Source organism: Oreochromis aureus, linkage group 18, assembly GCF_013358895.1.
Source record: "Oreochromis aureus strain Israel breed Guangdong linkage group 18, ZZ_aureus, whole genome shotgun sequence".
In the NCBI taxonomy this organism is placed as follows: Eukaryota; Metazoa; Chordata; class Actinopteri; order Cichliformes; family Cichlidae; genus Oreochromis; species Oreochromis aureus.
In genome coordinates, this window is record NC_052959.1 from 13,706,813 (window position 1) to 14,281,610 (window position 574,798).

Genomic DNA, 574,798 nt, shown 5'->3' on the forward strand with positions numbered 1-574,798 from the left:
TGTCTCACAGCATTCATTTTGAATTTATTTTGGACACTGGTGAGGATACAGTTAAGATGGATGGATAAAAATGTTCTTCAGAGGCCTTGAGATCAAATCAAAACATGAAGACATTTCATATTTAAAAAATGTTGCCCATTCATAAAAAATATCAGTAACTTTAAAAACGTACTATACATGTTACTACTATAGACGATACTGTTTAAAACAAAAGAAAACAAAACAAACTTATCACAGATCACATCTGTGAATCAGATATACTGTAATTAAAATATATTTTATAAAGGCAAAGAGATGAGAATATAAACTCATCCATAGCCAGTGTCCTGGTGTTTCCTTCCACCTTGCGACTGCATGTGGTGCAGTTTCCTGTGTAGCTGAGCCTTAGCCAGATCTGCAGACAGCCTCCTGGCCATGCGGTCAGTGGTCCTCTTCATGCTGCGAGCCATCTCAATCGCCTGGTCCAGAGTCCTGTTCACGTCTTCTTCCTAGAAAACCAAAGAAACTTGTCCCTTATGCCAAGTAAGACTCGTGTATGTCACAGTAAAGACCTGAACTTTGATGATATACAGCAGATGTTCCTGTATATAAAGAAAACTGGTTTATTTGATTTGCGTTAAAGTGTGAGACATTTGACCTTGCTCCTGCTACGTCTGCTTGTCCTGCTGCCAGTCTTGAAAGGCACCGATGATGGAGACGGTGTCCGCTGAAAGTACATATTGCTGGGCAGAAGTGCTGTGTCTGACTGAGTGGACCGTTTTCTGTGATGGGACATGGACTGCAGCGGTGGCTCACTGAATTTATAGCTGGATTTGACAACATGTAGCAAAAAAGAATGATGTATCCCAAGAAAAAACTATGAGGCGTACAGCTGATAAATATCTCTATCAATGCAGTTAACGCTTGTATTTTACCTGGCCGGCAGACTGCAGGAGGAGCCGTAGCTGACCTGCAGCAGCGGCTTCTGGAGAAACGAGCTGGAGAGAAGAGACCATCTGTCCTTAGAGTAAAAACTATTTGTGACGACTGTAGATCACAGAAACATGACAAACAGTGTGCTCAGTAAGAATTAGTACGTATTGACAGCAGTGATTTTCCTTTTCACCGTACAGTATTACAGCTGTACACTATTCAACCAGATAACACTAATACATGATTGTTTACTGAGGTCAGTTTCATAACTCATTAAATCAAAACCTTGATGGACAAAACCTGACATGAAACAGTTTCTCACTCTGTGGTCTGAAGTCAGAAATCATGTGGTTCTCTCCTTTTAAACTGCAGCTTTTCAACCCAGAAGTTTCCAGTGAGCGGCCTCCCTCTGTCCACGCAGCAGGAGAAACTGAATGTACACCTCTGCCACCTTTTCTGCTCCCTGCTGGTGAACTGTGTAACTGCAGCATTATCTCAGAGCTTGTTTGACTGCTGTCTGTGCCTGAAGAGCAAACAAACAAATTACATTAAAAGGATGAAGTAACATCTGCATGCGCTTATATCAATGCAGGGAAAGGAACTTAGAGCCAGACAATTGGAGTTTACACAATTTTATGGCTGGCGGGGGTCTACCTTTGCTCTGGCTGGGGTCCATGTCTGATGAGATCCAGTCCTCCAGCCTTGCCTGACTTAAACTGAAGTTACTCACATCTCTGCTGTTATTCCCCACTCTACATGTTATTATACAAATAATCAATATGAGAAGATATTTGGACTCTGAATGGTTATTTCTGTTCAAATGTTTATCATGAAACTGAAATTCTTACTTGTTAGTTTACTAGATATAACACATGTCACTATCAACATGATAACACCTTACAAAATGTCCATCTTTCATTCATTGACCATGAATAAAATGACCATGAGTCCCACCTGTTACAGGCTGGACTTTGGTAAGTCTTGGTTCTGGACCGGCGCTCCTGGCGCTCTTGTCTGTATTTTGAGATGAGATAGTCCATCTTCTGAGCTAAGTGAGGTAATTGCACTAAGCCCACCTCCAGGTCCTTCTTTAGCCTAGACACCTCCGACTGCAAGGCCAGGATAGCCTCACTGGTCACACACAAGCGACACAGAAATGTAAATGTTCACAAAACGGGAAAAAAAGGTCATGATGAAGTTCCAGTAGATACGGGCAAATATTTAGCTTAAATGCTGACTGCTAGTACAAAGCTACATATTTGTGAAACCCCTTCAAAACAAAAGAAAGAACAATTGTCGGTCAAGGTAACAAAGGCAAAGACACAGAGAGATTGAAACCAAAAGGGTGAATCTCAGATGAGCTGTTTTTCAAGGGAGAGCTCTAAGAATTCAAAGGTTTCAAAAGTGGCCTTCAACTGTAATTATTTGCAGTAGATTTATTCCTATAAGCCTTATAACCAGTAGTCTGCTGCCACTTTAAAGGTGCAAGACCAAATTTGCATCCTACACTGCCCCCTGGCTTTAACAATTATTTCTTCTTAAAGGGGTTGAGCACCAACACTTTCAAAGGGTGAAAGTCCCACTCCCATAAAGTGCCACTTTATTTTGCTGCTATTTTAATGTTAATTATACACACCTTTCATAATTTTACCCACAGTGGTTTAACATTTGAATTCACAGCAGTGCAGTGATTATTCACTAACACTGGTGTTTGTTTTCAGCATACTGACCTATTACAAGAGCAGGAGCGCAGAGGGCTGCCTCTGCCATCAGTATCCATGGAGGTGCCAAGTGGAGGTTGAGATACGAGCTGATGGTGCTGAGCAGACAGGCTTTGGTCAGATCCTGTTTGGTCAGTGGTGGACACGAGGAACTTTAGCACTGACCAGAAAACATGACATAAAAAGTGAACATGCAGTGATGGAGATTACTCACCTTGCAGCATTGCTGAAGGTTTCTTAGTGGTACTGTCCACCCACAGGTCCACTGCAGCTGTTGCTCCACAGTGTTGTGTTAAGACAGATGGGTGGGGGCTGGCCCACTGGTAGCCAGTGATGGCAGGATGGATGGCTGTTTGCAGGTGGGAGCACGAGTCTTCACTGTCTGAGCTACTTAAACCTTCTTTCTGGGACAGCACACTGCAGAAGCAAAAGCTCAGCTTAAGGTATTCTCATGTTAGGCTCATGTGATATGTTTATGATGGTGAACCAGTCATTAAAATACTCTCACTCACACCTTTCTGGAAGCAGATTTGGTTGAAATGATCCCGAGCCCGAATGATTCAAGTAAGAGCTCCCAAATCCGCTGTCTGTTTCTGAACTCACCATCTTCTGTGCATCAGTAACAAGGTTTTAACCAAAAGACATGCATGAAAATTTGCATTGCATTTTAATTGTGTGGAAGAGACAGCAGCGGTCAAACAGGCTAGCTTTTATCTGCAACTGACCTGCGAGGCACATGAGGTGTTGACATCCGGCTCTGAGAGGCTGTGGCTCTCCGAGCCTCTTGGTGCATCAGAGGAACAGGAGACCTCCACTGCCAGACTAACACAATCACCCAGATCACATTCATCCTTTTGTCTGGAGCCTCTATCCTTGATGCTCTGGCTGCAGAAAGAGCAAGTGTTTACTGTATAAAGTCTAAGTGTAATAAACAGCAGTGGTTTTGTTTCAAAACTTAGATTTTAACAGTAGGATCTAAAAAGCATTATGAGAAGAAGACAATGCCTGTTTTCTATATTGAGCATGATAATATATATATTATGCAAAAACAGATCTCTTACATTATGAAGACTTAAATATAAAATTAAAAACAGCAATAAGAAGCCATAACAGAGAGTCAGTCACCTCACAGTCACAACACTGACCTGCTGACTGTCCACTGCGCGTGTGAGGTGGTCTTGTTTCCACACAGGTAAGCTAAGATGTCACTGTGATCTGCCACCTCTGACAAATCAGAGCTCCTCTCCTCCTCCTCAGCTTTAGAGACATCAAGTCCCACCAAGGAGCCCGTTGAGTCCCTAAAACAGGCCAGAGAAGAATACCTGCACACAGACCCAAGCACTCCCTTCCCTCCGTACTGTGCAACCCAACACCAGCTGTGTACACGAAACACTACCTGCCCACAGGAAGGCTGAGAACATGCACAAACACACACGTATGCACTGCTCACAGCATAAACAGCTAGCCAGGATAAGGTGGTTTATTACAGTATACTTATATCCATCCAAGTCATCTTTAATTTTTCAGCACATTTGCCACTGAGCTGTATATTAGCTGCATATCAGAAACTATAAAGATGTTATATTCACAAAAGAAAGATTTAAAATTTAAGTTTTAAGTTTAAAACCTAAACATTAAACTGCAAAGAAAAAATTTATTGGTACCGTGACTGGCAGCTGCCATGTCTAGAGTTTTTCACTAGACGGTCAACAGCTACGAGCTCACTACTTTGGTCTGATCCACCATTTATCTGAAGGTCACTGCCCCCCTCTGCTTCTTCTTCTTCTTCTGTGTCCATCTTATAACTTTGCCCCTGAAACATAAAAGTTCATGCAAACATATGCACATACTTAGCATCTGTACCAGGAAAGGATTTGTCACAAATGAAGATGCAGGACATGGATGCAAATAAGCATCCCTATCATATCAACAGGGCTGAGCGGATATATTTAAGCCTTAAAGGCAGCATGAGCACGGGAGATTATTATAATTTCTTCTCAATTTATATTTCTGATTCTAAAAGACAGAAAGCAGCCACCATGAAAAAGCAGATATAAAACTGCACTCCAAGAAAAAAAAATGTAGATAAGGTGACCAGTGTGAAGTCAACTGTTCAAAACATGAAAGGCAAACATTTAGCTACTTATAAGAGGCTTGTAGCTGAGCTTAATTTGGAGAAGAAGAAGAAGAAGAAAAAGGAGAGGAAGAGAGGAAAAACCCTCTTAAAAAATCATGGAGTTTAACCACCAGCTCCGGAGGCCAAAGCAGATGAGCCTGTTTAATTTGTAGATGAATGGATACACAAACTAGCAGTCAGCAGTCATCTGCAAAGGTGGAGGGTCTCATCCAAGAAACCCTGGAGCTGAAACAAATGCTCTGAAAAGAAAATGAATTGTAGGCCCAGAAGAGCCTGAGAAACTCAAGGCAATCAAGGTGACAGAGGCTTTCTGTGAAGAGGCGAAAGATGTGAAAGAATGAAAGAAGATGCTCAAATGATGCTCCACAGAAGCTCAATTCTGTGGAGAAATTCAATAAGGAAACGGCCAACAGCAGTTTTCAGCTGAAGAATGCAGTTTACAAGTTTTAATGTGTTGCCTCAGGTAACAAGCACAAAGAAAACACTGGAGCTCCTCCAGCATCCAACAGAGAGATAACAGAAGTTCCACTGACAGATCTGAAAATAGCAGCTACGCTGAAAACGATCCAGACTAAATCTAAGTCAGAAAAGGCTTTTCAGAACTTTCTGATCACATCTCATGTTGCAAAGACCTTTTTATTCAAAACGAGCATTTAAAATATTCACAATGTCATTTTTTGCAGATAAATAATTAACCATAACAACACAATTTTTGGAAACCTACAATTGCATTGCTACTAGTATGAATTTGAACTATTGATATGCAGCATTGCATTTTTACTAGTCACAGCGTATTCTGACTATAAAAGGCCCCAAATCAGAGAATATGAATAGTGTGGCAAATACATTCGAACATGAATTTTTTCTGTGTCTTTTACCTCGTGCAGGGAAGGTGGAGGTGAAGGTGTGAACATGCAGACAGGAGTGGGTACAGTGGTGGACGTGGGAGTGGATGTTGAGTGAGGAGGAGAAACCTGATCACACATGTTTTTGTCTATGATCTCCTTAATGTCCTCAAGATGCATGCCTATCCTGAATATGTCTCCTTCCACTAGTCTGCACACACACACACACACACACACACACACACACACATAAATGGGTGCACAAACATGATACTGACACTTAGAGCTGCCACCCCGGGGTCTCTCTGACCTGTTAGCATCAAAAGTGCCAGTGTTCCTGGATAAGCCCATGTAGTTTTGCATCTCCAGAGCTCTGTGCTCCTCCTTCTTACTGATATATTTTCTTTCCAACTGGTCTTGAGCCTCCATCATGCTCCTCAACATCTGAAAAAGGATCAGTCTATACTAATGCACATGCACAAAAAAAGCAGGCCCCAAATTGTGCTTGAAACCCTAAAGTAGTTTACCATACATGTAGGAGGTAAAGGATCCTTACCATTTGCTTTTCTTCTGTGCTTACAGCCATGTTGCTCACAGTAAATCTGAATTCATCCACCTGAAGAGCAGAAGGTTTGTAAATGTTTAAAATATGTGTGTGTTTAATTGTACATTAGCGGTAGTCATTTTCAAACACACCTTCTGCATGAACTGGCTGATGATGTCTCTCAGCTCAGCGGTCATCCTTTCCCCGTCACTGGGATTATCCTGAAGCTCACTGGAGGAAGCTGTGGTCGCCTCCTTAATGGTGCTGATGAGAGCTGATTCAGCTTTTTCATTTAAGCTTTCTGAAAACAAGCCAACATGGGAGTCATACACACTCAACATAATTAAGGTAATAAATTATGAGTAAAATGTTCCTGACACATCCTCTGGGATTTGTACTGCCAATATATCTTTATTTGTAGCTTTATTTACTTATTTTTATAAATAATGCTGCCAAGCACAAAATGCATGCAGGCCAAATCATTAGCTCAGCCAGAGGCGTGGCAGTGTGAGGGACGCTCTGCTGTGATTAGTTGTTAGGGTTAGGGTGGGTTGGGTCAGAGCTGATGATGTAGCTCAAACCACTAGGCTGGGAATAACATTATAACAGAGGCCCTCAAGGATCATGGCAACACTAACTTTAGAGTCCCTCACAAAAACTTGTGTGTTACCTCTCCCCTATTTAGTATCACCTATGGAGAAAGGCTTTTCTGCATTACTATAAAGTATTATTTAAATTATTAACTGCAGTTAGTCAGTACAGCCCTCGCTGCTGCTGCATGCTGAGGTTTAAATCTGCACCACTGTGTTTACAAAGGGTGCTGGATTAACTGGTTCTGCAGCTTTATTATAACCGCCGTAGAGACAGACTGTAGCTGTGATTACTGCAGCAGAATGACATGCCACCTTAACTCTGAATTTAACATGACTGTTTTTATTTGCTGTAACATTATACACCAATTTTTATGTGCACCCAGTGATGGATTCACTGTCCAAGTCCCCGTCAGTGATGCTCCGCAGGCTCAGATGCTACTGTAGCTGTCTACAGCAGTGCAGGTTAAACCACACTGGCAGCTGGAGGACAACAACAGTGTCCGTAAACAGCTTCAATCACCACAGCAAGGCTGAGCAGCTGCAGCCGTGCTCACAGCCAGCAGCTGGTTACTCTAACAGAATGGCCTTTTAAAATGAATAAAAAGTGCAAACACATCATGGCACATTTCATTTCTGTAGTATTAACCCTTAACTGTCTGCGTCTTATAGCTGGACAGGAGCCACACACCGACTGTATGGAGGGATCACAATGAATGTGAAGCATTTTCCTCTTCTATGTATGCAAAATATTTGTGAGGCACCACAAAACTAAGACAAAATACTGGATTCAACAAAATACTCAATCTATTTTCCAGCTAAAATGACAAAAACTGGAGAGCAGCTGCCGGCCTGAGCACAACATGCCTTTAACATAGTGTTTAACTCAACTTTCTGATCATTCGGTGTTTAAATAAAGATACACAGGCCTGGTTTGTCATAAATATTCAGTTATTTTTTCAGTTTCATTAAAAAGTTTCATTAAAAAATGTGGCATCTAAACTGATCACTCTCTGAGGAATCCAGTCAGACTTTATCTTCATGTAGTAGAAGGAAGTTAACCTTTCATGATATCAGATGTCGGACACGGAGCCATACCTGATGAGGGAAGATGAGGAGCTTTGTATCCAAGATGGCTCAGCTCAGCTAACTGCCCCTGATCTTCATCATCATCCTCTAAATAAGGCATGAGTTCTGAGGAGGGATGATTCTGTGAAAAGCAATAAATACCTTTGTATCTTACATTTGAAATGTAACTAATTAACACAGGCCTGTGTGAATTATACCAGGAAGAAACCTTAGAACTTACACTGGTTCCTAGTCTCATCTGATCAATGAGGTTCTCTGCCTCTGCGTATTTGGTGAGTAATTTATCATATTCAGCCTAAAGAAAATAGAGAGGATGGATGTTACAGCTCTATCTAAAAAAACAGTAATGCAATGATGACAGAAAATATCAGCTAAAGAAAATGAAAGTCTAAGGTTCATTTGCAATGCAAAGATATGATCTGAATGCTTTCTACCTGCAGATGGTGCACCAGTGCAGGAGGAGTGTGCTTTTCTTCATCTTTAAAGACATTAGCTTTCCCGGCTGGCAGGACTGAGTCCTCCAAGACTCTGCTGATCACCTCTAACATGCCTGGGGAAGACTGAGCTCTGTGAATGGTGCTAGGGCACTGAGGAAGTGATCTGGCTGGGGTTTTGGGGATTTTCACTTTAGGGGCAACCTTGGAGAAGTCAGGGAGTGGGTAATGGACTTGGCCTTGGCCATACTTCATCTCGCTGAAGGATCTTGTACGCACCAGAGGAACTCTCTGAACCTGCTCTTCCTCCTCATCTGCTTTGTCCTGCTTTACTTCATCTGCACTGAAATCCTCACTGCTCTGCTTAGAATCTGTACTTTCAGAGTTGGATGTGCTGTTTGCATAAGCACCAGATGTGAAAGTAGGAGTCTTCTTTTGTATCTGCTCTTCTGAACTTGCTTTTTTTGATGCAGCATTACTCTTTTCATCTGAGCTCTCTGTGTGGTTATTATTCACTGCTTTGCTGTTGTGTGTTGGAGCCCAGCTAAAAACACTGTCGTCTGCACTCTCCAACAGGGACACCTCTGGCAGGGTCTCTGCCTCAATCAGCCTACCCAACCGCAGCAATTCCTCCTGGGAGAAGTGCCGCAGCAATAACTGGTTAATGTCTGCAGCACCAGGATGCGGTCCACCAAGCTCACTTTGCTTGGAAGCATCAAAAACGTTGTCCTGCTTTGTGCTGATATCGTCTTGCAATAATTCAAGCTGACCAGAAAGATCAGGACTTGTATGAACAGTGTGTCCTCCATCAGAGCTAATGTTTCCCTCAGAGGAATCTTTCTTGTTGAAGTAAGGGCTTCCAATGTTGCCATCATATGGCAAGTCCTCCTGATCCTCATCACTGGTATTTTGTCCAGTGTCCTCACTTCCCTGGTTTATGGGCAGCTCATCTTGGATGGTGTTTTGATCTTTGGGAAGACACATGTAAGAGGTTTCTCTTGGAACTGCTCTCTAGAACCCTCCCGCTCTGACTGCCCACACTGCTCTCTGAGGAGGAGTCATCCAACCCAGACAGCTCCGCATCCCCTGCAAATTAAAAACCCAAATACCATGAAAACCTAATTACAGGGTCATGTTGATTCCATTAAATTAGCTTGTTGTGATTTTTAAGGCTAATGATGAGAGTGAAAACTAGCTTGTGACTTTGCAAAAAATATATGTCATTGCATTTGTTTTGTCACACCTGAAGTGAGCAAAAAAACATAGCAGATGTTTAACATCCTGCATGCCAACATATTTATAATGATGTATTATTAAAAAATTTGTTTTATGTAAACTTTTCATTACATACGCAGTAATTCACCGTAGTATACAAGAAACCTGACACAATAAACAACAGTGCTTGCATGTCTTACCACTAAGATGGATGCTTGCTTCAGAGGCAGCAGACTCTGCCTGGGACAGATGCAAGGCCAAAGAACTCTCCAGATCACTGAAGTGGAGACTTTCATCCTCACTGAGATCAACAAAGAAGCTCTGCTTGATGCATTTTTCCCACAGTACTACGGATCTGTCCTCCCCCTGAACATCCTCATCCAACTCTCCCAGGTCTCCCTCCATGGACTCTGCAACAGAAAAATGGATGCACTGTTCAATATCTCCTCACCTCTGTTAAGAAAAAAGGAGGGTGAGAAAACTGAATGAAGCACCATTCATCTCTTAGCAACGCAACCTGCAAAGTGACAACACTGGATCAAAAAGCACTAAGGTGTCAATTATTCAACAATCAATACAATGTGTGCACAGAAGATTGCGTGCTGCGAGGGTGTAAAGTTTTTGAGTTAATTATGTGCTTGGATGAAATGCATTGTGTCTGTTTTGAGTGTCTGACAGCAGCAGAAGGCTTATAAATAAATATATAGATAAATATTTTTTAAAAAGTAATTCATCTATTTCATTCAGAAATAAATAATTTGTTTTAAATGGGTTCTTCCTTCATAGAATAGAAATAATCCTTAGTTTTAGTATCTGTGACTTTGGTAAAAATTTAGACACAATGTGACTGATGAGGCACTGATGGACATGAATACTGAGATTTTTAGATGTGCACAAGACTGTCAGTCAACTGCTTTCTAAAAGCTGTATTTTCAATATAAAACCTGTACTGATTTTCCTAAATCTTACATCTGACACATGCCCTCCATACAATAATAATAATTTAAAAGACTAAATCTAACACTGAAACTATTAAAAGCTAAACTATATAAATACACTCTGTGAACTAAACTGAATTAAAAACAAAAAATCAAATTAAATAAACCCCCAATTAGAAAATACAATATCATAACGACTCTGCTGTGTAGCCCCTGACCCTCTGAACCAAGAAAAAACCACTATGCTAAAAGAAAAGTGTCTGTGTCATAATATAAAACTATTATCTATACAAAAACAAATTGTAAAATACATTTTGCAACACATAGGAATCTGTTAATATTGCACATCATTAATATAGAGTTAATTATACCTATATAATAGCCTGATATGATATTTCAATAGATCTTAAGTTTTTGCATGTATGTTAACAAAATCTGTCATGTGATATATTTATTCAGGTACTTGTTACCATAACCGTAATTACTACATTTCATAAGAGCAGTGGAGCAAAAGTATATAAAGTACATATATCTCCTACTACAAGTTACATGTGAGTGTTACCAAACACGTTTAAGCTTCTGTACTGTTTCTGCATGTAAGTCTGAGCTGCATTTCAGTGACATAGTGCCACTGAAATGCTTTGCTGGCGGTGGTCACTTACCTTGGTTGTGTTTAGCCAGCTGGTTCTTCTTCAGCAGTGTGCCATTACCTTTAAGTTGATCCCGGTCTTGAAACTAGCAGCGATGGTTTAATATCTTCCCCCTTCTTTCTTGACATATGCCTTCCTGAACAGGTTTCGTTTTTGTGGCATCATTAATAATGGATACAAGGCAGCGCAGAACGTCTGGACCCGCGGTGACAGCAGCGTGCATGACAACTAGCGGGGTCTCGTTGCTAGGTAACGGTGCTGAAACGTCCTCCAAAAGGCTGCTAGCAAGTGACAGTTTTGGGCTATTGGCTATTACATACTTATTCTCTCTTTAAAAATAAGTATGGGAATGTGTAGACTTTCACCTTCCTAAATAATAATACACAGTGCCGAAGCCCCACAAGTGTGCAAGGCGTGTCAAACTTTCAAACATAATAAAGCTCGTGCTTGTCTCAGCTACGTTATCACAAAAACGTCACCCTTCACCATTCAAATCGGTTCGTCCAATGAATTTTATGCAGGGGCGTGACTAAATTTGAATGCCGCTCTCTGATTGGCTACTTGGCGAAAACACACAAAGCTAGTGCACACGCAAGGGGTTTTTTCGTATTTATCGAAGTTAAATCGAAGTTTTTACCGAAGTTGGAGGATAATGTAGCCGTAGGCTGAATATAGTACAGCTTGTTGTTATATTACAGGCGTCCACTTTTTTTCTCCCCTAAACGCACCCATGTTTTTAATCTCGTGAGACACTAAAGAAAAGAAGACAAGTCACCTTTGTTCGAGCTGGATCGCCTAACGTAAGTTTAGCAGCTAACAGGCTAACGGTGCTAGTCTTTAGCTGGATGTTGGTGGTGATGTGTGAATGAATTAACTGGTTATGAATAAAGCTAAAGAGACAGCCATAAGATTAACTAATCTGGGACACCATAGCTCTGACAGTGGTGTCCATAATGCGAAGTAATTTCTTCACTTTAAAGTAGTTATCACTGGAGCTGATATTAAAAATCTATAGATGAATTGTCACCATTAGTGTAGTGTAGGGCATAGCTTTACTGTTTGGTATATAGTATATAGTTTGGTATAGGCTATAGTGTATTGCTAACAAGTGTTATACTTGTGCAGATGGTTTATATTGCATGATTATGACCACTTTTATCGTACGTAATTCATTTCTTACCGTAGTTGCACTCATGTTAGTGTAGTAATGGTCATGAGAGCATGCACTCAAACGCACAGTCTTGTATACCTCTACATCTGATTGTATTGTTATTACTATACGGTGTACACAATATACCCAGTTGCCAGCATATTAGCTCCACTTAACTGTAACTAGTGTAACCGGCTTTTTGTTTATTTAGTCTATCCTTTAGGTAGGGTAGGTGTAGCTGTGTGTATGTCATCAAGTGTAATGTAATTCAATATTTAATGTAGTCTGTATTAAGCCCTGTTTTAATATAAAAAAAAACCCTGAATAGCCAGCATTGCAACACATGTTTATGAACTTTGAGGTTATTTATGGTTGTAACATTGTTTCTTCCAGGCTTCCCAGATTTCCTGTTCCTGTGTGGAAGAATTACCGGTCAGTATCCCAGTACTTAACTTTTGTTTTGGTGTGGGGTTTTTTTGCTGCCTCATGGTGTGATGCCAAGTGGTGCTTCCATATTTAGGTTTTGTTGTCAGAGGCAGTAGTCATTTTAGAGCATCAAAACATAGAAAATAGCTCACATCGGTTGTGTGTTAAGGATGAAATCATGTTCTTGTTTGTGACTCAAAAAGGAGTCGGCGATTAGCTCCCGTGAAGCTGTCATTAAAAACGGCATCTTTATTTTTCTTTCTTTGGACCTTTATGCATCAGTAACTTTTCTCTGTTTCACTTTTGTTCATGCACACTGTAGTTTTATGAGCCAGACAGAGTTCTCAGAAACACACCCAGATGGCATACGGTGTTGGAAAAAGCTGCAAGGATGTTGGCACACAACAGTCGATCATTATATTAATGTGCAGGAACATGTACGGCAAAGCTCCCAAAGCTCTGGGCATTAATCACAACCATTTACAACCATTCACAGAGCAGCAGGAATAACAGGATTGTCAAAAAGTTGACTCCACCAACTATGTGTATATATATATATATATATATATACACATATATGTGTGTGTGTGTATATACACATACAACATACAGGTTGTATGTGTATATGTACACACTCAGGGCAGAGTTTGAGAGAGATTTGCTGTTATTCAAATGTCATTAAAAACTGCAAAAAATTGAAATCTCTCAAAAACTTGTTTAAAAATAAAAATTATATTGTTATTATGTTGTTATTTAGTAGACAAATAACAAACAAACAAAATTTGCTATTGTACACTCAAATTAGAGTTTATATTAAAAAAATATATAATTATTGTCCTTCACTATTTTTTTCAGGTTTTTTGCAAAATAGTAAATTTGAATATTCTTGGATAATAACAAAAAGTACATTTTAGCTAGAAAAGCTAAAAAAAAAAAAAAAAGACTGCACATAGTAGTGGATTTAATATAATAGAAATATAAAAATGTTTTGGTAACTAACAATTTAATTAAGGGCAGTGTGGCATGAACCTTCCATTGGGTTGTGGTTGGATACGTTTGTTAAGCACTGTATGTGCAGCATCAATTTTTTTCAGTTTCTACTGCGTTGTGCCTTAGAGATTTTTGTCTTTAATCTCAATTGAAAATTGAATTGAAGTGATGTTTCTTGTTATCAAAGCACCTTTTTGTGCTGCTGTGGGTCTAATGATTAACTCTAATACTTAACAAGAGGAACAGTTTATTAATCAAAGTTCCTGATATTAGGTTTTTGTGAATATTGGCTTTCTTGTTATGTATGGATTTGTAAATTTAGTAAGCAATATTACCTAATATAATATAATGTTTCATTGACTGTAAAATAGCACTCATCAATCACATAATCTAATTATAATCATGACCATTCTCAGTTGTTACTACCATCCTGATCACTTCTTCATTTTGGGGTTTTTAATTTGAGCCAGCTTATCTTTGATGTAGCTGAACAAATGCTCTGTTGGAAACAAATAATCACTCATTATGGCTTCAGCTGCCAGTATAATTGAGATAGGCCACCTGCTGCATGTCTGTCTTGTAATTTAGTTGCTATTTAACATAAAGATGTAACCCAGTTTGCAAATAACTGGCCTGCCCCATTTCCCATATTGTGGTTGTGTGTGTCTGTGTGTGTGTGCGCGTTCAGGGGAGGGGCTGACGGTTTAAACTTGGGGAACTAATGGGTGTGGCAAGAATAACCTCATGCTGAAATTAGGTAATGGCTGGTTTAGATTTTTACTTGAAGCAGTCTCTACTTTCCATGTAGCACGCTTATTGCTGTCCTTTCCTTTGGTGGAAGTAGCGTACATCCAGCAAGTCTCTCTGCTTTTTCCCAGATTCTCAGTTTACCTTGTTTTTGGGGGGAGATTTTTTGTTTGTTTTTTTTGTTTTAAACCAATCATGCAGCAGGTTTCTGGTTGCTTTTTCTTTCTTTTCAGCTACTTCCTAGGCCATGATTTCCATTCACACACACTGTAGATATTTTTTCCTCCTGCTTTGCTATACCTGTGGAGCACACAACCTCTCCAAGCCTGGGTGAAGTCCCCGTCCATCCTAGAAGATTGACAGTTTGGCTGGCCCCATGCATTCATTTCCGCCCCGCTCTCCCGCTTCTTGCTTACCCCGCTTGTTCACGCTGCTGTTTGGTTGGTGTTGCCATGGCACCGTGCAGCCAGAAAGAGGCTTCACATGCAGCATCTTGTGTTCTCTTCACAGAGGGCCGCTAACAAGCGATTGAGGGCCAGTGACGCAAAACACACATTACACGAAAGCAGCTGTGTGGACTGACGCTCAGGATTCTGCAGCTTTAACAGTCGTGGGTTTACCTTCCCCTGTCAACATTCAGCAGAGGGACTGCTGCAGACTCGAACACATTGGGTGACCATTCGGTTCACCGAAGAGTTTTTTAGGGTTTTTTTTTTTCCTCTCAGAGTCTTGGTGCTAAACGCAACCATTTTTTCGGGAACGAAACTGGGATTTTCCCTCATATTATGCACTTCAATGGATACAGGTGGCTCAGTGGTTAGCACGCGAGCTGAGGAGCAGTCCTTTCACGTCCGCTACAGGTAGGACTTTTTTGTCTTTTCACTAAAGTGTAGTTAGAGTCTAGAAAGTGTGATCGCTTTCCCAGTCTCTAGTTTCAGATGGAGCGTTGGTGAAGTGTTTTGTTGATGCCTAAGAGGAGCAATGCTATTTATAGTCATTGAAATATTTGTAATGTAAGATGTTTCACGTACCCAGTTGAAGAAGTGACGCTATGTTTAGTATTGAAGCTTAAGTTAAATGATAGAGTGAAGGAATCATTTCACAGTGTGGTCTGGGACTTTGTTGACTAAGGCAGGTAAGTTTTCTATAAAAAAAAAGAGGGGGGCATCTGCCAGCTGTCCTTACATTCCCAGGTAAAGCACTCGGGCAGCAGGTGTGACCTGCCAACCACATAAAGACCTGCGCCCGCCAGCTTCAATATTTAAACAAGCCCTGAAATATTCATCATTGCTCCCTGTGTTTATGTCCACATGCGTGTCCATTTTATTTAGATAGCTAGGCGTGTGTTTGGTAAGAGGGTGGATTATTTTTACAATACTGGCTAGATTGTTGACATCAGTAAATTTATTCCGTCCAGAGGTGCACAAATATATGTCGAACAAACGGCTTTGTTGACTGCCATTGGCTAATCAGTGAATAAGACATTATTCAGATACAGATTTTATTCGCCATAATGAATTATTTGTGTGCTTGGAACAAAAAGGGGTATAGATATCAAAAGCAAAATAAACATTTTTACTTGGTAGTGGTGAAATTGTTATTTTAAACACTGGTATCAGCGCAGAATTTCACCCGTTCATCAGTGCATCCCTAATTCCATTACACGTCACTACAGACTCTGTTTGTCTGACAAATCTAATCAATCTGTACAGCACTCACCGGCTTTGTAATCTGTCAGGTGCATACTCTACAGCCGTAATCTCAGGTGACCAGGTCACCAGGAGAGCGGGGCTTGGACGAAAGACAAGCAGATTAGCCGAGAAAACGCTGATAGAGCAGTTTCCTTGCTGGCAGGCATTGGAAGTTAATGCTGTGACAACATCACACGCGTCTCCTTGAAGGTTTTCCAGTGCGTGATGGTAAATTATCTCTGTGACGTCAGATGAATTATGGTTTTGATATTACCTAGGATGAATGCAGTTTAGTTTTTGGGGCATTTTTGTATTTAAAAGAGAAAAAAAAATCTTTTCAACACGAAGTTGGTCTAAGGTAATCTCTCCATGCTTCGGAGAAAGAGAAGGAGCTGCAGCCTGGAGGTTTTTCCAGTGGATACCTCAGTAGATGCCTCTCAGATGTTCCATGTGCTGCTGCTGTTGTTGTAAGACACAAAAAGCCAGCAGGTAGGCTAGCATTTGCCTCAGCTAGAGTGTTAAATGATATAGTGTTAACGTGGCAGTAAACACAAAGTAAGCTCTTTAATATAAGGCCTAAGGCCGCTGAGCTGAGCTCGATTGAACTTTATTGTTCTTACACCATGTTTGCCTTTGTTCTCAAATTATAGCCTAGCTGAATGGTGAGACAAGCTGTTTGGTGTTTTTGCGTCATTTCTGGGTCTGTTTTTGCGAGCTTTCAGATAACCATAGGGTGTTTACAGGAGGAAATCTTGTTATACAAACTGAATAGATTTTTTTGTTAAGCCATTATGTCACTAACAGTACAGTTTCCTGAAAAACAAAGTTGGTTTATCTGACAGTTTTTGCTAAGCACAAATATGCCACTAAATTTGCCTTCACAGCCACTGACTGACACTCTTTTCATCTGGCTTAAAACATTTAAACCCCATCAGTGTTTGTTATTCATGTATGATTTGCTGTACTTTAAAAACATATTCATTGGGTCTTTTGATTTTATTTTTGAAGAGGTACACAGATGTCCAGTGTTGGTTGCTGGGAATCAAACATTTTGCTTTCACAAGCAATATTTTAGGAAATTTACGATGATTTTTTTAATCTTTGCCAGCACAGATCTTTTAAACGATCTGTTATAAGGTGTTTAAAGTTCTAAAGCAACAACAGTAAACATTAGAAATACTGAATATCAAAGGTTCAGTTTTGGTTCAGCTGATTGAAAAAGGAACCTGTTTTGCTTTCTGGGGTAGGTCAAAAGGATGTGAGATCTACTATAATAAACAAGCTCTATTGTTTTCTGTAGATGGAAGGAAGTGGCTAAACATTCCCACTTGCTGAAAGCCTTTGCTTCGAAGGACGTTTTGTTTTTCAGTCGTGAACAGAGCCATTTGGCTGTCGATTAGAGGACGAGGAGATTTTAGAGTTTAATGTTTTTGAAGAAGAGAAGTCCAGATTGTGCTCCTCTCTGCTTTAGGATGGAGGTGTCCTGCCTGGAGCTGGCACTGGAGGGTGAGCGCCTCTGTAAGGTGGGTGACTACAAAGCAGGTGTCTCCTTTTTTGAAGCTGCCATCCAAGTGGGCACAGAGGACCTCCAGGTGCTCAGTGCCATCTACAGCCAGCTTGGAAATGCCTACTTCCACCTGCACGACTATGCCAAGGCCTTGGAGTTCCACCGGCATGATCTCACCTTGACGAGGTTGGACACATGAGAAACAGCTCTGTAAAAGGCCCTGCTGAGTGCAGTACAATGTTTATTTATTAACAGCTTGACGTGTCTTGTTCAGGACAATTGGCGACCTGGTCGGAGAGGCCAAAGCCAGCGGTAACCTCGGCAACACATTGAAGGTGCTGGGTCGGTTCGATGAGGCTGTGGTTTGCTGTCAGAGGCACTTGGACATAGCCAGAGACATGAATGACAAGGTGAGGCAACGTATTCGAGAACATAAGCGATAAAGAATAAAAGTCAGATATTTGTATTCATGTATTTGAGAGTTTCAGAAGGAAGTGATCTTCACCACTCATGTTTCCGGTTAGGTGGGGCAAGCGAGGGCACTCTATAATTTTGGGAATGTGTACCATGCCAAAGGCAAAAGTATCTGCTGGAGCGGAGCTGAGCCCGGAGATTTCCCTGAAGATGTCATGATGGCCCTGAGGAAGGCAGCAGAGTACTATGAGTAAGAAGGAGAGCATGTGATTTAATCAGAGTAATTTAACATTAGAAATAACAAGTTCCTGTTACTTTGACTGTTGTGTCAAGTATCCAGTATTTTATAAAGCGAGCTGCTGGGTGACCGTTTGATTGCATATGCATTGTCAGGGCAAATTTGGCGATAGTGAAGGAGCTTGGAGATCGAGCTGCTCAGGGTCGAACTTATGGCAACCTTGGCAACACACACTACCTGCTGGGAAACTTTCGCAAAGCCGTAGCTTCTCATGAACAGGTGAGGGTGAACTCTGAAAAGTGTCTTTTGATAAAGAGTTCACAAGCATCCATGATGATGTTTTCTTTTAGTAAGTTACTTATTACACCATTTCAAATACAATGTTAAAATTCAGTGTTTCTGTTTCAGCGTTTGCTCATTGCTAAGGAGTTTGGGGATCGATCAGCAGAGAGGCGAGCTTACTGCAACTTGGGGAATGCGTATATCTTTTTGGGGGAATTTGAAGTGGCAGCTGAACATTACAAGTAAGCCACACCTACATATGTGTATTAATGTTTGTTGTTGTTGGCCGCATTTTGTCTCTAGGCCTGTGTGACTGGATCCTTAATCACTTGATCCTATATTGTCACCATGATTGTCTCATGCCCCCCCCCCCCAAAAAAAGAGGAAATTGAATTATCAAATAACTAACATTTTTAGACACTTTTCCTTACACAATAGTGGAAATATCTAAAATTCTATCATTGTATTTATGCATCATATTATGTTCCTGTGAGCTTCTTCTGGGAAAGCAGGCCTGTATTGTATGAAGAAAGGATAAAGCCAGTGTGCATTGTTTGAAGCATCTTGTCTGGTTGCTTGTTAGGAAGACACTGCAGTTGGCGAGGCAGTTAAAGGACCGAGCCGTGGAAGCTCAGGCCTGCTACAGTCTCGGCAACACCTACACACTTCTGCAGGACTATGAGAGAGCCATAGACTATCACCTCAAACATCTCATCATAGCTCAAGACCTCAATGACAGGTACAGATGCAAACACAAGGTTTTATGATGCTTCTTTTGACGTAACTATGCCACAGTTAAATAGTATTTGCTTATGTATGGTTTCATTCTGTAGGATTGGTGAGGGCCGTGCGTGCTGGAGTCTTGGAAATGCCTACACTGCACTGGGAAACCATGACCAAGCCATGCACTTTGCTGAGAAACACCTGGAGATCTGCAGAGAGGTATGCACTGCTCATACTATCTTCACATCAAAGCATTTCAGAAGTACTCAAAGCAAACTTGTTAAGAACAGATACAGAAATTCTTCAGCAGTAAAATTAACAGTTGGTTTGTTCCTTCTGTATTTTTTTTTGTTGTTGTTGTTGTTTTTTTCAGACTGGAGACAGGAGCGGGGAGCTGACAGCTCGTATGAATGTATCTGATCTCCAGACACTTTTGGGTTTGAGCTACAGCACAAATACCTCCACTGTTTCCGAAAATAAGGATATCGACTACAGCCTGCACGGTAAAAACTGTGTAACCTTCCTATGCCCCTTGCTATAATATTTCAGATGCTTTGAATGTGTAGATTACGTAACATTGTTATTGTTTTACAGGAGCCAGGCCGAGGATGAGCAAACGACACAGCATGGAGAACCTGGAGCTGGTGAAACTCACTCCAGACAAAGTAAATGTAAGAACTGCTCCACTGTACCGCTCTGCTCACACCTCATCTACAAGAAGTGCTTCTTGTTACATCACCCTTTGCTATTGAACTTGTGGTGATTGTGATCCGTTTCTGTGCTGAAGGGTCAAAAGTGGAACAGCGACATCTTGACCAAACAGTCCAAACCCTCCCTTGCTAAGAGTTCCTCCAAGCTCTTCTTTGTTGGCCGTCTGCGAGGGAAGAAGTACAAGTCTGGTGGCTCCAGTAAGGTCCTCCAGGACACCAGCAATACCCTGGATACCAGTCAGCCACCTGCACAGGGACCACAAAAAGTATGCAGACCTGGGAAATTCATTTGAAGATCACACAGACAGCACTCGTGTATTCAAGATCAAACAACTTCTGCTGTTTTATTTTTTTTTTTCAAGTTGTTTGTTTTTGTTTTCCAGCGACTCAGCCCCGACATGCTCGGAGATGATGGTTTCTTTGACCTGCTGAGCCGATTCCAGAGCAACCGCATGGATGACCAGCGATGTTCGATACAGGACCGAGGCAGCAGGTTATCGCTAAACAGCGGCCCAGAGTCGCCTCCCAGGACCATCAGGAAATGTAGGTCCATGCAGTCCACCCACACACAAAATATAACCACTGTTAAAATAATTTATGATTTGCATACTTATTTATTTTAATTTGTAGCCATGTCAGAGTCTGCCAATGTGTCAGGCGCTCAGGGCAGGCGCTTAGAGGAGTCATCAGCAGCAGGGGGGAGCCTGCCAGGACTCAGGCTCAACCAAAACAGCAACCAGGCCGTGCTCAGCCACCTGATGGCCAACGCTGACAGCGCTGAGCCTGATGATGACTTCTTTGATATGCTTGTCAAGTGCCAGGTAACAGAAAGAGCATAGTTTACTGAATAGTTTGCTAATACACATTTATATAGTGCTGGGTGGGAACACTTGATATTCAAACACCGGTTAAAGAGTCCCAGCAGTGGCATCCATTCTATACAAGAATGATGTTTTTGAAGTGGATGCTGAAAGTAACAGGAAGCCGGTGTAACATAAGTAGAGGAGTGATGTCTGTTTGTTGTAGCCAGAGGTCAGGAGGCAGGATTCTTATTACCTTGAAAGAGATCAGCTGCACAAAGGACCAAAGTATATTACAAAAAAAAAAAACAAGTTAGAAACAAGATTATAAACATCCTGTTACTCAGACATCAAAGTCATACTCTTTGCTTTCACCGTATTCCTTCCAGGGCTCCCGTTTGGATGACCAGCGGTGTGCTCCTCCCCCTCCTCCAGTCCGAGGGCCCACCGTACCAGATGAGGACTTCTTCAGCCTCATCATGCGGTCGCAGGCCAAACGAATGGACGAACAACGTGTCACCCTGCCTTCTGCTGCAAACGCTGCATCTAGGCCAAGCTCCAACTAAACAAAGCACTAAAGGGACTGAGGTCTTTTGTTTAATGAAGGTGTGGACAATATCGTGATGGACCAGTGATCACTTCCTTGTCCTTTAGGACAACACATAGCATTATCAGCACTGTATGCAGTTGACAGTATGGGGGCTGGGGGAACTCAGATTAACAAGGACTTTTCGCACAGCTTGTACAAAGATGAACTCAGAGTAGCATCAGGGACAAAAGGGTTTTTTTGAATAATTCTGTACTACTGCATACTCTCACTTCACCCTGTGTATTTTTAAATACACCACTGCAGGTATGTTTGTATTTATTGTTCTTGTCCCATGAACTGCCGTCCCACTGCTATGAGGTAGTAGAGGTATACTCATAGTGGTGTTTTAAATCACTCTTTTCACGTATTACAGCCCTTTACAGATATGGCATACATGGCATCAGTGGCTTCATCAGTTCTCAGACAGGTCACTTGGCCTCAGCTCGCAGCAGTTATGGAGAGAGCGCACAGTGTTTGCCGCAGGTGTCTGTTACACTTGTGGCAATTAGTCTTTTGTCAAGAACTGCCCCTTTAACACAGGCACTTAGAAAGTCCTTTTCAGAATTGTGAGTGTGCGTGTCTTGTGCGTGCCTGTTTGATGTGATTTCATGGAGTTTCTGAGTTGTGCCATGTTGAAAGTAAAATGTAAATGTTTGAAGTTGTGATCTGTTCTGATTTCTGTGGAAACTTTTCATGAAAAAGTGACCATGGTGCTTTATGAATCTCATTGAAAAGATTGTGTGTCTGAAAAGGGTTTTTGTTTGAGTTAATTTCCTGAAGTCACACAGGAGGCACTTACAAAAGCTACTATGAGCAAACTGATAAAGTATGCATTTAACCCATGTACAGTCCGTTTCTCTTACCCTTTTGTACTAAATATTCTGAGTGAGATCAGAGGAATAAAACATGTCTGTTCATGTAGCCATCGTGACTTGTTTTAAAATGCTCAGCATCAAGTATTTAATCCAAAGAAGAAAAGCAAAACACAAAATGCAGAGTTTGTGTAAAAGACACTTTATTGAACGTACCAGCAGTCAGACTTCAGTTAGCTTGAACTCATCTGTCACTTTTAAAAACAAGGCTTAATACAAGAGCCACTAGCATTTCAAAAACTAACTATACATACATAAACACAACTGAAATAAATACATCTATGTACGTATTAGTTTGGCCTTCGTTGTTAAAATAATATATACTATACATTAACATATAAACTTAAATATGCATCTCTGCAAGTAAGTCAATATTAGAAGACGATGTTAAAAGGACAAAGTGCGCAGGTTAAAATAAAAATAAAATAATATGCATATGCCCCAAACACTGGTTCTAAATAAATATCAAAACACCCGTGCTTCCATCCAGATTCCATTGTGCATACGGTCAGACCCTTGCTTGGGGAAAAGACTGCCATCTAGTGATGTTACACACATAGAGCAGTAGACAAGCCAAAGCTTTTGAGCACAGCCAAATCCAAACTGAATGCAAGGGCGCCCAACCAATAATCACATGCTGTACTTCCCTTTGATACTAACATAGTAACGAGCAAGCCACTGCAAAGACACCGGAACAGCTTCAGCACAAAAAAAAAAGAAAACAAAACAACAAACACGGATTTTAAATTTAAACACACTAGCTTGTTTACACGGTTGAAGCTGCAGTAATGCAGTGCATACAGTAATGTTAGACACCCCACGGGGAAGCACAAGATAGCCTGACTTCCACAGATTCGGCCTCCCGAGAGGAAAAGCTCACTACTGAAACACTGGAAAAACTACATTTTACATCAAATTTTTGTTTTTCTTAAACAATAGCAGCGTCACACCAGCTGTAAAAATAATGATATGCAAAAAGAGGAATGTATGATTCTCAAAATGACTTAACAAAATTTGATCTTAAAAAAAGGACAATTTTTTGATTTTTGTTTTGTTTTTGTTATGGAAACTGAGAACTCAAGGAAGGCACCATCATGAACAAAGCACTCCTGTCCTGTCTCTCCTACTCAACCCTTTAGGAAAAAGGACATGCAGCAACTGATTGGTGTGAGCAGAGAGCAAAAACGCAGGGCGAATTACAGGATGAAGAACGACGAAGAATCCTGCAGTTTTACTCCTCAGTGTGGTGATCAAGAAAGGAGAACATGCAACAAGTGTGCTTTTGATGTGTTCCAGGTGCGAGTCCCATTTGCTTTACTACAGACAGGAGGGAAAGGCTTGTTCACCAGTTTGTGTACCTACAAGTGTGTGTGTGTGTGTGTGTGTGTGTGTGTGTGTGTGTGTGTGTGTGTGTAAGGGTGGGACAGTGTTTACAATGCAGAGGAGCAGTAATATTTTAAGGGAATGTGTCTCCTTCAGATAGAAACAACTGGTTCTGTGTGTGTGTGTGGGCATACAAGTGTGTGTGTGTTATGGATTGTGTGTCCAAAGTGTGACAGTGCGATCAGCAGAGGATGAGAGGAAGGACAGGTCTTGTGTGTGCCATCGGCACTGGATCACTTTGTCACCGTGTTCTCCCACCACGGTCAGAGGCAGCTGTTTGGTCAGGTCACCTAGAGAGACGGAGGAGGAGGCAGAAAACCATCAGACACGTGCTAAGGGTGTGGATTCTGGATTTTCTCTAATTTACACAGCATTAAACATGTGGCCTCAAATATATACATACACTCTTAAATCTTTTAATATGTAGTGTTAAAGGATCTGAGACATCTTAATTAGCTGCCCACATGGACAAGCCAAATGCTTTATCGTCACACGAGACAAAGGTTGTTATTTGGCCACAGTGACAAGAGGTGCAGTATATTTGGAGGCATAAAGGTGAGGCGTTGAACCCTAAGAACACTGCCAGCTGTCAAACATGCTGGTTGTAGCATCCTGCTCTGGGTTGTTTAATGTTGGGACATTGCACAAAGTGGATGGAATAATGATAAAGGAGTACTACCTCCAAATTCTTCAACTTCACCTCGAATCTACAGCTCAATGGTTAAAACTTGAACATGCCCTTGGCATGTTACATTACAAAATGCTCCAAAAACCCACTAACATTAAAGTACATGACAATCAAAACCATTGTATATGCAAAAACTGCAGAATGTGGTCAGTTTATCCAGCTTATCTCTGGGTATATTAGACTGTGGGCAAATCTGCAAATAATGGTAGATGTACTGCTTTCTGTCAGATTATACCGTCTTTGTGAATCAACATGACCTGTTTTATTATTTTATTTTCTGCTTTAGCCTCACAGACAGCACAGACTGTCCAAATGTGATGTACCTATGATGTAACTCAGTCCCCTCTAGTGGCAGACCTGGTGCCAATCTCACAATTTAATTTATATTTATTTAAAGGAGGTGGGGAAGAGAGGAGGTGAGGAAACCTTCAATAAAACAGGCATACTTATCATCATCATCATCATTATTGTTATTATTATTATTGTTACAATTACTTATGATTATTAGGACTCAAAAGATTGTTTTTTTTCCCTAGATGTTAGTGATCAAACAAGAGTGTCTTTTTAATGAAATATTTTTTAACTTTGAAGTGATTCTATTGAGTTGAGTGCTGTTTCAGATGTTTTATCTATTGTAGTTATACCACATCGTAACCAGATGCAACCACTGTATGCGCTCTGAAGGTAGACATACCTTGGAGGTTGGTGACCACGACCTTTGTGTCATAGGAACCGGTGAGCAGGTAGTGTGCTCCGGGGGAAAACCTAACGGACCGAACGTCACTGGTGTGCGGCCGGTACACCTGAACGATGCGTCCTCCTCTGATGTCATACAGCATGCATGCACTATCTTCCTGTCCTGTTGCTAGAAGACGGCCACTAGGATCAACTGCGACTGAGGCAACTGGACTACCTGTGTAGTAAAGAAGAAGGGGTGTAGTTGTATGAACTGATAACTGTCATTATTTTCAAATCGAGAACAACAGAACCAATGATAACATTTACTATTTCTGGTATCTTGGCTCACAATTCCCAAACACTTGCTGTATTAACATTTGAAACACATGATGCGAGCCAAACCTGAGCCATGGAAAGCAGTTCCCACTACCCGCACACAGCTGGGCACTCTGAGGTCCCAGAAACGCACCGTCTTATCTTGAGAGCCGGAAGCGATCATCCAGCCGCCCCACGTGTACAGAGACAGGATGTGTCCTGAAGAGAGAGAGACACATTGTCCACTTTCAGCATCATCCTTCCTCTCTCTGACTTCCACTTTGATTTGTGCTGGACAGATGGAGGGATGGAGCAGTTACCTGTATGTCCACTGAGGGCGTGCAGACCCTGTCCTCTCTGGCAGTCTGTGGTGTAGATGTTACAGTCTCCGGCCCCGGCACTGATCAAGATGGCTCCTCCACTTTCAGGCCCCTCCATGAAGGCCAGGTCTCGTATGGTACCGTCATGCATGCTAAACTCCAGGTCTGGGCCTAGGATGCACAAAAATAAACAAAAATGAGAATACTGGCAATGCCAACAAACGGGACGACCGCCACACATTCACGCTGAGAACGCTTACCTGTGGCGTTGCACGTCTCTGCGCTGAAAGGCAGGACTTTGACATATTTGTCATTGGAGCCTGTAGCCAGCAGCTGCCCACAGTGGCTCCAGGCCACGCAGTAGATGGACCCTTTGTGGTGTTTGTTCCTTTTAAAACGAACCACCGGCTGCTTTGTTGGACTTGAACCACTGAGGAGAGGAAAAGGTGGTCAGCTACTGTATGCAGAGATGAAAATAAACAGTTACTGGTTTGAACTTTCCAGCTATTTACACACTAACTTTAACTAATATGGAAGAGAAGTTTATAGGCTAACTGACAGATCAGTGACCACATGGCAACCACCAGTCGCTAGGGAAAACTGTGTATTGCACATCTAGTTGCTGGCTGTTATGTGGCCATTAAAAGGTACTAAAAACTCTACTTTTCACTCATATTTTAAAGGAACAGAAGCAAAAAGATGGATTTTAACAGAGATGTGATGGATCATACTAAACAAAAAAATGGAAAACATTCACTGTGTACCTACAGAGTGTGTGCTATAGCGATCTGACCCTGTATTAGCTGTAATGTGTTCTGTTTTTTGATTTTTGTTACCTCATGTCGAGCGCCTCTGGATAAGCGCACACGCGTAGCGTTTTGGAGTTGGAGCCCACCGCATACAGCGCTCCAGACGGGTGAAAGGCAACGGCTCGAATAGCCTGAGTGTCTTCCAAAGAATGCACCGGTACAAACAGGCTTTTTGGTTTGTCACCCTGAAAACACGCCATATACGAAAAACACACATTAGCAATGAGATTACACCACCGTAATCTCACCTGATCTTCTCTATCCTATGACATGCATACTGCTGTGACATCACTGCCATTCAGATAAAACTGTTATAATCCGCTTAGCCAAATTAGCATTACACAGGATCATTTTAAAGTACAATGTAAACAACATGAACTTTAAAACACACCACACAAGGTCAGAGCTAAACTATGGGTAACACCTGAGTAACAACCTGAAACTGATTATTAACACCAGGTCTGTCATAACTGTTATTTTTAGTGACGGCTGTCATTCTGCTGTCATGTGTGTGTGTGTGTGTGTGTGTGTGTGTGTGTGTGTGTGTGTGTGTGTGTGTGTGTGTGTGTGTGTCCGTCCCTACCTCTTTAATTCGGGATAAAGAGCCTGGAGAGTCACCTTGTTGGCCTTCTTTTGGTTTTTGCCCACTGTAAAAAAAACAAACAAACAAAAAACAGGGGTCAATAAATCAACAAGCAGGTTTAAAAAACAAAAACAAACAAAAGCAAACTCACACAAACCTCATTGTGACGACAGGGGACTCATTTGGAGGCGGCACAGGCCGACCCCCTACGGTGCGTTGCGGGGTGCTGCTGAGCACCCCTCCCCCTCGGGTCCGGCTCTGCTCGGGGGTTACAGACGGAGGGTTGTTATTGTCCTCGGAGGCGGGCGTGTTCCCGTTGCCATTACACTGCTGCGTCAGAGACTTTACCTCCTCTCCCAAATTCTCCATCCCCACGTTGAGCTCTTCCAGCTTCTGGATGGACCTGCAACAACCAAACACATGAGTTCTGTCTCCAAAGAGGAAACTTGTTTTTCTCTTTCTACTAAAGACTTTTACCCGCAGGCCGACAGCCTGGTTAGAACTACAAAGGGAAGATGATAAAGGAAAACTCAAATATTAATGTAATTATGCACAGCTAGCCTTGTGAATAATGTAGAGTGCTACGTAGACTGGGAGAGGGAGGATAGGGAGGATGGGGAGGATGGGGAGGATGGGGAGGATGTCTCTGAGGGCAAATCAAAGAGCTTTTGTCCCTCTAGAAGAAAAAAAACAAATCATTTTGTCACCTCATTTTTAATCACTGAGCTGAAGCTAACTGAAGTGGTTTTGTGGTTAGAGGACATACAGTAAAAACATACATATAATTTAATGCTACTGCAGTTTTGAGAGGAATCTGGGTCTAATATTGTGTACAACACAAACACACATGAGGTGGTGGTCCCATGTGTTATGTTGTAGCTGATTAGAGCAGATGGTGCAGTATAGACAGGAGGGGGTGTGCCATGCAAGCGAATCCACATGGGACTCGTCATTTTTAGAGCCTTAATATGTTAACCTTTTCTGACAGCTGCTCCTCTGCTGTTATACGACGGTCAATGTCATGCAGGCTTCACTTCAGCATGCTGTCCCACAACTACCATGACAAGTGCGCCATACGACTGAACAGCTGTCTGTACCATACTTCCCCGAACGGTGAGATGAAGTCTCATTTTGGGGATCTGGTCCATTCTCCCCAGTTTAAGCTAATGCATTGCACTGTTGGTACAACCCAACAATTCAGATAAACACGGGGAGTTCAAAGCCTTCCAGATGTTCTGTGATCAAAAAACCTTCACGTGTTAACAGTGAAACATCTGCAGGGCTATATAAATATAAAGCTGCTGGATGAGATTAAATGAATAAATCAACTGCAAATAAGAAGAATTCAGTTTTTAAAATGCTTTGGTCATGCAGTCTACAGACAGATATCTGTATATGAATAAGAAGAATCTGTAAGCAAGCAAAATTTTTAGTATTGGAAGCTTTCTGGTTTCCATTTATCATCTGTTAGGCTCTAATGACCGATGACATTTGAAGGTTTTGGGTCATGTGCAGGCATAAAGTCGAGCTAAAGGCAGACTGCATTTGCTCAAATTCAAACTTAACTAATGCTTAATGGAGAATCTGCTTTAATAACTTTTATCACTTTATCCACATTTGAAAACAATGACCGGCAGACTAAACAGGAAGTCTTGGCCTGAATATCCAAAAACCCAACAGGAAGCCCTGAAAATCAGGCCGTTACCTGCGGAGGCTAACTCAGCAGTTTAGCTGACTCAGCTGAGTTGATACAAAAAAGCAGGACGGGACTTTAGAGTAAGAAAGTTTATGTGAATGAAAGGATGAGCTTCAACAAATAAAGGATCTTGTAAACAGCATGATTATAGTGCTGAAGTAGACGCTACCCGCCCATGTCTATGAGCCTGCTTTTGTTTCTTTGTGTGAACCACACCTCTGGCTGTTATTTTTATTTGAGGAAACAGAGAATGCACATTCCTCATCTTGCAAAGAGCATTTAAGTCATTTCGTTTGCTGCGTCCGTACCTGTTGAGGAACTTCTCTGTGAGGCTGTGCTGCATGTCGCTGGGAGGAGGCTCCTGCTGGACCCCTCCCTCCAGCAACATCTGCTGGTACATCTGCCTCTGCTGCTGCTTCTGCTCCAGGTGCTGCTGCACGCGGAGGCGCTGGCGATAATACTCCTCATACTTCTCTGTTGAGTCACGAAGCTGGGAATGAAGCATAAATATTTAATATTAGAAGCACATTATTTATACTTTATATCTTATACCTTTCTTTTTATTGAGCTGCATCATGTTGCACACAATTGAAGGGCTAACCTGTAAAACAGGCGGCGTGGTGTGCAACCGACCATGAAATCAAAATGTGTTTCCACCAGACCTGACCTGGCCTGGCCTGCCGTCGCAGAGGATCACCATAATGAAGTTTACATAGAAGGATGATTGGGGCTTTCATGAAGTTACTCATCAACCGTGATTTTATTCTACTGCTTCTTCATTTCAAAGGTTCAGTTCACCGTGAAATCAGATTTCCCTCCAGATTGTTTCGCTGTGAATTGCACAGTTTTGTAGATCAGCTGATGTCACAGATGTCTGCCTTCTCAAGTATACTGAATTTGTGAAAACTATGCAGCCATGTGCTCCAGAAATCATGACCTCTGACTGAAAAGGTCACTGAGATTCTAGGGTATGAATTTGAAAATTCTACGTCACCTTATCCTCAAGTTACCGTATTCACAAACTTGGGTGACTATGCCTCCCACCCAGTGAGGTGACAATAATACGCCAGCAGCCTTTAACAACTGAGGGGTAAAAGAAAAAAAATTTTAAAGAAAAACAATTTAAAGAAAAAAATGAAATCACAAAACTTGTTGAGAGCAGTTTGATCTAAAAACTAGTAACTGGGTCGTAATATCAGCCAAAAACAAATTACTTTTTTTCACATGTACTTTCCATTATATTCAACATAATGCATCTCTACAGTGGACAGCCAAACTCACGCAGAAACAATGCAAACTGTTCTAATGCTTTAAAAGAAAAAGCTGCACAGACCAAGCCACACCAGGCAGCTTCAACACTGCTCAAAGGCAGAAGTGCGATCATGTGACCCCTGCTCCCTGCCAGTTCAGGTATCAGCGGAGGAAGGAGGGGTCAGACAGGGAGCTGAGGACAGATCATTTCCCCTCTCTGTCCTCTGCTTCCTGTCCTCGCAATCTGATGGGAACAGACCTACCGCGTGTCGGGGGGAGGGCAGAGACGCTGGCATCGCGCCAGCTTGGAAAAGGGATAGAGAACAGAGAGGAAGAGAGGGCAGGGACGTGACTGTGAGATCACAGAGGTCCCAAAGTCTGCTTCTGTTTCTGGCCTCTTTGTGTGTCTCCAAGGTGACGGGGAAGGCAGAGGAAAGCACCAGCTTCACACTGAGCTGCACAAGAGGCCCCAGAATAGAAACCATGTGACAGACAGACACAGATACTGTGTTCTCGCTGTGTTTACGGGCAACAAGAGGCACTGATGAATCATTTTTGTGGCTGTGCTCCTAGGCCCTCGAGCCACACGTCCCCACTGACCCCGGATCATGACCTGGATCCACCAGCCTCATTGGTTACAAAAGCAATCATTACAGGAGCATATTATTAATGTTTAAATAGCTAGTGATGACTTTAGAAAGCATAATGCAAATGTGTATGTACGATTTCCTTAATGCACTCTCATCCAGACTAAACAACAAAGCCTGGGCTGCCAATCAGAAGTGAAGAAAGACTAAAATACCAACTAAAGACTAATCGGAACTGGTACTGTAGGCAACACCCATTAACGAAAGAAAACAATTAGGGAAGCTTAATAAAACACAGCACTTGTTTGGAAATGTGTTCGCATTGGAAATGTGTTCGCATGCAACAGGCTTAACCAGTTCAAAAAGCAAAAGTCGCTGATGTTTACCTCATTCCTGTCAGCGGAGCCAGCTGACGGAGCGTCTTCGCCCGGAGCTGAGGCAGGACGCGCATTCTGGGCTCCAGCTGAGCCCATCATCTTATCCACAGGTGTGTCTGTCCTCGACCTTCACCGAGAAAACACAAACCTCAGAAAATCAATCAAATAAATCAACATCAATAATGGATCTTGCTCCCTTTTTGTATCTCTAGGAAAAGATTTAGAGACAGGAATTCTATTTAAGCTCCAAATCTAAGCTCTTACGTTTCAGGGGATTCCTCGAAGATGCTGTGGCAGTCGGAGCTCTCCATCATGAGACTCCTGCTCAAGCTCTGCCCTCCTGCTCCGGGGTAGTGAAAGTTGGCAAATGAGTGGGACATCGGAGAGACCCCTTTACCCGGCGCTATTTCCCCAGCGCTCGCTCGCTTATCCTGGCCGGAGAGCCCGTAGGACAGCCCGTCCAGCGCTGGGTTCAAGGAGCGCGACATGTAGGTGTCAGCGGACTGCGGGCGACGAAGCGGGGAGGAGGGGTATGGCGACAGTTTGCTGATGAGCGGGGTGAGGAGGTCAGCGTAGCCGGTCTTAGCAGGCTTGACCAAGCGGTCTATGTGGATGTTGAGCTGCTTCTGTTCGAAGGCACAGGAGAAGACGGTCTGGGCGAGGTTCTGCATCCAGGAGAGCAGCGACAGGTCCAGGTCGTCGCAGCCGTTACCGCACAGCATGTCGACACCCAGGAGGACCTCACTCTCTGTGATCTCCTCGCCCGTCGCTTTGCTCTGCACATAAGCGTCCGAGAAAGACCGGTTAGAGGCACAAACTCACTCAGGCCGCAGTCTTTATGTTTAGTTTTAGCGTTTCACACCTGGCAGAACTCGACACAGCACTCATAGAGGACTCCCTTGAGAAGCAGCTGAAATAGGCGATCCCTGCTGGCCTTGAATCCGGCCTCACTCAGCTTCCTGTCTGCGGGGATGAACTCGGCCACCATGGTGCAGGCCTCCTCGAAACACTGAACTCTGGCCGTGCTCGGGTTCCAGTCCTGAGGGGACGCCAACAGAGAAATGAGACACAAAAGAAAACACATACACAGTTTCCTCCTGCTGCTTCGATATTATGCAAGTCTTATTCTGTAACAGCAGACTGCGTGCCTTGAACTCAGCATGGTTTGTGAGGCGAGGGAGTGTGAGGAGCAGACACAGCTTGCTGTAGTCGTCTTTAGACGGACAGAACTCCTCCAGGGCATGGAGGCATTTGACAGCTTCCTGCATGGTGAACTCCAGCTGAAAACACATGAAATATATATTTTTATGTAACAGATGATCAAGGAGACGATTCTCTCTAAAAAACAGAATCAAGCTTCTCTCAGAGAGCACGCTATTGTTTTGTTTTTTGCCCTCTCGCACTGCCACACGCTGAAAAATCACCACCAGCACACAATCAGGCCCGTATCACAGCAAGTAATACACACCCCCAGCTACAATATTAACTGTGAGCATGCTCACTAGTACACGATATGCACAGATGTCCAAAGAAGTGTGAGCTAATCCAGTTTAACAGGACATGATGGCTCCGACAAAGCATCACAGGCAGCATCCACAACTACGTCATGTTACAGCAGACTCAGAGCTAGCCTAATTTAAGGGGATAGATGGGGTTTTCACGCAAGTCTGGTTGTCTGATTATACCATATAGTGTGTGTTTGACTTCAAATTATTAGCAATTAGGACTAACAGAGAAATTAGAATCATCTCTCATATGAATCTTTTATAGCCTCAGCAGGGGTTTATGACAATGTGAATATTTTATTATGTACATATTATTTCTGCAAAACATTTAAAAAGGCTCTGAAAGTTAAATATGTCTGGACTCTTTTGGTCTGGTACATGTAATAACCCATCTATTACCAAGAAATCCAGACATCTATCTTCCTTTTACCCAATTCAGGGGGAGTTTAGTCTATCCCAGCTGTCACCTGGGCAAAACGTGGGGTACTCACTGGACAGGCTGCCAGTCCATGGCAGGACCACCATTCATGCTCTCATTTGTAACTATGACCTATTTAGAATCACCAATTAACCAAACATGATGTCGGAGGAAGCCAAGGTACCCACACAGCCACAGGGAGAACATGCAAACTCCACACAGAAAGCCCCCGGCCGGCCGGCAGAGTCAAACCCTGAACATTCTTGCTGTGGGGCAACAGTGCTAACCACTGTACCACCGTAGCATTAGGCTTTAAAGTATGTGTTCCTGATCCTTGTTCCTAACACTGTCCTACTGGTGTACGTGACATTCAGAACAAGGAGGGAGAAAACAGTCATAATCAGATGTCACAGGTGGACAGATGATTTTTGTTAAGTGTTTTATCCACAACAGCAAACAACTTTCATCAAAGGAGCAAATAAAGACCTTAATCCAGATAATCTCTGACCGCAGTGTGGCCATCAGTCACTCCTTAAATGTCACTGCCACCACCATCAAACACAGACCCACAGACATAACCCACCCACTTATAAGCAGAGTTTTTAAGCGGACTTCCACTGTTTCCTTTTCAAACAATACACATTACAAACAGTTTGCACCTGTTTTTATCTTTGAGAGTGACCCACCTTGTTTACAGCCTAACAACACGTGACTGTTATAAAGGTTGGAAATTCAGGTTTTGTTTGGGAGGTTTGAATGACAGTCTTTAGTTTTCTGACTTACGTGCTGTGGCTCGTCTTCTGCAGACATGGCGTTATTCACACACAGAGCCTCCAGAAACTTCTGCTTGAGGATGATGTAACGAAACCTGGTGGCAAAATTTTGTCCTTTAAATAATTTTACATACACTTAGGAAAACATTATATCATCTGTTTGTTTTAGTTATCAGCAACAAAGTGTCAAATAGGTAAAATGAACTGAATATGTGAAAAGCTGCAACAACAAAAAACATAGGCAGCCTAACCTTTTTCTGTCAAACTTGTCCATGCACTCCAGAGGCTGAATGAACTGCAGGACCTCATCCCACTGCCCGTCGAGGACCAGTTGCCTGAAACAAAATATTTATATGACCTATGAATGAGAAGACTCACAGTAACATAAGGGAGCAAGGGTTTTTTGAATATCTTGTGTTTACTACAACAAAATGACAGCATATAACAGAAACTTGACACTATTTGGTGAACCACTAAAATGTATTTTAATACTCAGATTCAGCAGACTGGCTTACTTCCAAAGCAGCACTCAAACATCCAGTGCGGAGGTGCAGTGTTACACTATCCTCACTGTAGAAGATGCTGTCAGAAACACTAAACTTACTGGACTGACTGGAGCAGTTTCCCATTGCTCCTACTTAACAGTAATTCTTACACACCTGTATCTAGTCTGTACAGAGTGACCATTGAGTTCACTTACCTGAGGAAGAGCATGTCGTCTGAGTAGAGCCCGTTGATGACGCCGCTCTCTTTCTCCAGAGCGAGCATGCTGATGTGCAGCTTCCTGGAGTTGAGAAAGTCCAGGATCACCTTGATGATCTCCACCTCCTTCACATTTATGGTTTCCTCTGCTGTCATTGTGACGACGGGCTGCCAGTTACAGGATGAAAAAAGCAAAACACAAATGATTAAAAAATGTTGGGAGTGAAAACCATGGACAAAGTTAGAGGTAAGGCTGAGATGGTTTGGACATGTGTGGAGGAGGGATCGTGGTTATATCGGACAAAGGAGGAAAAGAGGAAGACTACAGGATGTAGTGTAGTCACGGATATAGTACCGTAACTGAGGACATGCAGAGTAGGCGTGATAGAGGAGGATGGTGGCGACAGGATGAGATGGAGGAAGAGGAGCTGCTAAAGGGAGCAGCCAAAAGAAGAAGATTCATTCTCTTTGAAAAGAACCAATCTCACTGCTTTGAATATTATATTAACTGGATTCTGGGTAACACTGTCCACCTCCTGAGGATAAAATAGTAGGATTAGTTTTAATGCATCACCAGGCACTGTGACTTCAGGATGAAACATGAAACAAATTTAGGGCCTTTTTTTAGCAGAGAAAACAAATGCAGAAGCTTGTCAAAAGTAGATTTTAAGACTGAGATTACAGGTTTGCATTAAGTCTTCAAAAAAAAAGAGGTCATTGTGTGCCAGTCTGTGTAAATGTGTTAAACATGCTAAAAACATACAACAAGCCAGGCAAAACAGAGGTTTGAAGTCAAAACATTAAGGTGTAGCCTCAGAGGTTGTGTTTACACTGGAGAAAACAACACGTTATATGACTGTCGTGATATTATGTAGCCTCTGGTGTACTGATGGCTATCTGTCGTCGAGATCGGCGAGATTTCATTTATAAAACTCCAGATAATCACAGGCAGGCACACAAACACACACACGCACTGCAGTACCGCTAAGCTAGCCTGAGAGATGGCTAGCTAATAACACTGGCACTAAGCCACAAGTCAAACAGCATAAGAAGCTTAGGCTACTTGTTAGCTTTATATAGGTCCTGGATCCAGCCTCCGGATTATGGCAAAACCATCAAACAGCTAGTTAGTGACAGAGCTCATACAAAGCTGACTAATTTCACTGGCTGACTAGCTATAGCCAGGCCGAGGGGGGAGAGGCATCATCCGCTAGTTAGCTGGGCGGGCGGGGTGCTCACTGACAGCGTCCCCACCGACCACAGTAACCCTCCGCCGTGCTGCCATTACCCTCACCTGTTTCTGAACATACAGGGGATGAAAACGCTGGCCCTCAACGCCGCTCCGTGCTGCCCACAGCCGCTGTCACAACGGTACCGGTGCGGTAATGTCAGCGCCGTTTGTTTCGGTGTCTGTCGGTCCCTCCTCCTCCTCCTGGTCTCTGACGGTGTCCCCTCCTTGCTGGATCTTTCTCTGCGGTCTGTTTGCTGCCCAGCCTGCCTGCCTGTCTGCTGCCTGCAGGGGCACCGCCTCCACCCACCCATCCATCCATCCACCCAGCAAACAGCCAAACTTCACACAATCAGCAGCATTAAACTCTGTATTATAGACATAATGGCATTTTGTGAAGGGAAAGTGTGCATACAGTGATTGTGTACTGGATGAAATTGGAGGCTTTTTTTATTGTTGCCTTCTTGAACGTAATGACACATATTTAAAGGAAAAAGAATAAATGAACCATACTGTGTGACCCCTTAAGTATACTGGGACGTATTTGTCTGTATACATCCATCAGATCAAATGCACAAAATAAATTGTTTTCATAAATGCATGAACAAACCTGTAATAATAATAATAATATATATATAATAAATCAATCTATTAATTAAAAAATAAAAGAATTTCGGAATAACTGCTTAGTGTCTTCAGGTACGAGGTTTTATTTTACTTTAGGGGGAAATTAACAGCAGCTGCTTTAAGATGATGTGTTTGAGTTCCTCTGGTGGTCTGTTTGTGCAACATGCATGACATGCAGTGCTTAAGTTTGAGATGGCTTTCAAGATCAAGTCAAGCTATATTATCCCCGAGGGGGGCATTTGATTTGTAGCCAGCAGCATAAATAACACACATAAAGCATAAAGCCAAAAAACCACAAATCGCATAATTAAAAAATGTAATAGTGGTAGGAACAAATGAGAATTTAAATCGATTTTTTCTGCACCAAGGGGGAAAAAGCTTCCTCCATGAAGGTAACAGCTGATACTCTGAAACAAAGGATGAGTGCCATCACCCCAAATCCTTTCTGCCTTCAGGGTCGCCCTCCCTCTATACAGGAGGTCAGGATCATTTGGCTTTATACAGTACCTGCCACTTTGCTACACAATTTAACTATGCTCCAACCTCTTCTCCAACTTATCTACGCAAAAATCAGTAACTATTTCCTTTATTTTAAACACGTTAAATGTTAAGAAAGGACTGTCCACACCATGCTTGAGATTCATCTACAACTGGGTGCATCATGGAGCAGAGAGATGATCACTGAGTTGTCTGCAAATTTGATTGTATGTCAGTCCTGACTGAGGCTCTGACTCTCATTTGTATAAAGAACAAATAAAAGTGGAGACACACCACTGAGGGGAACCGATAGAAGGTAAAGTATATCTGATATTGTTGACTTTCACTTTCTGAGGTCTATCTGTTAAAAAGCCTCACTGATTCAGATTCCAGGTAAGTTCACAAACATAAAGGTAGAAGAAGAAGACTGATTCCATGTTTTACTCTATATAATTACTATTAATTCTCTGTATTGTACCTTTAATGTATGTTGGCCTGTTTGTCCTGCAAGATTGGTCTGTCTTCTTTTTTCTTTTATTGCATGCTGTAAATACAAAGTCCATCCAAATATTGCAGGAAGGCCCTGCATCAAGACACAGATATACTTCAGAGATATCGATCTATCCAGTTAGGAAGCATAAACCATTATGAATCTGCTGTGAATTGTGAATTTCACCTGCTTTGGTGCAAATTAAAGTTATAACAAGACACCCCCCAAAAAGAGAATGGATTTGCAGGTGCTGGCCACAGACATTTCCTTTTCTCCTCATCCATCCTGAAGGATTTTTCTCTACTTTTGCTTTTTGCTAGTTTCCATGCTACTACTGGCTAAATGAGATAATACATGCAGCTTATTCAGCTCCTCAAAGATGGAGGAGAAACCATGAGGTGGACCATTACACACAGGGAGAGTGGACAGGGCCATATAAGGGCATCAACAGTGCAGCACTACTAGAATGAGTACTTCGTGCAGACTAGTCGTGCATGTTTCTGAGCAAAATGTCAGAAACATGAGCTTCGAGGGCTCAACATCCTTTAGTGAGACCTGTGCTCAAAGCCCAGAACAATGAAGCTGAATTGGGATTTGCCCAAGAGTACCAGAGTTAGCGAGTCCACCAGTAGTACCCCATTCTTTTCACAAACTAGAGCAAAAGAATTGGCTGCCAATGGATTTTGTTTTGTTTTCAAAGCAGTGCATTCTTATTTAAATGATCCCAAACAGCACTTTCATCATTATCACACTGTGGACAGGAGCATTTTTACAGCTCTTACTTTACTTAAGTCTTCACAAAAACAAGCACAAATAGTTTATTAAAAAAAGCACATTTTATGACACAGACATGTAATGAGACACCATACGTATTATTGATAGCTGGCATTTTAATAAAGCTCAAAGGAATAGAAAAAAACAACAACAACAACGACAAAAGAGATCCATGAACAGTTGAGCATAGTTTGTTAATTGAAAAGAAAATGAGTTCAGAGTTGGAAAAAAAATACTATGGTTTTCTCTGTATACTTACTGTGTTTTATACAATACCACACTAAAGCCTGTGTGAGACTTTACGCACCCTCAGCTACACTTTGCATTCAGCACACTTCCTTCAACATCTGCACTGCTTCCATTAGTACACACTTCCATCAGTTAAATGTCGTTACAAAAAATACTTCTATATGCCAAAATATATCTGTACAGTGTAAACACATACTGAAGGAACAAATGATTTAAAAAAAAGAAAATGTAACAGTAATGTAAAAGTAAAGTAATAAGCATGTCCTGAAGAGGGAACATCTTTGATTAGACTCGACAACAGTGGACAGGGTCCTCAAGTGCTATTTACAACTGTGGACGACCTCAAGGGCGATCACGCTCTTTAACAGTTTATCCACATTAAAGTGACATTTGTAGTGTTTGTTAGATCCAAATGCAACATGGTCAATGGCGAGCATTTGAAATCACTCTTAAATTGCACAGACTGATGACACAGTGTGGGATGTCCGTCTAATCTAATACTCACGATAGTCTCGCCAGCGACGCTGCTGAGCGATCACACTTTTTGCATCTGTAGCACGATAAAAGGCCCCCGAACGACAACATACCGACACGCACGTGATAAATTATAAAAGCTACTCAAAAAGCTACCACAAGCTGACTCGTTCATCTTTAATGGAACTGCCATTATATACAAACTAATTTAACTTATACAGGTACAGCATATTATGTTTCTCTGAATAAAATCTAAGACGCCTTTTTTAAAAATCATCTTCAAAGCATCGAAATCGCACTGAAATAAATTAAGAGCCTATTGCAGGTGCTTTCCAGAACAGTTTGATGGTACTGCACATGCTCGATAATCTCATCATTTTATTCGGAAAGTAAGTGCAATCACCAGCTGAGGTATTTTTAACCCTCACTCTTCATGGCACTTCACTATACACACACACACACACACACGCTCATTCAAACACACACAGACACTAAATTTAACCGTCTAGAAGTTTTTCAGTCACGTGTACAAAAAACAAACAAACAAAAACAAGTACATGCCTCTGATCAAAGATGGGGAGGTGGAGGGGGGGTAAGCTGATCCCTCATCTGTGCCGCAACAGGCGGTGACAAAATGATGCTAACACTCACGGTGTGTTCGTATGACACAAAACAAGCATAAGGCCACACATGATCAACTCAGAGAAACCAAACGGCCTCTTTCAGAGGCGTGACATTCAGTGCTTCAGTGGTTCAACTAGATAAGGCATTGGTTCGCCTCTTAATATTTTATTCCTTCTCTCTCTTTTTTTGGCACATGAGAACATTGATGCACGTGCTGACAAGTACACACTTGGGGCTCGTTTGAAGCTGTCCAAATGGTTACAGCCAGCTCTGATTTTGTGACAGTAAATCTGAGGCCCACCCGTGTTCTTACATTCCAGTTGTAATTTCTAAAAGTGGGAATGTCAATAAAAGAGCAAAATCCGCAAAGTCCTGTGTTTCTGCTCCGACGGAGCACGTCCGGATGCTGCCCAACCCAATCTGGGCACTACTTGGGGTGTTTTTTGGGCGTGCCCTGCTTCTTGGTCTGCCACAGATGGCTGGCGATGGTAATGGCATCCACGCTGGCGGACATAGTTTTGGCAGGGATCTGGCTGAACTGCTTCCTATCGGAGTTGTACTTGTACAGAGCTTCGATCATCTTTGTTGTAATATTTTTCGGGCCGATGCCAGCCAGTTTGGTGATCTCCTTGGTTTCGGGGCAGTAGGTGTAAACGGACCGGAACTGGCAGCCGGCATCGCGAAACAACACCAGGAAGTTGTTGGCTTCAGATTTCTCCATTTCCTGTGGTGGCAAATTAAAAAACCAAAACAAAAAAAACATCTCATTACGGTTTGTTACACTCTTTTTCAGGAAAAATATATTTATACACACAGATACAAAACATACATCAAGTATCTTGTTTTTCTGCCCTTCATTGACTTTGCCAGCCAGGCAGCAGTGAGCCAGGGCATTCTGGATGATGTGCTTGTTGGACTTGGCACTGGGCTCCTTATAAAGTTTAGGTCCTGTGGGAACAACGCACAAGCGTGAGACTGCAGACAAAAAAAAAAAAATCCTTCATTGTTCAGCAGCTATGCAAATCTAAACGGCTGTGTCTACCTGTGTACTCAGTGTTGGAGGGGGTGGAGGAGGTGGTGGAGTCGTTTTCCCAGTCCTTCTCTCCGTTACGGCTGCCGGCCGAAGGACAAGAAGAAAAGCCTTCTGCGGAGTCCGGCCTGGAGGTGATCGCAACACAAACCAACAAATGACACACGCAAACATAACCACCACGAAGGCGACAGACAAGCGTGGACACGTTACCGACACGTACGCCAACACAATGCACACACACAGACATGCACACACACAGATGTGGCAAAATAAGGTCAGACACCGTGACACAAATCTCCAAGCCCTGCCTGTTGTCCCGCATTACATCATCGTACTGTCATAGTCAGATGAAACGGAGCAGCGAGGGGCAGAAACGGCACGTTCATCCAAGCAAAAGCAAAGTCTCGCTGCTGTCTTTATGGGTGCTGCGAGGGATGAGCTCAAGTACTTATGAAGGAAAGAGCAAATACACTGGTGAAGCAGACAGCAGCCAGCAGAGAGGAGAGAGCAAACAACAGCCTGAGAGCAGCACTGCAAAGGACGGGAAGATGGGAAAACGAGAAAAAAGAAAGGTGGAAACAGCTCAGCCACGCGAGTCTCAGGAAACTTATTGCAGAAGCAGCTATTCAGTGTCGACACATCCATCTGCTTTTATGCGTTTGCCAATGACATGAGGTCTATACAGTAAATCAACACAGAACCACATCTACTTTGGTTTAATGCACTCTCTATGCTGAGGCGCTCCTCGTCGCAGCGTTACTAACCTTCCCTTTCTTTCTTTGGGAGAGCTTAAATAAAACGGGATATTGGCAGAAGCTAGTTTGTGGCCTCTGAGGGAAGCATGCAAAACAGAGGGAGAAAAGGAGAGAGGGACAAGAGAGAATCAAGATGCAGACTGCAGATCCTCACAGGGAGAAAAAAAAAAAAGAAACATTTCCTTGAATTAAAATCACAGCTGGAAGGTCACAATTGGGAGGACACAAACCCACAAACCAAGTAATAAACTGCTTTTGAAATTAAGAGTTTTATTCTTTATTCCTGGGCTGGTTTCATTGACATGGACAGGTGTTGACAGATGTTTGCGTTCCTTCTTCTGGATCTTTTTGGGTGTAAAATGTGATCGTCAGGCAGACAGGCTGCGCCTTACCTGTTATTCTTCCTGTTATCTGCGTCTCTGTCATTGTCGGCCAGATTGAGAGATGCCAGAGAAACGCTGGACACCGAGAAGCCTCGAGGGCGCACACCTGCATGACGACAGCAGACAGGTGCGGTTTTAACACGCATCACAAAGTTTGGGTGCTTTTGCTTGTGGGGTTTGGCGCGTTGCTCACCTGTTGCTCTCGCGGGAGGAGTCGACGACTCCATGACGTCTCTGTGGATGGACTTGGGCCGCGGCTTTTTCTTGAGACTTCCAGATCGAGGCTTGATGACCTCGTCCATGTCCTCCATCAGTTTGAGCTGCTTCCTCCTCAGATACTCATTCTTGATGTATTCCCTCCTCGCCCTCTCGTCGTCCTTCTTCTGCTGTTCCTCTTCCGCTTTCAACCTAAAGAAGGAAACCAAGCGACAAGTAGGTAAATGCAAACTGTAGTTGGATGGCGAACACAGGCAGAAAGTGAGAAAGACATACGGACCGTGCAGCCTCCCTCTTCTGCTCCTGGTCCAGCTCCTGCTGTTGTTTCCTCTCCTGAGCTTCCTTCTCTCTCCGCAGCCTCTTCTCCAGCAGAGCTGCTTTCTTGGCCGCCATGTCCTCTTCCCCTTTCACATCATCCTGGTGTTTCATGGACATAAACACACAGATGTATAACAGACCTCCGATTATAAGCACAAGAAATGAAAGCTGGCTGAAGAAAGTGTGATTTGTGCAAATAAAGTGTGAAAACGTGTTACTAACTCAGGATGAAAGGTAAGAAAACGGACTCTTTGTAACGATGGCAGCTCTGATGTTGGTACATTATCAGAGTGTACTGGACTAACGCGAGTTTGTGTTCGGGCCCATTATTCTCGGCCCACATTCGCCCGTGGTGTATTGTCTCTGATCAGCTCATGGCTCAACAGGCTCATCACCGCACATGCTGTTCCAGGCTCACACAGTGTGAAACTCTTCCTTCACCATCAGGGCATGCAGTCTGTGTTATTAATGAGAAGTTGGTGAGCCGTGCACCAGTTACGATTACAGTTGAGGGAAGAGAGTGAAAAATGTGGGGTGAATACTGAACAGCCGTTTCATGGCAGGTACTACATACACATCTCAACTAGCGGTTATGCTAATGTTAGAAATGTTAGGCCATGTTTGAATCACCATCATTTTTTTTGTAAAAGCTAAAAAACAAAAAAACTGGAGGTTTGTTTTGAGCTAAAAATTTTTAAAGATCTGAGGTCTGATGCTGTAACTCACCGTGAAAAAGAAGCCACAGCACATCTTTTGGTCTTCTCCTGTTTCTCCCTCTCCTGCCATCTCCTGGCCTTGGCTCTCTGGAGGCTTCAGGTTCGACAGAGGCACCTCCACCAGGTCTTTCCGATCCTCTGGGTCTCCTCTGACCCGGCTGTCTGTCGTCCCTTGGATCTCTGACACTGGCTGAGAGAGCACCTGTGATGTTTTCGATTGTTTGGATTCTCCCTTCAACTCCGTCTTCTTCTCCCGTCGCTCATCGTCCTTTTCTTTGGCTGCTTCTTTAGTAGGAAGAGTGTCAGCACTCGCCTTTGCCACGGCTTGCTTTTCGTTTTTAGTGTTTTCTTTGTTGTCCCTGGTGTGTGGGTGCTTGCTTTCCCCAGAACCCTCATCGTGGCCCAAGTAAGCAAAAGAACTGATCTGTGTTTGGCTGGGGGTGAAACGCCTCAGTCTGGGCAGGCTGTCCACTGAAGTGGGTGTGTTGAGCATTCGGCTAAAGGGCGTGACCTTCAAATCATTTGGACGCGGAGTCCGAGGGGTTCTGGCGTGGAAGGAGGCCGGTCGTCGTTTGATGCCGGCAGGGGAACGATTGGGTGCATGTGGAGAACCAGAGGAGGACAGGATCGGCGATAAGGACCCCACCGAGCCTCTCCCTGATCCCCGGCCTGTTACACTGCTGCTACGCAACTCACGGAGCTGCCTGAGTGGAAGAAATACCCACAACATACATGTGACATGGTAGCAAGGTGATGGTAAGTGACCAATTCAAATAAGTGGTTTGAATTAGGTGGTACCTGTGTGGAGACGGTGCAGGAGGTGGGATGACCCAGGCTTGTTGCTGCTGCTCTCTCATGGCCATGATCTTCTCCTGCTGCTGGGCCAAACGCTGCATCTCTGTCTGCAGGAAGCTCAGCGACGTGTTCAGCCTCTCAATCGAGCGTGTGTATTCTGCAATATCGGTTTCTCCTGGCGTCACACCTGCGTCACCGCAAACATGAGTAATGACATGAATTATGTACATAAATCTATTCAGACAGCTTGCTAAGATCCAGGCTGAAGAGTGATGCACACAGTGAAACATTAGCAACTAACAGAACAATACAGACATTTTATCAAAATATTTGAAAGACTCATTAAAAAAAAACAAAGAAATACCATCATGTGCTGTGCCTACATACCGCCACCATCTTCACATGGAGATTTAGGAGCTGCCCCGTCTGGCTTGCACCTCTCGGCCCGCTCCATGTTGCCCTGCCTGATGTCCTTGGATGAAGTGAGCGGCTCTGGTGAAGCTGTTTCTGCTCCTCCTGAGCTGGAGCTGGGGGGGGCTGTCACTCCCTTCCTCCTCACTACGTTCAGGAAGGCCGTTCTGCCCATTCTCTGTCGATGTCGCGTGAAAGCAGCTTCCACCTAAAGAGCGAGACGTGATGTTTACACACTTATATGTGATGCTATGTTGCTATGAATCTCTTTAAGTCCGTTTACCTTTTTCTTTTGGGCTTCGATCGCTCTGCGTTTCTCTTCCAGCTTCATCCTCAGCTGAATCATCTCTGAGGCGATGAGGTGCGAGGGATCTCTGGGTGAAGGAGATACTGGAGAGGGTGATGTGATTGGCAGAGGAGGTGTAGAGATCTAGAACAAAATGCAAACATCAGCGACACTGATTCAATGCTTTTTCAGCCTGAGGTGTAATACAGAAAGATTTGTGCGAGTTGCTCAGAACGAATCACAAACCTGAGATGAAATGTTTTTTGGTGAGTGCGTATAGGGCACATTGAGGTCTGAACTCTCTGGCGTGGTCCCTCCACTGCTCCTTCCCTCCAGCTTCCTGATCTTCTGCTCCGCGAAGCTCGTCATCCGCACCAAGCCACCTCCGGAGCCACCGGAGGATGAGACAGGGCTGACTGTGTGTGATCTGGGCAGTGTGGGTGCTGAACTGGGACAGGGGCTGTTTCTGTCACCTCCATCTCCCCGTTCACTCTCAGGGTTAGGGCCACCGACCCCTTTGCGTCCTCCTTCCCTGCTTCTTTCCCCTTCTGGCCTGTCCGGCAGAGGACACGACCGGGTCATGGCCTCACAGTCTGGGTCCATATCTGAATAGTCTCTAAGCGAGGACGAGTCCTCATCCAAGCTCTGGATGTCTTCGGTCCTCACATGGATGCCTGTGTCGACTTCATCAGTGGATACAGAGTTAGGATCGTGGTCATTGAGTCGGGCCTTTGCTGAACTCAGGTCATCTCCTCTACCTTGGGCTCCTGGAAGGGCTGAAGGTTCTGCACCATGGAGAAAGAAGGCATTATCTCCATCCCCCATCCCCAAGCTAGCGTGCGGTCTTTCAGTGTCATGGATAATCTTCAAGGCCTCCTCAAGGCTCGGGGGAGTTGACGGGCTGATGTGGCCGGTGTGGCTGGGGCTGTTTCTGTCTGGCAGGACCCCATTAGAATACCTGAGAACAGAGACAGGTAAATTAACCGATTACAGCCACAGTGCAGGTTAGAGGAATCTTAACTTACTGCTCAGTGAAGCAGGCTTATATCTCAACTTTCAACCATCATCTACCCAGCTACTATCCATCAGTCCATCTGATGTCACCATGTGAAGATGCTACAAATAATTGTTTTCTAGAAAGAGCATTTATTACATTTAATCAACACCTACATGTGTAAAACCAATTAAAAAAAAAACATTATTTTTTGAATCCCTAACATCATTTAAAGCTGGCAGGGGCCATTACAAGCCTGCTCTACTCTACCTGCTTTGGCTCTTGACTGTGAATGTGTTGTTCCGTCCCAGAGGCTTGTGTGAGGTGAAGTCGTCATCCTCCTCTGGTATGTGTCTGCTCTGGCCGTTTACACTGACAGGCATCATGGAGAGGTGGCGTTTCATGCCTCCTCGGGACGCGTAGTGAACTTTGAACCCAAGGCCGTCACTGCTGGCCGAGCGCGTCATGCCGCGCAGGGAGGGAGCCTCATCGAGCGGGAAGGTTGGGTCTCCATCCAGAGGAATCTCAAAAGAGATTCCTCGAGAGGAGGACCTAAAGGAGAGAAGGAAAGGGGAAGAATTGTTAGTTTAATAAGGAAAAAAAAAAAGTCCAATTAAGAAATGTAGGCCAAAGAAGACACAGTTTAGCAGGGCTGTTGGATTTCAAGCACTCACTGTTTTTCTTTGGGCCAAGTCCCGACACAGCCATCAACATAAGACATGGAGGTAGATCTCTTCATTACACCTGTCAGAGACGCAGAGTATATTTGTTTAAGAGACTTATTGGCTGTATGAAAATATTTACACACACTGTGTGCGTAGTAAGTGTTTACTTTTACAGTGCTATGTTTAGATTGTTTCTACTGCTGCAAATCAGCCACTAGAGGGCATCTTGATTCAAATCAAAACCATGCACTGTTTAGTATTAATGCCCCTCAGTGACTTTCAGAGTACATTATTTTATTGTCTGAGTCAAATAAAGCTTTTTGGGTTTTTTTTTTAAGTTCTTGCCTCTTTTCCACACTTATTTACACACTACTGAATAACGAATCATCAAAAATACTCTAAAGCAGTGGTCCCCAACCTTTTTTGCGCCACAGACTGGTTTTATGTCAGACAATATTTTCACAGACCGGCCTAAATACAACAAAATAAAATGATAAGGCCAAAACAAAAATTGTGGTATTTTGTAAATATAATAATAAATGTCCAAAAGTTGAATCTGTTCATCTGGACGTAGCGTTTTGTGGGAGAAACGTTTCGTCACTCATCCAAGTCACTCATCCAGATTCAACTTTTGGAGATTTACTTTCCTGGATGATTGAGAATGCATCAAGACATAATAATAAATGCGAATTCACTATGTAATTGTGTAACTTTATTAGCAGCGTGCTCCTGACGTGCACCAACAACATTGGGAGTAACATCCTCCTATCTCGTCGCTATGGTAACGCATAAACATTTCTTTCAAAATAAGTAACACAACAACAAAACACACATAAAGTACATGAAAATATATAGAAAATGTATTCATAACACACGGGAAAAGTCCCAGGGAAACCGAGTTAACGATAAAAACCCTGAAAACCATCAATTTCACACCCGAGCCTCAACTCTCGTGGCCCGGTACCAAACGACTCACGGACCAGCACCGGTCTGTGGCCCAGGGGTTGGGGACCGCTGCTCTAAAGCATCTATATCACAGCAGATGATGGATCGTTACCTTCAGCAGGAATTTTCTCTGGGCTCAAAGGTCTGTCTGCATAGCTCTGTTTGACTGGACTGGACACAGGAGCCATGTTTCTACAGGATACAGGCTCACAGGCTGCATACAAAAACATACAGTCAATATTCAGCTTTTCAATAATTTACCAACAGTGTGCTAATATTGTTGTAAAGCTGTACTATACCGTTCGGGTCGAAGATTCTGGGCTGTACAAATGACGGTTTAACCACTTCAAACCACCAGAAAAGCTCAGCCATAAACACCAGGTAGTTACTCTGCAAGACGACACCAGCTTAATGGTTAATTTGGAGTTATTAGTAAATGACAATGAGCACAACACTTGACTTCTCCCTCCATGTCTCTGTAAAGGTGCTACCAATCATAACAGATAACATCTGGATGGATTAATGAGGTCACAGCAAGTCAGCAGTCTGTCTCACTCTGGGGTTTGTTTGTGTGCGCGTACTTCCAAATGTTTGACTGTCTGATTTACTTAATATCAAATCCATACACCTTTTGAAAACTGCCAAAAAACACCATCTGGAGTTTAATTTAACATGTGCACGGAGGGATGCAGAAAGCAGCACGAGTCGGGAATGTGTTCGTGTAATAACCAGATAGGCTCAGGAGGTCTGCAAAGACGATGATCCGTAGAAAACTAATTTGTCAGTTTATTTCTTCTCCAACAAGGTGGGTCTTTAGTGTAATGGTTTACACGTTCACCTAACAAGCAAAAGATCCTGATATTGATCCCGGGAGGAGACTCAGATCCCTCCGAGGTTGTGTCAAGAAGGGCATCCTGGGTGAAAATCTGCAGAACTACCTGCTGTACAGAGGGCTGCTTTCATTTCTCCTCTACCAAGGAAAGAAAGAGTGCTGAAAGCTGTGATCTCTACTCCTCTGTGTTTACTTAAAGTAATGTACTGAAAATGAACAGACACATGCAGACAAACACTTAAGATTCTGTGCGCAGTGAGTCTGCGGTGGACGGGCAGTGTGCCAGAGCCTTTAGCTGGCCTTCGTGATCCACCCCACTGTTGTAGTACTGTACCACTAAAAAGTCAACATGCACACACACACACACTATAATTTATGTAGTGGATGAGAAATGAAGGAAAACAGTGTGCAAATATGAAAACTTTCTGCTGTTTTTTTTTTTTTTTTTTTGAGGAATGGAAAGTCCCAGCGTGCTCGGATCACGGCTTGAATCTTAATGTTCCTTCCCACACTCTCTGCATACTATTTACCCACACTGCCACTGCTGCACGGGTGTTTGGATGGCACAGGGATGCTCTTAAAGTAGGTCTACTAACCATAACCAAATGAGCATGAAAGGTGGAGCTCTGTGTCTATAAGAGCCATGTTTTTTTTGTTTGTTTTTTCACAAGAACAAGAGAGACATGAAGAGAGAAGAACAAGAGAGGCGGGCAGAGATGTGAATCTGTCCTCTGTTGGAGAAGGGAGTGGGATGGAGTGAAGGGAGTCACTCAAAAGTACAGACACTGCACTCTGAAAGCACCAGCACACACGGTCTGTTGTAATCTGTCTCTCTCTAACATATACATACATAGACACACACACAGAAACATACACACAATAGCAATCCCTGTAAGAGCCAAGCCTACTCACATTCAAACTTTTCCTTGAATGACTCATTTTTGCCCATGCGTAATTTCCCACTCTTGCTCTTCCCCCTCCAAAAACGTCTCACCATTTCTCCATCTCCTTTCACCGTGAAAGCAGAACTGTCTACGTCTAGTTTGACCAACCTTTACAGAAGCATGGGCGTAGAGCAGGTCCTCCAGGGTGAAGTGGCAGCAGTGGTTGAGGTTGTTCCTGCAAAACTCCTGCACCAGTTGTAGGTTGTACAGACTGTCAGCCAGGGACATGGTCTCCTTGAGGCAGATATCTGTTCAGCAAAGGGGAGGGGTCAAACACAGAGACACAAGGAAAGGGTAACGGGCCACACAGGAAGCCGAGGACACGATAAGAGTTAGTTTATGTTTAAAAAAAGACTAGAGGAGGAGGAAATGACTCTTAATTTCCCTGCATTTGTCATAAGAAGCCTCTCATTTGAATCACTTAAGCTCCTTGAAATAATTTGTGACGAAAATGTTCAAACCCTCTTCAAGTCCTTCTAGATGAATCATCTGGATTTTTATCCCCTGACGTTACTATAAGGACGGCCCGTGTATATGTAGGAGGTCTGACAAGGCAACGGCAGACTACAGCAGCTGGTTTCTCTGCTGTGATGTCATCCTGCGCGTTACTTAAAAAAAATAAATAAGCGAAGACAGTAGAGTAAATCAAGCTGCCAGCAAGAAACCTTAACGAAGCACAGATTGTTTTCACATCTGGTTCACATGCCTGAGATCTTCCTGCGAACTACAGTCAAACACCAGAGTTGTTTGTCTTTGAAATAGCAGCCGGCTCCACCTCTCCCTCACACAGCCCTCGTGACCAATCACATTCCAACCCGGGGCATTTTCAAAAACGACAGTCTGGGCAAGCTCAGAGGAAACAAGGCTTTGTTCTCCATGAATCCTACTACCTTTATTCTTCCTCTATCCCTCTATTTATACCACTATCAACAAATGCAGATGGTGAACTATAAGGATTAGGTTTTGCATTTATAACACTCGCTTATGCACAATGCAAGTATTATTAATACACTCTTTGTTAATCTATTGTAAGAGACTGGCAGTGAGAACAGTGACTTTTTTGTGCTCTGACTAAAAGTCACTGTGGTTAGTTTGATGTGTGCTATTCTGTCCTTTAATATGTGTGTTTGAACTGAACTGAGTTTAGTCTCGCAGTCTCGTGTGTAGTAAAGGTAACACACTAAAGTGTGGATGGTTAACAGAAGAGGGGGATGGTTGCAGACCTTCCAGTCTGATGGCCTGCGGGCAGTAGAAGTGCAGCAGCGCAGTCAGGGCGCAGCCATCTGTGTTGTCCTTCAGCAGGTTTTCCACCAGGGGGAGCGACGGCGCGCTCCTCTGGGCATGCTCCTTCCTGTAGCGAGCCTGAAACCATGGCAACGGCACAGAGACATCACCTACATGTGTCATCGGGGTGGGTGTGTACAGCCGGCTCTCTGATTATCGATGCAACCACATCTCCATGCTCCAGTCAGTCACACACACGGGCAAGGTAGAAGTGTTAATTTGAGGATCTTCAAACACACACACAGACACACACACACCTGAAATAATACAGATTAACATCTTCATGCAAACAAACATTCAGTTAAGTCACACCTCAATAAGATTTATCATGTTAAAACCAAAGAAGGACGCATATTCATAACCCTCACAACCCTGCTCTCTGCGACTGGTTGTGAGGCGTGGTTAGTTCCCTGCATGCATGCTAGCAAATGAACGGTTTGCACCATTTCAACATCTCCTGAGAACTCAGTGGCACTGAGGCAGTCTGAAGCTCTGGTGCTGCTGCAGACAATGTGTGTGATTTAGAGTTAAATAATAATGTGTGTGACTGCATCCTTCCTGTCTGCAAATTGTCTCCATGTCCCTCTGGGACTAAAAAAACCACAGAAACAACTTTACAACATATTATTATACGCATTCAGGGCATCGGTATTCTTAGTTTGCCCATGAAGACGAAACAATTGTCAGATACAACAGAGCGATTATGTTCAATAAAATTGCTCAGTGGAAGATCTCATGTTCATGTGCTCATAAGGACTAACCATAGCCGAGTAGTATCTGTGGCTCCCTAATGACAGGTCATAAATGGTCACTATGATTTTTGTCTAAGATGTGAAAACGATGGTTGGGTTTGAAGGGTCGGGGGTGTCTGACCAAACCATGACGAGGGTCAGGGCCGCATGCAGTGACTGACAAGGCAAGTTGGGAGGTGGCTGTGAAGGGACGGGGGGATTTTGGGAAAGGAGGAAGTTGGTGGGTTTGTTGAAGAGGTGTTTTTCAGTATGAGTCGACTTACAGGTACTAATCTCCAGTACCATTTGCTAGGAGACTTGATGGTGGATGATGATCGGACAACAACAGGAGAGAATGTTAGGTGTTAGGTGTTTCCCAAACAACAGCAGGGAAAAATATGCTACAGGTGCTAGGACTCGTGAACAAACGCCATCTTAATACCTCTACAAAAGCTACTTACTTACTTTCTTCACACATTTGAAATCAGCATCAAAATACACAGAGAGGATAGCGGGATATATCTGCTAAAGCAGAAGTTTAGTTGTGTCATACATCCATAGGTGCCCATGTTTACAAATGACCCTGAACTTTATGTACACCACTTATTTTTGCTACACTCATTTCAAGAAATGGAGCCTCCATTATCTTGTGATTTAATACAAATAAAAAATGTAATTATTATTTATCTGCATTATTACAACTTTAAGCTAGTTTAATTTAAGCATCTATAACCAAACAAAGTTGGTTTGGACCAATCAGCAACCTCTGAGAAGATACTGGCCAATAAGCTGTCTGGGTCTGTCTGTGTTTCATAGGTGTGACAAGAGTCAGATTGCTCAACCAACCCGCTGCCAAGTATTTCTTAAACGACCGGCTTCAAGCGCCTTATGTTCCAATTTTGCATAATTCTCATTCATCCAATCAACTGTAGGGTTTTTTTAGCAGTGTACCTTACCAATAAATCACAATCATCAAAATAAACAATTATTCCTCTTTGTCAAAAAACCTACTGTGTCTTTAAGTAATGTAACTGATTGAATGTTATTGAGGATGTTTATTTTTAATAAGTAATCATAATGTGTACCATACATAAGAGACCATTCAGCACTGATAAGTCACAAATACAACGCAGCAACGTGTTTTTGAAATAGAAGGCTGTAGTTTAGGTTCGAGGTGATTTATAGTGATTTATATTTTTAGTATTTAGATATAATGCTTTTTGTCTAATGTACAGAGAGCTAATGGGAATAACAGATTGGGCAGAATAAAAACAGTCAGCGAGTTAGTCTGTCATATTCATTCATGGTCCCCAAACTGCTGATTTCACCTTCCCAGTCTATTTGTGCCCAAGCAGGACTTGCAGTTTTATTTAACACTTAACTGTTAACTGTTGTTTAAATGTGCACAGGTCTGTTTCAAAGTCAGACCTGCACCCAAAGTCTAATCCCTCATTTCTTGGCCTCTCTTAGTTTGTTCCATTAAACTTAAGATTGCAGCCTTTTGATAAGTTTTTGAGATACGCTGCAAACTAAAAGCTAAACATACTTTACAGAGCCACAAACATGACCTAATTTTTATAACTAAGATCCTGAGTCTTGTGTAACAATCCAACATTGTGTGTTTTCTAACTTTCTGCTCAATAATATGATTAAGACCTAAAGTCTCAGTCCACACAAAGAAACGCTGAGTGCTTGGTCATAAGACCATAGTTAACGACTTTTCACACAATCCCAGAATAAACAAGCCCCACTGAGAAGTGTCTTGTGCTCATCCTCTGGTGTGAGAATGTGTGTTTGCACAGACGTGTGTGTGTGTGTGTGTGTGTGTACATGTAAAACTGTCTCCTAATAAGTGAATAGACTTCTATCTATCTGACACTGCAAAGAAGGAGCTGTGTGATGGAGCATGGAGGAGAGCAGCTGACTGACTGAGCGTCCAGCTATTTCTCAAAACCTTAAAAAGGCTGTCTTCTTCCTTTGTTCTAACTTGTTTTAACAAAGCCTTGATAGGTCACACACCCTGCGTGTGTGTTACCACAGCGCAATCGCAGATAGGCACTGATCTCTCTCTCTCTCACTATATTAACACAAAACAGACAGTAAGCAATAGAAAACAGGCCAAGAAACTCCCACAGCAGATAAAAGCTCTCGTCTAACTGACTTAACCACTCGTGACGTCCTGCAGTTCTTTGAAGAGCCAGTTAATTCTGCTCCATATGAGGAAACACACTCACAGTGACACTGTGCAGGAAACTTACAACCTGTTGCCTGTGAACAGGTTCATTCACGACACTGTGTGTTTTCAGCTGTGAACTTTGTGGGTGCATCGCACATTCATGCTCCCCAGAGGAGGAATCCAGCCGACTCTGGCGATGCCCTCACTTTCTGTGGCCATTATAAGGTTCATATTTGTGTTAATCGCTGAAAAATATTGGACTGATACATGTTGCACATCTAATAAGAAGATACTGTTACTGCTGGGCTGCTTAACAAACCAGTGAGCATGTTTTAGAGTTAAGGTGTCCACTCAGGAAGTGATTCACTCGCTGCTGGTGGACATTCCATACTCCGGTTGCCTAGGTAACCTACCGTATTAAACATCCTGTCACTGCTGCTTACTCACTTCCTGTATGAATGCCCCTTTAATTCACTGCATGAAAGAGGTCAAATCAACATTTTGTGTCTGTTACCTGGGCTAACTATCTGTCAGTTCGCCGCTTTGTCCACGCTGTGGGTTGCTAGAAAAAGACATTCATGTTTCCCAGAGGATGTACCCCACTGGCTTTAGAGGACACTGCACTTTCTCTGCTGTCATCATCAACTTCAATTTCTAAGTTTTGGGCTCTGACCAATATTCCTCACAGAGGCACACAGGCCTGGAGAAGGTTCTAGATCCTAAACAAAGGCAAGTTCCTTGACTTGCATCTCTGAAATTAGTCCTTTCACTCCATTCAATCAGTGTTTACCTCTCTGAGTTAGCACAGTATTGCAGAGAGTATAGCTAATCATTTCCACCTGACACAAGTGATCCCCCCCCTTCCCCTGTTTGTACTCCATCTTGGTGAGATAAAAATCTTTTTTCCATTTTTAAACGTTCGCCATCTTGTGCCTGTTTTAGAACTCGAGGCCCGACAAAGCACCGCACTGTAGCTTCACGGTTAAGTGAGCAGCAGAGGATGGTATCTGACTGCTGTGTGTTTGTGCCAGTAGACTGGCTCGAAGCGTTGCATAACTACGAGGCCTGCAGGATGACACTGCCCCTCTTCTGCTACAGCTGACAAAGTTCCTGAGTGTCTCTCACTGTGGTGTCATTTCTCCCTTTCCTCCATCTCTGATTATCCCTCCTCCCTCTTCTTCTCTCTCTTTTTTTCCACCCCTCTGTCTGTCACCCTTTCTCTCGTTGGCTTCCCCGCACATTTCTTTGTCTCCTTTAACAGCAGTGTGGCAACTCTTGCCAACATTTCTCTGCAGCTGGTCTGAGACTGAGCTCATCTGTTCCTCTGATTCACAGAGCCCCGTGTACTGAGCTGCATGTGACTGCATATGTGCGGGTCTTCATGTGTATCTCCACACATTTAAAATCCAATAATATGAACGCGATTGGTGACAAAAGAGAAGTAATTGAAAGAATTCAAAAATAGATTTAATAGATTTTCTTTTCTTTTTTTGCAACCACTGCATACAAACTTCTCAGCTACTTTGCTGCTGGAAGTCAAATTAGAAGATTTATGCAACTCTGTGTATAAAGTCAAAAGCTGGAACAAGGATCAAAAAACTGCAATCTGTTGTTTCACAAGACACCACAGTTAATTTCTGAGTTTTATTTAGAGGTGCTGATAAAAAGAGCAAACAGTCTCCCCATGTTTGCAGTTCTAATGACAGGAGTTTTATAGCACAGGCATCAGCACGATGTTGAACACCCTGTTATTTGGATCATTCGTGGCACTTTTATTTCAGTCTATGTGTGCATTCTTACTTTGAGCGCTGTGGCGTTTGACTCCTGCAGTGAAGCCTCTCTCAGCTTCTGCTCCTCTACAAGGATGTCCCTCAGGTGTTCATTCACCTTCAGAGAAAGAGAAAGAACAAGAGAGGCAATGAGGTCAAAAGTCAGACGAGCATCTGGTGCACACTGAAAGTGAATAGTGAGTCTGTGCTGAAGACTTGAAAAACCGGGCAGTGATAGTAAGAAGGCCCACATCAAATAGAAGTTTGTCACCACCACCTCCACCCATCAACTGCTGAAGCTAAATATAAATATACCATCGTACCAATATACAGAACTCAGCTAAATTCTGATGCAAGTGCAGGTTTAAAGGTTTTTTTTTTGTTGTTTTCAGAGGATCTGCCCAAGCATGCTGAGAACTGACACTGCATGAGGACACACATGGTCACATCAGCCATCCCCCCCCCTGCCACTGCTTTCCACGCCTCGGGGCTACGCAGAGACACAATTGTCAATGTTTTTCCAAGTGTGCGTCTGTAAATAAATCCTGCAAAGTGTGCATCTTTCCGCCTTTGGCCTGGAAGCAGACAGCACATGAGTTCTTCCAGAATGGATTATGGCTGATGATAAGAAGATCTGACATTTGATGAACTCTGTACTGAGGCTTGTTTTATTATTTCAAGGAGAAAGAAACAAATTCATCTTTGAGATGAGGCTGTTTCACACCCATCTTGCTCCTCAAACACTCATCAAGGACAGTAAAAACCACTTCATGTGACCAAGCAATCTTTAAACCAAAGTGCTGCGATAACAGAGATCAAACTGCTGTCATCTTGAAGGTAAATTTTAATGGATTTTTAATATAAATACACACTGCAAATAAGTCTAGTCTCAAAATACTTAAGAATTTAAGAATTACCTTATTTCTTATTGTTTTATATTTTTGGGGTACTAGCCAGAAGGTTCCCTGGTAAAGGGTAAAACTTGCCTAGTTGTTTAATTTGAATTGAACTGAAATACTGTGTTGTTTGTTTTCCTGGAAACTGTAGTTTTTTGTTGAATTATGGATTTTTCTTATTATTTTGGTGCTTATTTGTCGGCCTTTCGTTGAGATGGACTGTAAAGTGTTGGCTCACTCTTTAATACACAATTTTATGTGAACAAGCTTTGTGAGTGTAATTTCCCTCCAGGAATGTGCTTAACCTTCTACTTTACAGAGTTGGCTGGAGTTAACGGGGTTCATGTTGGGTACGTGTTCGTGCTTTCAGCTGGATCCAGGTGGTGGACTGACCCAGGAGCTGAGTTTTACCCTTTGCTAGAGAACCATCTGCATGGCACCCCAAAAATATTAAATAAAAAAGGGTATAAATTAGGTCATTTTTTGCAATCTGCTAAAACACATTTATTCTTTTTTTGGTAATTTGAAGTTTAACACTGTAGCATCTAAAATCTCTCAGCCACATGTACAACGCTGGTTTGGTGCATGGATGTAAAACCAAACACAAGAGTCTGGCAGTCATTCGAGGAGCTGAAGACCAGTTAGATTAAATTGACTTTTGACATGTGATGTTCCACAACAATGAGAAAATCCTAAGTTTTAGTGCGTCCTGCAGCTGTAATGCTAATGTTACCATTAGCTTTGATTGTCTCTCCACAGGCCAGAGCCATCCTGAAACTGTAATGCTGAGAGAAACAGTAAGAGAGATTGCACATGGTAAATGGAGTGGTACTTATTAGTGCTTTTCTTTTCTAACTGAGCATTCAAAGTGCTTTTACCACACGCTTCATTCACACTCATACATACAGCCCTTTATTCTATGCCTTAAGCACTTTCTAAGTATCACACACGCCATCACACTTTGATGGATCGGGAGCAATTTGGGGTTCAGTGTCTTTCCCAACAGCACTTTGGGATGTAGACTGGAGGAGTCGGGGATCCATCCACCAACCTCCTGATTAGCAGATTACATGCTCTACCTCCTAGCCACTGCAGCTCCCAATTGTGGGAACACTGATTTCTAACACTGATTTGCAATCAATAAACAAAGACTGGCTGACGTTCTGTGTTTTCAGGTTGACCTTTGCAATCAAAGCCCAGCCTCTGTTTCTGATAGACAGCAAGAACAGGCTATGGATGAAAATTTTTAAAAAATTAAGTAAAGACAGGAGAAACACCCTTCAGATGTTACGAGTGTTGTTGTTGCGTAGTTTGTACACCAGATGGCACTACTTCTCAGCAAAGTTAGGCAGAGCGCAAGCACATTTTAGGAAATCTGTTCATGTTTATGTCTAAAGCAAACAGTAACATCATGCAATATTTTTTAAATATTAGATTTTTAAATCACCAAATCAGTATCAGTATTGGTTTAAAAAACAAAACAAACCTGTATCGGTCGGGTGTAGCTGAAACAGGTGAGACTATCAAATTGTTAAAAATACTGACTGTATGTAGAAGATGGATGGAGATCTGAAAGTTGAAGCCAATGTGAAAGCTCTTTAAACCTGTATTCTTTTAGTGGTCAGCAGGTGGCGCCTCCTCTGACTGAAGAAAGAAGTTCGGTTTTATAGAAATCCACCCTGTGACTTCAGCAGATATTTTCCTGGTGAGCTCATAGTGACAACTGCTACTTATAAGACTCACTGAACACAACAAAGCTTGTTTTCTAAATTATGCTCCCGATTGCAGTGAGAGAGGAGAACAAAGCAGAAAGAAATGGCTACTCTATGATCCATCATTCGGTTATTTGCTTATCACATCCGATTTCAAACCATCAGTGAAAAATGCTCAGATTGAGGCTTCACAACTGGACTTGCTAACCACCATCACAGTGGCTCTGTCACTCTTTTATATACAGTCTACAAGGTTAGAATAGTTGTACCTCAGTAGGGGTTTAAAGCCTTTAAAGCCCTGCTGAGGTCTGACTATTCTTCCTAATCCTGCTTTAACAGAGACTAGGAATCTCTCTGGCATTATCACATGTGCACGGTGCCAATTTTTCCATCTTCTCCTCTTGCAAACATATTAGATTTCTTACCAACAGTGGAGGAATTAAGAACTGACACACTTTCCAGGAGCTCGAGTGTCTACTAAATCCAGAGAACACAAAGTAAGTAGAGTGGAACAATAAAAAGCCACCTTTGTAAACGGCTTAAGGCTTCATTTAGCTCGTGGAGACAACATCTCCCTGTGTTTGTGCATATGAATACCTTGTTGATCCAGGTGGTTATTGCATCCTCTGTGTCGTAAGGCAGCTCCTGGATGTGTCCGTCGCCGTTCGATGGTTCGGCTGTGGAGTACCTGTTGATGCAGGACATCACCCTCTCCACGCTCACCATCTCTACGGTGTACGCCATCATCAGGGTGTCTATGAGCGCCAGGTGGGAACTCTGCACAGACACACAGCAGCCAGATCAAGTTAAAAAGGTAAAGTCAGCTACAGATTTGAAATTTTTATTTTATCTTTTTCTTTGAAAGTTTTTCCCAAAAGCAACAGACTGACAACTGGGAATTTTCAAGTGCAAAGTTGCCAAAAAGAGTGTGGGAAAAAAACAAACCATGAAAGTAATTTATATAAATGGCACATCTGTTTTTAAAAAATCCACCTCACTTTCACACAGTCTGTCAAACCAGACCAGCTGCTCAGCTACCTTCTGATCACCATCCGTCTTGCCTTAAGCCATGTAAAACTGCTTCACTGTTAAACGTTGGAAAAATACTTTTATTAGGCACATTTCATCCAATTTTGAGTCATTTGCTTTATCTGAGTGGTTGTAAAAAAGCAACATCAACACCTACACAAAGCTTGACATTCTCCCAGCCTTCCTAGTCCCATTCCAGGCCGGTCAGAGCAACAGACCTCCCCTTCCCTTTCCTGTCACACTACAGTGTGTGTACGCATATTTGCCTGCTGCTTGCCTCAGCATTGCTGTGTGTCCAGCCTAACTAAACAAACATCTAAAATCTGGAGCTCCATGATCGAGGTGACTCAAACTGACAAAAACAAGCAGTGAGGCGTTGTGTCTAGCACAGGCCTCTATTCATAACCACAGAGCCACATGCAACAGCCAGTGTGACCAAGTCTTTTCCAAAGAAACAAACTCCCGCTTCAGTGCTATGAGTTTACACTTCCACTGGTTCTCAGAGTCATCACGGCATGTCGTCCTGCCAGTCTAAGCATGCAGAGAGCGTGCAGGAGTAAATGAGCTCTGGAAACAAAGACCTCATGGAAATAAGTGCTGAGATGCTTTGATCAGCTGTACCTGATGTGAGTAAATGCTACTGAAGTTAGCTGTGCTTACGTTGCACACATTAAATACTGTTATGTAGACCAAGTGCTCATACTTATCCAGTGTAAGCTCTGTTTTTGAGTTAATTTATTATTTAATATGAATCCCAACCAACACATCAAAACCAGAAGCTATGCAACAAACAGAAAAACAGAAGAAGCAGCAGGTTCTTCTCACGCTTACCATGACTTGACAAACATCAGTTATTAAGTTGTTTATATAAACAAATATGTTGTGTAAGCTGGTGCGTCTGAGGATGGTGGCTGAAATGCAGTATGTTTCACCTGCAGCGTATTACACAGGTGCCCAGGATTGTTTGGACAGCTCCAATTTATGATTCTTACCAAACTTATTGAGCTGTTTATGAAAACGTCTGCAGACAGACACCGTTTTCAATTCCTGCAGCTTCAGGATATTGCCAGATGTCTGACATTGTGTGCATTCTCCTCCAGATGTGCTGCAGGACGTCTGGCTGACGGCTGGACAGACTGACGGAGAGAGACGCCAAGCAGCTTAAAGCGAAGCTAAAGAGTCAAATACCGTGATTTAAATGAAACTCGCTGAGCTTTTTCTGTGATTGAAGCTTTTCTTAAGTCATTTACATAAAACTACTAAATCTTTAATATTGGTAAGAGGCTTGTGTAGGTGTGTGCATGAGTGTGTGCAGGGCTCTGAGCAGAGAAGCCACATGAATTTAAATGATTGTGACAAATCACTTGTGTTCATTTTTTAAATAAGGATGTTTGTAAGCTGACATTTGTTTAAATTAGGGGGAAAAAATGCACTGACATCGGCCATTTTATTTGTCATATTTTATGGAGAATATTAGTTGAGGCACATAACTCTCTGTAACCTGTTGGGATTCATTAGATGATCAGGTTATTTAGTATGTTTTGGTAGGTACTGGTAGGACAGACAACTGTTACTGCAGCCCCCTTTATTCTTTGTGGTAATGTAAGACTGCCCATACTGAAACAGCTCTATGGTCTATGCAGAGAAACAGAAGCTAATTAAGTCCCTCCCACTGTGGATGGAAAACAATTCAGTTTTCCACTGACTTTGTGGGTCAAAGTAAAACAAAAAAGAAAAAAGCAAGAAAGACAAATCGCATTTACATCATTATTCACAAAGTTACTGACAGTAACCTGTGAAATGGACGGATGGAAGCCTCGCCATGGCAAAAGTATGGTGGCCCTGAGAGGACTGTAACTTAAGAAAACACCAGAAAATAGAAAAAACTAAAATCGTAAAAGTGCAAAAAACACAAAGAAATTTGTGATTTTAGGGGGACAATAAGTCTCAGTGCAGTGCGGTTGACCCAACTTTTGTTTTATATATATTTTAGCTTTGTAACAGATAAAAAGCTATTTAAAAAGTAAATAATATTTAGTATATATAAATATAATAAAATATATTATCAGGCAAAATGCATTTTGTTTAATGCATTTCAGTCCTCCGTTGCATAACATGGGGATGACCTTTTTCCCCTCCAGTGGTTTTCAGAGTCTTTACAGTACCAGCATAGGCCCACACAGGCACATTCCTGGCAGATTAGATGAAGGGCAATTTCTGCTGTTTACCCTGCAGCCTGAGCGATGAAAGATAGTAGCGCGCTGCCCTGATAACTTTCCAGACTTGTAAAATCCTGAGTTGTATCCAGTAAAACCCACTGCAGTGTTTGACATTCAATTCAAATGAATGGCTCCGGTACTCAAACTGCACTAGAGAGTACCTGACACAATGTGCTCGCACCTACACAGCCACTTAACATTGTTTTAAAGCAGGGCTGGTTTTTTGTCTGAGTGCCCACTAATGCTGCAAGAATAATAGTCGAGCTATCATGCGATGCCTTTAAAAAAAATATATAGTCTATGTACTCAAAGGCTTTGCAGACATTATAGTCCAGGATGTCCACGTGCATGTATGTTGGAGTAATGGGGTTGAACATAAAGTGTGAGCCTGAGAGATGAGGATGAGCAGGACGGGCAGTTTTCAAAGTCCCTGCTTACATATCTACAGACTGGTCAGATATCCACAGGGACAAAAAAAGACGCTACTGTTGATAATACAACAAGATTTTAAGAGCCTATTATGCCTTCACAAAGACCTTTGTGCTGCGTGTCTGTGCACAGAAAGCACTCACGGTGACAGACACGCCTTATAAGGCCGTGGAGATGGCAGACGCCTGTCATGAAAAGCGCTGCAGTACGCTCGTGCACATTTTCTAACAGGAATTCATCAGTATTCATTCCCACAGCTGTGTGCGTGCGTGTGTGTGTCCTTGATCAAAGGCATTTATAGTAAAGCACAAAATACAGCCGAGCAAACAGACAATAAAAGTCATTCTCCACAAACATGACAAGTGCAGGGACATCTGAGCCCCACAAGTGTTTTTACTGCACAACTTTACACCTACATGCCTGCCTCTACTCAGATGTGGAGACTGATAGCCATTTCTTTCACAAACATCTGTAAAAATCTCCAAATCTTTCCGCGTTATTCAACAGAGAGCTGATGGAGGGACACGCCCCTCTGCAGAGAAAAATCAGTTACTGCTCAGGCTCCGTCTCTCGCTCACTCATCTGTCACTTTCTCGTTTCAGTGTTTTAACACTCGGAGGGCGACGAGTCAAAGAGGAATGAGAAAATAAAGCAGGCCTTGTACACACCACCGGACATCTGACTCCATCGGCTCCACGGAGGTGTGAATTTGAAGACGGGCAATTAAAGGAGCTCTAATTTGTGCGCCAGACGTTCTTTGACTCAGTGTGAGCCCCACCCTCCACAGTGCTGCAGTAGTGCACATCACGTCTTCCTCCCTCCTCTCCTCTAACCCTCCCTCTTCCCCACGTATGCTCCTCTCCTCCTCCGTCATGCCCCCCTTTTCCCCCCTCCTCCTCCTCCTCCTCTCCCGTCTTTCCAGATGGCCATATTAACACGGGGCCTTTTTCCACACATACTCTGGCACACACGTGTCCTCATGACCGCCAGAAAGGCAATACCTCCTTCACATCTTTTCCAAAGCTCTTCCCACACTCACCCTTTCCCCTCTTCTCTTGCTCTACTTTCCTGCTTTTCCTCCTGGACAGCAACCAAATGGCAGCTGCCAAACAACATCTCCCCCACTTTTTCCTCCCGCTCTCTCTATATATCCATTCGGTCTCTGACAAACTGCCACGCTCCCCTCCCTTCCTCCTCCCTCTCCTCCGCCTTCCTGACATGAGTTATTCTTCTGTAGCACAGCACTGAGAAAACCATGAGCTCATCATTTTCTCTGCAGATATACCATAACCCAAAATGAAAAGCCTCAACTCTAGTGTGACCGAAATGATCCTGCTGAGTCCATAAATACATACAGCTCCTCTGCTTTGCAGAGGCAATCTAATGAAATCGCAAGGGCACAGAGTAACAATAAGACCAGACAGATTAACTAATAGCCTGCCAGCGCGTCAGACAAATGAAGGTCGATGAGTTAGAGAGTCGATAGGCTCCATTTGTTTACTTAACAACTGTCACTAAATCACCTGAAGCACACAAAGATGGAGGCGTGTGGACACACACTGGTCCTCACGTGCACTTCTACAGGTGTGCAAGGACATGGGGTCATTTAGCTCTGCGTCAACCTTCAAGACAACCTCACTCACATACTGAAGGAGGCAAAGAGTACAGCCAAACATAGACACGAAAATTCAATTGTCTGCATAACTTTGAATTACCTCTTGGAGCTGAAAATGCGGGCTAATAAAATACAGCTACAGCCTGAGAAAAATGCAGCGGCACAGGCAGGCTTAATGAAAAGTGCTAACTGCACCAAAATTCAGGAGAAAATAATTTTCTGGCTTCATTTCACGCATTAAGTAGAGTTAACATGAGGCAAGACAGAGAAAGACGAGAAACGCTGAGAGAGGCCGAGTGAGTGAGGGTGGAAGAAGGATGGAGAGGGGTGGAGAGAGAGAGGGGGAGGGAGGGAGGAGAAGGAAACGGTGCACTGCAATGCAGACACCTTTTGGCGTCAGCAGAAGTGCCCAGGCTCCAGCCGTGCATGTGTTAGCAGCGTGTGTGGATCTGCAGGCATCAACTCACCATCCTATCAGAACTAAAGCAAAATACACCATTGTCAGCTCCTCTCACAGCTTTTAAAAAGGTGACAACATTATTACGGCTTTATATGAAACAATCAATTTGTAGATCAATCAGAAATTATCAATAGTTACTGTAACTGTTTAAGTTATATTTCAATCAAAGATGAAGCCTTTTTTTATTTGAGAGCGTGAGAAATCTGGTCTGACTGTTTTATACGACAGCAAACTGATCATCTTTGTTTTTTTCCACCTTTGGTTTGGTTGGACCAGCAAGCAATAAAACGACATCGGTGAGCTAGACAGCCAAGTTGCTTTTTCAATTTCAATTCAATTTCAGTTATATAGCATCAAATCACAACTACAGTCACCTCAGGGTGTTTTATACTTTAAGATAAAGAACCTAAAACTTTTTTTAAATTTACCATTTTCTGACATTCTTTACACAAACCTCACAATGAGCATTTATTCGATGATGTAATGCCGCTAGACTATAATGTTTTCCATCCAGTCCTGAATGTAGTTTTGACAGCACACTACTATACGTGTAATATCTCTTAGTGAGGTGACCTGAGTCATGTTTGTGCTGTATTCAGTGACTGAACAGTGACTGAACAGTGAGGAACGGTTTGCTAGAGGAAACCCATCATTAGCCGTTGTTTTACTTGCAAGAGGATGGATCTGTGAGGATGGTTTAACACTACGACTCATACGTATTCCATATGAGGGTGGCACACAGCAAAGCACACAGCAAAATCCACTGTCATATTAGTGCCAGTATAATTATTTCTAACTGTGTAATCAAATAAAGCTGCTGTCTGGTTATTTGATTAAAATGATGTTTCAAGTCACACATTTCTGCTTCCAGTTCCTCAAAGTGAGCAGTGAGGGTTTGCAGGTTTCTCTGTTGTGAATAGTTTGGGAAAGTTTGTCAGATAAACCAAACAATGTGAAAATAAACTGGGGTCTGGGAAACGGTGGCACTGTTTCTGTGCTGTTTGAACATTTTATGAAGGATTTGTGAAAATAAGTGAGTAAACAGTCACTATAAACAAAGTATGATAATACATTGGCACATGTGAGCACATGCGTACACTTGCAGAGATTTAATTGACGTCATCACACGTTTCACACATAACGCCTACAAGGATAATACCATATGTGGATCTTTGGATTTTAAATGTGAATCCACACATGCTTTTAAATCCAAAAGATGTCGCTGTCCACGCACGTGAAAAACATCTAACGTATAAATGCTCAATGAGGCAGAGAAATCCTTCTGTGTCACCTACTTTTTCACTGAATTCAGTTGTGCATTCTGCCAAAAACATCTCCACTCACCATGTTTATGGGTGTGCTGGTCAGATCCCTCTCTGTGACCAGTCTGTCCTTGTCTGTGACGTACAGGCCTTTCTGGGCCAGAGCCTGAATGACAGCGTTGTGTCCCAGTAACGGTTTGACAGCATCGCTGCGGAGGATCAGGCTTCCCGCCCGGCAGTAGAGCTCTGCAGACTGAAGAAGGCAGGCGACCGGAGGCTTCAGGTGCTCCTGGTTATATTGGTCCCTGTAGAAAGGCTCAGCCAGCTCCTCTGGCACTGCATCTGAGGGGAAATACAGAAACAGAAAATGAGACAGGTCAAAGTTCGCACCTGCAGTTCCTCTTATGGCCACTTGAGACCAGTCTACTTTTACAGCAGAAATAAACAAATCAAATTCAGTTTTGGTCTTCATGACAGCTGCACAGGACGGTTATTTCATTTTATTTCCACAGATCTTAATCATTTAAATTATATTATGCTAATATAATTATCTCTCTTGTCCACTTAAAGAGACAGGTGGGTGTGGAAAAGTGATCAGCCAATCCAAGCTGTCTGCTAATGACGCTCACTGAACAGGACCTCTCAGCTCTCTCTGTTCTGTGTCAGTGCCTCACAAATTATAGCATCCCATGTGGTTCATTACACTAACAGGCCATTCAGGAAGTCTATGCTCCGGGTTTGTTTTTTAAATAGTGAATACGGGTAATGAAGCTCTGTGTTTGTGCGACTAGAGAAAAATCAACCCATACAGCTACTGATGTGAAGGTTACCCAAAAACAAAACAGATGATGGTTCCATGCTGGACTCAACACTGTGTCAAACGGAAGGGCCACAGAAGTTACTTCATTAGGCACAGGTGTTCAACTATTTCAAGTCTGACAAAAATATGTAATCATGGCAACAACTCAATGCATTTAGCCATGCAGACATGGTCCGAGCACCGGAATATGGAAGAAAGGTGATTTAAGAGACCCTGAACGAGGCATGTCCCTCTTTTGACCACAGTGAACCCATCTTCTGACGACTGTTTCCAGCACGATAACAAAACTCATCTCAAACTGGCTTCTTGAAGATTGAGAATGACCTCCTGTTCTCAACGATATTGACACAGTCAGTCAATTTTGTCTGTTCCCAACAGAAACGAATGTGATTTAACTTTAGAATTCACATGTTTGGATGTGGAATTGACAATTTAGTGTGTCTGTTTTATTTTGTCAACATGGAAACTTAAATCTAGCGGCTGCGTTTCTGTCCAACTTTCAATATTAACCTTTATTTATCTGAAATGAAGTCTTTGTTCCTGAAGGCATCAACCCTGTTGAACTTCACACAGAGAATCAAACAGATAATAAAAATGAAACCTTCTGAATTTTACGCTCTGCTTTTCCTGTCTATGCTACAATTCATTTAAATCTACAAATATAGTTAACACTCACAAACTTTCAGAATGTAATCAATAGAGCTGGGCTGAAATGAAAAAATTCATATCTCGATATGAAAAGCTGGATGGCGATATAAGATATAAATTCGATATTTTTTTAAAGTCTTCATGTAAGAACAAAGGAGAGTTCTTAGTCATTTTGTGTCCCAGATGTCACACAGGCAAATTATATTAACATAATAGCATAGATGTACATGAAAAAACTACACAAATAGGTTATGAGCATTGACTGGAGCCAATGATGCTCTATAAATGAAAGGAAAACTATCTCTCTTTTGTGCATAACAAAGAGCTCCTGCAGTCAAAATGTAAATTATAGCATCCCATGTGCATCATAACACTAACAGCCATTCACAGCTGCTCTGTTCCCAACTTTACTTTTTGACTGACAGCCTGTAGTTTGAAATCTGTGCGATGCATGTCTCTGAACAGGAGCTACTGATGGTCCTTATAACCCAAAAAACAAGATATTACGATGGACAACATGCCAAACTCAACACTCCTCGGTAGCACAAAATACTCAGCTGCTCCATCAAGCGGTGCAGCTCCTGCTCAACTACCAAAGTTAACACAAATATGTAATCATGGCAACAACTCAATGCATTAGTATGCAGACATGGTCCGAGCGGTCGGAATATGGAACAACCAGGATTCAGAGACCCTGAACGAGTCATGTCCCTCTTTTGAGCAAAATGAAATCTTTCACGACCGTTTGCATGGCGATAGCGTGGCTCATCTCAAACTGGCTTCTTGAACACGACAATGACCTCCCTGTACTCAAACGACCTCCACAGTCGGGCGTTCTCTACCCAACTCGTCTTCGGAATTTGCGTGTCCATCTTGTCGCTGCCTGCACATGAAGCGATGGGGAGGAGGGAGTTGTGTTCAATGAAGGAGAGGCGAGGTGTGTGACGCTGCGTAAAGACAAAGTGGACGAAAGAGGAGGCAAACTGTCCAACTTTCACAACTATCATTATAATCGTAATGAAGATTTATAACGATATGAAGGATATTGTAAGAAACAATCAGATATCAAACAGATAATAAAAATATATCGAGTTTATCTGCTTTTCCTGTCTAAAATACAATTCAATACTCGCCCAGCTCTAATGTAATCAACACATATGTCAGGAGGAATACTGCATGTCCAGTTCAGAGGTAAATGAATTAGTGTAAGCCAGAAAACTGTCATCCAGAGTGCTCCTCTTACTGAAGACCCGTACATGCAGAGCTAATTTGAGAGCAAAGAGTCGAGGTGTTTGATTTGCCAAGAGCGCTCTAGCCTGTGTTAGTGTTGGTGGAAGTGTGTGTTACAAAGCATGAAGCACCTTCTAATCCCGTTACCTCATCCTGTAAATCTGATTTGAAGAAAATAGCCAAACAGAAACAGACACACACACAGAAAACAGCTTCTAGAACTCGCTCACTCCGGATCCTTTTCATCCTACTATGCTGTTGTTAACCACAGGTTGTGACTCAGAGCTGAACTAGTCATTAATCTATCGCTGAATGACATACATACTGCGCATATGAACTTCCATCCCACAGGCATGACTTTCAGACAAAACGCCTGTATAAGAATGTGTGTGTATGTGTGTGTGTGACACACTTTTAAAAGACTGTGTGCTTCAATACGTGTGTATTCCTGGTGTGTAGGGTCATTTCCTCTCTGCCTGCGTCTGAATCACCCTGAGGAAAACAAAGGACACTGAAGGAATCCATCTTAAAGGTACAGCTTTCCTCTTCGAAACAAGAAAAATAGTGTGGAAGAAAAAGCTTTACCAAACAACTTAAAAAAAAATCAAATATGTAAAGCTCGGTGCAGGGAAAAAAAACTCTATTAGGCTTGTGATCAAACCTCAGCAGTTTTCCAGTGGCTGTGGTTAGCACAAGCCTCCCTGTGCTTCGACAGTGGGTGATGAAAAGAGATATTTAAAGCAACAGGCAGATGTTAAACGGCTCCATAACAAGCCCTGCTGCATCCAGCCTCAGCATTCAGAAATCAGTCGAGGTTTTGTAAGAAGTATAAAGTTGATTAGCAGAGAGGAGCTCACATCGCTGTGACTTTGGTGTCTGATAATTATACTTTTGTTTGAAGTGTTTAGTTACACTCCCCACAAAGAGCTGTCACAACGACGTAAAGCCTTGGATAATAATGCTTTCTGTGTCACTTTAAAGTCCTAAAGAAATCACATGACCTTTTACACTTAAAGGTCAATAAAACAATTAAACAAGGAGCTACAGCAGGCTACGAGAGGACAAAGAGCCCCGCTTTTGTAGAGTTCATGAAAATTTGCCTGGTCAAGTAAAAACTCTCTCCTTTGTGTTGGCCATCAAAGAGGAAACAGACAGGAAGTAGCTGCCACAGGAAGTCCACATGGAGAAGACTGCTCCCCTGGAGACCTCTGGGATTACCGCTCAGCAGCGTTTATATCTGCTGGTTTACAGCTGTATGTTTAAATAGAATACATATTAGTTTTATTGGGTCCCGTTTAGTGCTCATCTTGATCATTATTATTCCCTTTAAACCTTTAAAGACTTCGTTGGCCATTTGCGTGAAAACAACACTGACATCTTGTTTGAAAACTGTTGTCCTATGCATAAGCTACCAGACATGGAGCACCAAGAACACTCAAGTTATGTTCCTGTCGATCGAGGTTTCTGATGTAGTAGCTGGGAAGTGCATTTACATTGGAGCACCTAAAATAAGGTCAACTAAAGGCCAGTACACGAGCACCAAGAGAACCAAGCTCGGTACTTCTCATTATCCGGAACATCTTTGAATACTTGATTCTATTAATAGTTAACACTGTGGCCGTGCTGCTGAAAAACTCAGGCGACCTTTGTTGTTTTAAGTTCATCTGATGCCAACATGGAGCTCTCTAAAGTGCTCTAAGATTTATTACACACACAAACTAATCACAACTCTGTTGCTGATCTTTTCAGCTCATGTGATATCAGTCTGAAGCTTTAAAAAGGATAGATTTTCAGGGTTGTATATATTTAAACACATATATGGCATGCAGATCCATTTCTCTGAAGTTGGGGCACAAACTTTAAACTGATGGGAACAGAGCTGTTCCCACTGAGCACCACCGGACTCAAGCCATAGCTCATGCTTCCTATCTAGGCCAAACAGGACTCTGAGGACCGGTTGTGAATTGGGCCACAGTTCTCGCCGGTGCTGGGAGCTGAAACTGTGTCACCGGAGGCACGGAGGGAAAAAAAACAAAACCCACCAAAGTGGCAGCAGCAGCATGCTGCAACAACCGCAGGGTCCTGCACAACCAAGCTTGGCCTTCTCACACACTACTATCCTGCATGTCTCTCCACAATTTCATGGCTCCTGAGGTTGAAGAAAAAGTAACGTAGTGCTCACGTGGGTAGACGCTGTAAGATCAATGAGGTCTGCCCTATTATCTGTCTCTTTCTAGGTTTGTCTGTCTGTGTAGTGTCCACGCAGACGTTAAAATATTTCATTAACAGCTGGAGTGAACCTCTGGGCTCAGACGAGGCTGGAATTACTCCGTCTTTATGAGGCCGAGATGTTTCACAGAGGACAAGAGACAGGATAACTCTGAGGTACACACACATGCTGTCACATATACAGACAGAGATCCACATGAAAACACAACAGTGACAGAAGAAGCTAAAGCTAACACTGGGCTGCCTCGAAGCTGTGAGCTGTAAGCAGCTGTTAGATACACAGAGAATCATTTCAGGAGAGCCGCAGTGATCAGATACTGTGTTTATGCCAATGGTTTCCAGCCTTTTTCCTCTGACATGCTGCCAAAGTGCTGTTCAATAAGCTCAATAACCAATTCATTAGCATAATCCCACATGTTCACATGTCTTCATTAGGAATTTCTACTACTTCTCCATTACTTATAGTTATACTCATATGCTCAAACTTGTTTGCATCCACTCAAATCACCACTGCATAAGTCTTCTCCTCAAGCACTTGTACACTTAATTGTGAGTCACTCATTTAGCTGAGCCACTGAATATTGATTTAAATGGGCTCCTTAAAACTTTTAAGAACTAGATTTTTTGGCTATATCATACTATTTTAGATATGAAAAAACTTCATTATAATCATTTAAATGTTTTTTCCACTAAGTAAATGTGATGAAACTCATGTGTTTATAGTCTCTTTGCCATTTTTCTTCACTTTATTTAATGATAAACTGAAAGTTTTGGCACAACCTTTGGGTTTAATAATCATTAGTCAACATTTATCAGATGACCTGATGTAGAGAAAAGCAAGTCTGCCATTATTAAAAACACAATTAGCCAAAGCAGAAGAGACGTCTGTGCATGGTTCAGCCCACTGATTACTTCAATGATCATATTTTATGCATGTGAATAAATGCACGTGTGCATTTTATTTATAATCTATTCTTGCAGGGAGTCTTTTGAATTCTTGTTTCTTTTTTTTAAAGACCAAACTATTATTCTCTTAATATACCAACAAGTTACAGTCCTAAACTGAAGTTATGAGCCAGAAGCTGATCCGATCTGTCCAACCTGACTTCTGCTACTGGGAATAATTAGCAGCAGGTCAGCAAAAGGTTAAACCAATAATCCTGAACCAATAGTGGAGGGATACAGTGAGGCTGATATGACATATGGACTGACTTTAGAAACCCAGCCTAATGCAACCAGAAGAGAGATTATTATGGCCTCCAGCTAGTTTAAGCCGTCATATAGACTCCAGGTTAGTGTATGGTTAAATAGGACTTTGAATGGGAGATAATGGGAAGATTTCTTGCCCTAATAACGAGGTTTAATTGTGTTTGTCTGTCACAGTGAGAGTCTGATTACAGGATGCTGTTTACAAAACAGTCTCACTTGCACACCCTCTGGTCCGACACGACAGCAGGCCTTATTATTACACATGTTAGATAATTATCTTAACAGCATTTTCCACTATTCTCATCCAAAAAATTCAAAAAAAAAAGAAATGGGAAAGGAGAAGCGAGGCACCACCTACCCGAGCCGAAAGCCTTGGCCACCAGCCACGTCAGGCTGCATGATATCTTGGCCCTGGTGAAGTCGTAGTGATCGAAGCTCTTGATGGCAGGGACGATGAAGGTCCGTCTCATACCTCTGTCATCTGCCGCATCTCCCATCGTTTCACTGTGAGGGACCCGCTGCTTTACTGCTGCTGCTGGAGGCTCAGTCAGCAGGAGTTCCTCCTGACTGCGGATAACATCCCGTCCAGAGGAATTCAATGCACCAAAATTTCCTTCTCCTAAAAAACCGAAAAAAATCAAAGGGGGAAAAACCCAACAACTTTGGCCTGGTTTCTGAGAGCACGACGAGTTGGAAATGAAACGGCGCCCCTCGGTTTATATGAGCTCCATCCTCAGCGTTACGTCCTTATGTTTCCGTGATAGCCTTAAACCCTGGCAGCACGGCGCAGTTTAGTGGCAGGATTTCTGAAGATTTCCTCCATTCCCTGACATTACTATCCTCCGGTCTCCCGACATAACGGAGCAGCTGTGTGGCACGGGAGCAGCGCTAGAGCCCGGCACCACGGGACACTTTCCCGGTCACACCGAGCAGGCTGTTTTTGTTCATGCCGCTCTCCTTCTTCTTTTTTCCCCTTTCCTAACTGTTTTCTCTCCCTCTGTATCTCGGCGGCGTCTCCCCTGCGCTTTTCCTGCCGCACTGATCGGAGGATGGAGCGCACTGCGCACGCGCGATCCACCCACCAGTCTGCTCAGTCCTGACAGGAGTCGCCACAGTGTAATATAAACCAAGGTGGAGTTAACTAAATCCCAAATGTTGTTTCCAAGGAGAAATACACTTCCAGCTAGTTCAACATGTTCTCCTAATGCTGTGAGGCCAGTTTATAGGAAGGCGATCCGCAGTTCACTGAAGTGTTAGGATAAAACTTCGGACTGAACGTGCTTCCTTTGAATGTAACTTTCCCTAAATATATGCAGATGAGGACAGAATTATTAGCCTCCCACCTCAAAAATGTGCTTAAAATATTCAATCAGTGGTGTGCACAGAGTCTCCCACAGTGTGATGTTACAGTACGACCGTCTGTCACTACAGACATAGTATCATGTTACATACTGTTGGCATCCTTACAAAATGTACACAAAAACCTGACAACGTGATGTGGAAGAAAATTTATAATCAGAAGACGACTCTGGCCTTCTTCTCAGTTGGCTCAGTGGGTAGATTGGGTCATCTAACAGTTGAAAGGTCGGTGGACTGATCTGTTGCTTCTCCAGTCCACATACCTAAGTATCCTCAGGCAACATACATACTGGGAGCTGATTCCATAGCAGCCTGAAAGCTTAAGGCTCTGCCTCCCATTCTACTTTTAGAAACTCTAGGAACCACAAGTAAGCCTGCAGTCTGAAAGCAAAGTGCTCTGTTAGACTTATGCGATAGAATGAAGTCTTTAAGATATGATGTGACCTTACCATTCAGGACTCTGTATGTGAGGAGAAGGACTTCAAAGCTACCTCTGGATATTACAAAGGCAGAAAGAGATCCTAACATGAAAAACATATCTCTCTTTCTAGTTTCTGTCAGCAGTCTTACTGCAGCATTTGAAACCAGATGGATGATTGTTAAGAGAGTTATTGGGACCTCACAGTAATAAGAAACTACAATAGTCCAGCCTGGAGGAAATAAATGTGGGTTTTTCAGCATCACTCTGAGACAGGATGCTCATAACTTTGACAATATTGTACAGAAGAAAGAAGACAGTCCCAGCACACCACCACCAACGTCTGCTACCTCATAATAAACGTGAAGAAGAATGATCAGCTTTTCAATAGCAGACATGTTGCATTGGATTTCAGTGCCCGGTGAGTATACGTGATGCGACACAACTCACATGCTAATAATCAACATTTTGATTTTGACTGTGTGGAAATAATGTGAGAACTACCATTATCTTTAATTTATTTAAAATAAATTTATATCACAATAAAGTGCAAAAAGCAAATGTTTCTCATAACCTTCTGAAGTATGTCAATGGTTCAAAGCTTACGGACTAAAATTCTTACATGACAGAAGAGTCGCTGACAAGTTCAGGTCATAACAACTTGAGAAGTTTTCTTAGCATTTGAGACTGAGGATCAGTCACAGAAGACAAAAGTACCATGAAATAAAGCACAGACGTGTTTGACAAAGACATCATAATCATCATCAGTAAACTCTTTGATATTACATCAGAAAATGCCACACAAAAGAAGGAGAACCTAAATGAAATATCAATGACACTTACAGTAAATTTATCCCAAAAAAGAAGACTCAGCAGAACTAAAAAGACATCTGGAAATGTATGTTTCTTTTGAAAGGTTTTTAAAGAACTTTTCCCTGGTAGTTTGTTTTGACATGAATATGACCCGATCAGCAAGTTCTTTAAAATCATCTTTCCAACCAACCACCGTTTGTCAACAAGTTGCTTCTTGTTGCATTTTTTCCCCTTCATTTCAACTTAATCATCATCCAAATGTTACACATCTGTTCCAAAGTTTACACAGCAATTTCCTCCCCTCCCCACCAACCGGTCCTAACAGGTGGCTGCACCTTCCCTGAGCCTGGTTCTGCTGGAGGTTTCTTCCTGTAAGTGAGCTTTTTCTTCTCACAGTCACCAAGTGCTTGCTCAGAGGGGGTCGTCTGATTGTTGGGGTTTTCTCTCTGTTATTGTAGGGTCTTTACCTTACTGTATAAAGCACCTCGAGGCGGCTGTTGTTGTGTTTTGGCGCTATATAAGTAAAACTGAATTGAATTGAACTGATTACATTTGGCCATACTCAAATCAGCACTTGAGATGAATATGGAAATTATATTAAAATTACTTTTTTTCCAGTGACTCTGTTAGATGACTGCAGTCATGGGAATGGATGAGAAGTGTGTAAGAGTGCTGCACCCTAGTGTCTGCAAAGAGCTCATACAGCTGAAGAGGTTAAAAAGGAAGCCTCTCTTATCGGTCAGTAGATGGCACTCCTATGCCAATTATACCATAAAATGGCCCTGCTCAGTTCAGCATACTTGATCACTACTACACTGTTTTCATGTACTTAATGGCTTTTTTGCTGCTCTATTGGCATTTCTTTCGCTGACAGGTTTGATTGCACTGACGTAAACTGCAGCAAATAAATTCCTCATAGTGGTCGTTACAGCTTTAACACTTTAGTGTTCAGGAAAAACATGAATACTTCTTTCATTCTCAGCATATAAACCGATGCCACACGTGCCATAAAATGTCTAGCTTCACTGCTCCCCCTTTGTTTAAATGGAATCCTCCCTGTTTGCATTTCCAACCAAATCCACATTCATTCGAGAGTCGTTACCAATCATAATGTAGTTAGCATTTTCAATGTGAATGTTTGGCTGTGGGTGCCACGCAGCCGTCGGGGGCCCTGGTCGAAGGTTTGGTTCTACTGAAATTGTCACGTTGCTTATTTTATTTAAATGCTTCATTGTCTGTTTCTGAGCTTTCTCCTGTTTCCAGATCCGTCTCTGTTTTTCAATTTTTGCAGGCAACAATGACTTTTGGATCTTTTTCTCAAAGTTCTTTCTCTCTTCAAGTGGGTTCACTCCCTGCAGCACCATAGGCATATCCTGTTTGGGCATGCAGTTCTCTCGTGGCAGCAGAGGGATCACAGTGTTGTACTTGTGTGCCTTGTTTATAGAGTTGACGAAGGCAGCGTTCGCCTTTAGATCCAGCATGCAAGTGTTGAAGTTGCGGGTGAGCAGCAGCAGGGTGAAGGCTGAGTTGTTGATGGCGTCCTCCATGCTCTTTATAGTGGTCTTTCCGGGGATGGAAAAGTCAGAGAAAGTCGCACCTTCAAATTCACCACCGATGGCTGCTTCTATTTTCTCCTTCATGCTTTCGGCCATATCTGAATCATCTGGCGCATGGAAGATAACAAATGCATAAAATATTTCTTCTTCCTCTTCTTCCACAGCTTTGCTTTCGTGTATTTCTCCAGGAACACTCGTCTTTGGTAGTTTAGGACTTGGTGTTTTTGTTTGATTGTCTGATTTTTTGTCACTCTCATTGCTCACTAGTGATGCTGCTGCTGCTGCTGGTGTGCCATACTTACTTGAGTCTTGTTTTGGGTCAAACGGAGGAGATCCAGTGGTCTTAGGCTGAGCTTCAGATGACTGAGGTGGCTCGGTCACATTTTGTGCTCTGTTTTCTTTAACGCTGAGGATGGGAGGATTCGATTTGGGGTTTCCTGGGGTCTCTGGAGAGGTTCTGGGTGCTTGAAACAAGACTGTTGAGGGCATACTTATCTCCAGATGAGTAGGGTAAGAGGGCATTGAGGGGAGATTTGCACTGAGGGGGCTGGGTAGAGATGAAGCTGACGAAACTTGAGATTTTTCCACGCTACTGAGAAGATTGGAGTCAGGCTCTGCCCTCTGATCACTGGAGGAGGACATCCACTCTGCAAACTCAGGCCCACAGACATTTTTAGCTTCCTCCAGGAATTTATAGTTGTGTTCCAGGTCATTACCATTTCTTGTTTTCACACAGTCACTAGAAAGAGCTCGCTTGTATGCCAGATTTCTCTGCAGTGGGTCACACAGCCTCTGCTCTGTCAAAACTTTAAAAACATGAGCCAGCTCTGCCAACGATTCTCCCGTTAAGGCTTCAAAAAGACCGCAATGAGCTCCAAAATCTTCTAAATTGCCTCCTCTCATCTGACACTTCTCGGCCACATGCTTAGCGAGGGAGCTGTCCGTCAACATCTGGAGTTTGTCGAGAGCTTCCGCCTCCCTGTGGAGGACGATGAGACACAAGGCGTGTATGATTTTATCTTCAGGAGATTCACCCAACTGGAATGTCAGACTAAGGAGTCGTTCTGAAGGTGCCTTAACAAGAAGGTCAAAGACATCCCTCAGTCCTGTCCCATGGTTGGCTTGGCTCTCGAGACTCATTTTCAACTTCACTTGTGAGCCAGCGTGTAACAGAAGTCGATAGGATCACATGTGACTGTCGAGCATAACCATTCTCAGTTCTTCAGGGACTTGAGTTGCTGAAGAAGTGCCGTTTCCTGTATGTTCCTCTTTCTTTAGGAATAAAAAAAGAAAACGTGTCAGAAATCACAGAGCTAACACGTGGTCACAACATGATGTGCTTCAGCTGTATGCAAAAAGTAACTTCAATGAATTTTAATACATCAAGCTTAGCATTTTGTCTCCCTCTTGTGATCTTTCATTATTCGTCTTTGGATTATGTTCTGTTGAGGCAAAATAAACTTTCATCTGATCATTTTGGACTAAAACAATGGAAATCAGGACCAGCATCACGCTCCAAAAGCTATGACTGAGCTATGTGTGTGTTTCTAGCTCAAAATAAGGAAGTCCCAAAGACTGTTTTTCTGCTTCAGCTAAGTTTTCAGATAGAAACTTTTTTATCTTAAAATCCAAAAACAAGGCTCTGAGAGACCGATGATTCCTCAGAATAACCCTAGCCTCAATAAGTCTCGTCAAACTTCTACACTAAACTTTTCCAGTGAACGTACCTGCTGAAGTTGTAGGCCTCTGCCAGCCTGAAGTAATTTTGGAGGACATACTGATGATGTCACAGCTTGCGAAGTACAGGAGCTCATGAGGGACAAAAGACTGAAGCAGGAAGAAGCCTCAATCCCAACCGAGATTACAGCTCTCCCGTGGGTTCTCCATATTACAGAGTTAACCATGCTTAAGAGACTCTATTTATCATGTAAACATTTAACACTTTAACATGTATTTTCATATAGTATGGTAACTTTTTCATACAATTTGAATCTGCCAAGAAGACAAAGAAAAAAAATCTCTTCTTGTGGGGAAGTGTGGAAGTCTTGAGCACAATGGGCGTACAAGAGAGGAGGAATTCTGGCATTTTCCCCTCTCGGCTGAGAGGCAAGTGTATTTTTATCCACAGAGGAAACCTCCAACCCTGTATTTACCAGGGGTGGGGTCACACCAGGCACACTGAAAACCAAGATCAAGTCCTTCAATGCAGCGCAGACACAGAGCCTCTCTGTTCTGAGTGCTGAGAGCGGTATGTGATATGTTTACTGCACGTAACCATTTCTGAAGGATTAATGTGACTCTATAGGAAGTGTGGTTTTTATGCCTTCCTTAAATATCTCAAGACTGGAATTTCAGTTTCTTTATGGAATAAGACATAAAGCACACACACACACACATAACCTCCTCTGTAACTGACAGCAAGCCAAGAAAACCAAGAAACCATATGAATGATACATTTAATCTACACTCACTGGCCACTTTATTAGGTACACTTTGCTAGTACTGGGTTGGGCCCTCTTTTGCCTTAAGAACAGCGTTTATTCTTCATGATACAGGTTCAACAATGTCCTAGAAATAGTCCTCAGAGATCCACCGCAGGACTGAAGTGTGGTTACTGTGGAGGCCTTTTGAGTACAGTGAACTCACTGAAACCAGTTTGAGAAGAAGCCATCGGAAAATGGGTACACTGCAGTCATAAAAGGATGGACATGGTTAGCAGAAACAGTCAGACTGTGGTGTTTAAAAGATGCTCCCACACCATTACACCGCCACCACATGGATCAAGACAGGATGGATCCATGTTTTCATGCTGTTTACAGCAAGTTCAGAACCTACCATCTAAATGCTGTAACAGAAGTTGAGACCCATCAGACCAGGAAATGGTTTTCCAGTTTTCTAGTGTCCAACTTTGCTGAGCCCACGTGAAGTGTGGTCTTCTGTTGCTGTGGCCCAGTCTGCTTCAAGGTTTTACATGTTGTGTGTTCAGAGATGCTCACCTGCATACAGAGAACTGCTGCTCACTGGATATCCTCTCTTGTTTGCACCATTCTCTGCAAACTGTAGAGATGCTTGTGTGGGACAGTCTCATTACATCAGTAATTTCGGAAATACTCACAGCAGCCAATATCCATGCCACTGTCAAAGTCACTTAAATCACATCTCTCCCTTATTCTGATGCTCAGTTTGAACTTTAGAAGGTTGTCTTGAACATGTCTACATCAAAAAGCCCAAAGATACTAATAAATGGCAAAAGAATCAGTGAGACTCAATTGTATTGATTATGTAATACGAGATGGGTTTTGTAACATTTTCCTGATTCTGAATCGTGTTTAGAATCAAAACTGAACCAAGTTTTAATCAGGACATCTCCTTTATTTCACCGCAGCGATCTAGCTACTGAAAGGATCCTGAGAGACAGACTAAACATGGAGGAAATCACAGGATTTTCTGTATGCGCAATACATTTAATACATTACATTTAATATTAGGTGAATGTGGAATATTTGGTGCAGGTTACATAAACTGATGGGTCACACAGAATATAGTGTAACACCAGCAGACAGGTGAGGTGGAGCTTTATAAAGATAATGCCCCAAAGTTCTTACTTAAACATGAAGATGGGCAGATAAATATTTAAGCAACCTGCGTATTGTGCGTACCGTGATGCAAATACAGCATCAGAAAGTGGTTTAGTTGACTAAAGTCAATCCGTCAGACTTGTTAACAGCTTTGTTGCTTCTGTGTACATTACCAGCTTTGCCATGAAGAGACAAAAGAGACTCTGTAATAGAGTTAATAAATGAAAGATTCAGTGAGGGATTTGTTGTCCACAGAGCTCATGAATATGATGATTTTAGCTGGAAGTGCGCCCAACTGAGACTGCCTTTCAGAAGCCATCTTTATACGTGAGAGACAAGTCAGTGTAAGCTGTACGTGCTATAACATCATCTAGTGTATAGTTAGCAGCATACCTGACTCTTGGAGTTGTGACTTGATTTAAGGTTAGCAACAATAATTAACAAATATGTGTTCTTTATGCTGAAATATGAAACATTTTGTGACAATTAAACAAATCTTTTCCGGTTTCAGGTGCAATTCAAGTTTTAACTGAGGTATGTAATAATTAGAAAATGTTGATTAAATACTGTTAATTCACATATTTAGGATACTGAGGGAGGAAAAAGGTAGCCATAGTGTTTTTAATGTCACAGAAAGAATCCGAAGAAAGTATTAAAAAAAGCTGGACGCCCTTAGGATCCTTTTCACACATATGTTATATATATATATTTTCTTATAAACTCTCACACACCATTAAATGCCCTTGTATAAGATTTGCACGCAAGGTTTGCTACGCACACACACACACACACACACACACACACGCACACAGCCTCGGGATCATCCTCAGTCTGTTACGTAACACACTGCCAAACGTCCATCTTTATTGAGGACAATTCTTCTAACGAGAGACACGCTCTCCCAGCAGCTGTGTTAGTCAGCCTGCCAGTAAATTTGCTTTCACCTGCAGGCAAAATCATGTAGTAAGAGGCTGTGTCAGTTCTGCGAATCCCGACATCGTACAGGAAACATGACGTGGTTCGCCACACATGCAACTCTCCCTTTATCAAAGCTGAAATGCAAACATGTGTATGTCTGCGTGTTTGTGAGTGTGTTTTCTGGCCGTGGGAGAGAGAGAGGCCCCGGGGGACACACAGAAGGGTCACATATAAGAGGCTTTACGGCAGACAAGTGAAAAGGGGGCCCTTCCTTGGACAGAGACTAAAGATTAGGATGAAAGACATATGAGTGTGTATGGAGCGGGTTGGGGGGGGTTGGTGGGGGTGCCTCTATTTTTTATGTCTCACCCACTGCTGCATCTCTCACACGGGCCATTCAAAATGAGCAGGAAGTTTGAAGAGAGATAAGATAGCGAGATAGGTGCCTAGCGAAAGACAAAGTGAGACCCTGACTGATCGATAGGCTCTTTAGAATTCAGTTTGCGAGAGACCGAGGAGAGGCCGCGCAATGCACGGCTCTTTTTCCCAGCCACTTGATTCGTCACACATGCTAAGAGAATTTAACACACTTGCTCCTGGCGAGCAAATATATTCTCCGCACACATGTACATGCGAAGACGTGCGCATACAAAGCCATGCACTCATTCAAACAAGCACCCCACAACTGCCCACCCACTGTTTTTGGCCTCTGCTTGAACACTGAAAGAAACACCTGCGTTACAGCCAGTGCTCCACTCTGAAGGGAAGTTTTGCATTTTTCTGCAATTTTTGTTTAAAGCAGAATACAGCTTTAAAAGCTTACGCAACAGTTTATTTTGTTCAGATTAAGATAAAGGTTATGGATGGATGGGTGCAGCTTTAGGTAGCCTACACACATTCAGGCGTGTTCTGTGTATCAAGGCAAAAATAAACTATCACATACTGAGGCTAGTTTATGCTGTTGACAAAGCGAGCCAACAGATCTGAGCTAATGTGACAGTTAACTAGCATTAATTCAGGAGCAAAAGTAAATGAAGCGGGCCTGCGGACACGACAGGGGAGTGCAGCGGGGATGGGAAGACGTGTGTACTGTACCACACTGGACCATGCTTGGATGAGCATGTAGGCCATGCCAACAACAATGCATAATACAGCCTCTGGTGATGGGGGGATGGATACGAACACACACAGCGCTCCCACCTTACCTCATGCGCACACAACACGCAGACATTCACTCGTGCAAGCGCACGCGCACAAACTCACACGCATGCACAGACATTGACGGTGATGCGGCATGGAGCAGTTTATGCTCATATCAAAAGAAAGTCTTTGATCAGTGTGACAGGAAGGGCACTCGCCCCAAAGGAATTAGCTAACTCTCCTGCCTTGCACAAAAAAAAAAGCACATCCACAATAAATCAGGCGTGCTTGCATTTGCAACAGAGGGGAGAGAACGTTTGATATTTAGCTTCATTAATATGCTAAATGTATGAATATGATTTGTTCCAGTTCACTGTCCAGAGTTGCATGTCCATAGTGCCATGATAACCATAAAAAGCAGAATGTGCAGAAATTCAGGTTGCATGTATAATCCGCTCAGTTTAACAGCCTGTTACTCTGCACAAGCAATTTACATACAGCTTTTAAATTAGTACCACTTTTATTTCTCCTAAAAAAATATGTCCTGACACGAAGAATACTTTTAAAAGAACCCCTAATTTTGTTTATTTTTGCTTGATGGAGCATTTCACCGATATAAGATACGGTTAAGGTGATGTAATATTTCCTCTTAGAATATAAAATTGAAGATAATTAATTAGGAACAGTTTGATACTTAGGTTTTGTTGCTTAATGTTAATAATAAGATTACAACATTCATGTTTGTCACTTAGATTTAAGGCCACGGTCTGGAGCTGTTTAGTTTTGTTTAAGTTAGCATAAAAACTTAAAAAAAGAAAAAAAAGGAAGAATACCTCATAACCATCACTTTTCTTTTTTTTTTCCAGTTCATAATTTATATATATAACATAAACAAGCATATTATTATTTGTAAATTACACACCTATGAGAATGGGCAAGGCTAAATATTTTCTCTACTCTCAGCTAAGCTAAGCTAGCTTCCGCCTGACTATAGCTTAGCTGTTTTCAATCTTTTTATCTAGTTATAGTAAACAAAGTAAATATTTAATTATATTATTATATTATATATTTGGAGATACTAACTTGAAATTTTGATTTTTGTTGGCAGTTAGCCTTTGATTGATAAGTAGCTAACCTATTGAAATTTAAACCCTTACTTTTAGATAAACCAATAATAAACCAAGAATAAACCAAAGCAAAAAACAAGAAAATGTTGCATTTTATTTTTTGCAGTATAGCATTGTGTTATACTTTTTAAATACAATTGGATTTCTAACAGGAAACATGCTAACACCTGGCTATTCTTTGGTTATGGATCTATGACGGGATGCTAACTACAGCAGATGGTAACAGCATAGTTAAAACAAAAACTTTAAATAAACTTACAGAAATGTACATCAGAAGGTTGTGGTGGTTGGCAGTGACAATTAGCTATACAGTAGCCGCTGCTTCAAATTCTCTGCTACGTCTTATTGGTGCAGGAAGTCAACATTTTTGTATAATTGTACCACATGATTCATTCATATGTTCATGCTTGCGTTAAAAGAAATTAAAAAAGAACTAGCTATGAGCTCTAATTAGGGGATAAAGTAGGATTTGGCAGCTAGGATAACCCTAAAGGCCTTTACACAAAAAGCATGCTGTGAAAAAGCAACATGAGATCTGAACTTCCTGTGTAATGAAATGTGAAAAAAAAATGAACTTAACATCAAACCATGACGAGCTGGTTTCTAAACAAGAAAAGTAAGAAACAGGTTCATATAATTCAAAATAGAAGGCAGTTTCGTACATATTTCAGGATGTCGGTCCAGCAGTTTGAGCTCTTGTTGGCAGAGTTGGGACCACATCTGAGGAGGCAGAGAAATAATTTCAGGCAGCCGATTGACACCAAGCAGTGTCTAGCTGTGTGTCAGAGGTAAGTATCATTGTTTATTCAGTACCAGTGTATGTTTTGCACTAGTAGGTTACTTGCTGCCAAATACACTGATCTGACTGGTCAGCTCTATTTATTCAGATCTGATAAATCGAGCTAAATGCCACAAAAAAATCATCCAGCGAAATCAGGCTGTATTATGAATAGGTGAGTCCAAAACATATTTTTATGCGTCAGTTGTGTAAAGGCCTTATGACAGGGTCACTTAGAAATATGTCACAATAATTTGTATATTGAGCTGCAGTGAAGTTAAATTTCTTTTCAGGCTGTGTGAAATTATATTACATCCTTATATGTGACCTGTGCTGCTGCAGCTGCTCTGAGAGTCACTGTTGTTTAGCCAAAGAAATTCAACACGATATAAGCAGAGGTTACATAATCATGCTGGTTTTCCAACCCTGTACAGTTTAAAGCTTGTACAAAAGGATGAATTCGGTGAGTGAATCTAATCAGCATCATCATCTTAAATTTAAATTGCTGTCTGCTGCCCTTGATTTAATCTAGCATTGAGCATGAACACCACAATCTGCTCTGCACCAGTTCAACATAGTACATTACCATAAATGTAACCAGTTTAGCCTGCACTAACTGCCTCATATTTTCAGGTAACCTTTGAGCAACACAAAATTAGTATGGTTCAGTTTGTTTTTGCAAGATATTCACAGCATGAAAAAAACCCCTATAGCAACACATTCAACAGCCAATTAAAACAGTAAAAAAAATATAGAATTAGACCAGAATTAGTTTATCACACGTCAGTGCTTAACTTTGGAAATCATTTGTTCTGTCCTCTTTCTTATGTCTTCATCTCAGAGTGTGGAACATTGTCAGTGAGCTAGCAGACTCACTGTGCACAGAACAGAAACAGGATGCAGTATGTGTTTGTTAAGCTGTTCGAAAAGTTGCATCTAAAAAAAGTGCTCTTAAAAAAACTATAGATGCTGAAGTCCAGCATGTGGGAACTTAATGACAGCTGTACTGTCAGAAGAAGGAAAGGGTGGAGGGATCCAGATTCATATTCAGATGACTTTATTAATCCCAAAAAAGGGAAATTTGTACCTGCTCACATAGTCAAACTCACACAACCCTGAGAGTGTGTGAGGTCGTGGGGTGTCGTTACATTCTTATTACAGAACAAGCATCTCCATGCTGTCAGCTGAAAGCACCACCAAGCTGCAGTGCACGAAAATGTGCTCACTCCACAGTATTAAGTATTAATCTATCTGCTTTAAATGCTCATTAGCCGAAGACGCCAGCACATTCGGGACTATTTTAGCACCTAAATTTAACCCCTTCTATTCTGGACTGCTTCACTATAACTCTAAGTGAAACAGGAAGCTCCGATGAGGGGATTCCCCTCATTTATATAATCTATGATATAGCCTATATGAGAGCTAATTTCTTCCCTCCTCTATTTCTCCTCTTTTCCCCTTTCATTCATCCTCTTTTTAGTGTGAGAATCCCCCCGCCCCCCAGTTTATAGTGATGGTCAAATTGATGGCTCTAATTCTATCCAATGAAAAAAGGTTGTTAAACGTTATTAAAGTCACCCACCCAAAGCAGGGGAGAAAGGAAGTGAAAGAATAAGAACATGGTGAAGAGGAGAGGAATTAAAACTTGCTTTGTATCGGCAATGAAGAAAACTAAAAGAATAAATGGACCCAATCTGGCTGCACTTGGTGCTAGAATGGCTGCCCATCCAAAAGCCCATGCCCAATCCACCATGTCACTTTTGTCCGTCTCCAAACCCTGCGGATGCTCTGCTTTTATAGCAGATGCACAGAACCAAAGGATGTGAGGCGTGAAAGCAATGGGAAATTCATTACATATTCCTACCCCCCTCCGTTCACCATAATCACCACAATTAGCAGACATCTGCAGTGACTCCAAAGCTGGGAGTGTATTCAGGCAATCAGAGCAGCTTCACCGACAGCACTGACTGCAGCCCCCTCTGTGATGGGCCTCATCCTGAAGGGAAGCATTCCATTAGAAACTCAGTGATTAATTGAGACGGCGAATTCGCTTCTGGCATCGAGCACGAATGAAACCCAACAGGAGGCATCCATGATGGCAGAGCTGCGCGCGGGATTGCGGTCCAGAGTTGGCGGGGACTTTAACATAGTGTCGATGGTGTTAGATGAGGCGCTCACGCTGTTGGTTCGCAATTATCGGTATGAGAAGAGTTACTAGAAAACAGCTATGTGAAGATTTTCTGACCCATCAAGTAAACAAAACCTGTGTGTGTCTAATGATAACATGGATTTTATAGGTACTTACGGATATTGGTATTATCCCCCGTGCTCTGAGAAACCTGGAATCCAGATTCCTGAAATCACCGAAATCCACTAAAGCCTTTTATATTGTTTAGCTGTGGATGTATCTTGTATGTAAAGACATTTTAAAGGAACTGTTTAACTTAAGATAAAAGCAGGAATCTAAAACAACCTTTCCAACCTAAATGATGCTGATCTGTACTACTGTGTGTTATTTCTACCCTTCACTTGTACTCTGGAGATGTTGGTACATTTAGACTCCCTGTGTTTATACTTCTTGCCCTAAGCAAAGTTAACACTCTCAGTTTACAGATATGAAGCGTCAATCTTTTCAAATCTCTGCGAGAAAACGGGCACATTCTTCAAAATGTCAAACTATTCCTTTAAGACGTCTCTGATTGGATGATTATCAAAAGTGTTGGGTGGCCCACTGTATGTTCTCCATCTGTAGTGGATGACAGCATGTTAGACAGCTCATTACTGAAGCAGTTGGAGATGTCACTCTTACTAGGCACAGTATGGAACATCCACGGCTTTAAGCCTCAGCTTGTCATGAAAATTAACAGTAACACATTGGACTCTTATCATCTTGCCTTGAGTCCGGCGCCGGCTTGTTTCCCGGATCGCGCGGCACGTGGAAGTAAGTGTAAATACGTACATCAGTCGAGCTTACGCGGTCGCAGCTGCAATTGAGCCTCATTGTCCTCAGAAAAAAGGAAAAAAAAAGCCAGCTTTTTATAAACTCAGCAGACAAGCATGTTGTCACACAGACGAAAACACATTTGGAGTTTATTAGATTCATCTGCAGGAGATGAAATCATCCAGAACAGTTGAATGATTATGTGTATCACTTTATAAATGGTTTTTAGTAACGACTGATGCATTATTTAAAGAAACACCACACTATAACAAATACTCCAAACAATCCAAAGGAATCCTTTTAATATTCTTTTTTAATTTCTTTACAGTGAGTGTTTTTCTCCAAATGCACAGCGTACACGCTTGATATTTGCCAAACTTAGCTTTTCCTCCCCATATGCAAAGCTGACGTACTTTGTATTCTGCATATTTTAAAAAGTGCATTATTTACATCAGATGTGATTATGCGTCCGCATTGGATTTCAGTGCTTCTTGGCACATCACTACGTATCAGTAGAATAACATGAAAGCCAGCCACCGCAAAATGTATGGCAGTCGTCCCGCTGCTTGCATGTATGTCTCCTAATGAGATACAAACAAAACATAAGACCACTCATCAAAGCACCGCTCAGTGAACTCGTGCTCAAAATATCCACATGGTGACGTAAAATTATAGAAGGATTTTGTACGGCATCGAGCATTGTTTTGTTTGAGGAAGTTGGAGCTAACCGAAGTGGTGTTTAGTGCTGTCATCTCACAGCAGTGAGGTCCAGGGTTTGAATCCACCAGCTCGTTGGGGTCTTTCTGTGAGTTTACTTGTTCTCTCCAGGTGCTCTGGCTTCCCCTCCCTCCACAGTTAGAAGACATGTTGTTAGTTAAGTTGTGATTCTAAATTAGTCATCTCTCTGTGGTAGATTGTCAACCTAGACTAGCTTTTAAGAAGCTTAATTGTGTTTAACTAGAAGTACAAAGCAGAATAAAATGAAAGTGCTCAAGGAAATAACAAATACCTTAAAAAATCAACTGATTATAAAACTGCTCTCGCATTAGTGTGCACTTTCTACCAGTGTAAAAACACAAGCAAACAAAGAAGCCTTAAGTTTGGAGTTATTATGTGATGTATGCAATGAGTAAATGTGGGGTGTTTTTTCTTCTTTTAAATGAGGCTTTAAATTTTTATCTGTAGTTATAAATGTTAAGACGCTAGTAAGAACATTCCAACCAAGTGGAGAGCTCCGTGATAAACGGGTCGTTCTGTTCCAGGAGTGGTTCATCGAATGAAACGCTGACAAAAAGGATTCTTTTCAATTTGTCTTTTACAACAAGGCTGTTTTCGGCTACTATCACCGAGCAAGTTTATAATGTCAAACCTGCATTTATTAATCACGAAAACACTCTTTCCTGGTGAAGTCAGCAGAACTGAAAAGGACTTTCATGCAAAAAAACTAACCCACCCACCCCGAAACCCCAAGATTTCACACATGTACTACCCCTCTCACAGAACAGAGCTGACCCTGACCAAAGCAGAAAGACAAGTGGGGGGCCCCAGTGGAAAACTGATGAAGAGGACAAGCACATCAGACACCACACAGGTCCTCAGGAGGACGTTTCATTAAATAGCAGTGCTGTTGTGTGATATCTTGTCTTGTTTGGTGTTGGGTTCGGTTTAGCTCTCAGAGCATAAATACTCTAGTAAGTCTCAGAAGGAAGTTCCTTTTTGGGGGACATTTAAAGAAGCTGATGCAGACCATCAGCTAGTCAGACTTAATCATTCTTTTTACAGCACATCGGTTTTCAGCTGTGCTAACATAACTGCATGACTGTTTTCCCCCCAAAGCTCAATTAACACAATGTGCTTGTAGAACACAGGAGTGGTGTTCGCTAAAAATGGACCACTAAACCAATCGTAAACAATTAATGGCGTGTAATTCTGTGAATTCAGTGTCATTTACATTTCTGATGAATTCCATGTCATATCAGATCAAATACAAAAGGAAGGTCAGCTAAAAGGTAACCCTGAACTTTAGATTTCACTATACAGGGACCTTGTCAAAAAGGGGCACCCAGATTCTTTAAAGTCACCGAGAACCATGTGATGCTTTGGTTTAAAAGGAAACATGAATTGCACCGACTAAGGAATTATAAGGTTTTCACACCATAGCAGCCGCACGCATAAACACCCACGTGGTTAGATTTGTGAAAGAGCTGTGATTGAAGCTGGGGCTAAATTAAGAGGAAAGACAGATTAGAAGCTTAACGGAAATCAAGCCAAGGCTGTTGCTCTCATTTGGATGTTGGAAATTAGACCGAATAGCGAATAAATCTAGGTGCTTTACTTTCAAGAGCACCGTTCCCACCAGTTATGCAAATTAGCCTTCAAAATGCACACAATAATCGAATGATGTGGCGCTTTGTTTGGAGCTTTGAGCGTGCTTATTTTATAGGTTTAACAGGGACGAGAGCGGCGCCTCCTCATTTTGCGGCTTCTTCGTGGCTGTCGTAAAATCGTAGAGCTACAATGAAACGGGGTGTGATCCTCCACTTGGTGCTTCCTTCCTTCTAGCATGGGTCTGGGCCTTATAAAGGCCTGTGTGGTGCGCCACAGACACGCCGCCTTTCTGCTGTGTGGAGAAATGTGTTCAATCACCATGGCTACTGGACAGACCCCTGCTGTGGTTATTAGGATTTCTCTGTCTGCTCGCACAGGTTAACCACTCACTGTCTGTGTTACGGATGCGAATGTGAGTGTGTTCAGGAGGGTTACAGGTCAAGAGGTGATTTAATATTATAATTATAGAGCCAGACTGGTGGGTTTTTTAAAGCAGGATCTCACCTAAAATGGATCAGCTCGGACCGCGCTGCCTCTCAACAGTATGTGAGAAGAGGGAACATGAGAAAGCTTTAAGCTGTATTGATTCAGCCGAGTACTCTCGGAGTGAGTACCAGAGGATCTGAAGAGAGAATTATCCATGCACCATTTCCTCCCCTGCTCCTGTGTGGAAAATTCTGCAGTTCCAGCTTTGTCGTAGCCTACATACAGCAGAAACACACACACACTCAGGGCCCCATAAACATTGTGCTTAGGGACACACACAGCAAGAGAGAGCGACACACACACACTGCGTTGAGGTTTGATGTTGCAGAATAATAGTTGTTTGATTTATTTATAGTCATTCCCTTCCATCTGAATGGCTCTGCATATTTTTTTGTTAAATTAATCTTAAAATAGGACAAGCAGACGGATAAAAAAAACCCTGCAGAAGCACGCTGCTGTAAAGCTGTAAAATTTAGGATTTTCTCTATAGGCTGCTACATCATTTTTCCCATATTAAGTTATGTCGTAATGTGGGTTATTATAGCGGTCTCTGAGCCTACATAAAGTGCGCTGAGGTCTTTATAAACACTAATAACACGCACTTGGGTGCTCCAGTTTCACTCTGAGTCCATATGAAGAGATTATGGGAAGCCATAAAACTGTGGTGGATAAGTCCCACCAATGAAATCTGAATTTCTGAGACATGGGGCATTGTCTGCATATGCCTCTTTGCCCTGAGTATCCTCCTCCTCTACTCCCCACCCGGTTTCTCCTGAATAATGCACGATGGACACCCCCTCCCTCGCTTCCTCCCTTCAGCCCCCTCCTCCGCGCCGGCCCTGTGTCCAATAGCCGACGCGCATTTTATCAAGCTATCTCCTCTGAGCCAATCCCAGTCCACTCAGTGATCCCTGTAAACCGGATGCCCTCCCTTCTGCCCCTCAAACAGACGTAATCTGTGGATCAGAGAGGCAGGCGCCCAGTCAGTGCTTGGACTTGGTGTCGGATGGAGAAGATGGGAGTAAAAATAAAAATTAAAAAAGAAAGAAAGAAAAGAAATACTCCCCGCTGCAGAATCAGAAGAAACTGCGATCAGCGCCCCCGCGACACGAGAATGAGTCCTGCTGCTTCACCAGCAGGGTGAAGGGAAATCTTGTGAGTATGCCATCATGTCAAATGCATAACCTAAAACGGGGATGCGGTGTTTTTTTGGTTAATCCGGTGCAGTCTGCGCAAAACCGGCGCTTTAGTTAGAAAGAGATGATGCATCTTTATTACATATATGTGTTTTTATAATAAAGTATGAATGAGCTGATAAATATGTGCACACGGGCTGGATGTGAAACTCTGTGGCGGTGTGTGATGTGCTCCGGGTTGTCGCTCGGTACTAACGAGGCGGCTTTAGCTCCATGCCACTCATTTCTTTTTCTGGGCATCCGTGTGATTTCCGATTGCTTTGCGATTTCCGATTGCTTTGGCAAGTATGAATCCTTTTAAAGCGCACTTCAGTTAAAAAAAATAAACGCTTTCGCAGACGCGTCGATGGCACACGGTGGGCAGATAAACGCTGCCCTCCCTTCTCGGAAAGTTTTAACGGTGTGTTTAAAAGAGCTCAAAAGAATCACGCCGAGAGGCTTCAGGGCAGCATAACTTTGACTGCTTTCACTCAGCAGACAGTCTCTCGTTCACACTGAGGCCTGAAAGTCGGCTGATAAATGGTGTCTATTATTTTTTCCCAGCCGAACAATGCGCACCGGCTTTGTTTGGACCATCTGTCATTATATCGACATTACAGCCAGCCCTCCTGCCCCACAAAGAATCCTGAGTGGGAGACACCTGAAGCGCAGACAGCAGACAGCGATCGTTCAGAGCCGCCACCCGTCTCTCGCCAAGCCGTGACTCATGGTGTGGTCCGTCTGAGTGGATGGGTGCGTAACGCGGCCACAAAATAAACAGGCGCTGGAACAAAGTGTTGCAACTGAAACATGATTTGTTTTTGGGGAAGGGATTCCACATAATGCACGCGTGTCTGCTGAAGTGTTGTTTATCCTCAGATGTACGCTGGGACCGGAATAGTGCAAGTAGATGAAAAGCGTTTGCTGTTTTTGCGCATCCTGAATTCTCGGAAACAGCTTTTTGCGCATCTGACTTCCTCCCGGAATTTTTGGGCCTTAGGCACATGGCGAAAAAAACAAAAAAACAAAACAGCCAGACTGCCATTTTCAGGGTGGGCACACACACACACACACGCAGAGATTCATATAAACACACTCCATCAAGAGCACTGCACACTCAGTTTGGGGTATAGAGGCCTGGTAAGCCGCACAGCTTTGACCCTCCAGTTAGCTGAATGCAGCTGAGGCCAGGAGACTTCAGAAACTGCACTGCTTAGCTTATAGACATGTGGTGCCAAGCACTAATATGCCTTAAGGTTAATGAGGCAGTCTCCATAAATTCTTTTGCCATCTGGATATAGTAGGTCTAGACGCTTAGTGCAGCACTACATTTTACCCACTATAGATTACTCACAGAGTGATTTGATGAAAAAAAAGAAAATCAATGGAATTGAAGAAAAAACATTTACCTACTGCCGAGAGCCATTTAACTGCTTGTACTTTAATTTCTTTTACATAAATTAGTGGGAAAATCTGTCTCAGTAAGCCGTGTGGTGGAAGAACACTCCTGATAGGCACTGATGTGATCGGCTGTGATGGCCTCGCTTCCATCCCTGTCAGGACTGAGTTACATATAATTCACTTTAGCCGTGTCCCCTGTGAAGTAGAAAAAGCTGCTCCCTCACATTACAGAGCAGCCAATGTCCGAGTGCATAGCTGTTTAATTCGGTTTCAGAGAGTTATCGGGGTGGGATAAGTGAACGGAGCAAAGCCAGCGTCTTCCTGCCGCTGTAATGTGGACGCAGGGGCGGTTTGGATGTTGGCTTATCTTATCTCCTGCTTGGATCTATGATCATCATTCCTGCGTAGCTCATTATCACATATGATGAGTTTCATCAGCTGCACCCTGCAATTATGTCGAGAAGCAACCTGCTATCACAGCGGAGAGGCTCTCAGCCGCAGATCACTGTTGTTCCTCCATTACACGGCATCTATTTCTCAACAGAGTCCGCAGAACAGTTCCAATTAAACATTATTGTTGCTTTAGTTTGTCTCTGTCGGTGGAAATGCAGCGATGGCACAGGGGATCATCATCAGCGACAGCAGCTGGGGTTCACCGATTCTTTCATTCTGGTTCAAATTCAACTCCTGGATGACATAAAATGTTGTGGATAGCACAGCTCAGTTCAGCTGCACTCATTCAGCACAAATGCTTTTTTTTAAATAGCAAAAAAATAGTTACATCTTGTATATTTTTATAAATCCGTCTCTGTCTAAGGATCCAAAACAGCCAATGCAATCCAATCTCACAACTCCTGTGAAGAAACCTTGCGGTATGTCCATGCATCTCAGCTAAATGGAAGTTTAGGCCTGAATGTGTTCATATCAACAGGATCCTGTGTGTGTTTGTTCTTCCCCCGTGTGTGTGTCTGATTGGGTAATGGGTAAATGGAAAGGTTAGGTAATGGAGACCCCTGCACCCTGCCTCAGGCATTGTGACATACTGCGTGTCTAGATGAGTGGATGACCTCTAACCTCTTGTCTAGCCAATGGCTCAGGTCCGCTTGGGTCAAGCCAGGTGGCTTTCAAAAGCCTACTGGCCCGTTCAGAAGCAGATGACATTTAAACTCTTTCCACGTCGGGACCAAATGCACGCTTTTGGTTAATTAGGAAACCCTCACAGCCCATGTATGTGATAGTACACTGATCAGCAGCAACATTAAAGCCACCTGCCATAACATTGTGAACACCCACCTTGTACTGCACCGATATAGCACCTCTTGATGGGTGGGCCGCCAGGATTGTCGAGGTTGGACCTTTGTCGTGTTTCTCAAGCTGTTCCTGAGGAGTTTTTGCCGCGTTGTGGTGGACGCCGCTGCTATCAGGGAATACCCTCGCTGTGGTAGGTACACTTGATCTACGACCATATTCGGAGGGGTTTGATATGCAGATCAATGCACATCTCAGAGGAACGAAACAGTCCAAAATAAGATCTTCTTGGTTCTGCCTTTTCCTTACTTCTTAAATTCAGCTCCCGAGAAATGGCCTTTCTCTCGCAGCAGCTCAAAATCCCAAATTAAGATCTTAAAATGGTCTTTTTCTTCTCACTGCGCTGGCTGTTTGTTTATCTGAAATGACTAACCCAAGAAAAAAGCAAGAACCAATCACATATATATGATTGGCCTGCACAATATCAGAAATCAGTCTCAGTGATCGAAATCGAGCCTTTGAGTCTCTGTGCATTTTATCTCCTGCTTTTCTTGTGTTTCTCCTGCTATTATCCAACTGGGCAGAATAATTGGTCTTAGCTTGATTTATTATTTTGCTCTTCTTATGGTTCTGAGAGGAGACAAAGACGAGAGGAGACAAAGAAAATGGTTGTCTGGCTTTGTGTTACAGGTAAATTTATAGAGTAGTAGTCGTGGGAAATGCTGATTATGGGGCTAAGAAAACAAGTTAAACATCTCTGGAATAATCAGATTTTACCTGTCCCTCCCATGCCTACATATATTTTTCCCCCCAAACAGCCTGATTCTTCTTCTACTTTTATCTTAAGGGGTCAAAGTGTAGTTGACCAACACAGATATGAGAAACAACAGATTTAAAAATCCAGACGCAGGTCGGCTAATCTGCTCGTTTTTCCCACGTTGTGGTTGCGGTGTTTAATCTCAAACTATCGTAAGACACAAACTAGCCTTGAACCTGTCGCTGCTGAGAGAAACAGCCCGTCTCCATTCTGTCACTACATGCTCTCTATTGTATCTCTGTGCAAGAAACTCCCCATTGGAAATTTGGGAATCTTTCCCATTGTTCCTAAAGGAAAGGGGGCTTTCATATGGAAGTGGGGAACGCCAGGAAATGACTGGCATTCTTTGTGGACAATTTGAAAATAAACTTGTGGGTCCTCACTTCTCTCTCAACAGCCAAGCACAAAACTAGAAATTAGAAGCGAGGGTCATGGTGTTAACAATTCCCTCTTTCTTGTGTTTCCTGCTGTAATTTGTCCCCAAACGTATATTTTCTTCTACTGCAGACGCGCCATCGCAGTTTCCGCTTTTTGTCTTCTCGACAGTTTCTTGAATGGACGCATTCTCTCTCTCTGTCTTTTTTTACTTTTCCTTTTCCCTCAGTATTTGTCCTTATTTTGCCTTATCTTCCCCCCGCCTGTCTTTAAACACAACCCCGCTGCTTGGGCTCTGCTTTATGAGGTGTGACAGTTGAAGTCTGGTTGCCGAGGCAGGCCGCGTGGACTGGAACGTAAAGCTTTACATTCAGCCGGCTGCAGCCGGGTTTGTGGAGGACTTAAACTCACTTCACCCCTATACAGTACCTCGTATACAGGAACTGCCTTCATTCTGCTGAGCTGGCATGAAAGTGCAGAACTGGAAGGAGGGGAGAGCGGGGAGAGGGAAAAAAAACACTTTAACCTCGGAGCTCGAAGTTGAACACATGCAGTTGCTACCTTTGAAGGGAAAAACTGAAAGAAGATTAAAAGCAGATGTTAATTAAACTAATTCGTCACTTCAGCTGCACAAAGTTTAGCCTCGTTTTTTTTTTCTTGTGTATTTTGGCTAAAAGTGTTCATAGCTCTCTCTCACTGCTTTGATTTAATACTAAACAGGCTGTTTTTCTCAGACGATCAGCCTCTCCACTCCACAGATTGACACTCACACCTTACCCTCCTCCTCAAACTCCTCTTGTTGTTTTTCCCACCGGGCCAGGGGTAGTTCCCAGGTATTTGACCAGTCTAGCGTAGCAGGGAGGCTGGTTGTTGTGTCCTCTGTGAGACAAAGGCAGTGTGCCTCAAGTATAGGGATGAAAGGAAACGGGGCTGTGCAGCCACTCATTTTTACAATGGGAAACCTCCTTAGCGAGGCTGTAGGGCAAATAACCACCTTCTCTCTTCCTTTTCTTTAACAAGCACCGAGACTGAGAGCGTGTCTCTATCTTTTTTTCTTTTTGTAGTAGGAGGAGCAGCGCCGCGTATATACCTATAGATGTGAGTTTGTGTGCGCGTGTAAAGGAGGAAGGGATATCCTTTGTCTCTGCGCAGAGTGCTTTTTGAGCTTTCGCTTCCTTACACCTGCTCAGCTGACAGATGGTGCTTCGCTCTTAAAAGATGAACCAACAACCGAGGTTGAAATTGTTAAAAGATGGGTGGGGGAAATTTAAGGAAGACGGCAGAAAATAAATACGTATGCCATTTAAAAATGTTGCTGGATCCTGTCTTTAGTAAAAGGGGACACGGACATTGGGTGTTTTGTTTTCTTCAAAATTGAAGGAATTACCTACTTACATTTTAGTCATGATACCTCAGCAGTAAGAAAAAAAAAGAAAAGAAATAAAAGCAACTTTTAAGATATTAAAAGCAACAAAATCTGTTAAACTTCACAGTGCTACATTTAAGGCTCGATAAACGCTGTAGGACATTTAGGCATCGGTGAGTCTAAAAACCTAAAAACATACAATATTATGTGAAAATGCCTTTTATTTTATGAACAAATGATATTTTTTTCCATTAAATCTTCTATATTGGTCCTCAGTGTAGTGTTGTCATCTCGGGTGGTTGTCAGGAGGGGCGGGGGGTGGGAGCGGAAGCCGCAGGAGTCTTTTATGGCTCCAGGTCCAGAGACAACCTGTTCTCAGGCACTTCTCTCCTGGCACTTTTTTATGACATCATAAATTCCTCCATTTCCTCTGACCAGCCCTAGGTGGGTATAAAGGACGTACCTGGCCAGTAATTGTCTGTCTGGCCCTCTCATCTGTCGGATTATGCTGCTGGTGACCTCCTCCAGAGCCAGACTCTCAGACTGCCTGAGGATACGGAGATCTCTTAGATCTGCACCGTGGACCAATACAAACTGTAGTTTATTTGTTGAGTGATCGAAAAAAAAAAAGCGTGAGAGAGAAGAAGAAAGAAAAAAGCTTGTTTCTAGTTCATTTAGATTAGCAACGAGAGTCAGCCTGGCACCCACATTATAGAGGCCTCTCTGCGTGCATGTGCTCTTCAGACCGTCAACAACAACCCACTCCCACTCTCAGACCTGTTGATACCTTTTGTTTGCTGAAATCTGAGGATGAACAGCAAAAAAGAAGGGATTAGGGGAAGAAAGACAAGGGTTTTTTTTTTTTTTTTTTGGAGGGAAGGGGGGCCCAGAAACACTCAGCGTTCACATTAATCTGACGCTCAGCTCGGCTGGTCTCAGGGAGGCTCGAACAATACACACACCAGCATGACAACATTCCTGGAGGTTAAAAAGGTCAGGGGTCACCCAGTGACCCCACCCTGCCAATCAGTTCCAGGGCACTAACTCGGGGCCTTTGTTTTTGCTTTATGTCTTCGCACTTGTTGAACAGACTCTGAGCCTTATGTTACAATGTGCCCTTTGCTCTCTAATAGACTGGATTGGCACGGAGCACTTTTACGTTTGTTAAGTCAGTTTTGGCTTAGATAATAATAGTTTTTAAAAAACAGGGAGGGGGCAGCGAAGAAGGAGAGCGTAGCAGTGTTTCATTGTTGCAGCTTCGGGGTTCAGAGGCTTAAATGCAAAACAGAACATGGAGAAAGAAAACACATTAGCCCGAGGCTGCAAAATGTGCACAATGACTTTAAAAAGCTTTGGCCAGGTTTGCTTGGCAGTATACTTTTTAATATTATGTCTGTAGCCTATGGCGCATACTATAACCCAGCCAGATGTTTGGCAAGCCCACATCTATATATGGGAGCAAAAGGAACCACGGCAAAGCAGCCAAGCTGTAATTATTGTCCATATTTTCTATTGATTTATGCCCATTTTATATAATCAGCCCACCCGGGTCACTTATTAGTCCAACATAGGCAACGTAGATGCTCAAAGTTGTATTTTTCCTTCCTCATGAAAAATCCAGCTTCCCTTTTTCCCCCCTTCTTCTTCTTCTTCTTTTTTTTTTTTTGCAAACAGCACAGCAGACTTCAAATAAAGTCTGCGAGCCGTCATTAAAGTGGAGCGTATGCATGTGTAGGCATGGAGTGGCATGTGAGGCCCCTACGGGGAGACTGCAGGTCTGTTAGTCATTATGACTGAATGTACAGTATACACTGGAGTGGACACGCAGCTACATTAAAGCCTCACCCACGGCCACATTGGACCACCCCAGAGACACACCGCTGGCACTTCCTCTGCCCGCTTCCATCGCTCAGCCTCAAGGGAAGCGCGTTTAGGGATTTCCTGAGGAAACTCGGGGCAGTTAATCGTGGGTTGATTAGGAAACTTTCTAGTGAAAATCCAATTAATCATAAGAAAACGTACTCTTTTTCATCTTTTTTTTCGTGTTTGTTGTTCTGTGCGTTAAAACAAACACCTCGTGTTTTCTTGTCTTCTAGGTTTTCTCACCCGGCTCCGTGAAGATGATTTCAGTCAGGTATACTTCACCACAGCATTCAAATACTCACTTTCTTGCAAAAATATTCACAGTGCGTCACAGAAAGATGGCTATAAACCTCTTGAATTTTATCCTGCATGCCAAATCCGCTTATACAGTGGAGGAAGGAGACACCGCTCTCTATTAGTCTGCAGTTAGAAATGAAAGCCTATCTTGGCTGCAGCTGTGGAGGAGCTCCAAAGATGGGGACGTTTATTGTCAGGAACAAATAGAGGCCTTTTTATTTTGTCTAGCAGCTGACGCCTCTCCCCACCCACTCCTCCATAACCGCTTTTGTCAGTAATGTAGAGTGGCCTGCTCGGGCAAGAGCGAGAGACCATGAGAGTTTCAGAGTGGAAAGGAAAAAGAAGTGGAGTTAGCTGTTGATAGGCTCGGGGAGGAAAGGCGCGGCTGTTTGCCATATGGCGCAATTATCAGCTATTTGAAATGATTATCACTCTCCATCAATACAGTGTTTAAATGTATATATCTGTGTGTGTGTGTGTGTGTGTGTGTGTGTGTGTGATTTGATCTCTGGTTTGTGCCCCCGGTGTAATGTTGAGATTCTGTGACCTGCAGCTTGGCCCCCCATTTAAGCTGGGATAGCTATGATCTCCCCACCTCTAACCCCAATCCCTCCTCCCTCTGTCACCCCCTCCTTCCCTCACACACACACACACACACACACACACACACACACACACACACACACACACACACACAAAGTCTACCAGCACAAAAGAAATATTCAGCTGTAGAGAGGGGGTCTCTCAGAGGGCGCGACATTGAACTGGGGGTGGGTGGGGGGGATTAAGTAGAAATGGCTGGCTGACACTGGGGTTGCCATGGCAAAGCCCCCTTTTTCTCCTCTCCCTTCGACCCTCCGCCTATTTTTCATTTTAGGTCTCATTGTGGGGGCGAGGTATAAGTGTGTGTGTGTGTGTGACTGTGATGGAGTAGGGACGATCTAATTCGACATATGAATTTAGGCTCTTATCAGAAGCTGCCCTGCTTCACCCCGGGAGAAAAAGAGACCTCTGCTTCAGTCAGAAACAAGAGAAACATCCGAACATGTGATTTTATTTATTTATTTTTCAGGCGGGCAGGTTACAGATTTGTTACAGACCTGCTATCCGCTGAGTATCATTAAATATTATGGTGCGTTATTGCATTTTATTTAGCAGTTAATGTATTCCTCTCGTTTAAAAAAAAATAAATAAAAATGACTTGAACATCTTTGCATGTACACAGAGGAGAGCATGCCATGCCAGAATGCAGAGGCAGTAATTCAAAGACGCGGCGTACGCACGGGACAAAAATCCAAAAAACAAATTGTCTGTTTTATGACTGAATTACAGCGGCAGTAATATGGCGCATTACTCATCCACTGCAGCCGGGGCGTTATCACGCTAGCCTCATGCTGGCCTCCCAGCAGCCCCAGCAGAGTAATGGATGCAGGTCGAGCTCGCGCGATGACATCAGTACCCTAAGCCGATGAAATGGGGCGATGAATGACCATAGATCAGCGTTTACCACCCTGACGTCAGCCCCTGCTCTGTGCAGCAGTGCACTGACACCGCCGGCAGTTGTTCCCCCAGATACTGGCCCGCTTCGGACAAAGGGAGCTCACAGCAGGACGTCAGCATTGTTCCCCGGACTCTGTGTCCATAAGAACTGTGTCAGGATTGAAGATGGTTAAGCAGTACTGCTCACAGGGTCTTTAAAGAGTAGAAATACAAGCATACACTTATTATATTTTAGTAGAATTCAGCCAAATTACAGAAATCCATTTTCTCCCCAGTGCCGAGATATTTGTCTCTGAGATTTTTGTTAATGCTTCCACCACAAAAAGACTGAAGATGAATGGAAGCACTACTTTGTAGTGAAGAAATGGCTCTAATGAACACCGCTGACAGACTGATATGCGGGTTATTTATAGAAGCTGGGACTTTGTTTCTGGAAAGATGGTTTCGGTATGTAAAGTTTTAAATGTTTTTTTTCTCAATGCTGTGATCAAGAAAAACAAAAAAAGAAAACCGCATAAATCAAAGAGCTCAGACAGATCTCACAAAATCTACGCAAAAGAAGCCAAATTTATCCTCATGGCTACACACCACAGGAGGAAATGGAGAAAATGTTTGTCTGCGTGTGTTTTTTTCTTCTTTTTTCATGTGTGTGAAATCAGTCTTTAAAGAGAAGAAGACAGTGGGATATCAGCGCTAACAACTTTTTCTTCATCTGTGTTTCAGATGCTGTTACGAGCAATTTTCATCTGAAGATGAAAGACTTCATGTTCCTCTGATTAATGAGGTGGTAGTAAAGCTCTAAAGCAGAGCCTCTCAGCTTATGCTCGAGCTTAAGTATGCTTCGTGATGCTTTTGTGTGTGTGTGTGTGTGTGTGTGTGTGTGTGTGTGTGTGTGTGTGTGTGTGTGTGTGCGGGGAACATAACCAGAACTGTCATTGCCCTGAGGACAGCGGACTCATTCTGCCACTGTCTTGTGTCGTTATGTCCTCTCGTTACGCAACCTGACCTCTGTGGTTCTGAGCATCGTCCCCGGCTCAGTCCCTGTCCCATGCCTGTCTGACTGGCTCTCCTCCCTCCTCTTCCTCCTCCACACCCTGCCTCCCGTGTCAGCTCGGCTCACGGTCACAGCTGCCGTCCTTCCTCGCCTTGCTTGCCTCGGTGAACATTCAACGCTGTCGGTGAGTTTGGTATGGACACAAAAAAACCATCGACCGTTGACTGTGCCCCGTGGTTCGCTCCGACGACGTCAGGAACGAGCGAAGGAAGAAAAAAAAAAAAAAACGAACAAAGGGGCAAAGTGGCTGCATGCAAATCCAGTGACGAGAACAGACGCACACAGACGCGCCGCGCACAAAAGTGACACTCTGTTTCCACTGTACCCGAAGACCTAAGGTCACAATCAACATTCATTGCTGTCGCTGGGTTGGACTGTGTAGAAAAGCTCACTGAACAATGAGTGCAACTGTGGCCCAGATCTGCCTGACTCGCGTCTCAGCCAATCAGCCGGCCGGATGTGAGGCACTCTGATTATTTTATTTATATACTTCTTGTTTTTCACTTCTATTTTCTCCCCCCTTCCTCCCTCCCCGGCGCTGGGAGTCTTAAGGGGAAAGAGAAAGAGAGATAGAGAGACACAAATAGACTCCTGGCTGCTTGCTTGTCCTCATCCTCCTCTCCTCTCCTCTAATTGATGGTTATGTGTGCAGCAAGGGGGAAGGAAGCAGAGTGAATGTGTAATCATTTGGAGTCTCTTCTCCTTTAGATGTTTCATCCCTCTCTTTTTTGTTTGTCTAATTATACACTGAGCTGAGTTAACTCTGCGTTAACTGTGCGCCTGTGCTGGCAAGAGAGACGGGCCGATGGAGAGGGAGGACAGGGAGAACAAAAACGGCAGAAAGCTTACAGCAGTAGATAAACGATTATCTAGTTTTCACTAGATTTTGCTCGATGTTCCCCCTCATGCAAACGTGCTGGGAGAAGGAAGGAAATTCCGGCTGTATAAAGTCGATTGTTTCCACCTTTCTCACCGAGGATGTCTCATTATCTGTGTTTGAGTTTCATGAGAGGTTTCCTGCCTGCCCCTGTTTGTGTCTGTGTGTGTGCGCTGGCTAAGATAGAGGACCTGTCTGGTGATCTCATGGTGCAATATGTCATTTTCCTTCTATGCTAAAGCCTGCTGTCTCATGGGGAGGAGAAAAAAGCAGTCTATAACCTTGTCTTCCTTCACAGTCTGGGACCGGCCACACCGCTGCCATTTCTCATTGTAGCCGCCTGCAACGACTTCTGTAATTCAAGTAAGGTGAACGCAAAGCTCACACGTGTGATGTATGGGTGTAGGAATATGTTTGTGTCACTGATTTGTCAATTAAACTAATAAAGTTGAATCAGTTCATTAGGCTGATGTGATTATTTACTGTTCGGATTAACTCGTGTTTCACGTAAGAACGATCTTTGTCATCTGTGTCATTTAGTCACCAAGCCCCATGTCCGTGTACCCCCGCCTCCCAAGTCTCTCTGTATTATTCATAGAAAAGCACTCTGTGCAGTGGTGCAGAAGAGTGGAGGTGATGTAATAGTGGCCGTGAGCTTGGCTTCGGACTGTCATTTGGGATGGATTCATGCGACAGGAGAAAACGCTCGGTTTGTTCAGCCTTGTTGGCGTCGCCAAAAGGTGCAGCTGATGGCAAGAGACGGGACATGACGCGCATCCACGATAAAAGTGGGGTTTAAAAAAATAAATAAGTAAAAGTGTCATTACAGTTTTGTTGAAATTAAACTCGGAAAGTTATCCAAACCTTAAAATGTATAAAGGGAATAGTGTGAAAGCCCACATCATGGTGTGAACCAGTGTGTAAGAAGCTGGGATGCTGAGAGACACGAGAAGAAACTCGGGAACAGACTTGAACTGGAAAACAAGTCCAAGTGTTATTGAAACGTTGTTTCACAGCACCTCAAAGTGACACTACCCCCATCTAGTGCTGAGCTGTACACACAGCCTCCCTCTGTAAGGACTGTGGAAATCATGTATCATTTATTTAGCATAGAGTAGTTGAGGGAAACTGACCAACCACAGCCGAGTATTTTGTTTAGCTTTAATTTTTAATTGATCTTGTTTGTTTTTTTTACAGAAGTGGATTCTGTGTTTCTTTCTCTTGTCATTAATTTTTAACATTTTAAAATGCTTTGGAGCATTACAGAAAAAGCAACAACATTACAGTGTTACAGTTAAATCATTTCCAACCCTGGCTTTGGTTCGGTGTAATTAAAGTGCTACATAAATTGAGAATTATCAATTTGTTGAGATAAATAATTTCTACATCACATTAGTATTGAGAAATTAATAATGTGCTCAAAAGCAGACAGCATATGTGTTATTTCAGTGGGCTAAACAGGCGAACTTTGGATTGATTGTCAGTTAAATATGTTGTTATTCTCATTATTATCATTATTATAGTACTGTATAAAAGCCTTGAGCCAGCCCTCATGTCTTTACAGTTCTCTTTCATGGACTAGACTAAAGTGGTCTCAAACAGTATTTTTTTTTCTTTGGACATTGGCTGCTTTTTCACTTCTGACCGTGTTCAGAGGAATGTTTAACTATGAAGCATTCAAGCATAAAAAGGGCAGCGAACTCCAGGGATGACCCAGTGTTGTGTCGACACATAACGGACAACTTGTTAAAGAACAACGGTTAAAAATTATCTTTACGCATTTTGTTATAAGCTGCTTTCTTTAAAAGACTCTATGATAATGATGATGGTAAGTGGTGTTGGGAATTAAGATTTTGGCCTCCTCAGAGCCCAGACCTCACCGTGATAGAGAACAGAATAAAAGACGGCCAACATCCAAAGAAGAGCTTTGAATGTCCTTCAAGCCTGGAGAATTATTCCTGCAGACTACTTAGAGATTAAGAGAAAGCTCCATGAAGAGAGTTGAGCCTGTGTTGAAGAATAAAGCCGGTCACACCAAATACTGACTTTCAAGCTCTTTAGAATTGTACATACTCTGTTTTTGTTTTATATACTTTATATAGACTCTGTTTCTATTTATGTCTGTACATGTTTCAATAAATCATTGCATATATTTCTCACTTTTCTAGCTAATTGTAAAGAAATGAGGGTTGGATCAAGACTTTTGCACAGTATTGTATTGAAAATGTGTTCCTGACAGTGCTTTCCAGCTGTACAGTCCTTTTATATTTCTTATTTTGTCTACTTAAAAATCTTTCCCTCATTGCCATATTACATTATTACCATTAAAAAGATTGAAAATTGCCGTTCTTTAATATTTGCTCCATGTCTTACCCACAGACGCTTACCACTGCAGCCAAGTTTATCGTAGTGAGTAAAACTAAACACTAAAACCAATAAAAAAAAATTTAAAAATCTAATTTTGATAACTCTCTGCTGCCTATAGGCTGTTTCTGAATGAGCCTCGGTTCCTTGCATACACAGAATCCAGCAAAATATAATTAAGATAAGACAAGAAATACTTTATTTATCCCAACAGCTGGGAAATGACTGTGTTTAAGCAGCAAATTAAATGGAAAATACAAAAAAATGAAGATCTTCATAATTCAGAATATAATACAATAAGATTAAATACAAAATGAATGCAGGTAACGTGTTACAAGGTATTATACTGAGTCAAAGGTCAAACTAGCTTAACCACAGAAAAGCTACAGATAAAAATCAGGTCAGATTTCTCATCTAACTGTCAACAAAGAGAAAATACCTGCTCTGCAAGGTGCATTAAATAAACAGTTCCCACATTGTCTTTCTGCTGATGTCACTGGAAATTCATCTATTAATGTTTAATGACTTACTAGGTTTTTTATCACGTGGCACAGAACTTCCAGAAAACTTCTCAGAGTGAGAACTCTCAGACCAGACAGCGTGAGAAGATAAACAAAGAACAAAGATAAAAGGAGGTATGCAGTGTCACGTGTTAATGTGGACAAATTCAACAACACAGACCTGGAACAGGTACTCAGTGTTTCCCTGAAACCACACAACCACTAATGGAACTGGTTACTCTTTCTCACCACAGCTTAATTCATGGACAACTCTTATATTTACAACGAATACAAACATTTAAATATTACAGAATCTCTTGAAACTGAGCTGATATCTACAGCATATTTGTCATTTGCAGCAGGCGTTCACTATAAAACAGTGAGGAATCATTGGCTGCTGCGCTGGTGGATCTTCCGTGCTTTATTCCTAAAATGATGATAGATGGAGTTACTTCTCTTGCTGTTTATTAGAATTTCATAGCGTTTGCTCTTTATTCTGTTTCTAAAAATCTCACCTTATGCGATCGACACAGTCCATCACCCACTTCAGAGCTGGATTGGTGCATGCTTTCCCCTTCTTTGTGTGGATACTACATTAAAACGAAGCAATATGTTAATATTTATACACCCACAGTAAACACTAATGTTGTGTCAAGTTTTTTTTTTTTAATCTTTCAAGCAGTTTGTTAAAATAACTGTAATGATGCTCACATGATGGCATTGATGGGACACATCTTTGTGACAGTCGGGACTGAGTACCCCTTGATGGCTGAACATGGTAATCTGCCTGTCATGTACCTTCGACAGCAGTAACGATAAGCTGTGAAAGAAGGAAAGAAAATGTGTTAAATTAAAATATGCGTCTACCACATCCAGGTAGTGGAGTATGTGTAAATGTGATTAAACAGAAAAAAATAAAAGAAAATAAGACACGAAAGCAACAAATACAAACCTGCTGATGTGTTTGCAGTCAGACAAACAGTAAGTGCGATCACCACCACAGCTCGGATTGGCAGCATGTCTTCTTAGTTTGTGTTGGCAGCAGTGACTCTGATGATGAAACTGTCTCGGCTTTTCAGGTGGAGTCAGAGAGGTTGTGCTGGTAACCTGCTAATCACAAGGTGGAACAGGTGGAACAGGTGGAACAGGTGGGAGGGGCTATAAATACAAACTACACTGTGTTAGTGTCTGCATACCTTTGTATTGACTTTAGTAAACATGCAAATATGTGTGCACATGTTTATGTCACAGATGATATCAGTTTAGAAAAACAAACATTCATGATGACATATTTCCAAGCAGGTGAGGAAAAGATGGTGTTCTTGTTCCAGCAAAATTATTAAATTTTTAGTTTTTTTCATTTCTAGGCTTCAAACGTCTGTCCAGAAAAAGAATCCAAACTTTAAAATGATGAATGAATAAATAAAGCAACATGTTATAAAGCTTAACACGCAGTATTTGGGAGGATGATGACTGGCATACCATTGGGACCACCTTCACCCTCCACATCTTCTCGAGCTCTTCTCTGAGCCCTTGGTATTTCTCCAGCTTTTCATGTTCCTTCTTCCTGATGTTGCTGTCATTCGGAACCGCTACATCGATCACTACAGCCATCTTCTTCTGTTTGTCTACCACCACTATGTCCGGTTGGTTAGCCACTACCATTTTGTCCGTCTGTATCTGGAAATCCCACAGGATCTGAGCTCGGTCATTCTACATCACCCTTGGGGGCATCTCCCATTTTGACCTCGGGACTTCCAGGTTATACTCGGCACAGATGTTCCTGTACACTATGCCGGCCACTTGGTTATGGCGTAAGACACACGCGTCAAAGTCAAGGCCCGCGGGCCACATCCGGCCCGGCGTACATTTATATCCGGCCCGCGAGATCATTTTATATAGATGCACTATTATTGTTATGCATGGCCCGGTGACATGAGGCGCTAATAATATACAAACTACAGATCCCATAATGCAGCGCTGCAGCCTCCTTGCTGAACGCTAGGCTAACTGGGAACATTCCCGCGTCAATCAAGTCAAACTTCTGTTATTGCGAAGCTAGCCACTCACAATGGTGGAGAGAAAAGTTGATTCTGAAAGCAGAGCCTTTCAGCGCCAGTGAGTGACTGAATATATGTTTACAGACATTGCTGGTAAACCCGTGTGTCTTATTAGTGGAGCTAATGTGGCTGTAATTAAGGAATTTAATTTAAGACAGCACTACGAGACAAAACGTCAGGATAAGCTGAAAAACCTAAACGCAGAGCAGAAACTACAGAAAGTAGAAGAGCTAAAGAAGAATCTGACATTTCAGCAGACTTTTTTCACCAGAGCAAAATCACAAAGTGAAGCTGTTGGGAAAGCAAGTTTTATTGTAGCAGAGGAGCCACATCAGCCCGGTACCATTCTGAAGAGCTGCATGATGAAGCTGTGCGACATCTTGTGTCCAGATAAAACGCAGATTTTGGCAAATGTGAGCCTGAGGAGAAATACGATTGCTGATCAGGTTTGTGAGATGGCCACTGATTTAAGAACACAGTTGTGTGAAAGAAGCAAAAACTTCATTGCATACTCTCTTGCTGTGGATGAAAGTACAGACATGATGGACATTGCACAGCTGACCATCTTCATCCGTGGAGAGGAAATATTGAACATTAAATCGATGCACGGGACAACAACAGGGAAAGACTTTTTTTTTTTTTGTCTGTCCCATTTGGTTCTTTAGCCGTCAGAATTGTTGTCTGAAGACCAACAAGGATACCAAATGGATTTATTTTGCCAAATGGATCATCATGGCATTGCCATATTGGTCCATTTGATCAAACTTTGTTGTTATTATTTATTTTATTTTCAGTTGTTACAGATGGGACAGACATGACTGGGGGATAGGAAAGGGAGAAAGAAAGAGGAAGGAAAAGAAAAACAGAAGGAAAAGGGACAGTGAGAAAGGGCACTTACAAAGACAAAGAGAAAGAAAAAAAATCTCCTGGATCACCTGTTGAGAGAAAAAGAAGAGAAGACAAGGAAAAAAAAAAAAACCAAACAAAACAAAGCAACATACTAAACACAACACCATCACGTTAATCTAGCTAAGTGTGAACAGCAGTAAATACTAAATATTGAAAGTTGTTGTGCAGCACGCAGGACAGACAGCGCACAATGTCCTTTGAAATAGCAGCTAAGAAAGGTGTAGTTTATGTCTACGAACAGTGAACACCCGTGTGCACACCTGTGTGGATCAACGCGCTTGTATACAAAAGGTTTCCCCATGTAACGGTCTGCTAGAGGGTGTGGAGACCCATAGCCCCGTCCCCCAGGGCATGAAGCAGGCATGGAGGAGATCCAGGCTCCAGACATCCAGAGGCCCCAGAGTGCGAGAGCCCAAGGAGTACCACCGGAGGGGCATCCGTGCCACCCTCCTGGGAAGGGCTGAGGAGATCCCCAGACGAGGGGTCACCCAGTAGCCACGGGCAGAAGCCAGAGGGGCTGCACTGGTGTGCCTGCCGGCTCTGCCAGCAGCCAGCTGTGCCAGAGTGAACCGAGTTGCAGGCCCCGAAGCCGAGGCCCAAGGGCCCCTTTGCCCGGAAGAGGCCTGACCGAGCGACAGGCACCAGGCCCGCCAAGTAGCCACCGGGAGTGAGCTGGTGCATACCTGAGCGCCCAGCCCGGACACCAAGAACCACCAATGCACCAACCCCTGAGGGCATCAGTTACCAGCAGGGAGTGTGGTGAGGGAGATAGCCTCCACACTTGGAGGGCCTGGGAGTACCCAGGGAGGTGGAGTCTAAGACCCGACCTGACATATAGACACAGACAAACAGGCACACACAGACATAAACATGCTTTCCCACCCTCATGCACACATATACAAACACTCAGCACTCACCCAACGTAGGGACAGACATACATAGACATGTACACACAATCATACTCCCCAAACATACTCTATGCCCGGGTCCAGGTACCCTCGCCCCCAGAGGGGAAAACGGCACCCAGACCCAAGAGATGTGACCCTTTCCCCCGGGGTGGAGGCAAGCAGACCGCCCCAGGCTCCGTAGCAGCAGGGAAAGACATTTTTTAAAACGTATGTCAAAGTGTAACCGACATGAAACTGCCCTGGGACAAACTTGTTGGACTTACAACAGATGGAGCGCCGGTGTTGTGCGGTGGAAAAAGCGGACTAGTCAGCAGGATGCGAGTAAAGATGCAGGAGGAGAACTGTACCGGTGAGTTAACAGCATATCACTGCATCATACATCAGGAAAGGCTGTGTGGTAAAGTCCTAAAAATCGAGCATGTAGTGATCACCGTAACGCAAACCGTAAATTTCAGTCTTTTATGTAGGAAATAGATTCAGAGTTTGCCGACATTCCTTATCATACAGAGGTCCGTTGGCTGAGTTGGGGAAAAGTTCTCAATAGAGTTTTTGAGCTCAGCAAGGAAATCTGTCTGTTCATGGACATGGTATGTATGATGCAGTGAAGGCAATTCAAGTGAAACTGTCACTAATGCACCAGTGCAACCTGCCTCATTTTCCCTGTTGCCAAGTAATGTTGAACCAAGTCAGCGGACTTTGCTGAACTGCACCTGTGCAGATTCAGATGGAGCTGCAGTGTAATGATACACTCATAGGAAAGTACGACACTGAATGGCCTGCACAGTTTATTAGTTCCATTCCTGAAGCAATGCTTCGTCTGCATGCGTCTCCAACCTTGTGTATGCTTTCATTTATTTTTTCTGGGGTTTTTGGCTGCATGTTCATTTTTCTAACTTGCATAATTTTGACAGGATATTTAAAGTTAAAGTTTTTTTTTTAAAGTTTATTTAATCTGGAATAATATTCCTGTCCGTTTTTATTTATATTTATGTTTAAAAAACATTGTTTTAGTGTGTTCAATTAATGTTTATCTTGTTTGGCCCGCAACCTAAAGTGTGCCTTGAGTTTTGGCCCCCTGTGCAATTGAGTTTGACACCGCTGGCGTAAGATCAACAGGACCCTAAGGATCCTTCATCAGGAACTCAATGGGGATGTGGCGGACAACACTGGAGGCCAACCTCAAGCCCATAGCACAAGTCACCATCAAGTGCGGGATCTACCAAGGAGATGCTCTGTCCCCACTGCTGTTCTGCATAGGCCTGAACCCCCTCAGTGAGATCATTGACAAGACTGACTATGGATACCAACTACGGAACGGAGCAGTTGTCAGCCACCTCCTGTACATGGATGACATCAAGCTGTATGCCAAGAGTGAACGAGACATCGATTCACTGATCCACACTACCAGGCTATACAGCAATGACATTAGAATGTCGTTCAGACTGGAGAAGTGTAGTCGGATGGTAACAAAGAGAGGGAAGGTAATCAGAACTGAGGGGATTGAACTACCAGAAGGCAACATTGCAGACATAGAGGACAGTTACAAGTACCTGGGGATCCCGCAGGCGAATGGGAACCATGAAGAGGCTGCTAGAAAGGCTGCAACCACCAAGTACCTGCAGAGGGTCAGGCAAGTCCTGAGGAGTCAGCTGAACGGTAAGAACAAGATCCGGGCCATCAACACCTACGCCCTGCCCATGATCAGGTACCCTGCTGGGGTAATAGGCTGGCCAAAGGAGGAGCTAGAAGCCACTGACATCAAGACAAGAAAGCTCCTGACCATGCATGGAGGGTTTCACCCCAAGTCCAGCACCCTGAGTGCTCAGTGAATACCTCAGGCAGCAGAAACCCAAGAAGGAGGAGGGAGACGAGGAACCATCATGGAAGGACAGGCCCCTGCACGGTATGTACCACCGGCAGATAGAGGAGGTGGCTGATATCCAGAAATCCTACCAGTGGCTGGACAAAGCTGGACTGAAAGACAGCACAGAGGCACTAATCATGGCAGCACAAGAACAAGCTCTGAGTACAAGATCCATAGAGGCTGGGGTCTATCACACCAGGCAAGACCCCAGGTACAGGCTGTGTAAAGATGCCCCAGAGACAATCCAGCACATAACAGCAGGGTGCAAGATGCTAGCAGGCAAGGCATACATGGAATGCCATAACCAAGTGGCCGGCATAGTGTACAGGAACATCTGTGCCGAGTATAACCTGGAAGTCCCGAGGTCAAAATGGGAGATGCCCCAAGGGTGATGGAGAATGACCGAGCTAAGATCCTGTGGGACTTCCAGATGCAGACGGACAAAATGGTGGTGGCTAACCAACCGGACATAGTGGTGGTAGACAAACAGAAGAAGGCGGCTGTAGTGATCGATGTAGCGGTTCTGAATGACAGCAATATCAGGAAGAAGGAACACGAGAAGCTGGAGAAATACCAACGGCTCAGAGAAGAGCTCGAGAGGATGTGGAGGGTGAAGGTAGCGGTGGTCCCCATGGTAATCGGAGCACTAGGTGCGGTGACTCCCAAGCTAGGCGAGTGGCTCCAGCAGATCCCGGGAACAACATCGGAGATCTCTGTCCAGAAGAGCGCAGTCCTGGGAACAGCTAAGATACTGCATGGGACCCTCAAGCTCCCAGGCCTCTGGTAGAGGACCCGAGCTTGAAGGATAAACCGCCTGCAGGGGCGTGCTGGGTGTTTTTTTAATATATATATATATATATATATATATATATATATATGTACACACAATTATAAATTTATATAATTTTAAAGATATATATATATATACATACAAATATTGGGTAACATGTTAGGTTAACACTCCCTGACAAGACAAAAACTCATGCAAAGCCAGCTCTGCAACATGGGAAGTTTTATAAGGAGTGTCTTTGTGACTCACCAGGCAGTTAAAACAATTAAAACATAAAAGATGCAAAAATAAAACTAATACAGTGTGAGACATTCAGAAGCACGTGGGGATAAAGTGTTTAAAGAGGATAAATGATCAACTAATGCAAAATTATAAATAAAAATGAAAACCTGTGGATTTGGAGAGCTGGAAAAGGTCACGATGAACATGTAGCCGGTGTATCAGAGAAACTCAGGAGAGTTTTCGCCAAGCATGACATCCCAGTGCATTTCAGACCCAGCAACACAGTCAGACAGAAACTGGTTCACCCGAAAGACAAAACTCCAAAACACAAACTTAACAATGTAGTTCATGCTGTACAGTGCAGCGAGGAATGCCCAGACCTCTACATCGGAGAGACCAAACAGCCACTTCACAAGTGCATGGCACAACATAGAAGAGCCACCTCCACAGGACAAGACTCAGCAGTTCATCTGCATCTAAAGGACAAAGGTCAGTCTTTCGAGGATGCCAATGTTCACATTTTGGACAGAGAGGACAGATGGTTTGAAAGAGGAGTGAAAGAGGCCATCTAAGTCCACTGTGAGCGACCATCTTTGAACAGAGGCGGTGGTTTACGACACCAACTGTCTGCCATCTATAATCCAGTTCTGAGATCCCTTCCCAGACACCTTAACGGCCACTCACACCCTGGGCCATCTCACCTCAAGAAATCACATGATAGGGTGGGGTTAGGTTTCACAATGAGCTCACCCGAAACCCTGGCTGATTGTGACCTACACCCATTTTCACACCTTGGCTCATTTCCCAATAAAGCGATTATGAATAATGATCAAGCAAAATGTAAAGTGACCATAAGGGCATAAGACATGCTGAACAGCCACTGATAATGGATGTATTTCTCCACATCCATCATTTTCTTCCCACAGAAAGTTGACTTAGTAAATCTGTAGAAACCTTTTTACACTGTCATAATTTATGACTTTAAGCTGGGTGTATATAATAATGATATCATATAAAATCACAGGGGGGACCCTTCGGTGTGTAGTGCAGAGTACCAGCAGTGGGTGGCAGTGCACAGCAGCACATGAAGGTCTTGCCACATGACCACTGTGTATCCATGCCATCTAAAAATCACTTCCACTCGCATACTGATGTGGCCTAAAGCTACATTTGAGTATCAAAGTGTTGTATACATGCTCAGAAAGTATCTCAGATGTTTCCAGGTAACAGGCCACATATAATAATATTTCCACTGTTACAAATGCTGCGGATGTAAGGTAAGATTCATATTAGCATCATAATATGGTAATACTATTCTAATATGTTAAAACATTAACCCATATTACCTTATTGTTATGAGGTTACAACCACTTTAAAGTCAGTATATAAAAATTCAAATGCACAGTTCTTACAATTTTATTGCTAGCATCATATTGTCCTCAATATACTGCTGTACTAACTGGCATTGTTTTATTGGCATATGTTGTTTCTACATTTCCCACTATTCCCATTTTCTGGTCTCTTATCACCCAATTAGTCTAATATTGGTTTTTGTCAAACAATTGTGATTCATGATATGACCTTGATATTACTTTAGTAATTAGTAATAACGTCCTCTTTCTGTGTTATTACCGGGTTCCTTCCACCTCATTACCCCACTATTGCATCATTATTACCAGCCTGTAGTGAAAAGTGCAACTAAACACCATCATTAGAGCTGATGATATCTTGTCTGCACAGAAATACCTGTTCTGCTACATGCTTTAAATAAACAGCGCCTGTGACTTCCTCCTGCTGATGTCACAGGACTTTTGTTTAACAATTAGATTGCAGCACAGAACTTCCAAGCTGGAATTTTTCACTGTTATAAACTAGGAAAGAAGATAAAAGGAGGAATGGAGGGTCATGTGTTTAGTGTGAAAAAAATTGAACAGCACATAATTGGTAATAGTTTTAGACCTGCAACAGGTACTCATTTTATTTAAATGTATGTATAAAATCACAAAAACATATTCATAAATTACGCTTTTTTTTTTTTTTTTTTTTTTTTTTTTTTTTTTTACCACAACACTAGATGCAAAAACCAAAATCTAATATTTACAAAGTATAAATAAATATTATACAAGCTCTTAGTTTGTTTTCTGTAGCTGGTATCAGTGGTCTAATTAAAAACCTCAGATGATCTTCTATATCTGCAGCTGTGAGCTCTGCTGGTGGATCTTCTGTGCTTTATTCCTAAAATGATGATAGATGGAGTTAGTTCTCTTGCTGTTTATTAGAAAATCAAAACATTTGCTCTTTATTCTGTTTCTAAAAATCTCACCTTATGCGATCGATAGCATCAATCACCCACTTCAGAGCTGGATTGGTGCATACTTTCCCCTTCTTTGTGTGGAAACTACATTAAATAAAGCAATATGTAAATCATTATAAACCCACAGTAAACACTAATTTCTTTCAAGCAGTTTGTTAAAATAATTGTAATGATGCTCACATGATGGCATTGATGGGACACATCTCTGTGTCAGTCTGGACTGAGTACCCCTTGATGGCTGAATATGGTAATCTGCCTGTCATGTACCCTCGACAGCAGTGACGATAAGCTGTGAAAGAAGGAAAGACAATTTGTTCAAACAGGGGACTAAAAATAATGCTTATGTGTAAATGTGATTAATCAGAAAAAAAATCAAAGAAAATAAGACAAGAAGGAAACAAATACAAACCTGCTGATGTGTTTGCAGTCAGACAAACAGTAAGAAGTGCAATCACCACCACAGCTCGGATTGGCAGCATGACTTCTTAGTTTGTGTTGGCAGCAGTGACTCTGATGATGAATTTTCAGGTGGCTCTTCAGGTGGAGTCAGAGAGGTTGTGTTGGTAATCTGCTGATCACAGCAGCCTCATTTATACCTCAGCTCTGAGCGAACTAGAAAAATCCCAGCATTCCAAGTTAGAAATAAAAACAAAACAGGTGGAACACGTGGGAGGGACCTATAAATACACATGGATCCATGGATCTGCAGGCTTCCAAAACTGCACTGATTATGGAATATTGTGATATTTATAGACCAAATATGTGCAGATGCTTACTATTTCACCGATAATATCAGTTTGAAAAACTCCCAGGTACGATTAAATGTCTGTTTCAAAACTATTTAAAGATAAAGTAGGTGAGATCAAATTTTTCTTCTTATTACAGGAAAATGACCGCAGATCCAGCAGCAACAAGCCATACAGCACCTGATGTAAAATACTCAATAAAAGACAAGCTTATGAAAAACTCAAGTGTACCAGGGTAAATATACACTACATTTAAACTATATTGAACTCAATATATCTGATTTAATTTTTAGTCTTGCTGAAAATTTTTTAGTTGCATTTTTAAGAATAACAGTAAACTATTTAGTGTTAAATCAGCAAAGACAAAATTCTGATAAGTAAATGAGACTAAAGGACACAGGGCGCTGGAGTAAAATCCCAGCGACCCTCAAACATCCAGCCCATCATCAAACCAACCACAGGTCGCCAGTCTGTCAACAGGGCTGACACACAGGGACAATCAACCAATCATGCAACCAACCAACCAACCAACCAACCATTTACAACGAACCAGTGGCAACCCATCATCAAACCAACCAACCATACAAGCTGCATGTCTTTAACGGTGGGAGGAACCCAATCCACCAATCATGCAACCAACCAACCAACCAGACCATGCAAACCATCACAGAAAACCCATCATCAATGGTGGAATTGAACCAGGACCTTGCTGTGCGGCAACAGTGCTAACCACCGTGCCAAATCAACCAAGGTAGACACCAATCATGCAACCAAGTAAATGAGCCCAAAGGACAACCAACCAAACAGCCAAAGACCATCCAACCCATCATCAAACCAACCAACCAACCAACCAAACAACTAACAATCCAACCACCCAATCCACCAATCATGCAACCAACCAACCAACCAACCAACCAATCAACCAACCAACCAACCAACCAACCAACCAACCAACCAACCAACCATCCAACCCATCATCAAACCAACCAACCATACAAACCAAACAACTAACAATCCAACCAAACATCCAACCAACCAACCATACAAACCAAACAACTAACAATCCAACCAAACATCCAACCAACCAACCATACAAACCAAACAACTAACAATCCAACCAACCAAGCATGTGATAATTCATTCATAGAATGATTGGGATGCATTTCCAGTTCACTTGTTACCTGCAGAGATTATGGCTTTAACCAAACTAGTGTGGTTTACCTATTCAGAAGAAACAGTGATTCGGCTAACCTTCTGCTGTGTCCTCTTCATTTTATTTATTCTACATTAAATAAATGTAGTTTTATCAGCTAAATGATTTGTAAAGGAAGGTTCCATGTGTTGCCACGGTGTAGTGGTTAGTACAGCAGCCAAACAGATGAAAAGTCCCAGGTCGGCAGCTGGGAGCAATACAAGCCAAGCCTCTGAGAATGGGGAAATACATACCACTGAAGCTACAAGTTTATTTTCAACCACACAGGAATATTGTAATTAGATGAACAAGAAAGTTCAGGTTGCTAGAATTATTGACTAAATGAGGAGCTCTTTAAAGTCAGCAACAAAAGTCAAAAGCTGAGAATTTTCAAAAAGGCATTGCATCATGTTGTTCTGATATCTTAAGGTTTATCAATGTTTTCTTTTTTAGAGTGAAAAGCAAACATATCTTTTAATTTTGTGCATAAAGTTGACCTAGTAAATCTTTAGAAAAATGTTTGCACTGCCACAATTTTTTCATTACTTTAGTTTTTAGCTGGGTGTGTGTAATAATGAACTTATAATGCATAGAATCCCTGCAGTGTGTCCCCTCAGTGTACCAGCAGCCCCTCATCATCATATCCATGTCATTGTGTTGAGTTAAGTAATTGTTAAAATGTGAAACAGGATATCAGATGAAGCATGATCACCTTCTAAAAATGAATTTTATTCACATAATTTTGTGGTGTAATGTTAAATAATATTATTAAAGTGTAAAGCAACAATGTTAAAGTTTCATGAGTACATAATGTAGCTAGTCTTTTGTTTTTAAATATAATGCAAAAGTGAAATGTACAAGAATGCAGCAAAGATGGTCACAGGAAGCTGAACCAGCCAAGCAGAGTGTGGAGGTGCAGCTCTGTTTGAGCACCTGGACTTCCCCTATTGTAGACTCCTCCCTGTTTTCTGACAGCTCTGTGGTTCTGGCAGGGTCGCCGGAAAATTTCACCTATCTTTGCCCGCAGGTAGGACTATAAAGTGGAAATGTCTCAGCAACTTCCTTGTTGGTTATCTGCCATTAATCAGGTGTTGTTGTCAAGGTCATGTGAATATTTTAACCTTTTCTCTTCAAAAGTACAGACAAGTTTTTTCTGGTTTTTAATTGTAGAAAATTAAGGAGAAATTTGTGATTATGAATTTTGTAGCCCTGATTTCTCCTTATTACACATAAACTGCCACAGATGTTTCCAGTGTTATAATAAAAGAGGAAATCCACACACACACGTGTGTTTAGTATTGACTTTTATTATTCACAGTCAATAAATCAGTGCATTTTTGAATGAGTGAGCAAAGAGTCTGTAACCATCAGCTCAGTTGCCACCTGCCACCTGGCTAGGCTTCCTTGGCTTCACTCCAGAATCATGTGACCGACAAAGACAAACCGAGGCGGGTCATCACACCAGTTAATCATCACATTACTTCAAGTTTAAAGTTGAATAGGGTATTAACACTAAAGTGGATAGAAAACAGGCAGTTATGCATTTTGCAGCTCTAATTTAAGCCTTCTAAGCCTTCCACTTCATTATAGCTGATGAAATACCTGTTCTACTACATGCTTTACATAAACAGCTCCCACAACTTCCTCCTATGAGAGGTTTCGTCAGTTATTGTTTAGCTGTTTTCTAGGTTTCATGTTATGACACAAATGTCTTGAGCTGGAACTCTGGAAAGAAGATAAAAGGAGGAATGCAGTGTCACGTGTTTAGTGTGAAAATTCAAAAGCGCATAAGTGGTAATAGTTTTAGACCCACAACAGGTACTCATTTTATTTCAATGTATGTATAAAACCACAAAAACAATTGCATGAATTACTCGTTTTTAACACACCACTACATGCACAAAACAAAAATATTACAATTACAAATAAATTATATAATTGTATAAATTAATATTATAGACCTCTTAAAACTGAGCTAATATGTCCATTGTTTGACAACATCTTTCTTATTTACAGCAGGCTCCACATTGTGGAGTTCACTGGACTATAAAACAGTTGCTGGATGCAAAGATCACATAAAAAACTGTTTGTTTTCTGTAGTTGGCATCAGCTCTCTCTTTAAAAAGCTCCAATGATCTTCTATTTCATCTGCCGTGAGCTGCGCTGGTGGATCTTCTGTGCTTTATTCCTAAAATGATGATAAATGGAGTTACTTCTCTTGCTGTTTATTAGAAAATCAGAACATTTGCTCTTTATTCTGTTTCTAAAAATCTCACCTTATGCGATCGATAGCATCAATCACCCACTTCAGAGTTGGATCGGCACATGCTTTCCCCTTCTTTGTGTGGAAACTACATTAAAATAAAGCAATATGTTAATATTTATACACCCACAGTAAACACTAATTTCTTTCAAGCAGTTTGTTAAAGTAATTGTAATGATGCTCACATGATGGCATTGATGGGACACATCTCTGTGTCAGTCTGGACTGAGTACCCCTTGATGGTTGAATATGATAATCTGCCTGTCATGTACCCTCGACAGCAGTGAGGATGAGCTGTGAAAGAAGGAAAGACAATTTGTGACTAAACAAGAAACAAATCAATGAAAGGCAAGAAAGGACAAGAAAGCAACAAATACAAACCTGCTGATGTGTTTGCAGTCAGACAAACAGTAAGTGCGATCACCACCACAGCTCGGATTGGCAGCATGTCTTCTTAGTTTGTGTTGGCAGCAGTGACTCTGATGATGAAACTGTCTTGCCTTTTCAGGTGGAGTCGGAGAGGTTGTGTGCTAATCACAGCAGCCTCATTTATACCTCAGCTCTAAAAGCATCAAGACATATGACATCATCACAAAAAGTCCCAGCAGACGCACAAGTAGGAGGGGCGTTGAATCCACATGGATCCACACAATGGCAGTGTTTGGAAACATTTGTTTTGATTATGGAAATTTATGGAACAACTTTTATTTAACACTTTTCCAGTCTTACAGTGTTTATGCACATACACACACCTGTCACACAAAGGTAGCGTGGTTATTGATTAAATGTGGAAAAAAGTGTAACTTTTGGGAAGAATTGATTTCATATTCAAACACAGCTCAGTAGGAAGCAAGGAATTATAATTATGGGCAATTGAAAAGAAAAACATTGCATCATACATGTTTATTGTTGCATTAACACACCCTGACCTGACAAAGACTCTTGTAGAGCCAGCAGTGCAATGTGGGAAATTTTATAAGGTGTTGCTCCTTTTTGTGACTGTCAGCATGGACAACACAAAACCGTCATTCTTAAATTAGGAGAATGTCTATGTCACTGGTTTAAACATAGATACAACCATTGATTTTTACTGGTGATAATTTAAAAGGCAGAGACAAAAATTCAATTATAAACCTGTCTCTATTTTATTACCTAAGTGTGATATTTTATATATGGTATTTGTATTCAAATACAAGGGCACATAAGTGTCTGTTTTAAGAAAACGAACAATTTGGTGTAAGATGTATCAGTGTTTAGCATATTACTTAGTGTAAAGGAGAAACAAAGAACACCTTTGTTTCTCCTGGAGAGCAAATTGAATAGAAGAATGAATAGAATTCCATGTTCATGAAATTTGGTTTTTTACTGGAGAGTAAATAGAAGTATAGCCAAACTGTTTCATTCAAAGACACTGGAAGTATAAACTATAGCCTAACAGCACTTTATAGGCTTATGTATTACACTCCCCACTGTTGCATATGTATTTTATTTATTCCCACTTAGGTGGGAATGTGATTTGTGAGCCTTAACTGTGTTTAATGTTAAATTAAACAGTTACATTGTGTGGGAGTATGTGCTTAAGTTTCCTTTCAGCATATTGTTGAGCATTCAGTACCTTTGAGGTTTTACTGAAGAATATTCTGGACTTGTCATTGTATTTTTCACTGTTTTGGATTGTTGCAATAAAAATGTACATTGATCAAGTAAAAGGATGAAACTAATCATTGGCAGCCATTCATTGCTGTTAACGTCACCAAACATGCTAAACTGTCCATCTGAGAGATATAATCTCCCCAGCATGTCCTGTGTCTGCCCCAAGACCTCCTCCCGGTGGGACATGCCTGGAACATCTCACCCAGGAGGCATTCAGGAGGCATCCTCCATCAGATACCCAGACCACCTCCTTTCAATGTGGAGGAGCAGCAGCTCTACTTTGAGCTTCTCAAAGATAGCCAAACTCCTCACCCTATCTCTAAGGGAGAGGCCAGCTACCCTTTGGAGGAAGCTCATTTCTGCCACTTGTACCCGCGATCTTGTTTTTTCGGTCACTACCCTCAGCTCGTGACCATAGGTGAAGTTAGGGATGTAGATCGACCAGTATAATGAGAGCTTCGCTTTTACATTCTCTCTTCACTACGACAGACATGTACAGCGTCTGCATCACTGTAGCTGCAGAACCGATCTGTCTGTCGATCTCCGGCTGCCCTCACCCTTCACTCGTGAACAAGACGAGATACTTAAACTCATCAACTTGGGGCAGTAACTCACCCCTGACCCAGAGTGGTAATTCCACCCTTTTCTGACTGAGGACTATGACCTCAGACTTGGAGGTGCTGATGAACCACATCATTAAAGCAGATACGAGATTCAGAGAGCAAAGTGGAAGCCTTTTGCCACTTGACTACTGCTAGAAATTCTGTCCATAAAATTTATGATCAGAATCAGCCCTGGTGCAGTCCAACACCCACCAGGAACAAATCTGACTTATTGCTGGCTATGTGGACAAAGGTCTTGCAATGGAAGTATAAGCACTGATTGGCTCTTAGATGCCCCATACTCCCAGAGCACCTCCCACAGGACACTCCGTGGACAAGGTCAAATGTGCTTTTGAGACTGAGATCACACTACTAGATCTCTAATATTTATTCTATTCTTTATCATCTTATCATCATAAATACAAAATATAATAAAAACTAAACTGAAACTAGCAAACTCACCCTGTCTGTGTGAGTGGGTTTGCTTCAGGCCTACCTTTTCCTGTGTTATGACAGATTTTTCTTACCGTTGTGTAATTAACTGTTATTTCATATCTGCTACAAGTAGATTTTCTGAATGAGCCTTGCTTTCAAGAAAGGAAAGATTTTTCATTGGTGGAGATTTGATGAACCAGTGTCCATAAAATTGTATGCTTTTTCCACATCAATGATGTCATCCTGGGCTATGGAAAATATGTGTTTTCTATGTGCAGCAAAAAAGAAGAAGAAGAAGAAATTACTGTGTTACAGCAGCCAATTAAACAGAAAATACAAAAAGGTTTACACCTTAGTAATTCAAAATCTGGTACAACTAGGAGATTAAATATAAAAAATGGTAGTGTAACCCACACAGGAACAAAAGTATAGATACATGCCTATTAAATGTTTTGGTAGCCTACACCAGGGGTGTCCAACTCCAGGCCTCAAGGGCCGGTGTCCTGCAGGCTGTAGATGTGTCCTTGATCCAACACGGCTGATTTAAATGGCTAAATGACCTCGTCAACATGTCTTGAAGTTCTCCAGAGGTCTGGTAATGAACTAATCATTTGATTCTGGTGTGTTGACCCAGGGTGATATCTAAAACCTGCAGGACACCCGCCCTTGAAGCCTGGAGGACACCGCCCCTGAGGCCTGGAAATGGACAGCCAGAATGCCTGAACACCAGGGGTGGGCACGAGTGTCTGGTGTGCCCTGCAGGTTTTACAAATGTGTCCCTTGAACCAACACAGCTGATTTAAATGGCTAAATTATCTCCTCAACATGTCCTGATGTTCTCCAGAGGCCTGGTAACTGAACTAATCATGTGATTCAGGTGTGTTGACCCAAGGTGAGATCTAAAACCTGCAGGGACACACGCCCTGAGGGGCCTGGAATTGCCCACCCTGGCCTACACATTTTGATAGTAATCAAAAATTTGTGGCAGAGTCAGTGCTGGGAAATTTCCTGCCAGAATCCCTGAAGCTTGTCAACGGTGACCAAAAGTGTCTGGTTAAGCTGCAGCTTGCAACAAGACTTACGCAAAGGCTGTATTTTTGATCCTGCGTTGATTAGAAAAACCACAACAAAAAAACACAACAAAACCTCCACAGCAAAACCAGCAAAAAAAGCATTTCCTTCTGAATTATAATGGACTAAACTGCAGTAAAATACAGGAACTTTAAATGTGTACATAAGCTTAGTATTTGGGTATTTTTTTAAGAAGAACTTTAAAAAGACACGTGTTAGCACAAGTTATATGAGGTATTGTTCCTCTTTGTGAATCTCAACATGCACTTAAACCGTAAAATACCTAAAAATAACTAATACAGTGTGTGACATTTAGAAGCACGTGGGGATAAGTGTTTGAAGAGGATCAGGTATTTCACTGAAGATCTTCGTGCTCTTGCTGAATGTGGGCGCTACACGTGGGTTTGTTTTGAGGTTATACGAAGGTTTTAGGTCAAAGGGGCTTATTTTAAACCGAAGACCGATACAACAAAGGAAAAGATGTGCATTTGAACCACTGAACTAGGTCATGATGCACGGACTATAAATGCAATTGCTTACTATAAACTTTCCACCAAAACCACCTCATGTCTTGGTTACATATTTCTCATTTCTCATTTCTGGTTATTACACATAAACTACCACAAGTGGCAAGTGGCTATAGCTTAATACAGAAGAAGAAGTCCACACAAGTGTATTAGGTGTTGACTGACAAAAGACAAAGACAGAAAAGTCAGTAAATCAGTGCATTTCTGCGTGAGTGAGCAAATAGTCTGTATCCATCAGGTCAGGCGTCTACCCATCATAACAGCCACCTGACAAGACTGTCATGGTCCTCCTGTGCATCGCTGCCATTCTCTCTCTCCTTCTATCACTATGAGTGTGTGGATGTGTTGCATGTGTGTGCCTAACCATGCTTTGTCTTGCACGGGTTTGATCCTTCCAGAATTCCCACCCTCCACCCGGGCACACCTGACGCAATCAAGCTCACCTGTTTGTCATGTGCTGATCAACCTGCCACTACTTATACTGGGAGAGATCCTTTAATCTTTAAAATTGAAACCTGCGCGAGTCAGTCTGCCGCTTATGTTTGTTGACGATTATTTATCTGTTCCTCTCTTCTGTGGAGAAGCCCTTGCGTTTTCCCGCTGAGAGAAATCTGTGTGAGAGCGATGGATGGAGGAGATTCTGTTCCTGTTCATGTGCGATTGAAGCTCAGAGCTCATTAATGGACTTTCCTCTCCAAAGGACCTTGTAAATCGAGACTGTATGATTTGCGTTCATGAGCACTGCAAATAAACTCACTTGGCTATATGATAAAGTAATGTGATGATACACAAAGTAACACATTACTTGAGTTTGCTTTCATAGGTTATTAACATGGAGAGAAAACAGGGAGTTATGCATTCTGCAGCCCGGATTCCTGGTTATTGCATAGAAACTATCTCAGGTGTTTCCAGGTTTTAAACCGCAGCAACTGACAGAATATTTACACAGTTAGCTTCAAACACATGCTGGGGATGTAAGGTAAGTTTAATTTCATCATCATAACTTTTCTAAAACGTTAAAGCATCAACCAATATTACTTTATTATTATGAAGTTACAACCACTTTAAAGTTAGTATATAAAAATGTACATGCATAGATATCACTGTTTTATTCCTAGCAGTTATATATTCTTATTAATATATTACAATATATATTATAATATTTCTGATTTGCATTGCTTCGCAGACTTTATTACATCCAGTTTATGACCCCATATTACCCAAATAAATAAACTGCAATTTAATATTATGCAGTTCAAACCATTATTGTTGTATTACTTGAATATTACATGAATGTTACTTTGTTAGTTAAGTGAGAGTTAATGGCACCATGTCAACAGAAATACCTGTTCCTTCTACAGCTCCCATGACTTCCTCCTACTCATGTCACAGGACTCTCATCTGTCACTGTTTAACTATTAGCAGCACAGAACTTCCAAAGCTGGATGTTTTCACCACAGAAAACAACAGCACACAAGCAGATCTGGCACATGTGCTCATTTTATTTCAGCATTTATATGAAACTACAAAATCATATTTTACATTTACAAAGAATATGAAATTAAAATATTACACAAGCTTTTAAAACTAAGTTGATATTGCCGTTGTTTAACGACATATTTATCATTTGCAGCAGGCTGCACGAGACGGACGTCAGTGGAATATAAAAGAGTGAAGTGTTTCTTTAGCTGGCATCCACCGTGTGCGTAAAAAGCTCAGATGGTCTTCTTTTTCCGCCCCTGTGAGCTGCGCTGGTGGATTTTCTGTGCTTTATTCCTAAAATAAAGATAGATGGAGTTACTTCTCTTGCTGTTTTTTTTAGAAAATCAAAACATTTGCTCTTTATTCTGTTTCTAAAAATCTCACCTTATGCGATCGACAGCGTCCATCACCCACTTCAGAGCTGGATCAGCGCATGCTTTCCCCTTCTTTGTGTGGAAACTACGTTAAAATAAAGCAATATGTAAATGTTTATACACCCACAGTAAAAACTAACTTCTTCTCAAGTATTTTTTGATCTTTAAAGCAGTTTGTTAAAATAATTTTAAAGATGCTCACATGATGGCATTGATGCGACACATCTCTGTGTCAGTCTGGACTGAGTACCCCTTGATGATGGAGTCCTGTAACCTGCCTATCATGTACCTTCGACAGCAGTGAGGATAAGCTGTGAAAGAGTATAATATAATGTCTGTATCTGCCAGATCCCAGCAGTGGAAATGCTGATGTGTAAGTGTATGTGATTAAGGGAGAAAAAAAAGAAACGAAAGAAACGAAGACAAGTACTTACCAGCAAATGTGCTTGCAGTCAGACAAACAGTAAGTGCGATCACCACCACAGCCTTGATTGGCAGCATGTCCTTTGTGTTTGTGGTGGCAGCAGTGATGATGAAGCTATCTCACTGTATCTGGTGGCTCTTCAGGTTGAGTCAGTGAGGCTGTGCTGGTAATGTGCTGATCACAGCAGCTTCATAAATACTTCAGCTCAGCCCACAGCAGAAGAAGCATTACATCATGAACAAAACAGTGATAGTGTTTGCAATCATTGGTATGATTATGATTATGATTGTATGATTGTTGTATGATTGTTCAAATTTTACAGTAAACTTCAGAAAAAATCCTGTGTAACTGTTTTTAACTGTTTCTCTATTTCTATGTTCTGTATATCATCATATTGATGTGTTTGTACTGTACAGCACTGACTTTATTATGTTTGAGAGTGTCAGTGTAAGCGTTCCTCATGTTCTACAAGATCAAATCCAGAGTACTTGTTGGTCTGACCCGAGTCAAACTTAAGTTGGCATTAAAAAAAATCCTCTATTTATGGCCTCTCTGGACATAAACAGATGTGTCCGGGTATATTTTAATTATGGCTTCAAAACATACCATGTTTCTGTGACAACAGGCCATCAGGAGACATAAAATGATAAAAAGAATATGGGATTATAGATGTGAGCAGATTCTTCAGTGTGGAGAAAAGCAAAGTGGAGAAAATAAGAGATACCGATTTAATTGTACGGCTTCCTCTGACTGATAGGGGACTGTGGCAGGTGTTTTTAACCAGCCTTTTTGTTTTGATCTGTGATACTAATGGCATTAACAGTGTCTGCTTTCGACTCAGTCTGCTCTTTTACTTGTTGGATGAATGTGTAAAACGCTTGACTATGGCGTTTGGGGTTTTATGTGTTTGGGTTAGGGATTTTCAGGCACTTTGTTTACATTTTTTGAGACTGTGTGACTGTCAGTCCATGAATTTCTTTTGCCTTGACCCTTTTAGGGGAACGTAACAATATCTATCTTATTTTATCATAATAAATAGAAAGCATAATAAAATATATCATCTGTAATATGCCCTTATATCATGTCTGCTACATGTAGATTGCTTTTTTCTGAGTGAACCTTGCTTCCAAGCAAGGAAAGATTTTTTTTCTTTTACTTGGCGGAGACGTGATGGATGAATGCCCATCGAATTCTGTGCTTTTCCACATCAAATATATCGACTTAGACTATGGGAAATTTGTGTAAATTACTTTAAAAATGTCCATTCGTGGTGCCTTGTGGCCAAAAAAATGTGGATGCCTTGTTTGAACATTTAAATCACCACATTTACAATAAGTTAGAATTCTGCATTCTCAGTTTGTGATAATGTAATTAGAATATAATGAGAAATACTTTGTTTATCACAAAAGTTGGGAAGTTACTGTGTTACAGCAGCTGATTAAATAGAAAAATACAAAAAAGTGATGCAATCAAAGTCTGATGCAATAAGGAGATTGAATAAATATATATAAATATAGTCAAAGTTAGAATTTTTTCTGGTGTACACAGCCTAAAGATAATAATTCAACAGCACACAAGCAGAAGTTGTTTTAGACTTGGAACAGGTACTCATTTTATTTGAATTATTAGATGAAACTACAAAACCATTAATAAAACAAATGACTCTTTTTATAAAATATTTTATAAACGTACAAAAGCAAAAAACAATATTTACAAAGAGGATAAAGACATAATATGATACAAGCTCTTACAACTAGGCTGAGATATGCATTGTTGAACAACACATTTGCCATTTACAGCAGGCTTTTCAAGCTGGAGTTCACTGGATTTAAAACTGGTGATGCATTGCTGGTTGCTGGCTGCACGCTGCAGGCTGCAAAGCTCACATAGAAAACAGTTTGCTGTTGCTGGCATCCTTAAACAGCTTAGATGATCCTCTATTTCTGCTACTGTGAGTTGTTCTGGTGGACCTTCTGCGCTTTAGTCCTAAAATGATGATAGATGGAGTTACTTCTCTTGTTGTTTGTTTCAAATCAGAACATTTGTTCTTTATTTTCTTTCTAAAAATCTCACCTTAAACGATCAACAGCGTCCATCACCCACTTCAGAGCTGGATTGGTGCATGCTTTCCCCTTCTTTGTGTGGAAACTGCAATAAAAGAAAGCAATATGTAAATGTTTATACACCCACGGTAATCATTAATGCTGTCTTTAACCTTTAAAATGATTTTAATGATGCTCACATGATGGCATCGATGGGACACATCTCCTTAATAGTCTGGACTGAGTACCCCTTGATTTCAAAATCTCGTAATCGGCCTATCATATACCTTCGACAGCAGTAACGATAACCTGTGAAAAAAGGAAAGAAATTTTGATTCGACAGCTGAGAAGCAAAACTTGTGTATAAATAATTAAAATTAAAGACGAAAAACAGAAAGGCAGCAAGTACATACCGTCAGAAGTGTTTGCAGTCAGACAAATAGTGAGTGTGATCACTATCACCATGGCCTTGATTGTCACCATATCTTTGTTTCCGTTGACAACAGTGATTCTGATGATAAAGTGGTCTCGCCTATCTTCAAGTGGAGTGAAAGGGGGTGCACTGTTAAGCAGCTTCATTTATACCTCAGCTCTGCCCACATCAGTGGTGCTAGACTGTCATGAAAACAGCCCTTTTTTTTTTTTTAAAGAACCCAAAGTTCTGTCCAACCAAGGAAACTTCTTAATGATAAATCCTTACACAAGGGGGGAAAACCCTTTTTAATTAAAAGGCTAATTAAAAATGTACTTTCTATAAATCAAATAAAGTTGTTACAAATTTGCTTGTATTTAGGGCACAATAATTAAGCATCATATTATATATTGTATTTAGACAAAGAAATGTGTAAAGTACAAAATTATTAAAACTGTCACATAAAAAACTGTGTGGTTAAAAAGTATTGCTCGCTGAACTGAATTTATATAAAGGCAAAATACAGATGCTTTTTGGAAAAGCTTTTTATATTATTCAGTGCTCATTACGCCATATGTTGACCAAATATAAACAAGAAGTTGTAATTATAGGAAAACTGAAAAGAGACATATTGGGTCACACATGTTAGGCATGTGACCAGTGTGACCTGCGTTAACATACCCCGATAAGACAAAACCCTTACAGAGCCAGCCGTCCAACATGGGATGTTTTATAGTTTTATAAAGCGTTATTCCTCTTTGTGACTCTTGGCATAAACTTAAAAGATAAGAGACATAAAAATAATATATATATATAGATATATATAAAGTATGTGACATTTAAATACAAGTGGAGATAAGAGTTAAAAAAGGATGAAAGTTTCACTGAAGACCTCCGTGCTCTGACTTCATGTGGGCCGCTACAAGTGGGTTGCTTTGAGGTTGTACTAAGGTTCTTTTCTAGGTCAGAGGAACTTATTTTATACCCAAGACCCATGCAACAAAGGAAAAGCTGTGCATCTGGAGCACTGAAATAGGTCATGATGCGCTTATTGTAAGTGTAATTGCTTATCATGAAGTTTCCAACAAAACCACATCACCGATTTCCTGCACTTTGCAATCTCATAGTCAAACATCATTGAAAACCATATATATATATATATATCTTTCTAATGCTTTTACTTTACTTATAATATTCTCAACAATGATATCTTTAGATAAGATATACTTTATTCATCCCCCCAAAAATGGGAGATTACTGCGTTACTTACAGAAGCCAAAATTAAAAATCAGCTTATCAATTCAATAAAATAAATGTGATATCACAAAAGAAAATGGATGGGGAAACTGAAAAAAATCAATAAAACAAACTCATTTAAACAGAAAATGTCCCTCATGTTCCCCAGATGAAAGAGTCCCTGTTCAACCCTGTTCAAATAAGGTGAGATGAGATGAGATGAGATGAGATAACATAAGATTAAATGAGATTAGATAAAATAAGATTACATAAAATGAGCAGAGATAAGATAAGATAAGATAAGATAAGATAAGATAAGATAAGAAGAGATGAGATGAGATGAGAAGAGATAACATAAGATAAAATGAGATTAGATAAAATAAGATTACATAAAATGAGCAGAGATAAGATAAGATAAGATAAGACAAGATTAGATAAGATAAGATAAGATAAGATAAGAAGAGATGAGATGAGAAGAGAAGAGAAGAGATAACATAAGATAAAATGAGATTAAATGAGATTAGATAAAATAAGATTACATAAAATGAGCAGAGATAAGATAAGATAAGATAAGAAGAGATGAGATGAGATGAGATGAGAAGAGATAACATAAGATAAAATGAGATTAGATAAAATAAGATTACATAAAATGAGCAGAGATAAGATAAGATAAGACAAGATTAGATAAGATAAGATAAGAAGAGATGAGATGAGATGAGATGAGAAGAGAAGAGATAACATAAGATAAAATGAGATTAAATGAGATTAGATAAAATAAGATTACATAAAATGAGAAGAGATAAGATAAGATAAGAAGAGATGAGACTGAGAGGAGATGAGATGAGATAAAATGAGAAGCGATAACATAAGATAAAATGAGATTAGATGAGATTAGATAACATAACATAACATTACATAAGATGAGATGACATAAGATAAACTGTTTAATTAAATAGAAAGATTAAACAGAAAATACAGAAATGTGAAGATCTCAATAAATCTTAATATGAGTGTGACAAAATAATGAGCTACAATCTAAAACAATTTCAACTATTGTTGCATAAGGTGGTGAAGCTCCTCTATCTGTCCTTGTGACATCATAGATCAAACAGATGCTCTTCAGCTACATGTCAAATAAATCACATGAAAGAAAAAAACAGCCATTTTTACAGAATGGAACTTTGCTTTAGTATTAAACTGTACAGCTAGCACTGTATGTTGTTGAATCTACCGGTACTACAAAAGAGAACAGTGCGATGTCTGTCATAGCAGGAGAGGATCAAGTGTAACTAATGACATTGTTTGCGTTCTAACCATATTCGAGTAAGACATGGCAATACATCTACAGTAAAGACTTTCAAATTACAAAACAAGCGCTGAGAACTTTCAGTGAAGGTCAACAGCTAAGATGAAAACAGCTTGCGGTTATACTTAGAGATAGAAGCCCATGTCTTGTTTACATGGGCTTCTGATGTTATCTGTCTAGCAGTAACATCAGCAGGATGTTTAGTTATGAGGTTTGGGGTTTCTGTACATCATGTCCCATCTTCTCAATTAAATCTAACTTATTTACAGTGATGACCTAGCTAGATATTGTACATTTTAGAAATATTATGACAGAACATCTTCTATTTAGTATTTACGGGGTAAAATTTCCAGCATCATAATAAAGCACCCAAAGTCAAAGTAGAATATTCATTATGCATCAGTGTTGCATTGTTTTGTTTTGGGTTTCTTTTTCTCAGTTTTTTTGCATCCTCTGCAAAAAAAACTGAGATCAGGAATGAGACCGACTTATTACCGGCAATGCGGACCAAGTTTCTTCAACAGTTACATAGGGAGCGAATGGTTCGTAGCAAAGGGCCAGACACCACATACCACCGAAGCACCGCCCACAGGACATTCTGAGGAACACGGTTTCCTTTTCTCAGTCCACAAAACACATGTAGACTGGTTGGGCAAACTCCCACGCACCCTCAAATATCTTTGGTAGGATCTTTCGTCCACTGTTGCACGACCAGGAGGAAAACCGAATTGTTCCTCCTGTATCTGAGGTTCAACCACAGTTGCTCTCTTTTTCAGTACCATAGACCTTCTCAGGGAAACCATGGAGTGTGACCCCTCTGTATTTTGAGCATACCTTCTAGTCCCCCTTCTTAAAGATGAGAACCAATCCAGTCTGCCAATCCAGAGGCACCGCCCCAGATCTCCATGCGATGTTGCAGAGGTGTATCAACTAACGGCCCTACAGTATCCAGAGCCTTCAGGAACTCAAGGCAAACCTCGTCCACCCCAGGGGTCCTGCTACCAAGGAGTTGTTTAACTGCCTCAGTGACCTCGCCACCAAACTCCAAGGAAATGGAGATGGAGGAGGGGACTTTTGTACCATTCAGTCATGGACTACAACATACAGCTGGCTATGTGATTAAATGTTTTAACACAAGTAGAATAATAAACATATGCTAACTATTATTACATAGCAAATTGTAACATAGCAAGGTGTTACATGTTCACATTATTATTTTAAAATCTTAGTATCATGAAAGTAAGCAATTTTGCATAATGTACACATAGAGGAGGGGGTTTCGGTGGTAGAAAAAAAGACGAGTCACATTTCCCGTATGACTCAGACAGGGTTTTCCACCTCCCTGACCTCTCGTGGGACATTTCCCTTCCATCTCACACAGTATTTAAACTTCACTGCCACAGGCGGTTACAATCATTTCATCACTGACTCCCTGAGAATCCTGATCAGAAAACTGATTCACTGCTCATTTACTGAGGATGGCAAAGTTCGCCGTGCGTGTCTCCGTACTGCTGGTGTTGCTGCTGGTGGCACTGAATGAAAGCAGTGAGTATGGCTTCCACGATTATTCACTGAGACGTTATTATACTGTTTTTTGTCATATTGTCATATAAAATGCTGTTTTCACTGAAATGTCTCATTCTTTCCTTTAAAGGTTCCAAGAAATATTGCTGCACACGGTACCAACAAAAACCTGTCCCAGTAAAATGGCTGAAAAGCTACACAGTCCAAGATGATAACTGCAATATCAGGGCAATAATGTAAGGAAAAAAATCACAACTGCAACTAAAACACATAATCAACACTGACTGCCAGCTCTGATGTGATACTAATGTCCGAACCTTTTTAATCATCAGTTTCAAGACTGTGAAAAACAGACATATCTGTGCCAATCCTGAAGACAAGTGGGTGAATATTGCCATTCCGTTACTGCCACGGTAAGATCAATTCCTTACCCTATCTGTAGCTATCAAACACCAGAAGAAAAAAAAACACTGATTCAAGATTAGTCTTGTGTTTCTGATTTCTAATCCTTTCCTTTTTTTTTCTTTTTAAACAGAAAACACTGAGGACAATCGGCATTCACGGAGCTCACTTGAGGGCATCAGTTTACATACTAGTTCTGTAAGAGTTAAATAGCATAGTATTGTATTTTATGTTCTGTTTTTTATATTTTTTATACTTCATTTGTATAACATGATTCAAAGCTAATAAATACAGTATATTTTTTTAAAAATATATTAATAATTGCATCCGTTGCTTTTTATTGACCTCATGAAAAAACACTACTATTCTGCATTACTATTTAGCAGTAAAGCTTACTGACACAGCATGAGTACGCGTTTACAGCAAGAAAAGAAATCCATTTTACAAACAGAAGGGAGTATCAGAAAACAGCGAAAGATTAAAAGTGAGAAACGAACACTTTAAAAAAATAGCACTTCAGTACAGTAATGGAGTAAACATAAACAAGAATTTCATTTTATGAGATAGAAGTAAGACAGAGACTTAAAACAATAAAATGTGGAAATAGGATGATACTAAAAGCAACAATAGATATAAATACAGCAAAAACTAATTACAAGAGACACAATAAAGATGCATAATACAACCAAAGTGTAAAGTACAAAAGGACCGCATTTCAAACAAATGTTAAAGAGAGCCAAAGATTTGGTCACAAAGGGGTGCAGGATGACTGGTATAGACAAAAATGATGCCAAATGTCCTCATGAACTGTGTATAAAGGTAAAACAAAAATGTAAAATGACTAATGAGTGATGTGAGAGAGACAGACAACCACAAGTAGGTGTCTTTCTCCTTCCTAGGAGTGTGGCGTGTCCTGCATGCCCACAGCCAGGCACTCAAACCAAAAAAAGAAATGAAGAAATTTATTACAGCACCCACACAGTCCACACAGTGCAGATCCCCATCAGATTAAAAAAGGCAGATTAATAACCTACAGATTTCTACATAATTATCAATTCACACAGAGAAGGTGGTATTCAGCATTTACTGCTTCTACATTTACAGTGAGGGAAATAATTATTTGAGCTCCTGCTGATTTTGTAAGTTTGAGCACTTACAGAAAATGAACAGTGTAATTTTTATGGTAGTTTCAGTTTAACAGAGAGAGACATAATATCAACCAAAAATCAAAAAACAACCAAAGAAAAAAAGTTATAAAAATATTTGTACGCTGCTGAGTGAAAGAAGTATTTGATCCCTAAGCAAAACACGATTTAGTATTTGGTGGAGAAACCCTTGTTGGTAAGACGTTTCTCTCGTAGTCGGTCACCAGGTTTGCACACATCTCAGGAGGGATTTTGGTCCACTCCTCTTTACATAAACCCTTTAGATTTCTTGGTTGTCTCACAAAACTTCAGCTCCCTGCACAGATTTTCTGCAGGACTGAGATCTGGAGAGTTGCCAGACCACTCCATGACCTCCATGTGCTTTTTCCTTTGTTTCCTTGGTGGTATGTTTGGGTCGCTGTCATGCTGGAATCACCCATCTTCAGGGTTGTGGCTGAGGAAAGGAGGTTTGAGACTGACTGAATGTCACATGGCACACAGCCAGTCTCTGGGAGCCGCAAGTCTGGCTGCTTTGCAGAGGATAGACTATTATTAGTGTGAATGCTTGTAAAAGCATTCACAGTATTGTTGTTGTAATCTTTATTAGTGTGAATGCTTGTAAAAGCATTCACAGTATTGTTCTTCTAATCTTTATTATTCTATTTTATTATTATCTATTCCGCACGCTTTTTTTGTACTCCTACTCCTTCAAAACCGTTCAACTTAGAAAACCATTCAAACACCGTTAGATTCCTCTTCTTTAGGACATGACTGCTTTATTTTTCTCATTTTTAACATTTATATTTTTAATTTTATTTAACTTTTTCAACAAAATTTCCCATGTATTTCAATGGGGAGACCCTTCAAATCCTCATTCAACTTACTCATTTTTAAACTCCTACTACTTCCACATACGTTGACATAGAGCCACCATTCAAACTTTAAAACGAAGCCAAGACATTCAACCTTTCAACTTGTATTTATCTTTTCAATATCTATTATACTTTTCTTCAGTTCCAGTTTAAGTTTCATGATGTTTTTCACCCATTTCAGAGTTTATAATGGGTGTGTATGGGACAGAATGTTGGGGCTAGAGTGAGACAGCTCAACTGCTAGAGTGAGAGGAGCAAAAAATTAATCTTAAAATCTTTTTAAAACTGCTGCTGTGTCCACGGCGTTTGCTCTACAGGTCTGATTTTACCCTCAAAACGTAGCCATCGCTGTCCTCTTTCATCCAATGTTTTACTATTGTACTAGGTGTTATGGTTCTTTCATAAATGTCACCAAAGCACAGCCTCCTCCCTCCAACTCCTCCATAGACTCCAATGTTAAAATGGCTCAGAAAGTTCGTTTGAAAATCAGAAGAGCATGGTGTCTTTACACTGTCACCACGTCCATATAATAAACTCCACAGGCATGAAAACTGAGAATTAGGTAGACTGGACATTGCTGGCGCTCACGGTGAAAGAATTTTGTCAATACGACATGTACTTTTCATTTGGGAGCGATTTGTTTCGGCCTGACTTTTCTGTTCATTTTAAGCAGCAAAAGTGAGGTGCATGTCTGTGTGCGTGTGTATGGAGCCATTGGGTGCAGTCACTATAGCAACCAGGCTCACACCTGCCTGCCTAACGAGCTCTGTCTCTCACTGTGCCAAGATTCATCTTAAACACTTCTCTTTCAACTGCTGCTGTGTCCACAGTGTTTGCTCTACAGCCATCATTTTACCCTCAAAACGTAGCCATCGTTCTTCTCTTTCCAACAGCGTGTCTTTCAAAGCTCAGAGATGTAAACATTTAAAACTGTGTGGATCCAAGTGGAGGGATCACATTTTAGTCATTTAGTGATTCAAAGAATATGAACTTTTAATATTCATTCAGATGTTTTCTGACTCTAAATTTTCTTTTCTCATTTCTTAGGTATTTCTAATTTACTAATTTTTCTAATTGGGGGGATCACATTTTAGTCATTCAGTGATTCAAAGAATATGAACTTTTAATATTCATTCAGATGTTTTCTGACTCTAAATTGTCTGTTCTCATTTCTTAGGTTTTCCAAATTTTAATTTAAAAACTTTTCAGCTATTTTCCAACTTCTTCTGTGTGAACATCAGCTTTCAAAAGTTCTGCACTTTTGTTTTCAGGTTAAAAATTCTGTATTTTCCAGCTCATTCAACATTTTTAGCTTAATATTCAGTAATTAAGTCATTTCAGTGCATACATTCAGATTCAAGCATTCACACTGCAGTTTCTTCAGAAAATGCACTTTCTAGTTATTATTATATATTATCAGACGCTTTTTTGGCATCTATCTCCTTCAAAACCGTTCAACTTAGAAAAACCATTCAAACACCGTTAGATTCCTCTTCTTTTGGACATGACTGCTTCTACTTTTCTCATTTATAACATTTATATTTTTAAAATTATTCAACTTTTTCAACAAAATTTCCCATGTATTTCAATGGGAGACCCTTCAAATTCTCCTTCAACTTACTCATTTTTAAACTCTTATTACTTCCACATACGTTGACATAGAGCCACCATTCAAACTTTAAAACGAAGACAAGACATTCAACTATTCAACTTGTATTTATCTTTTCAATATCTGTTATACTTTTCTTCAGTTCCAGTTTAAGTTTCATGATGATTTTTTCAGCTGTTTCAGAGTTTATAATGGGTGTGTATGGGACGGAATGTTGGGGCTAGAGTGAGACAGCTGAACTGCTAGAGTGAGAGGAGCAAAAAATAAATCTTAAAATATTTTTAAAACTGCTGCTGTGTCCACGGTGTTTGGTCTACAGGTATGATTTTACCCTCAAAACGTAGCCATCGCTGTCCTCTTTCATCCAATGTGTTTACTATTGTACTAGGTGTTATGGTTCTTTCATAAATGTCACCAAAGCACAGCCTCCTTCCTCCAACTCCTCCATAGACTCTAATGTTAAAATGGCTCAGAAGGTTCGTTTGAAAACCAGAAGAGCATGGTGTTTTTACACTGTCACCACGTCCATATAATAAACTCCACAGGCATGAAAACTGAGAATTAGGTAGACTGGACATTGCTGCGCTCACGGTGAAAAGAATTTCGTCAATAGGACCTGTACTTTTCATTTGGGAAGGATTTGTTTGGGCCTGACTTTTCTGTTCATTTTAAGCAGCAAAAGTGAGGTGCATGTCTGTGCGTGTGTATGGAGCCATTGGGTGCAGTCACTATAGCAACCAGGCTCACACCTGCCTGCCTAACGAGCTCTCTCTCTCTCACTGTGCCAAGATTCATCTTAAACACTTCTCTTTCAACTGCTGCTGTGTCCACAGTGTTTGCTCTACAGCCATCATTTTACCCTCAAAAACGTCGCCATCGTTCTTCTCTTTCCAACAGCGTGTCTTTCCAAGCTCAGAGATGTAAACCTTTAAAACTGTGTGGATCCAAGTGGAGGGATCACATTTTAGTCATTCAGTGATTCAAAGAATATGAACTTTTAATATTCATTCAGATGTTTTCTGACTCTAATTTTCTTTTCTCATTTCTTAGGTTTTTCTAATATACATTTAAAACATTTTCAGCTATTTTCCAGCTTCTTCTGTGTGAACATAAGCTTTCAAAAGTTCTGCACTTTTGTTTTCAGGTTAAAAACTCTGTATTTTCCAGCTCATTCAATATTTTTGGCTTAATATTCAGCAATTAATTCATTTCAGTGCATACATTCAGATTCAAGCATTCACACTGCAGTTTCTTCAGAAAATGCACTTTCTAGTTTACATTGTTTCCCTCAATGACAGCAAAAAATAATTATATACATTTTTTCTGTAATCAACTGGTAAAACCTTTACCTAATTCATAATGTATTTTAGTAAATCTCTACAAAAACATTCTACACGTTTAGATTTTTTTTTCTGCTTTAAGCTTGATGTATCCATGAAATCTGAAACACGGTGTTCCTGCAGTTCAGAGATCCCAGCAGTGGGCGGCAGTGCCCGCAGCACAGGAAGGATTCACTGCATCACCGGAAGACCCCGTGTCTGTTTTATTTTCACCATCACGCTATGTCTGCTGTCGATATAACTTTTACTCATCGCTAAATATGTCACAGTGAGAGAAAACCGCTGTGGTTATGGATTTAAAACCACGATAAGATGAAGCGATATGGAGATGCTAGCGTACCTGCTGTGTGTGTCTGTGCTGTGCAAGCTAGCTCGAGCTAACGATGCTATTATATACAGTGACAGCTACGTGGCGAAATGAGCTTAAAAGAGGAGCAAGGTAAGATAAATACACGCATGCTGTTTCTGACATTATGTTTCCAACATCTCTTTGTATATTTATGTTAGTATGTCATTGTTATTGAGTGAGTGAAAGCTAAAACGTGAAGGTGAATATGCCATAAAAGTCAGTGATGCTCTGTAACGGCAGCTTCCTCTCAGATCCGTGCAGACTTCACGAATGCATAACGTAGTTAAGGTGTAATGCAAGTGTTATATGTAGGTAGGTACATGCAGTGAAGGTGGCCTTTGGTCCAGCAGGTTTCCAGGCTGAAAGCAGCAGGAGCCATGAAAGAAGAGGGCAGGGCAGAGTGCGGACGTCCAGCTCTGTATGAGGACCCGGACTTCCGCTGTGTGGACGCCTCCCTGTTCTCTGGCAGCTCCACGCCTCTGGCCAGACTGCAGGGAGACATCACCTGGCTACGGCCCCAAGTAAGCCTGTCAAGTGGAAATGCCCAGAAAATTCCTTATTGGTTATCTTCCCATTGATCGGGTGTTGTTATTGTTAAGATCCTGCCACATAGGGCTTAACATTTGTGGCCTATTAGCTTGTGCCGCCTCTCACAAGATGAGGGGATTTCCCTTTTCTGGTGGTTGACCTGATTATGAAGGACTCTTAAAGTTACTGCTCTGTATCTCACAAAAATAAATATGTGCAATTAAATTAATCTGCTCTGCTGTTTCCAGCCATATCACTGTCTCAGTCCCAATTATTATTTCCATTTCACATCTCAAGGAGATCTGCCCGTCACCAGCACTCTTCCCAAGCAACATCAGCCTGGGGCATGCAAAGCAAGGCCTGTTAGGAGACTGCTGGTTCCTCTGTGCGTGCACCTTCCTGCTCAAGAACAAACAGCTTTTAAACAAGGTAACACAGGCTGGTTGTCTCATCAGTTTGATTGTGTGAGCCCCAGCACTGGTTTTGTTCTAAATGTGGAGAATGTTCATCGTGTGTTTCCTGTTGTCACTCGCATTGTCGTTGGATCCTGTGTAGGTTCTGCCTGAAGACCAGCCACAGTGGGGTGACAGCAGGTACAGAGGCTGCTTTCATTTTCGCTTTTGGCAGCAGGGACACTGGACAGAGGTGACCATTGACGACCGCCTGCCCTGCATTAATTCAGCTCTCTGCTTCTCATGCTGCCACTCCCCCACTGCCTTTTGGGTTGCCCTCTTGGAGAAGGCCTATGCCAAGTCAGTTGATTCCTTGAGATTAACATGTATTTTTCAAACAAGACCTAATCATAAGGAAAAGTTTGAACCCCCCCTTTCCTTTCCCTTTGATCTTCTGCAGGCTTCATGGTTCATACGAGCGACTGTGGGCAGGTCAGGTGTCCGAGGCCCTGGTGGACTTGACAGGTGGTCTAGCCGAGCGATGGAGCCTGGGTGACTTTGGCTCAGAGGAGGAGCAGCGAACAGCACAGGACAGTGACCAAGTCAGAAGGAAAAGGCTGGACCTGAACCTTCTGGACCCTGTGAAGGATGACTGCGTGCTCAGCTGCTCCACTCACAGCACGCCCGGAGGTCAGAAAAGTGTCTGCTCACAGATAATACAGTGAGTGATGCTGTGCCACATCCATTGCTGGCCTTCTCTGTTTCAGGACTCACTGAACTGGATCAGTACCACGCTCTGACTGTCATGGAGTGGCTGGATGTGAAGACGGTGTCAGGGGGTGAAGTACGACTGCTAAGGATCAGAAATCCTTGGGGAAGACGCTACTGGGGAGGAGCCTGGGTATGGAGGTGTGTGTCAGACTTGTCTATTGTGGAGTATATCTGACACCCACATGTGTGGAGTTGAAGGTTGTTAAACCAGATGTTTCAAATTACAGATTACAAATGTTCTTAAGATTAAAGCTTTTTGAGTGCTCAGAAAAGTACTATACAAGAACCAGTCCATTTACTTTTTATTTACCTAATATTCTGGATGGCATTAGTAACACTTTGATGACTCTTGTGGTCATTTTGATGTATTTGATCAGATGTATCAGATAATGCATTTGAACACTGATTTAAATTGTAAAGTTAAATAAGTCACAACAAAAAAAAGAAGGCAAAACGAAACAGCTGATCTGTTAGCTGCTAATCTGTTAGCTGCTAATCTGTTAGCTGCTAATTGATGCTCCACACAGGAGCATATTCACATAGTTCTGGTGACAGCTCTTAAAGGTAGAGTTCTGCTGATATTTGGTGACTTAAAAGTCAGATATTCTGATATATCAACCAATATTTTGTCTTCGTTGTTTGGTTATTTATTTACTCATTTATGTTCGACTCTGTTTGGATCAGCTGCTTTATTGTGTTTGGAGTGTTAGTGTTCCCAACAGGGAAGTTGCAGAGTGCCATCTGGTGGACAAACTATGCAACATCAACACAGCAGCGCCTCTTCTATATCTCTTAGTTTTGGTTGATAGATTGGCAACTAGCTCATATCAGCCTGTCAATAAATAAATTGGCCAGGCTCTACTCAAAAGTTACTCAATCTATAAAGAGATTCATTAGGTTTGACAGCACTGGCTTTAAGATTTCAGACTTTAGTCGCAGCCATTAAGTATAACTGATGTCTTTGTTATGAAGTTATGATTTTATCTCACACTCACAGTTATTATACGGAATTTGGAGTGCATTTCTGGAATTCACGCCTACATCAACAAATTTGTAAATGTAGGGAAATCCAGATGATGTTTCTTTGCTTCTCTCTGCAGAGGTGCAGGTTGGGATTCTGTTGCCCCTGATTGTGCTTCGGAGCTACAAGCCAGGGTGGCAGAGGGCGAATTCTGGTTGGACGAGGCTGAATTTATGTCCCAGTTTGATGACGTCACAGTGGGCTATCCCATCAGTGAGGAAGGATACTTGAAGAGCATTTATACTGGTATTGCCTTATTTTGTTAAAGAGGTTTTCTTGTTTCAGGTGTTACTTTTTTGGTACCCTTGTTTTAACTTGACGCCTCTCTGCTCTGACAGGAAACCTGCTGACACACAGTCATCAGCTGGCTGGTCGCTGGGTAAAAGGGCACTCTGCTGGCGGCAGCCGAAACTGCGGCAGCTACGGCAGCAACCCCAAGTTTTGGCTTAAAGTGTGCGAGAGAGGAGAGGTGGTGGTGTCCCTGCTGCAGTGCCGGAAATGGAGAAACACAGAGAAATATGCACAAACCCCAGTCGAGGACAGCAACAACATGAAGCACCAGCATTACCAGGCCATCGCGCTGCACTTGTGGAAGGTTTGTTCTCTCTTTTAGTGTTGGTGTGCGCTCGTGTGGCTTTCCATCGCTTTACTGAAAGTATGTTTGCACCAGGTGGAAAAGAAGCGTTTCAATCTGAGCCGGATGTTGAACAAACCTCCTCGCGCTTCTACTCACTGCCATGCCTACGAGAGAGAGGTGGTTCTCCACGGGCAGCTGGAGCCCGGATTCTACCTTCTCATCCCCAGCACCTACCAGCCAGGAGCCGAGGCCCGCTTTCTCATCAGGGTCTTTTCCTCCTCTTCCATCTCCCTCAGGTAAAATGATCAAATTTTTCACAAAGTTATTCAATGTTTCTGATTTTATTTGCGCCAACAAAAAAAAAAAAAAATCTCATCCTCAGTGCCATGAAAAGCCCAGCACCCCCACTGCCTTTAACAGCAGACAGTGAGTGGGAGACCAGCTACTTCTGCAGCTCGTGGGTTGAGGGAAAGACGGCCGGAGGAAGCAGGAACTTCCTGTCTCACTGGCAGAACCCCTGCTTCCCTTTTACAGTTTCTGATGATCCAGCAGTGACATCAGGAGTTAACGTCAGGGTTACCCTGCACCAGAGCCGGCCTGACACGGATTTGCACCCTATTGGCTTCCACATTTATAAGGTCAGTAAAATACAAAGCGAGAGCATCACTGTTAGCTTAGATTATGTGACATCCGTCCTTCTGCAGTTCAGTCTATACACTAGGATAGATTTCACATCGCCTCTGAGTAGCTTAACATTATTTTGCTTCTCTTTATCCGGTATTGCTTTAAGTCAAAATATCTGCTTTTAACAATATAACCAGGTACTAGAAGGGCAATCTGAGCAGATGCTATCCAGGGATGAGGAGCCTGTGGCCAGCTGTGTCCCTCACTGTTACACGCAGGACGTCAGTCTGGCCTGTTCACTTCCTCCCGGGGTTTACTCCATAGTGCCGTCCACTTATCAGCCCGACTGCTCTGCAGGCTTCACTGTAAGCCTCGCTCGCAGAATACAAAGGTTAGCTCTGTCATCAAGCGGATGTTTTTTTTAATAGGTGACAATTTCTTGGTGCTAATGATGGTGGATCTGTGTGTGTCTTTCAGGAAAGTAGTGAAAAGCCAGGAAAGACTCGGGAAAGCCGTTCAGGAGGTTAGTGAATCTGAATTATGCATTGTACTATGTAACACGAGGAATTCATCAGGTGGAACCAAGGGATTTAGTGTCCGGGTGAACGTGTAATATTGTCCCAGTCCTCTCCATCCTTTCCTGTGTTATGAACTTGAATAATGACCACAAATGTAGTTACTGACGAACATTATGACATCACAGTGATGTTGACCTTTGACTATTTTAATTGTTTGATGTCATTGCTTCTCCATTTTATCCTATTAGACTTTTGTGATAATTTTCTTATAATTGACATGAATTCTTGCATTGTGAGCTTTTTGTAAAATAAAGGTGACCTTTAACCACCAAATTCTAATCATTTGTCCCGAGGTTCAGGTAAGTGTCTGTGCCAATTATGAAGGCCTGACAACTCGCACTGGAACACACGCTAGTACAATTATGACTTGTTAGCATGCCGCATATTTGCGTGACTTACTGCGTAGTTAACTGTGTAATGATTGTGGTCAGAAGATGGCAGCACTCAATAATCCCTCTGTCTTGTCTGTCTCTGTCTGGACGGCAGGTTTCTCACGTCTCTGTGATGCAGAGCTAGATCTCTGGGACCGTTGCTGCTCCACTAACATCGACTTACCTCCATTTGCCTCTTGGCCCGCGATGAAAGAACCAGCCAGACCACAGATATCGTGTGTGTGTTTGTGTGAGCATACATGTACACGCTCCCTGTGGATGAGAAGGCAAGCAGGCTTAGTGGGAATCCCAAAAAAAAAGCCTTTATCCTGAACCGCCGAGGCTCTGGGTTGATGGGCAGCTACATGCTTGTCGGCGATTAGGACATCAGAGGTTGTCGGTGGGCTGGGCTGCTAATGAAGTATGACGGGACTGGCTGGTGTAAACAAACAGCCGCCACTGAAGAAGGCCGCCGCTGCTCTTGCTCATTCACTCACTGGTGCGCCTGCCGGCCCAGAACAAAGGGCCCTCTCATGAAGGTCCTCGCGGAGGCACAGGGGGCAAGGGGCGAGGGGATGGTCTGCAGAAGCAGCGCCAACCGAACCACACCACACCATACCGTGATATACCACCCCGGAGCTTTCCTGCTGTCCCTCACCCCCAGACATTCTGCTTTTTATCTGGCTTTAATTGTTTGTTTCAAATACACAAACACAGGGGTTTTCATGGTCTTGTAGCCAATAAGCTCCCATAATTCTGTATAATGCCTAAACCGATTTGGACCAAAAGAAGTCCCAACTCCATCCTCACCCTCCAGCTCCCTTTGTTTGTGATTTTTTTTTTGCCGCCCCCCCTCAAAACTCGGTCCACAGCTCTGCTTGGACCTGAGCACAGCTACTGTTTGAAGGCGCCGCGAGAACAGATTACAAGCAGAGGGATGGAAAGCGATGAAACGAGGGTTGCGGCGTATCAGAGGAAGTCGCTTGCTCTGATGAAGCCGCTGTGTTGAGCCTGTGTGAGGCTGTTCTTGTGTGACGGTGTATGTCGGCCTGCACATACGTCTGCGCTGAAGTCACAGGGTTTCTGATTATTCAACAGAGTCATCAGACTCTGAAAAACTACAATTAACAGATCACAGTGGTACTAATGTGTATTTATTACATCTGAAAGTTCTGAAATGTGGAGAATAAAATAAAATTATTGGGACTTTTGCTTCATGTATGCATATTTCTTATTTACTTAATTTTTTGTGTATTTATTTTTACTTAATGCACATTTCAATTAAGTATAATGATCATGCTGGATAGCAAAGACGTGGCTCACCTCTGACCTTTTCGTGCTCATCACCAAGATCAATACACGGCATGCGCGTCCACTAAACCGCTGCCGTGCGCGTCGCCGTCACTTGCTGCGGAATTCAGGAGGCTGTGGTCGGACTCCGAAAAGACTCCTACCTACAAAATAATGAACAACAAATTTGACGCGTGAGTATTTAAAACATTTAGCTGAATGTGCAGAGAGCGGTCTCCTCGGTCGCTGCTGTGAATTCACCGGGGAGGGTAACGTAAGCTGACCGTGGTTTGCGTGTGTGAGAGGTGTGTCAGCTTTATTATATATGTTTTTGCATGAATTATGTGCTTTTATTAGCTCACATGAGTGCGAGTGCAACACGTAGAAGCGCTTTTAAAAAGAAAGGGAGCAATATCTGCGAATAAATGGTGCGTTTTGATGAAGAATTTCAGTGTTGTTAGCTGTTAGCTTAGCCTGGAGGAAGGGGATAGGCCTCGAATCCTCGGTGTGGTAGTTAACTGAGAGGCGGGGAGAGGCGCGTAGAGGCTGGTCACTAATTAGACTCGCGTGGCATTTAAATACGGGAAGCTGGAGAGACACTGTGACACGCAGAGAGCTCATATTAATAGCGAGCGTAGTTTAAGATTAGCACAATAGTCAGAGCGCATGTTTGCAGGCCACAACTTTCAAATGCATAAGTTGCAGGTTTATTGGGTTAACTTGCCTTAAATGAATACAGCAGCCATGCTGCAAATCTTCCATTTGTCGAGGTTATAGTTTGTTCATTTTTTTTCTTGTATTTCTGATGTTTTGACCAGGATGAGGGCACACCTAAATAATTTAAATACTGGTTGCTGTAAGACAGTATAACGCCAACAGAATGGGTAATAAAATGACAAAAGATTTGATTTAAAACACTCTGTAAAGGGCTGTTACCTGACAACAGGTGTAAAGTCCCTTTTGATTTCATGATACAAATGTGTTCTGCATTTCCCTCGATTGTAGTCTGAAAGATGATGACAGCGGAGACCACGACCAGGACCAAGGCTCACCGAAAGACGGTGAGAAGGAAAAAACGAAGATGAAGAGAAGGAGCAGAACACTTCCAAGAAAAAAGTGAGGCCGCTAAAGTCTTACACAGATGTATTTGCAGATTGTGCTACTATTTGTTGAACAAAGGTACAGTTTCTTTAGTTTTTTTTTGTTAAACTATAAAATTTTGAACCTCTGGAAATGAATTAAACAGTAAATATAATTTTTGAAGAACCTCTTAAATTAAAGCAAAAAGTCTGCACTTTAATCACATGTTGATTATTAGATTTAAAATCCAATTTGGTGGTGTACTGAGGAAAAATGACAATATGGCAATTATGGCTCTGAGTTTGTATGAAGTTAATATGTCAATGAGCTGTACAAGTTACTCTCTCGTTTCCGGCAGATGGTGGTGCCAGGAGCAGGAGAACACCCTCTCCAGTACAATTACACCTTTTGGTACTCGAGACGCACCCCAGGGAGACCAGCCAGCACTCAGAGCTACGAACAGAACATCAAACAAATTGGCAGCTTTGCTTCGGTCTGTTGCTCCTCATCACATCTTTATATGGCTTAAAACAGGAGCCAGTGCACTTTTCCTTTTGTTTATCTGCCCATGCAGAACTGCACACTCCGCAGTTTGACTCGTTTTCAACTAATTATTACATTTGTCCATCATAGGTGGAGCAATTCTGGCGTTTCTATAGTCACATGATCCGACCTGGCGATTTGACAGGTCATAGTGACTTCCACCTCTTCAAAGAAGGCATTAAACCCATGTGGGAGGTGAGCAAACTGGCTGATATCTTCTATTTGCTCTGGTTGTTTGGTTATGCGTGAAAGGCCTGATCTGAAATCATGTATGTTTAGGATGATGCCAATAAGATGGGTGGGAAGTGGATCATTCGTCTAAGGAAAGGCCTGGCGTCTCGATGCTGGGAGAACCTGATCCTGGCTATGCTGGGAGAACAGTTCATGGTAGGAGAGGAGATCTGTGGGGCTGTGGTGTCAGTACGTTTCCAGGTAAAGCCAAAAGCAGACACACACTGGCTGCACATGGTCACCAACTGCCTGACCTAATGCTCACACATGCCTCCTCTTCATGCTGCTTCTCCCCAGGAGGACATCATCTCCATCTGGAACAAAACGGCCAGTGACCAGGCGACCACCGCCCGCATCAGAGACACCCTGCGCAGAGTCCTCAACCTGCCCCCCAACACCATCATGGAGTACAAGACACACACAGACAGCATTAAGTATGTATGTCTTCTCCTTTTTTTATTTTCTTCTCCAGCTTTTCTTTCTCTTCAGCTCTTCCATAAACCTGCATGCTCACACATATTTTCCAACCAAAGAGGCAATGAGAGAGTACACTTACATGTTGCCTTTTCAATGGCTTGTTTTTAACATGCTCAGGTGAAAGATGATGGTTATTTTATAAGTTAGATTTTTATTTTGACAGTATGTTTGGATTTTAAGGGAGAAATAACAGAAAACACACTTATCAAAATATTTTATTTTATTGTTTGAAGTATTATTCCAAATTGAAATGTATAACTGTACACACAACCACATATCCCTTGTGCATATCTATATGCTATTATAATTTTACAAACTCCCATATTTTTCTATTAGTTCATTATTAAAAAGAGTGTGAAACAAATGCCCATTTAACTGATTATAATGGTTTTCCATTGCAGTCTTAACCTTGAGTCAGTATTCCTTCAGTATACAAGAACTCAATTCTGCCTTTTGTTCCCATTTTCATGCTTTTCAAAAACCAAGTGGGGGAAAAAAACGACTAGTTCTGTGTCCATGGTTGTCCTTTGTAGCTTTGAATGCCTAGTGTGATGGCTTTCAAGTCCTTTTACACAATCTGTATATCATCATGTAGATGTTGTTGCTCCATTTTTTTTTCTTTTGTTTTTTACTAATGGCGCTTGATATTAATGAGATGGGATGTTCTTGACACACATGTTGTTAAAAACGTCCGTTTATAATGGCCAGCCAGTCCAAAGAAAGCATAAAGAGCTAAAAGACCAACTTCTTCTGCACGAAGGCACAGAAAAGATGCATAGGGATTATTTTGAGCTCTGAATCGTGCAAAGCTTCTCTAGTAAAGTCTAAAAATACCAATATCATTCATTCTAAAATGGCCTGTATACATCTTTATAATATTGAAATGACCTCTGTTAGTATTTTACAGTTGCTTATTTCTTTATTTTGGCAGCTTTAGCTCATAAAGCTAAAAATAACATTTTTTATTTTCATCATTAGTTTTTGGTAACTGTGAGTACAACTATTACTAAAGCTCTCATTCAGTTAACTAATGGACTTACGATTCTTCCAGGAAAATAATTATATTTTTTTAATGCATTTTACTGCGAATTATAATTTACTGCATCCTCCTCTGTTTGCAGAGCATGGGAAGACTTCCATGGTCTGGTGAATGCTAGCGGAGGACGTTAGCCCCCCCCTCACAGAGATGCTCAGCGAAGAGTAAGAACTCCTGCTGTGGGATTTCACATGAACAACAACACAACCTCTGTGATGTAGTTAGGCTCTACTGATGTGGTCTCTGTTTGCGGTGTGCAGGTGTGTGCATACGGGATGTGTTGGGGGAAGCCGAGTCCAGAGAAGGGCAGCTCTGCGTGGATTGGCACTGCGTAATGCGAAGACAGAGCAAAAGTCGGGGACCGAGGCCAGGAGACCGTTGGGTCTTTGTGTCAAATTGGAAATGAACAGAAAAGTCTTTCAACAGAACACTGAAACAGGTCTATGAAAGAGGTGATTTTAATCAACTGGAAGAGGAAATTACAGTTTTGGTTTTTTTAGTAATGCAAGTTGTAACATCTTTTAACCAGTGAGTGACTGGTGTGGGCTGTTCTGGTCATGAACGCTCGACAAAGTGTGCTTTAAATACAACAGAATCAGTTGTACTCTATATGATTTTATTGCTTAACGTGACATTTCACCTGCTGTTAAAATAGGTGTGCTAATCAGTTTTATTGGGACTCAAACAGGGTTATTATAACACAGTGCTGTATTTTAACTACAATTCCTCTGGTCATTTTGAACTAGAACAAATATTAATGTTGTTTAAATGCAATCCACATCAAAGATCACTTAATAGGATAAAAAAAAAATTAAGTTGTATCCCAAAGGATGAGGATCCTGTATTGGGCAGGTTTCTATAACCGGCATCTTTAGAATGAACTGCCAAGCTGCCTAAATCACTGTGCCTGGCCTCAAGCCCGACCTGAACCGGGTTTCCCTTCCCTGCCTTTTCCTTTCTTTACCCCACCTTTAAAGAATCCAAGGGAAGGGCTCTGCTTTAATGTCAAAGGTGTATAGGAGTCCTGAAACACTGATATTCACTCCTTTTCCATTTTGTAGTCCACAAAAGAAAACGGGGCCCAGGGTCTGTTACAGTTTTTATCCTGGGGAGCTTTTTTGTTTTGTTTTGGTTTTTTTTAAATATGTTAAGAAAGAGCCTACAGTTTGTTGAAAAACTGTATTGCTGCCCTTATTTGTTAGTGTGACGATGGATGCAGGTGTGTGTGAGTGTGTGGAAAGCGAGGAAACACTGTTGGATGTACACCTGATGGATTATAGCAATAAATGGTAAATATGCATCTGCTGCTAAAGATGGTTTAGTGCCATTTTTCTTTCATAAACGCTGGAACTGAAGCTGTGGAGTTTGCAAGAAGCCGAGATTCCTCTTTATCCGCTCTTCTTTCTTCCCGGACCGGGAAGCTTTGGTGCCCGTTGGTCTGTAAATCATGTGATGATGCTGGTCAGCTCATTTCAAAGAACATATGATTCTGCAGAGAAATCATTCAGACAGGTTAGAAACAATGTTAGTTTTTCTTTCTATTAAAATGTCTTCTTCATGTATGCTTTTTATGGCTTTTTTTAGAGAAAGAAAGCAAGTGTGCACACATCCAGGGACACTTGTTTGCCAAGTGTCCCTGGCAAACAAGGGAAAACAAAAGAAAGGAGGAACGGTCTGAACACTTTTTGGCTCAAAGTAATAATTTACTCCTTAAAGAATTTTTACATAAGCAGATTTTTGATGCTTGCGATTGATACCTGAGGAAGGTCCCACACATCAAAATGTTGCTTTTGTTACATGTAAACAAACATGTTGGGGTTTTTTATATACAAAAACCTCAATATAAATTATGATCTCCAGATGTAATGCAAGTTCCAATTAAACCAACTCGTGAAAGGCTCCTTACGAGCCAATACATCAAAAATTATATTCTAATATTACAGTGCAACTATCTGGGATCATCTTAATATCGTGTCCTGATTTTTTTTTTTTTTTTTATACTGAACCGCTGATTTCCGGTTAGCGTACAATGATCCCAAGGCAGGGATGTCAAACATACATACCTGGGGGCCAGATTGGGCCTACCAAAGGATCCAATCCAGACCAAGTGCAATTAGGAAAATTAAAAAGAAAAAAACATCAAATAAGGAGGGCATGAACTTAAAATATGTTTAATAATTGCTCAGTCAAACTAGAGTGAAAATAGGACAGAAAACCTTGCAACATTTTTTTTTTTTTTTTTTAAAAACCTTTTTCAAAGCATTTAAAAAAAGGATTAAAGGTAGTTGTAATGACCAGCTGGTTACCAAGAGATGGAGCGTGTCAGTGATCATGAGACGATTGCAAAGATTGCCGGGTGGGAAGGAACTTGTCTTATAGAAATATTGGATCTCATTGCCAATTTGACCTCCATTCAGTCACAAACAGAGAATATGCAGATTCCGTCTTATTGCAGTTTTATTTATGTATTAATGCACAAAAGTCATTTTGACGACAGCAGCTGACTGCAAGTGGTTGCAGACCTGGTCCTTGTCTTCAAAGCAACCACCAGTACAGATGGACTAATGATACTGTCAGCTAAATGTACTTTTATATTAATATGATTAACAGTTGAAATCGTTACCTAAAATTACAAATATAAAAGTTATTCACTGAAATTATGGAGTGAAATTAAAATTGTTAGCCGCTGTTTGAAATGATTATGTAAAAGTATGAATGAACAGATAAAACTGTTGCTGAAGGTTTATTCATTAGTAAGTTAATTTACTCATAACACATAGTTGCAACTAAGTCTTCAAAGTCTAATGTGCTGAGGTAGAAGCTTTGGGAAAAGTTTAATTATATTGTGTATGACAAAACATCTTCCCACCAATGGACACTAGAAACATATGTGCTTACCAACAGGAAAGTGGCTGCCAGGAGAAGGAGTTTGGTGTGTGACTCCATACTGAGTGGAACTAGAAGATGAAAATAGAATACATACAGTTGTACTTTTCTGTGCTTTAACTGCCGGAACAAAGCTGTGATTAAATAATAAACTATGTTTATGACTTTGGTATACTTAGAAATGTTAAAGAAGTCTGACACTAGCCAGAGAGATGCAGTTAATGTTTGGCAACTATTTTTTTTTCTTTTTTTAGAAACGATCTAATTGTGTTAGTTGATGTCCCTGTAAATATCATGGAACAGTCTTTTTTTCATTTATTTTTTGTAAATTAAAAGCATTCACTGGTGACTTTATTAGTTACACCTGTTTGGCTGCTTGTTAACACAAATCTGACCAGCTAATCACATGCCAGCAGCTCGAAGCTTTAAGGCATGTGGTTGTGATGAAGACAACCCACTGAAGTTAAAGGTAAAAGTGCCTTGTTGATGCAAGATGTCAGAGGAGAATGAGCAGATTGCTTCAAGCTGATAGGAAGGCAGCACCAAGTCAGATGATATTAACTTTATTATTAAAGTTATGTAGCACTTTTCTAAACAGAGTTTCAGCCAAGTATGCAGAAGAGCGTGTCTCAGTGCACAATACATCAGGCATGCTCTTGCATACCTAGCAGAGCTACAGCAGACCACACTGGGTACCACTCCTGTCAGCTATGAACAAGAAGCGCATTGAGGTGACTGTTGTTGAGGTTTGGTGCTATGAATAAAACTGAATGTTGTCGATTTCTGCTGCAACATTCAGTTAATAGTTTCAGAAATTGAAGCATGGAGTCATCGATCCATCCTGCCTTGTATAAATGGTTCAGGCTCCTGGTGGTGTAATGGTGTGTCAGATTTTCTTGGCACTCTTTGGACTTAGTATGAACAGCATTTAAACACCACAGCCTACCTGAGTATTGTTTCTGACTGCGTCCATCCCTTTATAATTACAGTGTACACCTCTTCTGATGGCACCATGTCTGGAAGCTCAAACTGTTTTTTTTTGGGGGTTTTTTATGTGACAGTGAGCTCACTGTGCTCCAATGGCCTCCAGTCACCAGGCCTCAATGTAATGGAGTAACTTCAGGATGTAATGGAAAAGGAGATTCACATCATGAATGTGCAGCCAAAACTTCTTTGCATCTGTGTGATACTGTCATGTCACGATAGACCAAAGTCTCTGAGGGGTGTTTGCAGCAACTTGTCAAATGGCACAAAGACTTAAAGCAGCTCTGAAGGCAAAATATACTGCAGTTTAGCACTAGCAAGGTGTACCTAATAAGGTATCCGGTGAGTGTGCTTTATTATATTGGTCTGTTGTTTTTCTTTCAGTCACTTTTCTTATCTGTTCAGTAAATAAAAGTATCAGATCTGAAGAGGTTGATTAAATTAGACTTGGTCCAAAACTAAACTTTGGGAAAGGTAAATGTTCTCTAGCATCCTGTCAAAGAGAAATTAGGAATGTAATTTACTGAGGTAGAACTCACCCTCCAGTCCAAAATATTCATGGTCCATGTTGTGTTCTTCGTTGAAGCCAGGCCATTTCTTCCATATCGTGCCTATTTCCTCACCAATGTTGGAGACAATCTAGTGTATAATTTAAAACCACATGAAAGCACTGCTGCAATGTTACACTTTTCAGTCACACATATACTTTTATGAGTTATAAATATTCCTACCTGGAATTGTTGGTTGGAGAAGCAACGGCATGGACAGCAGGAGCCCTGGATTCTGATGGTAGACGCTCCTGCTGAAGTGCAGACCTCCAGGAGGGGTGTAAACATACTCCACCTGAAAACATGGTCACCAACACACAGCAACTCAGTAACCGTGCACTAAGCCTCCTGGCAAATAGACTGGCCAGTGCTTCACACAGGGGCGCAGCCCAGTCTTGATGGTTGGATGATTGCATTTTCAGCTGTCATGATTCTGCAGCACCAAAGCAATTGTTTGCTCGGTGTCAGAAGAGTTCAATTTGGGGCATGCTTTATTAGAGCACAACTGAGAGAATATTTATACCAAGTCGAACTCTGGTCACTGAAACCTCTGCCAGGCCAGTCCTAATTGGGCACAACTTTGCCGACTGTTGCTTCTGGAAACTAAATTCGACACACAAAGACACCCTCGCTAACCCTGGAGTCAGATTTTGGGTATTTTGGGTTGACGACAGAAGAGCCGTGAGCCTGCCATGCCTCCCATTGGCCAACATTCCCATTAGGAAGGATGTCGCATTCCTTCCCCTATGAGCCCACGCCAGCTCTGTTGGTGTGTTCTGGTGTGCAGACAGCTGTGCTGTGCATTAACCATCCCAGGTTTATATTACACTCAGGCTGTTCAGAACAGTAAAGGCCCCGACTGCTATTTACAGACAGGCCTGAGCATCTAGGGTGGGCCAGTGTGGTCCCAGGCCTTGAGTGACATGGAAAAAGGCTCACACGTGAAGTGTTTTGCCTGACAGTATAAAATGCTACTGGTGTTTATTCACCCAAATTAAAAATGTAAAATTATAGCAATAATAATTAGAAAAAATATGCTATATGAAGGTTATTCTTCAAACTCAAATGATCCACAAAACAACCATTTTTATCCAGACTAGTTCCTTAAGTCTAGGCTGGACTGCTGTAACCCATTATTATCAGATTCTTCTAAAAGTTCCCAGAAAAGTGTTCAGTTGATCTAAAATGATGACAGGAACTAGGTACTGACAGGGACTAGAAAGAGAAACCGTATTTCTCCCATGCTGGTTTCTCTCCATTGGCTGCCTGTTAAATTCTGAATCAAATTTAAAATCTTTCTGATCACATACAAGATCTTGAATAATCAGGCCCCCTTTTATCTGAAAGACCTCATAGTACCATATAACCCTAATAGAGCAGATTGAAGTTTAAAACTTTCCTTTCTAATCAACTTATAGTCAGGGCTGGACCCTGAGCCGGGTTTTGCCAGAGGTTTCTTCCTTTTGGAGAGAGCTTTTCGTCACAAGGGGGTCATCTGTTCGTTAGGGTTTCTTTCTAATATTGTTGGGTCTTTACCCTACAGTGTAAAGTGCTTTGAGGTGACTGTGGTTGTAAATTGGCACTATATAAATAAAACTGAAATGAATGAGTGCAGACTAAAGACCTCTGTGGACTCCTTCAGACATAATTATATTTATGTTTATAATTTTTGTTAACCCATTAACCAAAGGCAATTAATTGGTCAAATTAGTAGAGGTTGATGTATGAAGTATGTCTCCTTAATATAAATCTTCACCACTAACTTTACCTACTTTATATATTCACTCTACTTATAACAACAGAAGTGAGCTATATAAGCTTCAGTGTGGCTTGATCACATGTAATTTATAACTACTGAGCAACATAAGGAAACAAACTCATCAGCGTTTAGTAGGAACATATACACCAAGGAATGAACAATTTTCCTACCTCTGATGTACGGTGCCCATGAGATGGTTTTGAGGTGTGTACGCTCTCATCTCCATCAGGCAGCAGCCGAGGCAACAGGCGTCCACCCTAAGGGGCCTTTCAAAATAAAAGACCTGACTGCCCTCACTGTCAAAGCCTTTCAGGGTGTAGGCCCGAGCTGGACCACAGCACTGCAGACACACACAGGAGCTCTCTAAAAGGAGGGAGAAGCCAACAAATGCTGAGAATATGCTGAAAAACATCAGTAGTTATAAGAGTAAGACACGTGATGGAACGGGACAAATACCTTCCACAGCCACAAATGACAGTGACCTGTTGCCTTCTGTAGTGATGTTATAGATCCTCCTAGAAACACACTGAGGACCTGCAGTCAGGATGTGGTATTTTCTTAACACACACACATCTAAGCAAGAGTCCTGTTTTATATAAAAGAAAAAAGTAGTCCTCCTCACCTTGCAGCTCTGGCTTGGCAGTGATATGAATCTCACTAGCAGTTTCCAGCACAGACATAAAGCATGATCTCACTGCATTACCAGTCTTCTCCCACTTCTTCTCTGACCTGTTCATGATCACCGGTGGCTGCATCAAGCCATTCTCAGCAGTCTGGCCCGAAAGCTGTTCTTCAGATTCCAGGTCAGGAGGCGTTTGGTGGGATTTGGGTGGAGTGCTTTTAGTCTGGCACTCACAGGAGGGCCCACAGCGGTTGTGAAAAGCCCTGAAGACCATGTGAATGTGCTTCTCTCGCTCAAGTCGTCCAAAGGGAAGAGGCTGATTGATCACCGCTGACATGGTCTCAAACTGAAAAATGAATCATACCAAAACCTTAAAGAAAACATTTGAAGGATGGATGCTTTAACTCACACCTGGTCTATAGGCTGCAAGCAAGTTACTTAAATAAAGTATAGTAGGTGCTTAAAGAAGAAAATCCACACACATCTTTCATTATTTACAAACCAAATTCCCCCAAAAGTTGTGAAAGTGTGTAAAATGTAAATAAAAACAGAACATGGCGGCCGTATGTATTAAAAAAGCTGTGAGCAGGGCCATGTTTACCCTGTGTAGCATCCCCCCTTCTTTTAATAACAGCCTGTAGACATCTGGGTACTGAGAAGACCACCTGCTGCACTTTTAGAAAAGCTACGATTATATCTGCTCAGCACTGCTGGATCTTTGTCATATTTTTGTTTAATGGTGCAATTAACCTAATTAGTTGTAAAATGTTCCTCCAGCTGTTTCCTTTGAGTAATACTTACTTTCCCAGCCTTTTGCCAACCCCAATTTTCTGAGCCATTTTCTCAGTTTAAGCATTTGATATGTTTTCAGTGTTCTATTGTTAAGAAAATGTAGGTTTATCAGATTTTCAAACAATTGCATCACAACTTTTTGGAACTGGTGTTGTGCCTTAAATACTAAATATTAATCTGACAAAAAAATGATAAAACCTCCACTAAAACAGTCTCAAAATCACTGCAAAAAGTGCATAAATAAAACTACAAATAGATCATGTAAGCTTGTAATTTAAAGTGTAATTAATTTTTATGTTGTGATCAAAAGTTTGGGGGAAAAAAGGAGCTTTCCTTCTCCTGTACTGCGTTTCTTCCCTGGTATCAATATTAACATCCTCCTTGCAATAGTAGCCAGCATAATACTTTTTCACATTTAGATCACACGCTAATATTCCTGTCTCACCCAGCCTGCAGCTGCATGTAGCAGCTCACAGCATTAATCCGAAGCTCCCTTGTATAAACATTGATAGCTCAAGAGTTTCTAAACTGGCTAAAATCTTCCTGGAGCCTTTACTTATCATGTATTTCTAATAAGAGATTAGAAAGAAAGAAAACAGCACAAAAGAGCATCACAGGCCTGCTTACCATCAGTGTTCACCCTCCACAGACTCGGATCATCTAAGTGTTACGAGCAAGAAACCAGGCGAGCCTTCATGAGTTATCATTATCTGGAGGGGCTAAGCCTTCTTACCCCCCGCGTGCTTGTGTGGCTATTCACATAGCAGTGTTTGGCTTTGTGAGTGTTTTCGGACTTCTCACTTCAGCTCCATCTCAAAACGACTCTGTTTCCATCCCAACCAGCCGGATCTGCCTTTTGTTGGGGTAGAAAGGCACCACTCAGTCATGTAATTGAAATGCTTCCAGAGGAGGGGGGCTGTGCAGGATATTTGTGCTTCAGTGGTAGGGTTGGGAGTGGAGGGGTGGGGGCAGAAACTTTCCACTGGCCTCAAAAATGACTCAGTCACAAAAACCATGCAATTAAAATGCTTTTATTGATTCTCGTAGATTACAACGAATGAAATCTGTGGTCAACACCATGTCTCGTGGCTTGTGCCCATAGTTTTGTTAAAAATGAACAGCACTTAGAGCAAACACTGAGACGTAAGTAAGGAGACCTTCTTCTACAGCATTAAATGCAACACAAACAATCTCAACAGCCAGGACAGCTGATACAGTATGCATTCACAGAACAGTGCAGTGGATTGCTTCTGTGATAGTCCGCAGCCCCACAGCAGACACCTGTGCACAAAACACATACAGCTGCATCTTCTCCATTCTTTGTATCGTAGTCATTAGTGAAAGATCACTAATGAAGCCTGTCAGATTCTCACTCTAGGTAAAGTGATAACATTAAACATTTCTCCCTGGTTCACCCTAAGGCGTTTGTTTCCATTCCTGCTACAGCAGTAATGTTGTGTAGTGGAGGGAGATACTTCTTTGGATCCCCAGGAAAAGGTGTAGCGGGCGGCTGGTTGAAGTGGCCCATCAAGAAGATGCCAATAGTGCCGATAAAAAAACCCAGCACCATGACGATAAAGCAGACCCTGTCGATGACACGGGCAACCAGGAACCATTCTTCATTTTCCTGAGGTTGAGTGAGATGATACATTGCTATTAGCTCTGGCATTCCCAACTAAGAACTCATTAAAATGTCCATTGTAAATGTGCAAAGAGTAAAATGGTTAAGCATACACTCTGGAAGTCATTCTGCTGTCTTGTAGTCTCAGCGATGTGTTTGCAGGAGGCCACACACTGCTTCAGCTCTGGACTGGCCTTTGCTAGACTATTAACAAGGTGGTGTGCTGTACCCCCCTCCAGCCCATCATCTGGAGTCATATATTCAAAAGAAAAAGCCATATATTTGTGTGTTATATTGATGCATTTCAAAGGATAACCTAAACTGTCAAAAGTTTTTTTTTTTTTTAACGTGTGTAACAAACTCTTTCAAATACTTACGCAGCTTCTCCAGCACTGATTTCATCAATCCATTTCTCCCTCTGAGTTTGTCAAACATGAGCTCAGACCGAGCTGTTTTCATTACGTATTCCTCCGCCTTAGTGATGACAGTGATAGAGCTGCGGCGACGGCAGGGAACCAGGTGGACACCATTCCTGCCTGCAGACACAGTTCCATTTCTCATTTCTGATGCATTGCTGGCGTTTTGTGTCCAGGGTTGCATCTGCATCCTAAGTAGGCGAGGCAGGATGTTTAGGAAGATCTGAGGGTGACACAGGGTTTAAGATGACATCACAGCTGAATAGACTTGTGTTCCCTTCATTGAGCAGCTTTAAAAGATATTCAAATGATTCAGACACAGCCTCACCTTCCGAACTTTGTCTGCCATTTTGTGAGTGTTTGGGGTTCTCAGGGATACGTTGAGGACTACGACACTGTTCATCACTACCATGGTGGTCACCGACATCACAAACATAAGATACCTGCAGTCAAATGTTCGTATCATTTTCAACACAAACCTAAAACTCTGAGCCGAAATCTGAAAGTGAGCTGCTTACTTTCCAATAAGAGGCACCGCTTGAGAAGTCTCTGGAACCTTCTTAGCAATGAGGAAGAGGAACACAGTCTGGCCCAGAAGAGTCACAATAGACATGGTGCACTTCTGACCACCAGCTGTAAAACCAAAACCAGTACTCAGTCAGGGTGGTGCAGTTTTGACCTAATGTATGCATCAACGGCTAGATCGTCACTGTATTGCCATGATCATAGGTCAAAGTATGAATAAAACCCTGACTCACTGTCTACATACATCAACAGGCACAACATTATGACAGGTAAAGTGAATAACACTGATTATCTCTTCATCATGGCACCTGTTAGTGGATGGGCTATATTAGGGACCAAGTAAACTTTTTGTCCTCAAAGTTGAGGTTAGAAGCAGGAAAAATGTGCAAGCATGAGGATTTGAGCAAGTTTGACAAGGGCCAAATTGTGATGGCTAGACAGCTGGGTCAGAGCATCTCATATTTTGCAGCTCTTATGGGTTGTTACTGGTCTGCAGACCAAAAGTGGTCCAGGGAAGAAACAGTGGTGAACCAGCAACAAGGTCATAGGCAGCCAAGGCTCACTGACACATGGGTAGCAAAGGCTAGCTCATGGGGTCCGATCCAGCAGACAAGCTCCTGGAGTTCAAATTGCAGAAAAAGTTCATGTTGGTTCTGATAAAAAAAAAGTCTTAGAATGCACAGTCCATTGTAGCTTGTTGCATATGGAGCTTCAGTCCTACATATTCACTCCAAAATTCCTTACAGTTCAATTCAAATAAATTTTATTTATATTGCAATTACAGCAACAGTCGCCTCAATGTACTTTAATTGTAAAGGCCCTGCAATAATACAAAGAAAACCCCAACAATCAGACAACGCCCAATGAGCGAGCACTTGGTGCCAGTGGGAAGGCAAAACTCCCTTTAAACAGGAAGAAGCATTGCATAGCTGCATGATGCCCCCAGTCTAATGGGATGATGCACATCAGAACTGGACCACAGAGCAATAGAAAAAGGTGGCCAGGTGTGATGAATCACTTTTACTTTTACATCACGTGGATGGCCGGGTGTGTGTGCATCATTTACCTGGGAAACACCTGGCACCAAGATGCACTATGGGAAGAAGGTGAGCCAGTGGATGCAGTGTTATGCTTTGAGCAACGTTCTGCTGGGAAACCTTGGGACCTGCCATCCATGTGGATGTTACTTTGACATATACCGCCTATGTAAAGATTGTTGCAGACCATGAAAAAGCTTTCATGGAAACAGTATCCCCTGATGGCTGTGGTCTCGTTCAGCAGGATAGTGCTTCCTGACACAAAGCAAAAATGTTTCAGGAATAGTTTGAGGAGCACAAGAACAGGTTTGAGGCGTTGACTTGGCCTCCAAATTCCCCAGATCTCAGTCCAGTCGAGGATCTGCAGGATGTACTGGACAAACAAGTCCAATTCATGGAGGCCCTGCCATGAAACTTACAGGACTTAAAGGATCTGTTGCTAACATCTTGGTGCCAGATACCAGAGCACCACCTTCAGGGCTCTAGTGGAGTCCAGCAAAAGATGCACCACCACAGTACTAGGCAGATAGTCATGATGTTATGCCTGATGGGTTTATGATCACACTTTACACAAAGTAAGAAGAAGAACCTTTGGCAGGTAAGTAGTAGACTAGCAGCCCGAGGGAGGAGAAGAGGACACAGGGAGCAATAATGTTAATAATGTAGAAGACAGGCTTCCTCTGAATGATAAGAAAGAAGACCAGCTCCTGATACTCCAGGTCATCTTTGGTGTACTGAGTGTTGATCACTTTCTTGGCTGGTCTGTGTCTGATAACCCACTCTCCATTCTCTAAAAACACAAAATAAAAGTCTTTAATAGTCTTTTATCACAAGAAAAACAGTTTCTTGTTCTTTACATGAACCAATGGATGTCTTTATTGTGTTCACTAATTTCAAATCTATTCTTCAAATACCTGTAAAGGCCTCTGGGTCGATATCCACCCACTCTAATGTGATGTCATCTTCTTTTGTGAGAACCAGCTCGATCTCATTGGCGCTGTAAGTCTGCGAGCTGAACACATGGCACAAAACATGCGGTCAGAGTCGACCAGTCAACACTTTCATCGGAAGGGCAAGAATGTAACATGACTGAAGGAAGCTGATTGCTGATTGCTGTTGATTTAGACACTCTGGATTCTTTTTAAATGTCATGCATCGGCCTTTTAAACATCAACTTGAATCATTCATGCTTCTCTTTAACATGGAAGAATCCCAGACAACATGCCAGGGATCACAGAGGCCTACACATTTCCTCCAAATTCATTTACAGTTCAATTCAATTCAATTTTATTCATATCAGAACAAATTACAACAACAGCTGACCCTACAATAATACAGAGTAAACCCCAGCAATGAGAAAACCCCCAATGAGCAAGCACTTGGTGACAGTTCGAAGGCAAAACTCCCTTTTAACAGGAAAATACCTCCGGCAGCACCAGGCTGAGGGAGGGACAACCATCTCCCTTGACCGATTGGGGGTGACAGACTTGTGATTGCTTGTGTTTTGTACAGATCACCAAGTCCCATCTGATCTCTTACCGGAAGACCATGGTGCAGTTCTGCCAGTCGAAGGGAAAATAGTTCACAGTGATGGCACAGGCGCTGTGGTAAATAGCAGGAGGCAGCCAGTACACACAGCCATCAGGAGACACCAGTGCATTGCAGTAAAGAGCTACCTCAAATTGTCCATCAATGCTACAGACCAGAAGAAAGATGAGAAAGATGGTGTATGGTTCATCTGCAGTTTATTGCATACATTCGTGCATGCATGCACACATCAGGCCTCATTCATGTAAATTTCACATGTACAGACTTGTAGATTTAGCTTAGATAGGAGAAACTTTACCTGGAAACAAATGCATCTGTCATTATAATGTGATAATATGTGCTTTTAAATGGTGGCAGGTTGCAATAGTATTAAAAACTAAATCTGCCTCTAACAGTGTGAGAGTGCAGAACCTGAAAGCGCTATCTGAAGTTCACTCATGACTTCTTTTACCTAAACTCTGCCCTTTGCTTCCATTTTTGCAGCACTGTGCTCCTCCTCAGCGAGCACAGAGGAAAGGAGATTTTAGAAACACTATGTAATGTTTACCTTTCACTAGGGTTGGTGCAGCTCAAAGAAAACAGAACCAAAGTTTTGATTGGAAAAAAAGCCTGCTACATCTTTATCTTTGGTGAATGCTTTCTTTGCTTCACACACATTGTTTGGTTTACTTTCAAAGTACTTTAGGTGCATTTACAACGCTTTAAGCAGACTAGTTAGTCCAGAGAAACCCGATTTAATCCACTGGTCTTCTGAATAAACAAATATCAGAATCAACTATGATTTGATGGGTGATTGTATAAATGCACTTTTTGTGTTCCCATTTATCCTGAAAATGAATTTATTGTTAATTAATATTTTAGAATGCTTCAACTAACAGCCCAAAAAAGTCCTCAGAGACGTATCATGATGGCTGCCTAACCATGAAACTCATATCTCAATGGAAAATTCATATCTGAAGGTGGATTCACTCACTTGTTCTCCAGTACAATGTCAGGCAACCAGATGCTTTTGGAGGGGACACGCAGACTAGAGGTGATGTTCCCATACAGAGCTGACCTGGGTGGCTGGTCCCATCTCAGCCTGTAGTCGCACCATTGCTACACACAGAAACACTGCAGGTTTGACTTCCTTTCAAATGTGTAAACTGGGTAAAGTTTACAAAGAAAGAAGCTAAAAAAAGACCTCCAAAAGTTACCATTTCTATCCAGACGTTGGTGGTCAGGGCCTCCTCCTTTTCATTCTGAGGACACAGTTTGGTAAACATTGCAACCATAGACAATAACCCTCTGAGGTCATTATAGATGATAACCCAACTCTAACCCCAGCCTGTCCTATGTTTTGAAGAAGGCAAAAATATTACATTTTTGATGTGTGTCAGTTAGACTTTGCTCATAGCTTGCGAGAATAATTTAATAAAAATAAAAATGATGTATTCTGATTGTCTAATGTGAGAATTATAATTTTGGTGAGGGTCATACGCACCAGGACAAGCTCTACTCACCAGAGAGATGAGGTTGGTGAGCGTCATCTTGATGGAGACTTTAGTAATGTCTCCACTCTTCTCCATGGGCCGAACGTTCTTGTTGTAGCCCTTCATCAAATCCTTAAACAGCTCCCTTTCAAGATTGGCTGCCGAGGCTGCGCACAAGAACATGAACAGCCACGGCAAAGCAGGTTGATTTAAAGGGTCGATCTGTGCATTTTTATAGCAGGTAAAATACCCAGACAATCTAAAAAGCTGTGGGAATCAGCAAATAAAGATATTAAGTTGTAAAAGATTTGAATTCGACTGATCTTCTGGTCAAGATCCTCTCAAACACGTTCAGATGTCTTCCAGTACATCTGATTTTTTTTAACTTGTTAGAGACACACATGACAGGGGACACAATGGAACTTCAATGAAGTGAAGCAGATATAGCATCCGTGCTGAAATAAGTCCAGAAGTCTTGTATAAATTTGTATGTTTATGCGACGATCCCCGCAGCTTTTCGATCGTATCTCTTGCATAGTTTGCTCGTCATAAGGAATATTTGCTCCAGTTGTGAAAAGGAGTTGCATCAGCTCTACTGTGACGTTTGAGATTACAACATGGTTACCATGGTTTCGATTTGTGGCAAAATTATTAACAAATAGCCTGCTTTAAAAACTGGATGAAGGAAGTTAGTATATAGGAGGTATGGGCATTTGATTAAAAATGCTATTGAGCTGCATGATGGGAAATGTAGGCTTCAGAACTTGTTAAGCCAGAAGATTAGGTATCTCTACTTACTTCTTTCATCTCCCCAAAGTTATGGAAGCCTAAGTGAAAACTACTGATGTGCACAGGTAAAAACAGTCTCTCATGAATACTTTGAAAATAAAATTTGAGTTTAATTTCCCAGAGAAACTTTGTCGTAATAATCAAATAAACAATGAAGAGACAACTACATTATAAAAATATTTGTTTTGTAAAAAACACCAGTGCACAAAATATTATTTCAGTTTACTAGCAAACTGGAAAAATAACAAAAGACAAAAAAAAGTTATTAAAAACAATTTCAAACTGTAATATAGAGGAAAGCTTTTAATTGTCCTATGGTGCCTGAGAAAACAAAGTAGTAATGAAAATGCACATTTCAAATATTCAATAATTTTTTTTAAATGTAGTTACCAGCCTAATAGTAGACTGTGAAGGAGAACATGTGTATAGTATGAGCATAACAAACTGAGTGGGACTGTGTGCACTGACAAATATATATTAGATCTTTTAGAGAGAAGAGATGTTTTGAGATTTACCAGTGAAAATGCCAACAACACATGCTTTGTACAGTCTGTGGATCAGTGCTTTTCAGTGTACTGCATTTTGTTTGAATGCAAATACAGTAAGAATTAGTGAAAATAATAGACTGCTAAAAAAAAAAGCATATTGTTTCTAAGCAACACTCAGCATCTTTGGTCTTTAAAAACAACAGCATGCAAATCACTTAATAGCAACAAGAAACCCAAACTGCTTCACTCAAACTGTGCAGTGGCTCTTTAGTGTTCCTACCTGTGGCACAAAACACCAACACTCCTATAAAGAGTGGCAGAGTGCACGGAGGTTCAAAATCCATCAGCGTGTCTTTGAGCAGTGCTGTCCGAGACAATCCCTCAACCACTAATGTGACACGCATGGACTCGGGCACCCGTGTGTGCTTCCCACCAGAGGTCGAAGCTCGGGTTGACGGGAAGGCTGAAGGTTGGGGGTTGGTGACTGGGTGATTGTTAGGGTAAAATCCAAAAGTGGATTTCCAGCACGGCATAGCCAGCTGTCACACAGACACACACCCATAGTCTGAGCATTGTACTCTGTCCATGGCTGCCCTCCAGTGTTAAACATGTCACATTATAATTCTGTTCGGTGCACCTGTCTATTGTTGCTCAGTTACATGAACGTAATTCTCTGTAATGAACTCAGACCACACTCGGCACACCACTGATATCTAAAACTCTCAGTTTTATAGTCTCAGTTAAATATATTCTTTACAACAGAGGGATTAGACAGATCTGGTGTTAAAGAGAGAAAGAGCACAACAAGCCAGAAACTAAAAAAAACTGACAAACAGCAGAGAAGACAACAGGTGGGAAGTCTTGTCCATTTACAGCACAGCGTCTGTGATGAGTGGCCAGGCCCTGGATGCCAGCACATTTGTGTCCTGTCATTACTTGTGTGTGTGTGTGTGTGTGTGTGTGTGTGTGCATGTTTGTCACAAAAATACACACACTTAAGCACGCAAGCCAAAAGCAGGAGTTAATGTGATCTAACAGAGGTATGTATCTGTGTTTACTCAGCTGTCTTGCCCCTGTATGTTCCTTTTCTGGGAAATTACCTGTCTGTGATCACAACGTTAAGTACTGGCTTAATTCAGCCGATCATTTAAAGACTCAAATACAGGACTAGAGAAGCAAAAGTCAACACAAAGCAATAATGGGGACTTGTTTGCTGCTCAAAGAGTGCCACCTCCTTTAAATTTGCCAGTTGTGGATAATGACAGACAATAAGAGACTCTAGAGGGTGGTGTATTTCTGGATCCTATTAAAATTACCCATCTTAAGAAAAGAAATCATGGAGGTTCTTGTCATCACAGTAACAGCTGCTGCACTGACCGTAAAGCTCTGCTCAAAGGGTGAAACCAATGAATGTGGGGTCACAAAGACGGGAAGATCAGAAGCTGCATTACTGCTAACTCAGTCTTTCCTTACAATAAACACAGCATCCCATAACATTAATAACTTTTTTATTTATAGACCTTAGTTTTTGTTTTTTACAAAAATACAAATACTTTTCTCTATACAAATAAATATTACAAGAATAAACATAATATATATATCGCGTATGTGCTTTACAAGAGGCTCAACCTTTGTAAAAGACAATATGAATAACTTATCATTTTTGTTCGGGTTCATAAGTTAGACAAGGCTGCATCTACAACCACATACAAAAGCTTGTGGTGTGACTGGTGGTCTGTAAGTGGGTTGATACATTCATGTTTTTCGTTTAGAGTCAGGAAACAGCAGAGGCAAGAAGTAAAGTCTGTGCGCGCTTTCAACGCATCTGTCTGTTAAAAGTTTCTCAGTTGACTTGGAGAGGCTTTCTGCCATCATCTCTCCTTTTTAGCGTTGTTAGCAGTTATGACTTGAAAGCCTCCAGTGCCAAAGCGATGATCCTCGGCACGCTGCGGTAGAAAGAATCGTTTTCTAGGCCCACAAGACTGTAGAAGGTCAAAGGTCGTCCTCCAACTACAGCTCTGACCCGCGCTTGGTAAAGTCCTCGGTCATTCTTGGAGCCCAGATCAACTAACACCTAAAGAAAAGAGAGCTCATTAAAAGGCTGTTTCAAAAAGAATATTGCATGCATATTACTGGGACTTACCTCCTGGAAGTTCATGTGGAGATTCTTGCTCGGGATGTTTAACACCCAGCTGTAAGAGTCTCTGACTTGGCTGACTTTCTGTGAAGACTCTCTCACTCCAGGACAAACTACAGGGGGGAAACAAACACACTTGAGCACATGCATTATTTTGGAATATATGTAATGAAACTTGTCTGAATAAAGATGTGGCACACACTTTTCATGTTGGCGCCAGTCGTTTGCCTCCTGTGAACAAGGCTCCTGTATTTTCTGTGAAGAATTAAAGGCTTGACAGCAGCCTGTCTGAGGTCAGCGGTCTCTGTGGGCGCGCTCTCAGTGACTGGCTGGAGAACAGTTGTTGACTCTGTGCCGTCTCCATTCTCAGAAAATGTCAAACCCTCTGACGCGGCTCTCTGTTTTTCATTAGCAGTAGCTCCTTCACTAAATGAGCTTTCACTCTGCGATCCTGCTTCTGTGGCAATCCTACTTTGCGCCTTTAAATTCTTAACATCATTTATGAACGCTGTCAGAAGTGACCAAGGCTTCTGTGATACCCAGGAAGAGGAGGGTGAGTGGGTGTGGTCCGGTGCTCCAGTGGATGGAGTAAAGACAGACGGACTTCTGGGAGACTCCTCCTGAAGGTAGACTGTGTCCAAGTGCAGGATGGGAGGAGCAGCTCTGGAGTCCAGTTTGGAACGCAGAGCTGAGATGATGGACTGATATTCTCCCTCAAGCTGCTGCAGAAAGGAGTCCTGTGTCTGGAGACATTAAAAATAGGTTTTGATGTTCAGATCAAGCTGAAATAAAAACACATGGAAACAAAGAGAAACCGTCTCTGTAACTGAAAGAAACTCACATTAACCCTCCCTAGTTTTGATTTTCATTGTTTTATCTTACTAGGATTTGTTTTGTGCTGTATTTAACCACAGTTTACTTTGTACACATGCAGTTATTCATTAAATTAAACACAAATACAATTCAAATGGTCGTCTGTGTAAGATAAACCATGCATCACTTCATTCTTGAGCATTAAACAGCGCACCTGCAAGAAAAGGTTGTCCTCCTGCCTCCTGGTTTTGGAGGAGATGTCTGTGGATGTGTCAGGGTTTTGTTCATCCACATCATCAGCCATGCTTCTAAGATATTTCTCCCAGTCATCCACCAAGGCCCCGATGTCTGTGAATAAGGCTGGGGGAACTGGAGAAGGGCCTTCCTCTGCTGGCACCACAGCACCACCTAGCTGTTCTGCAAGTAATAAAACACCTGTTACAGCAGCAAGCAGCAAAACATGACAGTTTGAGCTTGGACAAATGATGAAAAACATCCTCTGTCAGTCATGTACCTTCAGTCTGTTTAAGACTGTGGCTCAGGCCTAGGTCCCGCCTCTCTCTGGTGTGAGTGAAAGCTGTGCTGTAGATATGCTCCACAAGCTGAGGCAGAGTCTGGGTGAAGAAAGTCAAGTCCACTTTGTCCCTGATGTAGTCCTCGGCCCTCTGGAGCAAGTCCAGCAGGGTCTGCAAGAATGAGTGCAACTCTAGATGATGGAGAGAACGAAAGATCAGAAAACTCAGCGTAAACAATATATCAGGTATTTGTTGTACATTCATGAAGCCAGGTGTTTCAAATAAAAGTACTCACGGCATTTCTTGAAGCGGGTGAGGCATTTCTCCTCGGCCAGTCGGCTGCAAGCGCCGGCAGACTGACCAGAAGGACAGGTCAGTTTATAGAAGCGACACAGAGAGCTGAACTCTGACCTCTGTTCTTCTTCTGTCATTTCAGTTGTCTTTAGAAGCTCTGGACATGTAGGCTCACGGCTCCCAAATGACTCTAAAAAGAAGAAGTAGAAGTGATGATTTCATGATGAAGTGCAGTATGTCAGTATTACGGAGTAGCCACTGATAATATTTTTCAGATTACTCAGATGAGTTTACTTTTACGGTAAAGCGAGGTTATGTCAGATTACTTTATATCGATATAAATACACAACTTACTTTGTATCTCTGCCTGAATCCAGTCAGAGAAGGCAGACACCCGCGTATAAACGCCAGGCTTGCCTTTCTCTCCACAGCCGTCTCCCCAGGAGGTGATGCCATGGAGCTGAAATCGACCAGATATTCGGTCCTGGTAGATCAGGGGGCCGCCAGAATCTCCCTGCAGGTGATAGTTTATGGTTTGCAATGAATTAAACTGGTGCCACTTCAGTAACTGATAAAGATAATTCAAAAATAAACCCAGAAATTCTAATGTGCCCACCTGACAAGAGTCTATGCCTCCAGAAAGATAACCAGCACAAAGCATAGTGTTGGTGACCAGTTCTTTGCCCAGAGCACTCTTACAGGTGCTTTGAGGCAGCAGGGGCACCTTGGCCTCCATCACCACATCAGCAGATGGGCCATCTGTGGAGAAAAATATACCATTATTGATTTGGTAGGATAATAAATAAGTTGCATTTTCATGAGGCTAGCATGACACCGTGTGTGTCTATAGGATACTGAACTCACCTTCATAGAGGGAGCCCCAGCCTGCCACCAGACACGGGCTGCCAGTGGGGGGCTCCATACCAGAAGGAAGACACACTGGGGTGACGTGTTGAGACAGGACCACTGGAGAAGTGAGCTCCACCAGCGCTATATCATTGTTAAATGTCTTTGGGTTGAACTGCAGACAGATGACAGAACTGTTATTGCCTCTGATCAATAAATCGGTGATTAATTAAAATACTAAAAGGTTTTGGGTTTTTACCTTCGGATGGGGGATGACGCGATTCACTTTGAGAACCTGTTCATCGGGGTCAGTCTTGGTGATGTCGAACTCGCCTACGACGGCCGTCCAGTAGCTCTCACTACGGCTGCTGCGGAGGTCAAAAGACAGTTTTAACAAATGCTAAATGCTGTGAATTTGACTACTATCTCATCTGTCTTTGCAAAGAAAATAGTCACACATGCACACTAACCCAGCAAAACAATGTGCGGCGGTAACCACCCAGGAGCTGTCCACCAGAACCCCTCCACACATCAAGGCACCATCCAGCTGCAGGTTAACCAGCCAGGGCCAGCTGCCTGGAGGTGCAGGAGAGCCGCCCACAATCCTGGAGCGAGGCTGCGTAACATTTTGCACTGTGGCTGACCTCTGACCGCACACTGCTGCTGGGACAGAGAACAGGCACCGCTGGTGAAAAACGATGCAAAGCAATTAAATCCAATGCCTCTGCATGTGTAAAAAGATGTCTCCCCTCACCCTGTGCATGCGTCTGCATAGCCGGTTCCAGGTTCTGCATTGTGTTGAGCAGGCTGCACTGGAGGACGCGAGCGCTGCAGCTCTCCCCCATGATCCTGATGCAGTTCTCCGTGTCCACCTCACCAGGTGGGCAGCGATGCTGATAGTATGCACAGGCCTGACTCAGAGCCCAGCTCCTCTCTGCCTCACCCTGAAGCTTCTGGGCCTTACCGATGACCTCACAGCTGGGCTCTGATAGAGCATTGGAAGAAGACGCTGTTGACAAGAAGGGGACATCTAAGACACACCAAGATGTAGCGGTGGTGGAGCAGTGATTCGATGTGACTAAAAGGTGATCAGGATTGAACAGGCAAGAAAGCACTATGTTGCACTCACAGCAGGACCCTGACAGCTGTCCGCAGTTCTGAAACAGACAGGGAACACAACCCCGGCAGCTGGCTTCAGCCCGGCTTCTCTCAGACGTTGCACGCTCAAGAGTGGACAGAGCACTGGCCATGGCTGCTTCCAGCACAACAGTGCCCCGATCAGACAGAGCTGCAGGAAGGACAGGAAGAAAAAGAAAAGAAGAAAGGAAAGGAAAGGTGCAAGAAAAGAGAAGAAAACACAGATGAGCAATATAAATCAGCCAAGCCGATGTGCAGAAACTGCAGTACAGAATGACATACGCTGATATTTGCCTCCAAGCTCCAGCACTGCACTGGGATGAAATTCAAACTCAATCAGTTCTACTGTGAGATTTTGTTTCCTGAACACATATGCAGAGACTTGTTTGAATTATTATCAATAAAATGACCCAATTTTTGTTTTGAGGAGAAATTTGTGGCAGTGATTTTAAAAAAAAGGACATCTAGGTCATAATAAGGAAGACAGTCATTTGCTGTGGGAACACAGTGTATGTAAGCATTAACATGAATTGGTGCAGCTTTCTGGTATGTGTGTGCGTAGCCCCCTTTTTTCTCATGCTGCTCTTTGAGCTCATTGGCAGCATTTTGGGGAAGCTAGCTCACGCTCAGCGCCCTGGTGAGTCTTCTACAGACACACTTCAATCGGGCCGCCGACCCTGCTGCCCCCCTCTGTGCCGCAAAACATCACAGGATACGCCAGTAACAACAACAATACTGATTGAAGATTTAATTAGAAGGCCAAGGCTGAGCGGGCAGAGGCTGGTGGGCAGGGACAGGCCCTAAGGGCACAGGCTGGCAGCCCCGGGGCGGCTGGGACCCATAGTCCCTTGTTCCAAACACACTGCCATCACCAGTCACTTGCATGAAGGCTCTGCTGTACTCAGCACCTCAACCAGAGAAGGCCAGAGGCCCCTCAACACTGTGCTCTACTGTAGGATTTAAAGGTCACACAGCACTAAATGAAATTAATTTAAACAACTGTTTGCTGCTTCAAACAGGTCCTGAAGAGTAGTGCTGAAATTGGCCAGTACTCATTGTTTACATTTGTGTTTTGGCTCTTTTACAATGTGTTGTTTTCAAGCATTAAAGTTAAAAATCCATGAAAGCAAAACTTTAGATTTTTTTATTAGCTGTGTACATGTGCCAAACTGTAGGTGAATCTCACTCAGACTTGCAATATCACCAGATGTTTCTTCTGGTGTTTGACTCACTTAGAGGTATTGATGCTTTAAGCATTACTATTTGTTTTCTGCAAGAGACTCATTTGCTACTGAAGACATTTGACATAAGCTCTCCCAAATATAGTCACAGATAGCTACAGCTGTGACCAGTCTTAACATAAACTGCCATAAATGAGAAATGATGGGTCAGTTTTACCTTTAAGAGCACTCTGGGGCATCCTGTAGACCTCTCTTCCTGTTGGGGCTCCCAGCAAGCAGTCCAGCCCCATAAGCAGCAGTGACACCAGCAGCGGCATGCTGTCAGAGCATCAGACCTCCACTCCACAGTGGCAAGAAGCAGGCAGGCAAGAGACACACAGAATGACTGAAGAGGATGCAGATGAGCTGGAGATGAGTCTGCAGTGTTTCCAGGTCCTTGTTGTCTGGCAGCTCTATGCATTCACTAACTGTCTCCCTCCTCCTGACTCTCTGGGCTCTCTCCCAAACTGTGGTGCAGGGCATCTGTCTGTAAGTTTACTTAGAGGAACAATAGATGCCTGGAGTGGTCCCTGGTATATATAGAGCCCTCAGGGGACCACAAGCAAGAGGGAGGGGGTGGAGGATAGGAAAGAGAGAGGGAGAGGGAGGGAGAAATGCTCCCATGGCCAATACACAAACAGATGAATTCATTAAGACTGTGACAGCAAATCGGGCGCAACTTGCCAAGGCTGGACATTACAAAGAGGCTTGGTTCTATGAAAGAAGACCGAGTGAGGGAGCGAGAGAGAGATACAGAGGAGGGGGGGGGAAGAAGAACGATTGGCTGGGCTTTGAGGAAGGGGGTGTTGTCTGAATTAATGCGATAGAAAGAGGGAGAAAGTTATACAGTTAAGGATAGTAAATGATGCAGAGTGTAAACATCTAAACCAAAGAGTCATAGTACTGCAGGAGGAAGCAGGAAACGGAGGGAGGCTGAGTGTGAGAGAGCAGGAGCGAGGGAGAGGGAAGTGTCTGCCATTGCCCATGCCCCTCAAAGAGGGCATTGTCCCAGGCGTCCCTCTGAGGATGGCCACATCAAAGCCGTCCTCCGGGCATCACTTGGATGCCGCCTCCATTGATCACTTACAATCTTTTATCCCCCCATTAAAATATTGTCAGTTCACATCACTTTTGTCTTTCTCTGCTGAACTTTGCTTTTGTTACATAAAGATACAGTAAAAGACTGCTCAGGAACATGATGTATTTTTTAAAGAAAAAGAGAAATCCTTGATTGAGACCACAACTTGAATTTTGTTGTAGATTTTGGTGATATTCTCACCTGCCAAAACAAGACGGGCACGTTAAGTCAGAACAATTTCCTACTACATAGAAATGTTTCATTATAAACTTTTTTTTTTAAATGAATATTTATAGGTTTTTTGAGAAAATGCCACACAGGGCAAGCAATAAGATTTTGTGAAATGTAAGGGATAAAACTGTTATTTAAAAATATTAGATGAATAAATCAATAGGACTATGCCCCCTATTAAAAAAACAAGGTTAATGCAGCATAAAGCTAGCGGTTGAGTGATGTCATTAGTTGCAGTTGTACAGTGTAGACTCAGGAGCATAAAAAATAAATGTTAACTGTGGGCTAACTGATATCTAAAGATGTGAACAATCATTTTAAGGCTATTACAGCTGTTAAAATCTGGAAAAAGCAGCTATACTGTTTCATCTGATGTAGGCCTAGTCCCAAATCCCTGTAGTGGAGCTAACATGCTCGCTAATTTAATCTATTTTTAAGATGGATCTGGTCTACTTTTAACTTACACTTTATGTTTAGAAATAAATAATCAGCTTACAATTTATCAGTTGTGGTTAGAAAACTGCTTCAACCACTTATCCATAACTACTGGCTTGATTTAAACCATTTGTCTACTAATTGTTGTTACTAGGCTAATCAATTTAACAGCTAGCTGTTAAGCTAGTTTAAATGCTTATAGCAGTTTCCATCCCATCAACAATTTCAACTGATTGCCACACTTTAAGTGGGCTGTTTCAGCTGTTTCTATAACTTGTTTTGACCGTTGCCGATCATTTTAAATCAGATATGTATTTATTTTAGTGGTCTGTGTTTTATTTTAGTCATTTATTTATTTATTAACCTTTTAGCTCAAATCTGTTAAGGTCCACTGATTGAGCTAATTTCTCACCCACCCCCAGCTACTGCACATGTACCGCCTGAGTTGCCTGCTTTAACTTCTGGTTGTGAATGAGGCCTTTCCAGCCTTAGGTGCCACCAGTGACTATACAGCTGACTACCCAGCCATTAGGCCAGAGTACTTAAGGCCACAGAGAGGCAAGCTCCAGTACTAGAGAGCCTTTGTGTTGCAGCTTGTGAGCTGTGTGTGTGTTTTGGCAAGGAGGGTGTTTTGGCAATTTTCAACTGTTTTGACTTATTCTTTTGATCAGCTTCTAGGTTTTGTTGGGCTTTTCTTCTTTTGATCATCATAGCAGCTCAGCTCTTTCCTTTTGTTTGATTACTTAGTAAGAAAAATGTATTTAATTGGCTAATTTACCCTCATGTGTCCTTTTTCAAACTGAACAAGTTGTGTTGCTTTCCCCCCATTACCTTAGCTTCCTGGGGTATAACAACCAACTTTAGCAGTTTTTAAGAGTGATTATATTGAATAAAAACAAAATTCAACATGTTCTGACAACATGGGGCCACAGTCTAGATGGACGGACAAAGTGGTCTGTGCTGACAAACCCAAAGGAGGAGTACAAATTGGAGTCAACTCTGAGCCAACTAACTGGCTGAACGATAAAAAGAGCGGCTGCCCAATCTAGCAGAGCATTATCAAAGAGGGCCGTCCACTGCTGCCACAACCCAGCCCTGACAGTTCACACTAACAGCATCATACAGTATGTGTTACTGTGTTACTCTGTGTTTATGTTTCAAAGCTTCTGCTCACGTAAGTTCAAACACTTTGATACTGGAAAACCGCAAACAGTCAAATATGAAAACACGAGACTTTAAAAACCACTCTGAGTTAAACAAACCGCGTTAATTGCATTTCTTCTTTTTCAAGCTTTGCTTAGACATTTGTTAATGTGCATATGTTTTGTGGTACTCATTGTGCTCCAGCCCCCTGTATGCACTCGTGCGGCATGATGAGATCAGAGAGCAGGTTCGGGAGGAGCAGAGCGGGAGTGAACAAACGGGCGGCACTCTTTCATCCCTTCCCCATTTGCTGTTGATGTCCTTTGATTAATTTGCCTTTTGATGAATCTTCCTGCATCTATCTACCAAACATGGAGCACTCTCTTTTTTCCCCCTGCCAACTTCTACATCTGTGATGTTCTGTTCTCCGACGGTTCCTTTGACACATTTCAGGATCTTCAGTTTAAGGCAAAAGGTTTTGTCATTCTGCTTGTTGTTACTGGGAGTGTGAAAGTGTGAAAGAAAGACAGACAGAAGCTTTGCAGGACTCTGTGTAGTCATGTGAGAAACTAAGCACACCCCAGCTTCATGAGCAACTTGAAGTAATCATTCACTGTGTGTCTATCAATCTCTCACATGGTTGTGTAGAAATTTTTCCCACTGAGCCTTTCAGTGTTGCTTCTTTGCATTGAGTTTTACAGACATTCACCGATGTACAGATCTCCGGTCCCACAACAGTATTTCAATCAGGCTGAGGTCTGATTTGCTGCTGTGCATGGGATCGTTGTCCTTTATATTTTAATTTGGGCCAAACTTTAGCTCTCAGACAGAACGCCTCACATTTGACTCTAGAATATTTTAGTTTAAGACTCAATGACTGTAAAGTGCTGTGGCTGCAAAATAAGCCCAAATCAACATCCCTCCACTACTGTGCTTGACAGCTGATATGATTTGTGCTGGTACGCTGTATTTGATTTCTTTTCCAAATGTGGCACTGTGCACCATGACCAAACATCTTCACTTTGATCTCATCTATCTATAAGACATTTTTTTCTCTTTAAGAGGCTTTCTGCTGACAATCCTTCCAAACAGGCCATGCTTGTTCAGTCTTTTTCTAACTGTTGTCATGAACTTTATCGTTTAACATTCTAACTGAGGCATGTAGAGTCTGAGAATGGCTCATGTTTTGAAGTTTCTCTGAACACTGCATGGGTGAATTTGCTGAGATGTCCACTCCTGGAAAAACTGGCGACTCTCTTGAATGTTTTCCATTTGTGAATAATATTTCTCACTATAGAATTATGGCCTTCAGATGGCTTGGAAATGGCCTTATAACCCTTCCTATTTAAGATCCTTCATGATGTATTTCCTACTCGGTGTTGTGTTAGCACACACTTGAATATTTCAGACCAGCAAACTGCCTCTGCTTTTATAGAGGTGTTCACCTAAGCTGATGAACAGTGAATCAAGAGCATTTGACTAGCAGCTCCTGGCTTTAATTAAATTAAATTAAAACTCCAGCACTCAACCAGACAGTGCACAGAAATTTCACTTTTCTGTGACAAAATAAAGACAGGATTTAAACAGTATTTTTAAAACTACTTTTCTTATCACCTAACAAACAAAATTAAGATCAGATTGTGATCTACTGAATAAATGACCACTTCAAGATTGTCAGCTTCCCCAGTTTTCAGGACAGATCAGTGTAGCTGGTACAGTTTTAGGACCTGTTGGCATCTAAGGTTCAGTGGTCTACGTCTCTGTCTGAGGCCTTCAGTGAAGCACTGACTAAAATATATTTCTCTGCCATCGATATTAAAAGCACCACACTCCTCAGGAGAGTAATGTTTTATTGAGGAAATATGAGAGGTCTGTTAGAAGCAGCAAGGAATATACTAGCTTCTCTGGAGAAATTCACATGGATGCACATCCTCTGCTGAACGGTTCACAAATGATTTACTGAGGGGTCCACAGGCTTGTCTGCGGCTGGCTGCTTGAGCAGGTTACACCAACTCACACTACAATGCGACATTAACAACAATCGTGTTGAAAAACACCCAGGTATTGTGTTCAGTTATGAAACCATTTCCCCCCCATTGTCTCGGGCCGAAAACAATTGAAATCTAGGTCAGTGGGGTACGCAAGGGAGAAGAGGTTCCCAACATTTCAGCACAGACAGACACTTGAACCTCATGACAATAGTCAAGCAGAAGCAGTTCGTCTGCACAGGCCTGTCATTGTTAGACATGTTGTTAATTAGATCTATTATGACCTCAACAATCACATTAACTGCCATTAAGTTCACATTAACCACCAACTGTTCGATAATGAAATCTCCAATTTACGTAAATGGAGTGAGAATGATGACATGGCTGATTAAGTTTATGTGGAAACACAGCTCTGATCATTTTTCCTGATAATAATTCAACCACGCACCCATGATCTTTTCATAAAATATTGCATTTTTAGGGAAATAAATGGAGTTGTTAAAAGAGTGGCACAGAGATATAAAACTGTTCTTAGCTATGGTTTGAAATTGGATACTCTGAATCTGTATCTTTGACCTTGGAGCCACATGTGGGGGGTGAAAAGCTTTTTCTTTCAGTCACCACTTGCTAAATGTTTTGAAACTACTTAGCATCTTCTGGTTCATGTACCTGCAGGGAATGGGCAGTCTGTCTCTAAAATGTGTATTTCTCTGTGCTGCATGCTTTGGGCTCCTGGGCTCCTGATCACTGAGATAAGGCCACACACTTTGTTGCATCAAAAACAAAAAAAGACTAGCAGCCAGCTGAAAAAGGAGACAGGCTGCATGAAGAGAATCCACAAGCAGCAGCTTTGTAAAGACTGACATCTAGTGTCACAGCAGTGAAACCTCCTGTTTTAATAGCTCTGCAGTTCAGTCTGGTAGAGTATTTACCCTCTGCTGAGATTCAATTCAATTTATAATCTTCAGTTTTTATATAACAGAAACCAAAAAAACTACTTATATAAGATCATGTTAGATATTTAAAGCCTGTAGTAAGTGACTGTGTTCCTTAGACTATATTGATAAAAATAATAAAGAAAGACACTGCTTTTGCTGTGAATTGTTAATACAAAGTTAATTAACTGGCCAGTGTCATTATTCTTATTTAAAGCTTCTCCAAAGAAATCCAGCTTTAATTCTAAAGCTAACTAGCTTAAGCTGGTAGCTTGTATGCTTTCCTCCAGCTTCGGCCATCTTTGGACTCCACAAAGCTTTCAGCTTCTTCTGATCCAGCACTTTAGGCTGGATTAACTTCTGTTGTTTTAGATCTGCTGTATTAATAAAATGGACTTAGCTTGACAGTTAATAAGAAAGGGTTATTATATTCAGACATTTCATACTTCATGTTTTTCAATTTCAATAAAATAATTCTTTTCAGTTTAGGTGGACTCAATATATTATTTGAATGGCTGAATATAGTCTAAATCGGTCAGCTAAAGGAACAATGAGAATCATCACAGCTAAGTAGCTAAGCTAGCCTAGCTAATATGCTAGCTAGCTGCAGGAACATCATAGGGATTTTTTAATTACTGTTTGGTTGGTCAAGTGTGACCATTTATTTCAAATGCAACAACATATTAATAACAATTTTACATTTACATTTTTACACAATTACAGTTATACTGGATTTAAAGGCACATGGAAGAAAGGTCAGTCAGATCACCCCATGCTCTCTCCCTATATCTGCCTTTGTGTTTCTGTTGTGCAACAATTCACAAACAAAAAATGAGTTTTAGTGATGTACTCGTATTCATCATGAATATATCCAAATATGGCAGTTTAATATGTGCTTATTGGATGCACCAGTTAATTAATTTAATGATAAAGAATCTGATGCAATATGAAAAACAGACAGTATTGTACAGTGTCTCATGTCTTCCCACGAACATCAAAAACAAACAGAGTGCTCTTCAGGTGAACTATCAGGAGATGGTACTCTACTATGCTGACCTTACCTGCTTCCTTTCTCTTTGTTTGTATCTGCTTTTCTGTCTCATACACACAAACACACACACATACACCTGTAGCACATTGAACTGCCAAAAAGTAGTGGATTAAACTAAGCAAATAAACAAATAATCAATAAAACAAATACAGTTACTTGTCTTGCAAAATGTTCTATCTATATATCTGCTTACATATGTGACATTAAGTTTAGCAGTGACAGAAATGTTTTCATTTTTTAAGTTTCTTTAATCAACGTGTTTTCTTTGTGATGCTCTGCCAGGCCTTTTCTGCAGCTGCTTTTTTGCTGCTTGTTAGTGAGTCTCTCTGCTTACAATTTCGCAAACAGTAAAAGACGTCCAACCTTTAAGATTGTTACATTTCTTTGCTTCAGGAAGCCCCTGGTTCAGTTTGTCACTATTCCCCTGTGTTGTGTGGCACCACACTATCACTTTTGCAGCAGTTGACTGAATCTGATCAGCGATTAATGCCCTAAATTTAGTTTCATGAACATTAGAATTTGCATCATTAGTAAACATTAGTGACCCAGTTCCATTTGCAGTCATTCTTTCCCTCTGCACACTCTTCCCATTATTTTTAGTTAAAGTTCATCCGTTTTCACCTGGCAGTTTAATCAGGCCTTTCTGTTCTTGAGTTACAGGTTTGCATCCTGAACTAAAACCTCTTTACATTCATGAAGACGCCTCTCATACTTATCTAACAATGAGCTTAATTTGCATAGCTAGAGTTTCTGTCAAATTCAAAAGTCCAGAACTTTTACTGCTTCACCATAAATCCACTCTGGTGGATGTAACTGTCTTAACTAGATATGAACCCAACTATGATGCTGTTTTAACACATTTTTAATACTTTTTAAAATTCTGTAAAATTCATATTTCAAACCATGGTCTCAGATGACAGATTGAATTAATTTTTTAATTCTTTGCGGTGTTAGACCCACTGAAATGTAGACTGGAGGACAAAAACCTGTTCCTTCCTTGGTGTCACCTCCCCATGCCTGCTGCTGCTGCTGCTGCTGCTGCTTCTGACTGACCTGTTGGGAGAGGCAGAACACATCACCCCCCCTTTCCTCTCCCTAGCCAAACCATTAGCCATGAATTATGGTGCTGCTACCATCACGGCCAATTGTCTGGATGAAAAGCAGGCTCTGCCTCACTTACCGATCTGAGCTTTTGCCTCAACAGCAGGTTCCCGATCATAGTTTCCGATCATCCCCTTGGCTCAGGTCAAAGCAGGTAAGCAAATGACATTTCACATAACAGGAAATGTGGGTTCGTGTGGAGATGCATGCTGGTGATTGATAGCAGCAGTGAGACCTGTTGTTAATCTGAAAGAGTCATTTTAATGCGTTGCCAGGCAATGAAAACAAATTTGTACAGACTTTATGTAGCTACAGTAGATACATGAATGGGCCAAATAATCAGTTGTACATGAAGATGTTTTTATCAGCAATTAGCTTTGTACCATATTTGTTGTTCATTCATGCATATGCATTTATGACACTGCTTTGTGACTTGACTTTCTTTATAGGGCAACTGGTGGATTTATGGACAGAGGCAAGGAGAGACAGAAGGAGGGAGAGAGAGACACAGAGAGGGAGGGAGGGAGAGCAGAAAGCAGTATCTGTTAACAGGAAAACTCCTAACGTATCACTTGGGAAACCCGCAAGCAGATGTGGTGGCGGAGTGATGCAGGGACTGGACAGAGAGGCAAATTAGCAGACACAGCACAGTAAGTGTTCCTGGACGATGATTTTGCTTGTTATCTGGGGATTGTAACTGTCATGAGGAGACTGCAGTGTTGCCCAGAGCCAACTCGTAACCACCTCTGCTACTGCAAACACCGGACTGCTTGATTAAATCTTGCCAAACAAACACAGAATCATCACTTTCTAAGATTTCAGTCTACTTTTAATGCATACAGTTTGAATAGTGGCTGCCATGACGACCTTTTCATGCACCTGAATATCTGAATATGTTACTGGATGTTGCAGTATTTGTGATATAGATATATCTATATATATATGTATATAGATAGATAGATAGATATAGATATATATATAGATATAATATTTTTTATATATTATATATATAAAGTTGTTTCAGGCAAAACTGTTGAAGGTTAATATGTACATGCATACATAATTTTCATCTTTATTCTACAATATGTATTATATGCATGCACACACTTACTGTGTAAAGATGTCATTACCTGTGTCTTAATTTTTTTGTCAGCAATAAACCTAAACAGATCTTCTATCAAGATTATTCATTAGCTTTGTCAGAGATCTTGTTCTGAATAGCCCAAAGAGGGCCGCTGTTGTACTTTCACGTGTGTTCTAGCAGTATTACTTTGCCCTACTTTGACAAACCAGGCATTTATTTGCTTGTTATGCTCTGAGAGCACAGTAGCCAGATGGAGGCTGTTGATCTAGTTAGAAAGGTAGATGTGAAAAGACCATTACCTTGATCACAGCAAACACACACACACACAGACGCACGCACACAAATGCACCCATGTGTGCATACTCAAACACACGTACATACACGAGAGTTTAGTTCACCCTACCACTCACTAAGTGAGCTATACACAGGTTTCAGCACCTGTTGCACTTACAGTTATTAAGTGATCAGTCATGAAGACTTATTGAGTACAGTTTTAATTACATACATGAAAATTGGGAAATATCTTAACAAGTTTTAATACTGTATTATTTCTTTCTGCAGTTAGAAAAGACTGAAGTAAGTATGGCACCGCAGTTTTAAGAACATGTGGTTTTGCATAGAGATTAGCAGCTGATTGCAAATGCCAGGCATGATGCATAACGGAGCAAGTGCTGACCTGCAGTGCTAATGATTGACCAAGCCTGTTATACTCCAGCTATCACAGTTGGTTGCTAAGAGCTTGAGGAGACACGATAGGATGTTAGATTGCCAATAACTGATATGCCTGCACATATAAACAAGAAATATATGGCCTGCATTGTGTATACACATAAAATTGTGAACTTATCTGTTTTTGTTTTGTGTTAATTTGTGCAGCAAAAATCAGGTCTGATTTACAAGGATCATTGTGATTGTGCTCTGAATAGAAAATGAGAGAATTTAAATGCACACTCACATGTTCCCCTTCCTGTCTGTGCTGGCCATTTCTCTGACCTGTGTACCTGTGTTTTGATCCAACCAGCAGGGCAGAGGCTTAATTTTACAGAAAAGATGGTGGGGCTGAGAAACCGCTCTACATGGGAACCACTGCTACTCAAAGCCTCCTGCATCAAATCTTGTGCTAATGGTTGCTCCATGGGCATCACTGCGCACCTTACCTATGCCAATGCTGACATAGAGTCTGTAGAAGGTGAGTACTAACTGCCAAGTTTAGTGTAGCTAAACTGTGATATCATAATATACCACGAGACATAAGAAAAAGAGTTTTTGAGTGCAAAGGATAATGATAATCCCAGATTAAAAATGGGAGTGGGACAAGACTTGGCCCGTGAGGAACACCAGATACTTTGAAGTAAAGCTGAAGAGTAAAAATCAACAAATCTCTTTCATGTTTATTTGCACTTTATCATTATCAAAGACATCTAAAACCAACATGACCAAAACTGGCCATTTGATTAAATAAACAAGCAAACATACAATAGTTGTATGACTATTAATTTTCTGTATGTTCAGAATAACTGACAAGTTTTTTACTTCCTTTAATAATCAGGAGCCCCTGTATGAATGTTCCAGAAGACTGAACATAGTATTTGCTTTGCCCCTATTAAATTTGTTCAGAAAGCTGCCACTGTCTTACACATTCTATGCCACGAAGGCAGCGCAGCAGCAGCTGATGGCACAAAACAACTTTAAGTCTTCTCCCTAAGGTTTCCTTGAAGTGTTTACTTTTCTGCTTATCTTCTACTTAATGAATACCTTACAGCCAGTCAAAGTGATGCACAAAAGACCTAACTTACCAAGTAAGAAGAAGAAAAGACCTAAGGTAGCCCTGACTCTGACTTAACAATATAGCCCGATTTATTACAATAAGTGAGGAAATTAAAAAAAAACAAATGTGTTTGTGGGATTCAGTCCTTAACGACAGAGTAAACTTAGCACAAAATGTAAGGTAAAAAGCAAAGCAATTATTGTTTATTTACTGCTGAAAAATATCTTTCAGTGAAAAAAAAAATAGCCAGTTATTTGAAGGAAATTTGGGAGAAAGACACACAGTGACCAATCTCAAGGGTAGATTTGAACCCAGGCTCTTCCATAAGCCTTACAACAGCCCAGTCACCTATTCAACCCAGCAAGCTACACTCACACCCTGACAAAGGAAACGTATTAAGGTTTTCCATATTATGTCTTACCTAAGAAGAGAACTTAAGGTATGCAACTGGCTCCAGATCCCCCGATCTTAGAAATATCTACTGTACTTATTTTACTTATGAACATTTCTTTAGTAAAAGCCTGTTTCAGTTTTATGTGTCTTAGCAGCTTGTGTGTCTGTAACCTTCATCCAGGTGTGTTCATATACCCTCTCGGTGAAAAGGAGGTTGTGGTGGGCTTTGAAGCCGTGATCGCAGGCCGGTTGGTTGGGGTCCAGATCCAAAGCCGAGGAAAGTTAAAGGACTGCTGTTTGGATTGCTGCCCTGGAGTTGGTCTTGAAGGGAATGGCCTGGAGTGGGGCTGCTGTGGGAGCCCCAGTCTAGACATGCAATGCACCAACGGTGAGGAGGAGGATGGAAGAATGCTGTGAAGAAAAAAATGTTATGTCAAAGTTGTTACATTTTTCTCTGATAGAATTTCAGAATTGTAAGGAATTAAACATTAGAGTTATACCAGCTTGCATTTAAATATATATAATATTATAAATAATATATAATATTATTTATGGATACTGCTGCAGACATGATTCATTGCTTCTCTCCTTCCAGACAGTCTAGCTCAGACGTAGAGAGGGCTATCTGAAAAAGCCATCTTTACACTTGTGAAATGCATATTTATTTTGAAAAGCCCTTGATGCTGATGCTGATGATGCATGAGACTAAAGCAATAAAATCTGCATTTAGCTTATAATAAAAATGTTTTATATAACTGCAAAACATTTGTGCACTGATGCTGCAGTAACAATGTGGCTTCAGTACAGTAAGTCCCTTCGGAGTCAGATGAGGAAGGCCATCTGATCTGGATCCCTGCCTAATGCTGTAACGGCATTCACTTAGTAGAAACATATCTACTTAACTGCAGGCCACAGAACAGTTTATTCAATTCACCTGATGGTGATGGATTATTCTGAGTAAATACCAGCAATTAATGTGCGTTTGTGTGCTAGGTTTTTAATCATGTGTTCTTTTCACATTCATCTACATGTATTTTCATATTTATTAATGATGTCACAGGCAGTCTTGAAAATTTTGCATAAGGTTCTAACACAATGTTGTATTTTGGGCTTTAGGACATCTGATCCTGGATGAGGACCTGGAGAGAACCACTTTCATCGTGGGCACCGGAGTCATTGGCCCCATGGATATAGTGTCGATCATCATAAGCACGACACTAGAACTTCCCACATTAGAAAACGGAGCCATTCGGATCGTCTACCCCACACTCCTTACCCCGCTTGTCACTGGGAAAATGACTCCAAGCAAGAGTGAAAGTGGGGGGAAGTCTGATGAAACTGGGTATTTATGAAGTGGACTCCTTATTTTTTTCCCCCACTTCTTTCATATTATTTTCCTAAAAAACTCCCCATTGTTTTTGTAGGGCGACCAGTTGTTTTGGTGCCACCTCAGGAAAACAAGATCGGATCGTGCACTCTCAGCAGCAGTGTGCGCACGCCATCTTCACCAGCCCAGCTGTCAACCTGGCACCTTATGAGCTGAACTTCCAGCTGCTGGTCAAAGGGGCCTGTCTGCTGGCTGGTACTGCCCGTCTCCTCAAATAAGGCTGATTCAGTGGTTTTCATCTCAACCATTATGATATATGAGAACAGCAGGCAATCTCATTACTGAATAAAATGAATAGCTTCATAGGCGATCTCAGTCCAAACACAGCCAGACGATGAAACAGATTTAATCTTCACTAGTGTGTGCTGTAAAGAAAAATTAACTCATTCAAAGTATTGCAATATGTTTACTGATTTTCATTTTTTGCCTCTCTTTATTGATAGGACTGGAGAGCCCTACTCACGCTCTGAGGGCAGATGCAGATCCAAGTGCCCAAAGTGCCTCTGCCACCTACATCACCTTGGCACAGGAGCATCCCTATGACAGACACATAGAGATTATTTTGCACCTCAGCGGTGAGCAATGACAAAGTGGTTTGAGAAGGTTTGAACTTTTCATTGCTGTGATTTTTTTTTTGTTTTGTTCTGACTTTTAAACCCTTCCTCAGAACCTCACAGCCCATTGGTCATCTTAGAGAGAGGCAGGCTCTCCTTCAGCCAATATGAACAGCAAATCTGCTCCCGTCGAGATTTCATCCGATGCACCCGCAAGGATTCAGAACCTGAAAGAAAGGTTTGGGTTTTTTTTCCTGCTGTCAAGCATTTAAATACATCTTTCTCAAGACGTTAAGCTTTCATTGCTGATTTTCCTTCTTGGCCTGCAGCTGGAGTTTGTCAGGAAGCGATACCACAAAGACATTCTGTGCAGCCCCGTGTTGATGCTCAATTTCTGCCCCGACTTGCTGCGTGAACCTCTGGAAGTGCACAAAGCCACCAGGGAGCTGCTGTTTCTCATTGATCGCAGTGGCAGCATGAGTGGCGCCAACATCCAGCGTGTGAAAGTGAGCAGTAGTCAGAAACATGCAAATAAAACATGAAGTTAAGATTTGAGAGTGTATATATATGTATATGACTCTGGCTCCATCCTGTATATGCTTTCTTATTCTGACAGGAAGCCATGGTGGTGGCACTCAAGAGTCTACCTTCTGGCACAATGCTCAACATTGTGGGATTTGGTACCACCATCAAGCCTCTGTTCACCTCCAGCAAGCTTTGCACTGATGTCAGTATTACCTAGTGAGCTTTGTTAGATTAGGAAATTCCCTGAATTGAGCATTTTTAAAAGATTTTCAGTGTTTTTCATGATATCTGTGAATTCCTTCCAGTAAACGAGAACACACGGAGCTTTTGGATGATGTTTTTCTGAACACAAAATGTCATTCAGTCGTTCAGGACTATCTGTTCTGTTTTCTACTCTCTAATCAGGCAATAGGTCAGTTCTTGGGTTGCCTTAGTAGCAGAGTATCAGGTTTTATCCAGACCTGGGGCTGCAAGCACAAACAGTCTTTCCACATTCTCCTCGCCATATGGTGGCCTTTCATGCATTTTCACTTAGGCAGGACGTGTCCCTCCATCTCCTGCTCTGACAGCTATGTTTGTCCACCGTGTGAACTGAGGTCATTTTAAGGCAGGTGCTAATGTGTGTTTGTTTGTGCTGTCTTTATTAGAGAAGGGTTGATTTAATTTGTTGCTTCCCTCACAGGCTAATTAGTGCATCTGATAACAAACAGTAAATTTATCCTGGCAACATGTTTGCACAGGCGCTGCGGTTCGACAGGTGTTGTTTGCTTCTCCCTCCTTTACCCAGGATCTGATTGCATCCCCACTTTAATCACTTGTGTGTTTGCATGCAGGTCACACTAACTCAGGCCTACGAGTACGTCCAGAGGATGAGAGCTGACATGCGAGGCACCAACCTGCTGGGGGCGCTCTTCTGGGTCTATCAACAGCCCATGCAGCGCTCGTACCCTCGCCAGGTCTTTATTATTACAGATGGATCCATCAGCAATGTAGCTAGAATGCTGGAGCTAGTACGCAGAAACGCGTGTGCTGGCAGGTATGGATATCATGTGCGAAGGAGGGTACAGAGGGAGCAGCTGGTTATCTATCATGACAAGAAACAGATAAAACTGACAATAGTTGCAACAGCTGGTTAATAAAAATGCATTATTAAATAAACCATTAAATCAGTGAGGTTAGGAAGCAGGAGATAAGTAAAGGAGAGTGAATGGAGGCAGAACCAGGTGAATAACATGACAGAGACAGTATATGGGGGAGGACAGCAAGAGAAACAGAGCGTGGACCCAAGCAAACACTGATCATAAAGACCTGAGAGCAAAGCTCTGTGGAAGAAAGAAAAGAAAGGCTTGGAGTATTTTTCAGCCCCGCCCAGTAATCCCGTTAAGTGCTCTCCTCTGCAGTAAGAGTCACGCCCCTCTGGTTTTCCCCAGATGCAGAATGACTCCATTTATGCCTTATTAGTATTCGCCTGTCGGACTGACTTTCTCCACTGTAATTTTTGTCTGTCCTTTAGCAAACTAAGAACATGTTTGTTCGTTTCTTTATTCTTATGAAAAACATCTAATTCTGCTAATGTTAATTAGATTGCCATCTTACTGCAGTCTGCAGCTGAGAAGGTGTTGTACATCATTTTGAGCTTCTGTTTCCATATTTAGCCAGCCAGACTGCTGCTCAAGAACTCAGCCTTTTTCAATTATTCCGTCCCCTGAGCCATTTAAACTCTTAGCTAGCCAAATGGCTGGTGATCTCCACCAGTGTCTGTTTGATGACTCTACATTTTCATAGAAGCAACATTTTAGGTTATTTTCAGGCTACTTCAATAAACATAAAAAATAAACTATTATAACACAAACAGTGAAAATCATCCACAATTTGATATCATTATTAAATTTTCTCTTGTGACGTGATAAAAATGTAATGTACACACTGTATCACCTTTGCAGATGCTTTGGCCTAGGCCTTGGTCCACGAGCCTGCAGGAGACTCCTGCAGGGCGTTGCCAAACTGACAGGAGGGACTACAGAGTTCTTGGATGATGAGGAGAGACTCCAGCCCAAGGTCAGCAGCGCTGCAGCACTGCCACCTATTGGAGTGAAAAGAATTGCAAATTAATTAAAGGCAAAGTCTTGAAAGAATACATATGTAAACCTTGGGGCATTACATTAGCATTTCAGCATAGAGAAAAGCAACTAGCAGTCATAAAGTGTAATAATTACTTCAGCATTTAAGTATAATTTAGAGTTATTTAAGTTTAGTATTTTCATAGTATGGCTTTTATAGTTAGTTTAACAACTGTTAGCCATTGAAGATATACATGTATAAGTTTAAGTTTACCAAGTTTTTCAGCTTATGACAAATCACTGAAAAAGTGTTTTTTAATTAGTTTGATAAGTTTATTTCTTCTCCCCATTTCTGCAACAGTTAATCAAGTCCCTGAAGAAGGCCTTTGAACCTGTTCTGACTGACGTACGGATCGACTGGTATCTACCAGAAAACATGGAGGCTCTTCTTACGCCCAATGAAATCCCTCCACTCTACCCCGGGAATCGCCTCATAGGATACTGCACGCTTTACGACATGACCAGTTTCAAAGCAAAAAAGGCAGAGGTATTACTCTGTGTACATTACCATGCAAAATATTAAGTCACCACTTTTTTGTTTATTTTGCTTCAAGTGAGTCAAATATTATTGTAATTTTTTCAGTGGTCTTGAGCAAGAGTTCTCCAGGGTTTCTGAAACTCTTGCAGAGTTCATCTTTGGACATTTGCTGATTTTTCGCTCATTGTTAGTCCAGTCCTTGTAGCTGACCAACTTTAGAGCTATAACTGATTAATGAATCATTCAATCATAAATAACACACCAAACTAAATGGATGAACCAGTCTTATGTCTCCACATAACAGACAACTTAGCAAAGAACTAATTTTAAATTGTATCTTTAGGCACTTTGTTCCCATTCCTTTAATTGAGTCTATGAGAAATGTCAAAGATAACACAGTTTGGCAGGGATAAAGTATTATTTTTGCACCTGGAAACCTATTCCTGAAGATTACTTAGAGAACTTATGAGAACGCTGCCTAAGACAGTTCAGGCTATGTTGGAGAAAAAAGATCGTCATCGCAAATATTGACTTTGAAGCTCATTAGAATTTTACAAACTCTTTCTTTTTGCTTTATATGCTGTATTTTTGTGCATGGATATTTCAATACAATGCTGAACCCATTTCCTGTTTTTCAACCAAAATATGCAGAAGGGAGGGTTGGCCCCATACTTTTGCACAGTACTGTACCAATTTTTTTAAACCAATTTTATGTGATCTTTGCATTTTATTTTGTTGCGTCAGGAACAGAGCTACAAAGATTTACTTCGTGGTTCTACGGGTTCAGTTTTTGGCCAGTCGAACGATGAGCTTTCACCTCCCCCTGCCTCTGAGCTCATGCCTGTGGTGACATGTGCAGATGGCACTGAGTTGGAGGAAGCACTGAGGGAAATTTCTAGAGAGATCTCCTCTGAGTTCTCCTGTGCCAAAGACACAGACACAGGCACCAGTCCAGGTTGGTCACTCATCACGAACATTTACATTTGCCAGCACACTTTAAACCACAGTGGCTAACAACAGGCTTTTGTCCACTATAGGTGTGGAGTTGGACTGGTCCAGCGATGTGAGGAAGAGGATCCAGGAGAGCTCTTACATTCAGGAGCAGTACGTCCTCACTCGCTGCTCACTCAGCAGTGAACGAAGTCTACAAACGCAGTCCCACTCACACATACATGCCTCAAATTCTGACGGGGCCTTTCTCTCCAGCTCTCACTGTTCTGGTCCAGTGCTCGATACAGGGTCTCTGCCCCAAGGCCTCGAGAAGATGCCCCCTCCAGAACAGAGATCATCCCTGTCTCGCTGGGCAGACTCATCATGGCAGCAAGACCTTTCAGGCAAAACCCCAGACAGTGGGACCAAAAAAGTAAGACTAAAGCCTGAAAGATGGGTTTTTTGTAATTTAGTAAGTAATTGGGAACACACAGACAAAACAAGACATAATAATATAACAACTTTATATAGCTATAAACTTCTATCTTTCCTTTGGAAAAAAGGTCACATTCATTTAAAAGACTGCTTATTTGAGTCATGTACAGCTGAAGCACACAGTCAGTATATCACAGGAAGTCGCTGCAAAGTTATTCTTGCAACATGGCAGATACATTTCAATCTAATAAAAAAAACATACTGAACATTTTTATATATATATCACTGCAGAGAAAAGCAAAATGATACCCAAACCTACTTCTCTTTGCTTGTCCCCCTTTTACAACCAGAACGGGTGTCTGGATGGAGCTGAGGAGTCTCGTAGGAGACAAAAAGCACTAGCACGTTCGACGATGGCAGCGCGAAGTTTTTCGTCCCCCCAGGGTGAATTAGAGATGCATCGGCTGAGAAGGGCTCTGGAGAGGGTCTCCTTTGACCAAACACTGGGAGGGAAGCTGGAAGAAAGTGACGGGGAGACAAAGCCAACACCACGAGGAACAGCATCCCACAGAAGCCTCACCGACTCCAGTAAGTTTCACTGCGAAGAAAATAGGATCATCTTTATTTATTCAGTTCCGTAAAATTTCTATCCTATTTTTCTCTCCTGCCCCTTAGATGGACTCTTGTTTCCTGCCTCCCCTCTGGACTGGGACAGCTTCACAGATCCAGAGTATCTCTTCACTGCTGTCCCACCTGACAGTCCTCCCCCAGGCCAGTGCCGTGCCCTTATTCATGGTGTCCTGGGTGGCAGGCCTGTGTCCTGGGAGGTCACTGTAGACCTGGGGCACCTCTGGACCCCTGAGAGTCAGGACATTGAAGTAAGTGGGGTATATGGAAGGGGAGGTGAAGAAGGAAGAGGAGGGAAATCGTGGCAGGAGATCATTCACCAACTGACTGCTCGCTCAGTTATAAGAGACTTTGAGAAAATGGCAGAGAAAGAGAGCGACATTGGACATGGTGGGCGGTTTACAGGTTGCTTTTTCTTACTGATTAATGTGCCGTTATCTCCAAACTACTGTGCATCTCTTACTATTCCTCTGTTTGATGGCTTCTTAGGCTCAGCGAAGCGATATCGTACAAAGGCTATCCAGACAAGTAAGCACTGTAACATCATCTGTATGTACACAGCCTTCACTACCACTGACAGCAATCCCAACAAAGGCTTGGCTGACATGGATGTGCAAACCACAGGTGTGCCACCCACCAACACACATACACAGAATAAACTCTCAGCTCAACTTTCATCCAGGAAGTTTTGTTTACTTGTCAATGATAATAAGATATCTGTAAAGAACAATCCTGATCTTTTCATTGGTGTTATGAGGAATCAAGCATTAGAATTTGTCTTCTCTTTGAAGCCTGGTTTTATGTGTATGTAAGTTTAGAGCGTGCAGCTTGAAAGACTTTGGCAGTAACAGGTCTGTATAATTCTGTATTTGTGTCTGATCCCCCTAACCTTGAATTGGATAAAATAGGGATGGACGGACAGACGGAAGGAAAATCAATAGCTCTTCTAAATTCTCTAACTTAAGGAAAACAGTGCTAAGTGAATTACAGAAGCACCATTTTAAATGTTATTTTTATTTATTGTTGGATTCAGTCAATATTTTTAAAGGTCCACATTGTGTTCTGTTTATTTGTGTGTGTCTGCAGGGCTACATTTGGGAAACAGGCAGACTTTTCAGTCAGGCATTCGTAGGCAGAGGACTTATTCTGTAGGTCTGGGCAGACGGCACACCACTGGAGGCAGTGCAGAGGTGGAAGACACCTGGAACTCTACAGGTAAGAACGACCGAATGATGCCAGCACCCATTTCTGTTATCAAGACTTTAGGTCATCAACAATCTTTGTATCTCTCAGACAGAGATGACACTCCTGCCTCACCCTGTAGTGTAACATCCTGGGACTCTAGTAAGTACTGCTGTCCGTTCGCTCAGTGAAAACTCTGGTGTAAGTAGTCTCGAGGATCGAGGCTTCTGAAGAGAAAGCTGTGGTGAGAAGGAGAAAAAGGAGGACCCCTCTCCCCCGACTCCACTACACACACAACTTGTGAAGAAGCTCTTAAAGGATCAGTTCATCTAAATAAATCTTCCTTAACTTTATTGGTATCCAATCACACAGACATATTTGCTTTTATTCATTTAGTTCCAAATCCATGTAAAAGACCTGTGACCAGTTATGTTTAATCTGGATGAGCTGAGCCTTTAAGCACAATCAGAAAACACCACTTTTATCACTGAGCTGATAAAACAATACAATTTAATGTTTTAATGTCATCCCAGGTGTAGGGGGCAGCTCCTACTACACTACAGCCATGGCAACAGGCACCTCGAGCACTCGCTCACAGCGATCTATAGAGAGCAAGTCAATGGAGAGCTTCTTTGGCACCAGGTAAGACTTTCATATTAAACTCTTTCAACAGTTTGTGTGAGACTGACAAAGATGCAATAAAATAAACAGCATGAAAGGACTAAAAGGCGCTAAAACCCTCAAGAAGTAAGACACAAAAACAAATACTGTAGTTTCTTGAAAAGCTCCTACTTTAAAGTTGTTCATGTATACACTCCTGTTTGTGCACATGTTACTTAAATGTAAGAAATGAGCCACAGCATCACCACTCTGTTTACCCACATCTGTAAATGCCCTGAGAGTGAATGATGGTTCATTCACTGAAGTTTAAGAGTTAATAAATATGTGAAAACAACTCGGCCCTGGAACTCATACGGCACAGACCGTGGGTTCTAACTGTGATTGATGCAGTGAATCAGGTCAGGGTTCATCTTTCCACGCAGGTATATGGCTGTTCACCGCAGCTGCACGCTAATGCAAACCCAGCAACCCTTACACGTGACATTTCTTTAGCGACTCCCTTCACAACAAAGGTTTCTAACCGCAAATTGTCAAAAGTTGTTGCAAAACTCATCATCTACATTCTGATGTAGATGATAAGGAAGTATTCATAGGATTTGTTTTTTGTGAGGTTCCTGTTAAATCTGACACTCTGAATCCATGTAATTTGTCTTTTCTTTAGTTAGCTGTAGTTTTCACACTGAAACAACAGTGTTATAATGACATGTAGACCAGAAGAGTGTACGCACAACTCCCACATCTCCACTGGCAAATTGCATTCTCTTTAAATGTTAGATATATTTTTTTTAGCATACCTGTTTTGTTTTGTTTTGTTTTGTTTAAATTCCAGGTTCCCCCTGGGCAGGCTCAGGTCCTCCATTTCATCAGGAAAGCAGGTGCCTCTCAAGTCCCACTGCTTATCTGCCGAGACCGAGAAACAACCTGAAAGTGAAGCTCCAGACTACCTGCCCCTGGTGAGCTGTGCCAACATGGAAAACAGTGAAGTGCTAAAGTTGTGTCCACTTTATTTGTTTACCCAGCACACAATACATACCATCAGCTCCCAAATTCATTCTGCAAACTCCTGGAGTCAGTCGACATTTAAAGGCAGAAGAACTTTGGAAAGTTAAACCATGTGCTATGATAAATAGTGTGCAAAAGAGAAACACAGCCATGTTAAAGGCAAAGTGCATTTGCAGCATCGTAATACTGTGCACTCATCTTCAAGTGTGCTCATTACCCCGTCCAGTCTGTTATGGCTCCTCAGGTTCGTCTGCAGCTGGCATCAGGAGCTTTTCTTCTGACTGAGATCTACTCTGACTGTGTCCAGATTCCTCTGGACCGCCTTAAAAGAGCATCGCCATACAGTCTCCACCGCCGTAGTCTCAGCCCAGCCTTACGCTGCACATCTCCCAGTGCTCCATCCTTGTCCACTACTGCCAAACCTCCTGGTGCTCCCTCTGGTCACCACGTTACCTTCTCTCCTTCCGCTTGCTCCTTTGTCAGACCAGCCATTCCACCTTTCCACCACACTCCAGATGATACTCCCCTAATTTTGGAATCGAGGCTTCGCCGAAGATACCTCTCTGACCAAGACCCTGTCACCTCTCCCACTGACCTCCCCAGCTCTGAAGAGGGTTCTTTGGAGTTATCCATCAGCCCCTTTCAGAACCAGAACCTCGGCCAAGCAGACAGTGGCCGTGGGTCAGAGACAGATATATATGAAGGCGCTACACCTGAGCAAGGTTACCTCCAAGGGAGCAGCCAGTTGGCACAAGAGGATCTGGAGGGCTCAACTTGGGCCACAGCTGTGGCCCTAGCGTGGCTAGAGCACCGGTGTGCTGGCTACTTTATGGAGTGGGAACTGGTAGCAGCAAAAGCAGACTCATGGCTGCGCTGTCAGAAGCTGCCCGAGGGACTGGACATGGCAGGGCTTAAGGGAGCAGCCAGACAGCTGTTCCTGCTGCTGCGCCACTGGGATGAGAACATTCAGCTGAACATGCTGTGTTATAACCCCAATAATATGTGAGACAATCATCTCAGAGGAAACCAAGCCAACTCTGATTGTTAGCATTCTCACCATTTCCCAATGATAGTGACTCTAAATGCCTTTACATGGAAAAATCCTGTTTTATTAACTTAGGCAGTGCCAAGTTCATTCTAAACTACATGGCATAGACCAGGGGGCCTTTTATGATCTGTGTGCTTTATGCAATCACAAATATGCCTTTACCATCTGAATGGGCTTTTTGTAGTCTAGCTTTTAGTTTGCAGCCAGTATAATATACTACTATACCAAATATGTAATCACAGTTACTGTCAAATGAAGATTTTGATTATAAAGATGATTATTTGATAAATTAAACAAAGATGAGCTTTAAACAGTGAAATGATTGTTGGTTAAAAATAATAAAAAACACACTAAAATTCAACCATTTGTTGTATTGTGTAACAATGAAGACCACACGCGTTTAGTAAAATCCATTTGCAGTTTCAGTCTACTGCATGTTTCTCACATCTATGAGTGCGGCCACTCACACCAGAGGATGACAAGTTACAGAAATCAGACAAACAGACTGATTGTCCACAGCTGACTTTTACACATATGTGTAACAATACAAAAAAAAATCCCCTTCGATAGAGAATACTTATGTTTCATAACTGTGGCAGAGGAAATGCCACAAGCTTATGCTTGCTATGCAGTTATTTTAAAGCTTGGTGTTCAAGTTCTTATGCACATTATTGACACTTTCAATATACGATCATCTGAGCACCAGTAAATAAAAACTTGAGATGATATCAGCCTACATGACTAGACCAGAGGAATTATGAACTGAGTGTAGTTGTACCACAGTAAGTAGGAATATAGCCCATGTAATCAATTCTTTCCACACAGCATAACATTCATGACATTCTCATAGCCTCCACTCTTCTTATTTTCTATCTAAAACTAAACCTGAGAATTCTTATTTTCTCTTCTTATCTCTGCAACTGCATATTATTCCATCATGTGGGCATCAGTCTGCACACACATGATGCTTTCTTCACTTTAAGCAGTGAGAAGCTTTAAATGGCTCCTTTAATTCACTTATAAACAGTCTACCACAGCGACCGCCCTTTGCACCGGTGCTGTCAGGATCAAAGACAGGAGGATGGAGCGGGCTTGTCGTCAGCTGATTCGGCCGAATAATACTTCTGGTCCGATCAGGCCGGGGCTCAGTGGCGTTTGTCCTTAACAGCTTTCTGCTCTTGTGTTTCTGCTGCAGCTGAAAGCAAAGGTGGAGCTAGCCAGAGACATAAGAGGATGATGAGGTGACAGACGTGAAGGGCAGCTGAGCTGCTGTTAGTAGAGGGATAGGTGTTCCACGAAAGCTCGATCAGACCCAGGATCAGGACCCTGCATGCAAAAATAAAACAGTTTTTCATTAAGATGTGGCAGAGTGTTCAGGGAGGTGCTATGCTTCAGGACTTATGATTCTGTCTCACCTGAGCAGATGGGCCAGCTTCTTGACACCTCCACTCCACAGCAGGTAAGGCAGTGAGTGGAAGTACCAGACGTAAAACTGGTAGTGCAATGAGCGACTGAAGCACATGCCGATGAAGTTAGAGGTGAACAGAATCAGCACAATCTGTGATTTTCAGATAAGGACAAAAAAAGGCATATCTGGAAGATCATATGAAAAAATCTGCTAAGCATTGTTTTACCATGTCCTGTGTCCTGTAAAGAGAATGTTCAAAGCAAAGCTAATTTCAGGTGCTCACTTGTCACCAGGTTTCCCACAACAGGTATCACCACAAGTTTTTTTGATTTTGCACAGTTTTGGAAGAGAAACCCTTCTTTTTCCTGTCTCTATGTCTGTCTCCTCTTGAATACAGTGGAACTTTAAGCGCTAAGTTTTTGGTTCTCTGTCCAGAAATCTTGACCCAGTTACTGAAAATAATTAAGATTCACGAATCTTGCTGAGAGGAGTTTTCTGTATGAATTTTTTTTCATTCTGTCAACAAGACCTGCAGATTCATATTAACATCTAATAACAGACTTACAGAAAAATATTTTTCACACTAAAGACAGGAGTAGATTGAAATGGAACAAAAGGATATGATCCACAGTGCTTTTCTGAGCTGGGATTTTCCTCTTGCCTGGTTCCTTTAGAACTTCAAAGATGCTTTCTCCTGGTCTGGTGCCACAGAGAGAATATGGTTATTTGCCATTTTAGAGATCTAGGAGGTACGTGTGTATTAGTAAAACATATAACTTTAAAAAAAGGTTTCCGCTGCTGACTGATGAAAACCCTGAAATACCAACAACCATTTAGTGCTGTTACTAGAAATCAATTGCATTTCCTTGTGGCCTAAATGTCTCTGCAGATTATAAAGTAGTGACAATCCTGCTGAAATAGCCTCCCAGTTTTTCATGACCCCTTGTTGCATTGTCATAATGATGTGGTTTTGATCAGTATGTTATCATGCAAAGCATTTATAAATGTAAAAAGAAAACAAACTGTTTTTTCAAGGGTCCTCTAGTTGCTTACAAGCTAAAGCATGTGGTACTGTGACTGTAACCCTCAGTTTTGTTTTTTTCCCCCAGAATCCCTGGTTTTGTTCCCAGTGTATCCCTGGCACATTCAAAGTCTATCTCACCTCTTCCAGCGGCGGAAGGCAAAGAGCAGCAGGGTGAGCAGATGAGCGGCCAGCAGGAGTAAGTGGAAGTAGCGATTCAAAAAGAGCCATTCTGGCAGGAAGCGCCAGTTGACCGTCCACTTGAACATGAACTGGCGGCCAAGATCAAAGGCACGGCTCATGTAACCAATGGGATTCTCTAGGAGGAAAGGGAGCCCCAACACAACCTGCCACATAACATAAAGAAAGAGATGATGTCAGCAAAATACAGTCATTTGCTAAAATTTACTTTGGACAGAGTACTACAGTCAAGCTGTACCTGTCTTTATGTGTATATTTACCTGTATGCCTGCACACAGCGATAACTTAGGGATCGTCTTCATTAGACCAAACTCTGACAGGAGGAGGAAAAAGTAATCCAGGGGCAAAGAGAAGCACGTTCATTTTCACAGATACTGCTAAACTGTCAGAAAGAGGAAAAGATTGAGTTGTAATTTCATCTTGCTACTCTCAGGAAAAATTAACAATGACAATGTGGAAGGTATGTAACACATTAAAGATGTACAGGTGCCACTTCTGGATTTAGGGAAAGCCAATAAATGAGTATCCGCTTTAAAGAAGAGTACACACTTGCCTGTAGAGGCCACAGCCCAGAGTCCAGTATCCATCTATGAAGAGATTGACAGCTGCAAACAGCAGCATCATGGCCACTGGGTCATTAAAGAGACGGAGCACAAAGATGGAGTGGATCCGATAGGATGCACAGCACACAAAGAAGAACACATAGGGAGGAACCTGGAGAAAAAAAGGAGATTTAATTATTTGTGAGATTAATTATTAGAAGAAACGCTAAAGAGAACAATTCTGCAAGTGGCTCAGAAAAAGAAGAGCTGCAAGCAGAGGAAAAGGGAGGTCTCAGTATTTCTGTTAGACTGGCCCTGCAACCCAGAACCAGATATGCAACAGAAAACTAATGAATTAATGTGTGAGAATATTCTGAAAATAACATTAAATTTTGTTTCTGTAGGGTATAGAAGTTGAATTGCACACAATGACACGCCCATGTTTCAAAGTGCGTTTTAGCAAAATGACATGCTGCTTAATATATGGGGTTCCTGGCACATTAGTATTAACATTAGGCTCACCTTTTTGGTGCGATAGTATATTCTGAAGACAAGCAGCAGTGTGACGAGGTAGAAAAAAGCAAAAATGTACTGGCCCAGACGGATGTTCACCCCATGGCCGGTAATGTAGTAGAGAGCTGTGAAGATGTAGACGAACCCAGCTGGGTACCTACAACAACAGTGTTCCAAATTATCTAGGAGACCTGCTCTGAAAAGCGTGGTATGGAGAGAATTACATCATTTTGAAACTCACACCAAAGGGCCTGTGTCCCCTTTCAGCTGGGTGTAGTCATAGGTGCCATTGATAACTCCTTCCACTTCATCCATGTATGCTTTCCAGTCGATCTCAGTGTCTGCAGTACATAATAATATTAATAATAATGATGATCTTGATGCATGCTCAATAGTCATGCTCAGTGATGACTATAGGTTCTGGAAAAGACAACTCACCCAGAACAAACAATCAGGTTAAGAAGGAGAAAATATTATTGGTATTTTTCTGTTGCAGTTCCATAAGTCTTGTATGTGGACGAGTAAAAAGTGAGCAGTTACTATGCCTTTAGAAGTTTACTTCTTGTATTTACTATTGAAACAGCTACCTTTGGTTGTATATAGTCTTATAAGTAATGGACGTTATTTGATGTTGGGAGAGAGTAAACCATTGTATTTGGTCATGCAGTGACAGTAAATTCCCTTTGACAGGTGGCAGGCTAAGCTAATACTTTTCTGACGCTAGCTACTTAGCCTTCAGCCGCGTTCAGATAAACGTCAAAATACAATAGCGTGCTAACTAGTTGACCAGCTACTTACAGGCTACTTTCTGTATGACCCACACATTGATGCCGATCTCCAGGAACCACAAAACTGAAACCACCAGCAAGGTATATTCCGTCTTGAACAAGAGCAAATGCTTGTCCTGCCAAAGCGTATGGAGTTTCCCCCACAGCGGGGACGGGGAAACGGGAGACTTTCTCCGCACACCTCCAACTCCTGCCATGTCCGCGGCGTAGCGACGTGTACACGAGGCCGTAACTGACGCATGCGCACAGACTTCGTCACGTGACAATTCTGTCGCCGCACGTCAGAAACACGGTGCTGCAGAGTGAATACTGGGAAGGTTTCGTTTCCTTTACAGGTATAAAAAACAAACTTATTATTAGTTCTAATTCTTGTTGAAATATATGTGTTTTATAAACTTATAAGTGTTTCTTATATGACTGTTTAAAAAAAAATCTTTAGAGGTCACTGGAGCCATGGCAACGTTAGCTGGCTAGCAGCTAACTTTGCTGTAGGGAAAACGATCAGGAGAATAACAGCATGTAAACACACTGTGTTTTAAAAGGCACAACAAAGAAATGAAACTTCAGACAATGGAAATACATTTTATTCAAGCTTTCCAACAAATAACGCGTGACTGCAGCTTGTTGAAGTTTTGATTTTAATGTCAGAGTGATCAAGAACAGCTTAAGTGTCCAAAATCATTTTCCTTCATATTATAGAGTCACATTTGTTTGTTTGCTTTTCCCATTTTTTATTTGTTCTCCAACTTTCTCTAACTCTTACCTTAATAAGCTGGTTTGTCTTTTCTGTCATATTCTATTATATTTTTTGAGCTCCTGAGTCACTTTGCTGTACGCTGCATCTTGATGTTTTTGCTGCTGGATGCCAGAAATAAATTTCACAGAGAAATTGTTGTCCTGTGTCTTTGATCAGACCTGAGAGAAATTTAGCAGTCTCATTGGCATCATTTTAAAATTCAATCGAACCAGTTATGCAGCTGTTAATAATTTGTTGTTTGTTATGGTATTTCAACATACTCTAGTCTGTGCCTGGTGGCATTTTGTTGTGTTTGATTTTTGTATTATAATTTGTGTATGTATGATATAGATTGTGTATGTCATTGGGATAGGCATTGCTAACCAGCTTGGGCAATGAATGCCTGGTTTATGTAACACACTTCGTCCTATGTAAAAATATGTAGAGGAAGCACACAGTAAAGATGCACAGGTGTAGTAAAGGAGGACATGCACAGGGCTGATGTAACAGATAAGGATCTAGGGAGGTAGCTAATCTGCTGTGGTAACCCCTAAAGGGAGAAGCTGAAAAACGAGGAAGACTATCTGTTGCTAGCTTTTTATCAACATTAATCCCATATTTTTATTTTGCAGTGTGAAAACAAAAGACATGCTGGTAAGTCTGTATTAGAAGAAAAATAATGTTCCTCTTTATCACAAAAGGCTGCAGTGCAAAATGTATGGCAGATAATTAACACTGTACATAGTTAGAGGCTATATTATCAGTTCCTTTGTTATGTCCCACACGTACCTCAAATCAGCCAGTAATCACTGCCACATAGTGTAGGCACATCAAAGCATGTCACAACATAGCCATGAGCCCCGCAGCTGTGGGTTTACAGACAGGTGATTATTATTATTCTTCTTTTATGTTTGTGCAGGTGCTCTTGGAGCTGTTACAGGAGACACAGGGCCAATGGAAGGATTCTCTGTGACAATTTCAGAGGCAGCGTGTCTTGGAGTGAGCCTTGCTCTTTCAGGCTTCTCCTTCTACCTATATAAGAAGAGCCGAACAACAATAGACAAACTCAACGTGAGTTGTTAATTTTGTGTAATTAGCTTTATTGGAAGACTAAACCTCTAAGAAGCTTCTACTTCAAACCCCTCATTAGAGATTACGGCTCATATGTTTTTGATGGAAGAGTTAAGGTCCCTTCTCAGATGTTAGTAATTTTTTCAGAGATGTGAAGAATTAATCTGGGTAGAGAAATAACACAACAGGATGTGTTTAAATGTATAAGGTGAGCCATATATCACAGTAACATTTAGCTTATCTTCACCATATTGCATTACACACTGTAAAAACAAACTTGCATCGCTGTTATAAAGCTGTAGGTGAGAACAGTGAGCACATCTGTGGATATATTACACTAAAAAGTTAAGATGGAGAATTTGGACAAAAATGCAAAAATTTGGCATTCTGAGAATAAAAACAAAATGTCAAGAATAAAACTGAAATAGTATTTTGAAGGAAAAAAATCAAGCTTGGAAGTGTTGGCTCCATTTGTGCAAGAAGAAATAGTGACAATTTATTCAGTTTTTAGCTGTTTATGTTGTGCACTTTTAGTCTTTCTGTGTTTCTTGATTACATCCTGATTGTTCTTTTAGCTCATGCCATTTGCATCTGTCTTGATGTAAATCCATGAGGATCTTTTAGGGACATATTTTTTCTTTTTCTCAAACTAAACTGGTTCTTTTGAAAGATTTACTATTACAACCAGTCATTTATAGAATTAATAGCAACACTGTGATTGCTACCACTGCACAGAAAAGTACCCATTTACAGCGAGCTGATTAACACACACCAAAGACATAAAACCACTGGAAAAGCAAATGCATGACTTATTAATTAGTCAGTCTTATTTACTGTGTGTGCCCCATGTTTCCAGAATGCTCCACGGTTAACCATAGATAAAAAACTCAAGGACATCTTGAAAGTTACTCCAGGAGCGTGTCTACGGTATGTCGTCATTGAAGGTAATCGGTCTTTTGTTTGTTTTTGATAAGGACTAGTACATTTATTTATTTTTTTAATCTGAAAAGTTGTATACCGGCCTGCCTCTCATTACCTGTTACTGTATGTGTGCTCGTATATATTTTAGGTGGTGTAAAACCAGCTGGAAAGCCTCTCATTAGTTGGTACAACAAAGAAAATGTTGGTGTGCTGCGTAGATTCATGGTGAAAGAACACAGGCTGTTGTGGAACGGATTTTTACGTACATGGTGAGAACATCATCAGATCAAGCTGAAGTTCCAGTACATCTAACATTTTCTCCTTATTATCAGATATGCAAACTGTTTCTCACGTTACCTTTGCAGGACAGATAATGAACGACTCTTGCACGAAAACATAGAGGCGGTGCCCTTTTTATTAGTGGGACTGGATAATACCGAAATCAGAGTCTTGTCGCCTTTACAGGCCGCTGGGCTGGACATGGAGGTCACATATGAGAAATTTCACCAGATCAGTCACAGTTTGGGTGACCTCATGGGACAGTACTTTACTGGGGAGAAGCCAAAAGGTCAACTGGAGATCGAGGAAATGCTCAAAGTAAGTCATTCTATTCAAACTTGAATGAATTAGTGTTCATTTCATAAAGCCCAATTTGTTGTCAATATTAAAAATATATTCTTATTGATAAGTGCCACACCTTTTTTTTCAAGGTGGGGACAAATCTTACAGGTGTAGGCGAATTGAATCTGGACACAGATGGCACTCTGAGTCTCCGACCCCCTTCTAACGGTTCACAGTACTTCCTGACCCCAGCGGACTTCGACACCCTGCAAGGGGAGAATGAAGACATTGCTTTTTGGTGGAAAGTGTTGGCCATTACTTCTGCTTTGGCAGGGGCAGCAATCATTTTCTGGGCCGGGTTACGCTACTACCGCCACCTTAAGGCTCTCAGGGAGCAGGAATGGGAAAGAAGGGAATTTAACAGACTGCAAAATAATGTACCAGACCAGGACAACCTTCAAGACGTGGCCATGTGTGTTATTTGCCTCAGTCAGCCCCGTAACTGTGTCCTGTTGGACTGTGGACATGTGTGCTGCTGCCACACCTGCTACCAGGCTCTGCCACAGCAATATTGCCCTATTTGTAGACAGAGGATTGTAAGAGTGCTACCTCTATATCAAGTCTGACGTATTTGTGGAAGCAGATCACTTCAGTAGAAGCTTCACGTCTAAATGGCTTAACTTATTAAATTCAAAATTAAATGTGAATCATGTTGTGAAAACATTTTGTCCGTAACGGAGATTTGTTGTGGGAAATATGGGGATATAAAGCAATTCGAAAAAATGTGTAAACTTGTGCAATACAGATGTTTGTTTTGCTCAGTGCTCATGTGCCTTATTTTAGCATTTTCTGCCGAGTGATGGTACTTTAAAGTAAATAGAGTGATTATTTTATAGTGCTTTCCTACCCTACCTGAGCACTCAAAGCACTTTACACAACTTCTCACATCTCATTCACTGGTTCAACCACTTTTTTGCTGTGATTTTTCTACATAGGTTCTTTCTACCTAACAGTTACAGTCATTCGTACTCTGATGGATGAATCAGAGGAACTTGGGGTTAGTATCTTGCTCGGGGATATTTGGCATGCAGGCTGGAGCAGAGTTCAGACAGTTTAATTTCCATTCTTGTTTGTATCGGAAATTTACTGAAACCCAAATAAATCTAATGTTGAGAAGTTTTACCCTTAAAGTGTATTTAAGTATATTTAACATATATTTGAGATTCCATAGTGTCACTTTTAATGTGTGCATGCACACTCACAGCGTGTACACTCACACCCAGTTTATTATGTATTATGTTTGTTTGACTTCTCCTTAATGCAAATATCTTATCAGCTGATCACATGACAGACACTCAATGCATTTAGATGTTCATACATGGCCGTACTGCTTGGAGCTGATAGGAAGGCCAAAGTAACTTGTAAAACAACTCCTTAGAACCACATTATACAGAAGAGCATCTTAATGGACACATCCAACCTTGAAGCAGATGGGCTACAGCAGCAGAAGACCACACTGGGTGCACCTTCTATGAACAAATAACAAGGGAGCAGGAAACAACCAACGCAGGACAAGAGAAGGAAAAAGAGTTAATCTGATGAGCTGTGATATTTGCTGCGACATTCAGATGGTAGGGTCAGAATTTGGTGTAAACAACATGAAAGCGTGGATCCAACCTGCCTTATATCAGCTACTCAGGCTCCTGCTGATGCTATAATAGTGTGGGGAATATAAATCTGCAGCACCTGCAGGATGCTCTCATATCATTAGACCAAAATCTCTAAGGAATGTTTCCAGCACCGTGTTGAATCTATGCCATGTAGAATTGAAGTAGCTCTGAAGGCTAAAGGGGATCCAAGTCAGTGCTACAGGAAAACTAAGAGTTATTCCCCTGGAGGCTTCGGTCAACCACATGCTGAATTAAGCCTCCTATAGGAGTTTCCCATTACATATTTCCACTTGATCAAGTCGACTGATTCAAAGCTCTGGGACACATGGGATTAAGCTCAAGTATGTACAGATCGCATCATCTTATATAAGACTTGGTGACCACCTGCTCGTCTTAAACATCAGGAAAGTAGTTTTGTGTTGGCCTGAACAGGCACACATTTCACAGAACTCTAAAGATGGTAGGGGTTCATGTTGGGTTTTCTAAAAACATAAATGCTTTTTGACAGCACCTGGTGTCTGAAAATACTCGCATATAGTGAGTTATCAAGCACACTACTTCTGTCACCCCTAACCAGCAGCATCTGTGACATGCCACCTCCAACCTTTTTCTTTTTTCCCAAGCATTGCCACAGAAAGACAAATGTTAACTAGTGTGTGTTTGAGGTGGAAGACGGCATGTGCAAGATGAAAAGTGCAGCATCAGGCTCAGGTCAAAGAAGAAACAGGGCAGGTGGATCCCATAAATCTTCTTCAGTGGTCATAAGCTGGACAAAAACACAGCTCTCTCAGCAGATGGCAGCTGTGGTTCAACAGGACCAGATTATTACTGCGATCTCTCAGGGCATGGGGGAAAAATGCTCTGTGTGTTTACTGCTCTGTGGGTTTACTTCAATGAAAACTTGTATGTTTTTGTTACAGAAGATTGTCCAAAGATGTGAGAGTTTTCAAATTAGCACTGCATGAGATTAACTGTGGCACAGATCATAGATCAGATCATGTTGTTGCACAATAAAAATGATGGAGGTGTCAGAAACGGTCCGGCCCTGGTTATTGTCTCAGATAGATTACTAAGAAAATGTTTTATTTAAAAATGCAGAGATCTCAAAGCTAAACGACATGATTTTGAATAAGAGAAGTGGTATTAAGTGTATTTATTGTTAATCACAGAATCCTAATTCATATATGATTTTACTGATAGTTAATTATGTTTAACTGCTCAGCACTGAGCAGAATATAACCAGGAATAAGTTTAACCAGTGTGATAGATCAGAAAATATAATACAGACAGGCTTCACACTGAATCTGTCCTTGGTGTGGGAACATCTATCGGCAGATGGATTCTCTACTTCCTCACAAACAGGCCCCAGGTGGTGAGAGTTGGTAAGCACACTTCCTCAGTTTGTCTCTGCTCATGGTCACGTCGCTGTCAATGTGTGCGGCCTGTAGATGTTATGAGTCACATCACTGTGTTGGAATTTCCTCCCTCTCAGTTACAGCACCGTTCTCTGAAGGTCCCACCACAGCTTCTCAGTTCGGCTGAGGTCTGGACTGACTGGACCATTGCACCACTTTGATTCTTTTCTTTTTCAGCCATTCTTTTGGAGATTTGGCACTGTTCTTTGTATCATTGTCCTGTGGGTGACCTAGTTTGGTCTGAGCTTTAGCTGTGGGGCTGATGGCCTCACATCTGACTCTAGAATACATTTATATATAGAGGAGTTAATGGTTTACTGAGTCACTGCACGGAGCCCAGATCATCCTCCCTCCACCAACGTGCTGACAGCTGGTCAGCTGGTGTTTCGTTTTGTCCAAACGTGCTGCGGTGCTTTATGGACAAACATGTCCACTTTGGTTTTGTCTGTCCAAAGGACATTGTTCCAGACGTCTTTGTTCACTGTAAAAAGAAAAACGGAAAATGTCCTGGTAATTTTCTGCCAGTACATTTTCTGTTTTTTACGGAAGTTTGACAGACTTTTCTGTAAAAGATAAAACGGAAAATTCTGTAGATTTACAGCATACTCTCTGTACTATTTACGGACATTTCCTTCAGCTATAAAACAGAAAATTCCGTTTATTCACAGTATATTTTCTGTATCATTAACTGATATTTTCCGTTAATAGAAAAATGTAAATTTCTGTTTATATTACTATTTCCAAGCACTTCTTTTCACTGTAACTCATTAAATATAGTTCTTTATACCCTTAAACGTACATTTCTGTGCAATTACAACCAGTACACCATGTGCTCAAAAATTCATAAATTAAAACTTTTTAAATTAATTTGTGCTTCGTACACAACAACATTGGTACAATTAATGTTAAATATTCTGTTTTTCTCCTCAACTCAAAAACTATACTAAAATACAACGACAGCATCCATCTTGTCATAAAACAACTAAACAGCTGATACATGAACAAAATAACTCACAAGCTTTCGAATTTGAGGATTTTTATTTCCTTGAAATCTGGTTGCCCTCATGTAAATGTGTTTATTTACATTCATTCAATTGACTCCCAAGTGTTTTCTTCAAACAGGACACCTGACAAAAAAAATGTCATATTTAACGATATGTTCACATTTAATAATATCCAGAGTACCTTTAAGTTAGAATCACTGCCTTGTGGTAGTTTTGCCTCAGCCAAATGGTTAAGGTGTGGTTTACATCCATGTCTGTCCACTTATGATACAGTATACACATGTAGTCAGTTATAGCCAAACACCTTTGATTACTGAATTGCATTTACTTCATTAATGAAGTGAATGTAATTCACATTTGTGTGAACATTTGTCTGAGATTAACTCTTTGGGGTCTTTACCTTACAGTTTGACATACTTTGAGCCAAAATTTGTTGACTGTTTAAGTGGTGCTACATGAATAAAACTGAACAGATCTAAAGGTGTTTCTGAACTTTGGATTTATTCGAACAGGACGGATAACCACAGGACTTTTCCCCATATGATAACTAAAACACAAAATAAATTAAGACAGATTACTGTCCCAAACTTAAAGATAAAAGTGCATTTACTGGACTTGTTTTGTCAGAGAGGAGCAAAGTACAATTAGAAGTGCTTGTTCTGATGAAAAGTTCAACTGTAAACAGCAGCGTGGTGAATAAGGATCTGTGTCCACGAATCCTCAGCAGTGACAACGCTTAAAGATCATAGCTCAAAATCCTTAATGCACACCTTTCTCTCCACTGTGTTCAAATGCTCTTAGGTGTTTAAGTAGAGTAAAAAGTCTGACATATTTTACAGCCATTAAATGTTAGACAAGGCTCTGAAAACGAGGTCATGGTTTCTTCCCAAACAAAAACCTCCGCTTGTGCGCACAGACCCTAAATCACAAATAATTAGACAATAGTAAGACAAATGACTATGAAGTGACACCAGAGGCTGGAGAAGAGCAAGCATAAAGTGACACGTTGTGTGTGCACAATTTCTCTTGTTACCACTCTTCATATACCAGTGTGGCAAAGTCCTGAATGCAGCCTGCATGATAGTCCATCAAGGTCCATCTGAGCTTTAAATAAAATACACTCAGCTTTTCCTTGGATTTTCAGAGTTGCTCAGTTCATACAGGAACTGCAGCAGTCGGGGTTAACGTGTCGCTGTGTTGCTCTTCCGTCTCAGCCATTGAGACTAGACGCAATTTATTCTGAGGAAAAAAAGAAAAACAACAAGACATTTTTAAAAAGTTTGTATTTTTATAATTTTTTTAATCTTGAACATAAACAACAGAAACAAAAAAAGGATTAGGATGGTGTGATATGACGATATATATCAGATGACGATATAAAAATGTCCATCGTTTCATACTACGCTATCGTTTGTTTTGTGGTGTTCCAAAATAAACTGTTTACGGCAATATTTTTTTCATGGTTTTGATGGTCACTGTAGTTGCTATGTTAATTTCTTAAAGTTCTCTCCTTCTGTTATACTTAAAATAACCACACTATGGATGGACAAGCGACTGTTTTTACCCCTACTTTCGTTACCAACAGTGACGGTAAAACCATTGTGTGGCTCTGCTGTCCACTTGTTTATTTTCCACATAAACCTTTCACAATAAAGCTCAAGCTTCTGTTGAGACTTTTCAAAATAAACTGAAATGATATACATTATTCTCAATCATAAAACTTCTGAATATGCATCAAACAAATGACCTCAAATGAAAACCTCAAGTAACTATTAATGGTGCTTACAGTCACCACGCGGATGAATGCACAGAGAATACCAGCATGGCCAGCAAGGATGAGGCAGAACCAGCTAGCTCCAAACAGAAGGACCAGTCAAAACAAATCGAGGACCTTATTGCTAAACGAGGGGCTACCTCTGTAGCATGAACATGGTTTGGTTATGAAAAGTCTGACACGGCCCAGACAACTGTACTATGCAAATTATGCCACAAACTGGTCCCCACCACCACTCAAACAATGACAAACCTCTTTAACCACCTACGTAAGAATCACATCATCAGCATTCTGTTGCAACAAAAGCAGTTTATAATCAAAGTAACATACATACCTTGAAAAACTAAATCAATCACAACATTAAACTCACCTTGTTTTTGTAGATAAGGCGATCAGGGTTTTTCTTCATTTCCTGAGACCAGCTGCTCTGGATCATCACCAACTTGTATCTTCATCTTTTTTTCACTCGGGGAAGTCTTTCCTTTTCTTGGCCATTGCTCTGCACTGGAAAACCAAAGTGTGATCAAAGGTGAAATAAGGGATATTTTTCCACTGCAGGATTTAGAGTGCTTCAAGTAGTGAAGCAAGTAGCTGTTGACGCATTTCTCAAATAATCTCTAAGGATGTCTGTGAAGGTTCTCAGTCATCCAGGTCATTGTAGTCAAAGGAGTTTGCAAAGAAAAGCGTCTGGACTTCTTTGAGTTGCTTGAAGACGTTTCACCTCTCATCCGAGAAGCTTCTTCAGTTCTAAGGTCAAATGGCCGAGAGTCCCAGATTTAAACCCAGTGGGAGTATCCCCAAGGAGGGACAAAGGACCCCTGGTGATCCTCTAATCACATGCACCAAGGTGTGAAAGCGGGTGTGGGACCTAATCAGCCAGGGTTTGGGTGAGCTCATTGTGAAACCTGGCCCCACCCTATCATGTGATTGAAAGAGGAGTGAAAGAGGCCATCTATGTCCACTGTGAGCGACCATCTTTGAACAGAGGCGGTGGTTTCGACACCAACTGTCTGCCATCTATAATCCAGTTTTGAGTTCCCTCCCCCACGCCTTAACGCCCCTCACATCCTGGGCCATCTGACCTCAGGAAATCACATGATAGGGTGGGGCCAGGTTTCACAATGAGCTCACCCGAAACCCTGGCTGATTAGGTCCCACACCCGCTTTCACACCTTGGCGCATGTGATTAGGGGGTCCTTTGTCCCTCCTTGGGGGGATACTCCCACTGGGTTTAAATCTGGGACTCTCGGCCATTTGACCTTAGAGGATCACCAGGGGTCCTTTGTCCCTCCTTGGGGATACTCCCACTGGGTTTAAATCTGGGACTCTCGGCCATTTGACCTTAGAACTGAAGAAGCTTCTCGGATGAGAGGTGAAACGTCTTCAAGCAACTCAAAGAAGTCCAGACGCTTTTCTTTGCAAACTCCTTTGACAATCTCTAAGGATCTGAATTTTTAAGAAAGATACAAAGATAGAAAGATATAAATAAGGTCTGAGACTTAAACTAGGGTTAGTGTAACTTTGCCTGAAACCCTTTAAAGTGTACAGTAGAGCCAACTGTAAAACACGGGTATTGATATAGCACTTATTAGAATCCTAAAATAATTTCTTCCTCTCTACATTAGTAGAACCATGAAGTTCTCACTTTTCCCAGTTATCTACATCGCTGACTTTCGCTAATTAGCTAGTTAGCAGTCACAGCTGTGTAATACCCAGAGAGATGCAGCCAGCTAACTAGAATATTTATGAAAACTGGTTCAGCCACTGAAGGGCAAAACTGGTGGTATCACAGTAAAAATAATTTTAACATTAACTAAGATGGAAAGCTTAAGTCATGTTAAACCTAAATAACGATTATTTAAAAAATGAGTCAGCAAAATATTCCTGACTTGTCTGGAGACAGCAGAAACCAGTTAACAAATAAATTAACAATTCTTTCTAAATAAAAACGCAGAGTCTTTTGAAAAACATTATTTTAATAAAAGAAAACATGAGTTTTAATATTTACCACAGAAATTTGAAGGCAGTTTCTCCAACTCCAGAATCCAAAATCCAGATAAAGCCTAAAAGAGGTGTAATGGCTGCCTGTCTTTTTTTCAGGACTCTCGTGCTCCGCCATCGCCGCCAGTCAGCAAGCGTCTGCCCAGTCCATGTACCCGCCCGTACGGAGGTGAGAACGGTAACACACACAGAGAGAGAGAGAGAGAGAGAGGAAGTGTTTTAGTTTTTTGTTATTGCTTTTTCTTGCTCCTTTTTTTTTAAACACACCAAAAACGTATTCTTATTTTTCCTATATTTATTGTTGTTCTTTTGCACTGTATGGAACTGGAGCCTCGTCGTCTCGTGTCTCTATATACTGAACTGTATATAACAGGTGTTGCAAAAATCACCTTTGTTAGAGGGAAGTCACCTCTGTTAGATAGCAAAGTATTTAAAAATAACTCGTTCATTTCATTTTGTATGATCTGAGCATGCGCGGAATGATCCCCAGCGCTCCTTTGATGTCATTGTGTATGATCTGAGCATGCGTGGGATGATCCCCAGCGCTCCATTGATCTTCTCAAAGGATCATTGTGACGTCACGGTCGACGTCATATTCTCTGCCACATAAGTCCATAAATAGAAGAGCTCCTTTAACAGTTTAGATTGGAGCATTTTCCGAAAGCCAGTTGTTTTTAACAAAGCGAATACTTTTGCATTTACATAATTCAGAGAACGTATTTAACTTTTGGCTCTTTGCTTTAAACGTTTTAAGAAATGTCACAGGAATCATTAAATAATTTATCTTCTGATAGCAATAGTGAAATTGAATCAGAATCACTCAGGCTGCAGCATCAGCAAGTTCTGATGGAGGTTTGCGAAATGCACACAGAATTTAGGAAACAGATTGCAGAACTCAGGGAAGAGAATGCAGAACTCAGAGGACGGTACAAAAGTATTAGGAAAGAAAACAAAGAACTCAAAAGAGGGTTTGAAGTTATTAGAGAACAGAATGCAGAACTCAGGGAAGAGAATGCAGAACTCAGACGACGGTATGAAAATATTAGGGAAGAAAACACAGAACTCAAAAGAGGGCACGAAATTACTAGAGAAGAGATTGCAGAACTCAGGAAAACTTTGGAAAATCATCAGCCAAAAGTGGAAGTGGCAGATAATGTAATAACTAGAAATGCTCCTGAACCTGAACAGGTTGAGACCCATGGTTCATGGTATCATGATGCCAAACGCCTACTTCAAGCAGGTTTAGGTCTTGCCACAGTAGCCATTGTTGTTCCTGCAGCTTGCTGGGCCATCTCAAAGCTTTTCGGCTGAAGTGAATGTCCCGCTGTTCTCTGTGGGATCATGCTTATTATCTACTTCAGCCCTACTGTAATTGTGGATGTGGACCAGTTACCTTTTAAAAACAGTAATAATGTTTTCCAGCCACGGTCCACCAACTTGTCATAAATATGCTGTGCTCTCCTTTATGTTCAATTTTTTTATTTTGCCCCTCACCCCCCCAACCAGTCATGGCAGAAGACTTGCCCCTCCCTGAGCCAGGTTCTGTCAAAGGTTTCTTCCTGTTAAAAGGGAGTTTTTCCTTTCCATCGTTGCTTAGTGCTTGCTCATAGGGGGTCACTTGATTGTTGGGGTTGAATTTTTGGATTTGATTTAATTGGCTTGAACTGAAAAATCTGAAAATTCAGGTGATGGGTTCACATAGTGGAGAGCACTACATTTGGTAACTGCAGTTTTTTTTGTTTGTAGTTTTTGTAGTGCTTCCTACTACAAATACTACAAATAAAAACCTTGCAGTTAGCGGCAAATCAAAATAAAGAATACACATTTAAAAAAAATCCACTACTGCTCTGTGTGTTTACTTCAATAAACACTTATATGTTTTTGTTATAGAAGATTATAGATTGTCCAAATATGTGAGAGTTTTCAAATTAGCACTGCGTGAGATTAACTGTGGCACAGATCGTAGAGCAGATCATGTGTTGATCTGAGTCTGTGTGTGTGTGTGTGTGTGTGTGTGTGTGTGTGTGTGTGTGTGTGTGTGTGTGTGTGGCGGCTTCATTTGTGGAGCCAGCTTTCCTCACTAGTTTGTCCCCTTTCCTTGCGTCCTTGTTTCTGATGATGCCCCCCACCCCCGTAACAGACTGGAGCAGCACACTAGCCACAGCAGAATGAATGCTGCAGATGTCAAGTGATATTTCTTAAAATGAGGCTCTGGCCCTTTTGAATTCTACTCTCTACCAGACAGACACAACTCCAGAGGTTTTGCTGGACATTCCTTTTAATGAAGCCATTGATATGTGGTCTCTGGAACTGGTAGCTGACTGATGGCCAGTCTAGCTATGGTAGTGCCATCAGTTAACCCTTCGCGTGCCAGCTGTGCCACGCGTGCCCAGGGTTGCAGACGCCTGGTTTATGTTATTATCATAATAATAACAACATAACATTATTATTGTGACATTTTTTCTGTACTGTATTAAGGTTACCAGAGTCAGTTTGGAATTCATGAACATCATCAGTGATGTTTCTCCACAGCGGGCTCATCAGTATCTGGTGACAGAAGGTCAATCCAGCTCTGACTTGAGGCTGTTCAAGAATCAGCGCCACTTGATCTGGTTCCACCTCTACCACAGGCAGAGAAACACAGGGTGAGATCTCCCCCTGCCAGTCATCACACTACAACTGTGTCCAATTATAGGATGTTATGGCGAGAGGTTCTGGTGCGAATGGATATTATACATGGTTGTGCTCAGGATAAGTCCGCCAGTTTCCACTGGAAATGCCTTTGGCTTAAACTGTCAGCAAGGAATTAGCACTGTTAAATTTTTATATAGCTTTAATACACATAAAAAACAGCTGCTTGTTTAAGTGAAAATACCTCGATGGGATTTTTGCACTAATAAAGTTGTGGAGTTGTAAAGTATTTTGTCTAATGTCAATTATATCGTCAGTTATATTGTTATCGCAAATTATCAAATGTATATTGTGATAAATATTTTTGGCCATATTGCCCTGCCCAAGGTAGGGGTTCATGTTGGGTTTTTTAAAAACATAAATGCTTTTTGACAGCAACTGGTGTCTGAAAAGACTCTCATATAGTGAGTCATCAAGCACACTACTTCTGTCACCCCTAACCAGCAGCGTCTGTGACACGCCACCTCCAACCTTTTTCTTTTTTCCCAAGCATTGCCACAGAAAGACAAATGTTAGCAAGTGTGTGTTTGAGGTGGAAGACGGCATGTGCAAGATGAAAAGTGCAGCATCAGGCTCAGGTCAAAGAAGAAACGGGGCAGGTGGATCCCATAAATCTTCTTCAGTGGTCATAAGCTGGACAAATAAAAAGCTTTCTCAGCAGATGGCAGCTGTGGTTCAACAGGACCAGATTATTACTGTGACCTCTCAGGGCATGGGGGGAAAATGACATCTGATCTGTTTAACAGAGGATAGCAAGACTTCAGAGCGAAATTGCTGATAGGAAAACTGTCATTTATAGTATGAAAATATTTTCATTTGCTGCAAGTTGTGCAGAGCTCACCCACCTGTCTATACAAGTCGTAATTTTTTTTAATTTCCAGTCATTGCTTCGACCACTAGGTGTCACTCTTTCTTCATTTGAGGTGCTGCCTGAGACGCTGATTTTAGTGGAGGCTTTCCAAGTCAAATGCAATTATTGTACACTGCAAGATCCTGTTTAATCCATTCTGATAGCTGACAAACAATTTAGATCATATTATTGTTCTCTAATTGGCTCTTCTTCATGGGTGTTAATGTCGGTTGGTGGCGATGGTGAGGGTGGTACATGGAGGTGGTTCAGGCAAGTGAAACCCTTTTCAGCATTATCTCAGCTATCATGACTATATATAATCAAACAATCATCCGTCCTGTTGATCCACTACAGGCCAAAATTATTTTACTATAAAAATGGATTTCTGTCAAATTTGCTTCAGACTTTCACAGAGTGCAGACGATCCAGCCAAATGAGGTTGACATACGTGGTCTTGAGGGAAATGACTTCACAGCTGCTTTCAAATTTGGAGCTCAGATGTGTCTCCCACCTAGGAGCAGATGTGATGACTTCACTCAGAGTGTCCACCTGACTTCTCATCTAACACCTTCATGTCAAATCTTCGGTTCATTCATTAGTGTTTGTGTTTGATTTACAGTGAGGAACCTTACAAGGTAATACAGCACCAGCCTTGCAGTTTGTGGTATGCAGCATACCAGTGTTGGGTTTTCTTTGTGGTTCACATTCATCCTTTGTTTGTACAATGAAATGCTTTGGATTTCTCTCAGAAAGTGTTCAGACCACAGCAGATGGAGACAAGTGCTCCATTTAGCACAATAGAATGTAAAATGGCAAACCTCCAGCTCTGAAGACCAAAGTTTTGATAGATCTTTAAAAATCCCAATACACTATGACCTTATGTGGCTGTGCTTCAAATAAGAACAGGTAGGGTTGGGGGCTGTTTTAAAAAAAAAAAAATTTCTGTTTTAGTGGTGCCAGCGAGATTTTAGCAGACACTCCAACAGACAGCAGGGGAACGGTAGAGATGCAGTATCTCAGGAGAGAGAGAGCCACCACAGCATGCTGTAGTCCCTGATGCCAATTACTGCTGTCACCCATCTGCTTTGGGCATGCAGTGAAACGTGGGATAAGTGACCTATTTTCTGACAGTAGTGTGACTGCAGAACTTCTCCTCACATCAACAAACCGAGTGCTCTCTCCCCGAGGAGAGGAGGACAGGGATGGTATCATAGGAAAATACAAACTGGGCCGATAGAAAACACTGGTTTACTTTAAAGTTTTAGTTTGAGAGGATTACACTGGTTTTTAGAGGGGTAAAAAAAAGTGTCATGATATCTTGCCCAGCGAAATAGTGATTAAAATGCATTAAAGTACTCTAAGAATACTATGAACAAATGGGCTCATCTCATGCACCAGCAGCCTGAGATAATGTTAACTGAAAGATTTAAAATAAATCAACTCAGTCAAAAAAACATCCAACACTGAACACTCAGCATGACAAAGCGTCCTCCTAATATAAAACTGACTGGCTGTCAGCTGAGTCAAGTTAATTTCTGTCTATGTAGACATCAACCGATGTGCAATTTTCAATGATTTATCAAAGTTGATTGCTACATTATCAGAAACAGACAGTATGTAATTGCCAACTTGACCTCATTCAATTTAAGACAATATCAAGACTGATAGCAGACTGACTGTCTTATGGAAACATTATGTTTGACAATCTTATTTTGCAGCAAAAATAAATAAATAACTGAAGTGAGATCATTTGATCTTCTCTGATAAAACAGATATGGATAAAGTGTAACTTTGCTGTCTGGTGTGAGATTATTACACTATCTTATGCTACATTATACTTCTAATCAAAGAGTTGTTGAATCATTATACGGCTATAGGCCACATTATACCTCTGATTAAAGATTGTGAAACCATCATATAGTTTTAGGTTGCATTCTACTCCTGATTAATTGCAGAGAATCATGGCCTTGCTTTTCTGATTGTAGACAGAACAAAACATGCTGCACAGGAAGCCAAGGTCATAACTTACGCTCACTGAGAGAGAGAAAGAATGTGAATGCTTAGTTTGGAGGGGGGCCAAAGCTATAAGAATGTGAGAAACGGTCAGACACTTGAGATTTTGCCGGACACCCTCCTGTGCAAATCTCCCGTCCGGACGTAATGCTCAAACTGTTGTATGGAATAAAGAGATTGTTGATTGAGCATTAAACACCGAGTGTTGTTCTTCCTTCAGCCCAAAGATTAAAGAGTTAGGGTATTTAACACTGGTTTTCACCGAACTCATTCACATAAGAGTAAAGTACTGCATTCCCATTTTCTTTGTTTTTTTTATGCTAACTTTGTTACCTGTAGTTGCATTTTCCTCAGGTTTAATAAATATTTCTGTGAGAGTCCTGCTGGTCATTACAGTACAATCGAATATAAATACCGCAGCAAATTAAACATTATAAAGCCATTTACTGTTCTGTCAAATGATCAGCTGCTTGTTAATGCAACCAGCCAATCACATGGCAGGAACTAAATGCATTTAGGTATGTAGACATGGTCAAGATGACCTGGTGAAGTTCAAACTGAGCATCAGAATGGGGAGAAAAATGCTGAACTATTGGAATTTTCCACACAACCATCTGAGAAGAGGAGCATCTCTGATTGCACAACACAGTTTTCACACTTAATGCAGATGGGCTACAGCGTGAGAAGACCACACACTAGGTGGCGCTCCTGTCCGCTAAGAACCGGAAACTGAGGCTACTATTCACATAGGCTCACCACAAGACTGGAAAAGATCTCCTGATAGTCTCACTTTCTGCTGCTAAATTTGGATGGCAGGGTCAGAATTTGGCGTAAACAACATGAAAGCATTATACCTGCCTTGTATCAAAGGTTGAGGATGCTGGCGGTGATGTAATGTGTGTAATGTTTGGGGGAATATTTTCTTAGCACGCTTTGGGCCCCTTAGTTCCAGCTGAGCATCGTTTAATCCAGTGGTTCCCAAAGTGTGGGGCCCGCCCCCTAGGGGGGGCGCAGAGCTATTGCAGGGGGGCGCGGCATGAAAGGAAAAAAACAAAAACAAAACAACGCTTTGCTAGCACGGGCGCCCACAGGCTAAAGCAGGAGATGAAGCATAGCTGAATATGTTTCCAAACCAACTTCATTCTAAGCCAAAGACTAGAAAATATGGTGAAGCATATCTTCCCTTTGGTTTCACCTGCACAAGTGCTGAGGTAGGTCTCCCTGCAGAATTAGTTTTCCCTGCATCGAGAGCAGCGCTGGGCTGTTCAAATCACGGACAAACAGTATCCCACAGTTGTTTATGTTTTTGAACCCATTTTGTAGAGGGTTTTTGAAAAAAATGTATTGATAGCAATGTTGAACATTATTCACAGGAAAAAAAACAACTACATGTAAAATAATTACAACCGTGATGCCTCTGCCTTTCTAAATGCAGGGACAGTAATGGCCTGTATATGAGGCGATGTAAAACCTGCAGAGTCAGATTAACAGTATTTTGTCTCTATGCCATTCATCTCATGTAAACAATAATGCACAGTGTGACGTGAAAAAGGCACATACCTTTGAATGACAAACTCTGTTTCTTGTCCACACGTAAACGCAAAAAAAAGGAGTTTAAAAATCTCCGTTCTCGGTGATTCGACACGCCGTTTACATGTGCCCGAAACAGCTGCGCGTTCAAAAATGCCCGTGTAGGTGCGGACGGAGCGTAAAAGAGTTGGTAGTTACCTGTAATTTATTGCAGATTATTTGTATTTGCTTAATTGTTTAATAAATGTTTGAGGTGTGAAATAAACCGCAATGGAGCAAAATATGGGTGTGTGTGGTTGAAGGATGTGTTTAGTGTGCGTGTGCGTGCGCGCGCGCGGGGTGGGGGGCGCGAACATTTTTCTTGTTAAACAAGGGGGCCCAGCAAAAAAGTTTGGGAACCACTGGTTTAATCGTAGTATCGGTGCTGGCCACGTTCATCTCGTTATGACCACAGTGTACCCATCTTCTAATGACTGCATCCAGCAGGACAACACACCACATCACAAAGCTCAAATCATCTCAAACTGTTTTCTTGAACATGAAAATAATTTTAAAACTGTTAAGATCAGAAATGACGTTGTTGAGAGTAGTAAGAGTGTGCTAGATTCCAAGAAGATGTTTGGTAAGGGGGCACACACTCAACATTAGATGAAGTAATGATTATGAAACAACACACAGTACTAAACAACATGAAACATAGACTTGTGATTAAGCTTTCACCTCTGTATGTAGATGAGATGTGGTGGCGGCAAGGAGTGCAGCGCTGCATCTGTGGCTCCAGCGTGCTGCACTCGACAGCTGTGAACCTTTCTGTTTCAGCTGTGTACTCGCTGATCCAAGGGCAGGAGCCCTGCCAATGTTCCTGCAATCTACTGGAGCATATTTATGCAGGAAAACAAACAGCATTAATCTTCATGATGAGGAGTGCTGGGACACACAGCGGTTTCCCTCGGTCAGCGAGTGCAGATGGTGTGTGTATGGCTTTTCTTTCTGCTGGTCCTCGAAGCTACATTTTAAGCTTTCCTGAAAGATGCACCTGCTCCCTCACACACATGCAGGGAGTCATATTTCCATCACTTCACTTTCATTGACTTATATTATTTCTTTTAAAAAATCTACTCTCAAGATCACAACGATCATTGCTGTTGTCCATCCTGACCTCACACAAAGTCTTACACCTTAAATGTAGTGCTTTACATGATGGGAACAATTTGTCCCCAGCTAGGAGGCGAGTACACACACACACACAAACACAAATCCTAAGAGCTGAATTGATCCTGGCTCTCAGCTCTAGGCTTGTTATTGCTGTTTTTCCTCAGCTAGTGTTCCTAGTGAACAAAGTGTGTATATACTGTGTGTGTGTGTGTGTGTGTGTGCGCGCGCAAGTTCAGCAGAGCTCGGTCTCCTCAAGGGGAAAGATGGGGAGGGGGTGAGTGACTCAGCACGGTGATTCATTTGTAATTTGGAGCAGTGCTTCTTAAGGGTGGGCACACTTGTCAGAAATGAGACTGACTGAGTGAGCCAAATCACTGAGAACCGCTGCCTCCTAACAAGCCTGAGAAGAGGGAAAGAACAGGGCAGGGGGAGGAGACACCACACCACGGACAAAGATCAATTGCATTAAACAGAGACAGGTCAAATGAAGAGTTTCTGCACATAACTGAGAAGGGTTTAATGGTGCGTACAAGGCAGTGCATCAATAAGGGGGGAAAGCAATAAAGGGAAGCGTGCCAGTTTGTAAAACATATGCATGTTCCTGCCCTAAATTGAGAACATGAAGCATCACCTGGTACTATGTGGGTTAGCAGGCCAGATTTTCCCCTAAAGCCTCCAAATCTGTCGCCAACTGATGACATCATGTGAAATCCCTGGCCCTCGCTTGAACCCATGAATCAACAACTCTGCCTGTTGACAGCTGGAGGCTGCAGTTTATTGGGCAGGAGGAGCTTTGTGAGTCATCCCTGAGGAATTACATCGCGACCCAGCGACAGATTTATGATCTCTGATTCACGTCCTTATTCACAGAGTGCGAGAGAAAAATCACAATCACATATTTGAGGATAATTACTTGCAGATATGCATGCTGCACTGTATGTCTTCTCGGTCACTTGCAACTTTTTCCCGGGGCCTTTGTGACTGCTTTTTTTGCCATCAGGGAAAGACGAGTGTTTGGATTGAATCTGGCTCCAAAGAGCTTGGCTGCATGTTTTATTAGTATAAAGAAATGTTCTCAGAGCTCAGTAATATATTTTGCATGTGGTTATGTGGTCCTGCCAGACGCTCTGAGCTAATTTTCACTCTGTGGTCATTCCACGTCTTATCCCCAAAGGTGCCTCGCCAGCACCACTCACCTCAAGACTGTCAGCTGGCACCTCAAACTGGTCAGTTATGCAGACAGGCTGCTAAAAAAAGATGAAAGGTTATTGGCTCTTTATAGATAGGTCAGCTGGCCCGAGTTGCTGAAACAGGTTTGGTGCAAAAATAATCCTTCTGTCAGATCACTGTTGTAGCTCTCTCTAAGATACCATATGCTCTGAGGACAAGATGAGGACAGAGAGGCGTAGCATATGCAACAGGGAAAAACAATAACGCTATTTAAAACATTTTTTAAATGTTAAACTATATTGTCTCTGTCCATGGTGCTGAATTGAGTCATTCTTTTATTTTCTCCTGGCAAACTGCCAGTTCAATCAGGAGAGGTTATTTGAAAGAACTGAACGTGATTATACTCCAATGGCCCATCAGAACAGAGTGGTGACAGGAATTAGGCCTGGACCAAGATGGAGGCTTGGATGGGGCTCTGAGTGACTGGGGTGAGGCAGATATGGGGAGCAGGTGGCTCGCACCAATGAGAGTCTGAAAGGCAGAATGACAGAGGAGTGCTGAGATTTAAAGTAGGCAAGATGGGGGCTGATTGGCTTGGAGAAGGCAGTGTGGGAAAGTGGAAAATCGACAATACTATGTTTTTAATGCTTTTCTGTAGGTGTAAGGTTATACAGATCTTATTACTACAGCTTTTAAAACAGATTAAACCAAAAATTAATGGCAAATTTCTTTGACAAACATGTGACATTTGTATGTATTTGATCAAAACTGACCTGACATTATTGCTGTATTAATAAACTGAGTAAACAATAGTTAAGTTCGACAAAAAAAAGAACATTTCAATGTTGCTGCCGAGTTGTCCTAACACTACGCCTGCCCTGTACTGAACTAAACACAGGCTGTTGGAGCACCATGACATTTTTCATAACTCACAAAGTGACACAAAAAAATTAATTTTCTGGCCACAGCTGCGACTTTTCTAATGATGTCATCAATATGCTCAGACGATGAAAAATAGTGGTCCAGTGTAATTCGCCATAATCTAATTGGCTTGTTCTAGTTTTTGAGACCTGTACCCGGAGCTGTTAGAGTGCTCTCACTGTAATTTAGATATATTTAAAATCGTATGATTGTACAGACCAAGTTTAGCACAGTTGCCAATGTGTCCTAGCACAGCAGATAAATTATTGCAGTAGAATAAAGCACAGTGGAATAATTGGTTTATGACCACAGCATCCTGAGCATGCCTGATCTCTGATCTGATCTTGGACACTGAGCAGGGTCGAGACTGGTTAATGCTTGGATGAGAGACTGCCTGGGAGTACAGGGTTGTGTAAGCTTGGACACCACAGTGGTGCCGTGAGATGTTTCCTGGTTTGATCCTTGGCTTGGGTTTTCTGTGTGGCATTTGCATGTTCTCCTTGTGCCTGCATGGATTCCTTTTGGGTATGTTGGCTCCCTCCAACTGTACAAATACATGCATGTTAGACTAGGTGGTAGATTAGCCATGGATGTGAGGTAAATGCATAGAATAAAGCAATGTATGGTTAACACTTGTTTCACTTCCAAGAAGGCAGACTTACTTACTTCTCTAAGCTTTGTGACAGTCTTTCAAAGTTTTTCTTTGAAAATTGGTTACTTTTTCACAAATTTTCAGTCCAGTGCTTGTAGCTAAACGCTTTCAAAGGACCTTGTTCTATATTTGTTATCTTATGGAGTGATGAATCCAAATTTGAACTTTTTGGTTGAAATCATCACAAATCATCACATCAGTGGTACAAAGAAAGTCCAGAGGTTAAACAGTGCGTGTCTTTAGCCTTCTGTAAAACACGGTGAAGATGTTGTCATGATTTAGGGCTTCATTTTCCATTTGTAGCCAGTGGTCTTGGGGATCTTGTCAAAACTGATGAAATTCTGAATACAGAAAAGTTCAGTCAGATTTTTATCCACCATCCAACAGCATCTGGAGAGCATCTGCTGGGTAACACCTTCATTTCATTTTGTTGGCGGAGAGTAGTAAAAAGAAGCAAACATCCCTCAAATGTGTGGGGGGGTCATTTCTATTGACGTTTTTATGTATAAAAAGTGTTTTTTATTATTTTATTTTTGTTAGTCGAACATTGCATTGCAAGCCTCCACCCAGCTAAAACTTACATCTTTTAGCTGCATCTGGCACAGTGTACACATAAACATAAACAGGTTATACTACTAATAAAGTATATACAAATAAAATTAATTGAAATTAAAAAGTACTTATTCCCCTTCGAAAAGCAGAACAATAAAAAAGGTAACCTATGAAAGGGAAATGCAGGCTATAACGTGCCACATTGAGCGCTTTCCTGTCTACAGGCTGAATAGACATCCTTAGGAAAAGTCCACTTCTCGAAGCCTCACGGGGCTGTGTCAGTATCTAGCAGTTTCGTCTCTCGCCTGTTGATGTCAGTCTTGCTCCTCTACCACTCAGAGTCCCCACGCTCACACACATTTACACACAACCACACTCTCGCAGCTTCAAACCCGGATGGATGACTTCACCGTTCTGCCTGGGTTTCCTTTATGATCCCGGGATCTCCCACTTCCTTCGCCAGACATCAGCCAGCAACACAGGCGAACACATCTCTCTCTCTTTCTCACACGCACACACAGATACGAACACACAGTCACGTTCGGTTCCTCTGCTGCCGCTGCAACACATCCAGAGACCACAGAGAGACCACAACAGCACCCGGACCTCACGCACCGGCTCCCCTCATCCACGCAGACCGAGGATCGCAGCAGGAGACGGCGCTCTCAGACGGAACTGTACTGGCACCACCGAGGAAGACTTTCAACAACTTTTTTTGCTTGATTTAAAAATAAAAGAACTTCCCGAAGCTGGTGACCCTTCTTCACTGTCTTGCCACGATGTCTGAGGTGCTGCCATACAACGAGGGGAAAATGAGCGGCTACGGGGCGGACAGCGAGGTCAGCCAGATGTCCTTTAGCTGCGGACTGCAGGACACAAGCGCCTTTTTCGCAGCGTCGCAGGCAAAAAGACCCCCAAAGCTCGGGCAGATCGGCAGAGCCAAAAGAGGTAAAAACGAATTCTGACGCCTGACATTTACAAAGAATGCCAGAATTATATATGCTGCGCAAAAATGAGCTAGTTATATGAAGGCGCTTTAAGTGACTTTGGAATTAAGTTCCCACATTACTGTCGTTTCCAGAATCTTCCGTGATTACCAGCAGCTCGATGCAAAATGCACCGCAGTTGCTGTTTTTCTCACAAGTGTCATTGGTCGTGGACGAGATCCAGACTGTTTACATTCACTCACCAGCAATAATATTCATGCAAGGACACACCCCGTGATGCAATCGACTCAAGTATAGGGTTTAAACGAAGGGATTAAATGATATTAATAATAATAATAAAGAAATGGCTCGAGAATGAGTTGTTTTCACCAAGTGCGTGTGCGCGGGGATTGGGGATTTGCAATAGTAATAACAATTCACCGTGCAAGCCCACACGGGCCACATTTGCCCAAACTTACTTTTATTTAGTGCGCAATAGCCCCCCCCCCAATTGGGAGCTCCAGGGTGAAATAAATCGTGACTTCTGATTGTGGCTCTGAATAAACACCGTCTTCCTCTTTTTCTCCTCCACAGTGGTCATCGAGGACGACCGAATAGACGAAGTCCTGAAGGGGATGACAGACAAGTCTTCGCCCGGCGTTTAAACGTGACCGATGCCTTGCAGACTTTTTTAATTTTGATCACCGATTTGAAGCACTTGTCGGCTGTGCATGTTCGAGGATTGTGCGGGGAGGAAAAAAAAATTCACGACGGCACGAAGCGAGGATGGGGTGATGAAATGAAATGGAGAGGAAAAAAGAGGCAGAGAAAAGGGAACGGAGAAGGCTGAAGAGAAGAGATGAAGGGAAGAGGAAGGAAGAATAAGATGAGAGAGAGAAAGAGAGAGACAGAGAGACTCTGGGGAGGAAAAAAAATAAAAGACCAAGATTTATCATGGGATTGCTGGCAATTCTCCAAACGAATCCCGATTTTAACTACAGCTGCGCAGCAGGATGTTGAGATGGCGGGCCCCGCTCTGTGTCTCAACCTCTGCTGACTTTAATGATGGATGAACTTGTCATTAATTCACGACCATCTCTATTTTTCCTCCTTTCCCCCCTAAAGCGCTGTAAGCATCAAAAATACTGCAACTAGAGGCTGAAGCTAAATCCCAGCCCCATTTCAATAAGTTGTACAGTAGGTAGGCTAAGCTCCGAGACATCCCCCTCCCCCCTCCCCTACCTTCCCTCCCTCCCTCCTTTAGGCTCTGCTTTGTTGATTCAATCGGCGACGGTGCATTCAAGGGAGCTGTCCTTTCAGCACCGGTCCAATGCATTCCTGTTGCTGCTAATGCTTTTTGAAAACAGACCAACCAAAACTCTACAGTCAGCTAAATAGAGGAGACACGTTGTATGTAAGAAAAAAACAAACAAACATATATATAAATACATATATAGATATATATAGGAGGGTGCAATGTGAATATTTTCTGTTTTGGCACTTAAACAACAATAGGCTGCAGATTAATTGAAAAAAACAAGGCTACATTCTTCTTCTTGCATCACCCATCAGTGGTGAAAGGTGCAGGCTGACACCTTCATGTAGCCGATTTACACCTGCACATATCTCTTTAAAAAAAAATCTTTTCTTTGCATTTCCAAATGCTCAGATATCTACAGAGGCCAGCAGGAACATGGACATTATAGTAATGTTTTAAATAACAGTCATGAAATTGATGGGAAAAAAAACATTTGCTCTCTATAATTTGGTTGTTTAGATTTTGCAAATATTTGTGTTTCGTCTTCGATGACTTTAAAGATTCTCTCCATCTATTTGCATGAACTTTCACTCCGGTGCCAACGCAGGTGCCACCACTCTTACCCTGGCACGCTTCTTTTTAACGAAAGTCATATTTGTATTTTTATATCTAAATATTTGTTATTTAAATTATATGCTAGTCTATCGTCTTAGAATTCATCAACAGGAATATTTGTATTACGGAGAGGATATACAGAATGAGACTGGCCTTCAGAGAGGCAAAGCGAGGACTTTTTTGGGGGGGTTGGACTGGTCTCATTCTATATCAGATGTCGCACATTTTTTAAAGACTAACTGAATGTGTCTGGGGTTTTTGCACACATCAATGTTAAACTATTATTAAGAAATCGTATACTGTGACTTGAGCTTCGTTGATGAATTTGTTAGAAAATGGCAGTTTTAGAGTATATTGCACTGTTTACGAGTATCCTCAAATAACATGTTGTTATATGATCGATTTTTGGACATTACTGTTTTTGTTTTGTTCTGTTTTCTTTTTCTTTTTTTTTTTTTTTATTTTTTTTGTTCATTTTGTACCATTATTTTAAAGAAACTGGATATGGTTTGTTGTGCATGAAACCTTAATATTTTCAATAATGAAACATCGTTTTATGAAGCAAAAAAGCAACAAAAATGTCATGACATTCTAAGAATGAGTCATTGTATATTATGATGCCATTTTCACTGTATTTGGTGAATTAATAAATGGTGAAAGAAAATGTTAATGCGATTCGTTGATATGGCTTTTATCCCAAGACACTCTCTCTCTCTGTGCGAGCAGAATAACAAACAAACTTGGACTGCTTCTGTGAATCGCACTGCAGAAGGCAAAAAAACAACAACAACATAAACGAAACAAAGGGCGCACCATGCGACACACACCGTTGCAGCACTGGGAATCAAAAGGCCTTTGTGCACTCGGTAGCCATCACATTTGTGACAGTAAATACTGATCCTCGATTAAAGAGCGGGGAAGAAACAGTGATCCAGCTGCTGAGCTGTTAAACAGCTCTTGTGCCGGCCTACACTAGTGAATCCGTTAAATCCAAAACCCCTAGGGAGCTACAACTGGCTACATGATCATCTATCAAAGTCTGGCAGTGTCCCTCATACAGTAGCTCTTGATTAGTCTATCACAGGCATCTTCAAGCTCGCTTTAATTTCCCAACTCTGACGCACAGGTATCATAAGTATCATGGTCTTAAAATAGTGATTGCAGCATTTTTATTTATTTTTCTTCATCCAATGTGCCCCCATTGTCCTGTCAGGAGAATTACATTTAAACTATCACTTTGCCACCTCTCAGTTATCATCGGTTAACTGTTCCATTACTAGTCAGACACTACAATAAGCTTGTGGTCTATGCTATTTACCAGCCACACATATTATAATAAAGGGATCAGTGAGCTTGGAAAGAAGGTTGACTGGACGTCTTTGAGTTTCGTTAAGATACTAAACAAAAGAACTGAAACTTTAGAACTGAAGAAGCCTCTCAGATGAGAGGTGAAACGTCTTCACGAAGATTAAAGAAGTCCAGTCGCTTTTTTTCAAGCTCTTTAGACTATACAGACCAATGATTTCACCTTTTGAGACCTTCTAAATTCTCAAGAACTGTTGCTCTTTGGACTTCCTAGCACTCCTTTTTAGTTGGTTGGGCTCATGCACCCATTCATGGCAACCTTCTGATAAATTGTTTGCTGAGCATAATTTGCTGAAAGTGAGAACCCAGTAGCTTTGTAGCAAATCAATAGTAGACTTAAATGTCCTGGAATCTATGAAAACCATTGGTTTCTCTACATCAGTTTGACTTTTCCCAAATGGTAAGTCACTCCACAGCTTTGATCAATGATCAATGGTTTTTGATCAGTGGTTGTTGATCAACGCTCATGAGAATTTGATTAATGATCAAGGAACTGCCCTCACAGCCCATTGTTCATTGCTGGTTTCAGTTGTTGTGCAATGTACTGTTTATAAGGTTGGGGGAAACCTGCAGTCACCTGAGACTGAAGAAGTCACTTGGATGAGTAACGAAACATTTCTCCAATTGAACGCTACGTCCAGATGAACCTTAATGAACCTCTTGGGAGTCACTCTACAGCTTTTCCCTATAGAAAGCCTCATTTTAACAGTAATTCTTGTTTGGGAATCATAGTTTTGTTGTTTGTTTGTTGTTTTTATTTTTCAGGAAGAGCTGCTAATGAATCCTGTGCCAGCAACATTGTTTATCTTTTCGGGGAAACATGGTCAGGTAATATCAGCTCTCCACAACAAACTGAACAACACAGAGCCAATCACACTTCAGCTTCTATTTCTGGAAATCATGCAAGCTCAATAATACATTTCATCAGTTTCAAACATCGAGTACCAGGACAGATCTATAAACAGCTACATGTTATGACAACAACAACACATGCATTTTTATTTTAATTGCACTCCATCCTAATAGAAGAATATACGAGCGTCAACAAAGCGTCACGAGTGTAACCATCCACGTTCCCATCAGCGACATTATTGACTGTCCTCACAACATCAGCACTGTGCAGAATGAACAAATAGTGTTATTGATTATGTTGTTGTTGTAGTTGGTCTGTGTGTGTGTGTGTGTGTGTGTGGCTGACTGAGGCCGTGGACAATTACACATCTCACAGTAATGGGCAGTCCTGGCAGGCCGGAACCAGACTGACATATATGGGCTGATATTAAGCTTCACGCCTCTTACCCTGTCATCAGCGTGTCTCTGTATATGTGAATCGTTTAAAAGTCAGACTATCAATGGTGCTGCAGTGGCTGTTCAGATTCTGTTATTCAGGATAATTATCAAATATGTTCATGTTCAGGAATTGAACAGATTATGCATCAATCTATAGAAATTTTATGTAGATATGTAGATTCTCTTAAAATGAAACACCTCCCTAACTATTAAGAACACAAAACTGACTATTTCACTGAGTAATATATTCTTTGATTACAATCATCTTGTATTATTTCCCAATAAAACTTTGAGATGCAGTAGTGTCCATTAGCTTGGGGTCATCCAGGCCATGGTAGCCCAGAGTGTTTCAAAACAAGGCAGATGGACTTCTTTAGGTACGTGAAGACATTTCGCCTCTTGTCCAAGAGGCTTCTTTGGATCATAGTCACAGGTATTTAGGGCTGTCCCCTTGGGGCTATCCTTTTCCAGGCATTTTCAACCCCCACTCACACCTTGACTCAGGTGACCTCAGTAGCTCAAATGATAGTAGGCTGTGGTGCGGCAGGGATTTCACACCTTGGTCCTGGTGATGGTAATGACCCACAACTTTTTTAAAACCTTGGCTCATGTGTCATGGATTGGCCTTCCCACAGCCTGGAACTCAAAGGTATTGAAAGAGTGTGAGATCATCTTGACAGAGAATGGGAAAAACAGTCGAGAAGAACCTTGAATGTCTTTTAAAGACCTTGGAGAACTATTCATGAAGACTTCTTAAAGAAACTATAGTATGAGAAATATTGCCTGAGAAAGTTCAGGCTTTGCTGAAGACTAAAGGTGGTCATACAAAATATTGAATTTCAAGCTTGTTAGAATTGAAAAAAGTCAGTTTTTGCCCAATATACTGTATTTCCATCTATGTTTGTACACAGTTCAAAAAACTGCATTTTCCTGACACAATATAAAGAAATAAGGGGTGGCTAAAGACTTTTGCACAGCACTGTATGTGAATAAAAACAAAAGTCATAATAGGTTCTCTTTAAACTGCAGCATAAGATGTTTCTTTAACATTTCAGTGAACCTGTGAGCTACTGCCCTCTGATGACACACTCATTCAGTTCAATCCAGTCATCATTTTACAACTCTGAAGGTCAGAGGTCACATGACTGCTGGCTGGACTCGCAGATGTAACTCAGGCTGACGTAGAAGGTAGCCTGGGAGTGCAGGCAATGCTAGGGTCACGAGAGACATGGCATTCTGTGCTAGGATGCAAACACGAGCCCCACAAACATGCAGAATGAGCACTGTAGATGTCATTGCAGTCAGACCCTCTGCTGTCATCCCTTAAGCACACAAACGCCACTTTCCCCAACATCCTGAGTGGGGATCCATTAATATTTCTCCTCCTGTTACATAATTCTGCCACGCAGGATACCATACCATTATGCCCTCCCACGAGACGCGCTGTTGAAAGCAGCAGCATCGTTTTCTCTTAGACTACGCTGCTTTTAATGCAGCTACCGCAGCTAGTCTGAAGCAAGTGGCTACACTGTGTGTAAGTGAAAGGAAAAGACTTTATTTATTAGGATAACACTAAACACCCTGAATGCCAGAAAAAACTAATCTGATTTAACCCACTTCAACTAGAGTTAAAAATCAAAAGGGAATGTCCCTGAAATGCAAGAAAGAACACCTCCTTATGCAAGGAAGTTCAGTGTGCACGCAACCACGGTATGTAGCTGCAAAGGTTAAAGTTGACACACACATACCGCTATGACCTACAAGGTGAGGGTCACATAACTCATGAGGGGGGTAGCTGAGCTAGTATTACCATTAGCAAGCTAATCTGCAAGAAAGTTTACAGGCGCTGCTGGGTGTGCAAGCTATTTCTATATTAGGAAAAGCAGAAAGAACCAGAAACAACTGCAAAGTCATCATGTGTTTTAAGGATCTTTAAAGAGTTGTTCTCAATGTGATTAAACAGGTAAGTTTGGACCAATGTTATTATCAATTATAATATCATTTTAAAGGAAGTTTTATTTTTGAGTCTTTCCTGGCACTGGATTTTTGTCTCTTCACTCTGGACCAGAAAGGTCTTTTTCACAGCAGACATCTTGGCCTGTCACAGTACGGAGAACACAGACGGTGATGGATGGATGCCACTTAGGGAGGTCCTGCTCATCTGCAGGCTGGTCAACACAGTGGGACACAGTGGAAATGAACCATTATTGCTAAACATTCCTGCTGTTGTTCTTCTGATGATGTATGATATATGCCTTATGAAGAATCAACAGCAGGCTTGACTGATAAGTATTGCTGTATCTCCAACTTTGATCCACTTTGATCTTGAGAGGGCCAGACCAGTGAAACTGCATGATAACTGTGTAACATTTCAGTACAGTCACCAAAAAAAAGTTTGTGATGCTTTGAGTTTTGTGACATCGTTTGTTATCCTGTTGGGAAAAGCCATCAGAAAATAGGTAGACTGTAGTCATGAAGGGATGAGCATGATAAGCAGCAATACTCAGACAGGCTGTGACATTTAAATGATTCCTAGTTGGTACTAAGGGCCCAAACTGTGCCAAGAAAACATCCTCGACAATATTGAAGTTTTGATACAGGGCAGGATGGATCCAAGCTTTTAAATTGTTTACACCAAATTTTGATCCAACCACCTGAGTGTCATAGCAGAAATCGAGACTCATCAAACCAGGTAATGTTTTTACATTCTTCTGCTTTCCACTTTTGGTGAGCGAGGTGAATTGTAGCCTCAGTTTCCTGATGCTTACAGGTGTGACACCCAGTGTGATCTTCTGCTGCTGTAGACAATCTACTCCAGAGTTCAACAAGGTATGTTTCAGAGATGTTCTAATAAAACCTACCTGGGACGCAAGCAGGCAGCAAAGCTGTGTCGTGATTCTGCTTAAACACAAATGTGGCAGAATAAATCCAGAGATGTTGTGTTAAAGCATGCTGTAGACTGTTTGACTTGCATGATCCCCCACACAACACCCACACACCAAACCATTGAGAGCCAAACGACGCTTCCAGAGAGGACAGGGCGGTGGTAGAGACAGACATGAGAGATACAGAGAGGCATTGAGTGTGCAGTAGATTAGTGTTGTTGCTGCCCTTGGGCAACAGAGCATAGAGGACAATTAGCAGCAGGAGAGAAAAGTCTGGCTCCATTTTCTTACACACACACACACACACACACATATATATAAATACTCAGCACTCAATCACAGCTTGAGATACCTGGATTTTACAAGTGATCGGGGGGAGAAACAAAAACTTTTCAGAAGGATTATTTTTATGTTTATGTTTAAACCTCTTCTGTGTACGGCCTCTGCCTCACTCTGTGGTTATATAATACTAGCCCAGTCGAGTTAAATCTCACTGTCGGGGTCTGTGCTACTGCACATCAGTCATTCCAACTAACAGAGCTGAAAATTAAATTTAAGGACGGAGGAAGTTATTCGTATACGGACGGGACGCAAACTAAAGTAAGAAAACTGAACCCAAAGGAGAAAGAAGTGGGGAAGATGGCATCATGCTGCAGGGGACAAGAGAGCAGAAAATATAACTCCATGAACAGGGACATACCCAACCTCCACACACAGAGTGCTGAATCCATCAAATGTTATGTCCCAGAGCTGCAGAGTGGCTGGCTGCTGCCCCCACAGCAGCCTCTGTGGTCAATATCAAACCCGCTGCCATTTATGAATTACATAAGCACCCTCCTGCTATGCACATCGAACAGGTGCCAGGCCGTACCTGAACTTTGCTGCTCAGAGAGCAAGGGCATTACAGCCATTTGTCACCATGGAAACCAAATTGTGGTCATACAACTATCCAGTGGGGTTTACCCAGATTTTTAAGTGTATGCAAGTATTTGTTGTAATGGGAAAGCCAAAAGTAACAGGAAGCACAAGGGTGGTAATGTTACACCCACTTTAACTTCTAAAAAAACAATACATACGATATGTGATATACTGTGCTGTGAAAAAGCATTTGTTCAAATATTTGTCACACTCACATTTTTCAGATCAAAGAAATTTTAATATTGGACTAAGATAACCCGAGTAAATACAAAATGCAGTTTTTAAAGGATGATTTCATTTATTAATAATGGAGAAAGATTATCCAAACCTACTTTGGTCTGTGGCAAAAAAGCAATTCCCCTGCAAACCTAGTAACAGTTTGTGCCACCCTTGGCTGCAAGAGCTGCAGTCAAATGTTTGCAGTGACTGGCTGAAGTCTTTATTGTTCTTTGGAGAATTGCTTAATTCAGCTACATTCGAGGGTTTTCAAGCATAAACAGACGGTTTAAGGTCACGCCAAAGTATCTCACTCTCATTTAAGTCCGCGTTTTTGAGTTATTCAGAGCTTGCTGGTGTGTTTCCTAGCATAACCTAAGTGAGCTTGAGCTTCATGAACTGCTTGCCAGACATTTTCCTTCAGGATTTTCTGGAAGAGAGCAGAATTCATGGCTGAAGTCATGCTGAAGAAGCAAAGCAGCCCAAGACCATCACACTGCCACCACCATGCTTGACTGTTGGTATGATGTTTTATGAAATGCTGCATTGGTTGCACAGATGTAACACGATGCAAACCTTCCAAAAACTTTTAAAAAATCAGTCCACAGAGTGTTGATGGTGGAAGTGCACGCAACCATGGCTTTTTGTCACTCCTGGGACTGTTAAAGTTACAGTGTGTTAAATCTCACCACTAGTAGACTGGAGACAGCTGAATTCTACTTTCTTGCCTCTCCCAATTCAATTGCATAATCCCAGTTATGGTGGCTGTTAAAGATATCCTGAAGTTTTCTGTTGGCAAGCACTGCAGTTTTTGCCACCATTAGCTGCTAGCCTCTGTTAGCTGTAGTTAGCCTCTGTTCTACAATTTGAGCCCATACTGTTAGATGCAGTCAGCCAGCTTTAGTGAAAAGGTCTTTGAAGTGGATTGAACATTGTTGGACTCAGACACTTGGAATGGAATCAAACTGTTATCAGAGACAAAGTGTGATTTTTAGGACACTTGAGCCTAATGTTAGCTGCTACAATGTTAGCTTATAACCAGCTATTATTTAGCCAGCTTTGTCATCAGCTGTCCAGAAACGGAAGGGTCGTATGTCTAATCTGCTAACAATATGTGTTTGTGCACATATTTGTGAGTTAGAGCCCTGACTTCAGTTCAGAAAATAAGGTTTGTGTTAAGAAGGAAGAGGATGACATGTAGACACTTGTCGTGCTTACTCTTTCCTTTGTATTCTCACTTCTTTTATGAGGTGGACCCTTTTCAGATGATAAAATGTAGTTATGATGATGCATATCTTGATTCTGAATGTGCAGACATGACCTCAACTGGGTATGCTCATGGGCAAGCGACTTGGGACTAGCAAATTGTTGTCAAGCCAATAAAAGTTTAAGAGTTTGGTTTCAAAGTGAAATTCAGCCCTCTTCCATTTCAAAACACCATGAAGGAAAAAGTGGTCTGAATGGGACTTTGGTTACTACCCCCATCGTTTATACTTTCTATGCCAAACAGGGTACCATCAATCCTGCATAAGACCTCTATAGTCATCAATAACTCCCAGTTCTCCCTGTTGTTCAAAAGTTAATAAAAACCAGTATTTCTGTACAGTGCAACAAAAGCTTAAAATAAAATTGAACTCTTGCTTTTTTCATATTACAATAAAGCTTACACAGTGCACATAGTGCTTTTCTATCACACACACCTTGTTTTAGTGGGTTTTTTAACATTTGTATGATATTTTTTAATTCGTCTGATTTTTCTTATAGTTTCCTCTTCCTTTAGAAACTTTGCTGCTCTGCTGCCAGTAGTCCATGTTTCTGACTCATCTTAAGCTGCCAACACGAATTCTTTTATATCCTGTATATGTTGAACTTGCTGTGTTGTACAGGTTAGCCCACAAGTGGGAAAACAGGACAGACTTGGAAAAGGAAATATACCAGGGAAACAAGGCAGAGGAGAAACCAATGAGGCCAAGGAAGACAACAAGGAAGGCAACAAGTAAATCAAAAGAGCTGAACATGCATAAAGAAAGTGACAAAACAAGGCAGAGACACAAACAGCAATGACAGGAGGCACCATCTAAGAAACCTGAGGGGAAAAGAACAACCAAAAAGAAGACAAGCTTCGAAAGGAAAAATCAAAACCATGACACAATTTTTTTACGTTATTTATTTATTTTGTTAAGTGTGATTACATTCAAGGAAACAACACTTGAAACAATCATGAATCAGTTAATTCATCAACAAGCGGGGGAACTCTTTCCACTCGAGAGTGACATGATGAAAAGCTCCAGAGCAGCTGTGAAGCAAAGCTTGAGGTGAGGCTGTTTGTAACCTCAAACTCAGAAACCAAAGCTACGGTTTATTAAAAACAACAACAACAATAATAATAAACTTGTGATACTCAACAACAAAAAAACTGATCGAACGCAGGTATAAAAAAAAAATCACACACCTTTTTTCCCTCCACGTTTTAAAAATAGGCAGTAATTAGATCTCAGTGGAGAATTAAAAATAAATGATTTCTACTTTATTAATGTGGTCCCCCCTCCAGTCACCAGCCTTCCTGTCTGTCTGCACGCCCGGTGCTCTCGTTCCCCTCTCTCTCCTGTCTATATTTAAGCAGCAGAGATCACAGGACCTGCACTTCATCTCATGTATCCTCAACAAATAGCACGCAGGGCAAGCTATTACTTGTATGTGAATTTGTATGTGCACAAAGGCAGCATCGGCGTGCTTGACAGGTGTGTCAAATATGCATATCTCCATTAGCAGCGATTGTCTGGAATCTAAAGCAGACACGGGGCTCATGCAAACAACCCCAACAGAAAGGGGAGACTGTGACTGACATATTGATAGACTCTAATAGTGACTTTACATGCAGGCTGTTGCTGCTGTTGGTATGCACTATGTCTAGACATGCCAGCTTGTCTTGCAATCTGCATAACATTGGCAGACTAGTACTGCACTCCAGAATGCAGAGACCGCTGAACTGTCCTGATATATTGTCGAGACAGGCATGACACCGGGATGTGAAATTGGTTTATAAATGATAAAAGTTTCTATTACGAACTGAAGAAGAGCCGAAGCTGGTGTTGTAGCAGCACAGACGGAACATATTAACACAGAAAGAAGTCGCACCATGAGTCACAGTTAACCCAGGAACAAATCCTTCTTGATGATGTCATAATTACACTAATTGACGCAGCAATAAACATGTTAAAAACAAACAAAAGTCCGCCTCAGAGGTAGCACGGTTACTTAGTTTCCTGTGGAAGCGCATTCACCACATTTAAATAGGAAGTCTTATCTTACATAATTCGAGTGTGTCTTCTGTATCTCATAATGACAGGAAATCCAGCTCTGTTACAAGTATAACAATTTTCTCATAATTACAAGTTCCTGATGTTGTAATTATGAGAAAAGGTGAAGGTGGTTATCAATCATCGCTGATCACTGAGAGACATTTGTTTCTATTATTTTCTTTCTATATGGTCAAGACAGCGAGAGACATTCAGTAAGTCTACCTGTGTGAACAGCAGTTAAGTCATCACTGGATCATATTTTCTATATTTTTAACACATTTTTAATCAAATTTTATGGCCTAAAGAACAAAAAAACTGACTTTGCATTTCTTCTACGTCCAACTATCTTGTTTCTCTCTCATAATGTCCAAATCTTTGGAATAAAGGCAAACTTACTCTTGATAGAAATCACACTTAATGGTGCAAAAGTGAGAGCTCCAAATCATTCGTGTCCTAGCTTTAATCTGCCCGAATCTGGGAAATCACAAGATCACAATCATGCTGTTATGGACTTTTTTCTTGTATTTACAAGAAGGCAAGTTTGAACTCATAAAGAGATTAGGCCATGTTTTTTTTGCCTCTTTGGGGAATGTGATGCACTTTTGAAATATCAGACAACTCAATACTCATCTGGGATTTTCCCACATAGGGGAGGATGATCCGGGAAAGAGAAGGTTTCCAGTAAGCGGCAGTTCTCTGGGTCAAAATGCCTTGTTGATGCCAGAGATCAGAGAAGAATAGCCAGACTGCTTCAAGCTGACAGGAACAGCAACTCAAAGAAGCACTCATTACGACCAAGGTATGCAGAAGAGCATCTCTGAAGCAGATGGGCTATAGCAGCAGAAGACCACACTGGGTGCCAGTAGTTCAAACAGACTCAATATAACTACACAATAAAAGACTGGAAAACTTTGCCTGGTCTGGTGAGCCTTGATTTCAACTGTGACATTTGCTTCGTGGGGTCAAAATTTGGTGTAAACATCATGAAAGCATGAATCCATCCTGCCTTCTATTAACAGTTCAGGCTGATGATGGTGCTGCTGTGGCCTCCACAGTCATCAGATCTCAATCCAACAGAGCAACTCTGAGATGGGACGAATGTTTCTAGCACCTTGTTGAATCTGAGCCATGAAGAATTAAGACAACAGATCAGTTAGCCATTTTTTTTCTTTACAAATGAGAAATTTATTAAGAGTAACATTTGTTAATCATGTTTTCAAAATGACAAAAGGCACACATTTGTCTATTAAACTATTGTGAATACATCTGGTCAGACCCAGGATTTTGTCTCAAACATTTAGATAAAATATGGATTTCAATTTCCATTTATACAGCAGTTCTCTTATCTTTACAACATCTTAATTACATTTGCAGAACATTTATCCAAATATGTATCGGTATCTTGATAAAACGTTTTAAAACTAATATCTAGTATGTCAAACAGTATAAAATAGTTACTCCTTACAAATTCTTAATAAATACATAAAAACAGTAAGGCAGAAATTTGGTTAACAGTTTCCCGTTGCAAAAAAATCACAATATAAAGATTACTTTTAAAGGCAATCTATATATCAGAGTCACCCTACAGGTCAATATTAGACAGGAAGTCTTCCTTATCATCATTTGTTATTGTAGTAATTCTGGTTGGTGGAGATTCTGTGCCCTTCAGCAGCTTTTTCTCCAGAGCTGCATCTTCCGGGCTGAGCGTCTCCCCTTTGGTCATGACATACACAAAATATTCAAAGCCTTCTCCATAACTTTGGTGTTTGATGGACCATTTATATTCCGTACGGGCATAGAGCCGTTTCCTGAAAAAAGGCTGGGCGAAGGTAACAGAGACAAACCGACCTCCAGGTTTCAGGCAGCGGCTGATCTAAGAAGGCAAAGAAAAGCAGGAGAACCTTATTAGGACCAACAAGCACATCCTACATTACCACCAAGACACACATCATAATCCTAATTTTCAACACGGTCACTACCACCTGACTAATAAGTATTTGATGATGCTGGGCAATGAATCTTCACGATTTATGTAAATAGAAAAACTTGGAATTATTTTATTTTGTGGGATTATTTAGTTTTTAGCCAAGAGGCAGATGCAATGGGAAGGCAGGGACAGGACAGTGATATGCAACAAAGATAATGATAATATTTAAAGTGGACATTTCAATTATCTGCTACATGCTTTAACCTTTAGGCAAAGGCAAAGGAACAGCTTCCAAGAATTCAATCATAGTCCTCACAGGAAGTCAGCTGCTTTGGGCTCAGCGTGGCATAATGTGGACTGATATCTAGTTAGTTGGTTCATAACACAAGGTACTCTGCAGCAGGAACGGTACTGAGTAAAGAACGCTTTAAGAGCACTGCTTTAGGCTGCACTAAGTGTACTAGACCTTTGATGATGTCTTGAGTGCTTTCTAGTGAAATATTCCTGTGAATTTAAAAAACAACTTTCTCAAAGATTCATGTCTCTGTGATTTAAAGAAAAACTATTGCATGGATCAGCCAATCAGGTTGCTTTAATGCGCACAAGGTGTTTTGCTCTGTAAGCCTCTCAGCGACTTGGCGATTGCATAATGCCCATCTCTGCGTAGGCTTGCTAAGACAATTACATGCATTTTCTGCAAAGCTAGACTTTCTAAACAAACCCTCGTTTTTGTTTAAAAAGTATGCATCTGACTGAGTGATCATCATTACTATGGTGGGTACAATGTTATTATAAAAGAAGGCTGGCGCTTGGAAAATAAAACCTGAGATAATCTTTTTTTTTCCCTCAAAGTAACGGTGTGGGAGAAGCAATCTTCTAAAGTGAATTCAAATCTGAGTCATAACATCTCTGTGGCTGCTGCTTCTTTGTTATACACCTTGAATTTTAATTACACTGACAGGCACAAAAGAAAAAAAGAAGTGTCTCGGTAAGGTTTGTCAGCCACACGCTGCTAGAGATTCTCCAAGTCTTTTCGACTCTACTGGGATGATGTGAGTCTTGGGAGTCCAAAACCTCCCATATGTGTTTGACTAGGTTAACGATCAGTGACTGTGACGTTCAAAGTGCACGATTTACATCATTTTCATCCTCATCAAACCACCTCCACCCCTGTGGGTGGAGGATAGTGTCATCCAGACCGAGACCACTGTGATCAGGACAGAAGTGTTGCATCGCAGGATAAAAGTGACCATTCAGAACAACTTTGTATTGATGAGCCAGCTGATCCCCTCACTGTAGGAGTGAAAGGTTAAGTTTTCCCCCTAACATGTCATCCATCTGTTATGTCTGTCAAATACCAAATTATCTCAAACTGTCATATGTCCACATAAAGTCCCAATAAGCCAGAGCAGACTTTAAGCACTGAGCTTCTCAGTCTACAGTGGCTGCTGCTTAGTCACGCGGTCTGATAACACGGTGTGACAGGATGAAAACTTAGAGGGTCCCTGCATATGAATAATTGCTAGTTTGATTCTCTCACCATACCAGCGTGTTTATCCTTTGCGAGGGATACACGTGTGCATCAGGACACGGCAAGTTTCACAAGAGGCAGAGCTCAGGCAAGCAAGAGTATAAAGACACACACGCACATTTAGTTAGACATTAGCAGAGAGTTTCTCCAGAGACATAAGTGTGTGTGGGAGTAAAGAGACACAACTCGCAGAACTCTGTGCAGACACAAACTGAGCTTTTTTTTGTGTTCCATAAATCAAACATGTCAACAGGGTGAATAAATCTATTATCTGATATGACATCAGAAGATAGTTCAGTAATTTGTCTGTTAAACTCAGATCAAAACTGTTACTGATGATTCAGGTGGGGGTGCTCTGGGGATATTTTCATCACTTTTAAAATTTTTCCTATTGATAAAGAATCCCCCTCAATTAAGTAATAAACAATTAATTGACAGAAAGTTCCTGTTTCCATAAAAATGACATTTTCTTTTAATTAAATAAACTTTAGATTTTATAATGATGGGACAGTCTGACAGTCTGTAATTTTACACAATATCATGTGTCGCTGGTTCAGCACACTTAAGGTCAAAGTAGTCTGAATGTGGCCCACAATGCAAAATGAGGTTGACATGCCTGGTGTAAAGTGTGATTGAATACTGTCAGTGTTTACAGATCTGGCTGTGAGACTTGCTAATGTGTTAATGGTACTCTGTGCATGTATAACTGTGTTCTCCCAAATGGCCAAGAAAGATTGCTCCAAAACAGGCCTGGGCATTGTGCGCTCCCCAGAAAAATTTGGAGAAAAAAGCTTTGGACCTAACCTGTTGGTCCCGATTTTTAATTTGACCTAAAAATGATCTGAGTTTGTCCCAAATTCATTTGAGAATGAAAACAACTATTAGTTAAACAGGTTATGATATCTGTCTGAACACCACACAGACATCTACTGAAAAGACAATGCAGAGAGAAGCTACTTTATGGTCTTTCTGGGTGGCTTCTTGCCCGGGTCCTGAGGGCAGAGAAGCTGGTGTTGAGCTCACGTGTGACTGTCATGCAAGCTGGGATGGAGTGGCTGCGCTCTGTACAGTACTGTGACAGAGTGTGGAGCAAATCCTCATATACTGCTGGGGTCTTTTGAGAGTTGCTCTCAGAGGAGCACGTGTATCCTGCTCTTCTCACATGATTCATCTCCACCAGCATGCAGCCCATATATGAATTATTCACTTTTCACTGTGACACAGAGGAAAAACGAGAGGAAGAGTGGAGGGGATGTTGGATATGGGATGAAATATATCATGTAAGGCACAGAAACAAGAAAGTGAAGAAGATGTCATTCCAGATGAGGGACACAAGACAAAAGTATTTAAAACTGAAACCTTTTTATGTTCAGATTTACAACATTTGGGTAAAAGCAGACAATTGTACTAGTTGTCTTCCTGACAAAGCTAAACTAAGCTAGGCTGAAATAACTGCCAGCCAGTCGGGAAGCACAGAATCAAAACTTCAGTGTTTCTCAAAGCTGAGTTAACTGAGTTTTGACCACAAGAGCAAGAAATATAAAATAAAAACAAGATGGCAAACAAACCACTGCTGCCTTTCAGCTGGTTACACAGTAGGAATGGTGAACATGTTAGCTCACAGCTGTTTCCACTTAGCAGACAAAGATGACTGGTTTGAATCATGTTTCTCTTCAAAACATTTATCGAAAACATAAATGGTCCCAGTAAATGTTTTACTGTGTTCTTCTAGTTTGACATGAAATGAATTTGGATGAATGTTTGACTTGATGTTGTTATCTTTATAGGCTCTTTGAAGACGTCTCCTGTTGGTGGGGCTTCACTAGTGGAATATTTCACTCACCCTTAGTGGAAGCTTGCTATTAGTAGAAGACACCGCGTGGAAGGGCCTTATTGGTGATATATTAATAGAAAATATTTAGTTGATTCATGGACTCTATTTTATTCCCTGATGTGGGCCTGTGTGCCAAACTGCGTTGGAGTTTTTACATAACCCTGTTGTGAAAATAAAGACATTTTAATTTTATTTTGAAAAGAGTACCTTGGAGTTTTTGATATTCGAGCCTATATATATCCCTTCCAAAGAGCACCTTAAATATGCTATGCTGCCAAAAGTATTTGCTCGTCTGCCTTTGCACACTTATGAACCTGAGTGATATCCCATTTTAATTCATGTGGTTTATTATGGTGTGGGTGCACCATTTGCAGCTATAACAGCTTTAACTCTTCTGTGAAGGCTTTCCACAAGGTTTACGAGTGTTTATGGGAATTTCTGACCATCCTTCCTGAAGGGCATTTGTGATGTCAGACTGATGTTTGACCAGAAGGCTTGGCTCACAGTCCCAAAGCTGTTCTTTCAGGTTTAGGTCAGGACTCTGTGCAGGTCAGCTAAGTTCTTCCACTCCAAACTCGCTCATCCATGTCTTTTGGGACGTTGCTTTGTGGACTGGTGTGCAGAGATGTTGGAACAGGAAGGGGCCATTACCAAACTGTTCCCACAAAGTTAAGAGTATGAAATAGTCCAAAATGTCTTGGTATGCTTAAGCATTAAGAGTTCCTTTTACTAGAACTAAGGGGCTGAGCCCAACTCCTGCAAAACAACCGCACACCATAATCTCCCCTCCAACAAATTTTACTCTTGCCACAATACAGTCACACAAGTACCGTTGTCCTGGCAACCATCAAACCCCAACTCATTCTTCACATTACCAGATGGAGACGCGTGAGTCGTCACTCCAGACAACACATCTCCACTGCTCTAGAGTCATCAAGTAGTGGCTGCTCGCCCATGGAAACCCCTTCCATGAAGCTCATTATGATTAGCTGTTCTTGAGCTAATCTGGAGTCCACATGGAGTTTAGACGTCTGCAGAAAGTTGATGACACCTGCACACCATGAGCCTCAGCATCCTGCTCTGTGATTTCATGTGGCCTTCCACTTCATGGTTGAGATGCTGTCATTCCTCTTTGTTACATTACCACTAACATTTGACTGTGGAATAATTAGTAGCAACAAAATTTCATAACTGGAATTCACTGAGCTCCTGAGAGAGCGACCCATTCTTTCACAAATGTGTGTGAAAGCAGTCTGCATGCCTCAGTGCTTGACTTTACAGACCCATGGGTAGAATCCATGAAGTACAACTTATCAAAAACAATTGACATTTATTGGAAAAATTGAGATCTTTAGGAACTAAATATATAAATTTGTGTGTATATTTAGGCTGTTGTCAGTCTCGGGATGCCAGAAAATGCTGTTTTGTTGAAAGTTGGTGGAGTCTCACAGAAATGCATGAGATTGTCCTTTGTCATCAGTGCTGTGAAAACCTACCACAGCTTTAACGAGACCAAGCTTGTCACATTTAAATGCATGTACCATGTGGCACCCCCTCTCAAGATTAAGGGTGGATTTATTTTAATGCAAAAACACAACCTAAACTAAAACTAAACCAAGTATTTTTTGGTGCTGAAACCTCGCCAGTGAAAAAATGAAACAAAGCACAAGAGAAGCAACTTGTGATTTTTGCCACCTCCACCCCTCGAGCTTTTGCTGCTCTTTCAAACAGAACCACCCGTACTGACCTAGCCGATGCTTGGAAGTAACTGTTGCCAAAGGAAACTTCCTGTGCATCATATAAATGTTCCCTTTAATACTGTACATTTTAGCAGTTTTCTCAGAAAGTCCCTTGGCTGTCACATTTAACTTTACGCCAAAGTGCAACGCGCATTTCACTGAACTGCAGTGCGAGTTAACATCCTCCTGACTTCATCACTTCAGACATTATTCATGACATTGAGATGTATGGCTGCACTCTCTGTACCTTTGGAGTGTAACTCCAGAGTCTTATGTCACAGGTGACTGATGTCACTGCAACCCAAGAAGACACTGAACTACAGCAAACGAGTCAGCTATAACTACTGTAATACCCACTGTTTGACAGTGAGGCTGGCAGTTAGAGGATGGCAATAAATTATCTGATGTTTCAGGTCATTTAAGCAATGTAATACATTAGTCATACATCAAATTACCCTGTGTGTTTACAAGATACATTACTAACCCAGATTCTCACACTCAGCATGGGCCTGTATGTATGCATACACTGAAAATCCTTATGAGGAGGAGGATGATGCTCTGAGTGAATTGAGTCATATTTATACAAAGTCTATATGCATATCAGCTCGTGCATGGCAGCAGCTCTGACATGATGTAAATCACACACAAAAAAAGAATCTAATTTCTTCAGGACAAGTGGAGAAAAAAAGCAACAAACACAAAGAGTCACATATTTGAATTAACAGATGGATAAACTGGGATTTATATGAAAATGCAGTCAGAGAAACACGGAGGCTCTTTTCAGTCCATCAACTCTTTGTCAAACATCTGTACGCTGATCCCAAGTAGGACACAGGGTTCCTCCAAGAGGACAGGGGAAACCACTGTGGTAGTATTCATTTTCACACACTACTGAAGTGCTGCCCCAAAATACACAAACACACCTGAAAACGCAGCATGGCTTGCTGAGATACACCAACACACAATGACACGCATGGACCCACACACACCTACCCCCACACGCACACTTACAGGTCATAGCCTGTTCTGAATTATTTAGCATGGCAGTTGAAGCTTGTGTCCAAGTCACCTGACGTGTCTTGAATGTATAAAGAGGAAATATGAGATCCGGAGTTAAGTTTCCCATGAGATTTCCCAGGTACTCCCACTGACACCTTTGGGTAATTTATCTCTTTGTTATCATTCCCTAGAGGGAGTTCATAGGGAGAAGAAAATGGAGCACAGCGTCAGTTCAGGCAGGCCATGACGTTAAACTTCACCACAATCCTGGCAGATCAGTTGATCTCAATGCAGCTGAAGGCTCAGCTGATACTTTCCATGCATCTAATTTATAAATCTAGTAAGAAAACAATGTTTAGGCTGCTTAAGTCCACTCACATCTGGTCATCTGTAAGCTGCTGAGCAACCCACCTGCACCCCTGCTCAACCTGACTTAAACCAGCTTTTAACTGATTCCTTGCTCTTGCTCTTCCCGCTGTAAGCTTTTCACGTATTGGCATGGAAGCGTGGAGAGGTCTCAGAACAGAGCCACAAATATAAATAAGAGCAGATGGAAATAATCTTCTTTTGGCTATGGCAGTCCTGATGGAATTACACATCAGTAAGTTTTGAGCTAAAATGCATTTAGTTGTCTCCAGTGTCTTTGCAGCTTTGTCTAAAATGCGATTAACCTAAATTTTATATTTAAGGAGCTCTTTTCCATATTCACATAGTTTATTGTGCTAATCTAAAATTAGCGTCCCTGCAACATTCATATACAATTTGTTAGCCATTACCTGCTTACATTTCTGGCACCACCATTAAGATCAACTTTGCACTGGTGTGGATAATACAATTTACTGTGGCCAGGTAGTCTTGTTAAGCTTACTGATGAACCAAACTGACCCTATAAGTATTATGAACTTCAAAAGGACTTATATTAACATTAGGCCACTCTCTTCTCAGTCCCTGTTAGTAAATGATTTAATAATTGATGAACATACTGATTTATTCTGCTATACAGAAACTGTACAGGATGAATATGTTAGTTTAAATGAATTACCACCTCAAAGTCATACTATCGGCCCATTTCCATTAGTACCTACTTGTATGCAACAAAAACGCCACAACAAAGAAGCACAATGAGACAATGTTACACCGGCTGCTTGGTTTATGGCTTTTTTGTCATATTCAGGGACCACGTTGTTGTTTTTTGTATAGTGATTTCCCTTGTTGCCGGGTTTCAAAAATGGCAGTTTTGATTTTCATGAAGGAGACCCCCTCATGACTCATTGAGCGACACCACTGAGTAGCCAGTTAGTGGTATGCAGTCTGTTTACATCACATTTTCAGATCGCCTCAGATAACTTGGAATCCCAGCTGAATAGGTACTAAAAAGTACTTTGTACCGGGTACTACCATCTAAAACCCTAAAAACCAAGTAGTAACCAAGCCTTGCAGAGCCGACCCAAGCAGGTACAAGTGGAAAAGGGCTATAAACTGTCAGAATCCTCAAAGCACAGGTCGAGGAGTAGGAGTGACAGCAATCTTTCAGCCTAGCCTATCAGTCAACCAAAGACCCATTTGGTTCTTTATTTGAAAAGCTCTATTCTAATTTGTAAAGGCCTGGATGAAATCTAATTTACTACGTCTAAATTCAAATAAAACTGAGGTCATTACTTGGTCCTAAAAATCTTACAAACATGGTAACTTAACTATTTTACTAGGTATTTACTTTGGGGGCTTCCCATGATGCAATGAGCATTTCTTCTTCACTCAGGTCTTTTAACTGTCTGTCTGGTTATGCATCACTACTGTATTTAATCATTAGTAAATATTAAATTCATCCTCTTTCTCTCATAGTATGTCTTTTATCTTGTCTTTCTATGCTCTCTTCTCCTCCCCTTCACTCCAACCAGTAGCAGCAGTTGGCTGCCTGTCCCTGAGTCTGGTTCTACTGGAGACTGTTTTCCTGTTAAAATGGAGTTTTTCCTTCCAAGTGCTTGCTCACAGGTGGTTGTGTAGTTGTTGGTGTTTCTTTAAATTTTGTAGGGTTTTTACCTTCCAATATAAAGCTGTTGTTGTGAATTGGTGCTATTTATTAATAACTGAAATTAAATGATATGCAGCCAAACTAACATCTAAGATTTGAGAATAAAATGCAGGTTTTGTTTTAGTCTATTAAAAATGTCAAGAGCCAGTGAGAGAGTTCTGGAAACTTAAATATTTTAAGGGGACTGAATCTAAAATGTGGTCATATTTTAGATTTTATAAGTGTGGAAGAAGTTTTGATTGAAGATGGCATCTCTAATAAAACTGCCTTATGACCACGACATCACTGAGGGCTTTAGAGCAGAAAAATATAATAGTTTATGTCTGCAACCTGAAAACAACCTGTCAATAGTGCAAATCAATGCTTTCTGTGTTACCTGTCTGCTAAAATCTCAACAGATTGTCAGGCTACCATGTAAGCTGTATCTCCAGACAGTAGTTAAGTTTCCTCCCCCAAATAAAATATCTTGTTCAAAAATTGGCAGTCAAAGTGGTTAAAACAGAAAGAAACACTGCAGACAGCTAAGTTCCCTCTGTACGTCAACAGTTTGGCTGATTGCATCACTGTTTTCTTAAGATTTGTTATGCAAATCATGCATGCCAGTGTGTACACTCAAATACAACCTACAACAAATAGAAAACCCCTCCAAACTATTTGTTTTATATGTATTGTATGCATTAGAACTGCATACTACTATATTTTGCTTATGAGATTAAGTCTTATAATTATCTTACATGATAGTAATAGGGCACGTAATAAAGATGTTCTTAATAAAAAAGAACAAATATAATAAATATATATGAGAACTACCAGTCAACCTTTTTCTGGATGACTACAAGAATTAGTCTGGTAGATATGACCTGAAGAATTTAGGTACTGGAAGAAACAGATCAACTTATTTAAACCTTTGAAATATTAACTTTGTATATGTCAGTCTAAGTCCCTGCCTGACCTTTCCACATTAGTCAGAGAGAAGATAAGCTGTGGAGCCAAGAAGAATGACATTTTATTCACTCAGCAGTCTTTCTTTCTCCAGGTGCGCACTCTGAATTTCTCCTATTCACTGCTTTGTCTTTCTGTCCTCACTGGGCTGCAATATCCTCGGTTATCTCCATTGTCTCTCCTCGCTGAGCTCAGACTCGCCTAAAGATACTGTATATGAGATAACTGATGGTCTCTGGTGGTCAGATGAGGACAGGGTGACAGGTGGTCATAACTGTGATTTCACTCTGCAAGACCTTTAAGTTGCATAATCTGGGTTCATCTGAGATGGAAATGTTAAGTTGCTCATGAGTCCTGAACTTCTCTAGATATTACTCAACGGAGGTGCAGGCAAGGAAGCAAATGTCTGCACAAATAAAGATTTATTATAATATTAATTTGTGCCAGTAATATAACAGTGGGTCACAGCTAGCCAGCAATTGTCCTGCGTCCTGTCTCTATACTCAGGCAGCACCCTCGCATAATGCAGCTGATGCAAAATACCACAAATCACCAGCTACTGTGGGTTGCATGCGAGAGGATGACTTCACAGAATGACCTTGTTTTCCAGACACACTTCAACCTTCATCCTTTCTAGTTTTTGTGCATCAACAACAATCTCTTTCTTATAGCTGTTCATGTATTCATTTGATCAATTCTATTAAACATTTCAATTAAAAACAATTGTTAAAAATTATGAACCAACATGGAAGTTGGCAATTCCCAAATCATTTAGTGAGTGGTGTAGATGGCTTCCATCCATCTATTAGCTCGGCTGTCACAGGGCAAGAGGTGGGGTACACCCTGGACAGGTTGAAATGCCATTGCAGGGCTAACACAGAAAGACAAACCATTCACACCTACAACCAATTTAGAGTCACCAATTAACCAGATAACTAACGTGCATGTCTTTGGACTGTACATGTAGAGAACCCATGCAGGCACAGCGAGAACACAGAAAGGCCCCGGCCAGGTGGTGAATTCAAACTCAGAACTTTCTTGGTGTGAGGCTATCGTGTTGTCTTTGGCGTTATATTTGCAATTTAAATGTACACTCACCAGACAGTTTGTTCGGTACATCTGTTCAACTGCTTGTTAATGCAAATATCTAATCAGCCAATGACAACCCAGTATTAGCAAGGTAGCCCTTACATGGCTCTGGTGACTGTAGAGTTTACAAGCCATGCAAATAATTTAAAGCTGATGAACTTTATTAATTTATACAATTGTATATCTGTGAGGGAAAAAAAACAACTAAAAACGACTGAGTGCATATAAGATACTGCTGTGATAATTTTCATATGTCTTTAGAAATATACTGATTACTTTCATAGGAGTTTACATACATAAAAAAGGAAGCTGAAAGGGGGAGGATTTCATCCTATGCTACCTCCATTTCTCAGGTTTTTCCTTGCTAATAGAAATTAAAACTCTGTGGACTCAGTATGGAAGCTATAAAATGTGAGAGATGAAATTCAGAATGTTTAAGGGTTGATGTGAAAGTAAAGAATCTACAAGTGAAATTTTATTTAACACCATGCAAACAGGAATATGTACAACTTATACTTCTGTAATTTCTCCCCTGACAACACCTGTATTGTAATCCTATTCTTTTTCTTCTTTTTCAACCTTTAAATTCACCAGCAACAAAAAAGTTATACTTTGTTGCACCGTGGATAAAGTAGAAGCCAGATTTTGAAAATGAAGGAGAGCGTGCTGAATAAAGAAACTGAGTGTCAATTAACGTCTTCATCTCAAAATGTTTGTTAAGTTAAAAAAAAGCCGCCATCTGTTCCAAGCTGAAGGTAGAAGCTGAAGTAAGGGGGTGGGACTGTGAGGGGCAGGCAGGGGTGGAGGTGGCGCTTTGTGCGTGCCTGAGTGTGTGTGCACCCACTTCACTGTGGGTGAGGCAGAGCTGATCAGTGGGTAGAGACAACAACAGAGCACTATCTCTGGACAACAGACCTGGATGGACCACAGCCTACTGTCTCCCTTAGACGTACCGTTAACACATACACACATATTCACTTGCACGCCAACCACACACACACACACACACACACACACACACACATTTGAAGTGGGGCGAAGATATTAAAAAAAAAGCAGGGAGGAGGTGCAGTTTTTATTTAGGTCATATTTTCACATCATATTTTATAATTTCCCTCCCATCTTGTTTACTGGGATCATGTAGCTCTGCAGCCCCCTCCCTTAAGGAATGTGCATTTGAAATCTACCGCCTCTCTTGCTTTCCATTTCACCTCACCCGAAGCCTGCAGCCAAGCATGTGGATGGCAAAAACGTGTAAACGTCTTGAAGAAACGAAGAGGGCGTGGGTGAGAGGAGCGTGGAGGAAAAGAAGGACAGGAGAGAAAATAAGTGGGGGGGGGCTCACTCAATGTGGGTCTCCTAACAAAGCAAATCTGCTCTTCCCTTCAGGGGTGCAACAGCCTGCTTTGTTTCCTTCATCCCTCCATCCACTGTTTTATCCATCCCTTTCTCTCCTGCTTCTAAAGAGCCAAATGTGCAGCAGCTATGAGGAACCATCTGCCCCGAAGAAGCTTCGTTTTATGTGCACGCGCAACTTTAAACTCTGTCTACGACAGAAAATATCAGCAACTGAAGGTCCAGCTCTATCTCAGTTGAATTGGCGCACATGACAAGCACAAAAACGACACAATAAAGAAGCAAACATTTGATTACGCCTTTAACGTTTACACAGCCCCTTATTCCCACCGGGAAACTTACAGTACTTGGAGCAACAATGGATAACAGAGGAAAACGTGACAATGTTGGATTCCCTCTCCCCATCCTCATCTCCGCCCTCCTCCTTTTCACCCACCCACCTATCCTCCCCTGAATTTTCCTCTCCTCCTCACCCCGCATCGCCTCCTCCACCCGCTGACTACACAGATAAATTATACATCAGAAACCTTCTCTTTTTCCGCTCTCTCCCTCCACATCCACACACCCCCTTTAGCTTGCTGGGACAAAACTGCTTGTTTGTGCTCAACTACATGTGCGTGTGTACTTCCAGCTCGTGATGCGCTGCCAAAGAGCTGCGCCGATTCCAAAATGACTCAACACCTTTCTGACACAAACCTGAGTGCAGGTTGTGCGGCGGGCTTGCGGAGGCTCGAGCTACAGTGGCAAGACGACGACGACAATGACAACAACAACAAGAGCACGCCTTTCAAATAGGCGCATCTCTCCCTCTCATACCTTGTGTTGCCATGGAGATGAAAGTTTTGTGCTGGTCACAGTAACATATGTAGGTCAAAGCGGGACACCTCTCAAAACAAAAACACCAGGCGGTGGCGACGGGAAACTCACGCCTTCATTAGGCGAGGAGAGAAAGTGAAAAAAGTTCAGATAACGAGCAGCGCTGATATGAGAAAACAGCTCCAACGACGCAAAAGCACACTGAATATTTACTGTGGAAATAAACAGAAAAATTTATCTGAGATGTAAGGCTTTCATTTTTTTTTAAATCACTCTGGCGAGCACACTTGTGTGTCAGAAGTTTTTCTCGACAGCCTTATTAGTGCACTGACTTTAGGTGAATGCAGGAGTTCAATAAAAGACAAGGAGTCACTATTATCTGATACTAACTGCAGCTCTGAACTGGGTCACTGCTGATGCATTTACAAAAGCTTCTTCAATGTTGAAGAAAGCTGAAAAATGGGGGAAACTCTTGTCTTCGGGCTAAATTTGAACGCCGTATCCGTGCTGTGAGACGTGATATTAGCATTAGTGTGTGTGTGTGTGTGTCCGTGAATGCGTGGACCCGTGTCTAATTAATCAGCATCTTCAAATTCGGACGCCACATTCTCTCCTCGTGGCAATCTGGCACACTGAGCTAAAATTAAAACATCTGTGCCTTCTCCTTTTCATCCACTACAACCATCTCGGGCTTTTATCTCTCATTTCTTCTTTAGCTCTTGCTGCCTCCTCACCCTTCCTGCCTTCCCTTCTCCACTGGGGACCAGACAGAGGTTTGCTTTAATTACTGAACTACTTTTCACACCGGTGGAAAAAGACAGAGACACTCATCAGACAACCACACCCGCCCACTGTTATGCTCCCAGCATCCCTGCGCTGCCTTTCATGCACATTTTCCCTTGCGTTTGTGTGCCTGCATGAACGTTTGCTTTGTGTTTCATTTTCGTAAAGCTTCCTCTAAAAACGCCTCATGCGAGGTCGCTGCTTACAGCAGGTACACAGCAGAACATTGCTGCGGTCAAAAATGCTAAATTAATTAAGAGATGTTTGCTATTCTTGGCTCGGTATGATGAAATAAATGATGCAGACTTTGAGAAAAACTTGGATAGGAAGGCACAGAGTCAGCGAATGTGTAATTAATAAACTCATCTGCCTTTCAGAACAGTTGGAAAAAAAATTGTAAAGCTTCGGGGAAATAAGAACTGCAGAGAAACTGGAGCAAAACGTGAGCGCCTGGTACAGTGACACGTTTAGAAGACGGCAGAACAAGAGGAGGGAGGGTGTTCCCCTCTTTTTTGTGGTTCACTCCTTTTCACACCCTCTGCATCTCTGTTTTCTTATTCGCTACATCTCACAACACATTTTAATTTTAATGCCATTTGCACGGCAGCTAACGTTTTTGCTGTTTTAACCGTTCCTTTTAAGCCTTACGCTGCCAGAAGGAAATGTAAACGTCAATGCACGCTGACATATATTCTGAACAGACCAAGAGCCAAAACAGAAACAGCTCCATCAATAGTTCTTTCTCTCGCTTTTAATGGCAAGCCAGGGATAAGGCACCTGGCAGCAGCTGAAGAAGAAAGCAGAAACAGCATGTGAGGCAGAGAAGGAAGGAGGCCGAAAAGGAAGTAAAATGGGCCAGTGTGTCTGGCTGCTGAAGGGGTCTCTCGTGGGACTTGGAAGGCGGACAGGACAGCCCGGTGGAGGTCCCCGTAGCACACTAACACAGTCCAGTCCATTCAGTGGGCCAGTAGCACAGGAAAGCTGCTAAATATTACAAGACACAATAATAGCACCTGAGGAACTTAGATCAGATGACTGAGTGACAGTTTAAGACGTTGGTGTATGATTAGGGCTGTTTTCAACACATGAGGTGGCATTTCTTAACAACAGCTGCATTTGTTCATTTTAGAAAGGTTTGTTCAGCTACGATGACAGCTAGAAAAGAAGAGTTGAACTTTAACACAAATGCTTCTCTGTATGACAGACACACAAAGCCTAACCGAGGACCATCAGTGATGTGCAGAACCCATTTGGACTGAAACAGTTCCTAAACACATGATCGTGTCTGATGATGTAGCTCGGGAAAGGCTCCTCTGTTCCCTACATTTAGACTCTCTTTTGCATCGTTTAGCTATCCTAACCCCAATAAACATAAGATACAGCATTAAGAAGCACAGCGTCTGAGTGTTGTTTATGGGTCAGTCACACCAGTTTAGTAGTTTGTCAGTCTTATTGATTTGATCAGAGTTAATCTGCACTGATGAGCGCCGCTCATCTACAACGCATCTGTTTGCAATAGGGGGTTCGACTCAGGTGGTTGCCAACTGGTTGCACTGTGGCTATATCCCTACACTGTATAAATGCAAGATTGCTATGCAAGCGCCTGTAAGTCTGCAACTACTGCGATCACTATTTCTTGAAGAAATTCATGAGATGCTGGCTGGAGTCTGAATAGAAGTTGATGTGAATTTCTGCTTACCATTCATTTAATTTGTATTAAATAAATATTAATACAAATCAATTACTGTAATACATAACATGATCATTTATTTCTGGCAGTTGGCAGCATTTGTGATATTCAGTGATTTAGGACAGCTGACTGCTGTGTTATCAGTGAAAGATTATATGTAACTGCCAGCTTGGCTGATAGCAGACTCTCTCCATCTTATTGCCGTGTCATCACTGTCTTGATAGATCGCAGTGGTTTTGAAGGCAGCAGCTAACTGTGTGTGGTCATAGGTCTGGTCCTTGTCTTTGGGACAACTGACCGTGACTGTAGCTTTATTAAAACAAATAACCAAGCTGCTTCTGCTCCAGGTCAGCAGCACCAGACAGAACAGTATTTGCACAGACGAATGATGTTGTGAGTCAAGACTGCCCACAGTGAAGACATCATGAGGAAAAAACACTTTGACCTCATGAAGAACAAATCAATATGTACGGTCCAGCTACAATACAAAATATACAATGTATGTATGTATAATGTCTTGGTGACTTTACTACACAGCTAGTGCATCCAAGAAATGCCTCTCCTCCTTTGCTGCTTAATTTTGCACAGTTTGCTTTTATTTTGCACAACAAAATTTGCTCTTTTGTAATGTCTGTAGATAGTTGAACATCAGAACTGTAGCCCTCCTACTTTAAACTAATTGAATTTGAAGTAAAATTGGGTAAAATTTGTGAACAGCAGGAATCGTAGCATGTTCTCAGTAAAATATGGAGGGTTTATTTTTACAACCAAATAACATCCATCCATCCATCTTCTTCAACTTTATATAAGTCTGCTAAATTTGCACAGATTGTTTGGCCAGCACAACAACCAACTGGCCGAATTTCGGATTGCTGTATCCTATTAAGGATCACGTTTCTGCTTCTTAATTTTATTTTGTGAATGTAGCCGTTTACAGGTTCATTTTGTAAACTCTGCTCTAAGAATGTCTGCAAAGGTTCAACCCTCTTTCATTCGATTACGATGCTGTCTGTTAGAGAAATCAAAGTAACAGAGAAATCAGAGTAACTGGTCAATTAGAGCAAACTAGACCATTTACTGGTACAGGACTGGTTTTTCTTTGAGAGCCACAAAAGCAGAAAGCAGAACATGAAACTGCAACAGAGATGCTGCATCCTGCAGAGCATCTCTCTTATAGTGACGGCCCATTTGATGTATGCATGTGTTGGACAGATACTGCTCTGGTAGAGAGAAGTAGAGGCAGAAACTCCTTTACAGCACAGGACTATGGCAGGCGTAGGCAGGCAGTTTCCATAACAACATGTGAAAAAAAAATATATATATATATATATAATCTAAACAACTTCAGCCAATTTATTCTTAAAGTTTAGGTGCAAGAAAGCCAGTCTGCTTACCTCATTACCTTCAATTACATAACAAATAGATCATAACATAACAACTGCAGCTTATGCTCAGAGTTACTTAAGCAAAAAATCGATGCAAATTTTTGTCACCACCACCTCCTCACAGCGCCTGTACTTAAGTTTCTTCCAGCTACAGCAGTTGTGCTTAGAGGAAAGAGACTGGTGACAGAAACAATGTAACGTCAGCTGTCCAACATGCAGTTTAGGGTCATCTCCCAGCTTTCTATAAAAATTTATAATATTTTTGCACTAAAATATTATTCCTGAGTAATGATAAACTGTACTTGGATGTCCACACCATGGGTATTTTGGGTGGATACACATTAGTTGTTCTTCATCGCATCTATATCAATCCAGATCTGTATGTAGTAAAGACTTTGAAAGAAGAGACAAAAAACATAATGCTGTCACCAGCATGTAGGCATGATAATAAATACTAAATCCAAGTCCCTCAGCTTTAATTTGACTAGGTTTGCATGGACATAGAAATTAGTGTGTGGGAGAAAAAGCCATTTTTAACCACAGGCATGCAGCATGCTTTTGGCATTACTGGACAAAAATAAATAAATCTATAATAATCCTTCAGCATATCCCGCACCTCCTCTATGCTTGGTTCTCAGGGGTGTAAGGGGTGTAGTATGATGGGATACCTCGACCGATCACTGGTTGGTGAGTAGAATAAACTACACAAAAGAAATCCAAGCCAGAAGTAAGATGTGGTTAAGCAGAGGACTTTCACCTCAGCCCTCAGTCGTTTTTGCTAGAGAAGAACATTTATTCCCTGATTGGTTGGCAAGTGGTTGCTAAAGGTTGTTGGCTACACCAGTAACCTCGTTGTGATTGCTTTGGCTTGCTGGCAGATTGCTGCTTGTCACCAGTACTTTGCAGGAAAGACGCAAAGACAAACAGTCTGCCAAAGTGTGTAAAACTTCAAAAAGTGCGATGCAAACTGGAAATGGAGAATGTTTGCCTTCAAAGTAAAAGTTGTGCCAAACAACCCATTTTTAAAGGTGAAACTTTGAAGCACTCACTTTTTCCACTACTGCTCAGAGTGACGTTGGTGAGTGTTTGCAGGTAAGCTGGCATCTTCCATCCAAACTATGGGCAGCTGCGGCAATTTGCTGGCAACCAAAGCATTTGCAAGGAAATATTCTTTAAGACCAATTTCAATACTTCGCAGCAAGTAACCACTCAGGGAATACTTATTTTTCCTTAACAACCAGTGGATGTCATGGATCACCAACCAGTCTTTAGGCCTGTGTGACTGGGGCCTGAGACACAGCTTAAAATTGTGTGTGGAGTCAAAGGTCAGTACTGACTCATTTTCAGACATGACTTCAGGAAGTGCAAGGGATTTTCCACAAAACATTCCAAAATTGTATCATCCCAATTACTTTCAACCCCTAAACCTTGGGCACAGTGTAATAGAAGGACTTAATCTTCCTCAAAGTTTTGTCTGTATTGATGTAAGCATCAAATAAAAGCATTAAAGCTGCAACTTTTTATTTTATCAAAACATGTAACTCCTTGAAGCACAGTGGAACTGTCTAAATAAAGGTCCAGACTGCATATTATTTATTATATTTGGAATATAAATTGAAAATTAGGAGCAGAGACATTGAGGTCTTAACCACTTTAAATTTGTGTCGGGTTTTCTGGGTCTGTGATGTCATTTAAACATTTTTCTGGGCCTCAAGCTTCAAAAGGTTTTGAGCTCCAAATGCTGCTAACCAATTAACGCATCAAGGCTGGGAGCTCTGTCTCTGTTGACGTCAGAAGACAGAAGGAGCCAATTAGTGTCAACATCTGCAGACTGCAACCTTTTTATTGGTCAGCATGAAGTCAATCTAGGATAACAGGATGGAGAGAGTGACCACAGCAATATTTTGTGAACTAATCCTGTTCAAATGTTACTCAGAGCTCAGTGATGGCAAGCTTGGCCCTGAAATTTTCACTGGAAGCATTAGCATCAGGCAAATCTACTATCTTTCAGAAATTGACATTTAGAGGAGTTACAAACAGCACAAAAAGACTGGAAAGCAACGGCTGTCTAGTAAGGTAAGGAAACAGACCCAAACCCTTACGAACCCTAGTCTCAGTGTGGTTCTCATTCAACAAATGGTTCACACTCAACACTACGGACACTATGAGAGAATATTCTCCATCTAAATTCTTGGATAAAGATCTAGAAAACATTGCAATTACCTCCCAGATCTCCCTGGACCCACCATAAAATATTACTGCTTTTATTTCTTTTGTGACGTAGCAGCTGTTCATACAAAACCAGGCGGAGCCTCATTAAGTTCTAAAGCATAAAACTGTTCTTTAACTGTGCCCTGACTGTCTCATTATACAGCAAGAACACAAGACAAGTGTTAGCTCTTCACAGCCAGGCAGTCATAGCTGCAGGGAGGAACTGGCGACAGGTTCGCGCTCAGTGTTGCGTGAATGTTCGGTATGTGAGAGGAGTAACTGCAAATGCATTAACGCAGCGATGACTACAGAGAGAGAGAAGAAGAAAGTGGTGGCTGGGATTGTAGACCACAAAGAGAAAGAGGATGAGATTTAAGTGTTGAAGTGTAGGTAGAGATCCTCCTTCTGTCTTTTTATGTAGTCTGACATCCAAGTATCAAATACATGATCCTGCTGCAGAATTAATAGCTGCGTACTGTATGTGTTACTGTAACTGTCTCTTTTTAAGTGTACCGTAGAAGAGTCTGACAATAATGCCCCTATAATCCCATAACACAGGCATTTTCTCATTTTCTGATTAGGCTTATTCACTGAACCGTGTCCACACTGTAGTAGTGACCAACATCTCCCTCACTTTTTTCATTAGTTCAGTAGTGTTGGGACCAGATAACGTAACCTCTTATTGTTTCACTGGTATAAGGAGTCCAGAGAATTTCTTTCGGTTCTAGTTTCTGTTATAGATTTTGCTGTTTCTCCAGATATGTGTGACTCAGCAGCAAAGTCCAAACTCTTCTCCTTCTTCTTACCCTTTTATGTTTCTTACAGCTTCAAAACTTCTACATTAACATGCAAAATAAAAAATAATAAAACTGATTTTCTTTATCTTGTCTTTGTGTATTTTCTATGAATCTTTCAAATCTGTCAAACTTCATCTGTTCTTTAAATTTTTGTGGTTTATTAGCGATGCAAAAAGATAAATACTCACATGTAGCACATTCATAAAGGATTAAACCTCTGATAAGAACTGCATTAGGTTTATAAGAAACTGGTGATTGATGCTGAAAGCATTACTGGCACAGGCCAAACAAGGAGAAATCGCCAGCATCGCTAAGGGGGTAAATTTCACCAGGCCAAACCCCTGGGCATGTGAGGCTGTTTTTTCCTCTCGTAGTCGAGTTATTTTCTTATTGATATTTGGAGACAGTGAAGTAAAAGTAATAACCATCCGTTTTCTTTTGCGTACCTAGGTTCGGGTCATGGGGGCAGAAGTCTGAGCAGAGAAGCCTGGACTTCCCTCACCCCGGCCACCCATTCCAGCTCATCCAGGGGGAACACAGAGTCGGTCCTAAACCAGCTGAGACACATAATCTCTGCAGAGAGTCCTGGGTCGGCCCAGAGGCCTCCTCTGAATAGGACATGCCAGAAATACCTCCTAGACACACAGAAGGTGTCTATGAGGCATCCTAGTCAGATGCCCAAACCACCTCAACTTTGCTGTTTTGGAGTTGTAGTGGCTGTACTCCCGAGTCCCTTGGAAAGTAAAAAACACTGGATATACTGGAAAGGCTGTTTGCTCTTGATGATGTCCTTGCTCGGATTTTCCTGAATCCGACTAAAACACTGAAAAATAACATGTTGGGTCTTTACAATACAAACAGCACCACATAATAGATGTAACAAGTAAAAGGTCCTATCCCTAAAACAACACTGCTGAAGTGAGATATAATGTACCCGGCAAGTGGCCAATGAGGGAGTCTGGGAACAGCCTGCCCTGAGGCAAACAACATTTACTGGAGGGTAAATGGCTCCAAAGGAGAGTTGGCATCACTGTGACAACTCAGAGTGATGGCACTGTTGGCAATGCCAAAGCATATAGCGCAGCAGTCTGGGCAGCTGCTTTCAAAACACACCCTTTGGTGTCAGTAAAGACACATGGGATTGTTATTAATACCGCATCCTGCCAAGAGCAGTTGAGCAATGTGTGAAGTATAGGTGAAGCACTTAGCAGGGTGGAGTGGCAAACCCGCGATGATTGACTGACTGCTGGCTGTTGCTTGTGTTTTCTCCTTCCATATCGTTGGACTGGACTCCCACAGTGAGTAGAGTGGCAGTCGCTGTAGGAGCTGATGTTGAAGTGAGTGGAGTGGGACTGAGTCACCGACAATGAGGCTTTAATCCAAGTGTAACAGCCAGAGGAATTCCCCAACTGTTGTACAGCAGCATCAGATATGACAGTGTATGGTGAAAATTAGTGACTAGCAGTCACCAGATTTTTAATTATTAGTTTTCAGATACTGAAGTGCTGGGAAATTCTCTGACAGATACCCACATGCTATCTGTCAGCACATTACAGCCTCAGACATGTAAACAAACTAGTTTATATAGAAGTATAGACAGTCAATGAGATAAACCTTAAAGCTGGGGTGGGCAACGACATGATAACCTTTCAATTAATGTGGTCTTGGAGGCAATTTGAAGTGATGGGTTGGTGCTTTTACCTGACAGAGGGTGGCTCAAATCGTTTGTGAATCCCAAAGTCACCACTGACTCACTTCTAGCCCATATGGAGCCAACCTCTCCCAACTTTACTGTCTCACTGTGGCTGCCAGGTAAATGCAAAATGCCAAAAACTATTCGTTTTGAAAGCTTGAACAGCCTGCCTTGGCATTTAGGTGACTATCAAATGTCTACAATAGAATTAGAAATAGTTACTGAAAGATAGTGATGACCCATATTTCAGCCATAATCATATACAGACATAATATTGCATTAAAAACCAAACTGAATCATGAACACAAGGTGTAAATCAATTTGTGTGTGATACATATCAAAACATTCAGTCGTTAACACCTCCCGGTGTTCAGTTTTGAAGAGAGCGAGTAAAATGACATAAAACAGAAACTTGAGGCAATAATCATTATCTAATCATGCACATAGCGCAATGACTCATATTTCATACCCTTCAACTGGAAAGCGGGTGTGTGCTGTTGGAAAGTCAAAGCAAACTGCTGAGATGTGACCTGAATTTCTATTCTGCTAAAAACCCTTTCTGTGCAGCGCAGCTGACGGCTTATTACGGCCGTGTTCACTATACTTATTTTACCTGAAGTTTGAATAAAGTTAAAATAGGACGGGAGTCACAGCTTTAAATGCAGCTCATTATGAAATATTGCGGTTTTGTGGTGAAATGCTGCACTCCACTCATGAGCCTTTGCCTGAGAGGCACTTGACACTGAAGCTGCATCTGAGGTCTCAAGACAGATGTTTGGATGTAGGCTAAAATTCAGGCAGCATGGATACAACTTTGCACCAAAGTTGTTGTTGTACAATCATTTCTGACATGATCCTTAGTTTTTACTTTGTCCCTATGTTCCTGGCTGTTGTTGTACTATACCTCATCATCAAGCACAGCATTAGTTCAAGAAGAGGTCAACCTATATTGCAATCCCAGCAAAGAAACTGATCAAATCAGTGCCAGCTGACTACAGCTGATGGCTCAGCTGATGGCCTTCTGTATGCACAACGGGTAAATCTCATATATGGCACAGCACTGAGGCTGCCTTAACCTGTACATATTGCTGCAAGCCGCTTTGCAATCCACATACACCACAGTCACTGACTTAGTTATTGTTGTCACTGCCGTCTTCTCTGCTCTGTCTGGCTGTTTTGCTTTTGCTCTCTCAGTCTCTGGCTTTCACTGTATGGATGTGAAAGGGCAGGGAGGTCCCAGAACAGTTGATAAATATAAATTCCTGCAGATGGGTTCGCCAACATTGACACCATGGGTAGGACCAACCGATTACGCCGGCTGGGTTATGTCTGTTGGATGGATTATGACAGATTCCCAAAGCAGCTGCTAGTCAGAGAACTGGCACAGGGAACGAGGTCACGAGAGCACCCCAAAAAGCACTGGAAAGACTTTGCAAGGAGGACCTGAAGATGTTTAGGTTCAACCAGCAGTGATGTGAAACAGCAATAGACTGTAAAGAACAGTGATAAAAGATAAGATGAGACAAAGCACCGTCAGAGTCCCACCAACCTCAAAGAGCTGAGGCCAGAGACGTCATAACAGGGCCACCAATCATCAGTAATGACCGCAGATGGAAATAATCTACTTTTAACTAATGCAGTCTGGCCTGTGCTGTTTGCTTATTAGCCCTTTCCTAGTTCCTATACAGGCTGCATGTTTTCCCTCAGTCTTTGTTGGGTCATTGCCTCACCTGCCCCCTTGTTCTTGTGTCTTCCCTTGGGTTTCACCTGCTGATTTTCATTGTTTGGATTTTCTCTTGTAGACCTTTGGATTTTGTGAGGTCACTGGGTTTTCCTGGCACACTGTGCACTGCTTTTTTGTTTATCCCTAAGTTCCTTTTACTTTACCACTTTACCTTTTGTTCTTTAGTCTCAAGTTAGTGTTGATAATATCAATATGTGGCTTAAAACTAAAATCCAGACAATAACTCACCAGTAAATCTATGCTGTTCAAGAAGGTAAATAAATGGCATGGCTTCGTTTGCATAATGAGCAACAGCAGTCTAAAATATACACATACATCAGAGTTAACAGGATATGTATCAAAATTAAGTGAAAATCAGCTGACAGGAGCAGGACATCGTGAAATGTGCCTCGAGTTTCATTGACTGCATAATTTCACAGTTGCATGTTAACTTGATTTCTATGGATTGTGATGACAAACAACATCAGAGTGCCATTCCCAGAGCTAATCCCAAAGGGGACTTAACAAATCCCTTTGCATCTTGCCACTGGCATCAAAGCTGTAGCGAGTAGCACTACACATCAAAGCCTACAAAGATAAATATATTTTTAAAGCACAGTATGTTAAAAACAAAAACAAAAACAAAAAAAAACCTTGAAAAATAAAATACACCTCGTTCTCTTTTGCTGTTTTTAGCCCACCCAGTTAAAAAAAAAAGACCCCACACACACAGCAAGCAATCAAACGCTCAGTGCTGTGAGCTGTTTTACCCAACCTTAAAATGTCACATCCAATTCAACAGATACTCAATAGTGTACTGACTTGCACATGTACTGGTGAACTGTTGCTATTATTTGGGTGCTATTTTTGTGCCATCATTCGATCCTGCAGGCAGTTTGTAGACTGCTACAGCAGCCTCTAGTCACGTGCTGCAAACCAGGTCAGCTACAGCATTAGAGAGGGGACAAAAAGCTTCCCTTTTATGCCACACAGCTATGCTGCTATTCAGTATGCAAGGTTTTTTTGGGGTGGCTTAAATATTCTCAGCCACTGACTCATTTGTGCACAGCAGCGTGTACTACATCTAAATGCAGCAGCATAAAATTGCATTTACTGGTAGTAGCAGGGTCTGATACCACCTCAGCAGCAGGCTTAACAGGGTCGCTCCGTCACTCTGTCGTACCTTCTGTTTGTTTGCTCTCTCCTTATCTGTCAGTCCGCTTTCAGTCCCTCTCTCTGTCTTTCCATCTCCCTCCATCTGATCGAGCTCTGATTGTTTTGTGAAAATTTAACGTGGCTCCAGGGTGTTGTTTTTCATAATTAAGAACTGGAGCGACAATCTGGCAGCAAACAAAAGCCACAATAGAAAGGGACACTGCTTACACTGCCGAGCTGCGTCCAAAACAAAACCTACATTTTCACATCCATACAGTACGAGTAAGAACAAAAGTGACCACATACAGTAGTCCCAACGGGTTTTACGCAAGTGGAGGCACTTTGCAGCAATATTAACTGCTCTGAAAATATAAGACAGCAAAACATGCCCCACCACCACCACCACCACCCTCCCTCCCTTTACACGTGAGCAGCTCCTGAGCACTCTGCTGTTATCTCTTTCTTCTTGTCTATTTCTAAATTTGAAGCAACATAAAAGCCAAGTCCACTTTATTGCTGTTTCTGTATAATTGCATCATTTGTCAAGTGGTACAGTTATTTCAAGCCCTTGGATATCTCTCTGTACACAATCCCAGGGAACATAAAAGTCAACATTTCTTCAGATGGTGTGGAGAGTCAGAGGAGGGAGGAGTGAATGAAAATATCACAGAACATGTGCATCTGTAAAATGTAAGCAGGGCTCTATAGACGCTTCACAGGTCAGGCAAACCTGATGGAAACAGCTTCGATCATTTAAATCGCTTTTTTACTCAAGTAAAACTAGTCATGTTCTAGTAGTCATGGCGATCCTTCTGATTTGAAGTCCAATCTTTAACATGTAAACATACGGAGAAAGTTAATATGGGTGTTTAAAACGATACACGGCAATACACTGTGAACGCTGATTTAAAGTGCATGGATTTGTATGGTGAATGGACACAGGACATACTTTTATTCACGGTTACAGTTTCCTCTGCAAGTTAAAACCAAACCGATGATGATTTTCAATGAGCTAACATGTCTCCTTGCTTCCTTCACTCATATGTTTTCCCCCTTGTCTCAGTGTGGAATGGAGAGTGGGATGCCAGGAAGAGATAAGAGGAAGGTTCAAGTGTAATTTAATTTTAAAAATGGAATTTTAAATGCACTGAGCTTCTGCTGTCTGATCAACTGATTAGATATTTGCATTAATGAGCAGCTGAACAAGAGCTCTTAATATATATAATTCCTCTTTATATAAATCTATACAAGAAATTTAAACAGTAGATGATGATGAACCTACAAATACATACATTCTAAAGGTACTTTAGAAATTCTCTACAGAAACTAAAGATTTTTGTGTAGAACACACCCATGTTTCATTATTTCTAACCCCCTCCAAAAGCCTTGTCTCTCCTCGACTACTTTAGACGCAATTAAGGAATTGGAAGATCCTTCACGGTAGCAAAAAGGGGGAGACAACTTCGGGGTCACGGCAGGAGAAAAGATGCACGAGTTCATTTAAAGAAAAAAGCACCCGAGAAAAGTTTCGTCTTTTCATCTTGACAAGAAAAATAGAAAGAAAAACAAACTTTCCCTCTTCGAACACCTCTCGCCTGGCGATAGCAGGATGGGATGCGCAGCACTGTCACCTAGTTTCCATGGTAACCTGTTGCTATGGAAACAGGCCCTGGAACAGAATCAGGAGTCGGGTGAACAAGAGGCAGAGTGAGGGAGGTGAGGATGGAAAGGAAGGAGGCAGAAACCGGGAGAGAGAGAGCGAGGGAGCAGGGAGGGGGGGTGAGAAAACACACAGAAAAGGAAAGAAAATAAAGTGAAGAGAATCAAATTCGGCACAATCTTACATCTGAAGAGCTTCCTGAGCTCTGGCACAACCCGACTGTGAGCTGAGCTTCACCCCATAATTCAAAACCTTGTCCTCTGCTTAGCTTATAAAGTGAAGTTGGTTTAATAAACATGATGCTACTGTGGAGAAGAAGAGAGAAGCTTCATTGGCATTCATCTCACTGACGGCTGTGCACAGCAAACATTACATAACGAGTGAGACGGCTGGGACTACAACCAAACACAAGAGTTAAGAACATTTTGACCTCGACTCATTTGTCTCTGACGACATCCGAGTGTTGCGTTGGGTTCACGTGAGAATCACAATTAGCTTACGGAAAGCGTCGGTCTTGTACTTCTGATGCTTTAAGGTCAACACAGTGAGTTTGTGTGCTTACATGCTTGTTTTTAAGCGAGGATGAGGTGTCAAATCACAACAGGGGCTTGCATAAATCATGCTGAAGGCCGTTTGACATAGCCTCATGAGCAAGAAGAGTAAGACAGGAAAGACGCAAACAGCATAATTTGTTTGCTACTGAGAAAAAACAAAGAGACAGAACAAGCTGCCTCCAGGTAAATCCGAGCCTAATGCACTAATTTGCAGATGTCCACGCGGAAGCCTGTTTCCCAGAAATTACACACCATACTACCGTTGAACTACATTTGATTTCCCGTAACATCTCCTCACGCACGCACTACCCACTCCTCATCTCCATCTAGCTCTCTAATCTTTCCCACAGCTGAAGCTGGACCACATCCCGCCGGGTTAGTTTATTTCACTGTCACATAAAGAGCCTTGGAGCGTGTTGTGTACTACAGTCAGTGACAGACAATATGGGCAGCAACTGGCAGGCAGCACTATAGGACAGATGGATTCATGCGCACTCACACATGCAGATTGCCGCTTATTCATGAAGTCTGAGGCTTATTCAGTGAATCGCTCTGACAAACTGCACCAAAAACTTCAGTCAGACTTTCGACAATACAGCTGTTACACAAACACACACACAGTGCCTGGAATATCAACAAAGCTGATAGCAAAGATATGCAAACAGAAAATGAATAATTAACTTTATGCACACACAGCTGCAGCATGGAGAGACGGTAAAAGCGTGCGTGATGCTTTTTTTTTTTAATTGCTGAAGATTTATAACATTCATGTTTTAAGCGAGACATACAAATGTTAGGATCCAATAACTGTGCTTCAGGGTTTCTGTGTTTGCCCAGTGAAAGCATCACCATTTGAAACTGGATTTTAGCAAACACAAAGACAACAATGAAACTAATTTGATTTTTTTTAACCTAATAATAAAGCACATGGCTTCTGAAACTATAGTTACATTATTAATTATATGCACAACCTGAAAAAAACAACCTGAAAAAAATGGCAAATTTCACATTTTGGATTCTGGATGCTTTCTTTTGTGTGATGTTTCACTTCCAAACAAGTTGGGATGCAACAAGTGCTCAAAGAGTCACCTGATGTCATTTTGTACAGATAAAGCCGAATGAGGCACAGCTTTTTAATTGAACTGAATTCAAAATCCTTCTCCTCACATACAAGGTCTTGAATAATCAGGCCTGATCAGATCTTTAAGTACCGTATCATCGCAATAGAGCTCTTCACTCTTAGACTGCTGGCTTCCTTGTGGTTCCTAAGATATTTAAAAGTAAAATGGGAGGTAGAGCCTTCAGCTCTCAGATCTCTCTTCTGTTGAACCAGCGGGCCGCCTCACAGCCAGAAGGTCCTGAGTTCGACTCCATCTAGCTGGGGTCTTTCTGTGTGGGTTTTGCTTGTTCTCCCGTGACTGTGTGGGTTATCGCCAGGTACTCCGAATTCCTCACACAGTCCACAGACATGCAGTCAGTGGGGTTAGGTTAATGGGATTTAGAGGTGCAGACTTGGAAGGCTAGCTATTTATTGTTGTTTCTAGTTTTTTTAGGCTGCTGTTTGCGGCCTTTTAAGCCCTTACCTGAAAGCAGCCATGTTTATTAAAAACCTTTGGATCTGGTGGATCCCATCTTCAACTTCAGATTCCTGCTTATAGCAGTGAGCTTCATACATCACTTCCCTTTAGCAACCCACTAACTAGTTGACTTAGTCTCTGTGAGCAACGGGAGGTTTTGTGAATTCCCAGTGAAGAACAGTGGAGGAAAGTGCTTTAAGTGACTTTGAATGTTAAAATGTGGTGTGGTTGTTGGTGCGAGACAGGCTGGTCTAAGTATTTCAGAAACTGCTGATCAATCTAATAGCAAAGCAACAGTAATGCAAATGACCCCTGGTTACAACAAAGGAAAAAAAGGGCATCTATCAATGCACAACACTTTGATCCTTGAAGCAGAGGGGCTACAGTAGCAGCAGAAGACCACACCAGGTGCCACTCCTCTCAGCTTTGAACAGGAAACTGAGACTAAAAAAAACTGGACAACAGAAGGTTGGAAAAACACTGCCCGATCTGATGAGTCTCAGTTTCTGCTGCCACATTCAGATGGTAGGGTCTGAATTTGGCATAAACAACATGAAAGCATGGATCCATCCTGCCTTGCATCAACAATTCGAGCTGCTGCTGGTGATGTAATGGTGTGGGGGATATTTTCCCGGCACACTTTGGACACCAAATGAGGATTGTTTAAACACCATAGACTACCTGATTATTCAGCTTCTCCAGCAAAATAAACTGGCTTCTTGAACACGATAAAGAGTTCACTGCACTCAGATGGCCTCCAAAATCAACAGATCCCAATCCAATGCAGCACCTTTGGGATGAGATTGAACAGAAGCTTCACATCATGTATGTGAAGCTGACAAATCTGCAGTAACTGTGTGATGCTATCATATCAACATGGACCAAAATCTCCAAGTAATGTTTCCAGCACCTTGTAGGCTCTAAAGAGGGCGTAACTCCTTACTACCAAGGTGTACCTAATAAAGTGGCCAGCGAGCTCCACAGATTAACTTTTGATCTTATATTATATAATCACCTCAGTATGATTCAGTCATAACTGACGATTCCTGCAAGGCAGAAAAGAACAAGGTTTTGAGCAGGTATGAAAAAAAAGGAGACAAGGCCACACGACGCGAGAAGAAAGAATATCTGATAACCAAACCCAGAGGAAAAACAGATGAGGCAAACTGTGCTTTATGCATCGTCACAATTGCCTGAGGCAATGCAGTTTTTTTCTGTAGAAGACTGGATAAAAGTTTTAAAATAATTTCAGTGTGGTGGTACTGAAGGAGGTGATTTAATTAACTGATTGGGAGTATTACACAACTTCTCATCTGTCCAATGAGAAGCCCAACCCACAAACTCCCCCATGAGGCGGCACCCAAGAACTTGAGTAGTACTGAACGCATCTGTTACCTGTTTACAGAAAACTGGCATATTCGGCCATTTATCGATCTAGATATAGGTGTAATATCTGTTTATGTTAAGTTTATGTTTATGATCTATTTGCGATCTACATTTTCTGTAAGTTGCAAATTATTCTGAATAAAAAGAATCTCTTTATCAACTTTGATAAGACAACAAATGTGATGTAATCTTATGAGGTGCAAGCGTAAGCCAGGCTTTTGGTAAGATTAGTAAAAGATGAAGTAACTTTTAGTGGATGAGGCTTTGAAGCACATCATCATTTAAAACATTTAGAGCATAAATAGACCACTACATTTAATTGCAAACACAGTTCGGCTGCCCAACATTTCCTCAACCACATCCTTTTTATCAAAGAGTAATGGCAGACATCAGGACACTTCCTGCACTTTGATTTACATTTTTTTTTCTTCACTTCACTGACACGCACCAAAAACCATGACATCTTTTTCACGTATACTGTATGTGTGAAATTCAGCGTCTGTCAAAAGCCCGCTGACAAGCTGTTGGAAGCTACCGTGCTGCGGATGCATAACTCACTGTCACAGGTCACACTTCTGCTACCATGGGAGGTGTCAGTTAAATAAACGTAAAATTTTCTGGAGATTGCCATGAAGCGGTTTAGCCCGGCACGGCAAAGAGGAGGAAAGATAAGCCGCTCGGATCTGAGCTTCCTCTCCGTGCAAAAGACATGTGAGCACATACGGCCAAGAAGTCGGTCAGCACATCTGGAGCTGTGATTCTGAAGGGCACAGAGTTACATCTGTGTGTGCCAAAACAGGTTTATTTGTGTGTGTGTGTGTCCTTCATAGTAGTGACCGGCTGTTCAGCAGAGGGATCCCTGCACATCTGGCAGCTTGCAAAGGGTATCTGCCATGCAGCAAAGACGAGGGGGATGGGGGGAAAGGACGGATGAGGAGAAGACAGATGAGATTAAAGAGAGCCGAGGACAAAAGGTGATGGGTTTATCTTCATAAGGTGAGATGAAAATATGATTATGATACAGTCATATACTTGGATGAGCTGTGAGATAGAAAAGGAGAGGGGTTAAATAAATTCAGGCTCCTCTGCACCTTTAAAAGAAAGAAAAAGGGGGAAAAAAGAGTGCTTATGGATGTGGTGATGTGAACTACGTAGTATCTGTAAAGGAGCTGAGCCGCCGTTAGCTTAAACCTCTGCAGAAGGTCATGCTTAAAGCGAGATTAGCGGGGCCAGGAGATGAGAAATCAGCAACGTACTCACGAGGAGTTCTGTCTACACACACAAAAACACGTCCTTAAAAAAAACCACATTGTTTTCTATTACTGCTTATATTTCTTTGATGCACAGTCACTGTAGTCGCGTGCAAAGATATAGAAAAAAAACCCTTCCATGCTCATCATAAGCTGGTGAAACAGGCGTAGCTGACACTGTAGACACTAAAGGAATTACTGTCAACACAAGCTAACAGATGCTTAGTGTTGATTGGTTTCAGAGGTAATCTGCTGACCTATGGGTTGTTAGTTTATCACCCATACAAGATTATGCACTTGATGGAAAACAGAAACAGTGTTTTGATGGAGGTCTAACATAAAGTTCATACATTTAAAACCCACTGCAGCTGGAAAACTCTCAGCTGTCAGCTAGAAACTTAATGACAGAATGAAGTAAAAAAACAAAAACAAAACAGGATTGTGATTGGTCAATAGGTTAATAAGGACAGAGTTATCATGCATGTTAAATTTGTTGTTTCTCAGCATGAGCCACACAAAAGTCCTTTTAAATCATATCTGTGTGAATTACTTTTGGGAAGAACATGCTGGGTATTATCCTGCCTAACTCAAAGTCCTCCTCAACTTAAAACTGTTGTATTCTTTGAAGCGATATGAGGCCTGTCAACAAATAATCATGAATAAATTCAAAAAAATTCAATTGCATAACAGAAAGATAGATTGTGAAAATTAATAGTAAGCTGTGGGGGGAAACAGCAGCACTGTGAGTTGTTCTGGGTCCCTGAGAGGCAGAGATTTGGATTTGAGCTGGATTTGCAGCAGAAAAGCATTTCAAAAGTTCATATTAGGAAAAAGAGAGAGAAGGCCACCACATTTTGGATGTAGTATTAACACAGAAACTTGTTTTTTTCTAAACAGACTGTCATAGCTGGGGAATATCACACTGACATGGGATGAAATTATTATTTTTTCTCCATATTTAAGCTTTAATATCTTTGAAACTCTTCACCTGATCCAGACTGTTTTAGAGAACATCATCTTCTTTGTGTATGAGAAGCAGTTCACTCACTGCAGAGAGACTGGTCATTCAAATGTTTCAGGGACTTCAAGCATCCATCTCTCCCATTAATCTGAGCTACACACCTGCGAGTCCCTATTCACATCGCCACATTTTTACCCTGAACTGCGATCAAGTCGTTTTCTAGAGAGTGAAATTTGCTTGCCCCTCAAGCAATGCCTACAAACACACTGACCTTTGGATCTTTTTTGAGGAAGCTTTGCATAAAACTTTGCATATTTCCTATTAAGAAGTGTGTCTTGTCCCCTGGATTTTTTTGTCAGGCAAATCAATGGGACATTTTAGTTTGGACGCTTTTACCAGCATTAGTTTAAAATGGTAAATGGCCTGTATTTGTATAGCGCCTTACTAGTCCCTAAGGACCCCAAAGCGCTTTACACAACCAGTCATCCACCCATTCACGCACACATTCACACACTGGTGATTTGTAGCCACAGCCACCCAGGGGCGCACTGACAGAAGGCTCGGACACTGGCGCCACTGGGCCCTCTTAGGCAACGGGTGAAGTGTCTTGCCCAAAGACACAACAACCGAGACTGGGGCTCGAACCGGCAACCTTCCGATTACAAGGCGAACTCCCAACTCTTGAGCCACGATCGCCTGCAGCAGTGCCTCGTGTGGGTACAGATAAACTCTTTGAAGGACATTTATTCTCAACAGTACGAGTTAATCACAAAGTCTGTGTTACTGAATCTGGGCAGGGAGGCGGAGCATCATATCACATATTCGGCTGTTTGGTCAGGATTAAACGGTTTCTGCTTTTTTAGTTTCCTTCAATATTTAAACTTCCGAAACTTTCTTTATGTTGTTTTTTTCTCTCACTCAGTAAATGTTTAACACCTACTGAAACTGATCCTGGAACCCTCGAGCAACATCTGAATTAAAATTAACTCCACCTCCTCCACCACCACCACGCAAAGTCCTACAGGAAATTATTTTTTACTGCAGAAATAGGACACCTGGATATCTGACAACATTTTATGTTAGAAGCAGTAGGAACTAGATGATTAGCAAAAGTCAAGCTAAAAGTGCTGCATAGATAACGCTGGACTTTGATGGAGTTTTATATCTCCACCTCAAGAAACGTGTGTATTTCTGGCAAAATAGTTGAACATCAAGTGTTCAAATCGATGCCCTCTCCCTCTTTCATCCAGTCTTTTAAACAGCAACAGGCTGTTGCCTTCGCTGTCTGCTTTGGTGCATCAGCTAGAGAGTGAGGTGGTTGTTTTGGCCACTCGAAATGGAACCAGCTTAATGTTGTTTGGACTTTGAGCAGAGAGAAGCTGTGATCTGTGTGTCCGCCATGGGACTGGAATGCGAAAACAAACAGATCATAAGGCTCAGCCATCAACTCAAACCGGCTTTCAGTGGTCAGTAAAAGGTTCGAGCAGCAGACACGGGAAAAAAAGGAGACGAGAGAAAGCGACACAACCGATGGCAGGATTGATCTGCTGTGTGGAAGTGGGGGTGGGGAGGGGGGTCTCACAGTTGGCTCGGTTCGATCAATCCAGAAACAAGTCAGATACACATACACAGATGCATGCTTCTGCAAACACGTAAATGAACACATGCCAACACACGCAAACACATGCTTTCCCTCACATCCACGATCCTGCCTCTCGCATATCAAATAGCCCACATCCACACACACATTTTATGCACAAGAAAACAAAATCCATATCGGTTGTCAGCCCGATTAGGTCAGAAAAATGTTTTGTTATCATTTTGGACACGAGACACTTTTGACCTCCCAAATTTCTGCAATAACTTTGAACCTTTGAATAAAACTGTTTGCAATGTACCGTATAAACAAAGCATTTTATTTATTTATTTACTTTTCTCTGTTTCTCTGAGTCTTTCATGTGATAAAAGTGTCTGTACTGACTGCACTGCCTTCTAACACACTGTGCTCGAAGAATAAAAGAGGCAGCGGGAATAAGAGGAAGAGCCCACCTTACTGAAGAATCTTCCAGACACTGAGTTGAGGACTCTGAAGAGTTCACAGGATGCAGGAATGTAGTGAAGTAGTGCTGACAGGGGTGGACATAAACGCACATATGGTGTACGTGAACAGTAAAGTACAGTATAACAGGCTCAGGAATGAAAAACGACTCTCACACTGGGAGATTATTGTACTCTACTAACCTTCATGGGCTGTTCTCCACTGTGGCCTACATTGATTTTTCACACATCCATTTTAAATATGGATCCCACCTCCCTCGCCCTTTTTTATTTTTACTCACTACTTGGTTGTGCTTATCAGAGATAAGCAAACAAATGCACAGTCCTAGCAGAAAGATGAAGAAAGACCAAATGAATGAAGAGTTAAAAACAGTAACTAAAATGTTTTTTTTCCAAGTGCATGTGATTGTCTTTCGGGTTTCTGACCACACATCCACCAAGCCTCACTTTCTCATTATCCTGCTCTGACTCTTTCCTGTCCCTTGTCCCCAGTCTTCCTCTTCGCTCTCTCCTATATTCGCTTATTCCAATTAATGATCTTCATCCTTTAGGCATCCGTTGTTTCCATAGAAACGGTGCTCTGTAGTCGATACTGGTTGTCTAGGCAACAGTGAGCTGGGCAGGACATTCTGTGTGTGTGTGTGTGTGTGTGTGTGTGTGTGTGTGTGTGTGTGTAACAGCAGGTGCACATGTTGCATGTTTACGTGATTTGGGCTTGTTCCTCACTGTGGTTCAGATGTTTTGTTTTTAGCATTTTCTATCACGTTTTACTGACTTTATCAGAGTGTTTAAAACATTTTTGATTACACAGCCTTAGAAAATATGTTTGCTGCCATTATTGAGATGTTTGACCAAACTGTCACAGCCATTTCACCGACGCTGAGCTTCAGTTCTGCCACAACATGTTGTTGTTCAATACTCTTTAAATTTTAACGTCCTCAAAACTGTTCACATATTACGTAAAATACCTTCATATTACAAGATCTCTCTTCTCACACAGCGACACACACTTCTAAAGATTATAATATCTGCCAAACAGAATCAATTGTATATGCTGTAAAACAGTGGTTGTATGTATGGTGCATTAATGTATGACATGTGAGCATTAAAATAGTGCTCATCACCTTTTCTGTTTGATGTAGTCCAATTCTTGGTCAGCTAGACTACAAACCTTTGTAAAGCTCCGGTTATGCAGGCCAACCCTCTAGCACTAACACTAGCTGATTGTTTGGTGTTGATAGATGAAATTGGTGACAAAGAGGTTTATGGTGCTGCAAAACAAAAAATCCTTGCAGTTGTTTTGGTTGGTAGCATTGTAATTGCCGTAGTCACTGGTAGTTTGCGTGGCAGACTGCAACTTGTCTGCAAACACCTGCCAACTGCTCCCTGAGTGGAAGTGAAGCTGTGAAAGTGTAATGCACCTTTGCCTCCAGAGAAAAAGTTGAACATATTGAAACATGTTGACTGCAGCGGTACAACTTTTAATCTAAAGGTAAAAATTCTCCTTTCCCGGTTTGTGTTTTTTAACGTAACTACCGCTCATCAAGTAGTTGGCAAATATTTGCAGACACGATGGCATCTTGCATGCAAACTGCGAGCAACTGGGGCAATCTGCTTCCAAAGCAATCTGTCACCAGGTGGTGCAGCACCTACTTTGTGACCAATTTCAGCCAGCAACCACTCTACATATTTCCCTAGTGATTGGAGGTTGTCAAGGGGTCACCGACCAGCCTCCAGGCATGTGTGACCAGGCCTTAGCAATATTGTTTCTATACTTTCAGCTCATCATGTCTCAGTTATAACTGCTTTTTATGCCTCTGCCATTATTTCCATTGCAAACATTTATTGATTATTTTTAGCAGGTAATTAGCTTGATAGCTCTTCTTTTCATTATGCTAACTTATCAGTGAGTTACCCTGTTTATTGCTTTTAGGTAACAGTTTTGTCAGCTGACAGTTTAACTGCTAAGCGTACTTTCAGAAAATAACTGTCAAGATTGTATTCAAGTTTAGTTAGCCACTATATTTTAAGAATTTAATATTTGATGATTTTAGTGTACTAGTTAGCTTATAATCTCTAGTGTTAGCCATACAATCACTACAATACAATACAACAGTTTCTTCAATAGTAAAAAAAAAAACTACCTAACAATTTAATGGCTCATCATGCTTTAAGCCAAGTATTTTACAACCTTTTGTTCATACTTTAAATGTATCAATAATGTTTACACAACATTTTATTTTTTCTGCTGAAAACTTTACTTACTTTATTTACTTTTTGATGATCGCCTTTCTATTTTAATCATTAAAACATTTATTCTGGCTGATATATTCTACTCTTTAGCCATTACGTTTACCAATTTGTTCAAATCCACTTTCCATGTGTTGAGCTCAGACTTTCCTGTACCTCCTGGCCCATGCTGAAGTACCATATGGGGTAACCTTTGGTTGGGAATCACTCTCCAAAAGCTTGCAGTTACTACTGTGGCATTTAGTGCTGTTTAGCACAGTTGCATCTGTCAACCATGTCAGCACACTGTTAAACAGGCTCCACGTGGACAGGCATAGAAAGTCTGAAACAGTCTCATGAGTTTAGACAAGTAAAGAGGAGAAAGACTATATGTGCAAAAGGGAGCACAGGGATTGCATCTGGCTCCGGGGGTTTCCCAAGTCACAGCTGGTACAAACCATAACGTTGGATTAACAAGAGCATCTGCAGATAGAGAGAGTGAGCACAAACTGCACGATGGGGACTCGATTTGAGGTAAAATCAGGACAGAAAAAAGGACATAATGATATATATATATATATATATACACACACACACACACACACACACACACACACACACATATATATATATACACATATACATATGTCATATCTAAAGTCTTCATTATATTATTCTGAAACCATCAGTGCATCTATATATTTACACCTTGAACCCATTTTTATTACTAAATTCTTCAAAATGGTTAAAAAAAAGTTTATTAATCAAAAGCACCTGCAAACATGCACATAATTATATCATAAAGGCTCCTAAATTAAGCAGACTGGTATTATAATAACTGGAAATCCCAGATATTATTGAACAAACACCAACATATGCACATGCATCTAATAAATGTAAATGACATACACTGATTATGGCAAAGAACCGATGTATTATATACTGTGTTTATGTGATATTTTTGGTGAATTTCTGTGTGCATGTCAGGCCATCTGCTATTGTGAGTGGCCAGTGTATGTCTGACCGAACACGTGCAACAAATCATCCAAAGCTGTGTGAAAATCTCTAGAGAGCCAGGAGGCCCCGGCTCAGTGGTCCATCCCTTCACACATACCCACACACACACTGACACACACATGTACATGCATATGTATGAAAATACATGCACACAGATATTCTGTTTATCTATACAGTGGCTCAAGCACACACAGAATGCAACTTAACATAAAAAATAAATAAATAAAAAGCACATCCATATGCACTTACATTCCCTGTCTTTGATCCCGTGCTCAAATCTCTACACATGCGCAAAAAGCATTGCAATCACCCACGCTCCCACTCCCTCACGTGTGCTCCACTGCTCTACTTTCCGTCTGCTAGAACTGGAGAACAGAGGGCTCATTGGGCCAAAAGCCTCGATCACACATGGAGGAGGGGCAAACGGTATAGGTATGCATCAAGAACTTGGACAAACATGAGCATATGCGCACAGTAACACACACACACACACAGAGTCATGCAAAGAACACTGCGTCCACTTTCAGTGACGCAAAAACACACAAGCAGGCAAGCACACACATGCACAAAGCTGCAGCTTGGGATGCACACGCACTTCTGAAATGCATATACAAACGCATGTGTGCACACATGCGTAAAAAAGATGGCGGAGAAAGGGACTCATGAGGGTTGTGAGACAAACACAGACATACAAGCAGTGACCTTTTTTAAATTAAAAAATATATATACTTTAGCTATCAACATTAATCTGTTTTTTTAAATATACTGATGAGTCAATGATCACCAAAGCTGGGACTTTTACTTCCCAAACCTTAGCAAAGCTGCAGAGTCCAAAATAACTTGCATCAGATGAGATTGAGAGCTGAAAGGACAGAAGAGAGCGATATTATGTGAGGTGAAGATGCTGCATGAAGTGAAAAGCAGTTAAAAATTCTTAGAAGCCAAGCTCAAAATTCATTACCCCCCTCTGTAGTCATAACTTATTTAAAGGTGAACACACAGGAACGATAAACCTAAGTTTAGATTCACTGTAATTTCTTATTTGTTGTGGATAAAAACTCAAGATACAAGCACAACAGAAATCACATATTTGCTAAAATGAGTTTTTGGGTAGGATGGTTGTTGTTCAATAATTTATTCCTCAAAATACAATGCTAATAATTCTGACTTTCCAAATGTGTCACATGCGTCATGCGGAGAAAGGGACTCATGAGGGTTGTCATGACATTTTGGTTTATGAGACAAACACAGACATACAAGCAGTGACCTTTTTAAATTAAAAATATATATACTTTAGCTATCAACATTAATCTGGTTTTTAAATATCTGATTTTCACCAAAGCTGGGACTTTTACTTCCCAAACCTTAGCAGAGCTGCAGAGTCCAAAATAACTTGCATCAGATGAGATTGAGAGCTGAAAGGACAGAAGAGAGCGATATTTTACACAAATACAGAAGGAGGGATGACTTTGTAGGACTGATATTTACATTTATGCTAAAATCTGAGTTTCCAAAGTCACTTCATGCACTTCATTCTGGTCTGTTTTAACACAAAAGCAGAAAGGGTGCAAAAAAAGAGAGAAAGAGTAAAGTGGATTGGTGTAATCCACTTTATCCTGGCACAAAAAGTTCAAACTGAAATGAAAACATGTCGACATCGAAACACATGCACTGAAAGACGCACGGACACAATGAGCATTCAGCATTATTTATGCACACAAAACATGAAAAAATATTTAAAAGACTGAGAAATAAAGCTCCTGTGTGTCTGTGTGTGTGCGTGTGTGTGTTGTATGTGCACTCTAGCACGAATGTTCCTTTGGGGTTGTTTTCCCGGCAGCCGTCCAAGCTTCCTGGTAATGGAGCTGGGGAGAACTGTCCACAGCGGGAGCCAGAAACAACCAATCAATGTCAATGAACATGTCTCTCCCTCTCTCTCTTCCTCTCTCTCTCTGCATTAAGCCAGCTTAGGATGATGTCATGACATCAGCCTGTCCGCCATAATGAGCACACAGCAAGGTTTTCCACCACATTAAACCAGTAGAAGAAAATTGTCCATTTGGCTAAAATGTGCAGATTTTAGAAAGTAAGATATAAAAGAAGCAACCTCAGGGTCATAAAAAGGAATCTATCTCAGAAGTGACAACTCCTCAAAGATCTCAAACATCTCAAACGTCAGTTCCTACAAACTGGTGAGGTTCAGAGCAGACATGAACACACATCATTGAAAGGATAACAAGATGGTAGCGAGACCTGCTATGATGTATGGTTTGGAGACGGCAGCACTGACACAAAGACGGGAGGCTGAGCTGGAGGGGGCAGAGCTGAGGATGCTAAGATTTTTACTGAGGGTGACGAGAATGGACAAGATTAGAAATGAGAGGGACAGCTCAGGTTGAGTGGTTAGAAAGGAAGGTTGAGATGGTTTGGACATGGGAGGAGCAGGGACAGTTGACTCAGGATGTTGACGATGGAGATACCAAACAGGAGGAAAACAGGAAGACCTCAGAGGTTCATGGATGTAGTGACGGAAGAAACACAGAGGACTGGTGTGATTAGCTGTGGTGACCCCTAAAGGAAGCAGCCAAAGAAGATTTTAAAATTATTTTTAACAAACTTTCTAAACTCTATGTTGACTTGCTAAGCAAGCTTGATCGCAGTAGCTGATAGCTTAGCACTCCAAATTTTCATCTAAATATTGGAACTTTCATCTGGAACAAAGGCCAACAAACAAAAAGGGATGGAGATGAGCACAACACTAATCCTCGAGCGTGACCAAATCATATGTAGCTCTACCATACATACAGTCCATGAGGATAAGTATACCCGTATGCTAAAAAAAAGCAAATTTGTATGACTTATGACTTTGTTTGTAAATTACATGTTAGGTTACTTAAATACTTACTTGAGGCGCCTTGAGGCACATGTAAAGTTTACACTAAATATCATGTAATAACAATGAACCTTAGCCTATGGTCCTACACACTGACACAAATAACCATCCTAACAAAAAGCACTCTGACAGCACAAACCTCCACCTCTGTGCAGGATTTGCTTTTAACTGAATATTACTGGATATTGTAATTATTAATTTGTGTTCTTTCTTCTTTTTAAAATTTTTATGAAGTTTGTAGTGCAGTAAAAATCAGATGTGGGTTTTTTTTAGATAATCTTATCATCAAACATTTCCTGTAAATGAACTTATGTAATGAGGCTAATTGCAATTGTTTGCTTAGTAACTGTAATTTGATTACTATAAATTTAACAGGTCATTTTGTTGTTTCCCATGTAGGTTCATGTTTCTTAGAACTCTCCTTCCCAGTATACAGTGCTGTCACACTGGCTGAGTGCTATGAAAAATGCAGGAATCTACTAGATTATGTAAGATTACCAAGAAGAAAAGGAGGAGTCTCCTGTCAGTTTAAGCAAGAGACTTGTAGAAGGACTAAGGAGGATTAGAAAAAGCTGAAAGAAATGCAGATGAGAAGTGCTACACGTATTAATTTAAAATTATTAATTGCATACTAAAACAATTGGGTCTACAGATTGTGAGATACGCCACATCCGACTGTGTGAGATGAGCTGAATAAAGTTGTCATTAACTCTTGCCATACACCTACGCTCTGCTGCTGTTTTGATAATGCAGCACAACAATGAAGAAGCTCTGACCATATCACTCACACTTCTTTGACTGATGGAAGAAAAAGACTGTGAAGCTAGCCGAGGCCAGAAAGAGCCAACAAGAAATGCTCAGGTAAGACTTGTGTTGCGGTCTAGGTAATTATAATGCAGTAAACCACCATACTGGATACTACATTTCTGAAATAACTGGAATTTTCCATACAACTTACTGTCATAAGCGAGGACCCACACTAGTCTTTGAAGGACACATTTCTGTTGTAACTGTTAACTTACATCTGTGACAGCCTCAATACCAGGCAGACTGAGCATGCAACACATGCACAGTATACATCGAAACATGTGAACAGTGTGCAGTGAATAGAATCGTTGTCCAAAATATATCCATTTGACACATTTAGCAATCGTTTTTATTGTGCAAACATTTAATTTTTTTAAATAAAAGTAAAAAGTACTCACTGTGAAGGTGTATTAGAGTGGCATTGAGGATACAAATATAGAATAATATATAGAATATAGAATAAGTTTGAGAATAGGGTAGTCTTTAGAACATTCTTAAATTTATGAGAATACATCAATTTTTAGACACCAAATACAAACCCATCCATACTTAAGATGACTGGTTAAACCTGTAATCTGAAATCAACCACAAGTTAAAACACTTTGCTTAAATCTCTTACACTAATAAAAACACTACACAAGATAAGACTGTAGAAAAACCTCACTCATGAGTGATTTTCTAGACTGCAAAGACTATTTTTTTCAGGGAGGGCAGATCACTCAAGTTCAAGCATTTGACAAATCCTTTTTGCACATCTGCTGCACACAGTAACGGCTTGACTGTTGTAACTCAGATTATCTACAACTAACTAATACACTGCCTCTGTGCACAATTAACAATCTTGTGAATTACCAAATTTTCAGCTGCACTTGAGTAAACTTCTGGGCATTGCATAATCTCTGCTTCAGTGCCCTTGAGCAAACAAGCTGCATTTAAGACAGCTACAAAATAGATGTGTTAAAGTAAACTTGCCTCACTGATTGAAACCAAGGACTAGTCTTTACCTCTTTAAACAGGACTAAAGGTTAGCAATTAAAAGTGTTAGTCTGAGATGATATCCAATGAAAGAGTCTCCATAGCAACAGCTAGAGTGATTCACGGAGCGTGTCAGCTTGTGAAATAAATTTCACACTTCAATGAACTGCAGCTTCTACTGCGTTTTTGTGTCACCATGATGGCAATAAAAATAAAACTCTATTGTTATTACGTGTATTGTGTCATGACTTTATATACAGTATGTGTGTCCTACATCGGATAACTGTGTGGGAAAGTGTGGTGGAACTGATTTCACAGGTTTCTCCATGGTTCTACGGTTTTCTTCACCATGCAGTCCTGGACATAATCTCATGTCAACTAAATATTTTTGCAGGTCATTTGCAGCAGTGTAGGGTGTTTTTTGTTACGGTCTTTAGATGATGGGCAGTTATTTTTGAAAGGTTCTTTTTTTTTAACATCCAAATCAAACGATGACTTTTAATGTTTCCTTTACCTGATATTTACTAGAGGTATCTCAAACAGTGTTAAACTCCAAGATTATCTTTATTTGTGATCAGCTGACAATCCCAAATGGGCAGCATACAGTGGTTAGCACTAAGTTCTTCTCCCACTGTTCACAGACGAGTGTGTGAGATTAACTTGACCTTAGGTACGGATGTGACCATGAAAGGTTGACAGTGTCTCCGCCTGAGCCTCATGACACACTGGCAGCCTATTAAGTGCAGATCCTGCCTCTTGCCTAATGTGAGCTAAGATAAACTGTCTATAACCCATTACTCTGGCTGAATGAGTGGTTAGGAACATTAATGGATGGATGGCCAATTTCTAATGTGAAGAGTTGATCTAACAGTTGATGTAACAGGACATTCAATTAAAGAATATTAATGTATTTAATCTCTCTGCAAGCCTTTCATGTATTTTTTTGACCTTCTTTTTGTAGCATAAACCTTTTTGAACCCATTTCAATGTAACCTCCACTAATCTTCTAGAAGGATATGCACTGACTTAAAAAAAACGAAACATAAAAACTATTTGGGACAAATTTTCCATGAAAATCCAAAGGATGTGATCTTCATGCTCACCAACATGCACTTCCAACTAAACCGCTCCTTTGTTGTCCTTTACCGCCAACAATAATGGGCCCACTATACTCACGCTGCACTTCAAAACCTCACACGTGTGCTGCTGCCGCCACACATCCCCTGATGTAACTGCAGCAAGTTAGAGATTGGGTTAGACTTTCTGGAAAAAAAAACTTTGAAAGCTTTCATGATGTGCGACATCATTTGTTTAGGAGAATAGCGAGTACTCAGCGCTGGTATGAACAGTACAGAGCTGTTGAGATGCCACTGTTTATAACCTCACAGCGAGTGCAATGGACCTCTAAGTGCACTAGCACAGTAGTCCATTAATTACTCTCACATGCTTTAGACAGGACTCTTTCTCAGTGTCAACACTGAGTAAGAAGCACATTAGGGCTAACCAGCTATTTACTACAATGAGTAGCTAAAAATGTATCTAAGCCAGCCTCCTGAGTACTCCTTCCCAACTGGTGAGATGGCCGTCCCTCCCTGAGCCTCCTTCTCCTTCAGTTTTCTTCCTGTTAAAAGGGAGTTTTTCCTTCCCACTGTCGCCAACGCGCTTGCTCAAAGGAGGTCATATGATAGTTGAGTTTTCCCAGTTTAATTTGTTTTATTGTAGGGTCTTTAAATTATAATATAAAGCATATTGAGGCAACTTTTGTTGTGATTTTGTAAATAAAATGTAAATAAAACTGAATTTAATTACTCTGTGTCACACAGTCTTGTGTATGGCTTATCAATGTTTGGCCAGCGCTAGCTCTCACGCAAAGTGCAAGCACACACACAACAAGACTGATGGCTGTCCATGACCAGTTTTCTGGATGTTACACAGAAACTATTGAAATAATTAACAAAATTTGCACTTTGCCTCAACTTTTCTACGCTCAACCTTGTGTTTATACGATCTGTTCTCGTACTAATGAGAAATAACAATCCGCTGGTGTGAAGTGACATGATTCGCCTATTTTCTCTGGTATATTTCTTTATTTTTTAACTCGACACGATTAATCTTTGGGAATCTCTTTCAAAGCAGGCTTTAGATTAAAGCGTTCTGCACTGTTCTTCCTCCCCTCCCCTCAGTTTCTCCCTCTCCTTTGCTACCTTCTTCTCATCCGTCTCACACTGGCGCACTGCTCATTAGCTTTCTGTCAGTCTTGGTTTCTGTCTCCCACTCCTTCTCTTTTTCTCCCTCTCTCAATTCCTTTCTCCTCTGCTGTCATCCACTCCCCCCACCCTCCCCACCACCAATTCTTCTTTTCTTCTGTGATTTCAACAAAAGTTTCTTCAGGGATCTCCTTTGTTTTCATCACTCTCTCCTATGCTCGCCATTTTCTCACCTTCCTTCTTTTCTTTCTCACCTTTCTTTCTCGCTCGCGTCTCCCTCCGTCTGTCCCCTTTTTCCACTTTGTGAAAATGCTTTCTGTAAGAATTGAAAGTAGGCTCTGAAGCCGCCACCCACATTCCTGCTAAACACACACTCACACATAAACAAGAATCGTGACTGGCTGTGCCCATAAAAGCCAGAGTGAGACAGCAAACGTACACTAGTGCTGAAGACAAAAACACTGGCGTGTACTTGTGATCACAGAGAAGTTCACAAAGATACATGTAAACCAACATGAAGCAGAGGGATAGCCACGAGCATGAGGCAGGTGAGAAAAATTAAAGTGGAAAGGGTGCTTGGGAACTTGAGCTTCTTATTGAAATGGCTTTTAAACAGGCGTCTTCATGAGTTCAGCTTCACTCCTCTAGAAGGGAATTCAAATCCTCCCATCTGTCCACCAATCACACTCACTGATCCTTCTTTAATACTTCCTTCTGTTAGAGGAAAACACCCAAGACACCGTCCCTACAAACTGGGCCCAAGACAGCACTGTCTATATCCTTGTTTACTTCACAAGTCAGGTTAAGCTTTAAGCATTAAAAATTGGGATAACTTGAGAAAACTGACATTTAAATACTTCTAATCTAATAAAATTTATTCTTGGTGTATCATATAAAGCACTTCACTCACTATCAGGATGGATGATTGAGAGAAAAACTTCAAGTTCAAATGAAGTCATTTAAGCACATATTGTAACTCGGGCTGCAAGTAATCACATAACACAACATGGCAGAGCTCTCGAATGTTTGGCTACTTTTGGAGTTAGAATTGTTTTACAGTAGAGCATCACTGAGGCAAACGGCACTGTACGACAAAGCTGACATAAAATTGACATCACAGCCGCTTTTACAAGCCTCCATTACTAGATGATGTGCACCTCTCGAGTTTTGTAAACCTGGTGTGTCGCGCCGTTGGAACAGAGTGGAAGACATGATTGTTCAAGTGTGTTGGTTTTTACAGCTATTTTAATGATATGTCAGAAAAAAAAGCAATTTCTTTGCTTCTGGTTTTGACGCTTTCTCCTCTTGTACCAGCGCTGATGTGGAGGTATTGTCTGAGCAGCGGCACCTATCGTTCAGGAGGCATAACAGCGAGCATGAAGGGTTGTGGCTGTGTGATGAGGTCACCTGCGTCCATGTTGTCTCACTTGGTTTTTGAATATTCACACCTACAGACAGTAATATAGTTCATTCTGAGTCACTCCTGATTTTACATTTAATCTTAGATATTTGATTTATGTCCAATAAAATAAAAATAAATAAAATAACCATAGTTTACAAAACGTAAATCTACATGACTTTAATGTCGGTCAAAATAGTTATCGTTTATTGTTGCTTAATTCAAATCAGCAGCCTACACATGACGCTGTTATTAACTGCAAATATTAATGTAGTAGTCGCCTGAAAAGCTGTTGATTTGTGTGTAATTTTAAAGTTTTGCACAAGAAAATGCAAATGTTTTAAATCTGCATTAACATCACTTTTACTTAGTGCTCTCAAGCTGCTTCCATTAAAATGAGTCACACTCTGCGACCTTTTCCACTGTAACATTTACTGTAATTATAGGCTGTGTGTTAGACGTAAGACTCTATACACCTGTAATTTTAACCTAAATTTTGAATTATACCTTACTTAGCTGTTCTTCAAATGCTCAGTAAGTACATCATGAGTAATTCTTCCCCATTCAGAAATCACAAGTTTCCTACTTCAGTTAATAGTGGAGCTCTCTTGTCTTAATATGCGAAGGTCAAGCACAGCAAATGGCCAAAACATTGTCATTGTCACATTGACACAGTGGCAGTTAGTGCTGAGGCGAGCAGCTGAAGGGCACTCAGCTTCTTGCCACTACGCTGATGGGCTGTGGAGTGGAAATGTAAAGTGCCACTAATTTCACTGTCAGAAAGTCATTTACAAATAAACCGTAAAACAGCTCTCAAATCATCATAGGTGTGGAGCGACACTGGTGGCCTGCAAAACAGGCAAAGGACAGCTCTGCAAAAACAGACAAATATATAGTTTAGACGTATTTACGTTTGATTTTTTAACTTTGCCATGCATCAGCTACAAATATACTACTAATACTAATACTACTACTAATAATATTTTGACCTTAATTAACTTACAGAAAACATACATTGTTTCAAATTGATGGTTTTTCTGAAACCATGATATCTGATATGAAGGAATGCTACGTTTGGCTGCTTCCTTGTCACAATTGATTACCACTGTGGGTAGCTCCATGTGTCTGATTTGGCAGTTTTAAACCAGGATGTCCTTCCTGACTTAACCCCAAAGGGGATTTGTGTCTCTGGTTTGAATTGCACCTGCGACCTTTTGCTTACCAAGCAAATGTGTAACCGACTACACTACAGAGCCACACAGAAACAGTGAGTCCTCACATTGGAAAAAATAAAAGAATTTTAAAAGGTTTGTTAAAATGTTCACCTTTCACGGTTAGATTGTTAGATTTTGCTCATCTAATTCTTCCTTAGTACTCTAATTTGGTGTGTGAATAAGCAACTTGTGGAATAATGGTAAATGAACTGGTTCTTATATAAAACTTTGTCGTAATTTCACTGTTTTCTGCATTTAGGTGCTTTCTATCACACACATTCACACTGTAGTGAATATATCGGGAGCAACTCGGGGTTCATTATCTGGCCCAAGGATACTTTGGCATGCAGAATGGGGCAGTGAAGGAACGAAAATATCCAATTTTTCAATTAGTCGATGACCTGCTCCACCTCTGGAGCCAGAGCTATCCAAAAACAATACTATCAGCAGTGCTACCCCTCAGCCTACTAGTAGCTGCAATCATGTAATGAATTTATAAATCATACGTTGCCTTCTTCTCATGTTATTGTATTCAGAAAGCTTGACCTTTGACCTTGACTCGAGATTCGATGGGAGGAATTTGAAAATCCTACTTCGCCTACTTTGTTGTCATATTCAAAAACTTGGGTGTCTACGCCGCCCACCCACCCAACAGGGTGACAACAATAACCCATCAGCCTTTTACAGCTGATGAGTTATTGTTTACAACTGTAAATAAATCTGTAAATAATGTTGATGGTTTTCATTTACAGATCTTTGCTTTGTTCCTGTTATCATGTTTTCGAAAGTTTGAAAAAAACCTGCTGTAACTGAAAGCAAATTACCACGTGATGGTTGGACTGTACCATAAACCATAAACTAGTGCTGCAGTGGTGAGTGGTAGTGAGTTCTCAGTAGGCACCAGGTGGGAAAAACAAGTGTGCTTTCACAAAAACTCTCAGGTTCCCACAAACAGAAAGCAGAAACATTTTTGGTGAGTAATCCGACGTAACAAGAGAACCTCAACCCACAAAACATCAAACCTCTGGAAGGAAATGTTTTTTAAAAATACCTCTGTGAGTGCTTGGTGAATGGAACAAGCAGTTTGAGGTGAAACCTCCCAAGGCGTTTTCTCATTCACCATGATGGCATCCAGGGTGGCCTTCTCTAGTATGACATCAAAGGAGGAATCCGGGAAGGAGAGCTGACGCACGTCCATCTGATGCCATGTCATACCTGGGCAGTGACTGTACCTGGCGCTCATTGTCCTGATGCACACAGATGAATAATCTATGTTGGTGATAGTATGATAGCCAGCGCTATACATGTCACCACTCATACTGCTGTTTCCGCAACCTGTGGAAGAGAAATAAAACAAAGTGGGCCAGTGCCAGGTGAAAAGTGCAAGACACATACAAGAGATGAAAGGTCAAGAGGGGAGAGATGACAGCACGGGGGAGAAGGAAACATAAAAGGATAAGTCTGAATCCAATGTTTCAAATGACCCATATATTTTTCAAGTTGCAGTTGTACAATCACATGATCACTATAGCATAATGTAATTACATAAAGCCTTCCAAGGCACCACACAAAGTCTCTGTTTGATCAAACTGTTGTTCAGTATGAAACCTCACACTTCAGGGCGGTCATGTAAATGTGCGTTCAGAGGGTGCAGCTTATGCTGAAGTGATGTCAGACTCACGAGATCATCGCCAGCTACAAGGTTTCAACTTTGTCACCAAGCACCACATGCACGAAACCTGAGCATCCAAATAAAGAGGACAAAAGAAACGTAAGGGTAACAAGATGAAAATAATCTGCTGAATGTAGATTCTCACCTTTTTGAATCATATGACTCAAGTCATGCAGTTGGAGGAGGAGGAGGAGGAGGAGGAGTGGGTGGAGATGATAGGAAAGGAGGGAAAGAAAAGAGTAGGAGGAGGACTTGTGGGGGACATACACCATGTTGATGCACATGTTGTGTTTGCTGTAAAGCTGAAGATGTGTTTTGCGTGAAGCATGATCATATTTTCTTGCACTTTTTAAAGCACGCGTGAGCACGCATCTGTATTTAAGAGTTATCCGTCTGGGGAGGGAGGAAAGTGTGATAAAGTGCGGGGCTGTGATATCCGGCAGCATGTTGGCATCGACACCTCGGTTGCAAACGTGTGGCTGGCGCTTGTTATCACCTTACTGCTTCTACTAATTACCAGCCTGAAAAAACCCATGTGTGTCTGAGTGTGTGTGCAAGTGTCTGCAGCCTCACACTAAAAACACATTTGCCATTTATTTTGGTGTGTATGTGTGCAGTACATGTGGAGATGTTGTATATTTGTAGCTGAAATTCATTTTTACACACTGACAGCCACAGACAACCTGAAGGCAGAAGATGTGAAACACAAGGCAATAAAGTCAGAATTGAAGTGGCAAGAATATTATACTGAATTACATTAAATCCCAGGATTGAAAGAAAATTCCTGCACCAAATAAAGTGCAAAACTCATATAAATCAGCAGTACCCAAAGTTTTTCATCTCATGTCCCCCTCAGCGCTGTAAGATGGACTAAAAATGATCAAATGTTTGGGTTTGGACAACTTTCAGCTTACTAAGATTCAGTTGTGATTAGTTAAAAGTTTTAACAGAAGACTTTTCCTGCTGCTTAGTAATAAAGTCCACGCTCTTTCAATTTAGGTTTTGAATATCAGGACATAAGTAGGTCCTAAAATTAGGTAAATAAAATTTCAGCAACAACATCACTTGACATATTACAACGTGGCATTATTTGTTTAATGCCGAAGCAATGGGTGAAAAAATAACTACATCATCACTGCTTCCACAGGAATTAAGTGGGTACTTGGTTAATTGTCTATCAGCCTGTGAAAGCACCGGCTGCACTCAGGTAAGTGTTAACACAATGCCAAGGATGAAAGACGTCAGCAATAAACTTGGAGTAGCAACTGTTGCTGCCCATCAATATGGGAAGGGTTATAAAGTGAGAAACACTATTCGCAAGTGGGAAACATTCAAGACAGCTGCGAGTCTTCCCAGGAGAGGATGTCCCACCATATTCGTCCCAAGGTCAGATCGTGAAATGCTCAGAGAAACTGAGAAACCAAAAGCTACGTCTCAGATCCTACAGGTCTCAGTTAGCATGTTAACATTTGTAACAGCACAATTAGAAAAAGACTGAACAAATATGGCTTGTTTGGAAGGGTCCCGGGTAGAAAGCCTCTTCTGCCTAAAAAGAACAAGGTAGGTTTACAAAGTTGGATCTGAACAAAACCACAAGACTTCTGGAACAATGACCTTTGGACCAAAGTGGAGCACAAGCATTTCAGCACAAACGCCTAAAACCAAGTGGTGGGGTGATAATTTGCAGCCACTGCACCTTGAAGTCATTGAGTTGTTGCCCATAAACTCCTCTGTATACCAAAGTATTCTAGAGTCAGATGTGACGCCGTCTGTCTGACAGCTTGGTCAGCTCGGTCAAAACTGGGTCATGCAACAGGACAATGATTCCAAGCACAGGAGCAAATCTACAACAGAATGGCAAAAAAAAGAAAATAATCATGTTGTAATGGCCTAGTGAAAGTTGTTCTTGCAAAACTTGTTCTGTTTTAGTTTGAGTTTTCTTAGTACTAATAATAAATTAATTCTACCAGTTGAGCTATTCTTGCTGCCTGACTACTGCCTTAGTAGCCCTGATGTACTTGCACTCCTGATTGGAAACTGCTGCCAAAGACCTGACCTGTGATCAGTGTGCATTCACAGGGAAAGACGTGAGAGTGTGTGTTCCAGATATCAGAGGGCTGGAACCATGTAGTCCCTGATGACTCTCCCCGAGAAGCTGGCTTCAGGACAAGGGAGGAAAATATGTCAACGCTGCTGGTCACAGTCAAATAGTTGAACACTTTCTTTATGGATGACTGGAATATGAGAGAAGGTGCCAGAGTTGAATTACGCAGCCTCAACAGGTTATTTTAGATAAGTTTAATCTCACTTTGCCTCTGCCAAAAGCAACAGGCAACAACTTTGGAAAACAGACTACATAAATAAAGCAACCTGTTAAAAAAAAAACAGCAGGAGAAGGCACAAACAAAGGTGGCTTCAACATTTGGGAAACATTATGGCTAATTTCACAATAACTATGCAGTAAAAACAAAGGCTCACTTCATGCCCACATTTGGTGTTTTACTGAGTAGATCAAATCACTTCTGCTCACCCTCTCAAATCCTCAAGCAAGCCAGACATTGTTTCCAAAGGGGTCTCCCCAAAGGCAAAGCTGTGTGTGTGTGTGTGCGCTCATGTGCATGTTTTCTTTTTCCATCCACTTGGCTCCAAAGATGGGGTGTCACATGACGGCTCATTCCTAGGGGTTGTCACGACATTTATAGTTACCAGGCTGTCATCAAGGACACTACTTTCTTTTTGGGTCCGTGACATCAGCCGGTACCCCCCGCAACCTCCGACCTTTACACAAACACACAGACTCTTCGATCTGCCTGCAAACACACAGCCAAAGAAGAGAAATCTGACAGGATTACTGCCACTATATTATACTCAGTGTGTAGAGAGGCTGTAAATAAACCATTTAAAGTTATGGGCTTAAAGTAGAGTTCAGGCTAAGAGCTCAGGCTGTTGGTTCTCATATCAATAAATGTGAATATTAAAAGAACACATTGGAGACCTTTATTTCACAAAACTTTAGCTCAAATCCTTCTTACTGCAGAATCATTAATTTAAAAAAAAGTATGATGGCTGTCTTGACGTGGGTTGCAAGCCTGAAAACGTTAAGAAATACTAGATTAGGATGTTGGTGGGGTTAGCGAGTGCATGTACTATGTGTGTTTATGTGACAAAGGTTTATTTAGGACATCAGGCCAGTTTAGGTCAGTCTGGAGCCTGAAGTCTGTTTTTCCTCTGGCTGGAAGGGAGGCAGCTAAAACCTCCTGATAGCCAGAGAGTACATCCTAACTGGATTATTCAGAGTGGCGGGCTGGGAGACTAAAGTTAGAGGTGTCATATCACCTCGTCCTGTGTGTGCATGTGTGTGATGGAAAATCTGAGTCCTCCCGCACTTAAAATGTTTCATGCCATTCCATCCAAAATACAAAAACAAACAGTGGCGTACAACAGTCATCTGTTTGCGACATATATAAACAGTTTGTTACTTCAAGTGCATCCACTGTTTGCTTTTCTGCATCCATTTATAAACTGTAATCCAACACAAACAAGTTTGTGTTTTTTTAAAATAAGACAGGAAGTAAACGAGCTGCTAGTGCTGAGAGAAATGTTGCCCAAACATGGAGGTGGTTCCTTCTATCAGACAACAATGGTATCAGGTCACCTGTTTGACTTCACAAAGCCTTTGATATTCAAGAAACAACATAACATGTGACTTGGACAGCTGTGGAGATACACCACAGGAAAGGAAACCTCAGAGCTAATCCACTGGAATAACACTAAATTCCTCTGCTTATACACAGTTGGCTTTCCAAAAATGAAAAAAGTGCCAGAAATAACATTTCTGAACCAGACTACAAGCCTAAGCTGGTTTTTCCATAAAATATATACATGCTAATAAAAAAAAAAGCTAAACAACTGACAGAAAAACAAACTGCCTTGAAAATATGATTAACACCTGGCAACAGTTCTGTTATTTTCCACAGGTTTCTACACAGGTGTGCACCTCATTTATCACAAACCTGCACATAATGCAGTTACAGCAGAGCGTGCACTGGTAAATCTAAACCTTGTTGATTACAAAAAGACTCAACAGAATTTTTTTCCGATGCAAATGCTGCAACAACATGGATTCAGACTCTAATTTAGAGCCTGTTTTAAAACAAAAATATATGGCTCTTTTATAATATATATGTATATATAACCTGTTTACAGGCCACTGATTTGACCTTTGAGCTTTAAGATTACTGCCATCCACAAAAACAGCATCTCTCCAGAGTCCATCTATGGTAAGGAGGGGTGGTGGGTGGGGAACCCCTGCAAGCGAGCCAGCGGTGTGAAATATCAAAGCTGCTATCTCTGAGGTGAGCCGAGCACAGCAGTGGAAACTCCATGATGTCAGAGGCATGCATACTATTCATTCATATCCCAGATTGGTTTGGACACATTAAGGATGGCGACCGTGGCCAGTGCTGATGAAAGGTGATGTTCGCATGCACTCGAGCAACAACACCGAGCTCGGCCGCCCCCGCACACCCAGGCTGTGGGCTAGCCTGAGGTAAACTGAAACCACGGTGACACTTCACAAAGCTCAGCTGCAACTCAATGCCAACAAATGAAAAGTGTTGTGCACGAAAGCAACATGTTATACGTTAGCCTAGTTTAATGAAAATAGAGAAATGGAAGCAGAGAAGAACTTTCCCTTAGGTAGTCAACTGTAAATTTTACAGTTGTGCGCATAGTTGGTGATTAACTTTCACTGAGCGGTCGCATCGGGTCACGAGAAGCCGGCACGTGTGTGTGGGTTTGTGTGTGCACTGAAACACTAATGAACTTGGACAGTCACATGGGACCTTGTTTTAACCAATTATCTCTTGTTATCTTCCCTATAGTCCAAGTTAGCACCTACTCTTATCTCTTCATTAATGCATGACTGCTTAGGCCAATATGACAAGCATTTTTACACAAACTCAAACACATTAATCTTTTATTTCTGTAGTTTTTATAGACTTTTTAGGTAGCTGCAGATGACACAAGACCAAAGTTTTTTAGTGCCATTAAGACAGCTTCAACAGCTTTCTAAAATATAATCTCTACAAGTCGTACAAAAGGTCAAAAGTATATATTCTAAGAGTAGTAGAATTAAAGAATAAAGTGTGAAGCATCTAAAGTGCATAAAGTTACTATAGAGACTGGTCTGTCCTGTGTACTGTAGTGTGCTTGGTGCAAAGATCCAGTGTGGGGGCTCCCTTGAATCTACAGTTTCTGGCAGAGGAGTCCAGAAAGGTGGTGTCCAGAAAGACTTGGGTTGTATTTCAGTTATCTTCTGTGCTAACCACAACCCTGGGAGTGACTGCTATTATTTGTGGGTACGTGGTGAGATCTGTGGTCAAATCTCTGCATCCTCTCAAGTGAAAAACACCTCTTCCATCAAATCTCCAATAGATCGGGGCTTTCCCTGCCAACGTCACAGATTTATACAGCACCTAATTGTTTTTGTGAAACTACCCTAAAGGCTCTCTATTAGGGTTGGGCGATTGGACGAATATATCGAGTATCGACGATAGGCTGAGCCCATCGGCGATCGTTTTTGCAAGGGCGATTTGTTTATTTATTTATTTGCCCATGAGTAAGTTTGCTAATAATGATGGTGCTAATAGAAGCAGTCAACAGAAAATAATAACAATAATAATAGCGCTGTTTTAACAGCACCCTCTTTCATCTGCGAGCAAATGCACCCTCCTCAGAGTGCGCCAAAATCCTTGTTGATGGAGCTGCAGAAGCTGGTGATAGCCTAGCATACTCAGCCGGATGGTGGACACGTACGTGCTCATGCAAGTTAGCCATGTTTGAGTTCTTTTGCTGGCACTATAGGTCTGCACAAGCGGCACACAAAATCCCTAAAATGTCTCTGTCAACGCATTTCGGTTTTTTCATTCTGCGCTCCATATGGGTTGAGCGCGGTAAAATTTTTAATCGCACTAATCGTGATGACGGCGTTAACGCTGACAGCCCTACTTTTTTTTGGGGGGGGGGGAATTCGTTCGTCCATATTTGGACTTCTTCTGTGTTGTAAACGCGCAAATCAGTCTGTGCATGATTACATTGCTCCACCCATCAAAAAGTCTGCGCATGCGCATATATCGCCCATCGTCGATTATTGGACTGACGATTGTTGGTTGGAAAATTTTTACATATCGCCCAACCCTACTCTCTGTTCCTTTGAGAGTAAAGACACTGTAGTGGTCCTTAACATAAGAAAAGGTTGTCTTATACCAATGTGGATAAAACGACATTTTTTACATTTATATAAAGTCTTTCCAGTTTATCTCTACTGCTAGTGTTTGCTTGGCCTGAGTCAATCAGACAAAAAGCTACACTGACAGTTTCTCCTGTGGTAGAGGAGTACTGAGATCATCACAGGCATAGGTGTAGACCATGTAACAAAAACTGCATATATGACTACTTTAATCTGGCTTCAGTGATGTCAGTCCCAAAAAATGACAAAGCTCATGTGTAATTACGTAATTATTGTATTATTGTAGGTTCTTACAATATAAAGTGCAGGTGTTACTGTTATTTGGTGCTGTACAAATAATACTGAATTGAACTGAACTGAATTAATATATCAATTTTTACAGGAGAAATGATCATTTTAAGTGGCTGGTAAAAACACAGTTATGGTCTCTTTAGCCAATTTCTTCTTTCATAATATCTGTGCAGGACTACAGTTATTATATGCACCTTCCTTACCAATCTAGCTAGCTGATAACTTAGTACTCCACCTTCTTATTTAAGTACGATCACTTTGGGCTTCAAAACACCAAGATGGTACCGGTCCAAATGTCAAAATCAAGGCATGAAAATGTAGCCCACAAAACAATAGGTGATGTCATGATGGATGTAGCTGTAAAGTGGTCCATCTACTAACCAAGAAGGTTGGTGCCATGATTCCATGGACAAGATGCTGAAACACAAATTTCCCCAGCTCTGTCTATCAGTTTGAGTTTGAGTGTGTGTGTGTGTGTGTGTGTGTGATAGTTGGAAAGCGCTTAAAGGCATAGAATAAAGTGCTGTATGTGTGAATGGGTGAATGTGCCCTGCAGTTAAAATGTGCTTTGAGTGCTCAGTTAGAGCACAAAAGCATCCTCACTGAGCACCGGTCCATTTATATTTTACTGACAGGTAAGAGGACAGATGCCAACAGCATCAGATTGTTAAAGCTTGTTCAGCCGCAATTCGAGACAGTATGAGACTGGAGAAGATTAACAGCAGGTGAAATAAAGGTGGACAGAATTTCAGCCAACAATAGATGAGGACACTGGGGACATGTGGAGTAATAAAATTAAAGGATAGGCAGCGATAAAAGAGACGTCTGAAAAACAGGTCACAGTAAAAAGGAAAACATGAAAGAGCAACAGAACAGAAACGTGGCAGGAAAAGCTGAGAAAATGACTAAAGCAAGATGTTAAAGAAAGTGTGAGATGAAGGAGGGAGGGTGAGCAAAGGAGAGTCAACAACTGGGTGAACTAACCAGGCTCGTCTCAGTATGTCAAACTAAGTACAAACCCAGTGTTCTTACAATCACACAGCCAAATAAGTTATCGGGTGGAAATCTGAAAACAGCTGTGTGGTTCAGTGTGTGTGCGTTGCATTTCGCCTCTCTGACACCATCTCTGCAGCAACCCCAGATTTAGATATTCTTCACTGAAATTATTTTTTTTCCAAGCAGTTTCAGATGCTTCAGAAAAGTTGCATCAGCAGCCAGATAAAATTCTCTCAAAAGCTCGGCTCTTCCGGCAAGTTCTCCTCACAAGTGTCTTCTTCGCTCCACTCACAAAAGCAACTTCAGTTATGTAACCGGGCATACAAGATAATTAGCGACTGAATAATTAAGTGTGTGCCCGTGATAGTGTGACTGTTTGATGGAGTGTGAGCGCGCGTGTGTGCATGGGTGCGTGTGTCTATGTGCCTGTGCGTGTGAGCGATGGAGGACTTTTGGAAGGACTCCACTGTATGAATCTGCCTCTCCGTTGTGGCATGTCGCCTAAAGCTTCTATCTGATCCAAAACCACCAACAGGCACCAGAAAGGGGAGCTTAGTAAATGGCAACAAGAGGAGGGAGAGCCATCTTTTCTCGCTTCATTTCGCCAGAACTAACAGTTATCGATAGCCGCCCACCTCCATCTTTATATTACTATTTATGCCTCATTGCCAGAATTCATACAATACCAAGAGTCAAGCATTTTCAACAATTTAAAAAAAAAAATGGAAGTGCAAGTGCTTTACACTTCAAACCCTGTGCAAGAAAAACACTCATTGGTGGAAGCTGCAGCTCCACTGGCTACATTTAAAAATCCTCTCTGTGCTTAACGGGGTCACATGAGAGCCAAAAAACCAACTGTGCTGGTGAAAGTTTGGAGATCAAGAACAATGGATAGAGCACTAACAGTAAAGGGTGGGCAGCTGTCAGACAAAGTGGGCGAGAAGACGGCACTAGGGGAGACTAAAAGTGGGAGTAAAAGAGTGAGACAGAGAGACGATGTGCGGTAGAGAGCCCAAATCATGCTATGTGATCTCCCCTCGCTGTGTAACTCAAGAGCCAGCGGGGGGGCAAACAGGCAGGATGAGTCAGGTGTATCACTGCAGATCAGCTGACAACAATAACAACAACTACAACAACCGATCCTTCCTCAACATAATAAACGATGGCACAATTAAGCGAGTAGATCGATAACTACGATGACAATTAACTATTCATGCGGCGTGTCTAGTAGCTATTGTGTCCACTTCTCTCTGACTACCAGTTTTCATCCCACTGAAGTGGCTGCAAAATAAAATAACGAATAAAGAAACTTTCATAAGATCCATCAACAGCCCACATACTGCAGCATATCACAGCACGCTCTTCATCACATCATGGCATCCTCTGTCACAAACACAGTCGCGTGACAAATTCAGATCTCTGGATGTCCTCTGACGAGAAAGGACGTGTCTCATCACATCTCCGATAGATCCATGTATGGCATCGATGCAGCACCCAATATTTTTTGAGGACCCATGCTGTGGGTTTTCTATTGCTCTGGGGAGAAAAGACACTGCAGTGATTTTGATATGAGTGGTAGAAAAGTAACCTTAATGTGGCCACATTTCCTGTCTTTCAGGGTTATTGCCACCTTAAGCATTGAGTTGGTCTTGTTCAAGAGAACTGTTTTGCTGCCATCGGGAATCATAGCAACTCCCAATGTCTTTGCAACAGAATTGAAGCAGGTATAAAATAAAACAGAAACAAATTATAAAATAAAACACTCAAAACAACAGCGCTGAAAAGTCTGTTGGAGGAAATACGAGAGGAACAAGAAGGAGAGAGAAATAAGATTTCCGCAGTAACTCAATCAGCTGGATAGTAGCTACAAACAAAGACATTCCAGCCAAGAGAACTTTAATAAGGAGCTGCTGTAGCTGTCATGTCAATATGGACAAAAATCTCTGAGGATAAATAATTCAGGCCGTTCTGAAGGCAAACCAGGGTTCAATCAGGTACTAGCAATGATAAAGACTGATGTGAGTTTGCATTGCTTTTCTCTGGGTAATCCAGCTTCATCCTACTGTCCAAAGATAATGCACTTGGTGGGGTTAGGTTAATTGTGAATATAAAATACTATTAGCCCTGTGACAGGCTGGCAACCTGTCCAGGGTGTACCCCCGCCTCTTGCCTTATGCCAGCTGGGATAGGCTCCAGCCCCCTTGTGACCGTAAATGGATGAGCAGAGGAGAATGGATGGATGAACTGAATTAATTAACAAATATAATTTCATTACCATTATTTGTATTTTTTTGTACAGATTTTTTCTAAATCATACAACCAAATACTAGACTTGTCTTTTTTTTTAACACAGGTGACTATCTGGTTTGTTTTTACTAAGTATTCAAACAAGACGGTTTTATGTGCACCTAAATTGCAGTTGCACATATATCAATATTTATTTTTCCATCAGGCTACACTAGTGCCTGAGCCTGTGCGTGTCCCCAGCTGTGCTGCTTGAGTAGCAGTGTTTTAATCTGTCAGTCAGTGGCGTTGCAGCAGACTGGAAGGTCGTGATTCAGCAAGAAATTGAAGGTGTGCATGTGTGTGTGTGGGATCAAGTTTGCAGGACTCAATTTTTTCATCCTCTTTAATCTGAGATTAGTCCAGCTCACCTGTACTGTGACCTACAGCACACATTTATAAAATAGGGAAGTACAGCAGAGAGAAAACAGACTGCATGCCAATAAAGTTAGAAAAACAAGAGATTTTCTTCCCCTTCCATCACAGATCAAACTCACACATTAAGTCACATTACTGTGACGCACTTTCTTATAACTGCATGTGAGAAGGACTCAGCAGAGACTGCCTCAGTAAGTTAAAGAAAAGCATGACATCACAAGATGGTAATCAGCGAGAAATAGCATAAAATAAGACTTGAAGGGCACACAGACGAGATACTTCCAGATACTTCCTGAAAATTAGAACAAGATAGACATTTCAATGACATTTTGAAAAAAAACATCTTATTTAAATGAGGCCAAAACCAGTGAAGTTGGTAAATAGTCTGACACATGCTGTGAACAGGAAACACAAAGATAACAAATACACACACAGAGACATGCGCGCAGACATTATGTGTAAGGGGAAAGAAAAGGTAACAGCAGTGTAGGCTTTTTCAATTAGCCACCTACCAAGGCCGCGTCTGTGAGAAAATGAAACAGCAAAAAAGCACAGGTATTCACAGGTTTAAACACACACGCACACCAGTGCAAAAACCACCATCACACAAAACTGCGCTTACACATACTCATACTGGCCGAAACTTGACTTGACTGGTTAATTATCTGCCTGGTTGGCAGGCGAGTTTGTCAGTTCAAGGTGCCTGCGTCTATATGTAAATGGCTCTCTTGCTTGACCTTGGTGCGATTATGCAGTATGGATCAGGTTTCAGTCCACCGTGGGAGCTTTATGGCTGACCAAGCATATTGATCGCTGCAGGAGGAAATAGCATGTCTCCCTGCAGTGTCACAGTGTCACAGCCTGATCTGAATATGAGATTCAAGTCAAAGGCCCTTCTAGAAATCTCCAAAAGTCTCTAAATCATTCGGCTCTAAGCTGATGATTACACTGACATATGGCTGACATACCTGCAGAGTCGGGCTTCCAGGGAGCGTCCTAAGCACCTGAGCTCAAGATGAGGCTCCAGAAAAGTAACGTAAGTAGTAACGTAAAAGTAAACTAACTCTTCCAGCTTATGATCCATCACAAGGTGCAATTCACAGGTTATAGTACGTGCAACGACAAGTGTGACCCGGACCGTCTGCACAATACTGGTGAAGATTTATAAGGTGACCACTGTGTGCAAGTTTAATGAAATTCTGAATAATATTTTCAACTCAGTTTTATTTATACACCAAATAACTACAACAGTTATATCACGGCACTTTATACTGTGAGGTGAAGACCCTACAGTGTAAGAGAAAATCCCAATGTTTAGATGATCCCATATGAGGAAGCACTAGGTGTTGATGGGAAGGAAAAACCTCTTAAAAGAAAGAAACCTTCAGCAGAACCAGGATCAGGGAGGAGCAGCTACGTGCCTAGACTGGGTGGATCATTAAAGCAAAGCTGAAAACAAACCCAAAGAAAACTTCACTGATTACTTAAATTAGAACAGTAATGTGTTACGACAGTGTGTTACACCCAACTGGTCCTAAGTGTGTCAGGAACACTGGATGTCTACTTAAAAAGGCAAATTTAAACCAGTATTCTTAGCCTTATTCTTAGCCTTGGTATTACAGTGGTGACGCCGTAGAGAAAAAAACATGATGCAGCATTAAAAACACTTTTTTTGTTCCTAAAGAATGTGTTTGTTTAGCATCAGTTCCATCCTTTCAAATCTCTAGGCTGCATTTAACATTACCCAGAATGGTTACTGCAGCGTGTTCTGGCATGATAGTGTGGTTTGCAGTCACCAATGAGCAGCTGACAGCAATGAAGTTGCTAATGAAGAATGAGTCAGCCTCTGAGACAGGTTGGTGGATGAAGATGGTAATTAATACTGGATGCTTCGTCCCCTCCTCTGGTCTGCTGCTACATGCAATATGCCAATGCGTCATTGCTACTCTCCATCACTCTCTGACAGACACACACACACACCGATTCATCAAATCTTCCAGCTGCTTGGCTGATACTTCATCAGGAAACTGTTATTTATCATTTTGCGATTCAGATCTGTCCATATTTATTTAACTCAAGCTCTGAAAATTAGAAGATGGGTGAAAAAGGACAGTGTTACAAGTGGCTGAGATAAATATGAATTGGACTGTACAACATGATACACACAAACACGTACAAAAACAACACAACACAAAGGATAATCAGTTCTCACTGAATCATGACCACTTCCTGTTTGGCAGATACTGTGTGTTCTTCGTCCATGAGAAAAGTAAGAACTTGAAGTGGAGGAGGTGAGAATGAGGACACGATGAGAAGTCCGACTTTGTTTGAAACAATATCAATTTCAGTGGTATGTCCCAACTGGAGAGCGCATTATGATACATAGCGCACAGGACAAATGACAGAAAATCTCCCTGAAGAAATATCTGTGACCTTTTACTAAAACTCCTCATGACAGGCCAACACTGTGATGTCACTAACTTAGCCTTGAGGAAGTACTTATATGGGCATGGGGAACAGGAACTCCAAGAGGAGCTGTGAGTGTCACAGATAGCTGGACGGCTGCTGAACAGCTCTTTCCAGGCTGCAGTGGATCGAGAGAGAGGTATGAATGACATTCATTTTAGTGGAAATGAGAGAGTGAGGGATGTGAGTGGCTGGGGGTATGAATGAGGATAAGAGCGGAGGAATTTAGTGGGTGGGGTAGAGATTGAAAGGGAAGAGATGTAGAAGAGGAGCAGGCTTAGATAGAAAAGTGTGAAAAGGCGTAATTGACAAGTGCAAGGATAAAAAGAGGAGAGAGCAGGGGATGGAAGCAAGAGGGTGGTATGACGTATTCTGGAGTCTTTCTCCAACTCTCTCTTCTCCCTCCTGGTTTTCTCTATTAGGCATCTCTGCTGCAGCGTTGACTCCAACTGCATACTTGATGAGAAAGCCAACACAGGTCCCAAGTCTCAACACACACATACTCTGTTTGACAAGCCAGTGCCAGACTAAGCGCTGAATCTGGCACCAGTCTTGAACTGCTACCAGTGACACACACACACACACTCTGTCTGCCACACACAAACACACAGCAGAGAGTAGGTTACAAGAGAGTTTCAATGTTTTCAACACTGATGCTGTGATGGATGAGCTGACGCCAAAACTACAAAAAATAACTGATATGAAATCATGATGTACAAGAAATACAGTTAAAAAGATGTTAAACAGCACATAAATAAATATATCCATCCATCTTCCACTTATCCAATTCATTGTGGGGGCTTAAGCCTATCCCGGCTGTCATAGAGTAAAAAGTGCGGTACATGCTGGACAGGTTGCCAACCTGTTGCAGGACTAACACTGAGAAAAAGAGGCCTACGCCTACAGCCAATCAGGAATCACCAATGAAACTAAGACACCAGTAACGCAGGCCTAAAGAGTTGTTAGCAGCCATATGGAAAGCACCAGTCATCTCCAACTAGTTGTGAGTGGTTGTGTGAAATTGGTCACAAAGACATATATGGTGCTGCACTGTAAATTTGCTTGCGATTGTGCATTGTGCTTTGGTAGCTAGCAGATTGTCACGGTCATCTATAGTTTGTATGAATTATTGGTCTGCAAACACTTGTAAATTACTCACTAAATGGTAGAGAAACTGTGAAAAGTTGTATCCAGTTTCGAAATTGAAACCATTTACGTTCAAAGTAAAAGTTGCCCGATTTGAAATGTGTTGGTTGCAGCAGCAAGACACAACTTTTACTTTGATGGGGAACGTTCTCTGTTTCCAGCTTGTTTTTCAGGTTTCACATCAGCTTGGAGACTAAATCGCGGTTGTTTTCAGTCACTGTCTTCCATGCAAACTATGGGTGACCGAAGCAATCTACTAAAGACCAAAGAAATCACGATGGTTTTGTTGAAGCACTATCTTTGCGACATTCATTTCATGTGGCGACAGCCCGTAACTTCCAGCAACCACTTGCCAATTGGTCAGAGAACACATTTTCCTCTGGCAGTCAAAGGTTGCCAGGGACTGATCTCTACCCCGATGTGACTAGGGGATAACAAGCATGTGTTTAGACTGTGAGACATGGGAGAAGATGGAAACAACTGATGGATTTGAAGCCAGGACCTGTGAGGCAACAGTGCTAACCATCACACCACCATGCCACCCCTCATTAGCCAAGCCGAAATTTATTTAGCATTTAACTAAACAATATTACATTACCACAGCCTTTCACCCCATAAAGACTACTGATGACCTCCACTGTCCCTTTAATGATGAGATTGATACCTCAGTATATATCAATAAAAACGTGGTTAGATGGTTCCTCATTTTTCCAAAGGTAGCCCTAGGAAGCTCTATAGGCAAAGATCAGCCTCACTTCTTCTGATGCACATCCAGTCATTTTGTTCTGGAAGTCTGAAATATGACAAAAACCATTCAGTTCAAAAAAGAGAAACAAGGGTTACCCCTAGCAGGCGTCCAAAGGGAAGAGAATTTAAAATTATCAGCATTAACATTAAGATACCTAATTTCATTTTATGCTGAAAGTGGTCAGTGTGCTTAGTATATATACTATCTGCTTACAGGTAGTGTTTGTGTCAGCGATCTTCTTAGACAGCTCCTGTTGTTGTTATGAGAGAGAACAAATGACAGTTGTAGAAGCTAGCGACTGGCTCACTAATCAAGCTAGGGTAACACAATACAAAACCAATGCGTGCAGTATCTCGGTTCATCTTCTTACATTTGCCTATCAGGGATAAACTGAGCTGGACTAGATGCAGAGAGATGCACAGCAATTCACGCTCACAACTACACCTATGGTGAATTTTATGGTGACCCATTAACCTAACAAGCATGTTTGTCACTGTGGGAGGAGGCTGGAGTGGCTGGAAGCCATGCAACAAACAAACACCAGGTGAAATTGTGTCCCATTTCCTCTCCCTAGGGTCAATGTATACTGCCTGGACTGATTTATCACAATCATGTATTGTTGAGATGGAGATGGTTAGGATGTAGTAATAATATAGCAGCAACATTATTATGACCATGCACACAAGTATACACCATGTATACACCTCAGTATCATTGTCTGTCTGTTGCTTTCCATTTAAAAAGCCCTGGGTGAAATAAATGAAAACAAAGCTTAGATTAGAGTCTTTACATTGCTGGCACTGCACTGCTTTCGGCCAAACTTCTTCACTGAACTCCAGTCTTTAAGTGATGACGTGATGAACCCTGCTTCTGGGCCCAAATTACTCTGCGTTTAATAAGGCTGTTGTGTTTTTAACATGTTTTAATGCTTTGTATCTTGTCCTATTTAATCTCAACAAGCCCCTAAAAACAGTCAGTGATCACTGTCGGCCTCTCTCTGTTTTTATTACCAATAATCATTTTAAAGCTCAGTTTTTAAAACCTTACAATGTAACTACAGTCCAGGCAATGCAGCAGTATATTAATGACTAACCTCGTAATGTGGATGGATTATCTCAGTTGTTCTCCTGACTGAAGTTTGGTCCGTTTACGAGCTCACTCCCTGCTAACTTCTAACTCCGTCAAAATTCTGTTTTCATGGATGCCTGGACCCAGACACTAATGATGTCAGACTTAAAGACCGGATAGTACTGTGAGCTATATTTTTAGCATGCTTACATTCGCTATAAAAGTTAAACAACATGAGTAAACAAAGTAGGAGTTTAACGTCAACCTGAACTGTTTAAGTGTCTGACATTAAAAAATCTACCAAATAAAACGTGACGCTACCGGCTATGTTGATCCCTTATAGCAACAGAGTTTGCTTATTAAACTTAGACAATCTAAATTTAGACGTAGTAACAATACAACAAGAAACCGCCTGGTTAACTCTTCAGTAACTAACCATGGTAGTTCTGTAACTAATATAAGTAAATCATATTTAGGTCAAACAATTCAAACACAGAACATATTTAAAGTCCAATGCCTAGGCTACATCCCCTAGAAATACACAAATAGATTGCATACAGAAATCTGAGCCCACACACCCTCAACCCCATCACCTACCCACTCAAACATATACAAGTGGGGGATGGGGTGGTGGAGGGGCAGCAGGTAGCAACGCAGAGCAGCAGCAAATTGCAAATTGTGAGTTTAGTATAAGACAGGAGGAGCAGGAGTCATGTTATGTGAGCGTGATGCAGTGAAACTCGAGCTGACTGCCTCGAAGGCTTTGCCTCGTTTCGAGCTTGTTTGCCACTGTTTGCTCATCATTACATAAATATTTTTCACTTCATAATAAATTAGAATGTCTTGCTAATATTAAAAAAACAGAGGAGGATTTTTTTCATAAAACAGATGAAATTAAAGATATTCCGAGAGAGAGAGAGAGAGAGAGAGAGAGAGAGGGAGAGAGGAGGGTGTCTTAGAGATTAAAAAGATTAAAAAGCTTTACTTTATAATAACCTGTCCTCCTCAAAACAGAGCATCTAAGCAGCCCCTCCCACCCTCTCTTATACCGTCCTCAATAAGCAGTAATACTAATATTACACATGATGCACACAAAATACACAAAATGCCCATGAGCAAACTCACAAAAAAAACCAATAATGCTGAATGCAGATTAAAATCGGTATTTGTGGATGAACAGCGGATCAGCCTGGACACAACATTTTTTTGTCAGGGAGTCACTGACAATCACATTCAAAGCTTCGTAGGAGCCAGTGTGTTGGTATCAGATGGAGATGTCATGCTACTGGAGGTTAACACACTGGAGTCCTCTGACTGAGCACTCCTTATTTCTAGCCCAGGAGGATGATCTACAATGAAGCTCACACCTCTCGGGGGGACATGGGTACAGTTACAATGGTAGCTGGGAAATGTAAGCACCTCTGAGTGAGTAAATGAAACGTTCAGCAAAACTGTGAATGAGTGTGACCTAAAGCAGGTTGCCAAAGTAAAGACAACCAGAAAACATTATGGATTTATTGATGTTGTCACCAATACAACTCTAAATTCATTTGTGATGTTAATTTGAATACACAACAATTGATCATGGGGACAAAGGTGGCAAAAATCATAGATCATTTCATTTTTTCAAGCACCCTAAAAAAAGTATCTTATATTACTGTGAGGTTAAAAAAAAAAAAAGTAAGAAACCCAGACTTCTCATTCTTTACAAACACACCCTGCTCATGATAAGAGTTTTCCCACAGAGAGTGCGGCCCTTAGCCTCAGTGGGGCAACTGCATAACCAAATTATGGAGAGTCTGAAATTAATTTTCACTTTGGGTGATTTTCAGCTCTTAAACAAATTAAGCTACTAATTAAGTGAAAAATGCAAGAAGGACAGGGTAGCTTAGCTTACTTACATTTTAATGTGAAGGCACAGACACAGTAGCATAAATCTTAATTGAGCGTGTTTGGTCCAAACCAGTCAGCAATAAGTAATGTGTTGGTACGCTGTCTTTCAACTGGAGCAGATTTTGCTAGGTTATCTCAACACAAAATGAAATGGTAAAAAACAACACAAGGACAACAAAATTAAAACACAATCGTTTTTGAGCAGAACACAAAAAGGCAAATATTCCTAATGTTTCTAGAAGTGCATTGTGTCACTTAAAGGGAGTTCGTTTAGGCCATTATGAACACACTTTCAGATTATGGCACATAAATGTTTTCAGTACAGAGTGAAAGCTGGGTAGCATTACTAGTTGCAAACATTCAGCTTCCTATGGTCCATCTTAGAAGCTTGAACGAGATCCTGAATGCATATAAGCCACAGCTCTGTGTCACTATAATTACCACATAAAGTGTGAACAGAGTTATTTTAACATCATTTGTATAGTTGTGAAACCATTGTGAAACCTTGGGACCATTCCTGATAAAGTGACTTGGTAACCTAAACATAATGAAGGAAAATTTGGCTTCCATTCCTCCCCAGTGGAAGTGATCACTGTCACACACAAGCAAGTTAAATTTAGTATCATACTGCAAACCATGACTTAACCATAACTGGGCAGTTGCTGCAAGTGGAAATCATTGAGGCTTCTTCATGCACACATTGCTAAACAGTTGGTAAAATTGGTCGCAAAGATTTTGAGTGGAAGACACCAGGTTGTCTGTTAATACTCAGTAAGCCAGGCGATTGTAAACATTGAATAAAGTGCAACACAAACTGGAGGAGAAGCTTTTCCATTAAAGTAAAAGTTTTGCCTCAAGCTTGTAGCCAGTACATCACAAAGGTCAAACTTTTAGTCTGAAGCCAAGTTTGCATCGTGCTTTTCACAGTTTCACTAACAGAAACTATTTGGCCAGTGTTTGGAGACAAGTCAGGTTCTTCCATGCTAGTTTGCGAGGCATCTCCCAACTGGTCACATTTTACCCACATGACCAACGGCTGACCAATCTCTAGTCTGTGTGACTGAGGCCTTATTAACTCCACATTGTCACCAATGTAGGGTTTTTATCGAAAATTAACATCAAGTTAACATCAAGTGGTTAGTGGTCACGTGTCTACAAACCCTCAATAAGGTAACATAACAAGTCTTTCCCCATCATACATAAAATGCAAGGTAGACACACTTTGTATATTTTGATGTTTATTTCATCTTCGTAGAGAATCATCCAGCTCTGTGATTAAAAACCAATGAATGTAAAGGGGACAACTGGGTTTCATCTTGTTGGACCACTGTTTTGTCTATGTTAAATGGTTTACTGAAGTGTATATATTTTCGTTACTTTATTTGTATTTGTAATAGTATTTAATTTATCTGAAGATGGGGCAGATCTTTGTGTTCAACAAGTCTTTTTGAGTCATTCTTATTAACTCTTATTGACTGCAAATGAAATCAATAAATTTGAGTGAAAGCAAAGTCTGGTCTTTTTCAAGTGTGGGCACCTCACAGACAGAGAACACTTGACACCCATCATACATCCAGTAGTCTTGTTTGATGTTTTAGAGAGATCATCCATATAGAAACTGAAAGCAGGGGACAATATTTCATCTTGTTGGACCACTGTCCTTGCTCCTTGCTAAATAGTGTAAAGCTATACTCCTACTTCATCTGATTTGAATAGTTTTATGCAAGATGGGGCAGATCTGTAAGCCAACAAGTCTTGTTGGAGTCATTCTTTTCTCTTATTAAAAGAGATAAAGATGTTCTTCTTATTGCCGTCTGTTGGTTGGATAGAAGCAATGAATAGCTAAACTATCACTACCTGATGGAAAAGTGGAAGCCAGGACAGCCTAACACTAATTCTAAAGTTTAGAGTTTAAGATTTGGAGAATTCGTATTTGGGAAAGTGGCTCCTAAATAATTTCACGATATGTGACAGCAGTGGAGATGGTGTTCCATGCCTAAAGGCTGGTGCAGGAGACTGCTGGGTGCAATTAACCATCCCTTTACTCATGACTAAACCGGAGTGTTTCTTACTGTCATACAGCTGAAACACTAAATCATCTGGGAACTTTTCTAAATTCTCTTCCCCCTTCAACCTCATTTTCCTCATTCATATCAAATCACTGCTGGGAAATGCTCTGGGAACGAGATTAAAACCTGAAAAAAATGGCCCGAGTGGAAAGAGTTGGTGGTTAGAGACTGAGAGGGGTGAGTACTCAGAAAGATGGCGCAATATAATGCTTGGCAAGGGTAAAAGTCTGCTGCCAAAATGTAGTTACATCATTGCAGGTCAGCGAGGCAAAGAGTAATCACGATAGAGATGAGATGAAGAGAGGATGAGAGACAGAGAGAGAGAGGGAGGAGGAAAGGGGGAGGAGAGGACAGGCAGACCAGATGTCAGCTCCTGAAGATGAAAATGAGCTGGACCGGCAGCAAAGGCTGATTTACAAATACATGCCATGTAAAGCAGGGGTGTGGGGGTGGGGCAGGGTTAATTTGAAAAACGAAATGAGAAATCTAAACAAAAGCGAATAAAGTCTGTACACCCACAAAGCCCACGGTCAAACAAACACCAAACACCAGCTGATCACTGGCCAGAAAAATTAAGACCCAGACTGTGTCGCATCAATTGCTCAGACAAATGAGCACATCAGGCTCACCAGTAGAGAAGCACAGTATCTTCCTCCCCTCCTCCATCCCCTCCACTTTTATACTTCCACCAGTCCTCTCTCCACCTCTATCTAATATGTATTATGTAACCTGGGCTACAGACTCTTGAGGAGAGGAGGGTGCTGGGGATAAAAAGGAAAAAGACTGTGTGCCAAAGGTAAAGGCAGAGAGACAGATACATGCAGACAGGCACAGACACAGACCAGAACACACAGCATGCACAGGAGAAAGAAAGAAACAGGTGTCACGCTCAAGAGCAGTTGCCATGAGTCGTGATGAGATGTTTAAAAGAAATAAAGGAGCCAAGAAGGACAGACTGAAAAGGACAAAGAGGTAGAGACAAGAGTCAGAAAGCTGTTTTAAGAGTAAGGAATAAGGGAGATTGTGAGACAGAAGACATTTTACTAATAGCTTTAGTGAAAGTAAGGAAAACATTTAAAGCAAATGACTCCAGACAAGTAGACGGGAGAGAAAAGAGATGCTGCAGTGGATGTGACAATGTTTTAAAAATGTAAATGTGTGTGGTACAAAACTCTCAGATTCTCCCGTCATGAAATAGTCAAGGGCTGAGCACTAATCAGCTTCACAGGCAGCATACTGTGACAGGAAACACATTTATCCTCCAAGTGTAAAGCATCGCAGGCAAATGGGACGTGGGCTCTTTAAGCTAAGAGCTCTGTCCTGTTCCTGGGACTGAGGAAAGCTCGGAGTCAGATCTGGACAAACCACCATGAGAGACACACTGAGACAGCCTATGGCATAACACAGCACCATTAGCCTGGTTGGAGTGGCACAGTTTGAATATGTGTAGTCTGTGTGTGTGTGTTGGATTTAATCTGCATGGGAACATGCGGTCTGGAAAGACTCCCAACAGTGGGATTTATGAAAATCTGCAGCTCAACTCTCCTTTCTCCCAATCTTTCCTCCTTCATCCCTTTCCTTCCTTCCATCCTGCATTTTTAACCTTTTTTCATGAACCCAATAACTGATGCAAAGCTCCTCCCTCTTACTAGTGGCCATGCAATCTTAGCATAGCATTTTAATTAGCCAAAACAGGCCTGCCAACCTTTGCATTTCTTCATATGTTGTGTATATGTAGTTGTATTAAAAGCAGATGTACAAATGTTCAAAGGACGGGTTAAACAGAGTGTTCATTTGCAAGCAATTAGACTTTAATGATAATGATATAACACGCCCAGCTAACTACTAACTAAACATATAAGTGACACAATGTTATTAGTAGAACCTTTACACAGACTGCATATAAAAAATGGACCTAGCCTCCATATGTGAAAAGTAAAGTCAGCGTGGAAGTGCATTGAAACTGCTGGAACACCAGTGTCACTGTCCAAAAAATTTACATTTTCAGCCACATGTTTTTGCCAAATGATTCAAATGGTAGAGTTTTCTGCAAGTATGAGCTATGACATGTATCATGGAACATGTTTGGAGGAACACAAGGTGAGACTTTCAAACCTAAGAGCACTGCACCACTGTCAAGCATGGTGGTGGTAGCATCATGCTCTGGTGTTCTTCTGCTCCCAGTGGTACTGGTACATTGTACAAAGTGGATGAAATACTGAAAAAAGAGGACTAACTCCAAATTCATCAACTTCACCTCAAATGAACAACAAAAAGGTTAAAACACACTTGGGTGTTCCAACAGGATAATAGTTTGCTAGTTTCAGGTCTCATTAAGAGAATGAATATTGATTTATTAGAGTACGGTCATAACTATTCAGCATGTCATGCTTTAAGGTGCGTTACTTTGCAAGTGAGAGGTTACTACTGCACGTAATTATTTTCTCAGTCACATTCTAGATGTTGACACAGATAACAAAAGCCAAAAGATTGCCTGAAACAAAACAAACAAGTAAAACATTTTATTCACATGTGATATTCTTTCACACATGTTTGAAATAATTAAATTCTTTCTTCAGTGTGCATAAGCTAGTCTGTGTTTCAAGTTTATATTGGGAGTGACCTTATAACCACAGACAGGAACACACATTTTTAAATTGCTTATATATTACAAGTCAAATAATCACATTATTTAAAAAAAAAAAAAAAGAAAGATAACATCCAGATTTTTCACATATTGTGCAATCCTACCAACAGTATCAGCAGGTATTAAGAATCATGTTACCAGATTCTTGTTTTAAAATAAGTGAAATGGAAACATTGAAATGCCTAAGATGACCATTTCTAACAACTCATGGAGATCACGGTAGCTTAAAAAGCATACAAGCTGTACACAGCTGAAAAAATATTCCAACATAGTCACTGCAACAGGCAAGATTTCTACACAGACAAGTTTATTTTAGCCCCGTCTGAATTCAGTCCCTCATTGTTTCCAAACACACAGTTGTGAACTGCACTCTATGAAGGTAAATCTTTACTGTACTAAGCATTAGGTAGGGGGGCAGAAATAATAATTAAAAGTCAAATCAGTGCCAACAGGCTGCAACATGTATGTGACACAGATATGGTCCTTGTTGGTTGTCCAACTCATCAGGCTCACACACAGAAACAGCACCTTTATTTATTACAGCCGAACAGTCAAATTAATGCATAACAATGTGTTTTTAAATAAATATTATCTTGGGGAGTAGGTAGCCATGGCAACAGGCAGAGCAATTGACTCTGCAGTGGTGATTTGGGTTTGTCTCTTGGTACTCTCGCTGACTCCAACATGATATAACACTGTGGGGATGGTAAGGATTGTCTTGACAAACAATGTTGCATTAAAAAGATAAGTGGACTCAAATCTCATGGGTTTGTTGCTCTCTGTCTCACTTCACTAATCAGAAGTGTCTCTTTCTTTGTATTGTGTGAGCATGTGTTTAAAAGCAAATGGTATTTCAAGACTCGGGGTATGAAAAAAAGGGAATTGCAATCTGTGTCTGCAGACTATTTGCTCTCTGATTGCCTATATAAGCTAATGTGGACAATGTATACACACAGCTAATAGGGCTAGTTAATCTCTGTCAGCCCAAATGGGGTTCAGGAACACCCCTTAGGTCAGGCAGCACATGAAACACTGGAACGACAGACTGCATTAGCCATATTCATGATTGCCACCACAGCCACATGGATTAGCCAAATATTTTCAAGTTAAAGTCAGTTATACTTGATCTCAAAAAAATTACATCAAGATCCACTTTAGGAGTGAAATTCCTCAGATTCTCCTTTATATAAATTTCAAACTACTTTGCCAACATGGTGGCACTTCAGCATCATGCACTTTTGTTCTGCCATATCTTCAGATGGACTCCTACATTTACAAAGTGGATAAAATACTTATATCTTCCAGTAGCTGCCTGTCCATCAACTTCACCTCAAATGACAAAAGGTTGTCACACACTTGGGTGTTCGAACAGGATGTTAGTTTGTTAGGACTATTGGTCTCTGTAAGTTGATTTATTGATTACTAAGTACGGTCATAACTATTCATCATGTTCTGAGTCAGTAATACCTGGTGCTTCTGAGAGTTATCTACTATATCTAGTTAGGTTTCTCAGTCACATTCTAGTTGTTGACCAGATAACAAAAAGCCAAAAGTTTGCCCATCAAAACAAACAAGTTTGACATTTTTTTCATATGTAATATTCATGTACACATGTTTGAAATGTGTTAAATTTTATTTTGGTGGCATCTTGTCTGTGTTTCAAGTTTATATTTACTTGACCTCTGTCTAGTTACAGTGGGGAAAAAAGTATTTAAATTGCTTATATATTACAAGTCAAGTAATGACATTATTTTTGATGAAAAAGGAAAGATAACATGCAGATTTTTCACATCAACAATGAGAGACAGTATCAGCAAAAAAAAATCATGAATACAGATGGTAGGATTTTAAAATAATTGAAATGGAAAATTGAAATGGCTAAATAACCATTTCTAACAACTCATGGAACAAAATACAACTCAATACTTTGTAACATAACCTTTGTTGGCAGCTGAAAAAACAGAGGTCAAACGTTTACTATAGGTCTTTACCAGGTTTGCACACACACAGACAAGTTTATTTTAGCCCATTCCTCCATGCAGATCCCTCATTGAGAGCAGTGACACAGTTGTGAACTGCACTCTATGAACACGGACTTTTTACAACCCCGCCACAGATTAGGTAGGGGGGTTGAGGTCTGGAGAGTCAAATCAGTGCCACTCCAGGACTTTCAAATGCTTGTGACACAGATACTCCTTCCTTGTTGGTTGGCGGTGTCATCAGGATCATTGTCATGTTGGAAACAGCACCTTTTTTCATTTCAAACAGTCTCACTGATGGAACAATGTGTTTTAAATAAATATTATCTTGGGGAGTAGGACATGGCAACAGGCCAATTGACTTCATTCTGTGGTAACACGGATCAGTCGTCCTGTCCCCTTGGCTGACTCCAACATGATATAAAACAGTGGGGATGGTAGGATTGTCTTGACACCCCATGTTGCATTCACAGTAGTGGTCAAATCTCATGGGTTTGTTTCTTGGGATGCAACTCAGAATTCTTCTTTGTCTCCAAACACGACAAAGTTGATTTTAGACTGGGGTATGAAAAAAAAGTTCTATCTATGTTTCATCTGACCACTCTGACATTCTCCCAAGCCTCTGACTGTATCATCCATGTGCTCTCTGGCAAACTTCAATGGGGGCCTGGACATGCACTGGCTTACAGCGAACACGACTGGCATTAGCGGGATCTGATTGCCACCACTTTTAGTGTGTTACTGATTGATTTTTGTTTTTTAAGTCCCAGTCTCTGCAGGTCATCTCAAAAAGGTACCCCAAGATGGTTCTGGGATCTTTGCTCAGATTCTCATGATCATTTTTTCAAACACGGGATGAGATCTTGCGTGGAGCCCCAGATCAGAGGTGGGAGATTATTTGTGGTCTTGTATGTCTTCCATTTTCTGATGATTGCTCCCACAGTTGATTTTTCACACCAAGCTGCTTGCCCATTGTAGATTCACTCTTCCCAGCCTGGTGCAGGTCTACAATACTTTTCCTGGTGTCCTTCGAGCTCTTTCATTTGTCTTGGCCATGGCTGTCTTTTGAGTCTGACTGTTTGAGGCTGTGGACAGGTGTCTTTTATACAGATGATGAGTTCGAACAGGTGCCATTCATACAGGTAAGATCTCAGAAAACACACCTGAAGAAGACGATTAGGTCTGTGGGAGCCAGATTTTCCATGTTTGAGGTGACCAAGGACTTGTTGAGGACCCTGATTTACGAATAAATTCTTTACAGCTCCTGTTGTATTCATGGACATTTAAAACACATTCTGTCTCTCACAGCTGACGTGTACCTCTGGTGCAAATTACTGGCCTCTATCATTGTTTTGAGTGGGTAATACTGGTGCAATCGGTGGCTGACTAAATACTTATATCTAGGTCACTGTATCTGATAAAAATGTCAGCTGTCCTCCCACCTGTCGCCTGTTCCCCCATTATCCCCTGTGCATCTGTTCTCTCAGTCTTCCCCTTACTCATTGCCATGTCCTCCCTCATGGTTGTGTCCTCCCTTGCTGTGTGTGGTGGCATCTTTGATTCAAAGTTCAGTATTTACTTACTTTCTGGCTAGTTATTTGACTAAAATTTCAGTTGTCCCCTCCTGTTCTTGCTTTGGGGTCCATCTTTGCCAGCCACACAGCCTTGACAGCTGTTGCTCAACCATACTCCCTCAAGGTTGTTGTCCTCCGATTCTCCTCCATTTACTTTTAATCCCAAATGCCCCATTTTAAGAGCTTGTTTTTAGAAACACAACTGTAAAGTATGTCAAGCGGGACACAAAGTGGATTTTGAAGCTGTAAAACTCAGCGTGTGGTTCAGTGTCAACTAACAGTTTGGTGAATATAAATCAACTGTAGGTTTGAGTGTAAATGATTACACTTCGCTTCTTCCCAACTGTGAGCTCTTTCTTCCACAGACAGGCGACCGTGAATGTGCTAGCATGAAAGAGCTGAAGCAAGAGGAGAAGTTCCTCCACAAATTTGACAGGAGGAATTTCTCTTTAATGTCCAAATTTACTTGTACATTTCATGGGTGATAAAAGGATGATCCCTCAATCTGTATAGGAGTTTCATTGGATGAAAATGGTAAATAGACTGATTCTTATATAGCGCTTTTCTACACTCCCAGAGTACTCAAAGCGCTCTATACAACATGCCGCATTCACCCAATCACACCCATTCACACAAGCGCTGTCTTCTAAGTTTCTTAGTGCTTTCTAACTACCATTCATACACATTCATACTCTTATGAATGCATCGGAGAGCAATTTGGGGTTAGTATCTTTTTCAAGGATACTTGGCATGCAGACTGGAGGAGCCGGGGATCAAACCACTAACCTTCTGATCAGTAGATGACCTGCTACCTACCTCCTGAGCTACAGGAGGTAGGTATAATGACCAATATCTGTAATGCAGCAAGTGACATGTTTAATGTAGATGAACATACTTATCAATTTCAAAACAGGTAAAGACCTTTAAAGTTTCTTAAGTATTCATACATCATCATAATAAATAGCTCATTGCATCTATCATGTGTTTTAACTTTAAACAATCTTTGAAAACAGTGTTCACTTCAGACTTCAAATGGCTAACGATACTTTGAAATTCATTGTTTTCAGTGGAACAAACACACACATCTTCGTGTTGTATCTAATTTGAACGATTGCTCCAGTTATCTGCCGCACTATTAAAACACATGCTCACTCATCACTACAGTTTTTGGCACTCAGACCGAGCCAAAGTAAACCATGTGACTTTAAGGTCGCAGCACAGACGCCAAGCTTTAACGATGTGCGAGATTCCTCTGAGCATTTCTATTTCTAGTTAACGCTATGGAACACAATAAGAGAGGGTACATTGTAATTTGAACATAGCAAGCAGTGTGACACTTTACCCTCACCCCTTTGATTATTATGTTCCACTCTAACATGGAAATATCAATATTTCTAGCTCAGTTTGTGTTTAATTATTTATTCTTTTGTTTAGGTGTCATCTGTCTCTCTCTGGCATCCAATTATAGAGATGAGCCATGAGTCCAAGTCTTTAATCTTTATGCATTATACCGGACTGCAAGTAATTATTATCTTCATTATTAAGTTAAGCTAGGGTAGGAAACATGTTTTCCCTTTGAAAGGAACTCATTTTTCCATGAGGTGGCTGCGAAAACAAGAGGAAAACAAGAGTGACATATAACCAGACAGGCTGATCTTATGAAACTTTAGTTGCTTTCATATGGATGGATGTTCTGTGTGCTGATGTAATTTAATGGTGGCTTTTTTAATTATTAAAATTATTAAAATTATGTCATTTGAGTGGTAAGAGTGGTAAGAGTAAAGCAACAAACATACAGCCTGTAGAGCTGAACAGTGAACTGAAACTCAAAGCTCCATAAAGCAGAGGGGGAACAGAAATTAGTGTAATAAACATCATCAAAGCTATTTGTTTTCAGCCATTATAGCACAGCCAGTAGATATATTGTAATGTTACCAAACATTTCATTAGCAAACTGTTGATATGTAAGATGATCCGAATTAGTACTCATGCAAAGAGCTCAATCCCTGAATATGATATTGAAGTATTCAGACAGAAAGAGTAGCATGAACATTTCTAACGAAAAGGGTTTAAAAGCAATTTGTATGCCAGAAACATCAAGCTTCAAGCCGAGCAGCACAAAGAGCGCCTCAGATTCAGGCTCGTTGAAGTCAGTCATGTGCATTGATTGACCAGAGGGTGCAGGTGGCTTTCAGCGAGCCAGAGTCCACACACTGAGTGGCTTGCACCATTAATCAATTCAATCTCTCGCCACACATATCTCATTTCACTCTCCCTCTGCTCTTTAACTTGTCTCAACAAACAGCCACATTTACTTTCTGGTCAGTTCATCGAAACACCGAGAGCCACAGTAATATATACAGACAGTGCAGAGAAAAGGCACTGGGAGCACGCGTCCTAGAGAGGAATTCAGCATGGTGCAGGTCACAGGTCACATTATTGCATGGAATAATCAGATCTCAACGACTACATAATATCTCATGTAAAATTATTAACTGGATCGTTTCAGAGGAGCTGTACTAATTATCATTATTACTATTAGTATTATTATTATTATTATCATCGTGTAACTGACCTGTATGTGAACTTCAGATTCATTCTAACAATTTCATTAACAGAAAAAAAAAAGATCCTACACATGACGCAGTCTACTGTGAGAACAAGACATTAACTGTGTTTCAGAAAATCAGAAATCGAGTTACATAAGTGTAGGCGTGGTCACAGACGTTACTTGTGATAAGAATTCATTGTGAAGGTGAATTTGCTCACCAGGCTGTGACAACTTATTCAATACTTCCAGACCCACCACACTGAAGTCATACCCAGATAAACATAGACAAATAAGGAACGGCTGTTTTTATTAAAGCAGGTCTCACATTTCTCTCAGACTCTCCATAGTGTGTCACTATGGTGACAGCAGAAAGAACGGTCATAGGGTTTATAATGTATTTATACAGCATTTCAGAGCTAAAAGTTAAGTATCCAAATGCCAATTATGCTTCCCACCTCAATGTAACCTCATCCTGCAGCATCTGAAGGAGAAGGTTAGATCTGCTCCGTGACAATCCTTCATTACACAGTGTGATAACCTGTGCACAGTCAGAGGCAACAAAAACAGAACTAGCATGTGTTAGAAAGAGACAGAACAATCAAGAAAACTCTGCTGCTGATGAGAAACTGTAGGTTTTTTTCCCCCCCTGTAAACAACAATTTGAAGACTTAAAAACAATTGGTCGAGCTATAAGGGCCATGAGAAATTACCCTGAAAAACTTTCAGTAAACACTAAGAGGAAACTGCAATCTCAATTTTAAGTGAATAAAACCAGCAATTTTCTTTTTTATCTAGAATCATCCATCTTTTGTGTGTGTGTGAGCGAGCACGGTTATGTGTGCATCTGAGACGAGTGAGACCGCAAAGGCGAATGGAGAGTTACATAAGAACATCACGACCAAGCTAAAGTAACTCCGTTATGCATGGTATGTCAGAAGTAAGAGACGGAGAGGAGCGATTTAGAGAAAAAAGAAAAGAAAAGCACAGATAGAAGACGAGTCTGCAAACAAGGCAGACTGAGAATTAGCAAATGACAAACAGACTCGTGGACGCACGATGACAGAGAGGCAAAAATGTTAGCAGACAAAAAGATATACTGATGGATATTCAGGCACGTCACACAAACTAGGAGGACAGAGTGGCAGAGAGAGACAGACAGACATGTAGGCTGACATGAGGGTGCAGAGGTGGAGGTGCAGGTCTGTTAAGTCTGTGCTTGCAGCATTACAAGCAGCATTATGTAAGATTGCTGGGGACCGCATCACAGAACGCCAGCACTCTCCTAAAAATCCTGTTCGACACACACACAAGCGCATGAGAACAAAAATGCTGTATTTACAGACTTAGTTGCAGTAATGGTCTTGCGGACAAGGATGACGAGGGGATTTGGAGACATATGTGGAAAATATAGCACCGGTTCTGGTCTTATAGGCTGACAAGCTAGAGGGAAGGAGTGAGAGGTTAATGTGGACATTTTAGTCCTGCAGTAGTAGCAGCTACGGACTCCCCATTTACCTGCAGAGACTGTCTGTTGTCAGATGGGGACAGTCTTAACAATATGTGATAAAACTGCTCTCGCTTGTGCTGTTGTTGTCAGCCAGCAGAAGAGAAGAAGTTATTAACATAAAAAGAGATGAAGTGAAACCAAATGTTAAAAACACTGAAAAGTGCCTGTGCTTGTTGTACTAGTAGCATTGTTGTTGTTTTTTTGTATATATTAATTTTGTTTGCGCAGTTCAACTTGAAAAAAAGGCAGAGGTGAAAGGTAAAACTGAGGTCAGAGGTCAAATATGACACGATGTTTGGATGAAAACTATAATGTGACATTTAGGGCGTTTTCACACCTATAGTTCTTTTACTCTGGTCTGAATCAGTTGATGAGTTTATAAACTTGTAGCTTTTTCCCGTGGTTTGGTTTGATTTCAGAGAAAAATCCAAGCGAACCAAATTGCGTGACTACAAACCACGTGAGGATGTTCAGTCTGCTCCTTGGCCAGATGTAAAAAGTAAATACAGGAAGAAGGTGTCGTGTGAGAAAACAGAGAATTTATGTTCATTTCGCAGCTAGCTGCTAACCCATATAGACCTTTGCACATACAGTGGGGCAAAAAAGTATTTAGTCAGCCACCGATTGTGCAAGTGCCCCCACCTAAAATGATGACAGAGGCCAGTAATTTGCACCAGAGGTACACGTCAACTGTGAGAGACAGAATGTGAAAAAAAAATCCATGAATACACATGGTAGGATTTGTAAAGAATTTATTAAGTAAATCAGGGTGGCAAATAAGTATTTGGTCACCTCAAACATGGAAAATCTCTGGCTCCCACAGACCTGTAACGTCTTCTGTAAGACGCTTTTCTGTCCCCCACTGTTACCTGTATGAATGGCACCTGTTGAACTCATCATCTGTATAAAAGACACCTGTCCACAGCCTCAAACAGTCAGACTCCAAACTCCGCCATGGCCAAGACCAAAGAGCTCTCGAAGGACACCAGGAAAAGTATTGTAGACCTGCACCAGGCTGGGAAGAGTGAATCTACAATAGGCAAGCAGCTTGGTGTGAAAAAATCAACTGTGGGAGCAATCATCAGAAAATGGAAGACATACAAGACCACTGATAATCTCCCACGATCTGGGGCTCCACGCAAGATCTCATCCCGTGGGGTGAAAATGATCATGAGAACGGTGAGCAAAGATCCCAGAACCACACGGGGGACCTGGTGAATGACCTGCAGAGAGCTGGGACCAAAGTAACAAAGGTCACCATCAATAACACACTAAAACGGCAGGGAATCAGATCCCGCAGTGCCAGACGTGTTCCGCTGCTGAAGCGAGTGCATGTCCAGGCCCGTCTGAAGTTTGCCAGAGAGCACATGGATGATACAGCAGAGGATTGGGAGAATGTCATGTGGTCAGATGAAACCAAAGTAGAACTTTTTGGTATAAACTCAACTCGTCGTGTTTGGAGGACGAAGAATACTGAGTTGCATCCCAAGAACACCATACCTACTGTGAAGCATGGGGTGGAAACATCATGCTATGGGGCTGTTTTTCTGCCAAGGGGACAGGACGACTGATCCGTGTTAAGGACAGAATGAATGGGGCCATGTATCGTGAGATTTTGAGCCAAAACCCCTTCCATCAGTGAGAACTTTGAAGATGAAACGCGGCTGGGTCTTCCAACATGACAATGATCCAAAACACACCGCCGGGCAACAAAGGAGTGGCTCCGTAAGAAGCATTTGAAAGTCCTGGAGTGGCCTAGCCAGTCTCAGACCTCAACCCCATAGAAAATCTGTGGCGGGAGTTGAAAGTCCGTGTTGCTCGGCGACAGCCCCAAAACATCACTGCTCTCGAGAAGATCTGCATGGAGGAATGGGCCAAAATACCAGCTACTGTGTGTGCAAACCTGGTAAAGACCTATAGTAAACGTTTGACCTCTGTTATTGCCAACAAAGCTTATGTTACAAAGTATTGAGTTGTATTTTTGTTATTGACCAAATACTTATTTGCCACCCTGATTTACGAATAAATTCTTTACAAATCCTACCATGTGTATTCATGGATTTTTTTTTCACATTCTGTCTCTCACAGTTGACGTGTACCTCTGGTGCAAATTACTGGCCTCTGTCATCATTTTAGGTGGGGGCACTTGCACAATCGGTGGCTGACTAAATACTTTTTTGCCCCACTGTATATAGTACTGCCTCGCACTGAGAATACAGAGCATACGTGGCTACGGGGCATTTTTTTAGGTCAGGGTCACATCATGTTTACAACTTAAACAAACCGCTCTGTAGTTTGTGTGGAACCATACTGAGACCACCTCCTCCAAAGGGTCTTGGTATGGATGTTTTGGTCTGCACAAACACACTGCACAAAGGCGGAAAAGGAACCCAAGTTCAATTTAAACCGACTAAACGCAGCAGGTGTGAAACCACCCTTAGAATCCCCATATACTTGTATTATTTCCTAAGTGTTACCAAACCAACAAAGGCAGTACAAATTAAGCATAGCTTTAAAGACAAAAGAGATTTCATGAAAGTTTGACCTTATTTGACCTTGAGGAAGAGGTCAGAGGTCCAAAGTAACATGATATTTAGAATTCCCACATATCATTCCTTATACGCCTATATGTTGTCAATGTAAACAACGGCAGTAATAGCTCTAGATAGTATTATCACATTGACCTTCAGATCAACTTACTGACCTTGAAGGAGAGGTCAGAGGTCAAACATGAAATGATTATTTTAAATCTTTACCTGATTTTCTATATGTTGCACACCACACTTGTAAGAATCATAGTTTCTAAGTTGTAATGCTTTGAGTCAGTTTTAGACCAATAAATCGTTAGATTGACTTGGAGTATGTTATTAATAATGCTTACATCTGTGGTCTAGCTGGCTCTAATAAATGCTATTTAACAGACATCAGGTTGCTTTATGGCCTCACAGTGCTGTTAAGCACATCAATTATTGTTTAACATTTAGGTTTCTTTAAGAGTACATTACCCAACAACATAAAGTTCACTGCCAATATCTCTGTGAATGGTCCTTTAATTCAGAGATACGTAGCCAAAAGCACACCCACTCACAGGTGATTGAATTCGGTAACATTACGGCAACAGGCTCGCAGTGGCAGTGCGTCACCCGTTACAACCAGAGGGACAGCAGTGACGCAAAAGCAGTGCTATTACCCAGCAGATAGGGCTTTCCCTGCTCGGAGCTATGTCATGATAGGTTAATGGTGACACCGAGACTCGCACAGACGCAGTGATGAGCGCATCACTCAGCGAGTAACAACATCAAATTCTCAAAATGCTTTTTTTTTCTTCCTTTGGTGACAGAGACAAAACACCTTTATCAGTTTTACTCCTCCATCTGTACAGCTTTTGTACTAAGAAACAGTGGCGTTAAATGCATGCCTGTGGTTTCACGAGTATGCAGTGGATATACACGTAAGTTTGTGCCTTATAATATTGTTGCAGTAGCATTGTAAGTAGTGCTGTCACTGCAGTGGCTGTGTGATATAACACTTGCTGGAGACAGTGTACTCAGCTGTGGCTGCGATCTTTGTGCTGCATCACCACATCTGAATATGCCTGAGTTATTACATCCAAGCACATCCTCATTTAACTTCACCCAAGAGCTTTATCTTGAGTGAAAAATAATGTGTGTGACCATTAAAGTGAGTCATTTTAATGCTTTTCAGCCACAAGAACAGCACTGAGTGCCATTTCTAATGTCTCCTGCGCATCTGCATTGTACATTTTGTCATTTGTTAAGCCCAAAATGAGCACTATGAAGTCTTCATCAGTGCTTACAAGTCCAAGCCATTGTTTTAATATTCAGTGCTGAGTTCTCCAGACAGAGGCCGTCATTGTAATCACAGATGTAAGCGTACAAGGTCACAGAGAAGTGACGCTTTGTGCTGCAACATACAGCGATTGTCACAGCAAGGGAAGTTTGCCTCGTGGTATTCATGACAAAAGAGCAGGACGACTACGGACGCACTCAGATGACCCTTCTGTGAGGTCATCATGTCTTTGTGCACAACGCACAGCGAGCTCCGGCATGACACATCAGCTCTTAAGAGGTGACTCTAGCTGCAGATACACCTCTCAGCAGCCACTCTACCTTCCACCTCCTCCTCCTCTGCTCAGGACGGGGGAGGCAGAGTGGGGACAGGGAGGACAGGAAGAAATGAGCAAGAGGGGAGGGAGGAAGGGCAAAAGGCTTAAGCAATGCAGGAGTGAGCAGTGCAGAAAGAGGAAGGGTGTTTTTGAAGCCCAGTCACCTGTATGTATATAAATTCTTCTCCAGTTTTGAGCTTGTTACATAAAACCAGCAAATGTGCCCATTTCTTTAAATTCACATTAAAGCCTGCGCTTTAATTTACACAGTCACCCCTAGAATACGCAGCACCATTCACTAATGCTTCAAAAAACATCTGCAGGCACTCATACAGGGCTGCAGCTGAATTAAAACCGCCATATGTGTGTTTGGGATGTCTCTCTGCATCACACAGAATTTTGCTTTAACAGCACCGAAAATTACATTTTGAACAATTTCCTGTAACAGCAAACCATCTATAATAAGCACGCCCATTACTCTGGATAATCCATCGACCTTGTGGGGAACGGATTTTAGTGGAAAACTACCAATTAGATAGAGAGTGTGTTTGCAGGAGCCTGCTGTTTGTTCAGCTTATTGAGGACACTGTTTCCAGATAGCAGAGGTGCTGCTGAAATCTGTCATGCAATTCCTTCAATGCTTCAACCCCACAAAAACAATCTATTCACTGTCATTGTTTTTGTGTGGTGGCACTTCTTAAAACATACATCTCAAACCTTGGGCATGTAAAGCAAATCTACCTGCATGATTAGACAGCAAAAAAGAGGTAAATAATACAGGACTGTTTGTCATCTGTACAGACTGAATTACTCATTGTATTGTGGCACCAAATCTTTACTTACTTAACACGCAAAAAGTACAGACACAGCATGTTTGTATGATAATTTCCAACAGCTGCAACTGCAGTTCCTTGAATGGCCACTTGAGGGTAGCTGCAAAAATCTTTACTTTGACTTCAATGTGGAAATGTTTAAAACCTGGAACAAAAAAAATGGGCTTGACTGCTATATTTCCACCTTAAACTGTACAGGTGATTTTTCACAAATAACTCACCAACTTAAACTGTATTAACCTGCATGGTTAACTAATTCGCTTTGCAAGCAAAAGGTTCCTGGTTAAATAGTGTGGCTGTGACACCGATGCTAATATGGTTTTGTGCCACAAACAGGGCACTAAAATAATAAAAATGTTCCTTTTTAGTACCTCATCACTACCACTACCTCTGCTATATGACCCCAAAAGAGTGTATCACTGTCTTTTCCTTTTATACCTTCACCACATTTACATCTTTTACACCCTCCGTCCCCAACAGACCGGCTGACCGTGGCTCATAACAGCAGCACTCAGAAAATCATATTTGCATGCAGTTCACATTTGACTGAATCAAGTAGACTCATTAGTTTGCTGTATAATTTGCACTCTATGTGCATGAGTAACAGCCTTGAAATCTCTCCACTTCAAGCAGCCATATTATTACAGTAAGTGAATGAGTCAGGATAGTGGATGGACGGCGTGTGTGGTCACCCCCACGGATGGTCTGTGGGAGTGACCGCACACTTCTCCCAAAGGATGTTTAGTGCTATTCACCGAGGAAAAACATCAGTAAACACACTACCTTTAAACATACATCCTGTGAGCTGCTCCCACACACACACACACACACACACACACACACACACACACACACACACACACAATATCATCGGGCAGCAGTGATTTCATAATAAAAAAAATCTTCGTGTCCAAAGAACCAAAAAACTGCCGCTGCAACATAAGAAAACCTGCGGCACACAAAGACACAGATGCACAAGCGACTCCCTCTGTGCTCTGTTTATCAGGCACAGGCACATCGATCATCCTTGCCTGGTTACCCGGGTAACCCTGTTATTATTCAAAGCACAGAGAACCAGCTTGCAGAGAGGCTGGCGTGTGTATGTGTGTGTATGTATGTGTTTGCTAGGTAGTGAGGATTCCCACTGGCTCGCAGGCAAAGGAGCCACTTTTTCAGGTGTCTTCCATCCTAGCACCATCCCTGATCTGCATACCTGTGAGGCTGGACAATGACAGCACAACACAACAGCACAACTACCACTACGATATCTATTCACTTCTATTCATTTCTATCATCTACCACCACCAACGCAGCACCTCCTCACTGCTCCCACCCCTCTCATTTTCATTCAGCATCTTTCCTTCATTTTTCTAACCCTTGCTTTTGCTGCATTTCATTCAACATGCACCCCTATCTGCTTTGCTCGCTCTCTTATTTTTCATTCACACTCTGCGGCTCCGAGGCTCATTCATAAACAGCACCACTCCTTACAGCAGCAAAAAGAAGGGAGGGGAGAGGGTGGATTGGAGGGAGGGTTGCCCCTACTGACTTACTGACTGCTGCATGGCGAGGGCTCCCTGAAAACTGAAAGCAGCCAATGCAGAAGCAGAGAGGAGGGGAGGGTTCGGTAGCAGAGGAAGATAGTGGGAGAGTAGAGAGGATGGGGTAAGAATCTATTCGCCTCAAGCTACACTCTCCTTCACCACCTCTGTTCCCCCTTCGTTCTTTCATTCAGTCAGTCTTTCATTCAAACCACCCTCCATTCACAGAGAATGCTCCTCTTCTTCTGCAGTTTTTGTATCTGCTGAAGATTTTTCAGCTGATCTAAAGAAAAACATTGCAGAGGTGTTTGTGCGCGAGGCCAGAGGACACTGCAGACAAAATAACCTTTGCTGCCTTTGCTCAGCAGCCCCAACTAACATAAAACTTATCAGAGCTTGTCTGTGCCTCGGGGACTAAACATTCAACACAGAATCAGGTCACTAATAATTACATGAAGTACAGATACAACCTAAGGTAAGGACAGGAAGGGACAGGGTGGACTGAGCTGATACAAGCCTATCGTCTCAGGCATGCGCCACCTTCAGACGCCACAGGAAGAAAGGGTTGCAATCAATAAAAAGGAAGGGCAGGCGTGAAATGGTCGAGGCCTGTCTCTGGATTTTGTTATTGCTCTGAAAGCTGGCTGTTCCTCACAGCTCTGCAGCTGTTGTTATTCCAACAGTGGGGAGGAGCTGTGTGCACGCACCCATGTGCTTGTCTATGTAAAAACGGTGAGATAAGAGAAAAGGAAGGCTCGGAAATAATAAAAAAAGAGACGAGGACGAGTGGAAAAGTGAGCAGCTGCCAAAAAAACAGGCAAACAATACAAAAACTGCAAGAAGTGAGAAATGAGGGTTGAACCTCTTGTGAGCACAAGCGTATCTGATATGAGCTGAATCTCCTGACAGCTGCTAAGACATACAGTAACTCCTGACTTCACAAATCTTACTCTACCACACACTCCCTGTGATGCCAGTGATTTTCCATCCCATCAGCATTTTCAGTCTGTTCATTGAATGTGCGCCTGTTTTTAATACAACAGGAAGAAAAATTATGATTACCTTCACTAAAGGTGTCCCTGCTACTGCTGAAATTACATCCTGCTTCCTATTCTACATGCTCCTACATCTCACAGGTTCTGTATAAAGTTGTTTGAAAAAATAAGTCGATACCCATAGAAATAAATGCCTTTCCTTTTACCTACACTATATATCCAAAAATATTTGCTCGTCTGCCTTCACACACATATATATTTGAGTGACGTCACGTCCTAAATCCATATGGTTTATTATTATGTGGGTGCACCGTTTGCAGTTGCAACATCTTCGACTCTTCTGGGGAGGCTTTTCCACAAGCTTTGGAAGTGTGTTTATCGAATTTTTTCAAGAAGTGCGTTTGTGAGGTCAGACACTGATGTTGGAAGACTCCCAGTCTGCGCTTTACTTCATCCTAAAGGTATTCAATAGGTTTAAGGTCAGACCGGCCTCTGTGCAGGCCGGTCAAGTTCTTCCACACCAAACTCGCTCTTCCATGTCTTTTTGGACCAGACATGGTGCAGTCATGTTGGAACAGGAAGGGGCCATTCCCAAACTGTTACCACAAAGTTGAGAGCATGAAATTGTCCAAAATGCCTTGATATGCTGAAACATTTGGAGTTCCTTTCACTGGAACTAAGTTGGGCCCAACTCCTGAAAAACAACCCCACACCATAATCCCCCCGCACCAAACTTTACACTGCCAGAACCGTTGTCCTGGCAACCGCCAAACACAGACACATCCATCGGACTGCCAGAAGGAGAAGCGTGCAACGTCACTCCTGAGAACGCCACTTCTCTAGAGTCCAGTGGCGTGCTTTACACCACTGCATCAAACATTCTGCAATGTGCTTGGTGATGTAAGGCTTGGATGCAGCTGCTCAGAATAGAAACCTGTTATATGAAGCTCTCTGTGCACTGTTTTTGAGCTAATCTGAAGGCCACACTTCAGGTGCTTTCAATTAACTCTGCAGAAAGTTGGCAACCTCTGTGCATAATGCCCCTCAGCATTGGTTTACCCCACTGTGTGATTTTACATGGCCTAGCACTTCATGGTCGAGTTGCTCTTGTTCCAATTCGCTTCCAATATTTAGTAGTGATAAAATTTCATGACTGGATTTGTTGCACAGTAGCATGCTGGAATTCATCCACAAATGTTTGTAGAAGCAGTCCGCATGCCTGGGTGGTTGATTTTATACACATGTGGCCATGAAAGTGATTGGAACACCTTAATTCAATGATTTGAATGTGTGAGTGAATAAATTTGGCAATATGGTGCATCTGCTAGACCTAAGTTGACCAATAACCTGATGAAATGTCGACTTCTAGTTGATATTCAACTCTTAGAAGGATGGCATCACATCGAGCTGAGATCAGACAGGATGCAGAATTCAAAGAAAGACTGACTGCCCAGTTCCTGAGGTAGCATGGTAATGAAGTATCAAAGACTCTCCTGAAAACCTTCTTCAGAATCTTTGATCTAAGTCAAACATGAAGACTGTTACTGTAGCCCAAACACAAAACTCTGACGTGACATAAAAGGCTTTTTTCCATGTTTTCTATGATGGTCAAATATGTATGCATCTTAATTTGGATGCATATCCTGCGATGAAATAATGTTGGCTTAGGATTTCTTTTTACATCAAATGGTCACCTTACAGGATGATTTTCCTTCACTAATGGACAAATTGGCAGTTGTTTGAAATCTACACATCAGATGAGCAATTTCTTTAAAATGATTTTAAGTTCTTTTTGAATCATTTGTCAGAAACATCCACAACCCTTTTTTTCATCAGGCCTTAGAGAACATTTTAAATCTTGGCATGCACTTGTGCCAACTGTATCGTTGTAAGGAGCTTCCAATCACTGACATCTAATCCTGAAAACCTGATTATAACTTTATAGCTCTGAATGTGTGGCTACCATACAGAAGAATATACTTTCACCACCAGATTTACTGATTGTTTCACAGGACTGCAGGGGTTACACACTGAGGATATCAGGTTGGCATTGTTCAGTTGTGTATGGTTTGCATCCATTTGTTAACTTTGAGGTAGGTCACTCCTGATCTTAGACATCACCTTTTTCCAATAACGAAACATTTCTATCCTAATCATAGTGGCTGACTGTCTGGATGACAATGTTCTCATCCATAATGCACAAAGGGGTTACAGGTTTTGGACTAATTTCCACCACCTCAGTAAAATCACCAAATGAGGAAATCATATGCACCCATATGTAGGACTAAAAAATGTGTGACCATCCTAATAGCAAACATTGGAAAACAGGCACATCAGTGGGAAGAGAAAGTACAAGTGAGGCGACAGCAGGTAGAGAAAGGGGATGTGAGACAATGAAGACAAAATAGTGTAAGTAATAGTGTTTGCTAATGCTACCCAGTCATATTCGCAGTGTTAACCCCAATGTGTGACCCACCTGCCACTGGGACACAAACTTCGAAACAAGAGCTGTAAATTTAAGTCAGAGTCATAACATCACAAACTCACCACCTCCTATCATAGGTTTTGATGTACATTTTATCTAGACAAATAAATGTATATAAATATGTAACAGTACATACTTGAGAGGGTAACTTTAGTATGTTATTACTGCTGCCCACCTGCAGTACCTTTGCAGCCCACCATGGGGCCCACACTTCGAGAATCACTGGTGTAGAAGAAAATATGAGAAGAGAAAGGAGAGTATAAGAGGTTGCATTGTGTGTAGTAATGTTCTGTATATAAAGACATAGTGTCATTGTAGTCAAGGCAGGGGGGCAGAGATAGTCACTCAACAGCTGACTGAACAGTCACACGCGTAATCTTACAATACTTCCTTTGTCAGTAAACACCCCTTACATCACCCCTGGGAACTCAAAGCACCCAGAAATGATAGAGCAGTGATGTCAGTGGATGGGCTAAAAAAAGGGGTGCAACACTGAGCATATAGGGAGATGAAACAGGGAGATGCAGACAATAAACAAAGAGTAAGTCAGAAGGTTAAAAAAAACCTTTGCAAGAAAAATTTTAATAATAAATGATCAAAACTTCTATTGATTAATTTTGTGGTATACATGTCAAGAACTCAAAGATGACCTCTTGAAGAACTGTGCTGTTTCATTATCACTTCAAAACACAAAGATATGTAGTTTACTATGAAATACAACTGAGAACAACAATAGCTAACTACCAAGAAGCTTGAATGTGTGTGTGATAAGCACATCTGCTTAAGAATTGGTTTAAACAATTAATCAATTATTATAGTAAAAGCAAAAATCTGCGGATTTTTGTTGTTGTGTGTGTGTGTGTTATTCTAAGAAAGCTTCAGTAAAGTTTTCATCAAAGCTTCCTCCTGCTACACTTCATTTTAATATTCTTCTGATGTTTAAACACATGCATGCATTCAGTATGTAAGTAAACCTTCGGACCCTCAGAGTCAGCTTTTAGTCTGAGGGGAGATCGCATGCCATGCCCTCTGTGTAGGTGCATAGATACTTTTGGGATACTACCACAAACACATCTAAACTATACACACATACACACACACACACACACACACACACACACACACTCACACTGAGGATAAAAGAGCCATTACATCATCGTCCCTCGCCTTGGGGAACGAGCCATGAGCACACTGACCACTAGGAGATGTGGGGTCATTACATCACTGGCAGCAGCCTGAAGCAGGCTGTAAAAGAGGGAGCCGTGTGTGAAGTGGAGCGTGTGTGAGCTGATCATTGCTTCGTATTATTGCTAAGTGACACACTGGTCAGTCGGGAGGGTCGGGGACTGCTTGATGCAGCGCTGTAACACAGACCACCCCAGGTCAGTTGACTGCAGCGATAACACATTATGAGGCCGCACACGGCTTTAAAAATAACAATTACTGAACCTGGGGTTCAGTTTAGTTTTTTCTGTTTGTTTTTTACCGCAGGAGCGTTTCATAACTGTAGCCCTATTCATAATCCAGCATGCTCCAATATCGGTGCTTTCACAGCAAGTGCATTATTACTTGGGGGTCATCCTTATAGAGATGTTTTTGAACTCTTGCGTTATTTTAAAGCAGAAGCAACACACAATGTCAATGTGCTTGAAGTGGGTGTCTGAAGTGGGCAGTGCAGCATCCAAGCAGGATGTGTGATTGTAAATGATCTTACCGCCTTGTTGATCATGAGGGACTACGGGATCAATACTGTATTTTGAGTATTCTTATGTAAAGCGGGAAAACAGTATCTATACTGTTAGTGGACATAAATGTTCATGACACCTCGAAAGAAAAATGTTAGAAAAGCATATGATCGGAAGGATAGAAACAATGGCTTTATATTTTCTGTCTGCTTTTAACTACTTGCAGGAAGAAGGAAAAAAGTTTTCTTAAAGGTACAGTGTGTAAAATCTCACCACTAGATGTCAGTAGATTGCAGTCAATCCAATTCTGTTTTCTTTCTCTTTTTTCTGACTTGGAAACTTGGAAACTCTCATAAGACGAGAGAATATAATCAAACTGTTTATCAGAGGAAAAGTGTGATTTTTAGGATACTCTACCCTAGCATTGGCTAACATTAGCTTATAACAAGCTGTTGTTGTGGTTTAGCCGGGTCATTGTTGGCTATCCAGAGTCGGGACAGTTGCATAGAAGAGGATGAGATGAAGCAGAAACATCCTTAATTGTGGTTCATGCCACCACACCTGACCAACGTTTATCGGCAAGGTAAGGTTTCTGGCTTTTTATTGCATGACGCAACATTATGACTGCACCTCGCACAATATCACCAGACTTACATTTTTAAGTAGAAAAGTAAAACACCACAGATTGTACAGCTCTTACCTGGATGACTGCGCAGGCACCAAGACATTAGAGTTCAAAGAGTTCAAAATGTGTTTTTATGTAGTTTACACCACATTCTCACACCAGTGTCTGACAACACAGGTTGATGTTAATTCATTTACTTTCAGATGAGAGGAACCCCTGAACACGAGATTATTACAAACTCGACTAATATCAAAAGGCAGAAGTAGGTTACCAAGAAGGTGGGAAAAGAAAAGACGGTGCTGGGAAGCCTGCCTTTAGAAGTGACATGTGAAAGAAGCACAGAAGGAGCAAACAGGTAAACAGAGAATGAGAGATTTCCAACAAGATGTGATACGACAGTCTACAGATAAATGTGAAATACTGTGAAATACATTTTTTTTTTAAAAGATAATGGAAGGACAAAGACATTAAAACTGCCAACAGGATGCAACAAAATGTTCGAGAGCTCTCTCATGCATCTCCCTCTGTGTGTCTCTTCTCTTTCTCTCCCAGTGCTGTACAGACTATCTTAATGGAAATCACCTCTCCATCTGAGACAGATGAGTGGCCCCAATCTGATTAGTTATTTACCTTCCTTCCATTTCCCTTTGTTCACTCATTAACACACAAAAACCACAGCGGCATTTCGAATCTCTCTTTAAGTCTGCCCTCCTCTACATCAAGTTATGCGCTGGTTTTTGTGTCGTGACTTTACAAATGAGTGTGGCCAGTGCAGTATGGGCATTTAAGAGATCTTTACCACACATGAGGGCTTCCCTGTATAGCTAAGCATCTGTTCACGTGTGCTGTTGAAGAAAACGCCACACATGCTGGGTCATAAAAATGCATGAGACCGAGAGAACAGACACGGAGACATAAGAGCTCCCAAGCGATATAATGGCTCTCCTTTGGGTTTAAATCAGCACAAAGAACGTGTTACCTGGTGCAGTGTAATGCAGAAGAGGAAAGAGCACCTATTTTATATCTCAGACTCTAGAGCCTCAGAGCCCACTCACGCCTCTGCTGTAGGTGGTGCCTGTGACACACGCCAAAAAAGTGAGGCTGCATACGATAGTTCTAACTTATAGCTTAAAAAAAGAAAAGCAGTGTCTAACTAGCAGGGCGACAGGCCATCAGCATCCAGCCTAAAACCTCTGAGCCTAACAAATTTATCTGAATAAGGCATCATCAAACCACAAAGCCTTTTGCTGAGAAATCAGTACCCAACTTTAGTAGGTTTGGCTCCCCCGAAAACACAACAGAAAGCTGCTGTCTCTCCCTGACACACATTCAACAAACCCCTCTAACACACAAAACACCACTGTGCATGCATCACCCAGGAATACAGCAGCCCTCTGTGCCTCTCAGAAGTAATAACAGCCCGATAACAAACAACTTTAAAGGTGCAATTTCAGCTTGATGGACTTTAACTAAAACTAATTCTGGTGATAGACAACAAACAAAACTCATCTGCAGTATTTAGACTGTCCAAAATCTTTCTTTGTAAGAGAGGTTCATTAGTGCATCAACTAAAAGTGTACAGCCGTATTCTTGGTCAGGAAAAAGGGAAAATAATATATACAAACATAAATTATTTCTCTGGCTTCAAATAAATATCATAACATCAAGAAAGCACTACCATAATTGTTCTAACAGCCAGATGCTAAGTGGTTCTGCAGCCACATGCTTTATGCTGACTTCAGTGTATGCTGAACAGCCAGAACACAGTGTTCGCTATTCAAATGTTTATGTGTGACAGAGCAGCAGGACCATAAACAAAACTGTATTGCAGGTGGTGTGGGGGTGTGGGGGGCTCAAGTAGATTCATCTTGATACAACAGTGACATCTTGTGGGCACTTATAAAAATGCTACTCCAACAAAATGCATTTAACACACCAACCACACAATCAAGTGTTGCTTCTCTTAAAAATAAAGCATAAAATCCACATTATTCATATAAGTATTTAGTATGACCTGCAGCAGTGTTTTTAAACATAACCTGATAGGATTATTCTCCACTAAATAATACGAAATACTAAATATCTTTATAAAGGAAGGATGGTTATTCCTGTTTCCTTTTACCAACGAGTCCAAGTACTGAAATTTAGCACTCAGTTCATTATGGAAGCTTGCTTCCACCACTGACAAAAACAAAACAATGTTTTTTTCATCCACAAGTCATAATTTCAGACTAGCATCTCAAAACTTTGACTTTAAATTTCAAGCCATTAAGTCAAAGTTTTAAATTGATCTTCTAAATTTTAAGTTAATTTTTCATTAGTTTGAGCTTGTCAGCCATGACTTATGAATAGCAATTTTACTTTTTGTCCAGTGGCGGAAACAAGCCTCCATATTTCATCATAAGAGTAATTTATCAATTAGTTTATAATAAAACATTGTCTTTTGTGCTATTAAAAAATATATGTATATATGATATATATATACCAAACAGCCACAACATTAAAACCAACCCTCTCTTCAATGAATGATAGTGATTTCCTGCAACAATGCAAACACTGGCAACCCTCTCTTCAATGAATGATAGTGATTTCTGACACAGTGCAAAGAGTGCTTAAAACTAGTTGAAGGAACAAGACAAATAGCACAAGATGCTGGTCCGGTTGCACACCCAAAGGATGCTCTACAACTTGCAACTCACATTGCCAAAAAGATCAACTGCTAACATCCCAGTATCCAACAGCACAGGACACCCCAGAGGTTTTGCGTCCATGCCTTGCTCTCTGGCACCACACCACACGACATAAGGCAGGTGGAAGAAAATCCTCATTTAGCATGTGTATTTAGATTGTTTTTGAGTCTCACATTTTGGTGTAAATGTGAGGAACCACAGCACAATAATATGCAAATGTATGCAAATCAAATCAGATCATCTACTCCATTAGAAGAAGGTTTATGCTCGTTTATATCGTTCTCGAGCCCTCCTGCTCGCAGGATTCTGTCAACATAACAAATGAGTCACAGTAACAGACACCAGCGTGATGATATAACGTTTTATAAACACTGAAGATGTTTTTTTGTTTAAAATAAATGTCGCAGACGCTGCACCATTTGCCAGCTTTCTGATGTACTGGGTTTTATCATGGTTGTTGGTGTTTAAAGAAAATTGGCAATTTTCAGTTAATACCGAGCTCCAAGTAAAGGACCCGATTTAAAAACTCTCTTCACATGCAGCCACATGTTAACTGCATTAATACTTTTCATGTCAGAGTACTCAGGCCGCTTCCCCGACGCCAACACGTCGGCACATTTCTATGCAAACGGCTGCCTGGCTGGATTTAATTAATAACAGTGATTATAATGGCAGTAATGACAACCATGAGGGTGATATGCGACAGTCGTGATGAGAAACGCTGGCAGGGATTTGTCCCTTTATGTGACAGCACACAGCGGAGAGGTGACAAGAAGCGGGGGCGAGAGATGAGGCCCGACATGTGACACAGATCTGCCATTCAGATCAGGATTTCCGACCTCTAATTCTCCAGGACGCTCGCTCCGCTTCCCACAAAAAAAAAGTTCATGTGGCATTTTTCTTTTCCTATGTACACCATATTGTGGTAATAACGAACAAATGGACATGTTACAAGTAAAAATAATACAAAAAATAGAGAAAACTACCTACCCAGTATCAGTATAGAGTCCTCTTTCTTTACAAATTTTTCCAGAATGTGCTGGAATTTGGCGAAACCCCCCAACCAGTCATAGCACTGCTCCGTCGTGTATCTTTCATCCCAGTAGGCGACGTCTTTGTACCTGGAGTTGTTGTCTGGCAGGTAGTCCATATTCTCTGGAGCATGACAAAAATATGTAGCATAACACTGTGTCAGACTATAACAAGACTTGTTTTGTGTGAACCCACTCACACTTTAACCCACTCACACGTCGGGCGATCGTGGCTCAAGAGTTGGGAGTTCGCCTTGTAATCAGAAGGTTGCCAGTTCGAGCCCCGGCTCGGACAGTCTCGGTCGTTGTGTCCTTGGGCAAGGCACTTCACCTGTTGCCTACTGGTGGTGGTCAGAGGGCCCGGTGGCGCCAGTGTTCGGCAGCCTCGCCTCTGTCAGTGCGCCCCAGGGTGGCTGTGGCTACGATGTAGCTTGCCACCATCAGTGTGTGAATGGGTGGATGACTGGATATGTATAGCACTTTGGGGTCCTTAGGGACTATTAAAGCGCTATATAAATACAGGCCATTTACCATTTAAAAAATTAAACTACTGTCCAGTGACGCTGCAAGATCTTCGGCAGATCACAAGCATCCGATAAATCTGTTTTAGGTATGCAGTGATGCATTTCACTGTGCTTTTTCCATTTCATTGCGGTTTCAGCATTGTTGTGTTGTTTTTAGGTTGTCGTTCTTTTTCTGTCAATTTACAGACCAAATGATTGGCTGCAAAAATAATCACCTAATAAAATAAATAAAGTAATACAAAATGTTATGACTGCCCAGGTTACTGTAAAATAAATTGTGATTTGTTTTTACTGTGACTCTCAGCTTTACTAGAGAAAAAAAATCTACTGGAGGTTTTGTCTTTAATTATTTCATTACTTTTTGTGTTTGTATTTTTCGACACATTATAGGCCAACAAGTAATTTACAAAAGTTTAAATTCCCACAATCATTTGGCAAATACAGGAAATCGCTTTTGGCACAACACCGGTATTCAAACTGTTGTGACTGATTTGTTGACCCTATAATTTGTCAAACATCTCTCATGAATTACATATTTTGAAAAATATTTTAACTAGGAAAAAAAGGGACTGATTATAATGTAGAACACAATCAGAGTCAAAACGATACCTGAAAAATAGTTGGGGTTTTTTTAATTTTATATATTACACCTTCATAAATCCTGTTTACTACAGCCTATTTACTAATATAAACACGTTTATTAGACATTAAAAATAACATATACCACTTTTTGGCAGGATCGTGCATAGACCCGGCAGACAGCAACACTGTAGTGACACAACGCCAAAGAAAAACACAACAAACAGACGCTACTTCAATGTTGTGTCAAACTCTTGAACTTCCCTCGCCACCCATTCAGCGACTGTAGATAGAGCGCATGCGTGGATGCGGCGGACTACCTCTCGCAGTCAGTTCAGTTTGTTCATGTAGTTGACAACAAAAGATTGCACAAAATATGACAGTCATTTACCTACTTACTTTTTTTCTCGTTTTGTCGTTAACTTCAACAGCTTTGTAAAAAAAAAAAAATTACATTAAAAAGGCCGTTTCCTGGGTGGGAATGAATCCACGTGTTAACAGAAACAACAGTCGTCAGACCGAGTGAGCTCACTTTCACTCCCACGTTTCTATCAAAATAAACCTTGGTACTACAGAAAGTAGAGTGAGCCCCGTCTTAAACTTCCCTCATTTGATAAAAATCGCTTGAACAGAAAAATGTTGTCTCTGAGTTTTTCTATTTCTTACGAGTCAACGCTTTAAAGGAGGCGGAGCGATACAATTCAACACTGCGGTGTCTAGAGTTGTGTTGCTTTCACGTACTCTTTGTAAAATCTGTCAAATCGCCACGGTGCATTCAAGCGATCTTCGTTTGTTACAATAAATGAAGAAAACGTTTTATACAGTCATCGGTTTGTTAAAGCTGTCCTTCAAATTAAGAAGAAGAATGCATAGGCATACCTGGTATTTGTTCTATAATCTTGGTTTCTATAATTAAACCAACTACTAAAGGAAGAGAAAATGTGTGTACAGCATAAAATGAGTCCAAAAGTGATTTGTTTCCTTTCCCGCTTCAAACTTTAATTTGAAGAACAATGAAAAATGTTTCTCTGTACAATGAGATTCTTCCTATGCTGTCCAGATGCCAAAAATCCACATATAAAGTAGATATATAGAATAAATTATAAGTAAATATATATATTATAGTTAAGAACAAGCTATTTAGAGACAACTCAATGGATATTTATATTTTAGATTTTAAGTCATTTAAAAAAAAATTATAATTAAATGATGATTACTTATCAACCCTCATATGTTGAACTATAAAAAAACATAAAAGCGTTTCATGACGAGGTGGCTTTTAAAGAAAGAATGATCACATTAACAAAACTGAAATAATTTATAGAGAAGTATGTCTGCAAAGGTTCTCAGTCATCCAGGTCATCGTAGTCTAAGGAGCTTGGAAAGAAAAGCGTCTGGACATCTTTAGGTTGCTTGAAGACGTTTCACCTCTCATCCGAGAAGCTTCTTCAGTTCCAGTAGAGAAGTTCCTCACAGGACACACAAAGCAAGGTCAGCGGTGGAAACCAAATTCATATTTTGTGCTACATTTCTTATTACATTATGTGCTGTCTGTTCTCAGTTAGCTCAGCTGAATACATTTGTACTGAAGAATAATGCCCAGTCACAGCTCTTTTGTTTATCAGCTCTGCCCGTGAACACCGTCTGTGTTGGTCAAACAGCTAACCGCACCCACCAAAAAGAAAACAGAGAAAAGATTGCATCTGCAAGAAAGTTTTAATCATTAAATTGCACTTGTATCAAAACAGTTTCCCTGGAAATGAATAATTTCAAACAGGAAGAATGCTGAACAATGTGACATTTGTCTTCTTTTTGTTGGTATTTATTCCACCCTGATTACCAAATCATGGTACACATCAAGGCATACGCCTTTAATGTAATTACCGAGAAAACAGAAATTAGGTTTTAGTTATTTTGGGGAAATTCTGATTAGTCTTCTTTGCTCCTCTCACCTACTACAGCATTATGCAGATGTAATGTTGTACTTTCCCCTGCAGATGGTAGTATAATACTGCTATCTTAAACGTTTTTGCTTCTTACTACCTGCTGCAAGAAACCCAATAACCCTGCTGGTTCCATTTAAGTCTCTGTTTTGGTGATTTGTTTGTTCGCAAATGAACAGAGTAAACACTCACAGTCTCTGAACGTCTAATATAACTTCAAATACAGTTATCTTATATTAATTCAATTCATTTTTTTAAAATAAAAGACAGTCATCATATTAAGGGTGTAGTGCCTTTTTTTTTCTCATAGTGAAAAAGCCAAACTGATCATTTGAAACAATCCATGAGATTATTAACACCAGTCTTATATGTATTGTGGACACTATCAGCTTCAGGCAGCTCTGTAATAAGGCTAATGGTGCAACTTGAGTTTAGGAGGAAATTACATAAATTCTTGCTGTAGCGCTAAATGTTAATAGTGCTCCGGCCAAATGCTCAGAAACAGTCAATTGTGAGCCCACAAAAATATTACAAATTTGTGTGGGCTCACATTTTCTAAGTGCCACATACTAATGTACTAACCTGCAATCTAGGCTGACCGTGGAAAAGGCACATGTAGTATGCTGCCCACTAAGAGTATGTCATGAAGGGTCCTGCATGAGTGGAACCAAACAGAACCCACTCTGGTTTAATGTACGCCTGCTCCTGCCCACATCGTTTCACCATAAAGCCATAGTGGTCCCATATGTATTATATTATATATTATAACATATAATATAATATATTATATTAAAAATACTGAACAAGACTGTTAAATAATATAAATTTACCATATTCTAAAATGCAGAAAATTTTATTTTAAATATAGTTTTGTAGCTTTAATTTACAAGAGATCCTGTGAATTTTTGTATGCTTTATGTTAAATAAAAAGTGTGTAAAAACTTAAACTTACAGAAAAGTACTGTTATTAGTTGGGTTTTATTATGTAATTCTATCTAAAACATTTTGGAAATTTAATCCATATGTAATAAAATGATATATCACCCAAAAAAAAGTCCTAATACTATTGCAGAACTAGTAATTGGGTTTATAATTTATAATTTATTATTGTTTTGTGATGATAAAAAAAATACTGTTTACATTTTTAGGTGTAACTTTATATAAACATTTCTGATATCTTTACTATTATCTTTACCTTAAAAGGATCACTCATTTAAATGTAATGGATTCCTAGAAAATGTTATTGCATTTACAGTGTCCCGTTACAAATGGTATCACCTGAACTTTGATTGTTAGGATATGTTTTCCCATAAAATCGTATATTTAATGGATATGAGCCTTTGCAGAGTTATACTTGTTAAAATATGAGTTTTACTTTTTTAAAATAATCTCATAGTATTTCTGTAATACAGCATTAATACACTGATACAGTACTTCAATCTGCAACCTGTCATTAATGAACAAACACATCTATGTAAAATTACAGAACCTATTACTTTACAGTTTATTTTTACTCATTGTATTCATTTTTTAATATGTATTTACAAACTAGAATAAAAGGTATTTAATAGTATTATCTATTAAATAAGTGCTGTATAGTTGTGAATGTATTTCATGTTATTTTACTGGAGACGTGTTAATTCAGTCAGTTTATGTAATTTTATTGATTTAATGAACAGGAAAACGTTAAAAGTGATCAGAAAGTTCTGTTACATGTTTGAATTGTTTTATTGATTGATTGATTGGTTCACAGTGAACTACACCTTGTTCTCCTGCAATTATATGTAATTGCCAACAGAGTCATGTCATTATCAGTTTAACTTGTGTGTCCCATTTATATGAGCCAGTCCAGAATGTACACGCAGGCATTGTTAATGTTATGGAGTCGTTGTGTAGCTGTGAACAGAGGGGTCTCCACAGGACCCTGAAACCTCAACCGTCATTATTTCTTTTTTTTTTTTTTTTTTTTTTACCAGGAACGTGATGTTACTGATGTTATTGCTGTCTTCTGTGGCCCGTTTGTCTCCTTTACATTACATTATAATGTCTGCAGGCAGCAAAGAAAAGTAAATGCTGTTTTATGTGCACTTTAAATGCATTTGAAAGTCTAATTTAGTGACTTGATTAGTTCCCCTTCAGTTATGAAGCAGGTTGACGCAACACATGGTTAAACTGAACTTACTGTGTGAAATTTTGAGAAACATCTGAAAAAATAGTCCATCCACTCATCCTCACATTTCCCAGCTGGGCTCGTTTGACTCGTGTGTGTGTGACTTAAAAAAACAACATCAAGAAATGACTGTAACCAGTGCAGCCTTACTGTGGAGCAGCCTACACCGAAGCTGCATCATTATGTAACCTCACTGTGAACAAGGTACGATCATTTTAGTGATTTGCAGCGGGAGAAGCCGCAAAACAGCAATTTCTCGAGCTTTTCGCTGCAGGAAGTGGAGTCGTGTGAGGAAGTGGAGACAGATAACCATGTCCAGTCCAGTCAGACCCGCGCAGACGCCGGGATCCGTCTTGTGGAGATGCGGAGAATAATTTGCCACAGATTCCTCTGCATAGTGGAGGCACTATCACAGACCACGTGAGAGGAATATTCAATGACGGTCCCCGACAGACCGGTTCATCTCTGCTGGCACTCCTCTGCTGGCTGACATGGACTCCTGGACGCTATACACTCTTAGCTTTTCAGAAACGGGCGAAGAGGGAGGGCGACACTCTGTCTGAATGTAACCTCTGATCGCTTTTCTCTTCTTTTTCAGTTCTTTTTGTTTCTTTTTCGCCCCTTTCTTCTTCTTTTCTCCTCTCCGGCAGTTAGAGGGAGTATGGCTTGGCCGTGCATCAGCAGAGTCTGCTGCCTGGCTCGTTTCTGGAATCAGTTCGACAAATCGGACCTCTCCGTCCCGCTCACCATCCAGAACTACTCGGACATCGCCGAGCAGGAGGTGCGGTCCGTCACCAAGCAGGTCTCCGCTTCGGAGCGCGCACCCGGCAATAACTACACACCAACTCCGGACACGCGTGCCAAAGGCTCCCCTCATGCGCCCGCGGATGGCACTGGGACCCGAGGACCTTTCAGGTCGCGGAAGGAGCCCAGCTACAAGCCCCGGGAAGACTACCACCCGCCGGGAGTACCTTTCCCCAGCGTCACCCAGTACAAGCAGGATTTCAAACCGTGGCCCATCCCCAGGAAGGAGAATTTCCCGTGGATTAGTAACGAGGGGAGCAGGGCAGACTGTGTGTCGGACAGCCCGGTGAATACTTACCACGTCCAGGGTCAGCCTGGGGAGAGCCGGGGGGAGAGAGAGGAGAGGGGCAAGGGGCAGAGATGGGGGGAGCAGCAGGTGATGGAGGAGAGCAAAACCAGCTCCTACAGGTCTGAGATCCTCTCTCACCTTGTTTCAGCACCGAGCGCTGTTCACAGCGCGTGTGCCGGTGATGTGCTCATGCCTGCTTTGATGCTTAATTAGACTCGATTTATTACTAGTTCAGCGACATCCAAGGTCGAGCCAACAAGCCTGCGTGGAGACGAGGGCTCATTAAATAATTCTCACACACGTTTCATATTCGTATATGGGACAGCGCAAGTATGGTGTAGGATTTGTGCTGGCACTGTATCCCATCTATATGGAGGTCTGTGTTTTTCAACCTTTTCTAGCTTTTAATCCTTTAAAATGGGATTTTTTTTTAAAAGGTTGATTCATTTGAATACATTTCAAAGATGAAAAAACCAAACATATAACCCCCTCAGATACTTCTCATGACCTCTGGTTCATCTAGACCCCCAGGCAGAGTTAGTATATACACTTTGGGAATTGAATTCATACTCATTACAGCCAAGATACTGATAAACGCCCACATGTTTCATCAGGACTCTTATTCTGCAGTTTGCTGCATCAGCTGTTAAAGAATGGAATATATTAAGCCCAATCCATATTACTAGAACATTATTTTGTTTAATTTCTCCATTAATTCGGTCTTTGGTGTTACTTCATGCTCCAGAAGTCCCACTCCAGCTTTGTCACTCTACTCATACACTTCTCTACCTCCAGGCAAGAGTACAGGCCTTGGACGGGGGTGCGACCGGCCAAAAGTGCGAGGAAAACCCCCCCAGCTCAGTACTCCAGCCCTGGGACAGAAGCCACTCACGTCCCACGTGAAACCAGCTACCAGGCTGCCTATAGGGGGGAGGTCGGCAGGTCCACGGGTCTGCATCAAGGAGAGCACGTGATCCCATCCGCTGCCTCCAACATCCAACCTGCCGCCGTCCCCCAGCCTGCCCCCACTGCCCTTCAAGCCTACAGATCGCAGAGTCCATCCAGCCTCCAGCAGAGCATCCTGCCTGAGAGGACCGAGCTCAGTGGAACAATCAAAGGAGAGGTAGGCGCATAATCATTGAGTTCAAGGAGCCATACTTTATGTCTGAAGTTTAAAGAAAACCACACACAGTTCATTGTTAGAGCTGCACGTTTAAATCCAGGCTCGCTCATCCTGAAAGTCATCTTCACTCATCTCCCCGGCGGCCTGTTGCTGTTGGGGCATCACAGAAAAGTGATACAGCATTCTGTCCCTGAGAGGCTCAAAGTGACCCAGCTGTTTAAAACAGGCCATGTACCGTGTTAGGTAACAGTGCTGGTGCTACACTCTCTACTGTGGCCTGAATAAAACTGGGTTGATGAGGACAACAAATTACATGTGTAATTCTCTGAACTGCAGTCCAGTTCAGTCAGCGAACTGACTGACATCTGTCTAGAAATCAGTTCTGATCATAGCAGCAATGAAACGTGTGATCCTATAATCTTTGCTGTTATTAAAAGAAGCGATCTCTCTTTATGACACAGCACAGCAGTGCTTCTCTAGATATCCAGTGAAACTCCAGTGATATCATATACATCATATACATATAAATATAATCATATCCTCTCAGATTGCAGATTTATAGGGCTTTGCCTGAGCAACAACCACACAGAATAACTCACAGCTAAATTATAAAGTGATGCTCAGTATGGGTCATATAAGGCCTGAACAATGCAGATTTTAGGGAGAAAATTCATTATCTATTTATTCTATATTTCTATGTATAGAAAGTATGTTTGAGTTACACTGAATATTAAACTTTTTGGGTCATACGTACTATATGAACAAAAGTCCTGGGGCTACTACACATTACACATACAGGAGCTGCTTATCCTTGGAAACCAATGCCATGAAGCTCCCAGTGTGCAGTTTTTTGTGCCGATGTTAATGCCTGAGAAGGTTTGGAGCTCTGCAGCTGTTGAGTCAGCGGCGAGTTGCAGACCTATATGCACTTCACACAGTCTGAAACTTTGTCTCTGGGTTGCTGTGGTTGCTAAACGCTTCCACTTTGCAACAATATCACTCACACCTGATGGTGGAATATCGAGTAGAGAAGTACTGACTTATTGCAGCGGTGGCGTCCTATTACACCACCATGCTGAAATTCAGTGCACCCATTCTTTCACAAATGTCTGCGAAGACCGAATGCATGCCAAGGTGCACAGGTGAGGCCATGTGACTAAAAAAAACAAACACCTGAATTCAAAGGTTAAGTGGTGTGGTTCAAGACTTATTCTGTGATGCTACTCTACTGCATGTGTTACAGGCAGCACTATGCTTCAAATATATAATTTCTAAAGTATCATACTCTTCTTCTTCATTGGTTTCTCTAAAATAATATTAACTATAATAAAACTGGTGCATATCTGACATAAAAGTACTGAGTCTGCTGCCTAAATGCTGTCTCTGTTCAGCTGTCAGCTGATACTTAGGGAGACAGTTTTTGGGGAATCTCCAGATGTTTAGTGCCATTCCTCTCCTCCACCCTCACCACTCAGTGCCATCTGCCACTGGAGAGCTGGGCAGCTGTGGGCTGGACCCGGTCAGGTCAGCTCATCTGTGTTACAACAGCTGCCTCAGTAACATCTTAAGCCGACTGGTTTTCAGGGAAATCTGACACACGCGCTCTTCTGGTGAAACGAACACATGGCTCCCACTTTAGCAACTGTTTGAGAGACTCAGTTAAAAAAAACAATTCATGCACGAGAGCAGAATGATATGACTTTGTAGTTATTTGCATCACTTTCTGAACAACGCCTGGTCCGTTAAGCTGCAGCGTACCTCGGTTTTGCTGTGTGATGCTAATGGAGGTTGAAGGGATGGGATGTCAATGGCAGGACACAGACTCTAATAATAACACTGGCCCAGTTGGAGTGAGAGTTCAGGGCACATTAAGAAGAGATGTGCTGCTGCCAGTGGGCCAAGCTTCAGAAAGAGTGCAGTAGATATTTCCTGTACATTCTTATTGTGCAGTCTTTCAGCGTTGCGTGCACTTTGGCATTCCACAATCTGTCAGTGTGACACAAGCCCAGCCTGGCGGCATTAGATAATCCACACCGGTTACCGATGGCCCACTCATTGCCGACTCATTTATTGACTCACTAACCCCCTGCAGACGTGTCTGACCAAGCATTACACGTCCCACTCCAGTACACATTATACTGGGTCATAGTATTCAGCTGGTATTTGTCCATATCTGGTGTTTTATCATCAGCATCAGCATCAACCATCTTCATTCAGCAGGCAGACCGGCAGCTCATTAAGAGATGTAACGGTTAACTTAATGGTAATCTGCTCCTGATGAAAAAGGAGGTGGGCAGCCATAAAACTCTCATTACTCTTTAAATCAATTTGTGCCCCCTCCCCTCACCTATAACAGATCAAATCCGTCTCGACAGACAAAAGCCGGCTCTGATTTCATGACATAAAAAACAAAACAGCGATGCCTTTTTTTTTTTTTAAGACGAGTGCTGCGTTCATCTTGAACTCACTGAACTTGCAAACCCAATTTAACGCATCCCAGGGAGAGGAGGTGAGAGAATGAACCTCAGTTAAACCTGACACCCAGTTAGTTTGCAGCAGTGTGTGTATGTGTGTGTGTTTGTGGAAGCAATCATTCCTGGCAACTGCATCGCAAGGCAAACAGATTTGTGAGGACGGCTTGTATAATCTGCAGTGTGTGTCAGGGATAAGCAAGACAAAACCACCAGTGCGCAGAGTGAAAACCACGGCAGGAGCGCTTGTGACAAATCCTCAGTTATTTCACATTTAGCTCACAGGCAGCGAGCAGCCTCCTGAGATTTCTCTCCCTTGTAGGTCATTGGCAACCCTTCATAACTTGCGACTACAGTGTATTAAGAGCACTACGTTCTTCTATGGCAGGAAGAGAGATGCACAGTCGAGTCAATGGCTTTAAAATGCATGAAGCGGATTAAATGGCCTGCTGGGAAAATCTAACCTAAAATTTCCGGTTACCTCCATTTACTCATTTGGCAGGGGGATGGCAAATCCCTGCATTGGAATCAGATTTTTCCACCTCCTCCTCTAACAGGCTCGGAGAGCGATCAGAAGTTGTTGTGTGTTACAGTCGTAGATGGTTTTCTGATCAGTCAGCGTTACCCCATTTATTTCCCTCCTTCGCCCCCGTAAGTCAGCCCTAAGTGTCTACAGTTCTACATGTGTTATTTATTTTTCTCTTTCCTCCCTCATTTTTGCCAAGCTGTCTCCCCCTGTTCTTTCACTTGGACGTCATCCTCGTTCCCACGCTGCCCAGGACTACAGAGGCTGTGTCCGGTGCCAACTTGGCACGGCTTATATAGACAAGTGAGGATTGTACTAAAACCAGGGGAAAGGCAAAAGAGTGAGGGGAAAGCGACTCAGACGGGGAGGGGGGAGGTGGGAGGGGGGGGGGGACACTGTGTGATAGATAAGTGATGGAGATGTGGGGGGAGGGGAGCAGTGTGCACCATTTGATGGATTATCTGTTAAAGTGCAATGTTGCATTGGGTTGCAGTCTCGTTTGGCACCAATCTAATTTAGGAGAGAGGCAGACCTGGCTGCTGCACAGAACAGACAGTGTGTGTGTCTGTGTGATAGTGTTGGGGGCTGAAAACAGTCACACAACAACCCAACTTGCTAAACAAAAAGTGTTGCCTTCCCTGCCACCCACAAGGCTGTGTAGTCAGACTCACAGTGGAGCTGGGACCACAGTCTGAAGGGCTCTCCAAAGATTTTGTGCTCTGATTGGCCGACAAAAACCTGCCAGACTTCAGCTAGATATGCAAGTAGAAACTGAAGAAGTCTGGGCCCATTATCATGGGCAGATCTATTAATTGTTAGAGAGAACAGAGTGTGGTCAACGTCTCCATGTTTTATTCACCAAAGCCCAGATTAAAAGTCTGGCCTGATTTTATTTTCCTTTTTGGGGGGGGGAGATGGGGGGAAGCTGCCATCAGCAGAACAGATCAGCACTAAAGAGGGAAAAAAGCAACCCAGTCCACACTGCTAGCATTCTGACAGCAAGACCTGATGTTATTTGACAGCTCAGTCCGACCAGTCTCCTCTCATTTCATGGGTGTGGCGCGAGCATCACAGCTGCCGCACTCGCTCCCATCTCCCTGACCACTTTAGAAGACTGCTGTTACACCCTCGCTCTTTATCTGTCTTGCAGGAACATCTGGTGAGGACCAAACTCCCTCCAAACCCTTCTGCTGTCTTTCAAAGCGGATCTTCGAGGGTCTTCAACATCTGACGGCTGCTGCCATTCTGCTTTGAGTCGACACGGGGAATGTTCTCACTTCATTCCACAACACAAGAATCTATGCAAGGGAATGTATTGTTTGGAAGGATAGGGAGCCAGACTCAGCATCCCAAATGGAGATAGTTAGACAGCTCTTTCCTCCCCCTGTTGCAATGGAAATGAACATGCATGTAATGAAGTAGATTTTTTTGGTTGTTGTTTTTGCATAAACGCACAAGAAACTGGCTGCTCTGTGTGTTGGTGTGTGAATTTGTGCGTTGGTGTGTGTGCCTGCTATTTTGTCCTTTCACTGAACATAAAAAAAAAAACAAACAAAAAAAAAAAACAGAGTGTGCACCAGTGATGAAGGACCTTTACCTGCGTAGACTACTGTGTTGCCCTTTGGTGTTGCTAGAAATCTGCTTGAAAATAAGTTATTTCCTCAGCATCCATTTAGTTTGTCATTTTGGAAAAAGTATTAGTTGGTCTCAATTTTTTTGTAAATCTGTTGTTAAAGAAAAAGAGCAAATGAGTAATGTAAGATAAATGACAATAAAAGATAATTAGCTAGGTTGTTACTTTCAGATGCCTCCTCAGTTGTATTTCTTCCTCCCATTGTTCTGTTAGTCATGTTTACCTTTTCAGTCTTGATTGCAAATAAGAGCCTGTTAATCTCTCTGGTGAACTGAACCCAACTTCTAACTCACAGCAAGAGTGAGCAATTACACTTACTGGTCACTTTATTAGGTATACCTTTTCAACTGCTTGCTAGTTCAAATATCTAATCAGCCAATCACTTGGCAGCAACTCCGCGCATTTAGTCATGCAGACATGTTCAAGGTGACCTCCTGAGAGCAGCTTCAAGCCGAGCATCAGAATAAGGAAGAAAGATGCTTAAAGTTAGTGATGCTGTTGGTGCCAGACAGGCTGGGATGAGTATTTTTAGATACTGCTGAGCTGAGATTTTCCCACACAACCATCTCTTGGGTTTATAGAGTGGACCAAAAAAGAGAAAACATGCAGTGAGCTGTAGTTCTCTGGATGAGAATACCTTCTTGATGTCAAAGGTCAGAAGAAAACTAAGTTATGCAGAAGAGCATCTCCTAATGTACAACTCATGCAACTCTGGAGCAGATGGGCGACAGCAGCAGAAGACCACACCGAGTGTCACTTGTGTCAGCTAAGAATGGAAACCTGAAGCTACAGGTCACATGGGCTCAACAAAGTTTGACATTCGACGAGGAAGTTCACTGTACTCAGTGACCTCCACAGTCACCACATCTCAATAATAGAGCACCTCTGACATGTGGTGGAACAGGAGATTCACATCATGGATGTACAGCTGACAAACCTGCAGTAACTACGTGATGCTGTCGTGTCAATATGGCCCAAAATCTCAGAGGAATGTTTCCAGCACCTTGTTGAAAAAGTTGGTAAAACCCAGAATTAACCTAATAAAGTGGCTGTTAGGAGTGTATATAAAAAATAACAGGATCGGTGCACTTTTAAATCCAGCATCTGTACAACGTGCCAATGAGTCAAATCAGTCCTTTAAAATAATATTATGGTGGATAGTCCAGACAAACACTGAGCATATTTGCAGAAGTCTCACTAATAACCATTTAAAAACTTGCACAGCATTATAACCGTGTAATTTGAGTAACTGGCTGTTTACTTGTTAAGCAGCCGGTAACAGGCACCTGTGTCAGTAACCTGGGTTCAGCACAGTGTTCATGTATGATCGTATTTATCAAAAACATAAAAAAGACGAGAAAAAAAAAACATCAAGACAAGCCAGGTTTGCAAGAATTGTTTTTAAAATTCATTACAAGAATATTGATTATATTTTTGGTTTGCACTGAAATTGAAAATACAATGTTTAGGTGTCTTCTACACTAATACGATTTGGTTTAACAGGCATCAGAGTCACTCAGCCCGACACACATCCACATTCTCACACATGAACGTAATACAAAGCAGCACATTAAACAGAAACAACAGCACAACACGCACACAGACACACACATCAACTTCACTGACCTCTGTGTGGACTACAGCAAACACATCCAAACACACTCACTACTGTCAGGGTGTAATTGATCGCAGGTGCTGAGATTCGATAGAAAAATAAACAGTGTCTGAAAACACCATACTTCATATACTGGTCATATACACTATACATTACATGATAAGATACAATACAGCTGTTACACAGAATGCTTAAAAGCACTTCAGCGCACTGCCAGGGCTGGTTCATGAACAGAAGATAAATACTAACAGCGAGTTTCTCTAAATCACATTGATTCTCACACTACATCGTCTCCTGCATCATATTAGTTCATCAGGGTCTCTGTGGCATAACCCACCTTTAATTTCAGACTATAAAAGATGAATCTATTACCCCATCTGAAGGGCCTTAGAAAACACTTCTTGCGTGCTTGTTTGTCTTGCAAGGCTCGACGTTACCTCTGTCAGGTAACCGTGAAACACATCAAAAGCTGAATGCTGGTTGCCATGCCACTTTCAGCAGAACTGCTGTGTATGCTCTTCCCAAATGATAAAAAAATACTCAGTGTTTCTGAACAGCTAAATGTGTGGTTCACCTGAGCTAAAAGACTCAGCCAGTTCCAAAAATTCAGTGATTGTGACAGCGAGATGCAGTACACTGGAGATGGGACAGCTGTCTGATGTTATTATTTAACCCTGCAAGTCACTCAGGCTTCATTTCCCCAGTGACTAGCTAGCTGTCTGGCAGAAAACACTTCATCATTAAAATAATCTTTTCTTGAGGTAAGCAAGAGCACAATTGCTTCTCTAAATCCAATAACACGAGCCCCACGAAGCTTCAATGCACCGGCACTAAGATGTTACAGAGTATTAGAAACATTTGTTACTTTGCTGCTATGCAGCTGCTCGAGCAGCAAACTGAGCCCTTCTATGGTCAACTTAATGAATACAGTACATTATTACTGCTGCGCAACCTGAGCCAACGGGACCGAGTGTGATCACGAACACGGTCGATTTGTCTCATTGTCAGTAACCAGTCGATGTCAAGTAGAGGAGGCCTCAGTTGTCCTTAGCCAGGTAACCCATGTGTGCATTAGTAAGGAAGTCGCAGGTGGGGATGCTGCCGACAGCCTGGTGGATGTTCATGGCTGTGATCTCTCTCGGTGCCCTGCAAACACAAACGCAACCAAGAAATGACTTCAAGAGGAACAAAAACACCACCCTGGAAGTATCTTTCAGTTTGGGACAGCCCTCGGTTTATGGCGTTTAGTGAGCATACAGACATGTTTTCATTTTAAAATGTGTCACCCTCTGGTAAAAGGTGACTCACAGTTTTGTTTTTTAATAAAAGAAACAGAGCATCCATCCACTCTAGCACCATCTAACACACAGATTTAGCCATTTTTGTGATATAGGGTGAAAAAAAACGATACAAGCTACCACCAGGCCTTTATATTAACATCTGTTTATAAAACATGAAAGAAAAAAAAAAGTTTTTTTACTTCACTCTTTGTTTTTTATTTTAACTCAGTAGGCTGCAAAAGGCCCAAATATAAAAAATAAAGTGAAAACTGAAGCTTTAAGGCAGGTTGTATGCTAGAGAGGAAAGAGGAAAAAAAGGCTGACCTGTTTGGAGGGGATTTGGTGTAGGCCCCAGCCAGCGCTTCTCTCAGGATGTCACTTGCAAACTGTTCTGTAGCCTACAGTGTACAGGCACAAACACACACACACACACACAGTGATTAAGTGAAACAAGCACTCAGGATTCAGATTCAGACTATTTTTCAAGTGTTTCTCGACATTTTTCATGAGCTACTGGTTTGTGTACAGTGACCAACCTTTAGAATCATGGCTTCGATTACTGGAGCGAACACATTCTTCTCCACCTCCACCGGCTGGAAGGTTACCCCGATCTGAAAGAGATAGTGTCCATCTTATAAAAAAGGGGGAAAGTGATGTGCCCTCCTGTTAGCTGCTAAAAGCTGTAAAGGAATCAGAAATCACTGGTTGAATTTTTTCACTTTTTCCACATTTCTTAGGAAAAAAAACGAAACAAAAAACCCCCAGAGAGGGTCCCGACCTGCTGAGCTGCTTCACTGACAAACTGATCGGACAGGCTGGCACCCAGGAAGAATTTGGGCTCCGGGTCAGCCTCCTGCTCCTCCTCTTTGACCTTTAGCTTGTGGCAGGGAGGAGTCACCGTGATGATGTCGACTATTTCGTCATCCGCCTCCTCTGGTTCAGTCTTGAGCAGAGCTTGCATCTGCTCGAGACGCAGCACCAGCTCCTCGCTGCTACTCAGGGTCGACGGGCACTCTGCGGGAACATTCACACGTACCCTTCATTTAACACATCATTTCACAAGCCGCAGCATCAGCAGAAATGCCGACTGCTTTGGTGTATCTCTCAGGCTACAGATTCTTGAAGTGTGTGGTTTAAAGCAAAACTGAGACATGCGAAGGAGGGTTTTTGTGAGCTCTTTCATCATTTTCGCAGTTCAACAATGCGACAATTACAAATGAAGACGTTTGCGCAGACAGAGATGAGTAGAGCACAAACACCGATTATCATGTTGTTTGGCTCAGTGAGCTAAACGGCCTCACTACCCATCCTTTAGAGACAAAAAGATGGAATTAATGAGAGCTTTAAACAATGCGACTGAACAAAAGCACTGAGGCTGCACACTGGCCGCCCTCGCACACAACTGGTCTGCAGACGCATTACTGGATCCACTGGTAGCTGCAGAAACAGCACACCCACACATGCAACACTGAGGCGAAAATATTGATCCGCTTGGAGCTTTAACAAGACCGAGTGAAACGATCTTCCTGTAGAAGATGTACACAAAGTCCACACAGGCACAAACTCACCAGGCTCATTATCGATTTGAGTGAGAATGTCCTCGATGGACTCGTCATCGTTCTTGGGTTGTGGGGGTTCGGGGTCAGGCGGCGTGTAACCCCTCTGTCGACACCACTGCACCACCTCTCTGGTCTTTGGCGGGGTGAGGGCCTGGAGACGGGGCGAGTGATCCAACACGTCCTGGACGACCCGCTTCACTGCTACGGCTCGCTGAAGCTGCACAGAGGCCAAAACCAGAGATATGATGAGAGAGAGAATAGAAATCAATCAATCAATCAATCACAAGCTATACTGGGAAACATCAGCCACAAACAGGTCATGTTGCTGCACACACACACAGCTGGGGTTAATAAGAGTTTTGACTGTGTGATGGCACAAATATACTTTATATTCCTTATCCTAATAAACATACAGGCAAGTGCACTTTTGGTTCCTTTCAGCCTACTGTATCCAAAAAACGCTTATAAAGCAGTGTGAACAAATGCAATTAGCATGCTTTTTGCTCAATGCTCCGGTGGGATGAGTAATAGACATTGATCGTGTCAGCTCACTGTACTGACGCCTTAATGAAGCAGTAGGCTAGCGGGAAGTCTAACACGGGGAAGCTTCTTAATCCTTAAACTGGGGAAAGAAATGACTTTCTGAGCGTCTTTTGAAATTTGATATTATTTCATTCTATTGAGGTCTTTCCCACATGTGAACACAAGTGGCATTAACTTGGCTGCCATTCTGGGCATGTGACACTGTAGGATCAAGTGAATAAGGCATGAGTCAACGCTCCATGAACCATCTGGCAACTACCGGGAGGTGAAGGAAACAATGAGTATTCCCAGCTGGTTCAAGTGATGGTTGATGGCAGTTGCAGGGAAAGTGACTGCTAAAACCCCAATCATGCAGGTCTACAGACCCCTGGCAACCACCTGTTGCTAGGATGAAAAGGTGTATTCCCAACCAGCTGGCAAAAACCTCCTTGTGATTGCTTTGGTTGCCAACATATTGTTGAATGGAGCATCTACCTTGACGTAGATGTTACTGAGATTCAAACTCGCCAGGGATTTTTAGTAGAGACATCTATGGTATCAATTTGAAACTTCAACAGCGCTCTGTTCTCGAGTTATTGCATTCACAAATGTAAGCGTCCATGTTGCCTGCCTGTCTGGCAGGGTGAGGCCAATACCCCATCACCCGAACTACAGGCAACTGTGGCAATCTGCTACCTATGAATAGGTGTGATTATATCACAACCAATATGGTGGACGAATCTTGAGCAATGTGTGCAGATGCAGTTCGTCTTTCCCCGTCCTGATGAACACTGAAATTAAATTTATGGCTCTCGTTCCTTTCATTTTGCCAGATGGTTTGTCATGCTGGGCCTGGAAGTCCCTTGAAGTGTTGCGAGATTGTTGCTGAGATGGGATGATGTGCATATAGAAGGACGTTCACTTCATTAGCAAACACACAGACTTGCTGTGCAGAAACACAGTTTTTCTCCAGCCTATAGACACCACTTAATCCTTTCCTGTCCTCATACTGTGTAATGATGTGTGATGAGTCCCCTGTCCTCTGTGTAAATTAGTGACCTGTAGATATAAATAACTATGCCTTGGCTTGTCTGGGATCCTTTTTATAGCCATAGAAAAAGAGAACAGACTGCTACAATATGGGTTGGCCTGTATGAGCTACTGATGAAGATATGACAGGAGACGAGAGGCAGCGATATATATGTGACCTAACAGAAAGACATGAGGCAAGCAGAAAGCTCTCTGAGTCGGGATGCTGCATGAAGAGAGATTACACAGGCAACAAAACTGCAGACACTGCAAATTATCACTCACAGACGCCCTCAAGATGGAACCTGGAGAGCAAATGCTAGTAAGTGGGTGCTGTCACCCTCAGATGGGATTAAATGAAACTTTCATGTGAGGAAATGCATACAGAGAAAAGAAAAAAAAAGCCTGCTTTCTCTATTTGAAAGACAGCTTGAAAGCTTTTAAAAACCACAAAAAAGAGAGAAAAACCTTAATACATTTGCAGACTTTCAAGAAAAAAAAATGACTATACTCCAAGCCTGCACAGCTCCAAAAATCAAAAACATGTAGATCTCTGCTGGTTCATCAGTACTTTGACTCTAATGAGGCTCTCTGATTGAAAGCCCAGATACCGCACTTCTGTGAATTTTAATTTTTATCATCAAAAGCAAACACAAAACAAAAGGTCACCTCTGATGCTCTGCGCTTGCCAATATTCCAGGAATAATACTGTTCTGATGACGAGGCACAAAATGGATGCGAGTCTTCGGCTAAAGAAAGAAACAGAAATAAACCAATGTGTCAAATTTTTAGACAGCTTTTCCTTTTTAGATGTAAACTTTTCCTTTACGTACATCAAATGAAAGACGAGCTGACTTACTCTTATCTGGCACAATTAGAGGGAATTTCTTCACCACAGCTGTCAGCAGCTGCATCATGGTTTCTATATGCTCAGTGCTGAGGAGAAGACAATCACAGCTGTCAGGTGCCAAGAAGCTTTCATGTATACACACTGTATGTGATTGTAACAGGTCCCTGCCCTTACTTGATGAGGTCGTGCGATGAGTTTTCTGCCCCTTGTTCCTGTTTGACGGTGGTAGCTGCAGAGGCAACGTGGACAGAAGAAGCGGGGGCAGTAGTCACCGGGGGTGATGGACCAGCTGTGACAGCTGTGCCAGCACCTGGCTCTGTCTTCACTGTGGAAGAAAACAAGTGTTAGAGAAGGCTGCTTTATTATTATGCATACTATATATTTTAAATTGGGAGATAAAAGAGAATGATGAGATGAGACTACAGGGATGTAACATGACTTGGGATGGGATCTGAGTTTACCAGTTACAGCATAATGTGCTTCTAAGCAAAATAAATAATTTTATACGCAAAGAAAGAGGAGTTTGGGGGTAAAGTGGAAAAGAAGAGGAGAGCAGGTGCAGTGAGGATGGACCCCTCTCACCTTGTACCAGAGGCAGGGCAAGGGAGGGGGAGGCCTGGCTGGCAGGACTTGGGGAGGCTCCAGCTCCAGGTGCTCCAGGGGTGGTGGAAGAGGAGGAGGAGGAAGGAGTACTGGAGACTGGGCCCTTTGACACGACTACAAACAGAGTAAAACACACAGGAATGGATTGTGGGCCATTAGGTACACGGGCTTAACAAGTGGATGAAAAATGAGAGGGTAGGATGACAGGTATTTCAGAAGCTGCACTTAGAAAAACTGAAATAATGAAAATCTGTTTTTCTGCGTGTTGTAAATAAATCATTCTGCCATCTTTAAACGAAGGAACATAAACTCAGTTTAGAGCGTAAACTAACTGTTCGAAGTCTCACACTGTAAATCACATGAGGAAAAACATATTTAGCATAATTTTTGTATATTTTAAGATTTACCCTCAGAAACTTATTAAAAATAAGTGAGACTCCAACAAAGCAACCTTTGTTTGTGCAGCATCCTGTGTTATCATGGAGGACCCAATTTATTAATCTAGAATTCACTGTTTTGTTGTGGGTTTATTTCACCTTTCCCCACAGGCATGAAGATGGTCTGCAGTCCACCGGACCCACTTCCAACGCCCAGCTGCTTGAGCTGGTTGGCAGGAATGGTTAAGACAGTCTGCTGGGAGCTGGAACCTCCAGAATGGATCTTCAGCATACCTGTACAAAACAAAACCACAGGTGCTCTGTTTGTTCAAGTAATGCGTTAACATTTAACCCGACAGTTAACGCAGAATCAGGCTTGTTTCTGCCTACCCGAGAGAGCAGCACCCGTTTTTCCTCCGGCGGCTGCCACTCCGCTGACTAACGAAGTTGCAGAAACCAGGGACGCGCCGCTGCTGCTTTTGGGCACACCCACCACAGTACCCACACCTTTGGACATGCTGATGACAGGCATGTTGGTGATCCCCTTTGCACCTGTTACTACAGCACCAGCTGAACCTCCAGGAGTCTTTGCGATCGCAGCAGGGTTTCCAGCACCCTTCACCAAGGAGGCCACTGCTGCCTTCGACAGGCTGCTGCCGCCTCCAGCGGCGCTGGTGTTCTTTGCTGCGCTGATTACTGCTGCTTGGTTGGCTGCCATCAGGAGTGAGTGATGCTGAGAAGCAGACTTCCCACCATCGAGGGCCTGCACGGACACACGGAAACATGTGTCAAGCAGGTAAACACAGACTCTTTTATGTCCTTTAACGTTTCTGATAATGAGCTAACCAAAGTAGAGCACAAGCTCAAGTGTCCAACCTGTTCTCACACTGGATGGCAGACCATGGTTTCATTAAACAACACACTTTTAATAACAAATCCCTTCTGTCAAAATAGTTAATAAAGTGAGGTAAAAAAAAACATATACAGCAGCATTTCACCTTATTTAGAGCTGCACGACAGCGAACGTGTTCATAAATATGAAAAATATCACCGTCCAAGTCCATTTGCAAAAACACTGTAGTGTATATGTGAGAGAAGATTGCTGTGGCTGTGCCTGGAGGAGAGTTGGTGCATTCTTTATTCTGCTGATGTTTGTTTTCTAGCTCTCAGAATGAGCTGTGCTGATCAGGTCAATGGTTTTATGGAATCTCAGAAACAAAAGAGTCCATTTTTCCTCACAGAGAGTCCACAGAAAGAGCAGTTCCCCCTCTTTGGCTTGTTTGTTGGAGCGCCGAGTAAATCTTTTTGTGTGTTGCAATTTCTCTGGTTTATGATGCCTAGCTACTGACTCTAAAGATGTAATCATCCAAACTCAGACCGATGCTTATGAATATACACAGCAGCGTGCCTACACATGTGAGCCACTGCACTCAGGCTGGATCATTTGTTTTCTGTGTATCTCTACTGCCTTTTTTTTGTCCCCCAATTCCACTTATACAAAAATGTGTTATTTCTTACAAAATCAGGGTGCTTCGATTTTATCTATCATACCACATTTATAGATGAGGATAAAATCTTTAGCTCCCCTATGGAATTGAAAGATTTTTATTCCCCTATGGATTTTAATTCCATAGGGGAATAAAATTTTTCCAAATGCTTTTTGAACAGAGCAAGGTTTCCTTTAGAAAGCACCAATTATTTCTATTTTTGCAGAATAGCAGAAATACCAGGATCAATATTAACACCCCCCAAAAACTGATCTTTTAATTGAGCCAAAGCACAAACCACAAATGTGCAATGATGTGCTTTAATGCTCAAAGTTTGTAAAAGAAAGTTAAAAATGAGGGCTTTCTTCCAGTTTACACACAATATAAAAACTTAAGCAAGAATTTGAGCTTCCCTTGAGAAAACATCATGCCAAAAAACTAGAGATGGCACGATACCACTTTTTTATGTCCGATACCGATATCATAAATTTGGATATCTGCCGATACCGATATGAATCCGATATTGTGTGTTTTTTAATCAATAAAACTGTTTTTTTTTTTTTTTATATCTTGCTGCATTTTGTATAAGTTCATACTCAAGTTTAAATAAACAACAACACTAAAGCTATCCTGTTATACCTGTATGTAAAAAATACACTGCACCCAAAATATTTCATAGTTCAGCAACACTGATCAATCTAATAAACTTAAACCTGCTCCATTCTTCCTATTCTGGTATTTTAAAGAGTACTTAGCAGAAATATTAAGCAACCTAACTAATAGGGTTGCAAACTCCCAGCAAAAAAAAATAGGAACCACCCCCACCCTCCACCTCATGATGCTTAATCGGCGTAATCAACTTTAATTTGATGCAGTGTGAAAAAGAAATGCACAGAAATAAATTATTTTTCAAGAATAATTAAATAGATTCAACATCTTTCTTCAACAGAATTGCAGACTGCACAGATGGTACCTTCCCAAAGGAAAAAGTACTATAGCTTACTAGGGTATATATTAGACTTAACAGTTACTATATACAGTAATGGACTTCTATACATTTTACATCAGATTAAAACTTTGGGTGTAAGATTCAGATAATTATTTATTAAAAGCTAGACATTTTAAATGAGAATAAGAAAGAAAAGTATGCCTTTGTGCCCCCTTTTCCCTGTTCATGCCCTGTCGGCCCCCCTGGCTACACTTTGCTAGATCCGCCCCTGCACAGTTACCAGCCGTCAGCTACGTAGAAAAGGATCCTGGTGTAGAAAGTAATATTAAATAAATTCTAACAACAGCTTATCAAGGTTAAACATGCTGCTGTTGTTCCGCCGCTGGTTTCCTCTTTCTGGTGCAAAGTGGGCCAAAAACAAAGAAGAGAGACGGACTCGCGACAGAAAAGCCGATCAACTGATCATTAATCAGTTTCATGATTGAAGTAGCAGCAGGAAGGTGAGGGAGAGAGAGGCAGTCGCTCCATATATCGGTTGTTAAGCCTAACGTGGGAATGCTTTACAAACATTCAGAGATGAACTTACACATTTGCTTTACTTCTCTCTGGGATAACTTCCTCGGAGATGAACTGCCGGATCGCTAGCGAGGCTACAAATACACACAGCTGCTCAATCACGTGACGCACACTGCTCCGACGTGCTACGGTTATGAGCCGAGTTACGTCGTGTCGCAAGTTTTTTTTTTTTTATTTAATGGATCGGATTACATTTTTTATTTCTCTCCGATATCCGATCCAGTAATTTACGTCAGTATCGGACCGATACCGATACGTAATATCGGATCAGTCCATCTCTACAAAAAACAACAAAAAAACCAAAAGATATCAGTTTAGACTAGCAAAAAAGAATTACTGGTGCTCACAAGGCAAGAGATGGAGAAGTAACCTCAATAAATTCAGAGAGCCTCACAGTACAGAACAAGCCTGGCAGAGGTAGGACACAAAAGATCTCAAAGACTCTGGAAACTAGTGAGAGCTGCCAGGACACTAGTGAATGACTTAGCCAAGTCGTGAATTGTGGGACAATCACACTGCATGAAAATCCTATGTTCCCTCGTTCTCGAGTTCTCGTGTTCACAAAGATGGTTTTTCATGCTACCCGCTCGCCTGCCCACTCTGATGCGGGGTTAACTGAAGACCGAGCAGACCACCAAATCTGGAGGATCTTGAGAGATTCACCAAAAAGGAATGGCCTGGGATTGCTCAGGAGGACGTGAGTGAGACTTGTTGAAAGCTAAAACAAGTGACTGCAGGCTGTTATCCAGACACAACTGACCATTAGCATCAGTGGAGCTGAGAATTTTAACCCTGGTAATTTTTATTTTTGGGGAAATCATTTTCTTTCTGTACACAAAGTAAAATAATGTAAGCATCCAAAAAATAAAACTAGGATGTTAAAAATTCCTTCCAGCTGTGTTAAAAAAATAAATACATTTTCAAAGGGAGGCTAATAATTGTGTCCTCATCTGTAGGTGGGTATGAAATCCAGCGTAATTAAAAACAGTATAACTAGCTTGCAACCATAAAAGGAATGCTAACAGCTCTTTGGTTTAATGTGACTCTTAGAAAGGAACATCTGCCATGCAGAATAAAAGGGATGTAAATAAAAACTGTGAAACTCGCCTGTTGTTGGCTCGCACTGCTGACAGAGCCAGGCGTGGAGCTAGCAGCGGTGATGACTCCACCTGTCATCCTTAACGTGGTGGTGCCCGGCTTGGACAAGTGGCCTGCTCCCGCTGCCGTTACAGTTTTAACTGAGCCGTCAGGCAACTTCACCTGCGCACCCTGGGAGCTGCCCACCACCTGTCAATCAGAGGAAGAGCAATTACCTACTTATAACATCAGCAGCAGCAGCGGCCCACATGCAGCACGCTGAAGTTGTCAAGGAGGCAAGTGAGGTGAAAACTCACAAACAATCAAAAAAAAAAAAAAAAAAAAAAAAGAAGTTTTTTTTTTTTGTAAAAACTGTGACAAACATACACAGACTTTGTTCTTTGCATTTCCACAGTAGCCATGTTGACAGTAAATAGTAAGGAATCACTTTCACATTTGTTACCAATGATATTATTGAGTTTTGCACCCTTCAGGAACAGCGCAATAATGTAATATAATAATGTACTTATTGTATTTGTATATTATTTCATATGAAAATGATACTGGAAGCCATTTTTTTCATCAGTAAAAACCCCTGCAAAAAAACTAACGCTATACCAGTCAGACTCAAACTCTGGAGTCAGTTTTCACTTGGGTAAACACCAATAAATGAAAACTGCTATGATAGTGTTCTATAAAGTGAGACTGATTAAAATGCATGAGGGGACTTGTCCACCTCCAGCTCAGCAGCACATGGGAGAATCAGGTGCTTGCACCAGCAGCACCCTGGACAGGTCCTTCACTGTTATAGCTCATTTAAATTGTGGGTGGAACCAATGGAAAACTAACTACACTCATATGTACTGTTTGAGTGCCATCTTTGAATAATATGTTTTTGTTTTTCAATCTATGTTTCAGAGTCAAGATGTAATACCAGATTTAATAACCATCGACAGCATAAAACATGGACATAGCTTCCCAGTTGGAAAAATTAAGCCAGTGAGGAAGTATCCTCAACCTGCACTGTATCCGAAAGCCACCAGATGGCGATAGCTGTGGTTGCAGAAACACCTCTGGAGCTATAGAAGTCTATGGGAAAGCCTTGTGTCTTGACCTCTAACCACTTTCTTGATGAGTTTAAGGACTCAGTTACTCAGTTTTGTTTATAATGAATAAAAAAAAGTCTTGGTCATACTCTGTTTTGAAAAAGAGCATTTTTTTTTTTTAGGTATGTTCATTGGCTTATGACTTCAAGTAGACCTGCCCGTCCTCATCATTACTTTTTTTTCTTTAAACCAAGATGAAACCAAGTGAAAATGCTAATCTTGTTTCTTCCAAACAAAACTTCAAAAACCAGAGGATGACCACTTGGTAGCTACATCCACCGTTTATTCTGTTTCTTCCTGAATCTGTGTTGGATCTATGTCTGGAGATATTATATAAACTTTAATTTTGGAAAAATTAAGATGTCGCAAAACCTTAAACAGAAAAAAAGCTGTGTCAAGCACAAATTATGTTTTCTCTTAAGCACCTTAAAAGCAGACTAATTTTACACTAGGATAATAACCACAGATGTCACTGGTGATTAATTTACATTGATTAAAGGGGGAGACACGATCTGTACAGATGGTCCTTGTTGGTATTTAAGAAAATTGTAAAAAGCTTGATTACATTTTCATTTAATTAATTTTCTTATAAATTTTCAAAACACAGCCAACACAGACACAGATTTAAAAAGCAAAAGACATCACATTAAAAAAAAACTGGCACGTTGGTTTTACATCTTTAGACATTTTAGAAAGTTTTACTTTGGAGAATTAAGGCAATGCAACAACTTAAACTGAATAAGGCTGACTCTAGCACAAATTAGACTAATGTAATGCTAAAATATTAAGTGGAGAGACATGATCCGCGCAAATAATCCATGTTGGTACTTAAGAGCATTTAGAAACTGTTGACAACCTTCTATAATAACTAAAATGTATCTTAAATGCTGTTGAAAACATTTGCAGCTTCAGCCTGTATAACATTACTTAGGTGGCCAAATTTGTTTGTGGAGTGTGGCTAATGTTAGCAGAGCTAGCAACATCAGTCTTCCTATCCTGTACAAAGATGTGGTTATACTCTGGCTGAGTCCTTTTATGCCAGTTTATTCTGACAGCCTTCATATAACCGTCTATTTTATAGAACTGCTGCAGTCCTGCTTGATAACACCTTGCTTGATAACTACAATTACATGGTGTTGTACATTTATAAAACAGAAAAAGAAATTTAGCTGACTAGGCCATATTTCTGTTGCAAGGGCAGCATTGTTTAAACGCTGAGTATGCAGTGACATTTCTAGCAATAATTATACTTTTATACTACACTAGCCCACACTACCACGAGATACAATGAACCAAATGAAATGAGAATGTCCCTCTAACAAAGTGCAAAATACAACTTTCAGTATGTGGATGACAGACTGAACTGTGTTATGAAATGATATTCCCAACACAACACTAATCCATATACTTTCAAATGAAAAAAGAAAAGACTTCTGAAGATATTTCATTGTCAAAGAAAATACAAAAGCATTTCCACCACTTCTAAAATCTGAGATTTGGCAGGATGGTCATAATTTAGTAATCAAACAAGGGAGGCAAAAAAAGAGAAGAAGAATGAATATTTCATTAAGAATAGTAAAGAGGAAAATGACTGCAGAGCAGGAACAAAAGAGCTGGCAAACACCACACGAGTCCTACTATCACAGAACTGGAAGACCTTTGCTGATAATTACCCCAAAGACAAGCCCATGTCGAAATCAGACTGTTGAAGAAACAACTAAGGAACACAAAAACAGTAGTAATTACAGCAGCCTTTGTGTTACACACTGAAAAGCATACAGTAAACTCTCCACACTGACCTGAGCCAAGATGGCTGCCTTCTGTCCAGCTGTCACCCTAATAGCCTGCTGGGTAGCAGTTGCAGGAGATGATGCGGCATGACCTGCCGAACTGGAATTCCCCTGCTTCCCCGAACCTTGTGCAGGCTGACCAACCAGAAACGTACCCTGAGAAAAATAGAAGAAAAATGACTAAAGTGCAGCTCTAATAACACACAGTTAGGTTCAAGAGTTTTTGGACAATGATTTGTGTAATTTTGCCTCTGTACACCAGCACTGTGGATTTTAAATCAGTGTGTTACTGTACAGATTTTCAGCTGTAATTCAAGGAGCTTAAACGTCCTGCATCAACTGTTCAGGATTTACAGGCATTTTTATACAAGTAACCCATGGACAGTAAATGTCCATGTTTGTGTTTGTGTACAAACTTTGGAGTAAACGTGATGCTGATTCTTTCAGTCCAATTACTTTTGAGCACCTTATTAGTGGGCCACTGACATATAGAACGGCTGTAATTCTTCGACAGTTCGTGCATTTACGGCAAAACATAATGCAAAAGCAACTCAAGACTTTCTCGAGGCAAAGACATGGGATATTCTTCAGTGACCAAGCCAGTCACCCATCTCAAACCAACAGAGCAAACCAACAAAGTGTTCAGTTACTGGATACAAACAGGCGCACAAAGTCAGTCACTACAGTGATGTAAATACTAAAAACAAAATTTGTTTTTATCTAAAATCTTACAGACTTATTATATTCAAAGGCCATAAAAATTGCTTTCAGGTCAGCCTAGTAAACCCACACAGGATCAGCCAGGCTGAACTTAATATATCACCAATATTAGACTTTAAATTACATAGAGTACAAGGTTACATGATGTGCACAGTATGACTATTTTAAGCAGTACAATGCTTCCATTACATTTTAATTTTTTATAACATAATAGCTACGGAAAATTCAATTAGCCCCCCAGGTCAATTGATCCTCTAGGTCCTAATTAGAATGTGGGAGTGCGCTGGCTCTTTGGCTCATAAGAGAGACTGACATGAAATTTTATCCAAAAAAAAAAAAAAAGATGCCCCTTGAAGAATGATCATTATTAGGAAAGCAGGACCCAGAGTCTATGTGGAAACCTGAAACCTCTGTGCACACACACACACACACACACTAATTAAGAACAGGTCAGGTTCAGCCATGAAAATTAAAGAAATCTGACTCATTTTTTTTGTAACGGTAAACAAATAAGAGCATCCATCCTCAGTTTCTCGTAAATAAATATGAACACTCTAATAAGCAAAGATGAGATACATACAGAGCTACAAATGATGTTGTGCCAGTGTGTGACTGCATTTGTCGTTAGTAAAGAAAAAGTGGGTCTACCCACCTGTGGGGTCTGTTTAAGGATATAAGATGTGTAGGAGAGGTTGGAAGGTAGATTGCTTGACGAGGAAGATGAGGAGGAGTTGTGAGAGCCCCCAGAGCCCGCTGATGAGCTGTTCTGGGACTGCTGACCTAAATTACAGAAATCCACATACAAATCAGTCTCATTTCACAAGAAAAATCCAGAGTATCAGCGCTGCCGTTTCAAAGAAGGGCAAAGGCACGATTGTGAAGCATAGCAGGGCAGTGAAAAGTTGGCTTACTGCTGTGAAAAAAATGTCTTTAAGCAGAAAAGCAGATGAATGTAACTGACTCACTGTCCAGCAGCAGCCAATATCTGCAACTGGCACTAGCATGCCTCAAGTTGTAGAGTCACTTCAGAAGTGGAATTCTTTTTCCAAACTTTATGATGAGCTGGGAGCCAAAATATTTTTTAATATAGATGTCTACAACTTGGAGGCATGGATGAAAATGTTGCAGTGAAAGGCTTTTGCCTGGGATCCTGACCCCAAATACTGAGCTGCCAACAAAATCAAGCGTTGCTTTCAGTTTCTATCAAAACTGTTGAGTAAGCTACCCATTCCAGACAAATGCATATTTCTAACACCTAGTAATTTATGACATTATACACCTGCTAGAAAATGATGTGCAGCTTCACATGTTCCAGGTTTTCTTGGATATTAAATACCCACATACTGTAGTCCACAGAGACTGTCCTGGAAACCATATTTAAGTGGTAAAGCTATACTTTGGGATAATACACTTAGATAAATGTTCTACCTTAATTCATGAATTAAACTATAATCTTGCAGGTCCTTAAAATATAAAACATAACAACGCTAACCTGCATTTTCCATTTTGCTTCTACAAAAATACACTGTCACAGAGTTCTATTAAAACATGGTGACACATCCAACAAACATTATTTAAACTGCTCACAGTCAAACTCTTTGCTTGGCCTTAATAAACATGAATAAGACTGAGAAAAGCATGTGACTGAAACACTGACACAAAAGGAGCAATGCCATATCACTGGAAACTGATATGGGGTTTTAAACAGTGGCTGTATAAAAATATCATTTAATATTATTATTATATATTTAATAATATAGGATGCAACGTGTCTCACTTCCACTGGAGGCCCGGAGGATTGCTCCCTGTGGGATGAGGAGCAGCTTTCCTTTCCCCGAGGGGTTCTTGCTGTTGGTGGTCAGGTAGAGTTTGGTACCTGGTGGCAAATTGGCCAGATTGGCTAAGTTGTTGGCCGGCAGCTGAAGTGTAGCCATCACTAAGAACAAACATAGAATTAAAAAATAATAATAATGATTACTCACTCAGGTCTAAAATAGCAAACATTTTAAATATAGAAAATGATATTAATATAGGGTAGAGATACATTGTTTCTAAATGTAATTCAAGTAAATAAAAAAAAAAAACAACAACAACAAAAAAACAAAAAACAAAAAAAACATTGATGACCCCATTGAAGTGTCACCCCACCTCAGAGTCAAAGTTAAACCCAGAGCAGAACAGAGTGTGAATGCTTGTCTGTGTCTCTGTGTTAGCCCTGTGACAGACTGTCGACCTGTCCAAGTTGTATAACTCCCTTTCTCCCTATGACAGCTGGGAAAGGCTGGATGAATGGATCGAGTTGGCATGTCACCAGAACCCTTTAATATCAAACTTGTCACAGTGATTTGAAATTGTAACAACAACTTGGGCTGCTATAAAATGAAACTGTGTTTTTATGTGTGTGTGTGCGTGTGTATTTGACCTCTGACCTCCACTCTTGCCACCTGTACCACCAGCCGCCTTGGTACCCTGGTGTCCAGAAATGCCACTGGCCCCACTGACGATGGCTTTAGCAACTCCCTGAGCCAAAACCTGCTTTCCGCTCATCACCTTGGAGACAGAAGGGTTGCCCTTGGCAACCAGAATCTGTCCACTGCTGATAGCAACCTGTTTGACTGAAGACTGGAGCCCTGAGCTAACAGGAATACCCAACATCTAGAAGAAAGAGAAGAAACTATTTTTTTAAATGACTGTGGCCACACACACACACACACACACACACACACACACTTATCATTGGAAGTTTGCTTCTTTGCAGATGTGTCTGGGTGACAACTGACCTTGCTACTAGTGGCCCCTGTCCCTCCACCAGCCTGTTTCTGGGCCGACATGGAGATCATGTGACCCCCCTTCACTGCGACAAACTGGTGTCCTGCTGTAGCACTAGCTTGCTGTTGCTGGCTGGTTACTGTGGAAACCATCTGCTGTTGCTGTGTTGAAACTTCCCCTGGCTCTTGCTTGATAATAACCTGCAAGGGAAACATGGAGAGAGGGACTCGAAAACAAAAGGCCACACTGCTTTGAAATCACAGCGGGTTCATAATGCATCTGCTATATATCAGTTACCAATTACATTGTCTGGTTAAAAGAAAACATCACATAAATGATTAATACGATGCACTCTAACTGTAAAGAAAGATCTGATTATTCTTTTTTCAGCAGGCTGCAGTGCTGCAAGAAAAGATGTTACTTAAAACAGATTTCTTAAAATCAGCATCATCATTTATTCATCGGGTCCATGTTTTGATATTCCCCATATGTCCTCATCTGGGGTGCCTTTCAGTGTGAGAGCAGATGTCTGTAGTTTACAACAGAGAAAACTAAAGAATCTGAACCAATCAGAGCTCCACTGTGATAAAACAGGAATTGTAGGCCAGATCATATTTCGCTCATTGTGGACAATGAAGGGATCATTAGCATGTGCAAGTAGGATGACATTAAAGCAAGCTAATGACACATTTTGCGTGAAAAAGAACTGTGCAATTCTCTCTGCAAAGCTCCCCCTCCTCCATCCTCAGAACGATGTCCTATTTAAATAGCTGCCAAGGCACTCACAGCTGCTGAAGATAGCACCCTGGCTTACTATTAATATCACACTGCTTTGTTAATGTTGCTTTAAACACAGATACTACAAGGACTATCATCACAGTTAGAGGACAGGGCAGTAAAAATGAATGTTGTTTGTCACGTTTAAGGTTGTAACCCAGTAAGGCTCTACCAACTCACCTTCATCCCTGAGGACAGGAAGGTGCCAGTGTGAACTTTAGGTGCTGGGGAGCGAGTGCCCTGAGTGGCAGACTGTTTAGTGGATGGGCTTCCTGTGAAATAATTAACAAACATACATACACAATAAGTTAGAGAACAGATGGGGGTAATGATTCACCAGGTGACTGTTTCCTCTCAGGGTTGACTGACTCGCAGAGCTGAGCACCACTAAAGTTTTGTTCCTTACTCACTGCATTAAAATCTGTTTTACTGCACGACTGGTGAATCAGCCAAAACACCCACATCTACCTCATCCACTTTGATAAAACATCATTTAAGAACACTCTAACCTTGTTGCCAAATCTGGGTGAGCAGTGCATTTGTGAAGGAAGTGTAGGAGTGGCTGAGTGGGTGTGAGACAACAATCTACAGGAAAGAGCTTCTAAGTGGAATATGACCTGATGCTGGTGCTGAGAGGAAGTAAACACAATGACTATCATCATGCAAGATGACTGCTTGATGATGCGGAAATGCTCAGATGGCAATAAAACTCATATTTTTATGGGGACTTAAACACACATCACATAGAGAGGGAAAAAAAACTGTTTTAAGTGCAGGGTCTCCTCGAATAGCCCCCTAATCTGGCCATGAAACACATTGGCTCAGTTACCATGGTAACCTCTCCTCTAGCAACTATCCTGCTGGCTCACCACACGTCATAATTTAGGAGTGCAGGTAGGGAGAAAAAAAACAGCAAAGAGGGAATACATAATGTTAGAAAGTAGAGTTTAAGGGGATTAAAGAGGGAAAAAAGTGCAAAGAAAGAAACAAAGAGAACAGAGAAGTCTGAAGGGCACTGTTCATCGTCTGTCCTGCTATAAAGTGGATTTTTCACAGCCATTTTTATATCCCGTGTGGGCGGCTCAGACACCGCTTCTCAGTTTTGCTCCAGGTTCACTTCTGATTTCAAGCAGCACTTTAACACCGAGTAGGAGAAGTGTACCTGTGGAGGCAGCGGATGAGGAAGCCATGCCGATAACCTGGCCCGGTTTGTCAACAATGATATAAGGATTGTTGAGCACAGAGGATGAGCTCTGCTTGCAATGGACAGGGGTGGAGGTCGTGGGTGTGCGGGGCAGCGGGGAGTGGCTGGGTGTGGAGATGGGTGACCCTGTGGGGGAGGAAGTAGGCCAGTTATTGTATAATTCTCTTAGACTTAATTTTTTATGAAACTTATTTTTTCTCATTTTTAAAAAGGGCTCTGAAATATGTTATCGAAAGATAAAATTTATGACCTTTTTGCCACTGTTTCCAATCTCTGTGTTTTGTTGACAGTTGCATTTACAGATATTTGAAAATATAATCAGCAGTTTTCCAAATCTGAAGTAAAACATAATGACGTTTTTCTATTTTTATGTACTTTGTTTGGCTAATGCAACAAATATGCGCCTGTGGGAAAACAAAAGAAGCTTTTGTCAACCCCTACTGAGCAGTACTGCATCTTCCTAACAATGACTGTATTCATACCAACTTCACTAAGCTGAGAATCAGTGTCAGTGCCAGGAAACAATATGTTGCAATTACAAGCAAATGGAAAAATAATGTCATCAAACTTCAATGTCAGTGAGGCGTTTGCTGTCAACACTTCTTAGTGATTTCACCTCAACAAAACCTGAAATAAAGAAGTTATAATCATAGGGCATCTTTACTGAGTAAACTTAGACCATCTTATTTATGATGAATTGGATTCTTTAGAAACAAAATGACAATTTTACAAGGACAGTGGGTGGAGACACGTACCTGAAACTATTTTACAGCTCATTGTGATTGGTTGGAATGATTTCCCAGGAGACTCAGCAGGACTGGGTGGTTGTCCTTGGGGAACAATCTTACAGCTTGCTGTGATAGGCTGGAAGGCAGAGTTGCCATGGGAACCCAGGGTGACTCTGTCACCGGCTTTGGGCCGTGTTGGAGTGCGTTCACCGGCAGCAAGGCCTGCGCTATGAACACCTGCAGGCCTCCCCGTCTCTGTCTTTATGAAAACTGCAGATGGAACAACATGTTTTATTGAACGTCATCTGGTTTTGATAATAAGCTGACATAAAATGATTGTAAGGCCAAGAAACCACTGAAAACTGGTTGGTTCTGGTTTAAGGAGAGAAAATAAACAATCCTACTTTTCTGTTAAGCAGTCCAGTATATAAACACCCTCAGGTACTTGATCCCTATTATTTTAAATGTGCAAAAATAATCTGCTGTTGTACCTTTGTCTACACTGGAGTCATGTGAGACAGGCGAACTAGAGCGTCCATAAGTCTGGGCCAGAGAGGTAGTCAAAGTGGGGCTGGCTGCTCTGTGAGTCACCTTGGAGGAAGAAGGCTGAGGGATGTAGTCTTCCCCAAGAGAATCCCTGTGGAGCTCCACATCAACCACCTGGAACAAATATAAATCAACGTCAGAGTGAAGCTCTGAAGGGAAAAAAGTCATTGCAGGAAACAAAGTGAACATTTCTAACTCACTGTTTCTGCCCCGAGCGTCTGTAGTCCAGTGTATGTTCGGTCGAGCTGAAGGAAAACAGAAGAAAGAGTAAAGACAGCAAACTTATGCAGCAAAGTTACTGAACTGTATAAACACATTTTAGTGCAATATATTATGATTACTTATTTTTTTTTTAAATGTCAACATCCAATTACTCTGAAATCAAACTGGACTATATCACTATACATTTCTAAAAGCAATGAAAGTTCTTTAGTTTAAAAAGACACACTTAGCGCACAGTTAGGTCCATGATTTTTTGAACAAAGACTATTTTTTTCAAACAAAATATATGTGATTGTAATGCAGACTGAAAAAAAGATACTAGACAGGTGCTTTTCAGTGGGGCAAAAAAAGCAAGCCATAAAAGGGGAAAGCTTGCTGAAGCACTCGGTTAGTAAGATGAAAAAATATTTAATAAAATTGGTAGTTGCTCAGCAAATAAAACCCGTTGACCCCCAGCAAATTCATTTTAACGTTTTAATTCATGTATTCAAGGGGTTTATCAAAAGACTTGCATGAACTGTTTAGGAAGTACAAGGCCTTTACTGCAGACACCTTCAGCTGCTGCTTGTTTGTGGGTCTCTCTGCCTTCAGTTTTGCATTTAATAACTGTAAATTATGCTCTGTTGGGTTGAGATCAAGTGACCAACTTGGCCATTAAAAGTAAAAAAATTTCTTTGCCTTGAAAAACTTGTACTGCTTGCTCTTTTGGGTCTCATCAGACAGCATTTTGCAGAGCAAATAGATAACTATTTGCTCTGCAAAATGCTGTCTGATGAGTTCTGCAGTATTTGTCTGAATGTGAGCAGAGAGCATAGCCCTGTACACAGAATTCAACCTGTTACTTCTATCAGCAGGTAATTTGGTATGCTTCAGATCATGAGTTGTTGCTCTCCTCCATATTTTTCATTTCATCCACAGAATTGTTTACAGAACAGTGCAGGCTCTTTGAATTTTTTTCTAGCAGAGTCTAGTCTGGACTTCTTGTCCCTGAGTATAACCAGTGGTTTGCAGCTTGTTGTAAACCCTACATGCATGTCTTGATTTTAGATGTTGAAAATGATACATCTACCTCTTCAAGAGTTTTATTTACTTTCTTATGTGATATTGTTATCATGTAATAATGATGTATCGTGCAAATCAGTTCACCACCTTTAAATGACAGATTTTGGGATTTTTGCAATCTTTCTAATCGGTTTGTTTTATTGTTGTTTTCTTTTGTTTTTCCAGCCTGATGACAGGCTCCCTCACTGAAAAGCTATAAAATACAATTTCAAAACTTTAAATCAACTTCAGATATTATATCTGCTCCCTTTTTCATTAAAAAATAAGGGGACAGGTCATAAAACTGCTTGTCAGTCAGTTGTGCAGTTCTTTCAGAGTCTTCCTCTTTCTGAGGGACTGTGGATAAAAATGACTGTAATTCTTAAACTGCTAATGCAATATCTTTGGAAATCCCCATGAGTTAAAGCTGACAGTCTGCACTTCAATCACACACTGACTGTTTGAATTTAAATCCACTGTGGTGGTGTCCAGAGGCAAAATCTGCAAATATTGTGTATTTGTCAAAAAATAAAATACTGATGTGAACATATGTAATCCTTTTAAGTTTCCTGCCTAAATCCTGTACACTTTACACATATGTGAAATTTACCAGCAGTAGAAGTCAGAAAAGTCTCAGAGTATATCACAGACCCACTGGCTTGTCTACAATAGGCTCTGATAATTGGCATATGGGAAAACAAAGAGTCCTCATCTAACGAGAAAAGTAAAGTGAATGATGATGTGCTCTATAAAGTATTCTGACCTTTAGCTGGTGGATGATGTCAATACGTTTGTTGCGAGGGTCTTTAAAGTGGATCTGGATCCTCACAGGAAACTCACCCCAACCGCGACGCGTTAAATGAAAGGGAGGCTCACTGAGAACAGACACATTTGAACTGCCTTATGCAACACTGTTAAAATTCAAATATAAGTCAGGATGAAAAAAATATATATATTAAAGATGCATCACTATGCCTTTGTTTTAAAAAAAATCTGTTTTCTAGCCTGGACTGAGTTAAGAATCTCCTAAAAATCAATGACTTGAAAAACTCACATGTTCTCCTCCTTTGAAGCTTGACATTCTCATCCCAACATAACAGACATTGATCTGACTGCAAGGCTATGTGTATGTGCCTGCGTATCATGTGTGTATTCAAGCGCAACCTATAAGTGAAGCAAGTGTTTTTTTTCCACTTCACTTCATCCCTTCATCTACAGTCAGGCTGTGCTGGGAGTCAGCAGAGAGCATCAGCGTAGGGCTCACTGGGAGTGAAGGTTTGGGTTACGTGGGGGGAGCTTGTGAGCTGCTGCAACAGCAACGTGAGCACTTTGTCAGCTCAAACAGCTGGGAGGCTACAGCTCAGGATAAGGACTGCTGACTGATGAGAGAGATCATTTATTCAGAAGCTGCAGGCAACCTTAAATCCTGAGCCATTTTTAGAGGGTAATGCCAACAATTAGACATTTTAAGTACATATTTCAAGGTTACCTAACCTCTGTTGCTTGTGAATGATTTCTAAATTAAGTGTGTGACGCTCATCTATACACCTATCTGCTTCAGGCTAGGGCAAGTCTGTACCACTTAGGTGTGCCTGCTATTAGTCCTGTTGACGTTGAGTTCTAGGCTGACTCGCTGTGCAGCAAATGATGTTGCCTAATGATGTGTGTACAATCTGAATAACAAATTTGTCATCTTTTAATTTTCCTAAAAACTAACAAGCTGTAAGATTTTGCTGAAGTGATTACTGCTTGGTAAGACAAATATTGATTTTCTACAAAGCGATGAGACTGATAGGGGATGAATGCGCTGCATCACCAAACCTGCACAAGGGGGCAGTGTTTGCTGAAAGTTGATCTAAAGGATTTTCACCGAGCTGACAGTGAAAAGTGAATTATTATGTAATATTGTTTGTATAATTCTTGCAGTTTTGGCAAGTGATGCTTGGAAAAAGGTGGATTAAAGGACTTACTTATCACGACAATACAAAGTTAGAAGTAAATATTTTATCTAAGAGCTACGAAACACTGCAAGAACAAATCTTTTATTATCTTTTAAGTTTCTTTTTGTCTTCCTTCTTCTTCTCTTTAATTAAATTCTTTCTAACTTATTTTATTCTGCAACATCACTACATGAAACTGCATGACTGCTTAAAAACACTTCAATACACATTTCACTAAAACTGGCACAAACCTGACTTCCACGAGGTCGTTGGGTTTGTAGCTGGGATGCAGAAAAAACCAAACTTTCTTGACAAAGTGGTCGATGCTAGGTTCTCTCCTTGAGCCTCTGACATACACCATCCACTTATGAGTAGACTGGTCATTCTCTTCCCGCTTATCAGGTGGAATGTACCTGAGAATAATAAACAAAGAAGAAAAACCTCAGAGGTAGTGAAAACATTGGATTGAGGTAATGCATAGATGGTTTACAGAAGAGTTAAACACCACCCAAGATGAAGAGCAGGGAGGTAAAGTGAGACTGAAAATGAAGAGGTGTTTTTTTTTTCTTTAAATTTTTACAAAATATTTGGAAAGGGGAGACAGACAAGGAGGTGCTACATGACTAATTTCAACACCGCTTTAATAATTTTCTGTCATAAAAAAGTTTCTGTCTTAAATCATACACCGGTTGGAAGCCTGGAGGAACTTAAAATCTCATCTGATCAAATGCTTTCTGATTAATAAACATGTACTACAATATTAAGTGTGCTGAATAAGTATCTCAATAAAGTTTTCTCAACTTAATATGTGCTTCATTAATGATGAGTATCGCTGGCACCCTTTTCAGCTTGAGTCCGTGTGTGCCATACTGGAACAAAAAAACCCCACCTTTGACGAATGGTAGGCGCCCAGTTGTCAAAACAAAAGCCTCATTACTTTACAAAATGCAGTCACGAAACTCTACAGGCGTGTGGCTAACACAAAAATGAAGGCCAGGTTACACAACAGGTGTGGTCTGACACATAAGAGCTAAAACGTTACGTAATAAAGTACAATTAAAAAGTGAGTATCCTATTTATATGGGGTCTGGGGTCAACGTGCTCATGAGTATCATGGCAGGTGGGATCCCAACGCATTATTAACTGAGTGTAGTTTTACCTGTACGGTCTTGAGGAACAGAAAACTGTGCGCCCAGGGGGAAAATAAATTAGGTAAAATTTATTCTCAATCTTCTTCAAGACCACACTTGTAGGAAAACTGATTTGTGGCTCATCTCTTCAGCGCACAATCATGCATGAGACAAATTCAGCTGACTGAATAAAATAAGAAAAACCAACCCCGACTGCTGCAGTTCTTCTAATGTTTAGCCGATAATGAATAAAATCAGCTCTCTTTCTACTTAGTTTCTGATCCTGCACATGAACCCTAAACCAGCTGCGGTTCAAGATGGTCGATTTGTATTATATCTGAGTGATATATGAATGACAACTGAACTTTCAAAATAAGAGACATGCAGTAGGCTACATGCAAGTCCATCGCATTTAGTGTTTTCCTCCAAGACTGATTAAAAATGAAAAAAAAATAGTGAATGCAGGCGGGCAGCCTTTTCTATAATACCTGCCCAAAGCTTAAGTGACTTTCTTATTAAAATTTTTTACATGTAATTTATTCTCAAACTTTCAGTGTCTTTCTGAAATACTAAGACAAAACACCAGGCTACTCCGTACCTACGTAAAGAGTATCTATTTCAAACAATACTTTCTTTTCACTTGTTCTCTACTTTTAAAAAGTTAAATTCTAAATTTTGAGCTTGATGAAAAGATTAACTTTAATGCTGTGAGATTCAAACTTTTTGTCTTGTAGTCGTTAATTTAAACCTTTTACAGTTACTAAGAAGATTCTGACCTCTAATCTGAAAAGTGTGTTACAATGTAATTAGTCACCAAAGAAATAACATAAAAGAGAAATAACAATTTAACATAAGCCAGGGCCTGATCAACCCTGGCAGGGCCTCCTTGGATGAGGGTGTCTAGTGATAATGGCCGAAACACCCGATGAATCCAAGGTTCACTACTGACAAATTTTTAATATGATAATCTCTAATCCCTAAACCTAACCAAGGAAGGAAAAATGGCAGATTAGCCTGGGTAAAAGACCAAAACACCCTGTAAAGTTGAGGCACACAACAATGTGTCCAGCTGGTAAAATTTCTGGGCTGCCTTTCCTCGTAACAGCCATCCCTCAAGACTTTCTCCATTTGAAGCAATGCATTATCAGGGATTGTAAGATCTAGTTCTTTTACTGAATCAGTCACAAAGAAATGACAGACATTTTTTAATTTGGTTACGTACTTGGATACATTTCCCACTACGATTGTCTTCTTCGCATAAAGTCTAGATGCATCGTCTCCAGTAGTGTGGTAGGTCACTCTCTGCTCTGCAGACGACGGCACACCGAATGTGTCCTACAGCAACAAAGGCAACGCTTTTAGTCACCGATCATCAAAAGGTCAAAAACCCCACAATTTCTGCCAGCTGAACTTACTTTGCCTGTGTTGCGTCCGGGTCTGCGCTCCTGCCTGCTGCTGTCCTCTCTCCAGGCTCCTTCTCCATTCCTCTCAGCACCGTCTCCTTGCTGTGAGAGAGACTCAGACTCTGATTGGACCAACGATGGAGTCTCGGAGCCCTGGTTGAGAGGGGAAGAAGAACGGGAAGGAGACTCCAGGAAGCGTCGGATGGCTGGATGGTTCAGCACAGCAGGGTCGCTCTTGGAGGTATGCTATGGGACATAGAAGAAATTTAGGTCAGTGTTTCTATACTGTACTACCACATAGAGCAGCAGACAGCTGGCTATTACTGTCTGCAGTAACACCACTATAAAGTTTTATGCCATTTGTTTATGATCCATAGTGCATGGCACAATGAGACCAGTCAGGATATGTTCCTGTTAAGGAGCCAATTTAGTACCTAAAAAGGGATCTACTTCAACAACCTTGAACAAAAGGACAATATTTTTCAAAACATGCAAGGAAACTGTTCCAGCTGAAGGTGGAAGCTACAAATGTGTTTCACCACTTGAAGCAAATAAACACCATAAAGTACAACCAGGCTACGCAGGAGGAGATACCAAGAGCTGCTGATGTGCAACCTAAATGTCAACAAAAGACTCCACCAAGCATCACTGATTCACACGCTAGATGCACTCCAGATGACAGGAAAAGCAAACAGGGGGGGATTAAATAAAAATGTGGATGCATCAGTACAAACACAGTGATTTAAGCAACTGGTGAAAAAGCTCTACATAAGAAACAACATCCCAGGTGGAAAAGAATATTAAGATTTACATAGTTAAGTTAGTTTAACAACTGTTCAGTTAAAGTGTTATTTTATATTTTTTACTTCCCAGGGGAAACAATACCTAGGGCTACTGTTGTGTGTACATTTGACTTGCTGTGTACCGCTACTATTGCACTACAATGCTGATGCTGGCAACCTGTTTCACAAGATAAATACTTTAAATTACTAAGGTTGCCAACAATGACTGCAGCTCATTAGAATAGCATAATACAAAATACCTTTAACTTACTACACCTATAAATGCTGCAACCTGCAAACATCAATAAAATGTTGTTTGGTATATTTTTTCCTGCGCTGTCAGAAATATTTTTCTTGCAAATTTTCTTCAAATATCATCATATAATTTTGAGGCTGTATCATCAAACTCTGTGTCCAAATGAATGGGAATTTACCTCTGAGAGCTTTGTCAGTCCAGCACTGGCATAGTAATTAGCTACTATGCATGCCCTGAGCTTGTCCATCATCCTCCTGGCTTCATTAAGACGCTGCAAAGCAAAGAAAAACAGTGAGCCGGCATGCTGAATATTACACTTAACTCCAAGTTATTGTCCATGTTAAGTTTTTATGCAGTAACAAGTAAAATACAGATTTAAAAGAAAGTATCATCTGAATACCTGACTTATCACATCTATCTCATGCTCTTTGTTCTTCATCTCCAAAGAAAATTGCTCCTTGATGATGGTTTCAATCTTCTGAACTGTTGCTTCTCGAGCTGGATAAAACAGGGAAGAGGGAATGAACATATCTACAAGACCAGGGCACAACTGATAGCTAATTTTGACCACAACAAGCAAAGCAGGTGTACTGGCTCAGGGTTCAGAGCATGAACTTACCACTATGTTCAGCCGCCTTGTTTCTCTTACTGTTTTGGACCAGAGAAACGTCCTCATAGTCGGGATCATTGCCCTCTATCTTCCTTTTAATTCCCGACATGGCTTCCTGTAAAGAAGGCTATAATTAGAAAACGTGTAGCTAATCACTTATATGCTGTGATGTACATGATTTGCTATGCACTTAGCACAGAATTAGCTGCATAGCAGGGAAGCTATAGATAATTGACAGCAATGCCCACAGCTAACCTCAGTACTGATTAGCCAAACAGGTATGCCAACATGAGTTAGCAGGCTGTCCACTACCTACCAAGCTATTTCAAACTGTCGAACAATTGTCTAAGATTCATTTAACAAGAATGCACATCGCATTTTAGTGTGTCTCACCACCGATATGATAAATAAATATACACATACCGTCCATACAGCCAACAGTTCTCTGACGTTAGCAACCGCTAACCTTGCTAATTTAGCTAACGTTAGCACACAGTTGTACATACATACCGGTTCAGGCTGTACAAAATGCAAATTTTCAGGAGTACTCTGTGATGTGGAGCAACGTTTCTTTGAAAGGCGTGTGTTTTTTTAATTCAACGTGAGCATATCCGTTGCGTTTTTAGTATACTCAGACCACACTCGTGTTTAGGGAATTGCTAAATCTCGAGCTCTACAAGTAAGCTAACTAAATAGTGGATAGTTAGCCTTGCAGTTTAGCCAAACAGCCACAAGGGACCGCTGTTCTACCAAGTTGATTGAAAACGAGGCGTGGAATGATAGGTATTGTCACCTTTCAGAAGATTGCTTCCCTGGAAAGGATGTTTTATTGTCGTGATCAACAGCGTAACCCGTCTTACAAGCCCTTAGTAAACTAACTACTCTGACAAGATATTCATAAACAGCGGTGAAGATGGCATGCATACCTGTCAAACTTCATTACAACCAGCCATCATGGTCTATTCTAAAGAACTTTACGGGGATTTTACTCCAGTGTTATCACTGCAGGAAGTTTTTTTTGTGTCTGATTCAGTGGAACTCTTTGGAGGTATTACATTACATTACAGAGTTGAGTAACCCCGTGTATGAGCATGCGATATTCTAACTATCATAGGTTACTATTAGTCTAACATGTTTAAGCTTGTAACCGCTGTCAGGCTGCATGCCACGAATTAGAAGGCAAACAACACCAGACAAGAAGGGGATCAGTTCATCTTATTTAGCTTAAGCGGAGCTTCACACTTCATCAGACATCAGTTACACAGTAAATATGTGATTCTAAAGGCAATTAAACAGAAAACAGGTGTTGCTAGAAAGCCACTCCAAACAAACCTTTTCTATAACTTCTACACCTATGGGCACCTTTTCAATGTTACACATTACTTTGCTGCTCTCTTGCAATGAATTGTCCTATCACGTACACATTTCCTTTTAATGAAGCAGAGAAGAAGATCAAACAACATCCTGTTAAATTTCCTGTGGATCCGAAGTAAATACAGCGCCAGTATTGTCGATACCAACATGAAATTCGATACTGATACTTTAACCTATGAAAGTATGTTATGTGACAGCGGAGTGTCATGATTTAACCGCCATCAGTTGATCAATTTACATATTCTAAGTACATTAATCAAAACAACAAAACACTCCTTTCAGCTTTTCATGTATTTTGAAATGGGGATTTTTGGAGACCTGGACTTTTTTAAAATTATTATTAGTCCTTTATTGATCCAGGTCAAAATCTCACTTGAGATTAAAAATCTCTTTTCCAAGAGAGACCTGGAGAGAGACCTGGAGATGTTGCAGTATGTCCAGTCAAGTTTGTAAAATAGTGTGGGTGAGCTCTAGTTGCAGTACCTCTTTTCCTGCCAGGGCAGTCAAGTGTTTAATTATCCATATGGATGTCTTTCAAAATAAAATTTAGCTCAGTGGGTGAGCAGGTGGGCTGACCAGAGCTGACCATGCCAGGGGCTTCATTGTTGTCCACATCGCTTTACTGGAACCTCTGGTAGGTCTTTCCTGCTCACATTGGTACATGGAGAACCTAGCATTTTACTCAAACCAGATCAGGCCTGCAGCTGTACCACAGAGTTGGCATCCTCAGTAATTTATAGTAGCTGGCACTCAGCTGGATAACTGAGGTGACAGCATGCTGCCAGTGCCAAAAATCTTATAATCACAGCTGATTAATGTACTGTATAGCATTATCCTGTCTGAGAATGCATGTCCCTGATGAGCTCTTTGCATAAATCAGAACACAGATGTATGGGTAAGGCATGGCTTCAATTTTTCCCATAATGTTTGGTGTAAATGTAGCGAGATGGTAAGAATCTGTGAGAGGATTCTTTGTGGTTTTCATTAAACCAAAGCATAATATGGAGAATATAAATCACATGAGACTTAAATAAAAAGGGCCTGATAATGAAGCATGGGTTGCTCAATCCTACTTTTAAAAAGTGCGGCTGCTTTTAAACACTGTCCCCTTGTTCAGCACAATGACTCATTAAAACATCACCAGCGTGATTGACTCATCCCTTGGTGAATACAGTGTCCACAGCTCTGTGGAGCAGATTGCTACAACTTGCAACAAAACCCAAATGGCGCATCTCTTCTTTTGTGACATCTTCATGGATATTTGTGGGACAATAGTTGTGGTTTCGATGAAATACATAAATCACTTTGTTTCCATTCTTTTTATGGCTGGTCTGTTGTGAAAACGGATGTGCTCACGATCGCTTGATTGAGAAAAAGCACAACTTCTCGGTGCACATTTATCGCATGCGTCACACTGACCACAAGAATCGCTTTTCATCTCAGCCTTCTGATTTCTGTAAAACTGAGTGAAAACTTTATATTTTGTTTGAGAAGGGAACATAAAAATCAGGACATCTTCTCTTGGAGGAGTTATCTCCATTGCTGGCATGAAGACGATCCACAATGTAATGAACATGTTTGACAATTTACTTAGTGGCCACTTTGTCAGTTACACCTGTTCAGCTGCTCATTACCTAATGCAAATATCTAATCAGCCTAACATGGCAGCAATTCAATGCATTTTGCCATGAATGAGCTGCTGAAGTTCAAGAAAGGAATAAGTATTTCAGAAACCGCTGATCTACTGAGATTTCCCCACACAGTCATCTCTGGTGTTTACAGAGAAAGGTCCAAAAAACAGAAAATATCCAGTGAGCGGCATCTCTCTGAGCAAAAAGGTCTCGTCGATGTCAGAGGACAATGGCCATAAACCTTGAAGATGACGGGAAGGCAACAATAACTCAAATCATCACCTGTTAACAATCACAGGCTGCAGAAGAGCATCTCTGAATGCACAACACGCCCTATCTGGAAGTAGATGGGCTACAGCAGCAGAAGACCGCACCAGGTGACACTCCTGTCAGCTAAGAGCGAGACACTGAGGCTATCACAGCAGGAATTTGCATTAATGAGCATCTGAACAGGTGCATCACTGTTTTCTTGTAGACTTTCATTTGTTAACAATGATGAGTCACAGCAAAGCTTTGATACATTAAGAAAAACTTTATTGACGTTTCTCATAAACAACTCAACCATTACAATTCAACATACTGCATTTTACAAAAATTGAAAGCTTTTTTTTTAAAAACAAAGAGCACAAGAAAAGTGTTGTAAAAGTATCACACATCATGCACACAATAATAGCAGTGTATATCACAATTATCTGATGTAATTGCTCACTCGTTAATCTCTGGTTAAGGCACATAGGGCAGCACTTAAGGGGTTACATCTCTTGACATCAAGGCAAGGCACAGGTGATGCTTTTCCAACAAGACTGACTTCAGGATTGTCTCAAATGTGGCTCTTATCTGTGTTAATATTTAACTCTGGTGAGCAACTTGTAACCCTCAGGTTTTTTGGGTGTAATCTGCTGCACGTCCTTTTTATGTTCTCAGCAACACGCGATCCCACAACTCACCACAACAAGCAAAAGATTTAAAAACAAAACAAAACAGTACACACACAAAAAAACAAAACGATGGATATTCTTATCAGAAGTCAATAATACATGAAAGACATTAATGAAAATCAATAAATCAGCACAACATGAGTTTGTGCCCTACTTAAGAGTAAATACTCAGTGAAATCACAGACGCACACACACTCAGATTCTCACTTTCTCACTCCCATGCTTCTGCCTTTCCGCTTTCCTGCCCCTCAACTCAACCCGTCGCTCCTCCTGACTTCTGCAAGCAGGTGAATCAGGAGGTGCTTCATTTTTCCACCTGTACTGCTCCTTAACCTGACCTCCATTTGGAGGAATGTGAAGAATGTTTATGTAAAAAAACCAACAACTTCCCCCTACATATTTTTGTTATCATACCTGACAGGTGAAGCATGACCTGAGCTGTTCTTAAAGGATATTACAAATTGGTGCTGAGTGACAAATTCAAAAATCCCTAAAATTTGAAAACTGAAACTGTTATGACGACACTGCCTCCTTTGCAGCAATATTTGCTGGTTTTTTCAGCGCATCAAAGCGTAGGAGGCAGTGGCCAACAGGAGGAGCTGACAGGCCCTTTTCACTCTCTTTTCTATACGTCACATGAAAGCAAAGAACATTTACTGATACAGTAAAAAAGGAAATCATTGTCATAAAGTTCTACATTTAACAGGATTCTGTCAAAGTGCACAATTGGGGCTCTCAAGAGAACATATTATGCAAATAAGGATACAAAGATACATTTAAATACAAGTTAAAGAAAACAAAGTTAACTGTATATTCACAGCAATCTATCAACACCAATTGTATTAAAAGGTGACTTTTACTGACCAAGAGCCACACCATCCAAAATCCTCATCATTCAACTCTTAAACCCGCCAACGGTGTGAGGGCCAGCACTGCCGCACCCGCCACCTTAGCTGACCATTCAACACACATACGCGCATACACACCTGGAGGTATCTATGGTTACCCCGAGTTACATCTTTACATGTAAGTGTACAGGTGAGATGTGGCAGCATTGCACGACAACTCTGTGATAAACCTGCGTGGCTCCCAAAGCATCCAGACCAAGCAGTAAAAGTCACACAATATCCTTACACACACACAGACACACACACACGCGCGCGCGCGTGCACACACACACACACACACACACCAGACATGCACACCATTTATTCAGAGCAGTCTACAAGTTTGATCCACAAAAGGCTTCTCACATCCACAAAACCACCCCACAAGCCCAGTACACCGATGGATTAACGTCGTCCTAACTACTTATCATACAATAAACATCCAATTATAAAAAAATAGGCACGGATAAATATAACTTACCAAAAAAAGGCAATAATGAGTGAAATAATAATAATTAAAAAGGAGCAAAAAATACAGCTTAGAAGGCATTAGCAAGGCTGACTGTAAAAAGTGAGGTGATGACACAGGTGGAGCGCAGGAAGAGAAACACACATATGGGAAGTGGAACTTAATGGTGAGTGGTGATGACATGGGAAAAAAAAGGAAACACAAGGGAAGAGCCAACAGTGGCTAGAGTCCAATGTTTTCACAGCTTCTGCTCTTTACCTCTTCTCTTAACTCGGCTCTGGGTTGAGGGGTGAAAGAGTTCCGTATTTATGACAGATGATACTGTGGGAGAGCAGCTGGCTGACTGCTTACCACATTTCTATCAAGTCATTTTCAGTATTGGAGAAGAGGTAAAAAAAAAAAACAGAGCACAGTTCATTATTATGTTCTTTACCAGAGCTTGGCATAACTTTACTGTATGAGACAAACTGCATGAGTGCAGGGGGGACGAGGTGAGTAATCCGACCTGGTCACTCAGATCAGTATTTTTGGATATATTTTTGTTTCTCCAGAGACAACTGTTGGCTCTCGCCGGATATTTTCAGTGTTGTTTTTTGCTCATCAGAACTCTTATTAATCATCAGTGACCTAAATCTTGAGGTTATACTTTGCACAGCAATGAAAGCAGAGTGCTGGGAAGTTACATTTTTTTAATATTGATGGTTTGTGAGTATGACAAATGAGTGCTGGCAAAAACTCAATAATGTAATTGGGAGTACCACCCTTTGTTTTCACTTAATGACTTTTTGAGTTCACCTCAAAATTAAATATTTTAACACGTGTCAATCTATTCATAGAACACTATGTGAAAAGGTGAGTAAATGAGCTTGTAGTTTAATCTGATCTCAAGATTTAAGACTGATTTTCCTCAAACTACCAATACAAAAGCACATCTCTCATGCTGATCTGGTTCCACTTTATCTCTGGTTGCAGAAAAGCCATTAGTGTTATCAGCTTCTGAGCATTTCCACAGAAAGGCTATTAAGACAACAAAAGATTCACAGCACCGCAACGAGTCTTGCTACATGATGCTGTGAGGAAATAAATTAGCTCACTGACACTGTGGTTTGAACTATTAAATGTGCCTCTTATTAAAAAAACAAAAAACAAAAAAATGGGGTGTGGTTAGTTTTTGTGTGCTGTGTATGTGTATGAGTACTTAGTTAGTTCTTTAGTGTTTGCTCTCATGTTGAGAGAGTGTCTGTGTGTGCGACTCTGTTCATGGTCATGACTTGAAGTATTTGTCATTGTAACGATGGATGGTTACGCAGCCGTGGTAGGAGATGGCTCGAGGCATAGAGGATGCTCCCATCATGATGCCTGTTGCTGGGTCGTAACACAGGACGGTGTCTGTGGCTTCGCCGTTTTCCCCCCTGCCACCGAGGATGTAGATTTTTCCGTTACACACTGACATGCCACAGCTCTCCTGCAGTTAAAGAAAGACAGAAATTAAAGGGTGCATCGTCAAAGTGTAGAACTTTTCATATTCTTATGGCTAAAGTCAGTTTGTGGATTCGGGCACTCAGCGTCTGTGTTTGATAGTAACCTGTTTGTTGAAGGTCTGAGCCACATGCATCCAGTAGTCCTCTGCAGGGTCGTAGCAGTAAATTGACTTCGTGAGACCGCCGCACACATAGATCAGATTGTTGAGAGATACTGCTGAGATACACCGCTTGGCAATGGGGATGCTGGCACGCAGCAACCAGGAGTCTGTCTCTGGATCATAGCACTGAACCTGTGACATAAGTTTAAACATAGTGGTGTTTTACAATGATGAAAGGTTCAACTTTATCTTTCTTTATCTTAAAAAAAAATATCTATACCAGGTGTTGGGAAAACAGCTGTAAAAGCAGTAACAACTAAAATATGTAAAGCCCATTCGGTGGTTACTGACTCTTCTGTGGGTTGACATTAAGTGTGTCTCTGTGTGGTTTTGCATACAATCCAAACATTCTCTCACCCACTTATCTTTAAAATAGCCTCACCCCAAAAAGTTTGGTCTCTAACGACTCTCATTGTGCACAGGGTCTCGCTGAGACAGATTAGGACCTTTGGGACCGATCTAAATGACCCTGTTAGCAGACCCAAGAGATGAGTAGATCAAAAATCTGGAGTCAGCATCGGCTCTTAGTCTTATCAGGCTGCCCCTCTGCCCATCAATGTGTTTTTTCTACTTTGCATAGACATAAACAAATATGCCAGCTATTTCACGGACGTAAAAAAAACTGCTTCGTTGGAACTTTAGATTCCTAAGAAAGCCAGTGTCTTCCTGTTTACTACCAACAATGTGGCCTGTCATTCAAAACATACTGAAACTATTCCAAGGTACTTGTTAAATCCAAACTCTGAGGCTATCTGTTTCACATAGTAGCGTGACAGATGACAAATGACCTAATCCTTAAGTAAGTTATCGCTATTATTACCTAACAAATGGTCAGTCATCATGTGCTACTGTATTTTTCTCCTTACTGTAACATTTCTGAATATGTCAGCATGTTAAGCTGTTGTAGTTTTACTCCTATGAGTAAATGCTATGAAATAAAACCTGAAATACAGTACAATTACAGCATTCCATGGAAATAATAGCCTGGATACAATTAACAACGTGAAACAAGATAAATCAGGACCAACCTGACTAAACAGGACGTACTTGTAACCTACGTAAAACCATCAGTGAGTGTTTAACAGATTTTGTACTCCAACTTTATGAAAGCTAAAATGCTTGGTAAGAAATGATTGCTACTTAAGCCTTCTCTTTAACTCAATTCAGGAAAAAGGGGAAAATCTGAACTTTATATAAATCATGCAGTGACCGAGAACTATGAGGCCTGTACATATATTATGTTTTATGTTGTGTGACGTAAAGGAGCTTGAAAAAAAGCAAAACAAAACAGGATTTTGAACTTCCATTGCACACCTGTAATTATGAAAACAAGTTATTTGACACTGAGAGCAGCTTAGCTGCCATCACTATGTGCTTGAGTGTGTGGGTGCTGAAAAACAGTTTATCACCTTGTCTGAACAAGTTTCATCGTCAGGCCCTCCTCCAATGACAAAGAGCTTTCCAGCACAGCTGGCCACAGCTGGAGAGCTGACTGCTTCTTTCATGGGAGCCACTTCTGTCCAGCGGTTAGAGAAGGAGTCATAACACTCCACACTGCTCAGGCGGCTCTGTCCATCATAACCACCCACAGCATAAACCTGAGACACACAAATGTACGAGGATCAGATGAGGGGCCAAAATTAAAAGTAAGAGAAATGTCAAGCCTAGAGAAACAAAATTATTCACAGCAAAAAGATGTTTGCGTTCAAGTTCACTACTTCATGAACGTGAACAATAGCTTCTATGTCAGCTTTTAGAAAACCAGTTCATCAGGAGCAGAGTGTTGATGACGTGCTTCTTCTGAATAGGCTCAATTATCAGTTTCCTTACTGCAAAGCCCAGCTCATCTGTTCACCTTTTAACATAAAATGGTCATAACTACGAACGTCTGAACTTGAAAGCATACTTGTTACAGCCTGAATTTCCACACCGTCATTCTGCCTGATGAAGCAAATCTGGCAATCACTATGCATAAACTATATTATAAACTACAGCAACAGAATTGGGGATATTGTGCTGACATGAGACGGACCCAACAAATGCTAAAACATGATGAAAAAAATCACAGCAGGATAAATATTGAGATGATAAGGCACAAATAAGACTGTCAAAGAAAAAAAAAGAACAGGGTTTTGTGAAACTTTGTGAAAGACACAGATGTATTTTTCAGTTATGCTTATGACATCCTCTGTAAAGGGCTCACGTGTCAAGAAAACAGTGAGGAGCATTACTGGTTACAAGTGCGGTGTTATGCAAGAGAAAACCTTCGGGCTGTTCCTGCCTCTCTGCAAAATAGGAAACATAAATAAGTACAGACAAGAAAAAGAGGAAAACAGGAGAGAGAGGAACAAAGAAAGATGGAGGGAAAGAAGAGGAACAAAAAGACGGAAGCTGATGGGACACATGGTTATTAGCATTAAACGCCCGGCTAATGCTGAATAGCACTACTGTTTTTCCAACTGAAAAACCGACAATCCCTATTATTGTTTACAACTCGTGCGGTTACAAAGTAGTATTGTCTCTGTCTGCATTCGTGTATTTTCAGTGACAGAAATGCATAACTGAGCTGACAGTTGGTGGCGAGCAGCTGCCACATTGTAACTCACTGAATAAGACTGTGGGCATGCAGGCCAACTGCAATTTGTTTATTTTTAATAATTAATGTTGATACAGCTGATAAACTGTAAATGTGGGTGGTTTTTTCCTAAAAGTGAGAGACGTGAGAGAAGCAAAGAGCGACAAAGAAGAAAACAGGCTACTGAGAGATAAAGATAATCAAGTGCAAGGAGTTGTTTAGAAAGGATTTTTTTAAACTACTGGTTTTGGTGAGCTGTTTTTTTCCTCCTTTGTATTTGTATTAACAACAATTTCAATCCAGTCATATGTAAAACTAGATACACACCTTAAAGTCGCCCACAGTAATAGCAGCAACAAATGTAAAGGATCTTTTTCTTACTTATGTAATTGTGGTGGGCTGGCGCTTTAAAGAGCCATTGAAGATATCCAGACACAAGATTGTTTAAAGAAGGTAGTGGAAAGGAGTGGGGGTGGGGCACTGGATCACTGTATTTGCACCCTTGCCACTCTGCACTCTTTTAATAAGACACCAGCTTTTAATACACTATGAAAATCTAAGTCTGTCAATACTAGGACATACTGGCAGCGCAGACAGCAAATACTGACCTAAAGTATGCAGCTGTCATAAAAATATGCTGAGCTAAACAAAATCCTTAACTCTGCAGACACAATTGCAAGTCACTGAACATGCATGCTAGTTTTATGACCATATTTAAGTGCTGAGCCGCTGGTTAAATGATTAACAGCTTCCTTAACATGTGCTGAGGTAAGATACAGCAAGTTACAGCAAGAGAAACACAGAACAACTGCAGCAGGGGGACAAAAACACGAGCGTATAAATAGAAAGAGCGAAAGAGTGTGTGTGTGTCTGAGAGAGAGACTGACAGAGAGAGGGTGAAACATATAATAGATGTGAACAGCCGTCACCATGTGCCACCATAACAGCGACAGGAAAACAAGTGGTGACCTATTTTAGATTATATCTATGGAAACTAGACCAGTCCAACAGGATGTATCAGACTGCAGGACACTGAGAAGTGTACATATGTGTGTGTCTGTGTGATCTTATACCTCAATCCCCGTGACAATCAGCTCTTTGCTAGAGGTTTACACTTCAGCAAACCTTACATTCATTAATCAACTTTAAGTGTAGTAAGATTAAACCCGGACCTGCATTGTGCTTTGTTATTCTAAACTTGCAACTGGCACATCAGTGCTTTTTCACCAAAAGGGGAAATTACAAGCTGAATGAGGAAATGAACTCAGGAGGAGGGGAACTGAATTCTGAGGAAACCAACAAACAGAAAGATACATTGTTAAGGGGCAAAATGTCTCAGAGATAAAAAGCCAGATAAAAATCTGGAATGAGACCATAACAAAAAGGCACAAACTGGAAAAACCTTCCAGATCTACATATGAGGAAATGAAATGGGGGGTGAATACCAAAGGATTCTGAGGTAAAATGATAATATAAATATGCACTATACATATACATTCAGGTAATTTTAAAAATGGTAGATAAAGGTCTTATCTCTGACAGACATTTATTTACCTTCAGTTAGGAGGACGGCTACTAAAGCGATCAAGAAGGATAAAAACTTTTAATGCTTTAAGAAGCATTTTTTTTATAATTACTTGACAGACCATCAACAAGCAGAGGATAAAAGAGAATACATCATAGAGTAATCCATGTTTCTATGGTTTTAGATACGCTTACATTTTTTGTCCAGTTTTGAGTTGCAAAACTTGAACTTTGGTATAAAAATTGAGCTTTTTTCATTTAACAGGTTTTGCATGGGAGTGCCCAGCCAGCTACAGACTCTTACCATTAAACGTGGTTTCCTTTAATGTACCAATATCAGTCATGTTTTCACCACACATGTGTGCACGGTTCACTTTGTAGTTAATTACTGACTCTTGAAGCCACACCATGACCACCAACTAATTACCACACTGTTGTGGAACAGCAGCACGTACACCAAATGCACATCTGTGGTTTGCTGTGGCAAGGCAACAAAATATTTTGAGTGTTGTGTAAAAGTCATAGAAAATCCAGTGTAGATCAAAGAAACGTCCTAAAAATAATTAAAGGATGTTTGCACTACAGCCCTACGAACGATAAGAAGTCCCTGAGTCACATCCCCTGTGAGAGAGTAAATACAGCGCTATTTCAAAGCTTTCCAAGAATACTTGTAGTCGTGTCCATTAACTTCATGTTTGCAATAGTTTGAACTGAGCATTTGTCAATAAAGTGCACATGAGTGATGTATTGGCCTGAACATAAATTTATGGGCATTCATTAACCAAAACAACTGTCCTTCTTTAGACGACATCAACAACAAATGTCTACAGTTCAGAAATTTCGTCCGACTAAAGGTTCAATTCTTTATCGATTCTCTTAGTAATCAATTCTCTGTGTGGAAAACAGTCCGCCTACACAGGTCTGAATCTGAACACAATGCAGAAACAGAGCTCAGGCATGCATGCGACTCCTGGGTCCACTGCGGTAATTCCTATTTTGGAATGTGCAGCTGTCAGGAGAACATGCCAACGCTGATAAAAGACACTGAATAAATTTGGAGGCGTACAAGTTTAATGGACTGGTAACAGTTCTAAAGCAGAAGCACTTATCAAGTTCTGTCTGTAATGAAGACAGACTTAAAAAACCAGCATATTACATGCACATAAACTTCATTCTAAATTATAATCATAAGTCACCTTTATTGCAGAATAAATCCACAGTCCACAGGAAAATTAACAACCTTGTACAGTATATTTGTGTGATGAAGACTATAGTATGGACCCAATGCATGTTTACAAACTCATCTGGAGCTCTTGAATCTATGTATAGCTGTACTGAGAAGAAAATATCTGTAAAAGATCATTCAAAATATTTTTTGATAGTTGAGTTACTTTCAGCGTGGAAGGTATTAACAGGATTGTATACGAAGATTTGTGAGATGACACCAACTGTTTACCAAACCTTCAGTTAACACAGATATGTGACAGCAGAAAGCAGTCTATAGCCAAATAGAAAAAGATGACTTAGTGTGTGTGACTTCATCAGGTTTAAAGCTAGATATCTAATGCCAAAAACCCCTACGACTTCTTAACTATTTCCTTCAAGCCTCAATGGAAAACCATAGCTGCAAAACAAAAATGAGACACATGACTGAACCACGTCATTATAAAGTAGTCAAAAAGCTCCATGGAACAGATTCCAGAAATTCCTAAACATTTGCTCTTTTGTACTTTATCTCAAATATATTAAAAATCCTTTGGAACAAGGAAATAAGAAACAGTAAATATACTGAGCGAGTGACACATTGTTTTTTATAGCACTCAAATCTTTGTAATCACACGTCATCACATGCACACAAACTTTACTGAACTTTAACTTTCAAAGTACACATGCTGGATTTACACTGATGTAATGGCGCGTTATGCTGTAGCACATTGTGCAGCACTGATTGCTTGACTGTAAGCTACACTTTTCTCTATAAATATTCCTATGTGGCCAGGCTGTGCTAGCTATGAAAAACCTCTCTGAGACAAAGAAATCTTACATTTCAAGACATTTTGATTATGAATGTCTATAACATCTTCAAAATAACATGTGTAGTAATAAGTACAAGTGACAGTTGAATAATTTTCTGTGTAAAGTATATGAAATGACCGAATCAGCTACAGCTGTTTAGTCAGCTCTAAACAGTAGCTTGTGGTTCTTTTAAAGACGAAAGCAAACTTTTGTCTGTTGAATAGGCTCCTGTGTATCGGGGTTTGTGAGACGAGTTGGCAACAGCTGTTTACAAACCCTCAGGCAACACATGGATGTGTGACAGCAGAAAGCAGGCTATAATCATATGGAACTGCAATAACAATTACTGTAATTTTTTCTTAGAATTATTGACTGAATCAGGTTTAAGGCCAGATGCTTAATGTCAATCATCCCTAAGTATACAATGCCTTTAGCAATTTCTAAAACTATCACCTGACCCGGAAAAGTGTGGAATGAGACCTATGTTGAATATGCAAATTCGAAAGCAATCGAAAACTTCCACGGAAAAGATTCCACAGATTCATGTAAACAAGTAAATGTCAGCCCCTATCTAAGACTTGATCTTAGATAAGTTAGAAACTATGTAAGGAAGTAAGGAAGATAATGATGGCGCTACGCATTCTCTTTATGCTTCTCCGATGAACCCATTACTCAAGTTTCTGTAAACACACATCGCATTTTTCCTGTGAAGCATAGTTGCAGGTTAGTTCCTATGTAGCCAAGATTAAATAGCTATGAAATGTTGGAGACAGACAGATATGACATGCTGGAAAAAAAAAACAACAACAGCTGTTCTGTCACCTGTTATAGAAAAGGTTACAAAAATGTCTTTTAGAGAGTGTTCACAATTTCTACAAGACATTTAAAAAACAAAAGGAAATTGATTTGAAAAACTGCAAGTAGCAGACACTTCACACTCTATCATGAACTAACTTGTGGTGTTGCTGTGGTGCTGTCACTGGGTAAAACCTGATGCTGAAACTTAAATCGAGTCAGACATCAAGAGGCATTATGTCCCTCCTTACCTTGCCCAGTAGCACACCCATCTTGTGCCTCCAGCGACCTTTGTTAAGAGAAGCCACTCTGATCCACAGGTTGAGCTGGGAGTTATACATCCACACATCCCTGCTGTTTATACGACCACCTAAAAAAACAACAAAATGAATACAGCTCTCATGAATACAGTTAAGACAGCTCTGAGTTCAGCTTTGAGTGCTATACATTTTAAAACTCTATTTACTATTAGTCTAACAATGTGGTCGATCCTATAACGCTACTCTTGATGAGCAGCCCACTTTGGGTGTTAAGTAATAACTTATCACCTAACTAGGTCCGAGTTGTAAGTCTTATCTGACTCTGATACACACGCACACATACCCATGCAATTATGTTCCAGAGATGAAATCTGTTTTTTGTTTGTATTTACCTTCAAAGCAAACACGCAAAATGAAAGGATCTTTGTCTGCTAACAATCTACTACTACTGCAGCGCATTCCTTATCTGTCATCTGTGACATTGTGGAGAATAACGCATCATTTGACCATGTAATGACATGAGCCAGCCACATTTCAAGCAAGCCCAAACTTGTGCCCCTTCTTGTCGCCCTGCTGCCAAACATAGACAGCAGGAAAAAAGAAAGAACCTCCCCTAAATATTTATTAAACTACAAAAAAATTTAAAAAATAAAAATGTGTCAACAGTAAAGTTGGTGTCAACGGTAAAGTTGGAAGTGAAAAAGGTAATGTTATCAATATTGGAAAAAAAGAAATAGGTCTAGGAAACAGGTTGTTGGCTTTTATCCAACAACCTGTTATGTATCGCGTGTCAGCAGTGCTCAGAAGGTTGTTTACTTTGTAAAGCACACAGATGAGTGGTTGTGTGGAGCAACGATAAAGTGGAACAAAGGTGGAAAAGGGTCTTCTGCAGGTCTGTCTGTAATTAATGTTCAATCATTTAAGAAGAACCAAAAAAAGCTACTTGCAGCATGTATCAGCTCAATCAGTCTGCAGGAAGAAAAAATCCAGACAGTGTGCTTCTCCTGAAGATCTGCTGTTGAAAGATTTGCAGTGATGGAGACTTTATCCCTCCAAAGACAGACATGTATATTTGAAAAGCTAGTCATAAAAGCAGTGCTTCTTTGGAATGGGGTCTTTTCTCTTTAAAAATGTCTTCCCGGATGGGGAGGGCCACTGCTAATCACTGTTTTTAAAGCACAAGAATCCACGACTTTGGGAGGTCCCAGACATGATTTATGTGACATTTGCATGTCTTTGAAATACCAATAAGCATATCTTAGAGTATGTCTTAGAATACCAGTCATGAAAAAGCAACTTGTGAGATGCAATCCATGTATGCCACATGTATGTGGCATGAACATGTGTTGCTGCTCACTAGCTGATAATACAGTAGGAGGCTTATTGGAGTGTTATTGACCTAGGTAGGTCAGTACTGGCCAGAGTTCAAGTCGAAGGACAGAGAAGCCAGGGACACTTTCTATACCCATATCCTATTTAAGACCAGAAATAACTGCAGCTGTGCTACATACCGGAGGCCCTGTATTGCGACAGTGCATGAAAAAGGGCAGACAGAATGGTGGTATGTGCAGGAATGTGACTGAGACAAAAAAAAAGTTGAGGAGGGGGGATTCAATGTATCAACACACACAAAAGAGAGAAAGTATGTCAATAAAGATCGCAACAGGCTATAAAGCAGTGTTGTGCATGTACGTCTGGGGGACAGACGCGGGGGAGGGAGGGGTATGTTGACGTTTTCATGCTGTTTGGAGGCTGAGTGATAGCACACACGTGAGGACTTGGCACGGGACAGCACTGCACTCTTTACTAAAGGGGAGAGCTTTCTTTTTTTTCTCTCTTTATTTTTCCCCTCTTCTCTAGCAATGTTTTTATCCATTACTGCAGTGCAGCTCATATAAAGCATGTTTGAGCATGAGAAGGCCTAGCAGGCACATCAGAGCTCTTGTTAATACTTTTTCTTAGGAAGAAAAACATGTTAACCTCCAGGCTCTCAAGTAAACTATACAGATATAAGTCTAGCACACAGCATAAATGTAAAATAATGTTTTGACATTGGCAAATACCTTTACTCTGACCTCACCAGTTAAAATAAATGAGGTATTACTAACATCTTATTTAATGTAGGATGTATTTTCACCAAAGGAGACTTGCAACACACTTGGCAGCAGTTTGAAAAATGCAGCAGTCTTGCCAAGCGCCCATGAAGGCTATACCTCAGGTTAAGATTTACAGTAAAGCTTCTTGCAGAAAAAACTATGGAAACAGACTTTTTCATCCTTATATGAAGAAGATTCAGAGAAACCTGGAGAAACGGTGTCAATTTGGTGACCTTGGGAAGTGGTCAGTAGGAAGAGAAAGAAGGACAGAAACAGCCAGTGAGGGTGTCTCATAGCACTGAGCCTGCAGAGTGCCTCCAGATGTTGCGCTCATATTTTCCTTCAACTCGAATGGGCTGAGGCCTTAAAAATAACATGGGGCAAACAGTCACCGTGGCCTTTCCTGCCTCTCCACTGAGAGATTAGATGGCAAGTCAAGCACAAACTGACTGTATCTGATGTATACCCAGTACTAAAATATTACTTACCTGAATTCTAAATGTCCACTAGCAAAAATAATACATTGAAAAGTAATTAAAAAGAGAAAACAACTCATTCACTAATTAGTTCCTGAGTAGTTTAAGGTCAAGAAAGCAGTAACTTAAACTTGATGGTATTTAAAATTTCTCTGTGTTCAGGCTTCGATAAAGCCATGCAAATAAAGTGTAGCATGTGGGCTGGATCTTACCTGACACCAGGATGTCATTGCGAAGGGCGCAGACGGCGTACTCTGACTTGGTGAACTCGGGCAGTTTTGCCAGTGATTTCCATTCTCCTGTGACTGGATCGTAGCATTCGTTGTAGGGCAGGTTGAAGCCCCCTACCCGCTCACAGCCACCCACCACCACAATCACCTCTGAGTACCCAGTGGACCTTTAAAATAAAGAGCAGAGGGAGGGGGAGAGACATAGAAATTACAGATTAAGTACAAATGAAAGCACAAGTGCAGAAATGATAAAAACAAACAAAAAAAGAAGTTTAAATAATAAGGCCAGCAAGGAGGAATGAACATTGCAGTCATGGTGTCTAATTAAAAGGGTATGAATACATATAAACACGCATGTCAACACCTGGAGGGCGGGGACATAAAAGGTTTCAACAGGATTTACCTTCATTTATCTTCAAGGCAAAGTTCAGCTTACAATAAAGGCATCAATCTCGGGCACAACAAAAACACACTCGAGGCTAAGCTTAAGCTGAATTTCCATGATCACAAAGCTTTCCTCTTTGGCTGTTCAACACATGCCCTGGATATGACTACATTTCCTATGGGAGAGCTAATTAACTACAGCCTCTTTTCTTGTTCTACCATTCTAACATTCATATGTCAGATATTGGGCTGTACTGTGTTGAGAAGTAGGCGTATTTGCAGTTTCTCTCGTGGCTTGTTTGCATGTTGTCAGAAAAATGCACAGTTCCAGAGCTGGTTCAAGTACTAAGAGAAAGTCTGGCCCCGGAGCAGTTTAGCTTTGTGTCTAAGCTGTGTGGATGTGATCAGTTTCTTTCTAGAGGGTTCCCGGGGGAAGAGAAGTCCAGATGCATCTAACAACTAACAATACACCTGAAATACATGTCACAATGCCTTATAACGGACAACTACAATTGCTCCCTCTTTTCTTTAGGCAGGTCTAACAACAAAGGAGGCAGTACAGTCTACCATATGGCCTGCTTTTTTAGTCAGCACCTGCTTTTGTCCTTTATCAGAGACTTTAACATGCAGGTGTACAAAAGTAAACACATATGGCATAAGGGCTGCTTGGTAAATGGGTACAAAGTTAACAGGTGAGGACAAAGAGAACCCAAACACACTGGTGAGGTGAGTTAGACTGGTGATACGACAACGAGACTCAACATTTCATGATTACCATGTCTTGCATCACATAATTTTTTCTTTCCTTTATATCAAGTCTGTACAGGAACATGCCCGGCCTCCCTCATTATCATTTCCATTTCAAAATAGGACTACAAAACCCAGCTGAGTCAGTGACACACTTGTCTCTTCAACACACTAACACTCCCTGTGTTTTTCACACTGAAACACACACAACAACAACACTGGCAGGAGCACTGAGTTCAAGCGCATGTCGTAAAATCTAGTTATGCAATGCGGGATAAAAGATTGGCTAACTGCTTAAAAAGATGTTTTCTCTATCGCGGTGACATCTTTCATCGTTGTTTGAAACATAACAATTCAAAAAGGCTGGCAGAAAAGACAGTTCATTTATCACTCATGCAACTGTCACACACATTGTAGGCTAGCAAGTCACCTTCCTCATACCTGGGAGTCAACATTTTAGTTACCTTCGTGGACGAGTTCTGGGTGACATCATTTCATTTCCGAGCACGTGGTAGCGCCTGGCCTCGTGGAGAAGATGGTAGCACTCTGGGGCAGTCTGGATGAGCTGGTCTCCCTCCACGGTCTGAACAAAGTAGCTGGGGTGCAGAAGGGGCAGGCGGACATGGTGGAGGAGAGCCTTCAGTATGGGCTTCCTGGCCTCCACGCTGTAGTACACCCAGCGCATCACTGCCTCAAACACAAACTCTTCCTTACAGACAGAAAGTTCATCACTGTTAATGTACTCTTCCAACTCTTCTTTACGCAGGTCGAGGAACTCCTCGTGCAGAGCCACCTCTGAGAAGTTGGCCAAGGCATAACTCTGACAGCGGCTGGCCAGCTGCTTCAGAGAATGCGCCTCTGCAAAGCGCTGGATGCCCAGACAGTTGCACGGGTCCAGCTGATCCTCTAGGAACTTAGCGCAGGCATCACGGAGTGTTGTGATCTGGAAAAGGCTAGCGGTTTCAAAGAGAAACTGGACATTTTCAGTGGTGATTTTGGCACGGCCGGTGTAAACGTAGTTGAGAAATGACTCCATCGCCTCGGCTAGGATGCCATTAATCTCAACAAGCATCTCACGGCTCTCGCGGTGATCATTGCAGAACATGGCTCTGAAGTAGGAAGAGCAGGCAGATAGCACAGCGCGGTGGCAGGGAAACTCACGGCCCTGCACGCTGATGACCACGTCGGTGAAAAGGCGGCAGTCGCGAAACTCATTGAACACCTGCAGAATGCCCTCTGAGTGTGAGGATCCAGAGCAGAAGTCCAGAACATCCTGGCTGGCTATATTTTTAGATTCAACCTCAAACACCTTGGGAGACAAAAAGACGTGTGGTTTGATAAGATGCCACAAAAGATTTGGGAACAAATGTTAGTTATTTGTGTATCTTTTCTTTGACTGCACCTTGCGTTTGACAGCTGGCGAGTCTCTGATCCCAGACTCCTCCCTGTTCAACCTCCTGCCCAGCATCAATACCATGGCTGCCACCTTCAATATAGGTCTGTTTTATACTTTAAAAGATATCTGAGGATGGAGTAATGTAAAAATAGTATTATTATTATTATTATATTATCATGTTATTCTTTAGGAAATCGCAGCAGGGGATACTCGAAAAAGGGTGGTGAATATATAACAAGAAGCCCAATTAGATTACTGCAGTATGAAATGAGATCAGTCACCAAACAAACAAACAAAGCACTCACAGAGTAAAACCACAAAGCATGTGTTTGGAAGTAGGGGAGATCACGCAAGCCCCTCACAAGCACAGTTCTTAAACCAGTGGGGCAGAAACACAAAGTCTTACGTCACACTTTAAGAAACAATTTCCAAGGAAGTCAATCCCAACTGAACGCAAATCAGTATGGCACCTTGTCTGCAAAGCAGTTGTACCTTGCAGCAATACGGAGTGCATGAGCCGGAAGATGGCAAACAAAGAGACACGGGCGGGAAAGAGCCTGAGCAACGGTTGGAAGGCCAATCTACATGTCAGTCAGGTTTGAAGGCGTGGGGGCAGGGATGCTGTTGTTTGAACAAGTGCAAAGTCAAGGATACTAGTTTCTTTTTTAAAAGTATTTTTGACAATAACCTCTTTGAGAAGAAAAGACAAAACATCCAAGTGAGTCCCAGTAATTATGTTTTGTTACACACTGAAAGGTAGACATCTTTAGGTCACGGTATAAATAAAGTTCATGAAGTTCTTGAGAATATCTGCTCAAGAAAGGATTTATTATTATTTTTATTTTAAATCTATTGCACTGCTGTATTTTTAAAAGCCGGGAGCATGCTTGGCTTTTGCTCCGGTGAGGTAATTTATCTCTGGCTATTTTTAACTTGAACAACTCAACCCATTCACGTGCGTTAGCTTGTCCCCCACAGGCAGCTGCGGCAGCACCTCGCTGAAGTCATCCAGATTAAAGGACAGGTTTAGCCAGAGGTATCTGACGCAGATATCCTTTGTGATCAATACATAATAAGATGCATAATAAGATGCAGACATTTAAAAAAAACAACTACACCACAGTTTTTACAATATGCACTGATACACCGTTTGTTGGTACTGAAATTAAGCTAAATTGACACCGAAAAATGGCTGCAACAATACTCCGCTTGTTTTTTTGATATTTAAAAATAGTAACAGATGCTGAATTATGTGTTTATTTCATGTTAATTTAATATTAATAAGGTTCAACTCGGTAAGAAATATATCTACTTGTATATTTAGGTGTTTGGTTAAATAGCTAAACAGGCAGAAAATACTATATATGTGCTTCGATTAGTAAGACAAAAGAAACTTGCCTCGTGCCACCCGTTACCCACTTAATTTTGGTTTTTTTTTATGTTGGGCTGTTATTATACTCTATATAGCACGACAGCAAAAATAAATCAAAAAATCAATCAAGTAATAACAAAAGAAATAAGTCTAAAGTCAACAACCATAAATGTTTACTTAGTAAAATGTAGAAATTAATACCTTATGCAGAAAGTTCCAGATGAAGCTTCCTCCTCTCTCTCCAGTGGGTAAACAAATTTGTAGAACAGTAAATCTGTATCCTAAAAAAAGTTTGACTGTGTATTTCCCAGTAGTTATGGTCGAATGCTTATAAAAAACAAAGCAAGCTGATATCCAGCCGGGACATGTTGACTTGCGACGATGACAAAAACAAAGACTTCTAACTAGCTAACTGTAAACACAGACCCTTATATATTTGTCAGGGGGAAAAAAATTCCATCCCTTTGCCGCTGAGCATTATGGGTTGTGTAGTTCGGATTACTGTTTGTTATTGGGAGTTGAAGAAGGAGAAAACTACAATTACCAAATGCTTCCAGCCCTCCACGTGGCTTCCCTTTGTTTGCAAACAAACGCAACTTTTACCGAGGAAAAAAAAGTTGCTGTCAAGACGTGACGGCGATTGAAAAAAACACGGAAAATAACAGCAGTTTTTAAGCGCTGTTTATATGGACATGTAGAGGGCGGGCTAGTGTGTAGGACGCTAACGTCATTAAATAAATGTTTGCCATGTAAAACACTCACTTATATGACAGCGGATTTACACAGTTATATAATACACAGTGATACCCATAAAGGACATGCAGAAAACCTGTATAAACAACAGCACTTACATGACCCTATGAACACGTGAAAAAATACGAAAAGCAGCATAACAGACTTTTTTTTAGGTGAGGAAGGAGGAGCTTGGCCAGAATTAAGAATGTCACAACTTCCTTTTGCCTGATGCAAAATATTTCCCAGAGCTTCCAGCCGGTTTCCTTGAAGAACCAAGCGTGCTATCATTGGTGCAAACCCACACTTTACACAAATATATGCAAATACTTTACACAGATTGAAGTATAAACACCAAAAAAAGATAAGGTTGTATTTTGTAAAAGCATACAGTGATATTGGTATTCTACACTGTAGTGTAGTAGTACTATCATCAGTCAAGGTCAAGGTCAAGTTTATTTATATAGCACATTTCAAACAGCCAATGCTGCACAAAGTGCTTAACAATATACAAATGGCATTAAAAACAACAATGTAATACAATAATAACAATATAAAACAATAATAGGACAATAAAAGAATTAAAACAATAACTAAAACTATTTATATTAACTATTTATAACCAAAATGCTTGGGTCATAGTGTGTTAAAAGCCAGGGCATAAAAATGTGTCTTTAGTAATGATTTAAATTGCTCAAGTGTTTGTGCAGATCTAATATTTAGGGGGAGACTATTCCAAAGTCTGGGACCTGCCACAGAGAAGGATCTATCATCACGAGATTTGAGATAAGTCTGTGGGATGGACAGGTTCAAAGATGTAAGCTTTACCTTGGCTAGCTGTCCGAACTGAAAGAAGCAGGACTTAACTACTGCACTCACCTGCTTATTCAATTTAAAAGAACCATCAATGTAGACACCGAGGGTTTTTACATGTGTTTTACACATGAGGAGGAAAGGGGGCCCAGAGTGCTATCGATGTGATTAAAGTTGCCAAAAATGACAACCTCAGTTTTATTTTCATTTAGCTTTAAAAAATTTAATGACAACCACTGTTTGACTTCGTCAAGGCAGCGCAATAAGAGCTGGGGATGGTCTGACCCTGTAGATAAATCTGCAAATCATCAGCAAAACAGTGAAATGAAATTTTGTACCGCGAGAAGATGGAACCTAATGGCAACAGATAGAGTTCAAACAGGGCAGGACCCAAAATAGAGCCTTGAGGAGCACCGTAGGTATCATTAGTACCTTTCACATTTACAAGTCTCCCTCCCATGGTCAAAAGACTAAATAGGTGTTATTCGCCACAAATAAACAGGAGCATCTACAGGATGAAGCACTTGTTGGATGGTGTCATGTATGTTTTTTATGTATAGTAACCTTATTTATATTGATACACACAGTATCCTGCAAATATAATATACATTATTTAGAGGCTGAAAGCTTCAAAGAGACACTGGATATATTTAGTGGTGATTTTGGCACGGCTGGTGTAAATCTAGTTGAGGAAGGACGAAGTTATTGTACTGTGTTCTACATTAAAATCAGTCCAGCTCTTTTCTCTAGTACAAATATTTTTAATTGAATTGCTGAATTTATTGTAATTTCTAACGCCCTACTGCTGAGTGCGGAGTGAGATATTTTATCTGGTTGAATAAAGGATAAATAAAAGTGACTTTGCCCAAATCTGATTGCTGTTTCTATGTTGTGTCATGTCAATTATGTTTGACAAATTATATGTCAACCAGTTATTTTCAACACTTTAAATAAGGCAATTCCCAATAAATATCAAGAAACAGCAATACAATAGCTTGAGTACCCCCCCCCTCCCCCCCACACACTTCCCTCAGGGACTTTTTGTGTGAGTTCATCAGAATGAAAAGCAATGTAATCCAAGAAGACCACGTTGAATGGCAATGATTTCTGTGGAAATCAGGTCATTAGAGATTTGTACTTAGCACTTTGTAATCAGTTCCATGTAAATGGGCAAATAAGAGTAAGTAGAGTAGAGTGTTCTTTGGGGTAGAGGTGGTCCAGAGGCTTATGTAGAAAGGCAGTGTGAGGTTGTTTAGAGTGCAGGGATCCAGGCCATGAGCAAAGAACACATCTACTATTCTTTTGTGCTTTGCAAGATCAACAGGCAAATGTGTCCCTCTGCTGTTAAGTTGCTGAACTGGTTACAGCCGCCTGCTGCCAGGATGCTCGACTCACCATTATCCATCACCCTTCTCGCCAAGTCGGATCATTGTAGATATCCAGCTTTAGACAAACAAGGCTTTAAAAAAACTAATACAGTTTAGTGCTTTATTACTTTAGTCATAAAACTGAGGCCTGGGATTGTGTGTTACATAAATATGAAAGCAGGGAAGTTCAGCATCTTCTGACCGAGATCCACAGAGCAGCAACACAGTTCTCAACCCCTGACACAAACAGAGAAAGTAGAAAGAAATCCAAGTGCTTAATACAAATAAAACATTGATATTGCATTATTAATGTAGCTGGAACACAGAGTCTAAGTTCTGGATTCGGTGAAATCTAACTCCTACAGACTAAACTATAAAATAAAATAAATTGTGGCGTTTCTCTATGACAATTTGATTCTTGGCATTTTTACAGATCATGCAGATAAAAGTCTGACCCTTTAGAAGTCGTTCAGAAACACAGCAGTTCTTTACACAGCTGTGGCCTGGCTGAGTCTCCTGTGCTGGTGCAGCAGCAGCAGCATTACTGTGTCTGAGATCTCTCTGTACCTGATCCCATACAGGTAAGGAGCAAATACCCTGGGAAGCAACATAAAAACACACATATTGACTGTGGAGACCCACACGCGAACATCCTGAGGTATGTCTTTCCTGTCTATTAGAACGAGCTCCAGGGTAAAAAGGAAGCCGGGGGCAAAGTAGAGCAGTAGCAGAACCCCGTGGGCCAGCAGGGTGACCCTGGCCCTGGAGAAGCGGCTATGCCAGATTCCCTGTGTCCTCGTTATCATGTACAGGCGAATGTAGCAGTAAGAAATGAGCAGTGAACACATGAGTGCAGCTACGAAGAAGTAGATGTAGATCCCAGTCACGTTCCTGTCCTGAATGAATCCAAGGGAGATGAGGACCAGACACACGGGTAGCTTTTCATGGGAGTTCCCACTCGCTATGTGTGTCTTGATCATCACTGTGAAAGGGTATATGGCTGCTAACACCCACACCCCCACCAGTATGCAGTAGGTGCGGGGAGGTGGAATAACGTCACGGTAACGGAGAGGCCAGCGAACAGCAGCATAGGTGTCGACCACCATGAGCGTGACCGTGTAAACGGCACAGCAGTAGCTGGTGACGGTGAGAGCTGTGACCAGCTCACAACCCAACCATTGCATTGGCGCTCTCAAGGCGTTACAAATCACCGTGACCAGGTTGAGTAGGACCAAAAACAGGTCGGCCACCAGGATGTTGGCCAATAGCAGGTAACGTGTCTCCTGGCGCAGGGCACGGGAAAGGAAAATGCTTACCAGGAGAACAGGGCTGGCCAGCAAGGTGGCAAGAGTGAGGACTATTGTGGGGATGGAAAACAAATCCAGGTGCCACTTCTGCATAATCTCCACCCACTCCTGCGTGATGTTTGAAATTGGTATCGGTGATGTCATTGCACCTGTGAGTCACGGAGGAAGTGCAGATGGCGACACAGGTGTGTTTTATGAGCCCAGTCCCTACTTTCTCCAGCCAAGTCCTGTGAAAGAAAAACACCATAAATCATTGTCCACAGCGCACTACAGTTAAAAGTGGGATACACCCCCACGCTAATCCACCCAGCGAATTTGAACTGGATGAGCAGGTAAGAAACTGTAAAAATCACCTGTAACTAAATGCAAATATGGTTCGAGTCTCTACTTGAATAAGCAAACTATATGTTATATTTATGCATTTGCGTAAAAGCTGGAATTTGCAAATTTTCACACAAGCAGCAAAGAGCAAATGTGATCTCTACATGAATAATATCTCTGTGTGTGTTTAATACAATGATAACCTTGTTAGGCTGCAGGCTGGAAAAAAACAAAAACAAAACAAAAAAACCCAGTAATGTCTAATGCTTTAATGCGCCGGCTTTTTAACATGCAATTTTCATTTTACAGTCCAGTCAAATTGTTTTAGTCTACTTAATTAAAATGAGCAGCCAGAAGCTTGTTGCCAGAATTCGAATATGAACAAATATTCAACAATGGACCCTGAACATCTACTTCTCTTCATGTGAAATCTCACAAATCAGGTGCACATCATGATTCACTCATCAAAAAATAAATAAAAATAACTAAGCTGAATACCACAACCGTGATAACCACGTTCCCAACCAAAATTTGTACTCACTGAACAAAAAGAGCAAAACTAAACCCAGAAATGACTACATAAACGTATTTATTGACAAATTATCGATTGAACAAAGTTGAGTGATCTTACCTGAGGCTCAAAAATGGAAAAACCTGCCTGTGGTGTGCATCCGTTAATGCTCAAATAAATAAAACGGTGCTCTGCAGCACTCATCTCACTGGACAGCTCTTTCTGAATGTACTCTTTGTTGACTCAGAGAGATAATATAGGGGCTGCAGAGAGCTACAAACACTCAGCTGTCACATAGTAACAAGGTGGAGCTCCCCACACCGTAGCTTTTAAAGTGTTTTCTGCCCAGTAAATCTGATTGGTTTTCAAGAATTTATTTGACTTTATTCGAAAACTCACTTAAAGGGATTGGCAGTCATCTCCTGTTTTCAATGCGACTCACAAGTCAAGCTTCTGAAATTAATTTAATTTATGCCCTCAATGAAGGAAAGTCAAAAATATTATTGACACTTTGACAAAAAGATTATGTGGGAGACATTTTTCCTCACCCAAAGTTAGAACTGACCCACAGTCTCTCACCAACGTCCTCATGTCTTACATCCTGATGAAACCACTAACATAAACCACAACAAAAGGCTCTTCCTGTGTTCCCATGGGTGGTTTAGATGATAATCTAGGGAACTTCCCTAAAAAGCAAAAAACAAAGACTGGTTCAACAAGCAGTCACTTCTTTCTCCTTTTCTCATATCCACTTTTTGCTTCTCTATCGTCATCATCGTCTACATCTTCATCGTCGTCCTCATCGTCACTATCAGGTTCAGTCCTGCCCTGCTGCAGCTCCTCTTCCTGCCACTCCCTGGCTGCCAGTCTTTTAAACACGTCGTACTCCTCTGCTGATGCCTGGGCGACGTGCGCGAGGAAGGTGTCCTGGTCAACATTAAGGATGCTGTCCAGATTGGGGTTGATGATCGTCGTCTGTCCTTTCTTGTCCGGGGTTTCATAGAGGCCCCGTCGCTCCAAGAAAGTGTGTCGACAGCGGACCTCATCCAGACTGTAACGAAACAGTCGGCACTTCACCATCTCCGCCTGTTTGACACCCATTCTGAAGTAGACGTACTGTGGAGAGAGGAGGTAAAATGTGCTGTTACAAAGAAACAGACACAACAAAACTTCGGGAATACTAGCTGTTATTCGGAAGGAGCAGCGCACCAACTATGTATTTTAAAATACAGCCCATATCAGACTTCTTATAGACTGAGCAGTTCTCTAGTGAACTGCAGAAGAAACCCTGATAGAAACCATGTTTGTTCCTTTCTGTAGCGAGGTGTGAGTCAACAGTTAAATTTCTTTCACGCACAGTTTCAGATTTAGTCTCCACACTCATTAGTTTATCTTCATTACAGTAGAAAGTATGGAAATCTGACGGTGTTTGAAGTCAGCACTTACGCCTAGCCACGCCAGGGTTTTAACAATGAAGCGTGTAGAGTGAAAAGTGAAAACAAAAACTATGATGTTGTAGTGATATTGAGGACACATGCTGGTACATTTGGTCAACACAGTTAGTACACAGTTTGACAACAGCTTTAAGTGGACAACATATAAAAGTGTGGACACAGGAGATACTCCTATTCTGAAACTCTGAGCTGATCTTAAGGATGGTGTGCTTTCATGTGGGGAAGTGCAATGCGGATGCACACTGTCCCACTCTGCACTGTACAAAGAGAACTGCAGAAGTGCTTGCAGGATTATAAAATGCAGATCTGAAAAAAATTATATATACACAAATAACATTCAGTCTATTATTACTGGAATGGAGCTACTGAGTATCTGCCCACTGTGCTTATCATCTTTTATAACTTATTCAAAACAACTAGGAATTCACATTTGCATCATTTATGTAAAGAATATGGTAACCATTGATTGTTATACATTTGAATACACAGAACCCAAGTATAAGGTCTGTTTGGCCAGGTCTGTTTGACAATCCAAACCAAAACCTAACAAAAAGCAGCAAACACGATTCACTTGCTCACCTGAAACTTGTACTCCAGCTGATCCAAGTTCTCCAGCACCACTGCTGGACAATCTCTGATGATGTCTGTGACCTGCTGGGAAGTAAACAGGCACTTCTCTTTGAGAAACATCACCACATTTTTGACCCTCTTCAAAGGCACAGTCAGAATCCTGGGGTAATGGGCCACCACCCTCTGAAGGCTGCCTACGGAGAAATAGATTAAAATGCGGGTTTCATATATTTTCAGTAAATTTATGCTTGATCTAATGTAGAAAAAAAACTGCGCAAAGGCAACACTTTACCTTCAACTAAGCCCATTTTCCGCAGGTTGCTTATGCGCTGCTGCAGCTGCGCCTCTTTGGTGGTGTAAAGTTCAGGACATTTCTCCAGGCACTTCTTCACACTGGACGGGTTGAGGCCCAAGACAAACAGAGCTGTGAGGGTTGGTAGGATGTGTTTGGCAGAATCTCCTCTTCTGACATTGGCCAGAGACTCGTATATCTGCTCTGCCTGACTCTCTGTGAAGCCCATATCAATGAAAGAGCGCAGGGACAGCTCAGTGACCGGAATCCCACTCGGAGGATTCAAGTCTTGATTGTGCTGCGTTGCCTGGTTGGTAGAGGAACAACACCATCTGGACTGGCGGTAGTATCTCCCAAACTGACGCGGACACAGTGTAGAGATGGTGGCATTTCTCACAGCCAACCGTAGTACCTGTGGAAAAATACACGCCTTTAAAAACCCTCACAGACAGCAGCGGTAGAGGGGGCAGAAAATATGCTAACAAACTCCACCGTTATCATTAGCTCAAGTTAGCAGACGTGAAGGTTATAAATGTCAGTCTTTTCTTTCTTTTTTTTTTTTTTTTTTTACTAAGGGGTCCATTGAGTTAAAAGTCTTGCACCTTTAATTATTTCTGTTTCGAGGAAAAAGATACTAAATCCTCATAGTTTGTATATATACTTCACCTGATTCACAGCAACACGGGTTCCCATGCTTCTCCGTTATCGAAATATTTCCGTCCTCCAACTTAAAGAGTACAAAGGTTCCGCTATGTGTGTATATATCAATGACTGTAGAAAACAGTTTTTTCTACAGTCTTTGGTATATATTCGGCTAATCAAATATGATGGTGTGACCATGATTTAGAAATCTTATAAGACAGACATTTTCCTAATTAAATTACCTGCGTCGTGCCAAAAAGTGATTCTCGATGTTTTTTTTAAGTGTCTAATATCTTTGTTTCTATCTGTAAATAGACCGCAGTCATTAGGGTTTACATATAAAATAAAGAAATGAGTTGTTTTAGCCTTATGACTCTGCGTGATTGTACTAATAAATTCAGTGCTTTTTGGAAACACATTTTTAACCTCAATGACACTTTCAAAAGTCACTTTACCAGAAACTAATTGCAGCTTGTGCACTGTGCCTCAAAGTTGCTTGATATAATTCGTGATTGATGTATTTGACAGATTGTATTTCAAGAATCATCAAGTTAACAGTCTAAATAGAGACTTTAGGGCACTTTTTGGCAGTGCTTTCCTGCCCTGAGTAATGATATGGTGCTTATGGTGCTCAATTCATGTTATCAGTGTCACGAGTTAATCATTTTCAATTACAAAACATATTTTCAGATGAGAATCAGCATGGTGAATGCAATCAGGATACATAAAAAAAGTAAAGTCTGGGCTTTTTTAATGGTTCAGTGTTATTATAAGGACTTTTCAGGAACTCATATCTTCACAAATACACAGTGAAAATAAATGTTCAACTTTATTGGAATAGCTGACAGTCTGTAGCTAGTGTAATGTACTCATGATGAAATATTTGCAGTACCACCCTGCTCTCTACTTTGAAATAACGTGAAAGTCTGTGAAGGAAATGGCAGCCTGTAAATAACAGCAGCTGTTAATCTGGCAGCTTTAACACCAGCTGGGAACCTGATAAATGTGTCCCCAACAAGTACTGCAGTCATTTAGTGTTTTGGATACAAATTTAAGTAGCAGTTACCTGATTTAAGAGAACATGCTTGTGGCAATACATTTATTGATGTATAAAAATAAATAGATAAATATCAGATATTCTTACACTTTTAATTAAAATATACAAGAATAAAACAATGAATATAAATTGCCCATTATTTAAAAAAAAAAAAAGCTGGATCAAGAGTTTCTTTAACTTTAATGAGTTTGTGTGATTTCTCTGAGGTAACAGCTTATAGTTATTGTGTTTTTGTAGTAAAGCTGGGTGATACTTTAAACTGTCACAATTTCTTTTTGCTGCTTTAATTTTTCATCAAACTGCAGAAAATAAATAAAACAGATTACATCCTGAACACAGAAACAAGCACAGTGTGACTGACCCATGATTAAGTCAGAAGTCTGTTTCTCTCATATTTAGTCCCGGCAGCAGCGTCCCATTGTTGAGACACACTTCATTTTTCTTCAACATTCATATCTTTGTTCAGTGACTCGAGATAAAATAGGTGATTTGACAGTTCGCATGAAGGCTTCACTTTGTTTAAGCAGAGTCTTTAATCCTCAACGAGGTACTTATGCAGCTCCGATTTCAGGGCTGCAATCTCCAACCTCTCATCCTCATCTTCCTCCTCGTCATCCTCAGGCAGAGTGTCATCCCCACCGTCTGAAAATGAGCTCTGCCCGATGTACGCCTTAGGACTGGATTCTTGGTGCTGCGGTAAACCTGATAAAAAGATCAGAGGCCCCAGTATATTAAAACATAGCTAACGACTGTCAGTTTAATTTACAGGTTCTCAAACTGTGGTGCAGGTGGAAAAGGAAAAATATGAAGTTAAACTAAGTTGAATTTCTGTTACATTTCAAGGGGAAAAAAATATCAAAGTGGCCTGATGCTTATGTACTTATTTTATTGTTGCAGAGTGATGAGTATTAAGAGGTGTAAGGGATAAACTGTTTCCACCTCCTGAGGTGGGGAATATCAGAAAAAGTCTGACACCTACTAGTCCAACAGTACCATTTAAGAGTACTCACAGCAGCTCAGATTTTCAGGAACAACCTCTACCCAGGTGTACTCTGATAGAGAAATGGGCTGGCTGATCCAGGACTGCAGCAGCAGCTGGTCTAAAGTCATTCTGTGAGTTGGGTTAGGGTCAAGCAGCCCATGTAATACATCATCCAGCTCTGAGAGAATACACAGAAAAACTTCAGAATCTGATTGGACAAAATCTTCTCTATAAACTCAAAGGATCATATTTTGTGAAATCACAAGCGGCGGCTGTGTACCTGGAGAGAGATGATACGGGGGATTTAGTTTGGCATCCAGGATCTCACCCACGTCACAAAAGGGATTCTCGCTGAAAAGCAACGTGTAGAGCAAAACCCCCAAAGACCACATCTCCAGCTCTGGACCCTCATAGCTACAAAAAGAAGCCCACTTATGAGAGAAGCTTATAATTATTAGCAAGTTAATTCAGTGCTGATGGTGTATTCTCAAAATTGAATACTCTAGAGCTCAATTTATGAGTTCAATGGGTCATAAATGTAATCTAGGACTGTAAAAATAACTTTTAACTAGACTCTGCATGCAGATTCAATAATTTAAGTGACTTCTTTAAACATAAGGATGCTATTTAACCTACAAGTTTAATAAAATACATTTAAAAAAAAAAGAAAAAAAGAGAATTAACAGATATTGTATACTCACGGATTTCCCTGTAGCACCTCTGGGGAGCAGTACTCAAGGGTGCCACAGAAATGATAAAAGAGCTTCCCAGGAGTCATTATAGCAGCAGAGCCAAAGTCTATCAGTCGGATGTGAAAACATGTGTCGATTATGATGTTCTCATCTTTTATGTCCCTGTGAAGGATGTTCTTGGTCCTCAGATAGAAGACAGCTGCCACAATCTGGGAAGAGACAGAAGCTGCATTTTAACAAGGAACAAATCAACACTTCATGTCACATTTATGAGCCCACTCTCCTGACACGGTTGTATTGTTCTGCCTGTGCGTGTACCTGTCTGAATATGTAGCTGGCAAGGGGCTCATCGAGCCTCGGCTGCATGTCTATAAACTCGAAAAGGTCCAAACCGTCTCCGTGTTTCTCCATCACCATCTGAAAGTAACTCCCATTCTCAAACACCTCCAGCACCTGGTGACACCAACACAGGTGTATGATGTTAAGCAACACAGTTCACGATTAAAAACACATTATTTTGGAAACTTGCGACAGGGTCATGTGATGCAAACCACATGGCGACCTTAACGATGTTATGGTGCGTCACTCGGGTCAGTATGGCGATCTCCTGGCTCACTCGCCCTAACATTGGGTCGTCTACCCAGCAGTCGCTCACTATTCTGGTCTTGCTGATGAACTTCACAATCACCTGTAGGTTTTTAAAATAGGTCATAATATCATCCTCTGAAAAAAAAAAACACTAAACAAAAAAACTACATATACAAACAACAACAACAAAAACCCCCCCCAAATATTTTTCTTACTTCTTGCCCATCGCAGCGCCTTTCTGCCTTCCAGACAAATCCAAAGGCTCCTTTACCAACAGCTTTGATCGGCTTGTACTCTTCTTCAAACTGTCCATCACAGGCTTTAGACTGCTCGAGGTCCATGGTGGAGCGCAATGCTTCCCCCTGACTGGCCTCACCAATCCTCTTCATGAAGAAACGAGTAAATGATCACCAAGTTAAAAGCACAACTGCCTCTAATGAAGTTTAAATTAAAATATAAATAAGATAAAAACCATGCTTTATTGACCTAGACTTAAGATCATTACAGCCACTGACCTCTCCTAGACTGCCTGCTGTTTGGTCATGCAGTGATTGATCAGTTTGTGACAACGCCCCCTGCTGGCTGAGTCTGCACATCCACACGCAGAAAATGGAGCTTCCGTCTGGGAGGTTAGTCCCACACACATCACACAGCACATCTGCACACAAGGAGAGAAAAATACTTGTTGCTTTGCATTTGATTTTTAGGAGGAATCTAAAGTACAGTAAAGAGTTTAACACCAACCTATTCTTGTGCCGTCTCTGTGGTATCCACTTCCTTCAAATCGCCCCTCCACTATACGTGTGGCATCTGAGGACTGGTTGTGTCCATACACCTTCTGTTTCTTGGGAGTTGATGTGGCAGGCATATCTGTCAGTGACTGAATCCCAGTATTCACTTGTTCACAGCCCTCTTGGCCCTTTCCTTGATGAATTGCAGAGACAGCTTCCCAGTGAACCTGCTCATCCTTATGCTTTTCAAGTTTTTCAGCTGATTTGTTTCTGGCCTCCACAGCAGCAACGTCCCCAGGCTCATTGGGCTCCGCTTCTTGGTCAGACAGCACCATGCATGGGGAGGGAGTCCGCAGGAGCTCAGCCGTATCACACGATGCCACAGAGTGTTGGTTGTCATTGTTGCCTCCTCCGCCACTGAGCAGCTCTATATTACCACCCAGGTCTAGCTCTGCTAGGGCCCGGGTAACCAGATCACCATTGCTGTTTAGGTCCAGAAAGACACTGGCTGAGTCCACTGCTTGGGCTGGATCAGAACCACCGTGGCCAGCAAAATTTTCACAGAAGCCAGAAGAAGACCTAGGAAATTAGAAAAAGCAAAACATTGTTACATGAATACATGAAAAATATATTTGTAAAGGAAGGAAACGTCTAAAGCTGAAATAAGCAAAGAAATGAATAAATGTTTGACAGTGGAATCAAATACTGTATTAAAAACACAGAGAAACACATCCAGGTGTTAGTATAGCAAATGATATGTGAAATGAATGTTTCTAGTTTTCTTTGAAGTCTAACTAAACAAAAAAGGAGACATGCTCAATTGAAAAAGGCTTACACAGTCGAAAAAGGTGCTGACCCACTGAAGACGCCAAAAATATCAATGAGACAGCATTTCTAAGCTACAGGCTGAAACTTGTCTGTTTCTTCCTGCCATTGTGCAATATTTTAAAGTATGATATACGTAACTGCGAGCGCTGACATTCTCATTAGCATCTTTAGATTCTTTGAAGTTTCAACCAGGCACGTCAGACGCTTTCAGGGCCTCATTTTACCCACATACTGAAAAATATCTCCCCTCACCGGCTCTCCATTGAGATGACCTCAAAGCTCGATTCCTCAAAAACAGAGGCAGATGAACGGTGATCTTTTCCTACATCAGGAGGTTTGTCATTGATCTTATCAACAGCATGTCCATTCCCAGCAGGACAGTCTAGAGAAGAAGAAGAACATTCATTGTACATTGTATTTATAGCTGAGCTCCATTTATGTAAAGAAAACATCAGCAGAGCTACGTCACACCTGGGATATTCTCAGGGACGGGTTCATCTTTTTTCTGAACCTCACTGCCCGGCTGCTGTTCTCTCTTTTGGCGCGATGGTTCAGTGGGAACAGAGCGGGAGGTGTCGTCATCTGGAAGTTCCACCCAGGTAAATGTCTTGAGGAGTGCCTGAGTAGTATCCACACTGTCTAGCTGGCTACTGCATGGTGCTACCTGAGCTGCTTCTTCCATCAGCTCTGCAGTGTTATTGGCCCTGAGGAAAGACGGGCTGTTTCAATCCAATTCTTTTCTTTCCATGCCAACTTGGATCACACAAGAAAGCTACAGGCAAACTGCAACGGCAAAATATTTACTGAAAATGTATCTGAAGTGTCTCCTAGGAAATCAAAATGTACACGCAAAAACATGTTCTGGATCAATGTTGTGGATGCCTTGCTTTTTGGGGATGGAGCATGCTGCAAGTATAAAACACAAAGCACTTCACCTTACAAGCACTGGTAATAGCATATACAAGAACAAATGCCTCAACTCTCAGCTCATTTGTCCCTGCAGTTACATTTTTATTGAGTGAATAAGTCTTTGCCTGTTTATTTCCCCCACAGGCTTAAGATTTAGGACTTATGCAAGTTTCTATCTGCATGCTGTAAACCATAAATGCTTAACTTAAATAAAAGCTCAGTACTGAAATACATCTTATGTATAAAAGGTTGGTAAACAATAATAATCAGTTGGAACAACTTAACGATGTATTACTATTTCTTCACATTCTAAATAAGAGGCACTATATTAGAAATTTCTACTTTTTTTATTTATTTATTTTTAAATACCAGGCATGCTGTGACATTATTTGTCCAACAGATGGCAAACGAGAGGACTTTTAACACACTTAACCCACACTGAGATGTTCCAGCATCGCAATCATTCATGAATCAATCATGACTGTGAAATTCGGGGGAAATATTCCAGTCACCAAAACTTTACGAGTCTAATTCAGATAAAAGCTTTAGGGGGGAAAACAACAACAACAACAGAAAGGACAGAAACGATGAACAGTCACAGCTAATCCAACAGGGGAAAATGTAATTAGTGTTTCAGTGTCTATTGAGTAGTTGGAGACACAGTGAGACCATCAGGCTTGACCAGTGAGGTGGAGTGCTTCCAGATTTACTGCAAAGCACATTAAATATACATGCAGCCTGCGGCTTTAAGGCACCTGATTGTCGCGACAGTCTGTCCAGCATTTCAGAGTACACAAACTCATTCAGTTTAAAGTCTACAGTGAATTTGAATATCTGCTAGCATAAAACCTCCTGTCAGAATTAATCACCATCATATCCAAGGCTACTAAAAGCCTCGGATATGACTTACCAGATAAAGTCATTGATACACATTAAAATCACGGAGCCTGTGAGCTGGATTATTTTAATGTGCCCGCGTACTTACGTAACCACACGTGTTGAGGTGACTGCAGGAGGGGAGAGGGCAGACAGAGCGCTGCCCTGTTTATCCAGCATCGTGCTGGTGCCAGTGAAGATCCTGCCTCTCCCTGCTGAAGTCCTTTCCAGAGCTGCTCGGTGCACCATGGCCATGTCTCCTGCCACCAGGGAGGATGGGTCTAAAGTTGAAATAAGAAACTATTAAGTGGTGCACAGTGCAAACAAATAATACTGCATGACAGGTAAAAATAAGTACCTTACATATTCCAACACTCACCATATTTTCCTGATATCCTCGATGCTGCTGGACTTTTAGGGGCCTCTGCATGAGAATCAGAGAAGGATCTGGCCTTTCTGTCCGAGTCCGACATCCACCCATAGAAACCGGGCATCAGGAAAGTGATGTTCTATAGATAACAAAACAGCAATATCTATGAGGATTGGATGGTCCTCAGTCCAAACATCCACGTTCAGTGGTCACATTGGCTGACCTTCCCCAGCAGCTCGTCCTTGCTGTAGCCAAACAGACTGAGGGCCAGGTGGCTGTGGATGCTGATGATAGAACCATCAGTGCGGAGCAGAAGGAGACCGCTGACAGGAGCAAACACCCAAACTGTTCCAAAGTATTCTAGGGCTGGGCTGACAGTGCTGTCCACATTGACGTCTGTGAAAGTCCAAGTGTATGTTCAAAGTGCACAATTAGTTAAAGAAAGCAGAAATCATATATGAAAGCAGACGACATATATGATTGATTCTATTATAGTATTGTCAAAATGTTTTCTTTTTTTCTGGGGGGGGGGTTATCAGTGAATTTATTGCCTTAAAACACAAAGATCAGACTTGAGGATACTAATCATAAGGTGTTCACTATAGTGGACACAGAAATGGCATGAAAAAGGGCACTAACATTAAAGCTGCCTGAAAGCGGTCAATGCAAGCACCATATCTGATCTGTAAAGGCCATATTAGTATATTTCCAACTTTAAATTGTCCAGGAAAAGCCCCAAAATGTAAAACCTACACCTCTATTGGACTGCAAGAAGTTTAAATGTTAATTGGAGTGTACAGCACACCACAGTGTGGGTGCATAACCGACACACCCACTGGGTGCACAACAGTGAGTGTGTTTTTAATCTATTGGTCATACCTTTGTCCTAGAATTTAAGCCAACTACCTGATGAGGATGACATTTCAAGGCTGTCATTGAGGTATATGTAGCCAGTCCCATTAAGCTGGTGTTGGGGTTTCCCACACTGCACCGCCCCTTGAAGTTTAACACACAGCGGGACTGCTGCACCTTCTCTGCTTCTACCACACACTCGCTGAACCCTCAGCATCTGAAAGCAGATAGAAAAAAAATTGTACTACAGAAACATTTAAAAAGAGATATAATTTTCTTTTTATCCATGCCACCAAAATGTCAGAGGAGCACATTGATAAAAAGGGTCTCGGAAGCAGAGGTTAAAATTGCGAGTTTTCCTTAGCTGAGCAGAACAGTTCAAAAGTGTGCTTACTTTGGGCAGTGCATGACTGCGGAGGGGGATTTGTAAAGAGGGGATTAGCTCCTTCACAAAAACTCCTTTTAACTCCTCGGGATGATGGTATCCATGGAGATGGGCAAATGCCAAATCAGAGGTTAGGATTCTGCCCTGAAAGTGACAAATGTACACGTCTATGGCTAGACATTATCTTACATTTGTAAAAGAATGCTAAATAAGGGTGTACTTACATCTCTTGAGAAGGACAAAAAGGAAGACACCCTTTCTACATTTTCAATCATGAGAAGGAGGTGCTCTTCATTCTGTGACTGTCTGTAGGTGTACACTGACACTGGCACCTCTCCAGATAAAGTCAGGGCATCCACCTGCCAAAAAACAAACAAATAAAGAAACCCCCCCCCCCAAAAAAAAACAAATGAAATGAATAAATCTATGGTGGACATGAAAGAAATCTGACTCAATGGCTCATGCTGTTTTAAGTAATTTCATACCACTTTTCCAGACGCTGCTGCAACAGTCCCATCAACTAGTGGAAAATCCTCTTCCAGTGCTTCTTCCAGGACCTGACTGGTTTTCTTTAAGAGGGAGGGCAGCGTTTTTCCAATCAGCTCTTCAGTTGTGCACTCAAACAGCTTGCAGGCTTGTTCATTTGCTGACAAAACCTGAAATTAAAACAAGTAAATAAATAATAAAGTCAGCAGTTCATACAGTTGAAATGCTGGTTATCCTGTGCTGCAAAGCAACCTCTCCCCACATTAAGTCAACAAGACAGTACCTTTTTAGTTTTATGGTTGACAGTTAGAATGACTTTGTTTGGGTTGAAGGCAGAGGGATACCCCGGCAGGCCAAAGTCACCAGACATTAGCTGACTGAAGAGCATCTCCTCTCTCTCTGACATAGTAGACAAGTGTGGCAAGGAACCAGCTTGGGAAGAAGGAAGCAAACTACACATCTGGCGGTTTTTTGTGGCCACAGAAGATCCAATGTCAAAATGATCACCTTTAGGAAAAAGTGGTGTTATAAGCTGATTTAAATACCATTTATTCCCTTAGTTTAAGAATACAAGCCAATCAAAACCGTCAGTGATGGGGGTGGGGGCATCATATCAAAACTGACTGGATATGAATTTATTAGCGCAGCATTTCTGTTGGTTACAATCAACACAGCTGAAATTTACCTGTCAGGGAAGCAGGATCATAACGACGCTGCAAGGCTAAAAGCCTCTCCTTGTACAGAGGTCTGCGAGTACACGGGTAAGACCTGTTCAGGTCAAACTCATCTTCCAGGTGACCAGACGAGAAGTCGGGAACCACACAAATAGTTTGTCCTTTAACAACGAGGCTTCCGGAAGCCGCAAGACGATTCTCAGTTGACAGCGACATTGTTGCTGTTATGTAGCTCGCGTTGATAACAGCTGACTCATGTATAAATGACAGAGAATCAATGGTTGCAGCAATACAGTTTAATATCACAGGCTAACTTGGCAGTTTATGCAACAGGACATGTTTTATTGATAATATCTACGCTGCTCAGATACTGCAGCATTCAAGACTCACCTCAGCTCGTTTCCTAGTTGTTAGGCACGGCTGTTTGAGTTGATGCCAGTTGACAAGGTAACGTTACCTGCACTGTGGCTAACTAGCCATTTGCTAACTTGCTACTGCAAGTTAGCAATGAAATTGTTAGCGCTGCTAACAATTTCACTGCTGCACGGTCAGTTCTGATTTGTGTTGAATTACCGACGTTTGCTATACCCGGAGTCGACGTTAGCATCCAAGCAAGTCAGCCTCGGTTAAAAGAACATTTTATTAACGTGATATTATTTCGCTGAATGCGACAATGTCTTTTGTAAACCGCGGGCTTCAAGCGTCAGTGGAGTAGACGATTTCATGACGTCCTCTGGAGCCAATCAAACGTCCAGGTACGAACCAGGAAAAGTTCATTGGATAATTAACCCGGAACAGCCCGCCTTTGTTACCATGGCAGCACAGTCACGGAAAAATAATTACTGCTGCACTCAAGTGGTTGTGAATAATCGAAAAAAAGGCTTCACGTAAACGGTCATATATATATATATATATATATATATATATATATATATAGATAGATATAGATAGATAGCATAGATAGATAGATAGATAGATAGATAGATAGTGGCTTCCCTCCTCTGAAAACTGGAAATCGCATTAGCATGACAAATAAAACAAAAGTAATAAAATACTGTAAATGAATGAGTAAATTAAAACTTATGCAATTTCTAGAGGGAAAATATTATCATTGTTTTATTATAAAGCGAGAAAATCTAAATTAACGCTAAAAGCAAATAAATACATAAATAACTAAAACAAAACAAAACAAACAAAACAGCAGAAGCATGAGATTATTTTGTTTAAATTGCAGTTTATATTCTAAGTAAGGGAACAATATTTGATGTATTGACATTTGTTTAAAAAACATAAGGCATCCATAACATCAATAGAAAATAATTATATACATTTAAAACATATCACATCAGAATGATTAACTTTTTTTATTTTCATGTATCTGATGAACAACACCAAAGTACATGTCTGAACAAACATAACAAAGATAATCCCATTACATAAAGCTGGCATCTGGGAGAAGTTGGGCAAAAATTCAGCAAGTTCCAGGTGCAGTTACTGCAGGGGTCCATATGGTGTCATTTTTTCATTTTATTTATTTATTTTTTCTCTTCACTAGCTACATGGCTTTTCGTTTGTTCAATTCACAAGCACCCCCTTAGACTAGACAAATGTTTTAGTCACAACACAAACCAAAGTTGAACGAATCGGACATGATCACTACTGACAGGAAGTCCAGCAGAGAACAAACTGAAAGGGGTCAAAGGGACGCAATAGGAAAGTACCCTCTGCGGTGCTTTTGCATAAGTGAAACTGACCAAAATAACAAAAAAACAAAACCAAAATATAAGGAGGCAGAAATCTCATTCTGACATAGCTGCTTATTAAGGATATATATTTATATATAACAGTCTGTACAGATGTTTTGAAACATGTTTTTGTTAGAATTAGCTCTCTTGGTATTAGCAAAAAATGCTGTGAGCAGAATTTCAGTTCATTCAGTACTGAAACAGTTTATCATGATGACGGACCAGCTCCAGCTGCAACCAGGACTGTTCATCCAGTTTGCTGACACCAGGCCCAATTTTTTACATCATTGCTCTTTTTTTTTGCACTCCAAAACACATCTAGTACATTTGACTTCTGTAATGCACACATTTTGATACATATCCTCTTTTGCTTTGCAGTTGGTGTACTTACTGAGCTTTATGCGATGCTTATGGGGCATGTTCCTCTAAGTTTTTGTTTCGCCTACACTGAGAGTAATTTGAACAAACAGTATATTGAAATTAAATTATGTTTTGCTTCTTCTGAATTTGTGGTTCAGCACCTCCTGCAATGTTTGTCAGAGTGGAAGAAGTTTTCGCACTAGCAATTATCTCACTGGATCCTTTGTCTTTGTTTTGTTTACTTCAGTGGCTGGCTACTTTAGCTGTAGCATGCATGCTTTGTCAAGTAGCTCACTTTACGCTAATGAGTACTGGTTGAAGGAGCCAAGCAGAACACATTACATAGTCACACAAACACACATACAAACACACGCACACACACACATACATAGTCATACGCACACGCAAGCATCTTGGGCACACCCCGTGGTGCCATGGCTGTGAAAAGTGAGCTTTGATAAGCTTTGGGAGCATAGTTCACTAAAAACATGTCCATCCTAATGGTGGTAGTCCCTTTTACTATGTGGACGGTTGCCTAGTATATGATCCACCTCTGAGGCGATGCCTGCTGTCATCTTTGGAATCACCTAAAATACACACGACAAAGGAAAAGCACGTCAGGATAACGCAGTGCCTCAAGACCAGTCAATGAAGAGATTACACTGAAATAATGTTGTACCTGAATGGCTCCCAGGTTCTCTGTGAGCTGGCTTGGACTGGAGGACCCCAGAAGCACTGAGCTCACTCCCTCGTTCCTCAGGCACCAGGCTGAAGATCAGAGAAAGGAGAAATCTCAGACTTGCAATGAGGTATCAAAGAAAATGGACTTCGAAAGACATATATTTGCTTTGACAAAAAATAAAAGTTTAGGCAGACGCTCTGTTACCTATGGCTAGCTGTGGCAAAGTGCATCCAAGCTTCTCTGCGATATGAGCCAGCTCTTTCAGTTTGGCTTGCTGTTTTCTCCCTTCCTCACTCACGATTTTCTCTCTCAACCACTGGTATGGCTACAGGAACAATGAAAACAGATGTGTTAGATTTACATGCAAAGATATGCAGGTGATTATTCAGTTCTTGTATTGCTGGATTTTTCTATTGCCTAGAAAAATCCCAGAGAGGACCCAAATTATTATCCTTCAGGACTGCATTAATGCTATAAAGAACTGGATGGCAGCAAATTATCTATCTTTAAATAGACAAAGTGAAGTTCACTTCTCATCTATGAGACATGAAAACTTTGTTCTCAGAATAATTGAGAATCTTGGGCTCATTTCATCTTTAATTCTCCCATCTGTGAGAATTCTGGCTGTTATTTAGTTTTGATAAGCAAAACATGGCCTGTCTCAAATATACTGTCTAATTGTGAAATGGAAATGATCATATGTGTTTTTATTTTGTTTAGTTTGAACTGATATTGTCCCCAATATCAGTTCCAATATGTAGCACCACAGAGGTGAAATTTAACCTGTACCTTCATCGAGGCCCTGGAGGATTCTGGGATGCCATTCTCGTACTTTCCTGTGATTATCCCGCAGGCCAAAGGTGACCAAGAGACCACACCCACACCTGCAAGATCACAGTCACAATCAAGCAACAAGCAAATTAGGTAAATTTGATGTTCAGAGAAATTTCCCTAAGACCTACCTATCTTATGGTAGAGCTCTGGAAGCTGAGTTTCCACTTTTTCCCTCTGGAAGAAATGATACTCCGCCTGTTCACACACTGGTGGGATGAGATTGAACTGCCTGGCCACAGAATACGCTTCCTAAATGTGGAGCAGACAGAATGATGAGAATGGCAGAACGTGATAAGGTAATGTGTAAGACTGACTTTTTGTATTTGATGACTTTTATCGCTCCGCTGTTCTCTGTATGACACAAGGAAACTGCACATCTTTCACAGCGCTGACAGCTTCAGCAACGACAACAAAATTTAGACACTTTAGTCACTGAACTCTGTTTCACAATTGTTTATCCTTGAAAAACATCACGTGTGAGGCTGATCATCAGAGTCATTTTTTTAATACTATGGGTTTTTTTTTTTAGCCAAGCACATCCCAAACAGGGTTATTGTAGTAAAACTAAAAAAAACTACAACTATAGTTTGAAGTTAGCTGAAATAAATTATAAACTATAATAACTGAAACAATGTTATGTATGTAATGTAAAGCATCTAAAAGAAAAATGTAAAAAATATAAAGAATATTTTCATAGTTTTAGTCTTTGTAAATGGCACATTTATTTATTTAGACTTCAGCTACCTTAAAAACTACCTTCAATGAGTGATGCATTTATATTGTAATACCTATTTTGAATGGGAAACATTTGCCTCTGATAAAACACTCTTTACATTTTTTAATGATTAAGAAAACTTAGGTTACCACAAGCTAACACTAAATATTTTCAAGCAATACAAATCAAATCACTCTGGAAATGAACTGAAACAAAACTAAACTGAACATGGAAATTGAAACAACTAAATAAAAGAATTAATGAAATCAAATTAAAATAAAAAATAAATACAAAATATATAAAACATAAAAGTGACACAAGTTTATAGAGAGCACTGCATGTCTCTGTCTGACTTTTTCATGGTATTCATGGTAAAAAATCATAACAGGGATGAAAAAAAACTGATGTATTCTCACTGGCCAATTCATTAGATACACCTGTTTAACTCCTTGTTAATGCAAATGTCTGATTGGCCAAATCACATGGCAGCAATGTAATGTATTAAGTATGTAGATATGTTTAGATTACCTGCTGAAGTTCAAACTGAGCCTCACAATGAGGAAGAAAGGTGACTTAACTTACTTTGAGCATGGCATGGCGGAGTTTTTCAGAAACCTCTAATCTACTGGGATTTTTCCCACACAGCCATCTGTACATTTTACAGAGTAGGTCAGAAAGAGAAAGCATTCAGTGAACAGCAGTTCTCTGTGTGAAAAATGCCTTATTGATGCCAGAGCTCAGAGGAGAACGGTCAGACTACTTCAAGGAAGTCAACAGTAACTCAAATAATCACTGGATTCCACCCATGAAGGCAGGTTTGAAGGCAAAAGGGGATTTAACCCAGCAAGGTATAACTATCGAAGTGACCAGTGAGTGCATATCAAGTCATTACGCCCATTCATTTTTAAAAATATTCTGTCCTGGAAAGGTAAATACCTTTTTCTGTCACTCACCATGATCTCCATGGCAGACCACCGTGATGTCCCCCAGTACATGGCCATCCCCTGGTTGATCACATGTGTCATTGCTCTGACTATCTCTGCAAACATTAAAGAGCAGATATGTGCATCATCAATAACTGAACAGTGAATGGAGCCATGCTAGAAATTTGAGAGGTTGTCTCAACAGCTTAACTTGCATTATTTTCACATTATAACGTAGAAATTATATTACAGTGACACTAAATTCAGCTGTATTTCTTTTTCTCATCAGGTAATAACACAATTATGAGAAGACTTGCAGGTTCAAAGAGGATTCCAAGAGCTTTAAAACTTGAGCCTTTGGTAAAACTGCAGGACAGTGAAAAAGATAAGTGGATCCTTGAAGTGTCCAGCCTCTTCTTTTAAACCCATGTGTGAGCAGATATTGTTTGCTGGGGTCACACTACTTAATGAGGCCAAAGGCTGCAGGGTTAAAAGACTCAGCTGCCTGTGCCGTGGAGGAAATCACAGCACAAATACTGAAGGGGCTTAAGTCAGCAGCAGCGGCCTTCAGTGGTTTGTGTATTTGTGCCTCAGGATGTGGCAGGAAAGTAGTGGTTTTTGGAAAAGTGGAAGAGTTAAATAGTTTTTAATAAAAACCCCTGCGAAGTACTTTCTCAAAGGATATCTAATACAGGAAGAGAAACCCAGCTATTATTCTGAATGTGTGTGCGTTAAATGCTACACGCAAACTTTCTAATTACTAAAGAAACTAAAGGCAGTGTGATCAAGTAATTCATGAGATTTTTTTCAATCTGTAACCGCACTTAAAGGAATTAATAAACCATCTGCCACCTTAGTACAATGCTGCATGCAAAATGTGAAGCAGAAAGGCTGGATATGAGGGTGAGGAGATGAGAGCGCGGCAGAGTGTGATTAAAAAAAGAGCGATTCCTTTTCATCAGTAGTTTTCTCTCTCTAGACCGAAATGTAGCTTTGTGAGAGACAGAGAGCAAGTGTGCATGTGGGTGAAGCAGGTGGGAGGGTAGAGGAATAACAGTACATCTGCTCCAAAGGGGATGGAGGGAGGGATCTGGAGGGATGTAAAGATAGAAGGAAAAAAAATGCTGCGAACCATGTAGCAACCTTAGAGGCACACACAGTTAATAACAGTTTGCAAATACACGTATAATCCATCTCAATGCCGGGAGGGAAAGAAAAAAAGATGACACCTTGATTCATTGAAATGTTCAAGTCTTAACATAAAGTTTCTCTCCACAAGGGCTCGATGAGTCATCAGCTCCAACAGCAGATGCCACACTGATCCTGTGCTCAGGTGAGATGTGCTGCAAACACCATTGACACCCCACTGACAAAAAAACCCCAGTGTTTTCCTGGAGGGTGATGTGGGTGAAGCTGTGGGCAAAAACACGCAATGAAGAGCGCACACGTGAAAAAAATGAATGTATGACCTCAGTGTACAATTTAGATGCCAAGATTGCATTTGCATAAATATGCAGGAGCCAATTAGCCTAGCACACAAAGAATGGAAACAGAGGAAAAGGGATATAGAAACAGGCTCTGTGCAAAGCTAACAAAATCCAACTAACGCATCTCAAAGCGCTCTCATTAGTACAGAAACATATCAAACTTAAAAACTGCTTGGCTGCTAGCCAGAGTTAGTCAGCAACACACCCCAAAGTCTGGAACACTGGCCAGCTTCAGCCGGCAGGTATCACAGTGCAGCACAGAGGGTGTAAGAAAGCCTCCAACTCACACTGATATCCATATTTGTCTGGGCAGGTATCTCTGAGGATGTCATTTCAGAGAGTTTCTTTATAGTGAGGCGTCTAACAGCGGGGACGTAGAAGACAACTAAAAATATTGCTTATTTATGGAAATATGTCACATCACAGGAGATTGTCAGTGACAGACGAGACCTGTTCTAAGTTATACGGCTGTGGAAAAAAAGCGTGGGGAAAGAAATAATAAAGATATGTTTGGTAATGCTGAGTAGGTGAGATCATTTGCCATGCTCTTCTTCTTTAATGAACAGCTGAGGAGAGAGAGGTGATGTCCTGGCACTTTGCATTGCTAGCTAAGGGGTTCATGTTCAGTGTGCTGTGGCGGTTTCATTTCATTTTCTCTGTAGAGAATAACACTCGGCTGGAAGGACTGATATAAAATCATTTTACTGATGCCATGTCTTCTTCGCTGCTCTGTCTGTCTGCCTCTGCATTCTGTTCTTTATTCAATTGGTCTGGGGTATTTTCATATTCAGCTTATTGAATGGCTTCACTCCTCTCTCAAATCAAATGTGATTCTGAGTGACTGGGTACCAATGTTGCGGCTGGATTTGGGCGAGTTATTCTGCGAGCTACCCTTGTACCTATTCATTCAATGAATTGACTGTGGCACACACGCCCCTCCTTCGAGAACCTTCTCGTCATATTCAGCTGGAGAAAAACTCACATAGCGTCTCATCACTTTGACAGCTGCTCTAGTAAAGAGCAGTCAGAGAAAGGGGAGTCAGAGTCTTCCATGAAGGAAGAAGCTGGATATTTGCAGCACGCACTTGGTCTGTCCCTGCTGTTGGACTGGATACGAGCCAAAAAGAAAGAAAGAAAAAGACAAAAGAACAAGCAGGGAGACAACAAGGGTGCAGAAAAGCATGACTCGATGGGAGAAGAAAAGCAATGATTATAACAAAGGCAGACTCTGCAGCCATGACATCACTTTTTTGGTCCCCACGGGGACGCAAGCTGTCTCACACAAAGTTGGAAGCAGTTAAAGTCACAAAAACAAATGCAAACACAGATGCGTGCAGATTCACCTGTTCAGTGGCATATTTGAAACTACAGTGCTGCTTTGCCGTTTGGTGTTTTTGCTGTTAATGCAGTTGAGGCTTTAGCAGCATGATGTTGGAGTGTCAGTCACAGATAGATCTGCCAAACAGTCCCTTCATGCACGAGTTTCATCCTCGCTTCCTCACTCTCAAGTTTTTAAGGATGACTGATACCCTAACAGTGATTTAGAAGGGTAGCCATGCTCCTTTGTATTAAATTATGAAGCAAACAAGACCAATTTTTCACGCTGACTAATGGGCCAAATGTGCTGCAGAGGTGATAAAAGCCTGCCTGCTTTGTCTACCTATCATTACATTTGTCAGGATATATTTTTCAGCTGACGTCTCTCTCTCTGTTCACTTCCTATCATCTTGTCAGACTCTCAATCAGATCACAGTTCTTGACATGAGCTGAAGAGACTTCATCTGCAGGGGGCAAAAGACTAAAAGGTTTGATAGAGAAAGCTGCGGGGTCTGCCACTGGTACCAGTGACAGCAAGGACCCTGGAACGATAGCTATGACAGACTGGCCTCCCACAGTCTGTTGGCTCCCACGGGTGGAAGCGAAGGGGGAAGGAGGAGGGGGGTAAAGAGGAAAGAATGGAAAATATTTCAGTGAGATCAGTGCGCCTCCATCCTTTCACTCACATACTACCTGTGGTTTGAGAGTTTGTGTGGAAAGACAGAAAAGGGGCTCAAGTATCTGTGATGCCCACATGACAAGGGAGAGATAATAGAGTAAGAAACTGGAAGTGTCTAAAAGAAATAAATGGTGGTAACATAAGGTAGATGTGTGGGAAAGGAAGTGCAAGAGCGTTAAAGAAAAATAGCACTCAGTAGGGCTTGTATCTAGTGAGACCAACCCAAAAATACACCAGCTTCCCCCATAGGGGCCGGATAATCCTGCTTCTGAAGAGCAGAGAGGGCTGGGAGCGGGTGCAGTTTGGAGACCCTGTGGAAGCTAGCAATCCCGCCGAGACAGAAGAGAAATAGAGGGAGACTGGTGGACTAAAATAGAGGGAAGAGAGACGAGGAAAGATTGTCATATTACTTGTAATATGTTCGGGCATATGTCGGAGGAAAAACACATAAACCTGACCGCAAAAACAAACCCCCCTTTTGGTCAAAGCCAAAGGCCGCCGGTCCAGTACGGGCAGCGGCTTCATCAGAATTTCTCACCCTCTCATGTTACAGAACAACATGTATTGTCGCTGACTCAACTCCCCCCCAACAGCCCCATGAGGTCCGGGTTGGCAATCACTCACCCTCCATGGGGGTATTGGTGTCTGTCCGGTTGGCAAAGACCACATCCACATACTCGAGTTGCATCCTCTGAAGGGAGCCCTTTAAACCTAGAGTGAGAAGACATATTGCAGGTTTAGAGAGAGAGGTTTGGCTTCTAATAAAAGAAGACAGTTAATAGGAATCATGAGTCCTAGGTGTCCTTCTTATAATGGTGAAATAAATGGGCATGTGCGAGGATACATAGAGTGTGACCTACATCTGCAGAAAAGAGAGATCATTTTTTATTTTAGCTTTTTAGCCGACACCGTGATGTAGAAAAGCAGCGACGTGCTTAGCTGGTAGGAGTGCCAGCTTCAAAAGAACAATGGACATAAAAATGCATTCAAAAGTCGCAGTTATGTCAGGTAAAAGGCAAAAATAATAATAATAAGGTGAAGTGGCTCCTGGGGGGTTTGAGCGCAACATGTTCGTAAACATGACAAAGTGACAGTTGGCCACATGTGACTCAGAGCCTTCAAGCTGCATCTGGCCTGCTGCAGCTTTTGATCCAGCTCGTGTTGCATTCAAGTTGTCATATTCAGTCTGGTTTACCTGGTACGTACAAATTATTTTTTGGCAAACCAGCAAAATGCTGCTTACCTACAAGCCTGCAGCACTCCCAAGCAACACAAGACAAAACAAACAAACAAACAAGAAGTCCTTTGTCACTTCATTGACTAATCCAATGCCACATCACCCACAGACAAATAATACGATTTCTGACTGCTGAATTTAATAATAGATGATTTACTGAGGGATAGTTTATGAAGACGTAAATTCTCGGTGTCCCACATACCAGGTAATGATCGTGATTATTCGGGGAGCTGATATTCCAGGAGGCTTTGTGGCCATTTAAAGACAAAGGACAGGGCTCAGTTTTCGTTTCCAGTTTTGTTAATTTGCTTTCGTCATGGCCGTCATCCTGACTTGCTGCAGCAGGAGACGGCTCCAGTTGCAGTAATATAATAATTAGCTATGGTAGTACTCTGTATAAATGTTCCAGTAAATAATGACAGTAAGCATGACTGCTAAACAGATGATTGGAAAAAGCCATAATTTATATCAATAATCTTCGTGGCACATTGTAGTGTCAAGATTCACATAGTGAAACCTTTGGATGTTTTTGGTGCCCTTTTGTTCTAATAAAATAAGAAAAGATGATGTTTGAAAGAAAATTTTTATAAATGAAAATGTTGATTCATTATACTTCAGGGCTTAACAGGCTGGTAATTAAGAGAGGAGGGTCCAAATGCAGGACACAGGTGGTCAGAAATAAGTCCAGAACCCAGTGAATGACAAAGTCCAACCAGAACACAAAACAAGACAAGATTAAAGATCCATACAAAAAACATGAACACACAAACATGGAACAAACGCAGACTAGCTGACAGGCATTAAAATATGAATTAGTATGGTGTCTACATGTAACACATTAATTATTTTAAACTATATCTTCTGGCACTTTGGTTCTAGCAGCCTATTGCAAAAATGCATACTATAAATACACATTCCAATTCCTTAAAAAAAAATGCCAAAAATAACAGTTTCACAGACATAAAACTGTATTATGTATAAAACTGTACAGCAGATGAATTACCGGTGTGTGAAAGCTACAAGCCACAGCCACCCTGGGCGCACTGACAGGTGGAGGCTCAGTCATGGTTTGGGGATTCATTTCACTTACTCCCATCGCCCCTTTGAATGATCTGAAAGTCATGTCCGCGTCTTGATCTACTAATAACCGAACCTGAAAACTGACAGAGTTATGAACACTATGATAGAAAATACCAGGTCAGAGAGTGTATTTTTGGAGGATCCACAGTGCAGTATCATCTGGCATCTGATTGGCAGTGGCTAAATTTTCAGCGTGACAATGAATGATGACGCCAATGCTGTTTACTCACGAAGTTTGATAGCTTTACTTAGCACTTTACTCTGATTTCTAAAAATTAAACATGCATATAAAAGATCTATAGGACACAATGCTCACTTCACAGGAATAGCTGTAATCAATACATATTTTTTAATTTAATTACTGTCACAACTACTCAGCTGCAAGTTTTATGCACCTGTCACCATTTTCACTGCACAAACAGGAATTCAGTTTGATTCAAAATTGTAATTTATAAGGTTTAGAACTATTTTCAGAGTTAATCACTGTCAAACCAAGCTCACAGGCACCTTCTCTTGGATAAAAAAAACCAAAAAAACACCCCACACCTGTGCAATCCTTTCTTATTGTTACATAAATAAATGCTGCTGGCAGCTGGTGGAGGAACCAAACAATTCGAAGCCTAGAGCGTGATCAGAAAGACGAGGGATCAGAGGAAAGGTCACACTCAGTATTTGTTAGAGGAGTAACACTGTATGCTGAGGAGAGGATAAGTGACGGCAACAAAGTATTGCAAGCAGATCGGCCTCCACTCACACACACACACAGAAGACCAGATGAAAGAAGAAAAGCGCACACAAGAGACAGTCGCACAAGACGACAGGAGAGTAACAGGGAGTCGAGGCAAAAGACACTCTCGCGCTTTTGAGTAAGCGCGTGTGTGCGTGGCAGATTAGTACCACAGGCTTCATCATCACCCACTAATCCCAGCTGAGAGTTATACTCTCCCTCCTACCATCACAGTCACTTATTCCTTCTTCTGTCATTTGCACTCCCACAATCCCAGAAACACCCATTACACGGATCCTAATCTGAGCCTGCACCGTCATCACGAGCGGTTTCTGCTGTCTCGTGGATTAGCAGGAGTTCACTGGCTGTGAAGGGAGTCTATTTTTGGATCTGGGAAAAAAAGATGTGGAACAACAAAGCTACTGTATTGGCATCTGGGATAGAAGAATGCCTTCAATTATGTTTTCTGCGAAAGAGCCTTATAAAATGCTGAAGCTGTCTTTTTCCTGTGAGGATGATTCTAAAGAGACCTTGATTTTTCTTGCATCGTCACATTGATGCAAGAAAATGTTCTGTGGCTCTCTCTTTCGCTGATCATTAGGTTTTTACGCCCTATCATATACACCCCTGAACATCACTTCAGTCCAGTCAAATGGCAGGCCTGCTGTGGCATCCTGTAGTGAGGAAGATGATGGCAGCAGATGTTTCTCTCAGTCAGTTTGTTAGACTTTGATGAAATGTTCCTCTCCACTTATGGCAGGGATGCTGCACCTTTCTCTAACAATTGCAGCCTAACATGGACAGCCAAATGGATTCATCTTTGCTAATACCGCTTATGCTTCCCCTCTCTGATGTTGGCTTTCTCCCCATTTTCTCTTTTGTCCTCTCTGTCCTTCTCTTCCAACCCTTTCTTAGCGCATTCCCCGTTTCTCGTTTGGGGGAGAGTTGCTGCAGCTGCAGTGAATGTTAATAATGTGGCAGAGAGCTGAGTCACTGCAGGAGGTGCATTGCGCTGTGGACCGGATGGCAAATTGTTTGGGAAGTGGGGTGGATCGAGCCAAGGGTATGAGAGCTAAAGTTTATTGTTATGAGTCTCATCAAGGCCCTAGCTCTTTTTAAAGGGGCTGGCAGGAGAGACAGTCTGGACAGCACTATTAAATGATGCAACAGTTTCCTAGACAGACACCTGTGGAGGGTATTACAAGAAGACAATACATCTGCGAGTGCCTAATGCACCACTGGTTAATACGCCTTTCAAATTCAGCTGTGTTCATATCAAAAAGGCGAGAAGCAACGGAGGCTAGAACAAAGAGGGATGAGGAAAAGAGATAAAAGAGGGAGATTAGAGGAGTGCAGCGGGGCTCCGACTGGTGGGGTGATGTGAAGGACAAAGCAGAGGGAAGGAAATTGACTTGTTACCTTCAATGATGTGTTTTCTGTTGAGGCCTCTCTCTGTCTCCGCTCTGCAACAGGAGGGAAAGAAGTACATGTCATAGGTGTCAGCGCATACTCTTCATTACTTCACAGCTCTCGCGAATTGAAGCAGATCATTAAACATACCAAGCAGGAGACTGCTCTGCAGCTCCAGAACAAACTTTGCAGTTTGTTTGCAGTGTTTGTCCTGATCACCTCTGATTTTACTCATGGCTTCTCACTGAGCACAGATGCAAATACCTGATTTTTCTGTGCCTATTTAGGACTTGTTTAGACCAATAAGGCCAGCAGGTAAATTGCAATCAGCGCACAAAGTAATCTAGAGATAGTATGCAGAGTTTTTCCCTCGTATGTCTGATTTCAGTCTATGATTTTCTTGGACTGCAGCACTACTCAGTACTATATTTATATAGCGGTACTTGTAGTTTATGCAACATTTATTCCATTTTCAACTTTAGGCTTCGCCTGCACAAATATTTACAGAAATACATTGTTATGATACTGCAGCCACCTATTACTCTGCAAGTTTTGCAGTGAATCGGGATAATATAAAGCCCCTTTCACGTGGATGTATCAATATTTTAGAATTAGTACAATTCTGAAAGGAGACAATCTGCACTTTTGATGCATATGTACATTTTCCCTTAAGACAACTGTAGCATTTTTACATTTGATTAAACTCAACTTTATATTCTTACTGTGTATTTTTAGTTATTATTTGGTATTTTTAAGGAATCCATCCATCTTCCTCCACTTATCTTATTCAGAGTAGCCGTTGGGCTTTTGCCTACCCCAGCTGTCATAGTTTGGTATGGTAGTTACTCTTTGGACAGGTTGCTAAGCTATTGCAGGGCTAACCCATAGAAACAGCCAGTTTAGAGTCACCAATGAAGCTAACATTCTTGTCTTTGGACTGTGAGAGGAAGCCAGAGTGCCTGGAGAGATCCCACGCACACATGGAGAGAAGATGCACACTATACACAGAAGACCATCTTGCTGTGAGTGCAGTGGTGCTAACTACCACACCACCGTGCTGCCCCAGTTTAGGAATATAGATACTAAATGCGTCAGTATGTTTAGCTGGATGCTAAATTGTCAGACATGCATTGCTAAGTGTGTAGTGTAGCCCACACATCATTTCTGGGAGTTGCTTTGCTAAAAACAGCTGCTGGTTCATTTGCAAATGAAACTGGTAACAGTGGCGCTAACTGCTTTCCAATGACTTGTCTCTAGGCTCACTTGTGTTTACTCAGGCACTTAAAGATTTTCCCCACCCCTGCATTTTCCTTTTCCACTTTGTTCCTCTCTTCTGTTTCTGCTCCAGTGTGTTTGTTTTTGTTCAGATGCCCGAGACTTGCCTTACTTCTTGCCTTGCTTCATTTCACACTTTCGTTTTCTTCCTCCCTGTTTCCTATGGTTTTTCCAGAGTGCTTAGGGGATATTAACGCACTTCAAACACAAAGCATGCCATCCTTCCTCCATGTTATTGTTACTTTTTGTGCAAAAGACTGAAGAAACGCAATAGAGAGGAAATATGAATCTTGCAAATATCCAGGCATCCTGGGGTGAACCGATGTTTGACAAGCGAGCTGTGAGACAGTCTCGTAGCTCACTCAGCTGGGGGTTAAGCAGTTGTTCTTTAAATCCATCTGTGTTGGAGAGATTTGAAATACCTTGACAGAATTCAGAGAGGATGAGTTTTAATTAAATTTACACAATTGAGCCTAGGCTCTAGTGTTCTTAGCCATGTAAGAATAATCAAACAGTATGTGGATGTACCCATGGCCAGAAGACTTTTAGATACAGATGGCCACTAATGCAGACTGAGAATATTTTAGCGTGACAGCAGAAGCAGCTATGACTTTGGGCAGTTTGGCAAGAATGCTGAGGGTGGCTAGAAGAGTAAGGAGAAGGGGTTGAGACATGCTGTCATTTCGTCCTCCACATCTGTGTCCTTGCGCTCTGTCATCTGTGTCACGCTCCCTGCAGCTGGAGGCAAAGTTTTAAAGAATAGGCTCGTGTATGTGAGATGGCCTGACCGTCTGAGAAAGAAAACCCACCTGCTGGACACATGGATGAATATGTATGAACACATACTTACTTTCCTCCCCAGTACAGCTTTGTGGTGATCACCAGGCTGGATCTCCTGCAGGATGCATCAAAAGACCATTAAAAAAAAGGTTTTCTCAAAAAGATGATATGCATGTGACCATACCTGGATGTGAGCATGATGATATCTACAAATCAGTGCAATCAACTATATTTATGTCAGCTGCCTTCCATCCTACACTGCACTTCAAACATCGAGTAAGTCATAGAGTATAATGACCACAGGGTGACTCTTTTTCTTTGAATTCTAGCAAGACAGCTCCCTCACTATAACCCACCCGCCATGCTTGAATGATCAATAATTTAAACAGGTCCACAGCTGAGATGAGGTCGGGCAGAGAGCTGGCATGAGCAGTTAAAAGGGGTGACGCGCACAACTGGGTCTTCTCTCGGCAGTGCATGCAGCAGAGCGAAATATAAGAATGATATATAACTGATGTTTTCTGTGGTGGAGTTACAGTTCACGCTCACCAGCATCTGTTTTGATTTGACACGAGCAAATTTGTCAAGTTTACACTTTCATTTAATGAATTGATTTATATAATATATCAAGTGAATTAATGTTGCTTGAAAAATTTCCACTTAACGTGGGAGGCATGGATGCACGTTCTCAACATTAAACTAACTAATGTCGCCAATACTCAAAGCTTGAAAACAGATAAACACAAACATTTTGTGCATTTTGTACACCAGAATTATTAGGCTGCTTCATGTGGTTCGCTAACTATGCCTACCTCCAGTAAAAGCATATTTGAAATAATTTACACCGAGGGTCCCAGGATCAAAATGAGGGGCTACGAGGCAACTGAAGCAATACGGAAGAAAATAATAATAATAATGACTTTCTACCTAATCTTTTTGCACTACTTTGGTTTGCAACTAAGTTCCTACAAAGTTAACAACACTTGCTCATCAGTATGTTTTAGCAGATTTAGGTAATAAATGCTGAACCTCAAAACATGCTAATATTGGGATAATGTCAGGACACTTAAAGTAGCAGTAAGGATGCTTATGTTTTCATGTTTACCTATGAAAACATCTTGCTAATTACTAGCCAAGTGGTAGAACAAATCCTCCAGAAATGGAGAAGGTTTGCCCAGAGCTGCAGCCAACATGTCAAAAGATGAAACTTTTCCTGTTTGTGTCACTCTTGTATGCTGAGAGAGTAGCTAGACAGTGTTCCATTCAAACTGTAGATGACTGCAGCTGTTAGTGACCAAGGCAATCACAAGGAGGTGGGCCATAAGGGAAAAATTGGGGTCATTGACTGGTCCCTAGACCTGTGTGACTGGGGCTTTAGCAGTCAATTTTCCCACCAGCTGCCATCAGCTTCCATTTGCAACCAATTGGGGAATTCAAATTTTTCCCACATGGCAGGTGGTTGCCAGATGGTTACTCACCAGTCTCAAGGCTTCTAGGCCTATGTGACTGGGGCCTTAGTCATTTAATCCTGCACTGTGACCATAAAAGTCCAAAATGGCCAACAAGCTGTGTCTGCAAAACCTCAGTAGAAAGTCTACGGGAAAACAGTGCTCTGCCAGGACCTCTGTAACGCTGCTGCTGACTTTATGGACTCATTTGCATCAAGTTTATTCTCTAAATTTTGGCACTCATTAGCTACCAGCTTGTGACTGACAAATTGGTAGCCGATGAGCGTGGAGTTTCGCAGTAAAATCTGGATTCACAATGCCAAGTGATGGTGAAATGACTCATCTTGAAGCTATAGTCCATGATGAGGGATAAGAAGTACACCAGAATGGATGGATGGGGACTGCTTTAGGTGCCAACAGTTTAGTTTAATTCTTTCATGTTTCCAAAAGTAAGTGCTCCATACGCAAAGACAGTTTTCCACGTGGAGGGACCTGTGTGGTAAACTGAAGTACCAGCTGTGAATCAGGTGTTATCACCCAGCGTCAGTGCCTGTTAACTCTAATGCTCTTGAATGGTTGAAAATCCCTGAACCGAAGCTCCGAAATCTTGTGGAAAACTCTTTCACAAGAATGCTCATATAGCAGCAATTTAAAGCCTGTGAATTTTAAATGGCATGTGCTTAATATACACACACCTGCGTGTGAGATGTTTGTGTTTTGGCACGCTGTATGTTCAGCGATACAGTGCATATGCAATCAAAAACACATTCTTGGATTCTTTTCGCTTTGTTGAGACACAACACTTTACCTCCAGCACTTTTTCTTGATGATGTTTCCCAGGATTATCTCTGCTCTGTAAAGAAAAACACACGAGATAATATGATTAGATCCCAGACTTCCAGTTCTCTTGCAGCATTGTAAGTGTGTTATCTGCCACAAATCTGCACCATGAATGCCTGATTAAAAATCAGAAGGAGCCCAAGATAACGGGTAAATGCCTCCTGTACTGCACGCCTGAATTTCACCAGCGACCTTTAAAATTAATATTCATCCCCGTAAAACTCCACTGTGCTCCGCATTATTCACACAAGACGATGCCCAGGCGAGGTAAATTGAGCTGTGAACATAATGCGGAGCCTCCAGTGTTGAATAAGATTATGTAAATCACTTTAGAGTCACAGCTACCTTTCATTTTTGGCTTCCTCAGGTGCATTATTCCTGGTCAGGGCCTAAACCTTGTTAACATCTCATGTCCTGCGGAAGGAAAAAGCTAACAGGACCAGAAAAGTAGAAGTGTGATAACAAATGGGAGACATCACTCACTTCCCCCCGGAGTAGACCTCGGCTGTGTCGAAGAGGTTGACCCCGCTCTCGTAGGCGATAGTCATCAGCTGCTCTGCCACCTGACACAGGCAAGAAAAGTTTTTCTCATGAAGCTCAGTGTGGCATAAGGCACTTCTATAAATAATAACCAAATTACACTTCAAAAAGGCGGGAAATTCCCTGAAGAAAGCAGTGTACATCTGTTTACTGTTGAAATGCACATCCTCCAGGAAACTGTACAGTCTGCTTGTTGATTAAAGCTGTTTACTGCGCAGTGTATTTCCCACACTTTTTGACCTACTTCTTGCTCTTGCTCTTTATTCAGAGGACGATGTTTGAAAGACCAGTTTAGTCGTGAGGACCTCCTCTGCCTGTACCAAGCTCTTATTTTGTTTTGATGATTTCTTTCTTTTGTTTGTGCCTCTCTTAGCCCTTGTGGTTATCAAGCAGTGGTAAGATGTCCCCATTTCAGTATTTTCTCCCATCTAAGGCCAGATCAGGGCACTGGGAGAGGTCTTTTGCTTAATATCCTGTGAGAGAAATAAGATCTGATTACTTGGCTTTGGTAGAGCCATGAGGGACTTACTGTAGCAGCTTGCCGTGATATTGGGAAATTGATACCAGAGTGATAACTGTGGTCTCACACCCACACCATTTTATATCTAGTTACACTAAATTACTCCCATTGGGGCCACAAATTGGTTTTTGTAAATGGTCTTACTTGTTGTATTTGGGTCTAGCTGAGTCTAAAATAGAGCATGAATAATACTGCATATTTAAGGAGTAAATAAGTAGCAGAAGCTGCTCTGATACTACTGATTTAACTACTTTAAATACCCCAAATATCTTTTTCTGTATTCTTTAAAAAGGAAAATGCTGCAGATTGTGAACAGATATAGACATATTTAATAGAAAAATGATCAAGTTATATGTCTAATCTGAGAAAAGTTGATGTGTCAGCTGATTGATGGATCTGACGTGAAGTCTTACCTCGTCAGAGATCTGACCTCCAAATGTTACCCATGTTCCTGTGGGGGGAAAGTCATCGTAAAATATTGGTAACAAACAACAACACAGACGACCTTTTGCATGTAAATCAAGTCACTCATAGTGTCTTCTAATTAATAATTTGACATTTTTGGCATGGAGACATGACAAAATGCCCTTTGCCCTAAGGCCGTCACAGACAAATGTCACTACAGATTAAAAGAGAAATGACTCCATTAAGCCATGTGTACAGATTTGCAGTTTAAAAACAGTTTAAAGAAGAGCAACAAGCAAGTTTGTGTAATGCACTGTGTTTTTAGGTGGGATCCTTGAGGTTTTGTAGGGTTTGGGCGGAGTTCCTGTGTGTGTAAATGGCAGACCTATCCATCTATTCATCAACTGCAAACCTGCATATCTCCTGAAGCAAAGAAAAACAGTAGAAACTATCACAGGAAAAGTCAGCTTGCACTCATGTGTGATTATTTGTCTGGATATTTCTTTTTCTGACTGGTTTCTGCTAAAGGTTGGTGCATACAGGGCATGTTAAAAGCACACCACACAAGCACACAAAAACACACACACTTTAATAGATGATTTACACTGTAAAAAAATAAAAGTATTGTGTACTGAACTACATGTGTGCTCATGATGATATTGCGTGCACATAGTTGCTTTCAAACCTGTAAATGAAATGAGTCATACCCCAGCCTGATCTAATCATGATATTTTCCACTTAACATAAGCAAAGTAACAGATGTAATGCAACAAGTTAAAAAGTACAAGCTGTGTATTCAAGTATTTTTATCTTTAGATTGACCAAAGCATGCCCTTTCTGTCTTACAGTGCCATGAAAAAGTATTTGCACCTTTCTTGTTTCGTAATTTTCACACTGAAATGTTTCAGATCATTAAACAAATATAATGATAAATACAAAATTCAATTAAGTTATGATTTAATTTATTTAAGAGAAAAAAGCTTTCCAGACCTACCTGGTCTGGAAAAAATAAATGTCCCTATCTTTGTTAAATCATGAATTAACTTTGATTAACCACATGTTTTGGAAAGCTGACTTCATTTTCACTTGCCGTATCACAGAGCTGATTACTGTGGCACCTGTTGGATCAAGAAATTACTTAAATTGAACCTGACTGACAATTGAAATCAGCAAAAAGTCTCAAAAAACATCACATCAAAAAACAGTCGATAAACACTTCACTGACATCTGTTGATCTGGAAAGGGTTACAATGCCATTTCTAAGGCTTTGGGACTCAGTGAACCACAGCGAGAGCCATTATCCACAAATGTAGAAAATCTGGAGCAGTGGTGAACCTTCCCAGCAGAGGCCGGACCGACTCATCCAGGAGGTCACAAAAGAACCAAAAGAACTGCAGGCCTTACTTGTCTCAATCAAGAAAGAGACTGTGCAAAAATGTCCTCCTTTTGATCAGCAGTAAGAGAAAACTGCTGCTAATCAAAAAAGACACAAAGGCTCATCTCACATTTGTGAAAACAACTTGATGACCCCCAAGACTTTTGGGAAAATAATCTGTGGACTGACGAGATAAAAACTGAACATTTTTGAAAGGTTGGATTCCCGTTACATCTGCATAAAACTAATACATCATTTCAGACAAAAAACTCCTGCCAACAGTCAAATATGGTGGTCATAGACAGTCTGGGGTGTCTTTGCTTCTTCAGGAGCTGGAAAACTTGCGTTAACTGATGGAAACATGAATTCTGCCCTCTTCTACCAGAAAATCCTGAAGGAGAATGTCCGGCCATCACTTGTGTCTGGAAGCTCAAGCTTGCTTGGGTTGAGCAGTAAACACAGAAGCAAGTCCACCTCTGAATGTCTCAGAAATAACATCATGAAGGTTTTGAAGTGTCCCATTTCCAGACTTCAGTCAGAGGACGGAGTGAGAACCTTTGGCATGACCTTAAACAATCCGTTCATGCTTGAAAACCCTCCAGTGAGGCTGAATTAAAACAATTCTGCAAAGAATTCCTCCACAGCGATGTGAAAGACTCACTGTCAGTAATCACAAATGCTTGATTGCAGTTCTTGCTGCCAAGAGTGGCACAACCAGTTATTAGGTTTAGGGGGTAATTAGTTTTTCCCACTGGGACAGGTGGATTTGGATAGCTATTTTTTCCTTAATAAATAAAACCACCAATCTTTGGAATAAATTATGATTTTGATTATCTGAAACATTTAAGTGTGACAAATCAAAAAGGGGGCAAATACTTTTTCACAGCATTTAACATCAACATTTTGTTATTTATTTATATAAGTATAGATGTTGTATTAAGGCTGATGAACTGAGAACAATTCCCCAAACCTTATTTAAGCATAAAATTACTTGGTTTTGCTGACCTGAAGCAGATTCCTGAACTGTGAAAGTGGGAACAAAGGCTCCTTTTATACCAAAGAAAACTGAATAATCTGCACCCTGCTTGTGAAATCCAGTATGCAATCTATTAAACATCTGTGGACTGCACTGATGTGCAGTAATCTTGTCTATACTGTAGACAGACACCCTTAGAGTCTCTGTCCTTCTTTAGAATAGGATGAAGACAGCTATTGTTAGAATTTATCTGTTGTCTCAGTTTTCTCTTGCCTGCTCCTGTCACATAAAGCTTGTCACCATCGCCCACTAATAAGAAATAATTGAAACGCTGGTGTAAAATCTGTAGCCAACTGCGTCAGAAGTATAACACCAGGCTGGTGTAGGCTCAGCCTTTTTTTAAACTGGCACTGACCAAAAGGGAAAAAAATAATTTAATTGTTATGTGCAGGTTAGTTTTAAAAACATAACTACAAAACTAAGTTAGTCAGACACTCCGTATTGAGACAAATGATAAATTACCAGTGCTCCTTTCTACAGAGGAAAGGTGATAAAATAACTGAATGTAATGTAAGAAATAATGCAGCACTTATTGCTGAATCTGTAACCAGTGGTCTTTACTCAAGAAAGTAATGTATTACGCATGATTGTTTTTTCTTTTTCCTTTTTAACACATTATATACTTAATTACTCCCAGAAAAAGTAATTTATTACAGTATTTTGTACTTCTTGTAGCATTACCAGGTAACAGTGTTAACCTTGGACTAGAATCCGACACACTGATATCTTTCTTGTAGTATTTAACACAAAATATAAAATATAAAACATGGACATAGCTTCTGGGTTGAAATAAGGCCGGTTTAGAAATATCTTAAACCTGCATTCTATCTGAAGGCCACCAGATGGCAATAGATCTTGTTGCAAAATTACTTCTGGTCCTGCAGACGCTGATGCGAAACAGCTTTCTGTCTGGACCTTTGTAAAAATTTTCCGTAGAGTTTTTGGGCTCAGTCTTTTTTGTAAGATGGCAACGACGTGAATGTGCATGCTCACCCTTCAAAACGGGACTTCAGAAAGCAGTGGATGACATCACGGTAGCTACGTCTATCTTTTATACTACGCATGGTTCTTCGCTAGCTTTGTATTAGCATGCTGTCTGTGTAGATTAGCGCGTTGCTCTGTCAGCTAGCCACAGAGAGGAGAGAAGTTCTAACATTGAAAGAGGTGAAGTGAAGTGATTTTTTTTTTATTTAATGGGGTTTTTTGCAGTTCTTCGATTCCTGGTGAGCTCTGCTATCACTCCCTTCCCTGTTCCACCCCATTTGTTAACCATTCAACCTTCTCTGTAGGCAAATACCTCTGCAAAAAGACACAACTGCAGTACCATTAGCATTAGCTGACTTCATTAAGCATTAGCAGTAATAATGTAGTTGTTTCTATCCTGAATGCAGTTTGCATTTTAATCGTCATCCTCTTGTCCTTTTCTGAAAAAAATAAAATAAAATAACGTCCATATCTTCACTTCTCAGAAGTTCTACTCCCTGTACATGAAAAAAGTCAGCTGATTGTAGTGCCGGAAGAAAAATTATTTTTCTTTCTATCCACCATTTGTATAGATAATTGAAGAGCCATTGTAAACTAACAACATAATTATAACTGCAGTGTGATTACTATATTTAGTACGGTAATGCATTACATTGCTGCATAAGAATGTGATTAGCCCAATACCGTCTGTATCCAACACATTAAGGAAAAACATTTTGTTGCCAAGAGTTTGAGGAGAGGGTTATTATCACCCGTGTCTTTACAGTATAGTGTCACCAGCTATTGGTCAGTGTAGCTTTGCACAAACACTGGAAAGAACATCTAAAAGGGGACCAGACCAGAAATGCTCTGTATACTTTAAATATTCTCCTTGTTTCCTGTTGTACTCACAGAGCCTATATAAAAGATGGATGTGCTCTGGTACAGGACAATGACGTCAATACTTAGACCTACAGTTATTCTAACAGCCAACAGCAGCCAAAACCCCTAGTTGCTGAAAAAGTGTGTCCAATTGTATAGAAGTCTATGAGAAAATGGCATTACCTCCCAACTGATCTATGACATCAGCCATAACTTTCCTAGCGAGTTAACATCTCAGTCGTATGCCTTTGAATACAACACAAGCTGGCTAAGTTCAGCTCTTATATGAAGCCAGTGGTTGTGCTAAACTAAGATCACAGGCTCCTCAGATTCAGTGTCTAACCCTCCAGAGAGTGAATAAGTATATTTCCCAAACTTCCACTGATCCTAATAAAAAAGCTAAAATGACGTGTTTACATCCTCACAGTGAAATTATATTATTTTAGCTCCTTTCCTCTGCAGAAAACTGGTGCAGCGAGGAATCAATGTTTTGCTCAAGGGCACTGCTGTGTAGCTCAGGCTTGCCGATATAAAGAAGGGAAACTAATTCTCTTTAGCTGATGAATGTTCGTTCTCTTCACTACTCCTCCCTCCTGCTCGCTGTGGTGTGGCTTAATCTACAAGTAAAAAATCACTTTGATTAACTTAATCATTTACAGTTTGTCTGCTGGGCCTGGGCAGCACCGCTCCTTTGCTTTTTGCCCCTTTCAAGGAAGTTGTCACACACACAATAAGCATTAATGCACGAACACAGTTCTATCAAGATGAGTCAAATTGAGAGTATTTACCCTGTGGTGTGCGTTGGATATATGTGATAATTGAGCAACTTGTTTGCTGAAACCAGTGCTATTGATTAAATATTAACAGGAAAAATGCTCTGCAAACAGCTTTCTGTTGTCTCTCGTGACTTTCCGTACATATAAAAGATGCATGAAGTTTAGAAACGGGTGAAACTATATGAAGGAATTAAATAAAAAGAAAGAAAAAATACCTTTCCCCTTCAGCTTAGCTCTTATGTTCTCTCTCTACACGCCGAGGCACACGGAGGCGCCGACTTACACTTTGATTCATATGATTTTTATTATTTACTAATGCTAATTAGTTGTACTCACCGAGCCCCAGACAGGAGACACGCAGCCCAGATTTCCCCAGGTTCCTATGAAGAAATAACACGATTAAGAAAACTATTTATTTAGACTTAAAATGTCATCAGTCGAATGTGCCCCTCATGAACCAAAAATTTCTGCATAAACAAGGACAGAATCAGTGTGGCTTCCAAATCATGGCGAGAGGCTGAAATGAAATAACACGCAGCAATTAGGGCACTTAGAGTATAGAGCAGGAATTTGAGAATGCAGGGTTTGATAACAGCAGTGTGTGGTGTGTTATGCTGGAAAAAGAGGAGATTCACCTAAACTGATAATCACCTTTATCTCAGGTGATCATGAATCATAATTGAGAGATTACAGTCGGAGGACAGTTGATTTATTTACTCAATACAGAGCCTCAGTTCTCTGAAGGAACAGGGAGGCCCTCAAGGACCGTGAAATATATTTCACTGATAAATAAAAAAAATATTGTTTTCACTGTGACGCTTTTTGACAAGTGTTGCCCTTTGCCTCTCCCCTCTAATTTGAAACGCAGTGTCTTCTTTTGCAAGATTTCAGGGGGCACCTTAGTCCTCTAAGACCGCCGGCTTTTTACTTTTATTTTATTTTCTAGAAGTGGAGGCATCTTTGTTCGCTTTAAAACAGTGAAGCTGACATATCTGCATTCCCTAATGTGACCCTTCTTTTGTCTTAAGTAATCTAGCACCTATGAATCTTGTACAGTTGTATGTGATCCAGTTATACGCTCACCAGCCACTTCCTTAAGTTCACCTTCTCATCTGATCATTATTGATATTATCTTATCAGCCAGTCATGGCGGCTCATTTAGACATAGTCAATACAACCTGCTGAAGTTCAAACTGAGCAGAAATCTGATTTAAGACACTCGTTCGTGGCTTAGTTCTGATCTGTTGAGATTTTCGCACACAACCATCTCTAGAGTTTACAGAAAATGGTCTGAAAGAGAGAAAATACCCAATAAGCAGAAGTTCTCCAGCTGAAAATGCCTTAATGATCAGATCTTAAGACAATGGCCAGACTCCTTTGAACTGATATGTATGCAAGGGTAGGTACGCAAAAGACCATCTCTGAATGCATGACACATTGAACAGATGGGCTACAGCAGCAGAGGTTCTTAGCTGACTCACTTCTGTCAGCTAAGAACAGGAAATGGAGGTGAGAGTTCTCATGGGCTCATCAAAACTAGACAACAGAAGATTAGAAAAACAGTGCCTGGTCTGATGAGTCTCAATTTCCGATGTGACATTCAGATGGTATTTGCTGTAAACAACATGAAAGCATGGATCCATCCTGCTTTCTATCAGCTGTTCAGGCTGCTGGTGGTACAGCGGTGTTGGGGACATTTTCTTGGCACACTTTGGACCTCTTAGGACAAACAGCCTCCCTGAGCATTGTTCTAACCAAATCCATCTCTTTATGACCACAGTGTACCCATCTTTTGATGGTTGCTTCCAGCAGCATAGCACACCACATTATCTCAGACTGGTTTCTTAAACTTGACAAGGAGTTTACTGTCCTCAGATGGCCTTAATCCAATAAGGCACCTTTAAGTTTTAGTAGAACTGGGGATTCACGTCATGGATGTGCAGCTGACAAATCTGCAGAAACTGTGTGACGCTATCATGTCAACATGGACCAAAATGTCCGAGGAATGTTTCCAGCACCTTGTTCCATCCATGCCACAAAGAATTAAGACAATTCTGAAGGCAAAAGCGGGTTCAACACAAAACTACCAAGGTGTATCTAATAAAGTTTCTCCTCGATAACAGTTCTATTACATCCAGCTGATTTCTAGCACTGTAATACGGCACTTTCAACTCTCATTATCAGCATGGAAGATAAACTAAGACATCAGGTTTCTTACCACACTTCACTCGGAGTCTCAACTCAGCACTTCACATTTAGTTTTATAATCTGCACCACTTCAAGTCCAACTGTGAGGGGAACTCATGTGGTGCGAGCATTTAATTGCTTAACGCAGACGACGAGTGCAAGAGCAGAATGTACTCCGCCCCAGACGCCACAGGTGTCTCTGCGCACTGTGATGGATGTACACTGCTGCTGAAAGAAAACTGTGACAAGGGGATTGAAAACCCTGCAAAGGGAAATTACATGAAGGTCGTGAAATTGAGTCATTGTCTTTTGACAGAATTATCAAGGGCACATACACAAAACCACTTTATTCTGAGAGGGGGGAAAAAAGTGAAAATAGGAACAGAAAGTACCTCCAATTATGGTCTGGGGATTGTGCCTTCTGTTCTTTTTTTGCAGGCATTTACTCATTACAACAAATGAGGCTGTAAAAAATGCCAGCAGTCGTTTTCTTGTGCCTGACAACTAATGGCCTGTGCCTGTCTAGATGAAGGCGGGCTAATTCAAGCCTGCGCTGTCTAACTGCGCCCTTAGCCAATTCAATTAGGTGTCCAGCTTGGCGAAGCATCAGTCATCGAGTCAGTAGTTCGACCCGGCTGCCAAGATCAAAGGGTAAAACATATAAATGAAAGTGTTTACATGTATACAAGACAATTTGTGAATTCAGTGATGTATTGAGTAATTTATGTGCCAATAACTGCTTGACAGGAGACAACCAGGAGACAGATCTCACTGCTGTCACAAATCGTAGGATGCATTCTTATTTCTCATATGGTGGAGGAGTTTGGATATTGTATCCTCCATCTCTCTGATGTATTATGGAGTGGGATCTGTGATCCATGAAAGTGTGGGGGAAGGGCTGGACTGTAGCTTAGAAGTGTGTTACTAACTCTGTGTGCGTTCGGTCGGCCTGGGGAAAGGGTGGGGAGGTGGGGGGCAATCGAGGACAAACCTCACTTGATGTTAAGGAATGTACATTGGCGCATTTATTGCCATTAGTTCTAGCTAAAGTGTCAACCTAATGCTTGGACCTGGTTCAAATTGTGGCTACATCTGCCTTGGATCTTCGTTTATAATGTTTTCATGTTTGCAGTGAATCATTCGTGCATACTCTCCCCACTATAAACAAGCTGGCAGGCACATTCCATTCCCAAATAAAGCTGGCTGTCCTTGAACAAAATACTAACTTTGTATCTGGAGTTCCTCCACCAGCTCAATGCGAAGCGTTTGCGTGCTGCTTCGAATTCACAGAGTCCGCCTTAATCAGAAGGTAAAAAAACCCCCACAAACAAACAAACAAACAAAAGAAAATAAAAACTGATGTTCAGCAGCTGACGAAGCTGCCTCGCTGCTGTTTTCTAGTTAGCAGTGTTGTGGTCAAGACGTCAGGAAGCAGCAGCAGCAGCAGCAGTGCTGGAAAACACGGTTTATTAACCACACAACCTGCTACAGAGCAGAAATAGAACTGTCCATGCCTCAGATGTGGATGCCAGCACCTTCCAAAGAGCCTAATGATTCAGGAGATTTACAGCATGGCCTTTGCAAACTAAAAATAGACAATATATAACTTTGTATTTTACATATAATCTAGTAGATGGTAACATAAACACACAAAAGAGAGAGCAGCTTGTCTGAACACAAGTTGCACATAAACAAATTTGAGAGGCAGTGAGTGTGGCCCCTCATGCTTGATTGGTCCCCAAAAGAAGCCTTGAAGTAAAATGACAAATGAGTCATATGATGACGCCCCCTCAACACAAACCTGTCACCACTTATGAGCATCCGGTGAGCTCCTACTGTATGTAGCCCTTTCTATTCTTAGTAGATCTCTAGCCAAAGAAAAAATACATCAACATCTGTGTGATATATTATGCTTTTTATTGAGCTGAAGCATTTTGAGGAATGGCCTCCTACTGTAGAAGGGTGAAACACTCATTTGGTTCTCAAGTCACAGTCATTTTTTTTCTTTTTCTTTTTTCTTAACAATGTTGGATTGTTCAAATCAATAATTGTCAACAAACACTGTCAATGTTTTGGGTGAATGGATAAACTTCCTCACTGGCAGGGGATTAATGCAGAATAAGCAAGCCCACACGAGCCAACCTTGATGGGGGTTGATGGGGATTAGACAACACCCATTTTCATGGCTTCCACTGCTTTCTGTGCCATCTGTAAAATTCTGCACAGGGGAGAAAGTCGGGTCATATGCTGGATATATCAAAACCACACTCTGTGGGAGCGGAAAGAAACAAGGGAAATAAAATCATGCACTTTTTGCGTGGGGCGAAAAGTGAATAGATTAAGTGTGGAGGGGAAAAAATGCAGCAGAGCTGCACGGAAGAAAAAAAACCCGCTGATGAAGGTGATGGATGGAGATGATAAGGAGACGGGGAGCTATGAGGAGACAAAAAGAGACACGAGCAACAGACTCGAGCTTGCAGTTGCAAGTCCAAGCCCCGAGTCTAAGCAGATCAAACGCCCTCTACAGATAACGCATTCTATATGACACAGAATGGGAAATGGGAAATGACAGCCAGCTCCCTACAGGGGCTTGTGTGGTGTGTGCGCTCGTGTGTGAGTTTGCGATTGTGCGCGTAATAAAGAGGCCAGAGTCTGGACACGACTTCCTGCTTCGCTTTTTTCCACAGGGCCGACAGTGTCGACATTGCGTTGGTTCTTTCCGTTTTCCGTGCAATCAGACTCACACGAACGTGATTTTAGAAGCCTGCGCTGTTACATTTGATTATGCTCTTCTGGTATGCTGTTCAAAATGCTCGGACATTTGTTATTCATTAATTTAAACGCCTTTCAAGTGACTGATGGGTAGAGGATCTCACACAAAGTAGCTATTTTAGGAAGGGGCACATGACTGAAGCTGTTGACCCTGTATTGAAAAACATGTGGGCAGATCTGAAGTGGTTGATTCAGGATGGTGTGGATTTTAGAGAGTTAGGCAACATGGGAATTATATCTGCATGATAACTAGAAAAACCTGGTTGGCTGTGGTTCCAATACAGCACATGCTGAATGCAAGCTTTCTTTCCTCTGCTTAAATTTTAAACTAGACGTGTAAATATTTTGATCTCAAAGCATTTTGTGAGATTAATAGGTGTTTTTTTTTTTGGCGAGAGTGAAGATGTGCTCGGCTCTGCCAGCGAGCATTGCTGCAGTGTGCACGTGCTGCATTTAGACACATGCAGCAGTGCTTTCTTTCTGTTTTTGCCTCCCCTTTGTGATTACAGAGGCTATTAAGGAGAAAAGGATAATATTGTTTTCATTGCAAGGCAACACTTTAATAAAATCACTGAGCTTACAGAAAGCCATCTCGGCTGTGACCTTAAATTAAAATGCAGCGAGTCCCTGCAAACTCCCCAGCTTTTTTAACTGAGAGATTGTGTGGTACTTATCCTCAGGGGCTTGTTTGGTCTTTGGGCAGAGTGGAGCTCCATGCTACAGGGCTCCTGTTGTGCAACACCCTGGCTCACATTATTAGATGTACACATCATTGCAAAACGGCTGAGACAAGCACTGGAGTAAGTGGTGTTGCAACATGAAGTCTTTGTTTTCGCTGAAGGTCGATGAAGACTTTTGATTTGTGGCGAAAAACAACAAGTCGGAGAGTGAAAACAAACTGCCAAGTGCAAAAGCAGCACGATCGGCTTCTTGAGTGCAGACGTGCATGAAGACATGCAAACGCACAAACGCACCTGCGCATGTCACACACAGATCATCGAGGTTCACGGTCGTATGCATGCAGAAGGAGGTAACAACGAAAGCAAGGGTATTTGGTGGATCCGTAATGACAGAAAACTGCACTTTATGCTCCAACAACTTGTGGTAAAAATGCAGGAAATTTTGCATAGAGATACAGGGTGGGCCATTTATATGGATACCCCGTAATAAAATGGGAATGGTTGGTGATATTAAAGTCCTGTTTGTGGCACATTAGTATATGTGAGGGGGAAAACTCCTCAAGATGGGTGGTGACCATGGTGGCCATTTAGAAGTCAGCCATCTTGGATACAACTTTTGTTTTTTCAATAGGAAGAGGGCCATGTGACACATCAAACTTATTGGTAATGTCACAAGAAAAACAATGGTGTGCTTGGTTTCAACGTAACTTTATTCTTTCATGAGTTATTTACAAGTTTCTCCTTGTGCACAGCCATTGACATGTCGAAGAGGTTAACACGTGAGGAGCGGATCAAAATTGTGTTGATATCTGGTGAACGCAGTAACCGGGTCATTGCAGCAGATTTCAATGCAAGACACCCTACGAGACCACCCATCTCCCATGCTACAGTTAGCAAACTGCTTGCTAAGTTTCGTGAAACTGGTTCAGTGTTGGATTTGCCAAAATGTGGACGCAAGAAAACTGTCACTAATGAAGAAACATCAGTGGCTGTCCTAGCTTCATTCAGCAAGAGCCCACAGCGTAGCACTCGCCACATGTCACTGGAGAGTGGCATTAGTCGAACATCCCTTCGGCGGATATTAGCTACTCACAAATGGCACCCTTACAAACTCCAGCTACTGCAGCATCTCAATGAGGATGACCCAGATCGGCGCACAGAATTTGCAGAATGGGCAAAACAAAAATTGGAACAGGACCCTCAGTTCACGCAGATTTTGTTCAGTGATGAGGCAAACTTTTATGTGAATGGTGAAGTTGGTGTGGTAATGGTAAATGGTAAATGGCCTGTATTTATATAGCACCTTTCTAGTCCCTAAGGACCCCAAAGCGCTTTACATATCCAGTCATTCACCCATTCACACACTGGTGATGGCAAGCTACGTTGTAGCCACAGCCACCCTGGGCGCACTGACAGAGGCGAGGCTGCGGACACTGGCGCCACCGGCCCTCTGACCACCACCAGTAGGCAACGGGTGAAGTGTCTTGCCCAAGGACACAACAACCGAGACTGTCCGAGCCAGGGCTCGAACCTGCAACCTTCCAATTACAAGGCGAACTCCCAACTCTTGAGCCACGATCGCCACGATGGTATATGGGGTACAACGATAGCGGGTCCATTCTTAATCAATGGAAACCTCAAGGCCAATGGATATTTGAAATTGCTACATGATGATGTGTTTCCCTCTTTATGCACTAAAGCTGGCACGTTCCCTGAGTTTTTCCAGCAAGATGGTGCACCACCACATTATGGGTGCCAGGTCCAAGCATTCCTAGATGAGCAGTTTCCTGGAAAGTGGATTGGTCGTCGTGGGCCAGTTGAATGGCCCCCAAGGTCTCCCGATCTGACCCCCTTAGACTTTTATCTTTGGGGTCATCTGAAGGTGTGAAGATACGAGATGTGCAGCACCTAAAACTACGGATACTGGATGCCTGTGCTGGCATTTCTCCTGCGGTGTTGCTATCAGTGTGTGAAGAGTGGGAGAAGAGGGTTGCATTGACAATCCAACACAATGGGCAGCACATTGAACACATTTTATAAGTGGTCAGAAACTTGTAAATAACTCATGAAAGAATAAAGTTACGTTGAAACCAAGCACACCATTGTTTTTCTTGGGACATTACCAATAAGTTTGATGTGTCACATGGCCCTCTTCCTATTGAAAAAACAAAAGTTGTATCCAAGATGGCCGACTTCTAAATGGCCACCATGGTCACCACCCATCTTGAGGAGTTTTCCCCCTCACATATACTAATGTGCCACAAACAGGACTTTAATATCACCAACCATTCCCATTTTATTACGATGTATCCATATAAATGGCCCACCCTGTACATTGTAATTGTTAAGTTTTGTAAAAATTTCAGTCATTTTGTTGCAGATATGTGTTTTCTTTCAAGTGTTAATGTGGTTAGGAACAAGGTAAAGATTTAGCTATCAATGGGCTCCAGCAGTGAGTGTCAAAACTCAAAAAAGAAAGAATCCTGTGCATGTCCGGCTACTTTTTCCACTGCAGTTTTTGAATTTATCAATCAGAGAATAATGATCGTTATCTCTGTATAAGAAATAACAATCATCACGATAAGGGCTCAGAAATGTCAGCAAATTTCTAGATTGATTTGATTTATTAGGCTCTGTTGGCTAGCACAGCATGCAAACATCGGGGCATGACCACAGGGTAATTAACCTTTAAAGCCTGAACTGTGAAGCAATTGTGAGAAAATTCTTTTTTTTGAAAATGTTTTTTGAACCTTCTGACAAATTAAAAAAAGAAAGAAATTAAATATTGATATGCCAATATGAGTTTTAAGTTTTGATATATTTGCTATATCCAGCATTGTTTTTTTGTTGTTGCCAGTTTATTGTTTAAAAATGTATTGTACAGTTTATGTAGTTCTTTTGGGGGGTTAAAAAAAAATCACACTGATGTAGAAGTCTCAGAAACTCACAAAAACCCATGTGTCAAATATATACATGGCGTTACAGGGTTAAAACATAATATACCTGCACAAATGCCGGCAACAGCGTCAGGCACTTATGTCGTTTACGTAGACTCTACAGAGCCTCACACAGAAGTCTAAATCAGGCATACATGCAGTCTTCAGCCCCAGATTCACACAGGTGACCTCAATAGCTCTCATGATAGTGGGGTGAGGCTATGTATTGGCCCCATGCTGTTAATGACCCACACCTTTTTTCACACTTTGGGTCACATGATTAATAGGTGGACCATCTCCAATAGGATGGCTACTACTACTAGTACTTACTAGGGGTAAAAACGTTGCACTCTCCTTCAGTTGTTTTAGAACTGAAGAAGCCGCTTGGATTAGTCCAGTTCCCTCCTTTCAAGCACTCGAGAGCTTGTACTCACATTAATATACTGCTTTTCTAGTTTTACCGACCATTCAAACCCCTTTACTAGAAATTACATATTAACAGTGCATTCACAGCACTTTATTCTATAAACTTAAAACACTCAATTTACCTATTATCTGTGGCCAGTTGAGAATCGCCAGTTAACCTAACCTGCATGTCTATGGACTGTAGGAGTGAGCCGGAGCACTTGGAAGAAACACATGCAGTCATAAGTATGCATACACCTTGCCTGTAGACCATTAACAGGGGTTTCTTGCTTAATCTGGAATGTCCTTGACTGAGCAGATTGAAATATGGCAACAAGACAGCACCTGCTGGCTCTGTGACTACAAAATAAAATATGAGCCATCACAGATTTTTAAACTTCACCCTGATACGACCTGAGCAAATGAAGTCCATACTCCTGAGATCTTAATGATTAAGGTGCCCATGGAGAAATGGTACTTTTTAACAAACCTAATTTAACCCTATTTCTTTTTTCTGTAAGGTCTGATCGCCTGTCGGCTTATTGAATCGAGGGCCTCAAAAAGCTCGAGGCACACTAGACGCACCCATGACGGAAAGAATCAGAATCACTCAGAGTTTGCTTCACTCGGACAAATGGGAAGAAACTCTCTTACAGTTTCCTTCCAAATTTTTCATTCCCTCATGTGAGAGTGTAACAAAACAAAGCGAGAGTACCTTAAAATGACCACTATGAACCACATTTTCTGGCTATTCTGTGTGCACGAGAAACCCCCCCCCAAAAAACCTTCTTTTGTACGGCCGCCTCGTGCATTACTCACGCCGTCAACACGCAGATGTATGCACAGCACAGGAGGCCTCTCTCTCTGCTGCCCGCTGATAAGCTTGCATCCAAAGAAACCAACAGAAGGGTTTTGTTTTTTTTTGCATGCCCATCTGCAGCGCAGCTCCGAACCAACCAAGCGGAACCTTCCCCAAACCTCCTGAACTGTCAAAAGGCCTCGCTGCCTAATGACCGTTATGCACTACAATCCCAGCAACCAGGGGCTCCCTACCAGCGAGCAGATATTATGTGCACAACTTGTAAAGCTGACAACGACGTCACATTTTGTTACATCCCCAAATTTTTGGCCAGTTTGATACGCTTTTTGTGGCTTTGCGTATTATTTTAAGAGGAGGAAGAGATTAGGCAGCAATGAAAGGTTGCAACCAGGGACCCTACAATTAGAACTCCACTATATTTGGATTACCATAACAACTAAAATGCTGGGGGTGGTGGTATTATTAGTTTATGCCTGCTTGCTCTGTGCACTACTTCTCCTGCTTTCACTTGCTATACGCCTTCAGATGTTCCCAGTGTGGAGCCTCAATGGCATCAAATGCCCATACACTCAAGGATATATAATGCAGTGCGTGAACGCATACACCCACAATCGCACAAAGTCTCAGTGTGATTTGTTATCACACAGAGAAAAACTTCAAAGAATTTGTTGTACACAGATTTAGTACTTGGACTTGGCTCCACTTCAAGAGAAAGAGATTCCCTGTCAGATGGCGTCCGAAGCAATACGAGTTTCTAACTGAACAGCTTTGGGTCGAATGTTTGGAAGGAGAAAGGCAGCCTGAAAGATGGAGGAGCAGAAAATATCAGACAAACAGGGAGCAAAGAGGGGACGTGACTGATAAGTTTTCATCCAATATTTGTTTCTCTGTGGTGAAAACAGGGGATTTGCTGAGGGCTTGGAGCAAGCTTTACTATGAAAGCACTCCACCTGTTTTCACAAACAGCTACAGTAATAATCAGATTTTGAGAACTTTCAAAAGTGCGGCACATTTCAAAATCGATTTACCCGCATAATAGGGGGGGAATAAATAAATAAATAAAAATTATGTAAACGGGGAACCCAGTTCTCACAATGAAGACTTGTTTAGCACCGAGAGCAGATTGAAAATGGCCATTTCAATGTTGTTATGGAAACGAGATGAGATTGTATGACAAGCAGACACTTATCACAGTTAGCTGCTCAGCAGCCAATCTGCCCAGATTCTGCTAATTGCCGCTTTTTCTGTGAACTGACCCGCGTGCCCTACATTTCTCTTTTTCATTCAGCCTCCTAATTCTTCTTCCTTCTAAGTCTTTTTGTTTTTCCTTTCTTTCTTTTCTTTCACCATCCTCTCTGTCTCTCTTGATCTCGACACTGCGAACGGTGATGTCACCCTCTCCAGCGAGTTAACGGTGTGAGGTGAAAGCTACGATTTTGCTCCCGTGGTCTGGGTTAAGAGCCCACTCGCTGAGATAAGAGCGCATTGTTTACTTGGCCCAGCCTTGTTACAACTCCCACACAGACGCACATGGAGAGCTCTACCGCCCGTCACTGCTCAGCTACTGTCACACTTTCCAGAATGTACTGTAAGGTTGCGGCCACTTATTGAGAGCTCCGCGTGGCATTGACAAAGTATTAAAGCCAGACTTTAATTACAAAAACTGGATGTGATTTAGATGCACTGAATAGTCTGTTTATCTGGCTATACTGAGTGCACTTTACCATAATGCCAGACACCTATTTTATAATATTTTCATGCACATTAGTTTGCCTTTTGCTACTCCCACTACTATCAATACTGCTTCTTTTTCTTCTTTTTATATTAGAGGCCTCATACTTCAATTTATTGTGACGTATCCCGTTGAGTTTCTTTTTTACAATGGAAATTCTTGTGCTTGCAACTTCGTAACAGTGTTGCTATTAGGACCCCTGTTTTTGTGCCCATTTCTCTGCTCCGAGATCACCGGTGTGATGATTTGCATGCTGATTATGTTCTTACGAATCATCTAATTTTCATTATATTAGTATGGTGATGTCTTTGTGTCAGCAGGGTTTTCTGTGCATTGTTTTTAGTCGTCTCATTATATGATGATGATAAGTAATAATTCCTCGGAATGTGTCCCCTATATGGGCACCAGTAATGAACGTTAGCATTTGAGCTGTGCCAGAAAGAGGTCAAATCTGGTCAGCGTTTAAAATCAACGTTCTAAAAATATGCTTTTAATATAATGTTCAAGTCTGACTAAAGGTCCTAATCTTAAAGCGTTTTTATCAGTCACTGCCGCATTAAACCGTCTTTCCTCTCCCGCTCTCACTCTTTTACACTTGCAGCCACTTAAATTCACATGTTCACGTCTGGAGCTCAAAGCAAAGCCAACAGCATAAACTGTCCCAGATCGTAGATTGCTGCGCTAATAACTGTGGAATTAAGGATGCCAATAAATTTGCATACTTGGAAAAAAAACATGTCTGTACTTTTCTGTCTTTCTTTCTTGACACACACACACACACACACACACACACACACACAACATCCACACACATCACACACACACACACACACATATCTTCATTTTTCCCTTCTCACCTGTTTTTTCCATATCTTCATCATCTTGTTTTTTCTTTCAAATTTGTTTCTTTCAAATTTGTTTCTTTTTCCTCACAATGAAAATTGTGAGAGCTTTTCACACCATACACTGGGAAACTGGGAAAAGAGGGGAGAGGAGTAAACTAACTATAAGCAGAGCTCCTCTTTCTTCCTCACTCTCTTCTCTCCACACAGCCTTCATCCCCTCAAGTTTACGTACCGGTACTTCATGCCGGTGAGCTTGGCCGTCGACTCCTTGAGGCTGTGGTGGTAGCGGTGGGTGAACGACCCCAGGCTGCGAGCTATTAGGGCCACTGTGCGGAACCGGGCACGTGCCTGGCTGGCTGTGTTGGGGCTCGTGGCGTTCTGCTTGCTGTGCTCGCCATTTCGTGGGGCCTTGAGCCCGTGATCTGTACATGCAAAGGACACCTGCATGGCTTGAGCCAAAGGCCACTAGAGCTGCTCTGTTTTAGTCCTTAAAGTGCTTAAGAGTCTTTTTTTTTTATCTCTAGTCTGCAGAACTAAGCTTATGTGAAGTTGAAAATCAAAGGTCCATGCCAATTCCGGCCGCTGATTCTCACATGGAGATGGCAGTAGCAAGTGATCCACGGCTTTATTCCATCTCTTTTGAGAGAATTTTCTCAAAGTTATGCTACGTGAAGCTCAGGCATATCAGCGGCGGTCCCGTTCAGTGTGTGTGTGTATGTGAGGCGCTGAGATCCTGAGCTGGTCTGGCTCCACCTGAAAAGATGGGAGAGGATGGAGATGGAGGGAGAAGGATGAAGAACAAGGACTTGAATGAGTTGCTTGTAGAGCTGTCTATTTAAGATGAGCACTTGACTAAAGGAGAAAAAAAATATACTGCTAAAACCTGAAAAAAGACTGATCTGACAAAAAAACCTGTGAGACCTCTTTGTAATTTCTTCTTGTGCTGCTTTCCCCAGTTTAACGCCTCCTCCTCACATGTCTGAGCTGCTTTGTCATGGTGAGGCAAAGAATGAGCACAAGTTTTTTTCTTACATTTGTGTCACATTTTTCTCTTTCTCTCTGCTCTGTTCCCTCATCTCTCTGTCTATAGCTTCCATTCCACCTCAACTTCTGGCTCTTCTTTTCTGGTTAGTCAGCCTTTAACCCCTCATTTTTAAATTGATGTTTTTTTAGTGTGCTCAAGGTTTTGTCAGGAGACCAGGACTAGTGGGTGTCTCTGGAGTCCACCTTGCCCTCCAATCACAGCTAAGCCTTTTAGTCAAACACCTGGAGTGAGGAGAGTAACACTGCACCACCACATCGGGTGCTCAGCAACACACACACAGACACACACACACACAGACAGTGTCTCACTCCTGTCACACATCTTAAAAATAAGGTCATGCTTTCACAGAAACGCAAATGCTCGCGATTAAATGCTGCACATGCACAAGCATTTCTGGCATTTGCTTCCACACGCGAACCAAAATCTTCATTTACACAAGTGCTCTTACACGCAGCGAGTCGCCGGCGCTCTGTGAGAAACAAGGACGGAGCCGGATGAGAGTCTTGATTGATGCCCCTTCTCCTGGAACTTTGAGAGCGATCAAGCGGTGTTACGCGCTGAGCGGGGGTCCCAGAAAGATCTGCATCCCAGCTGAAGTGGCATTTCCCACAGATGTCCTCAGCCCGGGCAAACAGCCTTGTCCCGTCTCCAAAGTCCTCAAGCAAGTAGCGGAGCTTTTATGGTCCCCGGCTTTGCAGCAAGTGGACTCTGTGTGATAAAGGGACCCTGGAACAGCAATGGACAAGCAGAGAGGAGGAGGAGGAGGAGGAGGAGAAAGGAGGATGCATGGTTTCTCACTTCAGGGAGAAGAGGACAGATGCAGTGAGGAGGCGAGGAGCAGCGCGTGATTAGAGTAGAGAGAGTGAGCCAGTAACTGAATGAGGAAGAGAGACTGTGTGTATAGGCTCCTGGCTCTCACTGACTGGCTCAGAACTGCAGTGTTTTTCACTATGGCGCCACACAATCGGAGAGAGAGAGGGAGAGAGAGAGGACGAGAGAGAGAGAGGTAGATTCTGAATGGGAATCAAGAAGACTGAGTTGCTGTGACTTTAATTAGTTGAAGAAAATCCACTTCAGGGTGAATGATAGGTACAACAGGCATGCTTTGCTTAACTGTGCACGTCTAGTAAAACATTACACTTGCTTCCCTCGCTGTCTTATGTTTGCTGTTGCAGTGCCCCGCTTTTGATCATACATACGCACTCACTTCCACTCTACGACCTGCAAGCATATCACAAATTTCGAGCTATGCTTCAGAGTCTTGTGAGAGTCAAATGAAGCATACAGCATGTGTTCAAGCGGTGCAGCGTCTTACTTTCTTCCCTCGCTGAGCACTAATGTAACAATGCAGGACTTCACGGTTCATTCAACATCCCTAAACCCTGAGGCCAGAACTGCTTTATTTAGTTCTTTGTGATTAGAGTTGTTAAGAACAGACACATGTAAAAATCAGTGGGATCTCGTGTTTATTGTCCAGAGCAGTTAATGGGTCAGTGGGAGCATTTGGGAGGTGGATTTTCTGAGTGTGGGATGTGAGATTTTTATGCAATCTGAGAAAAGTATATTTTGTTCTGTATTATTCAGTGTGCAGAGATGTGTTTGATGTGCGGTTCACAGGAACGCTGAAGACTGCAGTTGTAAGATTTTTACTCTGCCTTTTTAAGTTAATAAAATTATAAGAAAACAAATACCAGCAGGGCCGGAGTTTCAAACTCCTACAATGTTAAAAAGCCTCTAAACCAAAACATGAGCAATACACTGATATGGGTTAAGAATTAAAACAAAAATGTAGGGCTTGGAATTTCTGCAATGGCCAGTCTCCCTGCTCACACACAGGACCTGCTGAGACCTTATTCTAGCACTCAGGCTCTCTGATCATCTAATCAAGGTCTTTGAACTCTTTTCACGCGGTGACCACACTTTTGAGGCTGTAACTCCTAAACTGTGGAACCTTCCTAAGCCCATCATGTGGGCTGAATCAGTAGTTTCTTTCACACAGTTGCTGAAAACTCTTTTCTATGGGCAATCTTTTCCTTAATCGCTTTAAGTCTCAAAGTCCAAGGGGATAACTCTAAAGACATCATCGAGTCTATTTCTTACAGGCTGTGGAAAAGTCCTTCTGGAGCCTCAGAAAGCATTACACAACTCTTGCTTCCCTATGACAAGTGAACTGATAATGAAGTGTTAAACTGACAGAGAGCGCCTTTAAACCAGGCAACCCTTGAGAAACGGCGGCATCAGCTCTGGTGTGCTGCTACTTCTACATCTTCCACGGCCTCTTTGCCTGCAAGCGAACTTTGCGTTGGCTTGATCGTGTTGTTCCTCGGTGCTCTGGAGAGGTTACTAAGTCGCAAGCATCCCTCTAATGTCACCGGCACCTCCGGGCTCCAGTTTCCTCCCCGTTGAGCCCATTTAAAAAGTGTGTCAGTCAAAAGCGTCAACTAGAACTGTTACGGTCTCGGCTGGAATCCCCAGCGGTCGATAACGCCGTTACCCTGAGGCAAACCGCTCGTCTCTAATTGCTCTGGTAAGAACCTATAATAAGAGCTCTAAAACTTTGTTGCTAAGACACAAACCCCTATAAGATGAGTTCTCATGTTGAGGCGAGCAACCGTAACGCTGCACTGAGGAGGCTGTTGAATCCCTTTACAGTAACATAACCCTGGATTTCCAGCAGCGTGGAACATCTGTCCGCCCGTCTCTCTGCAACATTGTGCATTTAAAAGTCATTTTCTCCCTTGCTATAGCTGCCATACAGAGAGAAATCCTCTATCACATTAGATTCTCATTAGGTAATTATAGCCCTGTAAACACTCTGTTTGATTGATAGATTTTTCTGTCTGGCATTTTATTCTCCAGTTCAAAAGGCTACTGAGTGTCTGATAACTGTCCTTATCAGCTGTAACCTCCTGTTGAGGAAATGAGGCAGAACGAGGGGGAAACCTTTCCGAGGAGTCAGTGATGTCACCACTGCAGCAGTACCACCTCTCTCTGCTCGATTACATCTTTCCCTAGGTAGTTTTTCGCTCGTTCCTCTTTTTGCTTACATATTTTCCCTCTCTTTTTCTCCTGCTCTCCCCTCATCTCTTCCCTCCAAATAGCCCCTTTAAACAGTGTTCTTCCTCAGTCCAAGTCCAGAGTCCCTTTCCCTGTGCTGCAGACTACAGAGTGCAAGTCATTATGATGCATTGTGCGCACAACACCTCAGAGGGAGCATTGGTTGTTTAATCTGCCCTAATAGGGTGGTACTACTCTGTGTAGAGATAATGGTCACAGCTATTAAGCCCCATAAATTCCACTGCAGGCCAGCAAGCATGCATGAAATACTGATGAGGAAGCTTCAGTCTGAATCGGACACGAGTGGCTGCAACGGGCAAGGTCATGCTTATGACTACAACCATCCGTCGCCTGCAGAATCAAACCCCCGTCGCTCATATGATCGCCTCATCGTCATCGTCATTACTGCCATTACAGTCATTTCTATACAATCAGCATTATTTAACTCTTAGCATTGTGACATCTTTAGTTAATATCATCATTACCACTGGTTGGCCAGCTTCTGCCACAGCTTCATCTCCATTTGGATCCACTCTATATGGTGACGCGGATGAATGCTGACAACTTTATTATGTCAGCCCCCACAGATGCCTCATGACCTTATTTGCATACCAAGCGAGCATACGTCCGCATTTTCGGATATTGAATAATAACAAGGAGGAAATGCAGGTGCGTTTGTTTTAATGCTGGAGGACTCAAGGGTTCATAGTAGATTCAGTATAGATGAAAGGTTTGCGTACCTGCAGAATGTAAGCAGACACGGGAGTTTTTATGAAACAACATTTTTCCAGGGTAACAGCTCATCCTAAATGAGCTGGCAAGTGGATGACTAATGACTATTTTTAGTCTGGAAAAGCCCTGGGAGAAAAAAAGGATCTGCTGGAAGTGAAAACATAAGAGTGGCTCTGGAAACTTTCATGACATTTCATGACAATCAGCATTTTTTAATTCTGATGTTAAAAATGAATGCAAGCTTGTTTCTGCCACTGAAAAAAGCCTTATTTTTTGCAATCAACAAGTCAAAATGTTGGTTATTATCTTAAAATTGGTACAACAACATTTGCTTTACTGGAAGATCCATAACTCTAGAAATAGGCTTCTAGTGTCCTTTCTTTCTTCTTATTTCTCACATTAGTATATGTGCAGTGTAAGATTCCCACAGCTGACAGGCAGTAAGGGGCAGATTAGCAAGAATAGTTTCGTAATTACACCAAATTTGAAGTTATTTTCTGAGAAGCCAAAATTTTGAGAGGATTTCCTAAATTTATTCACGTGTATGGCAAATAACCCATTTTTTCCCCAATGGCCGAAACAAATTTCCATGCTACCTTACACCAGTCGTCCCCAGCAGTCCCCAACCTTTTTTGCGCCACGGACCGGTTCATGTCCAAAAACATTTTACATAATACAACAAAATAAAACCAGTACCTGTACCCACATGGAAAAAGACCCAAGGAAACTGAGTTAACGATAAAAACGATGAAAAATAATGATAAAAAATGATAAAACCCCTGAAAACCATAAATGTCACACCCAAGCCTCAACTCTCGTGGTCCGGTACTGGTCCGTGGCCCAGGGCTTGGGGACCGCTGAAGTTAAAAATTCAGTGACCTGCTGAACAATTGATCTTTTCTGAGAATTTGCCATTTCTCACATGTAGCATGTCTTGCCCTGGTGCCTGCCAAAATCCAAGCCTGCACCTGCATTTCAAAGACCAAAGGCTTTTGTAAACAAGGATCTGGCTTTGGGCTATAGTGTCTCCATTTGTGTGCATGTGTGTTGGTGTTTGAGAGATGGAGGTCATTAGTAAATCAGACAGCCATACCCATCAACCCCATATAGGTTTCTCTTGTTTCACATTAAAAATGCCCTGGAAAATAGTTTTCCTGTGATGAATTCTTTACGTTTTGAATATGGGCTCATAGGAACAGCGTTTTTATGAAAAACACCATGTGCAACCTCGGTGACTAATGACTAAAAAAGAGGAGGCTACCTGTAGGCTATTCACCCTCATACACTGTTTAGTGGATTTGTGCTTAGCTCTGCCAGTATTTGAGGCACTGCAAAGGAAATGCTAAAACCCCACTAAGGATATTAACGGATTTAAATTGTTTGTTTGCAGTAAAATATTAAAAATACACCATTTTAATTGAGTTATGGACTTTTGTGCAATGTAGAACCGACTTTCATTTCTCTGTGTGTTATTAGAAATGAGGTCAGGACAAGAAAGGTTTGCAGCTAAATGAAGAGTTTCTTGGCAAGTTTTAGATTAGAAGACCAAGCTCAAGTATGCACATTGATGTTGGAGTTAGAGCCTGAGACCAGGGCGGAAATAAAGGAAACACCTAGCTTGGCTCTGTCTGTGAAAAAAGTCCACCTACTAAAACCTCAAAAGCTTACTAATTAGTGTGGTATTCGCCCACAAGTAGAAGGATCTACCTTCACTGGCCACTTCATTAGGTACCCCTGTTCGACTGCTCTTTAGAGTAAATATCTAAGCAGACAATCATATGGCAGCAACTCAGTGCATTTAAGCCTGTAGACATGGTCAAGATGAAATGATGGAGTTCAAATTGAGCATCAGAATGGGGGAGAAAGGTGATTTAAGAGACTTTGAATGTAGCGTGGTTGCTGGTGGGCTGGTCTGAGTATTTTACAAACTGGTGATCTACTGGGATTCGTCTCTAGGGTTTACAGAGAATGGTCTGAAAAAAGAAAACATTCAGTGAGCGGCAGTTCTCTGGGAAAATGCCCTGTTTATGCCAGAGGTAAGAGGCAAAGACCAGACTGCTTTGAGCTGATAGAAAGCCAGTAATAATTCAAACAACTACTCATTACAACCAAGGTCTGCAAAATCTCTGAAAGCACAACACATCCAAACTTAAAGCAGATGGGCTACAGCAGCAGAAGATGACACCAGGTGACTAATAACAGGAAACTCAGGCTACAAATCACACAGACTCACCGAAATTGGACAATAGTATGTATACTGGTAAATCATCGCCTGGTCCGATGAGATTCGATCTCTGCCGAAACATTCAGATGGTAGGGTTAGAATTTGGCATAAACAGCATTAAAAGCTGCTTTGTTATTTAGGCTGCTGGTAGTGCAATGGTGAGGTTTCCTGAAAATCTCATTGGATTCACTGCAGTCAGGTGGCCATCACAGTCACCAGATCTCAATTAATTAGAGCACCTTTGGGATCTCGGGCTCTTGTTCACGAGTGATGGGAGAAGGGAGTGGGAGCTCGACAGATGGATTGGTGCTATGGCTGCAGTGACGAGGACGCTGTACGGGTCCACCATGGTGAAGAGAGAGCTGAGAGTAAAAGCGAAGCTCTTGATTTACTGGTCGATCTACGTCCCTACCCTCACTCATAGGCACGAGCTGTGGGTAGTGACCGAAAGAACGAGATCGCGGATACAAGTGGCGGAAATTAGCTTCCTCCGAAGGGTGGCTGGCCTCTCCCTTAGAGATAGGGTGAGAAGTTCAGCCATCCAGGAGGGGCTCAGAGTAGAGCTGCTGCTCCTCCACATTGAAAGGAGCCAGCTGAGGTGGTTCAGGCATCTGATAAGGCTGCCTCCTGGGTGAGGTGTACCGGGCATGATCCACCGGGAGGAGGCCCACGGGGCACACCCAGGACATGCTGGAGAGATTATATCTCTCTGCTGGCTTGGGAACACCTTGGCACTCCCCCGGACAAGCTGGAGGAGGTAGCCAGGGAGAGCGAGGTCTGGGCTTCTCTGCCTCCACGATCCAGCCCCAGATAAGTGGAAGTAGATGGATGGATGGACCTTTGGGATGTGGTAGAACAGGAGATTCACATCATGGATGTGCAGCTGACAAATCTGCAGCAACTGTGTGATGCTATCATATCAATATAGGTTGAAATCTCTGAAAAATATTTCCAAGACTTTGCTGAATCAATAGCACAAAGAATTAAGGCAGCTCTGAAGGCAAAAAAAAAAAAGGTCCAGCCCCGTACTAGCAAGGTATACCTAATGAAGTGCTCAACACTGCACATTTTGACAGCTACATGTCTAATTTCCTTGCTTTGTCTGACAAAATAAAATACCTATAGAGTCTCTAATCTGAAAATACAAGCTACAGCCAGCAGAAATTTTTTTTATTTTACAGATTTCCGGAATCTAAAGGGTTCATTCACCTAAATCTTTCCAGATGACGCTAATGTTTTCCTGTTACTGTTGAACATGAATGCACTTTCAAAATCTAAATCTCATAGAGTAATGTCCTCTCTGTGCACAAAAAGAGCTGCTCCCTCTCGCAGCCACTTCCTCTTTATACTAATCAAATGATTTCAAGGCTTTGTGTTTGGCGAGCTTACAAAATAACATTTTAAAAACATTTCGGAAACAAGACATCAATTCTAAAATGCTGCTCCATTTAATGATAAAACTGATCATTAGTAACAATCAGCTCAAATGTCAGGCTTTCTTCATTTCTTATTCACATTATTCTTCAATCTTTTCATGCTACTGCAACTCGTGGATTCACTCAGGACATAGCAGTTTTTCTGATTGTAGCCTCGTGTAACTAAAATATTAGGTCTAATTAAGGAGCAGGAATTAGAGCTAAAAGTCGCTGGGCTACGTGAGAGTCTTATTACCACAAAGTGATGAAAGTATTTAGCAGGCAGAGACCCCGCTGAGAAGAATTAAACTTTAATCCTCACTTCCAGTGTTTTAGAAATCATACATATTGAAGTGAAGCGAAAAACAGGCCGCTGGTTGGTGACAGTCAAGTCACGCTTACTTAAACTGCACCTTAATGCAGAATGAACATAACCCAAATTTGATGCATGAAACTTGCTTTAAATTTCTCACATGCAGGACAAACAGTACAGAGGATGATTTTTTTTTTCATGCACCTTCTAAAGAACAGAATCCTACCTGTAGACCATGCTGGCACAAGGTTGGGGAGATGCCTGAAAAAAATGATTTTGCACATGAAGAAGATCCTCTAAGGTGCGCTGCTCTTGAGTTCTGTGGTCTTCAAGAGCTCCTGCAGGACAGCTGTTGAGGCTCGAGAAGTGCACCCGGGTTCCTGCCCCCTGCCTCTGCTGGATGGAACTAGAGCAGCGATCCAGCCTCGGCCCCCCTCTTTGCCTGGGCACAGGGATCTCACTGCAGGCTGCCTTCAGATACATGTTTAGATCAGACTTGTGTCACACAGGCCGATTGGATGCTTTCTTTTGCTTGCAAATCTCTTTCAATATATTTAGGCGTACAGTGTACTTACATCTCCATGTAAGTACATTGCAATGGCGCTCATGCGGGACAACAGAAGATATCCGTATTTGTTTGCTGAAGAGTTTTTGGCATGCCAAAGGCTAACGTTGTGATAGAGACTAATACCCTGACACAATTTCCATAGATGTTGCCTATCCAACGAAGAACATGTGTGCTTGGAAGATCAGACAAGCACACAAACAGTATCAAGAGGAGACAAGAGAGGAGAGGGGGTCAGAAACATAACTCTGAGCCATGCCTGTGATGTCAACTTTATTCTTAGACTGACGGACAAATTAAAGGACAAAGACAGCTTTTGTTTGAGCTCTTGGCTCCGGCGAGAGAAACCCACTAGTCTGTGAGGCGAGCCGAACAAAGCCACGGGGATATTTCTGTCTGCCCGTCAGAAATATCTTCCTAATACATCTGTTACATGTACAGCCAATTCAAGCTGCAGCCGAGAACAAGACCTGGCCAACCTGGTCTGCTCCAGTACTTAAAGTCCTTCAAAGCAAAGGATGACAGACAGGTATGATTTTGATCATGGTGAACACACACATTACACTGTCTTATTAAGAGGCAACTTCACATGAAGGTAAGAGTAATGGACCCTTCTATTGTTACTAGTGCAGTGTTGGTAAGGTGATAATGAGTTAGCTCCAGAAGTGTCCAAAAGTACATTCAGGGGATGCCAACCCCAAAAAAGCATGGCTATCATGTTTCGAGAACTATCTGCACTGCTAAACGCACTCAGGATTTTTTAAAGATACAAATGTAATGTTTTTTATGACCCAGCGCTTATGGTTTCTAATGATATCAGCTAATATTCAAGAATTATTGAAGCTTGGAAAGACACCAAGCTAACTGCCATTATTTGTGCCGCACTGCATTTGAACACGCCGTGATTTTCTAATATAATAGAGTAACATAGGAAGTAAGCACATGAGGCCACTAAATGTGATTTCCCAGTTGTGGTCACAGAGATATCTGTTAAGCAAAACCATACAAAACCTTATTATTCAGGACTCTAGCATTAGATTACTTGTTAGACTTCTCTCTTTTTTTATATGACTTAAAAAACCTTGAATTCATGTATTTTATTATTATTAGACATGTTTTCATGTAACCTGATTTTTTGTTTTTAAAATTCACTTTTTCTTCTCCTGAAAACTCTTTTTTTAGATTAGAAACCCCTCATTTAATAAACCTCGTTAGGCCCCTGTAGGAGGGCTGAGACACAACATGAAACACATCCATCTTCCCCAAATCCCCAAGCAGCCAAAAGAGCAAATTGATAAAGTGAATAGGTCTTGTATTTATTATTCAGCAGTTTCACAAATACAGGAGTACAAATTAATGTGGTGGAGAGCCAAGGCCTGAACAAATCTGTTTTTTTTTTGGCTGTTCTCATTTGGGTTTGCCACAGCAGATCATTTGCCTCCGTAGCACCCGAGCATCCTCTTCTGTCATACCAACCCTCGACATGTCCTCCTTCAGTGGATCTTCTCTGTGGTCTTCCTCTTTTCCTCCTGCCTGGCAGCTCCATATTCAGCATCCTATGTCCCTCCTCTGCACATGTCCAAGCCGCTCTAACTTCCTGTCTAAATGGCTGAGCCTGAACTGTCCTTCTGACACATTTATTTCTAATTCTGACCATCCTGCTCGAAAAACAAAAACCTTAACATCTTCAGCTCTGCTCCCTCCAGCGCCATCTCTCTCCATCTCTTGTGTTTTGTCAGGGCCACCGTCTCCAAACCATGCATCGCAGCAGGTCTCGCTACCATTTTTTAAACCTTCTCTTTCACTCTTGCTGCTATCTTCTGTTACAACCCCCCCTTTGGATGGTTGACCCCAGCTATGTATGCTTATCTACCTTCACTGCCTCTCCTCCTTGCATCTTTATTGTTAGAATGAGAGGAATAGAGGCTCTCCCTCATTCACTCACGTGTATTCTGTCTCGCTTCTATCGACTTTCATTCCTCTTCTCTCCAGAGCATATCTCCACCTCTCCAGGCTCTCTTCACATCACAATGTCATCTGCAAATGACATCTAAAGAGACTCCTGCCTGACCTCCTCTGTTAAACTGTTAAACAGTCCATCACCACTCCAAACAAGAAAGGGGTCAGAGCTGATTCGTCAACTGACTCCACCTTGAACCCACATGTCTTTCCTACGCATACCTCACCACTCTCTTGCTGTCCTCATACATGTCCCGCTCCACCCTCACGTACTTCTGTGCCGGTCCTGATTTCCTCATGCAGTACCCCATTTCCTCCCTTATCACTATCAGGTGTTTTACCTAGATCCACAGTGCAGCTCTTTATGACTTTCTCTATACTTCTCCACAAATCCAAACCGAGATTACTTAATCAAAAGAAACAGACCAAAATACAACAACGTCCCTCTCTAGCCAGGAAAGACTGAGCCCTCTCCTGTACTCACTCTACACCTACGACTGCACGGCCACTAACAACTCCAACATCATTGTGAAGTTTGCGGACGACACTACAGTGGTGGGTCTTATCACCAACGGTGATGAGGCGGCCTACAGGGAGGAGGTCAGCGCCTGACCCACTGGTGTCAAGACAACCATCTCACCCTCAACGTCGCAAAGACAAAGGAGCTGATAGTGGACTTCCGGAAGTGCAGAGGAGTACACACCCCCATCACCATCAACAGGCGCCGCTGTGGAGAGAGTGAGCAGCTTCCGCTTCCTTGGTGTACATCTGGCTGAGGATCTTACGTGGTCAGTACACATAGACAAAACAGTGAAGAAGCGCAGCAGCGCCTCTTCTTTCTCAGGAGACTGAAAAGATTGGCATGAGCCCCGCATCCTCAGGACCTTCTATCACTGTGCCATTGAGAGCATCCTCACTGGATGCATCACCACCTGGTACGGCAACAGCATCGCTTACAACCGCAAAGCTCTCCAGAGAGTAGTGCGGTGTGCTGAACGGATAATTGGAGGTGAGCTTCCCTCCTCCAAGACATCTACAGGAAGCGGTGCCTGAGGAAAGCGGGGAGGATCATCAGGACTCCAGTCACCCCAGCCACAAACTGTTCAGACTACTTCCATCAGGAAGGAGGTTCTGCAGCATCCGGTCCCGAACCAGCAGACTGAGAGACAGCTTTTCCACCAGGCCATCAGACTGCTGAACACGTCATAGACACCTCACCCTCACTACTGGAACTTCAACATTATGCACTCCATACTGTACATTAATGCCACTGTTTTGCACATACCTACCTCTGTATATTTTATATTTTATATATCTTATTTTATTGTTTACTCCATTTCATTTGTAAAACATGTATATACACACTCACACACACATACACACACACACACACACACGTAGAAAAACATATTTAGTACACACATTCAGTAATGTATATACCTTTATATATGGTACATATATTTATTACTTTTTAGATTAACCATTTTTATATTTTGCTTGTTGCACGTTATTGTATTTTGCACAACTCTGTTGCTTGTGAAGCTTGCACACAAGAATTTCACTCGCATGTACTGTACCAGTGTACCTGCACATGTGACGTGACAATAAAGGTGATTTGATTTGATTTGATTTGATTTGATAAATAAAGAAAACTTTTCAAAAGAAATGGCAGCTCACTCATTTAAACACAACGCCTGCAGGAGATGCTACAAATAAACACAGGTCTGGCTTATAGAAGATGGAGAAGCAGACAATCTTCAGTCTAGGTAATAGTCGTCTTGTTTTCTTACATGGTGAGGGCTTGAGCCAAGACTTCACCATGTAAGGAACCACATTCTGAGCTGTACCTGAGCCACATCAGTCACAGCCAGGCACCCACACATCCTAATTACCATATTCAGCCTGACACTATGCAGACCTCCCTGCCCTCTCATCATAGGTTTAAAATGTGGCTAGAGACAGTGAAATGTGCTAAATTTATGTACAATGATACTTCTGGTCTCATGCAGTTCAGAAGTTGTGATTGGCTTGTCAGATTAAATAGGGGGTCTCACATATTACAGTGCTGCAAAAAGACCGGGTGCTCAAAGCTGCTTCTGCTCATAGGCAAGCCATAAAGGAGGGTCATTCTTCTTCTGAGCTGTATAACGTACAACATGTGCTATTTTTGTCCTGTATCTGGGAAATTTCTGAAAAACATCAACATCTATTGGGTGGACTGAGACTGTTTAAGCTCATGAATCCTACTGACTTTGGAGACTGACTGTCTTTACTCTGATTTTTGTTTCAGGGCCACCACGAGGTTGACATTTTTGGCTTCAGGTTAAAACATTTTGATCAGTCATATTCCACAGCATTTGGGTCTCACAGCCATGGTGTCCTAAGTATAAGGAAGGTTGGAATTTATGGATCCCAAACAGTAGACAGAGTGTTTAGAGTGCTGGTAGAGGTCTTTTATAGTTGTAACAATCACAAAAATAAGTATCTACACTGCAATACAATATATGCAAGGCTTCTCTATCGCTTCCTTCTCTTGTGCAGTTAGCTGTATGTGACTGCCCTCTTGTGGAACTGCAAGGTCCATGTAAAAAAAACCCCCCAAACAAACCAAAACAAACAACAAAAAACAAAAAACAAAAAACAAAAAACAAAATCCTGTTAACGTCTGCTTATCAAAGCTGAAGAGATTGAAGTAATGAAAGATACTCATCATCATACTCTCATCAAGAAAACAAGAAAAAGAACATAAAACATAACACACACACACACACACACACACACACACACACACTAACCAACAGGCACATGCATCAGTCATTCTGAGGCAGCCACATGTGAGGATGCCTTCAGGGGCTGAAAATGGAGATAAGGTGCTGGATGAATGTGGGGGAGCTGAGAGCACCTCTGTGTCTGCTATGTCCTCCCACTCAGTGTGCAGTGCGAGAGGCAGACACAGAGCATTTAGTCTATTTCAATCCCCGGAAATGTGAGGCCTTTTCTTCACTGTTCCCTCCAAGACCAGAGTGACTCATCCACACTTGTACACAATCAGACTTCCGCAGGCGGCGAAGCAACGATTCCAGAGAAATCAGACCCACTAAATGGATTACGATTATCAGTCACATGCAAATGACTTAACCTGCTGTCAAAGAATGGCAAAGGTTTGTAGGTTTGTTTTAACTTTACACATACACACCGGACATTTACAGAGAGCAATACAGGCATAAACCTGAAACTAAGTGTAGATGTTTTTTTTTGTGTATGTGCAAAGGAAAACATAAAACACACAAAAGCATCAGCAACAACAGCACTCAGAGAGCACAACTCCTCCCACAGGGCAAGGGTGATATAGCTTTTAATGTTTTATTACAACACTATTTTTATAACAACACCTGACCTTTGACCTATGACCTTAATAAAATACACAATTTTAGTATGTAATGCTTTATCTTTACCCGTATGATTGGCTATAATCCTTGGCTTCTATAATCTGGAAAAACCTGAAATTTTACGATGTTTACATGGAGTTTGTGATTTTGCTAAACTTTATGGCATCATTGTGACGTCACACTGCGTAATATTGAAAAAATAAAGTGTGTTTTAGAGCTCTCTTTATGCCCTTTCATTTGAGATGTTATATTTGATATGGTTTGTTGGAATTGTTTTTCAAGGTTAACTTTGACTTTGGGGGCTAACAATGAAGGTCAATGACAAATGCTTAGCCAACCTAGGTACTCATGCCCCCAAGATCTAGTATATTTTGGTGAAGTTTGAAGATGATCCATAAAAAACTGTGGGTACATTTGGTGTGACCTAGACCCAAATTTCACTAAATTAAATGAGGTCCGGCTGTTATTGGTATCTACCATCACATAAAATTTGAACATGATATCCTGAAAACTGTGGACGTTAGACTGCAGGACAGACAAAGCAAGAAAACCGACTACATTGTCCCTCCCTTCTGGGGGAGAATGAATTAAAAGGAAGAAACAGGTAAGGAAACTTGCTTCTGCGCATGCTGTTGCCCACGCTAAAGCAAAACAGGACTGCAAGAATACAATCAGGGTCCAGAGGCTTGCTTTATTAGCTGCCATGACTGCTGTCCTTTTAAAATATTTAGACTGGTATTATGCTGCTCTGAGTCACCCGCTAGACACAACAGAACGGAATAAACTGCCCTATTTGAAAGGATCTGCTTAAGATGTATCTGTATTCATGGAGTGTTTCATTTTTTATGCAGTCCCTAATTTTATTTACTACTTTATGTTATTTATTCATTTTTCCCCACATTGTCCCAAAGATATTTTAAAGCATCACTGTTTATCTGGATAGTTTGAAAAGGCTTATAAAGGCAACATTATTCAAATAATATCCTCTAATATAATATTTTTTGAAGGATCGTGAGCCAAGATAAGTATGTATGAAGTTATCAAAGTAAAAAAAAAAAATGCACAGAGAATGGCTTTTGCTTTGACTGTTTGCCTGTGGCAAATTTCCAGCAACAATGAGATAGCTTTGCTGTAACCTTATCAGACAAGATGTCACAGATATAAAGTTACTAATGTAAATACTAGTGGACCAAGTAAAGAGCCCTGTAGGACCTCTGTAGGATAATGTTATTACATTATTATTATTATTATTGTTATTCAGTATAACAATCTGTCAAAACTAATAAAAAAAGCATATTGAAATTATGGACTGAAATGCAGAATAGCTTTTTGAACTCCTCTGGATTCAAAACCTCCCCATTAGGCCAGCTGTCCTCTCATTGGCTGCCTCTTGCAAACAGAAACTTTGAATAACAGGCTGGTGTAATGTCTGTACTCACAGACCTCATTAATTGACTTTAGCCTTGTTTAATATAGGCACTGAACATTATAGATTTAAAATTTATGGTTAAATATTATTTCTGAATCACAGCGATGACAAAAAATAGTCAAATATATCATTTTGAGGTATTTCAGTACTAAAATACTTAAATTAACTTCTGGCTTTGTTTTTGTTTGTTTTTTTAAATTCTGCTCAAAGGAGGATCGCCATTATTCATAGAGTGGTGATCACGATGTCTCAAAAGATGCTAGAGAAGGAGATGTCCCACACGATGCCATGCAAAGTGTACTCATGGTGGGATCTCAGCTCAAGAGTCTTAAATTTTGGTGAATCAGTTCTGTGATTCACATTCAGTGTTTGAATTCTGCTTGTTTCTCTCAATACAAGACACTGAACTGAGGAAGTCATTTTTTTTTCTCTTGAAAAATAACATGGAGTCCTTAAGAGATAAGCGATAGCATTAATTCTTTATTGTCATTATAGTCATACCAAGTACAATAGTACAACGAAATTGGAAACTGTCCTGCACTTTGCAAAACACAACACAACACAACACAACACAGTTACTTAACTTAATAAAAAATAAATTAAAAAGAATGAGTGTATGTTTTTATTGCACATTGTTATTATTATTATTATTGTTGTTATTGCCAGTGGCGTGTCTAGAAAATTTTTGTTGGGGGGGCCAGGTAGGGGCACAGATTTGGAGAAGGGTGGCAGATGTAATTGGCAGATAATGTTAAAAAAAATTCTACCAACAGTTAACCATCATTCAATAACCCTGTAAACCTAATAACTGAATTTGCTTTTGACTCTTATTAGAATGAGTTTTAATAGTGCAAAGTTTTTAGATACTGCGTTGATGAAGTACAAGAGATACAATCAGTGCTTTGTCAGTGTTTATTCAGCGTTCAAGGACAGCAATTTGCATAGTATTTTACTGACATATAGGGCACATATGTTTTGGGCACAAACATTTTTGAATATTAAAATACAAACATTTTTAACATACATTTGGCAAATTAGCCAATGCAAAACTTTAGCTTCTTTTTTTAATAGGCAGATAATCTTCTCACAAACTGGTGTTTGATTTTGAAACACAGAAAAAGTGGGGAAACAAATGAAAAACTAACATTTGAATGAAACCTGAAAGCAAGTAAATACTTTCTATGCTGCCTTATGGTAAACTTTGGTAATATTGATGTATAAAGAACAACACTGGCTGATGATGAAATACAGTCAGCTGGCATGGTGACACTGCCAGTATTAACATGCAGGGCTGGACTGGGACAAAAAATTGGGCATTTTGACCAGAGACCGCCCACCAGGTATTAAAGCCATAAAGCCTTTGAATGAAAACAACGCTGTTGTGACAGTGATGTACACTGTCTTGTTGGTATATGTATGATTTCTATACATTTTACGTCAGATAAAAACTTTGTTCGCAAGATTCAGATAATTATTTAATAAAAGCTAGATATTTTAAATGAGAATAAGTAAGAAAAGTATTTCTTTATGCCCACCTTTCCCTGTTAATGCCCTACCTGCCCCCCTGGCATAACTTTGCTAGATCCGCCCCTGCACAGTTACCAGCTGTCAGCTACTTAGAAAAGGATCCTGGTGTTATTTGTCTCTCAGAAACAGTTCATACCTTCCCTTCAACTCATTCATGTCACCTAAAAGGTAAACCTGTTTCTCCATCACCTGTTCAGCTCTGATGATTCAGTAAGGACATCTCCTGGTTTCATCTTCATGTTTCCCTCTCACCACATATCCAAACAGACATCATGACCAGCAGCTTTTACAGCTGTGGCTCCAGCAAACATCAGCTGATACTAGAAATTAATATTAAATAAATTCTAACAACAGCTGATCAAGCTTAAAGGTGCTGCTGTTGTTTAGCGCGACATCCGCTGGTTTCCTCTTTCTGGCGCAAAGTGGGCGATAAACAAACAAGAGAGAAAAGCCGATCAGCTGATCATTGATCAGTTTCATGATTGAAGTAGCAACAGGAGAGGGAGGGGGAGAGAAGAAGAGGCAGCTGTGCAGCAAAGACACAGTCCAGCTTTGTGTCTTTTTCATTCTAGCTTAAGTACGGGACAAACTGCGTCTCTTCTCAGCTCAATACAAAACCTGTAATATTGTCTCTGAATGAGGGACCATTCCATTTTTTAAGGAGCCGTTGGCAACTCTACTAACTAACCTTATGAATAAAATAAAGTTCACCATCAGTAACATCATAGCACCCACCCAGCTGTATAGAAACTCCATCATGCTAGCTAGTACGCAGTACGAGTTATTGTAACTGACTGTAAAAAGTCAGCACAACGAAAATAAACTCCACCTAAACTTGGTTTATATCTGACCCAGATAGACTGCAGGTCATAACTTCTTACCTGAAGTTCAGTTCACCTGACACTCGGACCAGCAGCCGCCTCGGGTCTCTCCTCCTCCTGCCTACCCCTTCCCTCATCCACCTGCTAGCCGCCGTGGAAGCTCCGCCATGCTCGATGGCCAGTCCAGCTATGTTAAACTGTTCATCTTTCGCTGAAAAACTGTTTTCTGTGGTGCTGTCTTTCGTGCTTGGCTCTCCTACCTTTGCTAACATGATGCTCATAGCGCAGAAGCCGATGCTGCATTCACTTACACTCGGATATCTGAGCTTCACTGTGAAAACATAATCGTACATTTGATATTTCATTGGATTTTATTGTTTTGGCTTCGGGGTGGCACCTGGGGTGGCCAGTCTGGTTGGGGGGGGGGCACCACCCCGCTGGACACGCCACAGGTTATTGCCCCTCCCCCCCAAAAAAAGTCCAGGGAGGTAGCCAATCGGGTCAGAATTGATCAGGGCTATTGCCCTGTTGTAAAAGCTGTCCTTCAGTCTGTTTGTCCGCGACCTCAGCAGCCTGAATCTCCTGCCAGACGGCAGCAGCTTAAACACCCGGTGTCCTGGGTGTGTACAGTCCTGTAGGATGCTGTGTGCCCTTTTGAGACAGCAACTGCTGTACAGGTCATTCAGGGAGGGAAGAGGATGTCCAATGACTTTCTGGGCCATACTGATGACCCTCTGAAGTGCCTTTATGTGTGCCGTGGTGCAGCTGGAGAATCACACACAGATGCGGTATGTCAGCACACTTTCAATGGAGCGACGGTAGAAGACGATGAACCATTTCTCTGAGGAGTCTCAGAAAATGGTGACGCTGTTGGGCCTTCTTTAAAGGAAGTGTTTAAGCTCCATTGAAGGTCTGTGTCTATGTGCACATCCAGGAACTTGAAACTGGACACCCTTTCCACGCACTCCCCGTTGATGCTGACAGGCTGCAGCTCAGACTTCCTCCTTTTACCAGCTCTTTTGTCTTGGTGATATTAAGGTCCAGGTTGTTGTCTGCACACCAATCCGACAGCCTCTGAACCTCAGCTCTGTGTGCCGTCTCGTCTCCCGCAGAGATGAGCCCCACCAACAGACACTTTTGAACAACAGATTTGTCAGTGCACACATTTAACTTTCAAACCCTTTCAAATGATTCTGTGATAAACTGCAGTCTCCATCTTACTTTCATCCCTTGCTGAGCTGTAATCCCTCCTTTGAAACTGCTGCAGTGTTAAGCGTAAGAGTACCTACAGCAAACGTTTATTTCAACTTTCTTTTCTAGGGTTTCTCAGCTGTTTCTCGGCTATACATGATTGCCCTCTTGTGGTTAGACTGGACACAGCTTCAGTATTCACCTTCACATCCTCATTTCAAACTGTAAGAGTCTAAAGCCTCATTTGACGCATCTGTAAATATTTACTGATATAGATTTAAAAGAAAGAAATATTCAGCAGTGAAGACACCGTGATTAGCAGAAGCATGTAGAACACATTCACGCATCACTGGCAGTATAAAATGGACCGAAAATGGAGATAAGATGCTGGATGAATGTGGGGGAGCTGACAGCACCTCTGTGTCTGCTATGTCCTCCCACTCAGTGCGCAGTGTGAGAGGCAGACACAGAGCATTTAGTCTATTTCAGTCCCTGGAAATGTGAGGCCTTTTCTTCACTGTTCCCTCCAAGACCAGAGTGACTCATCCACACTTGTACACAATCAGACTTCTGCAAGCAGTGAGGCAAAAAGGAAAGGAAAACAAAAATTAACTACCCAGTGGGACATGAGGCAGTTAATCAATAATCTGATCCGCACCACTCATGTTTTACTGTTTGTTGATGCTGTCATAAAAACATTTCGGTATCACTGTTTTATCTCCCTTTATTTTCTTATCGTATCTTTCTGTCCTTTCATATCTTTCATTTGACAGACCAATCACGTGGAATCTGTTTGATACTTTACGAAAAATACCCTCAGTGTATTATATTCTTTAGCATTACTCATGACTTGTGCACGTTTGCCTGCTGTTATCAACATTCTGAAGTACGTCCTTATTAGTCATGACACAAAACACAGCACAGGTTGTCTGTGGTTCAGTAGGGAGAGGAGTTCATACATTTCATGTAATAAGATTTCCAGGTGTCTTTAAAAGGAAGCTGAACCCCTGTTTGCCTCAGATGCACTCATGTGTGTGATACTGTAAATAAACAGTGCTATAACCAGTATTAACAGATTTATTAGACCACCCGTCATTACAACAAGAAAACAACTATTTTATAACTGCCATTCAAACCTAAAAATGACTGAATGCATGTTTTTCTACCCATATTTGAGGCCACTGGACGTCTCAGAGTCACAATTCAATCAAGCATAACATTTATTGTTGAGGAATACAAGTGAAAAAAAGTAATTCAGCATCTTAATGAAAAATAATAATGTTCTTCACTGTTTTCTCTGCTTTTTTTGTAAAATAATAAAATTGGAAATTCATGCATTGCAAACAATAATATATTTTAATACTAAAAATGTCATTTTGATTAAAGAGCTTGTGCACACTGGTGGATTAATCTTTACAGCTGTGGCATAAAGTGTTAACACTGTACATAAAAGGCCAGTTTCCAAACATTACAATATGTTAATACTATGTGGTGGTGTCTATAAGGCTGTAAATGTAAGTGACACCAACATCTGTTATAATGATTTAAGAAAAACAATTAAATATTGTTTATCTTGTCAGTAAGCTTAGTCACTTGCTGATGTACACGTGCTGATGGGAAACTTGTGTAAGGAAATCCTGTTGTTTACTTGTAAAAACCTAATAAAAAATCACCTTTGATACAACTCAATAAAAGATATGACAAAGATAATGATGTGTTTTTTTCGTTTTGAGAAAATAAACAAGGTTACTTCCTTTTAGTGCATGCTATATAATGCCTTGTAGGGAGAGGCGCTGACAGCATATCTCGAAAAACAGAATGAGTGAAATGATGAAGACCTTACTGACTGTGTTAACCGTCTCCCTGTTCTACCTGTGTGTGGCTGAGGTAAGTCAGCTGGACGGCCAAGCAGGAGAAGCCAATCCAACTGAGAGTCCCGTCATCAATTCAGCCTGTCCATGTGCTGAAGAAACAGCAGGGAACGAGAAAAACTACATCCAACTTGCTTTAATGTTAAAAGGACTGGAGGCCAAGCTGAAGGACACTGAGAACCAGTTTGAGAAAAAGTTGGCGAATCTGAGGTCAGAGATCCAAGGTAAGATCATACCGTACAGCTGTGAGTTTTTATTTCATTTATTCCATGTTTTCCATTTTAATAATCTTTTATATTCACGCTACACCTCAAGGCAGTCGAGTGGCATTTGGTGCATCCATCAGTAATGTTGGAACTATTGGACCATTCAATACAGAGATCACACTGCTCTACAGGAATGTCTACTTTAACTCAGGCTCTTACAACCCTGCAACAGGTAAACTTAACATAATTATATGTATTTGTACACATGGGTTTATTGGTTAGTTTTGCAGTATTTGTACTGCATTTCACTACCACTACTCTGCTACTCTGCTTTATAAGCTGTAACTGTGTCCATCATCTCCAGGTATTTTCACTGCTCCGGTCAGAGGAGTTTATTACTTCAGCTTCTCTGGTCATAATTCATCATCTAGACCAATGGGGCTGCGACTGATGAAGAATGGAGAGCAGATGGTGACAGTGTACAACCATGTTGCTGGAAATCGCCCTGAGACGGCAACCAATGGCATGACTCTGCGGCTGGCTGCAGGAGACCAGGTGTACATGAGGCTCCGTGCAAACACCTGGATTTATGATAATAACAACAACCACAGCACCTTCATTGGCCATTTGTTATTCCCTCTGTGACTAAGATAAAGTTCAGACAAGCATAGTTGAAAAGTCAGATATGTGAGTGAGGAGAAAACCTTAAAACAAAGACATTTTGTTTATGATTAGTGGACGTGTGGAGAGAAGTTTATTTCAATACAGCTAAAAATAACATGGCTAAACATTAATAGTTCTGTATCTTCAGTTTTAAAATATATTACTGGCTGCTGTGTGACAAAACCCTCAAAAACAACTGGGATATAAATGAATGAATCACTGTATAGTAGGTGTAAAAAAATGTTTATTTCACTGGTGAAATTTAAAGTTTTTTTCTCAATAAAGTCATTTTGATAAAAGTGTGTGTGTTTTTAATTAAATGAACAATGATTCAGGTTAAATTAAAGCCATATATGTTTTTTAGCTATATCTCAAAATAGAAGCTCCTCATTTAAATCCCAAGACCGAGTTTACAGCCCCCAGCTCTGTGAGACTTTGTCACAGCTGATCTTTGAACAGGTTACTCATACGCTTTGTCTGATGTCTCCTATGCACAATATTTTATGCTGTAGTTTTGCACGTTAGCATGATAATATTTACTAATCAGCACAAATCTTAAATTGTCTTTTAACTTTACACAAACACAGGGCATTTACAGGGAACAATACTGGGATGAACATGAAGCTAAATGGAGCTGCTTTGGTGTAAGGTGTGTGAAAAAGAGTACTGCATGGGCGTGCACAGCTCTGTTAGGTCCAGTATTAAGTATGTGCAAAGGAGAGACAGAAAAACACAAAACACACAAAAAGTCATCATATACAAACTCTGTAATAATGAAGTAATGGGAAGAAACAGAGAAGGTACTAGGAGGAAGCCTGCCTCTGATCGCTCTGTGGCCCACACTAAAGCAAACAAGACTACAAGATCACCACCAGGGTCTCAAGGCCTGTTTTATTATCCACCATGACTGGCATCCTTTTTAAATATTTAGACTGGTATGTTGGTGCTCTGACTTGCCCGCCAGACACAACAGGAGCGAGTCGACCCAACCAAACAAAACATAGCCCCCACTCATTTAAAATAATCTGCTTAAAATGTATCTGTATTCATGGAGTGTTTTATTTTTCATAAGCAAACTAATTTTATTTACTTTTTTATGTTATTTATTTATTTTTTCCCCATATTATCCTGAAGATATTTTAAAGCACTGCTGCACAACTGGATCATTTGAAAAGCCTTATATAAGCAAGATTATTAAATAATATCATGGAGTGTAATATTTTTTGAAGGATCATGAGCCAAGAAAAGTGTCCATGAAGTTATCAAAGAAAACAAAAATGCACAGAGAATGAATTTTGCTTTGTCTGCTTGCCTGTGGCACACGTTTCCAGAGTGCTGTAAACTTGTGCCAATCCTCAGTACACAGTATGGTGCACAAATCAAGAGTGACATTGTAGGAAAATTATATCTTACAATATCACTTGTGATTTGTGCATATTTGCCTGCTGTTACCAGCATTCTTAAGTACTTCCTTATTTGTCTTGTCACGACACAAGATCCAAGCGGCTGTAGCTCAGGAGGTAGAGAAGGTCACCTACTAATCAGAAGGTTGGTGGCTCGGTTTCTCCTGTCTGCATGCCAAGTATCGTCGGGCAAGACAAGTTCAGGCAAGCATAGTTGAAAAGTCAGATATGTGAGTGAGGAGAAAACCTTCACACATATAGGCAGGAGTTTGGTGCTACTAGTGTGCTTTTAGATTTAACTCATTTTCAAATGAAATTATTTTTATGCTATTAATATTATTATAATGTTTGATTGTGCTTTTTAAATAAAGATGATGATGATGATTAAAACATGACCAATGTCAGCCCACTGTCATCTGGGACTGGCTCCATGAGCAGTTTTAAACAAAGCACATTCTAGACATTCATTTTTCACACATGGTGAATCATTGTTATCCAAATCATAAATCTGGCATAACTGTTGTTAAGTGACATATGTAAATCCCGAATGAGGAAGTGGAATGACTGCGAACCCCAGACTCATCTTGCACAGTCACCAAGTTAAGTTCATTGGTATGTGATACTTACTGTAGAACAGTCATTCTCAAACTGTGGTACGCGGCTCCCTCTAGTGGTACGCAGGAAGGCTCCAAAAGTATAATAATATAGCATGTTCTGACTGAGGGATTTCTGAAAAATTAAAATGTACAGCTCTGCTATCACTACTGACATAAATGAAGACAGAAAACTAAACAGCAGTGACATTTTAGGGTTACTGAAGTTGGGCTAGTGGGCATAAAATGATGCGCTACGTGATCGCTAGCTACACGGCTATGGTTAGCATAATATAAACACAAATTCACAGTGAAGATGGAGGATGCTAACTTTTTCCACTCCATAAAAGTTAACGTGAGGGTTCCCGATGGCTAGGGACAAATGCAAATGCGACTAGTGTGCTCTAAGGTAATTGTGTGGTAGAGCTAGCACTTTTATTTTTGATATTTAAAGTAAATAAATGAGTACTTGTGGAGAGTTAGAAGTTGTTGCTCAATTGCTATCCACCTGCGCGGCTGCCTTCATCTCAACCGCACATTACACATTTGTCTGTAATAATAAACACCGGTTATGGAAACACAAATGGTATTGTCTTTTTGTGTCTCATTGTTACTCCACTTATGTTAAAATCAGTTTGATGCTGTAGAGGAAATAGTCCTTCAGCTTCTAGCTATGTAGACCATTTCCAAAAGAAACCAAAAAAACAACCCAATTAGGTCTTTTGAGATAACTGACAGATAGGGTCTTGTGAGGAAAGATAACACTTATGTTATACTTTGAATGATGTAGCTCTCACTTTAGAAATTTGCTAATTTATTAACCTCCCACAATGTGACTATTCAAAGTTGGGACCAGGAAGCAGAGGTGCAGTCTTACGTGCCTCTCTGCAGCTTCCCTCCTCCTGTCATCTCCCTAAAACCACAAAGACTGACAAAAAACAAAGTATAATAATTAAATTGTAAAAAGAAAATAATAATAATAATAATTAAAAGGAAGAGTTACAAATATCATCCTGAAATACACCAAACAGTAAATCAGTTCAATATAGATTATTAAACATTAGGTCTCTTTCTTCTAAGTTCCTGATAGCATATGATTTAATAACTGATCAACACACTGATTTATCCTGCCTTACAGAAACCTGGTTACACATTATCCAGGTTTATACATTAGTTTAAATGAATCAGCACACAAGAGTCATACTAAGTCTCAGAAGCCTCAAACTACAGGGCGAGGAGGAGGAGAGGCAGCAACTTCCACTCTGGTTTCTTAATTTACCAAAGACTCAGAGAGTTTTAATTCATTGAAAAGCCTGACTCTTAGTTTTGTGCATCCTATTCTTAGGTTAATGATAAGTAATTCCTGTAATGTTATCTTCTTCAGTGATATGTGCTAACACAATGTAGACATCCTACCTAAACTCCTCCTCCACAACTCTTTATACTGGGGCTCCTTTTCACAAAGAAAGCAACAAATCAGAAATGCTGGACTCCCATGGTACTGATTATCTCACTGGGAAAATTAAACTAGGTTTCATTTCCTCATGTTGGTTTCACTGTTTTCAAAGTCAAAAAGACTTGATTTATCCCCAAGGGGCAATTAAGATAGATGATACCTTGCCGACCATACATACAATACACAAACATCACATTGGGGAGACAGGTCAGGCTAGGTAGCACTGGCTGGTCGACCACACGAGCAGCGACCGGAACCGAAACCATAGAAAATGCACAACATGAGGAAAGACGAGGAGAAAAAAAGAACTCCCCCCAGACTGAGCTCCAACAGGGAGATCAGCTTGAGAACACTTTTCTTTGATAACAACAGGTTAGTTAGACTATTGTATTGTATACTTTCACAATTACAATAATGGGGCGTAAAACTGTTTTTTCATGAAGTGTAATTCAAGATAAATATTCTCTCCGAGTTGTCTTTGTACTTGTTTATCGGAACTGAAGAAAATAGGAATACTTCCGTCTTTGTGATATATACATAGAGAGAGAGCCTTGTGGGTAGAACCAACACAGAAATTTTGAAAAGATGAAGACTGCAGTAGCTGTGCTAACCTTATCCTTCTTCTTTCTGTGTGCAGCTGCCTTCCCTCAGCTGGATGGCCAAGCAGGCAAAGCATCTGAAAGTGAACGCTCTCTTGTTGAGAAACCTCAACTCTCTGCTAGGACAAATGAACAACTTTTCCTAATATTACGAGAACTAGAAGCCAAGCTGAATAATGCTGAGAAGCAGCTGGCAGATCTGAAATCATCAATCCAAGGTAAGAACATAACACAGCTGGAGGTTTTTATTCTGACATGTAAAGATCTTTATCACTGTACTGATACAGGTTCATGTTTTGTTGTTGTCAAACAAAACAAATAATCCCATATTTTTATGCACCTCCAGGCAGTCGTGTGGCATTTGGAGCATCTATCGGCAATGTTGGAAATACTGGACCAATGAGTGCAGAGATCACACTGACTTACAAAAATGTCTACTTTAACTCAGGCTCTTACAACCCTGCAACAGGTAAACTTACCATAATTATATGTATTTATACACATTTGGTTTATTTGTTAGATAAGTGCTGCATTTCACTACCACTATTCTGCTACTTTGCTTTATAAGCTGTAACTGTGTCCATCATCTCCAGGTATTTTCACTGCTCCGGTCAGAGGAGTTTATTACTTCAGCTTCTCTGGTCATAATATATCCACTAGACCGATGGGGCTGCGACTGATGAAGAATGGAGAGCAGATGGTGACAGTGTACAACCATGCTGCTGGAAATCGCTATGAGACAGCAACCAATGGCATGACTCTGCAGCTGGCTGCAGGAGACCAGGTGTACATGAGGCTCCGTGCAAACACCTGGATTTTTGATAATGTCAACAACCACAGCACCTTCATTGGCCATTTGTTATTCCGTCTGTGAGCTCAGACAAGCATGATTTGAATAGCAAATGAGTAAACAGAACAATATTGACATGTAGAGTTTGGTTGATTATTTTTGGTGGTGACAGAGGTGGCAGGGTTACCGTAACAATCTACAGCTTTAGAACTTGGTGGTGGTGTCAGAATTAAAACCAACATTTTATAGGAGTTTGTGTCTCAATGGAACAATAAAGTCTGAATATGTGCAGCAATTTCACTTCTCTTCTTTTTTTTAGTCAGGTAGGCTCCTCTGACTCATTTTAAGGTAAACGTAGATATATATATATATATTTGTTTGATGTCTAGAAGTGATGTCTCAGTTATAATTAATAAAAGAGGTATTCTGATTTAAGTCTGTGTATTTCTAGTTTTTTGTTATTATGTGCAAAGCCATCCAGACTTGGGCTGAGTTAAGGTCACTAAAGTTCTCGCTACATCTGGCCACGTTTGTGGAAATAATTCTGTTACAACAGCTATAAATAAAATTAATAATATGAAGAATTAAACACAACAATTATTACTATTTGTTATTTATTATTTAATTGATGACAATTAATAATCCAAAATTAGGTAATGTGTACTATTAATCTATATGAAATATATTAATAAGTAGAATGATATATAATTAAAAAAAACAAAATACAAAACATTTTTTTAAGACAAGTATTAAATAACCGCATTGTGGTTTTGCATGTAAGCATGTAGCATGTTCAAATACCACATCTTTGAAAGTTTTTGGTAATGAAACAAAAAGATGGACAAACATCAAACCTCTTTTCTGGTGAAAAGAGATGAAAAAGGAAAGATGGCTGTACAGTTGATCCTTAGGCTATAACTGAACAAATATGGTATATATATAAAAAAAAACATTAAACAAGAGTTTGCTGGTGCTCACATTTTATAAAAAATCACTTTTACTTAGATGATTTTATTTTTCGGTTACAGAAGTCATTTCACAAAACTAGAAGTGTCAAGTGTTTGGATTACCAAAATAAGCAGAACACCATCAACTTTCCTTACCTTGATTATTGAGCATGCATCTAAATATTATAATTATAGTTAGATTGCTATTTCAAATAAAATACATTTAAATTCCATTTAATTACTGGGGAACTATGCACTCAATCATGGGATACGTTATAATATGTTGGCCACAAACATTATGAAGGAGTAGGTAAACTTGAGCACTGTAGTGATTTAGGGGGATCAAAGAGAGAAAGCAAAAAGCAATAGCAAAAAAGTTACTGAGTAAATAACAGGAAATGCATAAAAGCGAGACACAAACAGTGCACAGCAAAAAATGGAAACCTGTAAAAAGAACTAGAGAAAATACAACAAAGGTTCACTCTTGTCTGAGAGACCTACAGACCTACCTGCCCACCCTTGACAAAACCTTAAAGACATAAAGTTAGTTATTTAATGGTTTGTATGTGTGCCGCCTCTCTTATATGCTGAAGGTAAGGATTCATCCCGCATTATAGCTCCTGTGTGCCACTGCTCTCAATGTGCATTTAAGAAAATACACCATCCTTCAGCATTTTGTACTGAGATCGATGGCTGGAGAACAGTGGAGACAATGTGTGTAAAATTTCTATTGGTTAAATAAAATACCATTCAGCTCTGTTGAAATGACAAACTTTTGGGTCCATCTGCCCAGTGTTCAATATGACACAACCAGAGGTCAAGGTGGCCACAGTTTCTTAGAGATGTTTTGTATTAAAAAAATTTTTTTTTTGGATCCCAAATGTAGATCCTTTTTTATGATTGCTGAAATCAGTTTAAAGATTGATTAAAAAAATATTAGTTAGGAAATTTTCAACTTATGAAATGGAGCAGGTGGGATTTTTTTTGGATTGTGACAAAGTTACAAAGTTTACCAACATAAATTTGAAATACAATAATAATACAATAATAAAATAAAACTGAGGTGTAATAGACACAAGACTATCTATGATGCAAACGTTACAATTAATGGACACTGGTTTAAAATTATACAGTGGATAAAGTAAGTATTGAACACATCACCAAAAGTATTTCTAAAGGTGCTTTTGACATGAAATTCTCAGCAGATGTCAGTAACAACACATCCAATGCAAAGAAATCCATCCATAAATGATGTTTATTGACCTTTACAGTTTCATCAAAGGTCTTAATAAACAGCTAGTTTTGGCTTTAAACCCACAGTAGTTGTTTAGACGTGCTACCTAAACTCTTCCTCCACAACTCTTTATACTGGGGCTCCTTTCACAAAGAAAGCAACAACTCAGAAATGCTTGACTCCCATGGTACTGATTAAAAAGTAGAAATCACATTACACTAATCTACAAGACCTTTGTTTGTCCTGGAAAAATTGTTTATCACTGTATAAAATTCTCTGTGTAAAGCTAGCACTTCTTACTGTTCATCACTGGTAGATTAAAATAGGAGCCACGTGAAGTTTCTTTTCACCACTGTAGCCAGGCTGTCAAAGAAACATTGCATTAGTGATTACTGCATGGATTTCTTTGCAAACTTTTTCTAACCATTAGGAAAAATAATTATTCACAGCCGTCCCGCAGATGTGTGGTACACCAAAACAGCTATTTCTTTAGACTTTCTCTCTCCTATCGATGTTTCAAAGCAGACTTCAACAATGTCTTTCTCTAAATTGCCAACATTAGACTCCATCGCAACAAGACACTCAAAGAAGTCTTACCATCAATTCATGATTCAATTATAAATTTGATCATATTTTTGGTACTACCAGACTTTGCACCACAGACATTCAAAGTTGTAGTAATTAAGCCATTTTAAAAAGCCCTTATTTGATCCACCTTTCTTAGCTTAATACATACTGATATAGAGCAGCTGGATGATTATCTGCAGAGGAATGGTTCATTTGAAGGGCTTTATTTGGGATTGAGAATTCCCCATATCACATAAACAACATTAGTGAAGGTTTGAAATGACCTTCTTATTACATCTATTTTTTGTTTTTGTTTTTTAGAAAAGGTAAGGTATACCATAGAAATACAACACAAACAGCTTGTTTCTCCAGACTGTTTTTAACATCCTGTAACATTATCTTACGGGGAAAATTAAACTAGGTTTCATTTCCTCATGTTTGGTCTCACTGTTTTATTGTACTTTGGTAACAATAGGTTTCGACATGCATCACACCACAAATACAACTAGATTTGTCATCAAAGCACAGTGGGGAATTTGGTATCCATCAGCATACCAGCAAAAATAGACTATTGTATTGTATGCTTTCACAATTACATTCATGGGGCTTAAAACTGTTTTTTCATGAAGTGTAATTCAAAATAAATATTGTCTCTGAGTTTTCTTTGTTCTTGTTTATCGGAACTGAAGAAAATAGGAATACTTCCGTCTTTGTGATATATACATAGAGAGAGAGCCTTGTGGGTAGAACCAACACAGAAATTTTAAAAGGATGAAGACTGCAGTAGCTGTGCTAACCTTATCCCTCATCTATCTGTGTGCAGCTGCCTTCCCTCAGCTGGATGGCCAAGTAGGCAAAGCATCTGAAAGTGAACACTTCCTTGTTGAGAAACCTCATCTCTCTGCTGGACAAATGAACAACTTTTTCCAATGTTACGACAACTAGAAGCCAAGCTGAATAATGCTGAGAAACAGCTGGCAGATCTGAAATCGTCAATCCAAGGTAAGAACATAACACAGCTGGAGGTTTTTATTCTGACATGTAAAGATCTTTATCACTGTACTGATACAGGTTCATGTTTTGTTGTAAACCCCCCCCAAATTTCCATATTTTCATGCAACTCCAGGCAGCCATGTGGCATTTGGAGCGTCTGTCGGCAATGTTGGAAATACTGGACCAATGAATGCAGAGATCATACTGACTTACAAGCATGTCTACGTATTATATATAGACTTCAATAATTTTGTATCTCTAAATAGTCAACATGTCTATTAGACCCCATCGCTACAAGACACTCAAAGATGTCTTGGTTATGGCGGAGTAGCCAGAACCAGGTAAGTGGACCCTAATGCAGACAGCACGGAGGCAAGGTTAGAACGAGAAGACAAAAACATTATTAACAAAAACGTGACTCTTAATTAAAAGAGTGCAAAGTGAGACCTGAAGTGTTCCAAACATGAATAATAAAAACATGAACTATGAACAATGAAGTAAAAGTGACTGGGAGTTAAAGTGTCAACCATGAACTACGGTATCAAACACAAAACTATGAACTGAAATGTCAGACGGGGCTGTGAACTACACAGCAGGAGGGAAAAGGGAGTTTCAGGGAGAGGGTTGTGACTCGGGCAGTGAAGGTCAGAGACACTAGAACACAAAGAGGGTGTGCCTGTGATTGGTCAGGCAGGAAGAGGTGCATTACTTTGAGTGTCTTACAGTCTTTGCAGGTGGAAGCCGTTGTGCCAAAAAGTGATCACCTGCCAAAAAGTGATTTCCAATGCTTCCGTGTGTTTTTTATGAGTAATGTCTTTACATATGTTGGTAAATAGACTTTGGTGAAGTAGGTTTACAGATGGGTTAAATATAAAATATATAAAATTACCTCTTTTTTAAGTATCTGTCATGGTTCTGGGTCATTGTGACCCAGCATTTTGAGTTCTCATGTTTTGGTTTGATTTTGTATTTTTGGTTATTTTCTTGATCTATTGTCAGGCGATGATGATGATGATGATGATTAGTATTATTTAATGTGTTCCAGCTTATTCTGGTTTAGGTTTAGTTTTGCCAGTGTAAAGTCCGTGTTTCTTAGTCTGTGTCTTTGTGTATTGTTTCCTGTTTTATTTTGAAGGATTATGTCTTATGTCAGTGTGTCCAGCTTTGCTTCCCCTGTCTCGTTAGCCCTAATCTCTCTCAGCTGTGTCTCCCTCCTGTTTTCCATTCCCTGATTACTCCCCTGTGTATATTAGCCCTGTGTTTGCCTTTGCTCAGTGTCGTGTTGTACCCTCAGATCCTACCTGTGTCTTTCCGTTTCTCAGCCTTCATTGTTCTGTTTATGTTTTGTTCATTACCAGCAATAAAGCTTTGGGTTTTTTTAGTTGAAATCCTGTCTCCACGAGTCCTGCATTTGGATCGTCATCTCCGCCTGTCCGCACACAGAGCCCTGACAGTATCTTTACAACTTTGTGATCTTGTACTTAGGTTATAACCAACCCGGTCCTTTTTGTCAAATTAAAATATGTTTACAGAACTATTGTTATACTTGTTGCAATTTCTGCTGTTGCCTTGGCCAGATTACTCTTAAAAAAGACATTTGTAACGTTGATGAGATCTTTTTTTTTTAACTCGATCAATAAAGGATATATAAAAGACAAGCATAGTTGAAAAGTCAGATATCTGACTCAGAAGAAAACCTTAATACATATAGGCAGGAGTTTGGTGCTACCAATTTGCATTTACATTTAAATCATTTTCAAATGAAATTATTTTTATGCTATTAATATTATTATAATGTTTGATTGTGCTTTTTAAATAAAGATGATGATGATGATGATGATGATGATGAAAACATGACCAATGTCAGCCCAGTGTCATTTGGGACTGGCTCCATTAGCAGTTTTAAACAAAACACTTTCTAGACATTCATTTCTCACACATGGTGAACCAACCTGGTCCTTTTTGTCAAATTAAAATATGTTTGCAGAACTATTGTTATATTTGTTGCAATTTCTGCTGTTGCCTTGGCCAGATTACTCTTAAGAAAGACATTTGTAATGTCAATGATATATATTTTTAAACTCGATAAATAAAGGATATATAAAAGTTAATGCCAAAAACTAATTGCGGCTTGTACCTTCTTACAGGAATGTTGTTTGGGACTCAAGATTACTTGATATCATTCATGAGGGATACATGTGAAACGTGTTTCACATATTATAGAGCAACAAGTTATTTATAGCAGTTGAAATACAAGCAATCAGTTTTTGGCAAAAACTGGAAATCAGCTTTCGGCACAACACCAGCTTGGAGAGGAAAGCAATCAAAGTGGTCGGGATGAGTTTCCAGAGGCAGGGGGTCCAGAAGGGAGCGTGGTTCTTAATCCTTTTGCTGTGGCAGGGAGGCAGGCGGGTAAACTGACAATGGACTGAGCTTGGGCTGTGGCTGTGATTCCAGAGTAGACCAGCGTCCAGATAAGAATGATTATTGCCACAGTGAGATGTTGAACTGGAGGATGCCTAGAAATCACACAGAGAAAACACCAGGTTAGCATAAGCAGTAAACTGTGAAGCACAAGAACAACTTGGTAGCCTCACACTGTCGCTAGTTTAGCTTAAGACCCATGGAAAAACGCCGGCCCTCACCCGGACCATGACAGTCTTATTATGAAATAATGCTTCAATTTGAAATCTGACCATGTTATTGGTATTCATAGATTATGCACCACAAGCTTTTAGTGTTGCAGTAATTAAGCCATTACCTAAAAAGCCCTTATTTGATCCACCTTTCTTAACTGAATACAGACCAGTATAGACCAAAGGAAAAAGTTAATTTGAAGACTTTTATTCAGGAGTTCCCCGTGTCACATAAACAGCATTACTGAAGGTTAGACGTGACCTTCTTATGACATTTATCTTTTGTTTTGTTTTAAGAAGAGCTAAGGTATGCTGTAGAAATGCAACTCAAACAGTCTGTTTTTTTAGACTGTATAACACCCTGTAACAGTGTCTCACTGGGAAAATTAATTTCCTCATATTTGGTTTGACACTTTTATTTTACATTTCTCTCTTTGATACAGTTTGAATGATAAAGGTTTTCAATAAACAGACAGCTATGGTATTCAACCCTCACTAACTTCCTTATTATTTGCTAGCTCCACCTGGGCCCGTTCTAGAAAGGTATATACGAGGGGGCAGACAGAAATGTAAAGGGGGATTGGTTGAGCCACGAAGGATACACCCGACACATCCTTCAAATCTGGGGAAAAGGAGGACGCATTTGTCGGCCACATTTGGAGGAGTCTTCAAATTTGGACAGCCTTCGTTGGGTCGCTGTAATGTAATCGGCCTACAAATGCGACCTCCGAAGGATGCGGCCCCTAAATTTGGACACAGCTACGATACCGGAGACTGCTTCTTCTTCTGCATTTAACGGCAGCTGGCATCCTTGTACATGCATTGCTGCCATCTTCTGTTTTAGGCCGTTATTACACTACACTAAATCCTACTACTTATTCCTGCATCTTTTGGGATCTTACAAAGCTTCAAACAACACGCCGACTAATAAATTAGTCGTTGACAATTCTGATAGTCGACGTAATTGTGACTAGTCAACTAATCATGGCAGCCCTACTCTGGATAACTGTTTTTGTCATGTAATTGGATTGCACTTTGTCAGGCCTCTACCCTAAGACCTGACCAACTTCGGTGTCCCACCTGAAGGCTAAGCTTCTGCTGGTCTAGCTTTTATGGTCACTAAGGCACGGAAACCCCCTGAAAACGTTAAGGTGGGAATCCCTCAGGGGGAAAACAGAAATTCATAAAAGAAAAGAAAATATTGCTCATCAGATTCTAACAACTAAAAACATGACAATTACTTTAATTGGATAGCCTATAGCGAATATATTCGAAACCAACAATAACACTTCTCACTATTGCCAATATTAACAAAACTAAAAAGGGTGGGCCCAGTTATTAAAAAAAGAGAGTTTACAAAGTCTTGAACAATAAAACTGAAAAATAGAAATAAAGAATAAAATAAAATATCCATCCAGATCTTTACAACCAACAACATACAATCTATCTTAACTGGATGGCCTAATTCAAATAAATTTGCAAAATGAAGTAAGAATAAAACAAGACCTCTCAATATAGCCAATACGTACAAAACTAAAATTGTTGGCATAGTAATAAAAATCCACAACAACCTGTTTATCGCAGTTTCATGGAAACTCAAATTAACAGAGAGACATTAAACACACCTCATTGCCTGCTGTAGCCAAACGGGAGAAAATACTTTCCCTTTCAGTCGATTCACTGGTACAACACATGGGATATCACGCCCTCCTGTGTCCTGGCTGAAGAAACCTTTATTCACGCCTTTAAGGCAGATGACGTGTGATGACACGCACACGGCCCCGCCTGCACATATAGCCGCTGTCATCACAGTCATCCCTCAGGTCTTACGCTCTTCACCTCGCTGAGAACACTTCTGCTGAGGTGGGCTAGCTAGCTGCTGCTAGTTAGTTCCGTTGTCTGCCAACTTAAACTTAGCTTAACTGCCCCTGTTGGTGTTAGCCTCCGTAGGCTGCCCGTGGAGTGCTACTTTCGTTTTTTTTCCCTTTGCAGCGTTTTGCTTTGCAGTTTGGAATGGACTTCAAACTGAAGCGAACAAAGCAGAAATCTTTTCTTCACCCCTGTCCTCAGGGATGCGGTTTCTCTTTGCACAACAGTGACCAGCATGCTGCAAGCCCTGTCTGCCTGGGGATCGTCCACGCTAGGAGAGCATTGACGCAGCCCGCAGCCTGTGCATTTTGTCGCCAGCTTCGGTGCTTGACCCTGGAAAGATGGGTGACGTTTGTGGATAAAGTGCTGGGATGCTCGGCTGTTGCATGGCATGACCCTCTCCTTTCCGAGTCTGGACCCCCGTTTCGTCCGAGTCCAAAGACGAAGATTATCCGGTTGATGTCCCTGCAACTAGCTGGGCTGACCACATGGAATATGTTGATGGGTTAGCCGATGATGAGCCGGAGCCATGCAGGAGCGCTGACGGGCTTCAGCCTGAGCTGAATGATGACACCTTTCATTTTTCCCTGTTTCGCCGTGCTGCTGAGAAGCTGCAGGTGGACTGGCCATCTACTCTGCCAGCTCAGAAGCCGTCGCGGTTCGCGGGTTTTTTCCTCCTACCGGAGCCCGCAACGGCCAAAAAACAGCTTCCCGTGTTCCCAGACTTTGCTAACAGCATCATGGGACAAACCTCTCTCTACCCGCATCACTGTGCCCGGCTATGGACAGTACATGGATTTGGACGGCACCGAGGAGGCTGACTTAGTTAACCCACCCCCTATGGAGCCGTCTCTGGCTGCTTATCTGGCCCAGTCCCATAACCATGGTGTCTGCGGCCCCGCAACTCTGCCGTCCAAGCACTGCAGATTCTCTGCTTCGCAGCTTGAGAAGATTTTTTCGGGTTCAGGCCAGCACTGCTCGCGCTATGAGCTCCGTCACCATGCTCCAGATGTACCAGGTGATGTGCCTGGCGGAGCTCGGATCTCTGGTTCCTGATGACAGCCCACTGGCACCTCTTCATAACGAGGTCAGAGTCGCCATGGATTACATCCTCCGTGTGTCCCGCTGTGCAGCGCTCTCCCTGGGTAGAGGGATGGCTTTGACAGTAGTGGCACAGAGGCACCTGTGGCTGACCCTCTCTGACGTCCCGGATAGGTACACGGCTGTATATCTGGATGAACCAGTGTCTGTGGCTGGGTTATTTGGACATTCACTTGAAGCCATTCAGGCTAGATTCTGTTGTGTGCCCACCTTATTACTGAATTAGGCAGAGCATTCTGAATTAAATCAGGACATAAAGCATGGTCTTTCTCTTGCTTTATTGAACACTGTCGATCTGACAACTAGCCACTTAACGGGGCCTCCTTCCGGACAACAACATCCGGTTCAAAAGTCATCACTTAAAGACATATATCAGTACATGACATCCCCCTTTTCCTTAGATTCAAACTTTAATCTTAATAACTTTGATGTCTTTTTTCCCCTCTTCAACATTGAACATTCTTTCTTGTCTTACTTTCTAACAATTATATTTTCTAACTGTCTCACCACACATGTACCTTTCCCCCCCCCAATATATACATGTACACATACAGATAAGAACTTGAAACTTGCCCATTTTATGTTACCTCTTCACCTTAACATATTATAATTTATTTCACCACAAAATCACAAAACCTCTCAGGTATCTTTTTAGCCCTCTGTGATCTACTTGGTCTCTCTGGCCCCTGGGAGCCCTCTTGTGGTGTTGGAGTGAAGGTTTCAATCTTTGTGTGTGTTTCACCTTCCTCCCTTTCACGTATTGTGTCTTGTTTGTAGTGTCCTTCTCTGGTCTCATTTGTCTCGTATTTCTTCACGTGTCGTATTCCGGTGATAGCGAGCTCCTGTTGGTGATTCAACAATGACTTGGTTTCCAGTTCTGCTTACAACTTTGTGTGGCGTTGCATTGAATGGTGTTTTAAACTTGTCCACTTTGTCTTGTTGAACCAGCACGGTGTCTCCTGTGTCAACTTTTGAATACTCAGTTCCCCTTCGTTCATCAGCAGAAATCTTTGATTTTCCTTTCTATTCAGCGTCTCTGTCATGCACGTCCAACTCCGTTGTTTTTGACTCACTCACTTGGTAACTTTCCTCTCATTTTGCGGTTGAACAGGAGTTCTGCTGGACTTTTGCCTGTGGTTGGATGGTCAATGCTGCGATAAACTGTCACATATTTTCTTAGCTCTCGCTTCCAATCAAGTCCTTCGGCTTGTGCAATCCTGATTCTTTTCATCAATGATGCATTTTGACGTTCCACTTCTCCATTTCCTTGAGCCCATTTTGGTGTAGTTCTTATATGTTTGATTCCATTAGTTTCACAGTATTCTCTGAACAACTCAGATTTGAACTGTGGGCCGTTATCAGATTTGATGGTAACTGGTAGCCCATGTCTACTAAATATACAGTCAATAGAGTCAATGACTTTTTCAGCAGTTGTAGATGACATTACTTCAAACTCATAGTACCGACTGTAGTAATCTATCAGTACATGTATTGAGTGGTTCGAAGGTAGCGGTCCCAGTAAGTCTACCGCCACATCTCGCCATGGTCCATCTGGTAAAAGTGTGTTTCCCAGTGGTTCAGGTGGATCTGGTCTGGCTACTATTTGACATCCGTGACAAGCTTTACAAAATTTTTCTGCAGCTTTGTCATCCCTGGCCACCAAACTTTTGTTCTGAGATGCTGTTCCAACGATTCCTAAGTGTCCTTCATGAGTTAGTGAAAGTGCTTGAGCTCTGAGGTTTTCTGGCAATACAATGCGAGTTCCCGGCAAAACTATGTAGCCGATGACACACAATTCATTTGCAATGGGTGCATATGTTTTGCATTTTTCAAAGTGTCCATTTTCAATAGCTCTTTGCACTTCTGTTAATTCTGAGTCTGTAGCAGAGGCTTCTTCAACCTGTCTTGTTGTGAGTGCTTTTGGAGTAGCATTAACTGCAACAAATCTTACATATTCTACAGTTCAGATTCATGCTTGTGTACCTCTTTTGACGTGGTGTCAGAGAGCAGTCTTGACAGTGAATCCGCAATGTTTTGTTTTCCCGCAATGTGCACTACTTTAAAGTCATATGGTTGCAGTCTGAGAACCCATCTTTCTATGCATGCACAAGGTTTAGATCTTTGGCTGTATATGACCTCTAATGGCTTGTGGTCTGTGATGAGATCAAACTTCCTGCCATACACATATGGATGTAGTCTCTCACATGCCCATACCAGTGCTAGGGCTTCTCTTTCTGTTTGAGAATATCGTCGCTCACAGTCTGTCAAACTCCGACTTACGTAGCACACTGGTACCTCTTCTCCGTTCTGTATTTGTATTAGCACTGTGCCCAAGCCTACAGGGCTTGCATCTGCTATGACTCTGGTTGGGGCTTCTTTGTCAAAATAGGCTAGGGTACCTGCTCTGGCTAACTCAGTGTTTAGTCTTTCAAATGCTTGCTTTTGTTCTGGCCCAAATCTAAACATAGTCTCTTTTCGAGTTAAACGTCTAAGCGGTTCAGAGAGTGCAGCAAACTGTGGTATGAACCTGCTACTGAAACCTACCAGTCCAAGAAAGCTTCTCATCTCAGTAGCATTCTTTGGTTCTCGGGCTTCCACCACAGCTCTCACTCTTTCTTCAGTTGGGCCAATGCCTTTCTGTGTCAGCAGTATTCCCATGAACACAAGTCTGTCCATGTTGAACTGACACTTCTCTGAGTTTAGTGTCAGGCCATAGTCAGAGAGTCTCTTCATCACAGCATGCAGGCGCTTATCATGGGTTTCCTGGTCTGGTGCGTGTATGATTACATCATCTGAAATGTTCTCAACTCCTTCAATGCCAGCTAGTGCATTGACGATCTCATGCTGATATTGCTCACTAGCTGATGAGACTCCAAATATTAGCCTTTTGTATTGGTAAACTCTGTTGTGCACTGCAAATGTAGTTATCTCTCTTGACTCCGGGGTAAGCTCTAGTTGATGGTATCCCCACTTGAGATCTAGTTTGGTGAAGATTGCAGAGCCGTTTAGTCCTTGCAAGATTTCATCCACAGTGGGTATGGGGTATCTTTCCCTGATTATTGCCTCATTTGCTTTTCTCATGTCTAAGCACATTCTGATATCTTTGTCACATTTCTTGTAGTACCACTACAGGATTTACCCAAGGTGTAGGTCCTTCTACACGTTCTATAATGTCCATGTCGATTAGTTCATTTATCTTTTTCTCCACTGCATCCCTCAAATGATAAGGTATGCGCCTCAGTGGCTGTGCTACTGGTTTCACATTTGGATCAACGTACAGGCTGATCTGTTTGGTGTTTAGCTTTCCTACTCCTTTGAACACTTTTGGATACTTTTCTTTAAGAGTGTGCTTTAAATCTGTGACAGCCACCACATTTTCACTTATTTTCAACACTCCTAACTTTATAGCAGTCTTTTTTTCCCAGGAGTGGTTCACCATTACCTCTAATCACAATAAATTCAGCCTCTTCAGTCCTGTCACCAATCTTGATTTCACATCTGAATGCACCTTTAACCGTGAGTGCCTGTGCTGAGGAATATGCATATAAATTCCTCTGCTCTTTGGGTACATATGAGTGACATTTTATCTTTTCAGCTTTTAGCTTTTCCCATATGTTTTCTCCCATCACATTACTTGTAGCTCCAGAGTCAACTAGCATTTTCAACTCTATTCCCCCAACAGAAAATTTTTCTCAGCTACATTATCATCATTTACAGTAAATGCATAATCATTTGTTCAACAGTATTCACATTTTGTTTCTTTTGTCTTTTTGTACGACACATTTTTGAAAAGTGGTCCTTACCATGACACTTGTAACATGTTTGTCCTCGTGCTGGGCATTTGGGATCTTTGCCCATGTGGTCAGTATAACAACACCTGTAACACTGTCTGTTCATTTTATTATCATCTTTCATTTTTCCTTTTGGTCTATTGTTCTTCTCTTTCTTTGCTGTAAAAATCCGGTTGACCTTGTCGTCTCCTTTCTTTTCCCCGGCGATGCTCATCGCCATCATTTGCTCCTCCACGCGCTCACAGTGTGAAGCCACCTTCAATGTGCGAGTTAGGGTTAAGCCTGGACCTTCCTCGAGCAGCTTTCTCCGTACATATTCAGAAGTGCATTTACTCAGGATAGCGTCCCTTATCTGGTTATCATTGTCACCTTGAAAGTCACAGTCTTTTGCAGCTCGCCTTAAACGTGTACAAAATTGTTGCACAGTCTCACCTGGTGTTTGGGATAATTTGTGGAAAGTGTGGTGTGTGTATGGTGCATTCACTTGAGGAACAAAATAAGCATTGAGCGCAGTCACCGCCGCGGTGTAGTCCTTCGCTTCCCCCGTCTGTGGTAGAGCGGAGAAGACGTCCTGCACGTCCTGTATGGCCAAGTGCAGTAGAAGAGCGCGTCTCCGCTGTCTGATCGCATCTGCAGCATCAATTCAATTCAATTCAATTCAATTTTATTTATATAGCGCCAAATCACAACAAAAGTCGCCTCAAGGCGCTTTATATTGTACAGTAGATCGCACAATAATAAATACAGAGAAAAACCCAACAATCATATGACCCCTATGAGCAAGCACTTTGGCGACAGTGGGAAGGAAAACTCCCTTTAACAGGAAGAAACCTCCGGCAGAACCAGGCTCAGGGAGGCGGCCATCTGCTGCGACTGGTTGGGGTGAAAGAAGGAAAACAGGATGAAAGACATGCTGTGGAAGAGAGACAGAGATTAATAACAGATATGATTCGATGCGGAGAGGTCTATTAGCACATAGTGAGTGAGAAAGGTGACTGGAAGGAAAAACTCAATGCATCATGGGAATCCCGCAGCCTACGTCTATTGCAGCATAACTAAGGGAGGATTCAGGGTCACCTGGTCCAGCCCTAACTATATGCTTTAGCAAAAGGAAAGTTTTAAGCCTAATCTTGAAAGTAGAGATAGTGTCTGTCTCCGAATCCAAACTGGAAGCTGGTTCCACAGAAGAGGGGCCTGAAAACTAAAGGCTCTGCCTCCCATTCTACTTTTAAATACTCTAGGAACAACAAGTAGGCCTGCAGTGCAAGAGCGAAGTGCTCTAATAGGGTGATATGGTACTACAAGGTCATTAAGATAAGATGGGGCCTGATTATTTAAGACCTTGTATGTGAGGAGCAGGATTTTGAAGTCAATTCTGGATTTAACAGGAAGCCAATGAAGGGAAGCCAAAACAGGAGAAATATGCTCTCTCTTTCTAGTCCCTGTCAGTACTCTTGCTGCAGCATTTTGGATTAGCTGAAGGCTTTTCAGCGAGTTAATGCCAAGGTAATGCCATCCAGAGTAAGAATCTGCTTAGATACCATATTTCTAAGATTTTCAGGGCCGAGTACAATAACCTCAGTTTTATCTGAATTAAGAAGCAGAAAGTTAGCGGCCATCCAGGTCTTTATGTCTTTAAGACATTCCTGCAGTTTAACTAATTGGTCTGTGATACCTGGCTTCATGGATAGATAGAGCTGCGTGTCATCTGCATAGCAGTGAAAATTTATGCTATGTCTTCTAATGATGCTGCCTAAGGGAAGCATGTATAATGTAAATAGAATTGGTCCTAGCACTGAACCCTGTGGAACACCATAATTGACCTTAGTGTCTGAAGAGGACTCTCCATTTACATGTACAAACTGGAGTCTATTAGATAGATATGATACAAACCACTGCAGTGCAGTACCTGTAATACCTACAGCATGTTCTAATCGCTCTAATAGGATATTATGGTCAACAGTATCGAACGCTGCACTGAGGTCTAGCAGGACAAGCACAGAGATGAGTCCACTGTCAGAGGCCATAAGAAGATCATTTGTAACCTTCACTAAAGCTGTTTCTGTGCTGTGATGAGCTCTGAAACCTGACTGAAACGCGCTTCAAATAAGCCATTCCTCTGCAGATAATCAGTTAGCTGTTTGACAACTACTCTTTCAAGGATTTTTGATATAAAGGAAGGTTGGAGATTGGCCTATAATTAGCTAAGACAGCTGGGTCTAGAGATGGCTTTTTAAGTAAAGGTTTAACTACAGCCAGCTTGAAGGCCTGTGGTACATAGCCGATTATTAGAGATAGGTTGATCATATTTAAGATTGAAGCATTAATTAATGGCAGGACTTCTTTGAGCAGTTTTGTAGGAATGGGGTCTAAAAGACACGTTGATGGTTTGGAGGAAGTAATTATTGAAGTTAACTCAGAAAGATCAATTGGAGAAAAAGAGTCTAACTTAACATCGATGGTACTAAAAGTAGCTGTAGATAATATTACATCTGTGGGATGATTATTGGTAATTTTTTCTCTAATGATAAAAATTTTATTTGTGAAGAAGTTCATGAAGTCATTAATAGTTAACGTTAAAGGGATTGTTGGCTCAGTAGAGCTCTGACTGTTTGTCAGCCTGGCTACAGTGCTGAAGAGAAACCTGGGGTTGTTCTTATTTTCTTCAATCAGTGACGAATAGTAAGATGTTCTGGCTTTGCGGAGGGCTTTCTTATAAAGCAACAAACTATTTCTCCAGGCTAAATGATGATCCTCTAAATTTGTGACACGCCATTTCCTCTCCAGCTTACGAGTTATCTGCTTTAGGCTACGTGTTTGAGAATTATACCACGGAGTCAGGTACTTCATCCATCAAAATAAGACCTTTCCCATCAGCAAACAGCTCGAAGGATGTTAACCACCGTGTCCATCTCGGTCCAAGCGTAGCTGGATCAGCAGGCGAACGGTTGAATGCCCGACTTTTCCATGTTAGCCCACAAGTTTTCGCTAACACCGTGCCACCGCTGGATCTACTTCTCATAAAAAACAAATCCAGGTCCGTGTCTTTCTCGTCACCATTGTTGTGTGCCCACCTTATTACTGAATTTTGCAGAGCACTCTGAATTAAATCAGGACATAAAGCATGGTCTTTCTCTTGCTTTATTGAACACTGTCGATCTGACAGCTAGCCACTTAATGGGGCCTCCTTCCGGACAACAACATCCGGTTCAAAAGTTATCACTTAAAGACATAGCCATATATCAGTACATGACAGATTCGATCTGAGGAAAAAGCAGACAGAAGCTCTGTGCGACATCATCCCCAATTCAATTTCAATTCAATTCAATTCAATTTTATTTATATAGCGCCAAATCACAACAAAAGTCGCCTCAAGGCGCTTTATATTGTACAGTAGATAGCACAATAGAAGTCAGGTGAAGCCCAAGCCCGCAGCTAGCTCTGACAGGCCTGCCGCTCCTCTGCCGACTGGCAAGAGACCAGTGCCCACTGCTGCGGTGAATGTGCCGCCAGCGGGAGCACATCCTCCGGCCCGGTCCACCCTACATTGAGCGCACTCAGAATGTGTGCTTATGTGACCAGCTGTTTGTCTGCTTTGCTAATCCAACTAGAGGTCTAAACAGAAGCTGTCCCACTGGATTATAGAAGCTATCTCACTGGCATACAGCACCAAAGGTCTTGCTTTGCCCCAGGGGATGAGAGCTCATTCCACCAGGGGGATGGCAACCTCATGGGCTCTTTTTAAAGGGGTGTCTTTAGCTGATATTTGTGCATCACCACACACTTTTTTGCGGTTTTATTGGTTGGACGTTTCAGCCCCTTCGGTGGCTCAAACTGTCCTTTCTGCTGGGTAACACTAAGGTGGTGGTGGTCCGATTATATATATATATATATGCCCCATAATTATGTGTTGTACTGAGTGAATCGACTGAAAGGGAACGAATAGTTATGTCTATAACTTCTGTTCCCTGAAGGAGAGGAACGAGGTACAACACAAGGTGGCCCCACTGAGCAGTTTGGCTCGGTGAAGATGACAGTGGTTATATGTGCAGGCGGGGCTGTGCGTGTGTCATCGCATGTCATCTGCCTTAAAGGCGTGAATAAAGGTTTCTTCAGCCAGGACACGCGAGGGCATGATATCCCATACTTATGTGTTGTACCTCCTTCCTTTCCTTCAGGGAACAGAAGTTTTAGACATAACTATTCGTTCTTCGCAGCTGCACTTCATCTCAGAGGTAGGTTAATAAATTGGATTTAACTTAACCACAATACTTTGACATGGGTTCTTTATAAACTTGAGTCCAACTTGAAGGCAGTGGCAAGATGCGTTGCATGGATGTTTAGCTGAGGGGATGGGGAATGGGAGTTCTCTGCCAAGTCCTGTGTGAGCACGGAGGCAAAGAGCGAACGAAACGTGAAACCTATCATCTCATTTGTGCCTTTTCCAGCAGATTTTTTCAGCTACTGTAGTAAATCTGTCACAATGTTTGAAACGGACTCACGCGCAGACCAGGTATCCTTGATAAAGAGAAAGTGCGTTTATTTACAGTGAGACACCAGGTGAGAATATATATAGTGTGGTGGGGGAAAGGGTCCGGGGCTCCAGGGTCCAGGGGAAGGCAGGGATTAATCCAATACACGCTCTCAGTGGGTTCCAAACACACACACATGCTCGCTCGGGTCCAGGGCAGATCTATATACACACAGAGAAAGAAGTCCAGGTTAGGGATAGTCTCAAACTCGTAGGTTCAGGTTTAGAGGGACTGACGCTGATGGCTCAACGATCCAGCGAAGGATGACAAAGGTCCGCCGTCATAAATAGTGCTCCAAATCAGCTGGGATCGGCTGCAGGTGTGATGGTGAGCACAGGTGCGTGGGCCAGGGGCGGGAGCCCGTAATGAGCACCGCCCCAGCAGAGGAGAGAGAGCGCAAAGGAAAAAAACAAACAAAACACGTTGCCAAACACAGAGTCAGCCAGCGAGGCACGGGGACCATGACAAAATCTTGTCCATATTCAGTTTGGGGGTAATCTATTATTTTCTTTCTCAACTTCTAAAAGTTTGACTTAAGGGGGAGGCATTGCCCCCTCTTGCCCCAGGTATAGCCGGTCCCAAGCTCCACTGAAACGAAAAATTCTACCTGTTAGTCAAGTGAGTTAGGTGAATTGCTGGGTCACAAGACCGAGAATCTGAAGTCTGACACTACTGACTATGTGTTTGATTTGAACTCATCAGGATGTATGTAAAGACCAAATGGTACAATCAGCTGTCAGAGCAGGTATTCACAAAATCCGCTCAGCACAGTTTTATGCAATAAAATGTTCTCTTTTCCCAAGCACATCCAAGCAGTTTACAACGCGTTTCTACAGGTTATCTCGTCTCAATCGCATTCCAGATAGTTACTGTCTCTGAGTTTTCTTTGAGCTTGCTTATCGGAAAGGAAAAAAGTAGGGAAACTTCCGTCTTTGTGATATATATCTAGAGCCTTGTGGGGGGAACTAACATAGATGAACAGAAATTTTGAAAAGATGAAGACCGCAGTCTTAACCTTATGCCTCTTCTTTCTGTGTGCAGCTGCCTTCCCTCAGCTAGATGGCCAAGCAGGCAAAGCATCTGAAAGTGAACGCTCTCTTGTTGAGACATCTCAACTCTGTGCTGGGACAAATGAACAACTTTTCCTAATATTACGAGAACTAGAAGCCAAGCTGAATAATGCTGAGAAACAGCTGGCAGATCTGAAATCATCAATCCAAGGTAAGAACATAACACAGCTGGAGGATTTTATTCTGACATGTAAAGATCTTTATCACTGTACTGATACAGGTTCATGTTTTGTTGTTGTCAAACAAACCAAATTTCCCATATTTTCATGCAACTCCAGGCAGCCGTGTGGCATTTGGAGCGTCTATCGGCAATGTTGGAAATACTGGACCAATGAGTGCAGAGATCACACTGACTTACAAAAATGTCTTCTTTAACTCAGGCTTTTACAACCCTGCAACAGGTAAACTTACCATAATTATATGTATTCTTACATTTATGGGTTTATTTGTTAGATAAGTGCTGCATTTCTCAACTGCTTTGATTATTCTTGATGCTATATAAGCTGTAACTGTGTCCATCATCTCCAGGTATTTTCACTGCTCCGGTCAGAGGAGTTTATTACTTCAGCTTCTCTGGTCATAATTTATCCACTAGACCGATGGGGCTGCGTCTGATGAAGAATGGAGAGCAGATGGTGACAGTGTATAACCATGCTGCTGGAAATCGCTATGAGACAGCCACCAATGGCATGACTCTGCGGCTGGAAGCAGGAGACCAGGTGTACATGAGGATCCGTCCGGACACCTGGATTGTTGATAATGTCAACAACCACAGCACCTTCATTGGCCATTTGTTATTCTCTCTGTAAGCTCAGACAAGCATGATTTGAATAGCAAATGTACACAGAACAATGTTGGCATGTAGAGTTTGGTTGATTATTTTCAGTGGTGACAGAGGTGGCAGGGTTACTGCAACAATCTACAGCTTTAGAACTTGGTGGTGGTGTCAGAATTAAAACCAGTATTTTATAGGAGTTTGTGTCTCAATGGAACAATAAAGTCTGAATACGTGCAGCAATTTCACTTCTCTTTTTTTAGTCACTTGGCTCCATTGACTCATTTTAAGGTAAACATAAATATACATTTGTGTGTGTGTGTGTGTGTGTGTGTGTGTGTGTGTGTGTGTGTGTGTGTGTGTGTGTGTGTGTGTGTGTGTGTGTGCTGTTTTGAGGTGATTTCTTGGTCAAAATCAATAATAGAAGTATTCTGATTTAAGTGTGTGTATTTCTCTTTTTTAAATTATGTGCAAACCCATCCAGACTTGAGTTATGGTCACTAAAGTTCAAGCTACATCTGGACATGTTTGTTCAAATTATTCTGTTACAACAGCTAAAGAAAGAACACATAAATAAATTTAAGAAAATGAAGCCAATAAAATGCAACAAAAATCATGATTTGTTATTAATTAATTAAGTCATAACAACTCATTATCCAAAGGTAAGTAATGTATACTATTTATCCATATTAAATATATTATATTTATAATTGAATAAAACAAAATACAAAATACAAAACAAATATTTTAATAACATAAAATATAAAATTAAAAAAACTCCAAATGAAATAAAATGAATACAAATTTAAATTTAAATGCAAATATCAGATAACCGTAAAATTTATAATGTGGTTTTGCATGTTCGCATTTTCAAATTTATTCATGAACAAAAAATATAAAAAATAACAAAAGATTATCATACAGTTCGTTCTTAGATTATCAGTATAAATGCTCTGAAGTTTGAAGAAAAATTGTCCAGGTATAAAATTATAATTCAGCAAATATGGTATATTTTAGGTGGAAAAAAAAATTAAACAAGAGTTTGCTGGTGCTATTGTACTGACCTTTTATTAAAAAAATCGCTTTTATTTAGATAATTTTATTTTTTGTCACCTTCTCATTAGGGATTGACAAAACCAGAAGTGTCAAGTGTTTGGATAACCAAAATGAGCAGAATCGACCATATGTGAGAAATGAATGTCTGAAATAATGTTTGTTTGTTTTTAAACTGTTTATCCAGCCAGGAGTTCAGTGAGACTGCAGCCAGTCCTAGCTGACAATCGGGCAGGACCCACTTCATGAGCTAAAAAAAACATCAGGTACCACACCCACACAATAAAAAAAATATCAAAATTAGAATAACATTTAAATTAAAAGCAATCAAACTTTAAGGTTATCTAAGTTTAAAACAAACAAGCAACAGCACCGCCACACCAGGATGGTATTTATGTAAGTTAGAAAGGGAGAATAGTATATGTGGTACTTTCTGTATGTTGACACATCACATTAATTAGAATACTAGTTTCAAAGTTATAAGTCTTTCTGTCAATTTACAGACAATAAATCTTAAATCATTTTTGAGCTGTCATGTGTACAGACAGAATGACATGCTTGCAGTGAAACAATAAAAAACAACAACAAAAATAATGACAAATATAATAAACAGAAGTTAAGAACGCGCCACTCTCATTCTGAGTTAAAACCCAAGGAATAAAAATTAGTTTTAAGACATGAATTAAAACCAGGAAATGATTAGGGCATTGTAACACGGTCATTTCACAATTTGGGGGCAATAACTGAAAATCAATCGCCCCTGGTTTTCAGCTGGTCTATGGACCTCAGCAACCTTAAGGGAACATATGGAGTCAGCAGCTCAGATATTTATGGTGGAGCTGATCCATTAAATGTTTTAGAAACACATAGTAAAATCTTGAAATAGACCCTAAAACAAACATGGGGACCAGAGGAGGAAGGCCAGGATGGAGGAACTGTGCCGGCGTTTGCGAGTATCATGTAAAAGACGAGCCATGGCATTTTGGACTAAGTGCACGCAAGCAAGGAAAGCTTTGGTAAGGCTGAAATAGAGAGCATTACAGTAGTCCACACGTGTTGTGATAAAAGCATGAAACAGACGTTCAAAAATGTTAAAGTTAAAGCAGACTTGATCCTGGATGAAAGCATCAAATTACAAAAACTAGCTTTAATTACAGAATTTATTATCTAGTATTAAAAAAAATCACAGTACCTTTTGACACCAAGGATAGTCACTGTGGGTTGAACATGAAGAGGAGAGGAGCAGCACAGACACTAGTCTGAACACAATGACCTTACTTTCACTGGCATTTAAAAGATTTAACGCCATCCATGTTTTGATTTTCTTCTGACATTGTGGTAGTGGTTTAGGGGGAGCTAACACTATGTGTTAATAGACCTCTCTGCATTGAATCGTACCTGTTATTAATCTCTGTCTCTTTTCCACAGCATGTCTTTATTCTGTTTTCCTTCTCTTACCCCAACCAGTCGCAGCAGATGGCCCCGCCCCTCCCTGTGCCTGTTGGAGGTTTCTTCCTGTTAAAAGGGAGTTTTTCCTTCCCACTGTCACCAAAGTGCTTGCTCATAGGGGGTCATATGATTGTTGGGTTTTTCTCTGTATCTATTATTATAGGATATACTGTACAATATAAAGCGCCTTGAGGCGACTGTTGTTGTGATTTGGCGCTATATAAATAGAACAGAATTGAATTGAAATGAAGTGAATTGAACTAACATCAAAGAGAGAAAGCACAAACCAACAAGTTATTGTGTAAATAACAGGAAATGCATAAAAGCGAGACACAAACAGCACACAGCAATAAGTGGAAACCTGTAAAAAGAACTAGAGAAAATACAACAAAGGTTCACTCTTGTCTGAGAGACCTACAGTTATGTCCTACCTGCCCACCCTTGACAAAACCTTAAAGACATAAACTTAGTTGTTTAATGGTTTGTATGTGTGCCGCCTCTCTTATATGCTGAAGGTAAGGATTCATCCCGCATTATAGCTCCCTTGCTCCTCTGCTCTCAACGTGCATTTAAGGAAATATGCCATCCTTCAGCATTTTGTACCGAGATTGAAGGATGGAGAACAGTGGAGACAATGTGTGTAAAATTTCTATTGGTTAAATAAAATACCATTCAGCTCTGTTGAAATGTCAAACTTTTGGGTCCATCTGCCCAGTGTTCAATATGACCAGAGGTCAAAGTGGCCACAGTTTCTTGGTGATTTTTTTGTATTAAAATAATTTTTTGGGATCCCAAATGTAGATCCCTTTTTAAAAATTATTACAAAAATCAGTTTAACGATTGATTAAAAAAATATTAGGAAACTTTCAGAAACTTTTCAGCTTATCTTAAGGATATTTTTTTGATTGTGACAAAGTTACAAAGTTTACCAACATAAATTTGAAATACAATAATAATACAATAATAAAATAAAACTAAACTGTAATATAAACAGGACTATTTATGATGCAAACGTTACAATTAATGGACACTGGTTTAAAATTATACAGTGGATAAAGTAAGTATTGAACACATCACCAAAAGTATTTCTAAAGGTATTATTGACATGAAATTCTCAGCAGATGTCAGTAACAACACATCCAATGCAAAGAAATCCATCCATAAATGATGTTTATTGACCTTCACAGTTTCATCAAAGGTCTTAATAAACAGCTAGTTTTGGCTTTAAACCCACAGTAGTTGTTGTGACCTCTTGAATAAATGTACTTTATTGTATTTTACCTTTGATACACAAGGTTTACATTATTGCTTATTGATGCAGAGATATAACTAAAACAAATGAAGCTCAAGTGAACAGAGGTTAACATAGTACCAGTATCAATGTTCCCTCTAAGCTGCGCACGTGCGCAATTGCGCACTGCTGGCACGGTCTCTACGCACAGAAAATCTGCGTTGCGCACAAAAAAAATCTAACCTGAATTGAAATTAAAATTAAAACTTTAAGAATTCTGTTTTGCAGTGTTAGTCAGTAAGTGACTGGCTGCTCCTGTATGGGATTAGAACGATGCCACCTTATCCTATAGTCCAGCCAATAATGCGATATTCATTCGTATATACACAGCCAATCAACATCGTTGACAGGCTATGACAGCGTCCTTATGTGCCGACACCGGTGTTTTAGCTAGCAAAGCGGCGTGGCTTATGTGCAGTGAAGCCACGTTAATGACAACGTGTACAACCACTGGAGATGTGAGCAGGACAGACGGAACAATTGACGGAAAAAGTGTGGACTTTATACCAGTTTTTAAATTGTGTTGATGGGCCACGTAAAACCAGAGTTATGATAAAAAATATCTGCAATGTTTGGTTTTCTTCCTGAATACTATCGTTGTCTATATTTACTGCGGGAAGAAACGGTAAAAACGGCGTTTTATAAGGAAAACGCTTGAAAGCACTCTCCGCCTGTGAGCAAACACAACACCAAAAAAACCCCACCCTTTCCTATTGGTCGAAAAAAGTACCGTGTCGACTAATCAAAAAATGATATGGCAACGTGGCATCTAGTTGTTAAGAGACGGGGGGAAGTTTTAGGAGTGACGGCGGTGTTCTGAGATGTGAGAGATTTGAGACGTTTAGCGCAAATCTTGTGTAGTTAGTGTGTAGTGTAGTCAATAGTTTTGTTGGTGTGTCAGAACACTGAGGCGGCTGCTGAATGTTACAGGTGTTACAGGAGTGATACATCTCCTGTTGTCAGGCCTGCAGGTAGGTTTTTGGAGTGGCACAAATAATTTGTGTGGCATCAGATTTGATGCATTGTTCTGTAAATAGTTTGAAATGTTTATTTAAAAACGCCTTGGCTGCATTAAAAAAAAAGATAGCTGCAAAAAACTTTGTTTGCCAAACTGAGTTACTTTTTGAAGTAGTAACTATATAATTAATTGCCCAACATTGGTCATTATATACTGTATTTTGCAGACAGAGAGTTATAGGACTCTCCCAGACCACAGACTCAGACTCATAATACAAGTCAGAGCTTTATGAAAAAAGAAAAAGTTGTGTTTTCAAAATTAGAGTTAAAGTTATTTTTACTTCCAATAGTGTTAACATACTACACAGGTCATGAACAAGATTTTTTAAATTTTCATTGTAAGTGGGCTAAAGCAGTTTAAAAGTAGTCTAACATAAATGTAAATGCTGTAATTTGATTATTGTAATAAACCATGTAACTTCGATGGATTAGATGCTGGCGTGACCACAGTGCACACGTCTGATGTCGCTCACAGTGGTCCAAGGGACCGCTCAGGGAGTTTGTGTGTTCGCTCAGACACATGAAAAATTAGAGGGAACATTGACCAGTATGTATACTTTTTTTCACAGCACTGAGTCAAATTATAGGTGCTCTGCAAAACTGAAAAATGTAATCTCAAGTGTGAAAGTAAATTTTTAGTTCTCTGATCAACTTACAAGTTGATTTCAAAGACTAAGCTCACCTTACAAGGCAGACTCACAGACTCTGTTCAATGCTGCTGTCGGGAGGTAGGGTATAGGTGAAATTTACTTACAGCTACTTGTGCAACTGATGCCAAATGAGAAGGATGCCACATTTAAAAGTTTTGCAATTTTATTTGTTGTTTTAAAATCTACTGAGTGACATTGTGCTAAAATGAGCTCTTACTTACACAGAGGTTAACAGCAAGTGTTCATAGGGTTGAAAAATCCGGTTTTCCATTCCTTCGATCATCAATCATTCATGTTAAGACATGCAGTTGATGCTTTCAGTTATAATAGAACAGCAGAAAAGCAAGGAAATATAAAGTGTTGTGGAGACAACAGGTTCAGATTTTTAATTACCTCTAATGAAAAGGAGAAATTTCAGTTCAATTCAATTCAATGGTACTTATATATGTATATATACTGTTAATCACAACAGTTGCCTCAATGAGCTTTATTTTGTAAGTTTAAGACCTACAATAAAACAGAGAAAACAGAGAAAACCCCAACTATCGGATGACCTCCTATGAGCAAGTGCTTTGGTAACAGTGGGAAACATCCATCCATCCAAAGGTGAGTGAAGAAGAAACACAGTGCATCATGGGAAGCCCCCAGCAGCCTACACCTATTGCAGCATAACTAAGGGAGGATTCAGAGTCACCTGATCCAGCTTTAACTATAACCTTTATTGAAAAGGAAAGTTTTAAGCCTAATCTTAAAAGTAGAGATAGTGCCTGTCTCCTGAATCTAAACTGGGAGCTGGTGCCACAGAAGAGGGGCCTGAAAGCTGAAGACCCCACCTCCTATTCTACCTTTAAATAAATAACCACAAGTAACCCTGCAGCCTGAGAGCAGTACTCTATTGGGGTGATACTGTACTATGAGGTCTTTAAGATAAGATGGGGCTTAATTATTCAAGACATTGTAGGAGAAGGATTTAAAATTTGATTCTAGATTTAACAGGGATCCAATGAAGAGCAGCCAAGTCCTTGTCAGTACTCTTGCTGCAGCATTTTGGATGATCTGAAGGCTTTTCAGTGAGTTTTTAAGACATCCTGATAATGAAGAATTACAGTAGTCCAGCCTAGAAGTAATAAATGCAGATGTAGTTCTTTAGTGTCACTCTGAGACAGGATTTTTCTATTTTTAGAGAAAGCAGTCCTACATATTTGTTTAATATGTGTGATGAAGGACCTGGTCATAAACAACCCCAAGACTGGAGGCCAAGGTAATGCCATCCAGTAAACATCTGGTTAGACACCATGTTTCTAAGTTTTTGAGGGCTGAGTATGACAACCCTTAGGCTATCTGAATTTAGAAGCAGGAAATAAGAGAGTCTGTGGTTGATTAACAAGCTGGAGTGAAGGATTGCTGCCGCACCCCCTCCTCGGCCTGTGTTTTGTCGATTCGGACTATTAGTATAACTCATGGTGATCCATTTAAACTAACATAATCATTCTGCTGTAACCAGGTTTCTGTAAGTCAGAGTAAATTAATATTTGTATGAATTATTACATCATTTACTAAAAGGGACTTAGAAGAGAGAGTTTGATTCTTTGGTGTAGCTGAGGATGCTGTGTTTTTTTCTTGTGTATATGGGTGTGGTGGTGGTGGTGGTGGTGTGTGTGTGTGTGTGTGTGTGTGTGTGTGTGTGTGTGTGTGTGTGTGTGTGTGTGTTTTAAAGCTCTAACACCCCCTGCAGTTCAGTAATGTCCCAGCAGCTTCTACACATTACAGTTAAACAGAAAAATTAGTATAAATTCTAGTTGATAAATTCTAGTTATTATGATGATGTCATGGGATCATTTCACATGTGATTTCTTCATTTCATTTAAAAGAAAATCCCTCAAAAATGGATTGTAAGATTCAGAAGTGCCTATACTCAACAAACTGTAATGCCACTGAAATGAAACGTATATTCTCTGGCTTTACTCCTGGTCCTCTTCCTTTACTTTGGGTACTCTTTCACCTCCTTTCCTTTTTCTGTGTTGTTCTGCAAAAGGTCCCTCTAAGTTTTGTTCCTCCATATTCTGTTTGTCTGTAGCAGTTCAGTGTGTGTGTGTGTGTGTGTGTGTGTGTGTGTGTGTGTGTGTGTGTGTGTGTGTGTGTGTGTGTGTGTGTGTGTGTGTGTGTCACTGTTTGCATGTCAGCATCAGGTGTTCTGACTAAATCTGTGACGTATGATTCAACCAACAAAAACCTCCATGTCCCATCGGACCTTCCTCTTTCATTTTCCACCTCCAACATCCACCTCTGTTTCCAAATAGAGGCACCCCTCATCACCTCTCTCCTCCTAAAATAGCCTGCTCTCTTCTCACCCCCCTCCTTTGGGATGCCAGGGTTTCAGGTTTTATGTTTTGGTTGCTCTCCTGTGTATCTGCTTTTTTTGTTAGATTGTTAGTCATCCATCCTTCACACCAACAGAAAGGGGCTCACATAGATCAGTAGTTATTTTATGATAAGTGCAAACATTATGTTGACAGCACTGCATAAAGATAACATCTCAAACTAAAAGATAACTAAGAGTTCCTGCATTAACATTTCATAACACAATAAATATCTTTGGAGGAATGTCTGTCTCCTCTTTGCTTCGTCAGCTTGCATCATTGGTGGGAGGGACTAAGCAGAGGTCCGTCTGAGGACGTAGAACGTGGGAAACAAGAGAGCATGATAACAGAGTGGACAGACACAAAGCCGGGACCATAGACAGGAAAACAATGACGTAACTAGAAAAATGAGAAAAAATACTAAACTCAAAATAGGAAGTGACACATTTGAAAACATAAATACTAGAACAGTAAATAAATAAACAGGAACAAGAAGTCAAATACTTCCACAAGAACAAAAGCTGAACATTACAGGAACTATAATGACGCCATAACTCAAACACAAGAGAAAAAAGTTCAGACACATGTATGTGCACTTTAACTGTAGAATGTAGCCATATATTTGTATGTCATTTCTTTTTGTCTTTTTGGGTTTTTTGTTTTAATTTGAAGGTTGGTTTTCTCTTATATCTCGTTCCATTTTGACTTCCTGCCTTCCCTCCTGTTTTCATAATCATCCTCAGCTGTTTTTAATGACTTGCATTGTATTTGTGTCTTTCCCTTAGGTATATGTAGTCCTCTCTTCCCTTTTAGCTTTGTCAAAGTGTCTGTTACGCTCCTCAAATCTCTTGTTTGAGTTCCTGTGTTTTTTTCAGCGTGGCTTCAAGCTCCTCATTGTGGAACCTCCTTAATGTTTTTATCCATTTCTGCTTTTGTTCTTTTTTTCTTAACAGAAATCTATAACATCTATAACTTAATTTCTTTGGTTTAGCATGAATGGCCATGGGTCTTATTTTTTATCTGTAGGAAAAGTTGTAAAACTCATGAAAATGCAATGAAAAGTATAACATTTCTGTCTTCCTTCAGATTTCCCAAAGCCATCCAGTGGACCATTGGATTGGATTGAAGTATTTGCCAGGCCAATTCTGGCCCCTAGGCCTTATGTTTGACACCCCTGGTTTAGAATGAAAGGAGAGGACTAAAAACATGCTAGCATTAATCAAACAGCGGTTACTTTTTTTTCTTTTTTCATCAGGAATGGTTGTGTTGCAAAACTTGGATGTGAATCATTAGTCATCATAAGCACACTGTATATTTTGTGCTGAAAGCAGTTGTCCCTGCCAGGCACACACAGATCTCCACTGTGATTCATCAGGAAGCGAGAAGGAAAGGGAGGCCGAGGTCTGATATTAGGATGTGAAGTTGGTGTACTTACTAGCTTTCTAACTAAATAATAACTTAATGTTTTCTCACTTCTTTTTTCAGACCCAATAGCAGGCTGAGATGTGCATGAGACCTAAAGAGGATCCTAAAACACAGATCTGTGTGACGTGCGACATGAAAGTGCAGAAAGTTTTTAACAGGAACAGAACAGAAATACTGCTGAAACAGATGCTGACAAATTACATTTAGTTCATTTTCTGCTGAAATGAGCTGATTATAGATGCACATCAAAAACCTGCCTGATGTCAGACTGGAAAGTCAACACATTACACTCTGACTCTTAGTTTGGTACCAGACAAATACAAAATATGACAGAGAGGTAAATCCTCGCTGGGAGACATGAAAAAAAAAAGTGCAAATCCATCCACTGATGTGTCAAATTTACAAATTGTATTCAATTCAAATGTGGGCTGTTTTAAATGCAAACAGAAACAAGAACAGAAGAAGAAATCTCTGTAGGGATAAGATTAAATAAGAATTTTTTAAAAATACTTCTTTGGTAGCAATACAGAAAACCCAAATGCATCACTGCAGCTTTTGAGCTGACGATGGCTGACATTTGGGTTTTACTTTACAAAAGTATCTCACCCAGATTGGTGTCTAAAATTCACCAGAATGCAGAAAATTAAGTATTGGTTGCTCAAATCTTCCTTAGAAGGACTGTAGCGCCCCTGTTTAAAGAAAAAAAATAAGTGCACATGTTGTCGTATAGCTAAGTGTTTCCTAACTCTAATTTTTTTCACTTAGACTGAAACAAATTAGAGTTATAAATATTAGTTTTTAGAAGAAGTAAAGAAGAATGTGGGCTTTATTTATTTAATTTCTCAAAATAACTACACTGCATAACAGACTCTATCTAAAGACGAGGCTTAAGCAGAGCTAGTCTGGGAATAACTCAGGATCCTCCAGAGGAAACTGGAAAACGTTGCTGGGGAAAACGACTTTATGCAGAGGAAAACTGCTTAGCTAAGATAAAATAAATCCCAAGTGAATCATGAATGTGAAACAGCCTTTTACTCACTCAACTTACTTAAATGTACTTGTTATTCAACTCTAACTAATTAAAAGATAATTCCCAGAAAATGTGTTGTAATACAATGTTGTAAAACAATAAAATAACATAAAAACCACAGAGGTTTCTGCTGTGGTTGGATGTTTCGGAGCAACAGGAGCAGTAGAGGATGTTTTTCTCTAACCAGAGAGATTCTGATCAACTTCAGAATGAAGAACATGGTCACATGACCTGTGCCTATGCTGGGGCAGGATGTTGAACAGATCGTTTCAACAATGCACTCTTCCAACACATCACACAGTAATACTGAATCACCTTAATGTTGTCTGATATTTGTTATTCTGTTTTTCAGATAAATTTACTGATGTCAGTTCTGTCCTTTCAAACATTGTACTTGTTATAAATATTTTACTGTAAGTCAAGAGTAATGTTATCACCGGTCTTGCTAAAGAAAAGAGAGGAAGGCTAAAGATTGCTGCACCATAACTGAGTGATCACACAAAAATACATAAAACTATTTGGATCCCCCCGATTTCTTAGTTTTTTGCATATTTGTCACATTTTATCATTTTAAAACTACGTCTTGTATTTAGTCGAGTTATCTTTGTCTAATATTAAATTTGAAACATAATCATTTTAAACAGGTAAGTATGACAAATATGCAACAAACTAAGAAATCATGAAGGCAGCAAATACCTTTTCACTGCACTATCATATGTTTTGTTTTACATACACATGTGGCAGCTACAGGTTTGTGACTGTTAGCTTGATTAAAGATGTTTCCAACCAGCAAGGTCAGGAGGGAAAAACTAAAAACATTCATTTGCCAGTTAAAAAGTGATTTCATAAGAAACAAACAAATGTGTTACATGTGCATTTTTTGTGCTGCCCTTAGTCATATTTTCCTTAAACTGTCATTCAGTCACTAAAACTTTGAGAACACCTCATCTAAACTTTAACCAGCTGCTCAGGTAAGTCTGCACAGTATCGAGCTCTTAGCTCAGTCCGAGGAAACTTTTTAAAAATCTTTAAGGTTTGTTATTCTTCTGACAAGCGAGAATGTTTGGCTCATTTCATTGGGTCTGAACTTTCCCCTGCAAGAGAGTCCAGCGAGGACATCCAGCAGACGTTGATGTTGCATGTTTGGCGTTTTCATTTTACAGTAATTTTGCAACCAAAAATAAATGTCGGAAACAGGAACTTGTTAAATTAATAAATTACTAATAAAACCAGTTCAGAGCTGCTTAAATGATCAGTCGAGCTACAGACACACGTTGTTTTATGATCCACCTGCGTTAATATCACTGTGGGCTCATTTACAGGCTGTTAATAGTATCTGAATATTATTAGCTTTAACTGCACTGTATTGTGTCAGCTTCTCTGGAACAAGAAGCTCAGAGTTGAAGTTCTCACAGTTAATCAGCTCAGAGTTTATTTTGAAACATGCTTCCATGAATAGGGCCCTCTACCCGTGCAGTTTAAAAACACAGAAAACTCCACCACGTCTATCACTCCTTATACAGAGTTGAATTCTCTCATTTCATACAAGTATTTATAGGTGTTGAACCACACTACGTGTGTGTGTGTTGTTCTTGTGGTTGTAGTTGGACACTCACTGTGGTGAGTTTTTGGGTTTTATTTAATCATGTGCTTAACCTTTTCTCTATGTGCCGATGCGTGCTGTTTGTGTTTCTGAATTAGTCACTTCCTGTTTTATTTTGTTAATCACAGTCTTTATGCGTCTCTGACAGTTTTTTTCCTTTGTGATTGTCTGTTTCACCCTTGGGGGTTTTACCTGTTCTTTGCTATTGTGTGTATTTGAAATTACTCTCACCTGCTGTGTTACCTGTTTTTGTTGGATTTTTTGTTTTTTTACTTTGACTGTCTGCCAGCTGTTTCAGACTCTTTGTGCATCGTCTCCTTTGAAAGTACAAATGCGGTTAATTTGCTTTTGCCTGAACCTGCTGTCTCCTGCTTGCTGCATGTGTGTCCAAATCTAACAGCCATTACAATGGTTATATAATGTTAGGCAAGTACATGTTGTAGTTCAGGATATAAACATGCATCATAAACACACTGATGTTGAAATACAGAGATCTTTGATCTGATGATGGCACTAGACGAAGCCAGGGGATGACTGTGCTGAGGAGGGGCGTAAATTGGCACAGCACATGTCGTGACAGTCTAGCCACATAGAGAAATTGTAGTGGAAATGCAAATGTAATCAAACTGTAAGATGTTGAAACACAGTTCAGAGGATATGTGAAGCTCTCCGCTCACAGCTACATCTTTGCATTTAGGTAAAAAACAATCAAAAAGTGTGAAAATAAAGAAAAGAAATTAAAGATGTCCGATATATGAGCATGATTTTTTTTTTGAGCAGCATTTCTGAACTTCCATAACATTAATACAATAAATGAGTGAGTGCAATCAGCTGTTTACATATTAGACTTAGAGTTAAATGTAAGCTCTTGAGCCAGAAATGATTAACTTGCTCAAAAACCCCTTTGTAGAAGAGTTTTTGCATTTCCATTTTCCACAAATTAAACAAAGAAAAGGGGATTTAGTGGACTTTTTGTTTAGTTTCTTATTGTGTGAAGTTTTGATGCTACGCTCATCTAACCAGCTCATTTTTACAGGTAGACGTGAGATTGGTACAGTGCATCCAGAAGGTACTCACAGTGCTTCACTTGTTCCACATTTTGTCATGTTACAGCCTTATTTCAAAATGGGCTTAATTCATTTTTCACCTCAAAATTCTACACAAAATAGCTCAAAACGACAACATGAGAAATGTTTTCTTGAATTCTTGCAAATTTTTAAAAAAAATATAAAAACAAAAATAGAACATTTTCATAAGTATTTACAGCAGGGGTCCCCAACTCCAGGCCTCGAGGGCCGGTGTCCTGCAAGTTTTAGATGTGTCCTTGATCCAGCACAGCTGATTCAAATGGCTAAATCGCCTCCTCAACATGTCTTGCAGTTTTCCAGAGTAATGAACTCATCATAATTGATTCAGGTGTGTAGACCCAGGGTGAGATCTAAAACCTGCAGGACACCGGCCCTCGAGGCCTGGAGTTGGAGACCCCTGATTTACAGCCTTTGCTCAATAATTTGTTTGAGCACTTTTAGCAGCAGTTATACTGCCTCAAGTCTTTCTGAGTATGATGCTACAATCTGGGGACACCAATTTTTGGGCAGCTTCTCCTATTCTTCTTTGCAGAACCATTCAAGCTCCATCAGGTTGGATAGGGAGTGGTCAGCATGCAGACTTTTTTAGAGCTCTCCAGAGATGTTCAATAGCGTTTAAGTCTGGGATCTGATTGGTACGCACAAGCACATTCATAGAGTGCTCCTACAGCTATTCTTTTGTTATCTTGGCCTTGTGTTTCAATTCGTTGTCCTGTTGGAAGATGAACCTTCCCAATAGTTTGAGATCCAGAGAACTCTGGAGCAGGTTGTCATCAAAGATGTCTCTCTACATTGCTCCACTAATCTTTTGCTCTACCTTGACTAGTCTCTCAGTTCCTGCTCGTGAAAACCAAACAGCACAGCATGATGCTGCCAGCACCATGCATCAATGCAGGGATGGTATTGACCTCGAGATGAGTAGTGCATGGTTTCTTCTAGACATGACTTTTGACTCTAGATGCTTTTGGGCATTCAGGCTAAAGGGTTAAATCTTTGTTTCATCGGACCAGAGAATTTTGTTTTTCATAGTCTGGAAGGTTTTCAGGCAGGATGTCATGTGCCTTTAACTGAGGAGTGACTTCTGTCTGGCCACCATCATACAGGCCTGATTGGTGAAGTGCTGCAGAAATGATGGTCCTTCTGGAAGGTTCTCCTCTCTCCACAGAGTAACGCTGGAGCTCTGTCAGTTACTATTGGGTACTAAACCCTTTCTACCATGATCGCTCACATTGGCTGGGCAACTCTAACCCAGAGTCCTGGTGGTTCCAAACGTCTTACATGGGTGATGGATGCCACTATGTTGATTGGGGCCTTTAATGCTGTAGAATGTTTTCTGTACTCTTCCCCAGATCTGTGCATCAATAAAATCCTGCCTCGGAGGTCTACAGACAATTCCTTGGACTAGTTTGTGCTCTGACATGCACTGTGAACTGCGGCCCTTATATAAACAGATGTGTGCCTTACAAAATCATGTCCAATCAACTGAATTTACCACAGATAGACTCCAGTCAAGCTGTAGAAGCATCTCACAGATGATCATTGACAACAGGATGCACCTCAGCTCAATTTTGAGTGTGAATAGTTATGTACATGTATACTTTGAATAAACTTGCAAGAAATGAAAGCAAACCTGTTTTCATTTTGTCATTTTGGGGTTTTGTGGGTAGAATTTTAATGTGAAAAATGAATTTAATTAGTTTTGGAATAAGACTGTAAAATGACAAAATGTAGAACAAGTGAAGAGCTGTGAATACTTCACAATCAATCCCAGCATGCAAAAAAAATTCTCTAAATTAAAGTTCAGATGATAAAGATATAATTATGATCTTTAATATTTATGCTGAAATGTGAGAACTGTTGTCACTGTAAGCAATCCATAAAAAACACTAAACAGAATACCATTGAAAGTTAAGCTGCACAAACAAACAGGAGAAGAGATGGAAGCAAACTCTCTGGGCTCACTCTGAAAGTGTGTATCTGTGTCTCATTTGTCACAGTGGTTCAAGTTTATGCGATTCAGTGGTTTAACAATAATACAGACATTAAAGCCCTTCATTCAGCTACTGTGAGGTGTTTGCAGTGTTTCCAGGAAGGAGTGTTTGCAGTGGCTGGAAGGTGGTTTAATTGATCCAGCTGAGTGTTCCAGTTTGTCTGTCCAAACAGCTTACTGATAACCAACCACGATAACAGCAAATTGGTGTCATATGATCGTACCGGCTTCTTCTCATATCAAATCACATAAAGCACTGCACTGCAGGCACCACAGTCACACAAGTGCAATGTTTCCACCCATTCCCCAGCCCTTTACTCTGCTTAATTCTCTATTTTGGTTTGGTTTGAAAATGATGTAAAACATATTTCTTGGAACATTACAAAACTGAGGTCATGCCCTGTGTGTTCCTTGTGTGCACCTAGGGGGGAACAGACTGTGAAATAAGCTACTATTTCTAAATAACAAAAAGGAACTGATTGCCTTTTTCAGCATTTCATAGATCTGAGGTGAATCTGTACAGGAAGCAAACATTCATCCACCCTTCCTGTCATTCTATATGCCAAAACAAGCCCAACATATGTGTCAGCTCATAACTTTCAGCTGTAGAACTTGCAGGAGATAAAGTGAGCTTGCATGTACTACATTTATTTTACTTTGCCAGGCAGCTTGTGAAATTGAGGATGAAGAGTGTGCTTGTGCAACAGCAGTAAGAAATGGCGTCAGGATTTAGGCAAACCTCCAGCTCTGGGTTGTACTTCAACAGCTGGAAAAGTGTATTTGTTATTTTAGCTTTATATAATTTGTACACAGTCAGATAAGCAAAACCAAATGTGATTTGACTGTGGCAACCTGTATTTGCAGCATTGTCAAGTTTCTGTTTCAGGCGTTTATGCATAATGGATTCTATAGTCCACCAGACTGATAAACCTGCCAGGTCATGTGACTAAATTCCTGCAGGTGTGAAACTAATCTGGGGAATCATGGCAAGATGGGAAAACACCTCAGACCGATTCTCCCATTGTAACACCACAAAATCTGCCCATGTTAACTTGTTACTTCATCATCTGAGGTTTTACCATAACCACTGATCAGTGTGTACACAGCATTTTGTTGTAACTGGGATTGGTGCACTTAGTTGGAAGGTGCTTTATATTGTGGTGGAAAGACCCTACAATAATACAAGAAAACCCCAACAATCATATTATCCCCTATGAGCAAGCTTTTTGGCGACAGTGGAAAAGAAAAACTCCCCTTTAACAGGAAGAAGCCTCCAGCAGAACTAGGCTCAGGTAGGGGCGGCCATCTGCCATCCATACACACTGGTCTTTAATTTTGCACATTTACATAACATGTGGAACAATATGACCATGTTGGGTCTGTAAAATATTGGAGCTGTTCTGAGGAAAACTCTTCAACAACTGTACATATGCTGCTTGTTTTATAAGGACTCACAAACTAAGATGACTGTGACCCCTTGGATTCACTTAACATTGTGTACTTATTTTATACAGTGATTTTCAGCTGAAAAGTTAAAACTCCAACTTTTACATAAATGAAAGTGAGTAAAATGTCTGTTTCCATAAGACATATGTAGAAGTATGAAGCTTTTACTTACATACTTTATGTACTCATGACGTCCCTCTAACAGGCCGTGAGGGGCTTTAGCTGGAATATTTTACACATGTGAAAGAAATAAGAGTTAAATATGTGTAAGAAAATCATTTAGTAGTGATGTGAGATATTACATTAAATCAGTCTGACTCTTAACCTTGGCCTGAGTTTTGTGTTGTCCTCTTTTAACATAAAAAAGTGAATATAAAAAAACCTGATGAAACTATTGTCAGGTTGATCTCAGCTGCCATTTTTACAGTAAGTTCACATTCTTTTGTGTTCATGTTCTGATTGGCTGAATTGAGTCATAATGTGTTTTAAAGTTACATTTTTACAGTCATTATTTAAAAAAACATGACCACCACTTATTTATAAATAATCACTGAGATGAACACGAACTGTTCGTAAACTTCAGTAGAACTAGTTACAGGACTGCATTTTGTGAATTATAAGTAAATGCTTTAGTGGCCCAGATTCTGATGACAGAGGCAGCAACAGCAGACAGTATGTATTTTTACAAAAGGGAACATTTTCTTTAAATAGAACCTGAATAGTGCAGGCACATTCTCAAATTTGTTTTGCTAATTTGACCATGAAGCTTTGTGGTTTCTGGACACTTACTACAACAGCTCATTGAGCAGACTGAGAAAGACTTACCAAATGTCAGTCTTCAGCATGTATGGTTGATTTAAGTTGGACACTGACACAAAAAGTGCTCACTGTCTTCCACTTTGCAGTCTGAAGCAGGAAGAGAGGAAACAGCACTCCCCAACTGAGACACTTACAGGAAACCCTGCACAGCTGAAATGAGAGTTTTTAAAACTCTATTTAAATGCGTATGATCCCTTAGTTAAAACACTGACTAGTGGCTGGCATGTAGTCATAGCCCTTTCCACACATCTTACATGGCATTTAGTGCCACATTTACAGAAATATCTAATCAGCCAAACACATTGCAGCATGTTAATGCTTTTTAGAGCACGTCCATCCCTTTATGACCACAGCGTACCCATCTTCTGATCGCTGCTTCCAGCAGGATAACCCACCAGGCCACAAAGCTTAGATCATCTGAAACTGATCTCGTCAACATGACAATGAGCTTGTTGTACTCAAATCGCAACCACTGTCACCAGATCTCAATTCAACAGAGCACCTTTAGGATGTAGCGGAACAAGAGATTCACGATATGGATGTGCAGCCATCAAATCTGCAGCAACTGTGTGATGCTCTCATGTCAACATGGACCATCTCTGAGCAATGGTTCGAGCAGTTTCTTGCCATGAAGAATTAAAGCAGTTCTGAAGGCAAAAGAGGGCTAATCCTAATCCTCGTAAAGTGTACCTAATAAAATATATAATCACACAATATATAAATACAAAGAAAGGTTACAGTTGTTTAACATGGAAAATAATAGTAGGAAAGCTTAAGAGGTGCAGCTAATGATTGTTTATACTGTAAATCAATATTTTATTGATATGTATAAAAATCCAAAAGCACTGAAAAATATGCTTGACAGATTCACTGACATCCTTAAATCACTTGCTTTGTGTGACCAACACAAAGCAACAAAACTGAAAGATCCCATTTGCACATCCCACTGAATCCCACGGACTTTCACTGCGAGTTCCTTTCAAATCGCTGTAAAATTTAAATAAAAGCGCAATGCACTAATTTGCAAATCATTTAAACACTGTTATATGTGCAAATAGTACAAAGACAAGCTCTAAAATGTTGCACATACATATACGTATATATATGTGTGTGTGTGTGTTAGTTAAGGGATAGAAGTGACAAAAAACTGGAAAAGCTGTGCGTTGCTAAAAGACTCTGAGAATCTGGAAAAAAAAAGAAACCTCTGCACGTGCATCAGTGTTGGAAACAATTATTGAATGGCTGTTATTTTCAGGCCCGCAGGAGGCACTGCATTTTAATACAGAACATTCTGCAGCAGAAGCGACATGTTCTGAAATCCATCACCAGTGATTGTGGTAGGAGTATGGATGCCAAACCTGGCCTTGCTTTAGTCCAGACAAAACATCTGGCAGCATATAAAATAATATATGACAAAGTTGGCACTTAACTGCTTAATTCTTATATCAAGCAAGCACGATGAAACATTTTGTCTTCTCTGGTTGCCAAACACTTAAAAGTGTTAAAAAAGAAAAAAAGAAAAAAAAAAGGAGGTGATGCAACACAGTCACAACTTTTTTGCAACCAGCTGGCATCAAATTCCAAGTGGAAAATTATTGTTTTATCCACATAAAAATCAAATTCTGTTTGACTTGTCTTTGCTTTACTTTTAATTTACATTTTTTTTAAATGATTAGCAAATCATAGCATCATGTTCTTATTTACATTTTACAGCTCATCCTATACCCCTTTACGTGCACCACTACACAGTTCATATGTTATCAGTGATTTGTAATTATCAGTTGGTTGCTTATGGATTAATCAACTACCTGTTTCAGCCCTAAAGTTGTTTACAGTGAGAGTCAGATTGAAAACACCCCGAAAGTATAACGCATATACACATCCTCAGCACAGACGGGCACAGCACACAGCGTTACGTAAAATCTGTTTTGTATTACAAGTCTTCCAAACTGACAGCTGGATTGGCAGAATTGTCCAAAGAGAGAAATACAATTATGGTAAGTCAAAGAATATCACATTTTAGAAAGGGAAAAAAAAACAAAACAGCTAGATAATACATACAGACATGGCTTCCATTCACTGAACCAGAATCGCAGTGAGTAAAGTTATTCTGTTGTTCTTCTTGGAGTAGTACCTCAAGAAACGGCCTGAATCTGACCCTTTGGACAGCAGGTCAAGGACAAGCGAAGCTTCCTTACAGTAAATTAGGAAGAAGCGCCTCTCATTCTCAGCACAAGTGAAACTAGACTGTAAATTGAAAACTGCTAGAAAAGTTCTGATTGCCATCATGACGCACTGCAGAGGAAGTAGGGCTCATGAGTTGGCACAGTCACAGATTTCTTAGAAAGGCACTTGACATGGGGTCACGGCGTCCCCCATGCAGCGACAGCAATGCACTAAGGTCCTCGTTTGTGCACACTGGGGAGGGACACCGTCAGCTAAGTGCAAGTTCCACGGTAAATCCACTTTCACGAAACCAGAGACGAGGGGGGGCGGGGAGAAAACAAATAAGAATTTGCTGGCAAAAGAACTCCACCACAGTCCACGGCTTCAGTATTAGCGGGTGGGTCTGTGCCTCTGGGATCACGCTTTACTGTCTGGAGAGATAACGTGACATTGATTTGAGCAACCTGTCAAGGCTTGAGTGGTGACTGATAATTTCATCAGATTTGTAATTTTTTTTTTTAAACACTTTCAGGCCTTCCAAAAAGCCAAAAGACCCTAAAGGTAAACAATCCCATTTAAGCCTAGGGATTTGGTGTAATAGCCCCAAAACACAAGAACAACCAGTCTCCAAGACAGAAGAACCCAGCCCAGAAGATATAAACAGTACAACTGAAAAGAAGAAAAAACACAAAAATAACCAGAAATCACGTGTCTCTTAGGTTTCACAATAAGACATCCCCACTGAGGCACATTTCCAGAGAAGTGTCATATACAAAGCTATAAAAAAATCCCCAAACATTCAAGTACTTTGTCATGTAAACACTTTTCCAGAATATGATACATATTTGATTGTTGTCGTGGATTTTGTGTGTGTGTCTGTGTGTGTTTGTGTGCAACAATAAGACAACAGTGTGAGGAGAGAGAATACGTTTGCAAAAACAAAACAAAAAAGAAAGCCTGCAGGACAACTTTGAAAGCTCAAACAGCCCGGATGCACAGTTTCTGTTTGTTTGTTTGTCTTTTAGAGCACGACACATGAACAGCACTTGTCTCCACCGCTGGGGACATTTGTATAGTTCATCTGTCTGACTATCTCTGCAAACAGTTCGTCGACTGATCCTTTATTTTTGGCTGAAGTTTCCATAAACGGGCAGTTCCACTCTTGGGCCAGAGCCTTGCCCTCCCCGGAAGACACCTCTCTCTCCCCCTCCAGGTCCACCTTGTTTCCCACCAGGATCATGGGCACCCTCTCGTACCTCTTCACCCGGATGATCTGGTCTCTCATGGGCTTGATGTCCTGAAAGCTCTGCTGGTTCACCAGGCTGTAGACCAGAATAAAGCCCTGGCCGTTCTTGATGTACAGGTCTCGCATGGAGGCGAACTGCTCGGTCCCCGCCGTGTCCAGGATCTCCAGCACCGACGGGGACGAGTCCACCTCGATCTCCTTCCTGTAGAAATCCTCTATGGTGGGGTCGTACTTTTCGATGAAGGAGCCCGTCACGAACTGGACCGTGAGCGCGGATTTGCCGACTCCGCCCGACCCCAAAACAACCACTTTGTACTCCCTCATGGCCGCGGAGAGGTATATGTATATATATTCTTAAAAAAGAAAAGGCAGACACCTCCTTTTCCGCGACGAAGCCTCCTCTCTCTGCCACCCGCTGGCCAGCCCCGATGTTTTCAAGCCGAGCAGGCTGAGAAGGCTGCCCTCTGGCTCGGATAGGACTCAAATCCCACGCCGGCAAATCGCCCTCTCGTGCGCTGTAAGGGCCGCGGAGCACGGATCCGGGGAGAATGGCCGCTCCTGGGCATCAGCGGGCTCAATTAAGACACATTTTTGATAGCGCTGTATTGTGCAACGGCAGCCGTGAAGCGTGATCGCTTCACTGCTCTTGCATGGCGTTTCCTGCCCACATCCTGAGCAGCGTCAAAAGCCGAGGCTTCAGTTCCGTTTTCTTAAAGGAGCCGACACCCTTCAGTCACAGCAATCAGATGACCAGACAGAGCGATACTGCAGGCGTATGCACGTCTGTGGCCTGATCGGCGTGACCTCTGCCCTCATATTCATATTCACGGTCACTGCTCGCAACTGTAGACTCTGTAATTATGTGTCTGGTAATGGGATTATCCAGTTAGTCGGTAATCGGTGCGCATATGTCAGTGTGCGCCATGTGCGCCACATGGGCATAGATACATAGTTAACTGATCACAAAGGAAATCCAGTAGCTTGCAAAGCACGAAACCTGAAACATAACAGGGCAGCTGGCCCAGGGTGTTTGCATTGTATGCTTTGTGTGTTAAGTGTAGGTATTGCAAAGGGTGTAATTATACACCAACAAGCTGTATGCACAATGCAAGAGTTGTAACCACTTTGCATAGTTTATAGGGAAACGCTGGCACTGTAATCACACAAAGCTCTACTAAAATAAAATGTCAATCCGCATATGCATGGGGCTGCTAATGTGCTGCAATCACAGTTATGCTGAAAAGTCAGTGTCTTTGTGTCCCCGCCCATTCTGTGATGCACTGCAGAGCTTTGTGGCTTTTCTGTGCACTTTAAACTTCCCACATTTGCTTCCAGTGCTGTTTAAATAAATGCAAATGCAGGTGAATTATGGGTCATTTGTTGTTCCTCATCAGCTGCTATAACCTGAAAAGATCACGTCATGAGGATGTACGGCCATAGGAAGTACAAATCACACAACACTGTTTTTAAAGCCTAAATCAACATAAATAAGACACATATGTTCAGATAGAAACCCTTAGACTGTCCACAGTTACATAAAAAAAAAACCCTTGCTCTCTGCTGGGGAGCTTATGTAATGTGAAACTGTTTTGGGCTCCTATTGGTACCAGTTCCTCCTGCTGTCTGCCTCTGAGTGTACAATGACCCTTGGACAAATTCAGGGAACACCGACTTACACGCTGGCTAAAGTAGTGCAGGTCTTAGTGGGGTTTCCTGGATAATTTGCACAGAAACCAAAAAACTGATACCTCTTATCCACCAATAAGGTGTCTGTGAGCTCAAAGTTGGAACCTCTGGCTGCATCAGTGGCTAAGGGGCTACTACAAGTCCACCATTGATAGATAGATGGAGCTCACAGAACCTATCCACATCCAACTTCCCCCATTTGCTTTCAAACCTGTCCAAATGCAGGCTACTTCTTTAGAAAGGCTCAGAGGAAGCAGGAAAGCTGTGCACCAGCTCTGTTGGAGCTGCAAGGTATCTGACATGCGGAACGCAGCAGGGCTAACTATGGTGAGATTTAAATTATAAAGTGTGCAAACATCTTCCTGTTAGGTGCTCGTGGCGTGCAATTTACACACACTCACTCTCCCTAGGAAGGGAACTACATGCACTAGGAAGCACAGGTCTTTATGTGAGATTATATAGGCGTCATTCAAAAGCACCACTATCATTTCTGACCCAGATAATACACGCAATCTCATGAAAATCGCCGTGAGCACAATTAATGTAACCTTCAACATGTCATATATTGCTCTCCACGGAGCTGCTCCAGAATTGTTATCTTGATGGCCCCGAACCCTTGAGGAGAAGACAGCTGTAATGACTATAAGCTGTCCTCTTCACCTAAGAAATCCCTGTTAAAAATTAAATCGGATGATGAGGTGATTTGATTTTGCATCACTTGAAATTTCCACCTTTGTGGCATTCACTCACATCGATGCAGAGAACCACACGGACGGTTTGCGTGAGCAAATCAAATATTGTTTTATTCAGATTTTTTTTTTCATCCATACAGCAAGAGTCAATTAACAATAAAATGTGCATAAACAAATATGAAGACAGAATAGTACATTATTGTGTGGCAACTGTTAGCAAATACATAACTGGGTGGGTGCACTTACAAGTAAAAAGCAGTCAAAGCGTACATGTGCGCCCAGCAGGGAAGCGAGACCTCAGTTGCAGCCCGAAGCCTGAATGTGTGGTTTGGAGAAAATGGTGCTTTGGTTCTGTAGCAACTATACAAAGCAGCCTCGAGTCAGAAACACGTCTGATGTTGTCTGGCGACTGTTACATTCATTTTTTTAAAGACTAAATTTGCCAATAAGCATTTGGTGTGATGAGCCTTCACCTGCTGAGTGCACAGCTATAAGAGCAGGAACAACTGCCCCGTGAGTCAGCGTGGACTGTAATTATACGGCTATGAGAATGTATCCGGGGGGTGGATGAGTGCTAATGTTTTCTCATTCTTTAAATAACAAGTTTGCTTGGAAAATATTTTATTTTAATCACACAAGAGTAAGATGACTTGTTCTAAAGTATCACTTCTTCCCACTGTGGATGTTATCTACTGCATGGATAATTTGAAAAACAAAGAACAAATGTTGTGTATTCTGTAGTCTGAAGGTGTAATCTTATTACCTTACATATCTATCTTTTGTTTACGTGTTTGTACTTTTACATGCAGTCAAATCAAACTATAATAGAATACACATTTTTGACAGGTTCATGTATCAACTGTACCATGGGAGCAGCAATACTGCGTGACCAAGTCCAACAAATGGTTTATGGATATTACTGGATATGTCATCCTACAAGAGGGGTGGAGTTAGCATGACATGGGGATATCTACTCCCCTACAACATTCCCTGGCAATACTAGCCACTTATAAAATAAGACAAAAAGCGCATAGCTTTCTCTGAATGCATTGGCCAAGAAACTAGTGCCCTTCTTTGCAAGCATTTTTTTTCTTTTAGCTGGTCTTCTAATTTAAGAATTTAAATTAATCTAACAAAATTCCTTATAATTATAGATCTTTTTTTATTCAAAATAATATCTCAATATGATACACATTTTTTTCTCTGTTCATTTGACTATATACAGAAGTGCAAAAAGACAACCTTCGTCCCTTAGGTTCGAACTCATAATCTGCAGCATTTCTGATTCCTCTGGAAAACAGACGCCTCTGCTTCCTCGCTCCTAATCCCGCTATCTACCGAACATCCGAACACCCGTCAAATCTCAATGCTCGTTTTGGCCTGACATTCAGGGCAAACTTAAGAAATATTCAAACAAAAACAAAATTACATATCTCTTTGAAATGGATACAGTAGAAAATAATTTTTACTCTAAAACATGGACAGTCTGAATTTCAGTACAATATAGTATTTTCAAACATGATCTCGACATGTTACAAGGAAAAATTTAAGTTGGTTAAAATAGTTTTTTGTGTGTGTGTTTGATTTTTTTGTTGTTTTTTTTCTTGTTAAACTCAGAGACCGCTGCTGTGCAGCAAATCAATTGATCTCGTTCCTCGTATCAAAAAGTCTTCTCATCAACAACAACAACAAAAAAATTAACTGACAATGTAACACAACTGAAAAAGACATCCAGCTATATGAATGAAGTGAATATTTAAAACTAACACATTATCATTTATATGGTTTGAAAAAAGTTATGAATGTCATACTACCTCAACATCTACAACGGCTATATCAATGTTGTCAAGTAATATATAGTAAGGCAAAAACAAAACAACAAAAAAAAAAAGAAAAATAATCTAAACCTACATACATCAAATAGATTCAAATTCTTAAGTAGTACATAACACATAAGTTCGATGAAATTTAAGAGAGTAATTGTTATTGTTACAGAGAGAGAAAAAAAGATCATAAGCGGCATGTGAGAGAACTATAAAACATCATTGGTGTTCTTTACCTGCATGGTGATTGAGAGTACATTTGATTGGGCGAGGACCCATTAACTGTAATCTAAGGCTTTGTTAGGTACATTACAATCGGTAAAGACACGCTGCTGTGAAAAACATAAACCAAGACACATGAATGAAAGATGATAAATCTTTTTCCTTAATTGTTTCAGCCTCTGCAGAGATGTCTCTGTATTCACCCACTGTGGATACGTTTGAGAGAAAAAAAACGAACTGTGCTTTGGTTTCCATAGTCAGATCTATGCGTGGATGAAAACCTTTGTGTTTTTGCATGAGATACAAGGCAAACGTTTGAACGTGTTGTACTTCCTCAGAAAATCAAAAATGAAAGTTCACTTGGGATGGGATGTGAAATTAAAATATGGCGACTGGACAAATAATCGTTCAAGTGCACATGTGGTTTAAATGACCTACTAGACCTTTGGGCTTGTTGTTTAAAGTTCGCATCCACACATGGCTCAACAGTGCTTCTTGGGAGACACAGTTTAAGAGCTGCTCCTCTTTACAAGAGGGGGAAACACGGTAACGCAATGTCAATTGAAGCTACACCCTCTACTTTGCCAGGCTTTAGAGTCAATGGACTTAATTCCAAGAAGGAAAAACAACACTAGTCTATGAAAAAGAGGTATGACAAACTTTAGAAAAACCCTCCATTACTGATTCTAAACAAACAAAAAGGAACAAAAAAAATATCAAATACCAAACAAATTGATTTGGCAAGAAACCCACTTCTAAAACTGATTAATTTGAGAAAAGAAAAAGTTAAAAAACACTCACAATGGAGATTTTTAAAAACAAAACAATACAAAAAAAGGAAAAAAAAGAGCCATACAAAACTTTTACCTTCGGTAAACAAATAACACTGCTGAGATAACACTCTGGTTTTAGCTGTATGGCCTTTATAGCACATAACGAGGTGAGAAAAGCTAGTCTGGCTGTGCTTTCAAGGTACACAGGTATGTTGGTTTACCCAGAACATTCATATGTCCAAGACCCTCATGTCAACATCTAGTTTCACTAGTAGCTGTAAAAACACAATACTGTACATGCCTAATTCATTTGGTGAATAAAATCCTGTTAAAATCATTGTGCCTTTCAGATTTCAATTCAAATTCAAGGTGCATGTTTGCATTACTCTTGTAAACGCTGAAATATGGCTATCAATTAAAAAAATAAAAATAAACTAATAATAATAAAGCAGAACAAATAAAAAAGGAAAGGAAATCTTGGTCTACTATTGTACCAGCACTTGATGTCGTCTCATGTAACAATGCTCTTGACCTTCTGTGCATGCGGTAATAATAATAATAACTAGAAGAAACTGAGTGCTATGATTCAATCCGACACAGAGGTATCATGTGAACGTTTCCCCCGCCAAGGGGGGGAGAGAGACACGCCGACCCTGGCACCAAGATATGCTCTTCTCTCAGCTGGATGTTGAATTTGACAGCAAATTCTTCTTGACATTGATATGTGGGAAGATGGCACAGATCATGTGTTGTACCCTTGATGTTTTCACGTGTGATGAGACGTGGCAGACCCTCCTTGTCCCACTGCTTGACATTCTGAAGGTTATGTACATAAAGGCTGAACTCTTTTGTTTTTGGCTTGGACGGTGCCAGCACACATTCATTTGATCTGCAAGAGACGGTGGATTTAGCTTAAATCAAACTGATGGTAAAGTGTGGTTAGAAGCACTGTGTGCATACAAATTCAGGGAAACTTGAAGCAGATAATATGAGTCACACAAATGGAGAAAAAAACCAAACAACTTGTGATGAATAGAGAGAATGTGAGGGTTGAAATAGGAACTCACTGTTCTTGAGAGGAACTACATCTGAGTCAAGTACTTGTGACTACTCAGATGATCTGCAGATATTATTGGAATCTGGGGATAGAAAACAGACAAGAGATCAAATGAAGGATGCTGACGCGAAAACAGACAAAGCTGACGCTGGCCGACGCAAATAAGTACAGATCAACACATTTTAACATCATCTCCTCGCATTAAGATGAAGTTATTGCTGGAAAAAATAAAGAGACAAAAATGACAAGCTGGGGGAAAAAAAAGCAATTTGGCTACAGTTGTGGCACAACTGATGCAGACACTTCTGGATAGCAGGGAGAGAGGAGGGTTGAAAGGAAGGGAGACACGAGGTGGGAGTTTGGGGCGGGGCAGGTGGATGGGAAACTGTCAGTAAGGTGGCTTCCCCCATGCAAATCTAAGTCCTCCATGTTGTTGACCTGCACGCCTCGATAAAATGCATAAAACTAGTCCAGGATGAAGAACAGCTGCATAATGATTCATCTCGACTGTTCATCAGTCCTGTTTAATGGAAACCTACGATTATGCAATGCAGCTTGCTGCTTACAAAAAAACGCCTCCAACAGAACTGAAATTAAACACGCAGCAAGTCATCTTACAGACTGATTTTATCACTTTTTTTCTGACAATAATAATGAGTATGTCCAGCTTTTTAACACAAAGAATATGGTAAAGCTTTGCTTTACGTGCTGGAAGAAGCAGCAGAAAAAAAAGAGAGGGAAAAAAAAAGCAAAGCACCAAAGGGCACAGATAGCGACTATTGCACAAGCTGTGCAAATGGCTCTAAAAATGTGGGAAAAAAACACTGCCTCATACATACCAATTGCATGTATTCGTTGGAAGTCAACTTTGATAAGGAAGAGTCCTCAAAATGGGAAAGGACAAAAATCGAGGTTACAATGAGGACACACATTAGGATACAATACAGAATGTTTTTGTTGTTGTTGATGTTGTTTTTGTTTGCTCTTTTTAAACACAGGTATGTAATCTAAGAAAAGAAGTTATAGTTAAAGTGGACAAGTACTACTAGTTTATAGCACTGCTTGTGTTCACAAAACTTTATGTTGGACTGTAGTGTAGGCCAACAAGAGGGAGTACTGCTGTTTACCCAACCCTTGCATTAACACACAAGCATTCCCAGATTATCCATGTGCACTGAGATAGATAGACCGATAGATAGAGAGAGAGAGAGAGAGAGAGAGAGAGAGAGAGAGAGAGAGAGAGAGAGAGAGAGACTGAGGAGGTAGAGGTGCAAACCTGATTGGTGGAGGCAGTTGCGAAGGGAACGCTTGTGGCAGATGTGGTGGCTGCAGACACAGCGGCTGGATTACCACCGTGCATCATGGGAACTTTTTTGGAGGGAAAATCATGTAAGCAAAAAATATACAGGAGGAGCAGTGTAGCCACATACACACCAGGCAAATGAGGGAAGGAGAAGGAGAGAGAGAGGAGGTCAGAGAGGGGTTCGATTTAACTGGTTCCCTTTCTTCCCTCTGCCAGCACTGATAAGGATCAAACAGTCTGAGATCGCAGTCTGGCAGCAGCAACTTACTTCCATATTTGTGTGTAATAATAGTAAACTGCTGCTGCTGCTGTACTCTTCCAGTAAAGAAAACAAAAACTAGAATGTGGCAGAGGGAGACAAAGGTCACCACTCTAACAAACCCCCCTCAGTTTTGTTTAATGTTTTCAAAGGGTTTCTACAGGTGTCAGGTTAAACCAGCCAAAAGCCAAGTTTAGAACGAGCATGAGGACAAGTGTGGTCGAGCAATATATACGGCAGAGAGGTCAAAATAACGAAGCTCAGTTAAACCATGAGGATGTTTTTATACATGTAATAAACAACATTTATATAAAACATTATTTGCCTTTGCCTCAAATCACAAAAGGTTTCCTCACGTAACCAAAAGAGTGACTCTCGGGTCACCAAACAAAAATGATTACAAATTGTCTATGAACACAACAAAGTACATTTCACTAAAACTGCGACTCAAAGACATGAAGTTACAAACAACTAAAGAAGGAAAGCCGGGACCTACCAACGCTGGCTGCAGGTGTCATGCACAATATTGAGCCTGTCCATCATGCAGTGCAACAGGAAGTGGATTGGATAGGGAAGAGAAATCAAAACAGCCCATCACAAGGTTCGTTAGAGTGAAGGGAGAGATAACGTGGGGGAAAAAAAAGGTTAATATCTCTTGGACACAGACATCAGTGATTGGAAAAGGCGAAGAGGTGAACTCATCATCAGAAAACCAGTTAATTAAGTGAATCTACAGTTTCATCTTTGGTGTGAATGACAGAGTGAGAGCAGGGCTATGAGTGTAACTACTGAGCATTAAACATTACGTACATACTCTAAAAAGAAGTGAGAGGAACAGCAGATGTGTGCAGAAGCCAGACTCTTCAAACTGCTGTTTGTTACCAGATACCATTACCCAGCCCCATTCATCCCAGCCCAAGCTGAAGCCCCTCATCGAAATATGAGTGATCAAACCGTGAAAAGTCTAACAACCTACTAAAAAAACAACTAAACTAATACAAATTATTTGGATTACTAGTATTCATACCTATCATCCTGGGCCTGCATTTAATATGGGGTGAAGGTAGCTATAAAGAATTATATTAAGGCAATTAGTTGACAGATTGAAATAGTGACCCATTCTAATACCTACTGGCCATGCAAAGCCGGACAAAGCATAAAGCACATTTTTTCAAAGCTCTCTTTTAACACTGAAATACACACATGCAATCCCTGCAAGCCTAGATTAAAATCTAGAGTTATCGATTGCCTATTTATTTTTTTTATTTCCCTCTTTATAAAAGAAAACCAAAATCTGCTCTGTACTGCAATATGCCACTCTGTCCGACCCCAGCCAAGCAGGAGCCAGGTTAGACTGATCCAGGCATCCACTCAGTTGGTAAGAGCACTCGTGGTAGTCGCTTTGGGAGCCATACCTGATGGGAGGAAAGCAGCCTGCTGCTGAAACTGCATGCTGGCCAGGGCCTGTTGGTACTGGAGCATGCCGGTGTTAAACATGGCAGAGGCCCCGTTGGCCTTCTCCAGGGCTGCCCGCTTTGGCAGGGGAGCCATGACACTAGGGGCGATGCCCTGCCCATCCAGAAGGAGGGAGGTCAGTGAAAAGGAAAATAAAATAGCCAGAGAGAGACAGAGGTAAAAAAAAAAAAAAAATAAGAAAGAAAGAGAGAGAGAGAGAGAAAGAGAGAGAGAGAGGGTGTGTTGAAAGAGGCAAAAACAGGAAAGAAAACAAAAGAAGGTACATACGTTAGAGGACATCCGAGGAGCACTGTCACAACATCCTTGTGTGTACAACAATAACAATATCATCATATCATCAGTAGCAAGCAAGCAGCAGTCTGACACAAGTACTACACAAGCAGGAGCATGGTGCCTACTGGAGCTACTAGCTAACAAGCATTCATATGTTCATTACATTGGATTGTTAACTCTGCAGTCTTAAGGCTGACTAAATGCAACATAAGCAAGCATTAACTATTAAAACAATAGGGCTGCTAACAAGTGGTGTAACAGGTAAGAAGCACAGAGAAAAGGGAGGCTGCACTGCTAGCTCCATGATAAACTGTGTAAGCATGTTTAAGTGATGGTTCACTCGCAGACAAAAACGTCAAAAATGGTCTTAGGCCAAGGGACGTAACTCAGAAAGCGGATCCCTGCTGTTTAAAAACCATGAGCGCTCTCGCGTGCGGGCTTCATCTTGGCTTGAGGCCATTCTTGAGGTCTGAATATCCGTGACAACATTTGGTGATGGAGTGAACTATCATTTGAACTGTAATAATCTGTTACGGTGGGATCACTCCTGTATGGTTTTAAAGGCTTTCCCTCTTAGCCCGCCCCCACCACCACCACCACCACCCCCACCCCCACCCTTATCCATCTGACATGCACTAGCGAGACAGACATGCACACATTTGATTGAGCTGCTCCACAACACTGAACACTGACTTAAGACGTTACACTGAAGCCATGCCACCGTTTATAGAAATTCTACTTCCTTAGCCCTCACTGACTGTTGTTAGAAAAGCTACAGGTGATGAACTGATTGTGGCTCCGAGAAAAATGACACATTTAGACTTGGTGCTTGAGGTGATCTCTACAAGAAGAAAAGCTGTTTTCGATGTGACCGTTGTTTTTTTTGTAACCCCGGAAAGCCACAATCACTTTATCACAGCCAATCATGACAGATCAACAAGAGGAAAAGACAGACATTGCACTGAGACAACGACAACAGAAATAGCTAGGTATCATTGGTTAAAACACTGCTCTACACAAAGCCACATGCCAAGCTAAAAGGTGAAAGGTCATAGTACCAGGTCAAAGGTTGCGTCGAGGGGTCGCTTCAGTGATTTGACAGCCGACTGAGTCTTAATTAGCAGGCAGCGAGCACATGATGGCAATGGGCCAATGGGGTTCAAGCGCATTAACATAAACCAGCAAGCAGAGGTGCATCATGGGGGCAGCAGTGCAGTTTGGGTATAGGTGAGAAAAACAAAAACAAATAAAAAAACAAATCATTGGAATGCAAATATACAAGGGGATAACAGGACTAAGGCATGCACAGTGTGGACACTAGCTCTACTGCTCGACAGTTAAATGATCATCAGGAATCGATGACAGCTACTCATCTACATTAGTCATTGTCACACAGAGATGGATGAATATAGCGAGGAGAAAAATTATTCAACCATTACTGTAAGCGATTCTCAGTGACTGAACAGGAAATCATATGGAAGCACATATTCACAGGTTTCCATTTCACTGTGCACATCATAGTCAGGTTCACATTGCAACGGTTCACCCCGAGCTTTCTGTTTCGCTACGTCAATAAAAGCATGTAGAAAACACTTTGATCAGCACGCACTATTATTCACCCGTGCTGTTACTGTAAGACAGGACTGAAAGCACAATGAATCCTTTATAATAATGTCAAGAGGAAGAGAAGTTATAGGTAAGGAAGCACAGAAACAATGGAGTCACAATTAAGGCCAGGCCATCAGAGACAGAGAGAGAGGGGAACTGGACTCTCTACTCGTGTTCTGCGATGATAGAAAAAAGGAACAACAATCAAAAAAAAAGGCTTAGCATGGGAATAACGAAGCTACTAATGCACTATTGTCCGATCCTTCTTCTTATCATCCGGATATGAGCAGGTTTTAGCTACATGAACATGCAGACCTTTAAAGTTGGCCTGGCAAAAGCAGAACTGAAAACGCTACATTATACCAACCAGGAAGGTAAAGCAAGTTGAGTATGAAACACAGAACACATCTGCTCTACAGTCGCTAACCCTAGCGTAAATATAAAGCCTGTTGTGTGGGTTGTAAATGAGTGTGCGCACGCTTCTGCAGACTGCTCACCATGGCTGCGGCGGCTGTGGCCTGGTTCACCTGGTGCTGGGCAGCCTTTATTTTGGCCTGCAGGTGAGCCGGCGGGTGGAAGTACTTGCACTTTTCTCGGGAGCACCGACCCTTGATGTAGTCCATGCATACAGTGACGGTGTTGTCGTTGGTGTCGATCATAGTGCTGTCTGCGGGGTGAGCGAAGCGACAGTCGTTCTCCCCCCGAGAGCAGTTGCCCCTTTGATACTCCCGACAGACCTACAGACAAATGGGATGAGGTGAATGATAACATGCAGGCTCCATGTCCAAATTCAGCACCGCATGAGAACAGTTTGTGCAGAATATTTACACGAGATTTCTTTATTTCTTTTTAATTTAACCCGTATTTAACCAGGAAAAAGAAAAATAAGACCTTTGAGATAAAAAATCTCTTTTATAAGAGTGTCCCAGCTAAGAAAAGGCTCAGTCCAATAATAAGTCGCATAAATAACTAACACACACACACACACATCTGTCAAATCCACCCAGGCAAAAACTACAACTAAAACACAAAAACAACCAAAATCTATCAAGTTCACTGTCAATAAAAATGACGACCATAGTAAAAGTAATAGTCTATGTCCAGTTCACTTAAAATTGCCTTAAATTCAGATTTGCAAAGAACACAGAAAAAAAATGCTGATTTGTGTACTCGTATCTCAAATATTAATATTATAATACAAATGGAAGTGATTTTATTTAAACCAGTTAACCCGTGAAAGCCTTTACAAATCCTTTCAGCCTGTGCTTAGCCTTCCTCTATCCAACATAACAAGATCTATCTGGATACTTCCTGTTCAACTATTAGTGAGATCCTGTAATGCATTCAGGAAGGTCCACGCTATGTTGAACCATTTCCACATTAACACAAATACGTATAATCTCATAATACATTTTATCCCCTATACACAGCTATGTGTTGCATCTCAGACATTTGTAAGTACGAGAGACACCAGAGGGCAGCACTTTCTTTTAAATTAGGCACACATAACCGCTGTTGCTTTCCTGACATCAACTCTGCCTTACTCCTGTGAGCGTTTCAGCAGTGTATGAGTGAACATGCTTCATACCGCGCTATGCTACTTTTGTGACATGATGCTATTAAACACACAAAACTGCTATTTTAAATGGTGGCCGTGTGGTATTGACACATAAAAGGTGCTATTTAACGACAAAGTGATAAAAGTGTCATTTTAGTGCGGTTTGTATACGTTGAGTGCTGATTATAGCTTCAGCACTCTTCTAAATAACACGCCTCTGTTGTTATGCTCGTCTTGTGCCATTTTGTGAAACGCAACGAGCGAAAGCACCATCTCCACGGGAACTTAATTGAGATGCAGTTCATCAGGATTACACGAGTGATAAACCGATGACATTTCATCACAGTTTATCAACCTGTTTTTTATTTTCTTTCAGTTTGGTTTCTACTTTGCATAATTGCACCAGCTATTATAATTCAATTCCGTTTCAGAAACTGTTTATGCAAATCAAGTAAGGGCGCCATTATTCTTATGCTTGTTAAGCTGCTTGCCATCAATATCTGTCTTGTTTACAGGCTCATTATCATTGAGGTTAACTCTACTCTGACTAACAAAGAGATACACCACGAGGAAGAGTTTGTAATGGAGTTTGAAAGTTTTTCGGAGAAGAGATGACATCACAGTCTGTCAGTTTGTGTCTTACCTCAAGTCTGTCTGTTCTCAGCAGTTTCTGGGCTGCAGCGGCAGCGTTGGGGACTTGGCTGACTGCAGGGCTGGAGGCCATGAGGACAGGGGTGCTGGGCAGGATCTCTGGAGGCATCAGGCTTGGTGACACAGGGCTTAAGTAGGGATTAAAGGCTGCAGCTGCAGCTGCTGCTGCGCTTGCGTTGGTGGCCAGGCCTGGTGTCACCGAGAACATGGGCTGGAGCAAAACAAAATAAAGGCAGAGGAATTAAAGGACAGCGGGCAGCGCAAACTGCGAGCTTTCCGTAAAGACACGCACTGACATGAAGGGGACTCGAAAGACGGGAAAGAGCCACGCAGACAAGAAGGAGCCGTGTATGTGCGAGCTTTTACATGTACGTAATCTCACCGTGGGCAGTAGCTGTGGTGTGTTCATACGTGTGTGTCCTCTCACCATAGGTGGTAGCTGCGTGCCAGGCATCATGGCATTGGCGAGCTGCATCTGCTGGGCGAGCATGGCCATATTCTTCTGCTGGATCAGATTGTTCCTGCCGTTGATCTCCAGCTGGGTCTTTAGATGGGGAGGAGGGTGCAGGTACTTGCAATTCTCCCTGGAACAACGGCCCTGAGAGGGGTGGAGAGAAATCACAGCATTTAACGCCAGATTTAGAAAGACGCTTATATGGCAACAGGGTGGAGACAAACATTATTGACTTTATATTGACTTTGAATTGATCAGCTTGAGAAGTTTGCCTGTGCTCTGTCAAAAATTTTGGCAGGTTTTAGCGTTTTAAGGTTTATGGCAATGCTATTTTATTGGACTTGATGCTGATTTACATCAACAGTTATTGGTGCCTAATGTCTTGGCAGCTACCAAACTGGTCGCTATAAAATTTGTATAGACATCCATAGTCTTGAGTAACAACTATGAGGATCGCCAGCTCATATACGATCATCACGATGCCAAGGTTTACCCAGTTAATTGGCCTAACAACCAAATACCTGCTAAACTAATGTCATTCCTAACAGTCTCAGCTTGGTGAGGGTGGTAAACATTATATCAGCATTGCTTCAAGGCTTGGACCACTAAAAAAAACAAAAAACCTCTCATTATTCACAAGGGGTCACCACAGCAGCACGGTGTGTTTGATTTGGCAGATTTTTCCAATCCAGACACCCTAAAGGGATTTGTGTCTCCTCCTAGATCTAAACAAGCTTTCACTTGTAAACCACTACACTGCGCACCACCTTTTGCATGTAACAATAAAATATGAAAAATGAACACATGGTGCATGTTCAGTCATAATCCTAGTGAAATCCTGCATCCTTGTTTATAGCTACTTCAACGTCAGACACTCAGTTTCACATTGGGTCTGGCCTGAGTCTATCACTAATTGTTAACAGCTTGCTATTTCTGCCAGTCCCAGCTGGGACATGTGTGTATGTGTACACTAGCCCCAGGAGGTCAACTGATGCTGCGCTGCTTTTCTCCAGACATCCAGCTTGGCTACATGTCTAAACGGTGCTAAAAATACCATCCACTCATATGATCTGTCTATATTATATCAGCAGTCATCCGGAGGTCACGCTTCAAAGCCTCTGAATAATAATCTAAGACAGGGATCCCTTTCTGCTGCCTGTTGCGAGTATCCAATTATATCTTCAGTCTGGAGAGGAGTAGTCTAGGAAAAGGTCTGACACACTCAAGCGCATTTTTGTGCAGGCAAGAATGCATACGCATTAATGCATGCACATTGGGGTCAGGTTCATCTAACAGGTGGCAGATGTATGTCACGCAAACATAAGAGCGGGCACACAAAACACGTCCGCAGTTTAGGAAAGGCGCGTATTTCCTTTCAGCTCTGCGGTACAGCTGATCTGACTGTGCTCTCCCTCACTGACAGAGCTGACCCCACTGGGATTCATTTCTATACTCTGTCATGACTTCATCTCACTTTTCCATCTCCTTTGCTTTCACTGACACTGGAGCACCGGACAGGTGCAAAGGAAACAGGAAGGAGCACTGAGGGGAACTTTAATGGCAGGGGGCCCTTTTTGAAGGTATTTTGTTTTATCCACTTGTCTGAAATTGCGATCTCAAGTTCTACTTGGAGCTCCTTTTAAAATGACAGCAGATTGTGTTGCAGATAGCTGGGTAAGAGCAATTAAGATGGATGCATGGACTATGACTACCTGCACGTCTCCCTTATGCTCTGTGCCTGTTATCTTCTCTTCTGCTTAGATAACAAAATGGAGCGCACAGATAAGGGGCCTGATATTGTCATTGGTCTGTTTTTATATCAAAACTCTGATGAACAGCTATGAGACAGAAGACAGCACTGTGTCATTCAGAAAATATGTTAAACTTGCTATGAAATTCTAGCAGTGATACCAGATAGTAAAGATTTACTCAAGTTGATTAAAAATGAACATAAGACTCATTTATTTAGTGAGAAGACAAACAGGCACAATGACAGAGCTATAAAAATGGCTTATGCAGATTAGCTATTCACATTTTATGTCACACAGTGTCAGTGAGTCAAAAAAATGTGTTGCTATTTCCTAATGCGAGGGGTAAAATATATGTTGAATCAGCTTAAAAGTTTCATAGTGATCTAAAACACATTATACTCTTTTTTTTCTTGTTTTTATGCCTTTCATCTTTTATATAGGTGCGTCTTTGAGCAACTGTTAGCCCATGTGCTCAAACATCTAGGACAGGCCAGGCTATATGTTAGCTGAGCTGGCCTTGACAATTCTGACATATTCAATTCATTCATATTCAATTCGAATTCAGTTTTATTTATATAGTGCCAAATCACAACAACAGTCACTTCAAGGTGTTTTATATTGTAAGACAAAGACTAAACAACCCCTATATGAGCAAGCACTTGGTGACAGTGGGAAGGAAAAACTCCCTTTTAATAGGGAGAAACCTGCAAAAGGTGAATGAAGAAGAAACACTCAGTGCACCAGCAGCCAAGAACTATTGCAGCATAACTATGGAGGATTCAGGTTACATGATCCAGCCCTAAATATATACTATCAAAAAGGAAAGTTTTAAGTTCTTAAAAGTAGTGTCTCCAAAAATCTAAACTGGGATAGGCCTGAAAGCCTCCCATTCTACTTTTAAATGCCCCAGGAACCACAAGTTAACCAGCAGTCTGAGAGTGAAACGCTCTATTGGGGTGATATGGTACTATGAGATCTTTAAGATAAGGTCTGAATATTCAAGACCTTAAATATGAGGAGAAGGATTTTAAATCTGGCACTAAGGTGTTTGTGTTCAAAAAAGGAGGAGATGAAAGCAGGTTCTAATAGCACTCATCCAGAGAGTGACAACAACATCCAGAGAGGGGAGGGAGAGTATGTGTGTGTGTGTGTGTGTGTGTGTGTGTGTGTGTGTGTGTGTGTGCGTTTGTGAGGGGTAGGTGAAGGGGGGTGGTTGTAAAGGCATAAAAGATCATGTTGCGCTCACCTCACATGACCCCAACCGTCAACTGCTGGATTTATTATTGCAGTTGTGTATATGGACGTGTTTTTGAGTTAAGGAGGGTAAAAAATAAAATGCTGCTTTGATTTTTAGTTCAATCATTTTGCGAAAAGAAAATGTCATCAACCATCACTGGCAGCCATTTTGAATTTTAAAAGCAGGTCACGTAAGAGAAAGCACTCTGATTGCACGGAGAGAGAGAGAGACGGAGAGCGTAAAATGAAAGTCATGGTGACTCAACAGCTGTATCAGTGAAATCTTAGAAGTTGCAGAAGTGATCAGTTTAGACCATCGCGAGCAGTCCAAAGCAGGGTGGGAAGAAAAAAAAGAAAAGAGATGCAGACAGGGATGAGAGGAAAACGTTGCCCCTCGCGTCGTGTTTTTGTCTGTTACTGTGACATCACCAGCCTCGAGGAGCAGCTACAGATGGTGTCCACGGTAACAGAGCAGTCAGACACTTCTCCTCTAATACACAGTGACTCCTGAATCCGGCTGCTCGCTGCCAGAGAGAGCTCGGCAAAGGAAACGCTACAGATAGAGCTGGCCCTGCAGCCACGACTAGTTAAGGAGCATCTTTCACCGATTGTCTGCGTTTCCATCGCGAAAAAATTCAAACTATGTCGATGAAAGATAGATACATCACCTCCGATAATTCTTATCACTGACCAGCTCTTTCGACTCCACCATGGGATCTCAGTCTGAGCAGGACATTGCACTGTCTCATGATAATGATGGGATTTAAGGATAATTATGCAAATCAAACGTGGGCTGGGCTATGGAAGCTTCAAATCCTTCTTTTTAGGGATTTTTCATAATACCTGATAATGAGAATGGGATTAGTGAATAGATGAGTTTGTCACTGCTTCATGCAAGACATGTAAAAACAATCAAAACTGATTCATCCACATCATTAGCTGTTTCCCTCATTCTGTTTCCCTAGAATCAGTATAGGCATTTGTCTCCATTGTTCAAAGTGTGTTTCAGGAAAGTGTTTCCAAGTTCAGGTGACCGAGCTATGAGGGGGGTTAAACTGCATATTATAGGTCAGAGTCATGATTTAATAGAATAATACGACGTTAATACAGCAGGGTTTTTTCACCAAGCAGCCGCTGCACTACTGAACTTTCCCTGCCTTCTTTAAGTTCAATCCAGGCCATGTTTTATTTTAATAGTGAGAGTCTGCACTTCCCCCGGTGAGCTCAGACTTGCCAAAATCCAGGCCAAACTGGGAACAATAATCCCACTGGCTACTGGGCAGGCTGTTTGATGATAAGTTGCAATAACATGTCCCACCCTGAGCGCACTCTCTTCTAGCTCTCTGTCTCACACTCGTAGACACACACCCAGCTTTGGTGATTGTGTGGGATTTAAACAAACAATGAACCAATGAGTAAAGAATGCTGGGTGGGGCTGTATCCCATCCTTTTAAGGAGCAGACGTGAAGCATGCAGCAAGATGTTGCACTGTGCATGTGCGCCAGCCAGCAAGAAGGAGGGAAACACGAGACAGGTGAAGAAAAACGTCTCTCCCGTGAAGACTATAGTTAAAAGCATTCAGTAAAATGGGGGCTTTTGTATCCATTTGACTTGCAACCCTTAAATATAGTTTGTTATAAAAGTCTGAATGGTTTAAGGCCAAAATACCAGATCATCTCTGAACTGCTGCTACATTATGAACTGTCCACACATGTCTTAGACGAGCCAGTTATTCTTGCATGCGGCACAGCTAAACGGCGATATGCAGCATTCAGTTATAATTGTGCTCTTTTTAGGAAAACGCCTGCAGAAAACAGGTAAACTGTAACTCCAAGGTCTTTTAAACTGAGGCTAAGGAGATTCCTAGCTTTATTGTTTTTGGTTTTATTTTATTTTTATAACATAACATATTCAACATGGTCACTTTCAGATTGTTTCATTTTTACTGTCCTATTTCTGGTATCGAAATTCTGATTTCGTGACAGCCCTACTTGGTATGCGTTTTACATTTTGTATATGTCAACATGCAAACATCAGCTCAACCACTCTGTCTCATCAGTTTATTAAAATATTTCAAAGAATCCCAAAAAGGTTCAGATTTAATCAACTGAAACTGTGATTCTGTTTGGATTATGTTTAACCCAGACTAACTATATGTTTGCCAGACGCATAGTTTTTGTTCTGTATAGTTCTGTAATTTAAATACATCACAATCACTTGAATTCATTTTGTGACCTTCTGGTATGGTGGCCCTGAGAGGTCAAACGCACTGCAACTTAAGACACCAGAAAATAGAAAAACGCCACTAAAGAACACAAAGCACAATGGACGCAGTTTTGGGGAGACAATTACGTGACTGATGAGCTACAGAAGTGACAGAAACCAAAGCACGTGAAAGACTGCACTGAGACACGTTTCAAAGAAGCAGAGGACTCATCGGAGATGTGTGTTTTAATCACGACTCAGATAATACTGTAGACACATGTTTGCTATTAGCCGTTTACTGTTAGCTTGTCACTTGCGCAGCTGTTCGATCAACACTTCTGTTGTATTTGTCCTCTCAGGGCCACTGTATTTTGGCCCCCTCAAAAAAACTGGAAACTCTGCAGCACAATTTCCCAAGGACATCAATCTGTCCAAACCTTTTACTAAAAAATAAATACCTAAAAACAAACACACAATATTCTAGTTACTGCAGGCTAACCCATTTGAAGCGTGACCATGGATGTATTTATATCCTGCATATCATAATGTGCCGTTAACCTACATCCATTTAAACACACTACAGAGACAGTTACAGTTGATCCAACTTCACTTGCCCTCTTATCTTTGATGCTCCAGCGTTGTGGTGTGATGTTATGGTGTAAGATTCAGTTGTGTTGAGTTGCTGTGAAGCTACTCTGTTCTCTGTACTGCGTTCCACTGACTTCTGTCTAAACATACACAGAGATGAAAGCCCTTTCTCTTCACACACACTCTGAATGAAGCTTTGTTCTGCTGGGGAATAGCACAGACTCAAAGGACCGGACCCAGCAGTTGGTCTCTTTGTCTACCGTGCACCCAAATATGGCATAAAACATAAAATACAGCAAACTCAGTCAATATACTAATGTGCACGTTGACTGGAATTTCCTGGTAAAACAGCAAGCACGCAATTACTGGAAAAAAGAGCGAGCCAGAAATATTCCGATGTGATAGCCTCATCTTATCCTCGCTAAATTTGCAAGCATTAAGTAATTAGCAATTCACAATCAATAACACCCATTTAGAGAAGAGAAAAATTGATTTTCTTTTCTTTTCAGTCACTTAATTTAGCATCAAATTAACAGTAGATTTTGAAGAAAGCGAAGAAGATGGCAGAGGTCTTTGGAGTCTTAGTGATGTAGTGCTGTTTCTTTGCTGAGGCATGCATGTCTATATCAGACCATAAACACGCACTCGTACTCATGCCCACATCTCCTTATTGGGGCTCAATGTACCCAGTAATCTGTGTTGTGAAGATTAGTGGTCAGTGAGTTGATGTGACCAGCGGGCCTTGTGGAGATATGAAGAAAGGAGGGAGTGTCAATCTATGATAATACCCATACTGGTTACGCATCCCTGCCCTCACCCAACAACGACAGAGAGAATGAGGATTACAGGCTAGAATAGAGTTACAACACGGACCACACAGAGTGCGATAAGGTACGTCGTGTGGCTGTGGGAAAAATGTGAGCAGAACGCATCAGCGGATTTTCTGGGTTTTAGGAGAAAAATATTTCGCAAATTGCAGCTGTGGTTCAAATGTAAACACCCACATGCATGTGACACAGTAGCATCCACATAAAACCTAACTATTCATATAGACACAGACAGACACACACACAAAATGCAGGCTGAGCAATGAGTTATTCACACTCGAGAGGGTGTTGGTTCTCAGAAATCCCTCAGGTCAGATGTCACGTACACAGGAGCTCTGGATCCAAACTTAGACCTCCCTCTGTTTTTTTGTTTTTTTTTCACATGCCCCCCTCCTTTCTCTCGCTCTCTCCCTGTCTGCCTCTCTCTCTCTTGCCATCTCTTGAGACACAAACCAACTTTAATGTGACTTTGTTTACATTAAGGTTTCTCTACGGTCCCCCTTTCTCAGTTTAGCGATGCTTCTCCTCCTGCGAGGTCAGTTTCTTGCTTTTCATTATCCGTGATAACAGAACAATCACACGAGTATTGATTTGAGCAGCAGCACTTTATGAAAGCCATCCAGTGCTCGCGACGTAGCCCGCTAACGTTCATTTAATCATCTCCGAGCTGTGCCTCAGAGTGAGAAAGAAGAGTCGCTGAGCAGAAATCGCAAGTCTCAGGCAGCAATGACGCATCAATAGCAACACTGTTTCTGAAATGACTGAGGTGGGCTCTTTTTAATATTGGGCCTTCTGGGTTGAGAAATAAAGACTTTCTTTTATCTAAATGAAACATTTCAAAACTTAAAGCATGAGTAATGCAGTGGGATGCAATATATTCTCACTAAAGAAAATCTAAATGACTAGTAGACTTACAATGCCCCGTATATATACATATTTATTTATTTGTTATAAAATATATAATACAGTTGTGGTGTTTAATGAGCTTAGATTACAAAAGCAATCCGGAGACAGACAAAGAAAATGGGGAAGTGATCTTAATACAGACAAAACAAAGTCACACACAAATAAAGCCCTTAGCCTGGGATGAGCTACGTGTACCAAACTCCTTCCACATTTTTTTGTCTTTCAAGCAAGACTACATCATTATCTCTACCACTTCAGAGTGGCAGCGTTGTGATGCATTTCAACCCTAAGCAAGACCTATAAAAGAAGGAAAAAGAGTTTAAAGGGATATGACTAATCATTTTTCTCTTTTATATACCTTTCTTTGTTCCCAGCTTTCTGCTCTCCCTTTTTTAACCCTCGTCACTCCCACCACCAGACAAGGCTCAGACAACAGGGGGAAAAAATCCTCTTCTATCAGTAGCCAAGTAATAACCACGGGGAAAATGATTAGTTTAGTTTGCAGCACTAACAGATTTAATCTGGTATGTATTATGCTAATCTGATCTCACAGTCTGTAATCCTATCCACGGCTCTAATCCCACTGTCAACTGGCCTAATCCCGTTTCTGTGTGTGATTATGTCTTTTGGGCTTGGCACCAGCACGAGGACGATTTCACCCTCTTCCTCTCGTACAGCATTTTATCAAGTGGTTTAGCCTCATACTCTTTCTATTATGGAAGATAATATTCTGATATTCATAAAGTTTGTAAAAACAACAGCTGGAACTAGCAACAGCTAACTTGCAACTTCAGAATTAAATCCAGCCTAAAAGATTTTGCAAGCAAGGCTAAAGCCACAAATGCAAGTCAAATGCAAGACAATGCTGTCTGTGAGCATCATATAAATTAATTAGGGCTAATACTAATTCGTGTTCAGATTGCGCCACTGTTCCAAGTCAAGAAAACAACAACACATGAATAATCCTGCCTAAATTAAGCCTTAATTTGCGAGGGTGTTGACTGTGACTCATTGCTCAATAACATATAATGAAATAAACAAATGCATAATGGAGAATATTTGAAGTTTCAGATTCACCAAATAAGGTAAAAGAAGGTTTTCCTTGCTCAGCAGCGAGCGATGACAATGAAAACTGAATTGAAGACAAGCAGAAAGTGATTAAGACTGTTGCCATGAGTCTGACAGGCCCAGACACTGCGATTCTGAGAAGGAATGCACTTAAAGAAAAACAAGACAGGCACACAGAGAGCAATTGAGAAAGAGAAAAACACATGGACAGCTATCAACTATTTTTTTTCCCCTTTTTGCCTCACAGTCACCACCAGAAAGCATGTGAGTGTGCAGCGCCTGACATAGCCTCCTTAATGTTTCGGCATCGACGGAGAGAAAAGAGGCAGGGTAAACGTGACTGCTGGACCGAGGAGGGGGAGTGGCAGAGTGAAAAGGTGTTAAGAGAATTGAATCTGAGTGGCTGTGCCCTCAAGCTACGCTCTCACCTGTCTTGTGGGATTGATGATAGCCTAGCTAACTGCAGCATCTGCTAATACTGTTATCAGTAACTATTAATAAGGCTGCAATAATTTTGTTTCTTTGTTATATACTATATAGTGTCAAATAAATGTAAATGAATGAGCACACCTTGCAGCAGTGGCATTACCAACACTAATTATAAAGTATTGTGCCAAAGTCTTGACCCACCTCTCCATTTTTAAAAGATATTTTGCTTCCCAGGAGCCAGAATTTCTTGTAACTTTTTAAAGGTGGACTTGATCAACACTTCTCCAGTGTTTCCAAAGCTCTTTCCAAGTTTCTTTATTTAGACTTTGGCTCATTTTCAGTCCAGTCCTTGTACCTGACCATTTTCAGAGGAATTAAGCCACTTAACACTGACCTATAAATCATTCAAAAATTATAAGGCCGTCTAGTTCAAGGGATGAACCTTGTCTACATGCAAAGGACAATTTTGCAAAAAGCGCTTAAATACTACCTTTGTTACTGCACAAAAACACATAATTTGTTCTTGCTACCTTATTTGAATTTGAATTTCACAGATATGAATTGAAAAATACCAAAGATATTTGGTATTTTTAATGACATAAAATAGTAATTTTGCATCAACAAGATGATTCTCAAAGGGCTCACCAGACCCAACACAGAACCTGAGACACAGATGTTTCAGTTGATCCATCTACTGTTCACTGAAGCCTTAACAGAAATGGTCTTAGTGGAAGGCTGGCTATCAAGAAGCCATTCTTAATGAAATCAAGCAGGAAGAAAAGGCTGAGTTATGCCAATTTAAACAACAAGTGGACTGACAATCAGTGGCAACAGTGCTTTATGAAGTTGCTTTGAATCCAAATGTGAATTTCCTGGTTCAAATATTGTCCCTAAGAACAGAGGAAGTCAGGAGAGAGGTGAGTGTCTACAGCCATCTGTAAAACACGGTGGAGGCTCTGTCATGGTTTGGTCCTGAATTTCAGCCAGTGGTGTTGGAGATCTTGCCAATTTGATGGAATTATAAACACAGAAAAGTCGAACCAGATTTTGATACCATCTGGAAAGTATCTGATTGCCAACAGCTTCATATTTTAGCATGACAATAATCCCAAACATACTGTTAATACAGTAAAAGCATACCTGGCCTCCCCAGAGCCCAGGTCTCACATTACTGAAGCAGCGCGGGATCATCTGACAGATAACAGAACAAAACGCAGCCAAGATCCAAAGAATAGCTTTGAATGTCCTTCGAGAAGCCTGGAGAACTATTCCTAAAGACTACTTAAAGAAATTACAAAAAGGTTTGCCAACCAGAGTTCAGGCTGTGTCGAAGAATAAAGGTGGTCACACCAAATATTGACTTTTGAGCTTGTTAGAATTGTACAAACACTTTTTGCCTTATATACTGTGTTTCCATATATGCACACATTTCAATAAATCGCTGCACCTACTTCCCATTTTCCCAACAAAATATAAAGAAATGAGGGTGGACTTAATCGGCTCAGTACAGATTATGTTTTACGAGTTTCGGATAATTTAACGCTTGAATCGTGACTTTGATCTGTCAATATTTGTTACTGGGTGGAGCAAACAAACCCTCGGGCTATTTGTGGCTTTCTGTTATGTCTGTACGTTAAAGACAGATTCAGAAAGGGCAGCTAGAGAAGTAATCATTGTATCACTGGTGTTATAAATGGGCCCAGTGTGATGCCGGGACAGGGACGGCTGACACTGAGAAGAAAAGACTGTTGTTGCTGATCTTCTGTCACATAAGCTCACAGACAAGATGCATAGATGCGCTGATGTGACAAGGATGCACACACAACCTAAAACAAGCAGGCCAAGGAAACGGCTCTATGTGGTTTAGTGTGTGCATCAACCAGGATTAGCGTGGTCCAAGCATGAATGTGACAAAGACTTAAGAATAGGCCCATTGATGCCAGGAGAAAGAAAACTAAAAACGCCTACTTACTGAAATAAAATCCCAGTTATGAGTCTCAGTTTATTTTAATAAGCTAGAGGAAAGACTGAGCACAGCCATGCACAGCATCCGTCTAGCAGAAGCTGTATCGTACAGCTGAATAAATCTACCCCTTAAATATATTTAAAGAGGAAAAAGAGCTTTTCTGTATGCAGTCATAGATATCCCATTAGGAATGCAATTAAGATGAAAGGTCTGCAAGAGGAGTTACATCATTCCGGAATCCGACTGAAAATTTGCACCATGCCACTGAAAACAAACCTTGCTGTCTATGGCTTGCACTTTTTGAAAGTCAGTGTATCAAAAGCAAAGTGAGTACGGCTGACCTATGACCAACTTTGGATTCCACGTGCTCATCTGTGGCTGCTGTGTTGGAAAATGGCACATCTGTCTGTCTTTAGTGTGTGTGGTGTGCTTACGTTAACCCTTGCAGTTGATTTAACGTGGCAGAGTGTTCCTCAGGTTATTGTTGGTGAAAAAAAGTGACAGGTATTGAATTCACGTGGCCATATTCAGTCAGTCATTGTGGAGACTGGCAGAAAAATTTGTTTGAAATCACAAAAATGCCGTCAGCTAGCAACATGGTTAATATTTACCAGAAAAGTCTGTCTGGTGTGTCTGTGTGTATTTAACCTCACTGTACTGGATCTAAACGTGCTGTCAAAATATGACCAGCGAAATGAGAGGAAAGGCAGATAGAGGAAAGAGAATGAACGGGAGAAAAAGCCAGACAGATGCAGTCCAGACCAGAAGTTGTAAATCAGGTGTAAAATAATGGGTAAAACAAAGTGTCAGGTCGCAGCTTTTATGCATGTTTACATTGACGTAGACAGAGCCATGTGGGGAAATGTAAGCGGCCTAATAAAAAGAATTACCACCAGCGTGAGGGGTTGAAAAGTAGCTGGACAGCAATGCATAAAGTCAAATAAATCAGCATATTTAACACTTTGTGGAAAATCCTGTGGAGAAAATGACTAATTTAAGTATTCAGTCCCTAGATATTAACACACGATATATGTTCACTGGGGACGCTCCCTCAGCCTTTTACCGCTGCTTGTTGTGGCATCTTTCCGTGTTTAGTCTCAGCAGGGGGAAACCATCTGCAATCAGACTGATATCAGGTGATGCTGGCGCTGTGACTTATGGGCAATTGCTTTTTTCTTTCAGCAACTTTTTTGCTTCATCATTCCTGTAGTTCACTAGTTACTTTTTTGTATATTTTTGAACTGCAATCTGTTTTTTCTGGATTATCGGCTTGCGTGGGAGGTATCATGAACAACAGGGAAACATGTATGCCTACATCCTCTGTCTAGCAGCTTGTTAGGCATTTACATGAGTACTTCTGCTTTTTTTTACAACATTTCTAGCAGCTGACTTTGGCAAACCGATTACCTTTTGTGTACCTCTGATAGATTTTTTCTTTTGTTAACCCCTATTATTGTTTTCTTCAAGTGAAAGGTGAACTCTTAACCCATATTGACAGAAAAATTCACATGAGTCTAATTGCCAACCTCAGTCACACAGTTCCTTTTATACGGATGTAAAGCATACTTGAGACTTGGCCTTTTACAGTAGCACCAGCTTTATGTCGAATTTAATGTGCCGAAGCGAGAAATCAAAGAAAAAACAGTCCCTGCCCAAATAATTGGTGTGCAGATGGTAAACAAGCAAATATTTCTCATTTAACATCCAGCTCTCCTCAAACAGTGCAGCAACACAAACGAAGCGGCTGCAACAGCACCACCAATACCAATGTAACGCACGTGCATGTCTCAGAAACGTGATGACAGCGGGTGTGTCGGGCTGGCAGGTAGACAAAGCACAAAGTCTATGCTGTGTGAAAGCATGCGTGTGTGTGTATCTTCAAACGGTTCTCTGTGGTAGACGATCACTGCTTCCATTTTTTAACATTTTGGATGCCATCCGGGGTTAAACAAGGACCTGCTCCTGACCTAATTCCACACGGGTTTGTGTTGTACGATACGTGTGTGGTAATAGCTGTGCTAGTAGGGTAGTTATCCAGGTGTAATGTGACCCATCTTGCCCGGGAATGGGTGTGTCCTGATGGAACAGACAGACCGAGCGGAACAGCACAGAAGGCGCTTTTAATGAGCATTAAAAACAAGCAACAACAAGTTCATTTACAGCAGAGAGCAACTTGCCTCATATACTAATGAGGCAAGTTGCGCACTTGTTTCTGCAACCCTAAGCCCCTGTTACACTCCTATCAGCTTTAGTGTACAAGCAGAGAGAACAAGTGGTATCAACTAGAGTGGGTTAAAAGTAGGTTACTACGCTGTACCTCCTCGAAGTATCGGGTATATTTTAAACATCTGCCTCATCAGTTAATCTGTTGTCTAGATTAGTTTTAGCTATGAGGCGCGTTGTTTATCCAGATTCCAATTTATTACACCTCACCTATCTCCTCTGCAGTTAATCATTGACGGGCAAAGTTACAAAGCTGACTTTAAATCAGGGAGTCCAGGCTACCATTATCCCTCTCTAAATATTTACCCTGCTTCGACATAGCTGAGCTGTCTGTGCTGCACCAACCAGATAGACAGGCAACAGAAACGGCTGCACTCTGGGGTTAAGGCCAAGTGTAAGGCCAGCAAACACCCACACGCATCTTGTTCAAGCACGGACAGATTCAAAAGCACCTCAACTCTGTTACGGGTCTGTGGCCTAGATGGATACGTGGTTCTAATTGATTTTCTAGCTTGAGGGAATGTGGTGCACGTATGATTACTGCCATGAGAAATCATGATTTAACTCCTTTTTGCTATTTCTGGTATCAATATATTATCTACAATGTCATTTAGTGCCGGACAGATGTTATTCAGTGTGTGAGGCCGCGACTGTATGTGTGCATGTTTGCGTATGTGTGCGTGTGTGCAGCATTAAAAAAAGAGGCCGAAAAGAGAGCGAGAGTGGCTGTTGGGGAAATGACTGGGTTTGGGTGTGACCTGCTCAGCTATGCACTAGTGATCATGTGAGACCTGTGCTAATTATACACTTCTCAAGAAGAAGGTCGATCCTCTCTCATGGGCAGAAAACATGTGCACATGTGTCCAGGAGAGCGCATTAGTGTCTGCGTGTTGGGGGGGAGGCAATGTGGCTTCATGTAACACAACTCATTCGAGAGTTTGTCCTATTTCAACCTCTCAATCTGTGTTAAAGAGAATTAGGGCAGCTGATTTTTCACTCAGTGCTGCTGCGGGTCTGTTTAGAAAGACTAATTTAGAATGTGTGTGTGTGTGCAAAGCTAGAGGTTTATGCCTTATTATATGGTGCAAACATTTATCTGACAAATCCACAGGTTTTCTTTCTGATATTCCCTCTCTGCTCTTTTGCTCTTTCTCTGTCTTTTTACTTTCTGCTTCTCTTTCCATTGTGGGTTTCAGAGACCTGCTCTGTTTTTCATTACCAGTGGAAAAAATGGGGCGAGTGGTTAAAAAAAAAAAAAAAAGTATTACCCATCTCCATTAATACACATATCCTAGTGGAAAATGAGTCCAAACTACTAAAAAAGGCCTTCCGAGTCCTTCAAAAAGCCACCGTATACTTGCCAGTCACTCCTTTTTAGTGGCAACCTCTACCTCAGTGTGACAATTTAAACATCTGCCTGCAGATAAAAGCACCACTGCTCTCTCAGTCAATATCCTCTCGCAGTCAGTAACACTGAACTCAGGAGTCTGTGACATGTAGGTAACGTTGTGTTATGTCTGTAGCAGTTATGCTGCTGCTCCAGTTTGCTAAAACTTGAATATAACTGGATGCCACCTGTTTTTGCTTTGGCTATTTTAAAATTTTAATCCAAATTATTTTCTGACATCTGGCAACACAGATGTCAGAAAATAATGTGAAGCTGAGTAAATTAAACTGCGTATGATTATTATGACAGTGGCTTATGTTCCCCTTTTGCAAAGTTGCAGTGTTTTGAGAAGATTTCAAGAAATTAAACAATGAAAATATATTAAATTTTCATGTGCACAGGTGAAGAAGCTGCTGGAGAGTCAGCTTGGGCCTGACAATGTTCTTTTGTCCACATCTGGCTGTAACAACTCTTCCCCTGAGTTGCGCTGTGCACACGCTGTCCTCATCCTAACCCTGCTCACACGCAGTCAATGACCACGAGTCACCAGTATCTGCGGGACAATACAAACACGAAAAACATACAGTGCCAAGTCAATGCTGGAAACTTTGGGTTGAGGTCCACCCATCTCCAGAGATCTTGTGCTCCGATAAAAAGAGTCATTGTGAAAGAGTGAGAGAATCGACGAGAGTGAGAGAGAGAAAAAAAAGAGGTGTTTGCTTTCCTGCTGCTGCCTAAAAATGGAAAATTACTGCATACAGTTCCCCAACTCTGCTCTAAAGCAGACACACATATAGAAACACACACAAACCCCTTATAACTGCCCTTAGGCCTCTGAACAGGAAGTGGTTTCAGCGAATGAGAGCTACATGATGACGCTATCGCCTTGTTCCCTTCTAGCAGCTGAGCTTTGCTCAGGGCCTCCGTATGAGTTTGTACATCTGGCTATTCATCCGACTGTTCGGCTGCTTTTCTATTCAAACACTGGCACACAGCAAACATGATCACTTCCAGAATAACTGCGCTATTGTAGTAAATTCATGCAACTGTGTTTATGTGCAGTGTAATCAGTCGGAAAAGCAGCTGACTCTTGAATGAATTCCATTTGGAAGTAAACACTACTCAAAACATTTCGGACTGTCCCAGAAAATTCCACAGCTCTGCGTTAAATATGCCGGACTGCTTCACCTAACCCCACCGCCAAAACCCCCACCCCCCTCCATTCTGCACCCTTCATCACATGTTCCAGTCACCTGACCAGAAATAGGTCGGACCAAGGAGAGCACATGCTGTGGCCAGATGGTGCACTCCAGTTTGTTATTTCCAGTTTGCAACACCATAAATTCCCTCAAACCGCCTGTCAGACCCAATGTGCTCAGTCTCTTATCCTTATCTCCTTATCGACTCCAGATTTCCTGCACGCCACTTCTACTTTCTTACCTTGAGCGAGTCGAAGCAAGCGATGACCCGTCCGTTGTCCACCTGGCAGCTCTTGGCTGGGTGAGCGAACTTGCACTCCTGGTCGGAGCGCGAGCACGTGCCCCTCTGGAACTCCCGGCATACTTCCAGTGTCAGCCACTTTGTGTCACGGATGTGTGTTATGTTCATCGCCATCTCAAGACGCCGGCAAAAAAAAGTATTCCGAGCGGAGATCTGTTCGAAAACTCTTCGAAATCTGTTCAAATTAAGTACCTATAGTGTTGTTATCCACAATCTTTTTCTTTTTCTGTTTACTCAGTGTTGTCACTGTCTGGGATACTTGTCCGTGAAGATGAAATGAAACACTGAAAAAGAAAAGTTCCTACTGATTGACTTGACTCCTTCTCCAAAGTAAAATGTCGCAGGATGGCTGTGGATGTAAGCGGGTTCTTTTCCTGATCAGACAGCAGCTGATAGAGTTATTATATCCAGGGGAGACTACTTAGCTTAACAGTCAAGCTGCCTCTCTTGGTTAGACTTTTCTCTCTCACTTTTTATTGCTTACTGAACTGCGTCATCTATAACATTCCCAGGCGAAGGTGACAGCCGAACTGAGAGCCCTCTGGTTAGGTGCAGTGAAGCAGGCAACAAAGGTGACAGTCTGGGTGTAGCCTGCTACAAGAAGGTTAAGGACACTGAGGACTAAGTGGAGGCTTTAGAGGGTTGAAGGCGAAGGTGAAAGGCAAGGTGATGCTGTGTGGGCCTGGTGGTGTGTTGGGCTGCTGTGGTAAGGCTGGTCAGCTGGTGGATAGTGGCTGGCAGCAGGGCCGTCTTACAGTGAGGAGAGCGGAGTTTGGAGTCAGGCTGCGTGGAGTGGATGATGATGGTACAGTGGATGGGGTCGGAGCGAAGGCTGCGAGGAGGGTGTGGTTGCTGTCCTTGTACTCGTGTTGCTGTGGCAGCAAGCGAGCGAGGCAGGGGGGAGGGTGGAGCTTCAGCTGTAGAAGCAGGTCAAAGCTGCAGCAGACATCAGGGAAGGCACTTCCTCTGGGGAGATAAAGAGAGAGATAGAAGAAAGGGGAAAAAGAAAACGAAAGATTAGTCTGATACAACACGTTAAAAAAAGAAGATAACAACTGTCATGTTTGTTTTCCCGCTCGTGTGTCTTTCAGAGAAGATTCTGACCTGCAGGATTTTTAAAGTGGTGCCACTGCTGAGCTATGCAGCTGTGGGAGTGAAGAATATGTAAAAATCTCAGAAATGCAGGGATGTCAGCGAAAACAAATAAAACTTTCACCCGCCCTGCGCTCTAAACACACACAGTGCAAGCACACCTTCATCAGGCCACGCTACGCACAAACAGACACACACACACACACACACACACACAGAAACGCACAAAGCAGCCATTCACAACTTTCCACATCATCTGGACAACGCAGAGAAAAGCACATCAAATCCCGTATCACTTACAGTCCAGTACAGCAAAGCCGGCCATTGCAAATGTGTTTAGAGGTGAAAGAAAGGAAGAGAGTGAAAGCAAGGGGGAAGTTGAGGTTGGGCATGAGGGAGAAGAGTTTAGTCATTTCCTTTCTTGCGAAGCCTTGTGAGAGCGGCGGCCAATGAGAGCTTGCGGAGTTGCAGCAACATTCTGGGCCAAGCGCCAGGTGAGAGCAAGGGGGAGGAGCGAACAGGAGGCTGACCTGCCCGCTTGCTGTTGAAAGACACACAGGCTGAACTGTTTCTGCCTTACAAGATAACCTGTTTCCTTATCAAAACAATAAAATTCATGGAAGAGTCCAGAGATAACGTTATTTTATTTTTAAATAGGAAATACCACCGTTGCAGTAAGGCAATGCATATTGCAACGGTCTCACACAAATGCAAGCTCGCACGCGGTAATTGTGCAAAACACGATTGAACGAAACAGCCTGGTTATATTTCACTGTCAGAATTTTCCCATTTATCACTTTTAAATGAGTTTATAAGTTTAAATGAGTCGTTTTTTGCTTTGCGTTTGTTTTGATTGTTTGTTTAAAATTTGCATTGCTGCCAGTGGTTTCTATTTTTGGTGAAACCATTGTATGGGGTCTGTTGGGGAAATCTGCATGATTGGGATCCCAGGGGCCCATCCTGCCCTTATCGCTAAGCCAGAGTAAGTCACCACACCCTGAGTAGTGAAATCGCTTTCCCCAGAAAAGCATGTGCACCCTCAGCAATGCCACCAACCAACCACTGCTAACTTTACAACCCTGCAACGCACTATATCAGAGCCCTGCAGTAGTGCAGCGCAGCCCATGATGACCCAGCAACATGGATAAACAGTGTATTTAGAGAAAGAGAGAGAGAGAGAGAGAGTGAATGAGAGGGAAAGAGAGAGCGAGAATGACAAAACATTTCAGTTTCACCTTGGATGACCCTTATGATAGCGAATGTTGCAATGTAGCAATAGAAATGACCTTTGGCGTGTATTCGGAATGCAAATCCTGCAACGACCATACTCGACGACTACACACATACCCAGCCAATTATCTTTCATATCATGCGTTATATGGAGATCAAAATAAATTAACTTTCCAATGAAACACTAACATAAAATATCTGTCTCTTCACTATAACTAGTGCTGTGTCAGTTTTTGGATCAATCCAATACCAAATGAATACATACACACGGCCAGTATTGCCGATACCAGTAACGATAACCTATAGTGGGAGTTTATGTAGGGGAAAGCAGTGTGTCATGATTTATAAGCTGAATCATCATCTATTCATATTTTAATAATTTCATCACATTTTAATGACCCCCTAAGTCATTATGATGTTTTACTTTCCACAGTAATTAGTTGATACAACAAAGCACACCTTTCAGCTTTTCATGCATTTTAAAACTGTTTGTTTTTAGAACTGAAATGTAAATGTGCCTTTATCTGAAGCACTTTTGATCAACTTCTGTTGTTTAAATGTGATGTGACACAATTCAGTGGGCTACATATTGAGAGGTTAGAAAAAAAAGTATCACTCCAATACCAACATCAGCGTTGGTATCAATAATAACGATATTTGGATCGATCTGCACACCTCTCTTATCTTAGTAAATGTTGCGCAAGAAGCAGTAGTTTTCCTGCTGGTCTAAAAATTCTTTTATGCCAAAAGACATTTTTGAGTAACAGAACTTAGATTGAATGTCTTCGTCAGAGTGCAACTCTTCCAGCATGCTGCATGTCATACTTTTGTTTGTGTGACTGGGGCCATATTTCTGTTCCCATGAACTCTATTCACGTGAAGTCATTCATCAACTTGTGCACACTGCTGCGTAAATGTCAGGTCAGTCGAGAGTAATCTTTATGTGTGTTCGTGAATGGTCTGTTATTATCACTAAATGTTGACCTTACATGTACCTATTACAATTGAGTCTGATGAGGCATTTAGTGACACACTTTTACTACGAAGTACACTTTGTGGAGTTCAGCTGAACCAAAGCTATGTTGTCTGGACACTAATGAGGTGGAACAGAGACATCTAATTCAAATTTTTTATTTTTTTTAACTAAAGGCACCTGGAACTGTCTTCAATCAAATGAGAGGGCGTGACGACTTGACGCATTAAAAGCTGACAGCCCCCTGAGTCTGTCGGCCTGCCTAATCAGTTTCTGTGGTTTTGGTCAGATGAGAACACAGCTGTGAGGGAGAATATGGTGTAAGACGAGCCAGAGTAATAATGAATCCTCATTATGATCCATCATGTCTGGACACGGGCCTCCTTCCCTTATTGATTTCCTCCTCTCTACAGTTTTTTCTGTTGGTGTGCCACTCCCTATATCTAATTCCACTTTAACTGTCAGTGCTCTTTGAGTATCCATTTCAAATCAGCGAGTGTTTAACATTATCTTCTTCTCTTCCACAAAATTTATAACAGTAATATAATTTGAACAGGTGGATCTGTGATTTCCTTCCTATTGTTTCGGCCACCTCAACTCCACCCACGTCTCTGCCTTCGTGCCCTCGGTGTGATTATCTGGCCTATGTTCTCGTTCAGCATCCTCGGCAGCCCTCTCTTAGACTCCAAGGTCTTGCAAGCTGGTGCAAGGTCGATCAGAGTGGAGGAAGGGGAGACTGCGAGAGAGCGCAAGCGAGACATTCTTCCTATTGCCCTTTTAGGACACGTGGTGGTAAGACTTTGGGCCGACAAGAAGAGGAAGCGGAAGAAGAATCGGTCCTGTGACAACAGCATACACTTTTATGGCATAAACAGTTTTGAAAACCAAGCCTCCACATCTTTTACTTTCTCTTCCTTTTGAGCCATGAAACAAATCTGTTCTCGCTATGAAAAAAACAGAACACACTGTCAAAATTCACCCTACGTCGAAAGCCCATACAAATCATAAAACCTGGCACTGATGTGCATGGTGAATAGTGCTGAATGGCGGTCGTGCATGAAAACATGCCTCAGCTGACTGAAAAGTGGAATCTACCAAAGACACACGCTAATCTGGCAGCTGGTTTTGGGATTTTGGAGTCCTTATTGCAACCGGAAAACTCAGCAGGACCGAGAAAACAAGAAAGAAGGTGTGGCTCACAGTTATGATAAGACTTCCTGAAAAAATGAGCGACATATTATTAGTTTAGATAAACGTGGCTTGACTTCACGGCCACGAAATACTGAAGGCTCTTTATTGCATAGCCGCATAAAATAGATTAACTAGCGCAGTATTTGCAGAGATTAATCTCAAGAAAAATGCAGGTATGCTACTGGTTATATTGCACCATCTGGTATGGCTACCTAATTAGCAAACCACAGCTTCGAGGCGGAGCTTCTATTTTCAGCTGTGACAGCGGAGAAAGACGCAGTCATCCCTTTTGGTTTGCTGCTGTTCAGCGCAGGGAGTGGTTTCAGCATTTTGCCAGAGGTGGTGTCAGGGTGACAGTGTGCTGATACAGGTCGTCACGCTGTACGAAACACAACACCTCTGGACTTGCTGCTCAGAAGCTAGCATGCCAATACTGCCCTCGCTGACCTTTACACACACTTACACACCGGTGCATATCTGGACACATATTGATACTTTCTTTATCTTTTCTGCATTGATGCACAAATGTAGAGACTAAATGATACTGCTCTGCCCACCATAGAGCTTACGTGCAACACTGAGTAAGCTGTATTTGCGAGATCTCAGTTGGTTGAGAGACTGCATTCAGTAAGGTATCCAAAAAAAATTGGTGCAAGTGCCAGGTATACAGGACACACTATTTACTTACACTTCATTTATGAGTTTGGTTTAATGTGAGTACAGATCACATGGACAGAGAGCTGTGCAAATATAACATTGCTGTTCTGAGCTGTGCTACATCTGTTACTCTTATCAACTTCATTGGCATGCTCGTCCTCATCATAAAGTCATTAACTTGTCTTATTTATTAGTCGCATCAAGTTATGTATTTGACTAAGGTTTCCTGAAAGTAACCCTTTGGCTAGAAACGCAAAACTAACAATGCCTATTGATTCTCTAGAGGAGCAAACCTCTGGAGACAATGACAGCTCTTGTGTGGCACACATGGACAGCGCTAAACACACACACACACTGACAACATACACAAACGAGAACCTGTGTAAACACACAAACCTCTATCCGACTCGACACTGGGCATTCTTAAACTGTGGTGAATATCTGATTGTGGGCAACACTGCATCTTTGTGCGCACATGTGTGTGTAAGGATGTTGTGAAATCAACGGACAGTGAGGATAATGGCGGGCCTTATGGTTTATAGAGTGGCTCGCTGGCTCGCGTTTACGTCGTCTGTGTCAGTATACAGAGAGACAGGGGCTAATTTCTACTGAAACGCACTAGGACGATTGCGAATAGCCAAAAGTAAAGTAAGATAACAAGTGAACAATTCACAAGTTTCAAAACAAGAGAATCATATGCTCTGACCTTTGCAGTCACCGGATCTCAATCCGACTGAGCAATCGTGGAAGATTCTGGGTGGGTATATGGGAAAATATCCTTTAGAACTGCAGTGTTGATTCCTTTGGGAGTTTAGGAAAGTGTAAAATCTGGGCTATGTTGAACTTATACCATTACTCACTAGTTAATAAGACCCTATTTAAGCTGTTATTGAATCCCCAATTATATAAAAGTACTGCTTAACCTACGTGCCTTACACCTATAACAAAAAAATGCGTACTTTATTTTGTTTCAGCCGATGATCAGGAAGTGTTGCCGTGACTGTGTGACTTTGCCCAAAAAGACCACAGCATTATTGTTAAAGCTTTTTTTTCCTGCAAAGTAGCACAAACTGTCAGTCTGAAATTTCTCTCCTCATTATTTCCTTTTAAGGTCACAACTCTGCAACTGTCAGCTATATTTTTCATTTACATATTAGCAGAACAAAATTTTAATTCCTGGACAAACACTAAGGCATCTAATCTTGTTTTCCACTACTAATCCCACGCTAAGCACCTATATTTGGCTGCGTTATCTGTGTATTACATGCAAAGACACATTACCAGTCACCAATTTTATCTTCTGCCCTAATCACCAGTGACCACGTCATGCAATGTCTCATGCCTGCATTAACTGAATATTACTGGGGCCCCTTCTCTGCTAGACTGAGGCAAAGGTTGCTAGAAAAAGCCTGAGCGAGAGAATCACACTAGTGGGACGGCAGCGTTATAAATGTTACAGCCATCTGACACGCTGTCGGAGATGAAGAGGCCTAAGATGTCATGGCTGTCGAGAGAAACAAGTAGAAGCTTGTGTTGACATGTGTACCTTCGGACAGAACAATAATGAAATATCTAGACCCTTATTACTGGCAGCACAAACAGCAGCTTTGACACATCAGTCATCCTACATACTAGCGCTGCTGTGTAGCTTCGATAAAATGGGCACTGCTGCTATCGTGTGATGTCTAAAACAGAAGTCTGAAAATAAGAACAGGAAGAAACATGTATCAAGTCAGGTTAAAACCTCATTTATTACTGGTGTATTACTTTGTTAAGGGCATTTCTTATTTTTAGCTTAGCGTAAAGTGTGTCATGCTCGGGCAAAACTGTGTCAAACTTCCTCAAAGAGGATGAAATGTGGTTGTATCACCAGAAACATACAGAGAAGCCCTCGTGTAATAAAGGCTTAACCTGTCAGCGCACATTCAGCCATGCACCTAATCCTATCTGTAGGGCAGATTCTAAATGATAGGAAGCACACATAAATGCAGAGTAATTTGCACCTGAATGTATGCTCGTATGCGGCTCGACGCAGAGACAGTAATGTGATCTTACGACTTCCTTATCTGCCATAATCGCAGTGACACGTTCCTCGGCCAGACAGAAATTGACAGTCTACCTGCAGCGGACCTATTGTGGAGATTTTTACAAAGTCTCTACTAAGTAATCTGCCACACATCTGTGCACATACTTGGGTGTGTGTGCTACTGTCTGAGCCGCCATGAATCCCTCTAAGTCACAACAACAACATTCCTCATCATTGCCCCAACCACCAACAAGCCACCGAGAGTATACTCAGAGCAGGGGGGGCAGAGATCATGAGGAGAAGGACAAAGACAGGAGAAGGAATGAAGGCGTCAGATACTTTTAAAAATAAAATCGTGACCAGCTGCTGTTCACAAATTGTTTTAAAGCAACAAACAAACAGCGAAATTAATGTAATTGGTGCTGAAAGATATTATTGTATGAATAAAAATGCTTTTCGTTCCTTATAAACTAGTCTGATCTACAAGGACAAACCAGGCTGGTCTGTAATCGCTTGGAAAAAATGTACTACAGTACGCTGCAAGTCACCCAAACAAAGTAAACTCTTAAGTCGACTTACTTTCACTCCCGTTTAAAGATCAACAAGTAAAACCTTCTCCATTTACGCGGTCTCCTTCTCCCATGTTTCTCTGTCCCTCTTTCCTTCTCTTTGCAACTTTCTTCTCTCTCTCTCTCTCTCTCTCTCGGTTACTCCCCCCTCTGTCAGACGCATGCAAACACTTACTTAGAGACACACACACTCCCACAGACAGAGTCACCCCCTCACACACTCTCTCCTCCCGCGACCCGAAATGCTTGGCAAACATTCTAACGTACTGAAATACTGCTTGCCATATAAGGTAGCACCAGCTTCACATGTCACACATAATTTACATACAGCGGGGCGGGAGTTTGCCTTACACAGGGCAAGCATGTTAAGGAAACACGCATGTGGTAGATCCATGCTTTCGCTTTGGGCTGACACAGCAAGAAAGAGGGAAGACGTATAGGAGAGTCAAATGACACCATTCTCCCTGTTAACCAAGCCCTGAAGGATAACTCCAAACATGTCCTATGTTGAGTCAGGCAGAGGGAATGAAAGCTGAGTGGGCGATCTATTGATCCTCTCCACTGCTTCCTGGAACAACCACGGCCCTCTAAACACACACACACACACACACACACACACACTCACACACTAGCAAATTTTCTTGCTAACTAGCACTACCCTCAGGAAGGAGCTATTGTGTGACTGTCTGGTGTGAGCCAAGAATGTGTCTAAATGTGTGCGTGCCTCTATATATATATGTATATATATACACACACACACACACACACACACACACCACAACAAATGGAAGTTAGCCATGTGGTACACACACACACACACACACACACAGAGCAGACACCAAGGCAAACAATCTCCACATCTCTACCTATTCTCCATTGCACAAGTGCTTACTTTGGAAAGTAAAGACAGCAGCACACACACACACACACACACACACACACACACACACACACACACACACACACACACACACACACAGGAGGAAAGATCTAGATAAACCAGTGAGGCAGGGAGGAGGGTTATGAACCAAGCTCTTACCTCTCACATTGCCCTCCAGTTTGTGTGTGCGTGCTTCCGCGTGTCGACTGGCTCTGTATGTTTATGCGTGTATTCAGACAGGCCGCGACAGCAGACCCCCAGGCACCGGCTGGACCATTCTCAGGCAGGCAGGCAGGCAGAACACAGCAAGGCAGAGCGACTGGCAGAAGAGGAGGCAAGCGAGTGAGCGAGTGAATCAGCAGCGAATGAGTAAAGGAGCTGTGCGCGGAGCCGAGCACCCAGAGTGAGGGAGAGCGGATAGGGAGAAAGCAAGAGAGAGAGAGGAGGAGTGTTTGTCTGTGCGGTTGTGTGTGTATGCGTTGCAGCGTTGGCTGTGTGCGCTAGTGTCTCCCCTCCCCTGCCTCTCCAAGTGGCTAAGCTGGGTTGTGCAGAGCTGTGCTGAGACGGGGCTGGGCTGTGTCTTTACTGACTCCCCAGCCTCTGGATCATCTGTCTGCTGCAGGAAAGTAGTGCTCACTGGGCGGCAGTGGCAACAGCTGTGGAGGAGGAGGAGGACGACGACGAAGAGGAGGAGGGAGGGAGAGACCGGACTGCACTGGGCATACAGACCCTGCAGTTCCCTCTCCCTCCTTTTCTTCCTCACTGAAGCTGGCCACGCCCCCCCCTCCTCCAAAAACACCAGGAAGTGCTGGCTCAGTTACAGCAGCACTGTCCTTGCCTATTCAGTGAGGCTGAGGTAGGAGAGAGGGAAGAGGCAGGAAGGAAAGATTGGGAAAACCCAGCAACAAGAAAAGATGAACGTTAGTAACAGGATAAACATACCAGTGAGGAAAGGTCATGCACAGCGAGGAAGGGCTTTAGAAATAAAAGAGAGTGATGTTAAATACAACCAGAAAGGGAAAGAATGAGTGAAGAAAGGGTCTTAATGAGGTCAGGAAGAAAAGGAATAAATGGCAATTGGAAAGAATGAATAGAATACGGGGTGTGGAGGAAACAGTTATGGAAAGATTTACAGGGTTTTTGCAACAGATTTGGCCTGGCTTCTGTCCAGATCCCCTCTCTCACTTTCATACTGCTTTTCATCTGTGGCATGCAGCCCTTAGCTCACACTAGCTCCTGCCCACATTATAAAAGCACTACAAAGTGAAACTGCAATAAGTAAGTGGTTATAGTTTTAAAATTACTTCTTTAAAAAAAAAGAAGATGCAGACCAGGGCGGTTTGGTTGCAGGTCAGCAACATATTAAGAAAAAGGCTAACTCAGAAAACACAGAGGCGGCTGTTCCTGCCAACTCTCCTGTATTGTTGTTGACACCAGGCTTCTGCTGCTGCAACCCGTGCATCCAATAGAAGCCTCCAAGAATTTGATTTGGACCCGATTCTGCAATATCCGGTAGCTATGGAGATAGTGGCCCTGGCGTCTGCAGGAATCCTTGCAGATTTCGAGCGTGTGCTGACGCCAAGTTTTGCGACCAGTTCGTGCATATTGTCTGTGACTCACTTTCATTTGAGTGCCATCACATGGAAAATGCATTCATATACCCAAAATATCTTTGCAATGTGTTTTCATATACAAAGCATGTTAATGCTGCATAGCGCAGAATGTAAATTAACTGAGCTCACACATATTCACTTGGAGATGTTAGAGTCCATTCTTTCTTTGGCGTATTTGCCTATATGTACATGAAAGACTGCTTAAAAGCATTGCCTCTCCTATGTAAAACTGTCACACCTCCACTGTCTCTCTGTTCCTAGCCTTCCTATCTCGCTGGACTTGTTTCAATGGCTGCACAGCTCTGTTTAATACAAAGCTGGTGATAAGTCATCTCCAATTTACACAGCAGCACTGTAAACCCAGGGTGACAATCTGTGGCTGAGCCCCTGCAGCACGGCTAACCCTTTACCTATAGCTAAAAACCCTTCTGCAATGTGTTGGTAAACTCAGAGAGAGCAAAAACACAGTGCGCACCGCAGACAAAAGAACTGAGAGCATTGATGCAAGTTCTGATCGACAGTGGCGTTATTAACTACAACAGCAACGTGCATGCCTTGATCTATTTCCAGCAGTCATTCATTAGTGAAGGAAGGATCTATTTCCAAGCATGGAAACAACCCTGCTAGACTTGTTGTCTTTTAGATTAGAAGGCCAATCTGTTTGACGGCACTGAGCTTTCGTTGACCCATAATAAAGAAACACGGTGATTGATGATCTGGCTCAATAGGAGACATATTAGCAACGCCTCCAAAGATCTGGGCTCTCTGCGAAACTCAGACACTAATGTGGAATTTCCCCTCTTCTACTGCAGTTCAGTGTACACTGTGTGCATCTTTTTCTTACTTCTCTTCTTTATGATATCGCTAAATCTGTCCTTTCATCGCTTTATCTTACTTATGACTGCATCTTAATTCCCCTAAACTTGCCTTAAAGGCTTCATAAGTGCTTGTCTATTTGTAACAATCCCCTCGATCATACTCCTCTCACCAACTTCAAGTATGAGTGCAGAGCCAAATTGCGCGGTTACCAAATGTTCACTCATTGTTTCTGACAAGTTTCATTCTGATTGAGCGCACAACAGGAGCTTACTTCTACTTTTATAGTTCATATTTCTTTTCGTGTCACACCGGCCCAATGATTTGCCTTCTTTCTGCACATGCCTCGTATCTCACAGAGATGTTGTGCTCTCTAGATCAGTGAAGCTGTAGAGCTGCGAAAGGATGAGCAAAAAGCAACAGGAATAAACACACTGAGGTCGAGCAAACTGTTAACACACATACTTATGGTACAAACCGAAAACAGGAAGAGGTAGGTGTGTGTGTGTGTGTGTGTGTGTGTGTGTGTGTGTGTGTGTGTGTGTGTGTGTGTGTGTGTGTGAGTGTATTCAGTGTATTCAATTGAAGGGAATTCCACCACTTTTACACACTAAGTTCAGCAAGTTACTCATGGGGAGTATACTCAGCCTGTAAAAACACTTGTATAGTTTCTTCTGTGGCTCTGCATGGTTAGGGAAGTCTCTAAAGTAGCCTAAGTAATGCCACTACTGGGAATTCCCTTTGCCACATCAGTTTATGTGTATTTATATTTATAAATATATGAAAAGAAATCGGTCTTTTGCATGTCTTCCTCATTTACTGAAGTAGAAAAGAAGATAATAAAAATATTCAGAATATTCCAAAATTCTGTTCAATTCAAGGCTAACACAGTCTTTTCTTGATGTCTCTGTCACATAAAAAACCCCATAACGGCTAACATTTTATTTCCTTTCCTTCCTCCCTGATGAACTCAGCTTTCCACCTTAAGCATCCCTATCATCTCAGCACTCTGCTATTTCTCAGCTGTCTGTAAATGACAGTAGCTGGCTGATGTGAACTCTCACTCCTCTGTGGAAATGTTCCAGAGCGTTTATATGCCAAACTCCAATAGTTCATTTATCCCTTAGTCCCCCCCACCCTTGAAAAAGAACCGCACAAAAAAACAATTACACTCAATCGTATAAAGTCTTTAAGAAAGACCAAAAAAAAAACCAGGAAATTGCACTTAACATTAGCGATTTCACAAGAGTATATATTGGAGGCTGCAGAATGACAAAGCAAAAATATCCCCTTGAGGTAACTTCTACACTTAACAGAGAAAAAACAAAACAAAACAAAGAGTCCTCTTCTTGTGCAAATTTGCAGTCATATTTCCCTACTGCATACTTTGTGGTTTTCTCTTAACTTCTTTCCATTTTGACATGGTGGGGGAAGCAGGTGCAATTCAAGCTGTCAGGTTTGAAATACACAGAGAGGAAATAGCTGTCTTGTCCCTATCTGACACCACAGTGCACATGTATGTGTGTGCAGACCTCAGGCTTTAAGCTTATCTTGGAGCTAACGAATGGAAACACCCTCTGCAAAGAGGCCTTTCATTTTAGCTTTTATCTAATTTTCTGTGTAAATGTAGCCTACGGGTATGTATTGCTGTGTTTATCATATAAAGTCTCCTCCCATATTTCTCTCAACACACACCCCACTGGAGAGACAAATTTGACAAACTTGAACAAAGAACAAAATATTGCATGTTAACATCAGACGGAGACTGACATTTCCTTCTTTGTGAAGCAGAAAAGAAAGTAAGTTAACCAGCTTACAGTTTAAATATTTAAAAAAAAATGTAAACCAAACCAATTGGAAGCATTAAATAGAAATTACAAACAAATTTCACTAGGAACCAGTTAAAATAACCTAAACATATCAATTCTGCAGGGAAAATTTAGAGACAGAGAGCTTACCTGCGTGTTTGTCTAACGCTGATGTGCCTCTGGGACCGACAAAGCCACTTCAGCATAGGTCATGCTGCTGCAATGCATTGTGGGATTTACTAACATCTTCAGTTCTCTCTTCCTCTACTTCTCTAACTCTGATCTCTCTCTCACTCTCATAATAGCACCTTCTGCTTGGCAACGGCTATACCACAAATGTGGTCAGGTTTACAGCGAACCATCACTGCGCAACATCAAGTCTCCATGACAACCACTCTTTATCTCATTTGCATCTTCTGCTTGCATTATCTACTTATGCCAAATATGGTCGCCTTGTTATTCTCCCCGCCTCTCTCTGTATCCCCTTTCTGTAACTTCCTCTTTTCGCCCATTTGCACAACTACGTGTCGACACAATGTGCAACATATATTGTACAGTATATATGCGCAATGACATGTACAAATGCTTGGAAAGGTGCGAAAAAAGGAACTGATTGAGACATTATAGTTTGCAGACTAAGAGATAAGTTAGATAACTTTACAAATGAGGAAGTGGAGTGTTGAAGAGGCTGTTTTTGAGACTGACTTAAAAAAGAAAGGGGGGTTTCAGCGCGACAATATGACCTCACCTCCTTAAAAACACGTATATCATAACAGAGCACCATCGATTCCTCTTCTGCGAGGTTGTTGCAGGCCCTTCCTCTTCCACCCGAAAGCCCGTGTCTATCAAACTATCAGTGGAATGTTGAACCAGGCCCCTGGGGCCCACACACGCAGCAACACTCAGCAGCACTCAGCACCTGTTTCCGACTGCCAGCACAGAGAAAGAGACGCGGTCAATCACACAGGACAGCTCAGTGCAGGGGAAAGAGCAGAGGAGGGTAGGAGACAAACAACAAGCATTTTATCAGCAAAAATACACAACTGAGTAGCTACAGTGTTATCTTTCACAGCAGAGTGTGACTGCATGTAACTTAGCAATATTATATGAATTATATATATTATAAATAGGATTTAGGCCAGTGCAGTTTCCATTCTTTGTCTCATTTTGGTACTTTTCAAAATTAGCAGTTTTTGCTTCAGTGTTAAAGTGCTAACGTTGCTTGTGCACTGCTTGAAGCTACTCCTTCAATACAGTAAAAAAGAGCCACAAAGTATTTAAAAGTGATATATGGTGTTCTTAAATATGGTGTTCCTTCATATTTTCAGCTTTTTAAATCTGAATATGGTTCACATGAAGAGACTTCCAGGCCTGAATTATTCAGCTGTAGTGTACTGAAACATGTAATTGTACAACCAGTTAACAGCTAGTAGACTTTAAAATAACCTGCTAGTATTAATTGCCAAACAAGTGTGTCTATCCACCCTTTGGGTCAGAATCATACTTATGACAAAATTTAAAATACATCCTATGAGTCTCAAAGTAATTCTATCAAAAATAATCCGAAGAACGTACACAGTAATAACTACTACACGCCCGTGCTCCAGTAACACTTAATGACACCGAGAGAAAAAAACAAAACATGGGTGGCTGACGTTGTTTATACGCTAAAAATAGGTCCTTAAAATCCATTGCTAGGTGGGTGCTTTGCAACATGATTTAGTCATAATATATTGAACTTCAACTTTTATGGATCTAAACAAGACCTTAATATTGTACTTTTATAAGGCATAAAGGTGTATAAAATTAAAAAGGGGTCATTTTAGGCTGTTACTACGGGGTTGGCAACCAACATGACTATGATGATATAGAGATGTTAAAATAAAAAGCCTCACAAACTGTGAATGTTTCTGTTGTATTCAGATTTCTCACTTCTCTATCTGACTTCAGTTACCCAGACAGTGTCAGGGAAAGCTCTGAGGAAGGATCAGAAGCACTGATCACCACTGGGCCTCCCCTCCTATGGGCTGAAGGGCTGCTGTGAGTCGGTGGATTGGAAGTCAATGAAACCAGGCCTAATTTAGCCTTCGCTCCTCCACGAGCTGCCAGGAGTAAGAGTGAGACTCCTTCCCTTTTTAGGGCTACCAGGACACTGCCGTCTGCAAGTGGCACTACTGCATACCTAACTAAACTAAGGAGCTGGAGAGAGAGAGAGAGAGAGAGAGAGAGAGAGAGAGAGAGAGAGAGAGAGAGAGAGAAGCGAAGGGGTGACAGTCAAAATTTGTTATACAGATGTGCCATTTTAATGACTGTCTAGATCTAAAAGTCATAAAGCATCACAGACAGAACTGCGTAAATATTTTAACAAACCACCTACTTGAATTACTCCAACTCAAAGTTTATTTAACAAGCCAGTTTAGACACTTTTACAACCATCTTATCTTTACACGGCTTTCAGTAGATACATGGACAACTTGGCTTTGTAACTGACTTTGACATGATGGTCCGCTGAGGGTATCACAACAGCTTGCAATAGGATCACACCAGTAATTAGGTGAGAAGAGAGAACTAATCAGCGTCTATACTTACACTATCCACTCAGCCGGGTCCAGACACTGTGTCATGCAATCTTTAATAACTCCAGCCTACACAGAAAGTAGATAACTAGATGCTGCAGGCCTGGAAGTGTTTTTTTTCCTCCATCGTGATCTGGCTGATATTCATGTGACAGAGAGGAAAGGGGAAGACACTTGGCTTCAACTCTAGTGAGACTCAGAAAAACATTTTGTTTTTCAGTTTATAAGTATTTTCCAATTTGTGTGGACTAAATAAACCAATGACTGAAAGAAATGCAAATTTGCACTGGCATTCAAAGCTTTTGCTTTGGAACCGGGGTGTGAGATACGTCGAAGGCAGTGTTGCAACTATGTGCACACACGAAAATGATAGACACATCACACTTAATAACCATGACAGCCCATGTATTTAAAATAAATGGATTATAGGAGGATTACTCACTGAGCCCCAACTCCTTTCGCATCTCTGTGTTTATATAACTACACATGTATTCTTGAAGACAGTGATCACATAAGCCATGGTATGGAGCACACAATAGGATTATGTATGGTGGTGTGCTCAAGTATCGTCTTCAGTTCCCACCACCTATAGTGAGCAGACAAACACTTGGCTTCCGTTTCACTGCATGCATGTGTAATAACCTCAACAGAGACCAATTCAAGCTGACATAATCCCATCAGCCTATTCAAGGTCCCTGTCTGACCACCCCTACATAATGAGGAGATAAAGGCCCCATCACTGACTGTTTTTATGAAGAGAATTATGCACGTCTCTTGTGTTATGGACAACTGTTAATTGAATTAATCTTCCCTCACTGGAGTTGAATACTATAATTTTGAAAGTAATATCCATTCATTTCTGCTTGTATCTGACTCTGAGTCGGTCTTCTCACCGGCTATTAAAGCAGTCGTTGAGACTTGTTTATCTTTATTTTCATATCTAGCTTTAATATCCTCACCTCTGCATGTAAGCAATTCACTGGAAATCATTGCAGCTATTTAAAACTCCCTTTCCTACTAACACTATCTATGTGAAGGATGAAATGTCGCTACCAAACCAAACCAAATTCAGATAACAGAAAAAACCCTCATGTAAGCTCTCACACTCATTCAACTTGTCAGTTACACCTTCCTAGCACGTGGCTGGACCTGCTTTTACCTTTAGAACTGCTTTAATTCATTGTGGCATAGATTCAACAAAGTGCTGGAAACATTCCTCAGAGATTTTTCTCCATGTTGACATTTTGGCATCACACGGTTGCTGCAGGTTTGTTAGCTTCACATCCACGATAAGAATCTCCTCTTCCACTGAATCCAAAAGGTGCTCTGTTGGATTGAGATCTGGTGAGTGCAGAGGCCATTTGAGTACAAGTAATTCATTGTCATGTTCAAGAAACCAGTTTGAGATGATCTGAGCTTTGTGACATGGTGCGTTATCCTGCTGGACGCAGCCAATGAGGAGATGGGCACACCATCAAAAATTAAGACTCATTACAAACGCCAACATTTCTCCAGTCTTCTTTTGTTCAGTTTTGGTGAGCAAGTTATAGCCTCAGTTTCCTGTTCTTAGCTGACAGGAGCAGTAAGCGATGTGGTCTTCTGCTGCTGTAGTCCATTTTGTGCATTCAGAGATGGTCTTCTGCATACCTTCATTGCTGCAAGTGAATATCTGCGTTACTTTCTATCATAAAAGTACTTTCACCCTGACAACGACTGCACACCAAATATTTTCTCTTCATTTCAAGCCTGTCTTAAAATACCAGTCAGGCGTCTTTAGAACTGAAACTGGCTTTGGTTGCTGTTTCCATTCCTCTTGTTCAAAAAAAGTTCTAAGGTAACTGATGAAGGGACAGCATTTGCTCGCCTCGTTTTGTACAAAATTCTGAATTAATCCCCAACACGACACAGATAACATCCACACACCATCTGGGCACATCTACAATTAGCAACAATGAGTTACTGAGTAAGAATTGCATCAATGGGCCGAGGGTAAGAACAGAAAAAGTTCACTGACCATCAAGCAAAGGCTATATGAAAAAGAAATTTTTCTATACAGTACAAAACCTTTCACTTAGTAACCTAGCAACCAGTGAACTCAACACGGCACCTATTGTAATTCTAAAAAGCGCCAGACATAATTACATCTCTCTTCAGCCAATCACATGAGGCCCTGAGCCATAAATAACAGACTGCTCCCCTACAGAGCACCAGTCTGTGCCGAAAAGTCAACAAACACTTTCTCCAGTAGCAGCTCTGGCGTCCTAACTGGATTCATCTCGCTAAGATGAAGATAAACAGAATGGTAAAACGAAGGCAGAGGCCTAAAAGTTTTCAGAAAGAAAGAGGTAGAGAGAAAGAGAAGAGAGAAAAAGAAAAACAAATGTAGCCTATGATTAGTGAGTCATAATGAAGGGTGCTAAATGGGACTGTGGCTATGAGCTATGTCATTAAAGACCGTGCCAAATGGCTGGAAAACCTACAGGTCTCTATTTGAAACACTGGCATGCTGGAAAAGGAGTACGCTGCTTAAAAGCTTCTTTTAAACAGCTTGGTCGAAGTTGCTGCAACATTTCACACGCATCATAATAATCTCAAAAGCAGAACATCTCTGCAAGCAGTAAACACGCCACCTTCAAGCCTTGTTACCCCTGCGTGTGTGTTTTTGCCAGACAGTTAGAGCAGCTCTATGTTAAACAACTTAGTCTCTGAAGCCTTATATTTAGACTTTACGACCAATATTAAATTCTGACCAGGGTGATATAAGATGTCAGCTCGATAGGGCTGCAGTTACCATCAGATCGCATCACGTCACATCACACGGCTGCAAGAGGTCATTAGTACATTTGTTGCTTCTGGGTGATGAGAGATAGGATTGGGAATGCGCTCTCCCTCGGGACCTTACTAATGTGTAATAAAGTAACAGAACACTTAGGGATCTGAGAATTTATCTAACCTATCAGTGTCATATCATCGTGGTAACTGTGGCGACAGCTCAAAGAGACAAAACAGCTGCACAGAAACGCAATGACCAAGCAGTTTCTCTGCCTTTTTTTTTTTTTTTTTTAATTTACTGCGAGGCCTTCTGAAACAACCCTTTAAAGGTGTTTGATCCAATCAAATGAAATACTGCCTCAACACTTTGTGAGGTATGTAAACATGACAGACAGAGGCATCGGAGGACTTGGCATGCATCACATAATAAAAGCCGATGCGCCCTACATTTCTCATGCCCTCCTTGATTTAGAGCCTCTTGCACAGGGAAGTGACACTTCAGTGTAATGTATCTCCCGAGTAATGACGCTATTAAGTTCATGCAGGTGGACATCTTGACTTGGATTATGGTGGTACTGCCTGTTGACTGTATGCTTTCTGGCAGTCGTGTTATCTGTTGCTATGATGGTGTTTACTCCCTGGCTACAGTATTTTTTTTTTCCACTTTAAGGAGGAACATTTTTGGTGAAGGACAAGCACTGCATACTTGTCATTTTTCAGATTTTCTGCCACAAAAATAGATAGACACAGAGCACAGAATACTTCAGTTCAAAGACTGAAGTGTTGTGTTGCTATACTCTTAAAGATCTGCTGTTAAACCTCAAATTAAATCATGGGTAATTTGATCACCTCTGCCCTTAGAGACAGCGCCCCAGTACCTTTAAAACAGGAATAGACATTCATTAATCTCTGCATGCATACCTGAAGGACAAATGTATTCCTTTAGACGTGAGGGAACGGGTGTGATGCTTCAAGCAGAACAGTCTGACCCTCTCTCTCTCTCTCCCAGCTCCCAGGACATTTTCTTGAAGCCTCCCTATTGGGATTCTGGTAGCCTACATTCCCTGCTTCAAGGTCGGCAGTGGTGACAAATTAAATTACTTGTCCTGTTTTGTAGTGCTGGCGCCAGGTCAACAGCAACTTGGCTAAAATGATGAGTGCGGTATTCTGAAGGGAGCTGCATTTGTCCTGACCCTCTGGTGTCAAATTTGCAAAGCAAGGAGCAGTGATGAAAGGGCTGCAATCAAAAGCCACGTATTAAATTCTGCTTCTGTAATCACTTGCAAAGGAAAAAAAAAAATCAATTACCTCTACTTTATACCGTCGCCCTTTGGACTTACCCAGAGCCCTCGGTTAGTAAGAGTCGCGTCATCTCCGTTCACTCCAATGGAGCATTTTGGGGGGGGGGGTAAAGCGCCAAAAGAATACTGTATGCTATCAGCACATCTAAATCAAACTCACCTGTGCATTGAAACATGTTAACTGATTACCCACCAATACATTTGTAGATATGCCAGTTTAAGCTAGCAAACACACAATATCAACCAAGAACAAGTAGCCTAATGAATTCAAAATTATGTTTTGTATATTACCCCCCAACCCACCCAGCCACACAACTAAATAATTAAATATTGTATTAAATATTAATTAATATTAATATATTGTGATATAACATAATGTGGCGCGCGATGATTAGCACTCCAGGTAAGGCCTGGACTTGAACTCAGCAAGAAGGTGGTGAGTTTGATTCCACCACCTGGCCGGGGTTTTTCTGTGTGGAGTTTGTGTGGGTTCTCACCGGCACTCCAGCTTCCTCCCACAGTCCAAAGACATGCAGTCAGTGGGGTTAGGTCAGTTGGTCATTTTAAATTACCCATAGGTGTGAATGTTAGTGCGAAAATAACATTATGGCTTATTGTTGTCTGGTCTATTTTAACAAAAGTATCGATTCAGAGTAATAAAATAATAATCGTACAATAATCAGGGAAACAGCTAGCTATTTTCTTATACATGGCTAAAAATAAAGAGTCGAGGCATATTGTAGCAGTCTCATAAATACTGTTTTTAGGCTTATGGTTCTGTTGACTGTTACACGGTGTATAATGTTGCATCTCAGCAGATGGTAAAATCAGAGGGAAGGAAAAGGAAACAAATCAGACTGAAAAAAACAAGGTAAATTTAAAATATGGAAACCAGCTCTGAAAAAATAATCACATAAGGCTAAATAGAGAATTTAATAAATATATGTATTTTTATAGAAGTGAATTCTGTGTGTGTTGTCATACTGATCCTGTATTAGTGTATACTGTCAATACAAATTCATGAATTCATGACTAACAACATTAGTCACACCTTGTTTAACATCAACAGCTAATTCATTTCTAAAGTTTTACTTATAACTACACCACATGCCGTCATGCATTTACCCATCTAAACCTACAAAGCCTACATTTTCTGCTTTTTTTTCTCTCTGTTAACACTCTCTCAACACACAAACCACAGGTCTGAAGACTCCCTGCAGTGAAACAGCACCCTAACCTGGAGATTCATCTCCCTGAGTTTTTCCAAGATTTACACTTATTAATTTTTAATGGTCTGGACTTTGTAAGAAAAAAATGTGCAAATGTGTTCTTGAATATGATTGAATTTGTGTATATGTGGATGTTTTAATCCATAGTTACAGTCATTGACATTGTTCTTTTAAAGTGAGCCAACTATTTTTCTCCTCTTGGCGTCAGTGGGATGAATGTACACGTATGCTTTTATCTCTGAGTGAGTGCAGCGTCCCCATGCAGCACAGCACACAACAGCAGAGAAACATGTTTTAAATATATGAATATGTATTAATCCCACTAAAGTGTCTTATAATAGCAAAAGTCTTATAATGCCTGTGAAAATGCTCTATGAGACATGATACACAATAATGAGTGTTTTAATGCAATCTGCCCTGTGTAGATGTGAAGTGTTGAGTAGCAGTTTTGTCCACATGCAAGACATAAATTCCTGTCTCTGTCACACAGAAAGTTGGACTAGATATTTGATTTGAATTTGAATATTTTAAGCTCTGGAGACCAAAATATTTCCAAAGCAAACACAGTTATTCTCATGCTATCATTGAAAGTCACATGTCAGTCTCATTCTGCCATTAAGATTATTTGCAGTATGAATTTATCATGGCATTACTGAAGCCACAATGACAAAACTCTGACAGGTAGAAAACAACTGATTTTGAAATGTTTACCCAAGTCCACTAAAATCTAACAATAAATGTTCAACTGTGGCTGCTGTTGGTTAGCATATAATGTTGAAAACACATTAACAAGCTCAAAAATTGACAGAATGGTAGAGGAGTACACAAAGACTTAACCACATGCACTTTACTGTGGTATAAAAACTACTGCAGATCAATGCATTTAATGCATTTGGAACCCTCTCTGCTGATGCGACTCTTACTATTAGAGGGCTCTGGGCTTACCCTGCTGCTGATGGAGGATATCATGTGCTTGCACATGGAGCTTCACAACATTAGCCCCAGTTTTGTGTCACAAAAATTAGAGTGCACGCCACCTGCTGGACATTTGGGAATCTATAGTAAATATTCTTTGTTTTTAATGATTTTTTCCTTCTTCTGTATACAACCAAGAGTTAAAACACAACCCATGTTGTGACACAGCTGTCTTGCACTCAGTCTTCACTTACACAATCGCCTGAAGGGTGTCAGTGTGTCAGCAGCACATAGAGCTTATCTGTTGGGTTGTTATCAGCAAACAAACAGCTCACACACCACACTGTGCAATGGGAGGAACTTAGAATATGTAGTGCGGTGTGAAAACACAAACAAACAGACAGCTTAATATTGAGACAGAGGTCTGTGTGCAGTTTAATATCTGCCATTGTTGTTGAGTCTTACCTCCAATATCACACATCACGAGGACATCATGAAGTAACGTCCTCGTGATGTGTAATTTTCAGTTAGATGCACAGCAGCTGGCATATTTCGTAACACCTGCTTACACTTGAAGTGCGCTGGGTTCAGCTTACAAAAGACTTATGAGAAAATCTAAAGCAGCATTATTTGCTGTGGTCAGATATATGAGATACTAGTTTCAACCAAAGAGGTCAGTGTTATGTAGGTTATTTTGTCAGCATGATGTTACTGGACTACTGGACACTAGAGAGCAGCAAAGCAGCATAAAACCCAGGCTAGCCCTCTCAAATGTATTTTTTCCTTTTAATTTTGCACATTTGGTGCATTTGTACAATAAATATTCCATAAATCTTTCCATTTGTAAGTGCATGAATACAAGCAGAAGTCATCTGCTAATGCACTTCATATATTTTCACTCTTTTATGAATGTAGGCAATTTTAGATCTCTGTGAATTCACTTGCACTACCTCTGCAAGCCATAATGACTTAGAAAGCATCAGCAAAGGGGCATAGATGGCCGTTTTGACTTTATAATAAATTATTACTATTATTGCCACATAATCCAGTCCAGTCTTTTGGGGCAGAAAAAAATGATTAAAGTTAAGACACAAAAAAAGTGTAAACCATAACTTGAATCATTTATTCCTCAGTTTATATGAATTTGCACCATGTTGAGAGGTAGACTAAGTTCATGGGGAACAGGTTCACTGTATCTTCTTGACAGACAGTTAGACCACAGGCAAGCCTCTCCCAAGCACCAATTGTTCCTTTACATTGACAGAGCAGATGAATATTTAACAGGAGGAGGGAAAGTGGTAGGCATCAGATCACTAAGAAGAAAATAGCACTCACCCCAGGTGACCCCACCACCAACAGTCCGATGACAGACTAGATTGCTGCTGCTGATTGGCTGCTTATATCATTGTTGACCCAAAGGAGAGCTGTGTAATGAGCCTTAAATGAAAGCATATATGTGGGAATAGAACATGTGTCTATAGGTGGGCTGAGTACCTTCATGAGAGAAGCAGACAGGGTGGAAAAGACTGCGGTCAGCACCATGGACAGCAAAAGGAGAATCATCCAGGTGATCAGCGCCATGCAAGCGGATATCAGAAAGCTGGAGCTGGAAAACATGGGCCTGAAGAGGAAAGCTGGAAGTAATCTCAGAAAGAATGCATCAGTTCCCATCATGGCAGCAGAATGCAGAGGTACACTCATATCATTATTACTCTGTGATATTAGGTAGTCCAAAAATATAGTGATTTTACTATAAAATGTGTGCTCGTGAGATGTTTTTGTCTCTTTACTGGTCTCTAACATAAGCTCATAGTATAATTTTAGGGGCTAATAGATGTAGTTTTCACTACAGACTTGATTTGGACTTTCAGTGCTGTGTAAAAACATCTGGCCCCTTCCTGATTTCTCAGTTTATTGCATCGTTGTCAAGATGAAATGTTTCAGACCAAAGAAATTTTAATATTAGACAAAGTCAAAGGAGTTTGCAAAGAAAAGCGTCTGGACTTCTTTAAGTTGCTTGAAGACGTTTCACCTCTCATCCGAGAAGCTTCTTCAGTTCTAAGGTCAAATGGCCGAGAGTCCCAGATTTAAACCCAGTGGGAGTATCCCCCCAAGGAGGGACAAAGGACCCCCTGGTGATCCTCTAATCACATGCGCCAAGGTGTGAAAGCGGGTGTGGGACCTAATCAGCCAGGGTTTCGGGTGAGCTCATTGTGAAACCTGGCCCCACCTTGTCATGTGAATTCCTGAGGTCAGATGGCCCAGGATGTGAGTGGGCGTAAAGGCGTCTGGGGAGGGAACTCAAAACTGGATTATAGATGGCAGACAGTTGGTGTCGTAAACCACCGCCTCTGTTCAAAGATGGTCGCTCACAGTGGACATAGATGGCCTCTTTCACTCCTCTTTCAAACCATCTGTCCTCTCTGTCCAAAATGTGAACATTGGCATCCTCGAAAGAGTGACCTTTATCCTTAAGATGCAGATGGACTGCTGAGTCTTGTCCCGTGGAGGTGGCTCTTCTATGTTGTGCCATGCACTTGTGAAGTGGCTGTTTGGTCTCGCCGATGTAGAGGTCTGGGCATTCCTCGCTGGACTGTACAGCATACACCACGTTGTTAAGTCTGTGTTTTGGAGTTTTGTCTTTCGGGTGAACCAGTTTGTGTCTGAGTGTGTTGCTGGGTCTGAAGTACACTGGGATGTCGTGCTTGGAGAAAACTCTCCTGAGTTTCTCTGATACACCGGCTACATAGGGGATGACAACGTTGTTGCGTCTGTCTTTCTTATCCTCCCTCGCTGGTGTCAGATCTTCTTTTCTGTGCCTCTTTGCTGACTTTATGAACGCCCAGTTCGGATAACCGCATGTTTTGAGTGCTTCCTTTACATGTGTGTGTTCCTTCTTTTTCCCTTCAGGCTTAGAGGGAACATGTTCTGCCCGGTGGTGTAGGGTCCTAATTACTCCAAGTTTGTGTTCCAGAGGGTGATGGGAGTCAAAGAGGAGGTACTGGTCCGTGTGTGTGGGCTTCCGGTAAACTTCAATGTTGAGGTTGCCATTCTCTTCAATGTGCACAGTGCAGTCCATCTGCATCTTAAGGATAAAGGTCACTCTTTCGAGGATGCCAATGTTCACATTTTGGACAGAGAGGACAGATGGTTTGAAAGAGGAGTGAAAGAGGCCATCTATGTCCACTGTGAGCGACCATCTTTGAACAGAGGCGGTGGTTTACGACACCAACTGTCTGCCATCTATAATCCAGTTTTGAGTTCCCTCCCAGACGCCTTTACGCCCACTCACATCCTGGGCCATCTGACCTCAGGAATTCACATGACAAGGTGGGGCCAGGTTTCACAATGAGCTCACCCGAAACCCTGGCTGATTAGGTCCACACCCGCTTTCACACCTTGGCGCATGTGATTAGAGGATCACCAGGGGTCCTTTGTCCCTCCTTGGGGAAACTCCCACTGGGTTTAAATCTGGGACTCTCGGCCATTTGACCTTAGAACTGAAGAAGCTTCTCGGATGAGAGGTGAAACGTCTTCAAGCAACTTAAAGAAGTCCAGACGCTTTTCTTTGCAAACTCCTTTGACTACGATGACTTGGATGACTGAGAACCTTCACAGACAAATATTAGACAAAGGTAACCCAAGTAAACCCAAGCAAATACAAAATGCATTTTTTTGATGATGATTTTATTAATTAAGGGCCCTATGAGAAAAAAAAATGCTCCCAAGACTAATAACTGGTCGTGCCACCCTTGGCAGCAGGAACTGGAATCAAGTGTTTGAGGTAACTGGCAATGAGTCTTTGGTGGCCATGGAAGAGCTTTTGACCATTCTTCTTTGCAGAATTTAATAGAGCCATACTGAATGGTTTTCAAGCAAGGATGGCCTATTTGAGGTCAGGTCAAAGCATTTCAATCTGATTTAAGTCCAAGCCACTCCAAAACCTTCATATTGTTTGTTTGAGCCATTCAGAGGTGGACTTGCTGCTGTGTTTCAGATCATTGCCCTTCTGCATAACCAAAGTGTTTTTGAACTTCAGGGCATGAACTGATGTCGGACATTCTCCTTCTGGATTTTCTGGTAGAGAGCAGAATTCATCAGTTCGTCCAAGTCCTGAGGAAGCAAGGCAGCCCCAGACCATCACACTACCACCATCATTTGGACTGTTGTTATGATGTTCTTTTTATGAAATGCTGTGTTAGTTTTACACCAGATGTAATCAAACTCAAACCTTCCAAAAGTTCAACTTTTGTATCATCAGTCCACAGACAAGTTTTGGGGATCATGAAGATGTTTTTGGCAAATGTGAGACAAGTGTTTGAGCTCTTTTTGCTCAGCAGCATTTTTTCCTCAGAACTCTCCCATGGCTGCCATTTTTGACCATTTTTTATCTTTCTTATTGCTGACCTCTGACCTTAACTGAGGCAAGCAAGGCCTGCAGGTCCTTTAGATGCTGTTGGGATTGTTTGTGAACTCCTGGAGGAGTCGTTGATGTGCTCTTGTAGTAATTTTGGTAGGATGGACACTCCTGGGAAGGATCCCCAGTGTACCAAGTTTTTCTCCATTGGTGGATTATGGCTCTCACTGTGAGTCCCCAGGCCTTAGAAATGACAGATGTCAGTGACTTGGTTTCTCAGTTGTTCTTAAATTTCTTTAGATCGTGGCAGGACATGTTGCTTTTTGAGATCTTTTAGCCTACTTCACTCCAGGTAGTTTTGGATAATGCTTTATTCTTAATAAATGAAATCATGAAAATTGAAAATTTGCATTCTTTTAAATTTACACGGATTACCTTTGTCTAAATTCATTTGATGACAGTAAATCAGGAAGGGGAATAATACTTCTTCACAGCACTATAGAGGTGAATAGGTTTATTTATTTATTTCCTCAGACATTGAAACAGTGCTCTACAGAAGACGATTAGGGCCACTGGGAAAAAAGTGGGCACGTCTTTTTTTTTCTTTTCCAGAATTCTGGGGAAAAAGTCAGAATTCTGACTTTTTTCTCAGAATTCTGAAGAAGAAAAAAAAAAAAAAGACGTTCCCGCTTTTTTTTCCACCAGTGGCCCTAATCCTCTTCTGTAGTGCTCTTATATCTGTTGTTGAATTTCATTTTCTCTTTCAGAAAGCGTCGTCATGACAGTGAGACGATATTCAGTCTTCCAGCTGCGGGTCAATCATCGATATTTGACCATGGGCATTTCAAAGAGTGAGGGAGGGACCGGAAAGAAGCAACGCTGACCCTGAGCATAGTCAAACCAGAGGCGGAGCCAGACATTTTATACACCCAGGGCTTAGCCCTAAAGGGTAGTATGCATGTCGGATTGGAGGGGGGGTGGGGGGTGGAGTTGCTGTGGATTTGCTAAACCCCAAATCAACCAGACCCACAACTGACCCGGAATTAAAACAGGACTACAACAGTTCAAAATCAGGACTACTTTAGGACTTAACCAAGATAGAACCAGAATCAAAACTAGATGATAGTAGCACTGAAAATCATCATAGACCTGCACTACACTGACAACACCTCTTTATTGTGGTAACATGAGACTGTATCTTCGAGACTTGAGTTTTGCGAACCTATCAATGACATTTCCAGGGTCAATATTATTCAAGTATTCCAAAAAGATACACTAGGTACTAGATACATGTTCTAATGAGTTTTGGCAAACAACCATTTGATTAACATGTCTGTCTCACCTGGCTCTTGTTCCATTTCTCTTCTGTCCTTATTATCCTCTCTATCTCCCTCTCTGTTCCTCTCGCTCCCTCTTTGTGCTGAGAATCAAGCCAAACACCACCATCATCAAATATACAGTTGAAACCAGATATTTACATACTCTTCAGATAAAAATACAATCACTTTTTAAATTGTAAAACATCAAATCAGACTAAATGTTTTTTTTGTTTTGTTTTAGATAAACACTGAAAATACATGTTTGTTAAATTTAAGAGTAAAGAGAGAAATTGTCTGTATTTCTTAATTGCAAATGGAACCCAAATTGTATTCAAAATTGAGCCACACTTATGGAGGTCCACAATTCTTTTCCTGGTGTCTTGGTTGACATCTTTTGATTCTCCCATGTTTTGGGGGTGCCTTATATGCATTCACAGGTCTGCCATCAATTTACTCAAATGGACTCTACTAACCTATCAGAAGCTTCTTAAGCTCAGAATTGAATTGTCTGGAGTTTTCTTATTAATTAAAAAAACAAACTTAGTGTATATATACTCCTAAATTTGATGAAAGTGAAAAAAAATAGACAGCTCTCTCTTTATTCTGACATTTAACTAATTCAAAAGATATTTCAATATTTATTTATCTAAAACAATAAAGTTTACTCTACATTGATGTTCAACAGTAAAAAAAAATGTTTTCATGTTTTTTTCCCCCTAAAGTGTATGTAAATATCTGGTTTCAACTGTGAATATACAGCTGTGGATTGAAATTCCTCTTGTTTTGCATAGAAATATATGGAACAACATACAAAGCATAATATACAAAATAACATTTACCTGAGTTTTTTCTTTGAAAGAAGCCCCTTATGTCCATTGTTGTGTAAATCAGTACATTACTGAAACCGATTTAGAGTGCTTTATTTAGCCGTGGAGGGTGACAACTGAAAATATGAAATAAACACATGTAAGTTAAGACTCTAAAAAACAGCATTGTTGTTCGGCTTTTCATTTCGCCATTTGTTGATTCACTCGAAGAGCAAGTAACGTAATATGGGTCAAGTGATCAGTTTGATATCAATCTTTTGTGATACAGCGTCATATTTACATTATTTGTACAGTACGACTGATTTGCTTTGGTACCTGGTCAAACTTTAGCTCTCCTCTGTCTGCCTGTCTGCACTTCTCCTACAGCAAATTCGCACGCAGCACCTTCTCCCCCTCGCTCACAAGTGCTGTGCTCAGTCGGCTAGTGTCCGAGCTCGGATCATACCAAAATTAGGGGGAATTTACGACTGTGCCTATGTGCTTCGAGTATTGTGTGTAGTTTTTGTTTTATACAGTTGTCAGTCAGGCATCTAACTATGAAACAAATTACACTCCAAAAGACCCCGGGCTTCTGAAACAACAACCCGGGTTTAAGCCCAGTAAGCCACACCCCCCACCCCCTCCCTGCGGTCCGCCGATGAGTCAAACTACAATATATTTCACAAAATTCCTATATGTATCTTCTAGCAACCTGTCCTCGTTTACAAATGGCCGTGGGAGATGAATAAAGTTGACGGTACTATGAAGGATTGAAAAGGTAATCGAATATTTTTTCTATCCATTGTGCTTTCTTGTGTTTTACTTTAAGATGAAACTGTTGATAAAATACTTTAGTCAATACTTTACTTTTTTATTGTCTAATTATTATTGCCGATGTAACCATCAACGTATGTAAAAAGAACTATGAACCGCTAACCGAGCCAAGATGGCGACCGAGGTAGACGCTCTTCTCCGTGGCTTAGCAGGATTTTGCAGTTTTACTTACCTTCCAGCCGTCGTTTTTCTCTGAATTACAAGTGAGTTATCCTACTGACTGTTTCTTCAGTACACTTATGCTGTACTTCTAAGTAACGGCTTCCTGAACCATACTTAAAAGAACTTTTTCGTGACCCTAGCTTCCTTGCAAAGCGATAGCTCAGCTAACAGTAGGAAAGCTCCGCCACCTCCGCGATGTTTCCAACAACTCAGGGTAGTAAAAGGAAGGGAAAAGAAACACCCATGAAATTTAAAAGTCTATCGAAAGGAGCAACTAAGGAAATGGAGAGAAATACAGGTGTAGCTGGCTCAAAAACCACCCCCAAGAATGCCGTGGCTGCCGAACATGACTACAACCGCAGCAAAAGTGCTGAACTGATGCCACTGCCGGATTCGGACCCCGATACACCAGCCAGATCCGATGGTAAAAAACACAAAGACAGTGATATAACTCTTGCTGATGTGCAAAACAACATTGCTACTTTCATTAATGAGCGCTCAGATAATCTGGAGGCTATGATCAGCAAGAATACTGTTAACATCGAGGCTATGAAGAAGTCTATTGACTTCATGTTCTTGGAAGTACAATCTTTGAAGAATGTCACCAAAACAGTTAAAGCTACTTGTGAAAAAACAGCAGATTGTCTCAAGTAGAACCAGGGTTTTAATAGTTTTGCAATTTTCATTAGTTTTTATTTTTATTTCGTTTTGACTTCAGATTTTCAATTTTATATTAGTTTTAATTAGTTTTTACCAATTGTTTGCTAGTTTAGTTTAGTTTTTATTTTTTGGAAAATCCTTAGTTTCAGTTTAGTTTTGATTAGTTTCAGTTATAGTTTTAGTTGTGTTTTCAATAAAGTGTAACAAAATCCCAGTTTCATCATATCAGTCATTCTCTTCTGCTTATCCTTGGGTATGTTGCTATTCAGCTACCATACCCTGCACCCTGGACAGGTCGCCTGTCTGTCGCAGGGCTAACACGCAGAGACAGACAACTCACATCCCACCTATGGGTTCTTTAAATAAATAAATAAAGGCAGATGAACAACCATTGATACCAGGCAACTATAAAATGTATATCTTGGCCCCAATGAGACTATTAACTCTTGCAGCACCGGGTGTTAAGGCAATTGACTCACACAGTTATGTAGATATCCCAGTCCTGTTGTCTCGGGATGCATCACGCTGCCTTGCCTGGGGTTAGCTTCTGTTTCTGGGGATGAGGGTTGGGCGTGCTCCCTTACCTTCTCCAGGTAAGCTAGGTTAGCCTTCTTGTGTGAGCTTTTCAAGTGCACTTTAAGGTTTGTGGGATTTTTTTCCTTTTAGAAATGTCCCTCATAATTTGTCTCTTTCCACTACAAGACACTTGCTTTATCCAAAACACAGTCATATTCAAAGTAATCCCAAATTGGAAGCTGGTGCTTTCTCCAGACTTTTCCTGACATGATTCTGCGCGTGGACGGAGCACCAACACAGACGACTCGACTAACGTACTTGCCACCTGCTGGCATAATGAGACACAGCAAGAAAAAAACCTGGAAACTAAACTTAATTTTCACCCCTCACTATTGAATGACACGCACACATCAATGAAAACTAAACGCATTTTTGCTATAAATTCAGTTAATTTTAGTTAGTTTTGTGAACACTCATTACAGTTTTAGTTAGTTTTCCTTTTTTTGTTTTTTTTTTTTATTTCCGTTAACGAAAATGTTTTTTCACTTCTAGTTTTCGTTATTTCGTTAGTTTTCGTTAACGATAATAACCTTGAGTAGAACTGAAAGTCATGAAGTTGAAAGATATCATCGGAGATGGAACCTCAGGCTCTCAGGTGTCCCTGAGCAAAAGCAAGAAGACATGGCCAGAAAAGTACTCGACATCTGCTGCGCTGTTGCCAGGGAAACTAGGGCAGGATTCAAAAACAGCATTGATGTAGTTCATCGCCTGGGCCACTACAACGAAAATCAGAAGAAACCAAGGCTGGTCATCATTCGATTTGTGATAAGATCAGCTTGCGACCAGATCTGGAGGAAAGCTAAAAACTGCTCCTTTCTGAAAGAAAATCACCTGAGGTTCACTGAAGATCTGTCCTCTGCTGACAGAGCACTTCGAGTAAAGCTCTGGCCTCTTATTGATGCTGCAAGAAAAGAAGGAAAAAGAGCTCACTTTGCCTGGGTTGGTGTGATCATTGAAGGGAAAGAGGTGCACCCAGCGCTCACTTCACCCGATGATCAAGCTGCACCTGCACTGATGGCGGTTTCATGCCCTCCTTGAGGTATAAAGTTACAGATGTCACAAGGGAGTTATTTACAATTTTGAGGTTCAGGATAAATGTTGTTAATACCAGTTCTATGTTAACTAAGGGAAGTAAACTGTTCATTATTTTGTGTTAAAGCCGCACTGTCTAGATCACTTTTTTCTCTCAATGTCAGGGGTTTAAGAGACACTGTTAAGCGAAAAGCTTTGTTTTTGTTTGCAAATCAGCAGAATACTGACTTTGTTTTTTTCCAAGAATCACACTCTGTTATTAAGGATACTGCTTTGTGGAAAACGCAGTGGGGCAAGGACCTATGGTTCTCACATGGATCAGAAAGATTGGCAGGAGTTATTACTCTGAAGAACAAATTTAATGGGAACGTTATGCACTCTAAAACACTATGTGTTGATGATTGTCAACATTGATGGTACACTTCTTCTTGCCAACCTGTATGGTTTTAATTCTAAGTCTGATAATGACTTCTTTTTGGATGCCCTTGAAACACGCTTTTTGATCTGGTTATCCAAATACCCTAACCTCCTGTTATTAGTTGGAGGTGATTTTAACATTGCTCCAGATCCTTCACTAGACAGATGGCCACCTAGCTCAAATAACACTCTGTCCTGTTGTTTAAATACATTTATGCAGAAATTTCATTTAATAGACATTTGGAGAATTAAAAACCCTAAAGCAAGACTATTTACATGGAGTAACAAATCCATCTCTTCTAAATCTTGTATTGACTTCTGGTTGGTCTCTGATTGCTTAGATAGGAATAATGTTATAGTCAATATAATGCCTACTCCACTCATGGACCACAAAGCGGTATCACTTCACGTCTTTCTCAATCCTAATGCTGCCCAAACTTGTAGGAGCTGCTACTGGAAACTTAATAATTCCCTTCTAAAACATGAAAAAGTGATTGAAGATATTTTGTCATTAATCAAACGTTTCTGGGATAAAGCCCTAACCAGTCATCTCTACTGTCAAAATTGGGAACTCTTCAAATTTGAAGCCGCTAAATATTTAAGAGAGTATGGCTCATCTGCAGCAAAACAAAGGAAAGCTGAAGAAATTAATGTAATTACTAGGATATCTGCTCTCACTCAGATCCCACCAGAGAACCTATCTGAAGAAGATAAAACTGACTTAGCTTTGCAACAAGTTAAATGACATCTATAAATTGAAAGCAGGGGGAGCCTTTGTGAGATCAAGGAGAAGATGGTTAGAAGAAGGTGAACAACACTCATCCTATTTTTTTTAATTAGAGAAATCTCGTTCTAAACTTAGTGCTGTTCGGAGATTTAATATTGACAGTATCATAACTGATGACCCCCGAAAAGTCTCCACATATTTCTCCAATTTTTATAAAGATTTATTCAAGTCAGACTTTGATGAGAGTGCTGCTGTGAACTTTATGGAACAAATCCCTGATACGTGAACAATAAAGGAAGATCAGATGAGTTTCTGTGATAGGCCGATATCTATTGGTGAAGTGCTACCTGCTATTCGACGTCTTAAACTTAATAAATCCCAAGGAACCGATGGCTTAACCTCTGAATTTTACATTAGCTTTGCAGATCAACTGGCTCCATTTATTCTTAATGTATACATTGAAAGTCTTATAAATCAGTCTCTCACACCCACACACTTTATCACAAGGTCTTTATAAGGTCTTAACCTTAATCCCAAAGCCAAAGAAAGATCCCACTTATATTGACAACTGGAGGCCAATTTGCCTTCTTAATAATGATAATAAGATCCTAGCTCAGATCTTTGCCAAAAGACTGAAAGCTGTTTTGAATGTTAATATTGATGAAACTCAGTCTGACTTTATGGCTAACAGACACATCTCCAACAACATTAGACTTGTTTTTGACCTCATTGATTATGCAGATTTGTGTAGGGATGATAGCTTTATCTTATTTGTAGATTTCTGCTAAGCGTTTGATACGATTGAACATGGTCTTATTTTTCAGGCTTTGGACAAATTTGGCTTTGGTCCTTACTTTCAGAATGCAATTAATACAATGTACAAAAATGTAAATTACTCCATCAAACTACAAGCAGGTACATCATCTAGGTTTAACTTGAACCGCGGTATCAGGCAAGGCTGCTCCATCTCCCCATACTAATTTCTCATCTGTGCTCAACTCCTCTCTGACTATATTAAACGCAGTCCTCTGAAAGGTATAACAATTGCGGATAAATAAATATTCATTAGTCAGCTTTCTGATGATACCACTGTCTTTTTAAAAAATGCTTCACAGGTGCAGATAGCTATTAACACAATTAATGCCTTTTCTTTAGCTTCAGGACTCCACTTAAACATTGGCAAATGTGAACTGCTTGCCCTTAGAAATTGTACCAGTCTGTCTATTGCTGGCATCCCAGTGAAAGAGTCTGTCACTTACCTTGGTATCATCATTAATAAAAATCAATCCACCTGGTGCTCCCTCAATTTCACTCCAATTTTGGATAAAACACAACATAAGCTAAATGCTTGGCTGCAGCGGGATTTATCCATTAAAGGGAGATTTTTACTCGGAGGGATTATCTCATCTAATTTATTCTGCTTTGTCTCTTGGTGTAAATAAAGAGACCCTGGCGGATATTGACAGACTTTATAACTTTATATGGAAGAATATCATTCATTTATTAAGAGATCTGTTTTATCCAACTCATACCAACATGGTGGAGTAAACTTTCTTGACTTCTCTACAATAAACAATGTGTTTAAAATAAACTGGATAAAATAATTCTTCAGGAACCCAACTTCAATTTGGAACTTTATTCCCAATTATATTTTCTCAAAAATTGGTGGTCTTAACTTTCTTTTGCTTTGTCATTACAATATCGATAAAATTCCCTTAAAACTATCCAACTTTCATAAACAAATGCTTCTTTCCTGGTCATTGATTTATAAACACAACTTTTCGCCACATAGATTCTATATTTGGAACAATAGAGGCATTTTATACAAACATAAATCTTTGTTTTTAGGTAACTGGTTTGATCATGAGATTCATCTTGTTGCACAGCTTAAATCCTGTTGGAGGTTTACTCTCTTACTCAGAATTTTTGAATTCATACGGTCTTCCTGTTCCACCAAAAGAATATGCCATAGTGTTTGATGCTATCCCTGCTGGGGTCTTAACTTTGCTTAGAAATCCTGTTGTTAATGATTTGACCCCTTTACCACTGGATCCTGCTGTTACCTATTTTGGTCAGGTCTGTTTCCCCTCTATAAAGAGGAAAAACAACTGTGAAATACGAACTCTGTTTCAAAAAGACAGAACTTGTGTCCCAACAGCTGTCGCTTACGGGAATAACTTATACCAGGACCTGGAATGGGAGAAGATTTGGACCTTACCGTCAAAATTTCTATTAAATAACAAAGTAAAGGAAATATCTTTTAAAGTTATTCATCGTTTTTCCCCAACCAGATCTTTTCTTGTACGTTATAAAAAGGACATTAATGTTAACTGTTCATTTTGTAATTGTGTGAAGGAAGATATTTTTCATTTATTTTGGTCCTGCTTGTACGTGAATCTTTTCTGGCAAGAATTTTGTGTTTTTATTGTTTCTTTTATCCTTTCTGAGTTCTCTCTTTGTTACAAGAAAATATTGTTGGGTTTCTTTAAGTACCCCACGGACAGGACAAACTAATTTTATTTGATTAATTTACTGATATTACTGGCTAAATTTCATATACATAAATTGAAATTTTCTAACGCAAAACCATCCTTTCAGTGCTTTTTAAATGAAACCAAACAATATGTTAAAACCATACAACATTCCCAAAACGTAAAAGCTGTCAAGACAATAAACTTATGTTCCCTGTTCAATATTATGTGATTCTTTACGAGACTGTATCTATTTTTTTATTTTTTTTTTTTCTTATGAAAACCCCCCTGACACTGTGTTACGTTAATTTTTATCTGTAGTTTGTGCTTTGTCAATAAAAAAAAAAAAAAAAGAACTGCTAACTTCCAACCTGTGGAATGCACCTGTTAGTGACTTTTCTCCTCTCGCGAGATTTCGGATTGCGCAGTGGAGAACAGCCGTCCGCCATCACTGCATACAAGCTAACACTAGCCAAAACCACTGAGGAGAACGACTGACAACAACACAACAGACACACAGGGCGACCTAATTCCCACAGGGGAGGTCACCGAGTTTCTCTGTCGCTTTCCGGGCGCTGAAAGCAAATTAGCAGCTGCCTTTCATGTAGTCTTTAAGTCAACTTAGAAAGGATAGTCGTTGCAACTAATCATGTCCAACATCAAAAGCACCACCAAGAAGGACACCAAGATGAGGATACGAGCCTTTCCTGTGAGTACTTAGATCTGTATGAGCTTTGTGAACCGAGCCGAAACTATGAGACGAGTCAGGGGATGACAGGTCTTTATGCTAGTAATTGCCTGCTAACTAGTTGCTCAATCGTAAAAAAAAAAAAATGTCACTCAAGCGAAAACTGCTTCAATCTGAGCAGTTACCTTGGGCGTATTATCGTGCAGTTTATTTAATGCCAGCTGGCTTATTGGTTTGTAAATGTCACCGTCATTTGTCATGAGCTAATGTTAGCATTAATTGAAACTTCAGTGAGAAGATGGCTAGCTAAGTAGCGGGCCTGGCCGTGTTAGCTGGCTTGACATTTGCTAAGTCAGTCTGCAGGTATCAGTGCGCTATGGTAACGATAAGCAGGGTTGTTTGTTGCTATTTATTCACGCTACGCGTTTGCTTCCCCCCGCGGAGAATGTCAACACACATTGTCATGCAGAGTTAGCTGGAGAACTAGCACAACTTCATCCCAACAAGGTGCTAAAGTAAACATGGCCAGTAACTTGAACAGGTTATGGTGTTGATGTTGGCCAACCCATCACAGCCACCCCTACCACAAATTCACACTTAGACGTTTGCACATAAGCATCTGATCAAGCTTGATACATTTGGGACAGTTTAGAAAAAAAAAAAAAAACCCCAAATAAATGATGAAGCAAAAATAAGAATGATTTTTGGCAGTAGTTAGCGAGGTATATTTGGCAAAAAAAAAAACAGAAAAAATGGTGCATTGTTTGATGAACACACAACGAAGATATAGATGATGATCCTAAACACCTTTTCAAAATGCATAATAGACTGCCTTAAGAGATGCAAGCTTTACCATGTCATTTACACTCCCAGTAATCAACATGCAACTGTCAGAAAAAAAGGTATTTATAGAAGGGGGCGGGGAATGAGAAAAACATTTCTAGCAGATTGAAGAGCTTGGCTCTTGTTCTCCACTGAAATCAGGTTAAGATTTCCACATTTCTGCTGAGACTTCAAATCTACTTTCTACTTACCTACCTCTTTATAGATACAGTTGTTTTCAAATGTTATGACTCAATGGCCTTATTTCTTGATTTAGAGAGTGTAACAACATGTTTAATTGTTTGTCATGAATTAAGAAAAAAAAGTTAATTTTTTTATGAAGCAGGAAGCAGGGTGTTTGGTAACCTGTTAAACAAGCTGCCCTTGCTTGTTTTTGGCATAATTTTCAGGTTGCTGTAGTAGATGGTACACTCTCTCTCTCTTTGGTAGAATATTGACAGATGCCACATGCAAAAATATGTGACAGACAACAGAATAGTCCAGGCATTGTTTCCTCGTTTCAGAGATGTGGCTTTCAACATTCCTACACTAATTTCCAACAGAAGGGAGAAAAAAGTTATGTCTTTATATTTTTACAAAACAGTTACTGACCATATACAAGAGTATACAAAAGACATTAGATACATCAGATAGACCTGCTTTGGAAAGACTAATCCTTTTTTATTGTAAACAAAAAAGGCATTAATCAAAGTATCTGAATTTAATATTTTTCTCTCACAGATGACAATGGATGAGAAATATGTGAACAACATCTGGGACCTTCTAAAGAATGCTATCCAGGAGATTCAGAGGAAAAACAACAGTGGACTGAGCTTTGAGGAGCTGTACAGGAATGCCTACACAATGGTGCTCCACAAACATGGAGAGAAGCTGTACACAGGCCTGAGGGAGGTGGTCACTGAGCACCTCATCAACAAGGTAAAGAAACTTTCATCAGTTTCAAAGTATTTTATACAAAGATGAGAATTGATGTGAAAGAAGGCAATTATTCGTAATACCACACCAGATGTTGAGAAGACTTTGACTATTTATATCTTCAGGTACGGGAAGATGTCCTAAACTCCTTAAATAATAATTTTCTGCAAACACTGAATCAGGCCTGGAATGACCACCAGACTGCCATGGTCATGATCAGAGACATCCTCATGTACATGGTAGGTATGCATTTGTGTTTTAGTCATACGCCTCATGTAAATTGTTCTGAAGCTGGATATCAGTAATGGTG

At 41.2% G+C, this 574,798-nt stretch overlaps 34 protein-coding genes and 2 long non-coding RNA genes across 70 annotated transcripts in view; 13 read left to right on the forward strand and 23 right to left on the reverse strand.

The window, feature by feature from the left end:
* LOC116311369 (microtubule organization protein AKNA) overlaps positions 1-11,498 on the reverse strand; it is a 12,057-nt gene extending 559 nt beyond the window's left edge. The window contains exons 1-21 of one of the 2 annotated variants that reach the window (XM_039601852.1): positions 11,088-11,498; positions 9,688-9,897; positions 8,273-9,358; positions 8,059-8,133; positions 7,848-7,959; positions 6,312-6,460; positions 6,172-6,231; positions 5,926-6,059; positions 5,649-5,826; positions 4,298-4,446; positions 3,779-3,931; positions 3,359-3,518; positions 3,148-3,239; positions 2,848-3,050; positions 2,643-2,757; positions 1,867-2,043; positions 1,567-1,664; positions 1,235-1,435; positions 915-1,026; positions 638-806; positions 1-488 (exon numbers count right to left, since the gene is read on the reverse strand). The exon at positions 1-488 is cut by the window's left edge and continues 559 nt beyond it. In XM_039601852.1, the coding sequence (XP_039457786.1) occupies positions 309-488; positions 638-806; positions 915-1,026; positions 1,235-1,435; positions 1,567-1,664; positions 1,867-2,043; positions 2,643-2,757; positions 2,848-3,050; positions 3,148-3,239; positions 3,359-3,518; positions 3,779-3,931; positions 4,298-4,446; positions 5,649-5,826; positions 5,926-6,059; positions 6,172-6,231; positions 6,312-6,460; positions 7,848-7,959; positions 8,059-8,133; positions 8,273-9,256 (3,501 nt within the window). In that variant the 5' untranslated portion in view covers positions 9,257-9,358; positions 9,688-9,897; positions 11,088-11,498 and the 3' untranslated portion in view covers positions 1-308. Of the gene's footprint in view, positions 489-637; positions 807-914; positions 1,027-1,234; positions 1,436-1,566; positions 1,665-1,866; positions 2,044-2,642; positions 2,758-2,847; positions 3,051-3,147; positions 3,243-3,358; positions 3,519-3,778; positions 3,932-4,297; positions 4,447-5,648; positions 5,827-5,925; positions 6,060-6,171; positions 6,232-6,311; positions 6,461-7,847; positions 7,960-8,058; positions 8,134-8,272; positions 9,359-9,687; positions 9,898-11,087 lie in introns of both variants that reach the window. The other variant, XM_039601851.1, reaches the window with a different exon arrangement.
* Positions 11,499-11,655: 157 nt separating this feature from the next.
* gpsm2 (G protein signaling modulator 2) lies at positions 11,656-22,263 on the forward strand. 3 transcript variants are annotated; one of them, XM_031728454.2, is made up of 17 exons: positions 11,656-11,875; positions 12,619-12,657; positions 14,330-14,398; positions 14,899-15,248; positions 17,551-17,772; positions 17,861-17,996; positions 18,111-18,250; positions 18,394-18,517; positions 18,647-18,762; positions 19,104-19,259; positions 19,354-19,462; positions 19,617-19,746; positions 19,838-19,914; positions 20,031-20,219; positions 20,337-20,496; positions 20,584-20,774; positions 21,143-22,263. In XM_031728454.2, the coding sequence occupies exons 4-17, from the start codon at positions 15,184-15,186 to the stop codon at positions 21,317-21,319; spliced, it is 1,992 nt and encodes a 663-aa protein (XP_031584314.1). In that variant the 5' UTR covers positions 11,656-11,875; positions 12,619-12,657; positions 14,330-14,398; positions 14,899-15,183; the 3' UTR covers positions 21,320-22,263. The 3 variants fall into 3 exon arrangements, with proteins under 3 accessions (XP_031584314.1, XP_031584315.1, XP_031584316.1); XM_031728455.2 differs by lacking the exon at positions 14,330-14,398; XM_031728456.2 differs by lacking the exons at positions 14,330-14,398; positions 14,899-15,248 and having other exon boundaries at positions 11,657-11,875.
* A 76-nt stretch (positions 22,264-22,339) lies between these two features.
* wdr47a (WD repeat domain 47a) lies at positions 22,340-35,831 on the reverse strand. 2 transcript variants are annotated; one of them, XM_039601854.1, is made up of 18 exons: positions 35,594-35,831; positions 34,298-34,467; positions 33,849-33,932; positions 33,608-33,692; positions 32,050-32,181; positions 31,764-31,940; positions 31,166-31,677; positions 30,911-31,028; positions 28,995-29,176; positions 27,148-27,393; positions 26,991-27,054; positions 26,435-26,592; positions 25,859-26,028; positions 25,599-25,769; positions 25,366-25,497; positions 24,980-25,198; positions 23,712-23,887; positions 22,340-23,628 (listed from the first exon to the last, which is right to left on the reverse strand). In XM_039601854.1, exons 2-17 carry the CDS (start codon positions 34,453-34,455, stop codon positions 23,745-23,747), a joined length of 2,751 nt encoding a protein of 916 aa, XP_039457788.1. In that variant the 5' UTR covers positions 34,456-34,467; positions 35,594-35,831; the 3' UTR covers positions 22,340-23,628; positions 23,712-23,744. The 2 variants fall into 2 exon arrangements, with proteins under 2 accessions (XP_039457788.1, XP_039457787.1); XM_039601853.1 differs by having other exon boundaries at positions 22,340-23,887.
* Positions 35,832-37,944: 2,113 nt separating this feature from the next.
* camsap2b (calmodulin regulated spectrin-associated protein family, member 2b) lies at positions 37,945-71,327 on the reverse strand. Its single transcript, XM_039602180.1, has 21 exons — positions 70,612-71,327; positions 64,200-64,459; positions 57,701-57,880; positions 54,527-54,613; positions 49,759-49,897; positions 48,644-48,783; positions 47,059-47,149; positions 46,872-46,973; positions 45,824-45,893; positions 45,420-45,701; positions 44,402-45,113; positions 44,153-44,299; positions 43,846-44,077; positions 43,462-43,645; positions 42,674-43,367; positions 41,910-42,046; positions 41,607-41,821; positions 41,423-41,519; positions 40,285-40,400; positions 40,072-40,190; positions 37,945-39,966 (listed from the first exon to the last, which is right to left on the reverse strand). Exons 1-21 carry the CDS (start codon positions 70,748-70,750, stop codon positions 39,670-39,672), a joined length of 4,440 nt encoding a protein of 1,479 aa, XP_039458114.1. The 5' UTR covers positions 70,751-71,327; the 3' UTR covers positions 37,945-39,669.
* Positions 71,328-72,531: 1,204 nt separating this feature from the next.
* Positions 72,532-76,212, reverse strand: ticam1 (toll-like receptor adaptor molecule 1). Of its 2 annotated transcripts, none has more exons than XM_031728460.2 (2): positions 76,127-76,212; positions 72,532-75,671 (listed from the first exon to the last, which is right to left on the reverse strand). In XM_031728460.2, exon 2 carries the CDS (start codon positions 75,537-75,539, stop codon positions 73,884-73,886), a length of 1,656 nt encoding a protein of 551 aa, XP_031584320.2. In that variant the 5' UTR covers positions 75,540-75,671; positions 76,127-76,212; the 3' UTR covers positions 72,532-73,883. The 2 variants fall into 2 exon arrangements, with proteins under 2 accessions (XP_031584320.2, XP_031584321.2); XM_031728461.2 differs by lacking the exon at positions 76,127-76,212 and adding an exon at positions 75,781-75,856.
* A 26,005-nt stretch (positions 76,213-102,217) lies between these two features.
* On the reverse strand, positions 102,218-103,603 carry LOC116311351 (C-C motif chemokine 20-like). Its single transcript, XM_039602648.1, has 4 exons — positions 103,485-103,603; positions 103,244-103,352; positions 103,048-103,122; positions 102,218-102,959 (listed from the first exon to the last, which is right to left on the reverse strand). Exons 1-4 carry the CDS (start codon positions 103,549-103,551, stop codon positions 102,920-102,922), a joined length of 291 nt encoding a protein of 96 aa, XP_039458582.1. The 5' UTR covers positions 103,552-103,603; the 3' UTR covers positions 102,218-102,919.
* A 7,868-nt stretch (positions 103,604-111,471) lies between these two features.
* On the reverse strand, positions 111,472-112,106 carry LOC116323413 (C-C motif chemokine 20-like). The gene is made up of 4 exons (XM_039602423.1): positions 112,009-112,106; positions 111,780-111,888; positions 111,609-111,683; positions 111,472-111,520 (listed from the first exon to the last, which is right to left on the reverse strand). The coding sequence occupies exons 1-4, from the start codon at positions 112,076-112,078 to the stop codon at positions 111,472-111,474; spliced, it is 303 nt and encodes a 100-aa protein (XP_039458357.1). The 5' UTR covers positions 112,079-112,106.
* A 3,269-nt stretch (positions 112,107-115,375) lies between these two features.
* LOC116323418 (C-C motif chemokine 20-like) lies at positions 115,376-116,307 on the reverse strand. The gene is made up of 4 exons (XM_031743755.2): positions 116,182-116,307; positions 115,986-116,094; positions 115,814-115,888; positions 115,376-115,725 (listed from the first exon to the last, which is right to left on the reverse strand). The coding sequence occupies exons 1-4, from the start codon at positions 116,246-116,248 to the stop codon at positions 115,677-115,679; spliced, it is 300 nt and encodes a 99-aa protein (XP_031599615.2). The 5' UTR covers positions 116,249-116,307; the 3' UTR covers positions 115,376-115,676.
* Positions 116,308-121,272: 4,965 nt separating this feature from the next.
* On the reverse strand, positions 121,273-122,517 carry LOC116323417 (C-C motif chemokine 20-like). Its single transcript, XM_031743754.2, has 4 exons — positions 122,379-122,517; positions 122,147-122,255; positions 121,955-122,029; positions 121,273-121,864 (listed from the first exon to the last, which is right to left on the reverse strand). Exons 1-4 carry the CDS (start codon positions 122,443-122,445, stop codon positions 121,804-121,806), a joined length of 312 nt encoding a protein of 103 aa, XP_031599614.1. The 5' UTR covers positions 122,446-122,517; the 3' UTR covers positions 121,273-121,803.
* A 1,445-nt stretch (positions 122,518-123,962) lies between these two features.
* LOC116323412 (C-C motif chemokine 20-like) lies at positions 123,963-125,004 on the reverse strand. The gene is made up of 4 exons (XM_031743747.2): positions 124,824-125,004; positions 124,611-124,719; positions 124,442-124,516; positions 123,963-124,354 (listed from the first exon to the last, which is right to left on the reverse strand). The coding sequence occupies exons 1-4, from the start codon at positions 124,987-124,989 to the stop codon at positions 124,315-124,317; spliced, it is 390 nt and encodes a 129-aa protein (XP_031599607.2). The 5' UTR covers positions 124,990-125,004; the 3' UTR covers positions 123,963-124,314.
* A 3,664-nt stretch (positions 125,005-128,668) lies between these two features.
* ccl20a.4 (chemokine (C-C motif) ligand 20a, duplicate 4) lies at positions 128,669-129,601 on the forward strand. The gene is made up of 4 exons (XM_031743742.2): positions 128,669-128,909; positions 129,019-129,124; positions 129,221-129,301; positions 129,424-129,601. Exons 1-4 carry the CDS (start codon positions 128,843-128,845, stop codon positions 129,431-129,433), a joined length of 264 nt encoding a protein of 87 aa, XP_031599602.2. The 5' UTR covers positions 128,669-128,842; the 3' UTR covers positions 129,434-129,601.
* Positions 129,602-134,388: 4,787 nt separating this feature from the next.
* On the forward strand, positions 134,389-140,678 carry capn10 (calpain 10). 2 transcript variants are annotated; one of them, XM_031743752.2, is made up of 13 exons: positions 134,389-134,695; positions 134,953-135,126; positions 135,431-135,562; positions 135,689-135,885; positions 135,986-136,215; positions 136,293-136,434; positions 137,397-137,563; positions 137,656-137,912; positions 137,988-138,190; positions 138,277-138,532; positions 138,716-138,909; positions 138,996-139,041; positions 139,583-140,678. In XM_031743752.2, the coding sequence occupies exons 2-13, from the start codon at positions 134,983-134,985 to the stop codon at positions 139,610-139,612; spliced, it is 1,998 nt and encodes a 665-aa protein (XP_031599612.2). In that variant the 5' UTR covers positions 134,389-134,695; positions 134,953-134,982; the 3' UTR covers positions 139,613-140,678. The 2 variants fall into 2 exon arrangements, with proteins under 2 accessions (XP_031599612.2, XP_031599610.2); XM_031743750.2 differs by having other exon boundaries at positions 134,956-135,126.
* A 165-nt stretch (positions 140,679-140,843) lies between these two features.
* Positions 140,844-145,682, forward strand: eif4e2 (eukaryotic translation initiation factor 4E family member 2). The gene is given in 9 exon segments (XM_039602003.1): positions 140,844-140,951; positions 141,763-141,835; positions 141,838-141,873; positions 142,196-142,330; positions 142,471-142,575; positions 142,660-142,812; positions 142,909-143,045; positions 144,210-144,288; positions 144,385-145,682. Coding segments are annotated over 8 exon segments (708 nt in total). The 5' UTR covers positions 140,844-140,931; the 3' UTR covers positions 144,259-144,288; positions 144,385-145,682.
* Positions 145,256-151,260, reverse strand: LOC116323411 (phospholipid scramblase 2). Its single transcript, XM_031743746.2, has 7 exons — positions 150,924-151,260; positions 150,758-150,835; positions 150,472-150,664; positions 148,726-148,837; positions 148,534-148,633; positions 147,023-147,081; positions 145,256-145,613 (listed from the first exon to the last, which is right to left on the reverse strand). Exons 1-7 carry the CDS (start codon positions 151,258-151,260, stop codon positions 145,587-145,589), a joined length of 906 nt encoding a protein of 301 aa, XP_031599606.2. The 3' UTR covers positions 145,256-145,586.
* Positions 151,261-152,920: 1,660 nt separating this feature from the next.
* On the reverse strand, positions 152,921-160,144 carry chrng (cholinergic receptor, nicotinic, gamma). Its single transcript, XM_031743745.2, has 12 exons — positions 159,892-160,144; positions 158,365-158,501; positions 158,059-158,103; positions 157,836-157,960; positions 156,854-157,009; positions 156,229-156,326; positions 155,904-156,104; positions 154,271-154,385; positions 154,081-154,195; positions 153,714-153,975; positions 153,450-153,583; positions 152,921-153,342 (listed from the first exon to the last, which is right to left on the reverse strand). Exons 1-12 carry the CDS (start codon positions 160,142-160,144, stop codon positions 153,127-153,129), a joined length of 1,857 nt encoding a protein of 618 aa, XP_031599605.2. The 3' UTR covers positions 152,921-153,126.
* A 1,074-nt stretch (positions 160,145-161,218) lies between these two features.
* On the reverse strand, positions 161,219-174,673 carry prss56 (serine protease 56). The gene is made up of 15 exons (XM_039602709.1): positions 174,615-174,673; positions 166,752-166,919; positions 165,346-165,504; positions 164,971-165,225; positions 164,687-164,876; positions 164,476-164,584; positions 164,235-164,391; positions 163,987-164,129; positions 163,725-163,884; positions 163,372-163,560; positions 163,076-163,267; positions 162,776-162,978; positions 161,951-162,491; positions 161,755-161,861; positions 161,219-161,685 (listed from the first exon to the last, which is right to left on the reverse strand). The coding sequence occupies exons 2-15, from the start codon at positions 166,849-166,851 to the stop codon at positions 161,512-161,514; spliced, it is 2,679 nt and encodes an 892-aa protein (XP_039458643.1). The 5' UTR covers positions 166,852-166,919; positions 174,615-174,673; the 3' UTR covers positions 161,219-161,511.
* Positions 174,674-175,092: 419 nt separating this feature from the next.
* Positions 175,093-188,902, forward strand: vwa5b2 (von Willebrand factor A domain containing 5B2). Of its 3 annotated transcripts, none has more exons than XM_039602200.1 (22): positions 175,093-175,185; positions 176,641-176,808; positions 177,962-178,168; positions 178,897-179,122; positions 179,205-179,362; positions 179,611-179,742; positions 179,835-179,959; positions 180,051-180,227; positions 180,338-180,448; positions 181,080-181,282; positions 182,190-182,304; positions 182,668-182,853; positions 183,589-183,799; positions 183,882-184,207; positions 184,560-184,797; positions 184,885-185,226; positions 185,326-185,460; positions 185,923-186,051; positions 186,130-186,180; positions 186,552-186,660; positions 187,469-187,592; positions 187,886-188,902. In XM_039602200.1, exons 2-22 carry the CDS (start codon positions 176,670-176,672, stop codon positions 188,645-188,647), a joined length of 4,206 nt encoding a protein of 1,401 aa, XP_039458134.1. In that variant the 5' UTR covers positions 175,093-175,185; positions 176,641-176,669; the 3' UTR covers positions 188,648-188,902. The 3 variants fall into 3 exon arrangements, with proteins under 3 accessions (XP_039458134.1, XP_039458135.1, XP_039458136.1); XM_039602201.1 differs by having other exon boundaries at positions 176,644-176,808; XM_039602202.1 differs by lacking the exon at positions 186,130-186,180.
* A 138-nt stretch (positions 188,903-189,040) lies between these two features.
* alg3 (ALG3 alpha-1,3- mannosyltransferase) lies at positions 189,041-193,457 on the reverse strand. The gene is given in 10 exon segments (XM_031743739.2): positions 189,041-190,015; positions 190,105-190,249; positions 190,720-190,796; positions 191,260-191,465; positions 191,580-191,648; positions 191,650-191,701; positions 191,873-192,033; positions 192,384-192,531; positions 192,616-192,715; positions 193,173-193,457. Coding segments are annotated over 10 exon segments (1,326 nt in total). The 5' UTR covers positions 193,360-193,457; the 3' UTR covers positions 189,041-189,834.
* On the forward strand, positions 193,419-197,641 carry mul1a (mitochondrial E3 ubiquitin protein ligase 1a). 2 transcript variants are annotated; one of them, XM_031743740.2, is made up of 7 exons: positions 193,464-193,497; positions 194,531-194,552; positions 194,818-194,969; positions 195,826-195,913; positions 196,039-196,159; positions 196,256-196,487; positions 196,601-197,641. In XM_031743740.2, exons 3-7 carry the CDS (start codon positions 194,853-194,855, stop codon positions 197,075-197,077), a joined length of 1,035 nt encoding a protein of 344 aa, XP_031599600.2. In that variant the 5' UTR covers positions 193,464-193,497; positions 194,531-194,552; positions 194,818-194,852; the 3' UTR covers positions 197,078-197,641. The 2 variants fall into 2 exon arrangements, with proteins under 2 accessions (XP_031599601.2, XP_031599600.2); XM_031743741.2 differs by lacking the exon at positions 194,531-194,552 and having other exon boundaries at positions 193,419-193,497.
* Positions 197,642-200,576: 2,935 nt separating this feature from the next.
* On the reverse strand, positions 200,577-205,757 carry LOC120434549. Its single transcript, XR_005609167.1, has 3 exons — positions 204,323-205,757; positions 202,685-202,818; positions 200,577-201,779 (listed from the first exon to the last, which is right to left on the reverse strand). It is a non-coding gene; the product is annotated as an uncharacterized LOC120434549 (long non-coding RNA).
* Positions 205,758-216,193: 10,436 nt separating this feature from the next.
* On the forward strand, positions 216,194-219,318 carry camk2n1a (calcium/calmodulin-dependent protein kinase II inhibitor 1a). Its single transcript, XM_031743759.2, has 2 exons — positions 216,194-216,797; positions 217,370-219,318. The coding sequence occupies exons 1-2, from the start codon at positions 216,629-216,631 to the stop codon at positions 217,438-217,440; spliced, it is 240 nt and encodes a 79-aa protein (XP_031599619.1). The 5' UTR covers positions 216,194-216,628; the 3' UTR covers positions 217,441-219,318.
* A 10,466-nt stretch (positions 219,319-229,784) lies between these two features.
* Positions 229,785-325,852, reverse strand: ece2a (endothelin converting enzyme 2a). Its single transcript, XM_031743756.2, has 4 exons — positions 325,545-325,852; positions 324,002-324,166; positions 277,565-277,848; positions 229,785-230,497 (listed from the first exon to the last, which is right to left on the reverse strand). The coding sequence occupies exons 2-4, from the start codon at positions 324,159-324,161 to the stop codon at positions 230,207-230,209; spliced, it is 735 nt and encodes a 244-aa protein (XP_031599616.2). The 5' UTR covers positions 324,162-324,166; positions 325,545-325,852; the 3' UTR covers positions 229,785-230,206.
* Positions 325,853-329,480: 3,628 nt separating this feature from the next.
* map6d1 (MAP6 domain containing 1) lies at positions 329,481-336,256 on the forward strand. The gene is made up of 3 exons (XM_039602656.1): positions 329,481-330,470; positions 331,147-331,474; positions 335,622-336,256. Exons 1-3 carry the CDS (start codon positions 329,920-329,922, stop codon positions 335,700-335,702), a joined length of 960 nt encoding a protein of 319 aa, XP_039458590.1. The 5' UTR covers positions 329,481-329,919; the 3' UTR covers positions 335,703-336,256.
* Positions 336,257-337,485: 1,229 nt separating this feature from the next.
* Positions 337,486-365,779, reverse strand: yeats2 (YEATS domain containing 2). Its single transcript, XM_031743749.2, has 30 exons — positions 365,563-365,779; positions 365,062-365,167; positions 364,843-364,940; positions 364,621-364,713; positions 363,417-363,650; positions 363,224-363,336; positions 361,123-361,284; positions 359,695-359,806; positions 357,869-357,913; positions 357,614-357,782; positions 357,150-357,392; positions 356,353-356,520; positions 355,371-355,462; positions 354,425-354,613; positions 354,074-354,299; positions 353,422-353,580; positions 352,297-352,424; positions 350,934-351,080; positions 348,059-348,238; positions 344,330-344,702; positions 344,099-344,233; positions 343,542-343,676; positions 343,134-343,284; positions 342,969-343,045; positions 342,779-342,858; positions 340,568-340,775; positions 339,778-340,013; positions 339,536-339,610; positions 339,324-339,397; positions 337,486-338,865 (listed from the first exon to the last, which is right to left on the reverse strand). The coding sequence occupies exons 2-30, from the start codon at positions 365,159-365,161 to the stop codon at positions 338,757-338,759; spliced, it is 4,311 nt and encodes a 1,436-aa protein (XP_031599609.2). The 5' UTR covers positions 365,162-365,167; positions 365,563-365,779; the 3' UTR covers positions 337,486-338,756.
* A 2,795-nt stretch (positions 365,780-368,574) lies between these two features.
* Positions 368,575-386,323, reverse strand: klhl24a (kelch-like family member 24a). Its single transcript, XM_031743764.2, has 8 exons — positions 386,066-386,323; positions 384,499-384,618; positions 383,561-384,405; positions 381,948-382,132; positions 379,155-379,273; positions 373,403-373,591; positions 371,937-372,125; positions 368,575-371,816 (listed from the first exon to the last, which is right to left on the reverse strand). The coding sequence occupies exons 2-8, from the start codon at positions 384,571-384,573 to the stop codon at positions 371,616-371,618; spliced, it is 1,803 nt and encodes a 600-aa protein (XP_031599624.2). The 5' UTR covers positions 384,574-384,618; positions 386,066-386,323; the 3' UTR covers positions 368,575-371,615.
* Positions 386,324-388,883: 2,560 nt separating this feature from the next.
* LOC116323421 (probable G-protein coupled receptor 148) lies at positions 388,884-390,525 on the reverse strand. The gene has a single exon (XM_031743758.2). It carries the CDS (start codon positions 390,225-390,227, stop codon positions 389,265-389,267), a length of 963 nt encoding a protein of 320 aa, XP_031599618.2. The 5' UTR covers positions 390,228-390,525; the 3' UTR covers positions 388,884-389,264.
* Positions 390,526-390,658: 133 nt separating this feature from the next.
* On the reverse strand, positions 390,659-393,989 carry mterf4 (mitochondrial transcription termination factor 4). The gene is made up of 4 exons (XM_031743757.2): positions 393,898-393,989; positions 393,232-393,643; positions 392,949-393,133; positions 390,659-392,031 (listed from the first exon to the last, which is right to left on the reverse strand). The coding sequence occupies exons 1-4, from the start codon at positions 393,922-393,924 to the stop codon at positions 391,639-391,641; spliced, it is 1,017 nt and encodes a 338-aa protein (XP_031599617.2). The 5' UTR covers positions 393,925-393,989; the 3' UTR covers positions 390,659-391,638.
* A 618-nt stretch (positions 393,990-394,607) lies between these two features.
* pask (PAS domain containing serine/threonine kinase) lies at positions 394,608-404,022 on the reverse strand. Its single transcript, XM_031743760.2, has 21 exons — positions 403,694-404,022; positions 403,315-403,551; positions 402,913-403,136; positions 402,629-402,799; positions 402,368-402,502; positions 402,153-402,287; positions 401,813-401,975; positions 401,130-401,302; positions 400,916-401,045; positions 400,646-400,817; positions 399,223-399,455; positions 399,004-399,133; positions 397,937-398,502; positions 397,708-397,850; positions 397,408-397,575; positions 397,167-397,292; positions 396,923-397,057; positions 396,614-396,813; positions 396,193-396,326; positions 395,941-396,090; positions 394,608-395,632 (listed from the first exon to the last, which is right to left on the reverse strand). The coding sequence occupies exons 2-21, from the start codon at positions 403,517-403,519 to the stop codon at positions 395,463-395,465; spliced, it is 3,663 nt and encodes a 1,220-aa protein (XP_031599620.2). The 5' UTR covers positions 403,520-403,551; positions 403,694-404,022; the 3' UTR covers positions 394,608-395,462.
* Positions 404,023-404,508: 486 nt separating this feature from the next.
* On the reverse strand, positions 404,509-448,894 carry kcnab1b (potassium voltage-gated channel, shaker-related subfamily, beta member 1 b). Of its 2 annotated transcripts, XM_031743762.2 has the most exons (15): positions 441,210-441,682; positions 439,949-440,469; positions 427,676-427,719; positions 422,316-422,353; positions 421,326-421,405; positions 420,811-420,855; positions 418,625-418,669; positions 416,509-416,552; positions 412,670-412,756; positions 408,593-408,678; positions 407,053-407,173; positions 406,880-406,974; positions 406,295-406,415; positions 406,088-406,176; positions 404,509-405,995 (listed from the first exon to the last, which is right to left on the reverse strand). In XM_031743762.2, the coding sequence occupies exons 2-15, from the start codon at positions 440,161-440,163 to the stop codon at positions 405,906-405,908; spliced, it is 1,200 nt and encodes a 399-aa protein (XP_031599622.1). In that variant the 5' UTR covers positions 440,164-440,469; positions 441,210-441,682; the 3' UTR covers positions 404,509-405,905. The 2 variants fall into 2 exon arrangements, with proteins under 2 accessions (XP_031599622.1, XP_031599623.1); XM_031743763.2 differs by lacking the exons at positions 439,949-440,469; positions 441,210-441,682 and adding an exon at positions 448,729-448,894.
* A 12,474-nt stretch (positions 448,895-461,368) lies between these two features.
* On the forward strand, positions 461,369-462,360 carry LOC120434230 (complement C1q-like protein 2). The gene is made up of 3 exons (XM_039601903.1): positions 461,369-461,478; positions 461,570-461,692; positions 461,825-462,360. The coding sequence occupies exons 1-3, from the start codon at positions 461,394-461,396 to the stop codon at positions 462,103-462,105; spliced, it is 489 nt and encodes a 162-aa protein (XP_039457837.1). The 5' UTR covers positions 461,369-461,393; the 3' UTR covers positions 462,106-462,360.
* Positions 462,361-464,031: 1,671 nt separating this feature from the next.
* Positions 464,032-467,377, forward strand: LOC120434539 (complement C1q-like protein 2). 2 transcript variants are annotated; one of them, XM_039602770.1, is made up of 4 exons: positions 464,032-464,138; positions 466,213-466,392; positions 466,521-466,643; positions 466,768-467,377. In XM_039602770.1, exons 1-4 carry the CDS (start codon positions 464,087-464,089, stop codon positions 467,046-467,048), a joined length of 636 nt encoding a protein of 211 aa, XP_039458704.1. In that variant the 5' UTR covers positions 464,032-464,086; the 3' UTR covers positions 467,049-467,377. The 2 variants fall into 2 exon arrangements, 1 of the variants encoding a protein (XP_039458704.1); XR_005609160.1 differs by lacking the exon at positions 464,032-464,138 and adding an exon at positions 465,889-465,947.
* An 18,222-nt stretch (positions 467,378-485,599) lies between these two features.
* Positions 485,600-486,755, forward strand: LOC120434537 (complement C1q-like protein 2). The gene is made up of 3 exons (XM_039602764.1): positions 485,600-485,855; positions 485,983-486,105; positions 486,233-486,755. The coding sequence occupies exons 1-3, from the start codon at positions 485,609-485,611 to the stop codon at positions 486,511-486,513; spliced, it is 651 nt and encodes a 216-aa protein (XP_039458698.1). The 5' UTR covers positions 485,600-485,608; the 3' UTR covers positions 486,514-486,755.
* A 17,747-nt stretch (positions 486,756-504,502) lies between these two features.
* Positions 504,503-508,458, reverse strand: LOC116332839 (ras-related protein Rap-2b-like). Its single transcript, XM_031755909.2, has one exon. It carries the CDS (start codon positions 507,434-507,436, stop codon positions 506,888-506,890), a length of 549 nt encoding a protein of 182 aa, XP_031611769.1. The 5' UTR covers positions 507,437-508,458; the 3' UTR covers positions 504,503-506,887.
* Positions 508,459-509,574: 1,116 nt separating this feature from the next.
* LOC116332822 (muscleblind-like protein 1) lies at positions 509,575-550,252 on the reverse strand. 22 transcript variants are annotated; one of them, XM_039602346.1, is made up of 12 exons: positions 550,039-550,252; positions 536,974-537,999; positions 520,876-521,091; positions 520,486-520,704; positions 518,782-519,021; positions 517,735-517,788; positions 516,343-516,496; positions 515,424-515,459; positions 514,642-514,733; positions 514,205-514,249; positions 513,376-513,447; positions 509,575-513,197 (listed from the first exon to the last, which is right to left on the reverse strand). In XM_039602346.1, the coding sequence occupies exons 2-11, from the start codon at positions 537,145-537,147 to the stop codon at positions 513,391-513,393; spliced, it is 1,287 nt and encodes a 428-aa protein (XP_039458280.1). In that variant the 5' UTR covers positions 537,148-537,999; positions 550,039-550,252; the 3' UTR covers positions 509,575-513,197; positions 513,376-513,390. The 22 variants fall into 22 exon arrangements, with proteins under 22 accessions (XP_039458280.1, XP_039458278.1, XP_039458283.1 ...); XM_039602344.1 differs by lacking the exon at positions 550,039-550,252 and adding an exon at positions 545,811-546,346; XM_039602349.1 differs by lacking the exon at positions 550,039-550,252 and adding an exon at positions 545,811-546,345 and having other exon boundaries at positions 514,205-514,231.
* LOC120434369 lies at positions 549,239-564,502 on the forward strand. Of its 2 annotated transcripts, none has more exons than XR_005609069.1 (3): positions 549,239-549,879; positions 557,739-560,372; positions 563,806-564,502. It is a non-coding gene; the product is annotated as an uncharacterized LOC120434369 (long non-coding RNA). The 2 variants fall into 2 exon arrangements; XR_005609070.1 differs by having other exon boundaries at positions 560,148-560,372.
* A 1,290-nt stretch (positions 564,503-565,792) lies between these two features.
* Positions 565,793-574,798, forward strand: part of LOC116332837 (cullin-3-like) — a 16,030-nt gene continuing 7,024 nt past the window's right edge. Inside the window, exons 1-3 of one of the 2 annotated variants that reach the window (XM_031755906.2) lie at positions 565,793-565,941; positions 574,294-574,491; positions 574,614-574,727. In XM_031755906.2, coding sequence (XP_031611766.1) covers positions 574,294-574,491; positions 574,614-574,727 — 312 coding nt within the window. In that variant the 5' untranslated portion in view covers positions 565,793-565,941. Of the gene's footprint in view, positions 565,942-572,463; positions 572,752-574,293; positions 574,492-574,613; positions 574,728-574,798 lie in introns of those variants that run through there. The other variant, XM_031755904.2, reaches the window with a different exon arrangement.

Bases quoted from the DNA above. Each gene is read 5' to 3' on its own strand.
- ece2a (XM_031743756.2), bottom strand. From the start codon at position 324,161: ATGGACTACCTGCCAGACAACAACTCCAGGTACAAAGACGTCGCCTAC. The intron at 277,849-324,001 runs GTAGGTAGTTTT...TCTCTTCCACAG, and splicing joins GGACTCTATACTGATACTGG to GTTGCGGAAACAGCAGTATG. The intron at 230,498-277,564 runs GTATTTTTAAAA...TTGCCTTCTTAG, and splicing joins TTCACCAAGCACTCACAGAG to ATCAGCCGCTGCCTGAAACC.
- ccl20a.4 (XM_031743742.2), top strand. From the start codon at position 128,843: ATGGCAAAGTTCGCCGTGCGTGTCTCCGTACTGCTGGTGTTGCTGCTG. The intron at 128,910-129,018 runs GTGAGTATGGCT...TTTCCTTTAAAG, and splicing joins GGTGGCACTGAATGAAAGCA to GTTCCAAGAAATATTGCTGC. The intron at 129,125-129,220 runs GTAAGGAAAAAA...TTTAATCATCAG, and splicing joins TGCAATATCAGGGCAATAAT to TTTCAAGACTGTGAAAAACA.
- gpsm2 (XM_031728454.2), top strand. From the start codon at position 15,184: ATGGATACAGGTGGCTCAGTGGTTAGCACGCGAGCTGAGGAGCAGTCC. The intron at 19,260-19,353 runs GTACAGATGCAA...TTCATTCTGTAG, and splicing joins GCTCAAGACCTCAATGACAG to GATTGGTGAGGGCCGTGCGT. The intron at 19,747-19,837 runs GTAAAAACTGTG...ATTGTTTTACAG, and splicing joins TATCGACTACAGCCTGCACG to GAGCCAGGCCGAGGATGAGC.
- LOC116323411 (XM_031743746.2), bottom strand. From the start codon at position 151,260: ATGTCAGCGGTGATCAATCAGCCTCTTCCCTTTGGACGACTTGAGCGA. The intron at 150,665-150,757 runs GTATTTGTCCCG...CCCTCCTTTTAG, and splicing joins GTCATTTGTGGCTGTGGAAG to AGAGCTCCTGTGTGTGTCTG. The intron at 147,082-148,533 runs GTGAGTTCTACC...TTCATCTTCTAG, and splicing joins TGAATATTTTGGACTGGAGG to TTCCACTCAGTATGGAGTCA.
- chrng (XM_031743745.2), bottom strand. From the start codon at position 160,144: ATGCCGTGCTGGAAATCCACTTTTGGATTTTACCCTAACAATCACCCA. The intron at 157,010-157,835 runs GTGAGTGAATCC...TCTGGTCTGTAG, and splicing joins GACATTGTACTGGAGAACAA to CATTGATGGACAATTTGAGG. The intron at 156,105-156,228 runs GTATTTGAAGAA...TTGTGTTTTTAG, and splicing joins CGACCCAGAGGCCTTTACAG to AGAATGGAGAGTGGGTTATC.
- camsap2b (XM_039602180.1), bottom strand. From the start codon at position 70,750: ATGGGAGATGCGGCAGATGACAGAGGTATGAGACGGACCTTCATCGTC. The intron at 43,368-43,461 runs GTACCACCTAAT...TCTTCCACTCAG, and splicing joins CCTGCACCGTCTCCACACAG to GCAGCTCCGTGAGTTGCGTA. The intron at 39,967-40,071 runs GTATGTTTTGTA...TTGCCACCACAG, and splicing joins AGAAAAACAAGATACTTGAT to GAAATGGAGAAATCTGAAGC.
- LOC116323412 (XM_031743747.2), bottom strand. From the start codon at position 124,989: ATGAAGCTGCTTAACAGTGCACCCCCTTTCACTCCACTTGAAGATAGG. The intron at 124,720-124,823 runs GTATGTACTTGC...CTTTTTTCACAG, and splicing joins GACTGCAAACACTTCTGACG to GTTATCGTTACTGCTGTCGA. The intron at 124,355-124,441 runs GTGAGATTTTTA...TCATCATTTTAG, and splicing joins GACGCTGTTGATCGTTTAAG to GACTAAAGCGCAGAAGGTCC.
- kcnab1b (XM_031743762.2), bottom strand. From the start codon at position 440,163: ATGCAGGTGTCCTTTGCATGTACAGATCACGGGCTCAAGGCCCCACGA. The intron at 421,406-422,315 runs GTAAGACTTCAC...TGCCTGTGTCAG, and splicing joins GAGGTCAGATCTCTGACGAG to GTGGCAGAGCAGCTGATGAC. The intron at 418,670-420,810 runs GTAAAGTGTTGT...TGCATCCTGCAG, and splicing joins ATCAAGAAAAAGTGCTGGAG to GAGATCCAGCCTGGTGATCA.
- camk2n1a (XM_031743759.2), top strand. From the start codon at position 216,629: ATGTCTGAGGTGCTGCCATACAACGAGGGGAAAATGAGCGGCTACGGG. The intron at 216,798-217,369 runs GTAAAAACGAAT...TCTCCTCCACAG, and splicing joins GATCGGCAGAGCCAAAAGAG to TGGTCATCGAGGACGACCGA.
- capn10 (XM_031743752.2), top strand. From the start codon at position 134,983: ATGAAAGAAGAGGGCAGGGCAGAGTGCGGACGTCCAGCTCTGTATGAG. The intron at 136,435-137,396 runs GTGTGTGTCAGA...TTCTCTCTGCAG, and splicing joins GGAGGAGCCTGGGTATGGAG to AGGTGCAGGTTGGGATTCTG. The intron at 137,564-137,655 runs GTATTGCCTTAT...CTGCTCTGACAG, and splicing joins CTTGAAGAGCATTTATACTG to GAAACCTGCTGACACACAGT.
- LOC116323418 (XM_031743755.2), bottom strand. From the start codon at position 116,248: ATGCTGCCAATCCGAGCTGTGGTGGTGATCGCACTTACTGTTTGTCTG. The intron at 116,095-116,181 runs GTTTGTATTTGT...CTTCTTTCACAG, and splicing joins GACTGCAAACACATCAGCAG to CTCATCCTCACTGCTGTCGA. The intron at 115,726-115,813 runs GTGAGATTTTTA...TCATCATTTTAG, and splicing joins GATGCTATCGATCGCATAAG to GAATAAAGCACAGAAGATCC.
- ticam1 (XM_031728460.2), bottom strand. From the start codon at position 75,539: ATGAGTCTCGAGAGCCAAGCCAACCATGGGACAGGACTGAGGGATGTC.
- LOC116323413 (XM_039602423.1), bottom strand. From the start codon at position 112,078: ATGCTGCCAATCCGAGCTGTGGTGGTGATTGCACTTCTTACTGTTTGT. The intron at 111,684-111,779 runs GTGAGCATCATT...TATTTAATGTAG, and splicing joins TGTCCCATCAATGCCATCAT to TTTCCACACAAAGAAGGGGA. The intron at 111,521-111,608 runs GTGAGATTTTTA...TCATCATTTTAG, and splicing joins GATGCTATCGATCGCATAAG to GAATAAAGCACAGAAGATCC.
- mul1a (XM_031743741.2), top strand. From the start codon at position 194,853: ATGGAAGGATTCTCTGTGACAATTTCAGAGGCAGCGTGTCTTGGAGTG. The intron at 194,970-195,825 runs GTGAGTTGTTAA...CCATGTTTCCAG, and splicing joins CAACAATAGACAAACTCAAC to AATGCTCCACGGTTAACCAT. The intron at 196,488-196,600 runs GTAAGTCATTCT...TTTTTTTTCAAG, and splicing joins AGATCGAGGAAATGCTCAAA to GTGGGGACAAATCTTACAGG.
- LOC120434230 (XM_039601903.1), top strand. From the start codon at position 461,394: ATGTTAAAAGGACTGGAGGCCAAGCTGAAGGACACTGAGAACCAGTTT. The intron at 461,479-461,569 runs GTAAGATCATAC...CTACACCTCAAG, and splicing joins TCTGAGGTCAGAGATCCAAG to GCAGTCGAGTGGCATTTGGT. The intron at 461,693-461,824 runs GTAAACTTAACA...CATCATCTCCAG, and splicing joins CTCTTACAACCCTGCAACAG to GTATTTTCACTGCTCCGGTC.
- vwa5b2 (XM_039602200.1), top strand. From the start codon at position 176,670: ATGGTGGGGCTGAGAAACCGCTCTACATGGGAACCACTGCTACTCAAA. The intron at 179,123-179,204 runs GTATTTATGAAG...TTGTTTTTGTAG, and splicing joins GGGAAGTCTGATGAAACTGG to GGCGACCAGTTGTTTTGGTG. The intron at 186,661-187,468 runs GTAAGACTTTCA...TTTAAATTCCAG, and splicing joins GAGAGCTTCTTTGGCACCAG to GTTCCCCCTGGGCAGGCTCA.
- wdr47a (XM_039601854.1), bottom strand. From the start codon at position 34,455: ATGACAGCAGAGGAAACCATAAATGTGAAGGAGGTGGAGATCATCAAG. The intron at 31,029-31,165 runs GTAAGAGCTTAG...TTCTCGGTGAAG, and splicing joins TTCGAGGAATCCCCTGAAAC to GTCGAGGACAGACACACCTG. The intron at 25,770-25,858 runs GTAAGCGTTCTC...TGTGCATCCTAG, and splicing joins AGAGACGTGCAACGCCACAG to GCCCAGACCTGGAGTTTAGC.
- LOC116323421 (XM_031743758.2), bottom strand. From the start codon at position 390,227: ATGACATCACCGATACCAATTTCAAACATCACGCAGGAGTGGGTGGAG.
- klhl24a (XM_031743764.2), bottom strand. From the start codon at position 384,573: ATGGTATTGATGCTGGGCAGGAGGTTGAACAGGGAGGAGTCTGGGATC. The intron at 379,274-381,947 runs GTAAGATCCAGC...TTGTTTTTTTAG, and splicing joins CAATGACATCCTGGTGTCAG to GTGGTCGTATAAACAGCAGG. The intron at 373,592-379,154 runs GTAAGGAGGGAC...TGTGTGTCTCAG, and splicing joins TGGGTGTGCTACTGGGCAAG to GTTTATGCTGTGGGTGGTTA.
- LOC116323417 (XM_031743754.2), bottom strand. From the start codon at position 122,445: ATGCTGCCAATCAAGGCTGTGGTGGTGATCGCACTTACTGTTTGTCTG. The intron at 122,256-122,378 runs GTAAGTACTTGT...ACTCTTTCACAG, and splicing joins GACTGCAAGCACATTTGCTG to CTTATCCTCACTGCTGTCGA. The intron at 122,030-122,146 runs GTGAGCATCTTT...ATTTTAACGTAG, and splicing joins TGTCGCATCAATGCCATCAT to TTTCCACACAAAGAAGGGGA.
- LOC120434537 (XM_039602764.1), top strand. From the start codon at position 485,609: ATGAACAGAAATTTTGAAAAGATGAAGACCGCAGTCTTAACCTTATGC. The intron at 485,856-485,982 runs GTAAGAACATAA...ATGCAACTCCAG, and splicing joins TCTGAAATCATCAATCCAAG to GCAGCCGTGTGGCATTTGGA. The intron at 486,106-486,232 runs GTAAACTTACCA...CATCATCTCCAG, and splicing joins CTTTTACAACCCTGCAACAG to GTATTTTCACTGCTCCGGTC.
- prss56 (XM_039602709.1), bottom strand. From the start codon at position 166,851: ATGCCGCTGCTGGTGTCACTGCTGCTTATGGGGCTGGACTGCTTGCTG. The intron at 164,585-164,686 runs GTTAGTGTGCAT...TGACCTCCGCAG, and splicing joins GCCGCACATTGTTTTGCTGG to CAGCCGTAGTGAGAGCTACT. The intron at 162,979-163,075 runs GTACATGACTGA...TATTACTTGCAG, and splicing joins CAGTCTTAAACAGACTGAAG to AACAGCTAGGTGGTGCTGTG.
- map6d1 (XM_039602656.1), top strand. From the start codon at position 329,920: ATGGCTTGGCCGTGCATCAGCAGAGTCTGCTGCCTGGCTCGTTTCTGG. The intron at 330,471-331,146 runs GTCTGAGATCCT...CTCTACCTCCAG, and splicing joins AGCAAAACCAGCTCCTACAG to GCAAGAGTACAGGCCTTGGA. The intron at 331,475-335,621 runs GTAGGCGCATAA...TCTGTCTTGCAG, and splicing joins GTGGAACAATCAAAGGAGAG to GAACATCTGGTGAGGACCAA.
- LOC116311351 (XM_039602648.1), bottom strand. From the start codon at position 103,551: ATGCTGCCAATCCGAGCTGTGGTGGTGATCGCACTTACTGTTTGTCTG. The intron at 103,123-103,243 runs GTGAGCATCATT...GTTTTAATGTAG, and splicing joins TGTCCCATCAATGCCATCAT to TATCCACACAAAGAAGGGGA. The intron at 102,960-103,047 runs GTGAGATTTTTA...TCATCATTTTAG, and splicing joins GACTGTGTCGATCGCATAAG to GAATAAAGCACGGAAGATCC.
- LOC116332822 (XM_039602346.1), bottom strand. From the start codon at position 537,147: ATGGCGATGAACATAACACACATCCGTGACACAAAGTGGCTGACACTG. The intron at 516,497-517,734 runs GTACTATGACCT...CTGGATGGGCAG, and splicing joins TCGACGCAACCTTTGACCTG to GGCATCGCCCCTAGTGTCAT. The intron at 515,460-516,342 runs GTATGGCTCCCA...CATGATGGACAG, and splicing joins GGCTGCTTTCCTCCCATCAG to GCTCAATATTGTGCATGACA.
- yeats2 (XM_031743749.2), bottom strand. From the start codon at position 365,161: ATGTCGGGAATTAAAAGGAAGATAGAGGGCAATGATCCCGACTATGAG. The intron at 354,300-354,424 runs GTCAGTTGTCAC...TCTTTCTTCTAG, and splicing joins CAGGGGCCACTAGTAGCAAG to ATGTTGGGTATTCCTGTTAG. The intron at 338,866-339,323 runs GTCAGCCTTTTT...TTGTGTTTGCAG, and splicing joins ACCAAATCCCCTCCAAACAG to GGCACCGAGAGAGATCACAG.
- mterf4 (XM_031743757.2), bottom strand. From the start codon at position 393,924: ATGGGAACCCGTGTTGCTGTGAATCAG. The intron at 393,134-393,231 runs GTAAAGTGTTGC...ATTTCTCCGTAG, and splicing joins GAAAATGGGCTTAGTTGAAG to GCAGCCTTCAGAGGGTGGTG. The intron at 392,032-392,948 runs GTGAGCAAGTGA...CTCTCTCCACAG, and splicing joins AGCTGGAGTACAAGTTTCAG to TACGTCTACTTCAGAATGGG.
- pask (XM_031743760.2), bottom strand. From the start codon at position 403,519: ATGTCGCTGTCAACTGAGAATCGTCTTGCGGCTTCCGGAAGCCTCGTT. The intron at 396,327-396,613 runs GTGAGTATACAA...TTCTTTTTGTAG, and splicing joins GAGGTGCTACAGGGAAATCC to CTATGAGGGTCCAGAGCTGG. The intron at 396,091-396,192 runs GTACACAGCCGC...GTATTCTCTCAG, and splicing joins CCCGTATCATCTCTCTCCAG to AGCTGGATGATGTATTACAT.
- LOC116332839 (XM_031755909.2), bottom strand. From the start codon at position 507,436: ATGAGGGAGTACAAAGTGGTTGTTTTGGGGTCGGGCGGAGTCGGCAAA.
- LOC120434539 (XM_039602770.1), top strand. From the start codon at position 464,087: ATGACTGCGAACCCCAGACTCATCTTGCACAGTCACCAAGTTAAGTTC. The intron at 464,139-466,212 runs GTATGTGATACT...TTCTGTGTGCAG, and splicing joins TCACCAAGTTAAGTTCATTG to CTGCCTTCCCTCAGCTGGAT. The intron at 466,644-466,767 runs GTAAACTTACCA...CATCATCTCCAG, and splicing joins CTCTTACAACCCTGCAACAG to GTATTTTCACTGCTCCGGTC.